Source organism: Balaenoptera acutorostrata, chromosome 3, assembly GCF_949987535.1.
Source record: "Balaenoptera acutorostrata chromosome 3, mBalAcu1.1, whole genome shotgun sequence".
Classification (NCBI taxonomy): domain Eukaryota; kingdom Metazoa; phylum Chordata; class Mammalia; order Artiodactyla; family Balaenopteridae; genus Balaenoptera; species Balaenoptera acutorostrata.
The window spans coordinates 72,461,604-72,918,521 of NC_080066.1; the positions used below are offsets into that span (position 1 = coordinate 72,461,604).

At 43.6% G+C, this 456,918-nt stretch overlaps 5 protein-coding genes and 2 pseudogenes across 12 annotated transcripts; 3 read left to right on the forward strand and 4 right to left on the reverse strand.

Annotated features, from left to right (window-relative positions):
- Positions 1-7,274: 7,274 nt before the first annotated feature.
- PLEKHO2 (pleckstrin homology domain containing O2) lies at positions 7,275-29,881 on the reverse strand. The gene is made up of 6 exons (XM_007165998.2): positions 29,723-29,881; positions 23,609-23,758; positions 18,588-18,704; positions 14,213-14,317; positions 12,594-12,692; positions 7,275-10,256 (listed from the first exon to the last, which is right to left on the reverse strand). The coding sequence occupies exons 1-6, from the start codon at positions 29,732-29,734 to the stop codon at positions 9,240-9,242; spliced, it is 1,500 nt and encodes a 499-aa protein (XP_007166060.2). The 5' UTR covers positions 29,735-29,881; the 3' UTR covers positions 7,275-9,239.
- Positions 29,882-40,795: 10,914 nt separating this feature from the next.
- Positions 40,796-48,655, forward strand: PIF1 (PIF1 5'-to-3' DNA helicase). Of its 2 annotated transcripts, none has more exons than XM_057542381.1 (12): positions 40,796-40,845; positions 41,602-42,178; positions 43,039-43,378; positions 43,497-43,650; positions 43,742-43,856; positions 43,931-44,037; positions 45,256-45,395; positions 45,762-45,868; positions 46,570-46,657; positions 46,814-46,959; positions 47,582-47,773; positions 47,984-48,655. In XM_057542381.1, exons 2-12 carry the CDS (start codon positions 41,621-41,623, stop codon positions 48,041-48,043), a joined length of 2,007 nt encoding a protein of 668 aa, XP_057398364.1. In that variant the 5' UTR covers positions 40,796-40,845; positions 41,602-41,620; the 3' UTR covers positions 48,044-48,655. The 2 variants fall into 2 exon arrangements, with proteins under 2 accessions (XP_057398364.1, XP_057398365.1); XM_057542382.1 differs by having other exon boundaries at positions 40,814-42,178; positions 43,039-43,171; positions 43,253-43,378.
- Positions 48,656-59,095: 10,440 nt separating this feature from the next.
- LOC103001855 (glyceraldehyde-3-phosphate dehydrogenase-like) lies at positions 59,096-60,370 on the forward strand (annotated as a pseudogene).
- A 24,119-nt stretch (positions 60,371-84,489) lies between these two features.
- Positions 84,490-151,981, forward strand: OAZ2 (ornithine decarboxylase antizyme 2). The gene is given in 12 exon segments (XM_057542383.1): positions 84,490-84,910; positions 100,674-100,751; positions 101,319-101,357; positions 102,898-102,960; positions 103,286-103,436; positions 103,931-104,082; positions 120,341-120,414; positions 148,090-148,165; positions 148,167-148,247; positions 149,518-149,693; positions 150,479-150,564; positions 150,808-151,981. Coding segments are annotated over 12 exon segments (1,194 nt in total). The 5' UTR covers positions 84,490-84,823; the 3' UTR covers positions 150,939-151,981.
- Positions 151,982-153,546: 1,565 nt separating this feature from the next.
- On the reverse strand, positions 153,547-385,745 carry ZNF609 (zinc finger protein 609). Of its 6 annotated transcripts, none has more exons than XM_057542959.1 (11): positions 380,617-380,826; positions 371,850-371,930; positions 353,314-354,187; positions 219,049-219,274; positions 166,007-166,094; positions 162,945-165,285; positions 160,939-161,305; positions 159,221-159,396; positions 158,756-158,972; positions 158,201-158,264; positions 153,548-157,888 (listed from the first exon to the last, which is right to left on the reverse strand). In XM_057542959.1, the coding sequence occupies exons 3-10, from the start codon at positions 354,058-354,060 to the stop codon at positions 158,206-158,208; spliced, it is 4,221 nt and encodes a 1,406-aa protein (XP_057398942.1). In that variant the 5' UTR covers positions 354,061-354,187; positions 371,850-371,930; positions 380,617-380,826; the 3' UTR covers positions 153,548-157,888; positions 158,201-158,205. The 6 variants fall into 6 exon arrangements, with proteins under 6 accessions (XP_057398943.1, XP_057398944.1, XP_057398942.1 ...); XM_057542956.1 differs by having other exon boundaries at positions 158,201-158,279; positions 380,617-380,825; XM_057542960.1 differs by lacking the exon at positions 353,314-354,187 and having other exon boundaries at positions 153,547-157,888; positions 158,201-158,279; positions 380,617-380,828.
- Positions 385,746-386,104: 359 nt separating this feature from the next.
- On the reverse strand, positions 386,105-454,937 carry TRIP4 (thyroid hormone receptor interactor 4). 2 transcript variants are annotated; one of them, XM_057543710.1, is made up of 13 exons: positions 454,772-454,936; positions 449,548-449,717; positions 448,584-448,717; positions 440,885-441,097; positions 439,150-439,228; positions 436,365-436,494; positions 434,250-434,465; positions 430,347-430,473; positions 421,930-422,117; positions 418,606-418,730; positions 416,995-417,086; positions 400,779-400,881; positions 386,105-386,409 (listed from the first exon to the last, which is right to left on the reverse strand). In XM_057543710.1, exons 1-13 carry the CDS (start codon positions 454,870-454,872, stop codon positions 386,342-386,344), a joined length of 1,746 nt encoding a protein of 581 aa, XP_057399693.1. In that variant the 5' UTR covers positions 454,873-454,936; the 3' UTR covers positions 386,105-386,341. The 2 variants fall into 2 exon arrangements, with proteins under 2 accessions (XP_057399693.1, XP_057399694.1); XM_057543711.1 differs by lacking the exon at positions 386,105-386,409 and adding an exon at positions 397,931-398,065 and having other exon boundaries at positions 454,772-454,937.
- On the reverse strand, positions 427,054-429,106 carry LOC103000677 (eukaryotic translation initiation factor 4B-like; annotated as a pseudogene).
- Positions 454,938-456,918: the final 1,981 nt, after the last annotated feature.

The window sequence follows — 456,918 nt, forward strand, 5'->3', positions numbered from 1 at the left end:
GAAAACAGCCTTTCGGTGTCTGGGGCTCTTCCCAACAGTGGTGCAAATGAAAGGACTGGGCCTATTTCCTGAGTGGGGGTGGAGAGCCCCGGAGAGGGCGGGAGGAGAATGCTGCACGTGAACCCAGGCCGGTTGATGCCCTGCCGCAGGCTCCCCGTGTGACCTTGGGCAAGTCCCTTCCCTGTCTCTCCATCTGCAAAATGCAGCTTACTGAGATCCCTCCCACCATGGACTTTCTGTGATAAGGTCACAGTGGTGGCTCTGAGGAGACCTTCTGATAAAGGGTAGAAAAGGCTCTCCTGAGAGACAGTATACTACTAATACAATAAGAACAGCTGCTGTTTCCTGAGTGCCTCCCATGGGCCAGGCACTGTCCAGACAGTTCACTTGCCTGACCTTATGTAATGCTTATAACTCTCAGGGCGGCATTATTCTCCTCATTTAGCAGATGAAGAAACTGAGATCAGTGAGGTTAGGCAACTTGTCAGAGGTCACAGGGCGGGAAGGTCTGTGCCACCAATCCAATCCATCACCTAGCCCTGCTGAAGAACTTGGATATTTGAAAGTGCTGAAAATCTCCAGGGTCCCTCTGGGTCTCCAGAAACAGGTTGGGAGGCCAGAGTTATCCCTTCCTGAGCTTGCGGATAGCCTGCCTCCCAGACCCACTGCGGAGACTGACCCTGGCCCAGGTCCAACAGGTGATTCTGAGGTCAGTTTCTTTCAGGAGGCCTTTACATAGCCAGAGAAGGGTGGGGGGCTGTTTGGCCTGGGGAGACCTTTGCTCACCCACAGCAGGGACCCCAGGCAGTTCAGAGTGGCCTGGCGGCTATTTCTCTCTCTAGCCCTCCCCAGGGGCAGAGCTGTTCACACACTCCCCACCCACGGACAGGCACACTCTTGGCCACATCATGTCCTGGGGACTCTGGGGACCCACAGGCCTAAACCCAGCATGACCTGGCACTGGCCGCAGTGGGGCAGGCCTGCTTCCCTTCAGACCCAAGGCCACAGGCCGGGAAGGAAATGAAGGTGGGAGGAGTCCAGAAACGCTGACTTTGTTGGAAAGCCGCCTGGGAGGGAGGAAGCACAGAAAGGCCCGTCCCAGGGCTGTGGGCAAAACCAGCAAAGCCGCCCTGGCGTCTCTGTAGATTCAGGGCCACAAGGGCCTCTCCTGGGCCACCCAGCCCTGGCTTGTGGCTAGGAGGCTGGGGGAAGAGACCTGATGATTTCGCACTGTAAATGAGGGAATGAGCCCAAGCCTGGCCCTGGCTGCCCAGACTATGGGGCTTTTTCCCTCACCAGCAGCCAGGGGCGGGGGGTGGCAGCTAGTGGGCAAAGAAACACCTATAGCTTAAACAAGCCCCTTCCCTGAGAGTCCAGCCTGGGAATCTGCACTTCTGAGCCCAACATCAAGAAACGAATAAAACCAAGATACACAAATGAAACAAACAAACGAAGGCTCTTCGCTTTCGTAAGACGGCAGAATCCCCTCCAAGCTGAGGCAAATCTGACAAAACCCTTGAGCCTAGATCTGAGCTCCCGAACCCCCCTGACATGTGGCCTACGGGGGACAGGTGTCTTGCCGGCCCACAAGTGACTTGACCACTCACTCTGCACTCACTTTCCTGGTTGTGGCAATGGGACTATAAATTGTCTGCCGAGGTCAGGGTTTCTCGACCTCAGCACGAGTGACACTTTGGCCCAGATGTTGTGGATGGCTGTCCTGCGCCTTGCAGTATGTTCAGCAGCATCCCTGGTCTTCCCCCGCTGGAAACCCCTCCCAGTTGTGACAAACAAAAATATCTCCAGCCTCTGCCAAATGTCCCCTGGAGGACAACATGGTCCCCAGTTGAGAACCACTGCTCTAGATCCATTCTTCCCTTCTTTGCTAATAAGACTTTTGATTTTCAGCTGACACATAGCCATCAGGATCAAAGACCAAGGAGCAAGACCACCCTTGCAGTTGTGTGTGGCCATGTGACTAAGATCTGGCCAAGGAGAGGCAGGCAGAAGTGCAACTTCCAGGAAGTGTCTTTAAAGGGAAGGTGTGTGTCCTTATGACCTCTTCCCCATTCCCACTGGGTAGAATACAAGTATGGTAACCAGAGCTGGTTCACTCATGGGTCATGAAGTTGTTGTCAAGTGCTAAGATGGCAGAACACATGGTGAAAGAGAAAGAGGCTGGGTCCTGGGTGACCATGGAGCTGCTGTGGTAGAGATGGGATCTACCGCCAGACTTCTCACGTGGGAGGACTGAACTTGAGTCACTGCTATCTTGTCTATCTCCCCCAGAGCCGATTTTAGCATCTGATGAACTCTCCTGACACCGTGGCCTCTTGTCAGTCACAGTCAAATCTAATCTTGAGTAACACATAAGATATAACTCTGCTATCCTTGCGGCTTCAATCACCCACCGTCTACATGTCCGTGACCTTCAGATTTGCCCCAGCCCAGTTCTGGTAGTTCACTGGACTACTCTGCACAGCTGCTGTCCTCTCCCCAACCTGCCCCTCCCCGGATACTCCCCATCTCAGGAAAGGGCACCTCCACACCCCCAGCACCCCCCGCCCCGTGAGGCATCTCTGATTCCCCTCCCCCCACTCCATCTCTCACATCCACAAGACCCAAAATCCCCTATTCTGCTTCCTAAAAAGGATCTATTCCTCCACTCCACCTCCCATGTCAGTGTCCCAGCTCAGGCTCTCACCACTCCACACCTGGTCCATTGCAACCACCTCCCGACTGGTCTCTCTGCCTCCAGTCCCCACCCTGCAGCCTGTCCCTGCCCTCTTTAAAACCCTCCCATGACTTCCTTTGGTCCAAATTTTCTGGGGAACATCATGACCCCCTGCCTTCTGCCACCTCATTTCCCATCCCCTCACCCTTCCCTCAGCACCTCCTACTACAGGATACTACACAGAATTTGCCCAGTTCCAAGAATACACTGTGATTCTCTGTTTTTGCACATGCTGTTCCCTCTCTCAAATACTCTCCCCAGCTCCTGTTCGGTAAACTCTTACTCCTCCTTCAAGGCCCAGGCAAAGGTTATCTCCTCCATGAGGCCTTGCCTGATTCCCCCAGCAAAAGCAGCCTGTTGATCTCTCCTCTATGCTGCTGCAGAACTTGCCCCTCTAACTCAGGGCTGATCCCACTGTGTTCGCTGAGTCAGGATGTCTGTCTCATTTTATCGTACTTGGAATCCACAGCACCTAATGTAATGTTGGCAAGGCTTGGCTGTCCGACACACAGTACTGTTACCCATTTACTAAGCCCTTACTCTGTGCCAGCCTCTGAGCTAGATGCTTTATCGAAATTACCTCGTTTTATCCTCAAGATCACGCTGCTGGGAGAGATGAGACTGAGATTCAGAGAGGTTGAGCAGCTGCTTCAGGTCACACAGCTTGTGCACAGACGTGTCAGAGACTGATTCTCCATCTGCTACACTTGATTCCCCCTTAGGATCTGGCCTCACCCCCACTGCCAACCCGAGGGTCTCCAAGGAAGCACCAATCACCAGAGCTAACCAGAACTGGGTGTGGAAAAAGCCCTTTGTCCTTTTCTTCAACTAACAAGTTGGGATTTGTTGAAAAGGAACTTTAAATAGGAAACCAAGAAAAAGCACCCCCAAATATATATATATATATATATATATATATATATATATATATTTTTTTTTTTTTTTTTTTTTTTTAACAAAACAGATGGGCAAGTTCAGGTCCTCCCTCTGAGCTGTTACTTCCTCCACTCTAAAACCAGCAGGAGGTACTCAATGGTCTCAGAGATCCTTATCAGTCCTGATATCCTGTGATTCCTCAATTAGTTTCTCAGGTGGACAGGGGCTGGTAGGTTTTGTTGGGCCACAGCTAAGGAAGGAGGAGGGTAGGGTCCTGTTGCAGGCTGCCTAGTCCCCACCCAGCTCTCCTTCCCTTTAGGACTTGACCTTAGAGGGCGAAGGGAGAAAGACACTTGCCCAAGGGCCTCCTCCTGCCTCCTCCCCACTCTCTCTCGCCTGGCCCTGCCTGACCAGCCTGAGGGATGGGCTGGGCTAGATAGGCCTACAGCTTGGAGTCCAGACTGCATGCTTCCTGCAGCACCTGCAAGGGTCCTGTCCCCACTCTTGGCCTGTTTACTCATCTTCCCTCCATGCGTCACCACCCACTCTGACCTCCCAGGCCCTGGCTCCTCCTCCCCACTCCTGCCAGTGGGACCCTCTGGAAAGCCCCACTCAGAGCCGACAGGAAGGGGAGAGGGGAGGCTCGTGGGCGAGTTCCTGTGGAGGCTCAGGCTCTCAGCTGTAGCCGTTGGAGCCTGTCGTTTCCCTTTCCCCGCCCACCCAGCAGGGAGGCCGAGAAGTTTCATCATTGCCGAGTTGTTGTCCTTATAAGGGAAGGGCCTCCCGAGCCTCTGCCTTGGGCCCTGGCTGGCTGCTGGAGAGCCAGGCCAGCGTCCGGGTGTCCTTCAGGGGCCAGGAAAGGTGGGGATGCCCCAAGCCCCAAGTCAACCCAAATTCCCCTGGGCTGAGCGTCCATCTGAAGTCAGAGACGCTCCAGAGAAGAAACAGGAAGCAGTCGAGTGTCACCCCAGTCCAGGAACCCAGAGTGTCAAATCCCAGTTCCCAACACTAACCTGTGGTCTCCTAGGCGAGCTGTTTAAGCCTCAGTTTCCTAAGCTGTCAAAGGAGTGAACAGAAATACATCTTCCTCATGAGACCACTGGTGACAGTGAGAGGCCAAAACAGGCCTGCCAAGTAGTAGGTGCTCTGTGAGGCCGGGTGGCTAGGGTTTACTAACCTCATCTTCTGTGAGGCAGACCATGGGCTAAGTGTTCCACAACAATCCTGTGAAGAAGGGAGAGTTAGCCCATTTGACAGACAGGAAAAACTGAGGCACATTTTACCTAAGGTCACTCATTCATGGCTGGGCTCTGAATCTAGATATGTCTGCCTCCAAATCTAGAGTCATGTTTTTCTACTTACACCCTGCTGCTTCCTCCAGGAACTTTGCTCCTGTAATACGATTATGACAACAGGGCAGAATTTCCACCATCACCTCTCCACCCTCCACGTCCCCCCCACAGAGCCTCCTCGTAACGTCACAGAAACCTCCACTTGAGTGAGTTCGTGAGGTCTTTTCTGACAGTCCTGCCTCATGTCTGGGACATGAGAGTAGGGGTCAGGGAGGCTGGGAGGCAGGAACACAGGACTTGGAGAGCATAAAATATGGTGGCTCCAGAAAGACACAGGGAGCTTCCAGGGCCCAGGCTCAGGTGGGGGCAGAGGGAGGGGCAATCTGGATGTCCCCTTCCCCACCAGACCCTCCCGCTCTGTCCTGGGTCCCGCCTGAAGGCAGCCACCTGTGTTGTGCAAAACCCCACAGGACTTCAGGCCACTGAGATATCGGGGGGGGGGGGGGGGGGACGCGTGTTCAAAAGAAAAAGTCTCCGTTTCTCTGCACAGGCCTCCAGCCCCCAGGGCCAGAAGGAAAGAAAGTTCTCACCACATCCTTCCTCAGTCTTGTGGCTGGCTGGCCACTGACACCTTCCCAGCAGCTGCTCCCTTCAAGGCATCCCTCGGGAGGAGACCTTATTCCTGGGCCAGGGTGGGAGCACGTCCTTGTCAATAAAGGGACTTCTCTCCCTTACCTTGGTTCCTCCTTACCGATAAGGTGAAATGATTCGCCTGGGGTCCCTCACCTTCTGCAGGCCACCCACTTGGTATGGTGGACACACGTCAGGCCAGTGGCAGGGGAATTCAGGAGGGATACGAAAGTCATAGAACAGTCAACAAGCCCGGGTCAGGTGCTTCCTGTTGTGTTGACCACCAGGCCTTTCCAGCAGCCCTCACAGATAAGGAAGGGAGCCGGCCTTTGGGGAGCACTGTGGTGCTTTCCCACGTGGGGAGCGGGTGGCACTGCAATCCCCCTTTTATGGGTGAGGAAACTGAGGCCCTGAGAGGCTGAGATTCACTGAAGTCCCTGGGTGGGACTTGACACCTTCCCAGCAGCTTGACTTGACTTGGTAGCTTGACTTGGAGCTCTGTCTACTGGCCCAGGGGCTTCCAAAGAGCACTCAGCAAAGCCCTGGGGTCCTGCTGAGATGTATTAGGGGTGCCACAGGCATAAGGCGGGGCCCAGGATCACCCCAACCAGGACCAGGCTCTGAGGTTAAAATGACAGCTGGAATCATTTTGAACCATCATAGGAAACACCTGTTCAGGCAAGCATCATCAATGGAGATTAGATCTAAGGGGAAATTTTGATGAGGTGCGGCATATTTGTGCATGGTCTTTAATAAAAAGTCTCCCAGATTGCTTGTTAGTTACATGAGAAAAATATGTAACCATACAACAGAAAAATCAGACACTTTGACTGGCTGATCAAAATAAACATCACCAGTAAAAGTCGGATGGAGGTTGTGTTTCCAGATGTGATTGCCTGAGAAGGACGTAGTATCGCCTATGCAGTTCTCTGGCTGAGACTCTATAACCTTGATCTAATTATGAAGTAACCGCAGACCAACCCCAAATGAACAATATTCTATTAAAAAGCTGGGGAGGACTGTATTCTTCAAAAATACCCAAATCATGAAAGATAAAGGCTGTGGAAACATTTCAGATTAAAGGAGTCTTGAAGAGACATGTATGTAATATTCAACCCTACACTGGAGGCAACATGTGATTAAAGGATATTATTGGGTCTAACGACAAAATCAGAATATGAACAGCAAGTATTCTATCGGTGTTAAGTTTACTGAAGTTGATACCTGCACTACGATTAATGAGAGAATATGCTTATTTTTAGGATATACACACTGAAGTATTTAGGGGAAAGGGGCCATGACAACTAACTCTCCAAAGACTCAGAAAAAAAAAATTGTGTGTATATTACAGAGAGAAGGCACTCGAAAGACAAGCCAACAGGTCAATCTGAGTAGAGTATATGCGTGTTCTCTGTCCTATACTTACTCTCGCAACTTTTCTCTGTTTGAAATTATTTCCAAATGAAGTTTTTAAAAACTGAAAAGCATTGTTCCCTATGACACTTAGCCTCCGGGCTGTAGAAACGTGTTGGGGGCAGGGGGTGAGACTGGAGCGCCTGGCCAAGTTTAGCGAAGGTGGAGCACTGAGGGAGGGCGAGGCCCCCAGCCTGGCCTATGAGAAGTGGGCCCTCGAAGAGAGCTTGGAGGAAAGGTGATGCCCTGGTCAACCACCACCTACCCTCCGCTTCCATGAGGCCCTGGAGCTGGTCCCCACGCCAACAAACAGGCTTGTGGCAGCGAAGTTCCACGAAAAGGGATTTATTGCCAAACTTCAAGAAAGGCGCTTCATAAGCAGAAGGCATGGAATGCCACCCTCCTCAAGGAGGCAGGCCAGGCAGCCCCTGTGAATTCCCGATCCTCTCCCCTCCCCTGGAAGTTGGCTTCCCCCTCGGGTCCAGGCTGCCAAGGCACAGGAACCCCACAGAAACCAATGGCATTAGGCCACTAAGGTGACCCCAGAGCTACTTGCTCAGCCTGGTCACTTACCAGAGGAGGAAACTGAGGCTCTAGTCCCAGGAAGGAGGCGACTTGGCTAATGCTCCAGCCGGCCCAGGCTGCTGGTGGAGCAAGGCTGTTCCCCAAAGGAAGACTGCAGGGGGCCACGTGACTGTGGGCCCCTGGCGACATTCTTGCTCTCATACTGGAGACAGATGGAGAGACAGGCAGACTGTGGCGTGGGAGCCTAGTCTGTTCAAGGAGTGTGGCTTAGGGAGGCCAAGGCAGGCTCACGAGCCATGACCTTGCTGCTTGCCTCCATCCCTGCCCAGTACAGGCCGCAGAGTGGACACGTGCCCCTCCCGATCCCTGGACACTGCCCTCAAGAACCAAGGAGAAGTAAAGAAGACAGTGACCTGTGCCGGTGGGCCTCAGAGGGCATGACTGGTGGCTGGGGGTGAGGCAGTGGGCAGGAAGGCCAGGCACGCAGCTGTGACCCTCCTTCTCTTTCAGTAAACAAAAGTGCACTTGCAGAAACCCCTGAGCAGGCCTGTCAGAAGCTGCGCCTACTCCCACAGGCCCCAGGGAGAGTGGCTGTGGCCCTCAGGGCCTCTGCACCTATAGACTGCCCTCAGTCCGGCCGCTGCAGCAGGATGGAGACTGGATGTGCTCCTGGAGCCAGAGACGATGGCGGGAAGGGGCTCGGGAGAGGCCCAGGGTGCAGGCACGGACCAGGAAAGGGAAGGAGCTAATGCTCCTTCCACAAGGAAGTTCAGGAGGAGCAGTCCCTCTAGCCTGAGCCAGAGGGGTGAGGGGAAAGGGGAGAGGGAAGTGGGTTCAGGTCCCAACACACTCCCATCGGCATTCGAAGAAATAACTGGGATATTGGACCTGTTTGGGTTGAGAAGCAACCACAGAGACCCAGCTATAAATCCCATCTGGGAGGCACAGAAGTTGGGGCAGCTTCTCTTCTGAAGGTTGATTTATAATGAATTACATACAGGATGTTCTGATGTCGACATCGGGTTCACCTGTACAGGAATGTGCAAGGCTGGACACAAGCGGGTCCAGGGGCAGGGACTAGACTAGAGACCCTTCGAGTTCCTCCTCCACCCTGGAGTCCTCCAATCATGGTTCACCAGAGGGGAAGGCCTGCAGAATAGGAAACAGGCCCAGGGAGGGGGCCCACAGCTAATGGCTTTCTCACACAGATGCCTCCCACCTGCCTTCAGAGGCCCTAGCTGGGTTCCAGGTCTCACTCAGCTGAAGGACAAACCTCTAGTCTAGACCCAAGGCCCCTGCAGCTACTAGGAATAGGGGGGTGGGGAGGGTTGCTTATGGCTTGAAGCTGCCTCTGCCTGGGAACATCTGGACACGGAGGCAGCAGGGGGGCTCAGCTGTGCTCTATTCAGAAGTCAGGAATGTAAACTATTGAGGGCGCAAAGCAGAGATGACGCCGCCCTCAAAAACCCGAGCGCTGTGCCAGGGCCCTGGGGCTGTTCGGAACGATCACGCCAGCACAGAGGTACCGCATGTGTGCTCCCAGCCCAAGCCCAGAGCCGGAGGCCCGGCCAGACAGCAGCCCTGGGTGGCACCTGGCACCTCTGGCCAAGGCAGGGCGAGAAGGATCCCAGGAGTCTCTGCAGGTCCTGGCCAAACCCTGACATGCCTGATGGCCCTTCTACAGCCTGGAAAGAAGCACATTTCTCGGCAGGGCTGGGCTCCGATGGACTGAGCCGGCCAGGAGGGACCATGCTCTGGCCCGGCAGGCCCTAGGGTGCACTTCTCCTGTAGAGGGTCACCAGCTCCTTCCGCTTCTCCCGGAGCCCAGGTGCTTCCTGACTCAGCTCGCCCAGATCTCTGATCTCCTGCAGGACCTGGGTGGCCTGCCTCAGCTGCTCCACAGCCTGGCTGAGCAACGCCTCGGCATTCCCAGCAGCCGGCTCACTGCCCAGCACCTTGTTCAACAGTTTCTCCGTCTGTTCCGAGGCCACCTTCACCTCCAGCTGGGCCCGATACAGCTGTTCCCCAGGCTGCCGTGGACGTCGGGGGCCTTCCCCGAGCAGGTCCCCCAGGGAGGAGCAGCGGGGATGGAACTGAGGCTGCAGGTCCCAGCGGGGCAGGGCTGTGGACGTTGTTGCATCCTTTGGGGGAGTTCCTGGGGTGCCTGTGTCCTGGGATGGCTTGATGGGCTCAGGGCTGTCATCCATACCATTCACCGAGACCTGTGCTGGGCCTTGGGCAGAGGTCTCAGAGGCCCCAGGACTCTGGGCTGGCCCAGAAGCCTGCATGCCACTCATGGAGGCTCTCAGTTTCTCCGATAAGATCTTGGGTGGGGGTGTAGGGGGCTTCCCACCCTCCCTAGGCACGGCCTTGGAAGTCCCAGAATCGGGCACCTGGGGCGGTTCTGTACTCTCAGGGTCAGGGGGCTCCTCAGGGCTGGGGCTCTCCCAGCTCACCTTCAGTTTGTCAGGAAGGACCCTGTTGGGGGGCTGCTCAGAGCCCCTGTCCTCCCCCACTGGAGTCTCTGAGTCTTCTCGGCTTTCAGGGTGGGCCTCAGAGCTTGCTGGGACAGGGGTGGAAGCTCTCTCCCCTACAGGGGTCTCCACTCCGTCACCAAGACTGGTCGTCTCAGGCGCTGCGGAAGGCTTGGTAGGAGGCATGGGCGGCCGGGGTGTCTCCCGGGGCTGGGCTGCACTGACGTCATTGCTGGGGGCAAACACTGGCAGCCCGCTGTCAGGAACATCAAGGTCCAGGCGCGAAAGCCCATCGGATGCTGCACTGGCTACCTGGGTGGAGGGGCAGGATATGGGCATCAACTTGGATGACCAGCCACTGGGTCAGGTGTGCCCACCTACAAGGTATTCAAGCCCTCCCATCCAGGCTGCCCAGGCCCCTGGCCCCCTACTCTCCAGGCGCTCTGCTCTGGTTTCCAAAGCCACCTGATTAGAAGCTAAAGTGACTCTCTGATGAATCCTCTCCTCTCTCTCACTTACACAGAGTTCCTGGTTTTGAAATCACAGGCCAGGAAGCCAGAGCTAGGGTGTCCTCTCAGCGCCCCAGCCTGGCTTCTTCCAGCCTGTGTGATAGGCCGCTCTTTTGAATGGCAATTGTGCTGGCCTGGGTGGCAGGGGACATAGTTCCAGCCCTGTTTTCGGGCCCCTACCTGGCTGTAGGCCTTGGGAGGGTCCCTTCTCTGCAACCACCCACACAGGGTCCCCACAGTCAGCCGGCGACAGGACCAGAACTCACAGATGGGTCTCCTGCATCATCCTGAGCTCACTCGCCCTGCAGACCTCTGTCAGGTCTGCCAGCCCTCCGGGCCAGAGCTCTCCAGCCTTCGCCTGCCCAGCTGCTCAGCAGCCGGTGCCCACTCTCCTCGTGCTGTCACATGTGGCCCCAGACACGGGCAGCCCCAGACCACAGCTGAGTGCCAGAGGAGAACAGCTGCACCCAGCAGGCAGCTGTCCCCACCTGGCCCCAGGGGCCCACAGGGACACCCAGCAGCCCCACAGTCATGGGGACAACTCCCAGGGAGCCTCAGAGAGCCTGGAGCGGGGCTGGGCAGGAGGCCCTTCCCAAGGTCCCTCAAGGTCCCTCACTCCCTTTTACACACACAGGGTGACCTGGCCTACACATGCTCTCAGTCACTGGACACGAGTCCCTCCCTGAATTCTTCTCAGAGGGTTCCCCTCTCCAAGGCTGGCCTGCCCCACACCTCCTAGGCCTCCTCCCTCAGACATGCCTTTCCTCTCTGGCTACTTCAGTCACTCCCTCTGCAAGCTTTTCTCCCTCAGCTGACAGACATGAACAGGCTATCTCATCTCACCAGCAAACCCTCCAATGACCTTGGCCCCTTTCTGTCTCCCTCTTTCCCCACCATGGTCTATCTCCTTCTCTCCAGCACCCCCAGCTCTGCACCCCATGACCGCCCTAAGCTGACTCCTTCTCTGAGAAAATGTGCTGTAAACGTCACCATCTGCCTTTTCCTCAGTCGTGACTTGTGGCTGCCAACCCGGCTGATGACCCCCAGTCCTGTGCCCTCTCTGGACGCGTCACTCTCTGGCTTCCTCTTCCTTTGCTCCCTACTGCCCCCCATTCCCCAAAGGCAGCATTTGCTGAGGTTCTTTCCTGGCCTCCAAGATCTCTCCCCCAACTATCTACACCCATCAGTAACACTGGTCTGACGAAGGGCTCCTCCCTTCCCCCTCCCCCTTGCCCATAACTTCTCCCACATTCCCTGTGTCCAGGGCCTCCCTTCACTGGGTCTCCAGGCTTGGGGGCACTCCTGACAACCCTCCCTCTTTGTCCAGTCCGCCTCACCGAGTTCTGAATTCAATCACAAGCCCAGGTGGCTGTTGCTTCCCAGTGTCTCTCCCACCAGCCCCTCCCTTTTCACCCCCTCCTGGAGCCTAGAGGCCCCACCCCTGCCTCTATTTCCTGGGCCCCTGCCTTTCCCTCCATCAACCTGACCCATCCTACCCAGGGCCTCCAACTGACCTCTGGAACGCACCCTCCCATCCATCCTGCCCCCGACTCCTGCTTTCAAGGCCTCCACAATTTCCTCCCCCCGACCCCGCCTTCCCAGACACGTCTCCCAGTCAAAGGGACCAGGCACACCTCAAACTCCCCTGCCCTGGGCCTCAAGCTCGCACCATTCCCTCCACCCAGGACCTCCCTCACTCCAAGTCTGCCCGCTGAAGCCGTTCCCATGCTTCAAGGGCCAGCTCAGGTGTCTGCGGGTCCTCTGTGGTCCCTCCTGCTCAGCCTCCCTGAGCCGCCCTCTGTACCAAAATTAGACAGCGCTGCTTGGAGCAGGCCGTGGACAGGTCTCTTCTCCAGCTGGAAGCTGAGCTCTGAGAGGCGGGGACTAGCCTCAGGCTCTCAGTTTCCCTCCAGCACCAGCTTGGGTTAAGGCCCGTGGGCTCAACACGGGAAGCAGGCGCACCCACGCCCTGAGCACATACAGCACACGCGCCTCCACATCGACACCGTGCATGCCACTCAGGCAGCCCGATACCAAGAGTGCTCAGGAAAAAGGTGGCCCAAGCCCGCTGCCACCTAAGGAGCCGTGGTCCCAGGCTCATCTGACTCCCAACCTTCCCAAGCTGGCGCCAAGGCCTTACCTCCTTCAGGTGGACCCTTGTAGGGGGCCGGCGCCGCTGACCCCCACGTACGCGGCCCCGTGTCACATGCTCCAGGGCACAGCTCTTGTCCACCTTTACCTGGGAAGGACAGGGAACCACGTCAGGCCCCAGCAGGCCTTGAGGAGGAGGAAATGCCCGGGCGTTAACCTGAGACTCAGAGGCGGGGTCTGCACCTGCATCCTTGCTTGACAGGGTCAAGTGCCCCAGCTGTCCCTCTCTTTGAGGCATCTCCCTGCTTTTCTCCCTGCCTCTACACAGCCTGCGTCGTCTCTCTGCAGTCTGAGGCTCTCCCTCCTCTGCAGCTGCTTGCTTTGCCTCAGTCTTCCTGCCCAAATGTGGGCTATCAGCCCTCACCCCTCACCCCTCAGTCCACTGCAATATGTAAGCAGCCCTGAGGCTGCTTTTGTGCTTAGCTGGGGGGGAGCGGGGAGAAGACAGCCCATGATCCCCTAGTACCTGGCTTCCAGAAAAGACCTTCCCTGGCCCCAGTCACTCTCCCAGGACCCCTGGGGATAGCTCAAGAAAGAGCAGGGCCTCTACCCCCAGGGGTCAGGGAGTCTGGGGGGCAGCATCTCCTCTCTAAGGATAAGGAATGAGGGTGAGGAGTAGCCGGGAAGCCACAGGAAGAGTCACATGGGAAATCCAGACTCTGAATCCCGGAGCAGCCTGTCCCTGTGGTGGGGGGGGTGGGCTAAGACTCTTCTGCCCACAGGGGAGGCTCAGGCCCACCTGAGGGTCTTTGCAGTGGAGGAGCTGGTCCTGCTCTGCCAAGGCTGTGGGCCGAGACCCAGCCCATGCTCCTGTGGCCTCCAACACTCTCTCCCCGGAAATGGGGACACTTTCCCAAGCAAGTGAAGGGCTGAGCATGGCACAGTCACGTGAGACGTGATCCAGGAGCCATGGCTGCGAGGCAGGGAACCTGGGTGTTAAGAGGGAACTTGTGTGGGAAAATTCGCTCCCCTTGGGTCTCAGTCTTCTGCAATCCAAGGGGTCACTCTAGGTGGCCCCCAAGCCCATTTTTGCCCAAACAGCTATGAATCCATGATGTCAAAGATAAACCCTCCCTAGGAGATCTGGCCCCCTGGGACACCCTGCCTGCCCAAAGCCTGATCATGGCCCTGCTGCCGTCACCACTACAGCACAGGGGGCTGGGTGGCCACTGCAGGCAGATAAGGAGGCCCAGGGTTAGAGCCAGCCAAGCTTGGACCTCACCGCCCAACTGAAGAGTGAGCTGTCAGGCTCTCAGCTCACCCACAGACCTCTCTGCTGTTTCCTGCTGTTTCGGGCTGGGGCTGGGTTGGAAAGGATGCATGGCTGCACCCAGTTAAGTTCTACCCCACCATTTACCCACGTTTTAATTTAAAACATGTTACTTAACTTCCTTACACCTCAGTGTCCTCATCTGTAACATGGGAACACAACCACCTACTTTGAGGGGTGTTGTGAGGATTAAACGAGGTAACAACCACAGATGCCCCAGTGTTTGTAGCAGTGACATAATCAAGGGGTTGTCAGGGTGGGGTGGGGCAGGGTCCACTCTGAGATCACACACATGGTGGGAAAGGAGACCCAGAGCCGTCCACAGGACCTCATCGCACCTCGTCGAAAGCCTTGTTCTTGCCTCGGTTGATCCCTTCATTGAGGGCTTTGATCCAGGATTCCTTCTCCTCCCCGTTGGGTGCCTGGAACTTGATGTCGCTGACCTGCAAGGGGCATGCGTGGGGTGGATAGTAGATGTTTAAAAGGGTTCACATTTGGGGTCTTGAGGAAGCTTCCCACTCTGGACTGAAGTCTGCCCCTGCACAGCTGGTCAGGAGCAAACCACAATGACCCCCACATCAGGTCTGACACTGGGGCTTCAGAGCAAGGGAGGGGCAGATCCAGCAGAGAAGGGGCCCTCTCCATGTATACAGCTGCCAGAGATTTGGATTCGAATCAGCCTTGCCCAGATCTGGTCTCACTCCATGTGACTCCCCCAGACCAGCTGCCTGACCTCTGAGTTTTCTCTGTAAAGTAGGAGTAGTCCCAGTCTACTTCCACCAGACTGAGTACAATGACAGAGGTGACAGGCATGAGGGGTGTCCACTGGTGAAGGCCCACTGGAACCAGGGCCACCCGCAGCTGCCCAGTGGGCCCCACAACCAGTCCTGGACAAGTGAAAAAGTCCCAGGGTCTCCTTTCTGGCCTTGAATCACAGACTGCAAGAGAGAAAGGCCATTAGGGGGTCAACTCCAGCCCCCTCATCAAATAGATGAGGAAAAAGAGGCTCATCAGATGGGATGGGACTTGGCCAAGGTGGCCTAAAGTAATACCATGACTTGACCTCACACCCAACCTCATCCCACGCCACCCCATGGGTTCCTTCCCACCTCAGGCAGGAGCTCCGAACTCCTACATTAGAATCAGAAAGCAGCTCAGAGAGGCCCCTTCCTGCCAGGCCCCACGGTCAGACAGGAAACAGTGGAAGGAGTGAGGCCACAGAAACCAAGGAGCCGCCCCTATGGTGGACACAGCAGTAGGGCCTCTGAGCTGCACAGACCAGCACTCACAGCTGGCTGACTCGGAGCCTCAGGGAGCTATGAAGATCAGTGATGTAGCAAAGTGTTAAACGTGGAAGTGGGCACAGAGGGGGTGCTCAGTAATAGGAATTATCACCATTTCTCTCCTTCTGGACAAAACAGTCCTAGTTTCCTCATCTGGAAAAAGGGATGACACCACCTACCACAAAGCAATGCTGAGGGAATTAAACATGACTAAAGCCACAGCCCGGCACATAGTAGGTACTCAGTAAATAGTTACTGAATGAATAGCTAATCAATGAATGAACTGGCCCAAGGTTCCCGCTGCCCACTCTGACCTCAAGTGGCCCTAGTTCTTTGTCGGGCGGGTCACCAGCTGCCCATCCCTGCCCGGGTGTTAAGATAGCGCCTTCCCTCCTGCTGCTCTCCCAGTTATGTAACATGCAGCCCGCCTGGCCCCCTCAGCATCCTTGTTATATAACTTCCTCCTGGCTGCCTCTGCCTTCTCCTCACACAGGGCCCTGGTCCCACCCACCTCCCCACGCCAGGCACAGCCAAATGCTCATTTGCATGACCAGGGCAAATTTGATCCTGGCAGCAGATCGGCAGCTAAGTCGAAAACCCCAGGGCACCTTGGCAACTGCCTCAGCCCAGCCATCAGGGCCAGTAGGGGCTCAGGAAGGGACAGTGCTGCATCTGGGCTCTGAAAGGGCCCACCCAACCCTGAATGGGGGCTGCGAGTAAGGTGGCCCAGGGCAGCCCATGAGCCCAGCTACACTTCTCCTGCTCACAAGGCCCTGAGTTGGTGGGGTCCTTGCCTGGTGCAGGACTTAGCATCCCAGAGAGCTTGAGAGGCATACACTTGAACTCAGCAACAGATGCAGCAAGAGAAAGAGCACTGGTCTGAGAGTCAAGATCACAGGGTCTAGTCGCACCAACCTGCAATGAGACCTGCACAGGTCTCTTTACTATTCAGGGCCTCAATGGGACAAAAACACAACCACTGGACTCAACCCAAACTGTGACCCTTTCCCACTGACAGCCCACCTAGGCAGGCTGGGGGGAGGGTGTTGGCCCAGGGGCTCCCCTAGGAGAGGGAATACGAGGTTAAATGGGACCCAGCCTCACCCTAAGGAACCCTGAAATCCTGCTGAATGAGCCAGGCATCCCACAAGGGTGGTCCGAATAGGGACAAATAGAGGACCAAGAAGTTGCTCCTCTTGCCCCACCCCTGTGTCCTGAAGGCTGCACACGTCCCTCCTCAAGCCCTTCCTAGCACAGGCCCCGCTAGGAGTTTAGAAGCTAACGGGATTGGACACAGAGAAGGCCCACACATGGCTGGAAAAGGGGGGAGGACAAAATGGCAGAGAGGAAAGAAGCAGGAGGGGGAGAGAGGAGGCAGGAAAGAGGAAAGGGCCAAGCTGGCTGAAACCAGCGGGGCAGCAAGGCCCAGCAGAGGCCACCCTGCTTCCTGGCAGCCTCTGCCTGTGACCTCATGGCAGGGGTGTGGGGACAGGGAGGCAGGAGGGAGAGGGGCACGCAAGACACTGGAGTCTTTGTTTATTTGATTAGAGGGAAAAAAAGGAGGCCTCAGGACCAGACAGCCAGGGTCATGTGACCTCCCGGCCAGCCTGCAGCCTCCCTGAGGAGGGGAACACCCAGGGCGATAGGAAAGGAGAGAGGATGCTGGGGGCTGGGGGGTGGGGGGTGGGGGGGCGGGGCCGTCTACCATCTGGCCTTTGGAGAGCGCCCACTCTCTGAGCTCCTGGGTGCTGAGGGTCAGGGGCCCTTGAGCCAGAACCAGGGTGGGCTGCGCTCCCGCTGCCCAGCAGCCCCCACCAATCACCCCACGGCCCCATCTCCCCGACCCTCGCCCTGCTCCCAGGGTCACCCAGAGCTGACCTGAACTCTTGGCACGATTCAGGGATGAAAGGGAGGGTGCTGGCCGAAGCCGTTGACAATGCAGCTGCACAAACAGGCCTCTCGGAAGGTGATGCCCCCCCCCCCAGTGGGGCCCGACCCACCTGGCCCACCGATGATTCTCAGAGCCGCGAAAGGAGGTGGCCCACAGAACCGTGCTGGCAGAGGACAGAGGAGCAAGGCCCCCTCCACCTCACATCCACATAAGCTCACTAAGGGACACACAAAGACCCAGGCAGCCCCTGGGCCAGGCGAACACTCAGCGGCACGTAAAGACGTGCACACACGCCCATCAGGCACACAGGCAGACCTTCACATATAGCGCACTCTACACCTCTCCCAAATACACACACACACAAATACAGCGCCACTGAGAGAGGAAGTGGATCTCCAGGACAGGGTCGGGGCTCCAGGGCCTGAAAGACCAAAATGTGGCTCTCCCCTTCCTCACAGAGCCCTAAGCATCAGAGGTCAATGAAACCTGCCCCTACCCTGGCACACCGCCACCCCCAGGGTCAGAGCTCCACGGTGGCTCCCTTGCCCCCACCCACCGCCAAGTGGGACAGAGGGTTAGTGAGTAAAGCATCATGGTCTCCTCCAGGGCGCAGAGCTCCAGGGACCACAGAGGATTGGGTTCCTGGCCCTTAAACCCATGAAAGAGACAGAATGGCTTCGTGCAAGCCCAGACGAGGCCCACTCTCCAACCCCCAGCCTCTGTGACTCAGCCCCGCTCTGCGAGGCTCCACGTGACATGTAGAGGTCGGGGCAAGGCACGGCCCAGCTGCAGATTGGCCTGAGCTGGCGAGAGGCGCTGTAAATGCCAGCCTCCAATCTGATCTCCCTCCTGACATCTGTGAAACTCCACCACATGTTAACACCCAGCCGGACTCCCTGCCAGAGGTGTGGGGTGCAAACAGCGAACTTCATCCACACACACAGCATGTCCCAGGGCAAGAACCTCTCAGGCAAGAGATTTCCTCCAGCTTCAGCCAAGAAAGAACAGTGCGAAGGGAGGAAAGCTGGGGGGCTGCAGGTCCGAGCACTGAGCCTAGGATGAAAGGTAGGAGAAGTGGCCCACCCAGGAAGGCCTGGGATGAGGAGAGGGTGTGGCCGCCTGACTACGTCAGGGTGTCAGAGGCCTGGTGGGGTGAAGGCCTCATCCCCAGCTTTCTTGCCTCAGTCCTGGGCCTCCTGGGTACAGGAGATGGCCAAGGGCCCCACCTCCCAAAGGCTACTTTCCAACTACAGCCTGGGAAGGAGGCCCCAGGGTCTAGAAGGGGACGGGGGAGCAGAGCTCTCAGCAGAGCTCTAAATGCGCCTCCTATCAACCAGGGGCTGGGGCGACTTCAAGATAAAAGCAAGCCAAAGGTCCAACCTGTGGCAGCCCCTGGGTCTGAGCCTCAGCCACATTCAACAGAGAACCGGCAGACTTGCATCCAGGGGCCCAGCCTGTCTTAGAGAGCCTCCCGGGGGTGACCTTCCCCAGCAGACCCTGGCCTGGAGGGAGGTCAGTCAGCAGCAGGCCTAGCCCTACCTTGTTCCCTGGGGACCGCAGCAGGATAAAGCGGTGTTTCCGCTTGAGGAGGGCACGAAGGTCCTGGCACTTCTCATAGCTGCCCAGCTCCACTGTCTCCACACACTTCTGCTCATCCTGGGGAGGGAGACAGAGGGGACATGGTGAGAGCTAGATGCCCTAGACCCTCAAACACCCAGGCCCCGCCCCAGACCCTGATCCCACTCAGTGAGGGCACTGCTTGGTCAGAGGGGGCCCTCGGGCTGCCAATCAACCACCAAGATGCAGCATTCAGACCCTGGCAAGGAGATGGTGTTCAGTCCACGCTGGTTGGAGGGATGCCCTCAAGGCTCACCATCCATGTGAGAAATGGGGCTCACAGCCTGAAGGTGTGTAGCGGGGCTGACTCAAAGGTGCCTAAGGTCAAAGGAGGAAACGCGGAAGCTAGAAAGGCTTAGGAAAGTGTGCCTGGGAGTCCATGCAGGCCCAGAAGCCAGGCAGAGACCTGTGAAAGAGGTGGTCTGGAAGGAGGAGCAAGTTGTCACAAATGAGGGGAAAAAAGGCCTTCCAGGCAGAGCCACAGAGAGAAGCGTGAATAAGGCTGTCTGAGGTTACACAACCTGCCTTTACCACAGTGATCCAGAGTTGACTTCCCCACTTGGCATCTTCCTCTGCTGACCCTTGGCTTGGGGTGAGAGGCCACTCTCCATGGCCTGCACAATGGAGAAGGCAAGGGTTCCTTCAAGAGTACCCCCTGAGTCTGCCACCGTGAGGCCTCATCACTAGTAAGGCTGGTGGCCAGGACAGCGGCCAGCCTCTTCTCGGCCACCCCTGGACGCTGGCTGGGCTGCCTTTCTGCCTGCCAGCCCTGGCCCTTGAGTGTTTTCTCCTCGTGGGCTCTACCCACCAGGTGCCTCTCCAGCCAGCTGTCTGGGACACCCTCCTCCCTCAATGGTGGTCAGTTGGTTCCACTTCCAGGGGACACCCAGCTGGAACAGCTTCCTGGGTGTGGCACACTCTCCCCCTGGAGACTCGAGGGAAGTCGATGCAGGCCCTGGAGACTGGCAAGCAAGTTAAGCAAACTCTTGCTGTGGGACATCATGCAGAGCATCCAACCAGGGACCGCCTCAGTGCTCCACAGTATGGGGCGGAATATCTGGGAGGCAGTAACTCGATTATTTGCAGAGGAAATGCCCCAATTTCCCTCCATGATAATTCGCTTATACTAAGAAACCCTGACACTTAGCGAGCACTTTTGCATCCCCAATTCTCCTGAGTCCCTCAAGCACCCTGAAATCCTAGAGCCCCAGTATTTGTCTCATTTTATAGAGGAAGAGAATGAGACCTGGAGGCGAAGAGATTTGCCCTTGGGCACAGACCCAAATATAAGGAGCAGGGCCAAACGCAAACACCCATCCTCTGACTCCCAAGCCAGAGCCCTTTGTAGCATACCACACTCCTTCCAGCCAGAGCCAGAAGCTGGACAGTGCCCTAGCAGCAGGCTGCTCTGCACCAGTGGTCCTCCAGGTGTGGTACCTGGGCCAGCAGCCGCAGCATCACCTGAGGACTTGTTAGAAATGCAAATTCTCTTGAATAAAAAAAAAAAAAAAAAAAATCCCACAAGGACTCAGAGGAAAAAAATATACAAATCAATTTTCACTGCAAAGTAAAGGAGCTGTTACAGTGGAGGATTACTGGACTGAATGTCAATATTATGACATAGTATGAGTGTGTTTCGTGTTTGGTAATTGCAATCATTGTTGTTTTTGTTGTGGTCATCCATTTACAATGCTTGGCGTCAGTTTATTTATCTCTTGTAAAAATAAAATACAGTGTGTGTGTGTGAAAAAAAAAAAGTTAATGCAAAGTGTATCTGGGGACCAGCGCTGGTTTGCACATTATTTCCTACAGGTCTTCGTCAAGATGTAGTTTAAATTAATCACATGTTCAGTGAATAATGGTACAGTTTTTGTAATCTTTTTTTTACCCCTATGTTACGTTTGTTCTGGTTAAATTTATTGAAATATAATTTTCTGTCTGTTAAATCTAATAATAAAAAATTGGATAATTGGAAAAAAAAAAAAAAGAAATGCAAATTCTCAAGCCCCATCCCTACTGAATCATAATCTTGGGGGAATGGGCCTGGCAATCTGAGTTTTAACAAGCCCTTATGCAAAAATTTGCAAACCTCTGCTCTATACCAGAGATTCTCAACCTTGGTGGCACCTGGTAGCTTTAAAAAACCCCAGTGCCCAGGTAACATCCCAGACCAATTACATCAGGATCCCTGGGGGATAGAGCTCAGACATCAGTATTTTTCAAAGCAGATGATTGTACAGCTAAGGTGAGTAACCACTGACCTATACTCTCTCTTCAGCCTTTCAGGGAAAGGGGAACAGGTGGCCAGGGTGGCCTGATCTTTCCCATCTAGATTCAAACAGGTGTCTTTTCCCATTTTTGCCTCCACGCATCTCTTTCCAATCCTTAGTCTCCAGTCCCTTCCAGGTTCCTGCACGCAACACAAGCGCTGGTAAAATCCACCTGCTCCAGGAAGCTGCCCTGCTCACCCGCAAGAGCCTAAGCCTCAGTGCTCTCTCCCTCCTCTAAGGGTCCCCATCAGAGGGCACTTCTGCAGGCATCTTACTAGGTGCTAGGGACACCCTGTCATGGGGAAGAATAGTCCTAACTCCCTGCTGAGCCATCTTTCTCTACCCTCTGCTGCATGTGTCTGCTCTCCTTTCTGTTCCCCCTACAGCACCCTACAAGGGGCAGCCCTCAAGAGGAAAAGTTTGCTGAACTGAATGCCTGACTCAGAGTGAGACTCCAGAAAGGATGTCCCCCCGACCCCATCCCAGAGAGAGAGGCTCACCTACCCCATGGGCACAGGCCTCCCCCGACTAGGCAGCTACTGGCCCAAACATACCCTCCTCTGTCTGGAAACAAAAGTCACTCCATCTCCACCACCCGGCTCCCCACGGCTGCCTGACCTGGGTCTCCTCTCAACCTGAAACGCTGAATCATCCGGCCCTTCTGCATCTCAGAGAAATCGGATAAACCAGCAGACACAGGGCGGGGGCAGCATTTTTGGAATGTCAGCCTCACTGACAGCAAAGAAACAGCCAAGAGTCATTCGCACTCGCCTAGTTCCTTACATCAGAAAGAGGAATTGAGCTAGTAAGCATTTCTCAACTCCTTCTCCTGCACCAAGCTCCCCCACCCCCGAGTGCTAAGTTCTTAAAACTGCCCTGAGGTTTTTAATAGTGATTTTTTTTTTTTTAAAGCATGATTTAGACTTTTTGTGTTTAGGGGATATGAAATCCTTCCTGCTTCCCAGACGTGGGCCAGATGTAGAGAGGTGACCCAGGACAAGTCTGGTAGCGCCTGACGAGGGGCTGACAGCTGGGGGGCCTGTCACTCAACTCTTATGGCAGCTGGGACCGGAGGAAGCTGCGACAGCCCCCTTTATTTATAAAAATAGCCCCCTGCTGCCGCCACAGCACATCCTAATTCGGTGACAGCAGCAGTAGAGAACATCTGGGGGGCTGTCTGCACCATTCACCCCCTTGGCCTCCTCCGGCTGCTTCTCTGACACCCCAACTCCATGAGCCTGGGGACTCGGTCAGGAAAGGTGAGATGCTTCTCAAAGGCAGCTCCTTTGAACACCTAGATCTTTGTTGGTCTGCGACAACTATGAATTTGCCAAGACAGCCTGAGGCATGCTGACAGAGGCTGATGGGGAACAGGCAGGATCCGCCTTCCTCTGCCCCCAGGCCAGTTCTTCCCCGTGTACTCCGTGTGTCAGAGTCATACAGTGATAGCCCAGCTGCAGTGGACAGGCCCTCTGAGAGCCTCAACCCCAGCACATAAACAGCATCTCCAAGTAAAGGCCACCTTTTCGCCTCGGGTCTTCACCCAGAACTTTATTGACACTTATTTAACACACAACTTCCACATCCTGGGTTGTCCAAGTTCCAAACCTGCTGAAATGAAAAGGGGCACAAGTCTGAAGTGGGAAGATATGAGGACTGTGAGAGGCACAAGGACGGCAGAAGCGGCAACTGGCAGCTTGATGTCAGAGGAGAATGCAAAGCTGAAAAGAACAGTCTGGCAGTACGGAGCAGCCTGATTGATCATCAGTGACTCTGAGCCACCAAGGAAAGACTCCGTTTAGGCCAGCACCTTCTGTTGAAGGGCAGACAATATCCAACATATTTTAGAGGACTTCCACCAAGAGTAAGTTTTAGAGTTTACTTGCTGGCATAGCTGGATGGAGAGATCCCTGACTTTGGTTCTAGACCTGACCTTCATTCACTGAGATGTTGAACAGGATTTGAGCACCCTGGCCCTCAGGGTGCTCCTCTGTAGAATGTGACATGATGACACTCTTTTTTTTTTTTTTTAATATTTATTTATTTATTTGGCTGTGCCAGATCTCAGTTGAGGCATGCAGGATCTTCGTTGCCGTGTGCAGGATCTTTAGTTGCGGCATGTGGGCTCTTAGTTGCGGCATGTGAGATCTAGTTCCCTGACCAGGGATTGAACCCAGGTCCCCTGCATTGGGAGCACGGAGTCTTAACCACTGGACCACCAGGGAGGTCCCCATGATGACCACTCTTAAGGGACTATCGTGAGCATCGTCCAAGAGGTATGTAAGACCTCCAAACAAGCATGAGCAACAAGTATTATTTCTACTATCATTACTGAGTGGAGCAAGCTTCAGTTTTCTGGAAACTTCCCAGATGTGGAACCTACCCCGGGACAGGGAGCTGCAGTGTAGGTGGACAGCTGAGGAGACACACACATCCCTGTGTACATATGCTTCAAAGAGCCCCTCATCCAGGAGTCCTACACTCGCACCTAGAGGTATTGTCCTTGTACCACACAGACCCAGAGAAGACCAGGCAATCGCCCAAGCTTGCACAGCAGGTCAAAAGCGAAGCAGGCCTTCCAGTCCGGGTTCTGGAATCCTCTTCTGGCCTGGGCTGCCCTCACTTTGCTCCCTGAGCCGGCACCCCCAAACTCAGGACCAGGCAGTTCCTTACCTCGTTCTCGTAGACCAGCAGCTGGGCCTGGCAGAGGAGCAGGTAGCGGTCTTTCCAGAGGCCCAGGAAGCCCCCGCTGCTCTTCTTGATCCAGCCAGCCTTGTCCGCTGTCTGCGCTCCCCGAGGCTTCTGGCCCCCCTCCTTCACGCCCTGTAACATAGCATCCGGACATGCCGTGAGGGTTGCTGCCGTTGAGGCCACACAGGGATGTGTCCCTCTGCTGGATACCTACTGATATCACCCCATTTGAGCTTCCCCACAACCCCTGAGGCAGATATTCTCAATCCAATATCAGAAATAACAGTTAATAACAGCAGCCACAACAATAACAGCTGCAGTCACCTTATACTGAACCACTGTATTATGTTTTACCCAAACTGTCTCATTTAACCCATGCGACTACCCTCCCAGGTGGTAGCATCATTAGCCACATGTCACAGCAGACTGAAGCTCCGAGAGGGGAGGTGACTCGCCACAGTCACACTCCTGGAAGGACAAAACCAGAATTCAAACTGGGTCTCTCTGACCCCATGTTCTCCCCTCCACCATTCTGCCTCCCACGTATTCATTCAACCTCATCAACACACGCTGTACTGAGCACCTACAATGTCACGGATGCTGCAGTAGGCAGGGAAGAGTAAAAATAATGCATCTTTGCCCTCATAGGGCTGGCAATGCGGGGAAGGAGGAGCTGAACAAATAAACACCAGACATAAATACATTAACAACCATGAAATGCTATGAAGGAATCCGTGAAGGGGAAGTGAAGAGGAGGGAGCGCGAGAGGACAGTGGGGGACCTGGCTCAGGTCAGGGTGGCTCAGGAAGGTCTCCCAGAGGAAAGGACGTTCACGCAGGATCAGAAGGATGGGAGGAGGCAGGCAGGCAGGCAGAGTGGTAATCTTCCTCCCTACCCCTGCCCTTCTAGAGAGCCCACTCTGCAGCCCCTGCATCCTACCCCAAAGCAGGAGGTTCCACTGCCCTCATCCCTGCCCCAGGTCGGGACTTTAGGGTAGCCACCTTGTCTGGCGAGGGCTCCAAGGACGCTGCCTTCGACCACAAGCAGGTGTAGGAGGTAAACTCAAACCCTTCTCTAGGACATGGCAGCCACCCTGGAGTCTCCAGGCCAGTCACTGACATCTTGTGCCTCTTGATTACCTGCTTGAGTAGCTGGGCGCCAGGTATATGCCTACCAGATGGGGTCGAATTCACATTTAGTCCCCAGAACCCAGTACCATTCCTTTACACATAATGGGTGCTCAAGAAATATCTGTGAAATGAAAATAAAAATACACCCAATTTGCTAACCACTTTGCTTCAATGACTGGTACCCACAGTGGTGATTGTGAAGGGGAGAGTGAGGAGAGGGGGGCTAAGAGCATGTCAGAATCTACAGAATGCTAGAAGGAAATCAGCACTGACTAATTCTGACTGCTTTATAATTTACATAAAGCTTAAAAAAGGGGCTCCAGTTAAAGGGAGCATATCTCTCCCCAGGGATACCCTGTGGCCACAGCTGCCTTTGGAAGGACAAGTCCAGACAGAAGTGTGGTGGGCTGTCAGGGGCTGGACAGGGCATGGCCTCCCTGCGCTCCATCATGGCAGGGAATCCCCAGTCCGGTTCTTACTATGGCCCCCTCCCCCTCTGAACTGCATACTCCAGTGGTCAGGAGTCTGAGCTTTGAAGCCCAAGTCACGCAGACCAGAGGCAGGTCACTTGGTCCCTCTAAGCCTCAGTTTCTTCATCTGTGAAATGATGATATTAACAGAAGTTGCAAGGATTATAACTCCGTGAGGGCAGGGGTTTTTGTTTTGATTACTGCTGTATCCCCAATGCTTAGACAGTGTCTGGCACATAATAGGTGCTCAATAAATGTTTGTTGCTGAATAAAAAGATACGACATACAAAGCAATGCCTAAGATACCCTAAACTTAGTAAATGGCAGCTGTCATTATTGTTACTGTTGTCACTGCCATCCTCCCTGGCTCTCTGGAACCCCTTCCCTGGGCCTGGTTCAGAATTCAGGACAAGGCCTTTCTGGGCTTAGCTGCTGGGCCTCAATGCTCCCAGGAGCTCCAGGAATATGAGGTGCCCCTCAGGGTCTCTCCCTAACTTGTAGATGGCAAGAGAAATGGAGAAGTGGAATGGTCCCAAATGGTCTTCCTGGATGGAGAAATGAGGAAGTGAGAGGCTTGCTGACAGGCCAGTTATGAGCCACCCTGATCAGGGAAAGAGGGGACTTCAGGGCCCTTTGACAAGAACGGGGAGGCTCTAGCATCCTACCATGCACCCAATGCCCCCCCCATCACCAGAGACCCTGTGTTCAGCCCCATGGGCTGTGTGACCCGCTGGGGCCTCATCCACACAGAGACCCCTCCATGCTGGCCCCCACCAGGGCTGGAGGGGTAGAAGTGGGAAATGGGAAACCCCACCTCAACATCTGCCACGTCACACCCCTCCATTAGCAACTACAGCAGCTGGCCACCCCCTAGGCCTGCAGACTCTAGGCGTCTCTTAAACAAGACTGCGGAGCATGCTGCCCAGATCTACCTCTGAGCTCCAAGCTCGCCTCCTGTTTGCAGAGGCCCACCCACGACCCCCTGGGATCTCACATCCCCCTCCACTTGTGACCTCCCCTACTCGCCTCACCCACAGCCTGAGACGTGAAAACTTCCTGCCAGCTGGAAGCTCCCGGGGGCCAGGCTAGAACCTGGTACCCAGACCACCATCCTCCCGGCATGTAGCGGAGAAGTGCCCGGTGAATACCATGACTGGATTAGCTAGGGAAGCCAGTCCAGAGCCTTTAGGGATGGGAGTACCAGGATGGCACTGAGGAGAGAAGGCACTTGAGGATGGGGGGAGTGACAGCTGAGGGGCTGGAGGTGGCATGAACCAAAGCCCAGGGGAGGGTCTCCTTGCCAGAATCAGCCACAGCAACAGCCACCAGAAGACAGGCCTGGCTGGAGGTCAGAGTCCTGCCATCCTTCACCAGCCCCTCTCCGTGCCCCTCAGACACTCTCCCACCAGGGGGCCGGAGATGCCCCAGTAAGTTTTAATAAGCGGGCCCTCCCCTTGGCAGGGCTCACAGGGGAGGTTTTGTCCTGCTCAGCCCAGTTTCTCGGCCTCCTCTCCTCTTACTGACCAGCTGACCACTGTTCTTCCTGTTTCGCTCTCTCTTCTCCCACCCATCCTCACTCAGGCCCTCCCCCCCGCCCACCGCGAGCAGCTCCTGAGACACCCCTGGGCACCAGCCTGACTCTGCTTTGCGTGAGATGGGAGGGCCTCTGGGTCATTCAATAAAAATAAAAAAAAAAGAGGAAAAAGATACCAGGTCAGTCAGCCCAACACTGTGCACAGAAAGGAGCATGTGGAAAGCCACAACACAGGCCATGACAGGGAGACAGAGACCAGCAGAAGAGAACTTGTTGGCACCTCACATCACAGGGAGCTTAGGATAATGACCTTTGCCCTTTGACTAAACCCCATGATGCCCTGACCAAACTGCTAAGAACCTACCATGTCAGAGCCCTGTGATGGGGCAATCAGAGAGAGGAAGCACAGGCTCTGACCTGGAGAACTTCCAGTCTGATGGGGGCAACACAGACCCTGCATAAGGGAAATCCCCAGTCTGGGGGTTGGGTAGGCATCCCCTGCTTGAGAGGATCCCAGCCCACTGGGAGGGCTCTAGCACTGACCCAGATGGATACCCCGGTCTTGGCTCTCTGGTAGGGTAAGGACTTGGGGTTAGTTTGGGAAGCCCTTGCAGAAGGAAGGGTTTTGGTAGGACCGTGAGGAGGGAAAGAGACACACATCCTGGCTCAGAGAAGAAGGAAAGGCACAGAGGGTATCAAAGACCCTATACTCTCAACCCCTTCACTACAGGATGAGAAAGTGCAGGCCAGAAAGGGTCGAAGATTAGCTTAAGGTCACAAAACCAGTGCTGGGACAGGACACTGCCCTGCCTCTCTCTAGATGTGTTAGGGCAAAGGAGCAGCCTGGTGCCACTGGAGGCCAAGCCAGGGAAAGGCATGACTGAGAGGAAGAGGGGCAGAACCCCAGGGCGGAGATAGGAAAGCCTGAGTCCAGCTGCAACAATACCTCACACTGATAACTGAAGCTTTCAAAGCTTTTGCACATAAACCATCGCATTTCTGGACTGCCCACCTCCCTCATTTTATAGATGGGGAAACTGAGGCCCTGAGAACACAAATGGTTAGATGCCCCATGCTCAGACCTACACTTCTGCACCAAATCTCAGCCTGATGGGGACTACCAACCCATTGCATGGAGGAGGTCACTGAGGCTGAGGGGGCTTGGCATCAGGGTTCCTGGGGCATGGGGAGGAAGTTCAAAGCCAGGGGGAGGACTAAAAGCAGCCATTTGGGAGTGAGGTGATGAGGCCAGCCCGGGGTCATGGGGCAGAGCAGATGACTAAGATCTAAGAAGTGTTTTAGAGAAAGGAGGATGGGCACTGAGGCCTGGAGAAACAAGAGGAAGTTAAGGGGAGAAGAAATGAGAGGAAAAGAGGGATGTCACGGAGCGGGGGTAGGGAACAGGGAGCCCCCGGCTGTGTGGGGAGGTGGTGGGCAAGACCTTAGATAGCCCAGATGTGCGGGGAGCTTTTGGCATCTGGGAGTCAGTAAGTGGCAATGTTAGAGACTCAGGACCAGAGAGTGTACAGGGTTGGGCTGACCTCCAGACAAGCCATTGGCCCAGGAGGCCCCAGGAGAACTTCCCTTAATTGGGGGCCAGAGCAGATCAGGAGATGGAGTAATCCTGTCCCAAATCCCCTGGGAGAAGAAGAGGGGCCACAGCCAGACAGCCCAGCCCTCACAGCAGGGGTGGGGAAGCCCCACCCCTGTCAGCAAGAAACCACAGCCAATCATAGTGGCCTGACTTTGCCCCCTATTTCCACCCATTCTGAGAGAAGGGGCTACAATCAGGACCCGGGGAGGAGACCAGGCCCTATATTTCATAGAAGAGGAAATGCAGGCTTAGAGGGGAAGTGACTTATCTACCACCCCACAGAAATGCAGGGCCTGGCCTGGAGGGAACTCTGACAGATACCCCAGCTGCCCTTGGGCAGTGGTCCCAGGAAGCAGGGAGAGGAGCACTGATGGGGACACAGGCAGCCTGGTCCCCAGCTGGCCAAGGTTGCCCCAAGAGTGAAGGTTTCATCTTTCCTCCCCACTTATCCAGGCAAAGACACATCTCCTCCCCTCGGTCTGGGAGGGGCAGAAGCTGAGACCCCCTTGGGGGACCAGAAGCAAAATCCTCTAGCCACAGCAGGCCCCTCCCTAGTTTATGCATTCCACAGTCACACATTAAGTGCTGGCAGTGTGCCTGGATGAGGGGGCTACTGAGAGAACTGAGTTTGCAAGTGAAGGGCAGGGGTCACAGAGTGCCTGACCCCACCCCAGACCAAGAGGGTCCTGAGGGGGAAGAGGGAGGCTCAAGGGGCATTGCTGGTCCAGCTGCCCAGCTCCTCCAGGGAGTCAGCCCTCCAGAGATGTGGGGAAGGCAGGGGCAGGGATCAGCCCCTACAAGGGCCTGACACCCAAGCAGGGGAGAAGGTAGACTCACAGGGGAAAGGGGACTCACAGGGACTTAAACAGGGGAGAAAACGCAACTTTTCCAGTCCTGCGGCCACCAGACAGGGTCACAGCCTCAAGATTCCTTGAGACAGGGACTCCAGAACCCACAGACCCACCACAAAACACACACACACACACACACACACACACACACACACACAGTGTGCCCTAAGAATCCGACGTGGACGGCACAGGGAGTCAGTGGTAAACAGGGTTCGAGCCCAGCAACCTAGGACACTTTCAGCAAGTCATCAAACTGACCAGAGCCTCAGTCTCCCCATCAATCCAATGGGAACAATAACAACCACCATGCCCATAGTTGGTGAGAGAAGACAGAAATAATGAAGGAGGATGGGTCTGCGATCCCTACCCCCGGCCCTGCTCATCTCATTTGCCTAGGCTTTGCCTGGAGACCCGCGGGAGAGGGGCTGGCTGGAACAAGGGCCTGAGCCAGGGACCCCAACCGCCGCGAGGGTCTCGAAGACCCCAGCCCAGGTCCCCCGACTGGCCCGGCCCTCACCTCCTCTTCCATGACGAGTCCGCTGAGGTCCGGCCGCTCGACCGCTCGGCCGCTCACTCCCGGCGCCGCGCGGTCTCCGTTACCTCCATCCACCGCCGGCCGGGCGGCGGCTCCGTGCGTTCTGTCCCGCTGGCTGCCGGGGGCCCAAGAAACTTCGGGGGGGCGGGGCCGAGGGCGGGGAGAGGCTTCCGGGGGCCGGGGGCGGGGCCCGAGGAGGGGACTAGCGGGGCCCCGAGGCCCTGGTCTGGGGCGGGAAACTAGGGCCGGGGCCGGGCTGAGGGAGGAGACTGGGCGGGGCCGGGCGGGGGCTTGGGGACTGGATGGAGGAGCCGGAGCTGGAGGAAGACGGGGGTGCGGTGGGGAACCGGGCGGAGAGAGGTTTCCCTGACTCGCGGAAGGATAGGGACTGGAAAAGAATAAAGGGTCCGGGGACCGGCAGGGGGAGGGGAGGGGGCTTCCGGCCAGAGGCAGAGGCGAGGGAAGCGGGCGGGGTCCGAGGGCGGGGCCGGGGTGGGGCAAGACCGAGAGAGCGCCCGAGGAGGTGGCGGCTTCTGCATTTCAGGTCTCCTGACCGAGTGGGCTGGGGTTGCCTGGTCGGGCCAAGCCGGCCTGGGCGGCCCAGAAATGGGGGCATCGAGAGAGTCCTTCTTTCCTACCTGACGCTAGGGTAGTGGCGACTACCTGGTCCTCTTCTCCCTGGAACCTCCTGGCAGGGCGGCGCCTGGAGCTCGGATCCCGTCCGGAGAGTCGTTTAACGGGAAGACCTGAGGCTGAGAGTCTGGACTCCAGGGTCCCTTTGGGGGAGGAGGTCTGCCTCTGACTCGCGGGGGTCCCCAAATGCAGTGTTCTCCTGCCCTCGTTGGGCATTGTTCAGAGCTGTCCTCCTCTGGTTCCTATATCTGAGGGCCCCCGCCCCCACCCCCACCCCCATCCAGCAGTGAATCTTGCAGCCTTGGCAACCTTGCCGAGGAGTGAAATGTAGGGACCAGATAATGGTGTTAGTTATACCTTGTACTCTCACTTTACACTTAGAGAATCAGAGGCCTAGGGAGACAAGGTGACTGGCTACATCCCAACCTCCAGCATGGTCCTGTTCCCTCCACACACACACCTCTTCCCTCTTAGCTCTCTGGGTCAACCCTGCCCAGTGCCTCTGCAGGAAGAATTAAGTGCGTGTGGAATCAATGGTGACCTCCTTTGGCTCTGGCTGCCATAGCAGCAGCTGTACCAGTTGACCCAGCTCCCCTTTCACTGCCTTCTGCTGGCCCTCAGGCTTCCAAGTCACTTCCAGTCAGCATGGAAAAGGGCAGCCTGGAGCTCCAGGGCCAAGAGGAAAGAAGATGGAGTCAGACTTTTTCTTCATACCTGGGCCTGGGTTCCTTTATCTAAAGGGATGAAGAAAACCCAGCCTGGGAAACTGAGAAAATCAGTATACATGACAAGAACCTCTTGTGGCCACCACACGGTTTTATTCCCTCAACTTGGAGAGCTGTGCAGCCGTTGTACCCTGTGCCTGAGGACTCAGAAGATCCTGTATCTGGAAACTCATGTTCCGCCTGCTGGAGACCAGAGCCCCTGGGGAATTCGTGTTGTTGCACAGGAGCAACTCATGGTGGGGTGGGGGTGAGGTCAGTTTTGATATCCAGGCAGCTCTGTCCCTTGAGAGTGAGCCACTGATAACCACTTTGGTCTCAGTTTCCCCATTCAGCCCATACTGGCCCTCTGGTTGTTGCCTCCACACCACACGCATTTTTTTCATCACAAATATTTTATTTGCCTTGATTATGCGTCAGGCCCTACACTAATGGCTGGAAGATAATGGCAGGACCCAGGGTCCCTGTCCTTTTTCAGGAGAGAAAGGCATGTAAACAGAGAAAACTATGTGTTAAATGTGAGGATAAAGGCATAGAGGAAGGAAGGGCACTAAAACCGGGACAGAAGGTACAGGCATTCCAGGCAGAGGAGACAGTGTGAACAACATAGAGGCATTGAGGCATGAAAGAGTACTGTGTCTGTGTGTGTGTGTGTGTGTGTGTGTGTGTGTGTGTGTGTGTGTGTAGGGAGGCCAGGCTGGAGAAGCAGACAGAGCTTGGTGTAGAGAGGACCTTGAAGCTGTGTTGAGGAGACTACATTTCAACCTCAGGCCAATGGGAAGTCACTGAAAGTCTGGGGCTGTGGAAGGGATGGAGTCTATTTTGCATATGTGCCACTTAATCAACAAAGTTTATTGAGTGCCTCTGAAGTGGGGTGTTTTCCAATACTTCATCCTGGCATTTATCTGTTCACTCAAAAGAATTTGGGGCACCTCTGTTATCTGCTCACTGTACTAAACTCCTCACAAAAGTAGGTACCCATCCATGAAATAAATAGAATTTTTATCCTCATTTTACAGATCAAGAATCCAAGGCTTGGACCTGTTTAAGGTCACTTGACTGGTAAGTGGTGGCCCAAGGATTCAAACCTCTCCTGACTCCAGTGCTCTCTCTAAATGATGTGTTTTGGCAGCATTGTGTGACCAGGCCACAGAAAGGCCCAGGCCCTGCCTTGTAGAGCTGATGAACCGGTAGGAGGGTAGACACGTCCTGAGAAGGGTACACGGTGTGTGCTGAGAGCTGGTTCCCAGAGGGGCTGGAGTGACTAAGTTGTATTCTAGCAGGGTTCGATGGATGGGGGCAGAGGGGGTGCAGCGGGAATTTAGGAAGTGGGAACATCTCACAAAAGTAAGAACTTGTAGAAGACCCTGACTTGTTAGGGGACTGTAGGCAGATTTCTGTGGTCATATGCGTGTGATGCTGGTGGGGAGTTCAGAAAGATGGCACCAAGGAGGCAGCAGGAGCTAGGGCACTAAGTGCTTTGAGTGCTGACCTGAGAGATTTGAAATTCCTCCTGCAAATAGCTGGGGGCCACTGAAGCAGTGAAGCAGGGCCTGACATGATTTTCATTCTGAAACCTCATTTTCATAACTGCTGTGTGAAGAATGGTGACAGGGCAAGAGAGACATGGAGACCCATTGGGTCAGAGATTGTTACAGAAATCCAGGTTGGAGGTGACGGAGCTTGAACCAGGCCAGTGGTTATAAGGATGGCAGGAGCAGATTCAAGAGATAGTAGAGATAGAGGGGTCGGGGCTTGGAGAGAATGGTTTCATTATTCATTGATAAATATCCATTCAATAAGTATCTGTTGAGAGGCCACCATGTCTCAGGCACTGTTCTAGACACAGGGCACAAAGCCATAAACATGACAGGGGTGATCTCTGCCCTCTTGAAGCCGGAAGAGAGAGATGATAGGCAAATAAACAAATGACCACGATAACAACAGAATGTGATAAGTTCTCTAAGGAAAGTAAACACGTAATAAAATAATAATGGGGGAGCCAATTTTAGATATGGTGTGAGCGGTGGGGGGGAGGTTTTCCAGAGTGGAAATTTCAGCTGAAACCTGAAAGATGAGAAAGAGACAGTCACCAAAAAGAGGCAGACAGTCACAGTGAAAGGCGGAAGATATTTCATGCAGAAGAAAGAGCAAATGCAAAGCCTCTGGCATAGGGTCTTCAAGGAACACCAAGGAGGCCAGTGTGACAGAAGTATAGTGAGTAAAGAAGAAAGTGGTAGATGTGAGATCACAGAGGAAAAAGGGGAGGGAGTTGGCCTCAGGCTATGGTAAGGACTGTGGATTTTATTCTAAAAGGAATAGCCTGGGGAGGCATTTAACTAGAGCAGTAGCAAAATCTGATTTATGTGTTTGAAAAGATCCCACCTGCTGCTGTTCGGAAAGGATTGTAGGAGGACCAGAGTGGAATCTAGGAATCCAGTGAGATTATGAGACTACTGCTGTAATCCAGGGGAGAGCTGACAGATTGCTAGTTCTAGGTTGTGGGGTGGAGGTGGAGGGAAGTGAATAGATTCAAAATACATTTTGATAACCTATAATGGAAATGAATCTGAAAAAGGATATGATATATATATATATATGAATCACTTTGCTATACACCTGAAACACATTTTAAATCAACTATATTTCAATTTTTTCTTTACCCATTTATCTGTTGGTGGCCATTTAGGTTGCTTCCATGTCTTGGCTATTGTAAATAGTGCTGCTATGAACATTGGGGTGCATGTATCTTTTTGCATCAGTTTTCTCCTGATACATGCCCAGGAGTGGGATTGCTGGATCATATGGTAAGTCTGTTTTTAGTTTTTTAGAGAACCTCCATACTGTTTTCCACAGTGGCTGCACCAAATTTACATTCCCACCAACAGTGCGCATTCTCCACACCCGCTCCAACATTTGTTGTTTGTGGACTTTTTAATGATGGCCTTTCTGACCGGTGTGAGGTGATACCTCATTGTAGTTTTGATTTGCATTTCTCTGATAATTAGCTATGTTGAGCATCTTTTCATGTGCCTATTGGCCATTTGTATATGTCTTCTTTGGAGAAATGTCTATTTAGGTCTTCTGCCAATTTTTTGATTGGGTTGTTTGGTTTTTTTGTTGTTGTTATTACTGAGTTGTATAAGCTGTTTGTATATTTTGGAAATTAAGCCCTTGTCAGTCGCATTCTTTGCAAATATTTTCTCCCAGTCCATAGGTTGTCTTTTCATGTCAACTATACTACAGTTCTAAAAAACAAAACAAAACATTTTGGAGGCAGAAACAACAGGTTTCGATGGTGGATTGGATGTGGTAGGTGAAGAAGGAATCAAGGATATGGTGTGGGTTTTTAACTTGAGCCAAAAATGGAGGTGCCATTTACAGAGATGATGAAGACAGGAGAAAAACAGGTCTGTATGGTATTGGAGAAGGAGATTAAAAGCTCTGTTTTGGAGAGAGTGAGTTTAACATGCCATTTAGGGGCTTCCCTGGTGGCGCAGTGCTTAAGAATCTGCCTGCCAATGCAGAGGGCACGGGTTCGAGCCCTGGTTCAGGAAGATCCCACATGCTGCAGAGCAGCTAGACCCGTGCGCCACAACTACTGAGCCTGCGCTCTAGAGCCCGCGCACCTAGAGCCGGTGCTCCGCGACAAGAGAAGCCACCGCAAAGAGAAGCCCACGCACCGCAATGAAGAGTAGCCCCCGCTCACCGCAACTAAAAAGAAAGGCTGGGCTTCCCTGGTGGCGCAGTGGTTGAGAATCTGCCTGCTAATGCAGGGGACACGGGTTCGAGCCCTGGTCTGGGAAGATCCCACATGCCGCGGAGCAGCTGGGCCCGTGAGCCACAATTGCTGAGCCTGCGCGTCTGGAGCCTGTGCCCCGCGACGGGAGGGGCCGCGATAGAGAAAGGCCCGCGCACCGCGATGAAGAGCGGTCCCCGCACCGCGATGAAGAGTGGCCCCCGCTTGCCGCAACTGGAGAAAGCCCTCGCACGAACCGAAGACCCAACACAGCCAAAAATAAATAAATAAATAAATAAATAAATAAATAAATAAATAAATAAATAAATAAGAAAATCCTTTAAAAAAAAAAAAAAAAAGAAAGGCCACGCGCAGCAACGAAGACCCAACGCAGCCAAAAATAAGTAAATAAATTAATTAATTTTTTAAAAAACCATGCCATTTAGGCATCTGTATGGAGATATCATCAGGAGGAAAAATGGCAATACAGTCTGGAGTTCAGGGGAGAAGGGCAGGGTGGGGTTATAATATTGAGAATCAGCATGTAGCTGATATTAAGCCATGAGATTGGAAAAGATAGGGAAAAAAAATAAAGTCCTCCCACATTGAGAGGTCTGGTTGAGGGAAAGGGATTAGCAAAGGAGACAGACATGAAGCAGCCAATATGTAGGAAAAACGAGGGGAGTATGTTGTGGAAGTTAAGAGAGTATTTCAGCGAGGTATAATCAGCTGTACCAGAGGTTCAATAAAATGAGTGTCAGCTGCCCAAAGAAGAAGCAACACGAGGTGAAGTGCTCTGGAAGCTGGAAGACCGCGAAACACCCTTTCAGCTCCTCTGCAAGACTGTTGTAAGCTTAGGGCTGTAAAGGTGGGGAGGGCAAAAGCACAGCGAGAAAGGACCGCAGGGGGAGAGGAAGGAAGGGGCTGGCTCTTTCAAGTATCAAATGAGAAAACGCCGAAAGTGCAATTAGTAAACCACCTAGTCTTGTGCTGATGTCGTCGTTATTATTAGTGAGCCGGGGATTGGACTGAGACCGCCAGTGGGAGAAAGCAGATAAGACGTATAGAAAGAGTTCTGGAGGAGGAAATTTCATAGTGAAGAAAACCCGTCCCTTCTGACAGCTTGCGTTAAAACCAGGCTTTGGATTAGGCTAGGAGATCGGGGAGCAGTGTTGCGCTTCACTCGGAATTGACCCCTCGGCGGCAGCAGCGAGCAGAAGACCGGCGGATGCGAAGAGGGCCCAAAGCCCAGAGGGAGGAAGTCCGGCCCCAGATGTGAGGAAGTCCAGCCCCAGATGTGAGGAAGTCCGACCCCAGATTTGAGGAGTCCCTCTGCCTCCGCCTCCCTCCTACATCGGCCAATCAGAATCCAGCTGACGGCCGGTGGCGCTGGGGCGGGGAGGAGGGCGGAGTCTGAGGGCCGTTAATCCATCGCCAGGCGGTATCTAGTTTTCCTCTGACTCCTTTCGCTCCAAAGACTCACTGTTAACCTCGTGGGCAGAAAACCACTTTGGAAAAAGCTCTTGCAGCTTCATATAAAACTAAATATAAACTCCATGACCAGCAATTTCTCACCTAGGTATTTATTCAAGAGAAATTAAAGCATAAATCCCAGGGGCTTCCCTGGTGGCGCAGTGGTTGAGAGTCTGCCTGCTAATGCAGGGGACACGGGTTCGAGCCCTGGTCTGGGAAGATTCCACATGCCGCGGAGCAGCTGGGCCCGTAAGCCACAACTACTGAGCCTGCGCGTCTGGAGCCTGTGCTCCGCAACCAGAGAGGCCACGATAGTGAGAGGCCCGCGCGCCGCGATGAAGAGTGGCCCCCGCTTGCGGCAACTAGAGAAAGCCCTCGCACGGAAACGAAGACCCAACACAGCCAAAAATAAGAGGAACCAACTGGGACTTCCCTGGTGGCGCAGTGGTTAAGAATCCGCCTGCCAATGCAGGGGACAGGAGTTTGCGCTCTGGTCCGGGAAGATCCCACATGCTGCGGAGCAACTGAGCCCATGCGCCACAACTACTGAGCCTGCGCTCTAGAGCCCGTGAGCCACAACTACTGAGCCCGCGTGCCACAACTACTGAAGCCCACTTGCCTAGAGCCCGAGCTCTGCAACAAGAGAAGCCACCGCAATGAGAAGCCCGAGCACCGCAATGAAGAGTATCCCTCGCTCGCTGCAGCTAGAGAAAGCCCACGCGCAGCAACGAAGACCCAACAACGAAGACCCAATGCAGCCAAAAATAAATAAATAAATGTATTTAAGAAAAAAAAAAAAAGGTAAGCATAGGGACTTACCTAGTGGTCCAGTGGTTAAGACTGCACTCCCAATGCAGGGGGCCAGGGTTTGACCCCTGGTCAGGGAACTACAACCCGCCTGCTGCAACTAAGACCCGGCGCAGCCAAATAAATAAATAATTTTTTTTAAAAAAAAGGTAAGCATAAACTCTAGTTAATTCTATGCATGTGTTTAGATGTGAAGTGAACTGTTGTCTGCAACTTTGAAATGAATAACAAAAAATGGATTGACGCTAGGTGCTTTGTGACCACCTAGAGGGGTGGGATAGGGAGGGTGGGAGGGAGACGCAAGAGGGAGGAGATATGGGGATATATGTATATGTATAGCTGATTCGCTTTGTAATAAAGCAGAAACTAACACACATTGTAAAGCAATTATACTCCAATAAAGATGTTAAAAAAAATGGATTGATGAATGGGGAGATGGATAGATGGTTAGATGTGTTAAAAGAAATACAGCAAAATATTAATTATAGAATCTTGGTGGTAGGTATATGGTGTTCACTGTGAAAGTCTTTCTATCTTTCTGTATATGTTGGATTATTTTCAGAATAAAATGTTTGGGGTACCAGGGGCTGAGAGGAGAGAGGAATGGGGAGTTGTCTAATGGTTGTCTAACCATTATCTAATGGGTACAAAGTTTCTGTTTCAGAATAATGAAACTTTTCTAGAAATAGTGGTGATGGTTATACAACATTTGAATGTACTTAATGGCAATGAATTGTACACGTAAAAGTAGTCAACGTGGTAAATTTTACATTATGTATATTTTACAATTAAAAAAACTTGAGGGAATTCCCTGGTGGTCCAGGGATTACGGGGTTTTCACTGCGGGGGGCGGGTTTCGATCCCTGGTTGGGGAGCTAACATCCCGCAAGCCGAGTGGCGAGGCCAAAAAAAAAAAAAATTGAAAACCAAAAGAAAAAAAATGTTGGGGGAAAATTCATGTGGAAGCCTCCATGCTTTCTCTAGAATTGGTCTGGAATACTACACAGAGAGAAGGGAGAAGGTAGCCGACAGTGTGAGTGTACTAGGCCCACTTTGAGCAGAGGGTAGTGGGAAGAGAGAACACAGGCTTTGGAAATAGACAGACATGGGTTCATAATCCCAGCTTCCGCTTTCTAGCTTATGATTGTATTTGTTTCTTATTGCTATAGCTGCTGTAACAAATTATCACATATTTAGTGGCTTAAAACAACACAAATTTATTATCTTGCAGTTCTGGAGGCCTAAAATGTGTATCACTAGACTAAAATCAAGAGCTGTGTTCCTTCTAGAGAATCTAGAGGGGGAAACCCACTTCCTCACCTTTTCCAGCTTCTAGAAACAGGAGTCCTGTATTCTATGGCTTGTCTCATGTCCCTTTCTTCCATTTTCTAGGCCAGCAGTAACATCTTCAAATCAATCTTTCCCTCTCTCTCTGTCTCTCCCTCTTACATATACACATACACACACACACCTCCGCTTCCTCCTCATCACATCTCCTTCTCTGACTCTCTAGCCTCCCTTATAAGAATCCTAGTTGGGCCTACCCAGACAACCCAGAGTAATCTCCCCATCTCAAGATCCTTAATTTATCACATCTGCAAAGTCCTTTTTGCCATGTAAGGTAACATATTCACAAAAGGAATCTGGGGATTAGGATGCAGACATCTTTGTGGTTTGCGGTGGGCGGGGGCGGGGGGGTCATTATTCTGCCTACCACAGTGACATTAAAAATTTTCCTATGCCGCTAGTACTCATATGTCAAGACAACACTTAAGAGGAAAAATATTTCTCATGATTTTTTCCTAACAGTTTTATTGAGATATAATTCACATACCATACAATTTAAAGCAAATAATTTAATGCTTTTTAGTATAGTCACAGAGTTGTGCAATCATCACATCTTCATCTTTCTCCATTTTTAAATATGAGGAGACAAAGGCTTGAGACATTAAGGAAACTTGCTTAGAGTAACATCTGACTGGCAGGCCTGGGGCAATGCAGTGGCTGTCAGGAACTGAGATTCCAGTCCAGGGCTGGACTCCCTTCACCGAGTTAGACCAGTCACCTGGGAGCAGTGTGGTGTAGCAGTTAAACTAGCAGGCTTAGACTTGGGTTCAAGGCTTTGTTTTGCTATCTACAAGCTATGTGACATCTGGGAAAACTTCTTGGAGCCTTGGTTTCCTCATTTGAAAAATGGGGGCGGGCTTCCCTGGTGGCGCAGTGGTTGAGAATCTGCCTACCAATGCAGGGGACACGGGTTCGAGCCCTGGTCTGGGGAGATCCCACATGCCGCGGAGCAACTAGGCCCGTGTGCCACAACTACTGAGCCTGCGCGTCTGGAGCCTGTGCTCCGCAACAAGAGAGGCCGTGATAGTGAGAGGCCCGCGCACCGCGATGAAGAGCGGCCCCCACTTGCCGCAACTAGAGAAAGCCCTCGCACAGAAACGAAGACCCAACACAGCCAAAAATTAATTAATTAATTAATTAAAAAAAAAAGAACCTAAAAACCATTAAAAAAAAAAGGGGGGGCTTCCCTGGTGGCACAGTGGTTGAGAGTCTGCCTGCTAATGCGGGGGACGCGGGTTCGAGCCCTGGTCTGGGAGGATCCCACATGCCGCGGAGCAACTGGGCCCGTGGACCACAGCTGCTGAGCCTGCGCGTCTGGAGCCTGTGCCCCGCAACGGGAGGGGTCGCGGTGGTGGGGGGCCCGTGCACCGCGATGAGGAGTGGTTCCCGCTTGCCGCGGCTGGAGAGAGCCCTCGCGCAGAAGCGAAGACCCAACACAGCCAAAAATAAATAAATAAATAAATAAATAAAAACTCTATTGAAAAAAAAAAAGAACCATTAAAATCCCTTATAAAAAAAAAAGAAAAATGGGGCAATTCAATAAATGAGCAGGCTGACTCACGTGTAAGATGCCTTCTAGCTATGTCATTCCAAGATTTAATGAGGGAGGAAAAAGATAATTAAAAATGAATTCCCTAAGCATTCAGTTCAATGAGAGGGATGCGAATTCCCTGAAGACAGAGGCCCACACACTTCCCTTGTACTCTCTGAGCACCTGGCCACAGGTCTCAAGAGTTCCTCACTCATGGGTCTCAGACGCATGGGAAAGACAAATGCGTAAAATGATGGTTACAGAGACAGATAAGTGTGGAAAGAGCTGGTGGGGGGCGGGGTGGGCAGCGAGAGCAGTAGGCCGTGGGGTGTGTGTGTGTGTGTGTGTGTGTGTGTGTGCGCGAGGGTTGGGGGGGTCTGCCCAGAAATGGGCAAAGGTCCTGTGAGTGTAAACAGAGAGGGATCAGAGGCAGCTCTTCCGCAAGGCCAAGTTCAGCCTTAGTGCGAGGGCTAGAGAGGAGGGAGTGTGTGTTGGAGGCAAGGTTCTGAAAATAAACCTTCAGAGACGCGATTGGTGACACAACACCACGCGCGGCCCAGCTGCAGTCCCCGCCCCCTCCCACCACACCCACTAGTCCGCGACTTGGTATGCTCCGCCACCACAATAAGCCTCCTTCCTCCGGGGTGCTATTGGTACAGCCCAAGCCCCGAGAGTTGAAACCCAAAGAAAGACACTCCCGTTGTCACGCCCGCTGTCTGTGATTGGCTGGAAAATTTAAAGATCCGGCCGGTGATAGGGTGATTCTCTACACCCAGTATTTGAAAGTTTCTAGTGTCCTACTTTTGACTGCATGCCGACTTTGCTCAGCTTGTTCGTCCGAGTGCTGGCGCAAGTGAGTGTTCACCCGATCCTAGAGGTGGGAGGCAGAGCGCCTGCTTCTTCAAGGGGTCCCTACCGGGAGGGTGCGTACAAGTGGGTCAGACGGAGGGTGAACGGAAACCCGGACGCCAGGGTCCTCCGCGATTTCCCTAGCCAAATATTTTCTACCCCATCCCACCTTGGAGATGGGAAGCGCCGGGGCTTCAGAATCACACAAGCCCTGACTCCTACCAGCCGTTGTGGCCTCTCTCAGCCGGTTTTCCACTTCTGTACACGGGGAATAGTGAGACCTGCTTGGCTGCATATAAGCCAGTGAACGTACCTGGAAGACAGAAGGCGCTGATTACCTGCTGAGTGCCCTGAGTACGGAGCTCAGTACCCTGCTTACCTCCACACGTGAGAGTCCCCTGCTTCCTGGGGAGAAGACTCAGGATTCTCGTGCCCGCCCTGGGTCTCTTGGAAGCAGGCTTCTTTTCTGCTCAGGGGATCCCTTCTTCTGTGGCCCTTGTCGGACAGCCGAGGTTCCCCAACCCTGGGTGCACTTGACGCTGCCCATCCGCCGCTCTGGAAATTACTGTGTAGGAGAGTAATTTCTAAGAGAATTTCCGGTTCGCCCCAGGACCCTTTTACCTTCTCCGTGAACTCTTTGTGTTACCAGTGACAGCCCCGGGACCCTTTGTGGCTATGACCCGGCTCCCCGTCCTGACCTCTATACCACCTATGATGTCCCCTGAGTCCCCGTGACCCCTGCGCTCCGGTCTTTTTGCAGACCTGCAGGGTTGGTGGCGATGCTGTCGGGCACCGAGGCAGCGGCAGCGGAATGCGCGGACGCGGAGCTGCGGTGCCGTGTTGCTGTGGAGGAGTTGAGCCCGGGCGGGCAGCCGCGAAGGCGCCAGGCCCTACGCACCGCGGAGCTGAGACTGGGTCGTAACGAGCGCCGCGAGTTGATGCTGAGGCTGCAGGCGCCCGGGCCCGCGGGGCGGCCGCGGTGCTTTCCCCTGCGCGCCGCGCGCCTCTTCACGCGCTTCGCCGCGTCCGGGCGCAGCACTCTTCGGCTTTCAGCCGACGGCGCTCCCCGGACCGGCGCCGTGCAGCTGCTGCTCTCCGACTGCCCCCCTGACCGCCTGCGCCGCTTCCTGCGCACTCTGCGCCTCAAGCTGGCCGCGGCCCCGGGTCCCGGGCCGGCCTCCGCCCGCACGCAGCTGCTTGGCCCGCGGCCCCGCGACTTCGTCACCATCAGCCCGGTGCAGCCCGAGGAGCTGCGGCGCGCGGCGGCCACTTGTGTCACGGACTCCACGCCGGTGAAGCAGCCCACGGAGCCCCGGTCGGGGGCCAAGCCCAGCACCGTGAGGACAGGAAAGGGGGGACGCCTTGGGGAGTGGGTGTGCCACGGAGACGGAAGAGACCGAGAAAGCCCAAGTTTGGGGGGAAGATGGTGGCGGTGTTCGAGATGGCTACTGGTTATCCCAGACGAGATGCTCATCAGACTTCTGAGAATGACAGGAATATGGGAATTGTGCATGTTTCTCATGGTGCAATCCCTGAGACTGAGTAACGAGACTAGGAAAAGGGGGCCAAGGTCCCATTAAAAGAGAAAGCAGAGAAGGTGCTTCAGAAGAAGAGTGGGAACTTGGTCGCCCTGGAGGAGGAGAGGAGGTTTTGGAGAGAACGAAGCGGTCAGCTGTGTAGGGGCAGAGCCAACGGGTCCAATCAGATAGGGGGACAAAGCCTGGTGGGTCTGACAATGTTCGGGAACTGGAACAGATGGATCACAGACCACAGAGGTTTGAGACAAGCTGGTGAGAAGACGGAGATGCGGCAAGAAGGGGCCCTGGCTAGGCAGGGTTTTGCTTGGGTGTTTTGAGGCAAGAGAGACACATCTGTGACAGGAAGGGTAGTGAGAAGGAAGGATGGGTAAGAGAACCAGGAGAGTTAGGGAACCCAGGGGAGAAAGGTGAAGGAGAATCTGGACCTGCACACTGGGGTCTTCAGGGCACCAGGAGTCAGTGGAGATCCAGCCTCGGTCCCTTCCTCAAGGAGAGACCTGGACCCCTGTGGTTACTGGCAAGATCTCCAGGTGAACCAAGGCTGCCCAAGGGCTCCAAGGAGAGAAGCCAGCAGAGACACAAAGGGCTACCAGGCCAAGAAGGGAGGGGACAATGTCTAGGGAATGTGGGGAGGCCCTGAGACAGCCCTATCCCCTCAGGAAGTCCGAAGGTGGCCCCTGCCTGTGAAGAAGCTGAGCTTGCCCCCCACCAAACCACAGCTTTCCAGGGAACAGGCTGCTGTGCTGAGGGTTGTCCTGAAAGGCCAGAGCGTTTTCTTCACTGGGAGTGCAGGTAGTGGGGGGCAGAGTGGGTGTGGGGAGAACAGTGGTGTGCTAGGATGGAGAAGTGGCCCTGACTCTGCCCTCTGCCCAGGGACGGGGAAATCTTATCTGCTGAAGCGTATCCTGGGCTCACTGCCTCCCACAGGCACTGTGGCCACTGCCAGCACTGGGGTGGCAGCCTGCCACATCGGGGGTACTACCCTCCATGCCTTTGCAGGTAAGTGAGAGCCTCTGGGGCTTAAGCTGGGAGCAAGCCAGGCAGGTGGGAAGAGAGGGGAGGTCAGGGTTGAGACAGGGCTGGGATCTCAGCCCAGGCTGAATAGTGTCACTCACAGGCATTGGCTCGGGCCACGCTCCCCTGGCCCAGTGTGTGGCCCTGGCCCAGCGGCCAGGTGTGCGGCAGGGCTGGCTGACCTGCCAGCGGCTAGTCATTGATGAGATCTCCATGGTGGAAGCGGACCTATTTGACAAGCTGGAGGCCGTGGCCAGGTCAGTATGGGCAGTGAGGACTGGGTTCTGGTGGTCTTCCATGTGGAACTCGCTCACCCCAGTGCCTAAAGCACCCCATGCTCCTCTCCAGAGCTGTCCGGCAGCAGAACAAGCCATTCGGAGGGATCCAGCTTATCATCTGTGGGGACTTCCTGCAGCTGCCGCCTGTAACCAAGGGATCCCAGCCCCCGCAGTTCTGCTTCCAGGTAGCACTCACCCTCTGGCCCTAACCCCCATGGAGGTCTGCTCTGCTCCCTGACGCCCCACTTGCCCCCACCAGGCCAAGAGCTGGAGGAGATGTGTCCCAGTGACCCTGGAGCTGACAGAGGTGTGGAGGCAGACGGACGAGACCTTCATCTCTCTGCTGCAAGCTGTGCGGCTGGGCAGGTGGGCCCTGGGGAATAGAGAAGGGGCCATGGGATGCGGATCCAAGCGTGGGTCAGAGAGGAGCACAGGAACCCAGAGAAGGGGGAGAAATACTTCATGGCCCCATTGGGGATGGTCACTCTGTGAGCACTGGGGCCCAGCCTCCCCCAGGGCTGGGTCCCTAACATCCAGCACAGGGCCTGGCACAGAGTACATCCCAGGGAATTATGGGCAGATGGAGACACAAGAGTTATTCAGAGTTGTTAACACTCCCATTTTACAGATGCAAAAACTGGGGTTCAAAGAAGTGAAGTGACTTGCTCAAAGTCATGGCTAGTAAGTGGCTGAGCTGGGATTTGAACTCAGGTCTGACTCTAAAACCCAAGTTCCTTGTACTCTTAGAGCCTGTGCGGCCACTTGGTGGGGGAGAGGAGGTTGCAGACGTGATCCCACCCCAGCTAGGACAAAAGGTTGAAATGCTACAGGTACTCTAACTTGGGAGTGGAAAGGAGGCCAGGAGGGCAGAAGATATGGACCGCAGCTGGGTCTTGAGACCCAGGTCAGATTGGGATGGGATGAAGGAAGCAGGTGGTGGTGGTGAGGGGCTTTCTATGCCTGGGGACAGGAGGCAGGTAGGAAGGTGCACAGCATACACCAGCAAGTGTGGGGGACCAGAGAAAGGCTGAGTGGCAGAGCAGTGAGAGGTGTACCCAAGTTCTTCCTCCTCCTCTCACTTGAGTTGCTGCAGCACCCAGGCTTCCCCTGGAGGAAGGCTTGAAGTGGGGAAAATAGAAACACAGGCTAGATTTTTTTTTTCCCCTAAGGCAGCAGGCAAGGGGCTAGAAAATTGTAGCTTGGAGGCCAACCTGATTATAGGGTACCAGTATTACAGGGTATCAACAGCAGAGCCTCACCTCGGTCTCCAAATCTCTGGCCTATGCTCACTCATCATATCTAACTTCCTCAGGAGAGCGGCTAGCTCCAACCTGGGGACAGACACAGGGAAGGGCGCCTGCCCATGATCACAGCCAAGCACCACCCCCGTGCTCATTCTCCATGTCTGGGGTCCAAGTGAGGAAGGAACAAGTTGGCCAGCTTGGGGAACCAGCAAATCTTGCCCTGGTGCCCCATCCAGTCCCCAAGTCTGGTCCATGACCTGCTGCATGGGCCATGTCACCCACGTGCCCCGCCTTCCCTGGTGTTCAGGTAGGCTCTGCCCTGATAGCCTGGCCTCCGCAGGTGCTCAGATGAGGTCACCCGCCAGCTCCGGGCCACGGCTGCCCACAGGGTGGGGCGAGATGGGATTGTGGCCACGAGGCTCTGCACCCACCAGGATGATGTGGCCCTTACCAACGAGAGGCAGCTGCAGAAACTACCAGGTGAGCGGGGAGCTGGGGCTGGGCCAGACCAGCTGGGAGAGGCCATCAGGCAGGCATGGCCCCCCAGGCAGCCTGGGCCCTTGGTGTCATTTAGATATCTCGGTCCCAGCCTCTGTGACCATAAAGTCCCTTACATTTGCAGGTGTAATTGTGACTTTGAGAGATGTGACCTTTCCTGGGTCAAAGTCATTCAGCCAGTAAACACTAAAAATGAGACTTGAACCCAGGCCTCTGATTTCAAAGCCCCAGCTAGGTTTGAGCTGTGCTCACTACCTCTCCCCATGCCCTAGTCTAATATGTGTTTTTTTGGAAATTGAGCCACGAGTCAGTGACTTGTAATCTGTTTGCCCAACTCTCTTTTCCCAGGTGAGGTACACAGCTTTGAGGCCATGGACAGTGACCCTGAGCAAGCCCGGACCCTGGATGCCCAGTGTCCCGTCAGCCAGCTCCTTCAGCTAAAGCTGGGGGCTCAGGTGAGTGGGAAGCAGGGCCCAGACCCTGGGAGCATCGGCCTCCCTGGTCCTTGCCCCTCTGCACAGGCTGCTCCACAGCCAGAGGGCCCAGCTGTGACCACAGCAAACTTCTTCCCTCCTGTTCCCAGCCACCTTCCTGTCTTCCGTTTTCCACTGCCCTCCTCTTCCTCCACCTGAAGCTCCAAGCAGTGTTGCTTTAGACAAATCCCTTTCCTTTGCTGAAGCTGGGTTTCCCCATCTCTAAATTCAGAGTAAAACACCTCCCGCACTCAGTTGTCTTCTGTAGTGTACCCTCCACGGTGAGCCTCCTCCTTCCTTCCACAATGGCGAGGGTGGGATCCTTTTCTCAGGTTCCAAAGGGCACCTAGGGGGAAATGCAGGCACAGTGGTTGGAAGAGGGCTGTCCCTCAAGATTGAGGTCCATACACATTCCCTGTAATAGACATGGTCATTGTGCCCTGTCACCTTATTGTTCTTTATCCCCTCCTTCTGAGGCAAACTGAGCAAATGTCATTGCCCTTTGACACAAGGGGAAACTGAGACCTAAGGAAATAAAGCAGTTTGTCGCAGGGGCCCCAGCAGACGCAGTGCCCCTCCGTGACAGACCCCAGCCTCAGAGATCCGCCGAAGCGACCCCTGGAGCTGAGGCCAGGCGTAGGGATGCCCTGCTGTCCATGCCTCCGGTTTTCCTTCTCGCGCAGGTGATGCTGGTGAAGAACTTGGCAGTGTCTCGGGGCCTGGTAAATGGTGCCCGAGGGGTGGTAGTTGGGTTCGAAGCCGAGGGGAGAGGTAAGTGATAGGGGAGCAGTCCTACTGCTCGGGTTTGCAGCAGGGTCCTGGGGTTAGTGTGCAGAGGAAAAGGCTAGCATGGAAAGGTGAGGCCTGTCCTCACCTCGGAGCCCTGAAGCGGGACTGAAAGGTGGGACTTCTCCATGCCTCCCTCAGGGCTGCCCCAGGTGCGGTTCCTGTGTGGAGTCACCGAGGTCATCCGTGCTGACCGCTGGATGGTGCAGGCCACTGGGGGCCGGCTTCTCAGCCGGCAGCAGCTGCCCCTCCAGCTGGCCTGGGCCATATCCATCCACAAGAGCCAGGTGAGTGTGGGGATGGGGGCAGGATAGGCCTGGGGCATGTTGAAGGGTGGGGGGGTCTTAGAGGCTTTGTGAGGGTTGAACTTGCCCTGGATGGAAATTTCCAGACCAGCTGTAGAATAAACCTTTCTTTAGTGCATTTCCCATCCCACTTCCTCTCTCTTTCCTGGACACATACACTTCCCCTCTGTCATCTCGGGCCCTGCCATTTTCTGAGCCACTATTGGACATGTTAATTTTAACATATTACGACAACTGTAGGAGGTATAGTTGTAATAATCATTCTTGTTTTACAGAAGAGGAAACGAAGGCTCAGAGAGGTTAAGTAACTTGTCCAAGGTCACACAGCTAGTGCCCTGCAGAGCCAAGATTCATTTCCATGACTGTCTGACCCAGACCTGAGCTCTTTCCTTTCACCCTTATCCCTCTACTCTTATCTTGGATCTGTATTTCCTGGACACCCCCCTTCTCAGACACCCATCATCCTGTCTCTCTCTGACTCAGAATCTCTGGACTGGGCAAGGAGATCAGGGGCAATAGCTGGGCTGGTGGAGGTGGGGTCAGGTTCTTGGGCACAAGTGAATTCAGGCTGAGCTGGCTCCAGCCCTGTCCCTCTATCCCCCAGGGCATGTCCCTGGATTGCGTGGAGATCTCTCTGGGCCGTGTGTTTGCCAGCGGCCAGGCCTATGTGGCCCTTTCCCGGGCCCGCAGCCTGCAGGGCCTGTGTGTGTTGGACTTTGACCCCATGGTGGTTCGCTGTGACCCCCGTGTGCTGAGCTTCTATGCTACCCTGCGGCAGGACAGGGGCCTCAGCCTGGTAAGAGGGAGTCACCCAATGGTGGGCCATGTGGCCATGGGCAGCCTGGGAGCTAGGACAGAGGGAAGGCCAAAGGACCATGGGGAGGGGGTGGCAGAGCCTCCTCTGGCTCCGTTGGCAGCAGGGGCAAGAGGAAGGAGATGCTGGCCGCCAGGCTATGACTCGGGGGTGGCACAAGCCCGTGACTGGGTTTCTCTGGCTCTGATATAGGAGTCCCCAGATGACGATGAGGCAGCCTCAGACCAGGAGAACGTGGACCCGAACCTTTGATCTGCAAAGAGAAGACAAAGGGTGGTCTCCCCCTCTTCCTGCTCCCTGGTGGGCCAGGCCCCAGGGAATACCTGGGGGAGGGTAGTGAATGTCCCTTTCTCCCTTCATCAGGGGCTCTCAGCCTCCTGGCAGGGCTCAGGAGAGAGTGCTTCCCATCCATTTGCCAGCTGTGCCTCAGTTTTTCCCCTTGCCCTGGGTGAGCTGCTTCCAGGGTCAGGAGTTGGCAATGGGCCTGCAGTGGTAGCTGGTGTTATAGGACAGAGCTCTCTGCAAGGGGCTGGCCACAGGGCCACACGGTTGTGAATGCCGCTCCCTTTAGGCTGCAGAGAGGAGAGGTGGCAGGTCCTCCAGGAGCAGGAACAGGCTATAGGGGTCCTGGCAGGAGACTCAGGTCCCAAGCAGAGAAGGGAACCTGGGGGGGATCTTCACAGCTAGACCCAGCCCAGCACAAGCCAGGACAAATACCCTCCTGAGCCTAACCTGAGAACATGCACTGCAAACTGTGTGTCTATATCTTACGCTGCTCTTTCGGTGAAGAAATCGTGTGTAGGAGTATTGAAATGGATGTTCTCAGACTGTATTTATTTTGGACAAATAAACCTGTAAACCGTGTGAGGACTGTGAGTTGAGTCTTATGCTCCCTTTAAGAACCCTTACCTGGGGCACTGGCTGACCCTTTCCGGGGTGCTACCCCTACCCCACCCCGCATACCTGGTCACGCAGAGGTGTCTGTTAACGCCTTGATGGCTGAGCTCAGAGCACCCTTATATGAGGTTTTGTTAGTATCACTGGCTATTTGGCAAAGCTGAGTTACCTGAGGTTGGTGACTCATAGCGAATCGCCGTCACCCAACAGTCTGACAAGGACACACTAGAGAATTCACACGGTGGGAAATGGGCCTGTCACAATGTCCAAATGCTGGGGGCCTCGGTTGAAACTTTCTCACTTTGTGCCTTGCTGGGGCTCCAGCTTGGATGTTCTGATCATCGTAGCTTCAGTTGATCAAAAAGCCTGTTGGAAATTGCTCAGGGGCCCTCATAGGCTGGCAAAGACTATTAAGGTTCACTGCTATGAGTGAAAAGGTATCAGTTCTGGCTGATAAATACAGGTTATAGTGAAAGCGTGCATTGACAGCTCTAGAGAGCGATGGTTACTTAAATGTAAAATTGCCAATGGTGGGAGACCTCAAGAAGGTGGAAACCATGCTGGTTGCTAGGGGACATGAAATCTCGGGTGCCTGAAGGTGTTTATCCTTGTCTCCCAAAAGCCAGCAGAGGCTCCAGCACACAAAGATTGGGTGCTCAGGGAGTGTCTGCTTAAATGGGGGCTCAGTGCCATGGTGTTTCAGAGGGGCTACAGGGCCTCAGACCTTCACAGTGGGCTTCGTGGAGGAGGCACAGCCTGTGGAGAATTTGACTGATGGTTATAGATCGGGGAGAGACCTGGCTTTCCATCCTGATTTTACCACTCACCAGCTGTGCAACTTTAGGCATGTTACACAACCTCTCTGAGAGGGTTTCCTTACCTATATAGTGCAGGTGGTAACTGACATCCACATAGGTTTGTTGGGAGAAAGGCCAGCCACATGGCAGGAGGTCAATCAGTAGCTGTTATTAACATTTATGGGACTTCCCTGGTGGCGCAGTGGTTTAGAATCCGCCTGCCAATGCAGGGGACACGGGTTCGAGCCCTGGTCCAGGAAGATCCCACATGCCGCGGAGCAACTAAGCCCGTGCGCCACAACTACTGAGCCTGCGTGCTGCAACTACTGAAGCCCATGCGCCTAGAGCCCGTGCTCCACAAGAGAAGCCACCGCAATGAGAAGCCCACGCACTGCAACGAAGAGTAGCCCCTGCTTGCCACAACTAGAGAAAGCCCACATGCAGCAACGAAGAGTAGCCCCTGCTTGCCACAACTAGAGAAAGCCCACATGCAGCAACGGAGACCCAATGCAGCCAAAATAAATGAAATTTATGATGACTAATGGTTATCATCACCGTGGTGTCCGTAGAGCACAGTCCTGCCTGTTCCTACACTGGCTCCTTTGGCAAACAAGATGTGGGGTCTTAGAGGGGTGCCAGCCGGGCCCCCTGGATGACCCCTGCCTGTCTTGCACTTACCACCACCCTTCCTGACCCTGAGGAGTCAGTTATTTTTCTGTGGCATGAACCCTTTCCTCTGCCCCAAATACAAGACAGTCTTAGGAGAAGCCAAGCCCATCAGGGTGACCCCACAAACACAAGTGGGCAACCATGGGGGCTTTTAAATGTGATAAGGACAGACAGAACCAAGAAAACATCCTCAGTAATATCCTGTCACACTGGGATAAAGGAGACTTCCTGCCCGTCTTGTGTGTTCATTTATTCATTCATTCATTCCACAAATATTTATCCAGGTGCTGGCTAGAACACTGGAGACCCCACAGTAGCAAGAGACCTGGCTTAGATGTCTTCGTGCACCAAAGCACTGAGCACAATTACTTTAGAAAGGAGACACTTCATAAAATGTTTGATATTTAAAGAATTCAGGGACAGTGCCATCCCCTGAGAGGTGGGGATTTTTACTCCCATTTTGCAGAGGAGGTAGCTGAGGCCTGGGGAGCTAGGCAGTGGCAGAGCTGGAACTGGAACCCTGTGCCCTCCACTTGGTGTTCACTGAGCTGTCCAAAGGGAGTGAGAGGTGGGGTTGAGACAGAGGGACTGGTGGAGGGCCCACCTTCACCCTACCCTCAGTCGGAGGCCACGGGAGGGTTTAGCGAGGCATGACATGCTCCTTTCTGAGATCCCGGCACAGTTTTCTCACCCCTACAGGGCCAATGGTGGTGCTCAGACCCCTGCATCCCAGAGCAGTGGGCCTCCTGCTCCTCAAGCACCACACACCAGGCACCACTAGGTGGCGCCAAGTGGTCATTCGGTCTCTGCCCAGAGACCTGTCGGGTCCTTTGTCTTCCAGTCTCTGTGCCTGGGTGGGCCACCTCAGGACCTGGGGCGGCCAGTAGGCATAGTGAAGCTTCTTTGTTGAGAAGCTAGTACCAGGTATCTGTTGAGTGTCTCATGGTTTGAGTTCATTAGCCCCCTTGTTTTTCCACAATAACCCCAAGAGGAGAGTGGGACATTATCCCCACCTTATGGGGAAAGGAAATTAATCCCTTGTAAGGTTAGGTGATTTGGCCAAGGTCACACTGCAAGCTGGGTCTGGAACCCAAGTCCCAGGGTCCTGGGATTTTTGCAAGGTCAGCAGAGGGCACTGAAGCCAGATACTGGCTCCACCACTTGCTGTGTCACCTTGGACATGCTGCCTAAAACCTCAACCCAAATTTCATCGTTAGCCATGGACTTAGGAAAGGTAAAGAGCTGGGGTGGGGACAGGCATGTGGTAAACCCTCATGGTTAGCTCCTATTGGCCTTTATTGCACTTACCTGAAGAGGCCACCCTGCAACCCTCCTCATCTCTCCCTCCCCCTGTCCCCCAGCCTCTAGGGTGGCCAGAGAATAACAAAGAGAATTAGCAGGAGCCCAGAGTAAAGACTCTCTTTCAGCCTTCCCTCCTGGAGGACCCAGGCTGTGCCCAGCCTCTAAAGGGAAGGGGAGAATGAGGTCTTGTCTCCTCTCCTTCCCAAAACAAACTTGAGTCCCAGCCCTGATGGGTGACTGTGTGTATCATAACTGCCCCTCTTCTCGCCTCTGTCCACCTTCTTATCTGAGCGTCTTTGATGACTCTACGAGGGGGATCTTTAGACCTAGTTTACAGAGGAGGCTCACAGGAGGTGGGCAGCTCAAGGTCACAGGGCTGTAAATGGCAGAGCCAGGATGGCACCCAGGTGTCTGAAGCCTCACCTTGGTGTTCAGGACCTTCGCAAAAAGGAGGAAGCAGGTGCTGCTTCCTTTCCCCTAGCTTTGTCCCTGAAACCCCACACTCAAGACTCCATTTCTTTAGGATTCCAAGAGCATCGCCTGCTGAGACATAAATAGCTGGGAGGGGATGAGATGGAAGGGGAGGGGCTTGGTAGGAGACCCTGAATGGGGCAGCGAACCCCAGGTGCCAGACTAGCCCTGCGGGGAGGAGGCTGACAGTCAGCCCGCCTTCCACTCCTTGGACTCCCACCACCTCCAGCTCCCTCCTTCAGCCTCGCAGCCTCCCGGCAGATGCCCGCCCCAGGGGTGCCCCCTCACTCCCCTCCCCCAGCTGGTGTTGGGTTCAGTAAGCAGAGCCCCAGCTCACCTGGGAAGGTGTCGAGTGAGGAGGGCGTCCAGTTACAAGCTGGGGCTGGGAGGGCAAGCAGGGGCAACCCAGGGGCAGGAGCCAAAGGCCTGGAACCTGGTGGTGGGGGTAGGTGTGGGGGGGGGCCTCAAGGCCTACCCCCCAACCCTGCAGGAGCCCCATCCGTGCTGCAGGAGGCCCCAGCTCCTGGGGGCTGAAGCAGAAAGACCATGGCATCCTCCTCAGATGCCACTTGGCAGCTAGCACACCCGTCAGTTCCCTAAGCTAGGCCTCAGTTTCCCCATCCTCAGAATGGGGGTAGGGTGGGAATAAGCCCTGTGTAACCGATCCACCACAGCCCAGGACTAATCTGGGTAAACTGTGAAGGGCTGTGCACACCCTTAGGGAGGGTGTTCTCCTCTCTGTTCAGCTCCAGTCCTTTCTCTCCAACACCCAGGGTGGCCTCCTCCCCCGCCCTGCACCCTGGGCCCTGGCACAGCACTCCATGCCTATTTAAGGCAAATCTCCTGATCTCCTTTTAAATAACATTCACTCCTTGTTGTGGAACAGACAAGCAGGGCCTGAGCTTAGAAAAAGGGGAGGGAGTTGCAAATATCCCATCAGAGAGTGGGGGGAACGGGAGACACGGTGGTGAAGCAGGTATGGGAGGGTCCTTGCACTCCCCACCCCAGCCTCCCATTTGGTCCCCTCACTGCACAGGCCCTGGATTGGCTGCAACCCCTTTAGAGGGACTGGGGCACTCCCAGAAGGCTTCCTGTAGCCCCAGGGACTGTGGTGGTGTGGGAGACTGAAGAATAATGCCACTCCCAAGGCCTGGGGGGTGGCGTGCTTGGGTGAAGAAGTGGCATTTGACCAGCAAGGGGAGTGGGAGGGTCTGGGGTAAGACTGACATCTGATCTCACAGCCTGCCCATTAAGGATGAAACAACTGCTATTTGCTTCTAGAATCAGAGGCTCAGAGAGGACTAGAGACCAGCCCAGGGCCACAAAACTAGTGAGTGGAAAGGTCTGAAATCTAGGCCTGGCCCTGCTCCAAATTTATGCTTTCTGCCCCTCCATGCCAGGTCTCCTTGTGTCTGGGGCTGTATGTGACACCAGACAGTGACTCATCAGGGACCAGGCATCATTCAAAGTCCCCCACATGGGACTTCCCTGGCGGCACAGTGGTTGGGAATCCACCTGCCAATGCAGGGGACACGGGTTCGAGCCCTGGTCTGGGAAGATCCCACATGCCGCGGAGCAACTAAGCCCGTGCGCCACAACTACTGAGTCTGCGCTCTAGAGCCCACATGCCACAACTACTGAAGCCCAGGTGCCTAGAGCCCGTGCTCCCAACAAGAGAAGCCACCGCAATGAGAAGCCTGTGCACCGCAACAAAGAGTAGCCCCCGCTCGCCGCAACTAGAGAAAGCCCGCGCGCAGCAACGAAGACCCAACGCAGCCAAAAATAAATACATAAAAAATAAAATTAAAAAAACAAAAACAAAAACCAAGTCCGCCCACACACTCTTCCTGCCTGCATAGCTCCCAGGCAGGGACCCTGACTCCGCTTCTGCCTCCCTCTCCTTTTCTCCAGGCCAACCACACCTCTCCTTCCCCTCCTCCTGGGTTCCTGGCCCAGGCACCCCCCTGCTTCTGGCCCGGCCCCCAGATTAGCTCACCTTAACTTGGTCACGTACTCAGAAACTTACAGCCAGTAAGTGGCATGTCCCACACTCCTCCAAAGGAGTGAAGCAGCGAGGCTAGGCTCCTTCCCACTGCAGGACCCCTGCAGGGCCCTTCCCAGCCACTCTGTTCTTCCCAGCACTTGAGGCCCGGAGGCCCTCCCTCTCCTGCTTCCTTCTCTCCCTCTTTCCCCCAGGTGTCCTGGCCGCCTCCCCAGCCTCCCATCTCAGAGTGGCTAATCCCCCTGTGGTCCTCACATGACGGAGACGCCCTCTCTGGGGTTCAAAAGGAGAGGGTCAGGGATCCTTTACAGATCACGTTGCCTCCTCAGGCGTGTGAGCCCCAAGAGGCCAGCCCCACCCGCATGTCGGTGTCATGCTGGACTAGGGGGTGGGGGACCAGAGTGAGGAAGAAGCCCTAGCCTTGTCTTCCTCTGGGCACATAGAGCAGATAGGGGCCAAAGCGGTCAGCTGGTCCAATGGCCTCATTTCACAGATGAGCAACTGTGGCCCAGGCAAGAGGAGGAGAGGCCCTGGGGGCTCACAGTGAGACAGAAGCTGAGCTGGGTCTTACTGGGACCCCTGGGACCCTCAGGTGGGGCTTGATCCCAGGGGAAGGAGGGTCAATTATAGGAGGAAACTCGGCTCAGTGTTTAGTCGGGGTGGGGTGTCCTTGAACTTTTCAGGGTCTTTCTAGCTTGGCTCTACCTTTTACCTCTTGTTTGCCCTTGGACAATCCCCTTTCCCTCTTTGGGCATCAGTTTTCTTGTGTAAAACAAGTGGGTTGGGTAGATGGTCTTTAAGATCCCTTACTGTTTACATCTTCTGCACCTCCCATCAGCCCAGTCCCATCTCCCAGGCCTTTCCAGCTCTCGCCCAGGCCCAGGTCTGCCTCATAGCCCCTCAAGAGTGCTCCAACAGGGAATTCCCTGGTGGTCCAGTGGTTGGGACTTGGCACTTCCACGGTAGGGGGTGCGGGTTCCATCCCTGGTCGGGGAACTAAGATCCCACATGCTATGCGGCATGGCCAAAAAAAAAAAGATTGCTCCAACAGCCTCTACACTGTCTCTGGCCTCCACTCTCGTCCCCTGCAATAAGCTGCCCCAGACATTGCCCAGGTAACCTACTGATGCTTAGGAATCTCCCATGGCCCTCCATGGCCTCCCTAAGAATAATCCAACTCATCACCTGGCATTCAGCACATCCCACCCGCAGTCTTGGACCCTGGGCTCAGTTTCTTCATCTACCAAGCACTAACAACCCCTCACTTAGGGACTGTGGTGTGGACACATAGTGGGGCGCAGGCCAGGAGCCCAGGAAAGGCGGGATGGCCTGAGTGGCACTCAGGGCTTCTCTGTGCTGAAAAGGCTGCCCATGCCACCCTCACTCCTTCATCCAAATTGGTGAGGTGCTCCAAGGCTGGTTCAAGCTCCATCCCCTCCTAGGGAGGCCAGGCCCCCTGGGTGGCCCCATCAGAGTGACCTTGCCCATGTGGAGCTCCCACGGGGCCAGATTCACTCGCCTGCCTGTATCTGCAGCTCCCGCCATCCTGTGGGGAATGTACAACTGGCCGCTCCGGGAGAACCAGCTGGCAGGCACTTGCTGAGCGAACCCTTGGGTCTGTGGGCTCCTGCCCAACCCCCTCTCCTTCCCCCAGGGCGGTGTTTTTAACATGGGATTTTCTTTGACTCTCAGAGACTTCCTCACTGCCAACTCCACAAGCTCATAGCTGGGCCTCAGGGCAGACTCTCAGCTGGAGGTTTTAGACCCTGTCTTGCCCTGATCCAGTGACTGGCCAAATGGACTCTCAGAAACCTTCCCCAAAGGCCCAGGAAGGAGTAGCTGGCAGGAAATACCACTTACTAGAAGAGAATGCTAAGGGAAGAGAAGCCAGGACCTAGAAGCTTGGAGACCTCCCACCCTGGGGTCTGAACACTGCTTCAGCCACTTACTAGTTTCAGGGTCTTGGGAAAATTACCTAATGTCTCTGAGCCTCAGTTTCCTCATTGGGAATAATAACTATTTCATCCTATGATGAGAGAATTAGATGATGCACGCAAAGTGCTGAGCTCATGGCCTGCCACTTCGTAAATGCTCACAAAATGGTAGCTATAGGGCTTCCCTGGTGGCGCAGTGGTTGAGAATCTGCCTGCTAATGCAGGGGACACGGGTTCGAGCCCTGGTCTGGGAAGATCCCACATGCCACGGAGCAGCTGGGCCCGTGAGCCACAACTACTGAGCCTGCGCGTCTGGAGCCTGTGCCCTGCAACAGGAGGGGCCGCGATAGTGAAAGGCCCCCGCGCCGTGATGAAGAGCGGTCCCCGCACCGCGATGAAGAGTGGCCCCCGCTTGCCGCAACTAGAGAAAGCCCTCGCACGAACCGAAGACCCAACACAGCCAAAATAAATAAATAAATAAATAAATAAATAAAAGGAATTATTCCCATGGCCTGTCCAAATTATTTAAAAAAAAAAAAAAAAAAATGGTAGCTATAATCCTTATTGAGGACAGATGGATCAAGGCCCCCAGCTGAGGGGGTGCAGGCTGTTGGTTGTTCAGCCAGAGGTAGGCAGCTGGTTAGTAGCTAGAATACAAACACAGAGTCCCAAGCCTGGTGCTAAGCAGTCTACATACATCCTCTCATTTAAACAGTCCCTTCCTCTGTCAAAAGTAGGGGTTTGGAACAGAAATTTCCTAAGGCTCAGCGAGTACTTGTAGAAGGTCTGCAGTTTACAAAGTACTATTTACTTTACAGAGCCAACCTCTAATCCTGTGAGCATTCTAATAGTTGTCAACGGTCACACAACTAGATCTGGGACTAAACCAGCGGATGGCTCCATCTTTCCCCAGAGGCTGGTGGCAGACACTCTGAGGGGCTTGGTGAGGCCCGAAATCCCCACCAAGGGCCTAGGGTGGGACAGGGGCTTTGAAGACAACAGTGTCACGGAAGCTTGGCTCTGGCTCCTGCCCAGCATCTGGTTCTGTGCTGGGCGGAGGCCTGGGTCTGCAACTCATCAGCCCCACCTGTCAGCCCTCCCAGGCAGGCACGTGGGGCCTTCGGTTATCACTAAGGAGAGCGCGGCTGAGGGGGGGCCTCAGTTCGGGGGCCTGGTCTCCCTTCCTTGCTGGGCACCTTCAGGCAGGGAGCTGTGTTCCCATCGGCCAAGCACCTCCAAGTTGACTGGGCTCTGTTATATGACAGGCACCCTGAAATATGCAAAGACTGCACTCATTCAATAAATATTTATTGAACACTGACAGTGTGCCTGGCCCTGAGCTGGCTGTGGGGAATTGGACAAAAACTCCTGCCTACATTCTAGTAAAAGAAACTGTAAAGGAAAGCATAAGTGTGATGGAAATAAAAGAGAGCAATTAGCTTTACACAAGGTTAGTCTGAGAAGGCCGCTGAGGGAGGGAAGTACAGCTAGAAAGAGCATTCTGGACAGAGAAAAGGGCCCATGCAAAGGCCCTGAGATAGGTAAATTTGGAGTGTTTGGAGATCAGCAAGCCTGGTGTGAGGTGGGCACACAGCAAGCTTGCCCTCAATAAATGCCAGCTGAACAAATCAACCAATGATCATAAGGATTTCTGCATCCAGCTGAGATGGAGTAACAGGGACTGGATTTACATCCTCACCTAAGACAACTAAAATACCCCACAAAATATATGAAACGGTGGTTCGCAAGACATTGGATGCCAGACAGGGAAAAATAGTGACTTCTGGGAGTAAGGAAACAAATGAGGTGAGCCCTATAAATGCCCCACCTCACTGCCTGAAGAAAGTTTCCAGACCAGAGCGCAGCGAGAGGAAGGCAGGTGAAGTCTGGTAGCCTCCCCACACTGAGAGGACACTGAAAAGCTGGGAGTACCAAACACAAGGCAGAGAACCAAAAGGGCAAGAGCTGCACACAGAGAGCTCTAGAGTTCTACACAGGGTACCTCTGCAGTAATTCTGCTCAGTGCATGCATGTGAGGAAACCACCAGAAAGCACGGTAAGCACCTCCCAAAAGGATGAGAGAGAATAATCCTTGGAGCTCACAGAGAGCTGCGAATAGTGTTGGTTCCCACAAACCAGAGTAGAAACCGCACAATTAATGGGACACTGAGTAGAGCCAGCGTCAGAAGAGTTTTTGGCTCAGAAGTGGGAAAAAACTAAACACTGCTCTGGCCCCCTCTAACAAAAGTAAGATCTGAAAGGACCAAACTGTTTTCAAGTAACTTTTGCACCCCAGGACAAAGCTCAAGGACATTTATAAGAATACACACACACACAAATCCAGCAATTGATAAAATAAAATTCTTAATGCCTGGCAACCAATAAAAATTAGCAGGTAAAAAAGAAACAGGAAAATATGATCCATAATGAAAAGAAAAACCAATCAATTGAAACCTACCTAGAAATTACCCAGATGATAGAGTTATTACAGACTTTTTTTTTTTGGCTGCACAGCATGCAGGATCTTAGTTCCCCAACCAGGGATCAAACCCGTTCTCCCTACAGTGGAAGCACAGAGTCTTAACCACTGGATCGCCAGGGAAGTCTCTATCACAGACATTAAAACAGTTATTCTAACTATATTCCATATGTGCAAGAAGATAAAGAAAAGACTGACCATGTTAAGTAGAGATATAGAAGGTATTTTTTAAAAGACCCAAGTTGAAATTATGAAAACGATAATGTCTGAGATAAAAATACACTAGGTGGATTAATAGAACACTAGACATGGCAGAAGATTAGTGAATTGTAATACATAGTAATAGAAACTATCCAAAATAAAACACCTAGAGAAAAAAGGCTAAAAAAAAAAAAATAATAACATGGCATCAGTGAGCTGTGAGATGCCTTCAAGTGACCTAATATTTCTATACGTGTAACCTGAGGGAAGAAGACAGGAAAAAATATTTGAAGGAAAAAATTAACTGAAACATTTCTAAATTTGATAATGATAAATCCATAGATCTAAGATAATTAACCCCAAGCACTATAAACATAAAGAAACTATACCAAGCTCTCTGGTCTTCCCCATCCAACAGAAAGCACAAGAGAGACCAAGATTGAACCCGGGCCCTCGGCAGTGAAAGCACAGAGTCCTAACCACTGGACTACCAGGGAATTCCCAAGACAGCTGCATCTTCTTGTGCAGTGCCAGCTGTGTCACTGAGACATGATGGTGAAGGCTGGAGTAAACGAATACGGCTGTATTGGGTGCCTGGTCACCAGGACTACTTTTTTTTTTTTAAATTAATTTATTTATTCATTTATTTTTGGCTGCTTTGGGTCTTTGTTCCTGTGCGTGGGCTTTCTCTAGTTGTGGTGAGCAGGGCCTTCTCTTGTTGCAGAGCATGGGCTCCAGGCGCTCAGCCTTCAGTCGTTGTGGCGCACGGGCTTAGCTGTTCCTTGGCATGTGGGATCTTCCCGGACCAGGGCTTGAACCTGTGTCCCCTGCATTGGCAGGCGGATTCCCAACCACTGAGCCACCAGGGAAGTCCCACCAGGACTACTTTTAACTCTGGCAAAGTAGATAATGTCTCCATCAATGACCCCTTCATTGACCTCAACTACATGGTCTACATGTTCCAGTATGATTCCACCCATGGCAAATTCAATGGCAGAAAGATGAGAATGGGAAGCTTGTCATCAATGGAAGGCCCATCTCCAACTTTCAGGAGTGAGATCCCATCAACATCAAGTAGGATGATGCTGGTGCCAAATATGTTGTGGAGTCCACTGGTGTCTTCATTATCTTGGAGAAGGCTGGGGCTCATTTTAAGGGTGGAGCCAAAAGGGTCATCATTTCTACTCCTTCTGCTGATGCCCCCATGTATGTCATGGGCATGAACCATGAGGAATATGACAACTCACTCAAGATTGTCAGCAATGCCTACTGCATCACCAATTGCTTGCCCCCGCTCCCCCCAGCCAACATCATCCATGACAACTCTGGCATCATGGAGGGACTCATACCCACAGTCTATGCCATCACTGCCCCCCAGAAGACAGTGGATAGCTCCTCTGGGAAGCTGTGGTGTGATGGTCATGGGGCTGCCCAGCACATTATCCCAGCTTCTACTGGTGCTGCCAAGGCTGTAGGCAAGGTCATCCCTGAGCTGAATGGGAAGCTCACTGGCATGGCCTCTCATGTCCCCACCCACAATGTGTTGGTTCTGGATCTGACCTCCATTTGGAGAAAGGTGCCAAATATGATGACATCAAGAAGGTGGTAAAACAGGTATCAAAGGGTCTGTTAAGGGCATCCTGCTACATTAAGGACCAGATTGTCTCCTGAGTCTTTAACAGTGACACCCACTCTTCCACCTTTGATGCTAGGGCTGGCACTGCTCTCAATGACCACTTTATCAAGCTCATTTTCTGGTATGACAATGAATCTGACTATAGCAACAAGGTGATGAACCTTATGGTCCACATGGCCTCCAAGGAGTAAGAGTCCCTGGACCATCAGCCCTACTAAGAACACAAGAGGAGGAGAGAGGTCCTCAGCTGCTGGGGAGTCCTTGCCTCAACTCAATCTCCCAAGACTCTGAGAATCTCTCGTTCTTGACATTTTCCAAGAACAAGAAACTGTGACCCCCATCACAGCTGGGGCTCTCCCAAGCCCTACTTTGGAGGACCCCTACTTTGTCATGTACCATCAATAAAGTACTCTCTACTCAGCCAAGAAAAAAAAAAAAGAAAAAGGAAAAAACCCCCTATACCTAAGTATATCAAAATTGTTTTTAAAAAGTGATAAAGAGAATTCTCAACCTTTCTGTGGTTTGGGGTTGCTGTCTGCCTCATAAAGCAAAGTAGAGGGTTTGTCTTCTGGGAAGACAAAAATCATCTTTTCCTCTGAAAAAGGCTCTTACATAGTTGGCTTTAGCATCTTCCAGGAATAGGAGGGCAGGGATTGAGGCCTCATGAGTCTGGGATTTCAGTTGGGATAGAGAGAGAAGACAGTGGTTATAACCAGAAAGTCAGAGTGGGGTGTCATTACCTCCAGAACTCATCACTATTAACTCAGCCTGGGCTTCATAAGTCATAGAAGTGGATTCCTTAATAAAATAATAGTTTCCAAAAAAAAAAAAAAAAGAGCGATAAAGAGAAAGACTTAAAAGCAGCCTGAGAAAAAAGAAGACACATTACATACAAACAAGCAAAAATAAGGATAGCAGATTTTTTTTTTTGTCAGAAACAATGCAAGTGAACTTGTTATACCTGGGTTAATACTTCTGGGAAAGTTGAAACTCAGTTACATAACATTATTGAGCAAACTTGACTTAAGAAGATGACTCTTTCAATAGGGTCTTTCTTTGACTTATTTGATTCTGATTGGTTTGGGTCTTGGAGACCATGGCTCCAAAGTACACTCCAAACACTGGGAATTCTCCTGCTTACAGTTATCATAAAAATCCCCCTGGTGCGTTATATTCTTTCAAAAGCTTTTAAATACATGTTCACAGCTGTTAAATGTCAAGCAAATGATCTCCCTAAGACTGGGATGTCAGAAAAGAAACAAGGAGAAAGACCACTTTAAGGATTAGGAAACTGGAACCATGACCTGTGAATGTCACAGGGATTACACAAAACATTATGATCTGTGGATATCACACCAAGCCTCCATAGATACATAGCTCAGAGTGGCACTAATACCTTAAATTTTGATCACATCTCTCAGTTAGGGTGAGAGTTTGATCAAAAGGGGGGAATTGTTAAAAAGAAGTAACAAGCCCAATATGGAGTTATTTGCCCCCAGGACAGCAAACCGAGACTTAATTGTACTTTCAACCTCTCCCAGGAATGTGGCTTTTAAATAAATATCTTAAATTTCCTAATTAGCACTAACCAGTGAGACAATTTGCATAATGAGACACCCCCCCCCCCACCCTTCCCTTCCCTGCCAAAGAAGATGACCTGGCCTGAAACAATTCTTTCTTTCCTTTTGCTAGTAACCTCCTTGCCCCACCTTCCTTCTGCCTCTAAAAGCCTTCCCCTCTGGGCCTCCTTCTAGTTCCTAGATGGAATGCTACCTGAGTCATGAATCATCTAATAAAGACACTTAGACCTTCAAAAAGATACATAGTGGCTGAATGGATAAAAAGCCAAGATCTGTTGTCTACCGGAAACTCACTTTAGATTCAAGGACACAAATAGGCTGAAAGTGAAGTGATGGAAAAAGATATTTCATGCAAATGTTAACCAAAACAAAGCAGAAGTGGCTATATTTAAACCACACAAAGCTGACTTTTAGCCAGAAACTGTCACTAGAGACAAAGAAGATCATTACATAATGATAAAAGGGTCATTCAATAGGAAGATATAGCAATTGTAAATATATATGCACCCAGCATCAAATCACCTAAGTATGTAAATCAAATATTGACAGATCTGAAAGGAGAAATTGAGAGAAACACAATAATAGTAGGAGACTTTAATACAGGACTTGCAATAATGGATAAGACATTGAGATAGAAATCAATTTTAAAAATCTGTGGATCTGAACAACATTACAAAAAATGGATATGAAAGATATATACAAAACTTTTTGCCCAATAGGAGAACAATTTACATTTTTCTCAAGCAATCACAGAACTTTCTCCAGGATAGATGACATGTATGTCACAGTAGAGTCTTAATGAATTGAAGAATATGGAAATCACCCCAAGAATCTTTTCTGAACGAAATGAAATGAAAATAGAAATCAACTGAATCACGAAAACAGGAGAATCCACAAATATGTGGAAACTAAGTAGCACAATCTTAACCACTGAGTCAAAAAGGAAATCAAGAGATTTGGTGACTACAAAATTTGAATTTGAGAATATATATAACTAACCTCTTCTCTCCAAGATTTTCAAGTGAAACTAGGCTCATCACAAGGCAAGTAATACCCATGATTTATGACTTATTAAGTCATAATAAGAGTAACTTATTATTAACGGTGACTAAAGGCAAATTATACTCCTACATAAAACTTAAGTATCTCTCATGTGAAACATTTACTAACCTCTTAGGAGTATTGATTTATAAAATGAGAAGGAAAGAAAAAAGAAACAATGCAAGCAAGAAGACAGTGGAGCCAAGTCTTTAAAATACAGAAAGGAAAAATAAATATCAACCTAAAATGTTTTATCCAGGAAAAATAACTTTCAGAAATGAAAGCTAAACCACATGGGATAAAATTAGAAATCAATGACAAAAAGAAATTTAGAAAATTCACAGATATGTGGAAATTAAGCAACAACTCTGAAATCACAGCAGAAATCACACACACACAAAAAGAAAACAAAACAATACAAAACAAGAAAATAAAGAAGAAATCACAAGGGAAGTTAGAAAATAACTTGAAATAAATGAAAATGAATATACAACACACCAAAACTTATGGGATGCAGCTATACCAGTGCTTAGAGGGACATTTATAGCTGTAAATACCTATATTGTAAAACAAGAAAGATCGCAGATCAGTAACCTAAACTTCCACCTTAAGACACTGGAAAAGGAAGAGCAAACTAAGTCTAAAACAAGCAGTGGTAAGGAAATAATAAAAATTAGAGTGTAAATTAGTGAAATAGAAAAACAGAGAAAATCAATAAACCAAAAGCTGTTTTGTTTTTTTTTAAAGATCAACAAAATTGACAAACCTTTAGTTAGAACTATCAAGAAAAAAAAAAAGGGACTTCCCGGGTGACGCAGTGGTTAATAATCCACCCGCCAGTGTGGGGGACATGGGTTCGAGCCCTGGTCTGGGAAGATCCTACACGCCGCGGAGCAACTGAGCCCGTGCACCACAACTACTGAAGCCCACGCCTCTGGAGCCCATGTTCCGCAGCAAGGGAAGCCACCGCAATGAGAAGCCTGCACACTGCAACGAAGAGTAGCTCCCACTCGCCACAGCTAGAGAAAGCCCTGTGCGCAGCGACGAAGACCCAATGACCCAATGTAGCCATAAATAAATAAATAGATAAGTATAAAAACACAAAAAAAGACTCAATTACTAGAATCAGAAATGAAAGAGGTAACATTCCTACTGACAGTACAGAAATAAAAAAGATTAAAAAGAAATACTATGAACATTATATACCAATAAATGGACAAATTCCTAGAAAGATACAAACCATTGAAACTGACTTAAGAAGAAACAGACAATCTGTAAAGACCTATAACAAGTAAAGACATCTAAATATTAACTTAAAAAATTACCCACAGCCTCAGATGTCTTCACTGATGAATTCTACCAAATATTTAAAAAAGAATTAATATCAATGTTTTCATAAACTCTTCCAGAAAGTAGAAAAGGAGGGAACACTTCTCAACTCATTCTATCAGGCAGAATTACCCTGATACCAAAACCAAAGAAATCACAAGAAAACTACAGACCCATATCTCTTAGGAATATGGACGCAAAAATCCTTAACAAAATACTAGCAAACTGAATCCAGCAACATATAAAAAGAATTACACCATGACCATGACCAAGTGGGATTTATCCCAGGAACGTTGCAAGGTTGGTTAAATATCCAAATATCAATTAATGTAATATACTTTATCAATAGAATTTTTAAGAAGCACATGATTATCTCAAAAGATGCAGAACAAAACAAAACAAAAAAAGCATTTGACACAGTCTAAAACCCATTTATAATTTAAAAACAAACAAATTAGTAATAGAAGGGAATTTCCTCAACCTGATCAAGGACATCTACAAAAAACCCACAGCTCACATCCTTAATATGATGTTAATACTTCATAGTTGGTGCTTTCTCCCTAAGATCAGGATGTCTGTTCTCACTATTTCTACTCAAAATTGTACTAGAAGTTCTAGTCAGGGCAATTAGAAACAGAAATAAAAGGCATCAAGATTAGAAAGGAAGAAATAAAAGTACCTGTATTTGCAGATGACATCATTTTGTATATAGAAAGTCCTAAGATATCCACACACACACACACAAATACTATTAGAACTAATAAGCAAGTTCAGGAAGGTTTCAGGGTAAAGGATCAATATGCAAAAATCAATTGTATTTCTATATACTAATCAACAATCTGAAAATAAAATTAAGAAAACAATTCCATTTACAATAGTATCAAAAAGAATAAAATACTTAAGAATAAATTTAACAGAAGAAATGAGAAACATTAGAAAACAGTGTTAAAAAAGAAAAAGAAAACAGTGTTGAAAGAAATTAAAGAAGGTCTAAATAAATGGAAAAACATCCCCATGTTCATGGATCAGGAGACTTAATATATATATATATATTTTTAAATATTTATTTATTTATTTGGCTAGGCCGGGTTTTAGTTGTGGCACATGGGATCTTCATTGCCAAGTGCGGGATCTTTGTTGCAGCATGTGGGATCTAGTTCCCTGAGTAGGGAACGAACCTGGGCCCCCTGCATTGGGAGTATGGAGTCTTAACCACTGGACCACCAGGGAAGTTCCAGGAGACTTAATATTGTTAGGATAGCAACACTCCCCATTTGATCTACATATTCAACACGACCCATATCAGAATCCCAGCTAACACCTTTGTAGAAATCGACAAGCTGATCCTATAATTCATATGGAATTGCAAGGGACCCAGAATAGCCAAAACAATCTTGAAAAAGAAGAGCAAAGTTGGGGGATCCATACTTCCTCACTTCAAAACTTACTGCAAAGCAGCCAACAGTAATGAAGACAGTGTGGTGCCAGCATAAGGACAGACAAATAGATCAATGGAACAGAATTGAAAGTCCATAAATAAATCCTGTGCGTCTATGGTCAATTGACTTCCAACAAGGGTGCAAAGACCATTCCATTGTTAGAGAAGAGTCTTTTCAACAAATTGTGCTGGGACAGTTGGATATTCACATGCAAAAAAATAAAGTTGAAACTCTTAGCTCATATCATATACAGAAAGTAACTCAAAATAGATCAAATGCCTAAATGGAAGAGCTAAAATTATAAAACTCTTAGAAGAAAACACAGTAGTAAACCTTGAATTAGACAATGGATTCTTAGCTATGACACCAAATGCATAAGCAGCAAAAGAACAATTAGATAAAATAGACTTTATCAAATTAAAAAATTTTGCGCTTCAAAGAACACTCTCAAAAAAGGGGAAAGAGGGCTTCCCTGGTGGCGCAGTGGTTGAGAGTCTGCCTGCCAATGCAGGGGACACGGGTTCGAGCCCTGGTCTGGGAAGATCCCACATGCCACGGAGCAACTAGGCCCGTGAGCCACAATTACTGAGCCTGCGCGTCTGGAGCCTGTGCTCCGCAACAAGAGAGGCCGCGATAGTGAGAGGCCCGCACACCGCGATGAAGAGTGGCCCCTGCTTGCCGCAACTAGAGAAAGCCCTCGCACAGAAACGAAGACCCAACACAGCCAAAAATAAATAAATTAATTAAAAAAAAAAAAAGAAAGGGGAAAGATAACTCACAGAATGGGAGAAAATGTTTGCAAATTATAAATCTGTTAAGGGACTTGTATATAGAATACATAAAGAATTCTTACGATGCAAGTATTCAAATAAATAGACAATAAAAAGACAAATAAATAACTAAAAACTTGGGCCAAAGATCTGAATAGACATTACTCGAAATAAGGTATATAAATGGCCAATAAGCACATGAAAAGATGCTTGATATCATTCATAAAAACTTTTTGCCAATAAATTTGACAACTTAGATGAAATGGACAAATTCCGTAACAAAAGATACAAAGTGTGAAAGCTAACTCAGAAAGTAAGAAATAATTTAAATAGCCCTGTATCTATTAAAGAAAGTGAATTCATTGTAAACAGGAAAATCTTTTCAACAAATGATGCTTGAACAATTGGATACTCATACACACACAAAAAAATTAAATTTGATCGATACCTCATATATATACACCAAAATTAACTCAAAATAGATGACAGACCTAAAGGTAAAACTTAAAACTATGGACACTTGTTAGAATTTCTAAAATTATAAAGACTGAAGTCAAGTGTTTGGTGAGGATGTGAAGTAACTAGACTTTTCCTACTCTACTGGTGGGAATGTAAAACAGTGTAACCACTTTGGAAACAGTTTGGCAGTTTTTTAAGAAGTTAAACATAACATAACTTCCATATGACCACCCTTCATACGACCGAGCCATTCCACTCCTAGGTATTTCTGTATAAAAAATAAAAGCACATAGCCATAGGGACTTCCCTGGCAGTCCAGTGGTTAAGACTCCAAGCTTCCACTGCAGGGGGAACACCTCCCATCCCACCCCACCCCACCCCCGCATGCCAAGCGGCCGGAAAAAAAAAAAAATAGCACAGAGCCTTATAAAGACTTATACATGAATGTTCATAGTAGCTTCATTTGTAATAACCAAAACCTGCAAACAACCCAAATGTTCAGCAAGAGGTGAATGGTAAACAGATTGTTGCATGTCCATGAAATTGATTGCTACTCAGCAACAAAACTGGATCTATTAAGTTATACAACAACATGGATGAATCTCAAAATAATTATGCTGACTGAAAGAAGACAAAAAAAGAGTATATATTGTATGACTCCATTTATATAATATTCTGGAAAATGCAAACTAATCTACAGTGACTGAAAGCAGTTCAGTGGTTCCCTGGGGTAAGGGTCAGGGAGGAGCTGAAGGGATTAAGAAGGGGCTGGAGGAAACCTCTGTGGGTGATGATATGTTCATTATCTTGAATGTGATGACGGTTTCACAGATATATACCTATGTCAAAGCTCATCAAATTGCACACTTTACATAGGTGCAGTTTATTATACGCCAATTACACCTCAATCTGTTCAAAACCTGATTAAAAGGATGTATATGTGATATGGTATCTCTGCTAACTTGCTATGGGACCCCAGACAACACTGGTAAGCTTTTCTGAGACTTAAGTTTCTTTTTCTGTAAAAGGTTAGAAAGTACCAGAGGGCTTCCCTGGTGGCGCAGTGGTTAAGAATCCACCTGCCAATGCAGGGGACACGGGTTCGATCCCTGGTCCAGGAAGATCCCACGTACCATGGAGCAACGAAGCCCGTGTACCACAACTACTGAGCCCACGTGCCACAACTACTGAAGCCCGCTTGCCTAGAGCCCGTGCTCCGCAACAAGAGAAACCACCGCAGTGAGAAGCCTGCGCACCGCAATGAAGAGTAGCCCCCACACGCTGCAACTAGAGAAGCTTTCGTGCAGCAATGAAGACCCAACCCAGCCAAAAAATAAATTAATTAAATAAATAAATTTAAAAAAAAAAAGAAAGTACCAGAACCTGTAAGTGCTAGTTTAAGCCAAAAAGGGACTTCATTGGAAGGAAGTTTCAGAAAGTGACAGAGCCCTGCAGGGTCCCAGGAAGCCTTCTCTGTTCATCCCTCATCTTTGCTTCCCTGATCACAGCTTTCCGTTTCCCCATCTACGTGGTCGGATAGGAAAGCTACCAGCTTTTGAGTTTTGCATGGTACAGGTTTAATTACTCAGAGAGATGCTGAATTGTCTCCCTGTCAATCCTAAGCCTATGTATAAATCCTCATGGAAAAACCTTACTGGTGCACTTGGGCTAAGGACTCCACCATGCACCAAGGTGTGTGGTCAGAGGGCAGGGCCACATAGTATGAACCTGGCTGGTCTTGCAGCCTACAGATGGAGGACAGGACAAGTGCTAGGAAAGTGCTTGGTGGACAGACAACAAGAGGGCTGTCGGGAGATACTACCAAGACACTGGCCAGAATTCAGGAGATCTGCCCTCTCCTGTGCTCATAATTGTGCCTCTAGATGGGGGCAGCACTTCCAATTGGGCAATCTGGGAAGGCTTTGTGGAAGAGGTGCCACTGGTATCAGGCCTGTGAGAAAAGTTATGCCCTGCATTCGTGTGGCCTTTGAAGCTTACTAAGTGCTTTCATATCCTCTTTTTAGAGTCTAGACCCATCCTCTCAACTTCTCCTCTAGGGTTAACATTATTATACACCCCTTTGCACATGGGGAAACTGCCTACTGGGGACGTTGAGTGACTTGCTCAAGTTCACACAGCTTGGCAGGGCAAGCTCCAGGGTTTTGACCCCAGAGCCCTGACTTGTTCCCTATCCAAGGATGATGACAACGAGGCAGGGGAGGGGCAGTCGGTCTGTGAGTGTTCAGGAGGGACTGAAGAAGGAGAGAAGCTCAGGTAGCATCTTCGAGCTCCTGTGCCTGCTGTCCTCCAGAAGATGCCCCACCCCCACCCTGGCTCCGGATACCCAGAGACCACCTTTGCTTGTGCTGCAGACTCTCAGATCAGAGTTTCCACTCCAGACCTCTCTCTTGACTCCTAGTCCTGCAGCTCTAACAGGACTCAAAATGGGAATTCATGAGAGTCCTGCAGAACGTTAAAGAAACCTCAGGACCCATCTCAACCACCTGACAAGAACACCAATAATAAAATTCACGTATATGGCTGCTACCACCTACACACACAGGCCTTAAGCTGAGTGTGTTACACATGATAGTGTGTTTCACCTTCATATATACTATGACCATCCTCATTTTACAACTTGGGGAAACAGGTTCAGACAGTTTATTCCTTGTCCCAGGTCCCATAGCTGACAAGTGGTGATCCAAGTCTATCTGGTGACAAATGAACTATCATCATCCTGCAAAATTGTTTCCTCTTCTCAGCCTGCCCCTTTCTACCAGCAGTACCACCAAACCCCCAGGTCTGGTGAGACTCTGCCATTTCCTCTACCTTCTGTGTCTCAGGACAACCAGCAACCCTGAGAGAGCTGGAGGCTCAGGCAGCAAGCTGGCAGGCGGTCCGCACTGACACAGTGGGAGGGATAGGGGAGCTTAGCTGCTTCATCTGCTAACCACAGATTTAATGTTGCTACGAATTTTTTAAATTTCAACTTTTTAAGAGTTAAATTTAATTGCCAGGTTGTAAGCCCTGGAGGTTATGAGCAAGGAATCTGAGGTGAGAGACACTTGGTTCCAGCCCAGTCCTGGCTTCCCTACTTTCTTGGTCTGTGATCTTGGGACAACTTCTGAACCTATCTGAACCGTAGCTTCCCCATCTGGAAAAGACATAGTCATGGGGCTTCCCTGGTGGCTCAGTGGTTAAGAATCTGCCTGCCAATGCAGAGGACACGGGTTCGAGCCCTGGTCCGAGAAGATCCCACATGCCGCGGAGCAACTAAGCCCGCGAGCTACAACTACCGAGCCCACGTGCCACAACTACTGAAGCCCGCGCACCTAGAGCCCATGCTCCACAACAGGAGAAGCCACCGCAGTGAGAAGCCTGAGCACAGCAACAAAGAGTAGCCCCCGCTCACTGCAACTAGAGAAAGCCTGCGCAGCAACGAAGACCCAATGCAGCCAAAAAAAACAAACAAACAAACAAAAAAGACATAGTCATTCCACCCTCGTGGGTTAAAATGTTGTAAGGGGAGCTGGTTCTGGTAGAGATGGACAGGGCTCAGGCCACACCTGCTCCATCGCACTGACTCCATCCAGACCTCGAGCTGAAGCTAGTTTACTTCAAAACGTTAATAAACAAACAAGCAAACTAATAAATACTTTGACAGATGATTAAATCTTTTTGACACCTGCTTAAGTTTATGTTTATTTATTTGTCTGAAATGTTCTTCCAGGAAGTCCATGTGTGATCCTGAGCAACCCCCAGGCCCACAGCAACCTCACAGTGAGTAGAATGGAGCTAAACCACTCTCTTCCCCACCCACCCCACTTCTTCCTGAGCCTTTCACATGCTAATGCACTTTGTGAACATCCCAGAGACTGTTGGGGGTGGAAGGAGAGCAACAGAGCCTCCCAGACTTAACTTCTGAAAGCACTCACCAACATCTCTCCTCTGAGAAGGCAGCCACTGCCTGCCTTTAACCTTGGGCAGTCTTTTCCATAATCTCTCCCTAGCTCCAGCCTTCCATTTCCAATCGCCTGAGAGACAAATATCCTACCAAATCCAACTTTCTCTTTTTTTTAAAAAATAAATTTATTTATTTTTATTTTTATTTATTTTTGGCTGCATTGGGTGTTTGTTGCTGTGCGAGGGCTTTCTCTAGTTGCAGCCAGCGAGGGCTACTCTTCGTTGCAGTGCACGGGCTTCATTGTGGTGGCTTCTCTTGTTGTGGAGCACAGGCTCTAGGCATGCGGGCTTCAGTAGTTGTGGTACGCGGGCTCAGTAGTCGTGGCTTGCGAGCACAGGCTCAGTAGTTGTGGTGCACGGGCTTAGTTGCTCGGCAGCATGTGGGATCTTCCCGGACCAGGGCTTGAACACGTGTCCCCTGCATTGGCAGGCGGATTCTTAACCACTGTGCCACCAGGGAAGCTCCAAATCCAACTTTCTTCTGTGTCCTGCCACCAGCGCCCTCTGCCCACGTGCACCCCTTCCAGTGTCACTGTCTCCCACCATTCCCCTCCCACAAAGCTTGGGGAGGCCCAGTGCTTGCCCCTTTCTCTACCCCTAAGGCCCTGCAGTTGTCACCTCCTGATGGCCCTTGGTCTAGCTCCCACCAGGCAGGGCCCGAACCACCTGTGGACCCAATTCTCCTTCTTGCTTTGCTCCTGAGAGAGCTCCTCTCTATTCACCTGACACCCCAGCCAAACCAGGCCCTGCACACCCTGAGTTTTCCCACACCCACGTCCTTCCCTCTGCCGGGAATGCCCCTAACTACCCATCTTCAGGGTCCAGTGCAGGGCCTCCCAGGGACCTTCCCAGCTGACCTGGCTGAAGGCTGCAAGTGGCCTCTCATTCCTCTTGGGCGTAGTTCTTTGTACTTGAGGCTATTTCATCACTGGTGGGGTCCAATGTACTCTTTTTTTTTTTGAGGTTTAGTTGATGTATAATATTATATAAGTTTCAGGTGTACAACATAATGGCTCACAATTTTCCAATGTAGTCTTTGGTATGCAGTAGGTGCCCATAAATGTCTGTAGTTGGAAAGAATGAGTCTAATCCAACTCCTTCATTTTACAGTAGAGGCACAGAGTTGTGCTTGACCCACCATAGCCACCAGGAGACAGGACTAAGGGGGTCTCTTGCAGGGCTCCGCCCCAAGCTAGGCTTTTTCTGCCATTGAGTTGGGAAGGAACTCCTCCAGCGACCAAGTGGGCACATTTTGGGGTGGTAGACAACCATCTAGAGCTCACACTACAGATTCTAGCAGAGAGGTTGGGTGGCCTCTTGTCAGCCAACCCGTCAACTACTCTCCCAGACTGTAGTATCCATCCCAGAAGTCCCTGGTTCCCACTCTACCTCTCAGACCCATCCGCTGCCCCGGCGTTCCCCGACCTGGTCACTGAGGCAGAAGAGGCCTTAGGGATTATCCATCCAGGAGGCCCACAAAGGCCTCAGAAGGTCCTTAACGCCTCCACCCCCACAACTGTGTGAACAACTCTGTATCTGAGTATGTGTAGATTTCTGGAGCAAACATCCAGAGACACCACCTGAGACTTAAAGGGGGTCCAAGACCCAAATGAGATACAGAACAATGATCTGTTGAGCCTCTCATTATAAAGGTGTTAATACACTTAAGGCTCTTACAACTGTATCTGGCACTTTTTAAGTGCTCTCTAAGGCATGGGTTGGCCCAAAGCCTGCTTTTGTAAATAAAGCTTTATTGGAACACAGCTATGCCCATGTTTTTGCATTGTCTATGGTTGCTTCCCTACTACAGCTACCAGGGCAGAATTGAGTTGCTGCCACACAGATGTTAACTATATGACCTACAAAGCTCTCTAAGGGTTGGCTACCATTACGATGATGATTATACTTATGAAAAACAGCAGGTCCCAAGCCATACAATTAGTAATCTGGGGTCTGAATCTATGTCTCTGTTCAAGGATTCTGTAACACACCTTTCTGCCCCTCTTCTTCACTCACTTTAACACACAGTGCTCATTCATTCATTCATTCAGCAAGGTTCAGGGAGCCCCTGCTGTGTTCTTCAGGCTGAGCTACTGGGGGCACAGGAGCGGGAGAGAAGCTGACGTTATGGCATTGCAGAATGACCTCACTCTGCCTCCAGGGCCCTAAGTGATTAGCCCTGGGTACCTTTGCCACCTCATTTGCTCCAGTCCATTGGCCTTCTTCTTGTCTGTCAAATACACAAATTTTCTTACTACCTCAGGACCTTTGCATATGCTGGTTTACCTGGCTCTTTCCTGTCATTTAGGTCCCAGCTCAGATATCACCACCCAGTTAAGACTCCTGGACCCAAGTCACTGTTTATCCTTACAGGGCACTTACCACCATGTGAAATACTTTTCTCTGGGCCTCAGTTGCCTCCTGTGTGAAACTATGTAAGGTAGAATGTGAGAGTTGGATGAGAAGCCTCTAACCTTTTGGTTTGAACATTCTGTGATTTGAAAGCACTTGCCAGGGGCCTGACATTGGTAGGTTTGTTGGGGAATAGGTTATATTTGACTGTGAGCCTCAATCCTAGCCCAGGCTCTGGGGATTGATGGGGAAGTCTCTACTGAGGGATGAGAGAGGGAAGAGGCGGGGTAGTAGGAGGAGGGGAGGCCCAGAATCAGGCAAGCAGGGATGGCTCTGAGAGTTGCAGGCCAGGGCCAGGGAGGAAGTGCCCCCAAAAGGGAGGCAGACAAAGAAGAAGGAGCAACTCCACCAGAGGCGTGGGATTGGGGTTGTGGGGAGGGCTTCTTTCACTTTTTAACCTATAAGCTTCAGAGTTGTTTGAAATTCGTGTAACAAGTATGCATTATTTTTGCAACTGGAAAAATTAAAATGTACATGCCCTTTGACCCAGCAATTCCACTTGTAGGAATTTCTCCACAGATAAGAGGCATGTGTGAAATGACCCATGTACAAGGCGATTCACAGCAGCCTTGGTTTTTTTTTTTTCATTTTATTACTTTGTTTTTAATTTTTATCAGAGTATAGTTGCTTTACAATGTTGTGTTAGTTTCTACCGTACAGCAAAGTGAATCAGCTATACGTATACATACATCCCCTCTTTTTTGGATTTCCTTCCTGTTTAGGTCACCACAGAGCATTGAGTAGAGTTCCCTGAGCTATACAGTAGATTCTCCAATGGTTCATTTTAGTTTTTAGGTTTGCCTGATCAGAGGATGTCCCTCTGCTGGCTTGACTTTTCTTCCCAGCAGCACCAAACTTTCAATCTTCCACCCCTTCGAAGCAGGTATTTGTCCTGGTCTGTGCCTTTAGTACTTACAACAGACTTAAGTGGTGCATGATATGCACAAGGTTTAGATTCCCTCATCCTGCTAGCAACTCATAACCAAGACAAAACTAAGCTATTTACATCCTTCAGTTTGCCTTCTAGTCCAACAGTATCATATTTTGAGTTGGCACTTTCATTCTCTGTACCATCTGGGGCACCGTTTTTCAACTAAATATATCATGTTAATCCCTTGACCTAGGCCTCTCATGTGACGTTTTATTGGAAGTGAGGGGTGGGCAGGGAATGCTTAATAAACCAGAATGCCTGAGTTCTCATCATAGTGCAAAACGAAAGGCCTTTCTTGTCAGTTTAACCTGAGGTTGCTGGGGGATTTACAAAACATATTAGGTCCATCAGGCAGATTGGTAGTTTCCTCTCCAGCCTCACAGTCCCAAAGCCTCCATTCTGGCCCATTAATCCAGCAGGAATCCTATTCATCAGTCGTTGCTCTCGCACGCATATCTAAAAAAGGCCGGACCAAAGCGCTCCTGGCCCTCTTTCCAGAACACTTTTTCAGGACACCTGACCCCTCAGGCCTGTTTCTAAGTGGGATAAGGCTACAGCAGACTTCCAATGAGCTTTCACGAGACACACACAGGGAGCAGCCTTGTTTGAAACAGCAAAAGACTGGAAACAATCTAAATGTCCATCAAAAGGGGACAGGCTTGACAAATCAGGGTACATCCACAACGTGGAAGAGCATAGAGACATTAAAAAGAACATAGCAGGACTTCCCTGGTGATCCAGTAGTTAAGAATCCACCTTCCAATGCAGGGGACTTGGGTTTGATCCCTGGTCAAGGAAATAAGATCCCACATGCCATGGGGCAACTAAGCCCCCGTGCCTCAACTACTGAGCCCCCATGCTCTGAAGCCCGAGTGCCACAACTAGAGAGAAGCCGGAGCACTGCAACAAAGAGCCCACGCTGCAACGAAAGATCCTGCATGCTGCAACGAAGATCATGCATGTTGCAACTAAGACCCAACGCAGCCAAATAAATAAATAAAGACTCAATCAAGAAAAAAAAAAAAAGAACACAGCAAGTCTGCTAAGTGCAGATGTTGAATAATCCCCAAGATCTCTGCCAAGTGAAGGAAACACGGTACAGGACAATATATACAGGGTGCTACCATTTATATGAAAAACTATACACACAAATGTTTATAAATGCTCAGAATATCTTCTGGAACTAGTACCAGTTGCTAAGGGATGGGTTGGGGTTAATATTCAATATCCTTTTTATAAAATTGAGGTAAAATCCACATAACATGAATCATTTTAACCATTTAAAAGTATACCATTCAGGACTTCCCTGGTGGTGCAGTGGTTAAGAATCCACCTGCCAATAAGGGACACAGGTTCGAGCCCTGGTCCAGGAAGATCCCACATGCCACGGAGCAACTAAGCCTGTGTGCCACAACTACTGAGCCTGCACTCTAGAGCCCGCGAGCCACAACTACTGAAGCCCACATGCCTAGAGCCCATGCTCTACAACAAGAGAAGCCACCACAACGAGCAGCCCACACACAGAAACGACGAGTAGCCCCCAATCGCCGCAACTAGAGAAAGCCCGCGCACAGCAATGAACACCCAACGCAGCCAAAAAATAATTAATTAATTAATTAATTTTTAAAAAGTATACCATTCAGTACATTAGCAGTGTTGCTCAGCCATCACCTGGATCTAGTTCCACAACATTTTCATCACCCCAAAAAGAAACCCCTGTACCCATTAGCAGTCACTTCCCATCTCCCCACCCCTAGCCCCTGGCAACCACTAATCTGCTTTCTATCTCCAAGGATTTGCCGATTCTGGGCATTTCATAAAGATGGAATCAAGTAATATGTGAGCTTTTGTGTCTGGCTCTTTTCACTTAGCATGTTTTTGCGGTTTATCCATATCCATACTTTCTATGGAGTTTTTAAAAATATTTATTTATTTATTTATTTGGCTGTGCGAGGTCTTAGTTGTGGCACGTGGGATCTTCGTTGTGGCATGCAGGATCTTTAGTTGCGGCATGCGGACTCTTAGTTGTGGCATGTGGGATCTAGTTCCCTGACCAGGGATCGAACCCAGGCCCCCTGCACTGGGAACACGGAGTCTTAGCCACTGGACCACCAGGGAAGTCCCTCTATGGATTTTTATATTCCATTGTATGGATGTAGCACATTTTGTTTATCCATTCATCAGCTGATGGACATTTGGGTTGTCTCCACTTTTCGGCTCTTGTGAATAGTGCTGCTATGAACACTCATGTACGGGTTTTTGTTTGAATACTTATTTTCAGTTCTTTTTGGGTACATATCCAGGAGTGGAATTGCTGAGTCATATGGTAGTTCCATGCTTAACTTTTTTAAGAACTGCAAACTGTTTCCAACACTCTTTTGCACCTGGGACTTCCATGGGTGGTCCAGTGGGTAAGACTGTGCTCCCAATGCAGGGGGTCTGGGTTCAATCCCTGGTCAGGGAACTAGATCCCGCATGCCGCAACTAAGATCCGGCACAACCAAAAAAAAAAAGATTCTTTGCACCTTGTGAATTTTAAACTGTGAACACCATGTGCAAATATTAGCTCTTCCCAAGAAAAAGAAAAAGAAAAAAATGAAGGTGGACATTCATGGAAAAAAAATAAAGCATACAGTAAATGCAAGGGATTACGGTTAGATAAGAAATCAGCAAATACAGGGACTTCCCTGGGGGTGCAGTGGTTAAGAATCCGCCTGCCAATGCAGGGGACACGGGTTCGAGCCCTGGTCCGGGAAGATCCCACAAGCCGCGGAGCAACTAAGCCCGTGAGCCACAACTACTGAAGCCAGCGCGCCTAAAGCCTGTGCTCTGCAACAGGAGAAGCCACCACAATGAGAAGCCCCCGCACCACAACGAAGAGTAGCCCCCGCTCGCTGCAACTAGAGAAAGCCTGGGCAGCAACAAAGACCCAAAGCAGCCAAAAAATAAATATAATTAATTAATTAATTAATTAATTAAAAAATTAGTAAATATCTAACTAGATGATTCCTGGAAGAAAACTGCATTTTGGACTTGGATCTCAATTCAGATTCAACTCCTTTGTTTCATTCTAGTTCTAGGAGTTGAATATAGGGAGAGCTGGGTTCAAATCCCAGTCCTGTCTGTTACAGCAGTGCATTATTGTACAGGTTACTTAACCGCTCTGCACCTCAAATGTAAAATAAGGAAAAATCATCTCCTTAACCAGCTATGAAAGGTAAATGCGCTCAGGGACATGTTATGCTCAGCCCATGCCTGGCACACTGGCACATGGTTGGCAGCCTAGGTTAGTAGCTTTACACTAACAGGTTGGGGGAGTCACCCTCTTCTCTGCTGGGATCACTGTTCTCTGCAGCCCTTTTCACGTAAGCTGCTCTGGTTCCCCACAGGAACCAGACCCTGCAGGTCAAGGAACTCCTGGACGCCTGGACCTGCTGAGCAAAGTCCCCCTCCTATAATATTTTACCACCCCTAATGCCAACCAGTCCAGAAGAGGGGCCAGCCAGGCTGTGAGGGTACAGGAACCAGGATCAGATGCTGGGAAAGGGGCCTGCTGTCTGTAAGGACTGCCCTAGGGCAGGAAGCACTGCTTGCTCTATGGAGCTATGGAACCCAGGGCCGAATGCAGGGAGGAGTTGGGTGGAGGCACAGGGAGACAGACTTGGGTTTAAATGGAAGAACAACTTAAACTTTTAACTGACAGGACACAATGCCAAACACTGTGTTAAGCACTGCTGTGTGATTCCACACAAGCTCTCCCCATTTCACAGATGAGGAAACTGAAGCTCAGAGTCCTTAGTCACTTTACCCAAAGTCACAAAAATAAAGTGCAGCCAGGTTTGAATCCAGGCCTGTCTCAGTCTAGAATATGGCAGCTTAGCCTCTGTGCTAAGAGGTCAATGGCCAAGTATTGGACAAATGTTAATTATCACTAGTCATTATCTGATAACAATACTGCTGTAAGTAGAGCTACAGCTGTAGCAGTAGAATGAGCAGTTTGGGGGTGGGGGTGGTGTTGCTTCTCCCCAAATTCGGGCAGAGGCTGGATTAGCTTTTGGTGGAGATTCAAGTGTTTGATGCAGGGGGTTGGATTCTGGTACTGGGGTTCTAGCTGCTGGGGTACAAGGAGATTCCTAAGGTCTGCCTTCAGAGATATGGATGTAGTTGTTTTCAGATGGGCCCCAGGAATCTGTCTTTTTCAAAAGATAATTCTGGTCTGTAGCCAAGTGTGAGGTCCACTGGCTTGGATTGACCTCTAGGGCCCCTTCTAACACAGATTCTGTGATCTGCATGCCCTAACGCCCACCTTGGGGGAAGCACTCCTTTGGGTTAGGCGTCGCCCTTTCCCCTCAGCTGCCTCCTTAAATCCCTAAGGCCTTAGAGAGAGTGACTGCACCTGTACCCTCCTCTTTTGAACAATAAGCTTTTTGGAAGGCAAATAAGACTGTTAAGATGGAGGCCACAGGAGCCTCACTGCCACCTTCAGTGGTGAGGGTAGAGCCAACTCATCTTCCCTCCTCACCCTGCTCCACCCCACTCCATTTAAAGCCCCAGTCCCCAAAAGACTGTCACTTGCCCCACTGGACCCCGGTCAAGTGCAACCATTCCTGCTTTCAGCCCCTTGGTCTTTCTCGGAAACTCTGCCCTGTGGGACCAACTTCCCGGCCATGCCAGGCAATTCTGCAGTTTGTCTGGCCTGGAAAGCCCTCTCCCAGGCTCTGGGAGACCAGCAACTCAGGCAGGGAAACAGGCCAGCGAGCCATTCTCAATGACCTTTGGCTCCCTGCGAAGGACTCAAAACCAGTAAAAGTTTAGCAAGTGCCATTTAATCGTTGCCAGAACTTAAAACTCTTTTTTTCTTCTTTTTTTAAACACATAGACTTTCTGGGGGATAAAAGAGCATTTGAGGACTCCATACGAAAAGATCTTTGATTAGTTCTGTTTTTTCTTAGAAAGAAAATTTCCAAGCCACTTGCTTGTAAAATTCCATAGAAAGTATGAAATGAACTCAGTACCTTGGGTGTGACCTCAGGTGAGTTGATTTCAGCTGCTGAACTTCAGTTTCCCCATCTGCAAAGGCCACTGGCCCAGTGGTTGGGTAGGAACTGGCAGTGGGGCAGGGTCTTTGGCTGCTGAGAGGGAGGTGTAAGTTGGGAGCCTAGAGTCCAGACCAGAAACCTCTGGCCTGCCCAAACACCCCTCATGGGTTTCTGATCATTGTTTTTAAATCTTCTGCTTCCCTTTCAGGTTCCTGGTATCCTATTCTCTCTCCCATGTTGGGAGAGGGGAAATGCAGTCATTGACATGTTAGTATAAAAATAACTTCTCTCAGAGCTCTTTCCATGGAAACCCAAGCTTTTCATTCATTCAATATTATTTACTGAGCCTCCTCTACCAGGACGTGGGCCAGGCACAAGAAGACTCAAAGATGAAAAAAGACACCATCCCTGACCTGAGGGTCCTCCCCTAGTTTTCAGCCATGTGGGGACAGAAGAAATAACATCTTTGGGGAGGGGGCATCGAGGGGGAGACACTGCCTCTTGGGAAGATTGGAGTTGAAACGAAGTTCTTGGTTCTATTCCTTTGCTGATTTTATAATCACCCCTCCAGTTGCCCTAGAGCTTTGAGGCCATCTGAGAACTCTGAGTGCCAGGATCTCACTCAACACTTGCAAAAACCTAGGTAACTTGTGAGAGCCTGAAAGGCATCTCTAGTTTTACTATGAGAAAACAAAGCCTTAGAGAGATTAAACTACCTGCCCATGGTCATACAGGTTGCCAGGGTCACCTGGACTCAAACCCAGATATTCTGGCACAGCTATTTTAGAAGCAGTTTGCCTTGGATTTGAACCTGAGAATTTGGTAACTATGTGGCCCAGAGTAAGGAAGGCAAGAGGAGAGGAGAGAGCTCAGGAACTCTGGACTGAAACGATCCAGTCTCTGATCTTGACCTGCAACCACTCTGACCTTGACCCTCAAACTGGAAGGAGGGCCAGAGGCAATAATCACAACCATCATGAGCTTGTCATGAACGCTTATATAACACACCCCTGAAGTTGTGTGCTAGTATTCCCATTTTAGAGATGAACTGATAATCTCACAACAGGGCTGTTCCATGCTTTCCCCACCATCCATGCCATTCACCAGTAGCTAGGCGAGTTCCCCTAGTTCTTCTGAGCCTGTTTTCTAATCTATAACTAGGGATAGCAAGAACAATGGATTACAGGAGAAGGCATATTACCTGCCTGGGGCAGGAAGGAGTAGGTACTTTATAAATGCCAGCATCTTACCCCCTTCCCTTCCTGAAACCTCTTGCACTCAAGTGCAGCTTAAACCTTATGGGCCAAGAAAATACAACTCAGATACACACCAGCCTTTGGGCCTCAAGGTCACCCTATCTACCCGCCTTTTCGTTGCCCAGACTTTCCTGATGGTGGGGGACCCGGGTTAGGATGGGGGGCCTGCCCTGAAGTAGCCAGGCACACCTTCAGGATGCTGGGTCCCAGGGCAGCATTTCTTAGGAGTGAAGCCATCTGACTCTTTTCCTTACCCCAAGAATGAAACATCAAAGGATAATGTATCAATATGTACAGGAAATCAAAGAGAAAGGGCCACAGGCACCAGATAACCCAGAGGCCCCAGGAATGGTTCACTGAACACCTGCAAACGCCCACCACTCATCAAGCTCTTTGCTGGAGGCTAGGGGGCTACAGAGATTGAGGGGTGAGGCTGTATTCACTAGCAGGGTTTGTGGACATATCTCAGTCAGAGATTTTCCTATCTGGTAGCTGAGACTTCAAGACAAGATATTTCCAGGCTCAAGAGAACATAGAGAAGGTACTCTGAGAGCATTCTGGAAAGGGAGTGGGTGTCTGGGAAGGGGGCGGTTCCAGGCAAAGGGAACAGATATGTGAGAAGCTCAGAGGTGACATGGAGCCTGACTCTGGGGGTAGGGGGAGACACTGAAGAGGCTGCTAGAGGCTGGGTTACTAGGTCAGTCGGGCAGTCCAGTGGTTAGGATTCTGCGCTTTCACTGCCGAGGGCACGGGTTCAATCCCTGGTTGAGGAACTAAGATCCCACAAGCCACATGGTGCAGCCAGGAAAAAGGAAAAAAAAAAAAAAAAAAAGTACAGGAAGGAATAAGACAGCTGCTGCCTTCAAAGTGCTTAGGGCTGGTCACATATAGGAAGCTTTCCGAGGCATTAAGCATCCTTATATAAGGTGTTTCTTATGAAGGCAAATAAGAAAAAGTAATGCAAATGCCTAACAATAAGAGATAAGTTGAATTATGGCAGATCTAATGGGGGTTAGGCAATCGTTAAAATTTATGACTCGAGAACTTAAGAAGAAATGTTCATGATCGATTTAAGAAAAAAAAAAGGACTATTTAAACTGTTTGGCAATTTTGTTTTTTAAAATATGCACAGACAAAAAGACTAGGAGGGGGCTTCCCCGGTGGCGCAGTGGTTAAGAATCCGCCTGCCAATGCAGGGGACACGAGTTCTAGCCCTGGTCCAGGAAGATCCCACATGCCACGTAACAACTAAGCCCGTGCGCCACAACTACTGAGCCTGCGCTCTTGAGCCCGTGAGCCACAACTACTGCAGCCTGCGTGCTTAGAGCCTGTGCTCCGCAACAAGAGAAGCCACTGCAATGAACAGCCCTCGCACCGCAACGAAGAGTAGCCCCCGCTCACTGTAACTAGAGAAAGCCAGCGCACAGCAATGGAAGACCCAACGCAGCCAATAAAATAAATAAATTAATTAAATAAACCGTAAAAAAAAAAAAGAAAGTACTACAAAAAAAAAAAAAGACTAGGAGGAAATATTAATAATCTTGCTCTCTACATGGTAGATTATTTTCTAAACTATTTTATAATCTTCCAAATATTCAACAATAAGCATGAATTGCTATATCATCAGAATAGCAATAAATACCAGCTTCATGTACGGAAAAATACAGTGATGGGAGTCAACTGTGGACCCTGCATTATTTGTCACCACTTTTTTTTTTAAAGCACTTTATTTATGTATTTATTTATCTGCACGAGGTCTCATTGTGACATGCGGGATCTTTTTTTTTTTAAGTTGCGGCATATGAACTCTTAGTTGCGGCATGTGGGATCTAGTTCCCTGACCAGGGATCAAACGCAGGCCACCTGCACTGGGAGTGTGGAGTCTTAGCCACTGGACCACCAGGGAAGTCCCTATTTGTCACCTCTTTGGGACTCAGCTTCCTCATCTATAAAATGTAGACCTGAAGGACAAGATGAGAAGTCCTTCCTCTTTGAAAAATTCAAACTAACTTCTAGAGGATACCGGAGTTTTGAAAATGGGCCAGGCTACTCCTCTTGGAACAAGTAGGACTGAAGGAGAATCTTGAGGGAAGGGAGGATTTGGATTGATATGGGGGGGAGGGTCAGGAGGAGGAGGTAAAGGAGGAAGAACATTGCTCGGCCAAAGTTGGAGACACACCTAATGGGAATATCTATACTAGGGGAAGGGAGAAGGGGTGGGGAAAAGAGCCAGACAGGACAGAGGCCTGTGCAGGATGGTCAGGATATCTGGGGGTTCACAGGTTGGCTCTATCTGGAGGTGCCAGAGGCGAGAAGTACCTAGAAAGCTCTGGGTAAAGTGAAGCACCATCATTCACGGCAATGCCCAATTCCTATAGGAAGCAGTTTCCCTCATATTAGGGCCTGAACAGAGTGTTGGCAATGGAGGTAGTGGGAAGCCAGGGTGTTCCTGGCCTTGCCACAGCACACACTGGTTGCTCAACAATTATTTACTAGATGAATGTCATTGGAAAAGATATTGCTTACCTATAGACCTCAATTTACTCATCTGTGAAATGGCAGGTTAGGAAAGATTATAATCGGGGAGACTTAGTCACAGGAACAGTGTATACTTCCATACTCCATACTCCTGTAGGGTAGTGCCGACTCCATTTAGAGGTAGGCACACTGGGGCTCTGAAGGGTTGAGTCACTTGTCCAAGGTATGGGATCCTAACTGGTTCATGACTGCAAACCTAGCTTATCTCACTCCACCGACGCTGTGCGTCGCTTCCAACCTTAAAATCCAGGTGCCACTACCAGGTTTGGCAGGGAAAGTCAGAACAGGAACCAGGAGCAAGGTGACAGATCACACCCGGAGACGCCTGGTTCTGGGCGGGGTCCCGCAGGACTCCCCTCACCTCTTGGCAGTGTCTTTCCCAGTCCCGACAAAGTCTCTGGCCAGGATGCCCCAGGGCTCGAGGGCGGGGACCGGGGCGCTGGGGAGGAGCCCAGTCCTCGAGCAGCTCCGCGGGGCTCAGAGCTGCCGCGCTTTAAGCACGACCCGACGTGGGCGCGGGCTTTTACAAGGTGGCGTCAGGGGCCGGTCCCAGTCGGCGCGGGTTTTCAAAAGTCTGAGGAAAACCCAACACGGGACCACGCCCTTGAGACCCGCGGAGGGGAGTCACCACAGCCCCGCCCAAACCTCGGGCTCTGAAGAGGAGGAGGGGAAAAGGGGCGTGTGTGTGTGTGTGTGTTTAAGCCGAGGGAGGAGAGGACCCCAGAAGCTGGGGGTGGAGGGCACGAATGAAACCTTCTCGGTCATTCGAGGTGCACCCCCCCACCCGCCTCAAGGGGCTAATAACCATTTGGATCCCCAAGACTCGTCTCCCCGCCCAGGGGAATTTAAGATCTAAGTCCCACCCTCTGGGCTGAAAGCCTGAGGCCAGAGAGGGGAAGTGATTTCCTCAAGGTCACGCAGCAAACGGCGCCCAGCCGAGGCCGAAGCCCAATGTCTGGCTCGCCTCGGCCATCAACCCCAGAACCGAGCCCCCAACAGCCCTACGCTGGGAGGGAGGAAGCAGAGGGTGGACGGGGACTGGATGGCTGGATTTGGGGGTGAAATTGCGCCGGACACCCTATAACCCCAGATCAAAGTACAAAGGGGAGACTCCTTCCTGAAGCCGACCACCCAGGAGTCCCGCTTCGGGCGCCCCCTCGCGTGGGGCCGCCGGGGTGGGGATGATGAGGGACGAGGGAGCGCGGGGTGCTCGGCACCCAGTCCCACCTCCGGCGGGCTGGGACGGCGCGGTGTGCGCGGCCCCTTTAAGAAAGTTCGCTGGGTGAGTTCATCAAAGTTTAAAAACTCTCCGTGGAGAAGGGAAAGAGAGAGGGAGAGAAAGGACGAGGGAGAGAAGGGAAAAGCCCCGCCGGAGACTGGCGCGCCGCGGCCCGGGCCGGGGCGAGCCCGCAGCGGGCGGCGGGGATTGGCTGCGCGTTCCCCCGGAGACCGCGGAGAGGGAGGGGGAGGGGGGCTGGCCGGGCCCCAGCTGAGGCCGGTTCCGGCCCCCGCCCCCCGCCGCCGCCCGGCGCCCGCCCCCTCCCCCGGCGCCCGCCCCCCGCCGCCGCCGCCGCCGCCGCCGCGGGCGCACTCGCCGGTCGCAGTGAAAAGGCGGAGGCGGCGGCCGCTCCGGCTCGGCTCCGGTTCCCAGTGCCTCCCCCGCCGCACCCCCTCCCCGCCTCCTGCACCCGCCAAACTTGATGTGACCCCAGCCCGACGCTGCGGCTGCCCCTCTCACCGCCCCGCGCGCTCCCCACCGCCACCTAGCCCCTCACCCCCGGGGCGCACCGCTCACCTCGCCCCTTCCCACCTCCTCGCCGGGGCCGGGCGCCGCGCTAGCCCTCCGCGTTCCCTTCCCCTAGCCACCCCCACCCCACCCCCCGCACCATGAGCAACCTGAAGCCGGACGGCGAGCACGGCACCAGCACGGGCACCGGCACGGGCTCGGGCTCCAGCGGCACCCTGGAGGAGGAGGTGGGTCTGCGCCCCCGGGACTTGTTGGGTGAAGTACACGCGGAGGTGGGCGGGGGACGGGGCGCGCGGGGCCCCGCGCGCGATCTGGCAATCGCTCCCGGCGCCTTTCCGCCGTTGCCCTTCGGCCGGGGAGGAGCAGCCCGTGTCCGGCGGGCGGGGGCGTGCGGCCTGGACTACCCCGCCGGGCGGGCATTGTCTCCCCGCCCTCCCAGGCTCGGGGCCGGCAGTGCGCCGGCGGCCGTCAGTGCGTCCCGAGGTGGGCGAGCTGCGCCGTGTCCGCCCCACGCCTGCTGCCCGCGCGTCCTTCGTTCTCCACTCTCCGCCCCGCTCGCTGCCCTCTTCCGTGGCGCTCCTCCCGCGTGGCCGGGACTCCCGCCTCGTTTGGGAGGAACTGAGCGGGATTAGCACGGCGGGCGGGCGGCACCCACACTCCCTTGCACTTTCCGCCCTGACCCCTTCCCGTGACCTTGGAGGCCTGGGCCGGCCGCGCGCTACCTTGGTTCGCTAGAGTTGTAGTCATGGGGGTAGACGGCTTTCTTCACGGCCCCAGAGCTTGGGCTTTGGCAAAGATGTCAGCTGACTGAGTTGGGAAGGAGATGCCTAAAGACACTCAGTTCCCAGTTCTCGTCTCTCAGGTTTTGCCCTGGCAGCCAAGCCAGGACCCCAAAGCTGGCCCTAGTGGGATTCTGCTAGGAATGTCCACCGGCCATGTGCTAAGAGGAGGGAGTCAGGGGCGGCTTCGTGCAATCACCAACAGCTGGGTGGTTAATTGGATGTGGCAAAATCCGGGAGGGTATGTGTGGGGGTGGAGTGGGATGGTGGATATAGCCTTAAGGCTATCAGTGAATGGAGACCAGAAGCTCGGCCCGCAGAGACAAAAACTGGTGTGGAAAGGGGGCAGCCTTCGCAGCTCTGTCTCTGAAGGGGCCTCTGCTGTGTCACTCTAGGGCCAAGAGACCCTAGACCCTTCCTGCCGCGCCCTGGCATGCTCTTGCCCAGGAAACCAAGGGCCAGTTATCCACCCTGAGCTCCCTTCCCCTTGGTCTGGGGGAGAAACCGCAGAGCCCCTGATGGGGGCTGGCGTTGCTGCCTCCCTCCTATCCAGTGGCGGGTGCCCGCCCGCCGTGCTATAGGTTTGGTGCAGAATGGCGGCACTGGCCCACGGCTGGGCTGGGCTCCTCACTGTGGGAGGGATGGTGGGAGGGTCACACTGCCAGTTCCCACTCTTAGCAATTCAGAGGCCTGCTGCCAGCCCCAGTCCACCAATGGCATGACAGCTTGAGAATCTAGGTCTAGATCCCGCTTTTTGTGGGGAAGGAAAGGAGGAATCTACAACCCTTCACTCTTAAGAGTGGCGAAGGAAGGCCTGACGTATGTCCACGAGTGTGGTGTGGGCTCTAGTGGGCTGGGGTTCTTTTGGCTCCTAAAGTCCTTGTCCTTCTTGGACCTTGATGCTGACAGGCCCTTGGCTTTGGGGACCCCATCCTGACTCTTCCTGGTTGTTCAGAATCTCCCCTGAGAGTTGGGGGAGGCTGACAGGGTTGCTAGTGTGTGTGTGGTCTCTGCTGAAATTGAGGGAGGGAAGCCCTCTCCTGTGAAGCTGGGCAAGGACCCGGAACCACTTCTGCTAGAGGGTTGACTTCAGCAGGGACTTAACTCACTGAAGAGACCCTCAGACCCACCCCTTTGAAGTGGGAAGGGTGAACCACGTGGCCAGTCTAAAGTCTTGGAGGAATCGTTTGAGGTATTGGTCACTTTTTTCTAAGTAGCTTTTTAAGAGAGAGGGCAGAATCATCGAGAAGTGGAATCCCTGCTCTCCCTCCTTGTGGGCAGAGGTGGGCTACAGCCCTGTAGTGCTTCAGGGAATTCAGTGCAACTGGTGCTGGGGAGGGTGGGGAGCATGGGCTCCTGTTTAACAGAGGTCTAAGACTAAGGGCCCCAGTGATCTCTTGGAGCCCAGCATCTGCTCTGGTCAGGTAAGCACAAGAATCGGCCGCTTCTCCTCATTAGCTTTCTGAACAGTGGGCCAAGAGCTCTTCAGCCAGGGTTTCACCTTGGATTGGTGGTTTGAGCAGGAACTAGACTTATTCTCTTTAGCTTAGATGCCCCCTAGGTAGGCAGTTCTGCAACCCCCAAGAGCCACCATTGGGGAAATCCGCATTAGCAGTGGTGGTTTACTCTCACGGTTGACCCAGGCTGCCTCTTGGAGATTAGCTAAAGCAAACCTAGGAAGCCAAGGAAGAAGTTAGAGGTCAGCTGTCCCTGAGATGTGGCTGAGTAGGAGGTAGTTAGACCTGTAGGGATGGAAAAAGCGTACCAAGGAGAGGGAATAGCATGTATAAAAGTGGGGGGTGGATTGTGGAACCACATGGCTTGTTTGGGTGACTACCAGGAATTTGCTATGTTGCAGTAATATTGGAGGCCACGTTATGAACAGCCTGAGATCATGCAGGCTTGGGAGGAAATTGGCATTTTTCTGCTACTTGAGAAGAAGGTGTGTTAGAAACTTTGGAAACTTCTAACCCTTTAACCCTTTGAAAGCTAAGGAGGGCAGCGAGGAATTAAGGGGAAGAGCTACGTGTCCCTTTCAATCTAGAGGCCATACCCCCACCCCGAGGTGTGTCTTGGCTGGTGCCTGAGCTCCAGAAGGTGAGGCAGTACAGCACACGAGCCCTGTTCAGGGCAGGCTTGCCTCTGGTGTTGCCCAATCCCAGATTCAAGCATCTCCTGTCTTAGTGATTCTTGAGAGATGGCTGGAGAGTTACAGTGTTTCTGGGGAAGGGTGTATGTGGTTTGAAAGCATATTTTATTTTGAAAATGGAGACATATTTTAACACAAGGCAGTATTAAGTTACAGTAATGACTTGTTGGGGGCCCCCTGAGAGGAGGGTGGTGTTTGGAATCTTGGGGTGGGGAGTGCGGTTCAAGTTTCTAAGAGTTAAAGAAGTTTTATGCCAACCTAATAGTAAGCTATAGAAAGGCAGGGATTAACGGTAGCTAAGGGAGCTACAGCTTGACCTTAGCGTCTTGGCCCCTCACTGCCCTCCATCCCCATCTTTGCCTGTCCACTGCATCCACCAAAGCTGGGCCAAGATCGCTTCTTGCACGTCTGGTACCCCAGGGTCCATCATGTGTCCTCTAGGGGTCTCTGAGGATCCAGCTAGGTCCCTGGACCCTGGCAGGATGGCCAAGGTTAGCACTCAAATGAGTGAAGGAATTTCAGGGTCCAGTGTGTGACTTGGGCACTGCCCCTTTTCTTTTCTCTGCCATCAAAAATATTTGACAGAATCTGGGACATCTTGGTGCTCTGTCTGCAGACTTTTTTTTGGTATAAGGGGAGGGAGGCATCTATGCTTCTGGGCTTTTACCTGGAAACAGGACCCAAGTAGGTAGATCCAGGCAGATTCTGGTAGATCAGACTCCCCTCCTCCCTGGGGGTTGTTGTGGATGTGTCTTCTCTGCTCAGATAACCTAATGGTAAGGCTGTACCATGCGTAGTAAACCCATACATAGTCTTTGTACCAGGCATTGTTTTGAGCACTTTACTGTTTTAACTCATTTAACTTCCACAACAGCACTGTGAAGTACTTATTACTATTTTATAAGTGAGGAAACTGAGACACAGAGAGGTTAACTAGCTTTCATGTAGCTAGTAATTGAGTAGGTTGGGATTTGGACCCAGAGTTTGCTCTTAACAACATACTATACCCGCTGTTCTGTTTTATATTGGGGGTTTGGATGAGACTTGGTGGTGGGGAGGGGAGAGGATCTGCAACTCAAGTTTTTTAGGGCTGAGCTTTAGGTGATGACAGGGTCCCAAGTAGAAGCTCAGGGACTGGCTCCAGGCTAGTTCTCTTTGGGTTGGTGGCATCCCAAGACTGGGTGGTGGGAGCTGTCAGCCCCTGCATGAGGAGCATTTTATCACAGATAATGTTTAGAATTGTTATTGCGTGGTGATAAAAACCAGAACAAGTGAATTCTCTACAGACAGTACATCCCCCTTGTAGCCTGGGCTGGGGCTGACTGCCTTCACACCCCACCCCCACCCTTGATTCCCTGTTGCTTTGGGCATCTTAACTAAAAAAATGGTACTTATTCTAAAGTGACTGCCTGTCGTTTTGGGGGGCCATTCTCTTGGGTCTCCTTATCTCCTCCTTCCCTGTAAGTGGGCAGCCTGGATAGTTTGCCCCAGTAAGAACCAACTTCTAAATATCATTCAATGTTTGAACATTCTGATTTCTCATCTCCATCTCTGGGGTGGGGCTGGGGGAGGAGTCTGGCGAGTACTGTAACTAGAGGCAACACATGAACTGTGGGATGCTTTGCTCTGCTTTCATGCTCTCCACCCATTTATCCCACTGGTTCTCCAGACAGTCCTGAGAGGTAGAGGAGAGGAGTCCTCCCACCTGCCCTGAGGGCTAAGCTCCTGGTCCAGGGCCACCCACCTCTGGTTACCCAGAGCTGAGCTAGAGTGCTAGGTTCTGGCAGCACCTGGTGGCCTCCAGCCTCTGCTCAGCCATTGATTTTGGGTAGCAGCAACATTTGATGCCTTGTCAGTTCCTCTACCGTCCCCTGACCATGGCTGCCTCAGAGGGGTCCTCACGCCCCAGGCAAAGCTGTGAGGCAGTGGGGCAGAGCCCATCTCCCATACTTCAGAAACCATGCTGCTGTGAGGTGGGAACTGCAGACAACCCATGAAGCTCCCTTTGCCGAACCCCGTCTACTACCTGCCCAGGGACCAGCACGGCCTCCTTGCTTTCTGCTCTTTTCCCTATTCCGTCCTTGGATGGAAAGAATAAGATTACCTGTGAGGTGTACCAAGGCTAGACAGGTGGCAAGATCGTTGGGTTCTCCATTCCTGAAGAGTCCATTGGTGGATCCATCCATGCCAGGCACCTCCAGAATATAGCAGGAGCTGGGTGTAGTGGGAGGGTCTGCCTTGGCCCATCTGTCATGGCCTTCAGTCATTTACAGCCGACTGAGGAAAGGCTCTTGGTTGTCATAAGTCATTAAGGCCATCTGTATAGTTCTGAACAGGCCTAGGACCCTCAGGGAGAAAGGGCAGGGTCTGACCTGGACGAGCCCATGGTATGAGTGTCTGGAGTCCCTACCTCCTTTTTGTGGTTAGCCAACCCACCCCTTCCCAAGTGAGTTTTGGGCTTTAACTGGGAGAGATCAGGAGAAATTACTGGAATAGGACCTGAGACCAGTTTGGGGAACCTTTGTTGCGATCAAGGCTGTGAAGAGCTTCCACCCAGACTGGTCCCTGTTCTTATGTGTAATTGTAGCCATATGCGGGCACAACTTGGGATGGAGGGGTCCTTCTGTGGGGTCTTGGTGACAGGGGAGCTCCAAACCAGAATCTAGGTCCTAGAAGTAGTTTCCATCCCTGAACAGAGACCCTCTCCCAACAGGAGTGTCCCTTTGGGAAACATCTCTCGTCAGACTTCATCTGCCTCAGTCAGGTGGTGCACAGGTGTGGCGTGCTTGGTGCTTTGTGTTCACGTGCACGGTGCCGTGTGTTCACACTGGATTAACATCACATGGTTTAAGGGTTGGAGGTATTGATTTCGGAGCTAGGGGAAGTGCGTGGGATTCCCCTAGGACAACGCCTTGAATCTATGGGGTAGCATATAGCAGTGGCGACAACTGCAACCTTTGCCAGCCACAAGGGTCAGGCAATAGATTGGCATTGGCTGACCACACAGCAGTAGGAGGGACAGGGGAGGCTGATGGCACAGGAGGGAAGGGAGCCTTGCCCAGAAGCTCCATGCTGGAGACCCTGTGGGCCTGTCTTTCTTTTTTTTGTTTTTTTTAACATCTTTATTGGAGTATAATTGCTTCACAGTGGTGTGTTAGTTTCTGCTGTGTAACAAAGTGGATCAGCTATACATTTACATATATCCCCATATCCCCTCTCTCTTGCGTCTCCCTCCCACCCTCCCTATCCCAGCCCTCTGGGTGGTCACAAAGCTCCGAGCTGATCTCCCTGTGCTATGCAGTTGCTTCCCACTAGCTGTCTGTTTTACAGTTGGTAGTGTATATATGTCCATGACACTCTCTCACTTTGTCCCAGCTTGAGCCTGTCTTTCTGAGTTGCCTCTGAAAGCCTTGTCCCCTGGCTCTGTCTGGAACCAAGTGGAAAGCAGGCCACCCACCCCACCCCCACCCTGCCTCCAGCCAGCCTAGTCGCAAGGAGTCTGCATAGCACAGGTCACGCTATTTGGTTGGGTTCCCTAATGAGGTGTAGCGCAGAGTTTGCAGCAGGTTTTGACCAGGTGTGTTCCCAAGATGTGAAGCCTTCCCTTCCTGGGGGTAGAAGTAGCTTGGAGTATAAGGTCCGAAGCCTTATTTAATCCAGCTTAGTTCCTCCCCCCGCCCCCCCCCCCCCCCCCCCCGCCCCACACACACACACAGGTGGAGCTCTAGGGCACATTGCAGGCCCTAAAGGAAGAGCCTCAACTTCCCAGGCAACTTGGACTTGACCCCCAGCTCTGCCAGTGGCTGGCCAGGCACCTAACTCCTGAGCTGGTTTCCTCAACTGTAAAATGGGCCTGTACCACTCTGCCTGTTACCTCGGAGGCCTGGCAGGCTCACACTCCGATGGTAGGTGTGAAAGAAGTGGAAACGACAAAGTGCTGCCCAGCGTGGGGCCTTAGAGCCAAGCCCAGATACATGTGATTTGGGGCTGGAATTAGCAGGGGCAGGCAAAACACCGTGGAACAGCCCCTAAACCTGGACTTCTCCCCACCAGGTCAGACCGTGTTGATGTTGGCGGTGTCCTAGGTGGGCACTGCTTGGAAGGAAGCTGGGCGCTGTCCTAGCCTGGGAGCTGAGCAGCCCAGAGCTCCTTGGAGGAAACAGGAGGTGCTGGCGTTCTGGGAGCATGTGTGTTTGTATCTGCTTGCTGTACTGTCTGGCTGTATCTGCTTGCTCTTTTTCCCTGTGTCCTTGTTCAGCCCTTATAAGTCCTGGGTCTGCGGGCCATGTCACCACATTCCATCCACCTCTCGTCAAGTGGCCCCACTGAGAGGGACTTCTTTCCCCCGGGAGGCGTAAGAGTGACCTGCCAGTGCCAAGCCTAAGCACAGGACCCAGGCAGAACCCAATGCTCACCCCGCCCCCTACATATGTATACAGAAGAAAAAGGCCAGGCCGCTGAGATCTCTGCAGAGGTACAGTGACTTGCTCTGAGGTTTCTGTTTGGCAGCTCCCGTATTGCCCCAGCAGAGAGACTCCTCTCAAATCCCAAGGGCCTGGCTTCTGACATCCTGCTTTCTCACCCTCTCAACCTCTGCCCCTTCTTTACTGCTTTCTTTGCCATCTTGTGGGCAAAACGAAAGCACTGGAGCTCTGAGCCCATGGAGGACGGTGCCCGAGCATTACTGAGACTCCATCACGTTCTCCCACTTCCCTGGTTTCTTGGAAGGTCAGAGTGTGAAGGGCCCTGAGGCGAGTCCACCCCTCCTCTTTATTGCTGAGGCAGTGGTGAAGGCCATGAAGCCACTTGCCTGGCTGGTGGCAGGGCTGGGACTTCAATCGGGCTCCTTGACAATTGCTTTGAGGCTCTTTTTCTTTTGTTTCTATGTCTGGTCTGTTGTCTGAGCAGGAGGCTGAGCCTGAGTCCTGTGTCTTGGTTCTCAATGACCCTTTTCCCCTTGCAGAAGCCAGAGCCGAACTGGGCGTGATGATGGCTGGTACAAGTTTAAAAAGGACCTTCCGTATCATTACAGCAGGAAAGCTGCAAGCTTTATATAATGCAGGCTGCAGCTCGTAAACTCCCATGATCTGGCTGGTGGGGCGGTAGTGAGACACTGAGATGGGGTGGCTTGGGCTTCTGTTTGGACTCAGGGCTTCCAGGGGCTGTGAGGGGCCCTGCTCTACCCCAACCCGTTCCCCGCTGCACAAGGCTGCTCTGGGAGTTGGCAGTCTGTCAGTCTTCCCTTTGACTTCCCTATAACTAACTGTTTAGGACTAGCCATGGGATCATCCAGTGGAACCCCATGCACCCCCGGTCAACCTTCTGCTAAGGACTGTTGCTGCCCTCTTAGCTCAGAAGCTGAAGGTCACTTGTTCTGGGCACCAAAGGCTGACTCCCACTGGGCTCTGAGTGGGTTGGTGGTGTGAGATCAAGGTCTGCAAAAGAGCATTGACTGGGCTTCCCTGGTGGCGCAGTGGTTGGGAGTCTGCCTGCTAATGCAGGGGACACGGGTTCGAGCCCTGGTCTGGGAAGATCCCACATGCCGCGGAGCGGCTGGGCCCGTGAGCCACAATTGCTGAGCCTGCGCGTCTGGAGCCTGTGCCCCGCGACGGGAGGGGCCGCGATGGAGAAAGGCCCGCGCACCGCGATGAAGAGCGGTCCCCGCACCGCGATGAAGAGTGGCCCCCGCTTGCCGCAACTGGAGAAAGCCCTCGCACGAACCGAGGACCCAACACAGCCAAAAATAAATAAATAAATAAATAAATAAATAAGAAAATCCTTTAAAAAAAAAAAAAAAAAAAAAAAAGAGCATTGACTTTTGTGAGCTGGGCACCTGGGGACACTGGGGCTGCTTCTGATATGCTCGGTGACTTTGAGCAACTCACTGGACCTCGGCTAAAAATAAGGTTTCTTCCAGCTCAGATATTCTGCATTTCGGTTGCTGGAGAGGGCTGGGAGTTGGGGAAGGATGTGGGATGGGCTTATGAGAGGCTTGTTTTTCCCTGTTTGGATTTCCCTCCTCCCCCACCCACTTTTGTAAGGGGTGTTTTCCATCCAGATGACACCAGCAGGGCTCCCCATGCTAAGCGGAGCAGAGGCAGGGTTCAAAGCAAGCGAGTTACTTGAACATTTTGATGAAGTGGTTGGTTGAAACAGTTCTCTTTCCAGACTGAATTCTAACTTCAGAGATGTTGGATTGCCACAAAGAATCAATTTTCAAATATCATTTTTATCTCTTTGGTATGATGTTTCTATTGCCCAGAGTCAAGTTTCTTAGCCTTGTGAGGCAGAGATTCACCTAGAAGGCAGGAGTTGTCTTCTAGTGGGGAGTGTTTCTGGTGGACCGCTGGGATTCATTTGGGGGTGGGGGAAGGGTGGGGATGGCCCTGATGTTTTCCTACCTCAGCATCCTTTGTGCCCCAGACGGGAGGTCCCTGGAGTCCAAGTCCAGGGTGCTGTCTTGGAGGATACAGGGCTGGGGTTTGGAAGGAGGCTGTGGTTGTCCTTTGGAGTTAAAGGGTAGGGGGTTTAATATCCATGGACATAAGACTGTTTTTGACAGCAGTGTTTATCCCTTCCGTCTCTAATAAAAACTGGTATTTACGGCGCCCATCCTCTCAGCCACAATATCCTGCTGCCACCCTTACCTGAGAAGTTGAGTGTTCCATTCTCGGTAGGAAGGTGGAGTGTGGCCAGGTCCCAGCCTGGGCTGACTGAGTGTGGCGTCCCCCCACTAGGGAGAGAGGGCCTCGTGGTGTGGCCCCTCGGACCCCGTACCCCAGTCCTGTCCCACACGGAGGCTTTCCTCTGGGGGGAACACCCCCTGCCCCGCCTCCCCTCACAGCTCCCTTCCCTTGACTTCTGCAGGGCCCCCGTGTGAGCTGGGCCCCGTGTGTGCCCAGGGGGGGACAGAGGCCTCTAAGCAGCCACTGTTGAGGGAGCTGGCCTTGGCCTGGGGGCACTGGAACGACAGGTGTGCCTGTGCGGGTGTCCAGGCTGAGAGAGATGTCCACCTGGGCTGATGGAAAGAGGTCGAGTCCTGCCTCGAAGCCTTTTAGGCAGAAGCCTGACTTTCTGCTATTAGGCTGATGCCTTGGGTATCACTGTCACCTTGCTCCTGGAGGCTTCTGTTTACTTTCATTTTTTCTGAAGATCTGTAAACAACTGTTGGTTGGTTTGTCTGAAGGAAGATCATTACTGACACACAAACAGGAATGAGTTTGTCAGAGCCCCTTCTTCCTACTTCTCTCTAAAAAGTTGTCTTCCCTCTGGGCTGGGGAGGGCTGCAGTGTTCACCTTTACTGAGGGAAAGGGCTGCACCACCTGGGGGCCCGGGTCCTCTGTCGTGCTGGGATTACAGAAGGTGCTGGAGAGGCTCCTTGAAGGGGGCGTTCCCTCCCCAGGGGCCTCAAGAATAAGGCTGAGGATGGGGGCCACCACTTCCGGTGCCCTTCTCTGCCCCTCCCCGGAGCACTCGGAATGAGATGGGTGGCCTCCCGTGGAGGAGGGAGGAGCGGGCAAGAGGTCGTTGGGAGCCCCAGGCACTCGAGATCCAGCAGTAGCTGGAGGGAAAGGGCCCACGATCACACAGCAAATACCTAGCCAACCCCAGGAAGTCTGCCCACCAGTGATAGCCTGTGGTGTGGACTTCCTAGAAGGGGCTGGACTCTCCCACCCTCTTGTTCCCAGCACCCCCCAGGAAGGATAGGCAGCAGGCCTTGCTTGAGGGACGAGTAGCCTCGGGAGTCCCCAAGCTTTGCCGTCCAGGGACACCGTTGTGCTGAAGGCCAGTTTGTTGCCCTAGGCAGGCCTGGCACTGGCTGGGACCTCCAGCGAGGCCAAGTCTGCTCCTGACCATCATGAAGGCTACACACCATGTCTGCGATGTCCTGTATGGGGACACCTCTCTGGCCAAGTTTCTTGTCCATGTTGAATTCGGTGCTTCCAGTGGGTTCTTCAACATGTGTCTTCTTTTACTGGCCTCTAAGGATTCCCCATCCTTTTTTTTTTTTGGCTGCGGAGCTTGTGGGATCTTTGTTCCCCGACCAGGGATTGAACCCAGGCCCATGGCAGTGAAAGCGTCAAGTCCTAACCACTGGACTGCCAGGGAATTCCAAAGGATTCCCTATCCTTTTTCCACCTCTCCCCAGTACCTTCTCCAGCCTGTTCCAAACTTGCCTTCCATCTGTGCCAGGGACATGGCTGTGGTCCAGCACAGTCTGCTGGTACTTGCCATGAAGATGACCATTTTAACAGGACCGTGGTTGCTTTCAATGTTTCAGGGCAGGAGGGAGATATTCTCTTGGGTTGTGTGGATGCTTTTGGAGAAAGAGTGAGTGTATGGAAGAAGGGCCTAGGTAAACAAGTTTGGTTCCTTCTAGCAGCCTGGGATTGTGTGAGCCACCCCTTATGCTTCCTCCAAGTACCTTAAAATATTTTCATGTTGAATTTTTGTAGTAAACTTGTGGAATAGGCGGTGGGATCTTTGGTTGATCTTTCCGTCTTGGCATGAATGGTGGTCGGTCCCTGAATCCTTGTCTGCACCCAACCTCTCCGCTGAATGTTGCACCCTATTGCTGTGAGGCTGGCACCAGCAAGTGGCATGGGAAGAGTGGTTGCCAGTGCTGGCCTGGGACACAGGACTTGTTGGCCAGGCCTTGCAGAAGTAACTGCATGTCTCTGTCCCTGCCATCCCTAAGTATCCCGACCGTGCCATTAGATTGCCTTGTCACCTTCCTATTCTGAGCCTCAGTTCCCTCATCAGTATGTGTGTATGTATGTATGTATTTATTTATTTATGGCTGTGTTGGGTCTTTGTTGCTGCGTGCGGGCTTTCTCTAGTTGCGGTGAGCAGGGGCTACTCTTCGTTGCGGTGTGTGGGCTTCTCATTGCGGTGGCTTCTCTTGCTGCAGAGCACGGGTTCTAGGCACACAGGCTCCAGTAGTTGTGGCTCACGGGCTCAGTAGTTGTGGCTCGTGGGCTCTAGAGCGCAGGCTCAGTAGTTGTGGCGCACAGGCTTAGTTGCTCTGCGGCATGTGGGATCTTCCCAGACCAGGGCTCGAATCTGTGTCCCCTGCACTGGCAGGCGGATCCCTAACCAGTGTGCCACCAGGGAAGCCCCCGTCATCTGTAAAATGAGGGTGTTTAACTAGCTGATCTCCACGGTGCCTTCCACCTCAGACATGGCCTCCCTGGGGAAGAGGAACACTAAAGAATCCAGCGACCACGTAAGGTTGTCTCACCTGTGTTCCCAGCTCCAGGCTGATCTGGACCTGACCCAGCCTCACTAGGCAACCTTATAACTAAATGGCTTGTGGTACCTGATAGATGAGGTTTTTGTGCAGGTCAGTGTTGAGATTACGGGACCCTGAAGTGAACAAGCATATGGTCGAGCCTCTCCTGTGTGCTGGGCATAAAGTGTGCTCTTCATCCTGGAGGTAGAGGGTACCCGTGTTGTACAGATAAAGAAGCTGACATTCAGAGAGATGAAGCAGCTTCACCAAGCCAAGCATAAAGCTGGGATGCAAACTCCGGTCTAACTAACCAAAGCCTTTCCCATTTATGGCATCACTCTATCACCCTGGACCACATCCGTTTCTGGCTGTGAGTCCCTTCTTTGGAGGGACCGAGGTGTGCAGAGACGGCGGAGGTCTCAGATGTTGAGCCTGGCTCTAGGTACCTTGGAGGACAGGAAAGTTTGAGACTTGCCTCCTAACTCTGGGTTTTAGAGTCCAGGTGAGCTCAGATGGTGGGACCAGTAAAAGACAAGGGGTCCTAGGGGCCCCGGAAGACTTCAGAGGAAGGAAAGAGGGGTGAGGAAGTAGAGGGACCTGAGGGATGGATGCCTTTCAGTTAAGGAATGAGAAAGGGGTGGGCTGAGGGGCAGCGTGAGCAGCTGCCATGCCCTATGTGGGTGCTTGTCGGGGACCCGCAGTCTGTGGGCCGGGGCAGGACCTGATGGAGTTGGAAGTAGCATGGTGGGTAGGTGGGCTCTGGAAACTCTTGTTCTCTCGACATGTGGCCGGCCAGCCTGCTAAGCTCATACTTCCTGTCACTCCAGCTTTGCCGTCATTCTAAACAGGCACCCAGAGAAGGGACTGGCTACTGAACGGATGTGTGGCAGCACTTTACCCATCCGTGGGGCTAACAAGGCTGCCCAGGTGCGGCTGCCTCTGTCCCCACAGCCAGAAGAATGGCACAGATGGCTGAAACAGTGTCCCTGGGTCTTACCCAGCTCCGCTCCTTGCTGAGCCAAGCTTGCGTGAGCCCTTTCTGGGCCTCAGTTTCCACGTCTGCACAGGGCGATAGGCAGAGGGCACGTCATCTGCCAGGGTGTCCAGGGTCAAGGAAGAACCAAGGAGAGCATTCAGGTCAGGCTTCCTGTGACTTAGCCTCCCAGCAAAGGGTCTGTGAACTGGCAGACGGGGACCCACCGCCTAACCCATAACTGCCTTGATGTCAGCTTGTCTCCTAAGGAATGACCAGGCACAGGATGCAACCTGTATTGTAGCCTTTAGAATCTAAAAGATGGGAAGCCAGGGAAAAGAGTCATCTGGCCCAGAGAAGGCTGGGAACCAGAATCTGAGCTGGGAATGAGGGAAAGTTCCCCTGTACTCACTCCCCTCCCCTCCGCTAAGCAGGAAACTTTGTGCTGAGAACTTTCTATTTAAGGGGGCCTCTGGGGAGGTCTGGCCAGAAAGGAGCCATTTGAGGAAGGGTTTAAAATTAGCCGGGGTGAAATGGGTGGCCCCTGGGGAGAACTGAGGCAGAGGTTTCTGTGGGCGGCTCTGGCTTTGCATCTTTGACCCAAAGCACGTCCCCTCATCCCAGGGAGGAGGGAGTAGCACTGGTCCAGGCCGATCCAGCAGGGCCCTGGCTGGCTTGTACTCTTTCAGTCCATCGTCTGTGGTGGGCTGGGCGCCCAAGTCCTGGCACCAAAAAGCAAGCATCATCTCTACCAGCCTGGGTGAGTAGTTGGGAGGGAGACCTGGGTTTTGAGTCCCAGGTCTGCTGCCTTTAAAAAACAAGCTGCATGACCTGAGCGAGGCACTTCTATTTGGGGGTTTACATGTAAGTGAAAGGCCTTCCGTCAAAGGGCAGAGAGGTGTAGGGGATGGCTGCCCTCTGGAGTCCAGGAACTCAGTTCACCCCACTCTGGAGCCTGGGCTGTCCGGTTTCTCCCAGATACTTCTGGGACAGGGCAGTGCTTGAGAGCTGCGTGTATAGGGCCACAGCTGCCAAGGGCTGTGAGATGTACAGAACCTTTACCCCAGGCCCAGGAGCAGAAGTGTGTGTGGCGAGGAAAGGCATCACCAGAGGGGGTGGAGGTGTCCTAACTGGCAAGGAATTCTCCTGGGTTTGCTTCTTGGCGAAAACTCATGTGACAGAAGAAGCTGTCCTTACCTATTTCATCAGCTATGGGCTTGGAGTCATTCCTGTGTGGCTAGGGGTGGCGACACTTGTTACGGGCAGCTATGGGGGCTGGTTTCCTTTGCCACTCCTGGCTCTGTTGTTGACATGTGTGTTCATTAGAGAGAGAGAGAGAGAGAGAGAGAGAGAGAGAGAGAGAGAGAGAGAGAGAGAGAGTGTGTGTGTATGAGTTGGGTGTAACTTTGCCTGACTGCCCTGGGTTCCTGATTCAGGCCATTGTCTCCAAGAAGGCTGTTGCCTCAGTTCCTTCAACAGGCCATCACTAGAGCATGGAAGAAGTTCTTTGGTGCCTCTGGAGGGGGATGTGGCCCACTAAATGTTTTCAAGAATAGCCACGTGTTGGGTGGGCTGAGGCATGTGAACTTGTTCTTAAGTCGGCAGTGCCAAGTTGAGAAGACTTACGTTTGGCTTAGTGGTATGAGATGCGACTTGAAACAGGAGTCAAGGGAATTCCCTGGCAGTCCAGTGGTTAGGACTCTGTGCTTTCACTGCTGAGGGCAAGGGTTCCATCCCTGGTCGGGGAACTAAGATCCTCAAAGCCATGCAGCCAAAAAAAAAAAAAAAAAAAAAAAAAAAAAAACAGGAGTCAAGTGTGTGGGGAAGCTCTGCTCTTTTGGATTTTTCATTACTCAGAAAGCACAGTTTCAAGATGTATTTTTAATGGATCTACACTATGGAAAATCCTCCTTCTCCCATTATACTTATTGGCTGATCTGGCCTCGCTAGTTGAGCATTGGGTGTCAGCAGCATTTAACCAGCAGTGGTGAATTAGGGAAGTGTTCCCGCCAACCCTCTCCTGGACCTCACCCACTGTTCGGGAGGTCAGGTTTGGCAGGAGTCACAGGATGGACACCAGGTGTCTAGACCTGGCTTCAGTGCCAACTTGTAACTTTGTTGAGGGCAAGGCTCATAACTTACACCATCCTCTCCCTCACTTGAAGCTGGCAAGATCCTACACATTCTTCAAAATCCAGCACCATTGTTCCATTTGACTCCTTCCCCAAGTCCCTTATTCAGTAAACACTTAGTACCAGCACCATGCTAAGAGCTGGGCAGAGAAGCAAGAATATAATACATTGCCGGCCACTGAAGAGCCTACATCTAGCATAGGAAGCAGGAGGAGATGGATGTGAAAGTGCTGGGCCCTCTGATGAAATCGCTCCAAGGCACAGAGTTTACATCTTTGCCTTCCTGCTAGACCAGACGGAGCCTTTCTACCAGGAGTCCATGGGAATATTCTGAAATATATATACGTTTCTACTTGTGCATATTTTGGAGGTAAGACACCATAGCTTTCTTCAAGTCTCAGAGGGGTCCTTCGTCTATCTTGTTAAACAGGACTCTCTCCTTGAGGCTGTTCGGCAACAGACAGTCTGCACAGAAGTGCTCAGCTAGTGCTTGATGTGACACCTGCAGGATGAACCCAGAGAAAGGAAAGGGTCCAGAAAGGGTTTTGAAAAGTTAAATGCTGTGAAACTCTGGGTGCTCATTTGCCTCAGCCTCCAAAGAAGGCTCAGGAAATCCTGAATTCTTCCTTCAGCCCTGGAAGGATTCCAGGTCCTTCCTGAAGGAAGAGCCATCATCCTTGTTCTTCTGTCAGCCCGGCCCTGACCACTGTGGTCTCTTCCCCAGGTCCGGACACTGTTTGTCAGTGGGCTCCCTGTGGATATTAAACCCAGAGAACTCTACCTGCTCTTCAGGCCGTTCAAGGTGAGTCTGGACGCAGCCACCCATGGGCAGAGCCTAGGATGGAGGAGAAGCATCAGGAATGAATCGCAGACCTGGATTGGGCAGCAGGAAAACTAGAAACTGTGATGGCAGACCTGGCTCTCTGTCCCGGTTCTGCTAACTCATATGTTGCTTTCTGTCAATTGCTTAGCCTTTCTGAGCCTCCGATTTCTCATCTGTAAAGTGGAGACAGTAGAATCTCAGTAGGCTTTGCCGTATAAGGAATCTTTGAGATTCAGCATAGCGTTTTCAATTTGCAGATAAGAAAACTTAAAAAGGTAAGGTCTGTGCTTCCAGATGACAGGCTAGGAAAGCAAAGGGGAATCTCCGCATGAAATGATGAATGCTACCACGTGATGGCCATCCCATGTGCTAGGCCGTGTGATATGGGACACGAGGACTGAGGGCGCTCAGCGGTGGTGGAGATCAGAGTGGGTCACCTTTGAGGGGAGAAGAGTGTGAGCTGGGGAAAGGCAGGGCTGGGGGGTGGCCAGGGTAGCACAACAGAGGCTTCCGACCTTCCCTGTTAATGACCACCTTTCTCTACAGGGGTATGAAGGGTCCCTGATCAAGCTCACATCGAGACAGGTAATTTCTCTCCAAGGTTTTTCTTCCTCCCAGCCCAGACCGACTGCTGAAATTGGAACTGAGCTTGTTCTCTTTTCCTCAATCTTGAGGCATCTGGCAGCTGAGACCTGCCCCCTATCACCCCTATCCTGTCCTGGGCTGACGAAAGAGTAGCCTCCACAGGTCCCTTCTTCTTACCAGTCAGCTCCTGGTCCTCCCTCTCTGGCCCTTGAGAAGCCACAGTGGGACCCGGAGGCTGAGGACCGTAGAGGTGGTGGCTGGGCTCTGGTTCCTGATGCCGGGAGTCCCAGGCCCAGAGCCCTCAGGGGCCGTTTGGGGACTGGACTGAGCCTTGGCAAAATGAAGTTGGAGAAGTTTTAAACCTGTTGTTTCCCCCCCGCCCCCCCTTTTTAAATAAATAAATTTATTTTATTTTATTTATTTATTGGCTGCGTTGGGTCTTCGTTGCTACGCACGGGCTTTCTCTAGTTGTGGCGAGCGGGGGCTACTCTTCATTGCAGTGCACAGGCTTCTCATTGTGGTGGCTTCTCTTGTTGCAGAGCACGGGCTTTAGGTGCGCGGGGTTCAGTAGCTGTGCCATGCAGGCTCAGTAGTTGTGGCTCACGGGCTCTAGAGCACAGGCTCAGTAGTTGTGGCCCACGGGCTTAGTTCCATGACATGTGGGATCTTCCTGGACCAGGGCTCGAACCCGTGTCCCCTGCATTAGCAGGCAGATTCTTAACTACTGCGCCACCAGGGAAGTCCCATAAACCTGTTGCCCCGGGCTTCCCTGGTGGTGCAGTGGTTAAGAATCTGCCTGCCAATGCAGGGGACACGGGTTCGAGCCCTGGTCCGGGAAGACCCCACATGCCGTGGAACAACTTAAGCCCTTGGGCCACAACTACTGAGCCTGCGCTCTAGAGCCCGTGTGACACAACTACCGAACCCCGTGTGCCTAGAGCCCGTGCTCCGCAACAAGAGAAGCCACCGCAATGAGAAGCCCGTGCACTGCAACGAAGAGTAGCCCCCGCTTGCTGCAACTAGAGAAAGCCCGTGTGCAGCAACGAAGACCCAATGCAGCCAAAAATAAATAAATAAAATAAATAAATTTATATATATATATATAAAAAAAAACCTGTTGCCCCTTGATTGAACCTGAAGCCTTTCCATGCCCTTGATACATTAGTGTCCCCTTTCGTGCTGGGGAAAACACTAGAACTTACTTTTAATTACCTGCATACATTTAAAAAAAAAAAGACTTTTACTGAAAGGGTGATGTTTAATGCAGTGGAATAAAGCTCTGTTGGCATCATTTCCCAGAATGTGGTACCTGGATGGGAGAGTTTTGGTGCCCCAAACCAAAAATATATAATTCTTGTCCATATATAATTATATAAATATATAATTCTTGTCCATATCCTCCCTATGTTCTAGCTGAACATAGAGAGGATATGGACAAGAATTATATATTTTTCTGTTCTTTGTTGTTTTGTTTTGTATGCTTGAAGGGGAGATGGAATGTTGGGAGAGATGCAAGGGTATTCTCTCTTTTTCCTACTAGCCTGTTGGTTTTGTGATCTTTGACAGCCGGGCAGGAGCAGAAGCGGCCAAGAATGCATTGAACGTGAGTAGACAGAGAACAGGCCTTTCTCTGACCCACAGACTTCTAGGCAATGGGTATTCCTGTTCCGTCTTCTGCAAACCTTCCCCAATCCGCGCCCAAGGGCCCACAGATGTACCTTACCCAGCATCCTGGGGCAGAGTCTCTGGCTGCACTGTCGTGCCAAACACCACTACTCACAAGGCCCGAGCAGTGTGTCCTCTGTCTTGGCCCCCGTGTGGGCGAGTCTTTCAGGCTGGATCATTTCTGGGGCCCTTCCGTCCCCACTGCAGTGGCCAGGCTGGGTCCTACAGTGTAACGCCTTTCCCTTCCTTTCCTTCTCACGTAGGGTATTCGCTTTGATCCTGAGAACCCTCAGACCCTGAGGCTAGAGTTTGCCAAAGCCAACACCAAGATGGCCAAGAACAAGCTAATGGCTACACCAAATCCCACCAACGCTCACCCCGCCCTAGGAGCACACTTCATCGCACGAGACCCCTGTGAGTGGCACTCAGAGTGGCCATCTGCTGCCCTTTACCTGGCAGAGCTGGGAGGCCCTCGTGGATGGAGTTGCGTGCAGAGGGCATCACTGAGGGCATCAGTCCTGCCTGCCCGCCCCTTTTCCAGGAGCTTCTTGCATCCACCATTACCCATCCCTGTGGGTCCCATGCTTCCTCCCTCCCCTGCAGCCTTTGCTGGACCTCAGACTGAGCTCCTGAGCTGTCGGTGTCGCCCAGCTTCCCTGAAGCCTTTTCTGATCCCTCTTGGTTGAGATGAGCAGAGACCCATCTGAGGGCTTCTTGAAGCAGACAGGATACTCATCAAGCCTGGCCAAGTTACCATGGCTTCTTTCCCAGTCTTGGGATCCTTCAGGGGAGCCTGAGAAGGGAGCTTATGCTCAGCGATAGTGCTGGGTCCCCTTCTCTGTTTGGAATGGGGTGGCGCAAAGGGGGACCTGCGTTCTGACAAGGGGGGCTGTTGTCTCCCGTCGCAGATGACCTGATGGGGGCCGCTCTGATCCCCGCATCCCCAGAGGCCTGGGCCCCCTACCCTCTGTACACCACAGAGCTGACCCCAGCCATCTCACATGCTGCGTTTACCTACCCAGCTGCCACTGCTGCTGCCGCTGCCGCCCTACATGCTCAGGTAAGCCTGTCGGGGGAAGAAGTAGGAAAGGGGAGAACAAAGGCTCTGAGTTGGCCAGGCTTCATTCCTACCCGGCCACGGGCCACCCCGGTCCCCAGAGCTGCTGCAGAACTGCTGTCCTGGAACAACAGTACCTTTGGGGTTTGGGGGTCCCACAGAGGGGAAGGAGAGGATAAGCTGTGAGGCCGCATCGAGGATACACTGCAAATGCGAAGTGTGAGAGACCCACCGTGGGTCCACTGCCCCCTGGACACGCGTGGGCAGGCTGTGCCGACTCTGCCTGTGGTGACAGACCTGAGTGTGGTCGCCAGAGCCAGGCCGCCTGCCTCTGCTTCCTTCTGTCTTTATGAACTTCAGAAAGCTCTGAAAGATTTCTGTGTCTGGGTTGTTCTTTTTCGCTCATCTGGAAAGATAGGAATAGTAGTATCTGCCTCAGGTTGTTGTGAGAATTAAACGTTAAGCCACGTGAGGGGCTAGAGTTGTACCTGGAACATGCGGGGTGCCCAGTGAGTGTCTGCTCTTTTGTTCAAGGAACGTGGGCTCCCTGCATTGTGACCTGGGCTGGGGCGGGAAGGAGGCAGCCAGCGCTTCTAGGGGAGAGGCGGAGTGGGCACGGCTGGGCCGGGAGGGCTCTGTGCTTGCCGAATGCCACGCCAGGTGCCTGAAAGGGGCACGAGCACCTCACAGATTACAGCCAGGCCTCTGCGCGGCAGTGGCGGGGCGCCGCCAGGCAGCGCGGGAGGGCTGGGGTGAGCAGCGAGCCCGCCTTGGCCTCTCGTCAGTGAGCTGACCGAGAGCCGAGGCTCGGGAAGCGCGACCTGGCCGTTGAGAGGGAGAGAACAGGCCTCCTGGCTGGGGCGGTAGAAGGGGACGAGGAGTTGAAGGGTGTGAGAAGCTAGGAGGGAGAGTTCCCAGAAGCTAGAAGCTGAGGCAGGAGGCGTGGGAGGCTCTGCCAATGGGAGGGTCAAGTGCGTGTCCATCCCTCTGAAGGGCTTCGTGACCTGGGTTCGCCCAGTTCCAAGGGGGAAGGTTCAGATTCCCTGACTGCCACCCTCGCAAGGCGTTCCCCCGGCCACGGCAACTTGGGTTGTACCGAGGGCAGGCGCGTGGTTCCGCTTGGCACTCACCCCAGCGGCACACCACAGACGGCTGGAAGATTGATCGGCGTAGGGAGGTGGCGAGGCTCTTCCTCTCTAGGGCAACGTTTGGGGACTTACCGCAGACCGGCGCTGTGGTGAGTGAAGGCAGTCCTCTGTGACCCGGCGGAGTGTGGAAGGCAGATGGCGCTCCCCGCCAAGAGGGGAGTTTAACTGCAGGGGCCCCGTGAGTCCTCTGGTCCCAGCTGTGCCACCAGTTAGCTACCTGATCTTCAGCAAGTGACTTCACCTCTGGGCCTCCGTGTTGTCCTCATCTGTAAAACGAGAGGGCAGGACCAGATCGGATGGAGAGGTTCTGCCCCATCTGCTCTGAGATGCTAGGCCATGACAACGTGAGGCAGAGGTTGGGAGCCAGGGACAGTCAGGATGTCAGATTATTCAGGAGCGATATCTCTGCCCTTTTTGGGGTGGCCCCCCAGCCGGCTGGGCGTGGTGTGCTGCTGCGGGTCCCTAAGCTTCGTACACGGGACTGTGTGCCCTCCTCTTGTCTTCCTTTCCAGCTTCCTCCCTCCCTCCCCCCACCACCGCGCCCTGTGGCTGTCCAACTCCTGTCCAGCTCCCTTGGTCCAGGTTCTGGCTCTCTCTTTCAACACCTGTGTGACCTTGGGCAAGTTTCTTGACCTCTCTGTGTCTCGATTTCTTTGTGGAATGATGATAGTCGTAGCTACTTTAGAGGGTGGTTGGTAGCCTATTAGCATAGAGGGAGCACAACATGCTTATTATTTAATATCATTATTGTCTAGTTCCCTCCAGGTCCTCTCTGAGGCTAGAGGCCTCACTGTGCCTGAGTTTCTGTCTACTGGTCTCCCGGGGAAGGGGATGAAGTCCCCCTCAAAGGATAGTGGCTTTTTTTGGGAGGCAGCCTGATGACAAGCGATTGGATCAGGTGGTGACTACTTCTGTCCCGCTACTTGAGTTCTCGGGATAGTAGTTTCCTCAACAGTAAAACACACTGTTAGGACCAAATGTAGTGATAGGCATGAAAGCATTTTCTAAGTAGTATCAGTTTCTCTTTTCCTTGCAAGAGCCCCCTCCCTGCCCCCGATAGTACTGCCCCAGAGGCGGAGGCTGAAAATGCCTAAATGAAGGAGGTGGACACTGGTGATCCTAAGGAGGTTATTCTGAACCCAGAGGACCAGGTAGCACTGCGTTTTTCTGTGCCTGGAGGTAAGGAGGTGACTTGGAGAGAAGGCAGCAGCTGATAGACGAAAGGGGATGAAAACCGGTCCTTCCTTTCTGTACCCCACCATATACATCCTGACCTCACGCCCTTTGCCAGTAGCTCGGCCTGAGCGAGGCATCCTCATGTGGCTGCAGGGACGAGACCTGCAGGAAGAAAGGGGCTTGGAGGTGGTTCAGTCCTGCTCTATCTCGGCACAAGGCTGTCTTGCGGGACCTTCTGATCCTCTTGATAGAATCTTCTCCTTTCAGAGGGTATGGGTGGCAGGGGCACACTGGGGTCTGGTACATGAAGATGGTGGCCTAAAAGCAGGGATTCTGCATGTCCCCTTGCACCCCAGGGTCCTCCCAGTTTGGACTTCTTTTTCCATTTCGACCTGAGGGTATGGGGGTCTTTCACTGCAGCCCTTTGCCCCCCTTACACTGGCTCAGCCACTTACTGATGACCTTAAAGTTAAACGGATTCCCCTGCCTCTATTTTCTTATCTGTTTAATGGAACTGATAATAGCATCAACGTTATAGGGCTTTTCTGAGGATTAAATGAACTTAGTTTATGAAAACTACTTAGACCAGCATCTGGCACATGCCAAGTGCTTCATAAACATTAGCTGTTAGAGGTCTGCATTCATGGGAAGAAAAAGACAGGGTTTTTTCTCTTTTTTGCCTTTGCTTATCATCCTGCTCCCCAAAATATCACTACGTTTAGTCCTTAGACTTGGTAGGTAGTTGGACACAGGTGTATAAATAAATCCATGAGTACGAACCTTTTACAAAAATTACACATTGAATCTTTTTAAAACTTAAATATTAAGACATGCTTCCATGTCAGTAAGTATAGGTCTACATTCTGGATGCCTGGCTAGCCTACCAATGTATAAGTGTGTGTGCCTCCCTGTAGATGGCAGTGAGGTTGTTTACACAATTTTCTTTTGCTCTGTTAGGCTGTGCTGCCATGGACGCCCTTGTTCACACCTCTCTGGGCACCTGTCCTGCTTGCTTTCCTTATCATAAATTCCTAGAACTATTGCAAGGTCAGAGTGTAGACTTGCCAGTCTGAGTTAATTGTATTGTTTTGACTTTGTGATGAGTGAGGCTCCCTTATTTGTTGGCTGTTTCTGTTTCTTCTTGCGTGGATTCATCCCTTTGCCCACTTTTTGGTGTATCTTCTCAGTTAGTCTGAGGGTCTGAGAGAGGACCGTGTGCCCCCCACTCCTTTGTTTGGGTGCTGCCCCTCTTGGAGCTGTAGCCATTCTAGATGCCCATGGGCTGTCCCTGTGGAGTGGCCTCTTAAGACCCCCAAACCCCCTGTGAACAAGTGGAGGCCCTGACAGGGGACTGGCCACTTGCTCCCTGCTGTGCTGGCCGTGATCCCTGGGCCTGGGGTTCTTGTTCTGAGCTGGGGCAGGAAGAGACCGCGCTTCTTTAGAGAACCTGGACCACTGGCCTATCCCAGGCATCTGAGGAGAGTGGAAATGCAGCCCTCCAAGTACGTTCCGTCCAGTTGGGTTGCACGACCATCCCGAGCTCAGAAATTAGGGCTTTCCTCTACTTCCTCCCCAAGAAGGCGGGGGCTCATCTCAGGCTGGAGGGAAAGCTGCTGCTCTGGAGCCCAAGCCGCAGCACCTCGTGGAGAGGGTGGGACTGGATGGAGCAGGCTTGTTGTGGGGGCCCCTAAGCAGCCGGTGGTGGAGGGGGGGGGTCGGAGGCCTCCAGGGTCCCTCCCACTCTCGTCCGACGCTCTCCGCTTGTCCAGCCCTGTAGGGCACCCAGCCTGTCAGGTGCTTCCTTGCCTTGGGGCCGCTCCAGCTGGAGGCTGGGTGAAGTGCGGTGGTCAGGGTCCACTAGAGCTTCCCTGAGCTGGACGGGCCGCAGCTTTGTCCGGTGGCAGCGGTGCTGGTTTCCTCATCGTCCCTCTCTTAGGGAATGAGCTCTGGTGTCCAGCTGGGCTTGCAGCTGAGAGGGCAGCCCACGGCTCGGCAAAGGGGAGGAGAGGCTTCCTCCCACTCAGCTGTCAGCCAGGAAGGGAGGGAACTGCTTCCAGATGTTTAGAAGACATGAGAGAAAATAAGGTGGCCTCTGAGGCTGGATGGCTCAAAGAGGCTCTTGACCCTTTCTGTGTGGTGTGGGGCTTAATCAAGGTGGTCCTGGCAGCCTGGGGTCAACTGTGTGCCGATGACAGCAGTGTCACATCCTTGGAGCCCAGGGGCCATCCCGACATTGGTCAGGTGGCCTAGGCCCTGGTCCTGCTATGCGCCAAGTGTCCCGGCATCTCAGAGTAACCAGCTGCCGACTTCCTGCTGAACACGGGGTGGTCAGGGTCCTGCGCTGTACAAAACAGCACCTAGAATTTGGAAGGGGCACAGGAGCAAGTTCTCAGGAAGCTTTCATCAGCCACTAGATAGCCTGGCGTTGCTCTATATCTTCACTACTTACAGAGGCAGGGATTCCTGGCAGCCAAGTGGGTAACTGGGTCTGATTGCTCGAGCTTCAAGAGGGTTGTCTGTAATGTCCAGCTGCTACTTGGTTTCCTCATCGGCTCTCCCGTGCCATCCCTTTCTTTCCTAAGAGAACCCCGGCTCCCATCCCTGAGTTCTCTTCCCGCCCCCTCACTCGGGGCCCTGTGATGCCCTGCCGCCACCCCTCCCAGGTGGCCACGGGTCAGGCCGGGGCAGACGTGCTGTCTGTAACCGGGGCAGGCGGCCTCCCCGCAATCTTGGCTCGGCACCCAGCACGGCTCACCGTCCAGATGACTGGCCCATGGGGAATGGGGTGCATGTCATTTCCTGGCCTGTCTCTGGGAATCCTGCTTTGGGGCCATTGCTCTGTGGGGCCTTCTAGCAAGTACCAGGGTTGAGGTAGCTGCCAGGCCCCCACTAGAGGGCTCAGCTGGTAGGTTACAAATCTCTAAAGTTAGGAGCTTGTAATGAAGGGAACGGGGGTGGGGGTGGTGGAGAAGCTGAAACGGGGCAGCGACGGGGGCGGGGAGCATCAGCTGGGTCTAGTCTGTGACTTCCTTGAATCCTGCAAGGACAAGACCAACTTCTGGGAGTCCTGCCCCTTGGAGATCACACTGACTTTGGTTTCTAATGTGTTTTTACATTCTGTCTTATCTGATCCTCGTGGATACCCTGTGACTTTTAATCATCTCTATCCTGTAGCTGTTGAGGACACTGAGACTCAAAGAAGTTGAGCCAAAATGTGTTAGGGTGCATTCTCCTGATGTTAGGAATTCCGCACTCTCCCGGTTAAGGGGGAAGGACAGACTGTTGGGCCAGTGCCCCCGGCTGCCAGCACTCCACCCGGTACAGTCGGGCTCAGTGGAGCGTGAACGCCTTCGTAACCCTTCTCTCATTTGAACCTCTGTCCTGCAGAGGAGGCAGGTCAGGTGGCGCTCTCCCATTTTCAGGATGAAGAAACTGACGCCCAGAGGTGAGTAACTGGCCCGATCTCCGCCGTCAGTAACAGAACCAGGACTCCGACAGGGGCACTGAAGGCCGTGTTTCCCAGGCTCCCCCATCAAGCGAAGGGACTGCACAGCTAGCTCCTGACGTTGGCTTCTCTTGCAGGTGCGCTGGTACCCTTCCTCTGATACCACCCAGCAAGGATGGAAATATCGTCAGTTCTGTTAGTTCTTCAGTAAGTGCTGGCTCAGAGGCCTGGGACAGAAAGTGTCCTAGAGCCTGGCTCCCTGCAGGGCCGTGGTTCCTCTGCCTGAGTCCAGGAGCTCGCTGGTGCTGCCCCAACCTGAGCTTGCGCCGGGGGCACTCTGGCTGGTTTTCCCCTCTCCTCCCACCCTGCCCCCCACCTCCCATCTTGCAGCCTCCTCGCAAGGGAAGGGCCTGGGTTCCGCTCCATTCCCATGCATCTGCTCATGGCCACCTCTTTCCCCTCCCTCCAGGTCTGGTCACCACAGCTCGAAGCCCCCCCGCCCGCCTCACGGGGGAGGGAGCCACCCTGAGCTTCCACTGCCCCCAGGTGGCCCGTGCAGAGCTGCTGCTTCCCTCCAAAGACTGTGAATTTTAAGCCTGACTCAGTGGACTCTGTTTCCTTTCTCTCCTTTTCCTCAGCCCTGTCCTGCCCCAAAGCGCCCCTCACCAAGGCCTCACGGCAGGATTCAGGGGCCTTCTCGCTGGGACACCCAGACCCAGCTCGGAGGTCTCACTGGGACTGAGCAAGGCCTGACCTCCAGTCCAAATTTGCTTCCGTAGCCCCACCTCAAAGAAATGAGGCGTTTAATTTTGCATGTTTTCCTGGCATGAATTAAGACACTTAAACTTGTATATATGTGAGTGTACAGTTTGTTCTCACATTGTGTCACCATAGCAACAAGTCCTGGCCACTAATGGTTCATCATTCCCGGTCCCTCTCCCCACACCCCCCTCCCCTGCACCCACTCTGCTTCAGTGAGGACCAAGCCCTGCAGCCAGCCCCACCCGGCGGCTGGCGGCCTCCACCACCCCACACACTTCCAGGCTGAACAGGAAGGACCACCCAGCCAAGATAGAGCGTTTTCTTGGTTATTTCAAATTGGGGTCCTCTGCTTCCTCCCCCTCAGATGGGCCAACAGCCATTAAGAAAACCCTTTCTCTGCCCAGTTTCGCTTACCTCTCCACGGCGCACCCCACCCCTGCCATGGCTCCTCATGCTTTCCAAACTTCAAAACCAACCAAAAAGTGAAAGTATTTTTGTACCCTGTGTAACAAAATATTTATGCAACATAAAGGATTTTTCGTGTGTGTGTGCAATTAATTATTGAAGAGACCTTGTCCGCCCTGTCAGATAAGTTTAACATTTTAGTTTGAGGCATGAAGAAGAAAAGGGTTTCCGTTCTCCAGCAGTGAGCCTTAGCGTCAGCCGTTAGTTTAAGAAAAATGAAGGAAAAATTGTGCAATTTTTTGTTTCGTGTGCACATCAGTGCATTGCCTTTGGCCGCAGCGGTGGCTGTCTTGCCGTTTTCAGACTTGGGAGACAAGGAGGCTGTTGTAATTGCTGATCCTGTGAGAATGTGAAACTGGATAATATATGAAATGCAAAATAAAAAATCATCCAAAGTAACTGCTCTCCGACCTTTGCTTCCTTGGGTTGTAGGTTGCTGTTGGGAGGGCACAGCTAGAGGACAGGTGTTGGGAGTTAAAGGGGGAAGGAGGTGAAGTGGGCCCGGGCCTCAGAGCTCACGTGGCCTCTCCCTCCTGCCCTCTTTTGTGTGACTTGAGGCTGGAGAGGAAGTGACCTGCCAAGGGCTGTGCAGCGGGGCCGCCTGGGTTTAACTCATTCTTTGTTTTCTGTTCTGAGGATTGGGGCGGAGATTCCCTGCACCCAGAGTAAGCGCCTAAATGGGACCTTCGTTTTCTCTGGATGGTGTCATCTGGCTGTCCTAACCCTGTGGCCTGTGGCCTTTTCAGGCCCTTGAGTAGAGAAGGACTGTGGTTTGGGAGGTTGGGTTCCTGCCTGTAGTATCCTCGGTGTGTGTCATGTGAGGCTGCGCTAGAGGGAAGCAGAGGACCCAGGAGTCTGGCCTGGAAAGGGTTAAGACCACCCACCCTGTAGGCTCCCAGCTGCAGCTCTGATTCCTGAGATGGGTTTTGCTGGGAGCCAGAGCAAATGAGTAGGAAGGTCAGGGAAACGGTATGCTGCTAAAACCCTGGGCTGCCCTGGACCCAGTCAGGATGCCAGCAGCTGACCCTGACTTCCCTTTTGTGATTTGGGGCCTCAGTTTTCTCATCTGTGAAATGGTGGTTTGAAGTTCTTTCCAGCTCCTTCTGGAGGGTTGGAGCACTGACCTGATGGCTTTGCTATTTGTCTTTAACATCTGTGCCCCCACCCCCAGCCCCCATGCCCTTCCAAGCCTGACTCAAAGCCAGCCTAGAAAGGGAGGGCAGGAGACGCCCTAGAGCCTCCCTCCTGCCGGCTTTCCTCCCAGCCTTGCTCTGAGCAAAGCTGAAGTGGCAGTGGCTAGCCCTTGTCACTTCCTCGCCTGCACCTTGGTGACCCTGGTGTCCCTCTCCACTCCCTGCCTCACTCCGCCCCCCCCTCCTTCCTAAATCCCAGGCCTGCACTGAGCAACTTGTATCTAAGGTGTTCTGCTGATGACTGTGTTAGCTGTTAAAGGCGCATGGGTGACATTTGCAGCCCCAGCTGGTACCTGCATGTGAAGAGAGAACTGTGCTGTGAGGGAGGAGGAGCCTGGCCAGGCGCTGGCCCTGTAGGTAACTGGGTGGCAGGTGGGTGGGTTATCTGGGCTCCAGGGGGAGGCTCTGGGAGGAGGGGGGTTGACGCTTTTCCTGCCTTGTACCCCTCGCCTCACTGCAGTATTTGGACCAGCTAGGCGCTTGCCAAGCAAGCAAGGCCTTCCCAGCCTGCCGCCCCTCCTAGCGCTGGTGGGGAAGCGGCTCTGAGACCCACCGCCCCACCCAGGGCCAAGCCGATGCCTGACCTACTTCAGCTGTGGCAGGAACCACTGGGTCTTCCTGAGGTGGTGAATTATTTAGCTGGGGCACCTGGGCCTTTCTGAGAGGGGCTAAGAAAGCTGCTCCATAATTCAAAGGCCCCTGCTCCTCCGGCTTCCCTGGGGGGCCTCCGTCACGCTTTACCGAGCAGGGCCCGCCTCCGAGAGCGGGAGCTGGCAAGGGGAGGGAGGCCCTGAAGCCATCCCAGAGGGGACTCTCCAGCTGGACGGCAGCCTTTTTCAGGGTGAGGCCTTTGCAGAGAGGCCTTAGTGGACAGCCGTGTTTGGACTGAGCGTGGAGGTGACAAGCTTGGAGTAGTTAAAGGGCTTCCTGGCAAGGACACAGTAAGCTGGGGTCAGAAGCGGCCAGGTCCCGACTCCCCATTCAGAAAGCACCTTATTCCTTTCCAGGTGTTTAATCCTGATCTGATTACGGGTGGAAAGGCTTCTTTACTTTCTGAAAAGATTTTAGGCCTTGGAATAACCAGGGTTCTTTTGCTCAGGGGTCCCTTCCTAGTAGCACTGAAATCTCCCCCAGGGCAGAGGAGGCCGTCTTCATAAGTGCCTCCCACCCCGCTGCACACATAGATGAGGCTGGTGGTAAGCGGATGCTTGTTGAGGCCCTGGGGAGCCCGGCCTGCACCCTGCACCTTGGCCTGCAGCCAGCTCTGTACTTCCTGGGATGGGGATGATGCTTGTCACCCGGACTGGGCCATTCTTGGGCACTGCTGCCTGGCCAGCATTTTTAGGAATGTGACTTAGCTTGGAGCCTCCACAGGTGAGCATTTCCCCAAGCCCTGACATTGAGCTTCCGTGGGACTCTGTGCTGGTAAATGGGCTCCGAGAGGCCCAGAGGTCTCAGAAGGGATCAGGCTCCTCTCGCCCCTCATCCTTTGCACTCTGCCCTGCCTGTCATGCCCTGCATTGCCTCATTTGCTGAGGTCTGGAGTGAAGCCTTTCCGATCTCCAGGAGCTCTCTGACAGAATACAGATATCCCTGAGAAACAGGGCAAAGCCCCTCAGGATAGGATTAGGGAAAGTGCCAGAAGGGGACCCTGGAAGGGAGAAGTACCAGTGGAGTGAGAAAGACTTTCCTGCAAAGTATCAGGAGGAGGGAGAAAAAAACCTCTCCACCCGGCTGCAGCCTGCCCTGCCTCTGTCCGTCCATCAGGGCCTGCACTGGGCGGGCGGCGGGTGCATGGACCAGCCGTCTCCGGGAGAGCAGGCCCTGCTCCCTGATGTGCTCCCTCGGGAACAGAGGTGGGTGGGGCTGTAGGAGCTGAGGGCCCGCCCTTGTGAGGAGAGAGGTTGGGCACTGCCCCAACAGTGTTCCTGGGCTGACAGGAAAGGGGCCTGAGCCACTGTTTTCCCCGGACCTCCTTGCTCATCACCCAGCTCACCCACACCCTCTGGTCAGTGTGGACAACATCCATGGGCTCCCTCGCCCTCTGGCTTCTGGTTGGGCTGGGGGAGCGGGAGCGCCGGCAGGGGTCTGAAGGGAGGTCGGTGAGCGAGGTCAGGTGCCCCAGGCCATTGTCTTCATGACCTTAGAGCAAACCATCAGAAGGGCTTCTGTGCATCGGGGTCAGAATGTCGGCACGGGGACTCTAGTCCAGTCCCCTCTCCCGTTTTACAGATGAGGAAGGTGAAGCACGGAGAGGTGAAGCGCTTTGCTCTAAGGTCTTGAAGACAGTGGCCGAGGTGTGCTCCACGTGCGTCTCCTGACTCCCAGTCCTTCGCCTTCCACTGTCCCACACGGCCGTTTCAGAACGATACACACCCCCTCCAGCGCAGGGGCAGAGAGGCAGCAGATGCAGGATGGCTGCAGGCTTGGCGGCCTCTTCCTGCAGTTCCAGAACCAGGACTAGAACTCGGGTCTCCTCCCTGCCACACTCTGGCCCGATCTCTTACGGGGCACCTGGGTGCCGCTCCCTGATTAAGGGACAAAGGGAACCCCTCAGTGACTAATCTAGCTTCAGCCCAGCCCTGTGCAGTCTCTCTGGCCTTTTAACCTGGGGGTAGAGTCATTGGGCCTGCAGGACCCATCTGGGCATGCAGGAACCAAGACTGTGTATCTCCATTTCTGCCCATGGTAGAGAAAATGCAATTCAATTTAGTAGGCGGAGTCTAAGAGATAAAGAATGGCTACATAGTTCCATGAAAGCCCATCTTTCCCCCTCTCAAGGTGTATCTATTTCTTTGCAAATCTGTGCCCTTTTCTCACAGGGCTATTGTGAGGGTTAATGAAAACGCAGGAACGTGCCTCATGCAGGGGGGATACTCAATAAATATTTGCTGTAGATATCTTAAGAAGAGCACAGTTTCCTCTTTCATCCTTAACAAGAATGAAATTGAGTTGATTCTAGTTTATACTCTCCTTAGTTATTTTTCTAGTGGTGCATTAGTCCTCAAAAGGTGTTTAACCCTTCCCCTACTGGGAGAACAGGTGGAGGAAGGAGAGAGCAGGGGCCCAGGAATTATGGAGACTGTCTACAAGCGCCCAGAGCTAGCTGTGGGCACTTAGGCACCTTTGGATCTAACTCTTGCTTTTTGATCAAACTATTTAGGATTTCAGAGTTCTTGACAATAGTAGCAGTAGTAATAGTAAATACATTCATATACTGCTGTGTAGTTTACAAAACATGTTCTCATATGCCATCTCTGATCCTCAAAAGCCCTATGAGATAAGCAAGAAAGGCACTATTACCTGTTTTTTGCAGTTATGGAAACCGAAGTTAAGACGGTCCCACAGCAAGCACAAGGCTTAAGACCCTGGTTTTCTGGTATTGCCATCCAGAGTTAATTCTCTGGACTCTGGGCCACAGGGTTCCATGAAGGCCAGGGCTCTGGGAGGGGGGACTCTGGGAGGGCCTCACGGGGAACAGAAAAGCCCCACTTGGGCAGGTAGAAGGGCCAGCAGTTACCCAAACCTCTCTAGTAACCTGGCTAAGAAATAGACTAACAAACAAGCAAAAAACAAAGGCTACAACCATTAAAGTAGGTGGGAGGGAAAAAGTCACCTGGGCAAGCGTGAGCAGAGCTCAAAAATTTACAGTGGGCTTGTTTCCTAATTTGGCCGGAGCAGGATTATACAGGTAGTTGCCAATATCAACTACCTGTATCTGAGTTTGATTATCTCATTAGGGTCCATGAGCAACTGTATCTTCACAGTGCTGCCTGAATGGGTAGTTGTTAACTACTCACGATGAATTACCTGAGTTTGTTGTTTTCAATACTGTAACATCATGGGGATAAGGGGACCGAAGTCCACAGGCTTAGCCACGAGTCCTCCCATCTCTGATCCTCACAGTTGCCCTGGGACGTGGTCTGGGGAACGGCCATCTCCATTTCGAGGACAGGATGTTCAAGTGTGGAGAAGTGTTAAAGTCACATTTGGCCGTGAGGAGCCAAGGCAAGGCACTGAGCTCTGGGTTCTTGTCACCCCTGGGGGAGCACCGCACCACCTACCCATTCATTCTCTCTTCAGCCATTCTTTCTTTCTTTTGGCAAACACTTGTTGAGCGTCTGCTCTCTGGAGCCTGTGTTTGGTGCTGAGGTGGATAAGGTGTAGTCACTGTTCTCAGAGCCCAGCCTGGGGTCTGAGGGTCTGAGCTGTGGAGGTACTTAAATGGGTACTTAACTGGGCAGGGGAAGATTTAGGAGTCGGTGGTTGCAAATGGCTGTTGCCCTTTTTCTCCCGGATGCTGTCCTATTGCCTTCCCCTGCATGAGTCCAGACCCTACTGTGGGCCTGTGTTGTTGTGGTTCTGTGCTTGGCTTCTCAGAACAGCTGTGTGGGTGGCTTAAGAGGTGAGCATGGAGGGAGATGCCCCATTTCTCACCCCCAGGGCACTCCTCAGCTTCCAGAGCAGGACATTCAGATTCAGGCCCCTGGAGAAGACAGGCTCTCACAATAGAGGCTTCTCAGCTGTGCCTGCTTCTCCAGACCCAGGTTCTTATTCCTGGAACCAACAAGGGTGTGTCCTGGAAACTAGCTCAGAAGAGATTCAGGGAGAAGCACCATAAAAGGGGAACAAGGAGCAACAGCCCCCAGAGCAATTATCTCCACTAGGATTTTCCCCGAAGACCATACTCCCAAATATTTCTTTGCTTATACTTTCCACGGACATATATATATTTAAATCTCTCTTGTCTACAGCCGCCAGATGAATCGTGCCAAAACACACTTTCACGGTTTCAAAGAGCTTTCTTTCATGGTTCTCTAGAGCCTATGGGCTGATGGCCAGAGTCAGGCATTCAGGACCCACCCCAGTCTGGCTTCTGGCCCTTTCTTCCCTGTGCATTCAAGTCAGGACATGTGCTGACCACTGCACAGGCTCTGAGATACTCACAGGGAGAGGTTTTTCCCTATGAAATTGAGCACTGCATGCATCCTCAAGCGGGGGGCCTCGTTGTAACCTCACCCCAGGTCTAGACATTCTCTATGACCCCAGCAAGTCCCTTTTTCTCTCTTTGGCCCCTCGCTGGTCCTGCCTCCCCTGCATCCTCCATTGCTCCTTTGTCCTATGTCCTCCTGTTTTTACATCTCAGGCGTCTCTTCTTGGCCCAGCGGTACCCAAGGTGAGGCTTCTGCTCACTGAAGACAACCCTGTACAGTTGGCCTCTGATGGGGCCTCTTCCCAGGTGCTATGTGGGTGGAGTGAGGCTCTGGCGCCCTCTTGTGGTCAAAAATGCTCACAAGCATCGCGCAGATATTTCCCCCTTTGGTCTTCCAGGGGGAACTGCCTGGCAGAGTTCTCTAGGGTCCATTTGCTCTGGGCTGTCTGGGAGCCTCTGTTCTGACCAGTGCTCTCAGAGGCAGAGTCAGCAGTCAGTCACAGACATGTATGGAGCACCTACTCCATTCGTACCTAGTTTATATTCCAGATAGCCAGTCCCTGCGCTGGCACTGGGGATAGAAAGTGAGTATGAGGTCCGAAGAAATTGGATTCACCACTCCCCTCCCCCATCCACTTAGTTCACGGATGGAGAAACCTCAGCACTCAGAGGCAAAGAGATGTGCCCAAGTTCATTCAGTTATGCAGAACTGACATAAAGCTCAGGTGTCCTGACTCACAGTTTCATAGACGATACAGTCAGTTACCTGCATCCCTTTCCATCTCACTGATTAAAATCCCAATATGTCCATAGTAATAAGCCAGGAATGGCACAGAGTTTAATAACCACAGTTGATATTTTCAGAGCTTATATATCTGAGACACTTTTTACCCACTGGAATGGCAGGGCTAGACCTCCCTGGGAGCTCTGATTTGGATGGTTTCCTTTCAGTGCACTCTTCCCAGATGTTGCTCTATCAGCACTGCCAGGCATTGATCTCATCTGTGTGGACCTTGCTGGTCCTTGCCCAGATGGGGTGTTTCTGTAGGGCCTAGGTCATGCCGCACTCACTCACCAGCATAGTCTAGGGCACCTGGTGGTACCTAACACAAGCCAGCTAACTGGCTCCTTCACTTTTGGGACACATAGCAGGCAAGTCTCTTCTCCTCTCTGGACATGTGTCCTCATGGGAATGCAGCCTCGACAAAGGTTCCCACCCTGTGAAAGCAGTCAGAGCTCTCTGAAGGTGCTGTGCGCTGCCGTACATAACAGGCGATGACTTTCTTGTCTCCGAAGGTCTTCAGGCATATGCTTGCTGGATGATGCTTAGTGGGGATGTTCCGGAGGCGAGTCAAGCACTAGATGGCTGGTTGGCCCCTGTCCTGATATTTTTTGACCTTGTTCTCTATCGTGACATGCCCACCTTAGGAGCTGTAAGCTCCCAGCAGGGGGTGATGGGACTGAGGGAGGCAGCCTGGATGACTGGGTGGCAGGAGAGCTCACGCCCCACTGAAAGGGGCCGGGGCTTCTCCTCAGCTCCAGTCAGCTTCTGGTCAGCAGGATGGGGATCCCATGTGGCTTGATGTCTTGATTTTTCAAGAGAAACTGGACATTAAGACTTTAATGTGAAAATTCATGATTCTGGATGTTGGCAACTAACCAAAATTTAAAACTGTTGCATAGGCTAAACCATGGTCCATGTGCTGTCGGGTTGCAAGTCAAAGACTGCTTCTATTCAATCGTTTTCACTTTGTGAAGTGAGTCTAGGGACAAAAACTGCCCCCAGGTTCGCGGTTACCCATGTGTTTGGCCCCCTCCTCTCCCTCCCTTGTTCTCTTCTTTCACTACAGAAGCAACTTTGGGCATCTTTCCCTGTACAACATCAATCCAGAATCTCCCTATGGGGAACTAGAACTCAGCTTTGTTGTGACACTGTATCGGCAGTGCCTCCAGAGGCCACCAGGGGGCAGGGACAGGGTGCAGAAAATGATTTGTTTTGGCGAGCAAGTGAGGATTGTGATCACATTCTGCCAAGGTTGCAGGTCTGTCTTGAATCCAGGTTTGGGTGTTCAGGAAGGCATCTGGGGTCGTTCCCTGGGGATGCAGGGTAGCTCGCCATTCCCTGCCTCACCTCCCAGTGGGTGCTATAGCCTCACCTGTGTATCAATAGAGAAATGTTCTACCTGAACCTCCTGCCCTTAGCTCCGTGCCCAAGCTGCTTCCTGCCTCACCTCCCAGTGGACCACAATCCCCCAACAATCACTGATGTCAGACTGATGTGACTAAACCCACTTTGCACAGACTTTCTCAAGAGCCCTCAATGGCTCATCATCATATACAGCTTTTCAGATGTGCAGTGTCAAGATGCGGATCCTTGTTAAGTAAAGGAGAGTGGAAGGAGCTTTCCTGTCATCTTAATTGTAATCATAAGGGCAAGCCTTGGAATTCCAGTTTCACAGACGAGGAGATGGAAGCACACAGAGAAAGTGACCAATTCAGCCATTCAGCAGAACTCATATTTTCTGACCATCCTTGCTAGGTAGTATAAGGGATATAAAAACTTGAAGATATTGTCCCCGTCTTCAAAGAGACTACAGTTGTTAGGAAAACATGATACGCATGTACAAAAGGTAACTAATTCTCAGAAGCTTCCAAATGGATAGTACAGGCGGTAATAACAGCAAGAGCTCAGAGAGAGGTCCCTGCACCTAAAAGGTGGGAAGGCTTTGCAAAGGGCAGCAGTGATCTTCACGCTTGGGCATATGTACACCTAGAGATACAAAAAGGCTTTTCTAAGGGTAGGTGGCGGGATTGTGTTGAAGGGAATCCATTTCCAGAAACACATCGTCAAGAAGTACTGTTCCACACCTGAGAATGCCTCTCCCCGTTTCCTTTTCCCGATGTCTTGCCTCCCACTTCACAGAAGAAAGGTGTGATCATTGTGCTGTTCACCCACTTTCCCTGTTTTCCTCCTTCCAGGTCCTTTCCCACCTTTTAGAAGTTAGTTGTGGCCATGTGACTTGCTTCGGCCAGTGAAATAGGAGCAAAAGTGAGTCTCTTCTGGGTGGAAGCATTTAAGAGCCAGTGTGTGATTCTTCTTCTTACCTTCTCTCTGCCATGGTGACCGATGACATTTCAGATGGTGGAGTCTGGATCCCTGAGTGATGATGGCATAGATCAGAACCTCCAGCTGACCTGCGATGGACATGCATCGTGAGTTGGGGGTTGGGGTGGAGGAGAAGAGAGCCTTTATTGGTTTAAGGAACTGAGATTTTGAGGTTGCTTAGCATAACTTCGCCTATACTACGTAAAGGACTTATCTCCTGCCCATCCTAAATCTTATTTTAGTATGTTGCCTCGGTGCGTAAAATTCTCTGAGGCTCCAAACAAGGCTCCAAAATTTAAAATAGTGATTTCAGGACTTCCCTGGTTGTCCAGTGGTTAAGACTCTGTGCTTGCATTGCAGGGGGCGTGGGTTTGATCCATGGTTGGGGAAGCTCCACATGCCACATAGTTCAGGCAAATAAATAAATAAATAAATAAGTGATTTCAATATTGAGAACGTAAATGACTCAAAATGACTGGGTAATAAATCCTTTTGCAAATCAAAGATTTTGCAATATTTTGCTTTTAACAGTTGAAGGAGGTGAAACAAATTCAGTTGTCACCTGCTGGATGATTAGGTGCTATTGAGTGGCTCTGCTGGAACTTCTCCCACTCCCACGTACTTATTTATGTGAACAAGATTTCTCAGCGTTTACATCTATAAAAATGAAATGTGGAAATAAAATTGGTGCTGATCACTGTCTCATCCCAGCATGTACACATCTATCTCAATATGAGTTGTATTTCCTATAAAATTCTACTTCTAATGTTTCATAATTCCCCATCAACATTTGCAATATATGTTTGTTGTTTTGACAGTGAACTAGTGATCACTGTAATGATAAGTCAATCCAGAAGAAAACTTTAAACTCTAGAGCCTTATGGTCACAAAAAATAAGAAAAGGATACAAATTTAATTTTTTAAGCTCTTAAAACATAATTTATTGAGGTAAAATTCACATAACTAAAAGTAACCATTTTAAAGTGAACAATTCAGTGGCATTTAGTATATTCACAATGTTGTGCAATCACTGCTTCTATCTAGTTCCAAAGCATTTCCATCACTCCAAAGAAAAACCTCGTACCCATTAAACAGTCACCCCCATTCCCTCTTCTGCTCAGCTCCTGGCAACCAATAATCTGTGCTCTGTCTCTCTGGATTTATCTCTTCTGAACATTTCCTGTAGATGGAATCATACAATAAGGTGACCTCTTGTGCTTGGATTCTTACACTTAACATAATGTTTTTGAGATTCATCCAGTCAGTATAATGTTTATAGCATGTATCAGTACTTCACTCTTTTTTATGGCTGAAAAATATACCGTTGGATGTATATACCACAGTTTATTCATTCATTACAGTTTTAATTTATATTATATATATATTTTTTTATGGTAGCGAAGTGTGGCTTGATGATCAATAATAGATTTTCAAACATAAACTATGTATTACATTAGGATAGCATTATGTGGGGGGGAATGGAAAGAAAATATGAATTCAAGGAGAAAAAGCAATGATGTAAATTTTCCTTTGTTAAAGAAGAGCTTGCTTATGTATTTTGCAAATGTTTGATGATGGGTATCAAACCACTGTGATTCCACTGGATACATTTAATACAAGTTTTATTTTTAAATGTTAATATTTCCAATATACCAGAAATCACATCCTTTGCAACTATTTAAACCCGGTTGGAAAAAAACATTTTTTTTTTGGTTGTTATTTAAAAATTTCAAGAGAATACATAGTTTTTTAAAAAGACAGCTTTATTGTGGGGTACATCATTTAAAATTTTGTTTAGAGTGTACGTGAGCTAAATTATTGAAAGACTACTGTCTTGAAGGATGGGCTGGATTTGGCTTCATAGAGCACAAGGAGGAGGAGGAGAAAGGCACTGTGGGTAGGAAGAAGAGAGAAAAGGTATGCAAGCAGAAAGAGAGTATGTTCAGGGAACTGTGACTGGAGGAGAGTAATCTGAGATAAACTGGGAAGGTAAACGGAGGTCAGACTAACAGTTACTAGGCTAAGGCATTTCTATTTCTTGTTCATTTTAATTATGCAAGTTTTGTGTGATTATAATCTCCTTATACAAAAGTAAAACTTTATGGTCAGACTTGGGGCCATCTCTTCCATTTCTGGTCCCCTCCCTACCTCCCCAGAGGTGACCTTGGCTTTCAGTTTGGTGTTGGCTTTCTCAGCTGTGTTTCCATGGATTTGCACTCACATGTGGCAGGTCTCTTCATGAGACAACACCTAGACTGAGGAGTTTCAGCTTTGTCATGGGATCAGCAGCAACTGCTGTCTCGGGAGAATATGGCTTCAATTTTCTTTTTCAAAAGACCAGAAATGGAGGTTTTTTTGGTGAAATCTCTCAGTATTGGCTCAAAACCTTCTTAAGCGCTGTGCTTACCAAACAAGGCATGTGTCTGCAGGATGCACTTGGCTTGTGGGCTGCTAGTTTGTGATTTCTGCTTTAAGGCGTCTTGCCGGAAGGCAGAGCACTGGCCTGTCATATAATCTCTTAGCATGCCGCTTGGCGCTAAGATCTAAGTGGTCATGAAGGGTTCTGGGCTTCTTAGGGGGATGCTGTGGGAATGGTTGACTTCACTCTCCATGTCCAGTTCCCACCGCCTTCCCAACATCCAGCTAGTAACACAGCGCTGCCAGGAAGCTGGGAGCTTAGCAGAAGGTTCCAGAAGTATCCTTGTAAATCCAGGAAGTCAGCCAATCTAGACTCACTAGAAGCCAAGACTCCTCCAGGGAGTTGGACCTAAGGCCTCCAGTGTCCTTCTCTCAGGCGCTGGGGCAGGTTCTTACACCTCTCCCAAGACACAGCCCAGTGGGAATGTAGACTGTTGACTGTCTCTCAAAGGGCTTTGTCCTGTGACTAAAGCCAAGCAAGGCAGTCAGACAAAAATGAAAACACACACATACACACACACACACACACACACACAGACACACTCTGTCCCCAGCACTTCCAAAACCTTTTCCCACGCAGCTCCAGGGCAGCCGGAAGGGCAGCTGGTCATGGGAATGGACCCACGGTCCCCTCCCCCAGTGGAAGCTCCATCCTGCTCCATTCACTCCCCGCCATGCAACCCCCGGCCCCCTCCACCCGCTTACTACTTCCTGGGAAGGAAATAGCTGAACAATGCGGCAGATCAGAGAATGGGCACCGGGCCCAGGGCCCAGGACTGGTCCTTGGCAGGCTGTGGACTCCCACCCATGGCTGCCCTTCTCCACCTCACACCCCGCCCCCTCAGTTGGTTTCCCTGAAGGTTGGCCTTCGTCAGACCCTTCTCCCCACCTTCTCCCCATCCCCATGGAACTTCAGGTGGCTGACATCTCCTTCTCTCCTTCCCCACTGTGTGGTAGCCACTGGTTGCCACCCTCCCACTTGGGTATAATTCCTAGTATGAGGGGCTGAAACCAAGCTCTGAGAGAGATTTTGGCCAGCGGGGGTGGGTGGGAAGAAAAGGTCATTTTTTTTCTAAAGTTTTTCTCCAGACGTGGAAGCAAGTCCTGCAAATGGAGACTGTACTGGAAGCGTGCGCCCTGAGGTCTCATTCTCCCCTCCAGACAGAGCCATCTCTGCTGGGCGGGAGAGGGTGGAAGTGTTCGCAGGCCTGTGGATCGCTAGTGATTTCCAGTTTCCAGGGGCTGGGAAGTTGGTGGGAACCACGACTTTTTTTTTTTTCCTGTTGGTCTAAAATAATGTTCTGCCTGGGCCCGAAACCCCACGCCCCAGGCAGCCCTGCTCCTTGCTGGCTGGCTCCCGTCCTAGTGCTTTCAACTGCCTCGCCTTCCGCCAGGCATTTCCTGGCCTGGAAGCCAAGGGGAAGGGTTCCTCACAAATCTTTTGCTGCGTCTGAAAGCCAGTCTCCCCTCTCTTCCCTGGATCCTGACTCCAGGAGTGGGATGGAAGCAGCTACTGGGTAGGTGACAATAGGCTGATCTCCTGCCACACCCAGTGTGGTTCTAGAACATGGTGAGATGAGCCCTGAATCCCAGTGGCTTTCCCTTGACGGTTGGTTTCACCCTGTAAAGTGATTTCTGCCCCTGTGTAGCTCACCCAGCTACACGTGGTCGCTCGGAAACCTAAAAAGTCGAGAGCAGGAGAGAGCCCTCAAGAGCCCACTCCCAGCCTTGAATGTTAGGTGAGAAATGGGGCCACAAAGAGCACGGGTGCCCTGCCCAAGGTCAACAACCAGCTAAAGGCGGGGATAGGGGTCCTCAGGTTTTCTGACTCTTAGGCAAAGTCTCTCTGCAATCTTCTACGACTTTCTAAGGCAGTTTTGGCATAACCCTGGGAGGGGACGGAAGAGAAATGCCAGTCTCTTGGTATCCACATCGTCTTGCTTGGGCCTTTCCGACCCTTTCTTTTGATTGCATTTTTCAGTGCCTCAGGCTCTATTTCCACCTTGAAAAAGTGGTATGTGAACTATCTTTGTTCTTAGCAGAGAACCTGATGTGAATTCTTCTGCACTCCTGCACTCACAAGCTGGGCAACTCACGTTTGCATTGATTATGCTGTCTGCATTTGCTTCCTAATTGTTTCATACTTATAAACCGTGTCTCTCCAATCAGACTGTAAGCATTTGTGCTTCACAAAAGATTCATGGAATTCTACCATGCTAAAAGAAATTCATTGAGTGCCTACTATGGCCCAGGCTCTTTGCTTCTCACCCTTATGGAGTTTTCAGTTGAAAGGACACAAGACACTTTGTACAAGAAAACAACTGACTAAATGATTACAGATGTGACAGTTGCTGTGAAGGAAATGCCCAGGGAACAGTGATGCTCCCAAGGGCTCTCTGGGGAGGTGGTGTTTCAGGTGCTGTCTCAAGGATGGGGAGCCAGCCTGGTGGAGATCTGGGGGGAGTGTGGTCCAGGCCAAGGGAGTAGTAGGAATAAATGGCCTGAGCCAAGAAGCAGTGTGCCATGTTTAAGACCTTGAAGAAGAGCCAGAGTCACTCCAGGAGGGAGAGGGCGTGGGATGCAGTTGGAGGGTAGGAGGGCTCAGATCCTGAACGGTCTCCTGTGTAGGAGAGGTGAGGAATTTGGATTTTATTACAAGTGAGATAGGAAGCCATTGGAGGGTTTAAAGTACAGTAATGACACAATCTATATTTTTTATTTTTATTTTCTAATTTTTAAAAAAGATTTTTACTTAATTATTTATTTATTTTACTTATTTTTGGCTGCATCGGGTTTTAGTTGCAGCACGTGGGATCTTCGCTGAGGCATGGGGGATCTTTCATTGTGGCACGTGGGCTCCTCGTTGTGGTGAGCAGGCTTTTCTCTAATTGTGGCATGCGGGTTTTCTCTTCTCTAGTTGTCGTGCGTGGGTTCCGGAGTGCGTGGTCCCTGTAGTTTGCAACACGTGGGCTCTAGTTGAGGTGCGCGAGCTCAGTAGTTGTGGCACGCGGGCTTAGTTGCCCCGCGGCATGTGGGATCTTAGTTCCCTGAACAGGGATCAAACCCACGTCCCCTGCATTGTAAGACGGATTCTTTACCACTGGACCGCCAGGGAAGTCCCTATAATGTTTAAATACTTAAAATAGTAATTACTCTGGCTATTTTGAGGGGAATGGATTGGAAGATGGCAAGAAAAGAGACAAAGAGACTTTTAGGGGGCTGCAGTAATCTGAGCAAAAGATGGTGGTGAATTGGCTCAGGGTTGGAGAGATGGAGGATACATATACTCATTTTGGAGACAGAAATGACAGGACTTGTTTTTTAAATGTTTTATTTATTTTATTTTATTTATTTATTTTTGGCTGTGTTGGGTCTTTGTTGCTGCGCACGAGCTTTCTTCTAGTTGTGGCGAGCAGGGGCCGCTCTTCTTTGCGGTGCGCGGGCTTCTCATTGCAGTGGCTTCTCTTGTTGCGGAGCACGGACTCTAGGCGTGCGGGCTTCAGTAGTTGTGGCACGTGGGCTCAGTAGTTGTGGCTTGCAGGCTCAGTAGTTGTGGCGCATGGGCTTAGTTGCTCCCACGGGCATGTGGGATCTTCCCGGACAAGGGCTCGAACCAGTGTCCCTTGCAGTGGCAGGTGGATTCTTTTTTATTTATTTATTTATTTATTTATTTATTTTTGGCTGTGTTGGGTCTTCGGTTCGTGCGAGGGCTTTCTCTGGTTACGGCAAGTGGGGGCCACTCTTCATCGCGGTGCGGAGACCGCTCTTCATCGCGATGCACGGGCCTTTCACTATCGCGGCCCCTCCCGTTGCGGGGCACAGGCTCCAGACGCGCAGGCTCAGTAGTTGTGGCTCACGGGCCCAGCTGCTCCGTGGCATGTGGGATCTTCCCAGACCAGGGCTCGAACCCGTGTCCCCTGCATTAGCAGGCAGATTCTCAACCACTGCGCCACCAGGGAAGCCCCAGCAGGTGGATTCTTAACCACTGTGCCACCAGGGAAGCCTGACAGGACTTGTTATGATGAGCTGGATGACAAGAGGGGGCCAGTGAGGAAAAGAGAGGAATTGTAACAACACCTTGGTACCTGCCTGAGCAATTGGATGGTAGTGGGGTCATTTAAGGAGATGGAAATGAGACTTAGCTGGTGGTCTGGTGGTTAAGACTCCACACTTCCACTGCAGGGGGCATAGGTTCAATCCCTGGTCAGGGAAATATGATCCCACATGCCATGCTGTGTGGCCAAAAAAAAAAAAAAGTAGATGGAAAAGATGGGGAAGCCCTGGGAGGGACCAGGTTTGAGGTGGCAGGTGGAATTAAGGGTTTGGGCATGTAAGGTTAAAGCCATTGAATAGAGATGTCAGGCTAGTCTTGTCATGTCATGTCATATGACTTATGTCTGTAATTTAAAGGAGGATTCTAGGCTAGAGACATGGATTTGGGAGCCAGCAGACTAGGATGATATTGAAATCCATGGGAATGAATGAGATTACCTAGGGATATAGGGAAGAGGGTCCAGGAGTGGATCCTGGGGAAATTCAACCTTTAGAGGGCAGGCAGAGTTGGTGAAACTGAAAAGGACATTTAGATGAATTGGCCAGAGAGCCACTTGGGAGAGTGTCATGGAAGAGAGGAGAGTGTCCCAGGAGGGAAGGAGAAGTCAACTCTTAAGCATTCTTGAAGTCCACAGAACAGAAAGCCAACTCTGGATTTGGCCTCTTGGAGATCAGAGGGGACCTACACATGAGCAGTCTTTGTAGAGTGGTGGGGTGGATGTCAGATTGGTGTGGTTTGAGATTAATTGTTGTTGTTGCTATTATTATTATTTGTTTTGTTTTTTTATTTTTTCTCAATTTTTTATTTATTTATTTTTTGGCCGCACCATGCGGTGATCTTAGTTCCCCGACCAGTGATTGAACCCGGGCCCTGGCAGTGAAAGCTCAGAGTCCTAAGCACTGGACCACCAGGGAATTGCCCCCCTGTTTTGCTTTTTAAATTAAAAAAAATTTATTATAGAAAATGTCAAACATTCACGTTAAAAGCATGATTCCGCAGTTATCAACTCATAGCTATTGGTTTCATCCATATGCTCTCCCCTCATATTCTTTTGAAGCTAATCTCAGGCATATCATTTCATCCATAAATATATCAGTGTATTTCACTAAAAGACACGGATCCTTTTAAAAATAATACAATTGGGACTTCCCTGGTGGTCCAGTGGTTAAAACTCTGTGCTTCCACTGCAGGGGGCATGGGTTCGATTCCTCGTTGGGGAACTAAGATCCCACATGCCGCACAGCACGGCCAAAAAATTTTTAAAGAAAAAAGAAAAAAAAATGATTATCAGATCTAAAAATTATTTTTTAAATTGAGACATAATTGCCATAAAATATTGCATTAGTTTTAGGTGTACAACATAATGATTTGATATATGTATATACTGGGAAATGATTACCAGAATAAGTTAACATCTATCACCACACATAGTTAAAATTTTTTTTCTTGTGATGAGAACTCTCTTAGCAACTTTCAAATATACAATACAGTATTGTTAACTGTAGTCACCGTTGCTGCTGACTGAAGAAAAAGTACAACCTAAAAGTTGTGAGTTATGTTTTATTTGGGGACCTACTAAGGACTATAGCCTGGGAACCAGCCTCTGAGATGGCTCTGAGAAACTGTTCCAAAGAGGTAAGGGAGGAGCCAAGATATATAGGAGTTTTGCTGGTGGGGGGGTGGGGAACAAAAAAACAAAAACCCATGTAGGGACTTCCCTGGTGGCGCAGTGGTTAAGAATCCTCCTGCCAGTGCAGGGGACACGGGTTCAAGCCCTGGTCCGGGAAGATCCCACATGCAGTGGAGCAACTAAGCCCGTGAGCCACAACTACTGAAGCCCGCATGCCTAGAGCCCGTGCTGTGCAGCAAGAGAAGCCACCACAACGAGAAGCCTGTGCACCGCAACTAAGAGTGAAGAGTAGCCCCTGCTCGTTGCAACTAGAGAAAGCCTGCGTGCAGCAACGAAGACCCAATGCAGCCAAAAATTAATTAATTAATTAATTTAAAAGAACAACCCCAAACCATGTTGTTGAATGTCAAAGGATTACTGCTAATCATCAAAAAAAAAAAAAAAAAAAGGTGTCTCAAGTTAATTATTTTAGTATTTTTCTGTATATGGGAAGATGCAAGAGTCTGGGCTCATTGAAATTATTCTTTAGATATGCATCTCAACTATCTAGGGCCAGTATCCTGTTTTTCTCATTCCTGAATTCCCCACAGGGTGCACTGTCAGGGGTGTGTGTGTGTATGTATGTATATTTTATTTTATTTTCACTATTTTATATATTCTTTTTTTTAACATATATTTTAAAATTTTTTATTTATTATTTTTGGCTGCATTGGGTCTTCAGTTTTGAGCGTAGGCTTTGTTTAGTTGCAGCGAGCGGGGGCTACTCTTCATTGTGGTGCATGGGCTTCTCATTGTAGTGGCTTGTCTCGTTGCAGAGCACGGGCTCTAGGCGCATGGGCTCAGTAGTTGTGGTTCACGGGCTCTAGAGCGCAGGCTCAGTAGTTGTGGCGCATGGGCTTAGTTGCTCCGCAGCATGTGGGATCTTCCCGGACCAGGATCGAACCCGTGTCCCCTGCATTGACAGGCGGATTCTTAACCACTGTACCACCAGGGAAGTCCCTGTATGTATATTTTAAACAGTTGGTTTGTTTGAATCACCATCTAAAAAGGGCCACTGGTTACATTTGGTGGTAAGTCTCTTCAATCTTTTATTTTATTTTATTTTATTTTATTTTTAATTAATTAATTTATTTTTGGCTGTGTTGGGTCTTCGTTTCTGTGCGAGGGCTTTCTCTAGTTGCAGTAAGCGGGGGCCACTCTTCATCGCAGTGCGCGGGCCTCTCACTATCGTGGCCTCTCTTGTTGCAGAGCACAGGCTCCAGACACGCGGGCTCAGTAGTTGTGACTCACGGGCCTAGTTGCTCCGCGGCATGTGGGATCTTCCCAGACCAGGGTTCGAACCCGTGTCCCCTGCATTGGCAGGCAGATTCTCAACCACTGTGCCACCAGGGAAGCCCCCTTCAATCTATTTTAATCTACAGGTTTCTCTTTATTTTTTGGTGAAGAAATAGAGATTTCTGTCCTTTAGAAATTTCCAACATTTGGGATTTTGCTGATTGCATTGAACATTCTTGTGATGCCATCCTTTGTCTCCTTTTACAGAACTGTAAACTGTAGTTAGATATAAAGTCTTACTCTGATTCAGGTTCAAGTTCTTTTTCAAAAATACTTCATAGGTCTGATGTATCCTTTCATCAGGAGGCACATAACCTTCATATGTTTCTCTCCTTTGTCATATTAACAGCTATTGGTGATCATGATCTCATTAAGGGTTTGCAAAATGGTGATGTTCTATTATTTCTTCTTCATTTATTACCTAATTGGTTGTCTTGAGGCATGTTTGTAAAGAAAATCAGATTGAATGCTTGTTTCTTACTCTTGCCAGTTTTCAGAATCATCTCCCATCAATTATTTTGTTAACCTGAAATATAGTTCAGATAAGAAAGGCAAGTTAAATGCTTGACTTGAATTCTCTCCCTTTAGTTACCAGTTTTCAGAAAATGAGTTGGTTCCTTTGAATTCTCTAAAGGTGGTCGATGATGGGTTTTCTTCCTTTAACTTCTCCTTTCTCTCTCTTTCTCTTTCCTTTTGAGCATCAATAAGCACTCATGAATTTTATCATTATAAATTAGTTTTTACTAGATCTTTTCTGGAGAGTTTTTAAAAAATATTTATTTATTTGGTTGTGCTGGGTCTTATTTCTGGCAGGCAGGATCCTTAGTTGCGGCTCATGGGCTCCTTAGTTGTGGCATGTGAACTCTTAGTTGCGGCATGCGTGTGGGCTCTAGTTCCCTGGCCAGGGATGGAACCTGGGCCCCCTGCATTGGGAGCAGAGTCTTAACCACTGCGCCACCAGGGAATTCCCTCTGGAGAGATTTTTTTGTTTTATTTTTAAATTTTATTTATTTATTTATTTATGGCTGTGTTGGGTCTTCGTTTCTCTGCGAGGGCTTTCTCTAGTTGCGGCGAGCAGGGGCCACTCTTCATTGCGGTGCGCGGGCCTCTCACTATCGCGGCCTCTCTTGTTGCGGAGCACAGGCTCCAGACGCGCAGGCTCAGTAATTGTGGCTCACGGGCCTAGTTGCTCCGCGGCATGTGGGATCTTCCCAGACCAGGGCTCGAACCCGTGTCCCCTGCATTGGCAGGCAGATTCTCAACCACTGTGCCACCAGGGAAGCCCTGGAGAGATGTTTATACAGAGGGAAGTGGGACTGAATTTACACTTATGGAACGTCTTCTACACGCTGGGCTAGGTACTTCCACATACATTATTTTATTTAATCCCATGGTAGTCTTGGAGGGCAAGTGCCGTGGCCCTGTTTTTCACTGAGGAGGAGATGGGCCCTCAGTAGCCATGTGACTTGTCCAAAGTCATATTGCCAGGCAGTGGCCAAGCTCAGATTTGTCTGAACCACATGGCATATAGCTTTCTTTCTTTCTTTCTCTCTTTTTTAAAAATTTTATTTGAGTATAATTGATTTACAATGTGTTAATTTCTGCTGTACAGAAAAGTGATTCTTTTCCATATTTTCCATTATGGTTTATCACAGGATATCAAATATAGTTCTCTGTGCTATACAGTAGGACCTTGTTGTTTATCCTATACATAATAGTTTGCATCTGCTAATCCCAAACTCCTATACTTCCCTCTCCCCACCCCTCCTCCCCCTTGGCAACCACAAGTCTCTTCTCTGTATCTGTGAGTCTGTTTCTGTTTCGTAGATATGTTCATTTGTGTCGTATTTCGTAGATATGTTCATTTGTGTCGTATATAAGTGATATCAACCATATAGCTTTCTTGAATGAGATCCTACAGGCACTAAGGTCCACTGATTACCCCTCTAGCCTCCTTCTTACCTCTTGTCCTATATTCTCCTTACTTACCTGTTTTTGTTCCCTTGAGTTTGTCACTCTCATACTTGCAAGAGCAGTTCCTAGGGACTAGAATACTCTGTCCTGTAACCTAGTTCATAGCTTTTGTTGTTCTTGTTAAATACATTTTTGTTATATTTACATATATGATTTTACCTGAGTGCAAACTTATCACATTATATATATATATATATATATTTTTTTTTTTAAATTTGATCAGATAATTGTAGCGTCACATGCAGTTGTAAGAAATAATACACACTGGTACACTTTGTCCAGTTTGTCCCAATGGCAACATTTCGCAAAACTAACTATAGTGTAACCTCATAATCAGGATATCGACATTCATGCAATCCACCTATCTCATTCAGGTTATCCCAGTTTTTCTTGTACTCATTTGCATGTGCCTGTGTGTGTTTAGTTCTATACAATTTTAGCACCTGAGTAGGTTCATGTTTCCACCACCACTGTCAGATACTGAACATTTCCATCACCACCAGGATCCCCCAGTGTTGCCCTTGTGTAATCACACCCACTCCCTCCCCGCCTTCCTCCACCCCATCCCAAACCCCTGGCAACCACTAATCTGTCTTCTATTTCTAAAATTTTTGTCATTTCAAAATGTTATATAAATGGAATAGTACAGTATGTGACCTTTTTAAAATCAGCCTAATTCCCAGGAGAGTCATCCTGGTTGTTGCATGTATCAATCAATAGTTCAGTCCTTTTTATTGCTGAATTATATTCCACAGTTTGGATGTACCAGTTTGTTTAACTATTCACCTGCTGAAGGACATATAGGCTGATTCTAGTTTTTGGCTATTATGAATAAAGCTGCTAGGAACATACATGTACAAGTTTTTATGCGAACATAAGTTTTCATGTCTCCGGAATAAATGCCCAGGAGTGCAATTCTGATAGTTGCATGGCTAGTTTTCTAAGAAACTGCCAAACTGTTTTCCAGAATGGCTGTGTTGTTATTTTTTAAGGATTGGAGAGCATGTTTGTGTGCTGAAGGGCGAGATTAGATCGCTTGAGCCAGGTCTTTGAAAATGGGAGGGCTTCCCTGGTGGCGCAGTGGTTGAGAATCCGCCTGCCAATGCAGGGGACACGGGTTCGAGCCCTGGTCTGGGAGGATCCCACGTGCCGCGGAGCAACTAGGCCCGTGAGCCACAATTACTGAGCCTGAGCATCTGGAGCCTGTGCTCCGCAACAAGAGAGGCCACGATAGTGAGAGGCCCGTGCACTGCGTTGAAGAGTGGCCCCCGCTTGCCACAACTAGAGAAAGCCCTCGCACAGAAACGAAGACCCAACACAGCCATAAATAAATAAATAAATAAATAAATAAATATTTAAAAAAAAAAAAAAAAAGAATCCGCCTGCCAATGCAGGAGACATGGGTTCGAGCCCTGGTCCGGGAAGATCCCACATGCCACAGAGCAACTAAGCCCCTTCGCCACAACTACTGAGCCTGTGCTCTAGAGCCTGCGAGCCACAACTACTGAAGCCTGCACGCCTAGAGTTTGTGCTCTGCAACGAGAAGCCACGGCAATGAGAAGGCCGCGCACCACAACGAAGAGTAGCCCCCACTCGCCGCAACTAGAGGAAGCCCATGCGCAGCAACGAAGACCCAACGCAGCCAAAAATAAAATAAATAAATGAATGAATAGATAAATTTATTTTTTAAAAAAGGGGGAGAGAGGGTGGGCCCCATATCTCCTGTGGAGGGGTTGTCTGGTCTTTTGTAAGGGAGGGGACACTTCTCAGAGTACCAGAAGGGGACACAGGTGGGTGGAGAGGCAGATTGTTTTGCAGGTTGTATTAGGAATGAGAGGGAGTTCTTCTTTGCTTCTATTTCCTCAGTAACATGAAAGGTTAAGGGGACTTCCCTGGTGGTCCAGTGGTAAAGAATCTGCCTTCCAAAGCACGGGAGGTGGGTTCGATCCCTGGTTGGGGAACTAAGATCCCACATGCCTCCAGGCAACTAAGCTCGCACGCCACAATTACTGAGCTTGCATGCTTCAACTAGAGAGCCACGTGCCGCAAACTATGGAGACCACGTGCTCTGGAACCCACATGCCACAACTAGAGAAAAGCCCGTGTGCCGCTGCGAAGAGCCCACGTGCCTCAGGGAAATATCCTGCATGCCTCAATGAAGATCCCCCATGCCGCAACCAAGACCCAACACAGCCAAAAAAATAAAAATAAAAATATTAAAAAATAAAAAGGTTAAGGAGACGTGTGTGTACATATGTATGTATATATATATATATACACATACATACACACGTATGGTGTTATTTATTTATTTATTTTTGGCCATGCCGCGTGGCATGCGGGATCCTAGTTCCCCAACCACGGATCGAACCCGAGCCCCCTGCATTGGAAGCACGGAGTCTTAACCACTGGACCGTCAGGGAAGTGTCTATGTATGTATTTATACATATTCAATCACCATGTTGTACACCTAAAACTAATATAATGTTATATGTCCATTATAGCTCAACAAAACTGGGGAAAAAAACTTAAGAGGCTAGTCATCAGCTAAGATGAAAGGGGTAGAGGTTTTGTAGAGAGAGAGTAGGTATAAAATTCATCTTAGAGAATGGAAAAATTGGGGAAATATAGTAGGAAGTCCCAGGCAGTGTTGAGAGCCCATCTGAGGTTAGGATTTGTGAAGAGAAGATAATCTGCCTGGCAGTGTGATTTTGCTCCAGCAAAAGCACTGAGAAGGCAAATGGTGGATTGATCCAGAGTAGGGGTTTTGTCAGCAAGCACCAAAGGAGGAGACAGGGTGAGAGAGTGGTTATCATGATGATAACATGAGCTAGAAAAGAAGGAATGTGGAAACTGGGGATCATGAATAGTGAGAAGTTAGTGAGGTCAAGGGATCAGAGCTCATGAATTGTTGAGGAAGGCTTAAGGAAAATGCGGTCAGAGGGTCTATATATTGCAAGTGGTGTGATTTTTGGTGAAAAAGTTGAGGGTGTGACTGCAGGAATGGGCAGCTGCTGTGGAGTGTGGGAAATAGTGCTGGAGATGAGGAGGTCAGGATGTTGGAGGGGCCATCACATGGACGTTGAGCTCACCAAATATAACAAAATTGAGGGTGGAGAGAGAGGCAGCGAGCTAAGAGCTAAATGAGGGGCATCGACCGGGAGGTTGATTGATGACATCAACCAAAATGTTATGTCCAGATGGTGAAGCTTCCAAGGAACAGGGGTTTTGTAGGACGGAGGGGAAGCACTGTAGGAAGGAGGCGTTTAGAAATGGCATTGGGGGTGGGAGAGGAATAGACTTACCCCACTTCCTGACCCTGAGGTACACAAGACTGAGAAGAAAATAGCATTAATCTAAGAGGGCTGCTAAAGAAGCAGTGTCTTCAGGGGAGAGCCAGGTTTCAGGTAAGGCAAGGAGGTGAAGGCAGCATCCTGAGAAAAGCTGATGTGGAAGAATTGCTGATCACAGGTTGCAGAGGGCACGGGGGAAAGGTATGGCTGGGGGCAGGAAGGTGGGAGCCAGTGTGAGGACAAGGATAGAGGTTATAATGGATGAGAGGGAGCTAGAACCTGTGGTGATGACTGTGGTAAATAGGGATGGGGAATGATGGGATACAGCGCTCTCTGGAACTTTCTGTGTGGATGGAAAACCTGCACTATGCAGTACTGTAAGCGCTAGCCATATGTGGCTGTGAAGCGCATGAAATGTGGCTAATGGGACTGAGGAACTGAATTTTTAACTTTATGTCTTTTTTTTTTTGGCTGCATCTGGGTCTTCGTTGCTGTGCGCAGGCTTTCTTTTGTTGTGGCGAGCAGGGGCTACTCTTTGTTGCGGTGCATGAGCTTCTCATTGCAGTGGCTTCTCTTGTTGCAGAACACGGGCTCTAGGCACGCGGGCTTCAGTAGTTGCAGTACGCCGGCTTAGTTGTTGCGGCACGCGGGCTTCAGTAGTTGTGGCACGTGGGCTCAGTAGTTGTGGCTTGCCAGCTCTAGAGCGTGGGCTCAGTAGTTGTGGCACACAGGCTTAGTTGCTCCGCGGCACGTGGGATCTTCCCGGACCAGGGATCGAACACGTGTCCCCTGCATTGGCAGGTGGCTTCTTAACCACTGTGCCACCAGCGAAGTCCCCTAACTTTATTTCATTTTAATTAAGTTTAAATAGCCACTAGTGGCTAGTGGCTGACATATCAGACAGTACAGATTAGAGGAAGGTGGCTCCCCGTTTTTGTGAATTTTTCACTTGCTGGTCAGGCAGCCATCAGATTGGTCACTCCTTCAAGCAGCAAGTTGTGCGAGACCCCTCCTCACTCCTCCACCATGTGAATACAGACAAAGCACAGGATCAGGCAACTCTGGGCCCAAATTCTAACGCTACCACTTACTAGCTTTGGATTAGAGCAAATAAATTAACTTGCCTGGTATATATGGGCCCTCAAAAATATTAGTTGGCAAAAGCTCCCTGAGGTTCAGTTCATTTCATGTGTAAAACAGGAGTGGAGAGCTGTTGTAAAAATTAGTGCTTTAGCATGATGCTCAGTAAATGGTGGCTATTATTGACAGAGTGAGTTAATATCTGCTGGTTGGTCAAAAACTATCCTTTAGGCCAAGGGGTTACTTATCCAGGGATTGATTGTCTGGCAGAAATGAACCACCCCGGCTCCCTTTGGGGAGCAGGAGGATTGCCCAGGTCTCTGGGACTATGACATGGTGTAGATCAGGGGTGGTTTTAATTGTTCAATTCTGCTATGCACTAAGGTCAGAACATACCTGGCTTGAACTTGGAAAAGCAGGTAGGCATAGTCATGGAGACAAGGTAGAGATCTAAAGTGAGCCAGAGTATGGGACCAGTTGTGCTTAATATCTAATGATAACCTGGGCAGTTCTGGTATCGTTTACCACTTCAACTTCTGCTGAAAAAGCCTTAGTTTGGCAGCTCCAAACTTTCTTCCATCCCTGAATTCCCATCATCTAAAAACTATAAGCATGTTTGTGAAGTGGAGTTATAGTGTCCTGGATGGCTTTAATGTGGGACATTTGTGACTTGGGGCTATTATCAACTGGGGGTCATAGTGACCTTTGATCCGGAGTGATTGTGATCATTCTTTCTGTGAAGCCATCTCTAATTCCCTAGTTACTTTCTCTGTGGCCTCCCTCAGATTGAGCACTTACCTCATATTATGATGGCCTGTCTGTGTCCCTCCCTTTGATCAGATTGTGACATCCAAGGCAGGAACTTTGCCTAGTTGATCCTTGAGTATTCCTGGACTTTTGCACATGCCTGGAGCACGGAGTAAGTAGCTGCTCAGTAATTATTAGTTGAATAAATGAATGAATGGGATTTGAGGTGACAGCTACCCATTGTGCTCTGCGATAACGTGACCCCTCTTCTGTGTAGTCTGGGTTGACCATGAACAGGGTCACAGCTCTGATGATTGTGTTGAAGTGCCTGTGATCTGAGGGGTCTATGCACCAGTGATTGTGACCTGTTGACACTGATCTGAGATAAGGACCAGCAGGGATAGTGACTGTTAACTAGTAACCTTGCATGATTGTGATCTGAAGCGCTTGTAAACAAGTCAGCATTGATGCCTTCCACCACTGCTGTCAGGTGACTGTGATCCTCACTCACAGCCATTTGGCTTCAGATGACCCCAGCCAGTAGCAGGCCTTGACCGTTGCCCTGAGATATGTCTGTAAGGTGCAGAGATTGTTGATCTCAGCTGATAGCTGAAGTTATTGATCTGCAATATTAGCTAAGGTAACTGAGATCTGTTGGCCCGGGCTTAGTCTCGAATGGCGCTAATATAATATGTGTAGTACTTCTAGATTTCCGAATTTGTTTAATAAAATATCCTCCCAGGGCCTACAAATGACACAGCCCTAATCGGCCCCATGCAAACAAGGGCTAGAGACCAGGACTGTCAGGTCAAGGCTCAGTAAACGGTACCTGAAATTCAACGCATCGTTCGGGCCGCTAGGCTGCCGCCACGGCCACGACACCGCCAGGGCCACGACCACGACCACCCCCACATGCCGCTTTTCATCTGAACCGCCGCCCCGCCCCCTCCCCTCCCGCCCCTAGTGCGCCTGCGCAGTGGCGGGGCGGTGCTTTGCCTTTTGTTGTGGGCCCCAGTTTCCCAGGACACCGCGCGGCGCTGGGGTGGGGCTATGCAGATAAGGCACTCGGGGGCGGGGCGGTTGCGGCGGCGTCGGCGGCGGCCGGGGAGGGTCAGTTGGAAGCAGGCGCTCGCTGAGGCAGGAGGAGGGCTCTGGGCCCGCTGCCTGACAGGGACTTAGCCCGCAGAGCTCGGCCCCGCGCGCGCGCGCGACCCCACACCCGCCCACTCATCCACCTACCCACTCCCTGCGCCGCCTCTTCCCACCCTGAGCAGAGCCGCCGAGGATGATAAACACCCAGGACAGGTAACGGCCCGGTTTAGGCTCCCCGCCCCCATCCTCCTCTCCTCTGCTCCAGAGGGCCTCCTCCCCACCCCCCAGCCGGTTCTCGACCCTCCTACGGGGCCCCATCTGGCCCCCACTGGGTCCCTTCCCTACTTCAGCCACCCCAGTCCGAGCCGCAGCCCCGCAACTGGGCCTCCCTCCGTCCTTTAGCGCCCATTCCTCCAGCCTGGCCCATCCCCCTCGTCCGAGCGTGCAGCCCGGTGAAGCCCCCAAAGACCCGGACCCAGTCTTCCAATCCAGTCCCCAGTTCCCTTCAGCCCCGCCGAACGGTGGCCCCTTCCCGAAACTGTGCTTTCTCTCTCATCCAGATTCCCCAAATTGTTTCCCGTCTTCCCCGAATCTTTCTTCCTGCTCGTTTAAGTCACTTAAAATTCTTCCCTTTGAATCCCTTCCCTAATTTAAACTGCACCTTCCAACCAGACGCTTCTTTTATCACTGCCCGCCCCCCACCCCCCACCCCCCAGGTCAGGCTCCGTCCTTCAGTTCTTAACTGGACCCATTACCCCCACCTGTCACCCTCGCCCCCCTCCCCCCGCCCCAGTCAGGCCTAATAGTCTTTACCGTGACGCTCAGTGCTTCCCTTGGTCCCTCACTCCAGCTTCATCTTTTCCCTCCCTTCCCCCCCGGCACCCCTTTCCCAATTAGGCCCCATTTTCCCGGTCTGCCAACATCATCCTTTTTATTTCTCACTTTGGGCTTGATTCCTGTCCTCCATCCTGTTCCCTTAATGATGTTCCCCCCAACGCTCTTCTAAACATTCCTACCCCTTTAAACACTTTCTCTCATCTATACTCTTACTCCTCCCATCTTAACTGAACCCCATCTCTAGACTATTAGATCACAGAGTTCAGCCCACTCTGCTTCTGTTGAAGACCTGCCCTCTTTCCCTGCACCTCCAGTGCTTTCAAATTAGTCCCCATACTCGGCTCACCGGGCCTTTGCAAGTGTCCTTCCTCAAAACCTGACCCCAGCTTTCCCCCATTAATTGGAGAGAAAAGCTGCACATCTTTCTGAAACTGAGCACCAGTAGTTTTCTAAACTTGCTTCATATATATTTCCCCGCTGCCCAAACTAGGCAGAATTCATTATTCAATTCTCCTCTCTCTACCTCTCCTCTTTTTCTCTGAGGCAGTCCTTGTCATGCATCTTTCCCTCCAACATATCCCATATTTCTGCCCCAAACTCTTCTGTGAAACTGTTTCCTAATTTCCTGATTCCCCATAATTTTTAACCCCAGCTGCTGCTTATACATCAGAATGGCTTTTATTTACAATTTGGGTTCTAATTCTCCTCCTCGTTGTTTCCCAGGACTTGTTGCTGCTCCGTCCAAAATGAGTCTGAAGCTCATTAGTTCCCCACACCAGACCCTTTGTCTCCAGATTTGGCCTTATGGCCTCTGCCTCTCACTTGGGCCACATTGTTTCGCAAGCAGATCCATTCCCTGAAAATCCTCCTTAAATTGTGCCATGGCCTGTCCAAAACTGGGTTTTGGTTCCTCTTACAAACACAGCCCTCCTAATTGCTTTTCTTCACACACAGCTCTAAGTACCACTCAAGGTTCCTCTCAAACTTGGGCTCCCTTCTCACAAAAATGGTTTCTAACTTGCCATTTCCCATTCCTTTAACAGCACCATTCTTAAATATTCCAGCTGGGTTTTCAGCTTTTCTTGTATCTCAGTGTTTCTCAACCCTAGGTACACGTGTGAAAAATCAATCACGTGGGCCCCCCCTTCAACGATCTGGTGTAATTAGCCTAGGGTAGGGCCTGGTTATTAGTATACATTTTCGAAGCTCTCTCTAATGGGCAACCAGGGTTGAGAAACACTGCCTCCCCTCCCTTCCCACCAGAAGACCCTTCCCATCATATTCCTTTAGTGGGTGTCAGCCCTTTTTCTGCGGAAAAGGGTGTTGTCTTAGTCTTTCTCTCCCAGGAACGATCCAGAAATACCCAAAATACCTGCAACTGCCTCTTCAGTTCTCCTACCTCAAGTAACTCTGTTCTCAGCCATTAACCATTTTCTTCCCTTATTTCTTAGACTCTTATCTAGCTCCCACACTTCTGTTTCTTCCTTACATGCAGAAAGAAAATTCACTCCTCATTTCCTGGTTTGTTATAGTCCTGTTTGACCCGTTAACCCCTCCTCCCAAGCCCTCTTTACTTGCAGTCGTATTCTGCTGCTCTCTTCCTTTTCCAAGACTCTCCATGTCCATCCCCCTTTGCAGTCCCCTCTTATTTCGTCTTCTCGAAACCAGTCCCTCTGGAGCTGAGGAGGTGGAGGTGGCTATATACTTGGATGGTACTGGATGCAAAAGGTGTTACTTGTGGTAAAGAAGGCTGTGTGTGCTGAGGATAGAGTGCAGGTATGAGGGGGCATGATGAAGTGCAGGGGTGGAGGGAAGCAGAGGAACCTACAGGAAATCCCAGGGCATTGTGAGAAGGATTTTTCTTTTCTAGTCTTATGTTTTTGTCTCTGCAGTGGGGTTTGGAACGTGGTGTGGTCTCAGCAGGCCTTCTCTGGAGTCCTCCAGACTGAACTGGTCTAGGTGCCAAGTCCTTTGCAGGCCGAGCCCTGAGAGTTGAGCACTTAGGACCAACATGTAAGGGTCTTTTCACCAACTGTGAGTGTGAGAGACCTGAATTCTAGTTCTGGCCTTGCCAGTGTGCTTACATGTAAAAAAGAGAGAGTTGGGTTTGCTTAACTATGAAGATTCCTTCCAGATTCCTAAGTGGCAAAACAGGCTTGCTTGTCTCCAGAGCCCTTGCTTTTTTTTTTTTTTTTTTTCTTTCTGCTTAGTGTGTTGGTAATTTGAGGGGCTTGGCTGTATGAAAGGCAGGTGAAGGGAGGAGCCAGCTGACCTGCCAGGGCCTGGGCAGGAGCAAGGCCTGGGATCAGGCTCCTCCACTTTGGCCTGGGGGTTGGGTGGGGTGTGCAGGGTGTCTGGTTTCTTTGAGTTATGGCAATCTTGTTTCCATAGCATGTTTCCAAGCCTCCTCTGGCCTGCCCCTAACTTTCTAAAAGGAATCCTAGTAGGGCCCTAACTAAGGATTTGGATTAAGAGCCGGATGTTCTTCCCAGTCAGTGTTCTTGATGTTTTGTATCCACAGATGGGTGAGCTGGCTGGGAGTTTAGGGCCCATTGGGTGGGGGATGGGCTTTCCAGCTTCCCTGGCTCCAGTGAAATACTCAAGAGGTGGAAGCTTGGTTTCCTGGAAGAAATAGTTGCAGAGGAGCCTGCAGTATGTTTTGAAAACAAGGTTCTTCCTTTCCAGTTTTGTTCTGATTAGTACTTGCAAAATGTCAAAATTACTAATGGTGGGGGAGGGAAGAAGACACAGTACAAGAACTTTTATTATGGTTTTTGAACAACAGGTTTAAATCCAAGTAAATCAAGCTTCATGGCTTTTCTCTCCCTGGATTTGTAGGGTCAGGAAGATAGTCTCTGTGTAGGGCTTGCTTAGTATCTTGTGACAGTACAGTATGTGGAGAAGAGCTTGCTCTGCCTTGATACCCTTAATTACAATTAGTCCGTGTCTGATGGGCTTTGAGGAGAAGCATTTGGTTCCACAGGTGGTTTTCCTGGGCGGGGGCAGCCAGGCTACAGTGGCACATTATAGCTACTCTAAGCATCTCCACTGAATGGTTCCCGGGGTAATGGAATTTCTGTCTCTCCCCCTAAGAATTTGCTTTTGGTTATTCCTTATTTACTGGCACTGTGGCTTGTGGTTGTGGAGTGGTAGGGAGAACAGATTTTCCTTTGATGTGCCTTCAAGGTCATCCCATAGAGAGAGACACTCCTAGCATAGTCAGGAATCCCCCCAAATTGGAGGTATGCTTCAGAAAGCTGTGTGGACTAATAATAGTAATTCCTCACTGCCAGGAAATCCAAATTTAGCCCCAGAGCAGCTCAGAAATATAAAAAAAGGGGACTGAGGAGTGGGGTAGAGGGATGTTATGTATGTATATTTCTAGAAAAAAAAAAAGAGTAATTCATCCCTTTTTTGAATGGGCTACACAACAATACACAGTGTTGATTCAAGTTGGTGCCATGATTCGGAAGGCTGTGAAGCCTCATTGAAATCTATAGACCAGAAACGGCCAAGTAGGTGAGCAAGAATTTTGTTTCTTGAAGTGAACAAAACAGGTAGTTTCTGGTTAGCAGCAGCAGAGTAAAATGCTTTGTATAAGATAAGCCTTAAGAAAATTTTCCAGGTCTTTGATATTGTATAAACAATAAAGTAATTCTGTCCTGGGAAGAGAGGCTGGAACTGGGTGATGAGCTTACTATACAAACTAGATTGAGGTACTCGTAATGAAAAATTAAGGTCCTATTTTATTTTATTTTATTTTTTAATTTATTTATTTATGGCTGTGTTGGGTCCTTGTCGCTGCATGCGGGCTCTCTCCAGTTGCAGCGAGCGAGGGCCACTCCTCACCGCGGTACACGGGCCTCTCATTGTGGTGGCCTCTCCCGTTGCGGAGCGCGGACTCCAGGCACGTGGGCCTCAGCGGTTGTGGCTCGTGGGCTCTCGAGCGCAGGCTCAGAAGCTGTGGCATACGGGCCCAGTCGCTCCGCAGCATGTGGGATCCTCCCAGACCAGGGCTCGAACCCATGTCCCCTGCATTGGCAGGCAGACTCTCAACCACTGCGCCACCAGGGAAGTACCAAGGTCCTATTTTAAAGCATGATCACCTAGGTATCTACCCATCTCTGATAGCATATGTGATTGTGCCTACCTTTGGCTGAAGATCTACCAATATCAGGTGTGTAACAAGATAAGCAAATCTCAGAGGCACAGATATTCTATCTAGCTGCCACCATAAGTGTGTTTCTTGTGGAAAATCAACCAAAACCCAGTTTCGCTTTCAGTCTGTGATTCAGAGTGGTGATGTCATTTTATAATTTTATAATCATAATTTTATAATCGTGCTTAGCAAGTAGACTCCCTTTGGCACACCGAACAGCCCTAGTGAAATGACTTATGCCTGGCATCTGACCAAGGCCCCCTTCTCATATGGAAAGGGAATTGGCAGCTGGAGATCAGCCTGTCTGCTCACACTAGACTGAAGGTGGCCATTCACCTCCCATCTTTCTTCCTATTTCTTTTTAGCTAATTGCAATGGCAGCCCTGGATTGGTCCCTCTTTGCTGCGTAGGGATTAGGCATCAGAGACCTTCCTAGTCTCAGAGTAAAAGCAGCCCGTGTGAGGGAAGTCAGGGCACCCTAGAGAGTGTTCTGTGAGGGAGGGCTGAGACAGGAATGGGTCAGAAGAGGTTGAAAGAGGGGAATGAATATAGAATGTTTGGGAATGTGGTTTTTATGTCTTTTCACTTGATACCACAAGGTAGGTAATACTAAGGCCGTCTGATCCTCCTCTAACAGGTAATGGAAACCAGAGAGAAAGGGTGTAGACTTGAATAATAAGCTCAGGCCACTGATTCAAGTGAAACATGATCAAAAGTATATCAAGGAGAATATGGATTCAAGTATTTGTTGAATGTAGCTGAATGGAAGTTAGCCACAGAATTACTTTAATATTAAATCTCTGCTCTGTGTAGCAGGCTGTACTCTGCTTTGAGCAAACTAAATATAAAAATCAAAACTGACATAAAGTCAACTGGAGGTGATTCTTTAACAGGAGATCTTTTATTTTCTCAAGAGATTTTAGGTTACCTCCTTTAAATAGTAAGCACCTAGAGATTTAAAAATGGGATTTGAATTATAAAAATATGATTTACCAGCAACGTTCCCCAGGAATACATCTGTGGCATACGCTGCCTGTCTGTAGCCAGCGTATGAAATTATAACCTGCTAAGGACATTTCAGACAGCAGTTTCACAGAACACTTTAAATTAGAGGCAGCAGGATGTGATAAGTTGGTAGCATTCATATGTATCCTGAGGAGCGTTTCCAAGGGCATGTCTGATAGCAACTGAGAAAATAAAAGGCACTAACACATTGGCTCTAATCTCCCATCTATCTTCCGAATTGACTTGGATACCTGACACCCTCATTTCCAGCATGGTATTTTTTTTCTTCTTCTCCAAAAGCAAGACCAGCCCAGCTGGATGTTTGAGTTCAGTATGATACATTTGATTCTCCTTAATCAGCCTGATCTTTTCAGCCTGTAGACTGAGCTTCTTAAATCATCCTTTGGTGGTAGAGATTAAACCATGCCTGCCCCCCAGTGGAGTGAACAGGATATGAGGGAGGAATGGAAGAAGCTGGGCATTGGAGCCAGTAGAAACATGACTGAACTGAATATGAAACCTAACCTGACTTGGATCTTGTGACAGGGAGACTTGTGTTTAAAAGCCACTTTCTCTTGTGCTTAAGTTCCTCCAGGATTCACTATTCCTATTGAGGTTGGTGGCATATTTTGGCACAATACCATTTTGAACCCTAAAGCTGATACGAGAAGGCCGTTGCTGGGCAATTTTATGCCCCTGAATTACTTTAACCACCACATATGTACCCATATCCCTTCCCTTTTCATGTCAGAAATGACAGCCAGGTTTTTTTGAAAGAGAGCAGTTTGCCATTCGCACAGCAAGTAACTAAAAACAGATTTATTATGATGGATGATTAAAGTAACTATTGATTGTGATCTACTGTCTACTAAGCTTATCCCAAACACCAGCTGTTTCTCTTGGGGAACTGGAACTGGGTGTCAGGTTGGGGACCTGAAACACCCTTCCACCCCCCACTCACACACACACACACACACACACACACACACACTTGCTTTCTGTGCAGACTTTGTGGGGGAGGAAAGAGTTTCCAGGATCCTTGTGTGAGTGGGGAAGTAAATGATTTGTTACCGTGGGATGGACTGCTTGCATTTTTATTTGAAGGAGGAGCGAGATCATGACATCAGAAATATCACGATCTCATAGATTAGTGCTGGACGCAGGGCAGGCCCTAGGGGTTATTTCTAGGAAGACAAAGGGGATTCTGGATCAAAAAAAAAAAAAAACCCACCTTATTCTGATCTTTTCAGTGGGTTGGCCCCATTGCTTCTGCTATTTGCAAGTGAAAATTAGTTCAGAATCAAGATGGTGGTTGGAATGCGGGTCAGGAGTTGAATGTAGCTCTCCCATCTAGAGACCATTGAGTAGTAATTTCTTTGGAAGTGAGTTAGCACCAGAATTTTAGAACTGCTAGGGCCTTGGTGATCTGGTTGTTTTGTGAACGCATGCAATTCTCCTGGTATACAAGGCTACATCTCATCTATCTACCCCGGAGGTTTGCCCAGTCCTTGGGTAGCTCCACTGACCAATACAAGCAAGGCAGCTTTCTCCAGCAGCCCAGCCATCCTGGTGCTCCTGCAGCAACCTCAACAGAGGCCTGAAGGTGGTCACTAGGGAATGGGAAGGGAACCGTCCCATGTGGGGTGTGTGTGGGTGCCTTTATTTGGGGAAACTCCCACTTTCGTTTTTTTTTCTGGCCTGGACAGTCTTATTATTCTGTCCCTTAGCACACTGGAAGGGGGGATTTTTTTTTTTTAATTTTTAAATTTTTATTTTTGGCTGTGTTGGGTCTTCATTGCTGCACGCGGGCTTTCTCTAGTTGCGGTGAGCGGGGGCTACTCTTCGTTGCGGTGCACGGGCTTCTCATTGTGGTGGCTTCTCTTGTTGCGGAGCACGGGCTCTAGGTGTGCAGGCTTCAGTAGTTGTGGCTCGCGGGCTCTAGAGTGCAGCTCAGTAGTTGTGGCGCACGGGCTTAGATGCTCCGCGGCATGTGGGATCTTCCCAGACCAGGGATTGAACCCGTGTCCCCTGCATTGGCAGGTGGATTCTTATCCACTGCGCCACCAGGAAAGCCCTTCTTCTTCTTCTTTTTTTTTTTTTTCAATTTCTATTGGAGTATGGCTGCTTTACAATGTTGTGTTAGTCTCCAGTGCACAACAAAATGAATCAGCCATACACATATCCCCTCCCTTTTGGGCTTCCCTCCCATTTAGGTTACCAGAGTGCATTAGGTAGAGTTCCCTGTGTTATACAGTATGTTCCCATCAGTTGTCTATTTTATACATAGTATCAATAATGTGTATGTGTCAACCCCAGTCTCCCAGTTCCTCCCACCCCACCCCTTGGAAGGGGTTAACAGCTCATTGTCCCCAGCAGAAAGTAAGTCCTGTTCTTAAGAACAGTCTGTAGCCCAGGCCTCTGTCACGCTCCTTCTGCTCGTAGCTGTTGGTGAGGCCGAGGCGGGGAGATGGGATGCCCTGAGGCTTTCCAGAGGCCCAAGGAGGGGCACATGGTTAATCCCCAGGTGCTGATGCTTCTCCGGGCCCACTGACATTGCCTGGGAATTCCATCTCCCAGTGAAATTTCCAAGTGTGATTTCAGGCCCCTGGTTGAAATCCTTGAGAGAACAGAGGAGCTGAGCTATAGCAGTGATGGGTTTGGACTTCCTGTCACAGGTGGAATGCTCATGTAGGTCTGTTGGTATGGAGGGTCTCAGTGGGCTGCGCCTCTGGTTACTGTACCATTGCCATGTTAGGTGTGAGTTTAGTTCTGTTGCTCTGAGCCTAAGTGAAGAATCCAAATCTGGCACGCCATGCCATGTAAAGCAAAGGACAGTGTGCAGAATGGTGCCTCTCAACATTTTACAAAGGGTTTTCAGGGAAAAAAGGTCTTGATTTATAGCATTCGCTGTTTTCTGTGGTTTAAATATTCCCCCTGTGGCTGATTCAAGCTAACTAACATGCCATCGCTAAAGGCAACTATAGTTGGGAAGAGATGTGCACAACTGGGTGAGCTGGCTCCAGCACCCCACTGCAGCACCCTCCCATCTATGTTACCCACTGCGTTCCAGCTGCCCTGAGGCTGGTGTGCTGGGGCCAGGCCTTGCTGCTGAGTCATGGTGTTAAATGCACAGTTTTCCTCTTTCCTTGCTTCACTTGCTCTTCGCCTGTGGAGTGAGCTGCATCTCAGCCTAAAGAGCCAGTAAATTGGATTCAAAGAAGGAGTGGAGTAGATTTGGAGCCCTGTTCGGTCCACCTGAAAATCCTGGTGGCCAGTAAGGGGACACACCTGAAGGTGACAGGGAGCTCCTTTAGGAGCCTTTCACCGTCTGTGATCCATCTGATAATTGGCTTCCTTACTCAGGTCCTGGCATGTATACCTCCTCCTAGCAACCACCATGCCCGCAATATATACGTGTTGAGTGTCCATTCTAACCGCATCAGTATTACCTGAACTCCCACGCCCAGGTCAGATTCCAGCAAAGAAGGGCAACCCTGTGTTTGGTGGCACACCAGGGACTAACTCAGATGCCATCATAATACTCTGTACTATAGTGCACCTCCTCTCCGGGAGCCAAATCCCTGGATTTGATTCAGTTCTTGACCCTAGAGGGATTTGGGTAAGTGATTTCTTGTTTAGTTCCATTGTTCAGATCAGGGAGGCCATCATTGGAAAAGTGGCCTTGGGAGTTCCTCAGGGACTCCGTATCTAGCCCATGTGACTTCCTGAGGCCCATATGCCTCTCCAGCCTGAAGGGATTGTGTAGGCTTTGTGATTCTGCCACATAGGTTGTTGAGACATTGTTAGGGTAAGGAAAGGGGCTGGTGGGGGTCTGGGCCTCTAGGCCTACTAGGCAAGCCAGCATCTGGTTCTTCCCAAGGTCTGCCGGTACCACAGAGATTTGTTTGATGTTTGACAGGGGCTCCTTTGGTCAGACATATCCCCTTGACCCTGAGCCCTTCTGGGACTCTCTCTGCCTCTGTAGGATGGTGGGTTCCTGCCCTTTAAGAGAGAAGTAGTTCTGAGAGCTGTAGCTGGAAGGACTGGGGCAGTTGTTGAGGGAGTACTTGTTTAGGGAGAGCCAGGGCAGGGGTGGGGCAGGATGCTGAGTTAAATCTTCAAGACTTTGTGTTTACTGTCTCACTTTATCTCTTGCAGTAGTATTTTGCCTTTGAGTAACTGTCCCCAGCTCCAGTGCTGCAGGCACATTGTTCCGGGGCCTCTGTGGTGCTCCTGATGCCCCTCACCCACTGTCGAAGATCCCCGGTGGGCGAGGGGGCGGCAGGGATCCTTCTCTCTCAGCTCTAATATATAAGGTAAGGACTGTGGGGTGGAAGGCTTGGAGCAGCGCCTTCTCAGACACTGCTGAGCATCTGCTTAAGGGCAGTGATCACTCTCCTTAGTCTTCTGAGTCTTAGGCCAGGCCAGCAGGGGGTCTGGGGAGGACTTTTTCAACTGAGGCTGCTATGAGGCTTTTGGGGAGTACCAGGAGGATATCAGCACCAAGCAAACGCCCTGCCATCTTCTCAGCTTAGGTCAGCACTTTAGTGCTGGTTCTGGGCCCTGAGTGGGAGGTGGAAGAAAAAGTGGGGAGGGGGAACAGGGGGAACAGTGAGTGGAAGAATGCAAGAGCTCTTGCCTCGTGCTGCTCCTCAGTTTTTTCTTGAGGAATACCAAGGGCCAGGAGTTTTCCCATTGTCCTCGACTCTCGAGCATTCTGACTTCTGTCCCTTACCAGTCTGGGGGGCATGGGGCAGGGCAGTGGCGGGGGTGGGTGGTAAGGAGAGGGCGCCTTGCATCTCAGTCATCCATCACCCTGGCAGCATAGGGCACAGCCCAGGAGCTGTAGAGAACCCTGGGAGTCTGTCCTGAGAGTGATCTAGGCTGGGGCAGCTAGCCTTTGCTGCCTTTTAATCTCCTGTGAGGCCAGAAGTGGTTTAGCTTCTCTCTAAGACTGGCATTGAAGGGTGGCAGGGCAGCTGAGTCCTGGTCTCTTGAGACTGTGGCAGGGGAGACAACATGGACTCTGCAGCCACCTGGAAGCCAACTCGGGTTGACCTGTGCTCCAGCTGAGCCCTCATGAACATCCTCATTTGCTTCTAATGTTTCTCTTTCAGAGAAGGAAGGGAAAGAACATGGTGTTGGGGGGATAAGCATGGGCTTTTAGTCAGGGAGACCTGATTTGAATCTCAACTCTGCCATTTACTCACTGTGGCGCCTTGGGTTAGTTGCTTAATTGTTCTGGGCCCCCAGTATCTTACGTTTAAAGTGGGGATACTGATGCCTACCTCAAGTGCTTGTTGTGGTGACTGAAAAATGGGAAAGTACTTTGTACAGGACTTGGCATCTGGTGGATTCTTGGTAAATATTCCCTTCCCATCATGCTGGCTTTTAGCCGACACCAACTGGTCTCAGTGCCCGATGGCTCCATTTAGCCAGCACGCTGCTCTGCGTTTTCAGCGTGCCCTCTATCCCGTGCTACCCTGAGGTTGGGCCAAGAGGACTCCTTACACCACCTAGGTTAGGGAGCCTCTGATGTGGCCAGAAGCAGTAGTGACCTGGTCCTCTGACCTGATCTCCTCCCAGGACGAGAAGCTCACTGTGACACAGGACCTCCCTGTGAACGATGGAAAACCTCATATCGTCCACTTCCAGTATGAGGTCACCGAGGTGAAGGTCTCTTCCTGGGATGCAGTCCTGTCCAGCCAGAGCCTGTTTGTAGAAATCCCAGATGGATTATTAGCTGATGGGAGCAAAGAAGGGTAAGGAGCAAGTGCTGGGGAAGGGCAGGAAGCCTGCTCTAGAGAAGGGCGTATGCTTACTAGAGACAACAGATGGCCAGCCTTCTCCCCTAGCTCTCGGCTGCCCAAGCAGATACCATTTTGTAACAGGTTAGTTTCAGCCAGTAAAACAGGCCTGTTATAATGAAAGCAGATCATTATCACACATTAGCCAAATTCCTGTCATTTAATCACCCCAGTGGACATCAAATTCCCCTTGAGCCATTGTATAATGGTGCAGTTCAAAGGCCAGGAGCTCAGCGATACAGTGGGATTTCATTGGATTGGGCAAGGCCCTCCAAGCACCCAGCTGTGGAAGAAACAGTCCTGAGAATGGAGTTCTCTTGAGTGGCTCCAGCCTCTTGAGGAAACCCTTTTAGGAAGTGTTAGGGTCCAAAGTCCCTCTCAGCAGCAGGTGGTCACCATTAAACTTGGCAACTTTGGAGGACCTCTGAGAAACTGGGTTCTCTTCCTAGGTCCCATACTTTCTTGTGAACTGCATTAGTTAAGTTGGTTAGTGTTAATTTCAGATGAAGAACCTTTATTCCAGGAAGAGAGAATTCAGTGACATTTTTCTTAGGGATTGTGGTTTATTTTTTTCTGAACTCGGGGCTCCGGAGGTCTTGAAATAGGAACCTTCTTCCTGAAGCTTCCCTATTTACAGTGCTGGCTGTAAGCCTCAGGAAAGCCTTGGGTGGGGTGTAGAGGGGTGAGGCCAAAGTCTAGAGGGGGCAGTGGGCCTGAGTTGTTTTCCTTGCTTCTTGCAGATTGTTAGCACTGCTAGAGTTTGCTGAAGAGAAGATGAAAGTGAACTACGTCTTCATCTGCTTCAGGAAGGGCCGGGAAGACAGAGGTGAGGGGGCAGAGCAGCTTGAGACCTACTGCCCAGGCTTGGGAGGGGAAAAGGGGGCTCTTAGTGAGGTGGGTCTCCTGAGTTTGACATACAAACCCTGGGAGATCATGGGATTGGGAGTGTCCAAATTTAGGAAAGGCCTAGTGCTTATTTATTCCATCTTTGTTTTCGGTTTTCCCTTGATTTGAGCCTACCCTTGTTGTTTCTTACCAGAATCCTTTTTTACACTCTTCTTTTCTGCAGCTCCACTCCTGAAGACCTTCAGCTTCTTGGGCTTTGAGATTGTGCGTCCAGGCCATCCCTGTGTCCCCTCTCGACCAGATGTGATGTTCATGGTTTACCCCCTGGACCAGAACTTGTCCGATGAGGACTAATGGTCATAGAGGATGCTTTGCCCAAGAGCCACAGTGGGGGAAGAGGGGAAGTTAGGCAGCCCTGGGACAGAGGAGGGGGCTTCTTGCTGTCTAGGGAAGGACGCTGAGGGGCTCAGGGTGAGGGTTGCCTATTGTGTTCTCGGCGTTGACTCATTGAAATTGTTTTCCATAAAGAACAGTATAAACATATTATTCACATGTAATCACCAATAGTAAATGAAGATGTTTATGAACTGGCATTAGAAGCTTTTTAAACTGCGCTGTGTGATGTGCTCTATCTAGCCTAGGGGAGGACATTGCCTAGAGGGGGAGGGACTGTCTGGGTCTGGGGGCAAGGCCTGGAGAGCTGGTGGACAGCACTCTCAGGCTGAGGTTCCCCTGCTGTTGCGCTTTCTTTTTTGGTTTTTAAGACTTGTGTATTTTCTTTCCTTGCTTCCTGTCACCCCAGGGACTCGGGACTATAGGCTTTTCAGCCCCTGGGCAGTGTCCTTCAATTGTTTTTTGACACTCCACCTGGGCTTCTCTCTGTGCATTTGTGTCTGGCCTGGAGAAAGCAGGTCTGACCCTTCCTTTACAGCTTCGTGTTATTCTGGCATTTGGTTAAGCTGGCTTAATCTGTTTCATGTTATCAGTGCATTTAAAATAGGGGCATTGAAGTTCACTCCCACCACCAGGGCTTTTTTTGGGGTGCCTGGGCCTTAAAAAACACTAGCCAAACTCCAATTCTCAGATTACGGCGAGGAGTTCTCGCTCTTGGCCGCAGGCCCAAGGTATGTCCTTCCTAGGGTCACAGACAGCAGAGGGGAAGAGGAAGAGCAGCGCAGGGCCTGGGGGCTGTGGGAGAATCTGCTCCGAGGGGCTGGATGCCTTTGCCTGGCTAAGTCTAGTGCTAGCTGCGCCCCTCTCTAACAGGTTCTGAGCAGTGCCTGAGACCCTGCTCCCCAGGGCTTGGCAGTGGCACTGAGGGCGTAGAAGTGGCCTGCCCTTTTCTGTTTTCACTGAACAGCTTGTTCTAAGGGGGGAGGAAGGGGGAGAGGTCTAGACTGGGCGAGGGGGTGGGGGTGTCAGGGAGGCAAGTGTGTTGTGTTACTGTGTCAATAAACTGATTTAAAGTTGTGGTTGGTCTGTCCTTTATTCCTGTACCAGGGCCAGCTTCCTCTACTGCTGTCTTTTGAGTCTAGAGCCCAACCCAGCAGGGGTGTGATACATGCTTCTCAGGAAAAAAGAAGCAGTGCATCAGGACAGATGAACGGCTGAGGTCTCTGGGGCCACGTTACAACGCAAAACTCGGGGTTGCTAGGAGTCTGGGACAGAATGCTGGAGCCCCCCTAGAGACAGGTATGTACACAGAGCTTCATCCAGAATAGAGGCTATACATACCAGGATCCAAGCCCTTCTTAGTTTTTGTGTAGAAGGCTGGGTCCTGAAACTGGGTTTTGGCTTTCACATGGAGCTGCCTGACATTCCCATTCCTGGGGGTGTCTGAGGGAAGTGGAACACACCTTCCCTAGGAAGATAGTTTTCTCCTTTTGGAGCCCAGTGCCCTAAGGCATGGCTGCCCTTCCCCTGTACCACCAGCCTGATGGATAAGCTCTCAGTGGCATTGGAGGGGGCTAGAATCCTCTTCACCTATGTTCTCTTTTTTAATTTCTCGCCAGTATTTTTTTCCTTTTGCTTTTTTGTTTTCCCAAATGAAGTGCTGGGCATGTTCTTCCACCTCCTACAGCTTTAGAACTGTTTACTTACTTTTGAGCTGTGGCTGTCTTTACATCCTCTGAGTCTTTGGCCCATTTTCACATTGTTCTGTGTGGAGCTTACTTGTGTTTTCACCCTAGACAAGTCTTTAACCTTGGACTCTACCTAATACTCATGAAAAGGAGTTCAGCACCTCTACCCCACATGGTATTAGTAGAAAGTCTGGGCCTAGGGACTTCCCTGGCGGTCCAGTGGTTAGGAATCCATTCTTCCACTGCACGGGGCACAGGTTCGATCCCTGGTCGGGGATCTGATCCCACATGCCATGCATTGCAGCCAAAAAAAAAAAAAAAAAGTCTGGGCCTAGAGATGATTCAACTGAAATATGAAGGGTTTTGAAGATGCCTTCCACTGAGCACATAATCCTTAGAGGTATCATAAAGTCTGTAACTGAAAAGTGGTCATTACAGTGATATTTACAACAGAGATCCACATGAATGCTGACAATGGCCAAGTTAATGTAGGCAGTTTAGGATTTAGATGTTAAATTCAAACCCAAGGAATCTATAAGGCAGGGATAAGGAACCAAGAAAAACAGTTCTCATCTGCAAAGCTAGTGAGTGGACAGCAAACATGCCTGAGACTTTGCTGCCATCTGCTGGTGGCTCCTCTTTAACACAGCCAGAGTTAGAAAGGCTAAATTGGAAACCCAGGCACTCAGCTAAGATTTCTCTTTCAAAAAGAAAAAACTTCTGCTAGGTTAAGACCACTGTCAGGAAAGAAATATGGTACCCAAAATCTGCAATTAAAAAAGCAACTTAGAAGGGGAAATATTTTGGGAGTGGGAGGGTGGAGTAGGATAGGGGAGATATGTGAAAGGCAAACTAAGTCTAAATTTAAGAACAGGGACATTAAAAACTTTATTCAATAAATACAACAAATAATTTAAAAATATACTTCAAGTCCAAAGCCAATTAAGAGCAGGAAGTAGAGAGAAGGGAAAAAAAGAGGGGAGGAGGAAGTCAGAGGAAAAGGAGAAAGTTCAAGAGGTGGAACAATGGTTTGGTTGGGCTGTGTTTCCGAATGTACCACCCTTTGAAATTCTGATCAAATGCTCTTGACCCATAAGCCCTTAGCCCTTGTTCTGATGGGGTAGCCACAGGAATTCACCGGCAGGAATGATTCTCTGGGCTCTGGATCGGAGCAACTTTGGAGGCTGGCATCTGGGGGAGTGTTAGAGGCTAGTTTCCCACTCATTCCTAAAAACCATCTGATCTAATGCCCAGGCAGGTTTAAGAAGTAGTGCAAACTCTTAGGCAGAGAGCTCCCAGCTGCATAGTTTCACAGGTGAGTGTCCAAAGCCAGGGCCTCTGGGAGACAGGTCCCAGAGTACCCAGGGGTCCAAAGCCACTTTGGTGAATGGGATCTATGGGAGAAGACAGGAGAGGCCAGGGCACAGGATAAAGCTCCTGCGTAAGCCCGCGGCCAAGCTGGAAAATACTGCTGGGCAGGAAAGGGCTGCAGGGCAGGTAGTCTGGACACTGATTCAACAGCTTGCCATCAGCCAGGGAAGGTGGAGCTGAGGATACATGTGGAGCAGGACCAGGAAGATGAGGAAAGCTGAGGGAGAAAAGTGAGGAGAGAGGAGGCAGCTCAGCAGCAAACTCCAGGAGAAATAACCAGCAGCCCTCACAGATTTGTGATTGTCTCTTAAAAAGATTTATTTTCTCTTCTTGCCTGAATGTACAAAGGCAAAAAGAGTACAGTTTGTATATATATATATTTATATATATATATAAAAAAACAAGGAACTTGGTAATGTACACTTTACAGAAGGGAAGAACCAGGAAGACTGAAATTAAATCCAACAGAGCAATGCCAGTGGGACAAAAGCTATGAACAGCAACACTGCCCCTCCAGCCCGGGCCTCCAGCTCGCCCCAACCTGCTCCCAATGGGGGCTGAGCACCAAGGCAAGCGGGTGGGCTGGGGCAGGAGGGGCTGGGGACGGGGCCTGGGAAGGGCTTGATCCCAGGAGGGGCCCATGGCAGAGGATCATCAGAAAGCTTCCTGGGATGCCCTAATAATAAAACAAATAACAAAGGCCCAGAATTATGGGGCCAACTAGCTGCCCAGTTGAATCTTGGGGGCATCAGAGTAGACACTGAGATGGTGGTAGGGTACATGGGATAATAAGTGGCGTGGGTGACCTCAAAGCCCGTATACAGTAACACTCTAGCCCTTCTGTAGTCTTACCCTCCCACTCCCGAGACCAAGGCCTTCCACCCCCACCTTGAAGCCTGGAGAGAAGAGGTTCAAGAAGCATCATTTCATTTCATGGGGTGCCCTCTTAACCCTTCTGAATGTGGTCCTTTGACCTTGAGATGTGTGGAGAGGGTGAGGTAAGAGAAGGAAATACACATGTATACATACATGTACAGGCAGGGAAAGGGGATGAAGGGAACTGGCACAGCTTAAATGAGGAAGAAGCAGATGTGAATCCTAAAGAGCAGCTCTCCAAGCCTTGGCTGTCCTACCTGGGGACAAGGCTTCTTCCCTCCAGCTTCTCTGTGGGGGCCTGGAGGAGCAATGTCTGTCAAAAGAACTGGGCAGGGGTAGCTCAGAGAGAGCCTTGGTCTGGTGGTCTCGGCCCTTAGCAGCAAACACTTCCAGCCTTTGCTGGGGTAAGGTGGGTGGGAATCCTTGAGTGTCTCATCCCTATGACCAGGTCATGGGTGCCACAGGTTCCCCCTCTGTGTTCTTTCTCCCCATGGAGAGAGGTTAGGGGTGGACAGCAAACCCTTCACTCAGTACTCGTTAAGGATCTCTATTTCATCCATCACTGCTGCTGTTCTGTGTTACTTCAGGGAGGGAAGACTGGACCTGGCAAGGATCGGGGACCAGGAGGATCAGGTAAAGGCAGTGCCATTCTGCCACTGTTCCTTTTACCTGCTCTTCTGGGCAGCTCAGCTCCTGCGTTTCAAGGGAGGCTTGGATATAAGGATTAAAGAGCCAAATGTTTTTTAAGGAAAAAAAAGAAAAAACTGTTCCCTTCTGCAGAACCCAAGGATGCCCTGCTAATACAGAAGCTCTTCTTCTCTGTTACAGAACAAAGTGGAAAGGGGCCATGCCTGCCCAACAGGAAAGAAAATGACTCCAAATGGTTTCTTCACAATATGTACAGAGCACGCTGTAAAAGCCAGCGCCAGATACAAAACACACAACAATATTTAAAAACAAACAGGAACAGAGATGGGGCCTTGGCTCCACCCGACAGAGTCTGGGAGGGCAAAATCAGGCTGAAATTCAGGTGGGATGAAGGTGTCCACACCAACGACTTCCATGGGTAAAAGGGAAGTCACTGCTCAGAGCACTGCCCGCTGGGGCATCAGGAGGCAGAAGGACTGAATGGGGAAGGGAGGCTGCCTGGGGCCTGTTAAGAGGTCTAAATCAGTGGGGTTTTGGGGAGGGCTCAGAACCCAACTTGAACAAAAACAAGGACATGGAAACCTAGAGGAAAGGTCTGTAGGTCAGAGGGGCTCCTCTTGGGCAAGAGACCCTAAGCCTCTCTAGAACAGGGCTCTGGGGATCTTGGAAAGCAGCCTCCACTGGGCATTGTGCTTACCGTCTTCCACCTCCATGCCCCAAACTGTCAAAGCCAAGTCCCTGCTCTTAAATGGTCATTTTTGGCACTCTGGTCACAAACACCCGTCTCTAACCTAGGTTGGTGTCTGTCAGTCTTCATCTCTCTCTCAATCCACAAGGTCAACGAAAGACAGGAGAGGAGGAAGACAAAGGGATGATACCTCAAAAACTAAGAGCTAAAGCTCCCCACACCTTGGGGAAGAAGTGACTCCAATAAAGCTACCAAATCACAGTCACTTTCCCAGTGACACAGCATAAAGCCTGGACTGGGACTGCATTTCTAAGGAGAGCAGAGAAATGTCTCTGCCTCAAAGCACAGCTCCACTGACTACACTCTGTGGCTCCGAGGAGTAATGGCTTGCATGTGTTATCCCAGGGTCTAAGGAACAGATAATCTCCCGTGGTCAGTAGCTCCTAAAACAAAAAAGTGTGTTACAAAAAAACACGGCTTATGTTGGCACACATGGGGTTACAGGTTGAGCTACATAAAGTCATGTAGTTGTGTACAGAGAAATTGGGCCGTATAGACTTACGGCCCTAGATGAGGAGGATTCTCAGATGGCTGCTTGGACAGGACATCTCTTAGAAGGGCTGGGTGCTCCCAGGGCCTGCCTCCTGGCTTGCGCTCAGGTGACCTGGCAGACTCCAAAGCTCCCCATGCTGGGGGATACTGTTTTACCTGCCTGAGCCTTAAGAGCCAAGCAGTGGAAAAGAGGAGGAGAGATCAGTGTGGGGATCCCCCTGGGAGAGGCACCAAGGGGTCGGGAGGGAGGTGAGAAAAGGGCAAGGAGTGGGGGCTAAGCAGCAGCAGGGCTTAGTGGGCTTGCAGCTTCTAGTTCACAGACTCCAATTCGTGCTCCAGCTCCAGCTCTCGCCCGGAATCCGCAGGGAGCTCTGTGCTGGTGCTGGGACCCCTGGTCCTCTGCCTGACAGGCAGCCCAAGGCCATGGTGGGGCAAATGCCTTGGTCTCCCTTTCCAGGCTGGGCTCTGAGCGTTTACATGTGCCCATGTGAGAGGGGAGAAGTCTTCATGTTTGAAGACCTCGTTTTCACAACTGCAGGGAAAACAGCCCCCAATTTCTTTCCTGAGATTCTAATCCCTCCACGTGCTGCCAGTTCCCAGGGCCCAAACCACTGGGGAGATGCAGGGTCTGGTGATGGTGGTAATGATGGTGAGAGGGGTATGGCTGCTGTGCTGTCTTCAGACCTTACCCAGTGCTCGGGGGTCCCTCCCTGGGGGGCTTGGTACTGCTCCGGCAGCTGACCAGGGGCTTGGGGAACAGACCAGTGACTTCTCTGGGCTGAGGCCATGTTCCCCTGGTTGCTCCCCGTGCCTTCACCTCCACAGAGGCCACAACAGTCACTACTGTGGCCAAGAGAATAAATATGTTTGCTAAGTACCGGCTCTCCAGCTCCTGAGGAAGAGGGAGGGTCAGGGAGTCCGGGGATCTGGTGGAGGCAAGATAACCAAGGGTCTGCCTTCAGTCATGGTGGGAACGGCAAACAGGATGATCAATACCATTTAACCGATGTCTAAATGGCACCTCCAGCACCTCCTTGGGTGAGCCAGTCCGGGCCTGTGAAGCTGACTTTATCCGGGCACTTGGTGTTCTGCAAGGGAAACATGGACAGATAACCAGGCATTCAGCCGGCTGGTAAAAACAACCCCAGGGTGGTGCTCCAAGAAAATGAACTGCACAGGAGGCCAGTCCTGGTCGCTAGGGGAGGCGTGTTCCACAGCTCCTCTCCGCGGAGGCAGATGGCTTCATGGGAGACTTACACAAGAAGCTTGCCCAGGGTTCCACCATTTCCAGACCACAGCCCACAGAGCTATCCTTCACCGTGGCTCTGCAGGGATTCTGTGGTCCAGGTATCACCTATCCCTGCTCTCTAGGTGTTGCCCCAAATTAAAAAGTTACTTACCATTCTCACCTCCGGGGGGGTGGGTAGAGTGAAGGAGTCGAGCCTTGCTGGCTGGCAACAATGGCTGTAGAAGAAAGCCCTGAGTGAGGAGGAGGATGTGTTAGTGTGGCACTCCCAGACCCTCCTCTTAAGCACTCTCCCTTTTTGCCAGCTGAGTGGGTATTGGGAAGAGTTTCTCCTTAAATTCCTAGCTCCACTGAGTTTTGGGGTGCTGACAGAAGAAAATCTGATACTTGGATAGATATAGCGGCTCGGGATAGATAGTCAGGCTCTATTTTTCAGTTGCTTGTTACTCTTTGGCTGTGGGAACACCTGCTCCTTATTCTTCTGAATATCAAAGCCAATTTTCTGGAGGAGTCTGAGAATCCCCAAGCTCCAAGGGATGAAACAAATGTCATGATTTTATCGATTGTCTGCAGGGCGCTAGGATTATGGACAGATGAGACGCACAAGGGAAAAAAAGGGGGGGCGGCGGTTCTTGCCAGGGGCCCCCTGCTGTGGGCAGTGCTACTGGGATGGAGTAAAAAGGATAGGAAGTGGGGAAGTGAGGCTTACCTGCTGCATAGGGTAAGTTGTACTGTGCTGGGAGCAATGAGTACCCCAAGTGGTGGTGGTGGTGGTGTGTAGACATCAGGCGCTGAGAAGGGGAGGTTCGGGGCCGGTCAACACTCCTTTCACCCCCGCCTGCTCCCCCGACGCTGCTACAGCTGCCACCACCCCCAACCACCCCACAGCCTCCCCGATCTCTCTCCTGAGAAGTTTTATCACTTATCTGGAAAGGAAAACAGACACAAAAGCTCTACTGTGAGACACATACATGAAAGCAAGATGCCCAGAGCCCACATTACGACTCCTTAAAGATGCAGGACACCTAAGAATCAAGGAGGTGCCTGGTAGAGCTAATGTCAAGTCAGCCAAACCACACTGTGGTTAGGACTTGAACTAGTCCGTCTTCTCCCAGACCCTGGATCTGGCCTTATTGGTCTCTGACAACAGTCAGTGTCACTGCACTTCCCTCACCGTGGGAGACTTGCTCTTGTAATGACTGGCATGCTGCTGCAAGAGGTCCAGGGCTTTGGACTCTGAGCTGGATTTACAACTGACACTGGGGCTGGCTCGTGCCTTGTCAGCATCTTCACCCCCTGAGACCTTGCTGCCATACGGGGAGAAAGAGTAGCTGGAAGGCAGGTAGGAACCTGGGGAAGAGAAATAAAGCAGTCAAAGAAATGGGAGAGGGAGAAGAAACTCTGCTTCAGTGAGCCTGGTGAGGCTCAGGCTGAGATATTTTCTACCACAGTGTCTTCGGGCTGAGACTCTTAGTGTGTACTTCCTTTACTGAGCTCTAGAGGCAAACAGCTAAGGGATATTAGAAACTGGCCCTCAGTTTCTGGCGAACCAACTTCCTTAGAGCCCCAATCTCAGATTCATCTTGGAGAAGTGATACAGTCGTAGGATTTGAAAGATCATTGGATTTGGAGATGTCCTTGGGCTCAAATCCTTCCTCTACTTACCAGTTAGGTAACCCTGAACAAAATTAACAAATTAATTAGCTCCAATTAACCTTTTGAGCTTCGGTTTCTTGACCATCACAATGAAGATACCAATACTTCATAGGTTGACAGAGAAGATTAAATAAGATAATGTACATAAATCACCTAGTCCAGTGCCTAGCACAGAGCAGGTACTCATCAAATGGAACAACTGTTTTTATATAGAAGGATTGGGGTAACAGGAGAAAGGAATACTACAGGATGAGACAATTTCCTATCTCAGTTTGAAAAGCTTATGTGTCCTATTTAGTATTTGCCTTATAAAGTCAATATCAAGACTATTTCAGCTGCTTTCTTATAGGGAGGTGGGAGCTCTGAGAAGTGAAAGAAGGAGTCTTCCACCCCAGAAGCATCCCACATGGCTCTTCAGGCAACAGAGATCAGTGAGTAAAGTGAGGCTTTTCTTCTAACAAGTTAAAAAACACTTAAACTCCTACCTTGTGCCCCCCTCCCCAAGAACTCATGGATGGCAGTATAAAGAGTTTATCTTTCCCAGACTGAATCTTTCTAGCTGGACTTACCCCCAATCTGACTTCAAACTGCTCTTCCCCTCACAGACTGCCTCCTGACCTTACAGCTAAACACGATCTTGCAAATGAATACCTGCACTCTCCTGGGTTGAATTTTATTTGTTCCATGTTTTTCTCCTGCTGCAATTAAGTTGTAAGCTCCTTGAGGGGATTGAGATAGTCTTCCCTATTTCTTTTGTATTCCCCACAGTGCCTAGCACATTGCAAAATGTAGAGAGTATGTGTTTTTGTTTGTTTGTTTTTCTGGCCACGCCCCGAGGCATGTGGGATCTTAGTTCCCTGACCAAGGATTGAACCTGTACCCGCTGGGACCGCCAGGGAAGTCCCTAGAGTATGTGTTTAGAAAATCCCAGCTGAGGGAAGACGGCTCTGGTAGAGAGGGGGTTTCGCCTTTAGTTATTCATAAAAATTGACTGTAGAGTCAACCCTCTAGCTGGTGCAAGGGAGGGAGAAATGGTCCCACAGACTGTAAGTAGGGGTCATTCAAGGAGCTCAGGATTATAGTGACCACTTCACAGAAGGCCACATTCAAATCAGAGCTGTCATCCACCTGAGCCTCAGTAAGCCTTAGAGCTGAGCAAGAAAACTCTGGATTCGAAATCTGTGCCTCATTTACCTTCCCACTGAATGGAACAGCAGCTAGAATTCAGTGCCGTACCTGGGTAGTTCTGCATCATCACGGCAGGCATGCCCCGGTAGCTGGGGTGGTTGGGGTCATAGGACTGGCTGTAGGAGTAGCCGTGCATGTAGGGGATGTAGGACTGGTGCTGGGTGAGGGGAGAGGACACAGGCACATGGACACTTGGTCGGGGCTCCTTGCTCCCGAGGCGGGATTCCTCAGACGTGGGCAGCTTGCAGTCACTACTTGTGCTTTCCTTCCCATCCTCCTTGGGAACAGAGTCCTTACTCCGACTCCTTTCCTCCTTCAGTTTGCGGTCCCGCTCCTCCTTCCACCGCTCATCCTCTGACTTGATGTCTGAGTACTTGGCAGGATAAACGTATGTCCACATCCGGGGCTCTGCTTCCTACAACAATCACAGAATGAGCTCTGAGTGTTTTACAGTTAAGAGAGAGAGATTTCAAGCCCAATGTCCCCGTAGAAACACCAGAGCAGATAATACTAGACACCTGGGGCACAGCAGGATCTTGGCCTCTACTGACCTTTGTTTAAAATCACCTCTGGTCCCTCCTGCTTAAATGCCTGTCTCCTCCCCCCATAAAAGGAAATAAGATGTGGTGAAAGAAAGGGAAAATCCACCAGTGGGTCTTCTCTAGGAGAGAACAAGCATTCTGGGGAAAGGACTCCTTGACTAGAAGAAGCCGTTCCCTTTCCAAGGATATTTAGGTGGTTTCCCTTCTTCAGAGCAAACTCAGGGGCAGAGAGCTATGGGTGCTGCCCCGCTCAGAGGAGGGTGGTCTAACTGTGGCACAAAGAGGGAAGGGGAGACTTTCTAAGTCTGAGGAACAGAGCAAAATGTAAGACCAAGTTCTTAGTTCTAACTCTGCCTAGAAAATCTTTTTGAGTAACTCGGTCTGAGTTGCATACTTCTGGCCTACTTTAAAGAGACCACCATTGGGCTTCCCTGGTGGCGCAGTGGTTGAGAATCTGCCTGCTAATGCAGGGGACACGGGTTCGAGCCCTGGCCTGGGAAGATCCCACATGCCGCAGAGCGGCTGGGCCCGTGAGCCACAACTGCTGAGCCTGCGCGTCTGGAGCCTGTGCTCCGCAAGGAGAGAGGCCCGCGCATCGCGATGAAGAGTGGCCCCCGCTTGCCACAACTGGAGAAAGCCCTCGCACAGAAACGAAGACCCAACACAGCCAAAATCAATCAATCAATCAATCAATCAAACATACGCATCTGATTCAAGATCCTCATTAAAAAAAAAAAAAAAAAAAAAAAAAAAAAAAAAAAAAAAAAAAAAAAAAAAAAAAAAAAAAAAAAAGAGACCACCATTAACTCATTCCATAGGAACCACACTGCGGAAGAAACACTGGACTAGGAGTCACTAGATACCTGGGTTCCAGTTCTGGCTCTTCCAGTTAAGTCTCAAGTAATTCCAGACAAATCAAGCTAACTTACCTGGGCCTCTCTTGTCAAATGGGAAAAACACCTTTTACTGGTGTAAAAAGTGCTTTTAAAAAAAAATGTTAGAGTTTCCCTGGTGGCGCAGTGGTTAAGAATCCGCCTGCCAACACAGAGGACACAGGTTCGAGCCCTGGTCCTGGATGATCCCACATGCCATGGAGCAACTAAGCCCGTGCGCCACAACTACTGAGCCTGCGCTCTAGAGCCCACGAGTCACAACTACTGAGCCCGCGTGCCACAACTACTGAAGCCCGTGCACCTAGAGCCCGTGCTCCGCAACAAGAGAAGCCACCGCAATGAGAAGCCCGCGCACTGCAACGAAGAGTAGACCCCGCTCGATGCAACTAGAGAAAGCCCGCGTGCAGCAACGAAGACCCAACGCAGCCAAAGATAAATAAGAAACAAACAAACAAAAAAAGTTAAAATGATTTACAAAAGTAAAGAATCCGTAAAATTATAGATTTCTTCTGCTAATCTGTATTCTGTTGATTCCCTACAAAAGGACAGCCCTGATTTGTGAGGAAGACAGAAAAACTATCAAACGGTATTTCTATTTCCTTCCAGAACAGTTAGTTACCTGTCGGTACCAGAGTATTGGATCCACCTCTGCCTGTCGGCCACACTCGGCACCTGTCTTCGCCTCAGAGGCCTCCTTGCCTAGGTGGCTGGCCTCACTCAGCTTTACTTTAAGTCCTTCTGGGGCCTGGCTGGGGAGCTTGGAAGAGTCATCCAACTTGGGAATAATGACTGATTTGGCAGGGTCAGCCCCTTGCTCCTTGGCCTTCCCGGGTCCTGACTTCACCAGGTCTGTCAGGCTGGGGGCCTTGGTGAGACTTGGTGGAACTGACGGCTTTTGTTTCCATTCTTCCTTGAGTGCTGCCTCCCGCTCCTTCAGGCCCATCTCTGCCTTCTTATCCAGTCCCCGCTGCTGCTGCTCCAAGCTCTGCCGTTTCTGCTGTTCTTCATACTGCTGCCGGTAAGCGGTGTTGGTGCTCAGGAGGTGGGTGTGGTAGCTCTGGTCGCTGTAGCCATAGGGGGGCACGTAGGCATACTGGTTGTAGTACAGGGACTGCATGTACATGTTGGGACGCTGCTGGATGACGGAGGGCTGCTGACTGGAACTGCTCAGTTCTGGTTTCTTTTCCTCGCAGGCATCGTTCTTCACTTTTCCCTCTATGCTCTCAGGCTCCTCATCCTTTTTTGTCTTCAGGGCCTGGCTCTCCACTCCTGCCTGGCTGCTGGGGTTCAGAGCCCCTGGGCTGGATTGTGTGTAACTCGGAGAGTAGTAACTCTCAAAGCCTTGGTAATATGGTGAGTCTTTGCTCTGTGGCTGAGGGGGGAAAAGGGTTTTCTTGGCCCCGTCCTTAACCAACTGTTCAGGGTCCTTTGATTTGACGCTTTCCACTTTGCCCTCCCCATCCTCCCCAGCATCAGAGATGTCGGAGTATGCAGGGCTGTTGGTTTTGACTGAGCTGGCTTCAGCCCCATTCTGGGTCACTACATGTAAGGGGGTCATGGGCTGGGTAGGGGTAGTGCTATCTAGGCGGCTACAGCCTCCAATTGAAGGGCTGGGAGCATTGTCCGTGAAGCTGTAGATCTTGTCAGCTTCCGCCTTGATGCTAGCCAGTCGGCTCTGGTGGGGGTCTGAGGAGCCATTTAGGAGCACCTCCATCTTCATCCCCTCTCCTGATGATTCCCTGAATGGGCTTTTGCCTTCTTCTGCTCGACATACCTTCCCAGGGGTCAGAGGACTTTCAAGTTCCTTTGAAGATTCCTTCTTTTTTTTGTCTTTCTTTTTCTTGTCCTTGGCTGGAGTCAAGGCAGGGTTGACTGTGAAAGGTTCTCCCATCACAGTGGGCTTGGGCTGAATGGGCTTCAGTTGGGGGCTGTTGGGCATGGCCTGGACCACTGTGGTGGTCAAGCCTGAGGAGGAACCTGGGCTTGCTGCTGTGAAGGTGGCCGTCTGGAAGGTGTAAATTTGCTGTGGGGGGATGGCAGGGGCAATGGGCCGGGCTGACTTTAAACTTTTGGAAGGAATCTTTTCAGGTTTCAAACTAGAGGGCTTTTTACATTTTTCTTTTTCCATACACTTCCTTTCCAAAGAATCAAAGGCATCATTGCTTGTTTCATCCATTACTGAGGGTCCATCATCAGAGCCATCATTGGATAAGGCCCCGAGATCTGTGTCCCCTTCCCCACTCAACTTTTTCTTACAGAGGCCTTTTGTGCTGAATTTGCTTGAAGGAGAAGGGCTATGGGGCTCTATGAGCCGAACTTTGGGGGTAGCGGAGCGGGCAGGGGACAAGGAACCTTTTTGTGAGACAGATGCACCATTGCAGCTCCCGAGGTCTGCATGTAGGGTGGGCTCCTCTCCGTACTCACTGTCTCCATCTGCTTCTGGCTTGCTGTCGTCATCTGTATGGGCATGAGCTTGGTGGTACTTAAGTCCATTGATGTGCTTGTACTTTTTGTTGCAGTTTGGGTGGGGACAGTCAATCAGGACTGGGGAAGGACAATTTCTGTCTAGAACAGTGGGTTCCACTTTGGTCCCAGGGAGGGGGCCAGTGGCTGAGCCCATGGAATTAGTACGGACACGCTTGCTCCCTTTGGAGTCCTCTGAGCTAGAATTCAGCTCCATGTCTGAAAGGGGTTTGTTTTTCCGCTTATTAGCTGAGGAGGGGCTGGCCTTGACATCCTCAGAGGTGCTGCTGGCAGCTGGGCGATGTTCTGAAGAATTCTGGCTGCCCCGACGGCCTTTGCTGTTGGCTCCTGCTCGGGTTTTGCTGCTACTGCTGGTCCCTTTGCTGTCAGAGGCTGTGGCTGTCTCATTGACAGGTGTGTTACTGTTGGGACGCATGCGTTTGCCTCTACCCCGACCATTGCGCATTTCCAAGTCACTGGTGGGAGAGTCACAGAACCTTGGCAAATGACAAACACAACAGGATATTATTAAGAAAAGAAGCTATCTTCAAACCAGTTTAGCTGCAGCCTCCAGAAGAACTGTCCATATGGTAACTATCATTTTCAGTGAATATGATTTGTTAAAGGAACTTCTGAAAGCGTGGTAACTGCATTAACTGGTGAGCTCCGAGAATGTTATCTGCATACTAACTATAAATTATTCCCCAAGATTTGGGTTCCCCCAACCCTGACAAACTGGAAATTAATATTAGGAACAAGCGGTAAAGTGCTATTCACTGAAATATTAGTCTTACGGCCAACTGCAACTTGAAAAGGTCCTTGTGAAACCCAGACTGTCTAGTGTAGTTTATGAAACTGAAAATGTTCTCGAGTTTAAACTTCGGAGAGATAGCTACTATCAAAAACCATCATCAATGAATGCTTGTTCACCTGTAGTCAGATTCTGGCCTTGGTCTCAAGGTGGCTGTAGGTAGAAGCCAGAATTCAGTCATTCCAGATAAAGGCTTAAATAGGATCTTCTCACCATTCCTACCCATTGATTTATTCTTCTTGAATGCCAGATGAATATAATGCCTTCCCTTGTTTCTATAACATAACTGTCCTTTAAAAGCTGGGTGTCTTTTAAAAGCTGTCCAACTCTAACAGGATAAAGGTATAAGGGATCACTGATGAGGGTGGTTCAGATTAACATAAACTAAAAAGCTGTAGAGTGCTTACCTGGGGGGTGCCCAATCATGTCGTGTGCAGTCAAGAAGTGTACCTACGTAAGTCTTGTTCCTCCATGTTACATTCACCACCAACATCCCTGGAAGACAAGAAGACTCAGATATAGACAAGAGAAACGCTGTTGGCCACTGAGAAGAGTATTTTCCATCTGAGTAGCATTCTGGCTCCTGTAGGAGGGTTTAGGGGGTGCTCTAGGTCCCAGTGGGCCTAACAGCATTAGGCTGGAATAGTTCCACAGGAACTGCCTACAACACTACCAGGGCCCCTTAGGATGGGCAACGGTTGCAAAGATTCCATGGTCCAGTTAAGGCACATTTTCCTAACTTTTAAAAAATTACGCAGTATTTCAAATACACTAAAAAATACAAAGGATAACTTAACAAAAACTCATGTACCCACCACCCAGCTCAATGGATTTATAAAATTTTGTGCTATACTTGCAATAGGTTTATTTTTTAAAGAATAAAAACATCATAGTTGAAAACCATTGTTTACTATATTTTCAAACTTGCCATTGATAGGATCATGCTGGGTATATAACTTACCTTTCTCACTTAATATTATAAATTTGAGATTTATCAATGTTGACATGAAGAGCTTAACCCATTTATTTTAATGGTGCTCAAGTATGTCATTGCATAATTTGACCACAATTTATACATACTGTTGATGGAAATTTAGATGTTTCTTGTACATTTTCACTCTTAAATGACATCACAATGAACATACCTGACATGTTCATTTTATTTAAAAATGGTTTTGAATAGATACCATAGTCACACTCCAAAATTTAAAAGGCAGCAAAAAAAAATGCAAACAAACCCCAATATAAAATGAACTGTCCCTCCTGTCACTGTTCTTCAGCTTTTCAGGCCCCATACTCAGAAACATCCATGGATATCCATGTACTCCTCCAGAGGTATTTTATATATTTATAAGCAAATATGTTTATATATTCTTCCTCAAATGGTAGCAATGCACACCAATGTTCTGCACATTTTCCACGTAACCATATATTTTGCATCATTCCATGTGAGTAAACATAGAACTACTTCATTCTTTTCAATGGCTGCATATGAATGATTTCAAACCGTACCATCATTTATTTATCCAGTCCCCTGCTGATGGACATTTAGGTTGCTTCATTCTTCTGCTATTACAAATAACGCTGAATAAATAACCTAGTACAAATGTTTTATCTTACATATCACAGAATATGTCTGTAAGATAAATTCCTATAAGTAAAACTGCTAATCACAGAGTATTTGTATTTGGATTTTTCATAAATACTGCCAATTTGCCCTCAGAGAGGATGTACTTATTTATAAACCCACTAGTAGTTCATGAGAACACCTGTTGTCCTTTCCCTTTGGCAACATAGTGTTCTCAAACTTTCTGGTTTTGCCAATCTGATAGGAGAAAAATGGTGTTTTATGTAGTTTTAATGTCATGTTTCTTATTATGAGTTTGTACAGCATTTCATTACAAGATACCATTATGAGACATTTGTATTTACCTTCTAATGAACTGTCTGTTCATATCCTTTGCTCATTTTTCTACTGAATTATAGTCTTTTTCTTATTTGTGACTGTTTATATACCATAGTAAGCCTTCTGACTGTACTACAAATCAGATATTTCCCCTGGTTTGTCATTTGCCAACGGTGGTTAATGCTATGCAGAAATTACTTACTTTTAGGTTGTTACATTTATCAATCTTTTATGGCTTCAGAATTTTTGTCATATTTCAAAAGGCTTTCCCCATTCCATCACTTTATTAACAGTTTTTTTCTTATGGTTTCTTCTGGTATTTTTACGGTTTGATTTTTTATATTTAAATCTTTGATCCACCTGAAATTTAACATGCTATAAAATGTCTGACATGGACTTTTTTTATTGGCTGCGCCGCACAGCTTGTGGGATCTTAATTCCCTGACTAGGGATTGAACTTGGCCCTAGGCAGTGAGAGCACAGAGTCCTAACCACTGGAACTCAGGGAATTCCCTGACATGGAGTTTTTAATTTTTTTTTTTTTTTTTGCCTTAATTCTAAGTTATTTTTGGTTAGTTTTACATTGAATGAAGTCAAATATATTAAGCTTTTCCTTTATTGTTTGTGCTTTTTATGTCTTATCACTAGGTCATAAACATTCTACCATGAGATATTTTAAAGGTATCTTTAACAAGCTAAGAATGGTTTTTACATTTTTACTTGTAGAAAAAAATGAAAAGGAGAATAATATTTTGTCATGTGAAATTATATGAAATTCAAATACTGCTCAGAAATAAAGTTTTATTGGAATACAGCCACATTTATTCATTTGCCCATTGCCTATGCCCGATTTCACGCCTCAAGGCAGACAGAGTTGAGTATGTGTAATAGAGGCTATATGGCCCTCAAAGCCTAAAATATTTACTATTTGGCCCTTTACAGAAAAGGTTCACCAACCCCTGTTTTAGATCTTTTTTCTTTTCTAATATAAGCATTTAAGGTGTAAATTTCCCTCATAGCCCACTTTAGTTGCAGTCCACAAGTTTTTTTTTTTTTAATGCTTTCCTTTTTTTTTTTTTTAATTTTTATTTAGTTATTTATTTATAATTTATGGCTGTGTTGGGTCTTCGTTTCTGTGCAAGGGCTTTCTCTAGTTGTGGCAAGTGGGGGCCACTCTTCATCGCTGTGCGCGGGCCTCTCACTATCGCGGCCTCTCTTGTTGCGGAGCACAGGCTCCAGACACGCAGGCTCAGTAATTGTGGCTCACGGGCCCAGCTGCTCCGCGGCATGTGGGATCTTCCCAGACCAGGGCTCGAACCCGTGTCCCCTGCATTAGCAGGCAGATTCTCAACCACTGTGCCACCAGGGAAGCCCAGTCCACAAGTTTTGATATGTTTTCATTATCATTCAGGTCAAAACATACAGTTTCCCTGGCTTGTTTTTTTTGGATTCTGGGTTTATTTGCAAGAGTGTTGTCAAATTTTCAAATACCTGGGAATTTTCCAACTATCTTTTTGTTTCTGATTTCTAATATAATTCTATTGTGATTAGAAAACATACTATATATGATTTCAATTCTTTTAAATTTATTGAGAATTAATTTATGGTATAAAATATGGTCTATCTTGAAGAACATCCCATGTGCACCTGAAAAGAATATTTCAAAATGTATACTCTGCAGTTGTTGGGTAGCCTATAAATGATAGATCAAGTTGATTGATAATGTTTTTCAAATCCTCTATATCCTTATTAATTTTCTGTCTTCTTATCAATTATACTTGCCACTTGTTCTTGATTACTGGAACTCCTATATGGACCTTCTAGACTAATCCTCTTATCTTTCTAGCCTATTTCCCATTTCTTTGTCTTCTGGTTGTATATTATAAGGGATTTCCTTCATCTTCTAGGTTACATACTGAAATTTTCATTTTTGCCATTTTTAATCAAAAAAAAAAGTATCCTTGTTTCATGGGATACAATATTTTATCTCTCTGAAGATACTTCATTATATATTTTTTTCTCTCAATAGTCTTTTGCTCTCTCAGTAGTTTTTTCCCTCTAACTCCTTTTTTTCTGTTTGTTTTGTCCTACAATCTCTTGTTTTTCAGGTTTTCCTCAAAAAGTTTGGTGACCTTCGGATCTTGTTCATATTTAAATGAAAGGTAATAAAAATTGGATGGGAAGCACTATGTGTGGGCCTTTCCATTAAGCCATGAATACTGGTAGAGATTTTTCCTCCTTTCCAGGACTTGTCAGATTCCCCCAGAGAGGAACTCTTTAATTTCTTACCTGCCTGCCAGTTTCTCTATGTTATATGGATTTTCACTTAGTCCTTGGTACAGCACCCTGCCTTCCTCTATGCCCAGTGTCCCTGCTCTGGTTGAAACTCTCCGAAGAGTGAACATCAGTTTTCTGTAATGGCAGAGGGGCTGTGTAGGATGGGAATAATAATGCACAGCCTTTGCTTCTTCTCTAGACCTTCAGCCAGTCTTCTGTCTTCAGCTTCACCTCATATTCCTTCTGTTCAAAGGTACTCTGATATTTCCAATTTCTGAATATTTCTAGAAATCTGTGGTGCAAACTCCTTATTCTTGGCTCTCCTTCCTCCCAACCTCAGGTAAACAAAGAAACAAACAAACAAGCTTCTGTTTTTTCAGGTCTCTTAAATTAGCATTGTGCATCTGCTTTCTAGTGTCCCAAGTTTTACTGATTTATACCTGTCTGTCTTCTTTACCTTGTGAGTTTATATCTTAAAAACAAAATCCCTCTACTGACATTTGAATGGGTTTTAGGGGGAAGGTAGGAGGTAAACATGTACTTCCAATCTACCATATTTAACCAGAATACTGAATTTACTCTTTTTTTTAAAATAAATAAATTTATTTATTTTTGGCTGTGTTGGGTCTTCGTTGCTGCACGAGGGCTTTCTCTAGTTGCGGTGAGCGGGGCTGCTCTTTGTTGCGGGCTTCTCATTGCGGTGGCTTCTCTTGTTGTGGAGCACGGGCTCTAGGCGTGCGGGCTTCAGTAGTTGTGGCGGGCGGGCTCAGTAGTTGTGGCTCGTGGGCTCTAGAGAGCAGGCTCAGTAGTTGTGGTGCACGGGTTTAGTTGCTCCGCGGCATGTGGGATATTCCTGGACCAGAGATGGAACCCGTATCCCCTGCATTGCCAAGCGGATTCTTAACCACTGTGCCACCAGGGAAGTCTCCCTGAATTTACTTTTTTTTTTTTTAAATTTTATTTATTTATTTATTTATTTATTTTTGGCTGTGCTGGGTCTTCGGTTCGTGCGAGGGCTTTCTCTAGTTGCGGCAAGTGGGGGCCACTCTTCATCGCGGTGCGGGGACCGCTCTTCATCGCGGTGCGCGGGCCTTTCACTATCGCGGCCCCTCCCGTTGCGGGGCACAGGCTCCAGACGCGCAGGCTCAGCAGCTGTGGCTCACGGGCCCAGCTGCTCCGTGGCATGTGGGATCTTCCCAGACCAGGGCTCGAACCCGTGTCTCCTGCATTAGCAGGCAGATTCTCAACCACTGCGCCACCAGGGAAGCCCCCCTGAATTTACTTTTATCTGTTTGGTATACAGTACTTGGAGTGTATAACCTACCTAGTTAAGTTTCTAATTAGAATTTCTCTAATTCAGGAAAGTCATTACCTATTATATATTAATTTATTGTCTTTCTGCCATTCTTTCATTTTTTTTTTTTTCTAGGACTCATGTTGATCTCTCATATAGTTTTTCTTTGTGCTTGATTCTTCCAATTTATAATCTTTTCTTTGACTACATGTAGCCTAGAATTTATCCAATGTATTGAGGTTTTTAAAAAATTTCAATGACTATAATATATAATTATATTTAAATGACTTTTTCTCATTTCCAAAATTTTAAACTGGTTAATTTTTCATATCTACATGACATTATTTAATTACTGGCTGTTTGGTTCATAGTTTTATTTTTTATTTTTTTCATAGTTTTATTTTTAATAGAGTTTATTATTCTGTTTCTCTTTAAGAATTCTAAACATACTTATTACAGTCTTTGTACCATATGTTAATTTCATCAGGTGTGCATTCAATTCCTGACGGTTAAATTTTTAAAACTAATTTAAAAATTTTGAGATAATTATAGATTCACATACAGTTGTAAGAAATAATAAAGAGATCTCACATGCCCTTTAATGGTAACATTTTACAACAAAACTATAGTATAATATCCCAACCGAGATTCTGCCATTGATATAATGAAGATACAAAATATTTCCATCAACACAAGGGTACCTCATGTTGTCCTTTTCTAGCTACACTCATTTCCCTCCCATCCCCACCCCTCCTCAATTCCTGGCAACTAGTAATCTGTTTCTCATTTCTGTAATTTTGTCATTTCAAAAAAATTATATAAATGGAATCATACAGTATATAACCTTTTGGGACTGTTTTTTTTTTTTTTTTTCCTACCAGCATATAGTTCTCTGGAGATTTATCCAGGTTGTTGTATGTATCAATAGTTTAGTCCTTTTTATTGGTGGTTTGGTATGGAGATACCATAGTTTGTCTTACCACTCACCTGCTGAAGGACATCTGGGTTGTTTCCAGTTTTTGGCTATTATGAATAAGCTGCTATACACGTTTGTGTACAGGTTTTTGTGTGAACTTAAGTTTTTTGGTTTTTTAAAAATAAGATTTGTTTATTTATTTATTGGTTTTGTTTTGGCTGTGCCGCACAGCATGGCATGTGGGATCTTAGTTCCCTGACCAGGGATCAAACCTCCACCCCCTGCAGTGGAAGCACGAAGTCTTCACCAGTGGACCACCAAGGAAGTCCCCTGAACTTAAGTTTTCATCTCTCCAAAATAAATACCCAAGAATGCAATTACTGGGTCATATTGTAGTTGCATTTAGTTTTGGTTTTTTTTTTAACTTTTAAAAAAAATATTTATTTATTTAATTTTTGGCTGCGCTGGGTCTTTGTTGCTGCACGCGGGCTTTCTCTAGTTGTAGCGAGTGGGGGCTACTCTTCGTTGCAGTGCGTGGGCTTCTCATTTTGTGGCTTCTCTTGTTGTGGAGCACGGGCTCTAGGTATGTGGGCTGAATAGTTGTGGCTCATGGGCTTAGTTGCTCCGCCGCATATGGGATCTTCCCAGACCACGGATCAAACCCGTGTCCCGTGCATTGGCAGGCAGATTCTTAACCACTGCACCACCAGGGAAGTCCTCTCTCTCTCTTTTTAATCTTAGCCATTCTAATAGTTGTATAGTAATATCTCATATTGTGATTTTTAATTTGCATTTCCCTAATGCTAATGATGTTAAACAGCTTTTTCATGTGCTTATCTGCCATCTGTATATCCTCTTTGGTGAAATATCTGTTCATATTTTAGCTCATTTTCTGACTGGATTGTTTCCTACTGTTGAGTTTTGAGAGTTCTTTATGTATTCTAGATACTAGTCCTCTGTTGGATATTTCTGTATATTATATATATATATATATATATATATATATATATATAAATAATGTAAAGGTTTTTTAGTTGTATTTAGTGGGAGAAATCAGGAAAGGTATGTCTACTCCATCTTCCTCAAAATGGAAGTCCTGGTTAATTTTTAGTGGTTATCTTTCTTAGCATTAGATTTCTATTATATATAATTTTGGTTTCCAGTCTCTTTTTTGAATGAGATATTTTTGTTACTAATTTACCCCCTTCTCTGTTTAATAGCTTTGCAATTTCTTCCATCTAGCCCCCTAAGGACCTAGTCTGAAGAGGTCTTCTAATGGCCTGAGCCATTAGAAGATATTTAAGATATCACAGTTCTAATCATTGAACCAGCAGGCAGCTTCTTCACAACTCCTTAGGCTTCCCTCCTCCCCCACTCAATTAACTTTTTTTCTTTTTTAAGTAACAAATTCTTTATCAAGGGCAATTTTTTTTAAAGCTCCAACAATGGGTAGGTTCTATTATAATCAAACCTAATACAGTAGATTGATTTCATTAGTTGCTCCAATTCTTTACCTTTGTCTGAATCTACACAATTTGCCATGCAACTAACTTGCCACTTGTCACTCTGGTGTGAAGCCCTTTACCTATATACCCTTTAAAAAAAATCTGCTTTATAGTTATAATTTATATACAATAAAATCCATTTGTTTTAAAATATATAATTTGATGAGTGTGATTAATATTTACAGTTGTATAATTACTACCACAATCAATTTATAGAACATTTCCATTAGTCAAAAAGTACTCAGCCCTTGTGCAATCAATCTCATTTCACCATCCCCAGCCCCAGACAATGACTAATCTGGTTTATATTCCTATAGCTTTGCCTTTTCCAGAATTTCATATACAATGAATCAGACGGCATGCAGTCTTTCACATCTGGCTGCTTTCACTTAACATAATGCTTTTGAGATTCACCATGTTGTTGCATGTATCAGTAAGTAGTTCATTTCTTTTTGTTGCTAAGTTCAATTAACTTTTTAAAAGTCTCCTTCCATGAGACTGGTTGGGGGGTTGGCATCCTACTCCCCTGGCCTCAAGTTCTATTTATGAACTATCTCTATAGATATTTTCAGTAACAGGAACTCATCTCTCAGGCACCATTCTCTGGTCCCATACCTGGAGGCCAGCAGGCCCACAGTTTCAGCCTCATTCAGTGACTTGCATCTCTTCTGTTTGTGGTCCATGGATAAGATTATTTTGTTTGTGAGCCCAAACATGTTCTTTGATTTTCACTTTATATATTTTACTTCTTGCTATGTGTTCAGAACAAAAGGGATGTGTCGAAAGTTTGAATACAGTAATTCAATGTGCCCAAAGGCACATTTTCTATGTAATGTATCTAGAGAATAAGACTCTAGAATTCGGACTTCCCTGGTGGCACCGTGGTTAAGAATCTGCCTGCCAATGCAGGGGACACGGGTTCGAGCCCTGTCTGGGAGGATCCCACATGCCGCGGAGCAACTAGGCCTCTGCGCCACAACTGCTGAGCCTGCGCTCTAGAGCCCGCGAGCCAAAACTACTGAAGCCTGCGCACCTACAGCCTGTGCTCCGCAACAAGAGAAGCCACTGCAATGAGAAACCCATGCACCACAATGAAGAGTGGCCGCTTCTCGCCACAACTGGAGAAAGCCCGTGTGCAGCAACGAAGTCCCAACACAGCTAAAAATAAAATAAAAAAAAAAAAAAAAAAAAAGAACTGAGCAGAAAAGAAAAAAAAACAACTTAAAAGACTTAAAAGACTTTTGTTTGTCTTTGGTCATAGACTAATAAAATACTATTTGATTAAGCACTCCTAGGGCCTATCTGTAATAACTCAACTATATTCTTCTTTGATGTAGAATGCTGTGTAAAGATAACTGAACTTGCAGTCAGAAAACCTTAGTCCAAATCCTTGCTCTGGGATTTCCCTGGTGGTCCAGTGGTTAAGACTCCGTGCTCTCAATGCAGGGGGCCCGGGTTCGATCCCTGGTCAGGGAACTGGATCCCGCATGCCACAACTAAGAGCCTGCATGCCGCAACTAAGACCCAACGCAGCCAAAAATAAATAAATAAATACATAAATTAAAAAAAAAAAAAGCTACTTTGTAAATAAGGAAATGGAAGCCCAGAAAGGTTAAGTAATTTACTCATTACTCATTATTGATGAGTGGTCAGATCTTCAAGGCATTACACATCTATCTCTTAATGGGTTCTGATTCTTTTTACACAACTTCCTTAATATGTCCCTTTATCTTCATCTTAGATAAAAGATACATAAAGGACTGTAGGGAGGCATCCAGGGGGGAAAAGGACAGGATTCCTATCCCTTTCTAGGGCCCTGGCATCTTAAGGGAAATGACAAACCTCCTAAGAAAGCAATTAGGCTAAATTCTCTCTGGCTGTTAGCAAAGTGAATCCATATGGATGTCTCCTCCCAGTGATGGGCTGCTCTGATTACTGTATAACCAATTTGAATAGGAACAGGGTACATTTATTTCTAGACAAGGTAAGACTTAGAAGTAGGCACCTCATTAACAAGGTCAGATGAGCACAGCTGTATATAGAGAGCAGGTATACAATCAGAAGAGGAATGTTATTCCTCCTCTTGAAACAGCTGGGTAGGAACACGTGTTTATAAATCTGTCTCCCTCCTCTGGTATAATCTGCAAACGTTAACAATAATGAATGAGCTGAAAAGATGACAGGTCAGAGTGCTGGAAATGGGAGAGGGGAAGAGGAAAAATTCCAATATGGAAAAACAAAATGGAGGCTTGTTTAAATGTCAGAGCAAACAGTTTTCTGAAGTATAACTCTCTTCCTACAAGGTTCTGAGTTGAGACAGCTGGGAGAATAAGAAGACAGGAAGGAAAAAGCAGAAAATAACACTTAACAGACCTAGTTTCTCTATTAAGGGCTAGCTTTAAGGCAGCAAGTAGGCTGAAGAGAAAGAGAAAAGTTAGTTTTCATTTTAGAAAGCTTTCTATTTTGAATAAGTGTTCACAAAATAAGGAAAGGGTTGGCATGTTTGAAGATAATAAAAATAATAATATGCTTAAAGTAGTAGTAAAAGTAGTGCTTTGTGTTTCTCTAGGAGGTTATTTTCATATTTACCAAGGGCCTCACAGACATAATCTCATTAAACATTACTAAGTTTTAGAGTGCTGAGTTAAGTATTCTCCCTTCTTAAAGGCGATCAACACCGGAACACGGTAAAGGGGAAATGACTTAGGTATGAGGCAGCAATCAGGTTCCCCCAGCTCACAGGAGGAGTGCAGTGTTAAGACAAAACCCAATCCCAAAGCAGCACTACTTTGTTTCGAGGACAATTCAAAACAGTTGTGCAGGGACTTCCCTGCTGGTCCAGTGGTAAGAATCTGCCTTCCAATGCAGGGGACGCGGGTTTGACCCCTGGATGGGGAACTAAGATCCCACGTGCGGCGGGGCAGCTAAGCCCATGCACCACAACTACTGAGCCCACGTGATCTAGATCCCTTGGGCCACAACTAAGAGAGCCCACGTGCCACAACTACTGAGCCCATGCACTTTGCTGCCACAATGAGAAGCCCACATGCTGCAATGAAGAACCTGCGTGCCCATATATGTGGAACCTAGAAAATGGTACAGGTGAACCGGTTTGCAGAGCAGAAATTGAGACACAGAAGTAGAGAACGAACGTATGTACACCAAGGTTGGAAAGTGGCTAGGGGTGGGGGTGGTGGTGTGATGAACTGGGAGATTGGGATTGACATGTATACACTGATGTGTATAAAATGGATGACTAATAAGAAAATAAATAAGTAAACATTAAAAAAAACCCCACGTGCCGTGACTAAGACCCGACGCAGCCAAATAAATAAATAAATAAATAAATAAATAAATATTGAAGGAAAAAAAGAAAAACAGTCGTGCAGTCAAGACTGGTACAAGCACAATAGTGGAAAGAGTAAATTTTACCTCCAGAGCCCTCATTTTTACCATTTCCACTTAGTACATGCTTTCTCTCAGGGATCTAATAACCTAATGCTCAGTTGACCACTTTCCTTCTTGTATGCCATGTGCTTCCTTGCTTCCTAGCTTCCACTTTCCTTCTTGAAAACACTTCCTTCATTTGGCTTCCAGGACAAGGACACCACACTGGCCTAATTTTCTTCTCATTGTTCTGCTCACTCCTTCTCAGCACCTTTTGCTGTTACTTCTTCATATCTAACTAATGACTCAAACTTCTATCTCCAGCACCTACCTTTTCCCTGAACTCCAGATTCATATATCTAATTGCAAATTTGACATTTCCATTTGATGTCTCAAAAGAGATTTCAAACTTAACATGACCCGAACTGAGCTCCTGATATCCACCTGTTCCTTGACCACTCCCTTGCCCCCTGCTCCCAATAACAACTTGGCCTGAGTTTTCCCTATTTCAGGTAATGGCATTTCCATCCTTTCAGGTGTTCAGGTCAAAAACCTTGGGAGTTCTGCTTGACTCCTCTCTTACTCTCACACCCCACACCCGACAGGCAGCAAATCTTGTTGGCTCAACCTTCAAAACATATCCAGATTTTGATCATATCTCACTATCTCCACTTCTCTGGCTCCAAGTACTCCTCTAATTATTGCAATACCCATCCTATCCCTCTCTGACCCATTCTCAACACAGGAGCCAGAGAGATCCTGTTAAAATCCAAGTCATAGCCTATCATTCCTCTACTCAAAACCTTCCAAAGGCTTCTTTCCATTTCACCCAGATTAAAGGGCAAAATTCTTATTGTGATCTCAAAGGATTCATGTGCTCTTGGCCCTCATTACCTCTCTGATCAACATCTTCTACTACTCTGCCCCTCACACTCTGTTCTGGCACGTGAGCTACTTGTTCCTTGAACACAAGAGGCATGTTCTCATCTTAGGGCCTTGAACTTGCCATTCCATCATCAGTAACATCCCTTCCCCCCATCCCCCATATTCTCAAAGCTACTTTCCCTTCATTTCTTTCAAATATTTTCTCAAAAGTCATCTCAGTGAGGCCATCCCTCATTCCCACTCCCCACTTATATACTTTCTAGTTCCCTTTCCTACCTTCCTCCTCATAATATTTATCAGTATGTAACATAGCAGAAATTTTATTTATTCATCTTGCTTATTGTCTGTTCAGTCCTATTAGAATGTAAACTCTATGAAGAGCAAGATTTTTGTCAGTTTTTTTGGACTGCTGTATCTATAAGAACTAGAAACATTTTTGGCATATAGTAGATGCTCAATAAATATATGCTGAATGAATGAATGCTCCTTGTTTCTCTCCAGAAACTCTGTTCAAGTAAGGTATAAAAAACTGATAAACAGAAACCTCAATTAAATAGTGTTGGGGGGGCTTCCCTGGTGGCGCAGTGGTTGAGAGTCTGCCTGCTAGTGCAGGGGACACGGGTTCGAGCCCTGGTCTGGGAGGATCCCACATGCCGCGGAGCGGCTGGGCCCGTGAGCCACAATTGCTGAGCCTGCGCGTCTGGAGCCTGTGCCCCGCGACGGGAGGGGCCGCGATAGAGAAAGGCCCGCGCACCGCGATGAAGAGCGGTCCCCGCACCGCGATGAAGAGTGGCACCCGCTTGCCACAACTGGAGAAAGCCCTCGCACGAACCGAGGACCCAACACAGCCAAAAATAAATAAATAAATAAATAAATAAATAAATAAGAAAATCCTTTAAAAAAAAAAAAAAATAGTGTTGGGGGACCACAAGAAGGAGCTCTCATGCCCTGTGATGATAGCAGAGCCCAAACAGTAGGAAGAAAGACTCCTCTTCTTTCCTGGCAAGGACTCAGCCAATGAAAAGCTATGGACTCTGTTTACTATAGTGTTCCCAATTTCCCTTTCCCCTCTATAAAAGTGTTCTTCCCTTGCTGTGCAGGAACTTGCATGTGGCTCACCATGGTTGCAGACGCTGAATTGCAATTCTCTGCTGATCTCAAATAAGCCCATCTTTGCTGGAGAAATATCTGGCCATCTATTTGATTTAGGTCAACATTTTGGTGGCCCATATGGGGACCAGAGGAGACCCCTGAAGACTCCAGGACTGGTGAGCAAACAGGTGAGGTACCCACAGTTGAGCCCACTGAGCTCACTGCTTTTCTGGCTGACCCTGGAATTTGGAGGGTCTTTCTCCTGGATCCAAGCTCATGCCCTCTTTGTGTATGAAGCTCTCCAGGCTTTACTCAGGATCCATTTTAAGGTTTTGTTTTTCTGGTTAAGGCCTTATTCTGTATGGCCTTGTTTGGCACTCATTTGGCACTTCAGTGTGATTTTGAAATCAGACTGTTTTAACTGAAGTTGGGTGAGAAGCTATTGGCCCATTCCTCTGGGAACAGGGGCTGCTTCACTGAAACTGTGCCAGTTCAGTCACTGGCCCATTCCTATGGACTAGGGGCTGTTCTCTGGAAAATGGCTGAAAAGCCTTTGGCCTGGTTCCTCCAGGTACAGGCTGTTTCCTTAGAAATGGCTGTGTTAGCTTGCAGGCTGTTTGAATTGAGCTGTTTGAACTGTAAGTTGTTTGAGCTGTTTGAAAATTGTTCTTTTACTCTAGAGGAAAACCTCTGAGAAATGGGATCCCAGTTATCTGTGGGCCCCCACACCCTGCGACTCTGGCCAATTTTATGTTTAAAAACTGTGGTCCTTCCTCATGCGCATTTCTAACTAAAGGGACCAACCTGTCCAAAGGCAATTTAGAATATCAACGGCCATTTTGGGGAACTTTTAAAATCTCCAAACTTAATTTCCTTAAAACTGAACTGGACTACAATAGCTCAGAAATTTCCAGAGCTGAATGGTATGCCTATTTCAACTGGCATTTTAAGGCTTCCAAACATTATCAGAAACCTAAAACTGCTTCTCTGCAAAATAAGATTTTAAGATTAACTGAGGCAAATAAATGATTAAAGAAAGATAAAATGGCTCCTGAAGTCTCAGGCTCTTCTTCTTGGCTTCGTCTCAGGCTCCACCTCTGGCACCGCCTTTCTCTCCCTTGGCTTCTTGTGGCCAGACTCTGCCTCCAGCACCATTTCAATCATTCCTTCTATACTGCCTCTGCCTCCTCTTTACCCTCAATTCCCTCATACAAATTCTCTCCCGGAACTTACCCCCTCTCTGAAACTCTCCCAGCTCCCTTTTCCTCTCAACTTGTTAGAACCTGTCCCTTAAAAATTAAGCCTTCTGGGCTTCCCTGGTGGCACAGTGGTTAAGAATCCGCCGGCCAATGCAGGGGACACGGGTTCAAGCCCTGGTCTGGGAAGATCCCACATGTCACGGAGCAACTAAGCCAGTGTGCCACAACTACTGAGCCTGCGCTCTAGAGCCCGCAAGCCACAACTACTGAGCCCACGAGCCACAACTACTGAGCCTGTGTGCTACAACTACTGAAGCCCATGTACCTAGAGCCCATGCTCTGCAACAAGAGAAGCCACTGCAATGAGAAGCCTGTGCACCGCAACCAAGAGTAGCCCCCGCTTGCCACAACTATAGAAAGCCTGCGTGCAACAATGAAGACCCAATGCAGCCAAAAATAAATAAATAAAATAAAATTTTAAAAAATCATAAAAAAAAATTAAGCCTTCTGAGGATCCAGAGGTTAAACCCTTAATTTCTTATATTCCCTTATATTGAACTGTGAGCCATTGTCAAAGATTTTCCCAAAGTAACTGAAGATCCTCACAGATTTTCTGAGGAATTTATTTTTTTAAATTTTATTGATTGATTGATTGATTGATTGATTTTTACTTGGTTGCACCGGGTCTCAGTTGTGGCTTGTGGGCTCTTTTTTTTTTTTTTTAATATCTTTATTGGAGTATAATTGCTTTACAATGTTGTGTTAGTTTCTGTTGTACAACAAAGTGAATCAGCTATAAGTATACATATAGCCCCACATCCCCTCCCTCTTGAGCCTCCCTCCCACCCTCCCTATCCCACCTGCATGGGCTCCTTAGTTGCTACATGCGAACTCTAAGTCGCAGCATGTGTGTGGGATCTAGTTTCCTGACCAGGGCTTGAACCCAGGCCCCCTGCATTGGGAGCACAGAGTCTTAACCACTGCACCACCAGGGAAGTCCCTGAGGAATTTAATATAGTCATTCAAATTTACCAATTTGCTTTCCCTGACTTATATCAGCTAGTTCATATACTTGTTGGTGAAGGCCAGGCCCAGCATTGGATGAAAACTGCTAATTGGGAAAATCCTGAAATGTCTCTAGAATTACAACTGGGAGACCAGCCCACTAACTTACTACATGATCAGGTTCGAGATATGGCTAAGCGACTTCATCGAGCAATTCTTAGGGCTTTTCCAAAGCCTGTTGATTGGAACAAACTTCAGGCTTGCATACAAAAATCTGAGGAAACTGTTCATAACTATTATAATCGACTTCAGATTAAAAAAAAAAAATTCTGGTCTTCCTTCATGTGTTGATTCCACCTGGTAGTTTTTAACTCTATTTTTATTAATGGGCTGAACTGGGATCTTTCCCATCTAGTAAAAAAGACCAGGATGGAATGGGAAACTATGTCCATCCCAGATTTAATTAATCTGACAAACCAGTTCTCTTGCACTCTAGATGAGTCACCTAAATGGGAGACCACCAAAATTCTTAATCTTCAAATCCAGCAAATGAAGGCTCCTAAACAAAACCAAAACCCTCCTAGTTTCTGCTATTATTGCAAAGAGCTAGGACATTGGAAAAGAGACTGCTACAAATTTAAGTACTTTAGGCATCTTCAGCTCTCTAACCAGCCGTTCCAACATCCTCCCAACTCTCAATTATGGGGCTCTGAGGAACTACCAGGGATTTTCCCAATTCTCCCTCTTAATCGACTTGGAGAAACGTTTCTCCAGATTGGGAATGGGTCTCTTCCAGCCCTAAATGATGCTGCAGCCACCCTCTCAGTGCTCAACGCAACTAATATAAAGCAGCCCCTGCCTGGGAATATTAAAGCATTTCAGGACTCCCCTGGCAGTCCAGTGGTTAAGACTCCGTGCTTCCAATTCAGGGGGCTCGGGTTCGACCCCTGGCTGGGGAACTAAGATCCCACATGCCACGAGACGTGGCCAAAAAAATCCCCCCAAAACCCCAGTTCAAATAGTGGGGATCTCTAATGAACCTCAAAGGGTTCCTATCTCTGACCAATTCCCTTTTGTTTAGGCCCTTTCAGATACATACACCCTTTTCTCCTTAGTTTCTCTGTCCCTACCCATTTATTAGGCCGAGACTTTTTAGAAAAGTATCATGCCAAAATTTCTTTCTCCCAAAGGGAGGAGTTAATTGTAGAATTTGACAGTAGTCATCAAAGTAACCAGCCAGGTGAATTAAATGATCCTTTGACATCTTTTATTTGTTCTAGAGCTGATTCTGGAAACACTGATCATTTGTCCCTATTCAATCAGCTGCCACCTTCCTTACGGGCAAAATCTCCAACTGATATTGGCAAAATTAATAGTGCATCTCCCATCAAGTTTCACATAGATTCCTCAAAACCTCTTCCCAGAATTAATCAATATCATATAAAGTAAAGCAGCCCTTCAAGGCACAAAGCCCATAATTGAAGATTATAAGGCTTGAGGCCTCTTTACCCCTTGTACTAGCCCCTGTAACACTTCCATTTTCCCAGTGAGAAAACCTAAGGGCCAAGGGTGGAGGCCCAGGACCTCTGAGCAAAAAAAAACAACACTGTAGGAAGTTCCCTGGTGGTCCAGTGGTTAGGATTTGGCACTTTCACTGTTGTGGCCCGAGTTCAATCCCTGGCTGGGGAAGTAAGATCCCGTAAGCTGCGCGGCACGGCCAAAAACAAACAAAAAAACAAACAGGGGGCTTCCCTGGTGGCGCAGTGGTTGAGAGTCCGCCTGCCAATGCAGGGGACACGGGTTCGAGCCCTGGTCTGGGAAGATCCCACATGCCGCGGAGCAACTAGGCCCGTGAGGCACAACTGCTGAGCCTGCGCGTCTGGAGCCTGTGCTCCGCAACGGGAGAGGCCGCGATAGTGAGAGGCCCGCGCACCGCGATGAAGGGTGGCCCCCGCTTGCCGCAACTAGAGAGAGCGCTCGCACAGAAACGAAGACCCAACACAGCCAAAAATAAATAAATAATTAATATAAAACTTTAAACAAACAAACAAACAAAAAAACATTGTTATCCCTCAATACCTTGTTCCTAACCCTCATACGTTACTAACATCTATTCCTATCAGAAGTAAATTCTTTACTGTAACTGATTTATGAGTTCACTTTTTAGTATTCCAGTTGATGAAGCTAGCCAACACCTGTTTGCCTTCATTTGGGAAGAAAAACAATTCACCAGGACAGTAATGTCTCAAGGGCTTTATTGAGAGCCCTTCATTTCTCACCAACCCTGAAGGCTGATCTGGATGATATAAAGTTCAGGGGTTCTACTTTGTTGCAGTATGTAGATGATTTGCTTCTTTGCTCTCCTTTTCTCTTCACAGGAAGACAGCGACCACTTGCTAAAACTTTCAGGTTTAAAACTATTATATATAGGATGGATAAACAACAAGGTCCTACTGTATAGCACAGGGAACTATATTCAATATCCTGTGATAAACCACAATGGAAAAGAATATATATATATGCATAACTGAGTCACTTTGTTGTACAACAGAAATTAAAGACAACACTGTAAATCAACTATACTTCAATAAAATTAAAAAACAAACAAACTTTTAGGCTTAAAGGGACACAAGGTCACCAAAGAAAAACTGCAGTTTGCCCAAACCTAGTTTCAATATTTAGAGCATCTGATCTCAAAATAAGGGCTACAATCAGATCCAGATAGACTTCATGGTGTCCTAAGTTTCCCCAAACCCAAAACTAGGTGCCAACTGAGAGGGATTCTTGAGCTACTGGTTATTGCTTAAATTGGATTCTAAATTTCTCTCTATGGCCAAACCTCTGTATGTCTTACTCAACATTAACAATCCTGACCCAATTTTATGGGAAGAACTGGACAACATGGCCTTTAAGGCCTTAAAGGGGAGTTTTATGAATCCACCTGCTCTTGGGCATCACAATTATCAAATTCCCCTTTTCCTTTTTTGTTTATGAAAAGGAAGGGAATGCCCTTGGGGTACCTACCCAAAAACAAGGGACCACCAACAACCCATAGGATATTATAGCCAGTAACTGGACTCTGTGGCATGGGAACACCTCCTGCCCTTGCCTTAGAGCCATTACAGCCACTGCCCTTTTAGTTAAAGCAACCAAGAAAATCACTATGGGATGCCCTTTAGCCATTTTTATACCTCATGCGGTAGAAGTTCTCCTGAATTCTCATCACACTCAACATTTCTCAGCAGCCAAACGAAAGCAGCCAAATCTCTGTCATGGCTCAAAGGGATATTTCCCCAAATGATGACTTAGGGAAACTGGCTAGAGAAGCCCAACAATTGGCCGCAGAAAAGGAAAAGCAAGGTTGGAAATTCAACCATTTTTGGTTTGATAAAAAGAGAAAGCTCTGGTTTGGACCAAATAACAACCCAGTCTTACAGAGGACTCTAAAATTCCCACTCCCCACCACTGTCCATGCATTAAACTACTGGTGTACTGACAAAATGATCGCATTTATAAACCAATATGAGTGGGGAAACATTAAGAAAGCTACAAAAAGTGACTACCGCACTTGTCCCACTTGTCCAAAGTACAACCCAGGGAAGCCTGTTTGTACTGCTCCTGGACATTTTAAACTGCTTAATTCGGGACTTCCCTGGTGGTCCAGTGGTAAAGAATCTGCCTTCCAACGCAGGGGACACAGGTTCGATCCCTGGTCGGGGAACTAAGATCCCACATGCTGCGGGGCAACAAAGCCCGCGTGCCACAACTACTGGGCCTGCGTACCACAACTACAGAGCCCACGCGCTACAACTACAGAGCCCATGCGTTCTGGAGCCCGCGCCACAACTAGAGAAGAGAAAACCTGCATGCCACAACTAGATCCCGCGTGCTGCAACAAAGACCCGACGCAGCCAAATAAATAAATAAATAAAATTTAAAAAATGCTACTAAACTGATTAATTTGAGGTTTGGCAAATGGATGTCATACCACTCCCTCCATCTCATGGATGTGAATACATTTTAGTCATGGTCTGTATGTTTTCACAATGAACTGAAGCCTTCTCTTACAGACAGGCTACTGCCTCTTCTGTGGCTAAGGTCTTTTTGGAAAAGATTATCCCTACCTGGGGAACTCCTCTCAAACTTTACAGTGATCGAGGAACCCATTTTACTGGCCAGGTACTTCAATGAGCCTGTGCTGTTTATCCGGTTTTACAAGTTTCACTGTGCTTACCACACTCAATCCTCTGGTTTCGTGTAACACACCAACCGCATTTTTAACACTGAATTGGCAAAACTGGTAGAGGCCCTCCAAATACCTTGGCCAAAAGCATTGCTGTTAGTCCTTCCAAATCTCAGATCCACCCCTTTTAGAACTCATAAACTCTCACCCTTTGAGATAGTCATAAGATGTCCAATGCACTTGGCTTCTGCTTCTTTTGACCCACAAGTGATAAAAGGAGAGATACTCTAATACTGCAAAGGCCTAACTGCTTCTATTAAAAATAACCATGCTTTCAGCCATTATGGAGAACAGTATGGAGGTTCCTTGAAAAACTAAAAATAGAACTACCATATGACCCAGCAATCCCACTACTGGGCATATACCCTGAGAAAACCATAATTCAAGAAGAGTCATGTACCACAATGTTCACTGCAGCACTATTTACAATAGCCAGGACATGGAAGCAACCTAAGTGTCCATCGACAGATGAATGGATAAAGATGTGGCACATATCTACAAGGGAATATTACTCAGCCATAAGAATAAACAAAACTGAGTTATTTGTAGTGAGGTGGATGGACCTAGAGTCTGTCATACAGAGTGAAGTAAGTCAGACAGAGAAAAACAAATACCGTATGCTAACACATATATATGGAATCTAAAAAAAAAAAAAGGTTCTTATGAACCTAGGGGCAGGACAGGAATAAAGACACAGACGTAGAGAATGGACTTGAGGACAAGGGGAGGGGGAAGGGTAAGCTGGGACGAAGTGAGAGAGTAGCATGGACATATATACACTACCAAATGTAAAATAGATAGCTAGTGGGAAGCAGCTGCATGGCACAGAGAGATCAGCTTGGTGCTTTGCGACCACCTAGAGGGGTGGGATAAGGAGGGTGGGAGGGAGACACAGAGGGAGGGGATATGGGGATATACGTATGCATATAGCTGATTCACTTTGTTATACAGCAGAAACTAATAACATTGTAAAGCAGTTATACTCCAATAAAGATGTTAAAAAAAAATAAAATTACCATGCTTTGGTAAAGCAGTCTTTTCACAGTGTACCCTTGGGAGACGAAGACCTTAAGCATCACACCTTGTAACCTGCAGATTTCACCTATTGGGAAAGAATTCTCTTATACCTCACTGGAAAGTCCCCTATCGGGTACTGCTAACCAACCGTTGTACCACTAAAGTCCAAGAAACAGATTCTTGGCGAGTCATGTGATACAAGTAAAGAAAGCACCAAACCCTGACTGGACCTGCACATTATCTGGGTTACCTGAAAGTGAAGATTTCCCAGAACAGAAGCGACAACATCTGATGAGACAGCTTTCCCAAGATATCTGGACCAGCCCTGTTGGAAGTTTGTTGCCAAACCTCTGATGATGATATAACACTTCAGATGATCTCAAATGTTTATGATCTTGATAACATACGGACTTCAGATAAAAAGTGCTTGAGAATTCTGCCTTCTACCCTCCCTTTTCACTCGAACGTGACCTCAATAGGTTTCCAATCTGTGCACTTTCCCTCTGCCTTGAGACATTACACCTAGGAAAGGTCCTTCCTGGCATTGAGGGACAAAAAGCTGCTGAAACTAGAAAAACTGACTTTTGGTCAGTGACGTTTTCAGAGAAAGATCTTGATTAAAAGGGGGAAATGTAAAAGATTAATAAACAGAAACCTCAATTAAATAGAGCTGGGAGACCAGAAGAAGGAGCTCTTATGCTCTGTGATAACAGCAGAGCCCAACAGGAAGAAGAATGACTCCTCTTCTTTCCTGGCAAGGACTCAATCGTGGTTTCTTTGTTTACTTTAGCACTCCCAGCTTCCCTTTCCCATCTACAAAAGTGTTTTCCTTCCCTTGCCATGTAGGGACTTGAATGTGGCTTACCATGGTTGCAGACCCCAAATTGCAATTCTCTGACTATCCTGAATAAACCCATCTTTGCTGGAGAAATATTTGGCAGTTTTATTTGTTTTAAGTCATTAAAAGAAAAACTTCCAGGTAGTTCCATTCTTATACATAATGGGGCTTATACATAATGGGAGTTTTACTAGTGTTTGAATACAGTAATAGTTTATTTTGTGAGTTGAATAAGCATCTACTTTACCCAACTGAGTCAGTAACCAGCTGTATGATTCTGGGCAAGCTACTTTATCCTCCTTTGTTGGACTAGACCTCTAGAATTCTGTGATTCTATGAAAGGCCATGAAACTCAAGCACTTAAAAGTATAAATGACTAATAAAATGCTATTTCCCATGGAGTTTTAACAATGATCAAAGACTTAAGCTAAACAAAATACAAGGCAAGAAATATAAGGCATGTCATTTCAGATATTGTTTACCTGGTAGAAAAAATTTTTTTCTGAGTGGGAGTATAAATTGGTAAAAGCACTCTGGAAAACTATTTTGTTTCTACCAAACTCATGTATTTCTAAGCAGATCTTCTAAAGCGAAACATACACCTACCCTATGACCCAGCAGTTCTCAGAAACAAGAACTTATATCCAACAAAAGACATGTAAAAGAATGTTTATAGCAGCTTCACTCATAATAGTCCCAAACCAGAAACAACTCAAATGTCTGTAAAAAGTAGAATGGATAAACTGTGGTATATTCATAATGTAATACTATAATGCTCTGAAGAATGAACTACTGCTATACATTACAAAATGGATGAATCTTACAGACATAATGTTAAGTGAAAGAAGCCAAACAAGAGTACATACCATGTGATCACATTTCAAGGTAGGATAACTCATCTATAATGATACAAATCAGAATGGTGGTTACCTTTTGGGGTGGTATTGACTGCAGAGGGCATGACAGAATCTTCTAGGGGTACTGGTAATGTTCTAATTCTGGATGTAGGTAGTAGTCACACAGCTATATACATATGTAAAAATTCATCAAACCATGTACTTAATATTTGTGCATTTTATTTATGTTATACTTCAATAAAACATTAAAGCAGGGACTTCCCTGGTGGCACAGTGGTTGAGAATCCACCTGCCAATGCAGGTTTGATCCCTGGTCCGGGAAGATCCCACATGCCGCGGAGCAACTAAGCCCGTGTGCCACAACTACTGAGCCTGTGCTCTAGAGCCCACGAGCCACAACTACTGAAGCCCACGTGCCACAACTGCTGAAGCCTGCGCACCTAGAGCCTGTGCTCCGCAACAAGAGAAGCCACCACAATGAGAAGCCCGAGCACTGCAACGAAGAGTAGCCCCTGCTCACCTCAACTTGAGAAAGCCCTCATGCAGCCAGCGAAGACCCAACACAGCCAAAAATAAATAAATAAATGAATAAATTTAAAAAAATAATAAAACATTAAAGCAATCTACAGCAGGCAGTAGGTTCTCTCTCAGTAGCATTCTACTCTATCAAAGAGTTAAAAAACTCTCTGGAATATAGTGACCAACTCAGTAAACTTCTACAGAGAAAGTCTATCTCCCCCGAGGTTAATCAACAAACAATTTTTTAACACCAGAAACTAACACAACATTGCAAATCAACTATACTTCAGTTAAAAAACCCCAAAAACAAACAAACAAAAATGAACAACTTTTTGGTATCAACATGTATCAGGGGATTGTGTCGGGCATAAAGTGTAAAATACATATAATGATTCTTTATTTACTGGCAACACCTCTAAATGTTTCTACTGCTACTATGCCTAGAGAGGGCACAGGAAATCCATATATTGCTGGTGGGTGTATAAAGCTGGTCCAACCTCTGGTGGCAATCGGGCATTATCTTTCAAAAAGCACATTCTCTTTGACCCAACAAATCCACTTGAAGGTATTTACCCACAAATATTCTCAGTGTACAAAATGAACAAGGTACTTACTGCTGCAGCAGTGTTTATAATAGAAAAAGATGGGAAACTAACTAAATGTCCTTCAATGAAGAAGCAATTAAATACATTTCTGCATATCCATACAATGGAATACTATGCAGCTGTTAAAAAACAACTATAAATAAACTGATATGGAACAAATTCTGAGATATACAGGCAAATGGAAAAAAAAGCAAGGTACAGAACAGTAATTACAGTATGCTACCATGTGTGTAAAAATAACCATATAAGTGTCTATTTATAAGTGCACAGAAGGTCTCTGAAAGGATAAATAAACTAGTATTAGTGGTCTTCCCTAGGGAGGGAAACTGGGTGGTTGGAATTCAGGGGAAGGAAACTTGTTTTTCATTGTATATTCATTTTACCGTTGAATTTTTATACCATATACATGTGTTACCTATTCAAAAAAAAAAAGGTAAAAATAGTAATTAATTTTGGTAGGACAAAATGCTAAATTTTTTTTCCTTTTAGGAAAGGAAAATATTATAATTGAAGAGGGCAAATAAGTGGCAGGATGAATACCATCTCTGAAACCCTGTCTCACTTCTTGTAAATGGGTAATTTCTCTTTATTCAGTTCAGAGTATCAAAGTGATTGTGGCAGTTTTAAAATATGTCCACAAATTCTTTGATATTCTTCCCTCTAAAAGGAGAGGTCTAATTCCCCTCACCCTGACTGTGGGTTACAATTAGCAACTTGGTTCTAATAAACAGAATGTGGTGAAAGTAGCCTTCTCAGACTAGGTGATAAAAGGCAACGTGGGTTCCTCCTAGTTTTTCCTCTTGGATTACTTCTCTTGGGGAAGTTAGCTGCTGTGTTATGAGGACACTGAAGTAGCCTACCCTATGGAGAGGTGCATGAGGCCAGAGACTGAGGCCTCCTGATAACAGACACGTAAGTGAGCCAACTTGGAAGTGATCCTCAAATAAGCTTTCAGATGATAGCAGCCCAGTTGACATTTTGACTGCAACTTCATGAGCAATCTTGAGACAGAATCAGCTACTTAAGCCACTCTTGAATTGCTGACCCACAGAAACTATAAGTTTTAGAATGCTATATTTTGGGAATAATTTGTTATACAACAACAGATAACCTAGAATAGCGTTTTATCCTAAGCAGACAAAGAATTCATTCAACTTATTCCTTCCTGGAGCAAATATTTACTGAGCCTCTATTATTTGCCAGGCATTATGGTAAGTATTAAAGTTATAAAAAACAACTAAGAAGATACCAAGGTCCATTTCTGGGCTGGAAGCAAATATTTATTAAGAGCCTACACTGGACTAGGTACTGGAGAACAAAGATAAACAAGGCCAGCTGCTTGCTCTCAACATAAGGGACTGAAAAATAGGTTAGGGGGAAGAGGTCACATGTGACTGAATACGCCAGTAGCTTTGAGTTTTCAAATGGAAACATCAGTATTTACCTATATGCTGCTTTTAAATCTTGTTTCAATCCCCATTGCCAATCCTGGTTGATGTTGACAACTACTCCCTGAATAAAGGGCAGGTTAGCATGCAAGTCTCCCTTTCCCTCTTTCCCTCCCTCCCTCCCTCCCTCCTACCTTTCTCCCTCCCTCCCTTCAACAAATGTACACCTACTTTGGCTCAAGAGTATCTGGGATATAGCAATGCACAAAGTTGACAGCTCTTGCTCTTATACAACTTATATTCAAGTAGTGGGAGACAGACAAGTAAATATATGTTAGACAGTGGTAAGCCCTATGGAGATAAATGAAGCAGGAGCAAATGAATAAAGAATGTGAGGGATGGGATGTTGCTATTTTATAAAGGGCAGTCAAGAGAAGCCTTATTGAGAAGGTGACATTTAAGCAGAGGAACCTGCGTGAGCCATGAGGAAATTAGAAGGAAGAACATTTGAGGCAGAGGAAAAACCAGGTACAAAGGCGCTGTAGTGCGAATGTGCTTGGCATGTTCTCAGGAAGCGCAAAGCGGAGTGAGACTATGGTGGCATAAGTGAGAAGAAGAGTAGGAAGAGATGAGGTCAGAGACGAGGGCAGCCCACATCATGCAGACCAGGGGTTTATAAACTTTTAATGTAAGGAACCCATTGTAAATATTTTAGCCTTTGCAGGCCACACAATCTCTGTGGTAACTTCTCAACCCTTGTAGCACAAAGCGTCACAGATAATACACAAATGAATGGGTTATGGCTGTGCTCCAATGAAATTACAAAAACAGGCAGTGGACTGGATTTGGCACTCTGACTGTAATTTGCAGGCCCCTGATATCAACAATTTAGCACCTTATAGCGCAAATAATGGAGGCCAGAGGGGAACAGAATATATATGCCCAGGCTTTGGCCTCAGAATGTATCCTTCACTGAAACAAAGCTATAAATGAGAGCTAACTGAAACACTTCTATTGACATTAAGCACTCAAAGGTTGTTTGTTGAATAGATAAACTGAAAAAGCAGATTGTCTGCAACCCAAAATAACAATTATTTATGTTTCTATAAATAAATGTTTTGAAAATAAAATTAACTTTGGAACACAAGCCATTCATAAATTGAGGACTCAATATACAGAGGATATTTTAATCTTTTTCTTCATGACTCAGGGACATTATTCTAGATATGATTATCCGGTGGTGTGGTAAAGGAATGTCCTTTTAAAGGTTACCGAGGCCTTAAGGGTCAATGACTCTATTAACTGTGATCAGACTTCTCTGTTGAGCTTTTGTGTTTTGCTTTTCAGTCTCCTACCTGGTTGTCAGCAGTCACTTTTTGTCATTAACATGTCTACCTTTTGCAGTAGTAGTCATTTCCATATTCCCAACCTCTGTATCACATCCAACTTGCTTCTTATAATCTACTTTAGATGAGGAAATCAGGGAGCCAGTACTAACGTAGGTCTATCATCAGGCCCTATAGTTCCTCTTAACTGACTTCACGGCCATATACATTCCACATGCATTAATTCCATGATTCTCTTAAGACTCTGTTATATTTGGAATGCAAAGTCCATGGGGAAAAATTCTATAGATATTAGCCAAAGGAATCAGTTAGTCAGACAAAACCATTTTTGGTAACTCCCTACAACTAATTTATCAGTGAGCTTTGAATGCAGTGTGGGGTGTATGTGATCAATGTCCAATAAACAAATTTTTAAAAATTGAAGACTTGTTTTTATTCCTCTTTTAAGTGTGTTATTTCTACCAACAGGTAATGAGGGTCTCAGTAGGCGTGCCAAGAATGCTTAGACATGGCAAAAAAATGAAACATACATCTTTAAGACTCTCTTAGACAGAGAAACTAAAAAACACTGCTTAAGGCAGTGGTTCTCAAAGTATGGTTCAGGGATGTCTGGCAGTCCCAAAGACAGTTTCAAGGGGTTTGCAAAGTCAAAACTATTTTCATAATAATATTAAGACAAATTTGGCTTTTTATTTTCATTCTCTCATGAGTGTACATAAGAGTTTTCCAGAGGAGGCATGACGTGATATTTCAACAAATTGGATATAGAAGTACACATGAGAATCCAGAGTGTCTCCTATTAAGCCAAACATTAAAAAGATTTGTAAAAATGTAAAATAATGCTACTCTCCTTACTAAATATTTTTGTTTTAGAAACTGTAGTTATTTTCATAAATATGGTAACATGTAAAAGGTTTATTATTGTTATTTTTAAATAGATTAATAAATATATGTATTTTTAAACATCTTTATTGGAGTATAATTGCTTTACAATGGTGTGTTACTTTCTGCTTTATAACAAAGTGAATCAGCTATACATTTACATATATCCCCATATCTCCTCCCTCTTGCGTCTCCCTCCCACCCTCCCTATCCCACCCCTCTAGGTGGTCACAAAGCACCAAGCTGATCTCCCTGTGGTATGAGGCTGCTTCCCACTAGCTATCTATTTTACATTTGGTAGTATATATAAGTCCGTGCCACTCTCTCACCTCGTCCCAGCTTACCCTTCCCCCTCTCCATGTCCTCAAGTCCATTCTATTTTTAATAGATTCTCAGTTTTAATTTCTGGTATGGCAAATATCAATAACTATAATATCAATAGATATAAACAAAAGCTCTTAGAGGTCCTTAACAATTTTTAAGGATGGAAAGGAGTCCTGAGTCTAAAAAGTTTCAAAACTGCTGACTTAAGGGATACAACCCAAGCATTATTTTACTTCTACCTTTTTATAAAGATGTTAACTAAGCTGCTGCTATCTTCATGCTGGAAGACAGAAAATTGGGGACCAGCCAGTTCTACCACTGCTGTCAGTTTTGCCTTGTGGGGATCCACTTGCCCAGTTGGAATTCTCCTAAGTTATGAGAATTTGGGACCCTGAAGAGAGGCAACTGATGATCTCTAATGGAAGCAGGGAATTTGGGGCATAATGAAAAGGGATCATGGGCTGAAAAAGGAGGAAGCAGAGCTGGCTTTCTGTGGCATCTGGATATGAGCCAGTCACCACGGCCTGTACGTTCTGCCTTTGAACTCTCTCTGAATAATATCTTCTTCCCCATCCCCAACCACAACCATCAGAATCCAGGTCCTCGTTAACTCACCTCTCGATTATTCTAACAGACTTTGAATTATGCTCCTAACTCCAATCTTTAATTCTTTCTGTCAATCCAGCCAGTAAACTACTGTCAGATTAATCTACCTCAAACAGTGCTTTCATGCAATGAGCCAGCAAATATATATTACTTATTATACTCCATCATTGTGCCAAGTGCTCGTAGAGATTCAAAACTTTCACTTAACTGAAAATCTTATTCTATTTGGGGGGAGGGAAATGAATATATATCAAATAATTATTAAAAAAATATGCTACACATACTGTGGTATAGACATGCAGTGTGACAGATCAGAGAAAGAATAGGTAGGATTTTGGTAACTCTTAAGAGGATCTGGGATGAGCTTGGTACACAGAAGGAAGAGTGAAACCATGTGATAATGAGCTGAGGCTACGTGTTGGAGAGCAGGAAGAAGATCTGAAGAAGATAGTCTAGGGCTTCCCTGGTGGCGCAGTGGTTGAGAATCTGCCTGCCAATGCAGGGGACACAGGTTCGAGCCCTGGTCTGGGGAGATCCCACATGCCGCGGAGCAACTAGGCCCGTGAGCCACAATTACTGAGCCTGCACGTCTGGAGCCTGTGCTCCGCAACAAGAGAGGCCGCGATAATGACAGGCCCGCGCACCGCGATGAAGAGTGGCCCCCACTTGCTGCAACTAGAGAAAGCCCTCGCACAGGAATGAAGACCCAACACAGCCATAAATAAATAAATTAAAAAAAAAAAAAAAGAAGATAGTCTAATACTTCATGCTAAAAAAAATACTTGTTAATTACTGATTGGTACACTAATGCATTAAAATAAATTACAGGGCTTCCCCGATGGCACAGTGGTTAAGAATCCGCCTGCCAATGCAGGGGACACGGGTTCAAGCCCTGGTCCGGGAAGATCCCACATCCCGCGGAGCAACTAAGCCTGTGAGCCACAACTATTGAGCCTGCGCTCTAGAGCCTGAGAGCCACAACTACTGAGCCTGTGTGCTGCAACTACTGACATCCGCGTGCCTAGAGCCCGTGCTCCGCAATAAGAGAAGCCACTGCAATGAGAAGTCCGTGCACCGCAATGAAGAGTAGCCCCCGCTCGCTGTAACTAGAGAAAGCCCGCGCGCAGCAACGAAGACCCAATGCAGCCCCCGCAAAAAATAAAAATAAATAAATAAATAAATTAAATAAATTATAGATAGAAAATAAGATAAAAACTTTTGATTGGTGTGCTAGGTTGCTTAATTTGCCCTCCCCTAACAGCTGCTGCTCACCATTGTTTTCTAAATATGGTAAGAATGAAGGTTATGGTTTTCAGTTTCTTTTTGTTATTACTTGATTCATTTTACACAATTCTCATGCCCATCCCCCCACTGTCATTTTTATGTTTAATGTAAATAAATGATACAAACATTTTTGTTTGTAGTATATTATTGTTTTGATTTCATGTATTTTCATATACATATATAGTATTATGTCACAGATTTCATTCTGGGTTTTTTTTTTATCAACTTGGCACTATGGGAGGGTCTGGGCAAGATGGCGGAAGAGTAAGACGCGGAGATCACCTTCCTCCCCACAGATATATCAGAAATACATCTACATGTGGAACTGCTCCTATAGAACACCCACTGAACGCTGGCAGAAGATGTCAGACCTCCCAAAAGGCAAGAAACTCCCCACGTACCTGGGTAGGGCAAAAGAAAAAAGAAATAACAGAGACAACTTGGCACTATGTTGTTAAGAATCATCTATATTTTGCTATATTGTATCTAACCCATAAGGTTATTTGTAATATCCATACCTATCATTTAATAATCAATATTTAATGAGTTCTTATCAGTAGTTAGGAGCTATGGAAATATACAGAAATAAAAGCCATGGTGCCTATCCTATCTTACAATCCAGCTGGAACAGATAAACACACAAAAAGATAACAGGCAGCAGCTGATAAAGACAGAGTAAAGTTTGGTTGAATGGCCAAATGAACTATATCTTACTATATATTTAGTGAAAATATAACATATTTAGTGAAAAAGGAGAGATAGGAAGGATGTGGTATTTGGATTTAAATGAACTGATATGGTGCAGTTGTAAAATGTTGTTAATCATTTCTACGCTTTCCTCTAGATGGTGCTAGAACAACCACATTGTCTTTTATAACTCAAGTTTCCTTTAACATTATAAAGAGTAAGAGGTAATTAATGACTCATTAACAACTTGATGGCTCCTCTACCAATTTTATTGCCTTTTTGCTTGCATGTTGGATAGTGGGAAATCCTGGACACTGCTAAGAAATTTAAATCACAGACAACTTAAACCCCAATGGTTTCTCATCCAATCTACAAAGAACTATTAATTCAAAGCAATGTACTATTTGTGTGTGTTTGGGGTGGAGAAGTGGGGTTGAATAATTTTCAGTCTCTGCTTCCAGGAAACTTATAATTTAGAATGAAGGGGCAGAACTCCTAATATAAAGCAGAAGACATTATCACCAGCAATGTTTACTACTACTAATCTAAAAGATCACAGAAATAACAAGGGTAGGTAATGAATATTCTAACTTGCCTAAGGAAATAATGGGTTCTTTAAAGATTAGTAATAAGTTTTTAAAAATTGGCTTAAAATAAAGTTATTGTTGGATATACATATCGTAGCTCCCCAAAACTGCTACATCAGGCATCTGATATATCCAGATGGAAGCCCTGTCTAGGAACAGCCATAGTGTGCATTCTGTACAGACTTTCAGTATCTCATGTAATATGGGGTATAATGATAGAGAGATGTGAACTGAGCTCTAAGATTTCATGTTATAAGGATTTTTTGTTTGTTTTTAAAAAAATTTTGAATAACCGAACTTCTAGTATACAGAGAGCTTGGGATGGTGGTGATGGCAGTGGTTAATCAGAGAGTAAGGTGAGAAAGCTAATACATAAAATGTGAATAGAAGCGGAACAGTTTCTACTTCCTCCCTGTGAGGGCAGCATCTGTAGAAAACTACAGTGTTGGTGTCTGGAGAACACTTGTGACAAACTTCTAACCAGGCCCTCTCTATCAGTTATCACTGCCAAAGCAGCTCACAAACCTTTAGGTCATCTTATGTCCTTGATGTGTCAATGATGCTTTCTCCTCATATAGTCCTCTTAAAAGCTCATGTTACATTCCTTCCCCTCCAATGTTAGTGATTAACTGGCTGGGCACCCCCTCCCCCAAACTGAAAAGAAGCTGAGCAATGGCTCACTGCTCCTAACTAATCCTTCATAATAACAGGCACCTATTGTAGTTACCTGGTCTCCTAGTTAAAAATAACTAGGCTGAAGAAGAGCTGCTGTGGTCTGCGGAACTCTTAGTACATGCTATTTGGTGGGCTAGTTATTTGCATATTATTTATTTGAAGATACTTCAGCTACAAGATTTCCTGAAAACGAGCTCCCATATACAAAGCAAATGTGAAAAAACAACTCCATAAATTTAAGAACCAAAGCTGTCTTTTTGGCATTATATGGCAAAAATGTGTCAAGGTATAAATTTCTTTTCATTCTGGCCCATTGAAAGTAAACAGGACTAGCGTTAGGCCAAGTTGTTTAAGATGTTCTTTGACTTAGTGAAGGTTTACATTTCTAAAGTAACCAATTCCATCAATCTTCCTTGTGATTTCTTCCATTACGTTTATGGTAAGCCTTTGTATCTAGAAATTTGGATATTTACTTATGTATTATTTTAACTGAATGGCTTTACAAAAATTAAAAAAAAAAAACCACATACCTAAGAATCCTGAATATATGTGTGTGTGTATTTATATACATATACATGTACACACATAAAAACTTATTTTTTCTACTTTGGAAATTATTTCTTTATTTTTATTTTTTAAATTCTTTTTTTAATTAACATATAATTGACAAATAAAATTGTCAGATATTTAAAGTTTACAACGTGATGATTCAAGATATGTATAGTTTTATATAAATTTATGTTAGTGTAAGATAGGTCTGTAAATCAACTTTTTTCCCCTCACATAGGGTTTCACCAATAGCTATTACTAAAAAATCCTTTCCATTTCCCTTAGTTTGATTATAAATTAGGGCCTGTTTTTCTGGACTGTCAAATTGGTTCTACTGAGCCACTATATATGCATGTAAAAAATGAAAAGTAACCCGTGTTCCCCCCCAAAACCCCAATGATGCTGTATTAGAAGAGGTAACATCTACATCTTTTCCTTTTCCCTACATAAATACTTAGCAGGTACTCGGTAACTACTGAACAGAATAAATAACCCCAATACTAGTTCAACCCATCAAGGCAGGGTTTGGATAAGCATCAGATCTCACCTCTGGTTGATGAGATGACAGCAGAATAGGAACTCCTCAACTACTTACTTAAAAACTTCACTTCCTGATTATCTACCCAGTGTGGTTCACCAAATTTCCAGCAGCATGGGCACGTGTGCATGCACATGCAGGTTAGGGTTTGGGGAAGGAGTGTTGGTAAGCCTAAGTGACATCCTATATAGCAATAATGAATTTATGGTATTAATATGTAGTGTAAAGATTTAGATTTTTTTTGAACAACAAATACAACTAAAGGGGGTCTTATATTTCTGATGCTTCATTTCAAGTTAAAATTCTACTTTTTCAAAATCATCTAAGGGTTAAACATTGACTGTAAAAATCCGACACGTTTTATTACATTGGGCTCATATTTAAAAGCAAATATCTGAATTTGTCCAGTCAAAGCTGCAGTCAGTTCAAACTCTTGCCTTTTATGTCCTGCTGTCAGACAAAATTTGCTGTAGGTTTTGCAATAAGTATCCATCTTCCCCTTCCATGAGATGAACCATCAGTAGCATCCTAGACCTTAACCATCATGACACACTGAATATGCCCACTCAGTTAAGATTTAGACTCCAATATCATCTCACTAAAGTCGTGGAAGAGGTTTCCCAAATCCTAATGATACAAAAAGATGCTTAGTCCCACACACAATGGGTTAAATCCTTTGTTGCTTTCTCGGATATATTTTTCTTTTGATGGGGGGAGTGGGGTGTACATTATTTCGGTGAAGTCTTGATGGCTTTTAAGATAATAGTTTCCATTTACTGTATTTAAGAGTCTTCCATATAGGAACAAGATAGAAAGCCCAGAGATTAACCCACGCACCTATGGTCAACTAATCTATGACAAAGGAGGCAAAGATATACAATGGAGAAAAGACAGTCTCTTCAATAAGTGGTGCTGGGAAAACTGGACAGCCACATGTAAAAGAATGAAATTAGAATACTCCCTAACACCATACACAAAAATAAACTCAAAATGGATTAGAGACCTAAATATAAGACTGGACACTATAAAACTCTTAGAGGAAAACATAGGAAGAACACTCTTTGACATAAATCACAGCAAGATCTTTTTCGATCCACCTCCTAGAGTAATGGAAATAAAAACAAAAATAAACAAGTGGGACCTAATGAAACTTCAAAGCTTTTGCACAGCAAAGGAAACCATAAACAAGACGAAAAGACAACCCTCAGAATGGGAGAAAATATTTGCAAATGAATCAACGGACAAAGGATTAATCTCCAAAATATATAAACAGCTCATTCAGCTCAATATCAAAGAAACAAACACCCCAATCCAAAAATGGGCAGAAGACCTAAATAGACATTTCTCCAAAGAAGACATACAGACGGCCACGAAGCACATGAAAAGCTGCTCAACATCACTAATTATTAGAGAAATGCAAATCAAAACTACAATGAGGTATCACCTCACTCCTGTTAGAATGGGCATCATCAGAAAATCTACAAACAACAAATGCTGGAGAGGGTGTGGAGAAAAGGGAACCCTCTTGCACTGTTGGTGGGAATGTAAATTGATACAGCCACTATGGAGAACAATATGGAGGTTCCTTAAAAAACTAAAAATAGAATTACCATATGACCCAGCAATCCCACTACTGGGCATATACCCAGAGAAAACCGTAATTCAAAAAGACACGTGCACCCGAATGTTCATTGCAGCACTATTTACAATAGCCAGGTCATGGAAGCAACCTAAATGCCCATCAACAGACGAATGGATAAAGAAGTTGTGGTACATATATACGATGGAATATTATTCAGCCATAAAAAGGAACGAAATTGAGTCATTTGTTGAGAAGTGGATGGATCTAGAGACTGTCATACAGAGTGAAGTAAGTCAGAAAGAGAAAAACAAATATCGTATGTTAATGCATGTATGTGGAACGTAGAAAAATGGTACAGATGAGCCAGTTTGCAGGGCAGAAGTTGAGACACAGATGTAGAGAATGGACATATGGACACCAAGGGGGGAAAACTGCGATGAGGTGGGGATGGTGATGTGCTGAATTGGGCGATTGGGATTGACATGTATACACTGATGTGTATAAAACTGATGCCTAATAAGAACCTGCAGTATAAAAAAACAAACAAAACAACTAATACTAAACTTTCATTGGGTTATTTGTATGGAAATATGTTAATATAAATGTTTCAGACATTACATGAAATTTCTAAAAATCTTATATTTGTATTTGTATGGAAATATGTATGGAAATATGTTAATATAAATGTTTCAGACAGTACATGAAATTTCTAAAAATCTTATATTTGTATTTGTATGGAAATATGTATGGAAATATGTTAATATAAATGTTTCAGACATTACATGAAATTTCTAAAAATCTTATATTTGTATTTGTATGGAAATATGTATGGAAATATGTTAATATAAATGTTTCAGACATTACATGAAATTTCTAAAAATCTTATATTTGTATTTGTATGGAAATATGTATGGAAATATGTTAATATAAATGTTTCAGACATTACATGAAATTTCTAAAAATCTTATATTTGTATTTGTATGGAAATATGTATGGAAATATGTTAATATAAATGTTTCAGACATTACAGGAAACGTCTAAAAATCTTATATGTTCTGGTATAATGTTATAAGTAATAATCCTAGTTATTACTTTAAAATGTATATCTCAGAAATAACTAATTTTCTTGTCAACTGCATTATTATGAACTTTCATCAAATCTTTAACCATGGTCATTTTTAAGTCTTTTGTCATTTACAGACAGTTCTGGGTGTACTCTGATGATTTTGCAAATATGTTCCTATAAAAGAGTTTCATCTTCAAGAAATTCATGGAAAAGACTCTGACAAGTACAGGTTTCTGGTAACTGACTGTACTGCTGAACTGAATGAATAAGCATTTTCAGAACTCTAATGAAAAACTGATGAACTCATAAAAGTGCTAACAAAAGATCAAGATGAAAAAAAAGAAATTAATTACATGGGACTGAGTGAACTGATGAGGATGAGTATAATTTTTGTGACTTTCTGTCTGAATTAAAAAAAAAAAAATCCCACAAGGACTCAGAGGAAAAGAATATACAAATCAATTTTCACTGCAAAGTAAAGGAGCTGTTACAGTGGAGGATTACTGGACTGAATGTCAATGTTATGACATAGTATAAGTGTGTTTCATGTTTGGTAATTGCAATCATTGTTGCTTTTGTTGTGGTCATCCATGTACAATGCTTGGTGTCAGTCTATCTATCTCTTGTAAAAATAAAATACAGTGTGTGTGTGTGGAAAAAAAAAAAAAAAAAAAAAAAAGAGTCTTCCATATATTATTGCATATTTAATCCTCTGAACAACCCCCAAAGTATTATCATTCCCATTGTACAGATGAAGAAATGGAAACTTAGAGCAATCTGTTCCAATGTTACATAGCTAAATAAGATGTAAAGCCAGGATCTGAATCCAAATCAGTCTGGCTCTAAACTAAAACCTGTATTTTTAACTGTGCTGTCTCGCAAGATGAGGATACACTTTCTTGGTTCTCAGCAGCTCACATTTCCAGGTGTAAAACACTAAATAGTCCATGTACTGTACTTGAGAATAAAATTGTGGACTAGAATGAAAGACATCAACACCTGTAGGTTTATTTTTGGCTGAGAAGCAGGTTATTGATTTTATGTTTGACCTCTCTCTACCAGAGAAGAAATAGAAGCAGCAATAAAACTGCATGCTGGTGGCAAAGGGGAAAATATATGGAGCAGAAGAGGCAAGAAGCAAAAAGAAAATGTCAAAGTAAGCAAAAGGCACCAAGAGGATAGAAACAGAAAAAGAGTAGGGGACAGAAACTCAAAAGTCCAAAGCTTCAAGGCTATTGTGAAACACATACAGTCATCCCTCAGTATCTTCAGGGGGTTGGTTCTAAAACACAACCCCCCCCCCCGCCACACCCGCCCAATACTAAAATCCGAGGATGCTCAAGTCCCTTTTATAAAATGGCATAGTATTTGCATATAACCTATGTACATCCTTCCACATACTTTAAATCACCCCTAGATTACTTATAATACCTAATACAATGTAAAAGCTATATAAATAGTTGTAAATAAAATGTTCACAGTTGCCAGTGAGTGGAAAATTCAAGTTTTGCTTTTTGGAATTTTCTGGAATTTTTTTTCCTGAATATTTTTGTTCCATGCTTGGTTGAATCTGTGGATTCAGAACCTGTGGATATGGAGGGCCATCTGTAATGTGTTTCCTTTGTGAGTATTTTATTGATGATATGAGAAACAAAGCTTGGTTCTTAAAGAGCTGCAAAATTTCATAAGTATCTTTTTATAAGCCATTAAAATAAAAAGAATGTAACTTAACCTAAATCAATCATGATATATCCTTAACATGGAATAATGTGTAGTTATTTAAAATGTTATAGGAGACCATTTAATGTCATGAGAATGTTCATGGTATTTTCCTCTATAAACAAAGAAGATTACAAATATACAGAGATGGGTACCAATTTGTTAAAAAAAAGAAAAAGTGTACGTATAACATAACGAAATCACAATAGGAGTTTTATCTCTGGGTGATTTATGATTTTCTTCTTTGTGATTTAGGATTTCTCCTTTTTCTTCTATTCCCAAATTTCCAACAATAAAAAGCTGTTACTTTTTTGGGGGAACCATCACTACTGTTTCCAAAACTTTTTCATCACCTGAACAGAAACTCTCTAACTATTCCCTCTGCCCCGTAGCACCTAGTAACTCTATTCTCTCCTTTCAGTTTCTATAAATTTGCCTATTCTAGATAACTTGATATAAATGAAATCATACAATATTTGTTCTTTTGTGTCTGGCTTATTTCACTTAGCAAAATATTTTCAAGGTTTATCCACATTGTAGCATGTATCAAAATTTCATTCCTTTCTATTGCTATTCCATTGTAAGTATATACCACATTTTGTTTATGCATTCATCTGTTGATGGACACTGGGTTGTTTCCATCTTTTGGCTATTGTGAATAATGCTGCTATGAATATTCGTGTACAAGTTTTGTTTAAACACCTGTTTTCAACTCTTTTGGGTACATACCTAGGAGCAGAATTGCTAGATCATTTGTTAATTCTATGTTTAACTTTTTGAGGAGCCACCGAACTGTTTTCCACAATGGCTGCAACATTTTACGTTCCCACCTGCAGTCCACAAAGGTTCCAATTTCTCCACACCCTCTCCAACACTTATTTTTCCATTTTTAAAATAAGGTCACCCTAGTGGGGTGCGAAGTGGTATCTCATTGTGATTTTTTTTTAACATCTTTATTGGCGTATAATTGCTTTACAATGTTGTGTTAGTTTCTGCTGTATAACAAAGTGAATCAGCTATACGTATACATATATTCCCATATCCCCTCCCTCTTGCGTCTCCCTCCCACCCTCCCTATCCCACCCCTCTAGATGGTCACAAAGCACCGAGCTGATCTCCCTCTGCTATGCGGCTGTTTCCCACTAGCTGTCTATTTTACATTTGGTAGTGTATATAAGTCAGTGTTGCTCTCTCACTTCGTCCCATCTTACACTTCCTCCTGCCCGTGTCCTCAAGTCCATTCTCTACATCTGTGTCTTTATTCCTGTCCTGCCCCTATGTTCATCAGAACCACTTTTTTTTTTTAGATTCCATATATATGTGTTAGCATACGATATTTGTTTTTCTCTGTCTGACTTACTTAACTCTGTATGACAGACTCTAGGTCCATCCACCTCACTACAAATAACTCAATTTCATTTCTTTTTATGGCTGAGTAATTGTATATATGTGCCACGTCTTCTTCTCATTGTGGTTTTGATTTGCATTTCTCTTATGATTAATGATGCTGAGCATCTTTTCATGTGCTTATTGGTCATCTGTATATCTTCTCTGGCAAAACATCTATTCAAGTCCTTTGCTCAGTTTTGAATTGGGTCGTTCTGTTTTTTTGTTGTTGAGAGGTAGGAGTTCTTTATATATTCTGGATATTAATTCATTATCGGATATATGATTTGCAAATATTTTTTCCCATTCTGTGAGTTGTCTTTTTCATTCTCTTGATAGTGTCTTTTGATGAACAAAATGTTGTAATTTTTTTAAAATTTTTATTTATTTATTTATTTATTTTTGGCTGTGTTGGGTCTTCGTTTCTGTGCGAGGGCTTTCTCCAGCTGCGGCAAGCGGGGGCCACTCTTCATCACGGTGCGTGGGCCTCTCACTACCGTGACCTCTCTTGTTGCGGAGCACGGGCTCCAGACGCGCAGGCTCAGTAGTTGTGGCTCACGGACCCAATTGCTCCGCGGCATGTGGGATCTTCCCAGACCAGGGCTCGAACCCGTGTCCCCTGCACTGGCAGGCAGATTCTCAACCACTGCGCCACCAGGGAAGCCCAAATGTTGTAATTTTAATGGAATCCAATTTATCTATTTTTTCTTTTGTTGCCTGTGCTTTTGGTGTCATATCCAAGGAACCAAGCATTACTTTTTAAATCAGTTTTAAAAAAATGTAATTTTTAAAAAACATCAGGGGGAAAAAGTAGTTGCTAGTAGTGGGGTAGAAAATGTAGGAGGTGTAAAGCAATTATACTCCAATAAAGATGTTAAAAAAAAAAAGAAAATGTAGGAGGAGGTATAGTTTATTGCCTCTCATTCTGAATACAAAGCACATTATAACACAGCTTAAAACAAAGATTGTTTCAAGTGTCCAAATTCCTCCTCTTACTAGAATATGGCCTGGTAGAGGAGCTCTTGGTCCAAAGGTACATATAAAAGCTTCTCTACATCATAAATCAACTATACCTCAATAAATAAAAATAATTCAAACCAACATTAAAAAATGTTCTGGGGAATACTATGAAAATCACCATAAGAGGGATTACTTATGATTTTGTAAAAAAGATTACTAAAAACAGTCAAGATTAAGATAATGAAGAATATAATTTATCTGTTTAACGGAAAGTTGTAGAAACAAGAATAAATCTATATGCTGTTTCTAAAAAAAAAAAAAGCTTCTTTACTTCAAACTTTCAACTTATCATCTTTCATAATGAACACAAAGCTACCCACTGGATAAAGAGCTCATCAATTTGGCTCACCAACTACAGATGGCATGTCAGTGCACAGTGTCTACTTTGGACTTAAAAACTAGTACACTTGGCAACAGCCCTTTGGTATTAAATAGTTTTATACATTTTATGCAATTTACAATTGACCCCCAAGACTCACATCTTAAGAGAAGCTCTGGTGAAGAGATTTATTCCTGGGTGTGTAAACACCAGTTCTATCATCTGTTACTTTAAAAAGACCCCTGTTTCTATTTCTTTGTTATTCTCTCTCTCTTTTTTTTTAAATTAAATTATTTATTTATTTTTGGCTGTGTTGGGTCTTCGTTGCTGCACACGGGCTTTCTCTAGTTGCAGAGAGCGGGGGCTAGTCTTCGTTGCAGTGCGCGGACTTCTCACTGCAGTGGCTTCTCTTGTTGCAGAGCACGGGCTCTAGGCGCGTGGGCTCAGTAGTTGTAGCACACGAGCTTAGCTGTTCCACAGCATGTGGGATCTTCCCGGACCAGGGCTCAGACCTGTGTCCCCTGCGTCGGCAGGCGGATTCTTAACCACTGCGCCACCAGGGAAGCCCTCTCTTCTTTTTTAAAAAGCTTGTAACCTTAGAAAAAGAGCTAAGCCTAATGTCCAGTGCTAATGGGAGTGGTTAAGAATAAACACTAATGGTTGTTGCTGACACTTTTTACACTGGTGCCTAATTGTTGTTCAATTTAGTCCTGTTCTATAGAAGCTGAATATACCTTCAGCCGTGCTCTTTTCTTTGCTTTCCTGGTAGAGTCCTCTTTACTGTTCCCAAGCCTCTTTACAGGCCAAAGGTCCTTTCAGCCACCACTAACTGATCAACAGCCTGCTAGTGGGCTCTGTGTAGTTCCAAGTTCTTTCTAAAGGAGAAAGACTGACATGCTTGTTTACTGACGCTAGGAGTGAGGGCAAGAAGGAGGAGGGTGCACCTGCAACGAATCTCAGCTCCCAGTCAATACTAGTTTCAGGTTTTCTAGTCCTCTCTAGAGATAGGGGTAGAGGAAGAGATCATAAGAAAATAAGTAAGTCACAGTTTCTGGAAACCTGTAAGCATAGCTGCAGCTTGGCCTGCAGCAATATAGTACAGGAAACTGGCTAGGACTGAGAGAGGAGGGAGTTATAAGAGGAGGTCTGCGAGGAAAGCTGGTTTGGAACTGTGGGTACTACTACCTCTGTGGAAGCCCCAACTAGGGGAATGTAGGAATTGCTCACTTCCCATAGCTGATCTCTGGTATATTACTGTCTAATATTTAATCTTGCCAAGTGATTAGAGATTATGCAAATTTCTGAGCACTGTTTCTTCCAGGACATAAGTTCCAATCACAGATACAGGGAAAGGGTGAACATAATCAGAAATTCACAAGAGTGAGTAGCATTCAGAGATTTTGAAAAGACCAGGGAAAATTAGGACCATCTGTGGTTCATCTACCAACTAAGATTTTTTTTCCTAAATTGGATGTTATTTGAAAACTTTTTTATGGGTTTGCCATGTAGTAATATCAGGAACTTTGGTAAAGAGCGCCATATTTCAAGGAAAACTCTAGTCCCAAATCTGTCTACTTCAGTGAAAATTATTAGAGAGAATGTTTTGCTATGATATAAATTCTTTTGTCTTATGTCTTAACAAACCTCACGCAGGCAGAGCCTAAAATCAGCTTAACAGCAACATTTCCAGGTTTTTATCTCACTTACCCTGGCAATCCATTCATCTACAAGTCATGGATTTGACTGTAGGGAAGGATCAAATCATGCATGGATCTTTCAAAACCAGAAACCCAAAGGCAGAAATGTGATTATTATTCCTTTAGAGAGAATACTTCCAAAGAGAATCTTAGTAAAGGGCTCCTGGTAAAGAGCTTCCCAGGAGCCCTTTACTAGCATTCTAAGTAGAAATCTGTGAGGTTATCCAATAAAACAATTTGGGATAAAGTCTTCTGCAGAAATGTTTGAAACCTATGGAGCAGTGGTTCCCAACTTGCTGCACACTGGATGCACCTGGAGATCTTTAAAAACTACTGACCCCTGGCTCCCACCTACAGCCACTCTGATTTCGTTTAGCTAGGTGAGACCTGAGCACCATGGCTTTTTAAATTCCCGCCCCACATTCTAATGTGCAGCAAAAACGTTCTGGGAATGACAGGAAACAAAAATCCTAAACCCTTATTTCTGGGATCTTTTGGGGCAGAATGAGCCAAAGAAAGCACAAAGGTAACACCCATCATCCTGGAACCATTTTCACATGACTATTGTATTCTCTCTCCACAGATATTCAGGTACAAGTATAATAGAGGCCAGCTGAAACCATTATTAGGCAAGTACCAATTTGGGGAGAAGGTTAGGTAGATCTGATGCTGCTAAAACTCTAAGCAGGAAAAGAAAACTATATCCTAGTACAGGTTAGAGATGTAAGGCCAAAGTGGAACATCCACCAAATGTAAACCACTCCACCCCTAGACTGCGGGGACCAGGAGGCTGGGGAGGAAAGCTAAAGATCTGATATAGCTCCTCCTCCCACCTACAAGTTCTCACACCATGGAAACTGTGTAAGTGTAACAAAGGCTGGTTTACCACACCCTGAAATCTCACATCCTCCCTTTCCTCTTGGTAAGGAAACCACACGGTGTATAACCATCGTGAGAGGTGGCTCAGCAGAGGCCATCGTGCCTTCGACTGTCCAGCTACAGTCCTTGTCTGAAAACCACTGGGAGTAAGAAGGAAGGTATCATCTCAATGGGACAGCTCTGAGGAAATACTTGCCTGGGGTTGAGATGGAATCACACTTGTCCACAGTTTTACTGCTTTATGACCTAGCAGGAAGAATCAGGATAAGAACATAGCTAGGGGCTAGCCTACAAGAGGTACTTTCCTTTTCAGCCTTCTTCAGCTAGAAGCTGAGACATGTAGGTAAATGCTGAAGCTTCTTTTTCTTTCCGGTAATCTTCACTTGACATTTTCAGGGTTTGTTAACAGAGTAGAACTGAACCACACTGAGGCTCTCAGTGCCAAGGAGATGGGAAATAGTAATGTAGGAGAGGAACAGCTGGGATCAGAGGGTGGATCCTCTTCTGCCCAGACTGGCTTGGGAAGCAATGCCTCTCTTTATTTTGTGCAGTTCTAGATTTCCTTCCTTTCTCTAACTTGTGACAATAAGTATTCTAAAATTTTTGATGGCCTCTGTTATGGGTTGAATTGTGTCCCTCCCCAAAAAGATATATTGAAGTCCAAACTCCCAGTACTTCAGAATGTGATCTTATTTTGAAATAGGGTCCTTACAGAGACAATCAAGTTAAAATGAGGTCATTTAAGTGGGCTCTAATCCAATATGACTGGTGTCCTAATAAAAAGGATAAATTTGAACACAGTGACGGACTCACTCAGAGAGAAGAAAATGTGAAGGCACACAGGAAAAAGAAAGTCATGTGACTGGAGTGATGGCACCTACAAACCAAGGGACACCAAGGACTGCTGGCAAACACCAGATGCTAGAAGAGGCAAGAAAGAATTCTTCCCTCAAAGCATCAGAGAGAACACAGCTCTACCAACACCTTGATTTCTGACTTCTAGCCTCCATAGCCATGAGACAATAAATTTGTTGTTTTAAGCCATCCAATTTTTGGTACTTTGTTATGGCGGCCCACTAATACAGCCTCAAAAGCAGACTGGTAATTATTACACAAGTCAGATTTTACTTCAGCCTCAGTGAATTACTGCCACTAGCCAAGGAGATTACAGTCTAGGTCAGTGGTTCACCAGTAGGGTGGGTGGAGAACAGTGGTGATGGCAGCAAATCATAAATCTTGGGAGCTATTTCACAATAAACCTGCCCAAGCTCCACCCTGAACCTGATGATTCAGAATATGAGTGTGGGATAGCTAACATGTATTTTAAACAAGCTCTGCAAGTGGTATCACTGACTTGCTCTGATTTTGTACCACCCCCCAACTGAGTAATCCTAAGCTTAAATAAAAGGATAAAACTTCAGGTCTTTCCCAAATTGATCTGTAGACTCAATATAATCAAAATCTCAGCAGGTTTTTCTTTTTCCCCCAAGTAAAAATTTACAAGCTGATCCTAAAATCTATATGGAAATGCAAAAGGCCAAGAATAGCCAAGGCAATCTTGAAGAAGTATGATAAAGTTGGAGGACTTACACTACGAGATATGAAGACGTATAGAGCTATAGTTATTAAGACAGTATAGCACTGACACAAGACTAGACGGATGGATGACTGGAACAGAAGAGAGAGCCCAGAAATAAACCCATTCATATGTCACTTGACTTATGACTTATGTGACACTGAACTGCAGTGCGGGAAAGGATGGTCTTTTCAATAAAGTGCTGGGTCAATTATGTATCCATATGAAAAAAACAGAATCTTGACTGTAAATTCACATCCTAAAAAAAATCAAATTCAGATACACTACAGATCTAAATATGAAATGAAAAACAATACAGTTCTCAGAAAAAAAATATAGGAGAATATCTTCATTATTTTGGGAAAGGCCAAGTTTTCTTAAACAGGACACAAAAAAGCACTAACTATAAAAGAAAAAAATGATAAACCAGACTTTATAAAAACAAAGAACTTCCATTCACGAAAAAGTAGGAAACAGGAGAAGATATTTATGATATGTATATCTGACAAAGGACTCTTAACCACACTATACAGAGAACTCCTAACAAATCAGTAAGAAAACATACAACCCAATCCAAAAATAGGTAAAAGATTTGAACATGTAATTATAAAATGAGATTTCCAAATGTCCAATAAGTACATGAAAAGATGCTTAATTTCATGACTTATCATGGAAATGCAAACTAATACCACAGTGAGATACCACTACACACCAACCAGAAAGGCTAAGATGAAAAAGACATAAGGTCAAGTGTTGGCAAGGATGCAGAGCAACCAGGATTCTAATTGGAAGTAGGAGTATAAATTGGTTCAGACACTTTGGGAAACTGGCAACATCTATTAAAGCTGATCATATGCCTACCTTATGATCTAGGAATTCCATTCCTAAGTATACACAGAATAGAAATATATTTATATTTCTATAATAGAAATACACAGAATAGAATATATTTCCCCAAAAGACAAGTAAAAAAATTTTCACGGCAGGACTTCCCTGCTGGCGCAGTGGTTAAGAATCCACCTGCCAATGCAGGGGACATGGGTTCGAGCCCCGGTCCGGGAAGATCCCACGTGCCGCAGAGCAACTAAGCCCATGTGCCACAACTACTGAGCCTGCACTCTAGAGCCTGTGAGCCACAACTACTGAAGCCTGTGAGCCTAGAGCCCATGCTCCGCAACAAGAGAAGCCACTGCAATGAGAAGCCTGCGCACCGCAATGAAGAGTAGCCCCTGCTCCCTGCAACTAGAGAAAGCCCATGAGTAGCAATGAAGACCCAATGCAACCATAAATAAATAAATAAATAAATAATAACAAAAATTGTTTTCACAGCGACATTTTCCACAACAGCCCCAAACTAAAAACAACCCAAATGTCCATCAACAACTGAAAGTAAGTAGTGTTATATTCACATTATATTCATGAAATACTGTAAAATAATGAGAATAAACAAAGTACAACTACATGCAACAACAAGGATGAATTTCACTGGCATAATGTTGAACAGCTACAAGGGTATACAAACACGTAAGAAAGTACATACTCTATGTTCAAAATGTGTAATACTACTCTTGAAAATTCAAGGACCTGTATGCTTATGATTTGTGCACATACTTATATTTATATTATTGTTAAATAAGACCTATTAATGAAAAACAAAAAGAAAAACTTTGGGTTTGTGACTCCTGTAGATCAGTGCCAGGAGCAGCTGAAATGCAGACTAGTTCTATACTTTAGGCAGTCTGTGCAACCTCCAGGGTGGCAGACCAGTCTAATATCTAATGCAACAGCATCTGGGGGTGGCGGCGGGGGGGTTCCTACTTTCTTCACCCATTCTTTCTCCATATTGATACTCAATTCTGGGAGATTTTTAAAATACAACAATTCTAAGGAGCAGGGTAAAAACTAAAAAGCAGAGGGGAGCTTGCTTAATGGGAAGATGCACTGTATTTCAAGTGTATTGAATGATATGGGAAAATTTTCAAAAGATGGGACTAATCAGAGTCAAATAAGAAGAAAGCAGGTTGTTCACTAAATTAGTTCAGGGTTAAAAGTTTCATTTGATTATGAGTTCAATGGGGGTAGAAAATTATTTGATAGCAGTCTTTCAGGCTTTTTTTAGACATCCTAAAAAGAAAATAGAGTACAATTTGTGGGAGGGGAGCTACTCAATTTCTCCCCACAGCCTTTTTGTCATAGACCTTGTTGCTATGGAGAAGGCCATGAAGGCAGCAACTAAGGGAAATAAAGGCTCTGGCAGGAGTAAGCACAGGGACAGCGATTTAAACAAAAATTCCTTATGTAATTAGCAAGTAGCAGGGCCTATAAATGACCCACTTTCCATTTTTTCCTAACCCCTAACCCTCTAAAAGTACATGGGCCTGGTTTGCCACTATAATTTAACTCAAATACAGAGGAGCCTAAATGGGCCTAACAAAGCCTAAGGCTGGCAGACAAAACACATGGCCATTTAGCAGTGCTGCCTCATGCCAGGGGGAATCAGCTACCTATCCATCCTGTCCTGGGGAAATTATCTCCAGCTGCCTAAATTATAAAGTTGATGCCCTATGATTTCTTTGTTCTGTAAAGCCTAAGGGAGATGGGATAATGAAGCAGCAGAAGAGGTAGAGAACAGCCTCTCGTTTCACAGAATAGTCAGAGACACAGAGGGGGTGTGGAGAGAGAGAAAGAGAAAGAGAAAGAGAAAGAGAGAGAGAGAAAATCTCACTGGTATCAAGAGGCAGTAGCAGCGACCTGCAAGCAAAGCTCTGCCTGAACTGGTCTGAAACTCCCGCTGTGGGAGAAAAAGGTTAGTTGCCAAGTTTGTTAACAGCTTCTGCCCATCATTGTTATAGCAGCTTTATCCATCAGGGCAGGGCCAGGACCTGTTTTTTCTTTTTTTAATAAATTTATTTATTTATGGCTGCGTTGGGTCTTCCTTGCTGCGTGCCGGCTTTCTCTGGTTGCAGCGAGCGGGAGCTACTCTTCGTTGCGGTGTGCAGGCTTCTCATTGCGGTGGCTTCTCTTGTTGTGGAGCATGGGCTCTAGGTGCGTGAGCTTCAGTAGTTGTGGCACGTGGGCTCAGTAGTTGTGGCTCGCGGGCTCTAGAGCACAGGCTCAGTAGTTGTGGTGCACGGGCTTAGCTGCTCCGCGGCATGTGGGATCTTCCCGGGCCAGGGCTCAAACCCGTGTCCCCTGCGTTGGCAGGCAGATTCTTAACCACTGCGCCACCAGGGAAGCCCCAGGACCTGTTCTTAGCAGTGTAAACACTGAAATGGGAGGGTACAACATCTTCCAGCAGATCTTGCCACAACCAGTGATTAACAAAGACAGTTCCCTCTTCTGTCCCACACAAATGATCACAGAATCATAAATATCAGAGCTGGAAGGACCACAGAGATATGCAGTCCAACCTCCTCATTTTACAAATGAGCAAACTAAGTATCAGACCAGTTAGATAAACTTATCAACAGAGCAAGAGAACTCGAAGGTCTCTAATGGAGCCTTTTCCCCTTGGAATCATGTGCCAAAGCTCAATCAGCCGGGGCTAGTGATTAGACCCAGTTTATACCAGAACTCTATTTATTGCCTAGGTATCACTTCCGGGGTTCATACATAAGTATCAGGAACTAAATTATTTGTTAGAGGATGGCATTAGTAACAACATAGGTCTGTCTTTGAGTCCATCTGAGAGGGTTTTGTTACTGAAATACCAAAAGAATCTCATTTGAAACAACCCTTACCTATCTGGCAAGCCTGCAGCCTGGCCAACTTAACTGCCGGACAGTCCTTTGCTGGCAGGCAGGGAGGAGGTGGGTAAGAGTGCACAAAAGAATCTCTTTCCGGGCTTCCCTGGTGGCGCAGTGGTTGAGAATCTGCCTGCCAATGCAGGGGACACGGGTTCGAGCCCTGGTCTGGGAAGATCCCACATGCCGCGGAGCAACTAGGCCCGTGAGCTGCAATTACTGAGCCTGCGCGTCTGGAGCCTGTGCTCCACAACAAGAGAGGACACGATAGTGAGAGGCCCGCGCACCGCGATGAAGAGTGGCCCCCGCTTGCCACAACTAGAGAAAGCCCTCGCACAGAAACGAAGACCCAACACAGCCATAAATAAAATAAATAAATAAATAATTAAAAAAAAAAAAAAAAAGAGAGCTAGTTCTTTAAGAGCTACTTCTAAAAAAAAAAAAAAAAGAATCTCTTTCCTTTGGAGATTAGTTTATTTTGCAATTTGCAAAATGAAACTCAAAAAAGGCTGTAACTGAAATTTTTCCTTAGGGCTTCCGGATTTAAATCTGTGACAGTGGACAGGTAACATAATCCACAGGGCTGTTCAAACATGTAACTGCCCTAAGGCACCCCCTGGGAGCAAACTGCTAGGTGGAAAGAATATGTTGGCTGTTGTTTTGTGTAGAGGAGGGGCTAGGAGAAAGTAAGTGTTGATTTCCCCAATGTTTCCTTTGTGTGGCTGCCGTTGCCATGTGGTGGTCTGTTGCTATGAGATTTGTGGTGCCAGACAATGGCTGCTGGCTCTTTATGCCTGTGCTATTGGTAGAGCTGTTTCTGCAGGAGTCAGGCTAGTAAGCAATTGGCTATGCAGTGGAGAAACCCTGGTCACTGTGCACCATCCCTCTCCAGGTAAGTGCTGCCTGAGGCAAGACTGAAGGTGAAGGAGTGTTAATTATAGCCAAGGAAAAAGAAAAATCAGTAGCTGAGAACCATCTTAACTTTCCAGTACAAATACCTTAAATTAGATATTTCATAGTTCACACACGTACTTTCCTACATCAGAATCACACAGAATAAACCAAGGGTAACTATCAAGGTTACCATTTCCATGAAAGATTAATGGATAGCCTCTTCCTGTTAGTGAGAAGGACAAAGACACCCACAGTCGGGATCTGTAATCAGATGAGGATGAAGAACCGCTGAGGCAGGTTCTCAGCGGAGCTACCACAGGCTAACTAACTTCCTGCTAAGCAAAACCACTGCCTATTACTCTGATAATGAGAAAACTTTGTCCCACAGACCAAAGTACAGGGCTCAACCACAGAGTTTGAAGCAGGGCCAACTGTTTTGCTAGGTAACAGGGGCCAGAGTACACAGAAGTCACCCTGGCTCTGTGTAGATGTCAGCTATTTACCCACTCTCATCCTTCTCCCATAGATTACTCTTTCCATCTGAGAGCAAATATACACTTTTAGAGTATATGTAATTTAAATACCACCTAGCCCCTATGATATTCAACATGGTAAACCACTAGCTATATATGAATATTTAAATTTAATAAAATTTAAAATTCAGTCCCTCAGTTCCACGTGCCACATTTCAGGTGCTCAATATCATGTGTCACTAGGCTATGGTTTTGGAGAGCATGTTTCCACCACAAAAAGTTCTACTGGACAGGACAGATCTAACCCAAGACCCCATAAATTAGAAATCTAAGGCCAGGAGAAGTTCAGAGACTTATCCAAGATCACATTGGTAGCTAAATGCACAATCTGTTCTGGAATTCAACTCTCCAGACTCTAGTTCAGAGATATTTGTTCTGTACTACTATGCCTTTAGGGCACTATTATTCCTTAAAACAATTCATCTCAAACAGCTGCAGACACGCCTAGTTGTTGGACTAAAAATGTATACCCTGATGTGGAGATGGGGACGCATAGCCTTTCCATGTTTTTTTGTGCACATATATGACAAAACCTTTACCAAGTGCAAAAACTGAAAACTTTCTCCTCCTCACCAAATCATTAAGCTAGAATTCAGCTGTGGAGGATAAGGCCAAGCTTATCACAGAGCTTTTCATACCCTCTGGAATACAACGGAGTTGCACTCACTTCAGCTTCAAAAATGTGGCCTTATAGCACTACAACTTCTGTCTTTCTGATATTTTGGTAAAGAAGACCGGAGAAAAAGAATTTTAGAGATGTTGTAAGAGGGATTTCTACATGGAGTGGGATGGTGAACCTAGATAAATGATTATCAAAGCTTTTTTTTTTAACAGCAGAATCCTCTTCAAATATAGTTTTACAAAGGAGCTTAACATATAAATCACCCAAAAGTAGAACCGCTCTGGGTTGCATCTGGTTGGGTAGCAGAGATGGGGGCTTCAGTAGCTGTGGCACATGGGTACAGTAGTTGTGGCTCACGGGCTCTAGAGTCAGGCTCAGTAGTTGTGGTGCACAGGCTTAGTTTCTCCACGGCATGTGAGATCTTCCCGGACCAGGGCTCGAACCCGTGTCCCCTGCACTGGCAGGTGGATTCTTAACCACTGTGCCTCCAGGGAAGCTCTGAAACGATTCATTTTCAAGATGCCATAGTCAACTAGTATTGGATCCACGCTGACTCCAAGGTTTAAGCCATAGATTCTAATAACTTAAAAGCTGGATATGTCCTTATTGGTCGTCTAGTTCAACTATACTTAAGAGATGAGGTAACTACAGTCCAAAGAAGTTAAGGAATTTGCCCAAGGTCACACAACAATAGTGGCAGAGATATAGAGGTCTCTTGATTTTCACTCTAGGGCTCTTTCCACTATACCACAAATTCTGTCTAGAAAGCTCATTTGCTGAAGTAAAATATATCACTAGTGATGGCCTTCGACTTAGTGCTGTAGTCTAGAAAGAACCTGTAGCATTTCCTGGAATTCTTATCTAATAAGTCAGCTTTGCCTTTCTTTAAAATGCCATAGAAGCCAGTAAGCAATTTTGCCTCAACAAAAGTATATGTTTCCAGGACCATGGGTTAAGGTAAGATTTGTGAACCAGAAATAGACTTGGAACCTGTTATTTTGATTTGAAGTGAGGTGGGACAAAGTGAAATCGGGGGAATCAGACCTCTGCATAAATGCTAAGAATACGTCTTAAAAAAGCCAAGGAAGACACTCCAGGTTATACTTGGGTCTTCTTAATAGTCCTAAGGTTGAGCCTAGTTAAGGAGGATCTTTGTAGTGCTGGCTGAATCACGAACAGTCTAAAAAGGAGATGGGATCTGCAGGAATTTCAAAATGCCTCCAAGGCAAGGTTTACAGTGAGAGATAGGAAAGAAAGCAACAATGCAGGACAGGTAAGCAAAGAAATCAGGAAGAATTGAGGTCATGACCCCTACACCTGTTCTCAGCAAGGTGGCTCAGTTCTATAGGAACCGCAGGATCCTCCATTCCCCTCAGAGGCCAAGCATTCATAGCTTCTCTCTAAGCTGTAAGGGTTTTTCAGTTTGAAGACAGTAGTCTGCCAGGCAAAGAGACAGAAAGTATAAAAAGTTGGGGTAGCAGACAAAAAAACCTAGAAGGCTGGAAGGATTTTTTTAAAAAGTATCTGTATGTAGTTCTTATCATTAACTTGAAAACTGACTCAGTACACTAGATCTTACAGATCTACAGAGAGTGATCTTTGCAGGAAATCTCTGTTTAAAGATGAAAAGGAATGTGAACCAGTTCTGATCCTAATTCAGAACTTTGCCCACAGACAGTTCAGGTGAAGGCCCTCTGGGACGGCCAGAAAGCAAAGTAGAGTATATCATTGCAGAACAGTTCTCTTTCCCTTGGGATGAAAGAAAAAGAAAAGAGAGGTAATAAGCCCTGAAATACAACATGATAGGTGGGAGAAAATATGGTATTAAACGTAGAGGACTAACATCTTACAGGTTTAAATAAGTTAGAGTGATCTTAAACTTGGTGAAAGTAATATTTATTCTGAGTTTCAGAGAAGGTATAGAATTCTGGAAAGTATCTGATTTTATAGTATCTATTAGATATATATTAACATAGATCCAGAAATGACAATGAGATGGTGTAAGCATCCATTCATTCAAATAAATATTTGTGAGGGCCTACTATAGATGCCAGCCATTAAGTACTGGGGATATAATGGTGAGCAAAACACAGTCTCTGAGCTCACAGAACTTTTGGAACAGTGGAAGAGATAGACATTAACAGAAAAATACAATTATATACAAAATTGCAAATTGTGATAAGTGCTGTGAAATAAAGTACAGGGTGCATTGAAAGTGTGTAACAGGGGAACTTGGTGATAGGCTGCCAGTGACAACCAGAAAGTCTTTCAGAGCAAACAATTAAAAAAAAAAAAAATCTATGCTAACATCCCCCTGGCAGGGAGGGAGAACAGGAATCCTCAGATTAAAAGGTAACCATTGTTCTCAGGAGAGTGAAAGGGTTATTAGCCTCACTCTCAGAGTTTTTATCAGGTTCACATACATAAAAAGCATACTGCTCTTGGAGAAAGTCACTACCATAAAGATGGGAAGAATACAGTAAATTGGCAGAAAATTGATGTTTTCTATCTTCAATATATTGAAGCAAGAGGCCCTGAAGTTTGCTTGGTGGCACAGAGCTGTGATCTGGATATGTCTGTCATTCCAACAGACTCTGGCTGTTTAGATATTTGGCCACAGGCAGATGAGATTTTTAAAATCAGAGATAGCCACTTGTGATTTCCAGATTGTATATTGTATACACACATACAGAGTCAACCTCTAGGTCAACCTGTCTCTTTACTGTCTCTGCATCAGTTTCTAACACAATAGGATTATTTTCTTTTTCTTTTTGCATTATGGTCTCAGGCACACAATAAAACCTTATCAGCAATGTTATTCTGAAAGCTGAAACTTTACTATATTGCTAACAACGAGAGAGCCAAGAACACAGAATTCTTAACCTGTATCACATCAGCACCTACTGCATGGAAAACCTTAAATAAATACTGGATCACGGCAAAATATTCAGAGAGGCAGACTGGTTTTTATTGAAATGACTAGAATGAAGTGCCTGAATTTCCACAGGCAGACTGATAAGATTGCTTATGATCATCAGAGATAATTAGCTGTGCTCCTCTGGGCCTCTAAACTCCTCAGAGTGGGGATGCTTTGAAAGCCTGGTTACTAAGGCAGAGACATGATGGGACTCTGAGGACCAGCCTCTCTAACCACATATTCTTTCACAAGGACTTGGATTCTTTATAAAAAGAAGGAATACTGAAATCAAATCGCCGCAGATGGTACCAAGGGATCTGAAATACCTGGTTAAGTCCCTTTGCACCCCTAATTTTTCAGGTTTACAAACTTTCAGAGCAGAAGAGATTCTGTTCTCAGGGGCAAGCAGAACATACAAGAAGTCTGGATGGTAGCCTTGGGCAGCAGCACCCTACAGTGAGCCAACTGCTTAGTGGATACCTGAAAACAAGACCATGTAAACAGCTCCCTGTTGCCTGGGCCTATAAAATCTGTACTAAGTGACAGATGCGTAAAGTGGCGTGGGTGGCTGGGCAATGAGGCAACCAGTGGGAAGGAGACGGCTGCACCTCCAGGTGCTAAAAAAGGCAAGAGCTGCATATCCAATGAGCCAACTAAGTCAGCTTAGGGGTGACTGTTTTCCACTTTCTTGACTCCCACAGCTGCCCTTTTATTACTTTTTCTCTTCAAGCCTGACCCAAAAGTTCATTTATATTCATATTCTCCCATATAAAATGATAGGGAAATGGAGAGTATAGACACAGTTTGAATTACTGCATGGCCAGCACCTATCAAATGACCGCTTAAGTACCAGGGCCAACACCGTTGAATAGCTGTGAAGGGGAGATAATTAATTTAAAAAACTGGCAATCTCTAGAAGCTAGGCAATTTTACAGACAAGTTTGCTATAATCCTCTGGGTAGGTATCCCCAGCAAACTATGGTCATTTGGACTCCTAATAAATACGCGGTATTATTTATAACAATAAGCCCCCTGTTGACAGAAGCAGGTTGAGAAGGGATGGGAAAGCCACACATAGCACTTACCATCTTCTGTTTCCTGCCACACGATGCCCTCAAGGTTGACGCTTGTCCCAGGTTCGCAGGGGCCCAGGCACTCGGGCTCTGTGGCCAGAGCCACATCACATGTGTTGACCCCAACTGATCGGGTACGAACCATGATCTGCTCACAGGGCGATGCGATGTCATTATTGGCCACTGGCACCAAAAGGTGCAGTGGCAGCACTGCTGGTGTGGAGACAGGGGACTCCATCTGTGGGGGAAGAGAAAGTAGTAGCTGAGTTACAAGGAAGATATTTATAGGAAATAACTTCTCTGTATTTAATCTAGTCCTACATCTTTTCCTGCCAGAGTGCAGAGGGCTTTAAATATAAGACTTTGGTCCTCACTTTCAAGTTCTAGCTCATGACACCATTACAAATCTAAGTGGTTTAGATGAGTGCACCCTGGACTAGGAGAAGCTCTATTTCTTATTAACAATCCTCCTCATAAACTGTGCTTGGCTAAAAGTGTATTAAAAAACTTGTCTCATTTAAAAATCTCTAGTGAAAGAGAATCAGGGCCAGACTTCAATAGCAAGGGAGCACACAGATTGATGAGAAAGAAAAGGCTCAGCTTCTGAGGCATGTTCTACTGCCACCACTTTGCTTCCCTCCAATCTATCATTCAACAAATAATACATTAATCAGGTATAGAATCCAAGAATACAGGTAGGATTAAAGAAGGGGAGAAATATCCAGATCATAGGAATGCCACTTCAGGAAGACTAGAGCTTTAATTCATCTTTGGGTAGAAGGAAATCTACTTAAAAGTTACAGGAGGGCTGGGAGCAACCTGTCGGGGCTTTCTAACCCACAGAGATTATAACAGCGATTGGTTAATGAGAATGGCATTTCGGAGTGTGAATCTAACATCAAGTGTACGTGTAAGAAACAGGAGGTACTGTTACTATCCAGAAACCAATCTATAGCAGTCTATAGTCAAACACAAGAACCAGCAATCTACCTCAAAAACTAGACCCTCTCACAAGAATGCAATTACTTAGATTCCAAGAAGAAAGCAACACATCTAGAGTTGAAAGAAAAATTGTAATAAAAAGCAATAATCCCTTAATTCTTTAAACCCCAGCATTTATCAGGTTGACAAAGTACCAACTCTGAGTCAATATTGCCTACACCCTAACTAAACAGTGTCTGGAATATGCAAAGGCACTCAATACACACACTGACTGATCTTCCCTAAAGATTAAGTATGATACCAATCAGAAGACCTAGAAAAATAAGAGTCAAGGATTGGGACCCTCTTTCCCTTGTGAAAGACAGGTTGAATGTACACCTTCAACAGACCCACACTGAAAGCAAGGCACACATGCACCCATAATCCAAGCTGCTGGACAGCTCTGCAACAGAACTCTGGTTCTGAAATAGTTTACTGCATGACCACCACTCTATCTATAATCCATCTCCCTCCTTTTAAACACATACATGCACGCGCGCACGCGCACACACACACACACACACACACACACACACCCCTACACCTTCCTGGCCTCGAACACTACCCTGGAAGCTGAGATCTGGGTACTGCATCCATTCTCTACAGGTAGCTCTCTGACTTCTTGGCTTACAAGTCAAGTGATGGTATTTGCAGACCATCACCATCAGAGTCCACAGAATGCTAGAACACTGATTCTGATCAATTCTGGTCCCTGAAAAGCTGCCAAAACCTTATCCTTATCTGTTTGTTGTTACACACATCCACCCTCTACTTCCCTAACTCCACCCTTTTCATAAAACGGAAGTGGAAGCCTGTCTAATGAATCTTCTGCATCATGGTATATGCCAAAAGGCATTTTTGGTCTTTTGTACTCTTGAAAATCAGGCATTTATAATCCAGTTTGGCAAACTTCTTGGGATGTGGTAGATGCCTGAAAAACCCTTTAAAATTTCTAAGTACAGGGCTTCCCTGGTGGCGCAGCGGTTGAGAGTCTACCTGCCAATGCAGGGGACACGGGTTCGAGCCCTGGTCTGGGAAGATCCCACATGCCGCGGAGCAACTAGGCCTGTGAGCCACAACTACTGAGCCTGCGCGTCTGGAGCCTGTGCTCCGCAACAAGAGAGGCCGCGACAGTGAGAGGCCCGCGCACTGCGATGAAGAGTGGCCCCCGCTTGCCGCAACTAGAGAAAGCCCTCACACAGAAACGAAGACCCAACACAGCCAAAAATAAATATTAAAAAAAAAAAAATTTTTTTTTTAAATTTCTAAGCACAGATTTGAAGGTGAAAACAACAGAAAAAATAAACTGGATTTCCTACTACTCCTGTGTAGAGCTGGACTCTGGCTCTAATCATTAAGTCCTCTCAGGAATGCTATAAGAAGGTGGTTCATTAACTCTTTGGAAAGAAAGTTTCCTGGAGATTTTACCCGTGAGAGTTACTAGAAAGGGGAAATCAGAGACAGAGTATACAAACCATCTTCACTCTTAGCCTCACCTCTGTTTCTTGGTTCTTTCTCTTGGGGAAGAACTAAGACAGAAGCAACTTCCCAGTTAATATGTGCATTTCCTTTGCTTAAGAGTTTTTTCCCTTTTCTATACCTTTCTTCTACTAGCAAGAGAAATTCCTGCAAAGTCCTCTTTCTTGGACAAAGAAATTGGCCTGAACCTTTTAGGTCACTCCTGTGAACTTTCTGATTGCCTCCCTTGAGCAAGTCCTATTGCCAACCTGTCCCATCGTTGAGGCAGCAATCCTAATCAGAGAAGGCGGTAAGTCCCCAGGGAGTCACCTACACACTCTGCCATCAAGGACAGCTCTTTTCTGTAAGTGGTTTCATTTCCTGTTAGGTTATTCAGTGCTGCTGGGAGGCCAGGGAAAAGATAAGCTGCTAATATCTAGACAAGCTAAGCTCCCAATTCTATACTAACAGACCCAGAAAACAACATCTAAGATATAAGTACAAAACACCACTGTTGCATTCAAGCAGCTTGCCAAATTAAACCCCGAGGTAGAACATCTGAAGAGAAGAAACTTAGCTGAACTGATCACTAAGAATAACAGAACTAATACACATGAGGAGCTGATTAACATGTGTATGCATCAAACCACCCTTACTGATCAGAGTTAAGTTACTAGAGTTCAGGATCTCTGTTTGTGTGAGGATGACTTTATTTAACTATCTGATTAGTTAAACGAGATTTCTGAGGGTGAGAAGTGAGGAAATCTACCTATGGATGTGGAACTACTGTTCAGTTTCCTTCTACTTTGCAAAAGAAATCTAAGGAGCAGCACAATAATGTTGAATTACAGCTCTAGCTCTGCTAATTACTGTTTGGTCACATCTATAATCTACATTAAGCCATAGTGCATCATAAGCAGCTCTGTGATATTCATCTAATAACCTAGGTGGCTTTGTGGGATTTCAAATTCTACTATTCATCGGAACAAACATAGCTTCATTTAACACTCTCCAGGAGAGGATAAAAATAAAAAAAGGACTCATTTTGCCATCTTTCCTGTAATGCCTAGGATATAAGAGCAAGGATTGTCAAGAGACTGATGCCAGCAGGGAAAATAAGCAATAGAAATATGAAAAGTTAAGGTCATTAAATACCTTAACAACTATGACAATGATAAAAGCTGGGCCAATTCTCAGATTCTGAAATGCTAAGAAGTGCCACCATGGCTCCTGGAGCTCACTGAAATGGGAAGGTAAACAACAAAACAAAACAAAACCTGAAAAGAGACAGAATTTAAAGATGGAGATCTCTGAAGTTTCCCAATATTTCATGTCCTTTATTTTTTAATGATACTTCTTTTCAATTCACCTTTAGATATTAGTCTAATAGCACCTACTAGGGGTCTGAGTGTTGATAGGCAGGTGACACAAAAATGAGGACTAGAGAGAATAAAGACAAGCCAGAGCCATTAATCTCCCCACAATAAGCAATTATACACTGACTTCAGCTGCCTCCCACACTTGAGAGGCACTAATGGAGGAAAAAAATTTCAAGGCTGCAACATAATTTTAAGGGTAGAAAATGTAGCAAAGAAATATTTGGGACAGACTCTCCTCTTCACAAATATGAGTCTGATATCTTTACCTTCACAGTCAAAAGGCAGAAAAGGAGCTGGTTCGACTGATAACTGGGGTAGCTCTAAGAAACTCCCTTTTATCCAAGAGTGAAAGATTACTGGGGATCATGGTTAGATGAATGTTCACATTTATCAGGAAAGACTGTGCAGAAAGTAGAATGTCATCAAATATACTAAATACTATATTAATAAGAAGTTCTCTTTCTTCAATAATTCCAAAGATCCTTCAAGATTTTATAGTGACTCGGCATCAGCAACACTAACAGTAATATACGATCTTGATTCATGGACAAAATATAAGTACTCACCCTGATGTATTATAGTAAACTTGATTTGCTCACAAAGTTTTTATTGTGGTTATTTAAAAAAAAAGGTAATTTTAAAAATCCCATTTATCAGTTTATTGTGTTATTTATATTTCTCTCAAATTAAAACACGGAATAAAACCCTCAATTGTTTGAACTGCCTTCTGTTGATTGACAATTTGAGACAAAATAAGTTCACTGTATTCTTTTTTAATAATTTAGGATTATTTTTGCTTATTCTGAAAGATCCTTATTATGAGAGGCTGGAGGGTGGAAATCATGGAATAACTGAAGATGGAGGCAGGAATCCGAATTCTTCCTCTCCATGAAGCTCTTGTCAGAAAGCAACAGAATATTCCGAGTAAATCCCCAAACAGCTTAACATTTAACTACTAGTGAAGGAGGAAATCAGCTCCTTTTCAAACACTAAGTACCTTTCCAAGTGCCTCTCCAAGAAAAAAGGAAGGAAGGGAGGAAAGAAGGGAGGGAGGGAGGGAGGAAGGAAAGAAGGAGAGGGGAGAGGAGGGGTCAGAGGGGGAAAACGAGGCTTGCCGGTTTCCTGAGCTTCCAGATTTCACTTGGGCTGCTTTGAAGAAGAATTTGGTTGTAACTCTGGTTACTTTCCCAGACATTTTGTAGTAGAAGACAAGGAGGTAAAAGAGAAAAAGAAAGACGTGGTAGCTGGCACCATAGCCAAACATCAAACAGTTCTTAAAAGCTACATATTCTATTATTCAAAGAAGACTTACTTTAGCATTCAATTTTAACCAATCAATCATCACCTGGTCAAGATCAGCAGTGAAGGCTGTTCCAGTGTGTACTACAAAATGCAAGTGCAGTGAACACATAATTTAAAGACTACAGATTAGCCATAGGGAGGTCTCCGAGATGATCCCTATAGAGTCTCAGGCTCAGACCCTAAAGACTCTTCTGGTAAAGAGAAGGAGATGGCAGATCAAATGATCCTAATATTCAAGCCTGTCTAAAACTCCCAATGTGTGGGACTGAGTAAATTATGCTGGAAATTGAACAAAAGAAAAAATCTCATAAGCAAAATCAATGCACAACATAAATCACATGGCAGTGTCCAATACTGTGCAAAGGTTTTTGCTGAATGAAGCATCTCTTTTGCTCTTCCAAGTCTTCTCACTCTACAGTGTCCTGCCTGCTTGAAATGCACCACATTTGCCTTCAGCAAAACTATTAACTTTGTAGCTGACGAGCAACCATAGGGACCTAAGTACTACCTACCTCTGAAACTGACTACATTTATTTTCCACACAAGGTTGATGATACCTCCTCCCATTCCTACATTGTTCCAAAGGAAGCACTAGAATTAGCTCTCAAGAATAAAGAATTTGAGAAAAATTCATTCTTTGGCTGCAACTACTTCCTCTCCTGAACACGCTTCTTACCTCCTTTTACATACTCATTTCCTAAAAACGTCACGGCTGTAACGTGTCTTCTCTACTCCATCCTCTTTCCCCTTAAGGAAAGTAAACACAACTGCAAGTTAAAGCCTTTCTCTGAATCATTCAGAATCACAGATGTCAAAAGAAAAGTCTCAACATATCCTCCAACATGGATGGACGAACTGTACTTACGAACCTAATCATCATTTGTAGTGATGGTCCTATGAGAAAACACGAGCATTTTAATTGAGACATCACAAACCACATCTTGCTCTGCAGCAGCTCGGGAAGGAGAAATGCGAATGATTCTTCCTGCTTTAAGCCAGCTGTTCTTCACCTTCCAGGTCTTGGGAACCCAGATTTAAAAATTGAGAACCTTACACAGCTTTTATTTATGTAGGCTATATCTATTGATATTCACTGTGTTAGAAATTAAAACTGAAAGATTTTAGTACGTACTAATTAACTAATTTAAAACAACTAACAATTTTGAAGTGACAAAATTAGAGACACAGAGAACAGACTAGCAGTGGCCAGGGATAAGGGTTGGTGGGAGGAGGAAGGAAGGTGGGTGTAGTGAGGAAAGGGCAACACAGGGATCCCTGCAGTGATTGAACTGTACCTTGACTATGTGGTAGATACCCAGACTAGACATGTGATAACATTGATAACGAAGACCAACGCAGCCAAAAAATAAATGAATAAATTTATTTAAAAAAAAAAAAAAGAAAACTGGTCTCACACAGATATGTATGTCCTTTTCAGATAATTGTGGATATTCTCCTTTGATGTGACCCCAAAGCGCAAAGAGTAATAGTTCTTTTTATTTTTTAATATTTATTTTATTTATTTGGCTGCGTGGGGTCTTAGTTGCGGCATGCGGGATCTTCGTTGTGGCATGTGGAATCTTTTAGTTGTGGGATGTGGGATCTAGTTCCCTGACCAGGGATCGAACCCAGGCTCCCTGCATTGGGAAGCACGGAGTCTTAGCCACTGGACCACCAGGGAAGTCCCAATGAGTGATAGTTCTTAAAAGTTATTGACAATGTGGAATCTGAAACTTTTTGTACTCTGTTAGATTACAATCCATTGGTCTAGCTTGCACTTGGAATGTTTCTTTAACTGCATGATTTTTTTTTTTTAACATCATGCATTGATCATTTGGAAAATACTGGTTCACTGAGTTAGACAGCTCTTTCAAATGTTGACATATTCCATTAATACTGAAAAGTGTTATTTGTTAATATTGTCTCTGAGCTTATCAGAAAAGTCTTTAAAATACTGGTAAGGTGTCAAACTCATAGTGGGGTAGATACAAATTTTCCAAAATTGTAATGTTAGCTTGAAAGCTCAAATTTTATCATTAACAACAAATAACTGTCAGTTGTTGTCCTTGGAATAATAGGCTTGTTACCAACCAGTGTTCTTGGCCTTCTCTAACCAGTAGAAATTGATAAGATGCAAGACAAGGAATTCAGGCAAGGCTTCACTGGGGCTCCTGCTGCAGCAGGAGAGAGCAAAAACAAGTAGCAAGTTCCCTGGCTTGCTCACTGAGGCAGGGCGAGCTGGTTCTTTATATGGGGTAATGGTAGGGGTGGGTCCGGGGGTTGGGCCAGAGGGGTAGTTTAGGTGGTCTGTCCACCACTTTGGTGGTGTTGTGTGCAGGGGGCATGCACAATATCTTGCTTTTGCTCCTGGTACCCTGTTTTTTTGCTCTTGGCTCTTCAGAAGTGGCAGTTGAGTTTTTGGTCTTTTTGTATTTTGTTGTCCATAATTTGCCCCAACTGGGCATGCACAAAGCTATTTTTAGTCCCATATAGTTTCTTGGCATTTTGTTGCTGGAGGAGACAGGTGCAAGCACTGCAGCAAAGGGTCCCTGGTCCCAGCCTGTCTCAGACTTATTTCATTCATTTTCAAGAAAATGTCTGCTAAATACCCAAGCCTGAATAACTATAATTTGTTAGTTGTTCTCTCAAGTAAAAATGGCATTTCATGAAAAAACTGGCTAGTTCAGCTTGCAACTCAATTGCACAAGCGCTGTTCCTAGAGACAAACAGGATGCAGAAGAAGTGCTTTATGTGTACTTCCCATTTTGCTACATAGAATATAAAATGACATGTACTCAAAGGTCAGGATTTAATAAGCTAATAATTGTTACTGCTTTATTAAAGATATTTTAAAGTGAAACTAGCTATATAAAAATGTTTACCTTTTACTGTGAGGGCACAGCAGTTAAGAATGTTATGGCTACTAGTACAATTTGGTGCCATTGATTTGACTCCTGCCAAGATGTCAGCCATTTTACCTACCATTGCTTTTGCACCATCAGTGCAAATGTCAACAGAGTGAAAAAAGCAAGTGTCTTAGTATTATCATGAAAATAGTTTTGAGCTGGCAGGACCTCTGAAAAGGTCTCAGAGATACTTAGGGGTCTGAGTGCTACATTTTGAGAAGTAATCAAGTTTCATGTTCTGGGATTGGGTAAGTGATCAGCTTCTCCAGAAGCATATGCCATCTGATTCCTATACAAAACTGGGATTCTGGTAGCAAGGAAGTTGAGGGAGGCTGCCTGTTCAGTAGGCAAACAACAGTGTCTGCCACAACAGGGCAGTTTGGAAAGACAGTGAAGGAAAAAGAGACACAAAGGCAGGGAAAATTATTAGCAAGAGTGGAGTAGGAAAGACAGCTCCTAAGATCCAGACTAAGGATCTTTTAACTAAGGGATGTTCACAAGTTAGGTATTAATAAATTTCAGCAATTGAGTAATGAGTGAGTATTTTAAAAATTTGGGAGAATAAAGCGCTCAGTTAATTGTTTATAATACGGACAAAAGAATGATGGTCATTAACTACTAATAAAATTGATCCTTACCCTTGTGGGCGGAGGGTGAATCACTCTCTCTAGTGCCTATTTGTTCTCAAATTGCTAAGCATAAGACTTCTCTGAAATTGTAATTTAGTAGTTCAGAAATTAAACATGGCTTATCTAAAAGAAATTTTAAAATGGGCCCCTTAATTAACCAGAAGCCATCACTTCCTACAGAAGTCTTCCTTGTCTTTGCTACTTAAGCTAAGGTATAGAGATAAAACTTCAAAGTGGTATGAAGGGTGTTGTACAGTCTGAGTTAACTCCTGATTATGGACACCTTAGCACTACTGAACCAAGTGGGAAATGGCCATCTGCTTAGATATGCTTCAATGCCCAAGTGTCTCCTAGGTGACTTTGTGTTCTATAATATAAGGTCACAGAATATCAACTGATTCTGTATAACTTCCACATAAGACCTACAGATTTGACAGGAAACAATGGGTGATTCCAATGAGAGGTCATTCTGTCTAAACAAAGCACCTTAAGCAGCAAAGCTATTTGGGTTCCTAGAGAGCATGTGCAAGACAAAATTATAAAATTGCATCATAGTGTGGAAAAACCTTCAAGATCATCTAACTAAACTAACCTAACCACTCAAGGGTGAAATCTTTTCTATAATAGATAGTCATAAAACCCCTATTTGGGGACTTTCCTGGTGGCACAGTGGTTAAGACTCTGTGCTCCCAATGCATGGGGCCCGGGTTTGATCCCTGGTCAGGGAACTAGATCCCACATGCATGCTGCAACTAAGAGTTCACACGCCACAACTAAGGAGCCCGCCTGCCGCAACTAAGACCTGGCGCAACCAAATAAACAAATAAATAAATATTTAAAAAATAAATAAAAAATAAAAATAGGGCTTCCCTGGTGGCACAGTGGTTAAGAATCTGCCTGCCAGTGCAGGAGACACGGGTTCGAGCCCTGGTCCAGGAGGATCCCACATGCCGCGGAGCAACTAAGCCCGTGCGCCAAAACTACTGAGCCTGCAAGCCACAACTACTGAGCCCGCGTGCCACAACTACTGAAGCCCGTGCACCTGGAGGCCATGCTCTGCAACAAGAGAAGTCATGCTCTGCAACAAGAGAAGCCACCGCAATGAGAAGCCTGTGCACCACAATGAAGCGTAGCCCCCGCTCGCCACAACTAGAGAAAAGCTTGCGCACAGCAACGAAGACCCAATGCAGCCAAAAATAAACCTATAAATACATAAGTTTTTAAAAAATAATAAAATAAAAATAAAACCCCTATCTGAACTTTATCCACCCCGCCCTAACCCTGTGGTGAGAAAATAACCCTTACTTTACTGGGTGGCTTAAAAGATTAAATTCTTTAACGTATGTCAAGGGCCTAGCAATATGTCTACAGTATTCTGGCAATCTCCAATGGTAGCCATTATTAGTTACTCTTAAGAGTCAAGTCACTCTTGAAAGCTCATACTGAATTTCATAGCCATTAAAACTCCCTAGATCTTTTCTGCTCAAACTTTGAAAACATTCTCTTCCACCTCTGATCCCCACCCCCACCACCAGTTTCCTTTCCCAGAAGCAATCAACCCAATGCATATGTATTTGCTTGTTTATATGTACCTTCCCTTCATTCTTTTTACACAAATGACAGTGCACTACATACACTGTTCTGTACCTTATTTCTTCATGTAATAAAAATGGAGGTAACTGTTTTAAACTTTAAATGCTCATCATCCTAAAAGACAGACTGGATGAAATCTCAGCTCTGTAAAAACATCAGGGGTACCTATATTTCATACGGTCATTGTAGCAATTAACTGAATACGAAGTGCTTAGTGTATAGTGCCCAAGACACAGTAAAAGTTCAATAAATATTAGCCAATAACAATAATGATGATAATAATAGTAATAACAACAATATCTTACAATTTAATTCTATCTTTCAGTCTTTTATGACATTGTCAATCTCTATTCAGACATTCAGTAATTGAACTATCCATCTGCAGTGCTGCAGTGGTTCATTCTAGTATAGTTTTGACTTCATTATGTCTTCCCTTCTTCTGGTAGAGGAATTTCTCTTTCCTGTGGGAAATCCATTCCCCCAACTTCATTCCACTATAGGAGTGGGCCCAACTCTACTCAGACTACATGGAATAGGTTCTCCACAGGCTACAGAGATTCTTTCTTCCCCTGGTCCCTTAAGGTGGAAGGACTAATTAAACCTGGAACTGCTAGTGGCCATTTTCCCTAACACTTGAGAAGGCTTGTCTAAGAATAAAGCCAATTCAGGGGAAAGTAGAATAGAAATGAGCAAAGATAGAACCCCAAAGACATTATTTGAGCCCCTGCCGGAAACGAATAAACTCCATTGGTGAGAACCTACAAATTCCTCGTTTGCTTAAACTAGCTTGAGCCAGGTTTCCATCACAACTGAAAAAGTCCTGACCACTACATATCACCCACAAATTTATATGCATACTTTCTATTTAGTCATCAGTTATAATGAAAATGTTGAACAAGACTGGATCAATGGCAGAGTCTTGTGGTATACTAACCTAGCTAACATCTAGTGATGAATACTCTTTAAATATAGCTCTTCAGCCAACTGTAAAGTCACCCAACTGTATCACCATCCAGTCCACATTTCACTGACATGTCATCAAGAATATCATAAAAGGCTTTTTCAAATATCTTGAAGAAATCAAGGCACTCCAATCTACCCACCCAAAAACTCTATTGGGAAAAGAGAGAAAGTTTAGAGTGTCATGTTTTAGAACTTAATTTGGTTTCTAATAAGCATTATTTTTCCGGATTCCTTTCTTCATTCAGAAACATTAAATACTTACTATAATCTAAGCACTGTATTATGGCAAGTGATGAATCTTAATATGGTCCCTGTCCCTAGGTCTGGGCAGGTAAACAAATGTGAACAAGTAATTAAAGAAGTATCATAAAGGATGTAAAAGAAGTACAAAGGTGGCAAAATCACTTGTGTACACCTGGGAGAGAGGCAGGTGATGTTTCAGCTGAGTCTTAGAAATCAGTTCAACAGGAAGATAAGGAAAATTAGGTTATTTTAGTCAGATATAATACCAAATACATGGCCTGAGAGGGAACCACAATAGTTTGGCATGGAGGGAATGGTCAAGTGGTGGGAGATTACATGTCATGCTAAAGAAGGTCACTGTGGAGTTTTAAGCAGGAAAGTGATATGATCCAATAAGGTTTTTAAATGATAGAAGCAAACTTCAATTACTGCTTACTGTGTATGTGTGTCAAGCACTTTTCAAAGCATTTTACATGTATTCCTCAAAATGACCCTCTGAGGTAATTAACATTGTATCTCCTTTTAAAGATGAATATACTAAAGCTATATGGGCTAGGTAAGTTGGCCAAGGTCATATAGCTACCAAGTGATAAAACTGGGATTCAAACTCAGGCAATTTGGCTCTAGAACCCATGCAATTATAAAGAAGTGAGAACCCAAACTGAATGGTGTCACAAGAAGTCAAGGGAAAATGAAGTTTCAAGAAGAAAATGGGCTGCTGTTATGCAAGCTGAAATTGCAGGAAAGGGTAAGGCACAGAAGCTAAATTGCACTGGCTAAGGGAAAGCATCAAGAGGTGAAGGAAAGATAATCAGAAGTTATTGTGTGTCTACTGTGCACCAGAGTTATCTTAGTAAATCTCCTACACCCCTATGAAGCAGATGATGCTTTGTTTGATAGAAAATAAACAAAGCCCCATGAAGGTTAATTGATTTGTCCATAATGACCAGTTACCAAGTGGCAGGGCCAGGATTTGAACCAAGGTATGCCTAACTCTAAAGCTTGTGCTCTTTTCCATTATACCATGCTACTCCAAAAAACCTTAGGCATGACCAGGAAGAAGAGTGCAAGTTACTTCACAAACTATCTGTTTAACATTTTGTTCTAGGATTTCGCTAAAGTTCAATGTTAAGTTTGATGGTCTACAATTTTGAAAATTTGGACATTTGCCTGTCTGCAGTCTTATGGTTCTCTCCCATCTACGAGGATTCCCTAGACAAAAGGATCTCTGACTACATGTGCAAACTCTTTCAATATTTTCCAGTGTGATTAATTTGGATTTAGACACTTGAACTCTGTCAAAAATAGAGGTGCTTTGTCGAAGAGGAAAGGAGGTGGTTGCTATTTAGAATTTGGTAAAGCAAACTCATCTTTTATAAAAAGAACAAAGGTTGTTCAAGAGTTTTTAATCTGTTTTTTAGATCTGAATTTGCACATTTGTTTTGGTAAATCCTTGGTTTCATACAATGATTTTTTTGCTTCAAGTTGCATCATAACATGGTTCTGATTTTCCAGTACAAATATCCTTTGAAGTGGAACTGAAACACCTATCATAATGCAGTTAAGCCTTGCTAAACTATGTTTCACTTTTCAACAATTCCTTAGCTTAGCTCTTCTAATATAGACCAACAAAAGTGAAAATACCAAATAACAACACTACATGAAATTTAGAATTTTGTACAACATACTGAACATACAGGGCTCACAAAATCTTACAGAAATTGAGAGGGGCACTTCATCTTTCAAGGGCCAGTAAAGTTAAGCTTCCTAAATAGAGTAACTTGAAAGGCATCAGAGCATTCAATATTGGAAAAAACTCTGGCCTTAAAAATCTTTCACCAAGGTAGAGCATTAGGCAAACCCAACAATGTAAATAAGAGTTGCTATATTCTAGGTAACAGATTTTTACAGCCTTCATTACTAAACATGGTCCTTATTGTAATACTCACAAATCCATTCAACAGTGTAATAAAATGAAGAACTCTATAAGGCTCAGAAAAAACAGATATCCTGTATTTGTAGAGTCAAGACAAAGTTTATATCCTAGCTTGCAAAACTTCATTTTATATTAGGAGACAACTGTTAAACAAATAATCGTAACAGAGGTGAACAGAGGGCTGCAAGTACCCTGCCCAGGGAGTGACTGCCAAGAGGCAACAGGGAAGACTTCATAGTGGAGTGGACCTAAAGGAGTTTCCCAAGAAAATAATAGAAAGCATACTCCATTTGCACAGCAAAGGAAACCATACACAAAAGGAAAAGACAATCTACAGACTGGGAGAAAATATTTGCAAATGATGTGATGACAAGGGCTTAACTTCCAAAATATATAAATAGCTCATACAATTCAATAACAAAAAAACCAAACAACCCAATCAAAAAATGGGCAGAAGACCTAAACAAACATTTCTCCAAAGAAGACGTACAGATGGCCAATAGGCACATGAAAAGTTGCTCAAAATCGCTAATTATTAGAGAAATGCAAATCAAAACTACAAGGTACCACCCACACTGGTCAGAATGGCCATCATTAAAAAGTTTACAAATAACAAATGCTGGACAGGGTGTGGAGAAAAGGGAACCCTTCTACACTGTTGGTGGGAATGTAAATTCATGCAGCCACTATGGAGAACAGTATGGAGGTTCCTCAAAAAACTAAAAATAGAGTTGCCATATGATCCAGCAATCCCATTCCTGGGCATATATCCAGACAAAACTATAATTTGAAAAGATACATGCACTCCTATGTTCATAGAAGCACTACTTACAATAGCCAAGACTTGGAAACAACCTAAATGTCCATCAACAGATGAATGGATGAAGAAGATGTGGTACATATATACAATGAAATATCACTTGCCCATAAAAAAAGAATGAAATAATGCCATTTGCAGTGTCATGGATGGACCTAGAGATTATCATACCAAGTGAAATAAGTCAGAAAGAGAAAGACAAATACCATATGATATCACTTATATGTGGAATCTAAAATATGACACAAATGAACTTATGTATGAAACAAACAGACTCACAGACATAGAGAACAGACTTGTGGTTGTCAAGGGGTGGGGGGGTGGGAGAGAGTTGAATTGGGGGGTTAGGGCTAGCAGATGCAAACTATTATATATAGAATGGATAAACAGCAAGATCTTATTGTACAGCAACAGACAACTATATTCAATATCCTGTAATAAACCGTAATAGAAAAGAATATGAAAAAGAATATATACGTATATCTGAATCACTTTGTCACATACCAGAAACCAACACAACACTGTAAATCAACTATACTTCAATTTTAAAAAAATGAAAAGAAAAAAGAAAGCATACTCCAAGCAGAAGGAACAGCCTGTTCAAAGGTGCACAGGCACGAACAAACACAATTAGTATATTCAAAGAACCGCAGGTCGTTTGGTTTGGTTGGAGGAGAGAGTAGTACAGGGAGAGTAAAATTTGGACTTAACTTTGCAGGTATTAAGAAACTTCTGAGGAATTAAAGCAAAGGAGTGATATCAGGTTTGTATATTTAAAAGTAAAATTAATGGAAGGGGGTAGACTAAAAGAGATTGAAAAGGAGGGCACCTAGCTAGATGCCTGTTGCAACAAACCCAGTAAGTAAGAAGTAGGAGAAGGCCTCAAGAGACATTCAGGACATACAAGCAGTTTGACTTCACGACGTATGAGACATGTAGGTAATCAGTAGAGGAGTCAGGTATGACTAGAATTTCTAATTCAGATGGTTGGGAGATGATGCATTCCACAAATATTTAATAAGCACCTAATATATGCCGGGCACTATTCTAAGTGCAGAGGATATGCAATGAACAAAACAGATCAAAATCCCAGTCTCTGGAGCTTAAGTTCAAGTGGATGGTATTCTATTACTGAAAGAAAAAGAAAGAAAAAAGAGGAGGAACAGGTTTCAGTTTTGATTTGGGGAGACTGGAGAAAGATGAGTGAGATTAGTTTTATATTGCTTTTACTTTGCTTAATTGCCAGCATTCCAGGAAAAGAAGACTGGAAGTGTGTTACAAGGAAGAGGTGGGTCATCAGTGCACAATCTGAAGGGGTCTTCTGAGTATTTTTTAAGGACTTCAGAATAATATATAAATACAAATGAAAACACAATATAATTTTTCACCTATATGACTGGTAAAGATGAAGCAGTTGAACGATATCCAATCTGGCAAGAATATGGACAAAAAACAGACACTGTTACGCAGTATTAGTTGGTGGGAATATGAATTGGTAGAAACTCTGGAGAGGGCGATTTGGCAATAGGTATTAAGATGTAAAATGTACATGCTCTTTTGTCCAAAAATTCCACTTTTAGAATTTATATTAAGAAGATAAAAGGACAAGTGCACAAAAATGTATCACGTACAGTTTGCTTCAGTGTTAGTTTTTAATAGTCAAACAAACAAAAACCCAGAAACAATCTGAATGTCTATTATAGCATAGATCTATAACTACCATCAAGTACAGATATCCACAGCATATTTTTGAGTGAAAAAAAGTTTACAGTACAGTATGTATTAAATTAGCCCATTAATGTTAAACTGATCTTTATGTAACTATATAGGATTTTTTTTTTTTTTTTGGCCGCACTGTGTGGCACGTGGGATGGAAGCTCAGAGTCTTAGCCACTAGACCTCCAGGGAAGTCCCTATGTACAATTCTTACACACTATGCAGATCAGAAGTGAGAAACAGAAGTTGAGATTTAGAAGGATGTTCTTGCAATCATCTTTGGGTAGTGAGACTCTGGATGATATTTAGTTTCTCTTTTATATTTTTCAGTATTTGATTTTTTCATTTGAGAACTTGTTTAAAATTTAGTTTTTAAAAAAGCTACTTTTAATGGAAAGGGAGCAATATTTACATATGTGAAGGTTTACGTTTATTGTAAGAAAAGGGACCTAGGTTAATGAGGAAATAGGCAGGCAGGTGAAAAGAGTAAGAATACTGGGGCACATAAGTAGAAGAGGGGGGAGGCAGAAGGGTAATGACATTAAGTCAGTACTTCCATTGCATAGGTCACTGGGACAACGGGCCATAGGACTGGCCCCAAACAGCTGGGTGGTTCCTAAGAGCTGGGGATATGGGCAGTACTACACGAACATTTCTGTGATCTTCGTAAGGCAGATATTCATAAACCAGCCACTGCCCATATTCATTTGATTCTAATTGCCAAGAACTGAGCAGCATCTTCCACGCATGTGCAAATATGCAAACTCTTTGTTGAGAAATAAACAACAATCCCAAACCCCTCTCTGTGGCGACCAGAATCCTACCTGGAACAGGGCCAGAAAGAGCCATGTCTCCAGCACTTCTGAGAAAACTGTGGCTGCTGTTTATCAAATTAAAATGCAAAGCAGCTCATTCCAGTGTCACTGGGAAGTGTCAGAAAAGGATTATGGTGCCCACCCCAAGGATGCAGGTCAGCTAAACAATACCCATCTTCTTGTGCCGAGAAGGAGGGAGGAGGAGGAGAAAGATTAGGCCTGTTTCCAAATAGCAGTCTGGCCTGCTTGTTACTGTGGTAACCTCCCTTCCCTGAGCTGCTCTCATTTGTCTTTCTCTGTCTGACCTTTATGTTGTTCTGACAGTAACTGCGGAGGAAAAGGTGCCCGCCTGCCAGCGAAGCACTCAAGTTGAGGGCACTGAACAAGAAAAAGAGGCACTCAAAGTCTTCCTCATTCTAGACTCTAAACGGTGACCTTAGAGCAATTAGAGTCCTGAAAGAGATTTCTCGCGGCCCTCATCATTCCATCCTTCCTCCCCTGCTCTCAGGGCCACCTCACTTCTCTGATACTCCCTTTCAGTGTGAGGAATCTGAGTCAGAGTCAAGTGGGTAGGTGAGAAGTCACAGAGAAGAGAAAAAACAAGGCACGAGAAGCTGAAGAACAGAGGCAATAAAATATTAACTCAAAAATGCCTGAGACAATTATCAGTACAGTGGTTAAGTACAGCTTTCAGTTTCCTCTCTATTCAGGATTCATGCCATATGCTCAGTCAGTGAAGGTATGAGGGCAATTAAGGTACTTGGGACGGGGCTAGGGAAGGGCCCAAATACTTAGTGCTTTTTATTGTTTTTCTTTAAGCCCTGAATACCTTTAAAATTCAATCACTTAACAAATAATTATTGAGTACCCCCACTCTTGTCCTAGACACTGGGTATGCAGTGGGAAATGAAAGAGACTGGTAAATAACTATAATAGAAACCTACTAAGGCACAAATAGGGCAAGTGGTAAGAGGTAAGAGGACAATGTGAGTTATCTCCGGTATAGTGGGGGATGGCCTCTCTGAAGAGGATGATTTAAGCTGATACCTAAAAGATGAGAAGACATGAAGAACCTAGGAATGAGCAATGCAGGCAGAGGGAACAGCATATGTAAATCTCTAAGGCAGGAAAGAGCTTGGTATATATTTGAGGTCCATATTTCATTTCGTATTACTATGCAAGCCCATGGAAAAATGTTTGAGTCTGCTTATTCTAGAAGCTTAAGGAGGCCCAGGAAATGGGCAACATGAGAACAGTCAGCCGAATATTATCCACTAAGTTCACAGATGAATGAGTCATTAAGTTGTCAGTCATGAAATGCTATGGTGTACAGACAGAACTCTTATCTAATAGTTTGAAAAAGTAAGAGCTACAATACTGGGGTCAGTTCTCTGCCAATAGCAGTCACTGTCATTCCAAAAGACACACTGTGTAGGTCTAATTTAGTTTTATCTTAAATGGCATCCTCAAACCCATCAAAGACTTCACTGCAAACCTACTTAAACTGATTTATGTTGGAGTAATGAGCTTACAAAGGAGGCAGCAGGGCCAGGTTTTAGTCCCAGTTTTCCACCACTTAGCTGTATAACCTTAGACAAGTCATTTCACTTCTCCAAACGTTGACCTTATGAAATGAAGTAGTTGGACTTTATGATCTCTAAGGAGACTGTATTAGGACTTTTTCAGTTACAAGTGACAGAAAAGCACACCAGACTGGCTTAAATAAAAAGTCCAAATAAGGCTATCATATAACTTAAAAAGTCCAAATTAGGCATGGCCTGATATAGAGGCTCACATGATGTCATGGAGGCCAGGTTTCTATCCCTTCCTCCCTTGGTGGTGTCTTTTCGGTTCTGCTTCATTTTCAGACAGGCTCTCCTCCTGGGTGGCAAGGTAGCTGCAGCAGTTCAAGTTTTACAAGCTCTTAATTCCAGGCTCAGTGGACAGACAGGTTCTTTTCTAGCCACCTAACAAAAATCCTGAAGTTCCTTCTGACTGGACCAGCTTCCGGAATGTAAGAGTTGATGTCCCTTACAATTTTTATAATCTTTATATTTTGTAAATATTTAAGCATATTCCCTCCAAGTTTTTACCTTTTCAAGTTTTAATTTTTAAAACCATAGTGTATATGTAGTTTTTGTCTGCCCAGCATCCATCTTTCATAGAAAACTGTCCCTTCCCCAGTCCTTGTGCTCTAGTAAGATAGGCAATCACAGTGACTCTCCAGTCGCCTGTCTCTGGAGTGGGTTCGGCATCAATCTATTTATTTCTTCTAAAATAATCTGTTGATGGAATATTTATTTCATTTTTTTAAAAGGTGGAGTCATGCTTCATCCTTAATATGCCTGTTTAAGATATAAAACCCTTCAAATCTCTCCTGCTCTTAAAAGCATTAAATTTCTGCAACTGCCTCAAACAAAACACTTGAATGACAGTCGAGGCATTTCATCACAAAAGTATTAATACGGCCAGACGGCAAACATCAATCCTTCTTATCTACTCAATTATACTACAGAACTGAGTTATAGTTGGATTATCAGAACATTCTGAATTATTATTAAATATGGGAACTTTCTTGAAGACCAAATGGAATTTTCAGATTGCAAAAAACCATTTTATCAGAATTTCACTGTACCACAAACATTTTTGTGTTGATTAATTTAAAACATAATTTTAAATGTTTGAATAGAATCCTTTTGAACAAACAAACCATAATTTATTTGACCAATTTACTACAGGTGGATATTTAGGTTGTCCCAATTTTCACTTGTATAAACAAGGCTGAGTGGAGTATCTTAATGGCTACATATCTTGTACCCGTTTTACGATTTTCACAGGCTAACATCCTATATATGAGATTAGTGAATAAAAGGGTATGCATATTTTACAGTTTTTTGATACACACTATTCCATCAACTTTCAGGCTCTATAGAGCTTAAAAAAATAAAAACAAACAAAAAGTCTATAGTACTGCTTACATTTCCAGGGTAATTTATTTACCCTTCTCAGGACCTTCCTTAGGTATTACCAAGACTATACAAAGTATTCTACTTTTAAACTTATTGGTTGTTATTCCCAAAGGATTACAACATTTTCTGTTTGTTTTTAATGTCTTCCTGACTATAACCCTGTAAACTGACATTTATAGCCACTGCTCTTGCCTTCACTTAAGGAGGTCTACACTAATTCTTGATTCCTTTCCTGGGTTACAAATGACTACCCAAAACCCAGATACATTTAATATATAACACAAAACATACAACATACAATATGCATTATATATATATATATATATGGCTCCATTTATCTCATGCCCCCTCCTATATACATGACTTTATATTTATTCATAGGTAATATTCAAACAGTTCAGGCCCAAGAGCTTGAATACTGAGCAGAGTCTGAATCCCTCTTAAGCCAGGGCAATAAAAGGCTAGATTTCGTAGAGTACAGGTTGGGGGTTGAGATTTCTAATCGGCAAGTAGCTGGCAGACAGGAAAGACTTAAGTTCATAAACGAAATGGGGGCCACGCATAGCACGTGTTTCTTCTTCCTCTCTCCAACTTCTTCTGGCAGCTCTTCAACTTTCTAGTAAACTAGGATAATGTTTTAGCTTTTACCATAACCAGTAGGATCAACCATACCATCTACTATTTTACCAGCATCTATCAGTCTCAGTTTTCAGTCACTTATCTGTGAATACAACTGAGAGCTTTTTAAAAGGATAGAGTTTTTCTTGAGAAATCTCCATAATGAACAAACCTCTTAAGTTTCTGGGTCTGTTTCCAACATGTAAAATTTCTTAACCACTTTATTTATTGGGTTGGCCAAAAGGTTTGTTCGGTTTTTTCTGTAAGACGGCTCTAGTAGTGCTTAGCTGTCTTTAACTTCATTTGAAACAATTTTGTTAGATTGTATTGTGACAGCTTTCATATTAGTGTGCATTTAAAAAAACCTTATCAAAATTGGTGAATTTTTGTGTAGCCATTTTAATATGAAGATGGAAGAAAAAAAGCAACATTTTTGGCATATGATGCTTTATTATTTCAAGAAAGGTAAAAAATGTGACTGAAACACAAAAAAAAGATTTTTGCAGCGTATGGAGAAGGTGTTGTGACTGATTGAACATGTCAAAAGTGGTTTGCAGACTTCCCTGGTGGCGCAGTGGTTAAGAATCCGCCTGCCAATGAATGGGAGATGGGTTCAAGCGCTTGTCCAGGAAGATCCCAAATGCTGCGGAGCAACTAAGCCCATGCACCACAACTACTGAACCTGCTCTCTAGAGCCCGCAAGCCACAACTACTGAAGCCTGCGTGCCTAGAGCTCGTGCTCCGCAACAAGAGAAGCCACCACAATGAGAAGCCCGCGCACCGCAACTAGAGAAAGCCCACACACAGTGGCAAAGACCCAACGCAGCCTAAACAAACAAACAAACAAACAAATAAATAAATAAAAAGTGGTTTGCGAAGTTTCGTGCTGGAGATTTCTCCCTGAACGATGCTCCACAGGCGGGTAGACCAGTTGAACCTGATAGTGATCAAATCGAGACACTGAGAACGATCAACGTTATACCACACGTGAGATAGCCAACATACTCAAAAGATCCAAAGCAAGCGATGAAAATCATTTGCACTAGCTTGGTTATGTTAGTCGCTTTGATGTTTGGGTTCCACATAAATTAAGTGGAAAAAAACCTTCTTGACCGTATTTCCAAATGCTATTCTCTAATTAAGCATAACGAAAACGTTCTGTTTTTTTTTTTTTTTTTAAAGAAATTCACGTTCTTTTATTTATTTATTTATTTATGGCTGTGTTGGGTCCTCGTTTCTGTGAGAGGGCTTTCCCCAGCCGCGGCAAGCGGGGACCAGTCTTCATCGCGGTGCACGGGCCCCTCACCACCGCGGCCTCTCCCGTTGCGGAGCACAGGCTCCAGACGCGCAGGCCCAGCAATCGTGGCTCACGGGCCCAGTCGCTCCGCGGCATGCGGGATCCCCCCAGACCAGGGCCCGAACCCGCGTCCCCCGCACCGGCAGGCAGACTCTCAACCACTGCGCCACCAGGGAAGCCCGAAAACGTTCTGTTTTTAAAACAAATTGTGATGAGTGATGAAAAGTGGATACTGTACAATAATGTGGAACAGAAAAGATTGTGGGGCAAGCGAAATGAACCACTAGCAACCACACCAAAGGCCAGTCTTCATCCAAAGAAGGTGATGTTGTGTATATGGTGGGATTGGAAGGGAGTCCTCTATTATGATCTCCTTCCGGAAACCCAAACGATTAATTCTAACAAGTACTGCTCCCAATTAGACCAACTGAAAGCAGCACTCGATGAAAAGCGTCTGGAATTAGTCAACAGAAAACGCATAATCTTCCATCAGGATAACGCAAGACCACGTTTCTTTGACGACCAGGCAAAAACTGTTAGAGCCTGGCCGAGAAGTTCTGATTCATCCGGCGTATTCACCAGACATTGCACCTTCGGATTTCCATTTATTTCGGTCTTTACAAAATTCTCTTAATGGAAAAAATTTCAAATCCCTGGAAGACTGTAAAAGGCACCTGGAATAGTTCTTTGCTCAAAAAGATAAAAAGTTTTGAGAAGATGGAATTATGAAGTTACCTGAAAAATGGCAGAATGTAGTGGAACAAAATGGTGAATACGTTGTTCAATAGAGTTCTTGGTGAAAATGAAAAATGTGTCTTTTATTTTTACTTAAAAACCGAAGGAACCTTTTGGCCAAACCAATATAATCTCTACCTTGTAGAATATCCTAAAAGAATATCCCTGAAAAATTACATAGATATGGCCTATTTTAGAAAGTAGTAGAGGAGGATTCTGGTTTAAGAATGAATGTGATGGACTTCCCTGGTGGTGCAGTGGTTGAGAATCTGCCTGCCAATGCAGGGGACATGGGTTTGAGCCCTGGTCTGGGAAGATCCCACATGCCGCGGAGCAACTAGGCCCGTGAGCCACAATTGCTGAGCCTGCGCGTCTGGAGCCTGTGCTCCGCAAGGAGAGGCCACGATAGTGAGAGGCCTGCGCACTGCGATGAAGAGTGGCCCCCGCTTGCCACAACTAGAGAAAGCCCTCGCACAGAAACGAAGACCCAACACAGCCATAAATAAATAAATAAATAAATAAATAATTTTTAAAAAAAAGAATGAATGTGATAAGGGTTTGAAAGACTTCTTCAAATAGGAGAAAAGGGTGAAGATAAGTAAAAAGAGATGATTAAGAGAAATGGACTTTGAAGATAGTCAACCTGGGTTCAAACAGATCCTCCACTATTGGCTGTGCAACGTTAGGCAAGTCATTAACCATTTTTAGCCAGTTTTCCCATTAATAAAATGGAAATCATGATACTACATGTGTCACAGAACTACAGTGAGAGTTAAATGAAATATCATATAAAAAGCATTCAGCCTTGTTGCCTGGCACATACTCTGATAAATGTTAAATGCTGCTGCTGCAGCTTCTGTTATTATTAAATGTGTCCTAGGGATCCTCCAAAGGGGCATCATCCACTGACCTTTACTACAGAATAAAGGTTAGAAGGCTCACAAGTCAAATAGCAGCATTCTCTTTTCAGGCTAAAAGCCAGGTCAGGAGCTGGCTACTAAATCAGCAATTTAAAAAATCAAATGAGTTTTTCTTTTTTTTAGCTTTTCAAGCCCATTCTTATTTCAGGTTGGAAGATGTGTACATAAGGTGAGTACCCATTCCATAATTCTTGTACTACTCTACACTGGGCTCCACCAGAAGAGTTAAAATGGAACTCACTAGTGTCCATCTGAGCAACCCAGGAACAAACCCAGGAGAGAAAGTCCCAAAATGACATTCTGATGTGTAGTTAAACGATTTGTGTTATATGGGTAGCTGAAACATCGTCCTTGTTATACCACGAAGACTGAGAAAGAGGTTGCCATAATCTCCAGTAGTCTGTACATCTGTCTCCTTCTTGTAGAAGAAACTGTATAACCTACCAACACAGTCTCCCCAGGTAGATAAAACTGGTCAGCAGGTGACAAATGGTAATAATCTTCTAATTCTCTAAGGAGTTAGAGAGAAAGCACTTAATCTTCACTTCGTGAGGCATTTGGCTAATCACTTGCTGGAGAAGGAAAAACAAATGAGTAGGCCATCTTCTAGTAAGGGAAAAATGCCTACAGCACAAATGCTTTAGCTGTCTTTACAAAGATCAGAGAGGCCCTCCCTCAATCTGCTCCTCATGTCCTTTATAACAAGCAGACCTTAATTTTGCAAAGGAAGCTTTCCTGGCTTCTAGTACTGCTTTCTAGCACCCTCAAGATTTCTACAACCTAAATGTCCAATGTCAGATGAATGGATAAAGAAAATGTGGTACATATATACAATGGAATATTACTCAGCCATAAAAAGGAACGAAATTGGGTCATTTGTAGAGATGTGGATGGACCTAGAGTCTGTCATACAGAGTGAAGTAAGCCAGAAAGAGAAAAACAAATACCGTATACTAACGTATATATGTGGAATCTAGAAAAATGGTACAGATGAACCTATTTGCAGGGCAGGAACAGAGGTGCAGACATAGCGGACGGACATGTGGACACAGGGGGTGAAGGGAAGGGTGGGACGAATTGGGAGATTAGGATTGACATGTATACACTACCATGCGTAAAATAGATAGCTAGCGGGAACATGCTATAGAGCACAGGAAGCTCAGCTTCTCAGCTCGGTGCTCTGTGATGACCTAGATGGGTGGGATGTGGGACGGGTGGGAGGGAGGTCCAAGAGGGAAGGGATATAGGTATACATATAGCTGATTCACTTCATTGTACAGCAGAAACTAACACAACATTGTAAAGCAGTAATAGTACAATTAAAAAAAAAAGATTTCTAGGTAATAGCTGTGGTCATTTAAGCTTGCTTGGCCTCAGTTTCCTTATGAGATGAAAAAAAAAAAAAAAGCTAGGATTTTATTCTCCTAAATTCTAATCTAGCTTAAATTCCAAACTGGTGTAACTGTCAGATGGAGCTATCCTTAATACCACTGCTATTAACTTCAGCTTTCTTACAAGGGTATTCATCAAAATGAAGACCTCTACATTCAGACACACATTTTCAGTACAAAAATAAAACGCTGCAACCAGGAACCTCTTCAAAATGATATAAATGAGATAAAGGCAGCACCTAAACCAGTGGCTTTGGACTAACATCAGGCTTAGGGTCCAAGCATGACAGGTGTTGGAAGAAACACAATTTTAGAGCTCCATAGAGATATGTGTATTTCAAATATAATAAACGATGAAAAAGTTGAGATGCATTTATCTCTTAGGCAATATTTTCTTTCAATCTATAAAATATTAAAATGGCCTACTTTGGTATGGTTTTCACATCTCTAGTATTCTAGAGTCTAGTTCTAAAGATATTCTTACTTTTTTTCCTTTATAGGTTTTGCTTGGGTTGCTAGAAGAGATTCTATGGATTCTAGCCTCAAAGCTGGGCTGATCTGATCGAGGAAAAGATTAGAGTGAGCCAGCAGGCACACACACACAAAGAATTATCAAGAAATGAAATAAACCAAGGCACAACTGCCAGAAGGGAGGAAGGGACCAGTACAGAAGAGATATATTGCATTTATATTTCTAACAAATGCATGTGGCAGAAACACACGCTTTTTAACTTCATTGTTGTTTACCTCACGTCCTTAATCAGCATCCAATTAATTCCACTGGTCTAAAGAGAAACTCCTAGCAAAATTTCACAATGGGCACCATCCTGTGCTTTAGTAAGATCACACCAACAGACCCAAAGCAGGTCTTCCTGTTCTCCCTCACACTAAGGTTTTGCCTAAGAGTATACCAAAAAATTTCTAATCTCCTGGAGAAATAGGAAAAAAATAAAATAAAGTCACATTCCAAGAAGCTCTCATTTCATATACAGTATATTCCAAGCCATGTGGCAAAGTACCAAGTTATTTCATTACCAGCCTAGTAAGAGTAGAATGAGGAAGACAAGTAAGAATTCCATTCAGAGGGAAAGTCTATAGACACACATATTTAGAAGGATGTTATCTTAGTACATTGGCCTTGTTTTACAGCACTCAGAGGAAGCAAGACTTTTCCCCTATAAATCTAAGGGTATGCCCTGAGAATTTTAAAATTTCTACCGCTGTATCCCTCTTTGGGTTTGTTTCTTTCAAAGAATGAGATTAAGGGAAAGAAAAGACAGACTTTAGTACACAACATACTGATAGATGCTCACATTGTCCTTAATCACTTACTGGCCATATTTAAAACAGTATTAGGCACCCACCGTTCTGGCAAAAAAAAAAAAAAAAAAAAATTTTTTTTTTTTTTTAATTTATTTTTGCCTGTGCTGGGTCTTCGTTGCTGTGCGTGGGCTTCTCATTGAGGTGGCTTCTCTTGTTGCGGAGCACAGGCTCTAGGCACGTGGCTCGAGGGCTCTAGAGCACAGGCTCAGTAGCTGGGGGACATGGACTTAGCTGCTCCGCAGCATGTCGGATCTTCCCGGACCAGGGCTCGAACCCGTGTCCCCTGCATTGGCAGGCGGATTCTTAACCACTGCGCCACCAGAGAAGCCCTGGCAAAAATCTTTAAAGTTGACAGTACCAAGTACTGATTAAGCAAAACTGGTGGAGGCATAAACTACTGGTACAACCACTTTCATAAACTGGCCTTACCTAGTGAAGTAGAACATGTGCACATCCAACTACCTAGCAACTCCACCCTTAGGTGTGTACACTAGAGAAACCTTGGCACTTGTGCCCCAGAGACATAACAATGTTCAAAGCAGCAATGTTGGTAATAGCAAAAATACTGGAAAGAGCCTAAATGCCCATCAACAGATGGATGATATATTTTCATGTACTCATACAGTGGCACACTAAAAGCAGTAAAAATAAACTAACTACACTGCATATATCAACACAGACAAGGAAAAAGCAAGTCACAGAAAAAGGCGTGACACTGTGATTCTACTTAAATCAAGAAAAGAATCAGGGACTTCCCTGGTGGCGCAGCGGTTAAGAATCTGCCTGCCAATGCAGGGGACACAGGTTCGAGCCCTGGTCCGGGAAGATCTCACATGCCGCAGAGGAACTAAGCCGGTGCGCCACAACTACTGAGCCTGCGCTCTAGAGCTCGCGAGCCACAACTACTGAAGCCCATGCGCCTAGAGCCCATGCTCTGCAACAAGAGAAGCCACCGCAATGAGAAGCCTGCGCACCGCAACGAAGAGCTGCCCCCACTTGACGCAACTAGAGAAAGGCCCTGCGCAACAAAGACCCAACTCAGCCAAAAATCAATCAATCAATTAATTAAAAAGAATCCCGTAAAACTAAGATAGCTTAGTGATACAGACAAATGGAAAAACATAAAAGATAAGCAGGTGACTAACATAAAATGCTACATAGAGGGAAGTAAAGAGGAAGGAGAGGGTACAATGAGGAAAGGGTCACACAGGAGGTTCTAAACCTAAAGCGTTGTCATGCTTTACTTCTTAAGATGGGTAACATGTACATGTGTTCTTTTTATTGTTATTCTTTGAAACTTACAGGATATATTTCACAGTTTAAAACCAACAAAAGGAAACAAATTATACTAAGCTATTCCTTATTATCTAGTGTCTACACATTGCCACAATGAAGAAATATGCCAAGCCTTCTGAAGAATGACCTTTTTAGGTAGTAAAGAGATTTGACTAACCAGTTAGTTTTCAGAAAAATTAAGCTAGAGAGTCCACTTCCATAGTATCTCAGAGGTATGTTCCTTTGTAGCAGTTATCACATGCAAAATCACTTTTTATAATGTCTCCCTTCCACAATAAACTGGAAATTCCATAAAGGAAGGCCTTCCCTCCTTCAACACTCTATCCAGAGTCTAGCACTGTGCATGATCATGGGAAGTACTCAATAAAAATTTCTGAAAGAATGAATAAACGAATGATCTTGAGAATCTAGTTAGGCTGGGATAATTTACTAGTCTCTCCACAAATGTAGGAAAACACACCACAGTTTTTCAGAAACTTGATGTTTCATCCCTGTCATTCGGCTCTCTGAACCAGTTTCCCAGAATTTAGTAGTTATTTCAGCATTTACACAACAAAATTTATTAAGGTCCTACTATAAGTGGGCACTGTGCTAGGTGCTAAAAATATGGCACTGACAGGATGGAATAGTCTCATTTATCTATATAACAGCCACTCCATGGCATAAAGGAGATGGCAGGATAGGATTTTTCCCCTCTGACCTCTTAGGACATTGAAATGTATACAAAGGCAAGCCTGAGGTTTCAACAAATGGTGTGTGGCAAGATCCACTTTGGAAAACAATGGGCTGCTATTTCCTTCAGCTGCTCTGAACAATGAACTAATTCCTTTAGTCTCTGCCATCCTTGTTGAGTTAAATTATATCATTCTTTGTTCTGCAGAGTAGCCTCTCCTAAAGTATTGAATAAAGAGCAAAGCACCGGCCTTCTGGAACCTCTTCTAGAAAGCAACAGGCAGAGACATCACTCATAGGAAGAAAAGCTATAAAGGAAAGAAATTATTATCTTGAAGACAAACATCTCTATTCTGGAGATAAAAGAGAAGAGCCATAGGTTGCCACATTACAGCTGCCCCTCTGCCTGCGATTTATCGGAAAGGTTAAAATTAAAGACAACTAATGAAAAACCATCAAATGGTGGTTGTAATAAGCTTGAGAACTACTTTGTTTCACTAAACTCAAAACTTTGCTGCCTTTCATTCTGTTTCAATACAGTCATCATTCTACCCAGCATTCCTTTAAAGGCCACAGTAGAAAATGTTGCTGACACCTATTATCATCAGGTCCAGTTATTCCTGACTCCCTTCTCCTTCCTTCTTCTTCTTTAAGCCAACCTAAAAGTTAAGAAATGAAAGTTGGTGAGGAGTAGTGTAATTAAGTAGGACATGAAGGGGACAACCAGCACCCCTCAAAACGGACTGTGTTTCTATTTTCTTTTTAGGCAATTAACTTCTTCCTGAAAATTTAACAAAGTCATCGCTAATTTGACTTTGCAAGGCATATTTCCTTTTGTACATTATCTCAATTAAAAGTATGCATTTCCAAATATCTTATATTCAGTTTTCATCTCTGTGAGTCACTGTTTATAGAACAAGAATTTAGCACTCAGAATGCTGAAGTAATTCATTCATGCCTGAATCTACTGAGAATGGTTGGCACAGGGGTCAATGAGGCCAAAGGCAAATGAGCATTAACTAAGGATACTGAACACCCAATTAGGTGCTAGGTAGCTACACTGGAAACTAGTCAAGAAAATTTAGAAATTGGGACTTCCCTGGCGGTCCAGTGGTTAAAATTCCGAGCTTCCACTGCAGGGGGCATGGGTTCGATCCCTGGTCGGGAAACTAAGATTCCACATGCCGCGCTGCTTAGCCAAAAAAAAAGAAAAGAAAGAAATAAAATTTAGAAATAAAATTTATTTATTACTATATTCAAAGGGAATACATAGGGATATTTACCAAAAAACTGGGTAACTTGCTGTAGAACTGAAAAAGTAAAGCAGAACTGTATATCAGATTCAGATTACCTAAAGACAACAGCAACAAATAAAACACCCAGGGCTACCAACAGCATAAGACCTTTGTGAATTAGAGAGAAGCTGCCTTCAAGATACTGACCAGGTTCAAGATACTGTGAGCCAAGCTCAGGCTGGATTTCAACCCTTTATTCAACCCCTCTCAGGAGGGGGGACCCTCCTGAAGGGCACACCCTGTACAACTGAGGGTGAATGCCCTATATATGTGTTTTTCTTCTTTCTCTTCCAAAACCTAATTAAAATGAAAACATGTCAACAGAAGAAGAGGCACAAATCTCTGAGGACTACGAGAGCAGGAGAGAAGAGAAGAGCAGGCATGAGATATCAAAAACATTTAAGAAACTAGAAAACAGACGGACAAATGTTAACCTAGCAGACCAAAGGAAGCTGAAACATAAGCCTGTGAGAGACCTCAGCCTGTAAAGTGGAAGTGAGAGAACTATACTAGCAAACATTCAAAACCCAGGAAAAGCTCAGTGGCCTCAGGTACTTCTGAAAAGAGGACAGGGCTAAAAGCAGAAAGATCAGTTCCAAATCTTTAAAAGATACATCAGAACTCTAGACCACCTTCATCAACAATGCAGCTTTCCCATCTCCCCACCCCCTACCCCTCACAATTCTAGTAGAAGTCTGAAGGTTTATTCTCTGGATATGTTGGACAGACAGGCTCCATACTCACCCACGCCAAGCACAACTGAGAGCAGAGATAAAGTACAACACTGACAGCAACAGTGAGACACAAAACTCCTTTCCCTTCGCTGGGCTCTGTGAAAGCAGGCAAAAGATTGGTTGATTCTTCTGAGGGAAAAATGACTTGCCTAAGTCAAAAGACCAGATGCTGGCAACCGGGTGACCCTCACCTAAATAGTCAATCACCCCTAGAGTAAAGCCCACCAATTAACAAGCTCCACCAATGAAAACCCAGCTTCTAAAAAAGGACTGTACTGTTTTGCTTTTAAATACAAGTGGATAATCAAGAATGGCAAGACATTTGATTAAAAACACTCCAATATGAGTCTAAACTAAACAATGAATGAACTTGTAGCAAGTAGAGATAACGTAGGGAGCAGAAATAAACAAAATGAAAAAATTATCATATCATACATAAAACACTGCATCCATGGAACAAGAACAAGAGATTATGAAAAAGCATTCAGAGTATAAGAAGGATACTGTAGAAATTAAATATATATATATATATTTATAGAGTAGGAAGTTGGAGGATAAAGTTGAAGAAATCTCCTAGAAAAAAGACAAAGAGATGAAAAATTGTGAAAAAATAAAAAATTGAGAAGAGCAGTATAGTAGGGCTGAAATGCAACTAGTAGAGTTGTAGAAAGAATAAGGAAGGGAAAGAAAATTTATTTAAAAGAAAAAAAGAAAAGAAACCAAAAAATGTCCAGACATAAATTTCTAGATTGAAATGGCTATCTAGAACTTAGCTACTAGTAGTAGAGATTAAAAGAAACCCACACCAAAGCACATCAGGTAAAATTATTAGGTTAAACACATCAAACTACCACTTTTGTATGCCAAAAATTATTAACTAACAGCAGTTTCTCATAGTTCAACCTAATATCTCCAATCTTGAATTTAATATTTAGACAAACTTTTTGGGCTGGTAAGGTCTTAAATTATTTACCTCCCATACTCCTTTTCTCAGAAAGCTACTCTGAAGGATATGCTCCAGCATCATAAGGAAATAAGCTGAGAAAGAGGAAGATGTGGCATCCAGAAAGGTAAGGATCCAACACAGAAGGAAATTCCAAGGACAAAAGCTATTGAGCTGGCCTAGAAAGCCACCAGTGCACAGTTAGAGAAAGAGCACTGAAGGAGTAATGTCTCTAAGGGGAAAAAAAAAAAAAATCAAATATGTTTATAACATATCAAGAAAAGATTTTCAGTTCTATTGAAGAGTTTGGAGATGACTTTTTTTTTTAAAATTTTTTGGCTGCACTGTGTGGCATGTGGGATCTTAGTTTCCTGACCAGGCATTGAACCCAGGCCCCCTGTATTGGAAGTATGGAGTCTTAACCACTGGACTGCCAGGGAAGTCCCTGGACATGAATTACTGATGGATACATAAAACTATCAGCTAACAAACAAAAAACAAATCCAAGGAAAACAAAAGGCTGTGCAAGAAAGGAAGCATAAGAGAGGTAGTGTGCATGCAGTGAGGTGGGAGGGGTAAGAGAATTAAATTTCATCCTTCATCATAGTAAGTTAATAGATAATTTAATAAAATTGAAATATTAAAACAAATAGCAGAATAAGCATATTTTTTGAACTATGGAAGTTAATACCAGAAGAAACAACTAAAAGACTTGACAGTGTTGCCTCTGGGGAGCAAGAATCTAGAGTGTGGAGAGATAGGGCATGGGACTGCTCTATTATAAGCCAAGTTGTCCTTTTAGCTTTTAAAACTATATACAGGGCTTCCCTGGTGGGGTGGTGGTTAAGAATCCGCCTGCCACCGCAGGGGACACAGGTTCAAGCCCTGGTCCAGGAAGATCCCACATGCCGCAGAGCAACTAAGCCTGTGTGCCACAACTACTGAGCCAGCGTGCCACAACTACTCAAGTCCACGTGCCTAGAGCCCGTGCTCCGCAACGAGAGGAGCCACCTCAATGAGAAGCCCGCGCACCACAACAAAGAGTAGCCCCCGCTCACCGCAACTAGAGAAAGCCCATGCGTAGCAACGAAGACCCAATGCCGCCAAAAATAAATAAATAAAACAAATAAATTAAAAAAAGAAAAGATTAAAAAAAACTATATACAGATACTACTTTAATAACTAGATAGCTCAAGGCAGTATGCCAAATTAAATATAATCTCATTAAATAACCTGCATATAAAGCCCTTAGTTACAATAAACTAATCCTTTTAGAAAGCCATCTAAATTAATCACTTCAAAATTACACATCAAGAGATTCCATATAAAACACCAATCAAATTAATTTGCATGACCTACAGAAATACACATAAGAGTATGGATGTTAAAAATTTGATTGATGGGGTTTTTCCTTAGATGAATTTGATATGCCTAGCTGACGAGTCCATGACAAAATGCACTTTGCTGAGCCGATTTCTGGAACTATACTATTTTATTCCCAATTCTGGGGTGTTGGGCTTTTTTTGTTTGTTTTTTGTTTTTGAGGTGGGGGTAGACAAAGACAAAAACTAAATACCACTAGAGAATACAAAATTAAATACCTTAGCTGAATCTTTTCTTGGGAAATAGTCCCACCTAAGAATCAACTATAAAGTTGATCACCATTCAAATTAGAAAGGATTTTACATTCTGAAAACAATGTGCTTATAGGTATGCAAGGTCTTTGATAAGACTCTCTTCCTAAAAATCAACCACTTCTTCTGGCATAGGGCAGTTTCATGAAGCTGTAGAGTTTCTTTCTGTCCAAGAATGAAAAAAATCTCCCTTCCCACAAGGTACCTTATAGATTCTTCCAAACCATATTAGAGCCAATATTTATTTTTTAATTTTTACTTAAAAATTTAAGGTTACATTTGCATAATAAATCCAGTTTGTGGCAAAAAATATTTTAAAATACAGGAAGGTATAAAGAAAGTAAAAGCTTCATTTCCAAAGAAAATCATTATAAATATTTTAATACTTACCTTAAAAAAAAAAAAAGCTGGGCATACCCAGTATACTTATTTTTGAGCATTTTTTTCACTTTCACAGGAATATTTGCCTATGCCATTGAGAATATAGTTTTTTATGGCTGCATGTCATATATATATATATATATATATATATATATATATATATATATATACATGTTGAAATTTTTCTTAACTTGCTTCCTATAATCAGAATTTTGGGTTGCTTGAATTTGTGTTTTAAGCATACTTGTCCATAAGTTATTGCAAAATGTTTCCCGTTACTTCTTATAAGCGTAAACTGGTTACAAGTGAAATTGTAGGGTTTTCAACACATATTCTTAAACTATCTTTTAGTAAATTTACATCAATGAACTTTCCTAGTAACAGGACATGAGATGCTTCACATTCTGATTACAATGGGAGTCTAGTTAGTTAGTTAGTTTACCAACTTTGTTGAAGTATAACTGACAAACAATAAACCATACAAATTTAAAGTATATAATTTAATAAGCTTTGACGTGTATAGCACCAAGTAGACAGTTACTAGAAGATCTATAATAGATAAATAGATTTATAATAAGAACCGAAGTCAGGTAGTGTAAGTGCATTTCCATACGAATTTTAAAATCTGTTTGTCAATTTCTATTAAAAAGACTGCTGAGAATTAGGATTCACTGACTCTATCAATCAATCTGAGGACAACTGACACTGTAATACTGTTGAGTCTTTCAATCCATGAACATGGTAAATCTCTCCATTTATTTAAGTCTTGTTAAATTCCTTTCAGCTATGTTTTGTAGTTTTCAGTGTACAGGTTTTACACATCTTTTGTCAGGTTTATCCCTCACTATTTTATATTTTAATGCTATTATAAATTATGTTTTTAAAACTTCAATGTGATTGCCAGAATATAGAAATTCAATTGATTGTCATACAATGAACTTCTGTTCTGCACTATTGCTAAACTCACATATTACTATCATTCTAATAGCTTTTTTGTAGCTTCCTTAGCAGTTTCTTTTTTTATGATTCTAATAAATATTTCTTTATTAAAGTCATGTTATCTGTTTTTTTTTTTCTTAGCATTTTCCACATAGATGATCATAACATCTATTAAAAAAAAAAGACAGTTTTATTTCTTCCTTTCCAATTTGGATGCATTTTATTTCTTTTCCTGGCCTTACTGAACTAGCTAGAACCTCCAGTGTAATGATGGATAGAAGTAGTGAGAGGACATCCTTACCTTGGTCTTTATCCTAAGGCAAGAGCATTCAGTTTTTTAACATTAACTATGATATTAGCTGTAGGTTTATGGTAGATACACTCGATCAGGAAGAGATTCGCTTCTATTCCTTCTTCTTGAACAGGGTGAGGCAAATGAGGCATGGGAAGTATCAACCGCAGGTACAAAATTTAAGGGGGCACCAAAAACCTCAGTAATAAAGATAAATGATATTTTAATGCAGTATTTTAAAAAAGTCAAATGTAATGCAAAAATCCACAATGAACAAAATACTGAAATTTAAATAAAGATTAGATTGATCTCATTGATTTTTCCTTTTGCTTCTGGCTTCAATATGGCTCTGCATAGCACTGTTACTGAAGCCATGAGAATAACAGAAGGGTGGGCATTGTAGACAGAAGGAACAACATGCATAAAGGCCATAAGGTAGGGATGTGCCTGGAGCATTTGAGGAATATTAAGGAAAAGAGTGAGACAGGGAGAGAAGAGAGTAAAGGAGGTCAGAATGAAAATAGGGGCTAGATGATCTAAGTGACTATAAGAACTTTGAGTTTTTTAGAATGATATGGGAAGCCACTACATGGTTTTAAGTAGAGGAGTAAAATAATCTGACATGCTTAAAAAGGATCACTCTGCTATGCTGAGAAAAAATTATAAGGCACTAAAGACAGGGAGACTAATTAAAGGTTATTACAATAATCCAGAAGAGGTTAAACAGTGGTTTAAACCAGCTGGTAGCAGTGAAAGTGGTAAGAAGAGTTGGATTCTAAATATACTGAAGATAAAGCCAGTATAATTTGTTGGTGGATTGAGAAGAATGACTCCTTGGCCCAAGCACTTAGAGAAATGGAATTGCTATTTACTGAGATGATGAAGACTGAGGAAGGATTAGGTTTTGGAGAAAAAATCCAAAAGTCTGGTTTTGGACATTTTAAATTTGAAATGCCTATCAGATATCTAAGTCAAAATGTCAGGTAGGGGCTTCCCTGGTGGCGCAGTGGATAAGAATCTGCCTGCCAGTGCAGGGGACACAGGTTCAATCCCTGGTCTGGGAAGATCCCACATGCCGCAGAGCAACTAAGCCCGTGTGACACAACTACTGAGGCTGTGCTCTAGAGCCCGTGAGCCACAACTACTGAGCCCGCGCGCCTACAGCCCGTGCTCTGCAGCAAGAGAAGCCACCGTAATGAGAAGCCCGTGCACCTCAACAAAGAGTAGCCCCCACTCTCCACAACTAAAGCCCGTGCACAGCAACGAAGACCCAGCACAGCCAAAAAAAAAAAAAAAAGTCAGGTAGGCAGATGAATATGTGAGACTGATAGTAAATGTGAAGTTGTCAGAATATGAATGAGAGCAGAAGAGATAACAAAGAGTGGTGTGACAGAATAAGCAGTCTGAGGACTGAGCCCGGGGGCACTTCAATGTTTAGAGGTTGGAGGGATTAAAAATAAGCAGCAAAGGAGACAGGTGAAGAATACAGTAAGGTGAGAAAAAAATTCAGGAGAATGTGGTATTCTGGAAATCAAGTAAAGAAAGTATATGAAGGAGAAGGTAATCAAATCTGCTGAAAGATAAGGATTGAGAACTGAGAACTATCAGGAAAGTGAAAAGACAACCCATTAGGGAATGGGAGAACATATTTGCAAATCACATATCTGATAAGGGACTTGTATCCAGAATACAAACACACAAACACACTCTTATGACTCAACAATAAAAAGACGAACAACCCAATTAAAAATGGGAAAAGGATCTGAATAGACATTTTTCAAAAAAAAAAAAATACATATATACATACACATACATGTATACTTACAAATGACCAATAAGCAAATGAAAAGACTCTCAGAACCACTAATCGTTAGGGAAATGCAAATTAAAATCACAATGTGATCCCACTTCACACCCACCAAGATGGCTCAAATAAAACAGACAACAAGACAATAACAAGTGTTGATGAGGATGTGGAGAACTTGGAACCTTCTTACATTGCTGGTGGGACTGCACCCACTTTGGAAAAGTTTGGCAGTTCCTCCAAACGTTAAACAGAGTTATCATACGACTTAGCAATTCCACTCCTAGGTATAAAACCAAGTGAACTGAACACATATGTCTACACAAAATGTGCACATGAATGTTCACAGCAACATTATTCATAGTATCCAGAAAGGGGAATCAACTCAAATTTGTCCATCAACTGATTAATGGATAAACAAAATGTGGTATATATATATCCATACAATGGAATATATGGCTATAAAAAAGAACAAAGTATGGATACATGCTATATAACATGGATGATCCTTAAAAACATTATTCCAAGTGAAAGAAGCCAGACACAAAGGGCCATATATTGTATGATTCCACTGATATGAATGTTCAGAATAGGCAAATTCATAGAGTCTGAAGCAGAGTAATGGTTTCCAAGGGCTACAGGAAGGCAGGAATGTATAGTGACTACTAATGGGCACAGGGTTTCTTTCTGGGGTGATGTAAATGATCTAAAATTAGATAATAGTGATAGCTGCATAACTATGAATATACTAAAATCCCCTAAATTTCATACTTTCAAAATGTGAATTTTATGGCATGTGAATTGTGTCTCAAGAAAACTCCTACTTAAAAAAATACTGAGAGTTGATCATTGGATTTACCAATGTACAGGTCACTGGTGACTTTGACAAGGGCAGTTTCTGTAGAATGGCAGAGGAAAAAGCCAAATTAAAGTTGGTTTAGGAGAGAAAGGAGAAGAATGGAGATGATTGTGAAGACTATAATTTGAGTCTATACTGTAACTGGAGTATAGACTGCTCTTTGAGAAGCTTTGCTAAAGGGAGCAGAGAAATAGGGCACTTTCTGGATGAGGACGTGGGATCAAGAGAGGTTGTTTTTAAAAGATTAGAAAAATTTAGTGCATGTGTGCTGCTGATGGGAATAATCTATATACAGGAAAAAAAAGTAATTCTGCAATAGAGAAAAAGGCGATATGTTGGAGTGAAGTCCTTGAGAGACAGGAGGAAGAGATCTTGTGTATGAGAGGAGCGATTAGCTCTAGATAGGTTCACAAGCAGCCCATGAGCAAACATGCAGATAAATGGGTATATGCGAGTAAAAAAATAAATGGGAAGATGTGTGTAGAATGGGTAGAAGCTCTTGCTTCTATTTTTTCAGTGAAACAGTAAGCAAGGTGAGACTGAAGATGAGAGAGGGATGCAGGAAGTTTGAAGAGAAAAGAAGGTAGGAAAGAGTGAATAGATAGGGAAATGTAGTAGGATTGCCGTGAAGTATTAAAGGCCTACGTAAGGGTAATAACCATGAACTTAATATGAGAACAGGCAAAATAGTTGCATAGTTTTCTCTAGCCACATTTAGATGCAAAGGTGTAGGCATGGAGTAAGCCAAAAGATGGGTTTAACCATGGTTGGGGTTTTATCAATGAGCAAGTTAAGAGTGTATAGAAGGAAGTAATCATAATGTAAGGAGGTAAGGAAGGAAGTAAATATGTGAAAAAAGTGAGACGCACAGTACAAAAGGTGGTGAGGTCAAAGGACTGATGGATTCTAGAGGAAGGGAACCGCAAAAATAAACAAATTTTCAGAAGTTTTTAAAAACGAGGGGCTGTATGAAGAACAGGATGCTTGAAATTGGGATAATAGAGGAGATGCAGCTCTAAATGACTAGGTCTAGGACAGAAGCCTTGCACACTTTTCCTGCAAAGGGTCAGACAGTAAATATTTTAGGTTTTGAGAGCCACTGGTCTCTGCTGCAATACTCAATTCTGCTGCTATAGTGTGAAAGAAACTGTAGACAACACATAAATGAAGGAGCAAGGCTGTACTTAAATAAACTTTATTTACAAAAATGCATAGTTTGGCAGAGGCACTGCCAGGGGCACTGGTTTAGGATATGACCATAGGATTAGTAGCTGAGACAGGATGGAGAATAAAATCACTGGGAGAGATATGGCCAAGGAACTAAGAAACAAAGGCATTAGTAAGATCATTAGTATGAACGTTGAGTTTAAGAAGAATTAAGCCAGGAGTAGTATTGGAGAGAGTGACTGTGAGCCAGGAACTAAAACCTTTAAAGAATGAGGGGACACATCAGCAAAAATGGGGGAGATCTCTGAAAATTCTCTCCTCCATAAAAGAAGTAGGAAAACTAAAAAAAATCGTCAGAATTAAGTTTTTCAGAATTCTGGAAATTAGCCAAAGGCTTGCAGCAATCAGAGAAGCCTTTACTCAAGAAATAAGCTGAATCTCAATAAGAGCAGTGAGCTCTGTGGCGTCTGAACTTACCCTATTCCCATCCCTGGCTCTGAAAATCAACTGCCTACAATCACAGTGAAAAGCAGCAGCCTGACAACTACTGGAAAGGGGAGAACAAGCTTTGTTCCTAAAGAATTGTCATTATTTGACGTTTCTAGTGGCTTCTTGGAAAACCCCACTTGCAAGGTTGTCTATATTTGACCAGATTTAGATCTTGCCCAGTGTGAAAAGCCTTTTCCCTGGGGACGGAAACATGGCCAAAAATATTCACAGGCAAGTGTTTAACTTTGTGGCTGCCTAAGACAGTAGGTAACAGTTGGGGCAAATAATAGGCTAACCAAAAAGCTTAAAAGGAAAGCTAGGGAAGCAGCTGTCCACAGAGGCTTTGAAAAGTTCTGATGTGTTCCTGGGAATCTAGAAGGCACCCACATGCCCAGGGCTGACCACATGCTCAGGAAAGGCCTGAGGAGGCTCTAAGCTCTCATCTCTGGTTGACCTTGAGGCTCTGCCAAGCAGAAAGTGAAGAGTTGTCAACTGCCTGGGTGAGCGTTCAATTCTACATCTACCAAAACTATTCTTTTTTTTAAAAATTTATTTATTTTATTTATTTATTTTTGGCTGCGTTGTGTCTTCGTTGCTGTGCGCAGGCTTTCTCTAGTGGCAGGGAGCGGGGGCTACTCTTCGTTGCGGTGCATGGGCTTCTTATTGCGGTGGCTTCTCTTGTTGCAGAGGAAGGGCTCTAGGCGCCCGGGCTTGAGGAGCTGTGGCACACAGGCTCAGTAGTTGTGGCGCACGGGCTTAGTTGCTCCACAGCATGTGGGATCTTCCCAGACCAGGGCTCGAACCTGTGTCCCCTGCACTGGCAGGTGGATTCTTAACCACTGTACCACCAGGGAAGCCCTACCAAAACTATTCTTAAAAAACTAGGAGAAATTAAGATATTCCCAGGTAAACAAAAATTGAGAAATCATTGTTAGCAGACCTGCACTATAAAAAATATTTTAAAAGGAATCCTTCAGGTTGAAATGAAAGAATACTAGGCAGTCACTTGAATTCACATGAAGAAATAAAGAACACCAGTAAAGGTAGCCCCAAGATTGTATTAGTTTTCTACTACTGCTGCAACATATTACCACAAATTTACAGCCGTAAAACAATACAAATTTATTATCGTTCTGGAAGTTGCAAGTCTGAAATAGGTCTCACTGGGCTAAAATCAAGATGTTGGTAGGGCTACATTTCCTTGTAGAGGCTCTAGGGGAAACTTCGTTCTCTTGCCTTTTCCAGCTTTTAGAGGCTGCCTGCATTCCTCAGCTCATGGCCCCTTCCTCCATCTTCAAAGCCAGCAGTATAACATCCTTAAATCTCTGACTCCTACTTTCCTGCCTCCCGCTTTCCCTTATAAAGACCCTTGTGATTACATTGGGCCCACCTGGATAATCCAGGCTACTCGCTCCATCTCAAAATCCTTAATCACATCTAGAAAATCCCTTCTGCTATGAAAGGTAACATTCATAGGTTCCAGGGGTTACAGGGTTTTTTTAGGGGGTCATTATTCTGCCTATCACATACATAGTTTTTGCATACTACTGAAATTAAATTGGCATTAACCCAAACTAGATTATTATAAATTAAGATGTTAATTGTAATCCCTGGGGCAACCACTAAGAAAATAACTCTAAACATTATATTAAAAGAAACAATCAGGGAATTTAAATGGTATACTAGAATATCTCCACTTAACACAAAAGAAGACTTTGTGGAGGAACAGAGGAACAGAAAAGACATAAAACATATAGAAAATAGGGGCTTCCCTGGTGGCACAGTGGTAAAGAATCCGCCTGCTAATGCAGGGGACACAAGTTTGAGCCCTGGTCCAGGAAGATCCCACATGCCATGGAGCAACTAAGCCCGTGAGCCACAACTACTGAGCCTGCGCTCTAGAGCCTGTGAGCCACAACTACTGAGCCCACATGCCACAACTACTGAAGCCCACGCGCCTAGAGCCCGTGCTCCGCAACAAGCCACCGCAATGAGAAGCCCGCGCACCGCAATGAAGAGTAGCCCCCGCATCGCAATGAAGAGTAGCCCCCGCTCGCCGCAACTAGAGAAAGCCTGCGTGCAGCAATGAAGACCCAACGCAGCCAAAAATAAATAAATTTATATTAAAAACATATAGAAAATAAACAGCAAATGGCAGACATAAATCTCATCAGTAATTATGTTAAATGTAATCAAATTAAACATTCCAATTAAAGAATGAGGGGAAGTAACCCAGTGTCTATAAAATTACTAAAACAGACAAATGACAAGACTTACAAACCTAGGAGGTTTTAGAGAAAAAGGAGAGATAATGATCTGCAAGTGGCAAGAAAGAAAAAAGAGGACACCCACTTTTTTTTTTTTTTTTTTTTTTTTTTTTAGGACACCCACTTTTAAGTCCACTGATATATGGAACATGAGAGAGAGGACAGATACCGCTCCAGAGGGCTGCACTGTAGCAGGATCCTGTGGAGATGTTTATGATCTTTTTTGATATAAAGAAATTTAAAGTTTTTGTTAAGTAAAAATTTATCAATCTTTTCCTTTATGTTTCTTCCCTTAGCATTCATGCTTAAAAAGTCCATCATATCCTGAGAACAGATAAAAAATATTCATCTCTGTTTTCTCTTTTATATACAAGATTCCTAAATTAGAGCCTCCATTCATTTTAACCTTACCGTAGACTCTGCTGTATAAAACTCTCTTATTTTTCTTTCCTAGAATCAGAAGGAAAGGAGTGTAAAGGAGACAATGTATTCTAGAAAAATCACTAAATTAAAAGGCAGTAGTACTGACATTTAATCCAAGCTCCACTATAAAGCCACTGGGTGGCAGCTTGATCTCTATATCTGCCGCCCTCTTCCCCCACTGCCACAGTTTAACAACACATCATCTCTGGTCTATGGCTATAGGTTATTGTAATATCTCCCAATTGGCCAAATTGACAACAGTCTCTCCTTCTTCCAAGCCATCCACCACAAAGGCTAGAATTACTGTCTTAAAAAAGCCTTAAAATGAAGGATTCATTTCTATACTTCATATAAATCGTCCCTATGAATCATTAGGAAAAACAAACAATTCAACAGAAAAATGAGTAAAGGATATGAACAAGCAATATACAGAAGAAGTACAAATGACCAATAGAGATATTTAAAAACCACACTAATAATTAGGAAGGCACAGATTAAAATGACAAAGCATCTCCCCCATCAAATTAGCATTAATTATAAAGAATCATAAACACCCAGTTTGGTTAAAGATATGGAGAAGCAGAAACTTTTGTATTAAAATCTTATTTATATTAGGAAGTTTCATACTTAATAATAAGGAAATCCAAACTCCATAATATTACTTAAGGCCTTTCACAATATGGCCTTGGCTTATCTCTCTTTTCTCTTCTCTATCTTCTACTCACCCTGGGTTTTACCTGCACATCACCCAAAAAAGGCATGAAACGTATCAGATTTTTCATCCCTCAACAATTAGGGGCATGTTCTTCCTACTGCCTGAAATGATCCTTTCATCTCCTCAATGCAAATGCCATATTTCCTTTCAAGATAAAATTCAAACACCCTCTTCCATGGTGTTCCCAAATTTAGCTGACTTCCCCTTTGTGTTCTTATAGCACTTTAAAGCTCAAGGGCCCTTATCACGCTTCCACTTCAAGTTATCTGTTGATAATTTTTGTCTTCCTAACAGGCTGAGGAGAGAGGCCCTTGAGATTCTAGTCTTATTTATTTTTGTTTTTACAGCACTGAGCACATAGTTGGTGCTCCATAAAAACTGAATTAGTAACATTTCACCTACCACCTAAAGCTAACAATAAGGTTTTTTTCATTTCTCAAAGTCTACAAAGACCAGTATTACCTTAAAATTACAATTCTCTAACACACCACTGTCCAAAACACCAAAACCAACTACCTTATATTGGTAATCTAGGTTTTATTATTGATCATTTACAAGGCTAAAAAAGTGAAATGTTGCTTTTGTCAATATGGGGTCTCAGTAGATTAATTAGAAATTTAAGCAGTCCTCTTAGAGAGAAGCAGTGGTGTGCAAAGTAGTTGACTCCACATTGATAGATTAAAATAGGCCAGGGTTTTATTTACACTACGAAAATTGGTAAACACTACAAAAAGCCCTGTCCCCTTCTCCCAGCTGGTTAAACATTTACCAGCACATCACTGGACAAAAGTAGGACAGCACTGTGACTAGCTGATGAGTAAACAGTACTTTAAGTCTTCTCTCTTCTTCAAGAAGCTTCCTGGTCTAGTTACTAAACTATTTTCATGTATTTTCCCCTAATTTAGAACTCCTAAAGCACATCTATATCAAAAAGTTTTACTTACACTCACCTAATTCATTCAATAAATATGGACCTATGACACTGTCCATATTGATGATCAATTGTTTTATCCACTCATTTTTTACCTTTAACTAAACAGTAAAGCTTCTTGAAAGAGGAGGTTTCTCAAAAAGTACTTAACAGGTAATGACTGGGGTAGCAGATGCGGTTGGCTTCCAACATCCATTTCACCTGAGAACATCAAAGACAATTATTGAAATCCCATTCCCCTTGTCAGCAAGTAGTTTAAAAGAGGGCTTATGACCCAGTTATGGTCAGAGATGTGAGAATAAAAGTCTGCTGGGAGCTTCTGGGAAAGGCTTCCTTGCTCCTAAGAAATAGGAAATTTCCCTTCTTAACCTCATGTTGTGGTATTTGAATGAAATCCTTACAAAGCTGGAGTCATCACGTTATCCAAACCAAACAAGCAAAAAACCCAAACCTGACCTACTTCTGAAATTCTGAGTGATAAGAAATTTCCTAATGCCATTTAAAAACAAGGTTTGTGGGACTTCCCTGGTGGCGCAGTGGTTAAGAATCCGCCTGCCAATGCAGGGGACACGGGTTCGAGCCCTGGTCCGGGAAGATCCCACATGCTGCGGAGCAACTAAGCCCATGAGCCACAACTACTGAGCCTGTGCTCTAGAGCCTGCGAGCCACAACTACTGAGCCCACGTGCCACAACTACTGAAGCCCATGCACCTAGAGCCCACGCTCCACAACAAGAGAAGCCCCTGCTCGCCGCAACTAGAGAAAGCTCGCGCACAGCAACGAAGACCCAACGCAGCCAAAATAAATTTAAAAAAAAAACAAAACACACATTTAAAGAATAAAAACAGGGTTAGAAAAAGCATATTAACTGATAAATCAGAAATGTGGACAAAGATATATGTACTAAACTAGGATTCTCACCATAGTAAAATTTATTGTTTAGAGTGTAACTAATTGTGTTTTAAATTGGTCTTTTTCCTTTAACGTTTTCCTCCTAGGCACACAACTATTTTTTTAATTGAATGAAAGATTCTTTAAATTCTATAGTGCTTTACAATTTTCAAAAGTTTCACACACATGATTTCATATAATACCTTAATAACACCCTTCCCCCCACCTCTATCATGCCCCTCCCCCTTCCCTTTCTCCACTGGTAACCACTGCTTTGTTCTCTATATCCGTGAGTCTTTCTTTTTTGTTTTATTCACTAGTTTGTTTTATTTTTTAGATTTCACATATAAATGATATCACAATGTATTTGTCTTTCTCTGACTTATTTCACTTAGCATAATGCTCTCCTAGTCCTTCGATATTGCTGCAAATGGCAAAATTCATTCCTTTTCATAGCTGAGTACTATTCCACTGCATATATACACAACATCTTCTTTATCCATTCCTCTCTTGATGTACACTTAGGTCGCTTTATCCATTCCTCTCTTGATGTATACTTAGGTTGCTTGGCAACTGTAAATAATGCTGCTATGAACATTGGGGTGCATGTATCTTTTCGAATTAATGTCTGTGTTTTTTTGGTTAGAGACCCAGTAGTGGAATTGCTGGATCATATGACAGTTCTATTTTTAGTTTTTTGAGAAACTTCCATACTGTTTCCCACAGTGGCTGCACCAATTTACATTCCCAGCAACAGTGTACTAGGGTTTCCTTTTCTCCACATCCTCACCAACATTTGTTATTTGTGTGTTTTTTGATGATGGCCATTCTGACAGGTGTGAGGTGTTACCTCCTGGTTTTGATTTGCATTTCCTGATGATTAGCTATACACAACTTTTTTTTTTTTTAAAGATTTTTTGATGTGGACCATTTTTAAAGTCATTATTGAATTTGTTACAATATTGTTTCTGTTTTGTTTTGGGTTTGTTTGGCCCTGAGGCACGTGGGATCTTAGTTCCCGGACCAGAGATTGAACCCGCACCCTCTGCGTTGGAAGGCGAAGTCTTAACCATTGGACCGCCAGGGAAGTCCGCACAACTATTTTTCAAAGATTAAAGTTAAACATACACATTGTTTAAAGAATAAGAGTTTCACAAAGTTTGTTAAAAAAAAAAAGTTGCCCTCACCCCCACTGCTGTCCCACTTCTACTCCCTAGAGGCAAACCACTTGCACATCTTTTAAGTAATTATTTTGGAACTAATCTCCATGTTTCTAAATGACATGGTTGTGTTGCTACCTCTTGATTCTTCAGTTTTGGGAATTATCCATTGATTTCCCACTTGGAAGACGAGCTCTTTTCTTCCTTCTGTACCCATAATACACACACATGCATCCTTCCTTTCTATCTCCCAAACTACCCTTTATAAGGATACTATAATTCTGATTCGTTCAATATGCAGTGTACATTGTAATGACTACATAAGCCTATTCACATTTGAGCCATTCAGTAAACCGTGATTCCTTTTCCTTTCCTGCACAATTTTTTGTTTTTCCTATTTATCTTTTTAATTCATTTGCTTAGATTTCTATGTATTTATAAACACTTTGCCCCAGAAAATCTTTGCCAATAGTCTAAATTTCCTCTCAAGACACTGACATCCATAAAGTATTCTATTTCATCTTCCTGAAGAAGTCTGTTTTGGAGACTTTGAACCTTCTCCAATCTGGACTGGCTGACCTCTCAGTGCTGGTAAACTGTTTATCTGAAATCTCCATTCACTAATCTGAGGAATCCCCTAGCTTGTCTTCTTTTTTGGATCTCCCGTTTCCTCAATCATGTCTCCCTCCTTCCTGGTTTATGACCTTATTTTGTGGAGAACATTTTCCAGTAGCTTCCTAGAATGGTGCATGGGAAGGAAGTACATTTTTTGAGACATTGCAAGTTTATTCTAGCTTTTCAGACAACATTGATAGTTTGGCTAAATTAAAAAAAAAAAATCTAGGCCCTGTTCTTGGATACAGTTTCGACAATGATGTGTACTGACTTTCTTTTTAATTTTCAGAACAAAAATTTGATAATTCTGAATTGACATAGGAACTCAGAAACACACGACTACAGAAGTCGGTATCAGAATTTATAATACACTTAAGCTAGCCTAGACTCAGTGTTAATGTTTAAAGAAAGCCTAATGAAATTGGCAGCAAGAAGACACTGAATAAATGGTAGTTGTTATTAATAACAAAAACCATATTTACATCTGCAGGTTCTGATATAAATGAAGTAGATAAATTCGACCCAAAAGAGAAGCCAAACCAGGGTTTTGGTTTCTCAAGATGCCTAATCCTGATTAGTCTCCAATTTTATTAATTTCTCAGATATATCAAGTAATTCTTTTTGTATTTATATATATATATATTTTTTTAACGTTTTTATTGGAGTATAATTGCTTTACAATGGTGTGTTAGTTTCTGCTTTATAACAAAGTGAATCAGTTATACATATACATATATCCCCATATCTCTTCCCTCTTGCGTCTCCCTCCCTCCCACCCTCCCTATCCTACCCTTCTACTGGTCACAAAGCACCGAGCTGATCTCCCTTGTGCTATGCTACTGCTTCCCACTAGCTATCTATTTTACATTGTATTTATATTTAATACAAACCAGCTTGGGTAAAAACAGCTTGCTTGGTTGAAATGCAGATTAAACTCCAAATACTGGCAAAGTTCAAGTGGCTATATCATTAAGTTCACCTTGCTAAAATTTCAAAACCTTCTTTTTGTAAACACACAGTCCTACACACAGCCATACCACCCAGGATCTCAGCAATCTACATAATTCAATAGTACACAAAACCGCTGCATAAGAAAAGGGAATTTAGTATCAAGAAAACAAAAATGTCAACAAAAATGTTTCCCCTCTGAGGAAACAAAAGAAATTCCTCAATGATTGCTATTCCCATCCTGTCTCCAAAAGATTCACATTGCCAGAAATTTCATAAGCGCAAAATGCTATACATATACTGAGGAGTCAAATCCCCTCTGTGATTGTTACAGGCAATTTCTGCTTCTCCCCTCTTCTTTCTTCCCGTCCCCAGACCCAACCTCTAGGTGTCAATGTTCAAAACACTGATGGTGAAAGAAACTCTCTTTTTCTCCCTTCATGAAAAACTGAAATGAATTTATATAAATTTTCATCTAATGAAAAATTAAAGTTGGAGACATTCTAGCCTTCCCTTGGTTTCGTGAAGTCTTCTCATTCATCAGTACCTACAATCAAACCAGCATTCTCAAACACATTAGTCAAGGCTCAGTATTAGGAAAATCTCTCAGACTAAAGGAGAGATTTAAACTAAGGGCTGGGAGAAATTTGATTAACTTCATACAACTACATAGGGTATGTAAGATATTAATAAGCATTTGGAGGATCAATGTAGATTATGTACAGTGCAGTCTCACCCTCTGTAAGAGCTATATTTATTTAAATTTAACAGCAACAACCCATTTTGTGAGCTGTGACTCTACAGTAGAAGTGGCGGTGGGTGGCAGTGGTTGTAGCAGTGAGGTTGGGGGGTGGCAATAGTGTAAATCATAATCAGAGAGTTCAAGAGCATGAATGTGGACATTCAACCACTAGAGTGAAATGGAAAAACTTGATGGCTCTAAACTTGGCCATTAGAATTCATTAAAGTTTTACCTTAATCCTAAAAATAATGATAATAATAAAATAGATAAATTTAACAGCAACAACAAATTTACTTACTAATACTAGTAAAAATATAAAATAATGGGAATAATATGTTTGTTTAAAAAATAATGGCCCGGTACTTCCCTGGTGGCGCAGTGGTTAAGAATCCGCCTGTCAATGCAGGGGACATGGATTCAAGCCCTGGTCCAGGAAGATCCCACATGCCGCTGAGCAACTAAGCCCGTGTGCCACAACTACTGAGCCTGTGCTCTAGAGCCCACAGGCCACAACTACTGAGCCCCGTGTGCCACAACTACTGAGCCTGCACTCTAGAGCCCGCAAGCCACAACTACTGAGCCGGTGCTCCACAACGAGAAGCCACCGAAATGAGAAGCCCACGCACGGCAACGAAGAGTAGCCCCCGCTTGCCGCAACTAGAGAAAGACTGCGTGCAGCAACAAAGACCCAACGCAACTAAAAATAAATAAGTAAATTTATAACAATAAATAATGGCCCCACTCCAGTAGCAAGGGGCATGACTAGTGCCTAGATCTTATTTTCTAGTACCATTCTCTAATAAAAGGAATCAGGGCTTCTTGGAGAAATGGCTCATTCTAGGGCTGGAGTATGAAATATACAAGATGAGTCTACCACATCTTATAGCACCAGAAAGCAAGGAAGTGCACCAACAATAACAATGCACACAAGCGAGTATGCACGGGGACATACACACACATTAAGGATGTTACGCACAGGAATGTGGAAACCAACTGAAAGGGCTCCCAATGGCCGAAGCTGGAACTATTTGAGAACCAAAATTAAGTGATATTGGAATACAACCCAAAATATAAAACAAATATCCATGAATCCATTCTGATATAAATAAATAACTGGATAAACAAATAAATGGGGAAGAAGAATCAAAAGTTCCCATGCAGAAGATTTGAAATAATTTATGTAGATACTCTGCCCTCAAGGAGCGGGAGTGTAACTCCCCACTCCTTAGGCTGTGACTTTCCTCCAGAGTACAAATGGAAAGAGGAGAAGAAAAGAGAGTAACTTTACAGTGAGGAACCTGACAAGCCACAGCCAGGTGATCAAGGCCAACATCAACAGTCATAAATCATGTTAACAGTATGTGTGCTTGATAGGATGTGATGAAAATGGCCCTTTACCTCTGTGGTTATCCTACCAATAACCCATAACCTTCGTTTTATCATGAGAAAAACCTAAGACAAATTCCTACAGTGGGACCTCCTACAAAATACCTGACCAGTACTCCTCAAAACTGCCAAAGTCATCAAAAACAAGGAAAAGTCTGAGAAACTGCTACCACCAAGAAGAGCCGAAAGAGACATGACAACTAAAAGTAACGTGGTATCCTAGATTAGACTCGAACAGAAAAAGGAAAAGTTGTTCTAAATAAGATCCAGACTTAATAATAACAAATCAATACTGGTTCATTATTGTAAGATGTAGATCATCTAATAATACAGGATGTTAACAACAGGGAAAACTGGGTGTGGGGGTATATGGGAATTGTCTAAACTAACTTTTCAACTTTTCTGCAACTCTATAACTGTTCCAAAACAGTAAAGGAATTTAATAAATTAGAGTACACAAGGAAACATACATTGCATACTTCCCTTACCTTAGGAAAAAATTTGGAACCTGTCATCCAGGCGCATAATATCAGATCAGATGTCTAATCATAAACACATATAAGACATTTAAGTTGCAAAGTAACTACACCTTTGCATAACAGAATCAAGCACCCTAACAGATATACAGCTAGCAACGAACATGGATGATCTGACAAGAGATCTGTGTAGGAGGGTTGCTGAAAGTAAAAAACTCAGATAATTTCAATTGACTAACATTTGAAGGTAAAAGCAGATAAAAATCTTTGGAATCTGTCACATCCTAAGATAGAACTACTAGAAAAATCAAATCAAATCAGCAAATACTGAGTCTTATTTACGTGTAAAGCATTATCCCTAGGCCAGTATTACTCTAAGTATGGTCTCCAGATTGAGAGCATCAGCATTTCCTGGGAACTTCTTAAAAATGCCAAATGGCCTCACCCAAGATTTACTCAATCAGAATCTCTGGTGGATTCAACCTAGAAATCTGTGTTTTAACATGCTCTCCAGGTGATTCTCATGCATGCTGAAGTGTGAGTAGGCAGTGTGATCCCTCGGCGAATGTGGCAAATGCATACAGTGGTCTGGGGTGCAGGTAAGCAGATGGAGAATTCATGTCTCACAGCAATCCACCTGCCACATGATTACCAAGCAGCACTGGTAAAGAGCAGTCAGCCCTCCTCTACCAGAAACTGAGTAGAAACACAATGGTTAGGTCCTCTGAGTGTCTCCTGGCAATTCTGAAGACAAGCAAAAAAGGAACAGAAGTGAGAAGTCAGAGCAGGCTGAAAATGCTGGCCAGCAGGGAGACACACATAATTGCAGGTGTAGTGTATGTTCCACCCAGTGACCCCAAACAGATTAAGTGTTGCAATCCAGCCCTCTTAACATCTCCAGGTTCTTGTTTTTCATAAAAACCTGGGGATTATAGGTTTTGACTCAGAATTCTGAACTTTGAGATTGCTGTTTCCATCTTGCTCTCGCCTATTTAAAAATGAAAAGCACTTTCTATATCACCAACAAAAGCAATTCAGCAGAATTCATTTCTATATATTGTGTTGCCAAATATAAGCTCCATTAATGAACAGCACAAGGGACTAGTGCTTGGTTTCGTAAAAGGATTAGAGTGTCAGGAGAAATCTAGCTCTGCAAGCTGCTGCGTTTAGAAAAATGCATTTAACTGCAGCCACAGGTCCCTCCCTCCTCTTGCTTCAACATCAGATGTTCACTCACCCCTAGCAACAAGATGAAGACCTTAGAGAGAGGGCCCTGACAGCAAACCACAGAGACTGCAGACACATCTCATTTTAATTGCATCAGCAACTGCTAAGCAATTAATGAAAGAAAGAGGGAAGAAGCATCGGGGCAAAGAGAAGAGAGACTTGAGCAACCATGTGGAAATACTTCATCCTCACCCCAATGAGAGTAGGTTATTTATGGCAGCTGCACAGAGCATCAAATCCTTGCATCTGATCTCTCAGGCCACGTCCCAGGCAGCAATAAAGCTACAGAGTCTAGATTTCCTCTTGCTTACAGTTTCATGTCTCCCATATTCCTCCCTGTAGCCACCAACAGAGATGAGGGAGAGAAACCAACAGATCGAGTAGGCTATTCAGCTATTAAGTCCCTTGGGCAGATTCTATGCTTTGCACAATACTGGGATATGAGGATCAGTAAATACTAAATACTAACAGCAGTGATTCATCAGAAGCATGCACGTACTAGGCCTAGGGCATGATGGGGCAGGAACTCCATCAATAAACCCCTGCAGTTTCCTTTTTTTTTTTTTTCCAAGCTGTATCCTTATCCTATCACAGAAGAGAAACGAAATAAGATAAAAACTGCCAACAAAAACCTCTCAGAGAGAAAGTGAATTCTCAAATGTGGCCTTGGGTGCCAAAAAAACATCAGCACGAAAGAGAAACAAAAGCTCAAACAGTCATTTAATGCCAAGATTCCAGCTGTCATCTCCTCAGTGAACTAGGAACCCTAAATTACATCAGTGAAGGTTGGTGTTTTTGGGGGAGTGAGGGTGGGAGCTGATAAAAAATTAGAGGTTCTTGACTAATTCATACAAGAAGTTCCTAAAGAGAATAATAACCAGATGCTCTCCTCTCTTTGCTCAGTCACTATTCAAACACAAGGACCAGATGTCCTGGGTTTTCTGCAACAGCCCTCACTGAAAAATTCTACCCTACTGTGTCTGGATTTGAGGTTGCAAGAAAAATGATCATTTTATATATAGCTTATCCCAATGCCCCTCACACAGATCTTGATAGAACATAATAAACCAACATATGCAGGCAAAATGCAATGCCAAATTGATAAGGATAAAGTAGGCAGGAGACAGATTCCTAAAGCCAAGGTCCAAAAGTATTGAAAGTTGGACTTCAACTAACTTGGCCTATGCCTTTCTGTACTACAGAATTACTTGCACTGCTTACTAAAAATACAGAAGATTATGATTCATTGAAAAGTAGTTCTGGACTTCCCTGGTGGCTTAAGAATCCGCCTGCCAACGCAGGGGACACGGGTTCGATCCCTGGCCTGGGAAGATCCCACATGCCGCGGAGCAACTAAGCCTGTGCGCCACAACTACTGAGCCTGCGCTCTAGAGCCCGCGAGCTACAACTACTGAGCCTGTGTGCCACAACTACTGAAGATTGCGCGCCTAGAGCTCGTGCTCCGCAACAAGAGAAGCCACTGCAATGAGAAGCCCGCATACCGCAAATAAGAGTAGCCCCCGCTTGCCGCAACAAGGGAAAGCCTGCAGGCAGCAACAAAGACCCAACGCAGCCAAAAAAAAAAAAAAGTAGTTCTTAGCTGACTGCTATTAGGGGGAAAAAAAAAAAAAAAAAAAATCAAACTCCTTACAAGTCCCTACCAGATCTGGTTTCTGCCTACCTGCTCATCTCATAACCACTCACCCGCTTCATTCTAAACTATGCTGTCATTCTATGAATATTTATTCAGTGCCTCCTACATGCTGGCACTGCTGGAGGTACTATGGATGCATGTAGGACTCTCATGTAATGCTTGTTCAATTATGTCTTACACAAGGGCTCCTGGCTGAGGAGGCAGGAGGAAGTTGGAGTCCAGATCATGTTATGCTAGCTGAGCTGCTTGTCCTGGTGTGGGGCTGCAACCTCTTAGAAAGGAGGCTTTTTTCCTAATTTGCTGAAAGAAGCCCCATGGCCTAAGAGAGGCCCTAGGTATAATCACAAACAAATCAGACAAAAATCCCTGCCTTCATGGACCTTATATCCCACTGTTGGGGGAGATGGACAAAACCAAAATAAATTATACAGTATGTGAGACAGTGAGAAGGGTTAGGGAGAAAATAAAACAGAGAGGAGGGGATAGAAAGTTTGTGTAGGCATGTAATTTTAGAGTATTCACTAAGAAGGTGAATATAGGCCTTTGCACTTGCCTTACTATCTGCATAGTAGGCCTCCTGGTGCACCCCTACCCTTAATTTTGAATGGCTAGCTTTTTTTTTTTTTTTGAAATTCACGTTCTTTTTTTATTTATTTATTTATGACTGTGTTGAGTCTTCGTTTCTGTGCGAGGGCTTTCTCTAGTTGTGGCAAGTGGGGACCACTCTTCATCGCGGTGCGCGGGCCTCTCACCATCGCGGCCTCTCTTGTTGCGGAGCACAGGCTCCAGATGCGCAGGCTCAGTAGTTGTGGCTCACGGGCCCAGTTGCTCTGCAGCATGTGGGATCTTCCCAGACCAGGGCTCGAACCCGTGTCCCCTGCATTGGCAGGCAGATTCTCAACCACTGCGCCACCAGGGAAGCCCATGGCTAGCTTTTTATCTTTCAATTTCAGCCTAAATGTCACCTCTTCAAAGGGGCCTTCCCTGGCTGCTCTAAGTAAAACAGCTATCCAAACTTAACTACGTAGGCTAGAGTTTAAATTCTATTCTATTTCTTGGTTTAACGCCTGGTATTTAGCTTCCCCATCTGCAAAATGGATAAAAATAGTACCTGCCTTACAGGAATGCTAGGAAGACTAATTACAACCACCACCACCACAATAACATGACAATAAAAATGACAATACCAATGACTACTTACATAGCTCTTACCACGTACCAGGCATTATTCTGTGTGTTCTACTTTTATTAACCCACTTGATCCATTCGATTAATACATTTAAAGTGCCTAGCATGGTATTCAGCACACAGGAAAGAAACGCTGGCTGTCATTCTCATTACCACCATCATCAGTGGCAGCATTATGAGCTATTCTACTGAAGTATCTTAAGCACTCTGCCGGACTTTCTGCTCCACTAAAGGATCTATGCTCCAAAGTTCCTTCTTTCCCTTTTAGGATTAACAGTCTAAAGAAGGAATTTATGTATCAACCTCAACACTCACTCTGTGCAAAATAATTTCTCATTCCTGGCAATGTCATGGACTTAAAAAAAGGAAAAGACATAAGCTCGTCCTTATGCATCATATGCTTTAAATTTTTTTTTAAATTTATTTTTGGCTGCTTTGAGTCTTCATTGCTGTGCGCGGGCTTTCTCTAGTTGCAGTGAGTGGGGGCTACTCTTCGTTGTGATGTGCAGGCTTCTCATTGTGGTGTCTTCTCTTGCTGCAGAGCATGGGCTCTAGGTGCGTGGGCTTCAGTAGTTGTGGCACGTGGGCTCTAGAGCGCAGGCTCAGTAGTTGTGGCGCAGGGGCTTAGTTACTCCGCGGCATGTGGGATCTTCCTGGACCAGAGCTCGAACCTGTGTCCCCTGTACTGGAAGGTGGATTCTTAACCACTGCGCCACCAGGGAAGCCCGCATCACATGCTGCTGTAAAAGTCTCTAGAGGGCAAGTAGTAAGGTAGTGTGGAACTGGATGCCAAAATCCCTGGATTCATTGATTCACAGAATGCTAGAGGCTATCCAGATTAATCTTTCATTTTACACACGAATGAAATGAGGTTCAGAGAAAGGAAGTTATTTGCCAACTTGCCTTGTTACTTATAGGTAGTTCAATATGAACCTGGAACCAGAATCTAAATCTCTTACTCCCAGTCCAGCACCTTTTCCATTACTCCATAGAACCACTAGTTCAAAGTGGCCACCTGGAGAACAAGGGAACTGAATTTGTTCATCATATAGGTCTCTCCTCAATCTGTTCTAATACTGTGATTCTAATAGGAATGAAACCGAGAAAGAGATAAACACAAACTTTCAATTTGGGGAAATCTTAGGCTTTTAACACTAGATTAAAGTTTAGGAGGCAAAAGTATTGAATCCAGAGGAGTTAAGTATTTGAATATATAGGTGTGATATTTAAAAGCGGTAATGAAGACTTCCCTGGTGGCACAGTGGTTAAGAATCTGCCTGCCAATGCAGGGGACATGGGTTCGAGCCCTGGTCCAGGAAGATCCCACATGCCGCGGAGCAACTAAGCCCATGTGCCACAACTACTGAGCCTGCGCTCTAGAACCCATGAGCCACAACTACTGAGCCCGCATGCTGCAACTACCAAAGCCTGCGTGCCTAGAGCCTGTGCTCCGCAACAAGAGAAGCCACCGCAATGAGAAGCCTGCGCACCGCAACAAAGAGTGGTCCCCGCTTGCCGCAACTAGAGAAAGCCCACACGCAGCAACGAAGACCAGACGCAGCCAAAAATAAATAAATAACTTTATAAAAAAAAATAAAATAAAAGCTGTAATGAAATAATCTCCCCATTTGGTGGGAAACACCCTTCAGTGCAAAATTCCCAGATTTAAACATAAATTCTAAGACTGTGTTAAAGTAAACTAGGTTCTGCCCATAGTGGAAAGAAGGATTAACTGGGATAGAATTCTAGATCTGCCATTATTTTTATGACTTCAAGCAAATTACTTTTCTTCTTTATAACTCAGTTCCTATACACAGAAAATGAGAGGGTTAGGCTAATTATTTTTAAGGTGCCTTTCAACATTAACAATATAGGATTTGAATCCAAATACAGAACAGAACATTACATCCTTTTAGATTAGCAACATGATTTTCTGTCTAAACAAGCTCTAGTAAGGTCAGCTTGCTATCAGTCTGAAAAAAGGGAAAAGAAAGGGAAATGAACAGCTTGGATAGTTAATTACTAAGGCTTAATTATGATTTACAACAAATAAGTACGATAATGAACTTATGAGTGGATGTCTTTTTCAGGAACTACTTAATCATGAAAATGATAGCTGGCACTGTGCTTGGCACATAGCAAATTCTCAAAAATTCATTGAATGAATGAATATGTAAATAAATGAAGTAATTAGCCAATTAGATATGTTTATTTTTTCAGGCAGGTCAAGCTGATGATAGAGAACTTTTGATGGCATGGAAATGAACTTCTTAGACTTTGGCTCTATAAAGAATAAATATACCAGATACAACATATACAAAAGTGCTAATTAATATAGGTGGATGTACTAGTTTCCTGTGGCTGCTGTAACAAATTGCCACAAACTTAGTGGCTTAAAACAACATAACATTCTCATATTTATGAAGGCCAGAGTCCAAAATCAGTTTCAGTGGGCTGAAATCAAGTGTCAGCAGGGCCAAACTCCCTCTGGAAGCTCTATGGGGGGAATCTGTTCCTTGACCCTTCCAGCTTCTGGTGGCTGCCAGCATTCCTTGGCTTGTTGCTGCACTACTCCAATTCTCAAGGCCAGCATTTTCAAATCTCTCTCTGCTCCATCTTCACATCGCCTTCTCTTCTGTGTGTTCAAATCTCCCTCTGCCTCTCTCTTGTAAGGATACATGTGATTGCCTCCAGAGCCCACCTAGATAATCAAGGATAATTTTCCTGACTCAAGATCCTTAATCACATTCACAAAGGCACTTTCTCCATATAAAGTAAAGGGATTTTACAGGTTTCAGGGATTAGGATGTGGATCTCTCTTGGGGGGAACATTTCTTCCAGCCTCCCACAGTAGAGTATGAAAAATGGTGACAGAGTGTCTAGGTACTTCCTAGAGTGGTCGAGTGGTAGCCAGAGTCTAAAGAGATAGATCTTAAAGTAGAGTTTGGGAGGGAATAAACAGGGTTTGGAAGAAAAGAAGGGGAAAGGAGATTGAGGAAGAAGGGTTAGTGTGAGAGGGAAAGAGAGGGAAAGAATGGTGTATACCAGAGGTAAAAATGGGTGAGCTGTACATAAAGAAAGGCAAATATTTATTCATTTTTTTTAATTTTGGGGGGACTGAAGTAGAAAGTTTCAGCAGGGGAGAGCGTCAAAATAAAATTAGGTATACAGGAGCTTTTTTTTTTTTTGTAAAGAGCTGTGTTTACCAATTGTGTGTTGAGGTGCCCTGGGGCAGTATAACAAACTTAAAAAGGCACTGCTGAATATTTTAAAAATTTGAGGGACAGTAGTGCTCAATATCTATGGGACACCACACAAACTATACCAAACTTACCACACAAACTGCAAGGTAGTTCATAGTTTCATAGTTCAGTAGTTCATAGTTTCAACACTAGATCACTCTATGTTCATTTTGCTGATGTTGTATCTTTACAAAACTGGATTTTCAACGTTGTGATAAAAAGCAAGTACATGAAAAATCAGTGTGGGATGGGAAACGAGGGTGATGGTGTCCATCCAATATGACTCCAAAAGTTTAGAAGGGTATGGGTCCCAACAGGCACACACGACTCATTAGTGAAGTAACTGTGGTTAATTAAGAATGAAATAAAATTATTTTTCTTTTATTGCTATTATTGGCTTTTAAATTATGACTACTGTGTTGTTAGACTGTAAATCCTTATTAAGTTTTTAGACCTAACACTTAATATACAGGACCATTACATGTGTCTTTTGACCTAGGTGTGCTGTGAAAAAATTGAGACATTAAGAACACTGACAACCAAGAAAGTTTAGGAACATCTGACATAGGGCAGTACGAGTAAATATGAGCTTCTGAAGTATAGTGAAACACACAGTATGTAGGACAGTGACAGGCTCTGAGAACTGTGGAAATGAAGTGACAAATTACTTTACATCAGGATCAGGAAATTTAATTTGATACTGAAGGGGAACTAGATATTAGCACAAGGATCATTTCTTCTTAAAGTTTACCTTCTCCAATAAGCAGGCATCTTTTATTTGGACTGCCCTACTTAAAAACAAATACCTATTTTCCCTTGAATACAGTTACATTTTTTAAAAATTGAATTGAGTACTTGTGAAAACACAAAGTTGCAGGATGATATAAAGAAAGCAGCCATCGTCAGAGAGTGTCACATAAGACTGGCTTTCCTCATGTTAAACTAAACTTAGTAACAAAGTTTGATGATTTTAAACAAATCTGGGCTAATTTTACTTGTCTCATAAAATGTAACATGAAAATAACAGGAGTTAATTCATTTTAATAACATTAGTATCTCAAAAGTTTTTAGGATTAACTACAAATGCTCCTTTTGGATCCCGCACTAAAGAGAGCCTAGAATCCATGCAATTAACACCAAAGATATCAAAAAATATTCAGAAGGCTTAAAGAAAGTGGAAGTCCAAAGACTTGGTTCCACTTTCAGACTCATCCACTAACACACATTAACAAACGTAGATGCTACTATTCTTTAAGAATCTTGACGTAGTGAAAGCAATCTTGAGAAAGAAGAACAGAGCTGGAGGAATCAGGCTTCCTGACTTCTGACTATACTACAAAGCTACAGTAATCAAAACAGTAGGGTACTGGCACAAAAACAGAAATATAGATCAGTGGAACAGGATAGAAAGTCCAGAGATAAACCCACACACCTATGGCCACCTAATCTATGACAAAGGAGGCAAGAATATATAATGGAGAAAAGACAGTCTCTTCAATAAGTGGTGCTGGGAAAATTGGACAGCTACATGAAAAAGAATGAAATTAGAACACTCCCTAACACCATACACAAAAATAAACTCAAAATGGATTAAAGACCTAAATGTAAGGCCGGATACTATAAAATTTTTAGAGGAAAATATAGGCAGAACACTCTTTGACATAAATCACAGCAAGATCTTTTTCGATCCACTGCCTAGAGTAATGAAAATAAAAACAAAAATAAACACATGGGACCTACTTTTGCACGGCAAAGGAAACCATAAACAAAATGAAAAGACAACCCTCAGAATGGGAGAAAATATTTGCAAATGAAGCAATTGACAAGGGATTAATCTCCAAAACATACAGCTTATGTAGCTCAATATCAAAAAAACAAACAACCCAATCCAAAAATGGGCAGAAGACCTAAATAGACATTTCTCCAAAGAAGACATACAGATGGCCAATAAACACATGAAAAGATGCTCAACATCACTAATTATTAGAGAAATGCAAATCAAAACTACAATGAGGTATCACCTCACACCTGTCAGAATGGCCATCATCAAAAATCTACCAGGGGGCTTCCCTGGTGGTGCAGTGGTTGAGAATCTGCCTGCCAATGCAGGGGACACGGGTTCGAGCCCTGGTCTGGGAAGATCCCACATGCTGCGGAGCAACTGGGCCCATGCGCCACAGCTACTGAGCCTGTGCTCTAGAGCCCGAGAGCCACAACTACTGGGTCCGTGAGCCACAACTACTGAGCCTGTGCGTCTGGAGCCTGTGCTCCGCAACAAGAGAGGCCACAATAGTTAGAGGCCCGCGCACCGCAATGAAGAGTGGCCCCCACTCGCCGCAACTAGAGAAAGCTCTCGCACAGAAATGAAGACCCAACACAGCTAAAAATAAATTAAAAAAAAAAAAATCTACCAGGACTTCCTGGTAGAAGTGGTGCAGTGGTTAAGAATCCGCCTGCCAATGCAGGGGACGTGGGTTCAATCCCTGGTCTGGGAAGATCCCACATACCACGGAGCAACTAAGCCTGTACTCCACAACTACTGAAGCCTGTGCGCTCTAGGGCCCTCATGCCACAACTACTGAGCCCATGTGTTGCAATGACTGAAGCCTGCGCACCTAGAGCCCGTGCTCTGCAACAAGAGAAGCCACTGCGATGAGAAGCCGGCGCACCGTAACAAAGTAGCCCCTGCTCGCCACAACTGGAGAAAGCCCCCGCATAGCAACAAAGACCCAGTGCAGCCAAAAGAAAAAAAAATCTACAAACAATAAATGCTGGAGAGGGTATGGAGGAAAGGTAACCTTCCTACACTGTTGGTGGGAATGTAAATTGGTACAGTCACTAAGAACAGTATGGAGGTTCCTTAAAAAACTAAAAATAGAGCTACCACATGACCCAGCAATCCCACTCCTAGGCATATATTGGAGAAAACCATAATTTGAAAGGATGCATGCACTCTGATGTTCATTGCAGCACTATGTACAATAGCCAGGACATGGAAGCAACCTAAACGTCCATCGACAGGAATGGATGAAGAAGATGTGGTACATATATACAATGGAATATTACTCAGCCATAAAAAGGAATGAAATAGTGCCATTTGCAGAGACGTGGATATACCTAGAGACCATCAGACAGAGTGAAATAAGTCAGAAAGAGAAAAACAAATATCGTATAATATCGCTTATATGTGGAATCTAGAAAAATGTTATAGATGAACTTATTTGCAAAGCAGAAATAGAGTTACAGATGCAGAAAACAAACTTATGGTTACCAAGGGGAAGGTGGGGTGGGACGAATTAGGAGATTGGGATTGACATACATACACTACTATGTATAAAGTATATAACCAGTGAGAACCTACTGTATAGCACAGGGAACTCAATGATCTGCGGTGACCTAAATGGGAAGGAAATCTAAAAAAGAGGGATATATGTATACGTGTAACTGATTCACCTTGCTGTACAGCAGAAACTAACGTAACACTGTAAAGCAATTATACTCCAATAAAAAATAAATAAAGAGAGAATGGGAAAAGAAAAAGTAAGCAAGGAAGGAAGGGAGGAAGGGAAGAAGGGAAGAGGGAAAGAAAATAAAGAATTGGCAACTCAGTTCATATGTAATGTGAATAATCAACCTGGTAAGAGAATTTGAGAAAAAGATTTCTGAAAGAAGTAAATAAAAACTGACCCGTAACAGGAGAAAAAAAAAAAAAATCTTGATGGAATAGAACAAGATTTCTGAGCAAGGCCCTTGGGAACTGTTTTCCTGGTATCCGTTGCTTTGAGACATAAATTCACCATGAGCCATCTGAAATGCATTTTTACAGAAATCTGTAAATGATAAAGACAAGTTGAGAAAAGAATATAATGGGAGGTAGTGTAGTTAAAATTGTGGAATATAAGGTCAAACTACCTGGACTTTAATCCTGATTCCACAAATCTTCAACTAGGGCAAGTTTCTTCAACTTCCTAAGATTCATGAATAAAATGAGAATAAGAAATAGTGCCTACCTCATAGAGATATTGCGAGATGGGTTCTAATCATTCAGTGCCTGGGATATAATACAAGACCATAAATTAAGGCTTAAAAAAATTACACCAAGAAGAAAGAGAAAAGTCAAGAACATTCTTTATGCATTTAACACACTTGCTTTTTAGATTGTAAAAGACAACAAAGAAAGTTAACTAGCTGACCAATGCTGCCTCCTTCTTGACTCTTAGTGATACACAAGGGAAGACTGACATCAACACATTCTGTTTCCCTAGCATTACCCAAAGGTTAAACAGCAAATTCCTGTTCAGAGGGAGAAGTATTAAGATTAGCACAATTACTCTTGATGCCTTTTCGCAAGGAGACTCACGGTGAGAGCAAGAAGGAACCCTAAAACCCCAGTCTGGGGAGGGGGCTACTGAAATGACAGAGCCAACGCACTCTGTTACACATTCAGCACAAACTTCCCAGCTGCTTAGATTTTCTAAACTTTCAGCATAAGAAAAGATGCTCCTTGGGGGAACGGACACGTGAGGACTGATAGGAGATTATCCCCAGGAGCTTTTCACAAGTTATCTCAAATGTAAGGTAGGATTACTGTCACCACTTTACTTATTCATTTATTCTACAAATATTTATTACACATCCTCTTTATCTCAGATATTTTCCTACAGTTACTGGGAATACAGGAAACAAAAAAGATGAGGTCGCAGCTCTCATGGTGTCCTTACATTATAGAAGATGGAGAGAGTCTATAACAAACAAAACAAGAAAACTTCAAGAAGGGTAAGTGCCAAATGAAAATTAAACATGATTATACGATATGGACTATCTGGGAGGTTACTTTAGATCAGGTGATCAGGGGAAGCCTCACTAAGGAGATGACATTTCAATTGAAACCCAGGACTTCCCCGGTGGTGCAGTGGTTAAGAATCTGCCTGCCAATGCAGGGGACACGGGTTCGAGCCCTGGTCCGGGAAGATCCCACATGCCATGGAGCAGCTAAGCCCACGCACCACAACTACTGAGCCTGCACTCTAGAGTCCACGAGCCACAACTACTGAGCCCGCGTGCCACAACTACTGAAGCCCGTGTGCCTAGAGCCCGTGCTCTGCAACAAGAGAAGCCACCACAATGAGAAGCCCGCGCACCGCAACAAAGAGTAGCCCCCCCCCGCTTGCTGCAACTAGAGAAAGCCCGTGCGCAGCAATGAAGACCCAACGCAGCCAAAAATAAATAAATAAATACATTTATTAAAAAAAAAGATTAAAAACAAACAAACAAAAAAATAAATAAATTGAAACATAAATGACTATTAAGGGCCAAACTGTGTTACAGGCTGTGAGGTGGGCGTGGGGGAGCTAGTAAAAAGGTCCTAGAGCAGGAATGAGCTTCGTGTGTTTGAGGAACCAAAAGAAGGCCAGTGTGGCTGGAGCATAGAGAGAGGTGGTAGAAGTGGTAGAGTTATCCTCTGAAAGAAAAGCTAGGTCATATTAAAGTCTCATTGATGTTCAGGACTTAGCTACTAAGTTACACAACTTGTTCCCCGGTAAAGCTAGAGTTGAACTCCACAGAAATATGACCCTCAAGTCCAATATCTTTCCAGGACATCACAGTTAACATATCTTATTCTTAGCTCAGTGCTTTAAATACTGTAGATGTTTAGTAAATGCTTACTGAAAGAAAAAGAAAAAGAAAAAGCCTAAAGACCTTCACATACCACTCTTCATTTCTTTACTGGTCAGAAAAATGCCAACTGTCCATCCGAACACTTCTGAACAGTCTCACTGAAAATTAGTAGGATCTACATAGTTGTGATTCTCAATCTTGGCCATGCACTGGAAATTACCTGGGAAACTAACAAATACTGATGCCTGAGTCCCCTAGCCCCAGAAATTAGGACACATGTGGTCTGGGATGAAGGGGATTCGAATTTTTAAAAGCTACCCACGTTATTCTAATGTGCATCCCAAGTTGAGAACCACTGCCCTAGACATTCTCAAATTTAAAACCATATGAACATGCAAACAATTTCATCAATTGCTGCTGGGCATCAGGTCCACGGCAAAGTCATAAGGAAAAATACGGCCCTGGGGCGAGTAGGGTTATTTGAGCAAGGAGAAATATACTTAAGTAAGGGGTTAAATAAAATATCTTGCTACACATGGATAACAGATGATATTAAGGAATTATTGTGTAGTATAATAATGGTATTTTGGTCACATAAGCAAATGCCCTCATTTTTTGGAAATGCGTGTTGAAGTATTTAGGAGAGAAACATCATAATGCCTCAAACTTATGAACTGTTCAGCAAAACAAATAAATGAAATACATATACATAGACAAAGCGAATATGGCAAACCTTGAACAATTATTGAATGCAGGTGGTAGGTGATCATTTTACTCCTCTGAACTCTTCTGTATATTTAAAACTGTTCATAATAAAAGGTTGGGGGAGGGAAAATCTCCTGCCACAATATTATTATGTTTGAAAAGCTATCTTGGTAATTTTTTTTAGATAGAATGCCAGCTTGCACTATCTCAACTGAAAGTATAAAATAGAAACCTGCTTTTAAAATATTTAGTCTGTTTATAAATATTTCCTCTCAATTCTACTGAGCCAGATCCTTTTCAGCCCATTATTTCCTTTTAACTGCATTAACAGGGGAAACTTACACACTCTTCAGAGTTTATGATGTTTACTCTTTCTGGGAATCAGATTTCCCAAAGTTTACCACTGAAGACCTCTGTGCTATCAGCAGCTTCAGGCTGCCTGCCATGAAATAGTCCTCACCTCTGAATGACGCTCAGTGATACCACCCATGACCTGGAAGAGGATGGTGGCCTCCAGCAGAACCGAATCACATACTACAAGGCTGTAATAGTCTCTTTCTACTAGCTCTCAAAAGCAGCTCAGAACTGAAAAACTGTAACTTGGGTCACCCAAGGTAAAACAGGAAAGTAGGCCACACTGTCTCTACCACTTCCCTCGCTGACAGCTTAGGACCCTCCAATTCTAAACCTTTCCTCATCTCTTCTGTACCTGTTCCTTTACTCAGGTTTAATTTTAAACTGTGAGTCAACTAAATAAATTAATCCTAATTAAATATGTTTTGCTAACTGGCCTTTTAAGAAATGGCTAGAGTTTTTGGCTCTTAAGAGTCTCTGCAAATCATATCATGGCCACCTATCCTGATATCTATCACATATACACATAATCTCAAGTACCCACCTATGCAGTCTTGTTTGAAGTTCCTATAAAACCAACTCCACTATGCAGACAATTCAAATGTCAGCCATTGACTGGTCATGCTTACTTCTCTCTCCATGACTACCCCAGGAGACTCATTTAAAATACAACAATAGGGGCTTCCCTGGTGGCACAGTGGTTAAGAATCCGCCTGCCAAGGCAGGGGACACGGGTTCAAGCCCTGGCCCGGGAAGATCCCACATGCCGTGGAGCAACTAAGCCCGTGCGCCACAACTACTGAGCCTTTGCTCTAGAGTCTGTGAGCCACAACTACTGAAGCCTGTGTGCGCCTAGAGCCCGTGCTCCACAACAAGAGAAGTCACTGCAATGAGAAGCCTCCACACCGCAATGAAGAGGAGCCCCTGCTCCCCGCAACTAGAGAAAGCCTGTGCACAACAACGAAGACTCAACGCAGCCAAAAATAGATAAATTTATTTTAAAAAATAAAATACGACAATAGAAAGGTACTTAAATGAATATATAGGTCAGTGTGAAGTGGATACTTAACTGCCCTCCTTACTTTAACCAAAACTTGTGGTGAATTTTAAGGCACACAAAAAAGAAACTTATCTTAATATTAAGGATGCTTATTCTAGTATCCTTCCTAACTTGGTTCTCTTAAGAGATGATCAGAATCACCACAGTGATAACTTCAAATGCCTTTTTGCCAAATCTTAATTTCCTGGTTTTTCTTCTTGCGTTCAGTGCTGCTAAAATTAAAGACATTAAATTCATTTACTAAAATGCTTATGTAACTTACTGGGTATTCTTAGTAGCCTAAGCAGACATTAACGGTAAACATGGCACAGTTTTATAAATTATCAACAAAGAACTTACTTTATCCTACTAAAGAAACAAGGACTTAAAAAAGCAAGGACTATTAGTGGATAAAAGGATATGTTTAGGTAACAATACGCATAGCAATGGATCAGTGACAATGCTGTCATTCACTGTAATCTAAGTGGGTTGAGGGGAAGTAGCTGAGTTTGACGTGTTCTTATATACAGCCAGTTTAATTAAACTTAGATCATACAGATTGAAGCCATACTGAAATGGGTACTCTTCTTTTCACTTGCTCTACAACAAAACATACCTCTGGTATGACAAAGTACCATGGAGAATAAATTCTAACTACGGGATGGATATCATTATGCCTGAAAACAAATCAAAATGCATTCTATTTCAAGTTCTGTAAAAGTAAAAATAAACCTTCACTGTTTGCTCTCAACTTCTAAATGTTAACCTCTCCCTTATACCACGCCCCCTAAGACCAGAGAAGCTACAACACTCAGTATGCTTACATCTCCTCTCATGTGATTATCTTGCACTATACTGGATTTCATAACAAGCAACTTCCCTGACCACAACAGCTCTCTCTTCTCTGAGCCACCGGGGCGATTATTGTGGCTACCACTCATCTGGCTCATCTATTGTTTGGTATATACTTAGTTATCATCTTAATCCTTTTTATAAGTATAGGTCTCCCCCTGCCCCGGTCTGAAATTACACTTCAGACTTCTTACTTGGCACAGTAACTACTCTCTCCCTCCTTACAGGCATGCACGCATGCACGCATGCACATACATGGAAGCACACACGAAGCTACCGCTAATATTAAATTAAATTTTTGCTGGCTTCTGCTTCTGAACCATAAACTCAGGTTATTGTTTAATTATAACAATTATGATATTATTGCAAATATAAAGCCTACTTCCTATCTGTCTAGCACCATTAGTTAAATCTAAGAAATTTAATAGAATTCAATAGAGTTATCTCAACCAGGAACTCTAAGAATGTGTGTGGCTGTGATACAGAGGGATTATTAGTAACATATGAACCCAGGGTGGATGCTGTATTAGTGCCTCCCTCAAATAAAACGATATAGGCAGCCAAGCATTGTGGCAAGATGACCAGCTTTAAAGTTACACACAGACCTAGGTGATAAATCAACTTCTGCTCCTTTCTAGGTGTGTGACCTTGGGGAAGTAAATGTTTCTAAGCCAAAGTGCCTTCAAATGTAAAATGAGAATAGTAACCCCCTACTTGTCAAGGCTGTTGTGAGATTATCAAGATAAATTATTGCCTAGCATGGTCTACTTTGAAGGCACTCAAAATAAATGATAGCCATTATTACTAATTACAATGACTTTCAGTGAACAGACTTTTTACATTTATTTGGCAACCAACATTCATCAATATCCTTGGTATTATGCCAAACTGATAGATAGGCTTGTACTTAAAAGAATGAAAAGTGGACCTTGGAGAATGAAAAGATTGAAGTGAAATTATTAGGTTTTATACCAGGATCTGGGATTTATTCTCAGGAGTTTGCAAGACGTTTGGTGATCTGTAAAATTCAAAAGGATAATTCAGATGCCAGATGCTACATTATTAAACATAATATCAAAAACTTCACAGGCAGCAGTAGGTATATCCTTATCTCCCTTAAATTTGAGCACGAACTCCAGTTCTTAAGGTCGCTTAACAAATGGCACGCATTAAACCACTCTGAAAAATACTAATTAAATGACTTTCATCCTCATAATACCCCAACACAGCACTGTTTAGTTCCTAGTCCTCAGAGGAGAGGCAACATAATGTTAACAGTTGATCTGTTGCCTAGCATTGGTTTTTGGCCATAAGACCTTAGTTGGTACAAGTTTCTCTCTAGAGATCAGCTCTGAAGGACATGAAAACTATTCCAAGAAAATCCGTTTTGCATTATAAAAAGGAAGTTAGAATACACAAACCTTAAGTCTTAAGCAATCAAATCTCAATAAATAGCATTATTATTTTTTTTGAAATTAAGATCTATTCCGTTTTGGTTTGTTATGTTAAGACTGATATAGTATAGAGGTTGGGCAATGGGACTGCAGCAATCAGTGAAGAACAGACAAGGACCAATTCCCACAAAGATTACTCTAGAATAGAAAGACTGACAAACAAGAAAATAAAGTGGTAAGCGTTATTACAAAAATAAAAGAAGGTAATGTGTTAGATTAAGAATAACTGGGGAAGGAAGTGGTTCTGGAAGAACTGACGGCTGAATGGTGAGTAAATCAGCCATTAGGGAGGAGCAACTGGGTTGAGAGACCAGCAGGAGCAAAAACTCTGAGGCAAGACCAGACACAAATCTTGTGTGACTGGTATATGAATGGGCAACAGTGATTAAGATCACATAAATAGGCAGTCATAGTCAGATATGCGGGACTTTTTGGCTTTGGTAAAAGAATTTGGATTTTATCTTAATTTGATGAGTCAGAGGATTTCTAAGCAGAGAAATTAGGGACATTGAGACTGACTGAAATCTATAGATGCTGTTTTCCCATTAAAGTTCACAGGTTCATATAAAGTCTTTCAATGTTCATGAGAAATATATGGAGGAAGTTTAGCACTTAAAATACAAATTCTATGGATTTCAGCCATCTTTGACCTGTTTCTATTCCTTGCTTCCCTAATCCAGTCAGTTAAGTCTTGCCAATATCTCCTTCAAAATCATCATTTATTTACTCCTTTTGCCAAGCATCACACTTTAAAATCTTTTCCATCTCTGTTCTTTTCCCCCTTTTCCCAATCATGTGCTCATGTGCATGAATGCACAGAAAATGTAAGAGGTAATTTTATAGGGAGGTCCCTCAGTTTTCTTTGTTAGAATCTAAATGAGTATGAAAGAGTATTTCATTTCCAGGAAGAGGAAATAAGGGATTCACTGGGTAAGAGAGGAATATGAACAAGGAATGTATAAACTCTATCTAGATGAAACAGCACCTGATGGGTTGTAGAAAGCCAAAAGATCCTTTGTTGATAAAGATGAAACAAAAAACTAGGGATACACCAGGAAGAGCAAATGAAATTGAAAGTATGTGGTTACTCTAGATCCAGGACAGATGTATAGCAACCCATCTGGTGTAAGATATGGCTACACAAGCTCCTATTTTCCTCTACTCTGTTTATCAAAACCTTATTCTCCTTAAAGACTTGGTAAAAAGACTGTGTCCTTAGAGAGGCTTTCTGTGACCCTACCAAGTCAGAATTAATTCTTTCTCCTTTACAGTCTCATATTTGAAGTTCTATTTAACTCATAATTATTCTGTCTTATGCTACACTACTATTCTTATGGATACTATTATCCATCTTGCTTATACCACAAAGGGGGTGAACAGGAGAGAAAGGTGGAATACTAAATGAGATATCTGTAAATTGTGAAGGATTATACAAATTAATTTATTCAGTTAATATTTATTGAGCAGCTACTATGTGCCAGAAGTAAAATCTAAGCTGAGATCAGAAAAGTGAATACGAGCCAGACAATAACAGTAATAATTATATAGTGATTTTTAAGTGCCAAGTACTGTATATATTCCATATATTTACCCATTGATTCTCTCAACTACCTCATGAAGCAGGAGTTTATATCCTTGGAAGTGGTGGGGAATGTTAGCAGTTATTAATATAATTAATTCATTATATGTCCATCTTTCCTATCAGATTCTGAAATTCTCTAGGAGACCATGTCATTTTTTAATTCCCCCAAACAATGACCACTACAGCAGATGACAAATAAATGTCAGAACTGGGAATACTTCACACAAAAGCTTTTCTAGTGCTCAGCCGCAGGGCCCCTTCTAAGAGGTCCTCACTTGGCTACCAGTGGTCAGTCTCCCTCTTATATCAGACCCCAGAGCCTCAGTGGTAGTTGTCACTCAGCCACTTTAATCTTTGAGGTTTCCTCCACCCCATCCCTGGCTGACTAACCAAGAAAGTCAGGTCAGCTTTTGGCTCTCCACTTTTTATCTCCAGGAATCGAATCTCCCCATCATCACTTTTTTATTCCATCTTTAAGCTGAGGTATCATTTCTTTCCAAACAGACACTGCAATTAAGGCAGAGTAACAAGCACCTCCACAGTCTAAAATGAAAAATTTATATCTTTGAGGCTCCACATTAAATAGTTCATGAGGTTAGGGCCCAGCCTGGGAATTATCCTCTCTGGGCATTTCTTCATATTCCAGCCAAGGCTAAAGGGGTGAATTTAACTGCAAATGCATGAATTCCTACAGATACTAAAAAGGTCACTTAGTATAATAGCTTAATTTCAAACTGGGGGATGGAAATAGGGTAAAATTGAAAAACCTTTACTTCTTGGGTCAAGGTCCAAATGAAAGACTTGCTGACTAAAAGAAAATGGGGTGGAAAGAAAGAAAGAGAAAGAGAGAAAAAGAGAGAGAGAGAGAGAGGGAGGGAGGGAGGAAGAGAGGGAGGGAGGGAGGGAGGGAGGGAGAGAGGAAGGAATGAAGGAAGGAAGGAAGAAGGAAGGAAGGAATATTTTAGACTTTCAAAGCTATACAAATGAATCTATAAAACTCTTTGAAATAAACCTCAATAGTTTAGTTTAAATACCAAAATTTCTCCACACTGTAATCAATTTTAATTTTCTATTTGAACCGTATGTGTGTGCTAGACAACAAATTTTTATTGAGCAGTTACTATGTGCCAGTCAAGGAGGATATGATGATGTGATGGTAGCAGAAAAAGAATGTGTGGCAGTCAAACAGCTAGGCAATGATGATATAACATGGCGAGGGAAATACAGGAATCTAAGGGAACACAAAGGAGTATCTAACCCAGTTTTAGGGTCAGGAAAGACTTCCCAGAAGTAAAATCTAAGCTGAGATTAGAAAAATGAATACGAGCCAGACAACAATAACAGTAATAATTATATAGTGCTTTTTAAGTGCCAAGTACTGTATATATTCCATATATTTACCCATTGATTCTCTCAACTACCTCATGAAGTAGGAACTATTTTTATTATCTACCTTGTATAGATGAAGAAACTGAGGCTTTGAGAGATTAAGTAATTTGCCAAGGTCACACTGCTAAGTAGGGGCAGAAACCAGGATTAGAACCAACATACTCTAGAGGCTCTATCTCTACATCAAGATAGGAGGTGATGGGGAGGGTTGGAAAGAGATGTTAAGGAAAGGGAAAATGAAAGTGTGACAGACAGAGGAATGTATGTGTTAAAACTTGGAGAGGAGAAAAGATACAGCAAGAATTGAAGGAAGCTCAGTATGGTGGGCTGTTGGGAAAGGTTAAGAATGGAAATGTAAGAGAAACCAGGTTAAGCTGGGGTTCCTTACACCTTGGATTAAGGCAGTCAGTATCAAACCCAAGAATCATTAGTGTGTATATTACAGCAATGAGCTTATTAAGTTATTTCTTGGTGTCTCTTCCTTTTGGACAATCTTCCTTATACAACCATCAGAATTCAACTTCCTGAAACATCATTTTCACGATATCACTACACTGCTCAAAAAGTCTTTAGTAGCACTCCATTGACTATAGGATTCATTCCAAGTTATCGAGCCTTTGTAAAACAGCCTCCATCACTCTTCTAAACTTTGTTTTCTACCAATCTCAATCACAAATTTCAGCCCCAGATATAATTATTTTTTTGCCCTTGGAACAAACACTCTTTGCTGAATAAAAATTTGGAAGAAATATTTCAATTTCACACTTTGTATCATACTTCAACCTACAAACAATATATTTATCACACTTGCACAGTTTCACAATTTTGAACGGATGCACAGAGGAGGGAAAAGAATTTGTGCAACAGTACCTTAATATTTCTCAATGCTCCTTAAAATCATTACATGTATAAAAAAATCTTTTACCTCCAGCTAATGGAAAGTATGTAAAAAACTACATTTCAGGTTTGTTCAGTGGCAGATATTTTAGCATTCAGAGTAGCATCTGACATACAGAACACCATAATTTTAAGTGAATGAATTTGGGCTATCCTCAAGAGCCAGAATTTCATTCTTACCAGAAACGTCAGGAAAAAGAATGAAATTAAATACCAAATGAGCCTAGATTTTGGGGTATAATTATCCTGTTTCCTCTTTAAGGTTTTGGATCTTTAATGTTTAAAAGTCCTATTGCATGTCTCATTTATTGTAAATTATATTAAATCCCTTTTCAAAGCAGGTAGAATATAAATAAAAATTTTAAAATCCTTGGAAGTGGTGAATAACTTTAAATCTTAGTCATGAAAAAATCTCAATAGACCTAGCTAATGTTACAACTGTTAAAACACAATGTATATTATAACAATTGAGTACTTGTCAATATGATGTCATGAGGTTTAATCTAGTCAGATTAAACACACTGGTACAATGCCAAAGACTAGTAGTGTTATTAGTGGCTAGGAGAGAAGGACAAAGATTTCTGTGTTAAATTTTTACTTAGGAAACTGATCACTTATTTAACTTGTCCATAAAACAATATCTGATCATCATGAGGGTTAAACAAGTTAACGTATACGAAGCATTTTGAATAATACCTGGCAATTAATAAGTGCTGAGCTTATTGTTGACAGCAGATTAGTGGTTGTAACAAAGGGCTCATACAAATAATTAAAACAAACTGAGATCCACAAAGTCCCAAAGATTAAACAAACAAAAAAATCAAAACAGAATTTACAAAAAATATATAGAAATAGGTATCAAACATTTGAAAAGTTATTCAACCCTATTATTTTACTTCTAAGAATTTACCCAAGAAAATAGATGCAAATGAAAATGTATGCATGAAAATGTCCACTGTAAGAGTATTAATATCTAAGGATCTATCCACAAAATAAATGTAGATTAAACTGTCTAGTAAAAGAATCTGAAATTTTATTTATAAGTAAAAAGCTGAAAAAGCTCTAAAAGTTTAACATTAGGGAGTTAAGGAAATTGTTCCGTAATTTATGATATACCTTGACTCTGGAGTATTTAGCAACAACTAAAAATGTTTATAGAAAATTTTAAATGAAATAAAGAAGTTGAAAAAGCAGTAGGAGCTCAGTGGTACAAAGCAAAATGTATATAATAAGAGAAATGTAGGCACTGTTACAAGTGGTTATTGCTACATGTTGGGAAAACACAGAATCTTTGGGTTCCACTATGCAAAGAACTGGAAACACAATTAGAATCCCTACTAAATAATTCCTACCAAAGCTATTATTGCAAAGTTGTGTAAAAAAAAAAAAAAAAGAAAGAAAGATTGTACCAAAGTCATTAGGACCTACAACTGTATGGCTGGCAGTAAGTAGAAGTGACAGTTTTTACTTGTTTTGCAAATCACATGCAGCACACCTCAAATAAAAACATCTTTTTATGAAGAACAAGCAGGTAGCAAGGATGAGATGACAGTGGAGAGAAAACAAATACTTCATCCTGAGTTCAGATTTCATCAAAAGTCAGTAGTAAGTAAAGAGATCTTTTCTTGTTTTAGACATGTACTAAACATACTTGGGTTAGCCCCAGCAGTCTAGAGCCTCACCAAATAAAGAAAAAAATGACCAAGGTATAAAATGAAATTTTCACAATGACTTTTATCCCCACAAACATTGCTACCCTATGGATTTTATCATCATTCTGAACTGCCTCACCTCTAGGATATTAAATGACAAATGCCCTCTGATCTTAATTCTAATCCCTTCATCTCTAGGCCCCTGGTCCTACAGGTCTGTACAATTGGTTACTGTGAGCCATTGGAGAACTCCAGTACTTCGATTTCTCGGTCATATTCCAGGTTTACCTTGATCCTCACCAACACTTCCCTTGCACTTGGCTTGACTTCAAGACCATTTAAATTAGGATCTTACTACGGTGGATTTCATAAACCACAACTAACTACGCAAAAAAAATTACGAGACGAATGTATGATTGATAACTTTGTATTTAGTCGAAAAAGGATACCAAAATAAAACCCCAAACACCATCATCTACCAACACAATTTCATAAAAGGGCATTTAAATACCAAAAGTAGGAAAGGCAATTTTAAAATAAAGGACAGTGCCTCCCCAGGAAGAAAAGAAAAAAGACAAAAAGAATTAAATTTTTTCAGCTGTAAAATATTTCTAATTTTCAAATTTTTAAAATTTCCTTTATAATATTTTTTTCTGTGTAATCATTTTCTTTACATAAGGATGTCTAGTGCCACCAGAACTGAAGCGTGAATGTCACTTCTGAATTTTCAGAACAGAACAGAAGGCAGTTAAGGGACATCAGTGTCTGCCCTTCAGCAGTACTTGGACTTTTCCCTGAAGGGCTGGGGATAGCAGACTAGGTCTGGAAAAGGCTGCAGGGCCACCTTCCATCACTCAACATGAAGATGATAAAATATATATGGAAAGAGAATTTAAAGACGGCTAAAAAATACGCATGGATACTTTGTTTTAGAATACATCTTTTGGAAGTTCTTCTTAGAAGATATTTTCTCCACTTCAGTATTGATTCTTCCTTTCCCCTCTCCTTTAAGAAATCTGCCCCTATCCACACCAACCTCTTCCAGGGACACTTCTAATAAATGAATGGACTGTGTGGGAGTAGGAAGACAGGAGGTATTGAAGATCTAACTCAGAGGAGAACCACTAAAAGATCAGAGTTAAATGTTTGAAAACTTAAAACAAGAGATGGAGAGTGAGTTAGATCAACGGCTTGCAACCTCTCTGACTGTAACATATAGTGAAAATTACATTTTATTTAATCATCTCTCTCAGACTGTTATACATTTCTCTCCCAAATGGTCTCCTTGCTTCCACCCTTGACAACCCTCAGTCTATTCTCAGGACAGGCTAGAGGGATCCCATTAAGAACTAAGTGGTGAGACTTTCACTTCCAATGAAAAACAGAGATCAGATTTATCCTCCTGCCAAAAAACAAGGGAAAAAACCAATAAAAATATATGAAACACTTTTCAAGACCCTGGACATCAGGAAATGAAAATAGTGATTCCTGAGAGATTAGAAACAAAGGAGGTAAGTTCTCCAAATGCCCCAGCTCTGCCTGAGAGAATTTCTAAGCAGCTGTATAGGAAGGAGGAACCCAATCATAACCCAGCAGTCATCCAGAGATGACAGAGCTGGAAGTTTGGAGAGGTCAAAGCAGCTCAAGTTTGCAGGGCAGAGTACAACAAAGGAAAGTGCTGCCCCAATTGTGGAGATCGTCAGAAGTTCCCTTCAGGTTGTCAGCTGAGTGCCAGTGAGCACACGTCTGTGAGGAAACTACCCAAGGCTAGGAAGAGAACCACCCAAAAGAATTAGAAGGGAAAAATACCTGTAGCTCACATAGGACAGGGAAGAGTGCCTGTTCCTACCACCAGGGAGGAAAACGTCATAATTCACAGAGCGTCAGATAGGATCCACATTAGGGTTCAGCTTTAGTAGTGGAGAAAATCAGCCCTACTTTAGCACTGCTTTGGTCCTACCAAGGAAGTTTAAAAGGATAAACTATTTCTGAGAAATCTAACCACAACTCAGAATAAAGCTCAAGAATATTTAAAGTAATAAAAAAATATCCAGCACAATGTCTGGCATCCAACTCCCAGGCATGCAAAGAAGCAGGAAAATATGACCTACAATGAGAAGAAAAATTAATCTATCAAAATCAACCTGGAAATGACACAGATGATAGAACAGACAGAACATTAAAACAATCATTTTAATATTCCACATATTCAAGAAGCTTGAGGAAAGATTAAAAATGTTACGTGGAGGGACTTCCCTGGTGGTCCAGTGGTAAAGAAACCACCTTGCAATGCAAGGGAGGCAGGTTCGATTCCTGGTCAGGGAACTAAGATCCCACATGCCGTGGGGCAACTAAGCCTGCGCGCCACAACTACTGAGCTCACGTGCCTCAACTAGAGCCTGCGTGTCGCAAACTACAGAGCCCACGTGCTCTGGAACCCATGCGCCACAACTCCAGAGCCCACGCGCCCTGGAGCCTGTGCACCACAACTAGAGAGAGAAAACCCTCACACCACAACTAGAGAGAAGCCTCCGCGCCGCAATGAAGAGTCCGCACGCCCCAACGAAAGATCCCGCATGCCTCAACGAAGATCCCACATGCCGCAACTAAGACCTGAGGCAGCTAAAAATAAATAAAATAAAATAAATAAATAAAAAATAAATAAAAAATAAAAATAAATAAATAAATAAAAAATAAATCTTTAAAAAAATGTTAAATGTTAAGATAGGTTGGTGAACTTGAAAACACAGCAACAGAAATGATCCAAAATAAAATACGGTGAAAAAAAGTCTGAAAAAAAGAGACAACTTCACGTAGAATAATAAGCATGTAATTCAGGTCTGCAAAGAGGGGAAGAAAAACATTTGAATAATAGCTGAAAAATTTCCAAAGTTGATGAAAACCGTAAGTTCACAGCAACAAGAATCACAACAAACCCCAAGCACAAGAAGCATGAAGAAAATTAAATCAAGGCACATCAAAATCAAACTCATTAAAATGAGTGATAGAAAAAATTTTAAAGCAACCAAGCCTAAAATTTTTTAATCACTAAATTTACTTAAATTTTATTTAAAACTTAAAAGCAGACTCACATACAGAGAAACAAATATAAGGGTGACCACAGATTTGACAGAAACAATGCAAGCCTTGAAAGACACAAACTACCAAAGCTCACTCAAGAAGAAAGATAATCTGAATAGTCCTCCCTCTGTTAAAGAAATAGAATTTTTAGTTAAAAGCATTACCACTCCTATTTTCCCAGTCCTCCACCCCCTGAAAACTTCTAGGCCCAGATGGCTTCTCTGGTAAATTCTACTAAACATTAAAGGAAGAAATAATACCAGTTCTGCACAAACTCTTCCACGAAATTCAAGGGGTGGGAATACTTGCTGACACATTCTATGAGGCCAGAATTACTCTAGTACCCAAACCAAAGACATTATATGAAAGCTTTAGATCAATATCCTAATGATTATGGACGTAAAAATTCTTTAAAAATTAGCAAATCAAATCCAAGAATATATAAAAAGGTTACCACATCATGATTGAGTTTTATCCCAGGGATATATTATTTGAACATCTGAGATTCAATCCATGTAATTCACCACTAACAGTAAATAGTAACAGACTAAAAATGTTTTTAAAGTATGTAAGCATCAGGACTTCCCTGGTGGCACAGTGGATAAGAGTCGCCTGCCAACGCAGGGGACACGGGTTCGATCCCTGGTCTGGGAAGATCCCACATGCCATGGAACTAACCCCATGCACCACAAGTACTGAAGCCCGCAGGTCTAGAGCCCATGCTCCGCAACAAGAGAAGCCACCGCAAGGAGAAGCCCGTGCACCACAGCGAAGAGTAGCCCCTGCTCGCCACAACTAGAGAAAGCCCATGCATAGCAACAATGACCCAACGAAGCCAAAAATAAATAAAATTAAATCTTAAAAAAAAAAAAAAAGTATGTGATCATCTCAGTAAATGCAGAAAGAGTACCTGGCAAAATCTAACAACTATTCCTGATAAAATGCTCAGCAAACCTGGAATTGAAGGGAACTTTCTCAATCTGACAAAGGGCATCTATGAGGAACCTACAGATAACATCTTTTTTTTTTTTTATGTTTTATTTTTGGCTGTGTTGGGTCTTCGTTTCTGTGTGAGGGCTTTCTCCAGTTGTGGTGAGTGGGGGCCACTCTTCATAGCGGTGCGTGGGCCTCTCACTATCGCAGCCTCTCTTGTTGCGGAGCAGAGGCTCCAGACGCTCAGGCTCAGTAGTTGTGGCTCACGGGCCCAGTTGCTCCGCGGCATGTGGGATCTTCCCAGACCAGGGCTCGAACCCGTGTCCCCTGCATTGGCAGGCAGATTCTCAACCACTGCGCCACCAGGGAAGCCCGATAACATCGTTTTTAGTGGTAAAAGCAGAATGCCTTCCCCCTAAGGTCAGGAACAACGGAAGGATGCCTACTCTCACCACTTCTATTGAGCGTTATATTGGAGGTTATAGTTAGTGCAATAAAGGCAAGAAAAAGAAATAAAAGGTATTCAAAATAGAAAGGAATAAGTAAAACTCTCTTAATTTGAAGAAGACATGTTCGTCTAGCTAGAAAATTCTACTGAACTACAAAAAAGCTACTAAGAACTGATATATGAGTTCAGCAAGGTCACAGAAAATAAGATCAATTTACAAAAATGAATTTTATTTCTATTATCTATCAATGAACACTCAGAAATTGAATTTCAGAAATATAATTTACAATAGCATCAAAATATGAAATAAGAATAAAACTGACAAAAAATGTGCAAAATCTATACACTGAAAACAAAAGACTGCTAAGAGAAATTACAGAAGACCTAAAATAAATGAGAGATATACTGTGTTCATGGATCGGAAGACAGTATTGTTAAGATGTCAGTTGTCCCCTAATTAATCAATAGATTCAATGTAATCCCAATTAAAACCACAGAAGACTTTTTTTTTTAAAAGAAATGAACAAACTGATTCTAAAATGTATAAGAAAATCAAAGGACCTGGAACAGCCAAAAAAACTAAAAAAGAAGAACAAAGTTGGAGGATTTATACCACCTGACTTCAAGATTTATTATAAAGTAACAGCAATTAAGACAATGTAATGTTGGCATTAAGATATACAAATTGAATCAAACAGAATCAAGTAATAGAACCACACGTGTATGATAAATGGTTAATTGATTTTTGACAAAGGTGGAAATATAGTTCAGTGGAAAAAAAGAATAGTCTTTTTAACAAATGGTGCTAGAGCACTGGATTCTCAAAAACAAAAACAAATACTTAAAAAAAAATTTTTTTAACATCTTTTTTTTTTTTTTTTTTTTTTTTTAAATTACGTTATCTAATTGGTACACTCAACTTTTCCCTGTTTCTTTATTTTATTTATTTATTTATTTATTTATTTATTTATTTATTTATTTATTTATCTTTGGCTGTGCTGGGTCTTCGGTTCGTGCGAGGGCTTTCTCTAGTTGCGGCAAGTGGGGGCCACTCTTCATCGCGGTGCGGGGACCGCTCTTCATCGCGGTGCGCGGACCTTTCACTATCGCGGCCCCTCCCGTTGCGGGGCACAGGCTCCAGACGCGCAGGCTCAGCAGCTGTGGCTCACGGACCCAGCTGCTCCGTGGCATGTGGGATCTTCCCAGACCAGGGCTCGAACCCGTGTCCCCTGCATTAGCAGGCAGATTCTCAACCACTGCGCCACCAGGGAAGCCCTAACATCTTTATTGGAGTATAATTGTTTTACAATGGTGTGTTACTTTCTGCTTTATAACAAAGTGTATCAGCTATACATATACATATATCCCCATATCTCCTCCCTCTTGCGTCTCCCTCCCACCCTCCCTATCCCACCCCTCGAGGTGGTCACAAAGCACTGAGCTGATCTCCCTGTGCTATGTGGCTGCTTCCCACTAGCTATCTATTTTACATTTGGTAGTATATGTAAGTCCATGCACTCTCTCACTTCGTCCCAGCTTAAAAACAAATACTGTGATTCATACCTCGCACCATATACAAAAGTTAACTCACAATGGATGAAAGATCTAAATATAAAACCTGAACTATAAAACTTCTGGAAGAAAAAAATAGGAGAATATCTTTGCAATCTTGGTTTAGGCAAAGATTTTAGATATGACACCAAAAGCATGACCCATTAAAGAAAGTATTGATGAATTGAACTTCACCAAAATGAAGAACTTCTGTTCTCTTATCACTGATCAGAGAATGAACAGATAAACCAGACTGCAAGACAATATTTCCAAACCACATATCTAATAGAGATATATCCAGAATATATCAAGAACTCTCAAAACTCAGTAATAAGAAAACAATCTAATTTAAAAATAAGCAATAGGAGACTTCCCTGGTGGCACAGTGGTTAAGCATCTCCCTGCCAACGCAGGGGACATGGGTTCGAGCCCTGGCCCGGGAAGATCCCACATGCCGCGGAGCAGCTAAGCCCATGAGCCACAACTACCGAGCCTGTGCTCTAGATCCTGCGAGCCACAGCTACTGAGCCTATGTGCCACAACTACTGAAGCCCGTGTGCCTAGAGCCCGTGCTCCACAACAAGAGAAGCCACCGCAATGAGAAGCCTGCACACCACCACGAAGAGTAGCCCCCGCTCGCTGCAACTAAAGAAAGCCCGCGCACAGCAACGAAGACCCAACACAGCCAAAAGTAAATAAATAACTAAATAAATAACTAAATAAATAAAATTTTTAAAAAATAAGCAATAGATTTTTAAGAGACATTTCACTGGAGAAGCTAGACAGTAAATAAATTCATGAAAAGAGACCATCACTAGTCAAAAGGGAAATACAAATCAAAACCACAAAGAAATACAATTACATGTCATTAGAATGTCCTTAAAAAAAAAAAAGAGAAACCACTGTCTGAAAAATAAATAACCAAAAAACAAAACAAACAAACAAAAAAACCCCAGACCATACGATGTGTTAGCAAAGTTATGGAGCAACTGGAACTCTCATAAATTGCTGGTAGGAATGTAATATGGTATAACCACCTCGCAAACCAATTTGGTAGTTACTTAGAAAGTTAAACATACACTACCAAGTAACCCAGCCGTTCCAATCCTAACAACTTAAGAGAGATAGAAGCATCTATCCATACAAAGGTTTGTACTTGTTCAGGGTCGCTTAACTGGTAATAGCCAAAAACTGGAAATATTTCAAATGTCCAGTAACAAGCTAGATAAACAAATCGCAGTATACATTTCATACAACGCTATATTATTCTGGAATAAAAAGGAATAAACTATATATACATGCAATCTCAAGTTATTAATGCTGAAAGAAGCTAGACAAAAAAAAAAGAATACATTCCGTTTACATAAAATACTAGAAATGCAAACTAATGTATAATGATAAAAGATCCATGGTTACCTGGAGACTGAGATGAAGAGCAGAAAGGGGTGGCAGGAAGAGATTACAAAAGGGCACAGGGAAGTTTTTCTGGGTGATGATAACGTTCATTATCTTGACTGTGGTGACTTTCACAGGTGTGTGTGTATATATATTTGTATGTCAAAGAACATCACTGTACACATTAAATATGTACAATATATTATGTCAATTGTACTGTAACAAAGCTATTAAGATATCTTTAAATTTTTTTAATTCAATAAAAATGGCTTCCAATCTCAGATCAGAAACCTAAATACTTATAATGTACTCCACCCCAACCACTTACATCCTTGACTTTACCTCCTACTACTTACCTCCTCAACTCTCTTAGCTCTAAGTCACAATGACTCCTTTGTTGTTCCCTGAATATGCAGGTACCCTCTCACCTCAGTACCTTTGCACTTGCTGTTTTTAAATCCCCCTAGGACATTTTCCCTCCAGATGTCCTCTTAAGCTTGCTTCCTTACCTCCTTTAGGTCATTTATCAAATGTCATCTTCTCTGCCCTTCTCCCTCACAAATCCCCCACACTTCCTCCTTTGCTTTATTTTTCTCCACAGCACTCATCACCATCTAACACACCACAGATTTATTTTGCTTATTGTCTGTCTCTGTCCCCCAGATTATAAATGCCATAAAGGCAGAAATTTTTCCTCTAGAATCTTTACCAGTTACTTAAAATCACTATGTCATGTTTCAACATCTGGACAACCTCTAGGTCTGGTTATGTTTGCACTGCTTGTCTTGCCTTTTTATGTATCTCTTAATTTTTTATTGAACTAGATACTGTGCCTAAAAGAACAGTAGAGGAAAACAGTATTTTACTTTGAAATAAGCACACCTGTTTCTGCCAGGCCATTAGGGTGGTGGTTTGAATCAATCTAGTGATTAGGTGAGCTGGGTTTGGGTTTTATTGTTGCTTAATTAGCTTCAGTGCATCATAGGCTTCAAATTCTTCCAGTGGTGAACTGACAATTTATCTTGTGTTTTAGTACGAGGAGTAGAGTGCTAGAGAATTTTTCTCAGAATTTTTGCTCCATCCTCAGTTTTCAGCAGAACTTGTACACCTGTGCCATAGAGCAGTTGTCTCTCCATGTCCTTGCCCCTGTCCCAGTGGTAGACTGCTAGTACTTGTTATTTGGTATAAGGCTAGTAGTGGGAACAGGATTCTCTTCCTCCAGTTTCAGTCTTAGGCAGGCCCTGTGCACCTGAACCTTAGGGGTGGAGATTACCCCAGTGGCAGGCAACCTCTGTTTCCTACTCAGTGCAAGATGACTATAGCACATAGCTGAGGTAGGTATCCTGAAATCCTTCTAATCCCTATTCCTTGCACTGACCCACTTCCCTCCCCATGGGGCGACTGAACTCTGCCTTCTATTCTAAAAGGTTCTTGGGTAGGAAGGAGCACAGGGCAAGGAGTTGGGGTTATTTACTAATGTATCCCTGTGTGGCACAGAGTAGCTACTCACTAAGGGGGATGAATTAATTTTATGTTGCAATAAGTATGCATTCAAACACGCATACAACTTAACCTTACTAACTGTACTGAATTTCTTTTTTAAAAAATGATGATTGTAACCAACATGATTTCACAACCCACTAATCAGTCAAATCTGCAATTCATGAGAAGGGTGGGGACTCAGGCAAAGTAAGTTCTATGTCAGTCATGTAGGGCCATGTGCAGAGCAGGCCAGTCAAGAAAGAGGAGAGAAGAGATGCAGAGATAAATGTACTCAAGAGGTATCTAGCTGTACATTTGCCTTTGGTTGCCCTTATCATTGTCTCCTGAAGCCTCACAATAACTCCCCCACTGACTTTTGTTAGAGAGGACTTCTCTTGCAACCCAATTATTCCTAATAACCTTAACCCAATCCCTATCATTCAATTTTTTGCTTTTATTTTGTTTTCATTCTTTTATTTTTCTCCTGGGCTACAGTGCAATGCTAGTAAATCCACATAATTGTGGTATCTCGCCCAACAACAAATTCCTGATAACCATCCTTTGGTAGTCCTTTAATGCTACTCGGAAATCAATTCATTTCTTTCTACATGACTCCTTATCCTGAATCTGTCAAACTTTCCCAACCAACCTGGAACTCCCCAAACTATCCTAGTAATCCCACCTTATCCTCAGCAAATGACTTTGCCACTAAAATGAGACTAAGATTTATATGACCTGGACTCCTTTAAATTTCTATTCTTTTCAGTTCAAAGTTCCTTCCTATTTTCTCTGCCCCCTCCTATGTTAAAGGAAGACCTAATCCTCCCCCTGATATGACTAAACTTTCTAGGCTTTATTCTTTTATGTTGTTTGTTTTGGATTATTTTTAATATAAAATATTTCAAACAGATAAGAATAAAGAACATACATACCCTTGTACCCATCAATGAGTTCTGTTGAATCTTAATATTAGGTCATATTATTTCAGATATCCCCTTTTAAAAAAAAGTAAAACACAGAGGTACCCTTCCCTCATCCTGTTCCCCTCCATCTGGCCACACCCCAAGTAAAACCACTATCATGAATTCAGGGGTTATCACTGCCAAGCATAGATTTTAAGCACATATTATATATTTATGCATCTATAAACATTATATATTATTGTTATCCAAGATGTTTACCTTTTTTCTTAATACTGTCTTGAACTCTCCATTTTTTCCCCAATGAGTATGTTTTTAAAAAAAAAATACTCTCTCCTTAAAAAACAGCAATCCTTTTCTTTTCCTCCCCCTTCTAACTACTAAAATTTCTAAGTGAGTAATCGATACTTGCTACTGCCACTTTTTTACCACCCACTTTTCCTAAATCTTTTATGCCAACTCTTTAAATTGAGGGGTAAGTACCCCCAGAGGTAAAAACAATGGGCCAGAAATTAAGCCATAGAATAAAGGTTGGATTTTTACTTTATACCATATATAAAAATTAACTCAAAATAATCAAAGACCTAACATAAGAGCTAAAACTATAAAGCTCTTTGATGAAAACATAGGGGATATTGGATTTGGCAATGATTTCTTGGCTAGGACACCAAAAGCACCAGCAACAAAAGATAAAATAAACTGGACTTCATCAAAATTTTAAAAACTTTCATGTATCAGGACTTCCCTGGTGGCTCAATGGTTAAGAATCCGCCTGCCAGTGCAGGGGACACGTGTTCCATCCCTGGTCCGGGAAGATCCCACGTGCCGTGGAGCAACTAAGCCCGTGTGCCACAACTACTGAGCCTGTGCTCTAGAGCCCGCAAGCCACAACTACTGAACCTGTGTGCCACAACTACTGAAGCCCGCGCGCCTAGAGCCTGTGCTCCGCAACAAGGGAAGCCACCACAAAGAGAAGCATGTACACTGCGACAAAGAGTAGCCCCTGCTTGCTGCAACGAGAGAAAGTCCGTGCACAGTAATGAAGACCCAACAGCCAATAAATAAATAAATTAATTAATTAAATTTAAAAAAATAAAAAAACTTTCATGTATCAAGAGGTGAATGGGAGAAAATATTTGTGGACCACAGATCTAATAACGGATTAATATCTAAAATATATAAAGAACTCCTACAACTCAACAACAACAAAAATCCCAACCCAATTCAAAAATGGGCAAAAGATTTGAATAGATAACTTCTCCAAAGAAGATATATGAATGGACAATAAGCACATGAAAAGATGCTCAACATCACGAGTCATTAGGGAGGAAACACAAATCAAAACCACAATGAGATACCATTTTACGCATTAGGATAGCTATTACCAAACAAAACAAAACAAGAAACAATAACGAATGTTGGTGAGGATGTGGAGAAATTGGAACGCTTGTGCATTGTTAGTATGAATATAAAAAATGCTATAGCCAACATAGAAAACAATACAGCAATTCCTGAAAAAATTAAACACAGAATTACAATATGAGTCAGTAATTTCACTTCTGGGTATATACCCAAAAGAAGTTAAAGCAGGGACTCAAGCTAATATCTGCACAAATACGATCATAGCAGCACTATTCACAACAGCCGAAAGGTGAAAGCAACCCAAGTGTCCATCAAAAGATGAATGTATAAACAAAATGTGGTATATACATACAATGAAATATTATTCAGCCTTAAAAAGGAAGTAAATTCTGACACATGCTATAACATAGATGCACCTTGAGGACATTATGCTACATAAACTAAGTCAGTTACAAAAAAACAAATACTGTGTGATTTCACTTATATGAGGTAGTCAAATTCATAAGAGACAGAAAGTAGAATAGTAGTTGCCATGGGCAGCAGAAGAGAAGAATTTGGAGTTATTTACTGGATATAGTTTCAGTTTTGCAAGGTGAAAAGAGTTCTGGAGACTGGGTACACAACAAAGTGCACTTAACACAACTGATGTGTACATTAAAAAATGGCTAAATTTTATGTTAGGTATGTTTTACCACAATGTTTTTTTTTTAATTAAAAAAAAATTTAAAAAGAGTATAGACTCTGGAACCAGATTACCTGGCTTTGAATCTTCCCTCTGCCACTTCCTAGCTACGTGACCTTGGGCAAATTACCTAACAGCTCTGTGCCTCATTTCCTCAGCTATAGAGGGGATGACATTGATAGTACTTACATCATTAACCTGTTGTGGTGATTAAATTAGTAAATACACGTGAACTTCTCACAACAGTCCTAGCACACAGTGAGTACTATTTTTAAATGTTTGTTATTGTTTTTAGATTCACCATTTTGAAAACATAATTTCATATGGAAGTCAGGTCTACAGGCAAAATTGAGCTTCCCCTATGCAAAATTGGATAAAACAATCTGTGTGCTTGTATTCAGGGTTTTCAGATGAACTCTTGATATAAAGCAGACTACCATTTACACAAACTGAGGAAATAAATCCATAATACCTTATTTTTTCAAAGGTTTCATTTATAATTTTGAATATTTCATTTCAAGTAGTTTGTTTCAGTAGATATGTGGAGAACAATGTTCTAGGAATTTCTCTTTAGGGACTCTCACCAGTACTACTAACTGGGCATGCTTACTAATGTCTATTGATTCATCAATCTATAATGAAAAGCAAGGTTTAATAGCCGTCTGGTATAGTTTTGTTTCTATGGCATCTGATGTTTTACAATGTCCACAAGTAGAATTACTCAAAAGTGGCACCTTTTCTATTTCCTTTTTTTCACTGATCTCAAACATAATATTGACCATTTCTAAGCAAGATGGTAAAATGAACAGTTCTGCAACTGTGTAAGGCTATGACCTTTGTTTCCTATTTTGTGTTTGTAGACACTGAAAAAATTCTTATCTTTTTCTGTGAAAATGGATGTTTTGTGGTGAGGGATTAGTGTAGTTTGCTTGGAACCGTTTCTTCTGAAAAATCCTCCTTGAAAATAAGACAATTAGGTTGGAGAAGAAAACCAGTGGGGAATACGTATCTAAACTTGAGATAATCCTCATCAAAGGATCATCATGGACTGAATAATTAATTATAAATTAACCTTTTTTCCTGCTACTTGGTTTTTGGGGTGAATCTGACTACTTTCCAGTTTTAATCAAGTAGTCTATAAGGGTCTTAAAAACAACATACTTCCCATATCCCCCCAATCCCCTTTCTCTACCTCATTTTTCTCCAAAGCCCTGTTTACTCTAAACAGACCAACAGACAGATTTTAATGCTTAATATTTTATTATGTATTTCTCCAACAAGAATGTAGTCAAAACAGGGTGTTTTTTTTTTTACTGTTTTGTTCTCTAGTGTATCCCAAGTACCAGAATAGTTCCTGGTACTAGGTGGGCACTCACTCACTAAATACTTGTCCAATGAATGAATTGGTAAACAGCTTTACACATGGCCAGAGGTAATGCCAATATCTTTCAACGTAACCTGGTTTTAGGAAGTGCTTCTTTTGGGCCGGAGCTAAATTTTATTGTTCTTTAGAATACAGGGCCTTCTTTCTAAATTTTCAAAAGCCCAAAGGGCAAAAGAGCCTTCTTTACCATCTGCCATGCCAATTCTATATATAATTATTACTGCAACTGTATTTATCCACTCATATTCATGGTTCACACTTCAATTGTGTCATCCTAACATGCATGCAAAGGCCTATAAAGATAAGGCTTTCAAATATCCAGAAAACTAAACAAGCCAAAAATCCAGATTATGTGGATCCTATCCTTGCTGACTTACGTTGAATAAGGTAAGTGTAATATCAACACCATGGTTGTCTATGTAGAAAATCATAGGAAATCTAAAAACAAAAGAAAAAACTGCTAGAAGAATGAAGTGACTTTGATATAAGGTCATATACAAAAATCAACTGCATTTTTATATACTAGCAACAAGTAAATGAAAATGAAATTTTAAAAATACCATTTAGGGACTTCCCTGGTGGTCCAGTGGTTAAGACTGGGCTTGCAATGCAGGGGGCCCAGGTTCGATCCCTGGTCGGGGAACTAAGATCCCACATACCGTAAGTAAGCCAGCATGCCACAATGAAGAGCCCGCACACCGCCACAAAGACCCAGCGCAGCCAAACAAACAAACAAAATATATATACATATATATATACGCCAATTAGAACAGCAACAAAAATTAAAATCATAATGAAATACTACTTCATACCCACTAGAATGCTATAATGAAAAAGAGAGATATCAAGTTTTGGCAAAGAGTTGCAGCAACTAGTACTCTCATACATTGTTGGCCACAGTATAAAATGGTGCAACCACTCAGGAAAATCATTTGTCAGTTTCTTATAAAGTTAAATATACACTTATCAGGGGCTTCCCTGGTGGCACAGTGGTTAAGAATCCACCTGCCAATGCAGGGGCCATGGGTTCGAGCCCTGGTCCGGGAAGATCCCATATGCTGCAGAGCAACTAAGCCCGTGAGCCACAACTACTGAGCCTGCACTCTAGAGCTTGTGAGCCACAACTACTAAGCCTGCACTCTAGAGCTTGTGAGCCACAACTACTGAAGCCCACATGCCTAGAGCTTGTGCTCTGCAACAAGAGAAGGCACTGCAATGAGAAGCCCGCACACCACAACGAAGAGTAGCCCCCACTCACCGCAGCTAGAGAAAGCCCGCAAGCAGCAACAAAGACCCACCACAGCCAAAAATAAATAAATAAATTTATTTAAATAAATAAATATACACTTATCATATGACCCAGTTAATTCCACTCTTAGGTATTTAGCCAAGAAAAATGAAACCCACAGAAAGCAATTCACAACTTTATATAATTATAAAAGCCCAACACTAGAAATAACTCAAATTTCTTCAATTAGTGAGAAAACAAATTGCGGTATATCCATACAATGAAATAGTATTCAACAATAAAAAGAAAGAAACTGCTAATACATGCCAACCACAAGGACAATTTTCAAAGACTATACTGAGAGAAAGAAGCAGAACTCACAAGAATAGGTACTGTATGGTTCCTTACAGGCAAAACTAGTCTATAGTGCTAGAAATCAGATTAGCAGTTGGTTGCAGCAGGGCTGGGGGGAGGAGGCTGATTACAAAGGGAAACAAAGGAACTTTCTGAAGAAATTAAAAAGTTCTACACCTTGGTTTGGGTGGTGGTTAAAAAGATGCATCCATTTGTCAAAGATCATCAATCTGTATCCTTAAAATGTATGATTTTTATTGTATGAATATTATACTTCAACAAACTGATTTTTTAAAGTCCTGATTATCTGGATCCTCTTCTCACTATACCAACCCGTTCTCCTTCCCCCCTTTTATCAAGGAGATCTGATTGCAAAAGAAAGGGCTGAAAGTACCTCCAAGAATGACACAAAGGCTTCAAGAAAGAAGTGGATTTCTAGTCTCACATAATCCTGAAAGCAGCCAGTCAATCTCTTTTACCTGCTAATCAGAGCGGCAGAAACCACAGGTACAGAGGTCTCTCATAATAGGGAAATTGCAGCTTTCTGCAAGTGTTCAACATTTAGGGGCCAGCCTGAAGCACCCAGCACAACACCTACAACTTGATGGGCCAACAGCAGAGGAGAAAGCACTGACTGGCAATCTGGAGACTGAAAAACAACTGCCCGAAAAACAGCCATGTACCTGCTCTGTATTCCTAGCTCATGGCTTTCGTGCTAGACTGGTAAGAAGGGGTTTGTCTGCTGACAGCTTACAGGATTTATGAGAAGGGATTAGGCCCGGCATTGCTGTTGAGAAAACTCTGAGCAAAGTATGACTGTGACCCATGGCCTTGTAAAGGGGTTTCAGACGAGGCTGTAGAAGAAACCAGGCCTTCATTTTAACCAAAAAAGAATGCTGCCTGCTGTTTCAACACAAAGGAATGAAAGAGAGCCTGAAAAGAGAACTTTCAACCTCGGCATCATTTGTCTAGTTGACAAAATTTACCTTTAATCACATGCTGCATGAATCTGGATACCAAAAATCAGTAAACATAGAGAGCACATCAAATTATATTTCAACAGGCCCCAAAGTGCTTTCAAATTCTTTGATTTTGTTGGACTTTGGGTCTAATTAATATTACTCAAAATAAATGGGTTCAGAGCTCAAGTTGAAAACCTGTCTGCTCCATTGAAATTTTTTTCTTTTTAACATGAATGAGATTCAGTCAATTAGCATTTATGGAGCAGCTACTTGGAACCAGGTGCTGTGTTAAGTAATATGGAGCCTAAGATAAAGATAACACAACACTTGCCCTCAAAAAATATCTTACAGTCTAGGTGGAAAAGAGAGAATTTGATCTTATCATATGGTGTGATAAATGCTATGACACAAATACATATGAGGTCTTGGAAAAAAAAAACCCAGAGTAAAAGTTCCACTGATTCGTGAAGCAGAATTAGAAGTTATCTGGTCAAAAATGGCAGAGAAAAGTATTCTAGGCAGAGAAAAAAAAGTATATACAAAGGCACAATGATATGAAACAATAGGAAGTATGAAACCCCATGGCATGTCTAGAGAACTGCAAGTACTTTTATGGCTGAAATAAAGGAGGAGTGGTAGAAGAGGAAGCTAGGAAAAAGCAGGCTGGGATGGGATTCTGAAGGCCTGTGTGCCTTAGAGGAAAAGAGAGGATATTTTTGAGGGGAATCATTCACAGGACTTCTGACCTCTGGATAAATGAAAAGGAGAGAGTCTAGGACAATTCTCTTTTTCAGCTTCAGCAATTGAGTGGATGTGCATTAAGCATCACTAAGATATGGAATATTAGTAGACAATCAAGTTTAAGTAGAAAGATAACTACTACTCATGTTTAAGATAACTACTACTCATGTTTAGATAACATGTACTCATGTTTTAATCAACAAAAAAAAAAACCCAGAGTAAAAGTTCCACTGATTCGTGGATTAAAACATGAGTTGATTAAAACATGAGTACTGGACTATAGTGCACAGAACCTTGAAAGGTGACAATATTTAAATCCTATTTCAGTATTACAGGGCTCAAATTCCATTTGATGATGTGAAAAAATAACAAAGAGAAATCTTAAGTCAGGAATAAAATTACAGAAAAAATGCATTACATCTCATAGTTGTACCTGAAAGGGGTTATCATTTCTTCTTCCATTTCTCACAATAACTACTTATAAAACAATTCTAATAATATTCAGGCAAAATTGTATTTTAAATTTTGCCCAACAGGCCTACAAATATTGTAAGGCAAGTTCAAAGTTTGAGGAAGAATGGTTTTAGACCATTTTTAAGCTTCCCTACTCTCATACAGCATAGAAAATATACATTGGGGACTAAGTTCTGGGTTCACCTTTCTCAGAAGAGAAACTTAAACTGAAGAAAAGAAACAAACTGAAGAGAAGAAAAGTCTCAGTTCACTAAATAGCAGGACCCAAAAGGCAAGGGCAAAGAGAAGAGATTCCATCTGGATAACAATTCCTTTCCATGAAATCAGTTATCATCCCAGTGTAATTCATTTACAATGTTCCATTCTGCCAAGTATTCACATTTTAAAGAAATGCAACTCTTTTCTGCTTTTCCATATATCCTATTTGGTAAAGAAGAGGAAGGGGACTAAATTAGATTTTGTTTTGCTACTAGACTTGAGTTTTTTTAATCTACATTTAACAAACATATCTGTTTTCATAAAGATTAATGGCCTATTCTAGATTACTAAACACAAAACCATCAACAGCTGACAAAAAGAAGAGGTAGTTAGCATTAGTGTTCTGTTGCTTTAAATTAGAATCTTTTTTTTAACCATTTTTAAAAATTGAAGTATAGTTAATTTACAATGTGTTAGTTTCAGTTGTACAGCAAAGTGATTCAGCTACACACACACACACACACACACACACACACACACACACATATCTGTTCTTATTCAGATTCTTTTCCATTATAGGTTATTATATTATTATAAGATATTGAATATAGTTAGTTCCCTGTGCTATATAGTAAGTCCTTGTTGTTTATCTATTTTGACACATAGTAGTGTATATCTGTTAATCCTAAACTCCTACTTTATTCCCCCCTGCCTTTCCCCTTTGGTAACCACAAGTTTGTTTTCTATGACTATGAGTCTATTTCTGTTTGTAAATAAGTTCATTTGTATCATTTTTTTAGATTCCACATATAAGTAATATCATATTTGTCTTTGTCTGACTTACTTCACTCAATATGATAATCTCTAGGTCCATCCATGTTGCTGCAAATGGCATTATTTCGTTCTTTTTTATGGCTGAGTAATATTCCATTGTACATTTGTACTACATCTTCTTTATCCATTCATCTGTTGATAGACATTTAGGTTGCTTCCATGTCTTGGCTATTGTAAATAGTGCTGCTATGAACATTGGGGTGCATGTATCTTTGCAAATTAGAGTTTTGTCTGGATATATGCCCAGGAGTGGGACTGCAGAATCATATGGCAACCTATTTTTTTTAATTTAATTAATTAATTATTTATTTATTTATTTAATTTATGGCTGTGTTGGGTCTTCGTTTCTGTGCGAGGGCTTTCTCTAGCTGTGGCAAGTGGGGGCCACTCTTCATCGCGGTGCACGGGCCTCTCACCATCGCGGCCTCTCTTGTTGTGGAGCACAGGCTCCAGACGTGCAGGCTCAGTAGTTGTGGCTCATGGGCCTAGTTGCTCCGCGGCATGTGGGATCCTCCCAGACCAGGGCTCGAACCCGTGTCCCCTGCATTGGCAAGCAGATTCCCAACCACTGCGCCACCAGGGAAGCCCGCAACCTATTTTTAACTTTTTGAAGAACCTCCATACTGTTCTCCATAGCAGCTGCTCCAATTTACAATGTAAATTGTGAATAGAATCTCCTCTTTTGACCAGCCCTTCCTCTCTCCAGCCTTCAAATCCTCACAAAGCTCTGCCTATTCCTACCTCTCCAAGAACATACACTGTAGGGAAAGAGAGAAGATGAGGATGAGGGAAGATAAAAGAATCTTTTCGCTAATGAACTATAAGGCATAGGAGAAATGCAGAGAGCTAGCATCACAAACCAGCTGGTAATAAAAAAAACCTCTCTTTGCAGATAAAATTTTTAAAAATTAAACTCTCTGGCCTCTTCCTATAGCCAAATTTACTAATAAATACTGATAATCTAATAAACCAATCTATGAACTAAAGCAAAAGCCTCAAATATTTTGATGAGGAGTCATCAAAATTTCCCAAAATTTAAAAATGCCAATACAGTAATATCTTGTGTTCTATGCTGACAGTCATTTCTCTTAGCTTTGAGACCTAACAGTAGATCACAACATACTGCTTAAATACCTCAACACCAGAAATATTTCTGAGGGAAATATAACCCATCTGAAAAAAATTTTCACCTCCTAATGTAACAAAGGAAGATTAACCTAACCAGAACACTACTCTAGAGTAGTCACTCTCAATTAGGGTGATAGCGTCCCTGAGGGGACAAAAAAAAATTGTTAAGATATTACAATGGTTTGTGTTCCACCAAGGCATCAGTACACAAAGAGATATACCGTATACCTCTGGTATTAAAATTTCATGGAGAGGAAGGCAAGTAGGGAAAAAAATGTCTAAAAAGACTCCTTAGGAAACAATCATGAAGAAAAAGGTTGAGAAACAGGGGTCAGCAAACCTATTCTCCAAAGGGCTGAACAGTAAATATTCTAGGCTCTGCTGAAGGCTGTCACTATTCAACTCTCCCACTGTAGCATGAAAATAGCCACAGATGATACATAAAAGGAGTTAAGTGTGGCTGTGTGTCAACAAAACATTATTTATGGACAACAGATTTGAATTTCCTATCATTTTCACATCATAAAATATTCTTGATTTTTTTCAACCATTCAAAAATGTAAACATCAACCCAAATGTCCATCAACTGATAAACAGATAAATGTGATACATCCATATGATGGAATATTATTTAGCAACAGAAGGAATAAAGTACTGAGACTATAACATGAATGACCCTTGAAAACATTATGCTAAGTGGAAGAAGCTAGTCCCAGAAGACCACATATTTATGGTATAATTTCATTTATAGGAAGTGTCCAGAAGAGGTAAATTTACAGAGACAGACAATAGCATAGTGGTTACCTTGGGCTAGTGTGGTGGGGTCGGGGTGAGGGTGGGGAAGAAAGGGTCTGATTGCTAAAGGGTACTGTGTTTCTTTGTGGGGGTGATAACATATTCTAAAATTAGATACTGGTGAACGATTGAACTCTGTGAATTTATTAAAAACCAACGATTTGAATGTTTTACATGGATGAAGTTCATGATATGTGAACTATATCTCAGTAAAGCTGCTGTTTAAAAAAGGTTAAAACCTTTCTTAGCTCAGACTGTACAAAAACAGGAGGTGGCTCTGATTTGGCCTGTAGTCTGTGGTTTGCCAACCCCTGTTGTAGATACAACAATTCAGCAAATATGATCTTAGGGGAAGAGAATATAAACTAACATCTCAGAAATCAGACACTCTGATTAAAAGAGGAAAGATTTTTCATGGCCCTGTAGGAAAAGCAAATGCTACTCATAGCCAATATGCCCTAAGAACTGCTCTCCAGGTTACCATTCACACTCAATAAGCCAGACCAGATACTCAAGTTTTAGAGGGTATCAGAATCATTAAGGGGTAAGGGGCTTGTTAAGACAGATGGGTTGCTGGGCCTCACTGCTAGAGCTTCCAAGATGGTAGGTCTGGGATGAAAATGGAAACCTGAATTCCTCACCGGCTTCCATATGATGGTGATGCTGCTGATCTGGGGCCCACGCTCTGAGAACCACTGATCTAAACGAACAGACTATACCAGTGAAATATTTACTGTAGTCATATTTGAGGCATATACCAGATATAAACATTTAAGGAAAAGTGAAGATATATCTTCAAGACCCACTCCAGTGGGTCTTGATCTTTGGTTCCTAAAGCACTATAACAAACATTGCCTTTCAATATGCAATGTGGTTGTATGTAGTCATAAAACCTCCTCTTCCTTCCTTAAAACTGAAGTTGACTCTTCAGAAACCATTAGAGCCCTAGGTATATTTCTTTGGACACAGGTATATGGACGAAGTTCTCAGTGTTTTCCAGACGCTTACTAATATTATTTTCAAAGAAAGTCTACGTAGCAAAAGGAGGTGAAACAGGGACTTCCCTGGTGGTGCAGTGGTTAAGAGTCCGCCTGCCAGTGCAGGGGACACGGGTTTGATCCCTGGTCCAGGACGACCTCACATGCCACAGAGCAACTAAGCCCGTGCGCCACAACTACTGAGGCTGCGCTCTAGAGCCCTCAAGCCACAACTACCGAGCCAAGTTCCGCAACTACTGAAGCCTGGGCACCTTAAACCCCGTGCTCCGCAACAAGAGAAGCCACCACAAAGAGAAGCCCACACATCGCAACAAAGAGTAGTAGCCCCTGCTCGCCCCAACTAGAGAAAGCCCACATGCAGCAATGAAGACCCAACACAGCCAAAATAAATAAATTTATTAAAAAAAAAAAAGGAGGTGAAACAAAACCCATCTAAACCAAAGAATCATGACTTTCTACAGAAACAAGAACCTAGGGACAAGACCCTTGGAGCTAGGGAGTTCTGTTAACACCTTGCACCTTTTTACCTTCCTCCACCATTATAAATCAGTTACTAAAAAGCATAACAGAATAACCCATGCTGAAAAATTCCAAATAATTTATGTAGCTACTCTGTCTTCAGGGAGGGAGAGCACTTGACTCTTGACTCAAGTGTGCACTGCACAGGGTGACTTCCCTCCAAAGACTACAGAAATGGGGCAGGGGGAGTAACCTTACAGTGGAAAAACCTGACAAACACTATCTCAGCTAGGGGAAAAAGGTCAACATCAACAGTGATAAATCATGTAAACAGTATTACCTTTGAAGTAATGGGATGAAAATGTTACTTTACCTCTCTGTCCTTCTTCTCCAAACCCGTTAACTCCAGACTAATCTTGAGAAAAAACATCAGATAAATACCAGCTGAGGGGCATTCCACAAAAATCTGACCACTATGCCTCAAAACTGTCAGGGTCATAAAAAATTAGGAAAATCTGAGAAACTTTCACAGCCAGAGGAATTAGAGGAGACATGAAAACTATATGCAATGTGGTCTCCTGGATGGGATCCTGGAACAGAAAAAGGACATCTGGCAAAAACTAATGAAATCTGAATAAAGTATGAAAGTTAGTTGATAATAACATATTAATACTGGTTCAGTAACAGTAATAAATGTACCATACAAATTAGTAAGATGTTAATAGTAGGGGAATCGGGATGTGGGATATATAGGAACTCTGTACTATCATCTCAATTTTTCTGTAAATCTAAAAATGTTCTAAAAGATAAAGTCTATTAAAAAAAAAAAAAGAATTGTTGAAATTGCTAGACCCCGAAACAAATCACATTTGACCAAGGTATCTTAAATCTTTCAAACAAACAAAACAAACATACCAGAACAGTTACACAATGTTAATGTCCATGATAACTTTGAGTTAAAGAAAATCTTAATTCTTCTCATAACTCCTACCAAAGAGCACTTAAAGGAAATAATCTATTATATCTTTAAAAAAAATTTATAGAGCCTAGTTAGAAGCCAGACACTGGAGATACAGAGATAGATAAGAGTCCTGGTCCTTATCAAATAGCCCATAGACAGGGAGGGGGGAGGTTGGGGAGGGGAGGGAATCATACAAAAACAAAAATTACAATAGAATAATACAAATCAGTGCTACAATAAAAGGTGCAAAATAATCATGGGAGCAAAGAAAAAGGATACTCATTTGCAATCTATTTGCTGGAGAAAACAGGCCTCAATTAAGTTTTACTTTCACCTGCATGAAGTCAATTATAAAATATATTTACTTAATCTCCAAAGTATACAAACAGCTCATGCAGTTCTATGTCAAAAAAACAAACAACCCAATCAAAAAATGGACAGAAGATCAAAATAGACATTTCTCTAAAAAAGACATACAGATGGCCAAAAAGCAAAATGCTCAACATTACTAATTATCAGAGAAATGCAAATCAAAACTACAGTGAGGTATCACCTCACACCGGTCAGAATGGCCATCATCAAAAAGTCTACAAACAATATATGCTGGAAAGGGTGTAGACAAAAGGGAGCCCTCTTGCACTGTTGGTGGGAATGTAAGTTGGTACAACCACTATGCAGAACAGTATGAAGGTTCCTTAAAAAACTAAAAATAGAACTACCATATGATCCAGCAATCCCACTCCTGGGATTTGAAAAGATACATGCACCCCAATGTTCATTGCAGCACTATTTATAATAGCCAATTCATGGAAGCAACCTAAATGTCCACCGACAGAGGATTGGATAAAGAAGATGTGGTATGTACATACAATGGAATATTCCTCAGCCATAAAAAAGAACAAAATAATGCCATTTGCAGCAACATGGATGGACCTAGAGATTATCATATTGAGTGAAGTAAGTCAGACAGAGAAAGACAAGTATCATATGATATCACTCATATGTGGAATCTAACTTTAAGAAATGATATAAATGAACTTATTTACAAAACAGAAACAGACTCACAGATTTCAAAAACAAACCTATGGTTATCAAAGGGGAAACATGGTGGGGAGGGATAAATTAGGAGCTTGGGACTAACATATACACACTACTATATATAAAATAGATTAACTAACCAGGACCTACTGTATAGCACAGGGAACTCTACTCAATATTCTGTAATAACCTATACGGGAAAAGAATCTGAAAAAGAATAAATATATGTATATGCATAACTGAATCACTAAAGCTAACACAAACTATAATCCAATAAAATTTAAATTTATTTATTTTACCAAATGAAGAAAGAGAAAGCTCCAATATGCTCCCTGAGGCTTAGGATACCTGATGAACAAATGGATTACTGGTTATCAAGAGATTCTAGGGAGTATGAGCTCCAAAAGTAAATCACATTATCAAACAGCTTTTTTTAAAGTTTAAGAGAAAGAGAGAGAAACAGCGAAATCTCCCTGCCCTTAAAAAAAAATTATTAATAGCCTTCAGGGAACTTGAAAACAAGAAATTCTGTAAAAATAAATGTCTACGTATTCTTCCATGGGCAGACTTGTAGCACTCCCAGTGAAACATGGGAGTGAGAAGTACTCCCATGAGAAGTGGGAGTCATGAGAAGTACTAACACTGAAAGCACACACTTATCTAGCTTCGTTAATGTATAATCCTAAAATTCCCCCCTTTCCTATTCCTAACATCTCCTTTCCTGTTTTCACCCAGTTTGAAGCAGAGGTATCTAAATACTATCAAAAGTTCTCAGTGACAATAATTAACAATACAGGTATAAGACTTGTACCTCTCTAAACATTTATTCTTTCTATCCAAATTCTACCCACTATTTGAGTCCCACTTTCTCTATAAACCTGTTTCGTAATACTCCTCCACTGATTTTTCCTTTCTTTATATCACTTATAATCTGTGTTATATAAGCTACCATATTTCTATGTAATATAGATCTACCATCTCATGAGTTTTGTCTCTCAATAAGAGGTACACTTCTTTGATATATACTGTGGTTTCTACTCTCAAAATTCAACTACTTACTATATCTCTCATGGTTCATGGTTGCTTACAGAAACTAACTGTGGCTGATTAGAACAAAAGATGCAAGTGGGTGACTTGTAGAACTCCCAGGAAGTCTGAAGAATTAGGCTCAGAAGACAAGCAGGCACAGGAAGAGGCTATACAACCAGAACCACTTACAAATCATACCACACTATCAGTCTGGAAAGGACACTGCTACCTCCACCACTGAACCAGTGATGCCACTGGAGATTGGATGGTGCTGTGACCACCACTATAAACAATTTTCCATTGTTCCTTGGCATCAGGGACTGATTGAAAATACCAGGGATGACATATTCAGCTGGTGAGGCTTGGGTCAGGTCTCAAAACCTTGTTGCTAACAGAGCTGGGAGACTAAGCATCTGGTATTTTCTGATTTTACAGTAGACATTGGACTTATAAGGTGAGGAAATCCCCCAAAGGCCAGAGGCTCAGATAATTGGTAGCATTAAAAAAAGACAAACGGTCATTATATGTATTGAATTATTCCATCTTCCAAAGTATTAAAGGCATATTTATGTAAAATACTACATTCTAAATAAAAGCATAGTATATCAGGAGAAAATAATTATATTTAATCAAAATAACACAAGTATTACAAAAAGAAGTAATAGCAATTATTTTTATATATGGATGGTGATATTGGACCTTTCTCAGTAACCTAAATCTAAATACTAACTGTCAACCAGTCAAAGTAGCAGAATTTACACCCAAACAAAAGCATAAGGATAAACAATTCTGTACTAAAATGGAAAAGACAGATCTGGTAAAGGAAAGAAGTCTAGCAGCTCTCTCACAATTTCATCCATCATTTTAAAAAACTTGCATCTCAGATTCTGAAGATACAGAATGAAGCTTGGAGACTAATAACAGAAAACAGACATGAAAACAACTGAATGTAATAAAATGTTGTGTATGCTAAATACTGTCATGAGGTGTTCGTAAGGAAGGATGCCAGGGTGGGGGTGTGGTGGAATGACACAAGGCTTTGTTGAAGAGGTGTTCTTAAGCATCTTGAATGATGAGGTGGATAGCACAGAAAAAAAAGCAGGGGGAGAAGAAGAAATAAAATTAAAATACCACTCTCACATAAGAATGCCCTAGTTCCACTTATCACTCCAAACACTGTTTTAAAACAGAGGTGAAAATAAAAGTTTATATAAATGCATATCAAAAACGAAAGAGGGCTTCCCTGGTGGCGCAGTGGTTGAGAGTCTGCCTGCCGGTGCAGGAGACGCGGGTTCGAGCCCTGGTCTGGGAGGATCCCACGTGCCACGAAGCAACTGAGCCCGTGAGCCACGACTACTGAGCCTGCGCGTCTGGAGCCTGTGCTCGGCAACGGGAGAGGCCGTGACAGTGAGAGGCCCGCGCACCGCGATGAAGAGTGGCCCCCGCTCATCGCAACTGGAGAAAGCCCTTGCACAGAAACGAAGACCCAACACAGCCAAAAATAAATATAAATAAATAAATAAATTTATTAAAAAAAAAAAAAATGAAAGAGAAGTTGTCAGTCAAGTTGGAACACTGGGATGTATTTTCCTAAAAGCAAATGCAAAATATGGATATGGTAGATTGTAAAAAAAAAAAAAAAAAAAGTAAAAAATTATTTCCCAGGCTTCCCTGGTGGTGCAGTGGTTGAGAATCTGCCTGCCAATGCAGGGGATGCAGGTTCAAGCCCTGGTCTGGGAAGATCCCACATGCCATGGAGAAACTAAGCCCGTGCGCCACAACTACCGAGCCCGCACGCCTAGAGCCCATGGCTTCTCAAGAAAGACAAGCCACCCCAACGAGAAGCCTGCATACCGCAATGAAGAGTAGCCCCTGCTAGCCACAACTAGAGAAAGCCTGCGCGCTGCAACGAAGACCCAACACAGCCAAAAATAACACAAATAAATAAATTTATAAAAAGATAAAAAAAGTGTATGGCTCCTCATGTATATAAAAATACACTGTTGGTGGGAATGTAAATTGGTGCAGACACTGTGGAAAACAATATGGAGGTTTCTCAAAAAACTATAACTAGAACTACCTTATCAACTGGCAATTCCACTCCTGGGTACACATCTGAAAAAAATGAACACACTAACTCGATACATACACCCCAATGTTCATAGCAGCATTATTTACAACAGCCAAGATATGGAAGCAACCTAAGTGTCCATCAGCAGATGAATGGGTAAAGATGAGGTATATATACATATATATACATAATGGAATACAACTAAGAAGAATGAAATTTTGCTATTTACAACAACATATATGGACTTGGAGAGTATTACGCTAAGTGAAATAAGCCAGACAAAGACAAATACTGTATAATATCATTTACATGTGGAATCTAAAAAATAAACTAGGGAATATAACAAAAAAGAAATAGATTGAAGGACTTCCCTGATGGTCCAGTGGGTAAGGCTCTGAGCTCCCCATGCAGGGGGCCTGGGGTTCGATCCCTGGTCGGGGAACTAGATCCCACATGCATGCCGCAACTAAGACCCAGAGCAGCCTAAATAAATAAATAAATATTACTTAAAAAAAGAGGGGACTTCCCTGGCGGTCCAGTGGTTAAGACTTCGCCTTCCAATGCAGGGGGTGCGTGTTCGATCCCTGGTCGGGGAGCTAAGATCCCACATGCCTCGCGGCCAAAAAACCAAAACGTAAAACAGAGGCAATACTGTAACAAATTCAATAAAGACTTTAAAAATCGTCGACATCAAAAAAGTCTTAAAAAAAAAAAAAGAAGCAAACTGATTCACAGATATAGAGAACTAGTGGTTATAGTGGGAAGGGGGAGGGGGGAGAAGGCAAGATACGGGCAGGGGATTAAGAGGTACAAACTACTATGTATAAAATAAATAAGCTACAATGATATATTGTACAACACAGGGAATACAGCCAATATTTTATAATAACTATAAATGGAGTATACCCTTTAAAAATTTTCAGTCTCTATATGGTACAACTGAAATTTATATAATATTGTACATCACATATACCTCAATTTTAAAAAAATCAAAAATAGGCAAAATTAATATATTCTATTATAAGTCAGAATAGTGGTTAGCCTTAGGGGGCTCGTAACTAGAAGGCAGCACAAGGGAAGTTTCCAGCGGCGAGCAATGTTCTGTTTCTCGATCTCCAGGCTAGTTACATGAGTGTGTTCAAACTGTGAAAATTCATTGAGCTGTAAGCGTATTACTAGTGCACTTTTTATACATATAATAAAATGGTTTTTTTTGGCTGTGTTGGGTCTTCATTGCTGCGCGCGGGTTTTATCTAGTTGCGGCAAGCGGGGGCTTCTTTTCGTTGTGGTGCGTTGCCTTCTCGTTGCAGTGGTTTCTCTTGTTGCGGAGAGCGGGCTTTAGGCGCAAGCGCGGTCTTCAATAGTTGCAGCACACGGGCTCAGTGCGGCACGCGGGCCCTAGAGTGTGTGGGCTTCAGTAGTTGTGGTGTGTGGGCTCAGTAGTTGTGTGGGCTCTAGAGCACAGGCTCAGTAGTTGTGGCGCACGGGCTTAGTTGCTCCGCGGCATGTGGGGTATTCCTGGACCAAGGATCAAACCCGTGTCCCCTGCATTGGCAGGCGGATTCTTAACCACTGCGCCAGCAGGGAAGTCCCTAAAATGTTTTTTTAAAGCATATTTTATTCTATATAATTAATAATTATTACCTTTATTTACTTACATATATTATTGTACTCCCAAATGTTATTAAAAACTTCAAACATACACAAATATAGAAAGAACAGTATATATTGGTGAATTATGATTGGCATCTCTACTGATCTGTCCTTTAACTCAAAACTTATCAAAATATACAGCTATTTTGTTGTTTATCCCTAATCCACCACTTCCTAGTGTAAATATAACCACCTATCAAACCTAAAGAATTCTGGGAGAAAAATCACAAAAACAGGAACAAGCATGGTTTAAGTACATGCGTATATGACATCTCCTGTAGCCCTCATTGGAATTAAAGAGTCTTTTGCTCTACTTGCTATTTTCTTGAAGCAGTTAACTGATACATGCAGGCTGGGAATTTGGTTTCAGGCATCTCATTTACACACAATCAAAAGTAGTTTCTCCTCTAAAAATGAATAATCTAAAATATAAAGAATCTAGCTAGAGTTCATTGGCAGATGATATGAAAGACTGAGGAAAGAAGATAGGGGTTGAGTATATAGGCATTCTCTCCTAAAGCAGGGATCTTGGGGGTCTGGTGGGGGAGGCTCTCCCTTAGGAAAATTCCAATGGTCAAATTCAAAGGAATCAATTGTATTTATATATTTCATTTCCATATATTCACTCAATATTCACATATATATATATACACACACACACATTTTTTCACATATAGTCTGAGTTTTAGTATCATTCCAAAGGTTATCATTCCTTGAGTTTTTCTTCTTTATTCACTCAAACACTCATGCACTTTAGGGTAAAGAAATGTGAGACAACACTGAGAAGATGTGCTTAAACCACCAACATAGGTACAAACACCTACATAGCACCTCATGATGTAGTCTATGGCATCACATTTCTCTAGTGTTGTTATTCTAGGGAAAAAGGAAGCCAATAATGTCACACTTGTGAAATTTACATAGGTCCTAATATTTCTCCCGTTTTGTGTTTTAGATTGGATGAGAACAAAAAACACTCTCTCCATCTATTAAGCCAGAACTGACACAAGACTCTAGACTTGAGTAAATGAAGAGATTACGTCATGTTCTTAGGTGGTAAACAAATATTATATAATGATAATGCAGTACTTTATTACATTATTATAAAGACCATTTCTCCCTCAAACTAAATCTATAAAATCAATGTAATTCCAGTCAATAGCTGAATTGGATTTGGGGGAGAATAAAAAACATTTTGAAAGATAATCTGGAAAGAAGGAATACGAGCACAACTTTGCAGTCTAACTCTTACATGGCCCTATGTTACACAGCATTAAAACAGCTTTACATATCTTAATGCTTTTAATCTCCACAATAACCCTCTAATGTATGTAATACTATAATCCTCATCTTACAGATGATACTGAGGTCTAGAGAATTTAAAGAACTCGCACTAAGTCATTTAGTTAGTAAAGGGGGAAATACCATTCAACTAGGCAAGTCTAACCTCCGAGTTAAGCTCTTAACTATCATGCTATGCCTCCTCCTAGACACTGCATTGTCTCATAGGCCTACAGCAGATCATTAAACTGTGATATGATGATGTAATAGATGACTGGACTGACAAGAAAGCCCAGAAACAGACCAAATACATAGATTAGATTATGATAAAGATGGCATCTCAAATCAATGAAAAACTATGAATAATAATCAGTAAATGATGAGGACAACTAACTCTCCAATTGGGTTTTTTTTTTTTTTTTAATTTTATTTATTTATTTATTTTTGGCTGTGTTGGGTCTCCGTTGCTGGGCGCAGTCTTTCTCTAGTTGTGGCAAGTGGGGGCTACTCTTTGTTGCGGTACACGGGCTTCTCATTGCGGTGGCGTCTCTTGTTGCAGAGCACGAGCTCTAGGCTCATGGGCTTCAGTAGTTGTGGCACGTGCGCTCAGTAGTTGTGGTTCGCGGGCTTAGTTGCTCTGTGGCATGTGGGATCTTCCCGGGCCAGGGCTTGAACCCGTGTCCCCTGCATTGGCAGGCGGATTCTTAACTACTGCGCCACCGGGGAAGCCCAACCAATTGGGTTTTAGAAAACAGAATATTATATTCCTATAGAATACCAAAATAAATATCAGATGGTTTAACAAAGAGTGAAGAAAAAAATACAGGTTAATATTGTTATAAGCTTGGGTGAGGAAGTTGTTTTTAAATTAGACGTGAAATTCAGGAGTCATTTAAAAAAAAACCCTCAGATTTCATTAACTATAAACTTCTATTAGATCAAAAACGCATAAGTAAACAAAAAAAATGGACAGATGTCAACTCTCCCCTTAGTGCAGTTCCTATCAAAATACTAGCAAGGTTTTGTGTAGATACAGATAAACTAAAGGACTTGGCCTTTCCATATAAATAACTAAAACAATCTTGACAAAGAAAAATAAAATGGGAGGAATCACTCACCCTAATTTAAGGCTTATACAGTAATCAAGACAATGTGGTACTACTGGCAGAGGGGTAAACACATAAATAAATGGAACAGTGCAGAGAACCCAGAAATAGACATACACAAGTATGCTCAAATGATTTTTGCCAAAGGTGCAAAAGCAATCCAATGATGGAAGGAGAACCTTTTCAAAAATGGTGCTGGGGCAGCTGGACATCCTAAGCACACACACAAAATATGAACTGCAACCTAAACCTCACACTTTCTATAAAAATTAACTCAAAATGGATCACAGTTTAAGTGTAAAACATAAAACTATTAAAATTTTAGAAGAAATATTGGAGAAAATATTCAGGATCTAGGGCTAGGTAAAGAGTTCTTAGGACTTGACACCAAAAACATAATCTACAAAGGGAAAAATTGATAATCAGACCTCATCAAAACTAAAAACTTTTGCTCTGTGAAAGCTCATGTAAAGAGAATAAAAAGATAAGCTACAGACTGGGCGAAAATATTTCACAAAAGACTGGATCTAGAATATATAAAGAACTCTAAAAACAACAGTAAACAAACAATTAGAAAATGGGCAAAAGACATTCAGAGACATTTCACAGAAGAGGATATACTGATGACAAACAACTACATGAAAGAACTTCAACAATGTTAGTCATTAGGGAAATGCAAATTAAAACTACAATGAAATATTACCACACACTTATCAGAATGACTGAAGTAAAAATAGTGATAATGCTGAGAAGGATACAAAAAAAAAAAAAGATCTCATATGCATTGCTAGTAAGAATGTGAAATGGCACAGACACTCTGGAAAAAATAATTCGGCAGTTTCTTAAAACACTAAACACACAATTACCATTTATCCCAGAGAAACGAAACCTTATGTTGGCACAAAAACCTGTATATGAATGCTCACGGCAATTTTTTTCGTTAAACCCCCAAACTGGAAACAGTCCAAATGTCCTTCAACAGGTGATTGGTTAAACCGTGGCACATACACATCCATACCACAGAAACTCAGCAATAAAAAACAGTAAACTACTACACACAACAACCTTGATGAATCTCCAGAGAATTATGCTGATTGTAGTGGTGGACTAGGTCAGAATCTTGATAGTGGTGGATAAACAAACCTACACATGTGATAAGACTGCATAGAAACAAGCAACAAGCAAAACCAAGGAAATCTGAATAAGATGGTGGATTGTATCAATGTCCTTATCTTGGTTGATTTTATACTATAGTTTTGCAAAATGTTACTATTGGGGGAAAATGGGTAAAGTGTACAAGGGAATCTTTGGATTATTTCTTTTAACTGCATGTGACTCTAAATAACTATCTCAGTTAAAATGTCAATTAAAAACAAATGACAGAGAAGAAAATAGCTACAATAAATATAGTAGACAAAAACACACTAAAACTACACTGAAGGATTTTCTAAAAGACGAACCCACAAGGAAGGGAAGAAGAAACAACGTTAACATTTTGGAATCTAGAAAGCAAATGAAAGTATTGTAACAGGCTAAGTCAACATAAGAATGCTGAATACTAATCCTGCAATGGAGAAAACTTTCAACTGTAACAATCAACATAACAGATTCTTGCCCCCAAGAGCTCAGGATCTGCTGGTGCCAGATACCTCAAGCTGGGGGTGGGTGGGTGATAGCCTGGTGATTTAGTTTGAATAAGAGTGATTGAAAATTGTTTCAGAAGCAATTATATCCTCAATCCCTTTTCTCATTCAGATAACATCCCCAAATCAGAAGACTAGAGATTTATTCTCTGGAACGGGTCAGAGGCTCTCTGGACTAGAGTGCTCCAGGCATAGGGGAGGACCTGAGGAACATCTAAAATAAGGGGATTAGGGACTTCCCTGGTGGTCCAGTGGTTGAGAATCCACCTTGCAATGCAGGGGACGCGGGTTCGATCCCTGGTCGGGGAACGAAGATCCCACATGCCGTAGGGCAACTAAGCCCACACACCACAACTAGAGAGTCCGCATGCTGCAACTACAGAGCCCACGCGCTCTGGAGCCTGCGCACCAAAACAATAGCCCATGTGCTCTGGAGCCCATAGGCCACAACTAGAGAGGAGCCCACGCACCGCAACATAGATCCCGTGCGCTGCCATGAAAGATCCCACGTGCCTCAACTAAGCCCTATGCAGCCAAAAAAAAAAAAAAGGAATCTGCCTTCCAATGCAGGGGATGCGGGTTCGATCCCTGATCGGGGAACTAACATCCCACATGCCGCGGGGCAACTAAGCCTGCGTGCTCTAGAGCCCACGCACCACAACTAGAGAGCCCGCATGCTGCAACTAAGACCCGACGCAGCCAAATAAATATTAAAAAAACAGTAATTAAAAAATAAAATAAAATAAGGGGATTAAATGTGGACTTAAGCATAATGAATGCTGAAGGCCAAGACCCCAGTCCTCTTCTATTCACTTGGCCAAAGAGAGCTGGCAGTAAAATCTTACCTTCCATGAGGATTAGAAGAGGCTTTTCTAAGGAATCTGGTAAACCCATGAAGAAAGACCTAAAGATATTGAAATCTAGGGTTTGCCGACTTAACCATCTCACCGTGAAGACCATAATATGCTCTGCTGATGTGCTCAGCTTCCACTCAATCATTCAGTGCCCCATCTTAAAGATGTTTAAAACACGAGCAGACTACCAAGGACTATCAGGTATCTGAGGAAAGCCTCTTACATAAAGATAGAGATCAAAACCAGCATTTCATAAATGAGTCAACTGGGGCTTATATCAGCTAAAAATGAGATTAGTACTCACCACACTGCACAGCCCATCCATATGTTTAACAAATATTTAATGGGCTAGGTACTCTTAAAGTTGCTTGGGAAACACGGGTGAATGGGGCTTATATTCTAGCAGAGTCAGACAATAAACGATAAACATAATAATTAAGTACACATTTAGTAAATTAGAAGGAGATACGTGCTTTGAGAGAAAATAATGGGGCAGGGTAAAGAAGTAGGGGAGAAGCAGTGCAGAGGCAGCTGCAAACTTAAAACGGGGTGACATTTGAGTAAAAACTTGAAGGAGATGAGGGAGTTGGCAATGCTGCTGTCTATGAATTCTAGAAGCTGAAACTTTCAGTGTGAGAGCCCTAAGGCAAGAGGAGCACACCTGAGATGCTCAATGAACAGCTGGAGAGGAGTTGAGAGAGGGGGAACATAGGAGATAAGGCCATGGAGGCATGGCAGGGAGAAGCGCAGATCATGTAAGGCCTTACAGGCCATCAGCTTTTTCTCTGAATGAAATGAAGGGCCAATGGAGGGTTCTGAGGAAAGACATGATAGTGACTGACAAGTTTTAAAAGAATAACTGCAGCTGATGTGTTAAGACTGCATGGAAGCAAGGGATACGAGTTAGAAAGCAAGACAGAATGGCGTCTCCCAGAATTTTAGAACTGGCAGGAGCCTTGGAAATATCTTTTTCCAAGTTTTTCATTTTAGAGATAAGGAAACTGAGGCCTAGGAAGTTAAATGAGTTTTCCAAAGTCATGTACTGTATTAAAGTCTGGAATAATACACTTTGCATTTGTGCAGCCTTTTCAGTGCTTTCAGGTTTATCATCTGATCCTGTGCTCAATAATCCTCTGGGCAGTTTATCGGGTAGGTGATAGCTGACATCCATTTACAAAACAGCTGGCCAAAATTAGGGGCTATGTCTAGAATATTCTCTCTCAATACTCAATATAAAGCTATTAGCTGTCTTTACAGGGAATGAGTCTGCAATCATGCTAATAACATCACAAAGTGATAACTAATTCAGACCTTCAAATAACAGAAATGACTTACTTTTACATGGTCTAATCCTATGGTCCTACAGCAGAGCCAAGGCTACCAAATGTTGCCCCTGCATGTTAGGTGGTATGATGTTCATTACAAATTAGGAAAGAGAGTCAGTAATTCTCAGGTAAATGGGAAACAGCTATTTTGTTTCCCATGATACTGTGTGCTCAGGTCTCTTCCTCTCCCCTTTCTTCCCCACCCAGTCTCATCCTGCAAGATCTTTCACAGAATAGAAAGCAGCTGATAAACAACTAATTCCCACAAGACAGTTCTTGATAAATAGCACAAGGTATTATCTCTCTCCAGGGGTATGTATACTTTAATAGGAAACTCAAAACCTTTAAATCCCAAAGGAAGTGCAGTCAAGTTGGCAGGGAATGTTATTTTATAAAACCTCCTAACATTTCGTCAAATCACAGTAAATAAATTCAAATTCAGCAACTGCTTATTGATGATCTACCATACTGTCATCATAAAGATAAGGCATGGTTCTTGCACAGTGGAAGAAAACAAAACAGAAAATACTACCTTTTATTTTTTTTTAATAAATTTATTTATTTAATTTATTTATTGGCCGCATTGGGTCTTCGTTGTTGTGCGCGGGCTTTCTCTAGTTGCGGCGAGCAGGGGCTGCTCTTCGTCGCGGGCTTCTCATTGCGGTGGCGTCTCTTGTTGCAGAGCACAGGCTTCAGTAGTTGTGGCACGCGGGCTCAGTAGTTGTGGCTCGCGGCCTCTAGAGCGCAGGCTCAGGAGCTGTGGTGCATGGGCTTTGTTGCTCCGTGGTATGTGGGATCCTCCTGGACCAGGGATTGAACCCATGTCCCCTGCACTGGTAGGCAGATTCTTAACCACTGCGCCACCAGGGAAGTCCCTACCTTTTTTTTTTTTTTTTTTTTTTTTTTAGTACCATTCTGGGTAATCCACAGTGCTTCTTTTTTTTTTTTTTTTTTTTTTTTTAATGAGGATCTTGAATCAGATGCGTATGTTTGATTGATTGATTGATTGATTGATTTTGGCTGTGTTGGGTCTTCGTTTCTGTGCGAGGGCTTTCTCCAGTTGTGGCAAGCGGGGGCCACTCTTCATCGCGATGCGCGGGCCTCTCTCGTTGCGGAGCACAGGCTCCAGACGCGCAGGCTCAGCAGTTGTGGCTCACGGGCCCAGCCGCTCCGCGGCATGTGGGATCTTCCCAGGCCAGGGCTCGAACCCGTGTCCCCTGCATTAGCAGGCAGATTCTCAACCACTGCGCCACCAGGGAAGCCCCCCCTACCTTTTTTTAACTGAACGTCTGCTATACAGTAGGCACTAAGCTAGATGCTTTTAATAAGCAACTTGTATTGAGTATTATATTTAGCTCAATGTTTAGCAAATAACAAATGCTCAATATATTGTGGCCATGATTACTATAATCATTAATTACCTCTATAACTGCATTTAATCTTTTTGTTTTTGATACCTATTTGAGATTTTTTTTTTAACTGGAGTATAGTTGCTTTACAATGTTGTATTAGTTTCTGCTGTACAGCAAAGTGAATCAGATATACATATACATATAACCCCTCCTTTTTGGATTTCCTTCCCATTTAGATCACCACAGAGCACTGAGTAGAGTTCCCTGTGCTATACAGTAGGTTCTCATTAGTTATCTATACTGCATTTAATCTTCACTTCTGCTCTATGAAGTAGTTATTAGCTTTACTTTAAGATAGGAAACAGGCTTAGAGAAGCTGAGTAATATGCTCAAGGTCATACAGCTATTAATAAACAGGATTCAAACTCAAGTCTGTATGATTTTACAACATACGTTATTAATACCTATACAATATTCAAATATTCCATAACATTAATAGAAAGATGTTTAATTTCACCTTGAAGTCTGAGGACTTGGCTAACAAGAATATGCCATAAAGAAGAAGTGACGTTTAAACTGGGTCCTGAATGACAATTAATTTACCAAGTGGGAATGAAAGAGGGTGAGACTAGAGTTGGTCCAGGTACAAAATGATAAGGGTCTGAACAAAAGAAGTGGCAACAAGTACAGAGAAGAGGGGACATAAAAAGAGATATACAGCAGATAGTCTCTCAAAGGGCCTTTGTGATGCACTAGATCTGAGCAGAGAGGAAAAGGTAAGGATGACTCAGAAGTTTCTAGTCTGGCTAAAAGTAAGGAAATATTCCCACTACTGAAACTGTGAAAGCATGAGGTGGGCTTTAGGGACAATTTTGTTTTGGACATTGTGAGTTTGAAGTACATTTGGGACAACCAAGCCAGGAAATTTTAGGCAGCTGGAAACAATGGCCAAACTTTAGAAAGAGGTCAGGGCAGAGGACAAGGATTTGGGGGTCCTTGCTGTGACTACAGAAGTTTGAAAAAATTAAAGTATAAGAGACTGACACGTAAGTAGCACTAATGCTATCTACATATAAGGCCAGTCTTAACACCAAAACCATACTGAACTCTGAAAATAAGCAGGGCCTTAACACATGCCCATAAATCACCATATGCCCAACACCTCCATCTTCATACAAAAAAAAAACAGACGTTCAATAAATATCTGATGAACAGAAAGCATGAATGAAGGAAGCACAGAGAATAAAACAGAATGTCCTAAGTTACACAATTTAAGTGGTAAAATGGACACTAGGATCAGGTACTCTCAATCTTTTATACTTTACATTCCACAGGTTTCTCCAACACCACCCTCACACACACACCCCTACTTCAAGGACTATTTGTTATGAAAAATAAAAATAAAGTTCCCTCGTGGCCTAGTGGTTAGGATTCCAGGCTTTCACTGCCATGACCCAGGTTCAATCCCTGGTCAGGGAACTGAGATCCCGCAAGCACAGAGTGGCCAAAAATTTTAAAAAATTAAAAAATAAAAATACTCTTAAATCTCAAACAAGAGTGTAAATGTTCCCTTCAAAACTCCATTTTAATAAAGGGCACCTCTGAAAGAACCCACAGTTAACATCATACTTAATAGTAAAATACCAAATGTTTTCCTCTAAAATCAGGAACAAGCCAAGGATATCTGTTCTTGCCATTTCTATCCAACATTGTACTGAAGGTTATAGCCAGGGCAATTAGGCAAGGAAAAAGAAAAAAAGACAACCATATTAGAAAGGAAGTAGAAGTATCTCTATCTGCAGATGACATGATCTTATACAGAGAAAATCCTTAAGAATGCATGAAAAAACTATTAGAGCTAGTAAATGAGTTCAGCAAGGAAGCAAGATACAAGATCAATAAATACAAATCAACTGTATTTCTATACACAGCAATAAGTAACTCGAGTATGAAAGTGAGAAAGCAACTCCACTTACAATAGCACCTAGAAAAGATGCTCAACACCACTAATTATTAGAAAAACGCAATTCAAAACTACAATGAGATATCACCTCACACCAATCAGAATGGTCATCATCAAAGAATCTACAAGGCTTCTCTGGTGGCGTAGTGGTTAAGAATCCGCCTGGCAATGCAGGGGACAAGGGTTCAAGCCCTGGTCCAGGAAGATCCCACATGCCGTGGAAAAACTAAGCTCATGCGCCACAACTACTGAGCCTGTGCTCTAGAGCCCACGTGCCACAACTACTGAAGCCCGTGCGCCTAGAGCCCGTGTTCCACAACAAGAGAAGCTGCCACAATGAGAAGCCCTCGCACCACAACAAAGAGTAGCCCCCACTCGACGCAACTAAAGAAAGACCACACGCAGCGAAGACCCATCGCAGCCAAAAATAAATAAATAAATTTATATATATATATAAAAAAAAGAATCTACAAACAATAAATGCTGGCGAGGCTGTGGAGAAAAGGGAACCCTTCTACACTGTTGGTGGGAATGTAAATCGGTACAGCCACTATGGAGAACAGTATGGAGGTTCCTTAAGAAACTAAAAATAGAGCTACCATATGATCCAGCAATCCCACTCCTGAGCATATATCTGAAGAAAAACATGGTTTGAAAGGATACATGCACCCCAGTGTTCATTGCAGCGCTGTTTCCAACAGCCAAGACATGGAAGCAACCTCAATGTCCATCGACAGATGAATGGATAAAGAAGATATGGTACATATATACAATGGAATACTACTCAGCCATTAAAAAGAATGAAATAATGCCATTTGCAGTAACATGGATGGACCTGGAGATTATCATACTAAGTGAAGTAAGTCTGACAGAGAAAGACAAATATCATGATATTGCTTATATGTCTAAAAAGAAAAAAGATACAAATGAACTCATTTACAAAACAGAAGCAGACTCACAACTTCAAAGAACGAACTTATGGTTACCAGTGGGGAAGGGTTGTGGGGAGGGACAGATTGGGAGTTTGGGATTGACATGCACATACTGGTATATTTAAAATAGATAACCAACAAGTACCTACTGTATAGCACAGGGAATTCTGCCCAATATTCTGTAATAACCTAAATGGGAAAAGAATTTGAAAAAGAAAAACAAAACAACAACAAAAAATAGCATCTAAAAGAATAAAACACTTAGGAATAAATTTAACAAAAGTCCAAGCCTTGTACTCTGAAAACCACAAAACATCACTAAAAGAAACTAAAGACCTAAATAAATGGAAAGAGATCCCATGTTCATGAATTGGAAAACTGTTAAGACTGCAGTACTCTCTAAATTATGTGACAGATTCAACTCACTCTCTATCAAAATCCTAGCTACTTTTTTTTTTGCAGAAATCACCAAGCTGATCCTAAAATTCCTATGGTAAGGCAAGGGACTCAGAATCCAAAAACTCTTGAGAAGAAGAACAAAGTTAGAAAACTCGCAATTCTTGGTTTCAAAACTTACTACAAAGCTATAGTAATCAAGATGGTAATACTGGCATAAGGATAGACATGTAGATTAGTGGAACAGAACAGAGAGCCCAGATAAAAACCCATACATTTATGGTTAATTAATTTTCTACAAGGGTGTCAAGACAATCCAATGGGGAAAGAACACCCTTTTCAATAAGTGGCGATGGGAAAACTGGATATCCACATGTAAAAGAATGAAGTTGGACCCTTACCTCACACCACGTACAAAAATTAACTCAAAATGGATCAAAGATCTAACTGTAAAAACTAAAACCAGGGACTTCCCTGGTGGCGCAGTAGTTAAGAATCCACCTACCAATGCAGGGGACACGTGTTTGAGCCCTGGTCCGGGAAGATCCCACAAGCCACGGAGCAACTAAGCCCGTGTGCCACAACTGCTGAGCCTGTGCTCTAGAGCCCACGAGCCACAGTTACTGAGCCCGCGTGCCACAACTACTGAAGCCCGCGTGCCTAGAGCCCATGCTCCGCAACAAGAGAAGCCGCTGCAATGAGAAGCCCACGGACCGCAACGTTAATGGGGTGATGAAAATATTCTGGAATTAAGTATTGGTGATGGTCGCAGGATATAAAACCACTGAGTTATACACGTTAAAAAAAGGAAATTTGACTATCTTAAATTTTTTAATTGTGTATGAAGTGAAAAAAATCCCCATCTATAACCTGCTTAGCTCACCTCTTGCACCCAAATTCTCCAACTATCTATTAGGCATTAATGGATTCTAGAAATAGGTTAATTTCTACCTTTTGACAATAAATAAGGAAAGGCAGGAACATTAAAGCCATCTGATAAACATGGCAAAAACAATTCTACCCACAGCTTGGGCAACATCATTTCTCAACCTTCTATTCATATAAAATTTAAGTTAATAACATGGAAGATTTACAAAGATTTTCCTAGATTTCCTTAAATTCTTAAATCAATCTCACAGTCAAAACCTACTATTAGGTGTCAATCCTGATGTGATTTTTTTTTTAACATCTTTATTGGAGTATAATTGCTTTACAGTGTTGTGTTAGCTTCTGCTGTATAACAGTGAATCAGCTATCTGCATACGTATATCCCCATATCCCCTTCCTCTTGCGTCTCCTTCCCACCCTCCTTATCCCACCCCTCTAGGTGGTCGCAAAGCACTGAGCTGATCTCCCTGTGCTATGCGGCTGCTTCTCACTAGCTATCTATTTTACATTTGGTAGTGTATATATGTCAATGTTGCTCTCTCACTTCATCCCAGCTTACCCTTCCCCCTCCCCTTGTCCTCAAGTCCATTCTCTACGTCTTTGTCTTTATTCCTGTCCTGCCCCTAGGTTCATCAGAAGCATTTTTTTTTTTTTTAGATTCCATATATATGTGTTAGCGTACAGTATTTGTTTTTCTCTGACTTACTTCACTCTGTATGACAGACTCTAGGTCCATCCACCTCACTACAAATAACTCAATTTTGTTTCCTTTTATGGCTGAGTAATATTCCATTGTATATATGTGCCACATCTTCTTTATCCATTCATCTGTCGATGGACACTTAGGTTGCTTCCATGTCCTGGCTATTGTAAATAGAGCTGCAATGAACATTGTGGTACATGACTCTTTTTGAATTATGGTTTTCTCAGGGTATATGCCCAGTAGTGGGATTGCTGGGTCATATGGTAGTTCTATTTTTAGTTTTTTAAGGAACCTCCATACCGTTCTCCATAGTGGCTGTATCAATTTACATGCCCACCAACAGTGCAAGAGGGTTCCCTTTTCTCCACACCCTCTCCAGCATTTATTGTTTGTAGATTTTTTGATGATGGCCATTCTGACTGGTGTGAGGTGATACCTCATTGTAGTTTTGATTTACGTTTCTCTAATGATTAGTGATGTTGAGCATCTTTTCATGTGTTTGTTGGCAATCTGTATATCTTCTTTGGAGAAATGTCTATTTAGGTCTTCTGCCCATTTTTGGTTTGGGTTGTTTTTGTTTTTGATATTGAGCTGCATGAGCTGCTTGTATATTTTGGAGATTAATCCTTTGTCAGTTGCTTCGTTTGCAAATATTTTCTCCCATTCTGAGGGTTGTCTTTGGTCTTGTTTATGGTTTCCTTTGCTGTGCAAAAGCTTTTAAGTTTCATTAGGTCCCATTTGTTTATTTTTGTTTTTATTTCCATTTCTCTAGGAGGTGGGTCAAAAAGGATCTTGCTGTGATCTATGTCATAGAGTGTTCTTCCTATGTTTTCCTCTAAGAGTTTGATAGTGTCTGGCCTTACGTTTAGGTCTTTAATCCATTTTGAGTTTATTTTTGTGTATGGTGTTAGGGAGTGTTCTAATTTCATTCTTTTACATGTAGCTGTCCAGTTTTCCCAGCATCACTTACTGAAGAGCCTGTCTTTTCTCCATTGTATATTCTTGCCTCCTTTATCAAAGATAAGGTGACCACAGGTGTGTGGGTTTATCTCTGAGCTTTCTATCCTGTTCCACTGATCCACATTTCTGTCTGATTTGATTTCTTCAAACCAAAATTTGAAAGACTGGAAAAGGATAGTTCCAAAGATTAGTCTCAGAGCTGCTGGCGTGATTATTTTGACTGGAAGCTCTCTCTCTCCTATTATATGGAGAGATTCCATGTTAAATGAAAAGAAAATCTACGATAATAACCTATCAGTATAGAATGCACACTTTCAGAGAATATAAATAAAAACAGGCCCAACTAGCATCTCTCCCCATTTCTGTCCTGTCAAAAGATCCTTAGGGTATATCAATGAAGGTCTCTTTTGGGAATGGCTATACCTGATACTGCAAATGTCAAAGAGTACTTTTAGATACCAGTGTCTTGTAGTTCCTGTCTCATTTTAACGTGTATAAGGAATAATAAATAAGACCAAAATAATTTCCCTACTAAGCCAAGATTTCCATCTTCTTTACCACAAACCTTTAAGAGTTAAACAAAAATCTATAATATCTATGTAAACATCTAATAAGCAGAAGCTCCAGACTGGTCAACATAAATCCAGATAGAAAATTATATAGAGAAAAAGGGTGGATTTGTTTCTGTGCTGTTGCCTTAACTAAAATGTTGCTCTAGGGGAAAAGGAAAAGTTCCAGTAGCTCAGTTTGTCTCAAGATTCCATGAAAAACAGCCCTTTTCTTTTATACAACAAGAAATCTCAAAAGACAAAATTGACAATGCTCGTCAATGAAAGCAAATTATTATGTTAACTGACACCACAGACACCTCTTTCCAAAAAGGGTTTGAGAAAGCAGGTCAATATTTAGCCTTTAAAAATAACAAAACCATTTCCCCCTACACATTCATTCACCATCACTAATTTAAAACACGAACACCCAGACTTCTAAAGACAATCACAAATGAAGATAAAAACTTGGCTTAAGACAAGTTATAAAAACTTAAATATAGAAGACAGTTTCATACTCCAGGGTGAGATTTCATCAAATGTAATAAAATCTAGCCAAGCAGAGACTGACCAGGTCAGTTCTCAAATGGTAAAATAAAAGATGCTTAAATTTAAGGGAACAGGATTGAGCTTTATGAGGTATATAGGTCATGTACAAGCCAGCCCTGAACGAATAATCTCAGCCAGTTTCACATTAAAAAAATTCTTCCATTAAGAAAATGAATATGGTAGAATTAAATATGATTTTTCTCGTTCCTTTTACCTTTCTGCGTTTTCCAAATTCTTTAAAATAAAGCACTTATTACTTTTGTATTTAAAACTTTTTTTAAGGGCTTCCCTGGTGGCGCAGTGGTTGAGAATCTGCCTGCTAATGCAGGGGACACGGGTTCGAGCCCTGGTCTGGGAAGATCCCACATGCCACGGAGCAGCTGGGCCCGTGAGCCACAATTGCTGAGCCTGCGCGTCTGGAGCCTGTGCCCCGTGACGGGAGGGGCCGCGATAGAGAAAGGCCCGCGCACCGCGATGAAGAGCGGTCCCCGCACCGCGATGAAGAGTGGCCCCCGCTTGCCGCAACTGGAGAAAGCCCTCGCACGAACCGAAGACCCAACACAGCCAAAAATAAATAAATAAATAAATAAATAAATAAGAAAATCCTAAAAAAAAAAAAAAAAACTTTTTTTAAAAAAAGCATTAATAGGGCTTCCCTGGTGGCGCAGTGGTTGAGAATCTGCCTGCTAATGCAGGAAACACGGGTTCGAGCCCTGGTCTGGGAAGATCCCACATGCCGCGGAGCAACTAGGCCCGTGAGCCACAACTACTGAGCCTGCGCGTCTGGAGCCTGTGCTCCGCAACAAGAGAGGCCACAATAGTGAGAGGCCCGCGCACCGCGATGAAGAGTGGCCCCCACTTGCCACAACTGGAGAAAGCCATAGCACAAAAACGAAGACCCAACATAGCAATCAATCAGTCAATAAAGAAATCTTAAAAAAAAAAAAAAAAAGTTGAAAAAAAAAAAAAAGCATTAATAGTGGATTTCAATGCCTGAATGCTGAAACTTCAGGAGTAGAAAATAATCTCAAAGAAACCTAAAACTATGTGGACAGGTTGCTGTAATTCACAAGGTCAAGACTCTCCCACTTGCCAAGTAGACAGTTTGCCCTGAGGGCATCAGAGATAACAATGCTTGTACTTTGCCCCAATCTTCTCACTGACAAAATAGGCTTTTGTCTAGAGTCACCAGATGCCTCAGCAAGTGCCTTAGCCAAGTGCCAGAGGCTCAGAGCCTAGATAACACAGCTGAGGTTTGGTACTCCTTACAGGGATTAAGAAACAATCTCCAGCCCACAACTCTATTGAGCAAGCTTTGGCAGCTGCCAGGGCCAGTAAAGAATAATGAGGGGACAGGGGTCCAGAGACATAGTTACGTTTCTTTCCCATACCAATGTTCTCCTTTTGTCCTCAGACGGCTCATGTTGCTGCCAACTTCAGGTCTTACGGACTCCTTGGTTTAGCCAACATGGCTGTCTTTTTCTTTTTTCTTTTTGGCTGCGTTGGGTCTTCGTTGCTGTGCACCGGCTTTCTCTAGTTGCTTCGAGCGGGGGCTACTCTTTGTTGCGGGGCTCGGGCTTCTCATTGCGGTGGCTTCTCTTGTTGCAGCGTACGGGCTCAGTAGTTGTGGCACACTGGCTCTAGAGCACAGGCTCAGTAGTTGTGGCACACAGGGTTAGCTGCTCTGCAGCATGTGGGATCTTCCCAGACCAGGGATCAAACCTGTGTCCCCTGCATTGGCAGGCAAATTCTTAACCACTGTGCCCCCAGGGAAGTCCCCATGGCTGTCTATCCTTTTTAAAAAACCATGCTGGCAATGATGGGATTTTAGTAAAACTTAAACACTTCCAAGTAAACCGAGGGTACCTTGCTCAGGGCACTTTCATAAAAGTTAGAGCCTTGATTCTACCTAGTTAAATCCCTTCCGGCTTTCATCTTGGCACACCAATATTAATAGGCTGTGCTTGAAGAGTTGTAAAACACTCAATATCCAACCATTTCCTGTACCTTGCAATGTTAAGTACTAAGGAGGGTTGGGGAGGGGAGGGAAAAAAACATCAACAACAAGAAATGGAAGGAGGAAAAAACCCTTCTTCTCAGGGCAATGCCTAGACTCCAGAGACCAGGTCCAAGCTCCGTCCCTGCTGTTTCCAGCCACACGACAGCCAAAGCCAAGAACAATCCTTCCACTTACAGAGCCTTCCACACACTTCCCTCCTCAGCCAACCGTGGAGCCAGGATGAGAAATTCTGTTGGCACATGCCAGTTCTCATTTATGAGCCCCGTTACTACCTCAAAGGCTGCTTGGCCCAAGGCCTGCCCTCTCTTTGCAGGATCTTTCAAACTTCAAAACGGGGTCTTTTCTTGGACTCTTCCTAAGACACTGAGGTGGTTTACTAGACCTCCTGTTTCCAGCCTAGGTCCCATCCAATGACTTCTCTGAGGACAGTATTCTCAGGGAGCAGGCAACATCATCCAATATGGAAGGACAATTTACCCACCCATACACAGTGGAGAAAAACTGAAAGATTTTATACTAAAGATAAAAGCAAACACTTTCAGAAGTAACTTCAATGGGCCATCAAGAAAGAGGTCATAAGAGTTGAAATGACCCAAAATCGGGTGACCCTCTCCTTTGCTGTCACAATACAAAAGAGAGGGTGGGAAAGAAGATACCTGTTTTGCTAATAATTCAACTCTGTTCTGCACCCACAGCTTATTTCTGAAATCTTGTAATAGAAATTTTCCTACATTGAAATTCCACACCCTATTGACTAGGAGTTGAAAAGAGACATTTGGAAGCCAAATTTTTAGACTATTGTTTGCCTTTCCATCCTACCATAGACCCCTTTCCCCCCATAATTCCATCCCACCTTTTAGGGATTAAGAGAGAGTAAAAACTTAGACATAGTTAGACATAGTTATTGCTTAGAGCCTGGTTCTCTATTGCCTTTGGTAAAAAAAAGATGAAAGATTTGTGTGTGTGTGTGTGTGTGTGTGTAAACATAACATTCACAACAGAAAACTGCTATATTATGCAACTCACTGCATTTTCATAAACATAAAATTACATAAACACAGCCGTGTAACACCCACATCAAGAAACGGTATTTTAGCAAATGGTTCTCAAATGGGATTTTGCCCTCTAGGGGACATTTGGCAATGTCTGGAGACATTTTTGTTTGTCTCAGCTTGGGGGGAATGCTATTGGCACCTAGTGGGTAAAGGCAAAGATACTGCTAAACATCCTACAATACACTGGACTGCCCTCAGCCCCAAATGCCAATGATGCTGTTGTTGAAACTTCTGGATTACCCTCCAGAAACCCTCCTTCTACCTTCTCTCCAGTAAGGGCTTTTTCTTTTCTTTTTTTTTTTTTTTTTTATTTAAGAGATTAGAAGTGGTCCCTGATCAGATTCAGGGCCAGTTGCTTCTCGGAATGTTTGGTGATATTCTTTTTAAAGTTTAATTTTTATTTATTTATTTATTTATGGCTGTGTTGGGTCTTCGTTTCTGTGCGAGGGCTTTCTCTAGTTGTGGCAAGTGGGGGCCACTCTTCATCGCGGTGTGCAGGCCTCTCATTATCGCGGCCTCTCTTGTTGCGGAGCACAGGCTCCAGACGCGCAGGCTCAGTAATTGTGGCTCACAGGCCTAGTTGCTCCATGGCATGTGGGATCTTCCCAGACCAGGGCTCGAACCCGTGTCCTCTGCATTGGCAGGCAGATTCTCAACCACTGCGCCACCAGGGAAGCCCCCCAGTAAGGGCTTTTACCACTGAAATGCAAAACTCCTTTGCTCTAGCAGAAAAGCTGCTGTTACCATGATCACAGATGAGAAAACTCACCTGCCTGGGAAAAACAGGAGAGGCTGCAAAGAAGAAAAAATAAAACAGAACAAACATTTGTTGCCGGTTTACAACTACTAGACTACCACATACTATGCACTTACAGTGTGCTTTTAATCCATAACAATTTAAGGAAAATGAGATTCAGAGAGGCAATTTGCAAGATTCCACATATATTCAGTGGCAGTGCTGGGGTTCAAACACAGGTCTAATTACAAAGTCTATGCTTTCATTTTAATTCCATTGTGGAAGTTCAGAATGATTTGGAAGAGGCTGTGAAAGGCAGAAAAAATATGGAAAGTGGTTAAAGTAAAAAGCAAAGATCACTCTTTCATTATTCACAAGTAGCATAGGAAAGGAACTTTTCCTTAAAGTATGACTCAATCCAGTAAACCAAATTTAACTACACAACTAATTAAGTTCTTCTTTTTTTTTTTTAAGAAACTTATTTATTTTATTTACTTTATTTTTGGCTGCGTTGGGTCTTCGTTGCTGTGCATGGGCTTTCTCTAGTTGCGGCGAGCGGGGGCTACTCTTTGTTTCGGTGTGCGGGTTTCTCATTGCGGTGGCTTCTCTTGTTGTGGAGCACAGGCTCTAGGCGCGTGGGCTTCAGTCTTTGTGGCATGCGGGCTCAGTGGTGTGGCGCGTGGGCTCTAGAGTGCGGGCTCAGCGGTGTGGCTCGCGGGCTGTAGAGCGCAGGCTCAGTAGTTGTGGCACATGGGCTTAGCTGCTCCGCGGCATGTGGGATCTTCCCAGCCCAGGGCTCAAACCCATGTCCCATGCATTGGCAGGCGGATTCTTAACCACTGTGCCACCAGGGAAGCCCCTAAGCAAGTTCTACAATCCCTTTCAGAGAAATTAAAAATGTTTTTGTAGACATCTGTTCCCTGTTGTAGGTTTGTACGCTCTCCATTACACAGGGAAGCAATGCCCAGTATTCCATCTAAGTTAGCTACATTCTTGGTGCTCCTCAGGGATCTATCCTGGGCCCCTTCCTTTTTGTCTCATTCAATGGTCACATTCTCCCTAGGTAAGCTCACCCACCTTTATGGCAACAATTACCATTTATTTGTTCACATTAGTAATTCCCATATCTTTAGATTTTCAGTTCTCTCTCATAACCTCCAGACCGTAAGGGACATTTCCACTTGTTTTTTCATTCATTTAACTCCCTTCTCCTAATTAACTACTACTCATTCTTCAGATATTCACTCAGACTTCTTCATGGATATTTTCTCTGACACTGACCCCGATATGCATGTGATTATTTGATTCCATTCTGTCTCTCCTACTAGATTTACTATTCAGTAGCCTCCAAGTTGAACTTCAGAAATGTTTCTGAAAGATGTAGAAGAATATAAGCAGGATAAATACAATGATAAGGAACCCTTTCCTAAAATAAGATCAATACGAGAACATTTAAGAAAAGATAATTTTTACTAAGTGAGCACCACATTAAAATCTAAGTTTCCGGGAGTTCCCTGGTGGTCTAGTGATTAGGATTCTGAGCTTTCACTTCCATGGCCTGGGTTCAATCCCTCGTTGGGGAACTCCCGCAAGCCCCATGGCTTGGCCAAAAAGAAAATAATAATAAATAAATAAATAAAATCTAAGTTTCCTTTAAAAGTTTGTTTCTTGGGAGGTACTATTTAGGCCAAAGATATCATCTCTTGCTATCAAGTCCTAAACTACGCTGATCTCAAATTCCTACCCAAAACCATCCCTAAAGGGTGATAAACCAGCCATTTGCTATTTTTCTTGCCAGTAGCAAGTAAACAGGTGATAGCGAAAGTACTAATATTTATTTGTTGTTGTTAAAAATAACACTAAACCATCAAAGTTTATACTTAGGCACTCATTCCCCACCCCACCATCACAAAGCCCAACTCCACTACTTCCTCACTGACACAATCATCCAAACATACCTCTCAGGCTGCTCCCAGTTCATTTCAACAAGCTTTCACCAGCATCAAAGCTCTATGCGGGCAAGGGAATGGGAAGGATTAAAGTGGGATTTGTCTGCCTCTTTGCTCCTGCTTTTGGTTATTAGATATGAAATGGAAGATGAAATGTGACTAGGGAATAAAAACAAATGAAAAATCTGAAAATATTAGTCAAATATGAAAATGTCATTGGAGTATTATTTTCCAAGTACCTTCCCAGACTTTTCTCTGCATTGAATGCCACTTCAGGTCAGTAATCCAGAAGAAGCCAGACACAGCCCTAACTAACTTGGTTTCTAAACAACAGTCAGTTTTTCCTCTTTGTGTGATATCTAAGGACACCTACCTGCTTAGTTCTAAAAGGCTGATTGGAGAGTTGGAAAGTGCCATTATTTTGAGCCTTTAAGTCTGCTCTATCCCATCCCTTCCCCTGCTTTGAAAAGAAGCTCCATTTCACAAAAGCTAAGGGACAAAACCCCAAAGCTTCCTAAATCAGTAAGTTTAGAATTCCATTTCCGGGAGCTTTGCCCTAGCCAAACTGCTACCCAGGGAGTGGCAAACTGTACTTTTCTTCTTCCTCAGTGATGCATTGGCCTACAACCAGAAACATTTCACTTAGCTCTTCAACATGAAAACTTCTGTCTCTCCAGTCCTACAGGCCAACTGCAATGTTCTGGCCAAGAACTGCCACCAGCACACAGCTAGAAGCATAGCACTGGCGCCAAGCCTTCAAATAAGGTATCCTATTCACAGCAGGCAAAAACCTGTAGTCAGTAGTACAGTGGTTTTCTTTATACAACCAACACTGTGTCCAGACTGTAATGAATACCCATGGTAGAACATATAAAAATGACTACTTTTTCCTGGTTAATTACTTTCAATTGGAGAGGAGAAGAAAAGCCCCTCTCTAAATCTCCATAATGAAATATAATCCCATCTGGTTAGGACTGGACCAATAACAAATGTAAAAGTGAGTATCATAAATAACAAAAAATAATTAAAACAACTACAGGATATTAAAGAAGCATGATATAGATTCTAAGTGTAAGTCAGAAAAGGATAGAAAGTGAAGAGTAGCTGAAGGAGGTTACAAAAGGCACTGGGCCTAAGAAAGAGAGACTAGGCTCAAGGATATTTATGTTGGTAGGACGAGAACAGCTCTGTTCTTCGGTTTGCCTATAGGATGGTTTTTGTTTAACTCAAGGGTAAGATATGAGGTTAGCATATACAAATGGCTTTATTTCTTCAGTGATCAAGGGAACCTAAAGAGAAGGAATTTGTGGGTATTGTGAGGAACAAGAAAGTCAGAACTGGGACTTCCCTGGTGGCGCAGTAGTTAAGAATCCACCTGCCAATGCAGGGGACACGGGTTTGAGCCCTGGTCCGGGAAGATCCCACATGCCGCGGAGCAACTAACCCCATGTGCCACAACTACTGAGCCTGAGCTCTAGAGCCCGTGAGCCACAACTACTGAGCCCGCCAGCCACAACTACTGAAGCCCGCGTGCCTAGAACCTGTGATTGGCAACAAGAGAAGCCACCGCAATGAGAAGTCTGCACACCACGATGAAGAGTAGTCCCCGCTCGCTGTAACTAGAGAAAGCCCGCGCACAGCAATGGAAACCCAATGCAGCCAAAAATAAATAAATTTATAACAAAAAAAAAAAGAAAAGAAAAGAAAGTCAGAACTGAAAAGTAAATGCTACAGAAGAATAATCATTATATTGGGCTGGATTCAATCCACGGACCCTTAAATTTCCACTATAGAGAGACTCTGGACCCCAAGATTTCTTCTGTCATAAAATAATTCTGTACACTAAATAGATAACATAACCAAATCAACTTTATGTGACTGGCAAAAAAAAAAAAAGAAAAGAAAAAGAAAAAACAAAGAACAATGTGAATGGTTTGGGCCTAGCAGTTATTCCATCCATTGAGTATACACTCTGGAGGGAGCCAGAGATGGGAGACTTGAACTGGCTGTTCAGTTATCTGGTTTCCATTGCAGTGTGTCTCCTCATAGTGTAAGCATTTTGCCAGGGTTAGGGTAATTCTAGTATTTACAAATACATATTTTTCATCAATACAGTCCTCAAACACGAGTCAGCTTTTACATGAGACCACAACTGAAGAAATAATGGTTTGTTTCAATGCTAAAGAAAAAATTGTTCATGTTGAATTTATGAAGCCAGTATGGCAATCTCCAACATATGTATAAGCAAAATGAAAAATGCCTTATGGCATATTTTATCTAAAACAGACACTCTACCAGATGTTTAGGAATCTGCATACTGATAGAATTAAGATCTAGTCTAATATGGTGTATATAAATGTGTAGTCACTTTGTATGATGACTTCTTCCCCACATTTGCCAATTTTTTCTCCTCCTTTGCAATGGTATATGCATACTCAAAAACCTAAAAAGATCCATCTAAAGTACAGATTACCGTAAATTTTGAGAGCATAGATAATACAAGTATCAGTACTAAAAACCATGTTTTAAATTTTATTATACGGGGACTTCACTGGCGGTCCAGTAGTTAAGACTCCGTGCTTCCACTGCAGGGGGCTCGGGTTCGATCCCTGGTCAGGGAACTAAGATCCCACATGCCGTGCGGTGCAGCCGAATTAAAAAAAAAAAAAATTATATGAAAATTGTAGGTTATGTGATTATAATTTTGCCCCAAACATGACATTCCATAATGATTTTAACTATAAGTTTGCAGCATATTCAAGTATGTGTTCATCTCTGATAACAATTAGCATTCTAACTATAATGAGACTTAAAATCCCAGCAGGGAAATACTTTATACTCAAAAACATTTAATTTTCTTCCTGACTTCAAAGAAATAGTATGTGTTTACCAAAAAAAAGCAAAGAAAGACAGTGAACCTCTACTATTTTTGTGAAGTGATGCTGTCTCTTCTTAAAACAGCATGTTTAATTTGAATATGTCCAGAAGGAGGCTCAGCAACAAGGTCTTTATTGGATAGCTGCATTATTTTATACTGGAGTGTCATGGATTTCTGGAAAATTAAGACCACCTATTGTCCAACATAAGCACAGAAATGCATTCACAAATCAAAGAGAAAAGAAGCTGCTTTTGGATTAGCAATAAATTTAGATGATCTAAACCTGTCTTCTGCTCACCTCCAATTTAAATAGAAAAAAATCACAAGTTGCCTATATATGGCAAAACATATCTAGTCATAGGAATTTTGTTCAAATTTGCTTTAAAAATCTGAAACAATAATTTTAAAATGAATCAGTAACACTGATATGGATGCTCTACTTTAAAGGCTATAACTATCAAAAATTTATTAATTAGTTCTCCTAATTAAGGGGATAATGAGAAGTCAGATTCATTATGTCTATATTCCTAAATGACTGACCCAACACAATGAGCATGAAAAAGGAAAGCTGGAGGAAGATCTTGACCATGCTGTAAAACACTTGAGGATCACATGATATCTAAAGTGCAGTGCACAGCTCCATCTGCAAATGGCAAAAAGCAAGAACAACTTTAAATGTTCCCTGGCTGAGTGAGTAACAGGGATTTCCAGAGGCTGTATAATGAAATCAAAGTCCTTTCCGCAACGACAGTGGTTTTTAACCAAGAGGCACATTAAAAGCACCTGCTGAAGTTTTAAAAAAATATGTACATGCTTGGGGTCCCCAACCCTATAGATTTTACTTCAGTCGGGCACTTTTACTTTGTAGAAGCTCCAGAAGGGATTCTGACATGCGCCTCCACTTGAGAAGCCTCAGCACCAAGAGACTCTTCATCCAGAATTTCTCTAACCTCATGCTACTTTGGTTGGTATATGATGAATATGTACACCTCCTTTCTACAATACTCTCTGTACCAGTCAGTGCAGAGTTAAGTATTTAACTTCTAAAGAAACATATCAAATAGGAAATGTCAACTCTGAGCTGAGTGGGCTGGAGGACCAGTTTACAAAAAACTTTTTACGGTAAAGAGAACCCATTACTAAACAAAAACAGAGGCCAAGAGAAGACATACAGATGGCCAACAGGTACACAAAAAGATGCTCAACATCACTAATCATCAGAGAAATGCCAATCAAAACCACAATGAGATAGCACCTCACACCTGTTAAAACGGCTATTAAAAAGACAAGAAATAACATGTGTTGGCAAGGTTGTGGAGAAAAGGGAGCCCTTGTGCACTGTTGGTGGGAATGTAAATTGGTGCAGCCACTACAGAAAACAGTTTGGAGGTTCCTCAAAAAATTAAAAATAGAACTACCATATGATCTAGCAATTCCATTTCTGGGTATTTATCTGAAGAAAACAAAAATACTGATTTGAAAAGACACATTAAAAAAAAAAAACCACATATGCATCCCCATGTTCACTGCAGCATTATTTACAATAGCCAAGACATGGAAAGAACCTCAATGTCCATCGATGGATAAATGGGTAGAGAAAACGTGGTGTGTGTGTGTGTGTGTGTGTGTGTGTGTGTGTATACACATATATACAATGCAATATTATTGGACCATAAAAAGAATGAAATCTTGCCATTTGTGACTGCATGAATGGGCATTATGCTAAGTGAAATAATTCAGACAGAAAAAGATAAATACCATATGATTCCACTTATCTGTGGAAACTAAAAACAAGTGAACAAAAACCTGAGGGCATGGACATAGAGAACAGATTGGTGGCTGCCTGAGGTAGGGGGTGGGGGGTGGGCGAAATGGGTGAAGGAGGTCAAAAGGTACATTTCCAGTTACAAAATGAATAAGTCATGGGGATATCACATAAAGCATGGTGACTATACTTAATAATACTGCATTGCATATTTGAAAGTAGCTAGGAAAGTAAATCTTGAAAATTCTCATCACAAGAAAATTTTTTTTGTAACAATGAAGATGTTAGCTGGACTTACTGAAGTGATCATTTTGCAACATATACAAATATTATATCATTACGTTGTACACCCGAAACTAATATAATGTTATGTCAATTATACATCAAAAAAAAAAACGCCAAGAAAGGATTTAATGGAAAGGTTTGGCTCATTTAAACCAAGCTAGTATTTGCCACTAAGGCTGGAACCCAGTGGTCTCAAATTTGAAAATACTCAGTTAGTGTATTTTTCACAGGCACACAGTCGAGTTGTACTCTCCCAGTGGACAACATTTCAAGTTGAAAACTGACCACCTCCTAAAAATCTAAGAACTGCCTTTTTATTTTCTGCAGCTAGTGACAAATTCACAAAAAGAAGCATCTCAATCCTTATTTTTCTCTTCTCCGTTTAGACTACCTGTAGTTCTAATCCTTTCAAAAGGCTAAAGTTTGCACTCTTCAAAGATTAACAGAGGGGAAAAAAAACTTTCCAAACTAAAACAATCATGTTATAGCCATTTCAATGCTTAGAAAAATAATTCAGAAGGCTGAAGTATATACCAAAGAAACTGACTTTAATGGGAAATAGCTAAGCAAGAGCCATGGTTCTTCAACGTGCGATCAGCTCTACCAAAAGGAGTCCAACAAACCCTTCCAAACTAACCAATCAAATGATAAAACCTCAAACCTTAATGGTTCCAAATGCTCTGAGTCAGTCTCTTCCTGGAAATCAGTAGGATTCAGAATATTAGCTATTATAAACTCATTATTTTCCAAAACCTCTAGGGGCTTCCCTCTTCAAAGTCTCTAGGGATATCCTTTCTCCTTAATTTCACAATGACCTTGCACGTCATAGCTAACAACATTGTAATATCAGCAACAGCTAACATTTACTGAGTACTTACTACATGTTAGACATGGTGCTGAGTGCTTAACCTTCTTTATCTCATCTACTCCTCAAAATAACCCTATGAGACCAGTACTACTATTCACTTCCACATTACAGATGAGAAAAGTGAGGCTTAGAAAAGTTTTAAATATCTCTTTTGCTTTCAAAGTCCCAAACCCTTAGGATTGCTTCCAATTTTAGGTTCCTGTCAGTTTGTCCATAAAGAGAAAAGATATATCTGAACATCACTCAGGAAATTAAAAAAAAAAAAAATCATACCTACTGTCCAGAGTTACTTTTTACCCCTTCAAGTTTTTGGTGAATTTGATCTTCACTATTAAGAGGACAATGTGCTCTACAACAGTGGATCTCCAACTTTTGTGTGTATCATGATCAATGGGATAGCTAATGGTAAAACATAAATTGCTGGGCCTTAAGCCTAGAGTTTCTGACTTGGGGGCCTGGGATGGGGCCTGATACTTGAATTTCTAACAAGTTCCCAGATGCTATGCTGATGTTGCTGGTATAGGGATCACAGCTTTATAAGAAGGTAAAAGGAAGTAATTCCCTCTCACCTTAGCTGTCACCTTTCTCATGTAAAAACACTTCTCTACGGAGCACTTCCAACAAGAGAGACACTTAGGATTTAAAAACATCATGAAGAACCTAGGGGTAAGACGGGAATAAAGACACAGACCTACTAGAGAATGGACTTGAGGATACGGGGAGGGGGAAGGGTAATCTGGGACAAAGTGAGAGAGTGGTATGGACATATATATACTACCAAACGTAAAATAGATAGCTAGTGGGAAGCAGCCGCATAGCACAGGGAGATCAGCTCCGTGCTCTGTGTCCACCTAGAGGGGTGGGATAGGGAGGGTGGGAGGGAGGCAGATGCAAGAGGGAAGAGATATGGGAACATATGTATAACTGATTCACTTTGTTATAAAGCAGAAACTAACACACCATTGTAAAGCAATTATACTCCAATAAAGATGTTAAAAAAAAATCTCCAGGTTCTGAAAGCTAAAAGACTTCTTTTTTCCCCACTTCACAAGGGCTCCAATGTCACAAATGACATTAAAGCAGTGGAAATCCAGAAGAAGGAAAATTAAGGTCAGAATGATTGTAAACTCTGCTCAAGAACCTTATCAGGCACATATTACTTCTTCAGTCTGAAAAGTGTTTCCCTTGGGTCTCCTAAGGCAAGAGAAATGCCCAAAGGAAGAAATAAGTAGCTTGTTTCATAACACTAAAAACACAAGGACAGGCTCTGAAAACAAGGGAATTTTGCTCCATAAGTAAAAAAATCACAAAATGCTATGAATCCCTATCTTTCCTTTGTCACACTATTCTCCATCTCAAAAGAGCTATTCCTCTTACTGAAGACTGACCCAAACTCTATACTTTCTTAGGTAGCTTAAATATTGACTATGTCAATGTCATCTAGGATGAACAACTTCAGAGAATAGGATTTGTTAAAAATGTCTCCTCAGCCAGCCTGGGAAGCTTCATACTTGGGTGGGTGCTCTCAACCGTGACTAAACTGTACCTAGAGAAATATATTTTAAAATATTAATATGGCCTAGCACTTTCCTGATGGTAATCCTTCCAGGCCCATCCCAATGGCACAACTGGGAAATTAACTGAAGAGAAAAGCAATCTCCTCTCTGCTCTCTACATTCAGATGCTCCTCCTCTACAGCTTTGCCATGCACAGACTCATTTCTATACATATACACTGAGATAGAACATTCGCACACACACAAATAACTCTCGGCAGGAACCAAAAATCAAAGCCTAACCCCAACGTTTTTAAGTGAGCAAGTCCAATTTCCTTCTTTGTAGCCCTTGACACATGCTGGCTGGGAGCCGTCTGGATTTTTTTCTGCCTTGTTCCTGCACCAGAAGGCTCTGCACTGCAGGTCAGAGGATGATAAGGAAATGAACAGTGTAATTTCCAAGGCCTCTGAACACAGCCCTGTCAGCAGCTCTGGAGGCGGGTTACTCAAGCATGGCCTGAAGAGTGAAAACCACAGAGAGGAGGGCTCAGACAGCCAGCAGTGGCAGGATCTCAGCTGTGCATGTTACTGCCACCTCCAGCCTGAAAGCCCAAGCCCTGCTGCCTCCCTGGATGAGCTCTGTTGGTAAAAGCTCTTACACCCAAATGGCAAAAATACAAGTTCACGCTGGGGGAGGAAGATTAAGGACTAGGACTTAGATTTTCCATGCACTCTTGTGCAGAAACAAAAACATTTAGTGCTTCTCCAGCATACATGAGATTGCACCTGCTGGCAAACCCACAGTAATATCTATCCAACATACTCAACCCCGTACCAGGGATATGGCCAAAAAGGAAACTCAATTCATATGAAATCTGAAATTAAACAGGCCACTTCAATATCCTTTGAAGCCAATTTCTGGTTTCTACCTCATCAAACCCCACTATAAATATCAGGGCCTTTAGAACACATCACCAGTATGCAAGCTTCCCAATCCAGGTTTGGAACTTCTCCTGAGAACAGTGCTGCAAGTCTTAGCCAACATGCTTATCTATTCATACTGGGCTTCCGGTATAGGTGGAATGTTGTTATATTTCAGCCCGTTATTGCCTAGAGCAAACTGAGACATATTTCAACTCAAATCATGTTATTCTTCTTTTCTAATATTTACTAAATGCTCCATATGTGCCAAACACCGTTCTAAGTGTTTTATATGAACTAACTAATTTAATTTCACAAAAATCCTATTAAGGAACTATTGTTTCCTCATTTTGCAGATGAGAAAACTGAGGTAGCTCAGTTAAGTAATTTGTTCAATATCACTCAGTTAATAAGTGTCAAAGCTGGGATACAAACCCCGGTAGTTTGGCTCCAGAGTTTATACTCTTAACCACTAAGTTAGGCATAAGAGCTCATGCGCAGTTTAAGTTTACAAGACTGGTGTTTTAGGTTAGAAGTGGCTCCCAATGCCCAACTTATGAAGTGTCCACCTTTAATGATGGTTAAAGAAAATTCACAAACATTAAAGTATATAGCAATTATCTGGAGAGTCTTCTGGAAGTACAGATTTCTGGGCCCCTACCCCTAAAACTTATTTAGCAGATCTGGGGTAAGGTCCAAGACTCTGCATTTCTGACATTCAGATGATATGATGCACATGGTTTTATGGACCACAATTTCAGGAACTCTGCTCTAGGTGGTAAAACTGTAAGCAAAGAGCAGCAACCATCGCTGTTGTGTTCACCAGTGTACACCCAGTACTAAGCACAATACCTGGAATGTAAAATGCACTCAATTAATATACAGAATGAATGAAAGATGATAATGGTATCTAACAGTACCATCTCTTTACAAAACAGTTAATATCCACAATACGTTTACGGTCTGCCTATTAGTGATATATCCAAGAAGCACAAGGGTAGGGTTTTTTTTTTTTTCATACCTGCAATTGCCAAATAAAGAGGGAACTGGCAATGCCTCAATGATTACAATGAAAATTTGACTGAATGCAATACTCCAGAACACACACAAACACACACTCTCAATAAGTCAAACTCAAAGTAGCAGTTTAACAAGTAGTTTTCCCTCTGTATATATAACACAGGAGATTCAGCGCCAGCTATAAATGGTTGTTCTTCGTAAACATCATCACCTTACCAAAGAAAGTGAAACTCAAAGATCCTTTGTTTACTGAGTGCCTACAATATTTTTTTTTTTTTTTTTTTTTAAAAAAATTTATTTATTATTTATTTATGGCTGTGTTGGGTCTTCGTTTCTGTGCGAGGGCTTTCTCTAGTTGCAGCAAGCGGGGGCCACTCTTCATTGCGGTGCGCGGGCCTCTCACTATTGCGGCCTCTCTTGTTGCGGAGCACAGGCTCCAGACGCGCAGGCTCAGTAGTTGTGGCTCACGGGCCTAGTTGCTCCGCGGCATGTGGGATCCTCCCAGACCAGGGCTCGAACCCGTGTCCCCTGCATTGGCAGGCGGATTCTCAACCACTGCACCACCAGGGAAGCCCTGAGTGCCTACAATATTAAAATCGGTATAGAAAACAAATGAAAGCAGTCTTAAGAGCACCTAGGCATTTACATCCAATGTTTCTGAGGTAGTCTTTAAAGTGGGAAAACAGAATCCTTCATAACAATGAAGGATTTGTTAAGAATCCCAGAGTAACAATATGCCAGAAGAACTTGGTAAACAAAAACCTGGCTTTGCTACTGACTACCTGTGAGAGTCTAGGTAAGTCACATGACCTCCCTGGTCTCAGTTCCCTCTTCTATAAAGTGAGGAGATTGGACAAGATAATCTTTCTCAGGGCCCTCCTTGAATTACAACACCCGGATGGAAAACAGAGCTGCTGAAGAAAAAATAAATTAAGCTCAGACTTCGTTGTAGTTAGAGAATGCATCTCTGTCCCACATAAATATCAACTTCTTTTAATTTTTTCCAAGAAGGAAAATGCTTGAGGGCATTTGGCTTCAGGAAGCACGGCTAACTGCTATGTCATCACTAGCTGAGAAAGAACAGCTTGTGAGGGAGGAAGGTGTTAAGAGAGAAAGCCCTGGATCAGAAGGAATAAAAGAGACCTGACCTTGGTTGAGCAATGAGGGATTGCAACACGAGAGAAATGAGATGGAAGGCATAAACTAGGGCAAGAAAACAAAATCAAGGGCAAAGGAAGATGCTCTTAGAACACAGGATATGATGCAAACATGATCGTAAGGGGAAAGAGCAAAGAGCACACTTTAGTTTTGTCTCCTAAACTAATGGGGGAAGTGGTAAATATGTGTATGCAGCATTCTGAGAGCAGCAGAAGCTGAGACACAAACATGGGGAAAGCACAGTGCAGTGTTTCTACCTTCCAAGATCAAAAGCAGCAGCTGAAGAGACAAGGAGAGCTTCTGGCTGCAAACTTTTAGATCCTTTAGCCACTAGAGCTTTACTTTATACGATCTGGGAAAAAAAGCAGTCTCACCTTAAACTCCTGGTTTAAGCCCCAACTCAGAGTCAACACAGATAGATCACTGCCTTCTGTGGTCTGTAAATTCTTTTTTCTTGCCTGTCACAGTGGTAACGTGAGCACTAAGCTGGGGACATTCAGACAGGCACCCTCCCTCATCCTACCTCCCCTTCCATCCCTAACTCAACAACCTATCAATCAAACCAAAGACAAGGAGCAGACAGGAGCTGGAAGGCTCTGTCTTGTTTATTCCTCAACATTCCCTCCTCCATCTCTTCAGCTGGCAGGAAGTATGAGGCAGGAGCGTTCAATGACAATTCAGGGCAGCAGAAGTTGCTAAGGGACATCTCTGGTCTCTCCTAGAACTCTGGGAAACAGCACAGTGAGCCCTGCCAGAGAGAGGTGTGGTGGAGCAAAAGTGGGATCCCATGAAGGGAAATCCACATTCTTGGCTGATTGAAATTCGCTCAGCCATAGACTGAGATACCTACCTTGATGAGAGAGGAGGTCCTGAGGTAGAGAATTAGAATATTCAAATCTCCCTCATTAGCTAGTTGTAGACATGTGACAATTCTGTCCTACACCACAAACTCCACTTGTCTTCTCTCTTGTTTCCAAGGGGTTAGAGGAGTGGGTATGGGTAAGGAGACTCCAGCTAAGACACTTTCCAAATTTTATGAGTTTTCCCTCTTCATGACAGCTTCCAGCTCAGAGTATGTAATTCCTAGATTATATCAAAACATCTGTTTTTTTGTTTTGGTTCTGTTGGTTGTCCCCACATGGAAGAAACATTCCAAACCAGTTAAGCCATAGGCAAGCCCATATCTCAGAGAGAAAAATCTTAAGGAAGTTTTCAAAGACTTAGCTTACGAGTTATAGTATTAATCATCAAACACCGACTCAAACACCTCTTATGCCCAACACCCTGGGATCCTTGTTTCTCAAAAGCTGCTCCACTCCGAGATTCCTAGCCTGTGTTCCCTTTTGCGTCTTTCCCTCCTTCCATTCCAGAAACGCTGTCTCTCTGCACAGTGTTTTCATCTCCTAGCAACTTCCAAATATTTATTTACATAATTATTTATTTCAATGGCCAAATGCTTTAGAATGGCACCCCACAGAACCAGACTATTCAAGAGGGTTGAGGGAACAGGGAAAAGAACTGAGAAAGCAGGTTCTTGCTTAGAGTAACATCAAACTGCACAGCAAATTTCCTCTTCTACGAGTACTTTTCAGCAATTTTATCTTTCCTCCAAAAACAGAAGCACAGTCTCTTTCCCTTTTCTCTCTCATTCCACTGCCCCATTCTCAGTCTTTTTGGGTGACAAGGCATATAACACAGCTATATTATTAAGAAGCAAACCTCCCTGGCACCAAGGTGTATTCTTAGCTGAATATACTGCACCTTTCAGCCCAATTATAATCTGAAGGGCAGCCACCCAACCAGTCCCTGAACCTGAAAGAAGAAAAAGGGTTCTATTGCTTCTCTGCTGGAGACTCTCAAGGACATTTAGACTTAAATCCAATATGAGGATAAGCATCATTAATCCTTTCACCCACAGACCACTACTGGGCTTAGTTAGAAGATTGCAACATGAGTCAAGAGTTCTAAACAGAAAGGAAACTGAAGGCCACCCTCAGAAGTGGCCAATTTTCAGCACAGGAAGAACAAAGATTATGAACATGGATATACGGCAAGAGTTTACTGGAGCCAGATGTAGGGAACAGTCTAATGGGCCTGGAACAGAAGCAAGAACTCCTGGTACTCCTAGGCCTCTTTAAAACAGTATTATCCATCTGCACCCCAGAGAAAATGGTAAATCACAGCCAGCACAGGATGCACCATGCCGGTAACCAGCTGGAACTTGACTCTGCTGAGGTGGACTGTAGCATCTGCCACCTAAACATAGGCAGACTCTCTGGCAGCTGCCACTGGTAAAAGGGAATAAACCATTGTGTTATTAGTGGAAGAAAATTCACAGCCCTGTTACCAGGGAAGCCCAGATGTTGCTAAGAGTTACAGATGTGCCAGAGGCAAGGACCAAAACACCTACAGCAAAGAGAGTGCAACCTAGCACTGAGAGGACACCACCACCCAAACATACACATCCTGCCTCTATTAACACTTACATATGGAAAGAGGTACTCCCTGCTGCAGCTGATGCAATTACACAGAAATCAATTTATACTGCATCTGCTGGGATCAGCTGAAAGCACAGGGTGAGCAGAACACAGAGCGGAAAATCAAGAGCCAATGAACAGCTCATTACCAGGTCAGCCGCTTTGCAGGAAATTGTAAGCTGCAGAAGTTTAAGGCAGCCTGAGCTGACCCTAGATTCACACCCACTCTGGTCTAACCCTGCAAACTCCATTTACTGAGACATGAACTAAGATCATCTTCCCAAAGGAGGAGAACCCCTTGTGGGGCTGCAGGCACCTGTCCTTCCAAGTCAAGCAGAAGGCAAGGTATCATTACACCATTTGGCAGCTATTAAACCACCAGGAGACCTTGACTCCCAATAGCTGAGGGAGATACCCAGCCAAGAACTATACTTTAGTGGCCAAAGAACCTCTTTCAAGGCCAAACTTTCATAGCCACTACACTAATCCATAAGACCTGATTAAGTACCTCAGTACCTCCTGCTCCACTGTTTACCTGCCCCAAACTGTGACCTTTTGCTCTTTGGCAGTCACCAATAGAACACTTGGCAGATATCATGTAATGAAACTTACTTAACCCTTTTCTCTTCCAGAGACCCAGCAGCACCATTTATCCCATTAAAAACAGCACTCAATTGAAAGCCTATTAAGTTTATCAACTTGTTAAGTTTATCAATGGCTCTAAGGATGAAATGTCAATCAAGCTGGGAACCATATAAAGGTTGATGCCAGTCTCTAGTAACAAGTATCTGAGGTGGGACAAGGACAAGGCTGGAGGTTCTTGACTTACGGAAAATTCATTCTACCAAGCAGCTACCCCCAACAACAGATACTCTTCTCCAAAATGTCCAGGCCTGCTGTTAATCTATCTGTAGGGAATCCCCTAATTTGGAACAAAACCACGTTATCATTACCAGCTGCTCTGACCTTGTAATTAGTCATTACCCACAAACTAATGAGCCTCCCACAGAGTGCACATAGCATTTGGCGGTTAGTCCAGGGCAGTTCTGACTGGCAGCGGGCAGCCAGCTCTGGCCGCCTCTTACCTTTTCAGACTTGACTTTCTTTAGCGGGCGACACTCATTCTCCCCTTCCTCTGGCTCCGGTTTAGCTCCCAAAGGGTTGAGCGCTGCCCCAGGCTCAAGAGCTATACTCCCAAGCGGCTCCACAGCTCCTGGGTCCACCCCTGTGCTTCCATCATACTGACCACCACGTCCTCCCAAGGGAACTGGCTGGAGGACCCCAGGATCCTTTTCTGAACAAGTCCCCACTCCTTCGCTTCTCTCCTTCTTGCTCTTAGACGAGCTGTTCTCCTTCTCCTTTTTGGAGCCGGCTACACTGCGGGGCGCCTTAGCCGCCTTCTCTGAGCCCTTGGGAGCGAGAGCAGCAGCCAGGCTTCCTGCACTGGCACCATCTCCTGAGCGTCCCTGCACCTCTTTCTTGCTAGCTGCCCCCTCACTTGGAGTGAACAGGGACGTCCCTGGAGGGGGTTTGCTAGTGTCTTTGCCACTCTTATTCCTTTTAGATTTTGATTTGCCTTCCTTCCCTTGAGGACCTGGCACTGGGGTCACAAACTTGATGTTGTCTGGTAGTGTAGCCACAGCATTGGGAGCTGGTATCCCCACCTCCTTTGAGCCTGACATTTCCAGTTTCTGCTGGTCCTTTTCCAGATCGGCGTCCAGGTCAATGATGAGATTCCCTACTCCAATGTCCCATTCATCCCCACTGTCGTATGTCTCAACCGGGTTTGCATCCACTCCTTTCCCTCCGGAGGCTCCACTGCTCAAGGACATCTTAGAGTCAACGTCCCACCTCAAGATTCAAGGCTCTTCCTTGCCCCCAGCTTTCCTATTTTCAGCTTCAGCTATGTTCTCAGACCTGCCACATTGGTCAGTATATGCCCAGTGGACAACATCATTGCTGGAAAAAGAAAATTTAAAGAGCTGTTAAAGGAAACAATACAGGCAAAGAGACTGAAATAAACTCCCACAAAAAACAGACCCTTCCTAGGTGGCTATCACATCACAATAGACAAGACAAATAGACAGGTTCAGTTGTATTTCTAACCAAGTCACACTGGACCAAGGGAAAAGCTAATTCCCATTCCATCTCCCCAGGGGAGAGTACAATATTTGCAATTGCCCGGAAATTCAGCAGTAAGTCTTAACTAGGAATCCTCTAGAGTTAGTTTCCCATTCCCAAGAGACGTATTTCTACTACCACTGCCAGGTGGCAATCCTCCCTCAATCAATACAGGCCCTGGCACATCCTCTAGCACAACTTTACTCATACCTCTTTTCTCCTTGCTTCTTCTTGAACTATCACAGGTTCAGAACATAGTCTAGCAAAGGCTAAATCCCTCTACTAACAGGGCCTGTCCCTACTAAAAATAATATAGATTCCTTGTCATTCTACTGCTGGGCGGGGGGGTGTCTAATTGTGGGTAAGTAAAAGAGAAAAGCAAACAGAACTGGGGAAAAATACAATATCAAGATAGGGACAAAACCTGCAATTAGAGGAGGCAATCCTCAGAGAGTACTTAACCAATCAGCTTCAGTTCAGTTAAGCCAGCCTCACTAAACTCCAGGTTTCAAATTATGTCTAAATAGCAGAATTCAATGTACTCTTTCTCACTGCCCACTAAAATACCCAGGAAGAGACAAACACACACACACACACACACACACACACACACAGAGAAAAAATGTTACCCTATCAATAACTGAACAGTACTAAAAAACCTCATGCTAGAATGTGGGAAAAGTCTCTACATTCTAATAGTATAAGACTGATGGCACTATATTGATAAATACCAGGGCCTCACCACATGGAACAGAGATAGCTAAAAAAGGGGGTGGCACGGGGTGGGTGGTAAAAAAGGCAATTTATACCTCTCCTTGGGGAGTGTACCATCTAGAAAACCTGGCAACCAACATACACCATCCAGATATTACTTTATGATGAAGCCAAAGATTTCTGTTCTTGCTCACTCCCCTGTTTACCATCTGTCTATATGCATATAGAGAATAACTCTCATAAGATGACAGAGCAGAAAGGGTAAAACAGAGGTGGCACAATGAATCCTACAAAGTAAATATCTAACAGGTAAATGCCATAGATATCTCTAAACAGAGATAAGACACATTGTACTTCTCCACCTGCTCTCTCAAGGCAGTGTCAAAGCACCAGGGTGCAGTTCAAGAGAAGATGTCACCTAGGAAAGCAGAGCTATACCAAGTGAATGCTTGATAGCAACTGGGATGTAAGAGAGAAAGGAGTGCACATTAATCTGCCATTTAGCCATAGATGCGAGAAGAAAATACATCCTTTACGCAAGTAGAGAGCTTAGTGCCAACAACAACCAACCATTTCTGACACTGAGTCCACACAGATCTTACTTCATAAAACGATGAGCAAAAACTGTGTGTGGGGGAAAACATGACATAAGAACTATGGGGCATCCCTGGTGGCGCAGTGGTTAAGAATCCACCTGCCAATGCAGGGGACATGGGTTCGAGCCCTGGTCCAGGAAGATCCCACATGCCGCGGAGCAACTAAGCCCATACGCCACAACTACTGAGCCTGTGCTCTAGAACCTGTGAGCCACAACTACTGAGCCAGCATGCCACAACTACTGAACACTGTGCACCTAGAGCCCGTGCTTGGCAACAAGAGAAGCCACCGCAATGAGAAGCCCGCGCACTGCAATGAGGAGTAGCCCCCGCTCACCACAACTAGAGAAAGCCCGCGCGCAGCAACAAAGACCCAATGCAGCCATAAATAAATAAATTTTAAAAAAAAAGAACTATGAAAAAATGCCACCCACAAGGTAAAGGCAACATAATCTCTGAAAAAATTAAAGAAATGATACCTCTGATAATGATCTAGAATTCTGAAGAAATTTTTAGTAAAATGTTTGGAATTCTCTATACTATACACTAATTCATTCAAAAAAAACATGTATTAATTGCCTACTAAGTACCAGGCACTAAACTAGGTGCTGGGAATACAGTAGCAAATGAGAGTGTATAAGGCAGTGGAACATGATACTGAAAATAATTCTATTATGAGGGGCAAAGGCATTTCTAGAAATGGGAATGCCAACTGAATCTGCACTACAAAGGATTATTAAAGCATAGTTCTTCCCAACATCATAATCTGTCACCTCTGCAATCTCTGCAATTGTGGTGAGGCTTAGAGCATAACCCACGTTCATCTAACACTTACCCACTTTCCTCTTGAGCTGCACTATCATCAGTATGTAATGTAACCATTAGAGCAATCCCATGTTTGTTTATTCAATAAAACTTTCAAAAGACCTTCCTCCAAAAAACAAATAAACAAAAACCCTTCCTCTAGAAAATAGGATGGTAATGGAAGAGAGACTCTGGAAAGGTATATAAAGGGAAGAATATAAAGTACATAAAAGTGTCTGTGCTCACTGAGAGCTTCTGACAGTTCTGCACTGGCTGACCTGTCATATGGAGCAGGATAAACAAAATATGACAGTAAAGAAGATATAGCATTAAGAAGATACTAGGCTGAAATGAAAAGATATGACCTTAGACAAAAGAACCTCATTTTTTTTAAAAAAAGGAAGATGGCAATGGAAATGAAAAATGCAATTAAAATTCATACAGAAATCAAAAAAGCACAGAACTAAAACTGTGGAAAATGAATCTGTAAATTACAAGAAAACTTGAGATACTGTTCCAGAAGGCAAAGGAAAAAGACAGCAAAAAGAAAACAATGAGGGAAATTGAAAGACAGAGGAAGCATTTAATAATACTCAAAGCAAAACTGAAGAGACTAGAACAAATGGGAGAAAAGCAACCCATCAAGGCATAATATATGAATAACACCCTGAGCTGAAAAAGATCTTGAAAAAGTTCACTACCTTTTCAGCAAAATCAATTTTAAAAAAAGCCAAACTTGCAGACATCCTAACAAAATTTTTGAAATACAAAGGACAAAACTTAGGCCAACCTCAGACTGCTCTGCAATATTAAATGTTAAAAGAGAATGAAAAATCTACAAAGAATTTTGAAGAGAAAAGGTTATTTTTCAAGAGTCTTTCACTGAGTCAAGTTGTTTGTCACATGTAAAAACAACAGATTTTCAGTTATGTAAGAACATATATATATCCACCTTGTTAAAAATTATCTGAAGCATTAAAATCAGTTCAGTGTAGCATAAAGTTGAATAATTCTTGTAAACAGAAATACCAAATGATTTTTGTAATCTTAAGGGTAAACTCAATGCAGATATTCCTGGAAAAGATATGAGGCAAAATCAATGCTTGTAATAATGCTGAACCTAGAACGTTTAGCCTTAACATCAGTAAGGAAAGACACTTCCTCAAATTCCTTTTGTCCCAATTCCATATGTCGTGGCAAATTGTTTTGTTTTTTCTAGTAAGCAAGAAATATTGCCGTTAACATGTTTTTTAAATTGTGCTTCTTCTTAAAAGGGAGCTGGAGATGAAAAGAACATCTGATGGTCTGTGCTCATTTTCAAGTTCCACATCTTAAGTGAGATATTCATTAAGTGGAGGGATATCCTAGAGTATAGTAAAACACCAAAAAGCCATTGCATAACAAGAAAGGTCTTAGAAACTGGTATTCTTTAATCTGGAAAGGAGTTAGCTGAAGGGAGATAGGCTGGTTAGCTTCAAATATATGATGGTTGCAATGTGGAAGAGAGAAACTTATTCTGTGATGCTGAGGGTATAAAATGGACCAGTGAGTAGAAGTTACAGAAAGACAGATGTTTAACTCAGGAAAAAATGTAATACCCTGGAATTCCCAACGATGACCCACAATGCTTAATGAAGCCATATCTTTATCACTGAAAGTAGTGACCAGAAAAACCATAATCACCTGTCAAGCAAATTACAGAATTCTTCTATGTGTGATAGGGAGTAATCTGGAAATGCCCAGGGCCTTTTTCAAATCTGAAATTCTATTAATGTACCTATCAAAAAGTGCGTTCCCTGGGCTTCCCTGGTGGTGCAGTGGTTAAGAATCCGCCTGCCAACGTTCAAGCCCTGGTCCGGGAAGATCCCATATGCCGTGGAGCAACTAAGCCCATGCGCCACAACTACTGAGCCTGCGCTCTACAGCCTGTGAGCCGCAACTACTGAGGCTGCGCACCTAGAGCCCATGGTCCACAACAGGAGAAGCCACCTCAATGAGAAGCCTGCACACCACAACGAAGAGTAGCCCCTGCTCGCCACAACTGGAGAAGGCCCACGTGCAGCAACGAAGACCCAATGCAGCCAAAAACAAAAATAAATAAATTTTTTTTTTTTTAAGAAGTGCTTTCCCTACTAGAAAACTACCCAGAATTTCTGAATGACCAGGATGCAAACAAAGAAAACATATCCTGAGGACTGATATTTAGTGGTCCTGATGTTCTATAGAGAGCCACTGTCCTCTAATTTCTGAGTGAGCTAAGTAAGTACCACTTTTCAACCAGGCGACTTCTCAGAAATTCAGTTTACCAAACCCAGCAGGTTTCATAGTAACTTTGTTGGTACCTTTCCAAAGATATAGTAAAAAATTGCCAAGGATTCTTTAATCAGCCTGGCTACAGCAGCCAAACCACTTTCCATCTGCTCCCTACCACATCCCTGGCTTTATACAGCTAATAATCAAACTCTCTGACACGTCACGGCAGAGATGTTTAACCACAGGAGGTAGGGTAACTAACATGGTAGCTGGAAATGAAAAGCACTGACCTCTTGCTTCCATGGCAGAGAAAGTGCAGAATCAGGAGAACCAATACCTTACAGAGACCACAAAGTACTTTCAACTTGCAGGAGCTTCTGGATATATTTTCTTCTCTCTTCTCCTTCTGTCTAATTGAACTACACTTTGCTATTTAGGACCACGATTCACCAAACTCTGGAATTACTTGCCAGTGCCATTTGTGCTTTGTTCTGCACCTGATCACCAAGAACTCTTCTCTGCGTGGATATAGCTAAGGGACCACGATAGGCCATGACAATCACTCCTCATACCCTGTATCTATAACAATGAAAGTTCAAATTCCAGTTTCCTCTCTGGAACCCAACTCCATCTCTCAGACTCCCAGCCCACAGACTGGTTTGTAATCACACATTTCAGGTCATTAATTGCTTTTTATTAGGGCATATGCCATATATTACACCACTTCCCTACCTCAGTAATGAGCAAGGCCTCTCTTCCAGGCTAAGAATGAGAAAAAGAGTCTTCATGCAAGGTCTCTGCCCCTGCCCAGAGGACATAAGCAACAACTGACCCTACTTATGTCCAAACACAATATGAAGAAGAATACTTCTCCTTCTGCCCAGATAGAGCTCTGTATCCATCCTAGAGGGCATCAAAGAGAAGGGATCTCTTTAACTGCCAATTACTTATAGCTAATCTGGTCTAAGTAGCAAACTGTCCAACGCTCTCCCAGTGTAAATTTATCTGTCCTCCCCTCTTGTTACAGTTTTTGGATCAATCTTCTTACAGGCTTTGGTCTGAGCAAGTGAAAGTTGTGTTTGAGTGAGTATACTCTGCTTGCGACCACACAGGTCACACACATTTGGGTGTGCGGGTGATCCGTCTGGCTAGCTAGTTCTCACCGAAAGCTATATGGACAAAGAAAAATATGCTACACTCAATTCTAGGGAAGCAGCATGGTGTAGAACACAGATAACTGAGCTGAGAATCAAGAGATGTGATTTCTGGACTCAGAGATCCAATGACCCTAGCCAGGATGTTAGCCAAGTTGCTTCATTAAATATTAATTTTCTTATTATAAAATGGAGGGAGAGTCCATCATGGTTCTAAGCATATTATGAGGATCCAAATCTGAAAAATATGACAACTCAAAAGTATAAAATGACCCAAATATTCTCATAATGTTCTAGGGTCTCAACTTAAAGAGGCCTGCTTCATGGTTATACACTGTATAGAGATCTAAAGTATTTTTAAAATAAAGGAAAAATAAATATTAAAAAAATTTTTACAAATTAAATTACAGGTAGTACTGATATCCATTTGAGTTCTACGAAAGAAAATGGCAATCCTTTTTTCTTTCAATTACTCAGTGGTTTTCACTTACTCTGGTTTTCCATTTAGGCTACTCCTACCTTCAGATGTGGCTCATAAAATCCTACACTATAGTGACTGACAAAAAGACTCCATCTTGCTTCAAAAATCCCTCAGGGCCAAGGTACCAATCTCAAAGCTCATGGTTTTAACATCTGGACTATCTCTTTTACCAACTGTTCCAGTCCAGTAGGTTGTTGACCCCCCTGACAGGCCTTCAAAACTAAATTGTGTGAGGTTCACAGGGTTTGATGCCCCCAGGAAATTGTCAATAAAGCAGTGGGATAAAACAAAGTTGAGAGAAAACCAAACTATACCATCTTCCCTGGATTCCAGATGCTACCCTGAAATCACATACTCAGCCAACCTCAGGTGAGGCTAGTACAACATGTGAACCATCCGTGGTGACTCTGAGCTTACCCAGCTGGAAGAACAGGCATCTCTCTCTCCAGCTGCCACATTAGAGCTCACTAATCAACTGAATTTCCAACTGGGGCTCTAACAAGAAACAATCAACTTTCCTTTGGGTCTCTTCCTTAATTTATTACATTAATTACTGTAACAAAGGAACTGTGTCATCTCCTCAAGTACCATAGCTCTCAGCTTATATCTCCAATGGGGATCAGATAAAGACAGACTAAGAGTGCCAATCTGAGAAGATGGATCCAATTCAACAGGGCTCATCTGACCATGTGTCACCTAAGGACAGAAGAGCAAAAGTGTAGCATCTCCCAGTCCCTCAGTGTTTATAACCTGCATCTCATGAATAGTTTTATGGTCCTCACAGGCTGCTATTCTCAGAGTAAGATTATGAGGCTTGACCTGTTTCATTTCACATAAGCAACTGACACTTCCACTAGACACAGCTATTCAACAGGGCTCAGGTTTAGAGCCTTGGTGTTTGTCAATACTGCTCTGTGCCAGCATACATCTCACAATAGGCTAAACAGCATACTACACATGTAAATAATTCAGTCCCAACCCTATAGGGATTCATTGGCGGAACTGGTTCACAGAGAAAACCCTTACCAAGGCCTATGTATAATATAAGTAAGCCAAGAAGCAGAAGGCAAAGATCATCTAAAGTAAACAATAAAGCTCTACCATCCCCCCTCCCCTAACAACTGAAGGGCTATGTAGCCCTTTATAATTTAGTTCTTTTCCCCAGAGGTAAACATTCTGTACTAAAGAGAAAGAGGTGATGTCAAATTCTCAAGAAAAAAGTGAATAGTGGAGTTAGCTTAGGAATCAGGAGATCTAAGAAATTGGGTCTCCACACAGAACTGTTGTGGCAGAGCTTTTCTCACCTCTAAAACAGGGAATAATATGGGTCGAGTTCATAGGAATGGGGGAAAGGAAAAAACCTAAGCAGGGACTTCCCTGGGGGCACAGTGGATAAGACTCTGCGCTCCCAGTGCCAGGGGCCCAGGTTCGATCCCTTGTCAGGGAACTAGATCCCACATGCATGCCACAACTAAGGAGCCCATGTGCCACAACTAAGGAGCCCTGGAGCCGCAACTAAGGAGCCTGCCTGCCGAAACTAAGGAGCCCACGTGGCGCAACTAAGACCCGGTGCAACCAAATAAAATAAATACATAAATAAATATTTAAAAACAAAACAAAACAAAAAAAACCTAAGCACTTTTCAGGAAACATGAGGAATTACCTTCATTTTTATATTCTAGACCTCACCTCCCTTCCTAAGTCTCTTACTTAACTACTATCCTATAGCAACTCTAAAGAGCACACAAAGAAAACTTCTCTATCAAAAGATAGTATCTAGGGACTTCCCTGGCAGTCCAGTGGTTAAGGCTCCATGCTTCCACTGCTGAGGGCACAGGTTTGATCCCTGGTCGGGGAACTAAGATCCCACATGCTGCGTGGGGCGGCCAAAAGAAAAAAAGATAGTATCTACACTGTTAGACTAACCATAAAAAATGGTGGAATTCACACACACATCCCTTAGGATATCTAAGCCAGATTGACTTCTCCAGCCTCATCTCATGGCCTCACTCTGTCCTTCGCAACCCATTCCCACCTTACTGCCTTTTGGCATTTACCTCAGACATTCCCTGCTCACATCCTACCTCCCAGTGCACGTGATGATTTGATTAACATTTGTTTCCTCCACTGGACTGCACGCATCCTGGGGGCAAGGGGCTGCATCTCTTTTGCTCACCATTGTATGCTAATAACAGTGTTTAGGTCACAGTGCTCCCTCAATAAATATTCTGGTCAATAAATGAGTGAATGAACACTGCTTTCCTCAATGGGCAGAATCGTAACACTGCCAAGGCTGCCATTTCTCATCTCCATTCTTACTTGAGCTTGATCTGTCACTAGTTATAAGCTGTCTCAATTACCTAACAGTCTTCAAACTTACTAGAACAGAGTGTGGATTCCTCTTTCTTCTAAGATACAGATAAAGGATACAGATTTATCAAAAGTTTAGGGGAAAACTAAGAAAACAATCCAGTCCCCACATTTCTTAAAAAACGCCTAACTGCTCTGGAGTATTCTCAGCCTTCAGTCTCATCCATGCATACCTGCTACCCAAAACAGGGCTAGCCCACAAATCAGGAGTTCTGGACATAACCAATCCCTTGGAAGCCTCGTACTTAAATGTATGATACATTCTATCAGACTTAAAACGTTCAGTTAGCACATTTTAAACATCTATGAATCAAAGGAAGTCAGAAAAGTGGTCACGTCTGGGAGGTTGTTACTGAGTGGGAAGAAGCATGAGGGAACCTTGTGGGGTGCTGGAAGTGTTCTATTATCTTGAGCTGGATGGTAGTTATATGGCTATGTACACATGTAAAAACTGTGTTGTACACTTAAGATTGGTGTACTTAATGCACTTTATCATATGCACATTATACTTTAAAAAAAAAAGGTAAAATAGTAAACACCTATGAATAAAAGGACTGTATTACTGGATCATGGTCCTGGTCCTAAAATAGCATTTTATGTGATCACGGTAAAAGGGAATCATGCCATCAATCCCCACAGGATGTTTAGGGGAATGGAAAGAAGGGAGGGAAGGAAGGAAGGAAGGAAGGAAGGAAGGGAGGGAGGGAGGAAGGAAGGAAACTACATTTAAGGATTACCATGTGTTTGACTATATTGTGAGGAAATTTATAGATCTGTTGGAGAGTCTGAAAGAATGAATAACAACAAACCAAAAACAGTGAGGTACTTAATGATATTAAATCCTGGAAAAAAATATAAGTTGTATAAGAAAACATAACAGGGGACTTCCCTGGTGGTCCAATGGTAAAGAATCCGCCTTCCAGTGCAGGGGACGTGGGTTTGATCCCTGGTCGGGGAACTAAGATCCCACATGCCGTGGGGCAACTAAGCCCGTGCGCCACAACTACTGAGCTCGCACGCCTCAAATAGAGAGCCTGCATGCCGCAAATTACAGAGCCCACGCGCCCTGGAGCCTGCGCGCCACACTAGAGAAGAGAAAAAAACCGTAAGCCACAACCAGAGAAGAGAAAACCCGCACGCCACAACTAGAGAGAAGCCCGCACGCCACAACTAGAGAAGAGAAATCCCGCACACCGCAACTAGAGAGAAGCCCGCGCACCGCAACAAAAGATCCTGCATGCTGCAATGAAAGATCCCACGTGCCGCAACTAAGACCCGACGCAACCAAACTAAAATTTAAAAAACCAAACATAATAGTAGTATACTAAATGGTTCAATAATAAATATTTACTTAACACAATAAATAATGGATACTGATGAAACCAAACATTTGACTTGATAAGAAGGGGAGGGCAACAGGAGTGTATATTATTTATTACTTAGAAATATGGAAGTAAATACAAGAAAAAGACTGAAAATTTTAAAGCGGGTGCCTGGTGGGAGTGAGACTTGGTGTGATGGGAAGGGGTAAACAGTGGATTACTGATTTTCATTAAAAGCCATACCACTATTTGACTTTTAATATAAAGTTCATGGGAAGACAAAAACAAAAAAGTACATGTATTAATCTGATAAATAAAACATTTTAAAATAATTTTATATGGTTATTATAGTTCCATATAATTAATTAAAAAGAAATAGATGCAAAGTTCTAAGAGAGCATAAAGCAATTCCTATTCAGACAGAGGTTGTATATTTAATTTTATTTTTCATTTGTAACATTCAAATATTTTAGTTTCATTGTAATAGTTGTTTCCTGTCCATCAATGGACACTGATTTTTAAAGGGGTCATTACTCCATTACAATAAATACAGTAAACTGGAATGCTGAAAAAATAAATTAAAAAATAAAATAATTTTATAAAAAGTTAAGGATACACTCCCCCAAATATTCCTGGATCCCCTTGACAGGTTACTATAAAATATATTAATCCAAAAATTTATCAAAAATCTTATGAGAGATAGGAAGAGGGGTAGCAGAAGTGAGGCAGGTGTGGCTATAAAAGGGCAATGTGAGGTACCTTGGTGGTGATGGAACTGTTCTGTACCTTGACTGGTGGTAATAAAATTGCATAGGACTAAATACACACACTCATAAATGGGTACAAGTAAAACTGGGGAAATGTGAACAAGCTGGGTGGATTGTATCAATGTCAATATCTGGTTGTGACATTGTACTATACTTGCATGACATTACCACTGGGGGAAACTGGGTAAAGGGTACAAGGGATTCCTTTGTATTATGCTTACAACTGCATGAGACTCCTACAGTTATCTTAAAATAAGAAGTTTTAATTTTAAAAAAACACAAGAAAACCTTCTAGACCCTTTTTTAAATGTCTACTACCTCTGGTGTTAACAAATTTTATTTATTTACTATTGATAAGAGCAACCCAATAATTAAGCTAAATTCATCTCTAATTTGAAAAGGTGCTCTCTATCCAATACAGAATCCTAAGAACTGGTGAACAAGTCTATATGTTCTTCTCATCGCCTGATAGGGTTTGACAATACTCCCTCTGTCTTTAAAAGCTGAAGATTTTTTTTTTTTTCATTTTACATGTCTTCATTAAAGCCTTCATCTCATTTGGTCACCAGCTCTGGTATGTATTTCTTAGGGATGAAAAGAACGCAGAGTATCACAAACAAAGACAAACCTTGGTTTTGTATAGAGGGAAGTTTATTTTTATCTTTCTTTAGTCCTCTTCCTAATGACGCCTAGCATTTCCCTGGCAGCACACTGAGCTAATTTTTTGAGGAATAGCTTACCAAGATTTCTAGTCTCCTTTGGGGGCTATAATTGTTAGCTAGAAGTTACTCATGCTAACAAAGTGGTTTGGACTTTCTGCCTCTTTTATTTATTTATTGGCTGCATTGGGTCTTCGTTGCTGTGCGCAGGCTTTCTCCAGTTGCGGCGAGCGGGGGTCACTCTTCATTGCGGTGCGTGGGCTTCTCATCGCGGTGGCTTCTCTTGTTGCGGAGCACCGGCTCTAGGTGCACGGACTCAGTAGTTGTGGCTCGTGGGCTCTAGAGTGCAGGCTCAGTAGTTGTGGTGCACGGGCTTAGTTGCTCTGCGGCATGTGGCATCTTCCCAGACCAGGGATCGAACCCGTGTCCCCTGCATTGGCAGGTGGATTCTTAACCCCTGCACCACCAGGGAAGTCCCCTGGACTTTCTGCCTCTTTTAAATGTAATACTATGCACACTGAAGCTCATCTTCTAGTTTTCATTCCCCACACACAGCCAAGATATTTCGGAAGTATAATCTTGAACAATTTGCGAACCTAAGTACTTGAAAGAGCTTAATGTCATGAGAAAACCTGAATATGTCACTTTTGTAAAACATTTATTAAAATGTCAAATAAAATGAGTGTCACTGCTTAAACCCTTCCACCTAGAAGAACTTATCAAGATGGTTTCTGGAGGTAAAGTCATGAGAAACCAGCACAGTACAATGGAAAAACAAAACAAAACAAAGGAGGAGGTAGCAAAAGCTCAAGTCTACTCTTTACTCCCCCCTAGATGTGTAAGAATCTTGGGCAAGTCACTGCACTTATTTGAGCCTCAGTTATTTCACCTATAAAAAGCTGAGATAATTAGCACACCATACACAGTTTAATACTCTCAGTAGGAACTGGAACAGCACCCTGACAAGAAACTCATTAATATTCTTACAACAAAATGAATAAATATTTACTTGAAATAGAACAACAACCAAAAAAGGTTATAAATAGCCTCATTAGCTGAAGTCAGGTTTGTGCCTACCTTACAAAAAAACTTTCAGGTTTTAGAACTGCAGAGAAGGGACTGTGGACCTACACAGAAGTGTTTACTGTCAGAAAGTCAGTTTGCTAATGCACAACAAAACATTTTCTCCCATTCCAAGACTAAAGTTTTTAAATAGCCTTTGGCCTGACTTTAACAAAAAGTCTTTTAAAACTAAACAATGTCAGGACTTCCCTGCTGGTCCAGTGGTTTAGACTCTGCACTCCCAATGCAGGGGGCCTGGGTTCGATCCCTGGTCAGGAAACTAGACCTCGCAGGCTGCAACTAAAAGATCCCGTGTGCCGCAACTAAATATCCCGCATGCTGCAACGAAGATCCCGCACATGGCAACGACGATCCCGCCTGCCACAACTAAGACCCGGCACAGCCAAATAAATAAATATATTAAAAAAAAAAACTAAACAATGTTCACTGGTAACAACTCTGTCCACACACAACTGTCAATGATTTGTCATATGTGACTTCTCCTTATGTAAACTAACCCATCGCCCTGGCCCCAGTAAATGATACGAATGATACCAAGTCATCTCAATCTTTAATTTACATTTTTCAATTTTCTAATATAGATTTTATTCCCTCCACCTCCAAACCCTTCTATGGACAGAACCACATATCTACACCAGTCCCTTAGTGTAATGACCATGCCACTTAAAACATGAAGTGATATACTTTCACTAAGAGTTACAGTTTATCCTTGAATTCTTTCTCAGTTCTTGGGTAGATAGATTTAATCTCATCAAATTTACTGATATGATCAAGAAAAAAAGCCTAGGCAGCTAGGAAAAAAATGTATTGGAAAGACTAAATAAATATTACCATTTCTGGGATAACTCCAGGGACTTCTGTACATTTTTCCGTGCTTTCTACGCATTAAAAAAGATTAATTCGTGTCCTAATTTTTTTTTAAAGTTAAGCATTTATCATCATTTGACCAGAAGCTTTAAACTGCTTGGGAAGCGGGAAAAACAGAAGTGGAAATTCTCCAACATCTTCGTCCCTGAATGGATCTTTCACATCATGATCAAGCAGTCTTACAACTTTCTAGTTGCCTTTCCATTTTTAACATGTCTTCTTAAAAAAGCAAAAACAAACATAAACTCTTACCATCAGTTGAGCAAAGAGCTTAACTAATTCATCATTTTTTCTTTCACCTAATTTCTAGGCAGCACGTGTGACTAACCACCATCACTTTGTGGGCTTCTTTGGTCTTGATTGAAAATGTTTAAAAATTTTTTTTTAAAGATGCTTTTCTCCTCTCCACAACCTCTGAGACTATGCCAAGTGACCATCTGTTTTGCACAGTCCTTTTGATCCCTTGCTTTCTAATAAAATGGCTTTTAAGTCTTTAAACTTCCGGTGGGTTGTTTTTTAAAATCTTTCCACTTTTCCTACTGTACATACTTGATCGCAGCTCAATTTCTTAAAAATGAATCCCCATATGATAGATTTTATTCTTGCTCTCCCTGAAGAATGTTGAGCTTAATCAAGATTATGATCACTATTAAATAGTGTTGACCTACAGAAACGTTTATCAATTCTTGTTTGTTCCTCAAAGCAAAATCCAGGTTATTTCTTTGCTTTATGGGATCTAAAACTGCCAACTGTGTGAAGTAGTTTATCTTACTCAAAACCACATCTTCACATTTGCTGTCAATAAAGTATTTAACCAATCTATGTATAAGTAAATAAACCCCACATTATTATTATCTGGCCTAATTCTGCAGCTTCTCCAATCTCCATTAACAGTTTCAACTCAGCCACATTATTTTGATTAGGACTGTGACATTCTTATTTAAGTAAGGATTTCGATCCTTATAAAAATTTAATCCCTTGCAACCTGTATCATTCCTATGAAGTGCAGAGCCTAGCAGCACCACATTTCAATGATTAGTTTCCTTCCATCAAGTATCTGAGATGTGATACTTGTATCATTATTTTGATACATTATTTTGTATCATACTTGTGATACATTGTATCATTATTTGGCCTACCAAGAAAGGAGAAGGGGAAAAAATTATATGAGTAATGACAGAAATGGTACTCATCATGTTTATGTAACACTTTAAAACAAATCTAATGCTTCAGATCACAAATTCAGGTAAAATATATTATAGACTTGTCGTTGGAAGAAAATGTCACTGTTATATTACCTACCCCAATGTAATCTTGTTCAAACTGAATTTCTTTCTTATAGGAAGGCTCCATAAGAAAAAGAACACTACCAGACACTGTCCTGCATTTCCCTCTTTGTCGGAGAGTGTTATGGAATTCATCTGAAATCCACACTGCCAGGATTTCAAGCTCTGTTAGGACTGGAAGGGCCTACTAATACAAACCACAGACTACTACTAAAAAAAGCAATTATCACTAGCAAACTAAGCAACGTTAAAGCATTTTTACTAATAAAGCAAACAACTTGGTCAGTTAAACTGAAACCCTTTTAACCACCAGAGAAAAAAACAACACACACTTGAATTAACAGCCACTGGTTTTAAAGTTCACAATATTGGTAATATGTTATTGTACCACTTGAGTGTATGTGGTGAGAACGTATGACTTCAAGTCTGATATGCAGCAAATCCTGACAAAGAAAAGCAGTGTGAAATCTGCCTAGAGGCTCACCTAACATTAGAACCACATCTGCCTAAAAGTTAACAGATTTTTCTTAGCATCGACCCCAAGTTCATTGAGAACCTTTATTCTAAAATTTTATATCAAAAATAGCACATTTTTTCAGAATGGCCAATAGGTCTCCTTGTGCACTGCAACTGCAAAAGCTGATGATATAAATAACTAAAAATAGAGTGTACAGGTATCCTGCACCTCTCAGCTACCTCAAATAGCATACAATATAACAAACGTGCTGAGAGCTTGATGTCCACAAGCTGCATTCTACATAACCCAAGGACAGAAATAAGACATCTCCTATACATTAGGTAGGAATTTTAGCTTCCAGCCAATTACCAAAATGGCAGTCTAGCCTAAGGGATTTCTGTTTCCTATCAGCTTAATGTAAAGAAAAAGGGAAGAGGCAACAGGAAAAATAATGAAGTAGTAGAAGGGTTAGTAAAGGGCAAGCAAGGAAACTATAAGAAAATTTACAAAACACAAGTCAAACAAGAGAGCATCTAGACATCATAAGACATCTTCATCCTCAGGCTAATGAATTAGGTACTGAGACTTCCAGAACATAGTTACCTATGCATTGAGAGGAAGTCGAAATACCACAAACCTTAAAATTTAATTTTTAGGCTGGGAGCAAAGTCCCTGAAAACTTATTTTTAAAGAGCTACCCCAAACAAAGTTGCTGAGGTCTCACTAGAAAGAGGGAAGGTCATGATAATGGGCTTTTCCCTCTGAGGAAGGAGAAAACTCAGAGGCCTAACTCACCCATTACTCTAGGCACCCAAGGGCCAATCAACAGAAGAGTAAATCCCACTCCTCAGGGAACTGGCTACAAGGCCTCCAGTTCTACCCTTGGTGTCTTCCAGACATGACTGCAGTTTTCACCATGATTAACTTCCAGGAATGCCAGTCAGGGAAGCAGCCAAGAAAAAGGAACATTTTTCCACCTCACTGTCAGCTAGACCCTTTGGAACAACTGCAGACAGTGCCTCTCTCTCTCTTCTGGGCAGAAGAGTATTCAGCGCCCTCAGGGAAGTGCCTAACAAACCAGTAACACACTAGCACCACAATTCTCAAAGATGTCTACTCTGACCATCTTATTTAAAGCTGCAACCTTCCTACCTCCCCCACCTATCCTTCCTCCATACTCCTAATCTCCCTTACTCTGTTCTATTTTTTCCCACATTACTTATCACCCTCTTTATACTATATAATTATTTATTATGCTTATTTATATTTCCTTTTGTTAAAAGACAAGATCCATGGGGTTGGGATTTTTTTGTCTATTTTGTTCACTGATAGATCCTAAGCAGCTAGGACAGGACCTCACATATAGCAGGAATCCAATAAATATTTATGGAACGAAAGAAGTAAATAAGAAAAACTAAAAAGACCTCTTGGAGGTCAACAATACCCAGAGGGGCCAACCATGCCTATATCCCTCTAACAGAATCAGTCTGGTTCCCGTGACCGACCTACACGGCTTCTGTCTGCCATGTACTACTGCCTCTCCCCCGCCCCTCAAGTCTCCCATCAGCTAGGATATATGGGACCGCAGTACTGCTGCAGGCACTAAAGGGCACAAACGCTTGTCCTGGAGTCTGAAGGGTTTCTAAAGGCTTTCACAGTCTGTGCCTTGTTCCTAGGTTATTCAGTTTGGGATAAAATGTGTTAAATGGAAGTTACCTTAACATAAAAGAAGGTCTTAAAAAAAAAAATCACAAGAAGTTTCTGTTTTCAAAAATCAAATTCCAATTCAATTCAGCAAGCATTACACATAAAGTTATATTCAAAGCACTGGGGTGGAAGCCATGGGAAACAGGAGACTCAGGTCTCTTAGGAGTTTAGAATGAGGCAGGGAAAAAAATATATTCACATATGATTAAAGACAAGGTGAGATACAGTGCTATAACAGAGATCCTAGCAAAGAGCTAAAGAGATACAGAGGAATACAAAATCGATTCTGGAGATATAGGTGGGTGGGAAGAAGAAAGTTAAGAAAGTCTGCAGGAGGGAGATGAAATTTTTTGGTAGGTTGAAGGAAGGGTCAGATTTAAAGCTGAATGCCTTGGAGCAGGGAAGGGCATTCCAACAAAAAAGAAAAGAAAAAAACTAAGGTGTTCAGACTGAAAAATGCAGGGTAAGCGGAAGGAATGGCTGGAAAAACAGTGAGAAAGAAATAAGACTGAAGGCCAGGGTTGGTCAGGTTATGGAAGATCTTGAGTACTGGCCTATATAGGCAGTAAGGAGTCATTAAAAGTTTTCAGCAAGAAGTGAAATAATCAGAACTGTGTTTTTAAAAGTCTACACTGGGATTCCTTGTTACATATTCTTCTAGAAACAAATTCTTTCCTTTCAGAGCACTTTAGCTCATAATCATACATTCATTAAATGATTGCTAGTTTCCTCAACTAGATGTGTAAGTCCTGAAAGGACAGAGATGATGTCTGGCCTGGCACATAAGTGCTCAATAAATACAGGCATACCTTGGGGATATTACAGGTTCGGTTCCAGACCACCACAATAAAGCAAATATCACAGTAAAGCAAGTCACACAAATTTTTTGGTTTCCCAGTGCATGTAAAAGTTATGTTTATTATATACTGTAGTCTATTAAGTGTGCAATAGCATTATGTCTTAAAAAATAATGTACATACCTTAATTTTAAAATGCTAACCATCATCTGAGCCTTCAGCAAGTCACAGTAGTAACATCAAAGATCACTGATCACAGATCACCTTAACAAATATAATAATAATGAAAAAGTTTAAAATACTGTAAGAATTAGAGAAATATTGTGACACAGAGACACGAAGTGAACAAATATTGCTGGAAAAATGGTGCCAATAGACTTGCTCGACACAGGCTTGCCACAAACCTTTAATTTGTAAAATACGCAGTATCCGCGAAGCACAGTAAGACAAGGGATGCCTGTATTAACTAACTAAATAAATAAAAACTCTAATAATATTGCAGTAGTATGTAGTATGTAATACAGAAAGAAGCATTAACCATGAGGTTACTACAATAATATACAGATGAAAGGCCTGAACTAGGTCAGGTGAAAAGGTAAAGCTAAATGATAAAGTATCTAGAATGATTCAAACTTGGTGAATGATTAGATGAGGTGGTAAGGAAGAAAAAGGAACCAAATATGAACCCAAAGTTTTGTGCCATGGCAACTGGAAGAACTGTAATGCTTAGGGGAGAAAAGGGGAAGCAAGTTTCAGAAATGATGGACTGGAGGTACATTCAAAAGCAAATACCAAGTAGAAAAAAAATTTCCCCCTTCCCACTCTACCTTTCAGATTCACAGACCCCATGAGCCTCACAATTCCAATTTCTCTATAGTTCCATTTCTGATACCGTTCTTGCTGAGTTTCACACCAAACCTCAGAATTTGCAACTGAAGTTTACAAGGGACATTCTTGAACATTCACTTCTGCTCACATGAATAAAAGTTCATCTTAACCAAACCCAAAGTGCTTACCTAGGAATGTTACTAGGAACACTCTGATAACATACCAAAAGGCCTCTGGCTTTACTCTGTACATAGAATAGAGCAGACACTGCTGCCTTACTCTATAAATACTGAACTGCAGCCTAAGAAACTACAGGTACCAACATGCAATGTTGTATCAGCATGCAATGCAGTACCAGCAGGCAATGTGCCCTAACTGCCAGACCTGGATTTCAATCATGGTGTGGTTTGATTTCCAAGGCTTGCATGGCACCTACTCTGGTCACTTTTCAATTCAAAACCCTTCACTTGACACTTAAAAAAAAAAAAATCTATCTACAAAAGCCACTTATATTTCTAATACAAATCTTTAAAAAATCTCATTCAAGTGGAACACTTCTCAAAATAACCTTTAGATTACCTGAAAATTAGTAATGCGCTACAGATGGCTGGGAATAAAGCAAAACACTCCCAGGACTTCTTATGAGTCCAAAATAAACAATAGTTCCTCCCACTGAATTTTTCTATTACAGACGGATGGATCTTTTAAGTACAAATTTAAGAACAGTGAATGCTTCTTCCAATGTTCAAAGGTAGATTAAACATGTGATTTTGCCATGTTAAACACATTCCCCAAAAAGAAAGAAAGACTAAAAGACCATCATCTTCTTAACATTCAATAAATAGCCGCTATTGGAAGTTCCAAATCCAAAAACTAACTGGGAAATGCTGATAAAAATCCTAACTTGGGGAATTAACAACTAGGTTATACAATTTTATTCCTGTAAACCGCTTGAAAGCGAAGATTTTCTAACATCACAGTTAACCCTTGAACAACATGGGTTTGAACTGTAATTTAGGTCCACTTATATCTGGATTTTTTTCAATAAATATGTACTACAGTATACATAACCTGCAGTTGGTTGGAACCTTGGATACTGGAAGGCCAACTGTAAAGTTATATGAGGATTTTTTACTTCCCTGGGGGAGGGGGGGAGGTGCCCCAATCCCTGTGTTGTTCAAGAGTCAACTGTACTACCACTTTCAAAGTTCCTAAAGTCACCCATCAGCTTTAATTTGCTCAGTCCCTTTTAGGGGGTATTTCAGAGATCCCCCTTGTTGGTCAAACTGCCAGATTTTGCATTTTGAGCATTAAAAATAACACTTTTATTTTGTAAACAAAACAGTAGGCAACTCTTATTCAATCCCAAGAAGTTAATTCAAAGTAGGTTTTCCGCTAACTGGACAAAAATGGAAAAATGCCCAACCCACCTCCAAAATCAGTCCCTTGGCTCAAGATTTCAGATATAAGAGATTTAAAGATCTTAGATTCCTGACTGAATACACAAAATTACTTCTTAATGATATCAGGCAAATCCTTTCAGGTTTGATTTCTTTCTCCCAAGCTGAGGTTCTTTTTCTACAGCTTTCTGATCCCCACTCCTATGGCTTGAGAGGGCTAGAAAAAGGTATATTTGACAAACCGGTGAACCTGCAGAATGAAGGTACAAGACTCTCCAAAAGAAGATAACTTCATAAAAAAAAAAAAAGCACAGCATAAACTTTATAAACATATCAAAGAGGAGTGAGAGTCAAGCCCCCAGGAACTAAGGCTGCACTTATTTGCCCTTCTGAATACCAATACAATAATAAAAAACTGCTCCCTTACGTCAACCATCAACCATTTTTGTCCCATTCTTTCATCATAATCTTGATAGCATAAAATTCAACACTATATGGAACCTTTAGAGATGATCATGTCTAATATGCTCACTTTACAGATAAGGAAAGTGAAAACATAGGAGTGACTAGCACAAGGCATGGCTAGTCAGAGGCAAAACAGTGCTCAGGACCTGGGTTTTATGATTCGCAATTCTGTGCTTTTTCCTCTATGCTTTGAAAAGCTATATTAGCAAATAAACATTTTATACTATTAAATCAGAAAATAACTAACTGTAACTAAGCCACACAAAAATAAAATTCATCCATCTAAAGAGAACAAAGGGTTAGAATAGGAAGTACCCCAATTCAAACAGAAAGAAGGAGCATTTGTTCATACAGTACAGGGCGTTCTTAAGGGCACAACCTTGCACATATTTTCTGAGCCATTTTATTAATTACCACCTGCTGGGATTTGTGTCCTGTGCTCCATCAAATGCAACTCCTTAAGAGAATGCCACAATGACTCTTGTGGCAAAGGTCTGAAAAGTGGTAACTTCTGGCATAGATAGCTTGATGGTACAAAAGGAACCCACAAATGTGGTGCCAACAATCAAGAGGAGAGGACTGGGGGGCTTCCCTTGTGGCGCAGTGGTTAAGAGTCTGCCTGCCAATGCAGGGGACACGGGTTTGAGCCCTGGTCCAGGAGGATCCCACATGCCATGGGGCAACTAAGCCCATGTGCCACAACTACTGAGCCTGCGCTCTAGAGCCCGGGAGCCACAACTACTGAGCCCACATGCTGCAACTAACGAAGCCCGCGTGCCTAGAGCCCGTGCTCCGCAACAAGAGAAGCCACCGCAATGAGAAGCCCACACACGGCAACAAAGAGTAGCCCCTGCTCGCCGAAGCCTGTGCACAGCAACAAAGACCCAACTCAGCCAAAAATAAATACATTAATTAATTTTAATTAATTTTTTAAAAAAAAGAAGAAGAGAGGACTGAAGTTGAAGAGGGTGGAGATTTTGCTGGGAGCAAGTAATCCTGAAAATGGGATAAGAATAAAAATCCAAGGGAGCAAAGCTGGCCTGACACTAATGACCAGAGAGCATAATAAAAAGAAGGCAGTTTCAGAGCTTGCCTGGCATCAGACAGCTCTCACCTGCAAAAGAAAGAAGGAAAAAATTCTCACAGAGACAAGAAAAAGATCGCAGGTTTGCTCCTGAGTGATGGATTAGATATGACCTAATAGGTATTTGCCATCTCTTATTTCTGGGACTCTGATCCAAGAACAAACAGCAAGAGAACCATGAAAAATCAGCCCTGTTGGATCTGGAGTTCTGCCTTGACAAGATATAAAGCTCATTCATAGATCTGACTGTGCTCATGAGACTGCAGTTCAACTCCTGCTGCTAGAGCAAGGGGAGGGGGAAGGAAGATAGAAAGGGGTGAGTGGAAGGGAGGTGGAAGATCTGGGTTGTGACTATAATAGCTACAGTAATTAGAGTGTTTCCAGGCTGCTAGGGAAGTCTTCAGAGCAGAGAATGTGGATGGGAGATGGGGGAGGGAGAAAAACATGAGGAAGCAAACTACTGAGAATGCTAGGAAAATACATGGTGGTTTGTGAACAGTTTAAAACAAACAGCTGCGATGGCTTCATATGGGGAAATAAAGAAGTTTATATTTTTTCCCAGAAGTGAGTATTATACAAATGACTGCTAGGCTCCTACTTAAAGCTAGGTTGCAAACTAGGTTTAAACAGATTCTTGCAAATGTCCCTGTCTCTGTAGTGGTCCACTGGCCCTGGCCTCAGTCACACTGTTTGCCTCCCTTTTCCCTAAATCAATCAAAAAACTCTATCTATCTATCCAGCCAGCCAGCCAGCCATCTACCTAAATCTCTGTCTCAATCTCTCTGACAGATCAGAGCCTTCACTTCACTTGGAAAAGGGATTTCTGAACTCCAAAACAGTTAAAGTCACTTCTTTGCTGTCAATCAACTGTTAATTAATACCCTGTGAATTCAATTAGATTGTGTGTATGTGTGTGCCTGCATGTTTCAAGCACACAGCTTGTCAGCCCAATACAGAAAATCACTGGAGGACACTAAAGAAGTCACAAAATAAACACCAAGTTGCTTGTTTATAAATTTTAGGCTCTATGGCACTGCCTACTATAGTGGCATGAACATGTGAAAGAAAAATAAAATATTAACAGAAGATGATGATAACCTAGAAGGAAAATCTGGGAATTTGCAGAGACCCTCAAAATAGAAAGTCCTCCTCCAAGTTATAGGAAATGCTATACTTGTTTTTAAGATAAACATTTAGTTGAGATACTTCCTTAGCATGATTTGGCCCTCTGATGATGACTTGAGTCTAACAGTGATGTTAATCTCAAAGCCAGAAAAAAAGAGTTATAAAGGTGCTGGGAGAAACTAAAAATGGAATAAAACAAACAACAGAAGAGGTGCAAACTTCATGTGGAGAATTACATTCATAAAATAAAAACACGTGAAAGTCTTGAGTAAGATATGTCAGGTAGACTTAACACAAAAAGTCAATTACATCCTTTGCACCTGGGTATCCTCCCAGCAGCTAAATCCTTTTCACCACCCTAAAAGCAAAGAATTTTCTCCTTCCCTATCCCCCTAATAAACAAGTGCTAGAAACACTGAATTACCATTATTCCCTTCCCATTCATAGGGCATAAAGCCAGAACTCACAGAAATACAATAGGGCCGTCTAGGACCATGTCTAAGGCAAGCTACTCAGTAATCTAAAAGAAACACAGAGAGCAGGAAGAATCTCTTTTCTCTATTCCATTATCATCTCACTAACAAACCAGTATCAGGCATTAAGAAACGTGAAACAAAGAAGAATTTCACACATATGAACTGAACCTAAACCACGGAGGACCAAGTATTTTCTTGTTACTGTGGCATGTGATTCTTTAACCACCTGCTCAATAATCCCTCTGCAACTGCACAGCTGCTGCCAATTCCACATGCCCAGCTAGGCAGGTGCTTTGGTGAATTACCTGTTCCTTAGTGAAAACAGTCCTTCACTGACACTTAGTGGGCCCAGAACCTGCCAATCAGCATCGCCTCTCTTCATTTTGTCTGTCATAGCCAACTTTTATGAGATATCACAAAGGCATATTTAGTACACTACGTGATTTTGTATTTTGCAGGGTTTTTTTTTTTAAAGGAATCTGATTTTTAAAAATCAGTCAGAAGAGAGAATTCAGCTGCTTAAAAGAAAATTTGCCACACAACATAAGGCTGCCTCATCTCAGAGTGGCCCCATCTGTCTGGCAGTATTCCCATCCATGACCAGTTTCCACAAGGGAAATAACAATTGCTTAGTTACCTATGGAGCAGGAAAAAGTGGCACTAGAAGGTTCTGTAGTACCTGGCAGTGATGAGAGAGAAAACAGAGTGTGAACTTCTAGAGACCACACATCATTCCTGTACTTGTTAAGTCTCCACGGCTGAGCCCAGGCAGTAGTGTTCTGAGTCAAATAAGTAAGGAGTGGCACTTCCACTTGACAGAGCAATCAGTAAACCCCTCAACAAATTATCCTGTTCCAGTCATTTAGTTGCTATATGCTAATTGCAACATAATTACTACCAGGAGCCAAAATTATGCTTCCATATCCTCACACAAAATAAGCAATAATCTGTCCAGCTATCTAGACCTCTCACAAGGAAACATTTTCTAACAAGAGGCTGGGGGAAAAAAATCCAAAGTGCTCTCTGAAATATGGTCACAGTCAGAAGACTTATAAGACTCCTTGTGGCAAGGGCCCAATTCTGAAACCACTAAATCTAATCAGGGCAAATTTAATCTGAGGCTTCTGCCTTCACTGTCACCTGACAGGATTAAGAAATGAATGCCAACAGCCCAAGAGCAAAAAGCTTTGGACTCAGTTTAGCTGAGACTTCACTCAGAGACCTAGGACATACAATTGGAAACAGTCTAAAGACAGACAACACCTCTAGTAAGACCTTAAGACAGTTCTGTCATCAAGAAACATAAAGGTCAGAACAACCTATTCCCTCCTAACAAAGCCCAACATCTAAGTGGCAAGCCATCATTTTTAAGAAACTCATTGAAAGAGAAAAGGGAGGCAACGTGGTCAGACTTAGGGCCTCAGAAAGACCTTTACCACAACCAAAGGCTAAAGTTCCTCTTCAACAACACTCTATAGGAAATGGCTGGCTATTGTGTACAGTGTACATTGTGTACAACTGTCCTCCCACAATGAGCTTGATTTCTAATCTCTTTTTTAAAGAAAAGTTTTCTTTAATGTCCTAAAGGAAAACCTCATTTCTAGCCCCCAATAATTCTTTACCCAACTAATAGTACCTAAATACTATTTGGGCACTTCTATGAGGTAAATGCAAGGACAGGTTTCCTTCTAGCTTGTTCTCATCCTTCTCTCATTAGTAACTCCCAAGATCTCAAATGATTTTTTTTTTTTTATGTTCATCTCTCTGGCAAACTTCTCCCTAACACAGAAACACATATGGATTTTCTACACAATGAACAAGTCACCTCCTTTCATCAGAATGAAAATAAAGATAAAAAGGAAAGTTGTTTCGTTTCCCCAGCCCTTGCCCAGATAGGCAAATTCTGTGGCTTTTTTGTTGTGCAATTATTCTGACCAGGAAGTCACCATTAAAAAGGTACTTGGTCCTTGACTCCCTATCTTAACCCTGCACAGGTTTTTAGTGGTATTCCTAAACGAATAAACAAAAATCTTTGTGTGTGTCCCATCTCTATAAAAAGGATTAAATATGCTGGCTCAAACAAGAGTAAAACCCTCCCCTTGGAGTCTTCTTCCTTAAAAGTCTGACACAAACATCAGGGTTGAGTCTCCCAGCCACTCTTCCTCCTCAACTTAGTACAGACTAGCCAAAGAGGCAGGCACAACATGGCTGGCATTCCCTATTCTTCTGAAAAATGTGTGCCAATGAGCTCTGCATTGTTCCTCACTCAAAAAGAAGAGCCTTTCTGTCTGGCCTCCTCCAATGGCAAGCCCCAGTCTGGAAAAGGAAGAAAATGGCACTGAGGAGCCTGGGAGATGGAGCATATCCAAAGCTCTCAGACAAGACTTGAACCTATGACCTTCACTGTGTACACAATAGGCGGGTGAGAGGGACCGGTTTATCTCTGCAGCAGCAGTTCTCAGCCCTGGGGTAGCAGTCCCGATAAAATGACACGACTATTGTGTGTGGCAGCAGAACAGTCATCTCCTCACAACAGCCTGAACCAGCACTCCCTCCCCCAACACAAAGCAGCAGGGGTGAAATTAACTCAAGGCTGCAGAGCAAAGCCTCATACAGAAAAGAGAGGCCTGTAGGGGACTGGGGACTCTCCTCAACCCCTAGGGCTCTGGACACATGGCTGGAAACAGACAGGCTTTCTTCCCCATCTTTCCCACTCTCATTTAGGTTGGAAGCTGTTTCTTAGATAATTTAATCATCTGTGATTTGTTCAGAAATATTCCCCCTGAAGGGCTCTGATCTCTCCACCCTGTGTGAGCCTAATTCCTAGAACCTGAAATGACTGTTTGCTGCTGCCTGTTTCACAAACACACATTAATTGGTCAGATGTGTCTCCTCCTCCTCAACCCCAGAGGGAGGAAGGAGAATCTGAGCAAAGCACAGAGATGATCCAACCGTAATTACACATAAAGGGAAAAGAGGGCAGCATGGGTTTTCCAAACAGGACAGGGTCACAAACCCTCCCGGGGGTACTAGGATAGCCGTTAAGGCCAGGCCCAGGAATCCCTCCATCTTGAAGAAAAGGACAGGAGTAAATGTGACCTGAAGACTGGAAGGAGTACACACCCACAACCTACTTACTGCACACTCCCGGCCACCTTGCTCCCCCCTCCTGGGCTGCGCACACGTCCTGCTCCCAGACCCTCGCCCTGAACCCCCCTAACTCCCTGACTAGCTCCAGTCGCCCTGGGCCCCCTCAAGATACCCAGACTCGCCTTTGAAACTCTCTGGCCTGTCCCCACAACCTGGCCAGACCCGAATCCCCTCTCGGGCACCCCTACCCTCAGCCGGAACCGGCCCTGGCCGCGCTTTGAACTTCACCCCGAGCCCCTCGACGCCCCCTCCCCCACCCGCGCAACGACCCCCCCCAACCCGCGCCATACACACCTTCCCCTCGCTCCGCCCCGGCCCCGCAACCCCCACTTCCTCTGTCAGGCGCCGCTACCCCTGGCCCCCTCGGCGCCGCCGCCTCTTTCCTCCCCCAACCCCGGCTCCACACAAAGCTCCGGACTCACCGCGCGGCCGGTCCCGGGAGCCGCCACCTCCGCCCGCCCGGGCCCCGGGCCGTCGAGCCGCCGCTGCTACGGGGCCCAGGCCGCCATCCGTTCCCGTGGCCCCTCCCCCCCACCCCACCCCGCCTCGTCTCCGGCTCTCCGCCCCCTCCTCGCGCCGCTCCGCCCCGCCCGCCGGTGCCGCTGTGTCCGGGGCCGCGGGTCCCTCCGCCGCCGCCACCACCGCCGCCGCCGCCGCGATCCGGGACAACCAGGGCCGCCCGCAAGACCCGGACACTGGACTACCGGGCCCTCGGATCCGGATCCCGGGCTGGTGTGCAGTCTGGAGCGGTAGAGCGCAGGGGAAACCCGGAACCTGGATGGATGAACCAAATCCTGGGTCTCGGAACGCGCGGTCACACGGAGCCCGGATTAGAGACTCGGAGCCCGGATTAGAGACTCGGAGCTGTGGGAATGCTGGAAAACCCGGCGAGCCGGTTAAAACAGAGATAGACTCGAAGAAACCTGGATTGGAGAGCTCGAACCTAACGCTCTCTCCTCGTGGAAAGACCTCTCGCTGGACCAGACTTCCTCGCAGAGAGGTCTCTGGGGAAGTATCATACCTTAAATGCGGAAGACACCAATTCTATAGGTGTCCAACCGTGGGGAGAGGAAAGGGTCACAAGGGGTCTGAACGTGAACATCCACAAAGAACAGAAGAGCAAGCACGGCTCATCGTGTTTCACCCATTTTATCCCTTGGTTCAGCAAAGTATCAATCCCCTAATTTTTTATCCTTTGTTCTCCAATTTCTTTTGTAGGATTACCACTAGTTTTCCTCTTAAAAGTACCCATTTCTAATCCTTCTAATATCACTTTTCACCTCACCACCCCATATCACCAAATCTTGTTGCCTTTTATTATCTAAAAGTCCTACGGTTCTTCTCCAACCCACCATTCTAACTATTGTAACTTTTATCTTATCTGCCATTCATCTGATTGCCCAGCACACTATCTAGTAGGCATCCTGTCCTTGTTTAAGTGAACCCTCCCACTCACCTCTCACTCATGAAACTTATCATACTTTTCACCACCTCTTACCTAAAACGTCCACCCCCTTCCCTTGCGAAAAGAAATTTATCTTAATTCTCAAGTCTTAGTCTCAATTATGTCCTTGACCATCTTAGCTCTGCAGGGTTTTTTTTTGGCTGAGCAGCATGTGTGATCTTAGTTCCCTGACCAGGGATCAAACCTGTGCCCCCTGCAGTGGAAGTGCAGAGTCCTAACCACTGGACCGCCAGGGAATTCCCAGCTCTGCAGTTTTTATCTTTCCTTTCCCTTACCCTGAGGCATCCTTCAACAGTGCCACTCAAGAGAGTATGTGACTTGGGGATAGAGCCAGGTCATAAAATCCCTTTATATCTCCAAATACACATGCAAAAGGTGTGTGTGCGTGTGTGTGTGTGTGTGTGTGTGTGTGTGTGTCAGGGGATGATGGCTAAAGATGAACACTAAGCCTATCTGGCCTAGGAAAAATAATCTCCCCTTGATCCACCCATATTCAGCTTGTTCTAGGACCGTACAAGAACAAAACTGACCCCAGGTGACAGAAAACCTCTAATCTGTACTGGACGATGTTACAAGTGAGGATTCAGCTACTTGCAGGTAGACAAAGAGAAGGGTTTAGAGACTTAGGTATGAATTAAAGGTTAACACTTGAGTAGTCATCTCCTACTGAAGAGCATGACTCTACCACTGAAAAAGACTGGACTGCAAAAATGGGGAACAAAGCAAACATTCCTACAGTGAACTCCTATTTTTAGACAGAAATGTTTCAAGCCTAGAAGAACCATTAAAAATTTTCAAGCAATTGATGTCCTATACAGTAAAAGAATCTTAAGTTTTGACTTCTTATTCCTCTCAACCAGGGTTTGGCAAAATATGGCCCACAGGTCAAATCAGGTGCAGTGCCTGTTTTGGTATGTCCCATGAACTAAGAATAAGAATGGCTTTTACATTTTCGGATGGCTGAAAAATAATCAAAAGAAGACTATTTTGTGATGTGAAAATTATATTAATATATTAATTCAAATTTCAGTGTCCATAAAAAAAGTTTTACTGGCTCATAGCCGTGCTCATTCACCTACGTATTATCTATGGATTCATTTCACTTGCACTGCAACAGCAGAGTTAAATAGTTGTAACAGGGACCATATGGTCTGGAAAGCCTAAAATAGTTGCTGTCTGGCCCTTTACAGAAAAAGTGTGCTGACCCCTGCTCTGAACAAGCACTGTCTGATAGAACTTTTTGCAATGATGGAAATATTCTATACTTGAGCTGTCCAATTCAGAAGTCACTAGTTACATGTAGTTATGTGAACACCTGAAATATGGTACTGTGACTGAAGAACTGAATCTTAATTTCACTTAATTTAAATAATCACATGTGGCTAGTGGCTACTATATTAGACAGCACAGCTCTAGACGCTCCTCAAATCTTATGTATTTACATTTTTTGCCCCTTGTCCCAACATCTCACTCCCTTCCTGTGACACATCTACACATTCTCAGTTGCCCTCTCTGCCCCACCTTATCTACCTGACTCCAAGTCAGGGTACAATATTTACTAGGTTTTCTTTCTAGACTCTTCATTGTCACAACAGAAATCTGATCAGTCTACCAGGTTTCACCGCATGAATTAATCCACATTATGTGCACACACATAAATGGACACACATTTACACAAGTTTCTTTGTGTCAGAGGATGGCACTGTGGCTATGTTCTTTCTTCTCTGCATGAGAGAATTAGAAAGCCCTCCACATGCTAGATTCCTTGATGCTGCTGGAGCCTGTGATATGGATCACCTCCCTCCAAACACATTCACAGAAGCTGAGAACAGCAGATGTGCACTTGCTACTTGAATCTCAAGGAAAAAAAAATTCTTCATCACAGGACTTTCTTTCCTGCCCTCCGAGGACTAATAAACTGAAGTTAGCTGATTTCTCTAGTTTAATAGATGCTTGCTTTTTTACTGGCCTTGTCTAACTGGGCAAGAGAACAACCCCAATACTGTCTCTATCTTGGCTAGGAGCTCTAGCAAAAGCATTAAAAACAAAAAAACAAAAAAACAAAAAAACTTACCAAACAAAATGAAATCCACATAAATGGACTTCAGTAGAGACAGTAGTTAAAATGAAAAGAGATTAGGGTTATAACTCATAAAAAGCCATAACTTTGTAATTATTTGTAAAAGCAATCTTTATAGTCAATTTTTTATACCTACTCCCTAGGAAAAAACGGGTTTCTGTAAACTGCCAGCTTAAAAAGAAAAAAAGGGACACCTAGTTTTCTTTCTCCAGATTAGCTGTAGCAAGCAAACACCCCCCCCCCCACCCCTACTCCATTCCAAACATCTGCAAGGCCAAAGCCTCCTAAAAATCCTGGCAGAGAAAGACTCCAGTTTTATATATATCCTACTTTGAGCTTATATAATTGAGACTGTGTCTTGCCTAGAAAAACAAAAACGCTGAATCCTTTAGCTACTATACAAATTGAGAGCCAATGAACCCAACCATCCAAAAGAGGGTACAGATATTTAGGCTGTAGAAGTAAACCAGCTCAGAAATGTGGACCTTCCCTCAGGCCAAGCTGTCCCAGAGTTACGGGGTCAGTGCAAAGTGCTGTAAAGTACTGAAAGGCTACTCCTGGGCAAGTCTGTACTCAGGCTGCTAAGATTTTCCACTAGGCTTTAAATTATGCTATTCATCACTGAGCAACTGACGGCCATCTACCCCCAAGTCTCTCCCACACTTCCTCCCGGGTGTCTCCACAGATAAAAGAGAGACCTTATACCACCACCACGTGAACTGAAGAGAGTCTTTCACAGTCTAACCATGAAAAGGAGAAGGTTCCAAGTTACTCTGCCATTTACTCATGTGGCTCCAGCTGCATATTTTGGACGCTGAGGTGGGTTCCTCATAAACTTGTAAAGTTCTTGTAAACTTGATCACAGCACACAAAATGGTTGCATAACCTGAACTCTTGCGTCTCCTGATGTTTTTCTTTAGGCATGCACACACAATCTATCCAGGTGGAAAAATCAATCTATGCTCCTCTGTGTTCAGGCTGTCATTCAAATAAAAAGGCAGAAAGATAAACATTTTCTTTTTTTTTTTTCTCCTTTGGCTCTTCACCTCCTTCCTACCTTTCAATTTTATTTTGGTATTAAGAAAACCAGACAATTCCAGCACAGAATTCAAGTTGCTACTGCTTGGTAAACTATTAACTGCATAGTAAACCCAGTGTGGCTTCATTAATAGTACTAGGGTCTGCAGAAGGCCAGAGAGAGACTTTTTTCCCCCTAAAGAACAGCCATTGGCGTCCTTTCCAACTTTCTCTACAGAAGTTGAACAGGAAAAAAAAAAAAAAAAAAGAATACAACATGCCTTCATCACTAGAACAAGAACTGGGTGGGTTTCGCCTGGGAATCCAGAGTGATCAGGCCCCTACAAAACCAATGCCCAGAGCTCTGCAACAAGCAGGGTTCACAGTTGAGTGAGCATCAATGCATAATGAGTGGAGGCATTTCAATGCAAATAAACGCTGAATATGAAGGATTAAAGAAAGGGGAAATTAATCTTTTTCATAACACAGGGCACTTTTTTCTCTCCCTTGCGCTCTCTTTTTTAAGTCATGCACACAACTGCTGGAGGGAATCCAACTTCCCCAGTGTGGTAGTGCTGCTTTATAAAAAGCAGAACATACACATTTAAGACCGTGAATTTCCTGAGGACGCCAGCAACTGAGATTCTGACAGCTCTTCTGAACAGCCTCAGAAAAAAAGTGCTTCACTAAGTGGGACCAGAATGACTAGTAAAAATCTCATTTCAAACCAACCTCCTATTTTTCCAAAGCTCATAGCTTCTTGGGGTATGGATGGCTTAAAGGGTTTGGTTTAAGCATTTTGGGATATTTGGATGCATTTACTGAAGGGATTTTATTTTTGTTTGTTTCTAATTGCTCCATCCAAGTGATACTTTTGCAATACCAACAAAATAAACAGGGCAGTTTCATGCTGCTTTAGCAGGTGGCTCTATCTCATCCCAGTCTGATCCTCTTATGTCCTAATGTCTCAAACCAAAGAACAAAGTGGCAGCACCTCTTCAGGTTATCCCCCCACCCCACCCCCCACCAAAATCTGCCAGGGAAGGTTACTCAGCTGAATACTATTTGCTTGAAGAGACGTTGGACTAGAGAAGCAAAGTTGTTTAAAAACCTCTCTGTCCCATCACACGTTTCTATTAAACACAATTCCAAAAACATCCTAATACTCTACCAGGTTGTCACTTTGAAAAAAAAAAAAAAAACTTTAAAATTCAAGTGGTGCCTTAAAATACTGTTAACCTAGGTTAAGAATTTTCCTAACTAAAACAAATCCAAGCCTCAGAGAGGAAAATAATTTCCAACTTGTTCCTTTTTCTTCTGTATCATTCTGAGAAAAATGTCAAAGATCTAGAATTTTTAAAATAAGTCTTTATAAATAATGTATCCAAAGATTTTTGACCCACTACATAAAGTAAGAATCCCACTCTTTAAGAAAAATATACAGATTTTGATGAGTTTAAATTCCGAGAGGTTCAAGCCTGATGCCAAGCCTTTAGATATCTACTGCTTCAATTCCAAAGGACCAGTGGATAGCAATTTTAGTACACAAAACTCCACTATGCTGTATAGTTCCTTTTTTCCTGGGTCAGACAGCTTTATTCTGCTTCATTAACCCCTTCTTTGCTCCTTGATGGATCTTGGAATCCAGTTTCCCTGTAAGGGAGAAAAAGAAGCCTCATTATTTATTTTTTATATTTGCAATGCAAATCTTTCATGGCCTCCCAGGTCTTCTGGTTACTGTGTTTCTGTCACATTCAATTATCTTGCTTCAGGACTCAGACACTTTCAAACTTCAGAGTTTCATTCTATAAGAATGAGGAAGCAATGGGAACACTGTATAGGGACACACAAATGTACGTACGTACACAAACACAATGAGTATTCAACTAAAAATCTAAGAAGTTAATACTTCTAATTTTGTAGTTACTAGAAAAGAAACATTGCGTTTTCCAGAGTGCCTGATGCTATGGCAAGTTTTTAAAGAATACACACATAATGATAAAGGAAGACATTTCACACAGTGGGAAACCCATTCCCCTGACCTGTTAACTGGCTGAGCATAATGCATGTACCTCCCTCACAGCGAGAAAAGCAGTTCAACTCACTCCTTTGCTGCCTCAGACTTAATAGGGGGAGTGACCTGAAACAGTGGAGTAGAATCCACATGAATGCTTTACTGACAAAGGGCCCCTATCACCAGTTAAGAAGGGCAAAGGTCATAGGCTGTATGACTCTCCTAAGTGTTAAAAGTTAGAAAACAAGCAACCTTCCTGTCCCAGGTGACCCTAATGAGAGGTACTTCACGGATGTGGTCTCCGACCTCTGACTCCTCAGATCTACCAGGATAAAGTTGGGTTCAGTGGTAGCTGCCTTAGGAAATATCCATCTCATGAAGAAAAATTTAACAGAGTTCCTGTCTGCCTGGCCTGAGAACAGAGCTTGCAGGTTGCTTTCTCCCACAAAAAGTCTTATTTAAGTCAGTAGAGATGCTGATGCTGGAAACAGAAATAGTTCAGTTCAGCCTTGGCACTAAATAAACAAACAAACAAAAACAAAAACAAAAGCAGCTGGGTGTACTACAGGCCTATATGCACAACCACGGCCCCTTGTATGTTGTCATTTTCATTTGTTGCAGTAATCAGGTATAAGAGAGAAAGCACTGGACGAGAAGCCAGGAAACCCAGGTACCAGTCCTCCTTTGTCTGATACCAACTAGATGAGTGACTTGGGGCAAGTCATTAAATCTCTCTGGACTTCAATATCCTCATTTGTCCAACAAAGGTAAGAATACATGTCTGGACTACTGCACAAGGAAAGTGTGAAAAAAAATTACTTCAATCTAACAAGTTTCCCTGTTTTCTTAATTTTTTTCTTCTTCCTCATCTTTCCAGGGCTACATCTGCCTCTGGAATAACATTACTTCCTTCTCTGGGCTTCCTTAGAAACCATCACTAAGTGATACCCTAAATGATGTCCACAACAGTCACAATGATGTTGACTTTAATTTGGGCTTTAGAGCACAGAGTTTTCCCAGGGATTTAGGAGTTCTTTCATCCCCCAGGCTGTCTTGCTGGAAATCCAAACATGTGCCAGCAATCTGGCAAAGGGCCCTGTTACGAGGCAAGTTTGCCGTTGTATCCCTAAGACTACCAAATGGTAGGTGCTCAATAAATGAATTAAACAAAGAAAAGCAGACACCACAAATTTCAAAACCTTTACTTTATAGGGACTACGTAGTGACCAAAAATAGCAGATATCAGATAAACATAAAAGAGTACTCATTGTAAAGGTGGTGGTACCCAGAGGTACAAAGAAGTATTGCGTCTCATTAAGCTTTTTAGGACAAGCTAGGACAGAATTTAGAATTCCATCTAGGACTACAGGCTTCTAGTTCTCTGTACTGAATAAGTTAGAAGACCCAGGTCCCAGTTTTAGTCCTAAGACTACCTATCTGTATAACCCTGAGGAAGTCACCTAGTCACTCTTGTCCTCAACTTTTTCAATGCTATGAGGAAACTGGACTACACAGTACTGAAGGCCCTTTGCAGCTCTGTGATACTGTGCCCTAAAAATGAAATGTAAATTGGAATACTTTGTTTCTGAGGCAATGCGATAAAGTGAGAAGAGCAGGAAACCTAGAGGTAGAAAGACCTGAGCAAAATATAATTTCTGTAAACCTGTTCACTCAGCTATAAAATGAAAGGAAGAAAAAATTTCTACTAACATACAAAGTTGTTGAGAGGATTATAGCTAATGCTAAGTGTTTTTCTATATACTAAGCACCGTACCAAGTATTTTACATACACTGAATCATTTAATCAAATAATTAATTGAAATAATATACATTAAAGGGACTTCTCTGGTGGCACAGTGGTTAAGAATCCACCTGCCAATGCAGGGGACATGGGTTCGAGCCCTGGTCCAGCAAGATCCCACATGCCGCGGAGCAACTAAGCCCGTGCGCCACAACTACTAAGCCCACATGCCACAACTACTGAGCCCGCGCACCTAGAGCCCGTGCTCCGCAACAAGAGAAGCCACCCCAATGAGAAGCCTGCACACCGCAACAAAGAGTAGCCCCCGCTCGCCACAACTAGAGAAAGCCTGTGCGTAGCAACGAAGACCCAACGCAGCCAAAAATAAATAAATAAATAAATAAATTTATTTAAAAATATATACATTAAAATGCTTCATGAGTTCAAAGTTCTCTGAAAAATTAATGGTAGTCATGTTATTTATGCTAAGGCTTGGGAGTTGTGTTTCTTAGTTATGGTCTCAGTTTTACTTTTAATTTACCATATTTACCAGATAACTCTAGGCAAGACTTTTAACTATATTTATTTCAGGCTCCCCAAAGCTTTACTGTATAAGAATATTCCAAATATAATTTTCATAAAACTCCAGTCTGACTGTGAAAGCCCTCACATGAGACCAGCTCAGGTAAGATCAACCCATTGGAGCAGAGCACTCAATAGTAGGCAAACTAATCTCTGGCTTCAATGATGATGTCATAAAATGGAAAACTGATGCGAGGAAGGAGATACAGAGGACGAAGGATTTCCAGGGCACTCCCAGGGATTCAGAAAGTCTTTCATCCCCTAGACTAACCTAAGAAAACCATACATGTGCCAGCAATCTGTGAGCTCCTTACAACTAAAAATTTCTTTGCATCCCTAATATCTACCATAGTAACTGCCAATAGTAGCAATTGGGTTAGCTGGGCAATGAAGGCCAGGGACTGGGGCTCCTTGCATGAAGAAGCAGTTATCGTGGATGCCCTCTGAACTCTGAGTTCTAGTTTAGCCTGGTTTTTTAAGACTTGGGATCTGGACAGTTAACTACAGTAATATACAGTACACTCTCTTAAAAGCAGAGTGATAATGCTTAGTTTCTGTATTTCCCCAATATTTTTATATTTAGTACATACAGCATTTCAGTGTTAAACCACATCCTCAATCATGGTGCCTAAAAGAAAATCAAATGCATGTGCAGCAGATGGAGAAGAAGTTAAAAGGGAAAAAACTATTTGCCATCAATCGATATAACTCTCATAGGGATTTTCACATGTTTTGCATAAGATATAAGGCAGAATTTGCATGAGTTTATAAAGCATGTAGTTCATTTAAAGTAAAAAAATTACCTTCATCTCTTTGAGCATTCAACTTACATATTCTACTATACTTAACTTTTTTGCATTTCTTAATTTGAGCAGACACACAGCCAAGTGATTTCATATTGCACATTGTTTTCTGAATTATTTCAACTTCAAGAAGCGCAATTATCCTCAGGTCAAGCAAGCTCAAGTTTTACATGTCCAAAAACATAAATAAAAATATATGCCTTTAATTTAAAGCAAATATATACACGTGATACAACACGTAAATGAGTTATATTATAGACATTTATTTGCAAGTCAGAAGTTTGGAACTTAGAATAAATTTCTCATAGAACTAATCTATGAAAAGTGGCTATGGGCTTCCCTGGTGGTGCAGTGGTTAAGAATCCGCCTGCCAATGCAGGGGACGTGGGTTCAGGCCCTGGTCTGGGAAAATTCCACATGCCAAGGAGCAACTAAGCCCGTGCGCCACAACTACTGAGCCTGCACTCTAGAGCCTGCGAGCCACAACTACTGAGCCTGCGAGCCACAACTACTGGAGCTCGTGCTCTGCAACAAGAGAAGCCACCGCAATGAGAAGCCCACGCACCGCAACAGAGTAGCCCCCGCTCACTGCAACTAGAGAAAGCCCGCACACAACAACAAAGACCCAATGCAGCCAAAAATAAATAAATTAAATAAATTAATTTTAAAAAAAACTTTAAAAAAAACAAAAGGAAAGTGGTTAGGTTCCTAAGACATCCCACAAGAAACAAATATTTAAGGCACAGAGCTGTAACTGAAGTAGAGTATTAATATTATTAATACCATGGAACTTAACCACTTCATGTAACAATATTCTAGAAGAAAAGGTGAAGCATTCCAAATTAAGAGCCAAGTATAGGAATTCCCTTGTGGCGCAGTGGTTAAGAATCGCCTGCCAATGCAGGGGACACGGGTGTGATCCCTGGTCCGGGAAGATCCCACATGTCGCAGAGCAACTGAGCCCGTGCACCACAACTACTGAGCCTGCGCTCTAGAGCCCACGAGCCACAACTACTGAGCCCACGTGCTGCAACTACTGAAGCCCGTGCGCCTAGAGCCTGTGCTCCGCAACAAGAGAAGCCACCGTAATGAGAAGCCTGCGCGCAGCAATGAAGACCCAACACAGCCCTAAATAAATAAATAAATAAATAAATAAATAAATTTATATATATATATATATATATATATAAAAAGAGGCAAGTATGTATTTTCCCCTATGGCAGTGAGATTAAAGACTTTTCCAGCTGTAAACTACTGGAGGTGGTCCCTATGGCTTAAGGGAAGGAAGTTCTGGCAGCGGGTAAGGTTTTTAAAGACAGGATGAATGAAGGACAAAGGAATGAAGAGTTACAGGGAACAGAAACTTCACACCAGACTAAATCCTCAGGTAGGCTGGCTCCCTCTCAAGAGAAGTTTTTTTCTGAGACACAGGGATTGGTCAACCTATTCTTTCTCCACCCCTCCTAACCCCCAACTTTACCTATTGTTTCTGACCCATGTTTCACCTTGTCTGGTCTACCATGGAAGAAGGTGCAGTCTCACAATTTCTCTCCAGCCCTGCTGTCCCTAAAACAAGCACACAGCCCATTTTGGCTTTTTAAAGCTTCTAACCAACAGAAGGAACGGGGAAAAGCTTTCTCTTAAGACCATCACCCACCCCGCCCCCTATTAAACCTTGTGGAGAAAAATGAAGGTCGTATGTGTGCTGAAGGTGGGTCTCTGGGAAGAGAAAGTACTGAAGTAAAACGTTTCAGAGAAATATATAAACTCTGTTTACACAAAACGTTTTCTCACAGGAGTTTAAGCAGCAGATGAAAACCAAGATAGAAAGGAAGCTACGAAAAGGTAACTGGGACTAAAGATCAAGTAGCAGTGGGTCTGGGAGAGAAGACTGACCACGTTTTCCTCCTACCACCAGTGTTGCCATCAGTGCCTACAGTAAGGTAAGAATGGAGTAGAGTAGGAAGGGGTAAAATTTCTCAACCTAAAAAGGAGAGAAAAAGGGAGATTTAAATCCTAAATAGTGAAGAAGAAGGAAAAAGAATTTCCAGGGCCACTTGGCTAACAGGTGGGGTAAAGTACGAAGTAAATAATTTGTGTAAGTCAAGGGCAATTTATGTTCAGATTTTCTGACTTGCAGGAATCTCAGAAATACATTTCACAAATCATGAGGGTTGCCTGAATTTTGCAGTGAATATACATGAATCTAAATTCATACTCCAAGCATTTCATTTTGTGATCAAAAGCAGTATTATCCATAGTGCAGTCAGCTAACCAACAGCATTAGTATCACTTGGGAGAAGGGCGCAGGAATCTGTGTTTTAACAGCTCTCTAGGTGATTTTTATTTACATTACAGTCTGAGAAGTACTTCTTTACAGAACAGATTTATAAAATAGTTGGTCCACGACGAACAAGGTGACATAGTCTTGTGCACAGCCGACAACAATGCATGCCCCAGAAGCATCCAGTTCACACAATGGGAAAGTAATGTCAGAGTCATGAAACAGTAACTGACATGAGCAAATGGGAGAGATGCTGATGTTGTTTTTTTTTTTAACATCTTTACTGGAGTATAATTGCTTTACAATGGTGTGTTAATTTCTGCTTTATAACAAGGTGAATCAGTTATACATATGCATATGTCCCCATATCTCTTCCCTCTTGCATCATCCTCCCTATCCCACCCCTCTAGGTGGTCACAAAGCACCGAGCTGATCTCCCCATATGATGCAGCTGCTTCCCACTAGCTATCTATTTTACATTTGGTAGTGTATATATGTCCATGCCACTCTCTCACTTTGTCCCAGCTTACCGTTCCCCCTCCCTGTATCCTCAAGTCCATTTTCTAGTAGGTCTGTGTCTTTATTCCTGTCTTGCCCCTAGGTTCTTGATGACCATTTTTTTTTTTTTAGATTCCATATATATGTGTTAGCATATGGTATTTGTTTTTCTCTTTCTGACTTACTTCACTCTGTATGACAGACTCTAGGTCCATCCACCTCACTACAAATAACTCAATTTCGTTTTTTATGGCTGAGTAATATTCCATTGTATATATGTGCCACATCTTCTTTATCAATTCATCTGTTGATGGACACTTAGGTTGCTTCTATGTCCTGGCTATTGTAAATAGAGCTGCAATGAACATTTTGGTACATGACTCTTTCTGAATCATGGTTTTCTCAGGGTATATGCCCAGTAGTGGGATTGCTGGGTTGTATGGTAGTTCTATTTTTAGTTTTTTAAGGAACCTCCATACTGTTCTCCATAATGGCTGTATCAATGTACATTCCCACCAACAGTACAAGAGGGTTCCCTTTTCTCCACACCCTCTCCAGCATTTATTGTTTGTAGATTTTTTGATGATGGCCATTCCGACTGGTATGAGATGATATCTCATTGTAGTTTTGATTTGCATTTCTCTAATGATTAATGATGTTGAGCATTCTTTCATGTGTTTGCTGGTAATCTATATATCTTCTTTGGAGAAATGTCTATTTAGGTCTTCTGCCCATTTTTGGTTTGGGTTGTTTGTTTTTTTGATATTGAGCTGCATGAGCTGCTTGTAAATTTTGGAGATTAATCCTTTGTCAGTTGCTTCATTTGCAAATATTTTCTCCCATTCTGAGGCTTGTCTTTTCGTCTTGTTTATGGTTTCCTTTGTTGTGCAAAAGCTTTTAAGTTTCATTAGGTCCCATTTGTTTATTTTTGTTTTTATTTCCATTTCTCCAGGAGGTGGGTCAAAAAGGATCTTGCTGTGATCTATGTCATAGAGTGTTCCACCTATGTTTTCCTCTAAGAGTTTGACAGTGCCTGGCCTTACATTTAGGTCTTTAATCCATTTTGAGTTTATTTTTGTGCATGGTGTTAGGGAGTGTTCTAATTTCATTCTTTTACATGTAGCTGTCTAGTTTTCCCAGCACCACTTATTGAACAGGCTGTCTTTTCTCCATTGTATATTCTTGCCTCCTTTATCAAAGACAAGGTGACCATATGTGCCTGGGTTTATCTCTGGGCTTTCTATCCTGTTCCATTGATCTATATTTCTGTTTTTGTGCCAGTACCATACTGTCTTGATTACTGTAGCTTTGTAGTATAGTCTGAAGTCAGGGAGCGTGATTCCTCCAGCTCTGTTTTTCTTTCTCAAGATTGCTTTGGCTATTCGGGGTCTTTTGTGTTTCCATACTAATTGTGAAATTTTCTGTTCTAGTTCTGTGAAAAATGCCAGTGGTAGTTTGATAGGGATTGTATTGAATCTGTAGATTGCTTTGGGTAGTATAGTCATTTTCACAATGTTTACTCTTCCAATCCAAGAACATGGTATATCTCTCCATCTGTTTGTATCATCTTTAATTTCTTTCATCAGTGTCTTATAATTTTCTGCATACAGGTCTTTTGTCTACTTAGGTAGGTTTATTCCTAGATATTTTATTCTTGTTGCTGCAATGGTAAATGGGAGTGTTTTCTTAATTTCACTTTCAGATTTTTCATGATTAGTGTATAGGAATGCAAGAGATTTCCGTGCATTTTTTATCCTTCTACTTTACCAAATTCATTGATTAGCTCTAGTAGTGTTCTGGTAGCATCTTTAGGATTCTCTATGTACAGTATCATGTCATCTGCAAACAGTGACAGCTTTACTTCTTCTTTTCCGATTTGGATTCCTTTTATTTCTTTTTCTTCTCTGATTGCCGTGGCTAAAACTTCCAAAACTATATTGAATAATAGTGGTGAGAGTGGGCAACCTTGTCTTGTTCCTGATCTTAGTGGAAAAATGGTTTCAGTTTTTCACCATTGAGGACAATGTTGGCTGTGGGTTTGTCATATATGGCCTTTATTATGTTGAGGAAAGTTCCCTCTATGCCTACTTTCGGGAGGGTTTTTATCATAAATGGGTGTTGAATTTTGTTGTAAGCTTTCTCTGCATCTATTGAGATGATCATATGATTTTTCTCCTTCAATTTGTTAATATGGTGTATCACGTTGATTGATTTGCGTATATTGAAGAATCCTTGCATTCCTGGGATAAACCCCACTTGAACATGGTGTATGATCTTTTTAATGTGCTGTTGGATTCTGTTTGCTAGTATTTTGTTGAGGATTTTTGCATCTATGTTCATCAGTGATATTGGTCTGTAGTTTTCTTTCTTTGTGACATCTTTGTCTGGTTTTGGTTCAGAGTGATGGTGACCTTGTAGAATGAGTTTGGGAGTGTTCCTCCCTCTGCTATATTCTAGAAGAGTTTCAGAAGGATAGGTATTAGCTCTTCTCTAAATGTTTGATAGAATTTGCCTGTGAAGCCATCTGGTCCTGGGCTTTTGTTGTTGGAAGATTTTTAATCACAGCTTCAATTTCAGTGCTTGTGATTGGTCTGTTCATATTTTCTATTTCTTCCTCGTTCAGTCTCGGAAGGTTGTGCATTTCTAAGAATTTGTCCATTTCTTCCAGGTTGTCCATTTTATTGGCATATAGTTGCTTGTAGTAATCTCTCATGATCTTTTGTATTTCTGCAGTGTCAGCTTTTACTTCTCCTTTTTCATTTCTAATTCTATTGATTTGAGTCTTCTCCCTTTTTTTCTTGATGAGTCTGGCTAATGGCTTATCAATTTTGTTTATCTTCTCAAAGAACCAGTTTTCAGTTTTATTGATCTTTGCTATCGTTTCCTTCATTTCTTTTTCATTTATTTCTGGTCTGATCTTTATGATTTCCTTCCTTCTGTTAACTTTGGGGTTTTTTTGTTCTTCCTTCTCTAATTGCTTTAGGTGTAAGGTTAGGTTGTTTGAGATATTTCTTGTGTCTTGAGGTAGGCTTGTATTGCTATAAACTTCCTTCTTAGAACTGCTTTTGCTGCATCCCATAGGTTTTGGGTCATCGTGTTTTCACTGTTATTTGTTTCTAGGTATTTTTTGATTTCCTCTTTGATTTCTTCAGTGATCTCTTGGTTATTAAGTAGTGCATTGTTTAGCCTCCATGTGTTTGTATTTTTTACAGCTTTTTCCCTGTAATTGATATCTAGTCTCATAGCGTTGTGGTCAGAAAAGATACCTGATACAATTTCAATTTTCTTAAATTTACTGAGGCTTGATTTGTGACCCAAGTTATGATCTATCCTGGAGAATGTTCCATGAGCACTTGAGAAGAATGTGTATTCTGTTGTTTTTGGATGGAATGTCCTATAAATATCAATTAAGTCCATCTTGTTTAATGTATCATTTAAAGCTTGTGTTTCCTTATTTATTTTCATTTTGGATGATCTGTCCATTGGTGAAAGTGGGGGTGTTAAAGTCCCCTACTATGATTGTGTTACTGTCGATTTCCCCTTTTATGGCTGTTAGTATTTGCCTTATGTATTGAGGTGCTCCTATGTTGGGTGCATAAATATTTACAATTGTTGTATCTTCTTTTTGGATTGATCCCTTGATCATTATGTAGTGTCCTTCTTTGTCTCTTGTAATAGTCTTTGTTATAAACTCTATTTTGTCTGATATGAGAATTGCTACTCCAGCTTTCTTTTGATTTCCATGTGCATGGAATATCTTTTTCCATCCCCTCTCTTTCAGTCTCTATGTGTCCCTAGCTCTGAAGTGGGTCTCTTGTAGACAGCATATATACGGGTCTTGTTTTTGTATCCATTCACCCAGTCTATGTCTTTTGGTTGGAGCATTTAATCCATTTACATTTAAGGTAATTATCGATATGTATGTTCCTATTACCATTTTCTTAATTGTTTTGGGTTTGTTATTGTAGGTCTTTTCCTTCTCTTCTGTTTCCTGCCTAGAGAAGTTCTTTTAGCATTTGTTGTAAAGCTGGTTTGGTGGTGCTGAATTCTCTTAGCTTTTACTTGTCTGTAAAGCTTTTAATTTCTCTGTCAAATCTGAATGAGATCCTTGCTGGGTAGAATAATCTTGCTTGTAGGTTTTTCTCCTTCATCACCTTAAATATGTCCTGCCACTCCCTTCTGGCTTGCAGAGTTTCTGCTGAAAGGTCAGCTGTTAACCTTATGGGGATTCCCTTGTATGTTATTTGTTGTTTTTCCCTTGCTGCTTTTAATATTTTTTCTTTGTATTTAATTTTTGATAGTTTGATTAATATGTGCCTTGGCGTGTTTCTCCTTGGATTTATCCTGTATGGGACTCTCTGTGCTTCCTGGACTTGATTAACCATTTCCTTTCCCATATTAGGGAAGTCTTCAACTATAATCTCTTCAAATATTTTCTTAGTCCCTTTCTTTTTCTCTTCTTCTTCTGGGACCCCTATACTTTGAATGTTGGTGCATTTAATGTTGTCCCAGAGGTCTCTGAGACTGTCCTCAGTTCTTTTCATTCTTTTTTCTTCATTCTGCTCTGTGGTAGTTATTTCCACTATTTTGTCTGCCAGGTCACTTATCCGTTCTTCTGCCTCAGTTATTCTGCTATTGATTCCTTCTAGAGAATTTAAAATTTCATTTATTGTGTTGCTCATCACTGTTTGTTTGCTCTTTAGTTCTTCTAGGTCCTTGTTAAACTTTTCTTGTATTTTCTCCATTCTATTTCCAAGATTTTGGATCACCTTTACTATGATTATTATGAATTGTTTTTCAGGTAGACTGCCTATTTCCTCCTCATTTGTTAGGTCTGGTGGGTTTTTGCCTTGCTCCTTCATCTGCTGTGTGTTTCTCCGTCTTCTCATTTTGCTTAACTTACTGTGTTTGGGGTCTCCTTTTTGCAGGCTGCAGGTTCGTAGTTCCCGTTGTTTTTGGTGTCTGTCCCCAGTGGCTAAGGTTGGTTCAGTGGGTTGTGTAGGCTTCCTGGTGGAGGGGACTAGTGCCTGTGTTCTGGTGGATGAGGCTGGATCTTGTCTTTCTGGTGGGCAGGTCCACATCTGGTGGTGTGTTTTGGGGTGTCTGTGGCCTTATTATGATTTTAGGCAGCCTCTCTGCTAATGGATGGGGTTGTGTTCCTGTCTTGCTAGTTGTTTGGCATAGGGTATCCAGCACTGTAGCTTGCTGGTCATTGAGTGGAGCTGGGTCTTGGCGTTGAGATGGAAATCACTGGGAGATTTTCGCCGTTTGATATTACGTGGAGCTGGGAGGTCTCTTGTGGACCAGTGTCCTGAACTTGGCTCTCCCACCTCAGAGGCACAGCCCTGATGCCCAGCTGGAGCACCAAGAGCCTGTCATCCACATGGCTCAGAATAAAAGGGAGAAAAAAAAGAAAGAAAGAAAGAAGAAGATAAAATAAAATAAAATAATGTAAACTAAAACAGTTATTAAAATAAAAAATAATTATTAAAAAAATTTTTTAAGTATTAAAAAAAAAAGAAAGAAAGAAAGAAGAGAGCAACCAAACCAAAAAACAAATCCACCAATGATAAAAAGTGCTAAAAACTACAGTTAAAAAAAAAAAACAAAAAAAATACAGCCAGACAGAACCTTAGGACAAATGGTAAAAGCAAAGCTATAGAGACAAACACACAGAAGCATACAAATACACACTCACAAGAAGAGAAAAAGGGAAAAAATATATATATATCATTGCTCCCAAAGTCCACCTCCTCAATTTGGGGTGATTTGTTGTCTATTCAGGTATTCCGCAGATGCAGGGTACATCAAGTTGATTGTGTTGATTTAATCCGCTGCTCCTGAGGCTGCTGGGAGAAATTTCTCTTTCTCTTCTTTGTTCGCGCAGCTCCTGGGGTTCAGCTTTGGATTTGGACCTGCCTCTGCATGTAGGTTGCCTGAGGGCGTCTGTTCTTCGCACAGACAGGACAGGGTTAAAGGAGCAGTTGATTCAGGGGCTCTGGCTCACTCAGGCTGGGGTGAGGGAGGGGTACGGAATGTGGGGCAAGCCTGCAGCGGCAGAGGCCGGCGTGACGTTGCACCAGCATGAGGCACGCCGTGTGTTCTCCCGGGGAAGTTGTCCCTGGATCATGGGACCCTGGCAGTGGCGGGCTGCACAGGCTCCCTGGAGGTGAGGTGTGGAGAGTGACCTGTGCTTGCACATAGGCTTCTTGGTGGCGGCAGCAGCAGCCTTAGTGTCCCATGCCCGTCTCTGGGGTCCGCACTGATAGCCGCGGCTCACGCCCGTCTCTGGAGCTCCTTTAAGCGGCGCTCTTAATCCCCTCTCCTCACGCACCAGGAAACAAAGAGGCAAGAAAAAGTCTCTTGTCTCTTCGGCAGCTCCAGACTTTTTTCCGGACCCCCTCCTGGCTAGCTGTGGCGCACTACCCCCCTTCAGGCTGTGTTCACGCCGCTAACCCCAGTCCTCTCCCTGGGATCCGACCTCCAAAGCCCGAACCTCAGCTCCCAGCCCCCGCCCACCCCGGCGGGTGAGCAGACAAGTCTCTCAGGCTGGTGAGTGCTGGTCCGCACCGATTCTCTGTGTGGGAATCTCTCCGCTTTGCCCTCTGCACCCCTATTGCTGCACTCTCCTCCATGGCGCCGAAGCTTCCCCCCTCCGCCACCCACAGTCTCCGCCCACGAAGGGGCTTCCTAGTGTGTGGAAACCTTTCCTCCTTCACAGCTCCCTCCCACTGGTGCAGGTCCCATCTCTATTCTTTTGTCTCTGTTTTTTCTTTTGCCCTACTCAGGTACATGGGGAGTTTCTTGCCTTTTGGGAGGTCTGAGGTCTTCTGCCAGCATTCAGTAGGTGTTCTGTAGGAGTTGTTCCACATATAGATGTATTTCTGAAGTATTTGTGGGGAGGTGATCTCCACGTCTTACTCTTCCGCCATCTTGAAGCTCCTCCGCTGATGTTTTTAAAAGGAAGTTAGGGACTTCCCTGGTGGCGCAGTGGTTAAGAATCTTCCCGCCAATGCAGGGGACACAGGTTCGATCCCTGGTCCAGGAAGATCTCACATGCCGCGGAGCAACTAAGCCCATGCGCCACAGCTACTGAACCTGCACTCTAGAGCCCGCGAACCACAACTACTGAAACCTGCGCGCCTAGAGCCCATGCTCTACAACAGGAGAAGCCACCGCAATGAGAAGCCTATGCACTGCAACAAAAAGTAGCCACCGCTGACTGCAACTAGAGAAAGCCCACACACAGCAATGAAGACCCAACACAGCCAAAAATAAATAAATTTATTTAAAAAAAAAATAGGTAAGTTAGGCAAAGAGGACACCACTATATGTTTCTTGAGATTCCTTGGAAATAGAAGAGGCTGCTGTAGGACTAGACAGAGGAAGAGAAGTTGGGAGTTGAAGAAGAGTTGGAAGTTGAAAGAATAAAGTCACAAGCACTTCCTAAGAAGTGAATATGCAGAGGGTACTATAATCACAAACACATAAAAGCAAACATTACAGAAAAGAAAACCATCAGGAGGTTTCAAAAAGAGGATGAAAAGCAAGAGGGCTAGAGCAGAGCTCTAGGAAGCAGTAATCAAGGGAATAGTGGGAAGTGGTACGTCCAAAATAGACATTCAAAAATAGACACTTAAAAAGTTAAGTCTTATTCTCAGATTGAATACTGAGGAACAATGGAAAAAAGACAATGTTGTCACTGGCACTGGCTTAATACTTCCTTTAATAAGAACAGTACAGTGGGGCAAATGTACTCTTTTGGCTGACAAATAGGATTTTAAAGTTAATGGGGTCCTAAATGGAAGTTTAGAGTGATTCACTCATATACCAATAATTGTGGATCGAGGTATATTTTGGAAAGGCTATACTGTAGTTAACCTAACATTAAAGTTATTGATAAATAGAATTTTTTTATTGAAGTATAGTTGATTAGCAATGTTGTGTTAGTTTCAGGTATATGATAAGTAGAATTTTACTAATCCTCCAAATATTTGAGATGACATAGAACAGGGTAAAAAGAGAAAAAAATTTTTAAGTTAAACAAGTGAGATTCAAGACAAAAAGAAAAAAATTAGACCATCAAAGCTTGTGACTTACAGATTTTTGGACTTCCTTTAATAGGAAACTTCACAATCATTTCCTGGGGATTTGTGCAGATGAAAACAAATGGAGAATCAGATTCTTGACTCATGTCTGGATACTGTGAAATATAAAAATAAAAAGTTCAGGCTAGTTGGAACAAATTTTGAATTTCAAGGAGATAAAGGATGTCCCAGAATCCACCTCAACATTCTGATAATAGTACTCTCCATTACACAGTCAGGTAAAGAGGATTATGCTCAATAAGCAAGAACAAACCTTCAACTTTCCCCAGGCTTTAGCACAGTATTCTCATACAGTCTTTTGCCCACCATCTGTGACTTCCTATAATGGAAACAACTTCTTAAAAAAAGATGCCTGACATCTTCCCAGAGAATCAAAACTGACTAGTGTTTCAATATAAGTGACTGTGAGTTGGGAGATTCAGAGGTCTCCTTCAGGAACATCAGGCACCCCCAGGTTCAGCTCAAGTGAAACAGTGGAAGATTTAAGAAAAATAGAACATTTGTGGAAATTCTGCCAGAAACAATCAACAGAGCCCTTCTCTCACTAAAGGGAAGGAAGATGATTCATTCTGAAAGGTATGAACATGCCAAAGTTGTTTTGCTGGATGCATTCCAGGCTCACTTAGGGTGAAAAGGTAATGGTAGAGCAATTCTGAAAATAATTTAGAAGCCTCCTTTGGATCTCATATCACAAAACAAATCTGTGTGAATACTTAGGACTTTTACTCTTTCTGCAAAGACAGACACAGAACGTGGAGTAAGACTATCTGGCCACACAATCACAACTTAAGGAACAACTGAGGTTGGCAGTAAGTGCTCTCTAGCAATGCCCAACTGACCTGGTATTTCATTATTTCCTATCTTGGGATGTCTTGTGTTTAGCATGTTGGATAAATACGACTCAAAAGCTGACTATGGCTGTGGGTCAGACTTCATCACCGGAGGAGCCTTTCTCCTAGTAATTAAAAAGTATGAAATTATTTTCCACTCTTATTCACCTGTTAAGATGTGTCCTCTAAGACATGAAAGGCTTTAAAGTAAAAATGGAGGCTTCAGTAAAATAAATAAGAAAATTCAAATGTCTCTGTAACTAGTGGAAGCATAAACAGGTAACTTCTTTACTGACTACTCTGTCCTAATGCTGTGAAGAAACAGAAGGGATTTACAGTGGCTTTTAGTCCTGCCCACATACCATGGGTTTCTGTGTGGGACAGGTGTGGCATGTACTTTGATAAAACATAGCTTAATATCAAGTATCAGCCACATTTATATTCACAGGCACTCACAATTATATTCACATGAACATTCAAAATGCTCATGGTAGAAAATAAAGACTAAAGATGGAAGGAGAAACTTTCTTCTTTCCTTATCCTTTGCATCTTTAGAATGCAAAGAAAAGCAGGATCAGCTGTTACTGTTGAGGTGCTCTGGGACAAATAAAACCAGAGGCTCTCATCAATTTCTTTAATCCTAATTCTACAGAGGCCAGAGCAGCAACAGTCACCCTTCACATCACTTCGATTTTCCTGCTCTCTCTTCTCTGTGTCTTAGAGAGTGTCAAGGCAGAGGACAAACCTGCCAGGACTTCACAGCTCTGCTTTTCCAAAACGACAAGCCATTTCACTCCTCTTTCTTCCACATCAATAAATGTTCTCTCTCTACTGGATCAATCCCATTAACAAACATCCTTTCTATAATGTCTGCCGTAAAAGAGAAACTCCCCAGACCCCACATTCTCCTCCAGCTGCTGCTCCATTTCTCAGATTCCTTTCAAAACAAAATTCATTAAAAGATTATCTATACACTCTGCCTCAAATTCGTCTCCTTCTGTTTGTTCTTTTTTTTTTTTTTTAAACACTTTTTTTTTTAAAATTTTATTTATTTATTTATTTAATTTTGGCTGTGTTGGGTCTTCGTTTCTGGGCGAGGGCTTTCTCCAGTTGTGGCAAGCGGGGGCCACTCTTCATCGCGGTGCGCGGGCCTCTCACCATCGCGGCCTCTCTTGTTGCGGAGCACAGGCTCCAGACGCGCAGGCTCAGTAGCTGTGGCTCACGGGCCCAGTTGCTCCGCGGCATGTGGGATCTTCCCAGACCAGGGCTCGAACCCGTGTCCCCTGCATTAGCAGGCAGATTCTCAACCACTGCGCCACCAGGGAAGCCCCTTCTGTTTGTTCTTGAATTCACTATAGAGAGGCTTTCACTCCCATCACTCCACCAAAACTGTTCTTGTAAAGGTTATCGTTCACTTCCATGCTGCCAAATCAATTCTCAGTTCTCATCTTAATTGATTTATGTAGAACTTGACAGAATTCCTCTCCCTCCTTCTTGAGCACATTCCTCACTTTGCTTCCAGGATACAATTCTCCTTCCGATGTTGCTTCTTCACTGACTGCTCCTCATTTCCCCATCCCTTAAATGCTGGAGTACTTCAAGAGTCAAACCTCAGACCTCATCTCTCTCTACATTCACAACCTTGGCTATTTCCTTCAGTCTCAAAGTTAAAAAATAACGTCCTGAATTTGTAACTAGGAGAGGTGATGGATGTTAACTAAACTTATTGTGGTAATCATTTTGCAATATATAGATCATATATCAAATCTTCATGTTGTACAACCTTAAACTAATACAATGTTATATGCAATTATATCACAATAAAACAGGACAAAAATAAGGTCCTGTAAATATAAATCAATACCACAATGAGACACCACTTTACTCTCACTAGGATGACTTATTATAAAACAAAACGAAAATAAAAAACAGGAAAAATAACAAGCATGGGTAAGGATGTGAAGAAACTGGAACCCTCATGCATTGCTGGTGTGAATGTAAAACGGTGCAGTTGCTGTGAAAAACAGTTCGGTGGTTCTTTTAAAAGTTAACCATAAAAAAAAAAAAAAAAAAAGTTAACCGTAGAATGACCGTATGATCCAGCAATTCTACTTCTAGGTATATACTCAAAAGAACTGAAAGTAGGGATTCAGATATTTGTACACCAATGTTCACTGCGGCATTATTCACAATAGCCAATGGTTTCCACAATCCAAATGTCTAACGATAGATAAATGGATAAACAAAATATGGCATATACATACAATGGAATATTATTATGCCTTAAAAAGGAATGAAATTCTGATACATGCTACATGAATGAACCTAGAAAAATTATGCTAAGTGAAATAAACCATACACAAAAGGACAAATATTATACAAGTCTACTTATGTGAGATACTTAGAATAGACAAATTCGGGAATTCCCTGGTGGTCCAGTGGTTAGGACTTGGTGCTTTCACTGCCAGGGCTGGTGTTCAATCCCAGGTCGGAGAACTAAGATCCCACAAGCAAAAAAAGATAAATTCATACAGAAAGGAAGTATAATAGAGGTTACTAGGGGCTGGGGGAAGGAGGAAAGAGGAGTTAGTATTCACTGGGTACAAAGTTTCTGTTTGAGATGATGAAAACTTCTGGAGATGGACGGTTGCACAACACTGTGAATGTACTTAATACCCCTGAATTGTGCAGTTAAAAATAGTTTAAATGGTAAGTTTATGTTATGTATATTTACTACAATAAAAATAAAATAAAATAAAAAATCAAGGTCCTGGATTTCCTTTCCAAACCTGCCCCTCTCTTAGTCATACCCCTTTAAAATAAATAGCTATTCCATCTTTCTAGTTGGTCAGGTCAAAAACCCCACAACCAACCCGCTGGGAAATCCTGTTAACTCTACCTTCGAAAGATACCCAATAACTCACCACTTCTTAAGACCTCCATTGTTACTTCCCTGGTCCAGGCCATCACAATGTCTCCCTGTATTACCACAATAACTTCCTAATTGGTTTCTCTGTTTCTGCCCTTAACCTCCCTCTTGCCTATTCTCAACACAGCAGCCTGAGCTATTTTTAAAAAATATATCAGATCATGTCACTCCCCTGTTTAAAACTCTCCAATGGCTTTTCATCAGTCAGAATAAAAGACTAAGTCCTCACTATGACCTACAGGTCCCTAGACAATCTGGCCCCCATTTCCTCTCTGATGCCTTCTCCTACTACTCTCCCCACTTTCCACTCCAGCCACACAGGCTTCCTTGTTCCTGCCTCTGGATGTTTGTACTTGCTTACCTCTCTTCCTGGGATGCTTTCCCTGCTAGGTATCTACATGGTTTCCTCTCTCTTTCTTCAGGACTTTGTTTATATGTCAACTTCGTAGTGGGTCTTCTGGCACTCTTAACCCCCATCTCCTACCTTATTTTTTTTTCTACAGCACTTACCATCATCTGATACTATGTAATTCACTTACTTAAATTTTTAAATTTGGACTTTCCTTACTAGGATAAAAGCTCCACAAAGGCAGGGATCTTTTGTCTGTTTCGTTTACTCCTCAGCACCTAGAATCATGCCTGGCACATAGTAGGCAATCAATAAATATTTGTTGGATGAAAGAACAAAAAAATTTACCAACCTGTGCTTTTAAGTTATCTTAACCATGCTAAATATGCACATGCTGGGAACTGGACACTCTTAGGACTAAACTCTAGATAAAAGCAGGTGCTACTCTGTAACCTGTTATCCCTCAAGCTAAATTAGAACTTTTGTGTCTTGGCAAATGGCCAGTAAGGCCCTATGTTTAATGAAAACTACCCTGACATATATTAACAGAGTAAGAAAATGTCAAATAATGGGAAAAATGATGGATAAATGAAATTATAGAACAAGAGGTTCCTTGGACCCATTCATGCCTTACAATAAAGATAAAAACTAAAATCAACTTTCCCAGCTGAATCTAAATGCAAGTTTCATGTGAATATTCCTTTTCCCAAGGTCTATCACTAAACTTCAGGAGGCTTACAAGAAACAGAGCTGAAGTGCAAAGAAGCCTACAGGAATAAAGAAAAGTAAGGCCTATGTGTTGAGAGAAGGGATTATTTTTCACGGTAAAATGCATTAAAGCAAAGTCAGCTTGGCAGAGCCTCAGTACCTGCGAAAAAGTATAATCTCTGCAACTGGGTTTTAGACATGAGAGACCACATTAAACACCAATAAGACTTACAAGAAAGGGATTTTTGGTTTGAAAGTCAAAAGACTAAAATGCAGCTGACTCAAAGAAAGAGTAAATTAAGAAAAAGGAGGTTCATATTTGTGAAGAACGTGAATAAACTCTCGATGTCATATCCAATTTAGAGAGGATGCTAGACTAAGGGTCACTGAGATGGCACAATAGATAGGATAGGGAATGTGGGTTATAAGCCCAAGCAACTCAAAGCAACCATTTAAATTCAGTAACAGACTCCTCAGGACGCTGCTGTTCTTGCCTTCAGTAACATGACTCCTGGGCTTCCCTGGTGGCGCAGTGGTTGAGAATCTGCCTGCCAATGCAGGGGACATGGGTTCGAGCCCTGGTCTGGGAAGATCCCACATGCCGCGGAGCAACTGGGCCCGTGAGCCACAATTACTGAGCCTGCGCGTCTGGAGCCTGTGCTCCGCAACAAGAGAGGCCGCGATAGTGAGAGGCCCGCGCACCGCGATGAAGAGTGGCCCCCACTCGCCACAACTAGAGAAAGCCCTCGCACAGAAACGAAGACCCAACACAGCCATAAATAAATAAATAAATAAATAAAATAAAAATTAAAAAAAATAATAATAACATGACTCCTATCACCTGGTTTCCAGCCTGACGATTGCGGGAGGTGGGCCTACTCTTCTTTCATGCCCCATAAGTTTCATAGCTGTCTAACACAACAGATAATTAACTACTAAACAGCCATTTACTTCTCCAATCCAGAGGGAAATTGTTCACCAGTCATCTAGAAAACATTTCTCTTGCCATTTTCATAAGAGAAAAAAAAAAGTTTAGTGGTTTTTGGCAACCACTACTGACTCAGAGCCAAGTGGGCATTTTCACCAACTCCACAAGCCTCCATTTAATCCTCGTACTGAAATGATCAGAAAGTCCTAAATGATGTCACTCTTCCCAACAAATCCCCAGATGACCTATATGTAAATCTTACACCTGTCTCCAGAGGACTAACAGCTAAAGCAAACATGTAAGAAGAAACTCATTGACAAAGAACATATATTTGCTGTCGGTTTTCTTGGTCTGAACTTTGAGGAACTAGATAGGACATGAAATCAGGCTCTGAAATCTAGTTAGCTGAAAACCAACTCCAAGAAGATTGAGGTGATAATACTCAGAGAGAGAGAAGGAAATGAGTATGATAAAAAGGCCACAAGCACAACAGATCCAAAGAAGCATATCCTGAAAGCAACTGCGTTCTCTGATAAATAGTTCTCATTAAAAAAAAACATAGTTCTCATTTTCCTTCAAAGCAATTCAAGGTGTTTACAGGATAACTAGTACCTTGGGCCCCACTATACTGGAGGATAAGAGTTTTCTCACATCAGAGTTAACATATTGATCATGATACTTTGATGAGATGACTACTGCATATTTGACTGGAGTTGGGTAAAGATCATGCCAATTGGCCCTAAGTGGGATAGCTGAACTCATGTACCAGTACCCAGTGCAAATTATGTGCCTAGCAGCAAATACAGAGGGTTCCAGCTCAATGCTACAGAGACCATCCATATTTGCTCCAGGTAAGAGGAATAAGGGATAAGCAAGATGCAGCTTTTGGGTCTTCCAGACACTTGTGGAAGGTGATCTGGTTGAAGCCACACAGCATTGGTATCTTGGTCCCAGTGTGATTTTCTGTGCCCTCGGGAATCCTATCTATACTGAAATCTCCACACACAAAAGAAACCAAGAACTTATATTTTCTCTAAAATTAACCTCATAGATTTTCTGCCCTGATTCTTCAAGACCTAAATGGGAATCACCCATTCATGACAATTATTTTTGTGGTTTTTTGTTGTTGTTGTTGTTTTTCATGACAATTTTTTTTGGTCTTAATTTGCATATAGCAGGCTTTCACTCCAACTTAAACTAGTAAGAACCAAAAGAAAATTGCTCTTAATTAAAGATGCTACATTGTAAGGTCCTTAACCATTCAAATCTACCCTAATATCTCAGAATGCTAAGACTCCTCTTGTGTTAAGCGCTCTGCCAATTTTAGATTTTTATCTCCCAATGGCTCCTCTGACTCAACTGAGAACAACTACTGAGGGAGAGCTCAGCGAATCCTTTGACACGAGTTAACATATCAAGGTAAGATCATTATCAAGTAATACAGTGTTATTAACAGCAACAATATCTCTTTATCAAATAACATGTGTTTTAGAACAAAACAGATTAAAATATTTTTAAAAGTCCAAATGGAAAATCATAGAAAAACTGATTTTTGTATGGTGATCACATACTACAGAACATCTCTCCTTTACTGCTACAATACAGGCTTCCTTTGCCACACAGCTCCTTTATTTTAAAAAGTCATTTTCCTTAAAAGAAAATTCTCTTCTTATGTATACCCCATCTAGACTAATGGTACTACCATTTAGCCCCTCACCACAGCCAGAAACCAAAGTTTATCTTAGACTTCTTTCTCTCACCCTTCACATCCAATCAAATCACCAAGTCCTATAGACTTTATCTCCTAAACATTTCAAACATCTGTTCCTTTCTTTCCAACTCAACTGCCAGAGCATTGTTGCTGGCCTCCATCATGCCTCCACCTGGACAATCATGATAATTTCCTAACTCATCTACTTGTTTTCAGGCTTGCCTCATCCAGTCCATCTTTCCTGCTGCTGCCAGAACAATCTTTCTAAAATGTACATCTTATTATCTTATTACATCACTTACATGGTTGCTTTCAGAATACAAGTCAAATTCTTTAACATAGCATTTAAGGCTTTTCATATATCAACCAGTGCCTGCCCCTCAATTTATTGTCACCACCGTTAAGTGAACACCTACTAAGTGCCAAGCTATATGCTAGGACACTGGAGACAACAAGGTGAGCTGACATAGATGGTGACCTAAAGGAACTACATGTGAACATATAATTACCAAAAAGAAAAAAAAAAAAGGTTAAAAATGTAAAAAGAAATATGAACACAGTAGCCCAGAGAAGGAAGTGATTAATCCTGTCAGGGAGGAAATGGGTTGAGGTCAGAGAAGACTCTACAGGAGACAGGGACACCTGAGCTCTTTCAAAGAATGAATAGAACTCTCATGGGGGACAAAAGCATGGAGACATAGGAAGGTATATCTAACCTGGATGACAAGTGTCTAGTCACTAGACTTCCCACCTTCAGTCTCTTCACTGCAATCCATCTTCCACATTGCTGCCAGATTCATTTTCTGGCTCCGATGACCTTCAAAACACCCCTCCCCAATCCCACAATGGACTAGAGAAAGAAGTCTTACCGCTGTAGCCTATCACTCAAAGCTATCTACCATCTGACCACAACATACCTTTCCATTCAACAAAGTGGTTTGCTATTATTCTCCATACGGGCCCATGACTTTCCACCTCACATTACTCCCTCTCCCTTAGAATATGCTTTCCTACCATGGAAGGAGGAAGACTTGAACAGCAACCCCAATTCTACCATTTACTGACTGACAGTACGCAAGTTATCTTAACTCTGAGTCTTAAGTTCTCTTATCTCTAAAAGAGGAGTAATGATACCTTGCTTGGTATCAAGTTGTTGTGAGGATTAGAAAATAACATACGTAATAGGTCTGGCACATAATAACTGATCAAAAAGTGATAGATTTTATCATTAATACGCTTCAAGGCTAATTCAAAAGCCACATTCCTAAGATGTTCAACATTGCTAATTATTAGAGAAATGCAAATCACAACTACAATGAACTACCACCTCACACCAGTCAGAATGGCCATCATTAAAAAGTCTACAAATAACAAATGCTGGAGAGGGTATGGAGAAAAAGGAACCCTCCTACACTGTTGGTGGGAATTTAAGTTGATGCAGCCACTATTCAAAACAGTATGAGGTTCCTCAGAAAACTAAAAACAGAATTACCATATGATTCAGCAATCCCACTCCTGGGCACGTACCTGGACAAAATCATAATTCAAAAAGATACATGCACTCCTATGTTCATAGCAGCACTATTTACAATAGCCAAGACGTGGAAACAACCTAAATGTCCACTGACAGATGAGTGGATAAAGAAGATGTGGTACATACATACAATGGAATACTACTCAGCCATAAAAAAGAGCAAAATAATGCCATTTGCAGCAACATGGATGCAACTAGAGATTATCATACTAAGTGAAGTAAGTCAGAAAGAGAAAGACAAATACCGTATGATATCACTTTTATGTGGAATCTAAAATATGGCACAAGTGAACCTACCCATGAAACAGAAACAGACTCACAGACATAGAGAACAGACTTGTGGTTGCCAAGGGGGAGGATGGGTGGGGGACGGATGGACTGGGAGTTTGGGGTTAGTAGACGCAAACTATTACATATATTGGGTTGGCCAAAAAGTTCGTTCGGGTCGTCCAGTGACATTGTACAAAAACCTGAACGAACTTTTTGGCCAAACCAATAGAATGAATAAACAACAAGGTCCTACTGTATAGCACAGGGAACTATATTCAATATCCTGGGATAAACCATAATGGAAAAGAATATAAAAAAGAATGGATATATGTGTATAACTGAGTCACTCTGCTATACAACCAAAATTAACACAACATTGTAAATCAACTATACTTCAATAAAAAAATAAATTTTAAAAAATATATAGGGACTTCCCTGGTGGCACAGTGGATAAGAAACTGCCTGCCAATGCAGAGGACACGGGTTCGAGCCCTGGTCCGAGAAGATCCCACATGCCACGGAGCAACTAAGCCCGTGTGCCACAACTACTGAGCCTGCACTCTAGAGCCCGCAAGCCACAACTACTGAGCCAATGTGCCACCACTACTGAAGCCCACATGCCTAGAGCCCGTGCTCCACAACAAGAGAAGCCACTGCAATGAGAAGCCACCTCACCGCAGCTAGAGAAAGCCCATGCGCAGCAAGGAAGACCCATCGCAGCCTAAAATAAATAAACAAATTTTAAAATATATATATATATATATATAAACGGCTAGTAAATATTTGAAGAGAAGATAAATGTCACCAATGATCAGGAAAATTAAATGAAAGTAACAAAATATGTTTTCACCCACTTTATTAGCAGAAATTAAATTGATCATTATTATTATTATTAATTTTTTTTTTTTTTTGGCTGTGTTGGGTCTTTGTTGATGCACGCGGGCTAAGCAGCGAGTGGGGGCTACTCTTCGTTGCAGTGCCCGGGCTTCTCATTGGGTGGCTTCTCCTGTTGCAGAGCACAGGCTCTAGGCACGCGGGCTTCAGTAGTTGTGGCACTCAGGCTCAGCAGTTGTGGCTCGCGGGCTCTAGAGCGCAGGCTCAGTAGTTGTGGCACACGGGCTTAGTTGCTCCGCGGCATGTGGGATCTTCCCGGAGCAGGGCTCGAACCTGTGTCCCCTGCATTGGCGGGTGGATTCTTAACCACTACGTCACCAGGGAAGCCCTAAATTGATTATTAATAACCAGTTTTGGTCAGGGTATTGGTATAGGAAAGACTCACACCATCGGTGGAATTTTAAATTAGATCCCTCTTTAAGAATGGTAACTTAACCAGTTTGTATCAAAGTTTAAATGTATGTATCTTAGACCCTTAAGTTCTACTTCTCATAATCTATCCTGAAGAAATACTGAGTCCCCGTAGGGAAAACAAAAAAAAAAGCCACATTCTGACGTCTTCCTCCTACCTGGAAGCAACCTTTCCCTCCTTTAAATTCCTCAGAGGCAGTCCTTACTTCTCTTAAGACAGTTATCTTTGCTTTTTATTTTGTATTTGGTTGTTTACAAATTTGGTTGTATACATATCTTATCTACCTAGTGGTCTTTCAAACATTCTGAGGACAGAACCCATGGCTGATTCACCTTTTTATTTCTCTTAGGTCTAAAACAATGTCTGATTTATGGTAGGCACTCAAGTATTTACTGATCTATAAATAATTAAGAAAATCTTAAGAATTATAAGTTCATTTTCAGATGTAAAGCTAAACATTAAAGAATTTACATAAATGCACAAGAGTGTTAATATTCCCTTCTTCTCTTCAGGATAAGAAACAGAAAGCATGGGACTTCCCTGGTGGCACAATGAGAGCCTTCTCAAGCCACCGCCATGAGAAGCCTGCGCACCGCAATGAAGAGTAGCCCCGCTCGCCGCAACTAGAGAAAGCCCGCGTGCAGCAACAAAGACCCAATGCAGCCATATAAATAGATAAATACATTTTTAAAAAAATTTTTAAAAAAGAAACAGAAAGCATAATGCTTCCCGGATTATTTAAAAATGAGCATGCCTGTCCTCAACTCATCAAGTGGGCACTTGACACCCAGGTTGCAAACAACTCTAAAGACAGTCTGTTCTGACCTAGAAACTCAAGTAAATATTCTAGTCTTCGTGAGAATTCTGAAAATACATCCCCTGTCTCCCTCAAGTGAGCCATGATGTTAAAGAACTGCTTAGGATTGGGCTAGCTGTTGCAGACACACAGTTCCCCCCTTTGTTGGGTCTCAGATGCAGCCCTCACAATCCCTTAGGAATCATACATTTTAGGTCTATGAATTGGCAGGTTTTCTTAGTAAAACAGAGAGGACATTTTCACATAATTTAAAAGAGAATTTGGGGACTCTGCATTTTTCAACGCCAATGCCTGGTTTGAATACTGACTATTATTTCCTTCATTCTCTAATTTCTCATCTCTCAGACAATCCTTTGGTGATAGAAGCCGATGATTTCCACACATGAAGTGATATAAGCAATCTTCCTGAAGATCTGTATCGCATGGATACTCATATAAAAAGGAACAAGTAATACTCTCTTCCCCACTGGAAGACAGTAATTCTTTTGCTGATGTCAATTTGTAGGCACCCAGCAGTAGAACTGCCTCAGCGTAATTCCTTAAATACAGGATCTTGGCTATTACAAAAGCCATAAGATCAAATGGACTAAAAGGTCAGTAAGCTGGCAGGAGAAGAATGGATTCAGTACAAAAGAAGTAGAATAATCAATGACCTCAGAGATTTCAGACAAATCAGATTTTCTATTGAAGGCAGAGATATAAATAGCACAAACACAATACAGACACATAGAAACAAAAGCCACCAACTCAACTTTCTGTTTGACAACTTGTTAGGTCTAGAGAACTGTTCAAACCACAGCTGCTAATGGTTATGGATTTGGCAATCAAAATGTCTTTGTTAAAAAAAAGGTTTTAACTGCCTTACTATTGAGGTTACAAACCACAGCCTTGATGCATTGTTGCAGTCAACATCCTCCCTGCTGTTTTTGAGAGCTTACATCTGCTGCTGGCAGATAAAACCCTGGCAAGGCATGGGCTTCTTCCAGGGGAGTACAGGAGAAGTTTTAACTAGATGGCTCTCATCTACCTTTCTTTCCTGAGTTGAGCCTACAGCCTTTGCTGTATCATTCCTACCTTGTTTAGGTTGATCCCCTGCCATTACTCAGGAGGACTGATGGTCTAGCAGGATTTTTTTCTGGCACAAATCGGCCATGCCAGCCATACTACTTTAGAAGATAAAAGGAAGATGAGTTCTTAGCTCAGGGGAAAGCACTTTAAGCACATATTTTTAAAGCCACTTACAGTGTGCTGCACTTGATTTTAAACAACCACTAATAAAACCTTTTCTGTTTTTTTTTTTTTTAAGAAACTAAATGATCACACTATGCCAAAAAATAGTGAGGGCTTAGTATATTTTAACTTATCAAAGAAAGGCCAAGAATGAAAGGTCAGGAAGTAAATTACTGAGTTTCTTTGGGGAAGGAAAAAGTTAAGAACAAGATGGAGAATTAAAACATGGTTCCAAGTCACACAGGAGATTAGTTTCAGTTGAAATAAAAATTACTAGATCCACACTGGTTTTCAAAGAAAATACGGGACTTCCCTGGTAGTCCAGAGGTTAGGACTCCACACTACCACTTCAGGAGGCACGGGTTCGATCCCTGGTCAGGGAACTAAGATCCCGCAGGCCCCGCAGTGCAGCCAAAAAAGTAAAAAAAAAAAAAAAAAGGAAAATACAATTCAGCTGGGTGACGAGGAATGAGTGTGAAGATGCAGAAAGAAGACATAAGTCAGGAAACTGTTTAACTGTTTCCTGGATCATTCTCCCTCAGTGAACTGACCTATGAGGACAAAAAAACCCAAACATACTTAGGCTAGCACTTGCTAACTATATATATACCACAAGATACCAGTATGCAAATATGTTGTTGGGGGCTGTTGTGGTCAGAAAGGTATGAGAACACTGCATATTACATCCACCAGATAAATCAGAGAATTGTATCAGAGTCAAAATGCGCACCAGCACATTCAGGGCTCTGAGAAATTCTGCAGCAAACAAATTTGTTTAATCCAAATAAATTTTCCAAATGTGTGGGTCAACAGAAACCCCTCACCCCCCTTTCTTTCCAGAGAACACCTATGCCATGGAATAGTTTGGGGAATGCTAGTCTTAGGGGTATTACTCCTAAACTCTCAACTCATTCTTGAAAAAACGAGAACAACATTGGCAAAACAGACTAAGGAATCACAATTCTTACATCACAGAACCCTAGCTCAAACAGAGACAGGTAGATTACCAAAGGTGCTCGAGACATTTTCCAAAAGACAGCCAAATACCAAAGCTACGACCTTTAAACGTGGTAAGATCCTTACTCAATAAATAATCCCCAAATAGGGCTAATATCAATTCTGAATACATTCATGTGCTACTCTCAAACACAGAAAAGAAACAATGGGGAAAAGCCACAGAAAAGCTGACCATAGGGAAAATGGATATGGGACTCCTGTATGATGAAACCTCGTGGCTTTTGGCATTTTAGGATATTCTAATGTCATACACATCAGGGAAATTCATAAAGAGTTGCCAAGACCTCCATCTGGGAACATATGGGAGGATTCCTACACTTCTATGTGCTGCCCTCAGCATCCTCAGGATAAAAGACAGAATATAAGCTCAGGTAGGAGTATCATGCTGACCTGAAAGAGAGGTACCCTTGAGAAACCAAAAAGATTTGTTTTGTTAATTATATTTCTAATTCCCATAAGCCTTGTGGTACTCTATAGATTAGGATTACAGCCCCCTACCCTTCTCAACACAAATTTGTGGCAGAAAGAAGATTGGTTAACTGCCTAGAAATTGAATTCATTTGACCTTGTATCAAGTGGTGGTCTGCTTGATAAACAAATGAGAAAGTAAGGGAAGGCCCCTGGCCAAAACACCGCCCACACTGCCAGATGCTCCTCAGTTCTCTTTTAGAATGCAAATATCCTCATAAGAAAATATAATACATCAAGTGATACTAAGCTCTTCATGAGTCTCTAAAACTGTAAAGCCGACACCAATGTAAGGAATTTTTACAATTATTACTTCTAGAATGAAAAAAAGGGAGGAGAGGAAAGAAGACATTGAAAAAAATCAGCAAAAGGTCCATAGATAGATAGAACAGGCACAAGGTTATGGAAAACAAAGGGCCTCCATGTATCTACACTTTTGCCTAGGTCTAGATCAGGTACTAAGAGCAGAACAAAAGGGCTGGAGTCAAAATTCACACTTTGTTATACGGCAGAAACTAACACACCATTGTAAAGCAATTATACTCCAATAAAGATGTTAAAAAAAAACACAAAATTCACACCAAAACGCGAGCACTGTACTCCTATACATAAAGTAATCAGAAAAGGGCTGAGGAGGCAATCCACAAGAAAATGAAAGACAGAAAACTAGAGGGACTTCCCTTGTGGTCCAGTGGTTAAGATTGTGCTCCCAGTGCAGATCCCTGGTCGGGGAACTAAGATCATGCATGCCGCATGGCGCGGCATAAAAAAAAAAAGAATAGAGACAGAAAACTAGAGGGATAATAATTACTGGCTAAAACCTGTGAGGAATGAACAGAGGGAGTGAGATGGATGGGAACAGTATTTTGTTTTGTTTTGTTTTTTTAAAGCAGACACTGGGACTTCCCTGGTGGCACAGTGGTTAAGAATCCACCTGCCAATGCAGGGGACACGGGTTCGAGCCCTGGTCCGGGAAGATCCCACATGCAGCGGAGCAACTAAGCCCGTGTGCCACAACTACTGAGCCTGTGCTCTAGAGCCCGCGAGCCACAACTACTGAGCCCGTGTGCCACAACTACTGAAGCCCGTGTGTCTAGAGCCCGTGCTAAGCAACAAGAGAAGCCAGTGCAACGAGAAGCCTGTGCACTGCAATGAAGAGTAGGCCCCACTCACCGCAACTAGAGAAAGCCTGCGTGCAGCAACAAAGACCTAATGCAGCCAAAAATAAATAAATAAATAAATAAATAAATACACCTATTTTAAAAAAAAAGCAGACACTAATAGCAGTAATGAAAGGCACAGAAGAGTCTGCAAAGCAAAGAATTTACTGAGAAAATTAAGCTGAAGAATATGTTCTTAAGCACAGTGATGGAACCGCTATTGCGTAAAGTAACTGTTCAAAAAACAGGAAAACCATACTGTTAGGTAAGACTTTTTAGGCTTTAAGGATGGACTTTCCCACTTTGGATTCCTGCTAGACTAAACATAAGGTTCTAAATTTCAAGAATTTTCCAATTAAGCTAAAGTCCTTCAGCTCCCTCTGCTGTTCAAAAATGTACTCTAGTTACATCAGTTCAATCTTCAGTAATCAAAATAAATAAAAATACATACGTACAATATGTACATACAAACACACACACACACCCAAAGCTGGCACGGTCCAGGCAAAATCAGAGTTCAAACATACTTGTCTTTCATGAATTCTCTGGTCTGGACCAAACGTTCCAGAGTAAGTAATAACAAATTCTACCATTCCCACTACCTAATTGAAATAATTCAAGGAATAACGCAGGATTTCTTTGCCAAGAGCAGAAGTTTTATTAAGGGATGAGGACTCTACACTATTAGCTGGATTGTGGCAATAGCTTTTTAGGCAGAAATGTATATGTACCAGTCCTCCACACACTAGGAACCAAAGCATCACTAAATTTTTTCCATTTCTCCCATGGTCTTTTCTCTCCCCAATATTCCCTCCTTAGAAGATTCTCCTCACATGTCTAAATTCAGTTTCTAGCTCCTTACTATCTACAGGATACTCTGAGTTGAAGGATCTACAGGTCAGCTACTGTGGCAAACAAAGCATCTGTCCCAGAGAAATACTCTTTACTCACCTGATTCTTAAATTGCTTCTGGGACAAGCAGTCAGTTAGGTCCACACAGCCCAGAAGACAACCTGATGGATAGTCATTGGGAAATTCCACATCTAAATCGAGAATAACAGAAGGATTACATAAATTTCTTCTTTGTGACCCTGGCACTCACAAATCTGTCTTCAATTCTGAACAAATCGCTTTCTCTATTATCTATTTATGGACATAAGGAAAACAATGAGGCTTTTTACTTGGCACAACTGTTTGTATTTTAGCAAAACATTTAGTGAGTAGCTGGCTTAGTCCACTATCCACATCCTAAACTATAGGAAAATAAGCCTCATACCATTGAAGTTCAAGGACCCCACAACTTCACTCGAAACAAATCAATTCCACTATACCCAACTGGATCAGACTAGAGTTTGGTGGTGACGGGTTCTGGAAACAAGCTTGAGGTGTCAAGAGAAAAACATAAAAATACAGTTAAGAAACATAAGAATGTGAAAACATGAATTTAAAAGAACCCAGGGACTTCCCTGGCGGTCCAGTGGTTAAGACTCTGCACTTCCACTGCAGAGGGCGTGGGTTTGATCCCTGGTCAGGGAACTAAGATCCTGAATGCTGCAGGTGCACACCCCCCCAAATAATAATAATAATAAAAATAAAAATAGAGGCTTCCCTGGTGGTGCAGTGGTTGGGAGTCTGCCTGCCAGTGCAGGGGACACGGGTTTGAGCCCTGCTCTGGGAGGATCCCACATGCCGCGGAGCAACTGGGCCCGTGGGCCACAATTGCTGAGCCTGCGCGTCTGGAGCCTGTGCTCCGCAACAAGAGAGGCCACGATATTGAGAGGCCCGCGCACCGCGATGAGTGGCCCCCGCTTGCCGCAACTGGAGAAAGCCCTCGCACAGAAACGGGGACCCAACACAGCCAAAAATAAATAAATAAATAAATTTTTAAAAATATAAATAAATAAATAAATAAATAAATAAATAAATAAAAGAACCCAGTCATACCAGTCAAAACAGAAACGCATTTTTAAGGAAACATACACTTTTGATTCCTAAAGCTTGGTTTCTTAACTTTTAAAGGTGGTTCTGTAATTATCCTCTCACTTTACCTTCAAAACTACTGTATGGGCTGAATAAGAGGAAGGAAGCCAAGACATCCAAGGGTCAGAAGTGTTTTTTAGGATCCAAACTGAGTGTTTGGGGTGACTGTCAAAACTCACTGCTTAAGTCAACCAACTTTGATCTGTCCAAATCCGATAGCAGATGTCTATTTGAGTCACTTCCAATAATAAAAAGTCTTATTTGTGGTTGTTCTTCCCAATCTAAAGATCCCAGAATTTATAGTAGTTATTTTACTCTCATAATAAAAAAAATGTAGAAAATTAAGACTAGTTGGTTTATTTCTGGTGTTGGGAACGGGTATTTTTATTTGTATTGTTTGGTGAATTAATGTTTTGAACAGCTGTCCATGATTTGCTACTAAACAAACAAACAAACAAACACAAAGTTTAAAGTCCCTTTCAGCCAAAAAAAGCCACAGGAAGAAGGAGGTGAAAGAAGATGAACATCAATGACTTCTCTCCACAAAGTAAGACTGAAATTAGAAGAATATATGGCCGTTACCTTTCCCACGAAGGAGAAGATATGTAGTCTGGAGTTCTGAAACTTCTTGAGGAGAGGGTCTTTTGGCTGTGGCTGCTATCCAAAGTCGTCCTCTATGTGGGGTGTACCAGCTTCTGCCCTCCACCCTTAAACAAATACAAATTTAGTAGAAAGAACCTAAATTTTAGTGTCTTGGAAGATCTCATAACGTACAGCAAATTATCCAGTTGAACCAAGAGATCTATAGATGATACCTCACCAAGAAGGGTATTTTTTGTAAAAAACATTTTTCCTACAATACCTTTCACTTGAGTATAAACCCTGTTCTCTACTTTTCCCTATCATCAGAACAAAGGCAATTCACCTCTCTCAGTTCCTAATTTTTACTTGATCTCTGTAACTCAGAAATGAAGCTTTCACTAGCCTTGGGACTTCTACAATCCAAATCTTCTATTTTCAAGGCATCCAAGCTGTCCCACAAAAATGAAAATCCTTGCCTTTGAGTCATGAAAGATTTTGTTCATTGTTCTCCAACCTGACAGAAAAATCCTCACCCACACATAACTCCCCAAGAATAGTACTTTCATAATTACTATTTAATAGAATTTAAGTAAATAAAAATGCTTATCATCTTTACTCTAAATTGCAACCACATTCATTTATATTTTCTAAGTATTTTATAAAGGGTTATGTTTTTTGCAGATAATTAAACAACCCGTTAGCTAGTTTGAAAGAATCTTTAAGTAGAATAACAAAATGCAATCAAGAGAATGTATTACTGCCCACTTTCCAAGGATTACAAAAAGATGTTTCTCCTTTAGTTCCCACAAAATGAAATAAAGTAGCTTGATAATATAACCCTATTATACTTGCCTTATAAGGGGAAACGGAATTTCTCATACCCTTAGTTTTCCAATATAGATGAATTGGAAGAGTACCAGGCACACAGTGGGTACTCAATAAATGAGGAATGAATCAATATATTTCTCCCTCTACACCAAATGATCCACAGGGTTACTGGGAGAACGTTCTCACAAATATGGCAGAACCACCCACTTTCTTTCTGTGGGATTAGTGATTGTGGGCTGGATGCTGTTCATCCTGTTCTTTCCAGTGAGAAAATCTGGATAACACAGATCCAAAACAGGACGAGAGAAAGGTAAACATTCTGAGTCCCTCTGCAGAAAGCAAGCTGTTTAGTTTTCTACTTTGGAAGAGGAAGACACCTCAACTACAGAGAACTGAATGAGAAGAAGAGACATCTGAGGGCCCAGGTGCCCTGGAGCAGAAGCAGATTCACACGCACTTGTTGTAATGCCACTACGTACCTGGATTATGAAACACTTAGGAGCCACAGAAAGAAAGCCTGACCTTGAAGAGGGGAGAAAAATGGTAACACACCTTCACGAAGGAGGCAAATCTCAACTAACCATGGAAACCACCAAAGTAGAAATGATTGTTCCTAAATTCTGATAATAAATTTTCTTTCAGGAAATAGAGAAATGACTGAGGCTTACAAAGTAAGAGTGGAAAAAGCACTCTGAAAACCTGAACTCTAGTTCCATCTCTGCCATTAACTAGCTTTGTAATTCATAGCAAGCTCCTTTACCTTTGCCGGCTTAGGTGTTCAAGACTGTAATAATACTCGTCTGATCTACTTCAATACAGCTACTGCTTTGAAAACTGTAAAATTCTATTTAAATATAAATACATAAGGCATTATTATTGTTATGAGTTAGGACTCTCCCAGGGATATAAAATTCTAAGAGATAAAATAAGAAGGAAAAAAGAGGTATCTGCATCCCCACATTCGTTGCAGCATTATTTACAATAGCCAAAACATGGAGACCATGTAAATGTCCATCGATGAATGGATGGATAAAGAAAATGGATGAAGATTATTCAGCCATAAAAGACAATGAAATCTTGCCATTTGCAGCAATATGGATCAACCTTGAAGTATTATGCTAAGTGAAATAAGTCAGAGAAAGATAAATACTTTATGATCTTACATGTGGAATCTGAAAAAACCAAACTCATAAATATGGAGAACAGACTGGATGAAGGTAGTCAAAAGGTACAAACTTCTAATTATAAGATAAATAAATCCTGGGGATGTAATGTACAGCACGGTGACTACAGTTAACGATAATGTATTGTATAGTTGAAAGTTGCTAAGAGAACAGATCTTAAAAGTTCTCATCACAAGAAACAAAAAATTTGTAACTATGCAAGGTGATGGATGTTAACCAAATTTACTGTGGTGATCATTTTGCAATATATACATATATATGTAATCATTATGTTGTACACCCCGACGATGTTATGTATCAATCATATCTCAATAAAACTGAGAAAACAAGGGAAAACAAACATGTAATAATAAGTGAAAGAAGAAAAACATAAACATAAATATATATTATGACCTCATTATGTAACAATTTGCACAGGAAAAAGAATATAAATAAATACTCCAAAATGCTAATGGTAGCTGTTTCTAGGTGGTGGAATTATAGATGATCTTTCTTTTTCTAGCTGCTTTTCTGTATTTATCAATTTTCTGTTTACATTTATAAAAGGAAAGAACTATTTTTTACAAGTTGAATTGAGAAGAAACATATGAAACCATGGAATGGTAAGCTATTACCATCACTAACATGTATAACGACTTAACTTTATAATACCTCTACTTATCCCTCACTACTTCCCCCACTTTTTGTAGAAAAGGAATTTGTGGTAAAATAGATTCTCAATATGGTTACTCAGATTAAAAGATAGATGTATAGATAGAAAAACAAAATCACAGTTAGGCTGGTATCTTTAAAAAACTAATAAATAGGCATAAAAACTTTGTATTTCCAATAGGATCAAACCATTAAGGTTGCTGAGTGATATATTATTGTACAAAGGCAAAGCCAAGAGAAGTTTTCTCAATAGACTTCCTTCCAAAGATGAAAAAACTTATGTTCTATTCTTTAGTATGACTAGGACCCTTAGTCCTTCTAAGCTCAGTTTTTTTTAAGCTATTCAGTAAAGAACAAGTCCATAACATGAATACATTGCTTAAAGTTCTATGTGCTGAAGAGTATTATAAATCATCGCTAGATTGGGAAGATGAATTCCAGTCCATAATTCTATATCAAGTTTATATAAAATCTTCCAAGATTCATTTCTGTCCTTACCTCTTTTTTTTTTTTTAATTTAATTTTTTATTTTTTGGCTGCACCGCATGGCATGTGGGATCTTAGTTCCCTGGTCAGGGATCGAACCCACGCCCCCTGCAACGAAAGTGCGGAGTCTTAACCACTGGACCGCCAGGGAAGTCCCCCTCATTTCTGCCCTTACCTTTTAATCCCTCTGACAAGCAGAGAAGCCCAAGGCTGATGCATAGAGAGGCACCAGCCACCATCAAAGCCTTCCTGAAATTCTTGGTCCTGGATTCGAAACTGATGCCGACATGAGCTGAACTCTAGTCCTGATCCTGCTGAATGGAAAGCCTTCTTCTGTGAGGCTGCACCCGTCTGATCTATCCACTATACAGGAAAGAAACCAAACATATAATTTTGTCTGACAAGGGAAAAATCTGGGGTAGGTATACAAAATGAGATGAATTCTAACATTAATGAATCGTACTGGAAACATTCTCTTAGAAAAACGTATCCCATCTTTGTCTGAAACAGGGTCAAAAAAGGTACAGAAGGTATAAATTCAGTAGGAGTTCCAGGTATGATAACATGGTCCCATCTTAAAGGATAGTTAGATAATGTTGAATTCTCCACACACAGCTTCCTAATTCCAGCAACAGTACAACCATCAGACCAAATAATTGGCCTGTAATTATTTCCACTTTAAAATGATTAATGATCCGTACTGGACAATTTCCCAATATAATTCTATCAGCCAAATGAAGGTTCAACATTTTGGTCCATACATTCTTCATGTGCTTAAGGGACAGGGTCACATACTGTTACCATGATAAAGCCAAACAGATGCTTTCGGGGGGCAGCAGTTCTGACTATTGGATGCATGAAGTATTCTCTTATCCTGAAATGAACAACTTGTCCCCCAAAAGACAGGATGAAGCACTACTGAAACAAGGCTCCCATCATGTGAAGAGAACACAAAATTACAGGGTACAGATAATTACAGGAGACTAAAGAGTCTTGGCAGTAGTTCAGTCAGAGAATGACAAAGGGTAACATTTCTTCCAGAGCAAGAAGACTGAGTGCTCTGAAATTTATTAAAAAAAAAAAAGGCTCTATTAGGATGATGAGGTTTAGAGTTAGTTGTGTTAACTTTTTGATGTTTTATTTAATAACTTATAGGGAAAACAAAAATACTAGAATGGTAGTCTAGAGACTCTAAGCAATCATTTAACCCCTAAAGGTTTCAGTTTTCTCAAATGTAAAATGATGGAGTTGGACTAAATGAATCTCTAAGAATCTTTCTGCAATAAAATTTTATGACTGTAATCATTGTGTCATAGCTTAAAAAAAACACACAAACATTTACTATTTAACTCAGTATATGTGAAAAGCATATAAAGTCGGGAGACATATAAAATATAAAAAAGATATGGTTCTTGCTTTCAAGGAACTTACAATCCTACGAGAAGACAGACACATAAATAACTGTCCAAAACATAAAGCAGATTTGAGTAAATACTACCCAGGGATTTAAGTCCTTAAGCAGGAACACAGAGGCAGAACTGATCCATTACAGGGGAAATAGGTGATTTCATAAAACTGTTGGTGTATGAACAATCCCGAGGCCCAAATTGTCTGTTCTATCTCTATTACAGTTCTTGTTTATACTACCTGTTTTTCTACTCCACAGCTACTTTCCTAACTTAATCTTACTGTCTTTCAATAACACTATTTTAGAGCCTGCTAACTAGTCTCATCTCCATTTTTAGCCTCTAAGTAACTCTCTACCGCCTTACTAACTGCAACACTAAATTGGGCCCTCATCATCTTCCCACTGTGCTACCGCAATAACCTGTTTTTTGGTAGCGTGGCATGTGCGATCTTAGTTCCCCGACCAGGGATCAAACCTGCGCCCACTGCACTGGAAGCGTGGATTCTTTTTTTTTTTTTTTTTTTTTTTTTTAATTTTATTTATTTATTTATTTATTTATTTATTTTTGGCTGTGTTGGGTCTTCGTTTCTGTGTGAGGGCTTTCTCTAGTTGCGGCAAGTGGGGGCCACTCTTCATCGCGGTGCGCAGGCCTCTCACTATCGTGGCCTCTCCCGTTGCGGAGCACAGGCTCCAGATGCGCAGGCTCAGCAATTGTGGCTCACGGGCTTAGTCGCTCCGCGGCATGTGGGATCCTCCCAGACCAGGGCTCGAACCCGTGTCCCCTGCATTGGCAGGCAGATTCTCAACCACTGCGCCACCAGGGAAGCCCCGGAAGCGTGGATTCTTAACCACTGGACCACCAGGGAAGTTCCTACTGCAATAATCTTTCTAGCAATTTCCCTGCTTCTGTCTTAGTCTTCCCTCTAATCCATTCTCTACATAGGCATGGAAGTCATGCCAACTGTCTGCTAAAGTTCTTCAAGGACTCTTCCTTGCCTACTGTAGAATAAAACTAAACTCCTTAGCATGAGACGTAAGGACTTTCATGGTAAGATGTTACCTGCTATACTGGGTTGAGTAGCATCCGTCCCAAATTTTTGTCCTCCCAGAACCTGTGAAATTGACCTTATTTGGAAACAGATATAATCAAGGTAAGATAAAGTCATACTGGATTAGGGTGGACCCCAATCCAGTGACTGATATCCATATAAAAGGAGAAAACACACAGAGACAAAGACATGCAGGGAAAAAGTCCATGTAAAGACAAAGGCAGAGTAAAGTGACGCAGCTATAAACCAAGGGATGCCTGGGGCCACCAGAACCTCAAAGAGGCAAGGAAGCGTTCTCCCATAGACATTCGGAGGGAGCATGGCCCTGCCAACACCTTGATTTCAGTGTTGAGAACTGTGAGAGAACAAATTTGTTGTCTTAAGCCAACCAGCTGTGGTATTTTGTCATGGCTGCCCTAGGAAACTAATACACTTACTAGCGCAGTTTAATTTCTAACAGTACTTAATTACTTGTGGTTCTCCCAACCTACAATGCTCTCAAGCTGCTGAGCCTTTCCACATGTTATACCACCTACCTAGAATTCCCTCCCCAAATTTGTCTGCTTGGAAATTCCTATTCATCCCTTAAGTCTCCTCTCAAAAACCATTTCTTCTGTGACTCCTCTGTGAGTTTATAATCTCTCTCCTAAACTCCTGCTGTATCCATGACGTGTGTCTATCATAGCAATTATCTTAAGGAACTGAAATTCTTTGTATTCAAACTCATCTTCCCACTAAATTTGAAGTCCTTAAAAACTTCAAGGGCTCTTACCTTTTAATTTCCCAGCACCTAGCAAAGAACCTGGCATGTATACAGTGTTGAATGAGTATCTCCAGTTAAACTCTTTAAAGCACTGCTCTGATTGCATCTCTCTGCTCAAGAACATTCTATGATTCACATTTATTTATAAAATAAAAATGTGAAAACTTCCTAGCTAAACACTTAACTCTTTAGTGATCTGACTCTACCTACCTAACTACTCCATTTCTCATGATAATTCCTTTTAAAAATATTTATTTATTTAATTAATTTATTTTGAGCTTTAAAGATCAGATTTGTTTGGAGAAAACAAAAAAACCCACAACCTAAAGGATGGGATTTTACATCTCAAGACCTCTCCCAGGTATGAAGTCTATAGATTACAAATCATTTTCGTAGAAGATATTTTTGTACAAATTTTACATGTATTGAGGAGCAGGTCATAAATCCCTGTTTGTTTTAACAGGGTGGCAGGGTAGAGGAATGGGGGAAAAAACAGCTTTTTTGGACACATCTATTTGGAAGGAGCAGACATGAAGAGAGCAAACCCTACTTTTTCATCATCTATAGCAAATGGTTTTAAAAAAATACCCTCTCAACCTTGGGTATCTCTAAAAGCCACTTCCTAGCTACTAGGCACTCCAAGCCAATTATTTAAAGTTACTTCACTTGGTATGTCTTTTATGTCCACTGGGTAAATGATTATTATGCTCACTGCCGCAGCACTCATAAACCAACACCCCTGCATGGCTGGACAGGGTCTAACCTAGGACTGATGCTAGAAGAGACCAAGAAATCTTTTCTCTGCAGGTACCAATATTGCCCATAAGGACACCATCTGTTGGGCTGACAGTACCAAGGTGCACATAAAAGCAGGCAAGTAAAGATACTGTGTTGCAAGAGAAGCCAGGACCTTGTGAAATTGTTCTTCTCCATTATCATTTATTCTCTCAAGGGATGCTAAAAAAAAACAGAACCAAAAACACCACACATTGGTCTAGGCCACATTATAAATCCAAACATTGGTGTGGGATTTCACTTGGAGATAAGGAAACTTTTGTTTTTTAAAAAGCCCCCCAAACCCCAATCAAGGTTGTAAGAAAGGCTCCCAATTTAACCAATCTCGCTCACACCTAAGACTGGTAATACTAAAGTTTTCTGAGGTGTAAAAGGGGTCAAAGCAGCAGGAGCATGAATGGCTGGAGGGAAGGAGTGAGTGCCAAAACATGAAGGAGTCAAGATTTGCTTGAGAAAAAGCAATGATGATTCCTCATTGAACAGCTCCCAGGGGCTGTAGAGAATGCTTAGGAGGTCAAGTATGTGACTTAAGTAGAAGCTGCCTGTGGGAAGGTAACAGGAAAGAGTAGCATGAGGAACATAAGACGATGACAAGAGTCTAAATTTTTAAAGCTTCAAGATTTCAACAGAATATGGATATATTTGAACTTTCAGAAGGGATAGTGTTTAAGAAAGGGTGAAACCAGGACACATAAAAGACCTGGGAATTCCCACAACCCCTAAGTGCTTCCTGCTCCAGGAGGTAAACGATTATGTGTTCACTGGAGGTCATACCATTTTCCCTATTACTGGTGCAAAATAATTCATCAAATCCCCAAGCTACTTTTCAAACCACGATTTCCCCATTCATTTAGGTCACCAAACAGTCCTATTCTTCAGTGGTCTGTAGACTCACTCCCACCTACCCCCCTGGGGGGTACAAATGAAGGAACTCCCCCATAGGCTGGCCCCAGTAACTCAGAATTAAATGAGAGGAGGGGCTGGCAGCCTCCTGGAGACTAAAACAACATCAGAGACTAAACCTACCTTGCCGAGGATGGAGAATTTATTCAGATAATGTTTGAGAATTCATGTATGCCACACTGGATAATAAGAATTAAAGGTAGAAACCTCACACTCTTCCTTATACCTGCCTGCTGCCCAACCAGATTCCAGACACTGCATCACCATCACTGCCATTTTGCTAAACGGAGGCCCCTAGCCACTAATCACACAGGCAACTGCACGTGTCATAAAAACGCACCACAACTTTAAACGCACAGCATTAAAAGCTGTACGTCTCTCTGGCTACATTGGTGATTCTCCAGTTAGTTCAATACTTTAAAGGCTGCAGCAGCATGCAAAAGAATTTCATTTTGTTTCTTTTTAAAAAAAAAAAAAAGTTAAGAAAGGTCTCCAGGAGACGATGAGTTTTATTTTGTCTTGTCTGGATGGAGGTTTGATTTGCTCTCGAATGTTCCAGGGTGGTGAGACTAGGAGAAAGCACAGAATGCAGAGGTCTATTTGGTGTAATCTTCTCCCTCATTTTCATCTTCACCATCAATGGCAAGAGCAGCATACCTGCTTGCAGAACTGAACTTATAGGCTGGATTTTCTTCAGCTTTCTTTGGCTCAAGTGCAGATCTGGAGTCTTGATCCTTTTTGCCATCTTTCCTATCTGACTCCTTCCAGTGGTCTTTGTTCCCTCCATCTCCTGGACCACAGCTGGAATTTCCACTTTGGCCTTTTGGGGCACTCACCCCATCTACTTTATTTTCATCTTTCCTTACTGGTCCTTCCTCAGATGGTTGAGCTGGAACTACTTTCCCTCCACCACTTGTAGGGGACTGCTGCTCTGTGTCTGAGCTCTGAGATCGAGTAGGAGGGTTAGAACTTCGCTTCACCCAAGCATTCTCCTTTGGTGGAGGGGCTGGCATTACCTTTAGAGGCTGTTCAGATTTGGGAGGCTTAGAAGTTGGAGACTGACAGTCTTCCTCTTTATTGGGTGTTTCATTTTCTAGAGACTTCTCAGTCTCCTTCATGCATTTCTGCCAGATGTGGCTGAGGTCCCCGTCTGTGATGACTCACTTCCTGTCCTCGACCGTTCCCGTTCCTGAGTTTCTTCACTTCGCCAGCTTGGGTGTCTCTCCCGAGGCTGTCGTTCTAGTTTTGGCTCATCCAGCTGATGCTGCGGTTTCTCCTGTTCCTTCTGTAGCCGCTCTTCTACTTCTCGTTTTCTAGCAGCTGTGTCAACAGGCTTTGCACCTCCAAAGATAGAGGCTGCTCGACTGGACTGGGACGTGCTAGCAGCGGAATCATTTTCCTTAGGAGTACTCCGAGGCTTTAGGTTCAGTTTGGGTCTTTGGGGGGGGAGCTCTATAATCACGCCTATAATCATCCCGAGAGTAATCATCTCTGGAGCTCCATGACCAGTCATTTCATCTGTCATATCTGTCTTCACAGCAGTCCCCGCCTCCTCTGTAGTTGTCATCCCTAAGGTACCCACTACCAAATGCTCTTCTGCCACTGCCTATCCTGGAATCATAGCCTCTATCATAGTCTCTGCTGCCTTGGTCATCACAGCGATCTCGGCCCCCGTATCGATCCATGTCCCGGCGTGGGCCATCATGATAACTGTCCCGATACCCATCACGATATCGGTCTGAATCATAACGATCTCGATACTTGTCTCCAAAGCTATCATCACCTCTTCTAGGTGGGTAGTCATCAAAGCTGTAGCAGGACGGGCCCTCCAGTCTGTATCTGTTCTGTCAGAATCCGGATTTCTATCTCAGCCAAAAGAACGATCATCCCTGTCTTTATCCTGTGTTTGATCAGCAACGTCCACTCGAATTCTCCTGTTACCTAGAAACTCTTCATTGAGGCTCAGGGCACTGAGCAAGGAATCCAGGTCCTCAAACTCAGCATAACCAAAACCTTTCAACCTCTCAGGATTGCTGGGTTCACGTGGTAAACGCACTGCACTGATATTTAATCCTCTAAAGAATTTCTTAATGGAGTCTTCTGTCACATCATAGGGCAGGTTCCCTAGAAAAGCAGTGTAGGGTGGTGATTTGGGAAGACGGCTCTGGTCGATATTGGGTTCCCAAGCAGCCCGTGGAGCAGTGGGCAGAATGGAACGGTCAATTGGACGTGCCCTATACACGTCATCATCATTACTATGCCAAGTGGTTGAAACATCTCCTTCTAGGTCATCTGTTTCATAAGCCCAGCTGACTGGTTTGGGGACATAGGTGCTTCCTCCACCAGTCCCTCTATCCTCAGCTAGGAAGTCTGTTACAGAGACAGTCTTCCCCTTCTTATTCTTCTTTTTGCTGAGGCCGCCATGTTTGGAGAGGGAGAGAGAATGCAAAGGTTATTTATTTATTTGGTTGCTCCGGGACTCAGTTGCAGCAGGCGGGCTCTTTCGTTGTAGCTCGAGGGCTCCTTAGTTGCGGCTCGCTGGCTCCTTAGTTGCATCACGTTGTCTCCTTAGTTGTGGCATGCACATCTTAGTTGCAGCATCCATGTGGGATCTAGTTCCCTGAGTAGGGATCGAACCTGGGCCCCCTGCATTGGGAGCGTGGAGTCTTAACCACTGCGCCATCAGGGAAATCGCGATAATCCTTTTTATGAGTACTATCTTGGTAGTCTAAATTCACTATTCCCTGTGTAGTTGATCCTTGAACAACACGGGTTTGAACAGTGTGGGTCCACTTATAGGTGGATTTTTTTCAATAGTAAATACTACAGAACTACATGATCTGCAGTTGGTTGAATCTGTAGATGTGGAACCTACTGTGGATGTGGAACTGCTTTACAGAGGGCCAGCTATAATTAATACACAGATTTTCGACTATGCAGAGGGCCAGTGCTCCCAACCCTCCCTTGCACTGTTTAACTGCATATATGTATATACGTGTTTGTGTGTGTGTGTATCCCATGCCTTATTCCTATAGCTAATTCTGATTGGAATTTTTTTCCCCACCATCCCCAAACACCATTTTCTTGGATATCTACTTTTAAGGAATGCCAGCTTCCCTATAAAAAGCCTCTTTTATTCCTCTCAACTGTCTTTCCCTCCTTTGGGTTTCCACTGTACTTTATTTATATTTCTATTAATATTAGAGCTGCCTATGTAATCTTTTCCTCTACTAGTCTATGTGTTCTTTGAGGATAGAAGCAGTGTCTGGTTGATCACTTACTTCTGTGATTATACATATTAGATGCTCAATGTACTTGATGGAAAAATGAATGACAACAATGAGTAAGTGAATTAATGTATTAATTTAAAACACCACACTATGGGACTACCCACACTCTATAAAAGACAGAGAAAGAACATTAACAAGAGGACCACGGGATTATTGTTTAAAATCTCTATAGTACTTAACAAAACCTTCTCTTGGGAAATACTCAAATGATAACTTGTCACAAGTGCTGCAAAAAAACTGGAAAAATTGGGTCAGAGTATAAGCTGGGTAGGAGTACTGAGAGAGCAGACTGGTATCTACAGCCTATGAAACAGGCACATTTGAAATGAGAAATATCTGGGCCCAAACTTTTCTCATCATCAGTTAGAGCAAAGGTCCACTAACCTGGGGAGGGGACTGGTACAGGTTGGGATTCACCAGAAGTCCTAAAGGCTCTTCAGAAGATCTATCCAATTTTGTCGGTGGTTGGTTCAAGGTTCCATTGGCAATGGCATGTACTGCCTCATCTAGTCTGTGATAACAAACAAAAGGATGCAATAATTGGTAATGTCCTATGCTCAGAATATCTTTACTTAGCACACACATAAAACTCTTCAACAGTAATAAAACTTGACACTCAAAGAGGGGTCCATGGATGACCTTCCCTGCTCCCTCTACCAACTTCCCCTTCTCTTCACTCCAAGAACCCTAAGGAGTTCCAGAACACTAAGAAAATAGGTATGGCACAAGACACTCATTCATCTCTTTAACAATATTATTAGAAATGCCAAGATTAGAAAAGGTGCCTAGAAACAGTCTGACCCACAGAAGAGTATTCTATGGCAGCCTATTTCTCAACACCTTCAATTATTCTTCTGCCCACTCAGCAGTCCCTCTCCATTCTTCCATGCTGATCTGAAGTCTATCCTTGCTTCATGGCCCAAAACTTCTAAGGAGGCCCTCTACCAGCCCCAGTACAAAAGTACTTATTCCTTTCTCTGAAGTCCTGTAGCACTTACTATTTAAACAGTCATCAAATATACCCAATGTTATCCAGTGTCTATGGTGTTTGCTATGGATATTTGGCTCTCAACCTATAAAAGAATGTGATGATTTCATTTAAAGATTATGGAACTAACCCTACTGGTTAGTAAGAGAGCATAGGTCTTGCAGGAACCATATCTTATTCTGCTCTACAGCTCTTCATTACTTGCTGCTGTACTCCATGTCCCTGACAGATGCTTGACAAATGTTTGTGGATGATGATTCTAAAGCACGATATAATGAAAAACTTCTACTAGTAGGAAAGGCTGAACCTGACCTTGAATACAACTAAAGAGATATTTGTTAGGAACCTCTTATACACAAGGCAACTTAAAAGGGGAGGAGGACAGGGCTCCTGCCTTCAGGAAGCTTTAAATCTAAGTGGCAGGTTTAAGACACCTTTAAAGATGATAAACAAAACAAGGAAGGATGTAATTATTACTGTAAGATAGATACAATCCATTTGGTGGTTATTATCCCATCATCCCATGTGTTGTACCAAGTACGTTCAAAGGGGAGGTAGATATTTGAAAGGCAAAGATGGGAGGACGGATATCCAAAGCAAGGAAAAAGCAGAAACAAAGGCATGAACCAAAAAAAAAAAAAAAAAAAAGTACAAGAACTGGAGGTAAGAGGCAAGTCTAAAATAGGATGGGGATAATGGAATCTAAAGGAAGGAAATAGATTTGAGACATAGTACACTGGTTAAGTATATCTAGAACTCTACAATCTAAGAAAGAAATAATATAAATAGCGAATCAATACATTTTTAGAATGCTCAGACTTACTGGCACACAAGCAAAGCAAAAAAAAGTGAATAAAAATTATGATGAAATACCATTTTTCATGTATCAGAATGGCAAATGTATTTTTTTAATTGTTGAGAAAGAGATGAAGAAACTAGCATCTTGGTACCTGGTGTCAAAAAGTCAAAAAATATGCACAATTTAAATTCTGAGATACTGTCCAATTTCACCTCTAAAAGGCTGTACCAGTTTTTATTGAACATAAAAATGATTTTTCTTACACATAAAAATGATTTTTCTTACACATAAAAATGATTTTTCTTACTATAAAAGCAATCCATGTTTATTACAGAAAAACTAGAAAATGCAAATTAATAGAAAGAAAATGAAAAATTCCTAAACCCATCACCCAGAAATAATTTTATTTTTTCTTTATATCTGTGTAGCATATATGTAATAGTTGAGAACAATTTAATTATTTTGAAGCTAGTGGTAGAATTTGTTTTAGGGATAGAATAACCTCTGATTAGGAAAATTCTGTGATGGATTTGCCACAAATGAAAGAGAAAGACCGAGGACTGGGCCGTGTAGAAAGCATTACTGTGTTCACCAATATCCAGTTTTGTGTGTGTGTGTGTGTGTGTGAGTGTGTAAGAGAGAGAGAGACAGAGACAGAGAGACAGAGAGATATGTATGCCATTTCCAAAACGTGGAGTGAGATCTCCACATACTTTCTTTTCAGTACTGTGCTAGAGCCAATATGTGTATCTTTTCTCAACTCTGTTCAGTGACTTCATGTTGGTAACTTGAAATTGGCCATGATGTAAATTTTTTCAATAAACTTTATTTTTTAGAGCAGCTTTAGGTTACAGCAAATCTGAATGGAAGGTTCAGAGACTTCCCATTTACCTCCTGCCCTCACATATGCATAGCCTCCCCCATCATCAGCTATCCCTCACTAGAGAGGTACATTTGCTATAATTAATCAATCTACATTGACACATCATTATCACCAAAATCCATAGTTTCCATTTGGGTTCACTCTTGGTGTTGAGACTTAACATTTTAATATTGCCTTCCTTAATAAGAGGGCATATCCATTTTCCTACACTCACAGATTATGCAATATTATAAATTATAAATTTCAGACAATTTAATGATACATTATGTTTCAAAATGTGCATTTCCCTGGTAAATAGTTGAGCATCTTTTCAAATGTTTATTGGCTATTTGTATTTCCTCACCTGTAAATTGTCTGTTCTTAGCCTTTGCCCATTTTTCTACTGGATGTGTCTTTTTAACTTGCAGCTCTTTATATACTACGGATATTGCTCTTTTGAACTGTTAAAACCATTTAAAATGTTTTCTCGCAGTCCTGTACTTCTTTATGTTATTTAAAATATCTTTGTCTTTTTGACTTCTGGGTTTTGTATCTTGCTTAGAAGGAGCTTTATCATACCAAGACATTAACTATATTCTCCTAAATTTCTACTATTCTATTTCTTTCTGATCCTTTTATTTCTTTTGCATTTAACTCTTACTTTTCTTCTCTTTTTTTTTTTTTTTTTGGCCGCACCACTTGGCTTGCAGGATCTTACTTCCCCAACCAAGGATCGAACCCAGGCCCCCAGCAGTGGAAGCTTGGAGTCCTAACCACTAGACTGCCAGGAAATTCCCTTGCATTTAACATTTTTGTTTAATTAATTAACTAATTTATTTATTTATTTATTTATGGCTGTGTTGCGTCTTCGTTGCTGTGTGCGGGCTTTCTCTAGTTGCGGCGAGCAGGGGCTACTCCTCGTTGTGGTGTGCGGGTTTCTCATTGTGGTGGCTTCTCCTGTTGTGGAGCACGGGCTCTAGGCACATGGGCTTCAATAGTTGTGGCATGCTGGCTCAGTAGTTGTGGCTCGCAGGCTCTAGAGTGCAGGTTCAGTAGTTGTGGTGCACGGGTTTCGTTGCTCCGCAGCATGTGGGATCTTCCAGAACCAGAGATCGAACCCATGTCCCCTGCATTGGCAGGTGGATTCTTAACCATTGCACCACCAGGGAAGTCCCTGCATTTAACTCTTTAGTCAAACTTATCCTCAAAGTATGCTTTGAGGTAGAGATCTAATGTAGATTTTTTTCAAAGCTGATGGCCCATCATTTATTTAATCCTTCCCTTACTGTTTAGAAAAGTTTTACACAACTATAGACACACACCCGTACACACACAATGCAGACGCACAGGTCTCTTTCTGGATTCTATTACGTTTCATTCATCTATTCCTGTGCCCAAACTGTACCTCACTGTTTTAAAAACATTTTTTTATAAAACTACAGCAGTTATCTAGTAGGACAAGTGGCCCTCACTGTTCAATTCCAAAATTTTCTTAGCTACTGTTCCATGTTTCTACTCCAAATGAATATGTTGCTCTAAAAATTAACAAAAATAACAGACTCATTAAAGGGGGGGGGCAAATCCTTTACAGTTAAACTGCCTCCTTCTTTCAGACCCTTTCTGGTGTTGCCCACTTACTTGCTGTGATACTCAGCTAGAGGATTTTCATCTTCCATGATCTTCCTGCCTGCAAAGTCAATGGTGATCTTCTTCGAGAGCCGAGAGGCATGTCGAAATTCTCTCAGCTCCTCCTCTCGTTTCTGTAGGGCTTCCCGTTCAATTCTGGACAACCACTGGTTAGAATCACTGGCAAAGTAATCTGACTCATCATCAATGACTTGGGTCCTTCGAATGCTAAGGAAAAAAAAAAGAACACATGGCAATTAGGTCACCTGTTGACAAACAGGGACTTGATTACTAGGAAGCTGTTTCAAGTAGCTCACTCTTCTGCTGTCCTGAAGGTTATTATCTCAAATATAGATGCTCAAGAACGTTCCAAAACTAGGTCAAACTCTGCCTGATTTCCAGCTTCTGCACATACCTTATTCCCACTGCAGGCTCAGCTCAGCTCTTAGAACGAATCTCACCCTCGGGGAGGAAAAGACACAGCACCATAATCTATTGTCCTCCTATTTTCTTACTAGTCCAGCCCTCACCTTCTTATAACTGGGCTTATGTCTGATTTTGCCGCATCTGAGTTCATGTCTTGGCAGCTTACTCAATATCCTAGTCCTTCTACAATTGGGACCTAGACTATTCCTGCTAGGCCCAATTGCTGCTATTTCCCTTAGAAACTGGAGTTCCATCCTGGACTCTCAGTCCTATAAGCTTATTCTTAGGATATCTTTATTACTCTACTACTACTATATGTCAGTTTTCACCACCTCCCCCATCCCCACCCCAACCCTATCCCCAGTCCCTCATTTAACATATTTACAAGGGCCAAGTTCCAAGATATGACAATCAGGCCTATTTCTAAGATCATACCAACAAAGAAATTAAGAACTAGAAGGAATCTTGATGATCCAACTCTCTCCTTCTACAGATAATAAACCTGGGCCTCAAAGAAGTTAAATGACTACTCCAAAATCATAAATCAGTCTCAACTGCATAATTAATAATCAGTAATGATATATTCAGGCATAGGGAAATACTGAAATCAGATTCAGATTTCATTTTTTCAGGACTCAGCTGGAATTATAAAAGTTTTAAAGTAGACTGAGAGTGGTCCTATACACAAACCTACATAATGAAATTGGCGCCCTTAGAAACTCACCAGCATAAGGGCAACAACACCAACAGGGAGAGACCCTTTTCCAGTTTCTGTTTATCAAAAAACGTACTCTATTTCTAATGATAAGTTTCACTGAGTAAGGATAAAAGTGATATTTAAGGATGAAGAGCAAATATTAGTTACAAACCTTGTGATGGGCTTACTTAACGAAGAGCTTTCAAAGTATAACTCATGTATTCACAGCAAATGATTTGAAAGTAGTAGGTGTGTATAACCGAAGGATTATAATGCTAGGAATAGACATATTCAGTTACCACAGTAAGAGATTCAGGGTCTTTCTAAGGATTCTCACATGGCCACTTGAGAAGTGAGCATATTAAGTCCTATTTAAACATTCTTTACCACTAATTGGTCTTCAATATATATTTTGTCCAAAAGAAGAAAAAAATGAAAGAGAAAAAAATAAAAAATAGAACTAACAAATCCATAAATCTGTTTCCTAAAGAGAGGTGAGTGGGCTCAATGACAAAAGTGTAGGAGTGTAAAACTCAATTTAGGGACATTATTGAATCAGAAAACAAATTTAGTGTCAAAGGAAAAAGGGAGGGTAAATCATGTCTTCCCATGAGGTGGTGTTAACACTCTCCCAGAGACAGTTTCTTATGGAGTATCCAGAGGCCCCCCAACAGTTGGCACATGGTAGGCACTCTAACATATGCTGACTGAATAAACGGATGGTTTCAAGTGAAACAAGTGGAGAACTGTGTCAACCCAAATCAACTTTCCATGGGGTACACCAGCATTTGCCAAGAATCAAAAAATATTGCAGGGTAGGATCCTCTCAGTGGGAGCCTATCTTATTAAGACATGATTCAAAAACAAGCTGTAGACCTCCTCCACAGAGCATCTGGCTCTTCTTTTGTTGTAAACACTTTCATAGTCCACCCTAAGAAGGTATCAAGTGCCAAAATAATGGACTACTCTATTTCTTAGCATTTTTTATTCTAACCACATCATACCTAGTTCTGTCAAACTCTAACAGTTTGTCTTTATGCTTGATAGCCTTCTCCAGACCAGATTTAAATCGCAATTCTTGATGAGGAAGAAGGTCCTTGGTAGAGATGTCCACTTTTCCAGAATTCTCTGTCCCTGAAATTCAATAAGGAAATCAAATTGTGTCAGTGAATCATACCAGTTAGTTGTATCGCTGTGCAGCAAAGAACAAAATATCAGTAGATCTGGCTGTGCCCCTAATGACTGACAGCATTCATTTCAATGGAAAACAAACAGGTACACAGGCCAGGCTTTACTTGTCAGGCATCAAGCAGCACTTGACACATAATACATTCTCAATAAATGTTAAGGATCCACTTCTTCCCTTATGGAAATGTGGATCACTAACGGTAACAAACTGTTTAACAACACAATATAAAAATGCCTTATAAGAAAAACTTTATTGAGTAGGGCTAAATATCACCTTTAAACATACTTTTATATATCAAAGCTAAAAACTAAATAATAAAAGGAAAAAAGACGAAATTGCAGAGAGGGACAGAAATGAATAATGAGAACTTATCAGATGCTAAGGCACTTCATACGTACTATATTACTTAATTCTCACAATAACCCTGTAAGACAGCTTATATTATCTTTGTTTTACAGATAAAGAAACTGAAATTCAGAGACATTAGTAAATTTACTGAGTTCATTAAGTCAGAAATTAAAAGGTAGAAACAAAATTTAAAGTTAGGTCTGTCTGGACTTCCCTGGTGGTGCAGTGGTTAAGAATCCGCCTGCCAATGCAAGGGACACAGGTTCGAGCCCTGGTCCGGGAAGATCCCACATGCTGCGGAGCAACTAAGTCCGTGCGCCACAACTACTGAGCCTGCGCTCTAGAGCCCGCGAGCCACAACTACTGAGCCCACGTGCCACAACTACTGAAGCCCGCACACCTGGAGCCCATGCTCCACAATAAGAGAAGCCACCGCAATGAGAAGCCCGCGCACTGCAACGAAGAGTAGCCCCCACTCGTCGCAACTAGAGAAAGCCCGTGTGCAGCAACAAAGACCCAATGCAGCCGAAAATAAATAAATAAATTTAAAATAAAATAAAATAAAGTTAGGTCTGTCTAACTCTAAAGCCCACATTTATTCCTCGGCCCATGTGTTATCTTCCTTTGTGACAACATACCATAAATCTATATATCCCAGAAAAAATAGTCATAAATTATGATAGAACCAAGATATAAAATGTGTTAGGAAAACAACTAAGCTGTAATGAAGTCTAACCTTTCTCTTTACCTAAAACTCTAGGCCTATTTAAAGTCCTAAAAAAAAAAAAAAGTCCTGTCAAATCTTTCTTTCAAACTTAAAAAAAAAGAGAGATTGATTCTTGTGTTCTGAATATAAGAAAAACACTGAGAACTACCTTTTCTCATAACAACGACCCTAGAAAAATCCAAATGGAAAAAAATATGGAGACATGTTCTACCTCATTAATAATAATAATAAAAAATTACGACTATAAAAATAAAATAACACGAAATGTCAAAACCCAATAGTGACAGGTTTTGGGGTAAAATACTAATATTGTTGTAGACTAGTACAATATTTTGGTAAAGTAATATGGCAAATACATGTTAAGTGTCAAAAATGATAATATTCTTTGACTCAGTAATCCCATTCCTAGGAATTTATCCCAAGGAAACAAATCAAAGATATAATATTAACAAAGTTGACCACTTGTGGTATTATTTATAATTCGGAAAGAGTCAAAATATCCAGTAATGAGGAAATAGATAATCAATTATAATAAATAAATTTAATGACTATTTTTAAGCACTAAAAATTACAAATATGAAGAATATATGGCAACATAAACAATAATTTTAAAACCTTAGTTAAAAAAGGAAAAACATAAAATTCTATATACACTATGATTACTACTTCATAATACCAACCAATCTATCTATATTTAAAAAACAACTATGAATTAAAGCAGGAACAAAATATTTGCACAAATGGAAAGTAATGAGTATATTGTTTTCCCTTTAAAAATGTCCTTAACTATTTTTGTCATGCCTTTTTCAACTATAAAAAACTTTGAAGAGTTGCAAAAAAAGTAGAGTTCCTGTATACCTTTCATTCATCTTCCCTTAATGTTAGTATCTTATCTCACATAACCATAGTACAATTATCAAAAGTAAGAAATTAACATTAGTACAATACCATTAACTAAATTACAGACTTTATTTGGATTTCAACTTTTTTTCCACTAATACTGTTTTTCTGTTTAGGGATCCGATTCAAGATCCTACAAGGCAATTAGTTGTAGTGTCTCCTCAGTCTCCTCCAAACCGTGACGATTCTTCAGTCTTTCCTTGTCTTTTACGATCTAGCACATCTCCAATTCTTAAACTTTCATCCAGTAATTTTAGCATCTATTGGTGGATCTTGCCTGTAGCAATTACTATCAATACTACTGTGGTGTTGACATGGTGATTTTCTGTTACCATAATTCCTTCACTTTATTAATTGGAATTCTATAAGAGCAGCCCCTTCTCTCCCATTTATTAATTTATTCAGTTACTTCATGACATTAATTTTATTCTTTGGGTTATAATCCAATAGTATTATTATTAGTTTTTTTGCTCAATGTTAGATGGTTTTAATAAGAACTTAAAAAAAAAATAAACGAGTAAATAAACTGCATCTTACATAACAGGATACAAGTAAGAGAAACAATCACAGATACAACAAAATGTATCCATCACTACAGTGACCCAATTAGAAGACTGCTGCCTACCTGACATGAGCTTCTTCAGCAGTTTCTGGCTCTTGTTTGAGTCACGCTGTAAAATATCCTGTTCTTCACGAGTACATACCTATAAAGTAATAAGAGTAAGACACATGATCCAATAGTTAAATGATAGTGTTTGCTTGATATACTTAAAAAGTAACCTCAAATTACACATTAGATACGGCAATAAAATAGACTGTCAGTGTTTTTTAATCCAGACAAATATACCAAAAAAAAAGTATACCCAAATGAGTTTTGCCCTAGTCTCTTTCCATTTCTCCCTTCTTTTATGAACCATACAAAAAACTGATCTCACTACAAGTGTCCCTGAATGACAGTTAAAAAAAAAAATCTAACCTACTTTCAAAAGATAAAGATTTGCCGCCACTGAGAATATTGAAAAAATGTACAAGACTTTTTTTTTATAGCCTTCCAGTTCTAATCGTGAAATCCAAGTCTTACAAGAGAATTGCTAAGCAAGTGTCTATTTATTTATTTATTTATTTATTTTTGGCTGCACCATGCGGCATGCGGGATCTTAGCTCCCCGACCAGGGATTGAACCCGCGCCCCCTGCAATGGAAGCAGGGAGTCTTAACCACTGGACAGCCAGGGAAGTCCCGCAAGTGTCTTATTAAAAAGAGCCAGAAAAAGAAGCAGTGAAAACTAGTCTAGCTTTTATATGTATTTTGCTTCTTTGCCTTCAAACATTACCTGCTTATAAAGTAATAAACACATTAAGCAAAGAAAAAGTTCTGTTTATTATAAAATCACTAGAAGTGTAAGAAGGGAGGTTACTTAAAAGCAGAAGGGGTTACTTAAAAACAATTTCATATTACGTTTGTGAAACTGCAGGACCTCAAGGCCAATCTGCTTTACATTACCCTGTTTCTTGAACCGAAGGATCCAAGGGACCTAACAGAAAACACTGTACTTGTTAGCAGTTGCCTGAGTGGCACACAGCAGCTGTAGGGTGTTTCTCTAGAGAAAAGCCCCACATGGGAAGACATTTACTGCTGTTTTATGAACATTTTTGATGTTAGATACTACATTTTTCAGGTCATCCATTGTCTATCAGCTTATTATCTGAGTATATTAAAAAATTAAAGGCCCCACCAGAGAAGGGAAAACAAAGCAACACAAAATGTATTCCTTCACCAATACCAAATGCCATTGCTTCTGCCAGTCAGCTCAACTGGCAGAATAAGCCTTCCAGACAACTCACTAGGGTGTTTGTAAAAGAGTCATTACAACTACACTTTTGAGGTCACTTACTCAGATAATGAGGAGCTATAAAAAGGAGGTGTTCTGGAAAAAGAAGCTATAGACTTGAGGATTACATCACAGTGGCTCTGTAACCCTAGGAATATGAGCCACATCTGAAGACTGACAAAAATTTTTGACATTTCAGGCCCTGAAATTTTCTTGAACTGAACTTAATCTGACACAAGACTTGGATCCCTCAACAAGGTATGTTCTCAAAACGCTTCTCACAAATAGGCTTCAGTTCTAGGATATCAACTTGGGTTTTTGACTAAAGTTCCTGCTACAAGAATTTACTGGTGGCACAACAATGTAAATCAACTATACTTCAATTAAAAAAAAATAAAATTAAAAAAAAAAAAAGAATTTACTGGACACCTTAGGGAAGAAATTTACTAAGAAAAAGAGAAATTACTAGGGGTGTGAATGTCCCTATGTATAAAACTGAAGAGTAGTAAAATAGGAAAGAGACAATTTACCAGAGTACCACAGAACAAGCAGGGGCCAGAACCCTCTTGCTCACAGACGATACGCCCACAGATCAGACAGTTATTGATCAGCTTGTGCTTCTGGCCCAGGCAATCACAAGTGTGGCGACCAGGGATCAGGACTGCAAGCTTGTCCTGTCCCTCTTTTGTATATAAACTGACAAACTTCGTCTTCTTCTTCAAGGAGCTGCTGTTCTCTTGTGCCTAATCGTACAAAGATATCAGAAATAACATCAAATAATTAATGACAATGAAAACAGTCAAGAGAGAAAAACCTCAGTTCTGTTCAATAATAACTTATACCCTACCCAGCAACCACGAAAGAAGGAAGTAGGAGAAATACAAATGAGTCATAATCAAGGGTCTAAGGAAAGATTATGCCCTAGAAAAACTAGCTAATATACTCTGCTTTTTCTGCTAGTAGCTGTCAGCCCTGTATTATAGCTGGTGGAAGGTAAATGTAGCAATAAAAGCTGTTTATGTGACATGTTTAGGTATAGCTAAATTGGAGATCATAGAAAACAAAAATGCCTCTAAAAGCAGATGATATTCACAGATCTGGAAATAAGAACAATCAGTAAAGTAAGAAAAATCTATAAAATATTGACTCAATAAGAAAAAGACAGATAACACAGTGGAAAAATGGGCAAAGGACCTAAACAGGAACTTCATAAAAGAAGATCTCCAAACAGCCAACAGACACATGAAAAGGTGCTCAACTTCATCAGTCATCAAGATAATACAAAATAAAACCACAGTGTAATATCACTGCATACCAACCAGAATAGCTAAATTGAAAAGACAGAAAATACAGAGTGTTGGCAAGGATATAGAACAATTAGAACTCTCACACACCGTTCGTGGGAGTGTAAACTGGTATCTACTAAAGCTGAGCATATGTATATCCTGTGACCCAGCAATTCACCTCTTGGACATATACTCAACAGAAATGAGTAAATATGTTCAACAAAAGACATATACAAGAACATTCATTGCAGCATTAGAATTGGAAAACTACCCAAATGTTCAACAGTAGATTGAATATTCACTTAATAAAATCCTATATAGCAATGAGATAAACCATGTGACACAAAAGAGTGTATACTATTTAACTCCATTTATACAAAGTTCATAAGCAGGCAACACTAATCTATGATGTTCAAAGTCAAAATGGTGTGTTCCCTTGGGAGGGTTATCATTGTGGGGCACATGGGAGTTTTTTAGAGGAATGGTAATGTTTTATTTCTGTCTATACAGGTATGGTCCGTTTGTGAAAATTCATTTATTCACTTCTGTATGTATGTTATAAAACTTTAAAAAGAGAACTATATCAGCCTCTGCCTTAGTCCATTCTGGCTGCTGTAACAAAATATCACAGACTAGGTAGCTTATAAACAACAGAAACTTATTTCTTATAGCTCTGGAGGCTGAAGGTCCAGGTTCAGGGTGCAAGCATGGTTGGGCAAGGGCCCTCTTCCAGGTCACAGAAATTACTTCTTTTAGGTCACTGTGTTGTACGTGGCAAAAGGGGCTAGGGACTGTGAGGTCTCTTTTATAAGAGCACTAACCCCATTCATGAGGACTCCACCCCCATGATATAAGAACCTCCCAAAGGCCCCACTTCCTAATTCACACTGGGCATTAGCATTTTAAGGTACGAATTCTGAGTGGTACACAAACATTCAGACCACAGCAGCTTTTGACACTTAAGGTGCACAGATGCCTCTCCTCTGGTGTAGTCCTACTTTCCCTTTAAATTGAGAGTTTCTCAATCATTTCCAGAGACTGAAGTTTCAAAGAAAAATCTGAGGAGTCCTAGTGGATAGGAGAGTTATAACAATGAAGGTAACAATTCTTTGGTTACTATAAAGAGAGGTAACATGCCCTAATGTCCAAAGCCTAAATGTGAGATATACAGACAGTATCAAATAAGTCAATGGAGGTAAATGCTAAAATCTAAGACAAGTGCTAAGGATGTTATCTAATTCTAGCAGGTTGCCATTTTTCAAACTGGTCAATTATACCTTTGCTCTCAGGGATGTTTGTGAGGGGAAGACTAAAATCTCTAAGCAGAAACTTCTATTTCACTCCCTTTAAAGTATCCAGTTACGGGGCTTCCCTGGTGGCGCAGTGGTTGAGAATCTGCCTGCCAGTGCAAGGGACACGGGTTTGAGCCCTGGTCTGGGAAGATCCCACATGCCGCAGAGCAACTGGGCCCGTGAGCCACAATTACTGAGCCTGCGTGTCTGGAGCCTGTGCTCTGCAACAAGAGAGGCCGCGATAGTGAGAGGCCCGCGCACCATGATGAAGAGTGGCCCCCACTTGCCGCAACTAGAGAAAGCCCTCGCACAGAAACGAAGACCCAGCACAGCCATAAATAAATAAAAATAAATAAATAATAAAAAAAAAAGTATCCAGTTACATTAAAATAACACATTTGAGGGATTGAGGGCTGTGCTTTGATTAGGTCTTTTATCCATAACAGGCAGCAAGTATTTATTGAGAAGGAGGAAAGACAGAGTAATAGAGGAGAGAAGGGGAGAACAGGGCAAGCCAGAAAATTCATAACATATCACTCCTCTGCCTAAAACCATTCAGAGGGGTGGGGAGGAGGGGTTAAATAATTAAAAAACAAAAAACGAAAAACGAAAAACAAAACCACTCACTGGCTTCCTCCCATTGTGCTTAAAACTTAATCCAAGCTACTTATAATGACCTATAAAGCCTTACATATGGCCCTCAGGTGCTCTCTAGCCTCACCTACACATCATTCTTCCCCTGTCCACTATGCTCCAGCCACACAGGGCTTTTGATACTTCTGAGAACACTTTTCTCCATCTCCCCTTTGCACTTGTTATTCCCTCTTTCTGCATTGTTCCCAGCCCATCTCTTTACATACTGGTTCCTTTGCAGTGTTCAGGTCTTAGCTGTAATTTCACTCCCTCAGAAAGGCTTTCCCTGAATACCCTACCTACATTAGCTCCCACCCTTCCAATAACTGCCTATCACACTGCCCTTTTCATTTCTTTCATGTTAGTTTTCACAATATATAATTACTTCAAAAAAATTTCTTTGACTATCTTTTCTACCTCTCCTCTGAACCACTAAAATGTAAACTCTAGGAGGGCAAGAAACCTTAATGAGTCTTGTTTATTGCTATATCTCAAATGCCTAAATCAGTTCTTGACACACAACAGACATACAATAAAAACTTCTGAATAACCAAATGAATTGCCTGTGAAAACTGAAGACAGATTTAAGATTTACCTACATGTCCAAAAATGGAACTGGACATACAGTTTGACCATCATTTTTCATGGTTCCAGATCTTCAAATTCGCCTACTTGCTAATATTTATTTGTAACCCCCAAATCAATACTCCAGGTGCTTTCACAGGCATTCACGGACACGCACAGAATGGCAAAACATTTGAGTCACCAAATGCACACATTTCCAGCTAAGGTTGAGCAGTGCAGTGATCTGCCTTCTTGCTTCAGCTCTCATACTGTAAACAAGTATCCTAAGTCTGTTTAGTGCCATTTCTTTGCATTTCTGTGCTTTTTGTTGGCAATCTCACCATTTAATATGGCCCCCATGAATAATAGGAAGTGCTATCTAATGTTCCTAAGCACAAGAGGCTGTACCTTATATGGAAAGTAGGTATATTACATGAAAGGATGCTCAACATCATTAATTATCAGAGAAATGCAAATTAAAACCACAATGAGATATCACCTCACACCTCTCAGAATGGCTATCATGAAAAAGACCACAAATTACAAATGTTGGTGAAAATGTGGAAAAAAGGGAACCCTCATACACTGCTGGTGGGAATGTTAACTTGGTATAGTCACTGTGGAAAACAGTATGGAGGGGCTTCCCTGGTGGCACAGTGGTTAAGAATCCACCTGCCAATGCAGGGGGCATGGGTTCGAGCCCTGGTCCAGGAAGATCCCATGTGTCGCGGAGCAACTAAGCCCGTGCACCACAACTACTGAGCCTGAGCTCTAGAGCCTGCGAGCCACAACTACTGAGCCTGCAAGCCACAACTACTAAAGCCCGCGTGCCTAGAGCCCATGCTCTCCAATGACAAGCCACTGCAATGAGACGCCTGTGCACCGCAACGAAGAGTAGCCCCAGCTCGCCACAACTAGAGAAGGCCTGCACACAGCAACAAAGACTCAACACAGTCAAAAATAAATAAAATAAAATAAATAAATTAAAAAAGAAAAGAAAACAGTATGGAGGTTTCTCAAAAAACTAAAAGTAGAACTACCATATGACCCAGCAATTCCACTCCTGGGTATATATCCAAAAAAAAATGAAAACACTAATTTGAAAAGATACATATACCCAATCTCATATCAACATTATTTACAACTGCCAAGATATGGAAGCAACCTAAGTGTCCATCAACAGATAAATGGATAAAGATGTGGTATATATACACAATGGAATACTATTGTCATAAAAAGAATGAAAAATTGCTATTTGCAACAACATGGATGGACTTGAAGGGTATTATGCTAAGTGAAATAAGTCAGACAGAGAAAAACAAATACTGTATGATATCACTTATATGTGAAATCTAAAAAATAAACTAGTGAATATAACAAAATAGAAACAGACTCACAGATATATAGAGAATAAAAGATAGGGGTAGGGGATTAAGAGGTACAAAGTATTATGTATAAAATAAATAAGTTACAAGGATACATTGTACAACACAGGGAATATAGTCAATATTTTATAATAACTATATGTGGAATGTAAACTTTAAAAATTGTGAATCACCAGGAATTCCCTGGCAGTCCAATGGTCAGGACTCCATACTTCCACTGCAGGGGGCAAGAGTTCAGTCCCTGGTGGGGGAATTAAGATCCTGCAAGCCCCCCAAAAATAAATAAAAATAAAAAAAATAAAATAAAATAAAATAAAAATTGTGAATCACTATGTTGTATACCTATAACATATAATATTGTCCATCAACTATAATTCAATAAAAATTAATAAATAATAATAATAAAAAAGAAAGGTATATTAGATAAGCTTTCTTCAGGCACGAGTTACAGTGCTATTGGCTTTGACTTCAATGTTAATGATCAACAATATATATTAAATAAAGTGTCTTTAAACAGAAACACACATAAAATGAGGTTATGTTTTGATTGGTTGATGGAAATGTGATCAGAGGCTCCCAGAAACCTAACCCTGTATTTCCCCTAGGAACAATGGTTCTGTATACACCACGGCTTTAAAAAGAAATGAGCGGGCTTCCCTAGTGGCTCAGAGGTTAAGAATCCGTCTGCCAATGCAGGGGACACGGGTTCAAGCCCTGGTCCGGGAAGATCCCACATGCTGCGGAGCAGCTAAGCCCGTGCGCCACAACTGCTGAGCCTGCGCTCTAGAGTCCACAAGCCACAACTACTGAGCCTGTGTGCCACAACTACTGAAGTCCACACACCTAGAGCCTGTGCGTCACAGCAAGGGAAGCCACTGCAATGAGAAGTCCGTGCACCGCAGTGAAGAGTAGCCCCTGCTCCCCGCAACTAGAGAAAGCCCACGCACAGCAACGAAGACCCAACGCAGCCAAAAATAAATTAATTAATTAAATAAATTTATTAAAAAAAAAAGAAATGAGCTGCATGATATCCCACCAAATGAGGGAACAATAATTTATTTAATCTGTCTCTTACTGCTAAAAAATCAGGTCAGCTCATATTTTCAATATTATAAATAACATTATACAGAACATACATTTTTTGTGTGCATTTCTGATTACTTTGTTAGATATTTAAGTCATATTAATAAGTCAGAAGTATATGAACATTTCCACAGTTCTTGATATATGCTGCCAAACTGCCCCCAGAAAGCTTAAACCAATTTACATTGCCACCAGTAGTGTATAGGAGGTTCCTGTTTTAATACAACTTCATCATCACTGTATCTGTTTTTAAAATCTTTGAGGGACTTCCCTGGCAGTCCAGTGGTTAAGACTCCAAGCTTCCACTGCAGGGGGCGCAGGTTCAGTCCCTGGTCCAGGAACTAAAATCCCGCACGCTGCATGGCATGGCCAAAAAATTTTTTTTAAATAAAATCTTTGACAATTTGATATGCCATATCTCAGGGATTTAATGTGTATTTATTTGATTACTAGTAAAGTAACCAACCATCCTTGTTTGCCCAGGACTTAGGGGAAATCTCAGAATACAGGACTTTTCAGTGCTAAAACCAGGAGAGTCCAGGCAATTAGGGTGACAAACTGAACTCCTTAATTACTAGTAAAGATAAACATTTTTAATGTTTATTGGTCATTTGTGGTTTTTCTTTTGCTTCTGATAGTCTTTGCTCATTTTATTCCAATTAATAAAAGGCTTAAGACTATTTTTTTTAAGTTCACATTATTTTGGAAACCCTTTTCCATGTTTTTTTGCATGGTCATCACTCAGAATTTTTTGATCACTACTCTTCCATCTTAGCATAATTAACTATTCCCTTCTGCTGGGAAATTTAGCTTGTCAAATTGCTCTGAATATAAATATTTCTGCTTACCTCACAGGGCTATTTTTAGAGCCAAGAGAGAATATGAAAGGGCTCTAAATGCTAAATAATGATGATGATGATGGGTAGTGAATAGCCTAAAATAGGAACGCTCTTAAAACAGCTAGAATTGTGCATTCTTTTAGTACAAAGCCACAAAAAATGTTGAAATTGAAGTCCTGGTGTATTTCATTAAATATTTTCTATCACATCTATCTATCTATCTATAATCTCTAAGCAAAGAAGTCCCTTTTTTTTAAAATAAATTTATTTATTTAATTTATTTATTTTTGGCTGCAGTGGGTCTTTGTTGCTGCACATGGGCTTTCTCTAGTTGCAGGGAGTGGGGGCTACTCTTCGTTGTGGTGCGAGGGCTTCTCATTGCGGTGCCTTCTCCTGTTGTGGAACACAGGCTTTAGGCACGTGGGCTTCAGTAGTTGTGTCACACGGGCTCAGTAGTCATGGCTCGCGGGCTCTAGAGTGCAGGCTCAGTAGTTCTGGCACACGGGCTTAGTTGCTCTGCGGCATGTGGGATCTTCCCGGACCAGGGCTCGAACCCGTGTTGCCTGCATTGGCAGGTGGATTCTTAACCACTGTGCCACCAGGGAAGCCCGAAGATGTCCTTTTAATACTTATTATTTTTTTTTTAAATATTTATTTATTTATTTATTTATTTATGGCTGTATTGGGTCTTCGTTTCTGTGCGAGGGCTTTCTCTAGTTGTGGCAAGTGGGGGCCACTCTTCATCGCGGTGCTTGGGCCTCTCATTATCGCGGCCTCTCTTGTTGCGGGGCACAGGCTCCAGACGCGCAGGCTCAGTAATTGTGGCTCACGGGCCTAGTTGCTCCGCGGCATGTGGGATCTTCCCAGACCAGGGCTCGAACCCGTGTCCCCTGCATTGGCAGGCAGATTCTCAACCACTGCGTCACCAGGGAAGCCCGAAGATGTCCTTTTAATACTTATTTAATCAGGTTGTCAAAAAATATCTACCATATAGAAAGTAATATGTTATCATTATCACTCTCTAAAATTCATGCATTTGTTGAAAAGTTGCCATTCTAGACCAATTTATACCCTTTGCTCTATGAAATGTATCAGTTATTTGCTCTTCTCCATATAGCCAGAAAAGCCTCATTTTCTAAGCACTCACCTTGGCCAAATCAAAAGGTGTTTTGACCTCTATGGTTGTATCAGGTTCAGTAAATGCAGGAACTTCCTGTCTGTTTCTCCCTTTCCGCCTACTCCTCTTTAGCTGGTCTCCTGACCTCTGCCCATCTAAAATTTCTTTAAAGAAGAAGACAAAAAAAAAAAAAAAAAAAAAAAAATATATATATATATGTACATAGATAGATTGGAAATAGTAGGATTCATTGGTGAATTAATAGCTAATAAAGAGAAGGCAATGCTTAATATTTAGAGTCAAGATAAGAAGTCAGGCAGGTTTTCAAATTATATTTTCCTCTCAAATCAGAATTAAATTTAAACCATCATTTTCAAGATTGTAGTCAATAATAAAGACTACTGGCTAAAATAAAATTAAAGGGAATTCCCTGGCAGTCCAGTGGTTAGGACTCTGCGTTTTCACTGCCAAGGGCCTGGATTCAATTCCTGGTGCGGGAACCAAGATCCCACAAGCCATGCGGCACACCCAAAAAAAAAAAAAAAAGTTTAATTAAAATCTGATATTTTAGACTGTATAATAATAATGACTTATTTAGTTTGGTGCTCATCTTTTGTACTGTTTAACTTAATAGTTACTTCTAAATGCTGTTCATACTAAAACTGGTCAACATTTACTTACATTCATGTATACACATAACTAAAGTTTTTCTTTAATCTATGTATAAATTTTTCAAGTTATTCTGAAGCCACATTTGTATCTATAAACAAGTATTTTTGTGATATTTTCAAAGTTGAAAAAGTCTGAACTAAAACAATATTCATTACAGATCAAGTAGAACTGAACTAAAAACATGTATACATATGATTCTGCTTAAGTTAGTCATGAGGAAATACGGGTGACAGAACATACCAGGTCCTGTAAACCAGCTAATTTACCAATATTTCAACCTTTACTTTAATTTACTTAAGTTAATTACATTAACTTAACTCACCATCTTTTTTGAAGGACTGCTGCAGAGCATCAGAAATCAGCTCCTGATCATTCTTTTGCCATTTAGTTACAAGCTCTTCTATGAATTGACCTTTTCTGCCCTCATTTCCCTGAAGAAGGTCAGTAACATATTCTCGTAGCTCTTCAGCACTCTCAATTGACAAAACATACCTCAAGAAGCAAAGAAATAAGTTGTTAAAACAAGGCTAGCTTATACTATGTTTTTCAATAATCGTAACAGAGATCAAGGTAGTAAAAAACATTCATTAATCCATTAGAGTGTTTATTTTGAGCCAAGTCCTAGGTTAGATGCTAGGGATATAAATTTGATTAGAACAAAGACTCTGACCTCAAGTAGTTCATAATATAACCTTCATGTAATCTTCTTGTATTTCTAGAATCAAATCAGTGTTTTGAAGATAGGTTTGCGGAGCTGTCCTTAACATAGGAATACTTTCTAACCTAAATGGGAAAAGAATGAAAAAGAATAGACACATGTACATGTATAACTGAATCACTTTGCTGTACACCTGAAACTAACACAACATTGTTAATCAACTACACTCCAATATAAAATAAAAATTTTTAAAAAATTTACAGTGTACTAAATAAGTGTTTGTTTTACTATTTTTTAAATTTCTCTATTCTGACAGCAGGAGAGTTTTTAATATTTTGACAAACATTTTTGAAGGTCATGGAATAATCAAAAATTTCCCCATTTTTTTATTAAGACCATTTTATTAAGATTTTTTTATTGCAGATTGCATGGTCATTTTTACGGTTCCATACTACTGTGCAAAGCAAGGACTACTTATGTCTTGACTGAGGGATGGTTACAAGGCTATATATACTTGTCAAAACTCATCAAATTTTACATTTAAAACAAGTGACTTGAATAAAAATTACATCTCAAAAAAACTGTTAAAAATAACTGTTATTAAAAAAAAAAAGAATACTTTCCATAACCACACATCTGCAGTCATTATATTTTCCTAGGAACAATACAAATTATTTCATCTTTATACTGCAAAACCTAAAATTTCTTTTTTGCTAAAAATATGAATATATACTACAAGCTAACCAGTTACTGATTTAACATTCTTACAAATTATAAATCAAGATCAGCATCACATCAGAATGAGCAGATCTATTTTAAGAAAATGGTATGAAGTGTTCCTAAAAGTGAAATGGGGTGGGAGTACAAGTCAGTACAACTTTTCTATAAATCAAGCAGCCAATGTATTTAAAGTGCCTTAAAAAGAATCCAATAATTCCATTTACAGAACTCTCTAAGAAATAAGAGACACAGGAAAGTTTATGCAAAAAAATTAACTACATCATTATTTGAGTTAGTGAAAAACTGGAAACTATTTAAAACATTCATCAATGAAAGGGGCAAATGAATTCAAGTTTTTGGACTTTACAAAATATAATATGCGACCACAAAAAGTGAAATTTTTGAATAATTATTATTTTTAAAAAATCACTGACTTGTTTATTTTACTTTATTATTATTATTATTTTTGGCCATACCATGCAGCTGTGGGATCTTAGTTCCCCAATCAGGGATTGAACCTGTGCCCTTGGCAGTGAAAGCACGGAGTCCTAACCAATGGGCTGCCAGGGAATTCAGTAATTCAGTAATTTCTCAGTAATTATTATTACTTGAGAAAACGCTCTCATATAAAGTGAAATAGTAGGACAGACTGTACAGCATGTGATCCCAATTGCTATAAAAGGAATGTACATATCCATACACTTATGTGTAGAAAAAAGGCTAGAAGGTTATACACCAAAATGATTACCACTAAGAGAGATGATTAAAAAGAGTTTGGGTTTATTTTTATTTTCTTTTTTTCCCTACAATGAATATATTTTGAAAATGTATTATAATATGCATAGGAAAAAACACTAAGAGAGAAATGATGGTTATCTCTGGGTTGTGGTATTATGGTAATCTTTGTTTCCTCCTTTAAGCTTTTCTGATTTTTTTAGTTTTCTACAGGGACTATGTCACGTCATTAGAGAAGTAAGAAGTGAAAAAATTAAGATATCAGACCATGAAAGCATTATATGATCTGAAGAAACTGTAAAGTTAGATACACTGGTATGAAATGTAAGAAAAATTATTACAATAATGCTATATCCTTTAAATTAAAAAAAAATCATGTAATTGTCCCATCCTTGGTAATACATGTACTGGGTTCTTTTCCTAATGTGGTGGTGGATTTGCAGAGTTACAATCTATAAGTGAATAAACCTGTGCTTTTGTGCCTCTTTAAGAGCATCTTCTAATCCATCACAAAATTTTTAAAAAAATACACAACTGTTTTTCAGGACTTTCAAGGTTTAATCAACTTGATCCCCAAACTTACCAGGCCCCATTAAAAGATTAATTGGCATCAAGAACTCACAGAGCTGCAAGGAACCTCAAGGATCATTTAACTCTGGAGTATTCAAACCACTAGGGAATTATTTAAAGAGTTTCAGAAACAATTGAATAAATGTCATTTAACTATTTAACAAAGTATAATAAAGAACAACATATATTCAAATGTGTTATGTACCAAATCTTAACAAAATAGATTCATCCAAAACATGAACTAATGCAGATTGTGGAACAAAGTTTATTTTGCTAACTCTGTGCATAGACCTTAAGGTCTCATAAATGTATCACTGATTAGGAAGGTAGTAGCTCTGTGCTGTCTTTTTTTTTTTTTTTAATAAATTTATTTTATTTATTTATTTTTGGCTGCGTTGGGTCTTCGTTGCTGTGTGCGGGCTTTCTCTAGTTGCAGTGAGCAGGGGCTACTCCTCGTTGCGGTGCGCGGGCCTCTCATTGCAGTGGCTTCTCTTGTTGCACAGCACGGGCTCTAGATGCGTGGGCTTCAGTAGTTGTGGCACGTGGGCTCGGTAGTTGTGGCTCACGGGCTCCAGAGCGCAGAGCTCAGTAGTTGTGCCACATGGGCCTAGTTGCTCCGCGGCATGTGGGATCTTCCCGGACCAGGGCTCGAACCCGTGTCCCCTACACCGGCAGGCGGATTCTCAACCACTGCACCACCAGGGAAGCCCTGTGCTGTCTTTTTAAAAAATTCAGGCTGCTCATGTCAAATTGTTCTAGCTAGCACACTAGTCTAGTACACCTGGGTAATTCTCAATTAATATCAGGCAAGAAAAGGCACAGCAAATTTACACAGCCAACACTTTCATTGTGCCATCATAGCCTGTTGTGCAATAACTAGTGAAAACCTAGGAAGTGGTTCCAATAGCATTATATTATAGGTAGCTTTAGGGCTTATTTTAAGTTTTGAATAATTCTTGTCTAACTTACATTTATAAATATTTTTAAATGCAAGCAGGTGTACAGCCATACTTATTGCTTCAACTTTAAAACAGAAATTTCTGATCACTCCTCTTTTAAGGGTGTGGATAAGTTTAACTGTGGAAAACCTAAGGCTGCACAATGAGCTATTAAACCACAATCTATGAGACTTAGGAATTTTCCTAATACTGTGTAAGCAACAAAATACAACTGGATTCTGAGACTGAGAAGATTGCAACTATTCATACTCCATTGTTGATTCATCAAAAATAGACTCAAAAAAAAAATAGACTCAATCTTTTTTTTTTTTTTTTAACTGATTGACTTTTTTCTGTTTGGTATATTACAAAGCTTCATTATTTCATTTGACAGCATTCCACTGCTTTAAAAAATGCCTGAAAACTACTTAACCTGATCTTGCCTTCAAACAAGGGTAAAGCCAAGCCATACAATTTGGCTGTGCTTTTTTTGTCTTTTTAAAAAATATTTTTTGTCAATTTTTAAAAATTGATGTATAGTTGATTTACAATATTGTGTTAGTTTCAGGTGTACAGCAACGTGATTCAGTTACATATTTTTTTTCAGATTCTTTTCCACTGTAGGTTATTACAAGATATTTAACGTAGTTCCCTGTGCTATACAGTAAATCCTTGTTGTTTAACTATTTTATATACAGTAGTGTGTATCTGTTAATTTCATACTCCTAATTTATCCCCCCCCCTTTCCCCTTTGGTACCCATAAGTTTGTTTCTATGTCTGTGAGTCTGTTTCTGTTTTGTAAATAAAATCGTTTGTGTTATTTTTTAGATTCCACATATAACTGATATCATATATTTGCTTAACTGAGTTTTTTTTGATAGTCTATTCCAGTGTTCAAAATAATCCTCTAAAATTGGCTCTCTTAACTCTCTCCTTGTCAACAAGTCTATTTTCTCCCCAAATCAGAAATTCACCTTACTTCCTACAAAAGCCCTAGAACTGCAATTTAGGTTTCAGCGACAATGAGCAAGGAACCAAATCAAGAAACACTTCCAGGTTCTTTAAGTCCAATTTTTGTAGAAGTTTTTCCCTCCTCCTGAACTCTGCACTGCCACCTACCCATCTTTTAGTTCTCAAGTTAAATTCATCCCTTGCAGTTAACCTTACGAGTTTCTCAAATCTTAATGAGAGTCCTTTTTCCTATGCTCCTCGATACACTGCACTTCCCCCACCTCCTCACTCATCAACCGTCTTTGTTGTCCTGGCATGCAGTATCGCCAAAAAAAGAAAAGTTAAATCAGTTGAAAGCAGATATTAAATCATGTCACCATTTCCACTTCATTACAATCATAACGCGTTATTAAAGATAATCTCTGCTAATTTTTCACTTTACAGACGAGGAAACTAAGGTACAAAGATGGAAAATTAAGTTGCCTAAGGCTCCAAAACTGGTGAATGACCACAGAAAATAGAACCGGGACTCCCGAGTCAGGAGCTATTTTTTTACACAGTACCACGCTACCACCATTTAAATTTCAGGTCCTATTTGACACAACCCGGATCGGGCAAACTGAAATGTTCAGAGTAAGGAATTTCTGGAAAGACAATTTGGCTTGCCCCTTCTCTCCAAAATCTATAAGGAAACTGGTTCCTGGGACAGACTTACAGGTCTAATTATCAGGGATTTGGCGTTTTCCTGGGGAAAAAAGGCCCCACCAGCCGATTGTGGAGCATGACACCCTATTCCAGAACCTAAACTATAAAGCCAGAGGTCAAAATTCGGCTCTCGTAGATGGACCGCAGCCCTTTTTATCACATTTCTTCACTCTCATTCATCAACTTTTTAGCCCTCTCCGTTTCCCCGTTTGCTCAGCCAGTGCACATCCCAGAGCTCCTTCCCGCCTCTGACCCGAACCGGTCTTACTGTATGATCTCCTCACTGACATCCAGGCCGAAAGTCTTCCGCAACTGCTGGGTGCACCAGCCCACCAGCTGCTCCCGGGACACCGCCCCAGTCACCGCCATTTTCCCCAGCCGGAACCAGCTGGGCTGCAAAAGCTCGGCGTCCCACTACGGACTAGTCCCCTGCGCAACACCGACCTCGCTCGCGCGGGTTCCGTCAGCCTGCACTGCCCCGCGCGGTAGCACCGCCCCCAGCACAGATCCCTCCCACCTGTGCCTCCTCCTGCTTCTGCCCGCTTCCTGATGTGGCCGCTTGTATCAGAGGTCCATCTGCGAGTGGTTCTTCCGCGTCGTTAAATGTAGGACTCGAGACTTGGGAAATCTGCTAAGACAATACAAATACCTATAAAAACTACAGTTTAGGAAAAAACAAAACAATACCCCGTAACCCGAGGGTCCAGTTTTTAAACTGTTCTGGTTTTATGTAAAATATTTAAAATAGCACTTGAAAGCTAGAGTAAACGCTGTAAGGATTTGCTCCGGTGGTAGTGGTTTTATTAATACCCCTTGTAGTCTAATACCTGATTCACGCTCCTAAAACCTCTTTTTGCTTTTTTGAGCCAAGTCTTTTCCAGGAGGGCCAAGACAACTCTGCAAGCTCGAGGGAGAAAAAAAAAAAAAAACTTTAATAAAAACAGGTGCTGTGATTTGGCTTTGAAGACCTTCTATATAAATTCTCTGTGTTGATTTTTAAGAAATTAAAGGTATTTCAACTCAAGATGACCAGATTTAAGGGTCTTTTGCTACTTCCCTACTCCACTGGGACAACGGACTGGGGAAAATTTAGCCAGATTTTTCTGGAGAGCATAACATAATGTCTTCTGATATATTTCATGGATCAATTTGACTGGCTTTGTGTTACATGGATAGGCTCTTCATTCCCATTAGGCTATTTATACTAAATAATTACATCAACTGGATGTTGTTTCACCTTTTTATGTTAGTGTTTTCACAGACATAAATAATCAAAATCATATGTGTGTTGATTTACATTGAGTTTGGATTATCTTTGTTGTTAATTTGCAAAATATATGGCTTTCCAGCTTAAAAAGACTGAATTTTCATAAATAGTGGGTACAAGTTTTGTTTCTTCATAGGTATCTGCTACATTTAATACTAATTATAACATATCCAAATCCTTTACCTGTTTTTATATCTGTTCTGTTCCCATAACTAAAATGATAACTTCTTGAAGACAGACTGACAAGCGTTTTGTACAAGAAGACTTAGTATATCACACATTATGATGAAATTACTAGGTCCTCAAGAATAAAAGTGTTCTTTTTCATAAGGAATATGTTATTGATTGAAATCTCTAGTTTGTAGTGTATGTAATGTAATGCCATTTACCGTATTACCATTTATTAAAATGAATTTATGCCTGAGCAAAGCAAGCACACCTATTTAATATGACTTAAAGATATTCTTTTGTATAAATTTAGGCAGAAATTTCATTTGTACATACTATAACTTTTCTTAATGCCTTAGGCCTTTAAAATTTTCAGGTTCACACCACAGAACTATTTTAACTGTAAAGGAGAAGCACTTCTGCAAAGCAAACATTTAAATTAAGAATTTTTACTAGGCATCACTGCTTTTTTCCTGAGTTTTTACTCTAATTTGCATCCTTCCTTATCATAATTGGCATTAAAAAGACAGACATACAAACACAGCTATAGTAATATGCAGATTGCCCCTGTGTGCAAAGGTATATTTGCAATTCTTTCTAGCAATTTACTTGGCATGTGGACTGAGAGAAAAGACCAGCAGATTCTCAGCTCAGTTCTAATCTCTGCAAGTATCTGGGAATTAGGTAATTCAGGCCTTTGTAGAAGCCACTTAACTGAAAAGGAAAAAATGTGCATTGAAGAAACATTGTGTATTGAGAGGGGCATGATGACAAAGAACAAGGAGGGATACCCTAGGGCTTGTTGATTTTTCTGATAGGACTTTGGCTGTAATCTTAGACACTAAGATTTAGACAAAGCTACAGGTAATTTGCAATACCTTTCCTCCTATTATAATGTTAATTTCATCTGCTGTCTAGATTCTGTAATTCAAAAACACAAAGTAGTTGTTGATTCTGTTAAAGTACTGAGAAGCCTTTAT

Bases quoted from the DNA above. Each gene is read 5' to 3' on its own strand.
- PLEKHO2 (XM_007165998.2), bottom strand. The intron at 18,705-23,608 runs GTAAGGAACTGC...CTCCCTCCCCAG, and splicing joins TGCTGGTCTACGAGAACGAG to GATGAGCAGAAGTGTGTGGA. The intron at 14,318-18,587 runs GTAGGGCTAGGC...TGCCCCTTGCAG, and splicing joins TGCGGTCCCCAGGGAACAAG to GTCAGCGACATCAAGTTCCA.
- PIF1 (XM_057542381.1), top strand. From the start codon at position 41,621: ATGCTGTCGGGCACCGAGGCAGCGGCAGCGGAATGCGCGGACGCGGAG. The intron at 43,857-43,930 runs GTAGCACTCACC...TGCCCCCACCAG, and splicing joins CCCCGCAGTTCTGCTTCCAG to GCCAAGAGCTGGAGGAGATG. The intron at 44,038-45,255 runs GTGGGCCCTGGG...TGGCCTCCGCAG, and splicing joins CAAGCTGTGCGGCTGGGCAG to GTGCTCAGATGAGGTCACCC.
- ZNF609 (XM_057542958.1), bottom strand. From the start codon at position 354,060: ATGTCCTTGAGCAGTGGAGCCTCCGGAGGGAAAGGAGTGGATGCAAAC. The intron at 161,306-162,944 runs GTAACTAACTGT...TGATTGTTGTAG, and splicing joins CAATACTCTGGTACCGACAG to GAAGCAGAGCCCCGGATGTG. The intron at 158,280-158,755 runs GTAAGCCTCACT...CTCCTCACTCAG, and splicing joins CAACTTACCCTATGCAGCAG to GGCTTTCTTCTACAGCCATT.
- TRIP4 (XM_057543710.1), bottom strand. From the start codon at position 454,872: ATGGCGGTGACTGGGGCGGTGTCCCGGGAGCAGCTGGTGGGCTGGTGC. The intron at 449,718-454,771 runs GTAAGACCGGTT...TTGCTTCTTGAG, and splicing joins GTCAGTGAGGAGATCATACA to GTATGTTTTGTCAATTGAGA. The intron at 439,229-440,884 runs GTAAATTGTCTC...ATTACTTTATAG, and splicing joins GCTTGTTCTGTGGTACTCTG to GTATGTACTCGTGAAGAACA.